This window comes from Siniperca chuatsi, linkage group LG5 (genome assembly GCF_020085105.1).
Source record: "Siniperca chuatsi isolate FFG_IHB_CAS linkage group LG5, ASM2008510v1, whole genome shotgun sequence".
NCBI lineage: Eukaryota > Metazoa > Chordata > Actinopteri > Centrarchiformes > Sinipercidae > Siniperca > Siniperca chuatsi.
In genome coordinates, this window is record NC_058046.1 from 3,904,690 (window position 1) to 4,433,674 (window position 528,985).

General features: G+C 40.1%; 13 protein-coding genes and 4 long non-coding RNA genes across 35 annotated transcripts; 11 read left to right on the forward strand and 6 right to left on the reverse strand.

Moving 5' to 3' along the window:
• The first annotated feature begins 283 nt into the window (after positions 1 to 283).
• Positions 284 to 83,159, forward strand: cfap299 (cilia and flagella associated protein 299). Of its 5 annotated transcripts, none has more exons than XM_044197947.1 (7): positions 284 to 429; positions 3,435 to 3,577; positions 17,094 to 17,147; positions 17,369 to 17,459; positions 63,811 to 63,953; positions 77,601 to 77,730; positions 80,527 to 83,159. In XM_044197947.1, exons 1-7 carry the CDS (start codon positions 322 to 324, stop codon positions 80,617 to 80,619), a joined length of 762 nt encoding a protein of 253 aa, XP_044053882.1. In that variant the 5' UTR covers positions 284 to 321; the 3' UTR covers positions 80,620 to 83,159. The 5 variants fall into 5 exon arrangements, with proteins under 5 accessions (XP_044053882.1, XP_044053881.1, XP_044053884.1 ...); XM_044197946.1 differs by lacking the exon at positions 80,527 to 83,159 and adding an exon at positions 77,941 to 80,520; XM_044197949.1 differs by lacking the exon at positions 17,094 to 17,147.
• Positions 83,160 to 85,191: 2,032 nt separating this feature from the next.
• On the forward strand, positions 85,192 to 93,532 carry bmp3 (bone morphogenetic protein 3). Its single transcript, XM_044197942.1, has 3 exons — positions 85,192 to 86,382; positions 87,797 to 88,722; positions 90,587 to 93,532. The coding sequence occupies exons 1-3, from the start codon at positions 86,106 to 86,108 to the stop codon at positions 90,776 to 90,778; spliced, it is 1,395 nt and encodes a 464-aa protein (XP_044053877.1). The 5' UTR covers positions 85,192 to 86,105; the 3' UTR covers positions 90,779 to 93,532.
• Positions 90,760 to 124,997, reverse strand: prkg2 (protein kinase cGMP-dependent 2). The gene is made up of 19 exons (XM_044197939.1): positions 124,813 to 124,997; positions 123,464 to 123,995; positions 117,565 to 117,731; positions 114,367 to 114,480; positions 112,136 to 112,241; positions 110,803 to 110,866; positions 106,258 to 106,335; positions 103,966 to 104,060; positions 103,387 to 103,455; positions 102,602 to 102,700; positions 102,213 to 102,363; positions 101,166 to 101,302; positions 99,976 to 100,065; positions 99,546 to 99,687; positions 98,904 to 99,067; positions 98,557 to 98,679; positions 98,203 to 98,265; positions 97,651 to 97,717; positions 90,760 to 97,035 (listed from the first exon to the last, which is right to left on the reverse strand). The coding sequence occupies exons 1-19, from the start codon at positions 124,889 to 124,891 to the stop codon at positions 96,940 to 96,942; spliced, it is 2,436 nt and encodes an 811-aa protein (XP_044053874.1). The 5' UTR covers positions 124,892 to 124,997; the 3' UTR covers positions 90,760 to 96,939.
• Positions 108,726 to 138,299, forward strand: LOC122876950. 7 transcript variants are annotated; one of them, XR_006378159.1, is made up of 6 exons: positions 108,726 to 109,951; positions 117,535 to 117,625; positions 128,327 to 128,415; positions 131,986 to 132,033; positions 133,460 to 133,633; positions 136,781 to 138,299. It is a non-coding gene; the product is annotated as an uncharacterized LOC122876950 (long non-coding RNA). The 7 variants fall into 7 exon arrangements; XR_006378157.1 differs by lacking the exon at positions 108,726 to 109,951 and adding an exon at positions 116,383 to 116,812; XR_006378155.1 differs by lacking the exon at positions 108,726 to 109,951 and having other exon boundaries at positions 117,052 to 117,625; positions 136,781 to 136,867; positions 136,965 to 138,299.
• rasgef1ba (RasGEF domain family, member 1Ba) lies at positions 129,128 to 257,180 on the reverse strand. 2 transcript variants are annotated; one of them, XM_044197940.1, is made up of 16 exons: positions 256,831 to 257,180; positions 233,398 to 233,445; positions 214,861 to 214,914; positions 153,192 to 153,374; positions 152,673 to 152,795; positions 152,362 to 152,499; positions 145,941 to 146,156; positions 144,256 to 144,330; positions 143,195 to 143,290; positions 142,183 to 142,285; positions 140,157 to 140,236; positions 138,306 to 138,401; positions 135,218 to 135,313; positions 134,465 to 134,588; positions 132,832 to 132,904; positions 129,128 to 130,794 (listed from the first exon to the last, which is right to left on the reverse strand). In XM_044197940.1, the coding sequence occupies exons 1-16, from the start codon at positions 256,897 to 256,899 to the stop codon at positions 130,770 to 130,772; spliced, it is 1,599 nt and encodes a 532-aa protein (XP_044053875.1). In that variant the 5' UTR covers positions 256,900 to 257,180; the 3' UTR covers positions 129,128 to 130,769. The 2 variants fall into 2 exon arrangements, with proteins under 2 accessions (XP_044053875.1, XP_044053876.1); XM_044197941.1 differs by lacking the exons at positions 214,861 to 214,914; positions 233,398 to 233,445; positions 256,831 to 257,180 and adding an exon at positions 161,076 to 161,394.
• On the reverse strand, positions 164,856 to 168,906 carry LOC122876948 (pre-mRNA 3'-end-processing factor FIP1-like). The gene is made up of 3 exons (XM_044197945.1): positions 168,768 to 168,906; positions 166,658 to 167,308; positions 164,856 to 165,756 (listed from the first exon to the last, which is right to left on the reverse strand). Exons 1-3 carry the CDS (start codon positions 168,814 to 168,816, stop codon positions 165,251 to 165,253), a joined length of 1,206 nt encoding a protein of 401 aa, XP_044053880.1. The 5' UTR covers positions 168,817 to 168,906; the 3' UTR covers positions 164,856 to 165,250.
• LOC122876947 (golgin subfamily A member 6-like protein 22) lies at positions 198,687 to 200,221 on the forward strand. Its single transcript, XM_044197943.1, has one exon. The coding sequence runs from the start codon at positions 198,914 to 198,916 to the stop codon at positions 200,174 to 200,176; it is 1,263 nt and encodes a 420-aa protein (XP_044053878.1). The 5' UTR covers positions 198,687 to 198,913; the 3' UTR covers positions 200,177 to 200,221.
• Positions 257,181 to 289,494: 32,314 nt separating the features above from the next.
• On the forward strand, positions 289,495 to 296,962 carry tmem175 (transmembrane protein 175). The gene is made up of 10 exons (XM_044195897.1): positions 289,495 to 289,963; positions 291,314 to 291,352; positions 291,541 to 291,638; positions 291,746 to 291,797; positions 292,447 to 292,482; positions 292,605 to 292,688; positions 292,919 to 293,083; positions 293,589 to 293,667; positions 293,820 to 293,955; positions 294,446 to 296,962. Exons 1-10 carry the CDS (start codon positions 289,757 to 289,759, stop codon positions 295,116 to 295,118), a joined length of 1,569 nt encoding a protein of 522 aa, XP_044051832.1. The 5' UTR covers positions 289,495 to 289,756; the 3' UTR covers positions 295,119 to 296,962.
• A 205-nt stretch (positions 296,963 to 297,167) lies between these two features.
• On the reverse strand, positions 297,168 to 330,244 carry cds1 (CDP-diacylglycerol synthase (phosphatidate cytidylyltransferase) 1). The gene is made up of 13 exons (XM_044195899.1): positions 329,893 to 330,244; positions 317,799 to 317,956; positions 313,844 to 313,940; positions 313,534 to 313,631; positions 311,310 to 311,449; positions 309,038 to 309,096; positions 307,923 to 308,005; positions 307,414 to 307,501; positions 305,976 to 306,044; positions 305,005 to 305,157; positions 304,432 to 304,551; positions 303,372 to 303,475; positions 297,168 to 302,042 (listed from the first exon to the last, which is right to left on the reverse strand). The coding sequence occupies exons 1-13, from the start codon at positions 329,959 to 329,961 to the stop codon at positions 301,907 to 301,909; spliced, it is 1,374 nt and encodes a 457-aa protein (XP_044051834.1). The 5' UTR covers positions 329,962 to 330,244; the 3' UTR covers positions 297,168 to 301,906.
• A 2,799-nt stretch (positions 330,245 to 333,043) lies between these two features.
• On the reverse strand, positions 333,044 to 438,163 carry wdfy3 (WD repeat and FYVE domain containing 3). Of its 5 annotated transcripts, none has more exons than XM_044195694.1 (67): positions 437,917 to 438,163; positions 416,497 to 416,707; positions 414,333 to 414,456; positions 412,743 to 412,852; positions 408,454 to 408,684; positions 407,608 to 407,800; positions 406,155 to 406,341; positions 405,903 to 406,069; positions 400,815 to 401,294; positions 399,860 to 399,970; positions 397,868 to 398,061; positions 393,839 to 394,110; positions 392,911 to 393,108; positions 391,026 to 391,109; positions 386,921 to 387,116; positions 386,375 to 386,589; positions 384,847 to 384,959; positions 382,170 to 382,407; positions 375,606 to 375,706; positions 372,018 to 372,236; positions 371,113 to 371,297; positions 369,814 to 370,045; positions 369,367 to 369,527; positions 368,051 to 368,162; positions 367,537 to 367,727; positions 367,124 to 367,276; positions 366,688 to 366,761; positions 366,343 to 366,504; positions 366,021 to 366,115; positions 365,691 to 365,811; positions 365,100 to 365,317; positions 363,891 to 364,087; positions 363,550 to 363,684; positions 362,235 to 362,414; positions 361,385 to 361,618; positions 360,991 to 361,090; positions 359,812 to 359,972; positions 356,837 to 357,066; positions 355,291 to 355,400; positions 354,677 to 354,859; positions 353,800 to 353,957; positions 353,607 to 353,684; positions 353,056 to 353,286; positions 350,304 to 350,472; positions 349,934 to 350,097; positions 348,656 to 348,804; positions 347,528 to 347,648; positions 347,245 to 347,330; positions 346,777 to 346,857; positions 346,317 to 346,371; positions 346,079 to 346,198; positions 345,832 to 345,949; positions 345,369 to 345,475; positions 344,856 to 345,009; positions 344,643 to 344,734; positions 344,342 to 344,554; positions 343,391 to 343,532; positions 342,768 to 342,922; positions 341,660 to 341,818; positions 341,097 to 341,276; positions 340,732 to 340,914; positions 340,271 to 340,364; positions 339,879 to 340,022; positions 339,141 to 339,374; positions 338,837 to 338,948; positions 338,289 to 338,486; positions 333,044 to 336,906 (listed from the first exon to the last, which is right to left on the reverse strand). In XM_044195694.1, exons 2-67 carry the CDS (start codon positions 416,674 to 416,676, stop codon positions 336,786 to 336,788), a joined length of 10,665 nt encoding a protein of 3,554 aa, XP_044051629.1. In that variant the 5' UTR covers positions 416,677 to 416,707; positions 437,917 to 438,163; the 3' UTR covers positions 333,044 to 336,785. The 5 variants fall into 5 exon arrangements, with proteins under 5 accessions (XP_044051629.1, XP_044051628.1, XP_044051626.1 ...); XM_044195693.1 differs by lacking the exon at positions 437,917 to 438,163 and adding an exon at positions 430,243 to 430,467 and having other exon boundaries at positions 363,897 to 364,087; XM_044195691.1 differs by lacking the exon at positions 437,917 to 438,163 and adding an exon at positions 430,243 to 430,466.
• Positions 438,164 to 447,669: 9,506 nt separating this feature from the next.
• On the forward strand, positions 447,670 to 450,285 carry LOC122876710 (C-C motif chemokine 20-like). 2 transcript variants are annotated; one of them, XM_044197345.1, is made up of 5 exons: positions 447,670 to 447,701; positions 448,624 to 448,790; positions 449,152 to 449,266; positions 449,375 to 449,488; positions 449,665 to 450,285. In XM_044197345.1, exons 1-4 carry the CDS (start codon positions 447,685 to 447,687, stop codon positions 449,481 to 449,483), a joined length of 408 nt encoding a protein of 135 aa, XP_044053280.1. In that variant the 5' UTR covers positions 447,670 to 447,684; the 3' UTR covers positions 449,484 to 449,488; positions 449,665 to 450,285. The 2 variants fall into 2 exon arrangements, with proteins under 2 accessions (XP_044053280.1, XP_044053281.1); XM_044197346.1 differs by having other exon boundaries at positions 448,642 to 448,790.
• Positions 450,286 to 460,050: 9,765 nt separating this feature from the next.
• On the forward strand, positions 460,051 to 462,991 carry ccl19a.1 (chemokine (C-C motif) ligand 19a, tandem duplicate 1). Its single transcript, XM_044196670.1, has 4 exons — positions 460,051 to 460,236; positions 461,806 to 461,929; positions 462,050 to 462,164; positions 462,571 to 462,991. Exons 1-4 carry the CDS (start codon positions 460,146 to 460,148, stop codon positions 462,601 to 462,603), a joined length of 363 nt encoding a protein of 120 aa, XP_044052605.1. The 5' UTR covers positions 460,051 to 460,145; the 3' UTR covers positions 462,604 to 462,991.
• A 923-nt stretch (positions 462,992 to 463,914) lies between these two features.
• LOC122876106 lies at positions 463,915 to 466,955 on the forward strand. Its single transcript, XR_006378015.1, has 2 exons — positions 463,915 to 465,069; positions 465,178 to 466,955. It is a non-coding gene; the product is annotated as an uncharacterized LOC122876106 (long non-coding RNA).
• On the reverse strand, positions 466,792 to 513,036 carry rusc2 (RUN and SH3 domain containing 2). 2 transcript variants are annotated; one of them, XM_044196022.1, is made up of 13 exons: positions 512,809 to 513,036; positions 488,327 to 490,093; positions 485,922 to 486,495; positions 478,525 to 479,199; positions 477,138 to 477,335; positions 476,677 to 476,847; positions 474,805 to 474,881; positions 473,852 to 474,026; positions 473,181 to 473,286; positions 472,063 to 472,109; positions 470,858 to 471,932; positions 470,437 to 470,607; positions 466,792 to 469,636 (listed from the first exon to the last, which is right to left on the reverse strand). In XM_044196022.1, exons 2-13 carry the CDS (start codon positions 489,905 to 489,907, stop codon positions 469,429 to 469,431), a joined length of 5,058 nt encoding a protein of 1,685 aa, XP_044051957.1. In that variant the 5' UTR covers positions 489,908 to 490,093; positions 512,809 to 513,036; the 3' UTR covers positions 466,792 to 469,428. The 2 variants fall into 2 exon arrangements, with proteins under 2 accessions (XP_044051957.1, XP_044051958.1); XM_044196023.1 differs by lacking the exon at positions 477,138 to 477,335 and having other exon boundaries at positions 512,809 to 513,035.
• A 7,209-nt stretch (positions 513,037 to 520,245) lies between these two features.
• Positions 520,246 to 528,637, forward strand: LOC122876669 (skin secretory protein xP2-like). 2 transcript variants are annotated; one of them, XM_044197275.1, is made up of 5 exons: positions 520,246 to 520,402; positions 520,488 to 520,540; positions 520,712 to 521,432; positions 528,329 to 528,406; positions 528,525 to 528,637. In XM_044197275.1, the coding sequence occupies exons 2-4, from the start codon at positions 520,500 to 520,502 to the stop codon at positions 528,401 to 528,403; spliced, it is 837 nt and encodes a 278-aa protein (XP_044053210.1). In that variant the 5' UTR covers positions 520,246 to 520,402; positions 520,488 to 520,499; the 3' UTR covers positions 528,404 to 528,406; positions 528,525 to 528,637. The 2 variants fall into 2 exon arrangements, with proteins under 2 accessions (XP_044053210.1, XP_044053211.1); XM_044197276.1 differs by lacking the exons at positions 528,329 to 528,406; positions 528,525 to 528,637 and adding an exon at positions 521,563 to 521,676 and having other exon boundaries at positions 520,712 to 521,444.
• On the forward strand, positions 524,934 to 525,869 carry LOC122876671. Its single transcript, XR_006378111.1, has 2 exons — positions 524,934 to 525,574; positions 525,665 to 525,869. It is a non-coding gene; the product is annotated as an uncharacterized LOC122876671 (long non-coding RNA).
• LOC122876670 lies at positions 527,185 to 527,751 on the forward strand. Its single transcript, XR_006378110.1, has 3 exons — positions 527,185 to 527,323; positions 527,409 to 527,461; positions 527,633 to 527,751. It is a non-coding gene; the product is annotated as an uncharacterized LOC122876670 (long non-coding RNA).
• Positions 528,638 to 528,985: the final 348 nt, after the last annotated feature.

The window sequence follows — 528,985 nt, forward strand, 5'->3', positions numbered from 1 at the left end:
GAACTGATGAATGTCATTAAGGCTTACATAAGATCATATTGTGACCATTAACGTTACTGTCCATGCTGGCAATTATTTGTCAACTAGGAAAGCTACCATGGCTTTTGCCCTGCAGGCCGACATTGTTGTTTGTGTTGTCAGGTGACAATTACGTGGTTGCTGCCGCTGGCTGACGGATTACACTCCATTTAAACAGTTTCCCCGGCCCTTGCCGTTACGTGTTAAGCGGTGCACCGGCGCACTGAAATGGAGCGGACCCAGTATGAAATACAGGTAATACGGTTGCCATAGCAGCCTTTTTACAACACAGACAGCGTGAAGATGGAGTACAGCACAGCCGCTCGTTTCCACGACTCAATAACACAGTTTAAAGTCTACGAAGATTATCTCGACTCCAAAGTCACGCCAATGGATTTATTTTACTTAAAAGTGAGTCACTCTGGTACAAACTATTGACTTTAGCTTTCTGTTCTGTTTTGTACACCACGTCAGAACCGCATTAACTAAACTGTCAGTTTAAGGTTATCTTTGCGAATCTGTAGCAGTTCACGGTATTATTAAAACAGAACTTTCGACTTTTCAAAATTACTAAGACAACTTCTTCGATTCGGCATGTACTAAGTCTTGCAAGTCGTTCTTAACAATAGAACATCATTTTGGTTCAGATCCGTTGCTTTCAAGACAGCAACAGCAGCTAGCCAACGTTGTTCTGGTGCAAGAGGATTACGGAGCAAGAAACCCGATTTTACACGTTGACTTTTTTCCTTAATTTATTTGACGTTTACTAAGCTAAGTATTTGCCGTATTGAACATTGTATCTTTAAGATGAATACTTTGATTTAGTGGACGTTTTACGAGGTATCCCTCTCTTGCCGGTGAGAAAGGTAACACACAAAAATCTGAATGGAATCTGGCGTATGGTCCTATAATCAAAACGGCGTAGCGTTATTTAGTGGCTACTTTACCTGTCTGACATGTGGTCACTTTAAAGTACACAACGCGTTTTTTATAATTCTCGGTGTTTCTCGTTTCCTGACAGTTTTCATTAGCACGCATTAACTTTTGCTGCATTAAAGCAGTGTATCTGAAGATGCCATGGGGATAGTCTTTGTTGGTGTAGTGTCTGTGGTCGCACGCTAGGTGGCAGTCACACATAAGTTTGGCAGGGGTTTAAACTATGGGTTTACCTAGCAGCTACCACCAATCCAATCATTTAAAGTTTAAAGCAGAAGAGACAACAAGAATGTTATTAGATTGTGATCTTTTGTCTTTTGTCAAACATTGACATTTGAAAAGACCAAAAGACACCAAGAAGTCTAAGTGAATCCTTGGTCCTATATTGGTGTGAGTGGTACTTTTTAGCAAATTAGCTAGAGTTCACCAAAAGTCCTAGTTAGGCCCACTTTGACAATATGGTCTCCACTCCTAACCACAATTAGGATTCAAAATCCCAAATGAGGGGATAAGCCGCATGTGATAAGAGATTGAGACTACAAGTCCTGAAAAATCTTTAAAAATGATTAAAATTGTCTAGTTTCAAGAATTAAAAAGTCTTAATTATCACTTTTGCAAATGCTGTTATTACCGGAAATGTATCCACCATTATGACCAAAACTTCTTGGCCTCCTTCTGTCCTTAAGAGCACTGATTTATTAAAAAAAGGGTGATTCATAGCATCAATAGAGACCTTCTTTATATTTATCGTGTTCAGCACTTTGGTCAACTGTGTTTTTTTTAAATGTGCTATATAAATAAATTTGACATTGACATAGATATGTATATATATTTTATACATTTTTATATATAGATAGATTTTTTCAGGCTTGGAATTTACATCTTCATGTCAACAGAGGAATTCTGAATCATATTTAAATTTTCTTTGATGTAGATCTCTTCAAGTTTTTGGTCTTACTGGCATACAAGTATTTCTAAATAGGCTTGAATTTAATCTGCCCAGCAGAAATGGGCAATCCTGCTTTTGCCCAGCAGATGGCACACTTGCTAATGATATAGTACCTGCTGTAGTGGCCGCTTTGTTTGAACACCTGTGTCCACACAGAGAAGAGAACAGCTCATATCTGACCTGATAATCAGCTGCAGTCAATCAGTATCAAACTCAGTCACCCCTGTGTGACACAACACAGTCAGCCCAGGTCATCTAACCTGTGCAGTCATGCTTATAAGGCCTAAGTTCTGATAAATCAGCTAATTATAAACCTATTTTTCCTCGATTATGTTATTCAGGATTTGTCACAAACTATGACTTTAAACTCAGAAAAGTTTTTATTATAAAGTCAGTATGGCTTTTGCCAGGATAGATGTAGAGTATTAGTCCAGGTCCTGGTGTGTCGACTGTAAGAAGCAGCTCATTTAAATAGACTTATTCAATGAGCCTTGAAAATGAAGACAATGATTTTCAGGCCAATTTTAGGACCAGCAAATGTCTTGAGACGCATTTCTGGTGAGCCACATCAAAGTTGAAGGAAAATATAGCTTTTCCTCTCTGGTGCGGACGCGGGCCCGGCTGCTGGGATTTTGGGTAGGAGGACATGCGGCAGAAGCTTTGATCTGACAAGCCACAGGATTTGACAGCAAGATTTGGTTTTTAGATGATGACTTTATGGCTTGGCTTTAGTGACGGCGGGTCTGCAAACGGTGATTGGAATAATGTAGCTAACAATCCCTGCAGAGGCACTGAGACATGTACGCTCGCGCGCACACACACACACACACTTAGAAAATGAATGGACCGGTAGGCATGAAATCACACTAAACCCATGAAACTAAACTATATCTGAGCTTGTGGTGTTGCAGAGCAGGCTATCACTTCCACATTTTGGGTAAGGAAGTGAAATAACAATTTTAACCAAATGTCAGAGTGGTGAGTAAATCCTAAATCTTACTTGCTCGCAAGATTTCAAATTTTATTTGTCAGTACTCAGTGGTTATTGCTGAGCCGGACCCCAATCCAGGAAGTTGCAAAAACTGGATATATGCTTCGTCTAAAATAGCCACTGATTAATCAGTTAGTGGATCAACAGAAAATGTATCATTTAAATCATTTGTCAAGCAAATATGCCAAATATTCTCTGGTTCCAGCTTCTGAAATGTCAGGATATGCTGTTGTTTCCTGTTTTATATCACTGTAAATGGAATATCTTTAGGTTTTGGACTGTTAGGCGGACTAAACTAGCAAAAGGACTTCACCTTGAGCTCAGGGAAATTGTCACCACTCTCTGACATTTAATAATAGCAGAAAGAGTAGTTGCACTCCTAAAGGGGTCTCCAAGAAGAGTAGTGAAAAAATAAATCACAGCATTCACAGGTTATCCTGCCAAAATTCAAGACTGACAACATCTGACAATCTTAAGCCCTGGCTGCAGGCCGTGTCCCCTCTCCTTGACCGACTCCTCTCCTTTTCTTTTCTCTCGCAGAGCAGAGAGTTGGCCCGTAAGCTGGTGGAGCACGGCCACAAGGGCACGGTCCTGAGCAGGGAGGAATTTGAGGAGAAGAAAGCAGCTGCACAGGCTGCAGAGGCTGCGAAGAGCAACACTTTCTATAACAGGAGCCGGCCAATGTGAGTTCAATTCTCACCAACCCACCATGCTCACTGAGTTGTCGTCTGCATGACTAACACGGGAGACAATTTCACACCAACTGCCAGTCAAATGCTAGAATATCAGGAGGCTCTGTTATAGTCTAATAATTATATTTAGCTTTTAAAGTCTGAATGTGGTCAATGGATTTTGGAATCAGTCACTGTGGCTAGGAGAAGAGAAGTTACTCTCCTGGTCTCTGCCTCTCTATGTTAGTGTTCTGTGGTTCATTGTATTGGCTTCTCATTCAGTGTGAAAGACTAATATTTTAAATGAGAGATCCTCAGCCTTCTCCCTGGTTTGTTTTGGTGGAGGCTGGGAGCTCACTGTGCATCAGTTTCTGTACTAGTGCTGTGACGCCTCAGTCAGTTTCAGTTAAAAACCAGCTCTTATATCTCAGGCCATATTTTTGTCAAAGGATATGACAAAAAATGTGACCATGACATAAATTATCCGCAGTTTTTTTTATTTAACTTTTCATATAATGCATTTTCTTTCTCTACTATCGAGGTGTTTTGTGTGATTTCAAATTTGCAAGATGTCAAAAAAGGTTCTTCAGACACAGGGGTGCATAATGAGAAAGAGAAGCCACTAACTTCATCTGGTGGACTTGGACCCCCTTGTTGAGCAAAACACTAGCTAGCAGCTTCAAGACTGCTGCTGTAGCTCATCCTGACTTCTGACCTCCCTGTGTAAGGGCGATAAGAGAAACCTGCCCTGTGGAGTCTGATTGAGTATTGGGTTATTGTTGTTATTGTTAGGCTATGTACAGTAAATAGTACTGTGTACTCACACTGGACAGACCAAAATTAGCAGCGCGGCTGAGTTGGTGTGGGTGTGTTGCTTCAGGCGCAAGTGAAGTTATCACAAAGACAATCATTTTATCCCCTCTTTTAACTATTGCAGGGTAAACAGCTGTTGCTGTTATTAGGTATTCCAGGAATGTGCATTTGCATGTATTCAGTTGCCACATGCAGTGTTTTGCTGAATGACATTGCATTGCGTTGCTGCAAAAGTTGAGCCAGGTTAAACAGTTTTCTCGTACAACTTTGTGTTTTTTCTTTGCCAGGGCCCCCTGCGTCAGTATCCTCGCTCTGCCAGCGCAGTGGTCTCATTAGAATGAATGAAAATGTGATGCGACACATGCAGTTGCATACAAAGTCAATGGAAAGACGAAATTAGATACAAATTCAAGGTGGCACAAATGGCCGTGCAAGTTCAAAATGTTTCAGCTTGAACAAAAAATGTGCGCTGATCCCCGGGCTTTATGAATCTGCTTCATAAACGACAACACACACACACACACACACACAGTCGGTGCGCCCATTGCTAGCTAACTTACAGCTAATGTCTGTAGAGTTTAGTTTAGTGATTAATCTGCCAATTATTTTCTTGATGAATCGATTGTTTAGTCTATGAAATGAAAAAAATTGTGATAAAATGCCCACTGTAATGCCTTCAATTTAGAGCTGCAACGATTAGTGGATTAATTGATTAGTTGTCAACTATTAAATTAATCGCCAACTATTATGATAATCAATTCGTCGTTTTGAGTAATTTTTAAAAAAAATAATGTCCAAATTCTCTTTTCTGGTTTCTTTAGTCCTCTATGACAGTAAACCGAATGTCTTTGGTTTATGGACAAAACAAGACGTTTGAGGATGCTACCTTGGGCTTCGGAAAATCACCATTTTCTGACATTTTATATACCAAACAGCTAATTGATTAATTGAGAAAATGATCGACAGATTAATCAATAATGAAAATAATCGTTAGTTGCAGCCCTACTTCTGTTTTGCTTACTTGCTTGTTTTGTCCGACCAACAGACCAAAGCCTAAAGATATTCAATTTATTAACATATATGACAACGTAAACAGCAAATCCTCACATGTGAGAGGCTGGAACCCCAGAATTTTCGAAGTGTGAGCTAACTTTTTCTGTCTTCCTGCAATGAGTGGCAGCAGAAATATCTAGAGGAAAATGTAAAATGCATTTTTGGCTGAAGCTCTGCTCTGCTAATCAAAGCATGACAGGTCATAAAATCTGAATCTTTTATAGTTGTATCCGGTTTGAGCAGCTTATATAATGCTTTATGATTGCATTTTACAAAAGAGAGGATAAATGGGAGTAATTCATCAAGTCCATGTCCTACATGAACAAGACTTTTATTTGAACAAGGCCTGCCTGTCTGTCTAAATTCAAATAAATATTGATAATAAACACGCTGAATGACAAAACTATAAACTGGAGTCCTCTATAAACTGCCCTCCTGAGGAAAGTGATCACACAGATATTGTTCTCATTCTTGATGAAGCCATGTGGTTGTGGTATCTTCTTTGATGACAAGCCAGAACAGACAGACACACACACACACACACACACACACACACACACACACACACACACACACACACACACACACACACACACAGGGTTTTGGAGGTATCCAAACATTTACTTGCTAGGTGTTGAATTTGATTGAACCCTCAGATGCTTATCCAAACGTGCAGATGTCTCACCGTTGCGGCCCCCAAGAAAAAAACCCCGTCTGTGAACATCAGTGACACTGGTGAAATGGGAGCCTCCACACCTGCAGTTACAGTGATATTAGGCCACAAAGCCTTTCATCTTGTCCCAACAGGATCCAGGGAAATGTTGTACGGGAACACTGGGATGTTATACACACAGTAGTGTGTTCCGTCTCCAAGATCTACATCCATGTAGAGACTGTTTCAAAGGCTGTGATCCTTAAATGTGTTTGTATGTGTCCTAGCTATGTTTGGCATACAGTTACAATGGATTCCAATTGTGGCACAGCAAAATAAAGCATCTAAACATCCATAAAAACATTTTTAAAATACTGTATTTGTCTTGTATTGCTGCTTTAGAACATTTGACAAAAGAGAACCTTGGCTTCTGTTGTTAAATAAAAATAAAAGCTTTATAGTAAAACATGTTCATATTTCTCAAAGTCAGGTACTGAAATAAGTATTGGTTTTGTTAGCAAAACTCAGGTACTGTATTCACACTAGTATAAAAAAATGGAAATGGATTACATTGCAGGAAGTTTTGGTGCTTTTTGATATGCTTTTATCTTTTCTGTGACTCTGGGTCACCATTGGAAACTTATTAGCAGCTGCTATCCCTTGTGATTTTTCAGAAGGTTAGCAAAAATGCCTATCAACATTTTCTAAAGCCCAAGGTTTTTTTCTTCAAATTACTTGAAAAACAATCCGTAACTCAAAGATATTAAAGTTTAATATGACATAAGACAAAGAAAAGCAGCAAGTCTTCACAATTGAGAAGCTGGAATTAGAGAATGTTTGACATTTAAGTGATCGATTTCGCTTCTACTCTCAGAGGCAGAGCCACCTTTCAAACCTACAGGGAATTGATATTTGATACTCAAAAGATACATTTTCAGTGGGAATTTTGCCACAACCATTACAAAGCCACATTCGGACTTAGGGTGCAAAACCGATGTAACTTTGTCTTAACCAGGCACATGTGTTTAATGAGTGTCAACACCACAAGTGTAATATGGGAGCAGAGTTGTTTCCCTTTGGCCTTTTTATATTGAATTTGACAGCAACCATGTACAAGAAAACATTACTTTGAAACAATGAGAAGAGATGTTTTGTGCCAGGTTTAAAACACTAGTTGCTTTCCATCTGCCCATGTAATTTTAATGATTTTTGTTTTAAATACTAAAACACCTGTTCGTGAAACACAGAGAGACCAAATTAAATATTTGGTTCAAATACAAAATAGTCTCAAAATAGCCCTTTCTGGCTGACTCCGCTGTGTAGTTTTTGCCATTATCAATTATAGAGTACCTTTTTTTTCATCTGTGCTCTGCAGTAGACAGATGAAAATGCTCTGTTAATAATTGAACATTGCTGGGAAAGACATCACTCATAACAGTTTTACAGTCTGTTGTTCTGAGCTGGCTGGACCGCAGCAAGTGGTTTTTGAATCCTCTCCAAGGTGATTAACCAGCGGGGTTATGTTATTTCAAAAGGAAAACATTTAATATTAAATGTGATCCTGTTCTATGTAAATATGTGAAGCTTATAGCAAATGAATGTAAATTTTTCAGATTAAATTTAAACTTTAAATTTATCTGACACATCTGCTGTCTTGGAGGTTTTCTCACACTTTTGTGATTTTGTCATTATGTGACCTGAAGTGTGGGTAAAGAATTTTAGCACGTTTCACCCGCTGTTTAGATTATTGCTTCTATGCCAACAACCTGAAGGCGACAATATGCCGAAATATTTTTTTACATATGAGTTTTGAACTAATTAACAGCTTTCGTTGCTTTCCCACACTTGTAAATTTGACATCTTGCAAAAGACCTTAACAAGACTAACACAACATAACTAACACAAAAACCGCAGAGCATTTGCAGACTTTTCCCATCAAAAGTGGCAAGTTTGAGCTGTGTCCCCTCTCTGTCCAAATGCAGATTGCTCTTTACTCTGTGGTTTTCTGATTGGACTTCCACCAAACCGACCCCCTGACCTCCTGTTGTGGTCACATTGTGAAAACACGAGGCCCAGGATGCAATGTACCACCTGCAAAGTGGCTGAGCACAATCAGCACAGTGTTGTGACAAACTGAGTGTGCATGGCCACAGAAACTGGCAGCTGTACAGTAAGCAAACTAAATGTGGTTGTTCTTCAGCTAGCAAAGAAAAAAAATCCATCCGTCCATCCAAACTTAAAATGAATAACCATGCATTTGGATTTGCATTTATTTGTGCCTCTTTTCACCAAATGGTAATCTTTGTTTCATAAACGTGTACTTCCCTAAAGACTTTTGCACCTGCATACTTATGCTCTCATGGCGCTGGGTAGCCATGCTGTTTTGGGAATGCCTTTGCCTTCCCTGTAGGCCTTAACCTATGTCTCCCAAGGCATGTCTTTTTTCACTGTGTTTTTCCCTTCCTTTCTCTTCTTTTCAACCTCCCTGTGCTCTCTTGGAGACCTTTAGTGCCTGCAGGTGTATAAATAGAGCTGTTTTCAATTAAGGGCTAACCTCGCCTTTAGCGTGCATCTGATCAATGAATGCCCCTGCACCTGTGGTAATAAAATACCAAGGGAGTGGAGATAGTGCCGTGAATGCTAATCAGATGTTGCCCTGTTGTTGCCCTGTCTCATTTTTAAGGACAACACGCTCCTCCTGACAGCTTGGCTGTGAAAGGGGGGGCTTTGCCAGCACATCACAAAAAGACCAAACAAAAGACCTGGTGCTCTCATCAGACATAAGTGAAATTCAATACGTGATTGAAAAAGGAAACTTGAATGAATGGGATGCTTAGTCAGTTGTGCAGTTGTTTGGTTAGGGGGAAGCTGAATGGGTAGTCACAATCAACAAATAGTTGCAAAAGAACAGGGTTGGGTTCTGATAGTTTAAATTTTGGATCCGATTTCAAGTTGGTAAAATACCTGGATTTGTCGATCTTATATCTTCTTTGTTTTTAGCAAAGAATGATGTGTTAAACATTCAGGTAGTTGTTATCTAACTAGCAAATATGTAGTTTATCTGGCAAAACTCAGGGTTTAATTCCTTTTTACTTTGATTATCAATCTTTGATTTTTATCAAAATTTTAATTATTTTGTAACTTTTGTTACTTAAAATGTTGAAAGCTGAACCTAAATTGATCTGATAAGGGCCTGAAATGATTTAGTGGATTTTATACTGGATTCAGATTTGATAAAATGCTATCAAACACCAACCCTGCAAAAGAAAATGAACATTATGTATTGATTCCTGTGTTCCAGAAGTGAGATAACAACAATTTAGGGTTGTAGGTTAGTGTCATCACAAGTACTTCAGGACAAAATACATCCATATTAGAAGTCTTGATAGTTCCGCGTTTTGTCTCGGACAAGAATAACATTTGATATAAAGTCAGAGACAAACAAGAGGAGCAGGGGAGCACTGCTGAGCAGACGTGAGGCCTCAGTTTCCTCTCTGCTCCGGCTCTGGCTTCGGCCCAGAAGTCCATGTCAGCATATGTCCTGACCTCGCGTGCTCACGGCAGCCCTGCAAGGTTTCCGTCAGGCTCCCCGCAATCTCCCCACAGTCAAAACCACAGCCATGCTCATTGTCCATTGTGCTGCTGCGTTTTTACAGTCTGCCTCAAGAATTCTCCGCTCTCTAACTCTCTACTCTATATTAAAAGTGAGCTATCACTTGCTGTGCCAAGTAAAACCAGTGCCACGAACACGCACAGTGAATACATTTCACTGCGGATCCAACCTCCAGATGCTTAGCGAAAATAAGATTGTGGATGTGACTGACATGAGAAGTCTCACAAAACTGATCCCAGGGTCATTTTTAGCAAGCCAAACCCCCGCCACTCTCCACGACTGCTACTCTGGCGAGGGCCCTCGGGCAACGAGGTTTTGCAGTCTCTATTACATGTGCTGTCAAGCCAATTGCCTTCCTTGCACTTTGTGATTTTGGACGGGTGTGTAACTTTGGAGCTCTCCCCTGCAAGCTCTTTGCAGAGACACACATCCTGCCAGGCTTAAGCTCGCCACCACATCCCACCACGCAGCACATAGATCAACATATACACCAGTTTAGGACCAGCTGGTGCAGCAGATAGTAAATAACAAGCTGTCGTTTGACCTGGGTGTTTCCACATTTTAGAAGTCATTCCATATTTCATATAAATTACTTGATTAATGAAACATCTGCCCTCACTCACTGGCTACATGTAAGATACCAAAACATATTATGATTTATTTTGACAAAATAATCCCAATTCAAGGTCTACTAGTTAGCTGTTTTCAACTGACAGTAAGATTTTGTTTAGATGTGGTCTCGTGGATCCGATAGCATTCAGATCGGGACATCTATTCATTCATTATCTATTGTGGTATTGAGAATGTTTATGCTGTTGCATACGCACAATAAAAAACAATCAGCAACATTTAGTAATCCTTAAATGATTTTTGATTTATTCATGCTGCTTTGTTGCTTGAAGTAAAAATTGGGACACGACTGTTAAAAGTAAAAATTTTCCAATGGCCAATAGTGTTATGACCCACTGCTGCAGCAGGTCCACCAGAAGAAAAATGATCAGGCTGAGCCTTGTTTTTCATAACTCAGTTTGCATCCCACTTCTCTTACAATGTGCAGCAAGATCTAAGGGAGGCCCAAATAATACATACACCCAGGAATGTGTTAAATTTGAATGTTGATTCTGGCCACCATGTCATCTTTAGATCCATCTGGTCCTGGAGTAATTTCTTCTTTACGTCCTATACATCTAGTGCCTCTCATTTATAATGACCCTCTGCAACAGTGACTTACTGAGGATGTTTTCCCTTTTACCTCTCACACCCTGCACCCTCGGACCCAGTCGGCCTCTGATGTTTGATCATACAGTACATTGTAGATTAGTGCCCCTGATGAAGAGGAGGAAGTGCTTTCTTCATCATATAGTTTTTCCCATCAGGCTACCAGGCCGAACTGTCATTTTCTCCTCTGTACTTCTAAGTGCTGTAGATAGAGGATGTGTATGCTGGATCAAGTTGCCTGTAAGGCTCTCTCTGAGGACAAGGTCTCTAATATGTAGTTTAATAATTGCCTTAAAATTCACCTTGTTTAATTGATTTCAGACTCCATAGTTTTGGTATGTAACCAGAAATATGAAATAGACCTGCAAGAATTTTGTTGCTGAGGAAATTCTTCACTAATCAGCAGTTGAAATGAGTTGAAAAATACTTTTAAATGATTTCATGTGTTGCTTTGCATTACAGTGTAAGATAATAAACTGAAGAGGTAGAAACCACACTGTTAACAAGCGACAGCCATTCGGGGATGAGAGTGTGTTCTCTCATTTTAGGACTTGATTTTCTTTTCCAAAACTTTGAAGTTTCCTGTAGCTCTATCCAAATCTACACATCAGATTTCACTTCAAAACATGAATCTTACTCTCTTTCCCTCTCTGTTTGGACTACAGTATCTATCACTGAATGCAGAGGAACTGTACTGTTCCCCAAATGGAATACATCTAATTTTGCTTCAATAAGAACTCAGTATGAAAAAGATGCCAACGATTCCTTTGATCCACATTCAAAAACATGCACTTCTCAGGCAGGCAATGCAAAATGTGCAACCTCCCCAACCCCCAAAAGCCAAGGTGGCCACAATACACAAAGAAAGCTCAGGTAGAATATCATGCGTAGCACATGTGTAACTGATACGTTCAGCTCATTGTAATCAGAGGTGACAGAGGATTTTAGAAAAAGCCCAAAATAAAGTAAATTGTCATGCTGTGTGGAATTTCCCTTGACGTCCACCAGCCCAAAATAATATTTTCCATAAGACTGATTTTCCCAAGCAGTCTGAGGAAAAGTATTCTGGTACAGTATGTGTTGTTTCTTAAGAAATCACTATATTATTGAAAGTTCCCATCTGCCATACCATCGAAAACTGCAGGCTAATGAAAGCTTCAATCTGTTAATCTGTCTCGAGAATAAAAGAAGAAATTATTTCAAAGCACAACATCTGTTACCCGTCATGAAATTAAAATCTCTCAGAAAACACCATTTGTCCAGTTGCTGAATATTTATTTATTTGCTAAACGAAGGCTACGAATTAGGAAGGAATGCTAGCCCCCCATTCCTCCAAAGAACTTTTTAATGACATTCCATTAATTGTGCTGGGAATTATTTGCTGTTGCAAATTTTTGCACGTGTGAAAGAGGATATAACCTGATACAGATGAAATTTCTTTGGCAAGGGTGATGAAATTGCACAAAAGTAGGGGCTCGAGGCAATGTGCTACACTATATTGATTTTCTTAACCATTTCATACAGTAAGTATAGTTCCTCCTTTCACCTCCTTCTTTCAGCTGTGCAAACAGATAATGAAATGAATCACGGTTGATGGTCAATGACACTCAGGTTAACACAAATCCAAAGGTGAAAGATGTTAATGTATTCAGTAGTAAACACATGAACAGTAGGCACTTATAAAAGAGGGAAAAGTGCAAGCAAAAGGGACCAAGTTTTACACAGTCATGTCAACTTTGTCAAATTAGCATATACTCAAATTCAGATTTTATGTTGTGGAAGCAGACTACAGTATGTAAATATTACATTCCTTCACTACAAAAGCATCATGTATTTCTAAGAACCGGGCAGTCATTAAGAAACTTGCATTTTGGCTCTGCTTATCAATTTCTGAAAGTGAACTTTGGACCTATTACGCTACAGTTTAACCTCCACCATGCCATTTATGCATGAAACAACACACATTTTCACTGACTGACTTGCAGTTTTTAAATATTAACGTTTTTAACAAAACAACAAAGGTTACATCTCATGTTGTAGTTTTTCAGAAAAGTCACTGCACATTCCAATGCAAAGTTATTTTGGGCACAATAATAACAAAACAAGATTTGTGTAGCTATATTGATCAGCCTTTAACCTCCACATTAACACTAATTTTAAATATAGAAAATGTCCAAATGAAAATAACCTTTTCCTCTGAGACGGTGGCTTGTTGAATTGACAGGTCATGATTCTGTAATGTCTCATTTTACAGTTTCAAGTGAAGCAGTGGCTGGAATAATCTACATTTTGCCATATTATATTGTTCATTAGACGGCAAGAACTGTCAGACAATGGCTTATTTTTATACACCTAAATCTACACAATAGAATCATTTAAACTAAAAGATATTGGAAATACGAAAACATGAAATCCAGAACATGTCTGATAGGGTTAGATAGTAGATATTACTGAGAATAAATAAATTAAAACATCAGTTTAGCAGGCTTATGGTCCAGGAAGAAGGCCCCTGGGTTTTGGTATGGCTGTGTTTATACATGTGTAAACACACTTGGAGGATAGTTGCTGTGCAGTAACAGCTGTTCACCCCCAACAGAGGTGGACAAAGCGTTACATAAACTCTAGTTTATAACACAGTGAACAGGAGTTTCTTGACAACCAAGAGGCACGTTTATTAATTTTAATTCAGTTTCTGGTTGTGTGACATTTTCATACCATAGTTATATAATGTGAAAACACTGCTGAGTTGATGGCAGGTGGTGTTGTCGCAACGCTTACTGACCTTGACTGACTGCAATGCAACATCTGGAGGGTGCATTTGTTTTGAGTTACTATTAGTAGCTAGTGTAACAAGGTATTGGCTCTGTCCATCTTTTTCTACAGCTGGGTTCTGACATTTTTTTTTATAACCGCTAAAGAGATCTGTGCTGCACACCATTTTAGTCCCTCACAATTGATGCTACTTTGTCAGCAACTCATCATACGTAAATGAGAAAAATAGTTTGTCAGTGTCTTCCAAAACAAAACTGTAAGTACTACATACTTCCAAAAATGACTTGATTTTCTGATCAGCAATTTATGGTTAAGGTTAGATTAATTTTAAGACATGATCGTGGTTAAGTTTAAAAGAAACCAACATTGTTAGTTGGAGACTGGATGTGAATTGTGGTCTCTGATTTTGAAGTCACACGATTTGTACGCCTAACCATCCACGCTAACCTCCTCCGTAAGGCCACGTTTAGACCGACTTGAGCCCTGTGTGAAAAAACGCAGCCCGCTCATTCATTTGAATGGAGCCGGCAGCTCGGTGGGGGTGACAACGAAGGGGGCTCCGGCAAGGCGCAAATACATGCAAGCGCACATTGCTTGTGAATTACTTTGTAATGTGAACGCTGTAATTCTACTGTTTACCTCGAGATCTTCGTGGCGGAAGATAAAATAGTTGCTAACTTTCCAGAGTTATAAAATCCTGTCTGTGAGTGTGCAGGGCTTTGGCCTCTTATAAACCTTCAAATGCATTTTTCTATTACTCCATCTGGACTTCCTAGATTGTATTTCAGTACCTTAAACAACGCGCCCCCACCGACACAGCTCTCTGGTATGCAACACATGTTTGGTGCTTATGTAAAAATCTATATCTTTTGAATAAAAAACAACCAACACTGTTGTTCTGTTCACATGACGGCAAGAGGTTGCTTGTCAGGAAAACTGAAACAAAGGTTGCCAAAAGCATTTGTCCAAACAACCAATGGTGCAGATAAGAAGCAGATACACTGACACTCACAGAGCTTCAAAATTTAGATTTATGTTGTTTTGTAGTGTTTCCCCCTTTTAACTGGCACAACAGCACATATACTTTGTGAAAGTCATTTCATATGCTCTTAGACAGATGTACTTTTTTAACAAACCAGATGATGACTGTTCACATCCCTTCCTCACTTCTTTTCTACTAATTCCAGGGCCCACCTGCCTTGACCGCAATCCAAAAACAAGACACTTAAAACACATGGCTAGATCACAGTTAGCTTAATACCTAGTCATTAGCCACTAATAACCGTCATTTAATAGTGAAATTCTTGTTATCCCTCCTGAATGAGGCTTGATAAGAAATTTGTTAATTGACGGGAAACTCAAACTTGCAGCGGTCCATATGTTTTGCTGAAGTATTATTCACTCTCCGTGACTGTGTGTGTTGCTTTAGCTACTGGATGGGGTAACCCCAGTCACTTGCCTCCTCAACACCTGTGTTTACTTTGGGGCCTCGGCCCCCATGACCCAGCAGCAATCCTTCACTCACTCAGAAGATGGAGTGAGGTTCCAGTCTCCAAATATGTGCTGTCCGTGCACTTTTACCACTGTGTGATTCCTCTAAGACTTTCATTATGGGGCATGGGCCAAACGACTAGTATAAATTACAATCCTTTTCCAAATTCTAGTAAATTTAAACATTCATATCCTGTTCCCTTTTACTTTAATGTTAAGCTAGGCTAAGAGCAGAAATTGGCTTTGGCCTTTGCCCGTGCTTGTTGTGGCTGTTTAAAGTGCTTTGGGAATGGAAAGTGGATTTGAGGAGCCATCAGTGTAGACTATAACTGAACTTGTCTTCACTTTGGACAGCGAAGCAGACAGAACTGGATTCAGTAGTTTTGAATATTTAGTAGTAACATAAAGATGAAAGAAACAGATTTATAACTAGGGGATTGCTGGTTCAAACTCACAGGTGTTTGCAGGGAAGTGTGGGATTATTACGTCCTCTCACAACTTCTGTGAAGGGCTAAGTACTGAACCTCAATACATTTTTTGTACAGAGCAAAAGTGTCCATAGCAGCAAGTATCGAGAACTGTCAAGTACTGAAAGCTGACATTGAATATCTGGTCAGATTCGTAATCTTGTTTACCTTTTCTTTGCGCAGATATTTCCTGTTTCAAATCATAATTTTGCTAATTTTAGTCTGTATTTTATTTAGGCAAAGTTCTTGTACAGCTGTACAGCTTTCTTGTACAGAATTTTGGCTTTGTTTGTTAAATAAAAAAAGGGTTTATATTTCTGAAAGTAAGGTATTGAGAAGAGTATTGTTTTGGTATTGTTACTCGAAGTATTCTTGAGCAAGGCACTTAATGCTCATCAATGCCCATCTCAAGCAAGTAGGTCAGTTGGTCCCACAATGCACCTGTAGTGTTAGGAAAAGGGCTTGAATGATATAACTGCACCAGTGCTTCATCAGATTAAAGAAAACATACAAGAATCTAACTTAATATAAAGTTGAATCTTGGTGATTTAGGTGAAATGTTGTAAAAAATGTTGAAAAAGTCTTTGTCCACATAGATCAGCCTCGAGTTATGATTAAAATACTTGAAAAAGAGAAAAAATACTTGAAGCGTAAATTCATGGACACGGCACACGTGTAAAAAAAATAAATAAATAAAATTCAGTGCAGATTATCGTTTCAGATAGCCGAAGTCAATAGAAACAGGTGTGTTCTATGTTCTTCCGCTGTACTCTAACTTTGATTTAATGAATGGCCTTTCTACATATTTTACTCTCTTTCTTCTTCTGCATTCTTAACTGAGAGGTTACCAATGACCTGTTTACTGCCTTTAAGATGTTAACTCGGTGTGGATCTGATGAATGTTTTGCACAGTCAATTCTGGATGCATGCCAGAGTTCTGTTGCTCGTACTGCAGTGTTAACTGTTCAAATATTAGTGCTAATGTTGTTTCAGGTGTGGATACATTAGTGTGCGCCAATACCATGTTTCCATGGAAACAGGCCAGCCTAAGTGTAGAAAGCTGCCACAGTGTCATATATATAGTCTCTGATATGCTTAATATTGCTCTGCATACTGAAATTAGCTGCATACTGACATTGTGACATTCTTCATGATTTTTGTAGTCAAATTTCTTAAAGTAGTAAAAACACTAACTTATCTACTATATTTATGATTAAAAAATGGCATTTGGAGTATTTGAGAGTGCCGTGGGAGCTTGGCAGGTTTGGTGAAGCGCTGTGTACTGACATACTAGATGCTTGCTTGAGTCTATATCATAACTTTGACTGCATGTCATGCTCACTTTCTGTTGCATCTTGCATAGTAATTAATTCAAACTTATTTGAATATTTTATTAATCATACATTATAATTAAGCCCTGGTAAAATGTCATATTGTGTTTACAATTAGTCAGGAAAGTCATGGAGACATGGAAAGGAAATCTCTTCTACAATGTCAAAGCAGGTAAAAAAAATAAAAAAATACCAGTGAAATTGTACTCAATCCATTTCAACAAAGTATATTGTTTAGTTAATTGTTAATGTCAAGGCAGAGATAGGCCAGAGTACCCTGAAGCTACAGTATGTTAGGGTGAAAAGCTTCCCTAAAGAAACTTTAAGGCTTCATGTGACTTTTTTTCAGGTTAAGAGAAACATTTCAAACCGTTTGAGTGTTGTCTTTTCCAGGACACTGGCAAGTGCAGGAAAAGAACTCAAAGATAACTTCCTGAAAGCCCTGGCAGAGCGAGAGGAGGCCAACCGCAGTGGGAAAATGACTGTGAGTACATTATTACAGCACTCCGATTGCTACGTAATGGGATTCCCCTCAAATATTTCTGCAATTCCATTAGGATGGGAACAAAATCCGTACTGTGTCAAGTTGACTGGAAATGCCCCCCCATCCCTCCCCAAATACCATGATGGCCAGGTACCCGCCCCTCTCCCATCCATAAAACCCGTTTACCAAACTCCCAACTACCTTTTCCTAGGTGTGCCGTTCATATTGAACCACCAAGATAATTTCTAAAGGGGCCTCATCTGGGGAGCTGGGGTACAAGCCTGGTACAATAAACCATGTAGCTAATTGAAGAGAGCGCTTAAGCACAATTTATAGTTTCTTCATCAATGGCAGAAAGGGTCAGCCTTGGTAAACTGATCCTTGGCTACAAAAAATGGCTTTTGGTTTGTGAAGCAACAGCTTTAGGGTGAGGATACAGTCATAAGTCAGTGTGGGTGGTAGAGCAGTACCAACTAGATATAGTTGGGCTGACGTCCACGCACAGCATTTTCCAGACTTGGGAGGTACAGTGGGAAAATAGGGTGCTGGGGCCGTTACTACTAGCTGTCTGGTCCTTGTTTATCTGCAGCGAGAGCTCTGTCCATATTCTCCACAATTGGGCAGTTGCAGTTGAGCTCCGCATAGGCCTCGTCACAGATTCTGTTTGTGATTTTCATGGACAGAATCTCCAGGTGCAGCTGATGAGTGGAGAGAGTCTGGTTGGCTTCATCAGGCTGTGACCTCCAGCACACACTGGGGCAGCTTGCAACAGAGTGTGAAGCAGTTGGAATGAAAGTCTACACCTGCTTAAGTCTGAGGTACTCTGCCAGAAAATTCCTCCTTTGTATTGGGAGCGAGTTGCAGCCCCAAGTGAAGGAGTTCAGTTATCTTTAGGTCTCGTTCAAGAGTGATGGTAAGATGGGGTGTGAGATCAAAATGCGTATTGGCATCTGCGGTGTTGCAGGCATTGTATTGTCTGCCATGGTGATGGCGGAGCTTCGCCTTTGAGCTCAACTCTCAATTTACCAGTCTATCTATGCTCCAACCCTCAACTATGGTAATGATTGAAACAATCAGATTACGAATACAAGCGGCCAAAATCATATTCTTCCCAAGATGAACTGTAAGAGGAGCTCAGACATCAGAACTGATGCTCCTTCATTTGAGGTGGTTTGGGCATCTGATCAGGATGTTCTGGACATGTCCAACTTTCTTACACATCTGTCCTGTCTGAAGTCAAGCGTAGCTGTTAAGTGAGCCCTACAGTGAGGTGTTCTCATGGACAAAGCCTGCATGCTTAATTAAACATAGATGCACCAGATAGAGATTTTAACCTCTGACCATGAAGCTGACAATTTTTACTACAGACATTACTTTTAACACAATTCTCTGTCTCTACTTACAGTATATGATAAATGGAATGTGTACGATTGGAGGGATTGTACTTAGCACATGTAGCATTGTGCTGCAGGCAGTGTTAGTGTTGATAGACTTGAAATGATTCACTTATGAGATGCTGCAGTTCAAAAAGGATTTTTGTTTGACCTCCATTTACCTGCCCTCGTGGGCTTTGCAATAATGAGATCACATGAAGTGCATGGAGGGTAGTAGAGGTAGTAACATCAGAAGTTTTCTCACTGGATGTTCACTGTGTAAACAGTTCCATGCAAAAGCCCCCCCTCTTTCTTTCAGCCCTTCATAACTTAAGCCATTTGAGCGATATAACTACAGCTTTTTCCTTCCAGTGAAAAATTAAGTGATTTAAAATATTTCCTCCTGTATACAGTATAAATAAATAAAACAAAGCAAAATATCATGTTGTGTATTACCAACATTGCTTTGCTGACATTATATTTTCCCACCTCTTCTTATTTTTCATCTCTTAAGCTGAAAAATTGGATCGGGAAGATGTTTACTTTCCTTTGAGCCCCACTGTGTTTAAAATTGAACCCACATTTTTGCGCTTAATATCTCTTCTCTTTGAAACTGTTTAAGTAACAGGTAATCTTTATACACTTTGACAAGTCTTGACCTCATTGGTTTATTTACATTACGCAGATGTATTGCAGATAACATTTGCACATGTGTGGACATACATACTTTACATTCATAATGTACTTTATGTATTTTTTAAAACATTTTAATTTGCTGGTATGCATTGATCCATGTGGTATTTGTACATATGTTACACATGCTGTATATTCATACTAACATCTGCTAAAAATTGCAAATAATTATGCAGTATGAAGAAGTTGGATGCGGTTTGGATTTCCTTCCTCTGCTCTCTAAAATCCTCTTTATGAAAGTGTCAAATTTCCCACGTTAATTTTTAATAAGGTTCAGTAATAAGACCACCCAGCATCGTAAGGTATCTTTGACACTGTTCAACATGGGCTTTCTAAGAGCATTTTGAAACACATGGCTCAGTCTCCTATCTGCCATGCTTCTCAAACATGAGGATCAGTCCCACTAACATGTTCCAGGTCCTCATATCTGCACGTTTTTACTGCACTCTAATGCAAAGCAGTCCTTGTCCTACATGTGTTTGTCACTTTTTTTCCATAATTTTTTATGTTTGCACATTATTTTTATTTTAGGCATTAAAGTCACTCTATCGTGCATGCTTTGACCCACCAACCATGGAATAATATCAGCCAATTTTCCTTCATGAGTTTTCCTTCAGTCTACATGATAAGTATCTTTTTCACTCATTTAAAATCTAAATCAAACACACATTGCCTAATTTGTTTAATTTGACTTTACATTTTTTTCTGTCTTTACTGTAAACTCAACCAGTGTTTGCTGGCACTGTCTCAAGTAACACCTACTTATTTATCATAAAGGGTTCTATCATTGTTGTGAAGGACTGTTAGCACACAGAAAATCATCCATTTTAGGCGCACAATGGACGAGGAAAAGAAAATACTTGAAGCTGAGTTATTGGCTCTCCTTTAAATGGATGACATATTCATTGTCATCTTCCGTCTCATTCATCAGAGGGGTCACTCTTTTGTCCTTTCATGTCATGCTCAGCCTTTCAAGTCAGGTTGAAATTACACCTGTCAGTTAATACACTTGTCAGGTTATTCTGTCTCTTCTGTCCTGCCCCAAATGGCATTACAAAAGATTGATACCAGACATGACTCTTGATAAACAGAGCTCATCTTCCCTTTGTGAGTGGTCCCTGCCCCCCTCCCGTTTCCTTCTCTTTGGGATAGAGGTAAAGGAATTGAAGCCTATTTTGCATTCACACATTTTTTAACTCTACTTTTATATATTCATAAGCGCTCAGTTTTTGGTCTGTAGAAGGAGTCCTCCACTATCTTTCTAATAAGCTGAACTTAAAGTATAAAGCTTTCAGTGCCTTGCCTTCATTGTGCTTTTACTTCCCCGGCCCTGTTGTGAAAGCTGCTTCACTGCCAAAAGTCACGCACAAACAAAAGCTGCACCTGGGCAGCTTTGGCTTTATTTGCACTGGGTAAGAAGTAAAGTTTTTTATCAAATCCAGGTCACACCTGCACAGGATGCCTGAGGGTGTCCATTGTTGGGAGGTTCGCATCTGAAACTGAAGGTGTGCAGCCACCACCCACCCTGCTCCCTGATTGTTTTCAGTTGTTTGTTGAGAGGCTCTGATGGTATCAGTGTGAAATTGCAACATATCTAATGAATAAAAAGGTATAGTTAAAAGTAGTTCTACATGAGGCAGTGAGCCTAATTTACTGATACTTGTAGGGTTGTTTAGCCAAAACTGATATACACAGATCGTGCCTATGGTATAAACCTAATAGGATTTAAATAATTTAGAAAAATATAGAATAAAAATGAATCCACCTTTGGATTTAGATTTGCGTCACAATACAGATAGATGCATTATCAATCAATCAATCAATCAAACTTTATTTCCATAGCACCTTCCAACAACCGAAACTGAACCAAAGTGCTGTACAACATTAAAAACAAGATAAAAAAATAATGATAATAACAAATAATAATAAAAGTACAAATAGGTCAGCAGAGCACATTGCAACATTAAGATAAAGAGAAGTGTCACAGGGCCACTAAGTGTTAAAAGCTATTCTAAAAAAGTGGGTTTTAAGTTTGGCTTTGAACAAAGGCAGATCAGTGATGGAACGTAATTCAATGGGCAGAGAGTTCCAGAGTTTCGGACCGGCAACTGCAAAAGAACGGTTGCCCCCCGGATTATCATGGGATACGTGTGCCAAATAACGTTTTTAACCTTCCACCAAATTTCATTTAAATCTGTCAGCTTGTTTTTGAAATATCTGGCTAACTAACAAACAGTTTAAGGGGATACAGGCTTGTTACAGGCTTTGTTGTCATGCCTAGCATCAACATTTTACTGAACTGCTTCATTGTAGAGGAGTTGGACACTTCTAGGCACAGCATGTAGCACTGCAATGCAATGGACCATTATAGTGGCAGTTTTAGGAAGTAACAATTAACTTTAGTACTCAATTTTACTCAAAATTTGAATTTAATGGATTGGATTAAAACTTGTCTGAAGCATGTGCTTCATGGACCCAATAGGTGTCATTTTAAATCTGTGTCTAGCAGTGTCCAAAATCTCTAAAGTGAAGAAGGTGAATACAATATCCTGGCAAGTTTAAAAAACTTTTTTTTGTCTTTAAATTACGTGAAAATGTGTCCTATCAACCAAACTACATTCATTTAACAAATGTAATGAATTATATTAGACTTATAGTGTGAGATGGTATCATTTCATTAACAGTGAATAACGTGGTTATTCGTGGTGATTGATGATGATGATAATCGATGATAATGTATTTCACCTTCATCAAACGTTGTTGAATGATTGAGTGATAAAGAAAAAATGTACCCTGAAAGTAAATATTCACTGCCCTTAAGAAGCAAATAAATATGTTTCCTTTTTTATCAGTAAAGCCATCACTCACTCAGTAACAAAAGCGAACTTCATTAAAACAATGCACCTGGCAAAGTGCCTTGCCATAAAGAGTGAATGAGTATGTTTGCCATCAGCTCATTCCCAAGCAGCAGGGCTATCACAGAAGTCAGTTTGTTGTGTCAGTAGTAAAGAACAAACCAAGGGGAGTCGCATTCGACCTGTCAAACTTTGTGAACAAGAAAAAAATATAAATATATAAAAATCACTTATATGATTTTATTACATACGGAATTTGGCGCTCAGATGAAAAAGATGAGTCTCATCTATATATTTTACCTGAATTTGGATGTAACTTTTCACAGTACTAACGGTCAATTAAAGTCCTGCATAGTACTAATGTGCAGGCACAGCAGTGGGTTGTAAAGGGTTAAAAATGATTCAGGTTACTGGTGAAATTTGCTATGTAAGAGCCAAACATGCAGGTGGACTAAAATGTAAGTTCTCTGCTGTTTGTGAGGGTTTTATTTCAAGATCAGATGTGCTACAGAAAATGAAAATGCTTGGAGCTCTTTGTTCATCTAAATCTGAAAATCCCTCAAATTACAGGACAACATGGCAGTTCTTTACTGGAGGCCTGTAAGTGATGTACAGCTGTTGTGTAGCATTAGGGTGTGAAATTTACAACATATTCCAGTTGATGAATTACTTATTTTTCTGTAATAATGGAGATCTATGGCCTTTTGCAAAGGGAACTGCTCTTAAATTAAAATAAATGTCATCTCACAATTTACCACAATTCATGGATTTTACTTATTTTAGGCTGAAGAAGAGCATTGTCTCTTATTTTGTTTAATAAGCTTCTGAATATATCTCACTCTTCAAGCATCTAATTCAGTTTGTGTGCAGTTTTTACTCGTTGCATTACACAGGTGCATAGTACTTCAAATATATTCTACAGTCACCAATCATATGTAGGGAGATGCTTTGTAGTTTTGATTGGTGGCAGCCAATAGTTAACCTGGCCAAAAATTAATATTTGATAACTTGCGTAGTTCACCACAGAACAATGGTAGTCCAATGTGAAGATTGTATATATTATTCTGGAACAGTTGACAGCAATGGTTTTTCTCTCACAACTCACTGATAATCAATACTCAACTTTACTGTCATTTTGTTCAATATGAATGCAGATTCTTTTAATTAAGACACTGAGGAAAACTCTCTAGAAGAAGTGAATTTTTTCCTGCTTTAATTGTACTGTTGTTAAACTAATTTGACTGTTTAGAAATGATTTTCAGTCTCCCACCCTTTCAGTTGTGGAATTTAGCTCATTGGCCTGCGCTGCATGTCTCATGCCCAGAGGGGACATCCTGCATAAAGGAAGTGTTTGTCTTTGGTCTGTGGACCCAGCGAGTTCTGTATTGATAAGCTCCTGTCGCTATAGATAATAAGGTGGTCAGTCATGCAGCCCAGAGATCAAGTATAGCATTGAAATTATAGAGGAATTCCCAGCCCTATTGCATTACAAGCCGTGTGTGTGTCCCTGCTGCCCAGTCCCTTTGTCCTTGTCATGGGCAGTAAAAATAACAATGGCAAGTTTGATTTCAAAGCAGCAGGACCAAGGTGGACAGCCTTTAGAAAGAAAGAGTCTTGCAGGGCTATCATATGACCTTGACTTGAATGGTGTCACAGAGTTGTGGAGAGGTGGGGATAAGGCCCCAACAGTTTGCAACCATCTATCAAGTGGACAAAAAGGACTTTTTGTCTGAAGCAACCGTTGTGATATTTGAGAATCACCTGATCAGCATCTATTTTCTTTTTTAGTTCTGAGACTTGATTTCACCTGAAACAGACACAGAAATCCACATGATATACCCCAAATTACATAAAACCAACCCTGTTGTTCTTAATGTTATTTTGGCTCTTGTGTGACCACTCTTCTTCTGAGCTTTAAACTGTGATACTTGGGCTGCACTTTCTCACAGTTGCAGGTCTTGAGGAAAACCATAAGATTTAATTGTGAGATATTACTTTTGGCTGATTACAAGATGTGGATTTCATGGCTAGTGTCTTAGTCTATAAAAAGAAAATGGATAGCCAAAGCATTATGTGTTATATTAGTCCACGCTGCCAACATGGCAGCTGTGCCCTGTCTCTCAACGCACCATATCTGCCACTGAGGGATTTGGAAAGGAATGAGAAAAAGAAAGATTAAACCGCCCTCATGTAGTATACAATTGTCTTTTAGAGCTCTTAATAAATGGCAATCCAAAGATAATAATAGACTGCGATTAATCGGAATCATACAAATTTGAATTATTTAGCAGGGTTTCCTCTGAGAGATGCAGCTGCTATCAATAACAGAGCTTTGACATGCAATATTTTCTTGAATGAAAGCATAATTAGTTGGTTAAGTTACAAAAGCCAAATCCAGTGAGAACATGCCATGGGCCATTTGGAAGCTGTTTCAGGGCGGGTGAAAGGTTTGTTTACCCATGAAATCAAACATCACGTAATATATCAGCCCTATCCCAGAATGCAAGTGGCACTACTCGCCTCACTGTTTTGCCACTGAAAGCCTGGATGAGCCCCACTGTAATGATTTCTTCTGCGCCCCTTCCTCCTGTGAACAGCTGCGATTGTCCAGAGACATCGCCCCAAAAATGTGGCCCCTGGACCATTTTCAGAGCAAATGAAAATGGATACACTTAATCTAATCTCCTCAGGATTTAATTTTTTTTTTTTTTAACTCAATGTGTTTAGTGGATTTTTCAAATACATTGGGAATACATTTGAGCTGTGGACCATCACCATCAAAACACTTGATTTACCACTGGGAAGATGGGGAATCATATTAAACTGTCTTCTTGGTATCAGAGGAAGTCCTGCATTAAGTACAGGCCATCTGGGAGTCTGGTTAAACTATGATTGCTCTTTGTCACCAGTCTTTAAGAGCTCTCATTTTGGACACAGTTGAAGATTTATTGGGAAGCAGATTATTGAAGGGATTCCTTTATTTTCTTTTGGTATTAAGGCAGTCTCTTGTGCTTTATCTTGGATTAATATTTCCTAAATCACAGGCAACAATGTGAAGATACACAGGAACTCACATCCTTGTAGTCCTTTTCCACTGCAAAAGCTAACAACCTGTAACCTGAGGCTTCCCATGACCTATGTTTTGAAGAACCTTGATTTCTCCAGTGTATTTTACAAACTGTGACTTTTTGGATATACACCATTATAAAGGCAAAATCGGGACTGACTATACATCATTTTTATGTGGTGTTTGGTAGGTGATTGAAGTAGGCGGTTTTGGGTCAGACAACAATAAGAAGTTGATGTTGTCACTGATTTACTTTCACTTTTACGTGAACATGAGATACAAGTTTACATCCTGATGGAGAATCCAGGGCACAAGCCCATTATTTAGTCGTCATTTTTTAGTTTTGTCTCTAACCCCTGACTCAAGCTACCACTGAATGACCTCCTTTCCCCAAATAGTAATGATTGTATGGACATCTTTGTTTGTCCAACAAGCGTGCTCCTTTGTTCATGTTGGTTATCCTAGTTGATTCAGATGCAGTAGTAAAATGGTGGTTACTGTTGTTGTAGTTGTGATGCGATTTAATTGCGTAACCAATCATGATTGGCAGCATTGCCGGCTACTCCCCAAGGAACATCCTTTTACTGTAGTATCAACCCCAAAGCAGTGCTGAAATTTAGTTCCCGGAATTCATCTCCAAAGCGGGCGGAGAACAGTGGAAACAAAAGCCAAACTTGTGACAATGGCTACACGTTATGTTGTGTTTCATTAACTTCCTGCAGTAGAAAATGCAAGTTATTTTAGAGGTGCTGATACAAGTTCATAAATCTGCAACGAAAGTGGGAATCTCGATACAGGATTAGCAGCTTTTTAGAAGGTGCATCATAAGAACATGAAATCATTGCTAGTCAGCAATAGTAGCAGTAGATTAAAGGTAAGCCAGCATGCTGTGACATTTATAAATCATCCAAGAAACTTCATTTCACCTACTAATCACTTACTTATTCTGTTCAGGAGAGAGTTTGTATTTTGCTCTTGATTATAGATTTGTCACTTTATCATGGGTGGGGGTTATTTTTCAGTAGTGCACATACCTGACACCAGAATTTGATTTGCAAAGGTGGATACGGGAAGTTTGATACTAACCCATTTTAGTTAGAATAGACAGGGCTTGTCCCTAAATAGAACTGATAATACAGGTTTAGTCAATGTAAAAACTTGAAAGTAGCAGAAGTCCTGTAAATTGCAGTCCCTTGTCAAAACTACTTTGCAGAGTTCAGTTTGGCCATGTTGTGGCCTGAATGTTTTCCTTTGACATATCAAGGTCACAGGCTTCTCCCTGTCTGAGATATTTAATATAATCTTGTACTGTTAGGTTGAAATCATCCATTGTCATATTATCTTTTGCATTCCTTTCATTTGCACTCTTAACGGACTTGTGAACCGTAACATGTTTTTACTCCAACTCCCATCCATGTATAAGGAAGACACAGGGTGCATGTGCTTGTTATATGTTAGGAGGGATTGAACATCTGTGTTAAATACTACCTAAAGGTTTCTGGCTTGTCCCTGGAGGAATGTGCACCTGCCATGTGCAGGTGGTGTTTTTTAGACTCCTTAGGCTCGAAATCAACACTTGTAGCAGATCCTATAATAAACCTAATACACTCTGAAATATAGTCACTAAAATACCTTTAAATCAACAGTAATGGGTGAAAGTGCACAAAATACATCTTGTATAAAAATGTATGCCCTCAGTCGCTTAATTTGTTCTTCAAATTCATTTACAGCCTCACATTCTAAAATAACAAAAGATATGGTTTCATTAATGGAGCCAATACAGTCATACATTGCCGCCTTTGTTTACATTTCTTCTGCGTCCCATCTTTCTTACATCATCCCTTGGATTTTCCTCCAAAACAGTGATTAGACTGTTCCAGTTTGTGTCTGGACCCATCTTCTTCCTGGCCTCCTGTCGGGGCGGGAAGCCAAGGGTTAGTCACAGTCTGAACCAAACTTGTGAAACTCATCTGAGGCTGCAGGTGCAGTGTGTCTGAGATTTATCTGTTAAGCAATTTCTAACTACTGTATCCATTTTAAAGAAGAGAATACATATAGTCAACTGATCTAAAGGAGGAGAGAGCCTTAATAAATACATTTAAATCTAAACTACAAATAATGCAGGAAAGGTCTGTTTTACCACAACAGCTTGTGTTAGCAATAAGGAGTAAGTTGTGATTGAACTGAAATAGAATTGAACTCAAACAGACCTTGGTGTTGTTTCACCTTGAAAGATGTGTGGCTTACTGTTGCAGGTACAACTGCATTAAGAACACTTTCCCCAGCCCCATCAAGTCCGTCCATCTTTTCACTTGCTTCAAATCAAAGAAATCTAAATCGAGCTGCAGGCTAGCATCACTGCATGACATGGCACCCAATTTTTGGTAACTTGTAAAACTGCATTGAAAGAAATTCCCTTGACTTTGATAAACCGCATTTCTTGATTAAATCTACCTTTTTAGTAGTAGCTTTGACACAGAAATCTGAAAGCCTCTTTTCAAAAACCTGGCTGAGCTGCAACTTAAGGCCTTTGCAGACAAAGTTAATCTACGGACCTCATATTAACTCCATTATGCTTTCACACCAGTTCCGAAACTGTCGTCTGTCACAACTCTTTTAAGTTTATTTCTGAAAAAAGTTGTAGGAGACACATGAGCATTTAGTACAGTAAATAACATCTGTTAAGAATTGGTGCTAAAAAAGTAAAATTGAATTGAATTTAATGAAAATGATTCCACGAGGCGACGTGCAGTGTAGCAAAGTATCTGTGTCTATTGGCTGCTGTTTAGGATCAACTGGATCAAAGTAATGTAGGAATGTATCATACTAGCCTTCGAACCTGCTAAAGTAGATCTTGAAGCCACTCTGCAGCTCCAGTTATCAGCCTGGGAAATGCTCTCTGCTGTTTCCTTTCTTCTCAAGGGTGAAAAAGTCAGCCTTAGTGTGCTAACTGCTTTACACATATATGCGGAGGCTATGGTATGTTCTTCAAGCATTACCAAGGCTCACTAGGTAATCATTTTGGCTAACAAGGTAGCCCCATGAGTGATGAAGGAATCCATTTATGGTCAAAACATTGATACTCAATCTGGGAATTCAGCTAATGCTTATCCGCTCTTAGCAACATATGGAGCACATTCTTGAGAGTCTTCTTTGTTTTATCACTACACACTGGACTGCTTTGGCTGTGTGTATTATTCCACCTGAGTAAATACTGGACGGCATCTCTCCTACGTAGAGCAGTGCACATGTCTGCCAGAGGCTTCCAGGCTTCAGCCCCTGTACCTTCTCTCCTTGTCTTCAGCCCAACAGTCTCAGCCCTCCCTGCCATATAAGAGCAATAGTGTTTGATCCGTATCCTGAGAGACCAGCTTCTATTGATGGACACTTTCTCATCAGGTCAATGTCAGTGTGTCTCTCTGTTTCCTACACACAGTCCCACTGAAATGCCAATGATTTGAGCTCATGATTTAACTTTCAAGCTTCTAAAATCTAGACAGGCCAAATTCTCAGCATATTTTCATGTCATTGTAATGCATATTAACACATGTATGAGGTTCTTGCCAGAGAGAAATGCAGATGTTTTGAGTCTATTAACAAATACAGAGGATTTTAAATCGGTCACATTTGAGCTATTAAACAAATTAAATTCAATTTTTGGGGCCTGTTTTCATTAAGTAAACGTATTCATATATGTCATCTAAGTACTGTTCCTAATGGTATAAAACACATTTCTTTAGACACTTAAAACTTTAGGCACTAAAATTAGGTAGAAAGGTGTCAGTATGGGTTCTTAAAAAAGAAAAAAAAGATCACAAAAAGATAAAAACAAATAAGAAAATAATGCAGCTGACATCATTTTAAATGAATTTAATTTTGCTTTAAAGAGCTTTGTTGGAAGGCAAACAAGAGTGAAAATGTGCACGCCCATATTTGTCAGAAAAACAATATGTAACCTATTTATCTTATATTAGATAGTGAGCTCTTAAGACTTGTTTGAATTGTTTTTTGAATTCTTCAGGATGGCTATATATGACTTCATAGTCAGGTAATCTCATATTGAGGTGCAGTTTTATTTAAAAACATGGTTATAAAATGTTAGTATTGTAGGAATTTTCCTTTTTGCCCCATGATTCTTCACTTTACCTACAGTATGTCCTCTGATTTAGTGCCCTGAGCCAGAACATGCAACATTTGTAGGGAACAAGATTGTAAATAGCATTTTCTGTGCTGTTCATAAATGTTCAAATCTTTTCATGTTGACTTAGAGTTCTGTTACCAAGGCCATTTTGTTGGTTTTCATTTGGTCCAGTTTTGGATATTTTCTTGTGTTTCAGTGATTATATTTTCTGATTTCAGCAGGACAGTAGTAGGCTACCAGAATGGCCTGGTTATTTTCAAATTTGATTTTTGAAGAAATTTCTCCTTCTCTGACCTTGGGTCGTACCCAAGACCCAATTTGGTAGTACCAGTCAGGTTCAGCCTGATGATTCTTAAAGACGCAGGTATAGGCTGGGTTTGGGGCTCTGTTTTAGGCCTGTGGAGAACTCTATGGTAACTCACACCACGTGTCCGTGTCGCACTTAGGAAAGACAGCCTAAATCTTAAACTGTTGTCTAATTTCTCTACACATTATTTTGGTAAAGTGTGTCAATGACACGTGGCCAGATGCTTTTACATTTTGTTTACATGTTGTTCTAAACACTCCGAGAGAAAGATCTTTCCTGGGAAGAATCCTCAAACAGGAAGTGTTATAGTTTCCGGCTGCATTGGTTTGGTTGGAATAAATACAGGAAGAACTTGGACATTAGCATGAGTACTTAAACTGAACAAATGGAAAAAACAACATCTGCCTGAAGAAACTCACACTTATCATCAGAAAATCCAAGGAAGAATGTATCACACCACTGCTCACCTTTGATTTTCAAATCTCTTTTAAGTCCAGCACAGAAACCACTGGTCTCACAGATTACAAAATAATACTGTTTATTACAGGAGCTTACTACAGCACATTTTTTGTCTTCATTCCAAATCACACACACATATCCAAACTAACATTTGGCCACAGTTACCACAGTGGCTGGCCAGAACTCACCTGCTACTATTTTCTTTAGTTACCTACCAAAGTAGCTGGTACAGTAGATAAACCTCCAAACCACAGCCAGAATTCCCCAGTATTTAGCTGAGGGCTGGTATTTACTTTCCAACCTGCCCTCTTGGTCTGTTTCAATCATGTGCCCTTACAATACTTCCAGTTCGACTTTATTTATCAGCTACGTATTTCCAGCCACCATCTGGGTCAGCTGATATCACAGCGGTGGCCTGGTTGTAATATGGACACCCCCTTCATTTATCTTATCCCTTATGACAAAAAAACTAAACAAAATCTACTCATCTTGTAGCAGAAAATAGTCTGATATCAGCCAGCAGAGACCAGGAAAAGGGTGAAAAAGATAAACATGTTTGCACTACCAGACGTGTAGTGTTGCTCTTATTGCTTTGAACAATGTTAGAGTTGTCTTAAACCACAAGCCTCTTTTTTTAGTTATTTCAGAGGCACAGGAAGCAGAGATGAAATGAAATCACAGTCTCTATTATTCTTTTCCTCTTGCAGGGCTGAACTGAAGTGCATTTCATGGTTTGAAAAACACAGTAAAAACACTGTGAATTCCTTGTGCTGCAGTGTGACAGCCGGCAATTGCAGGAGTCTCATGGCAAGCCCAAAGGGGGAGCTTCTCAGCAGAGCTGCAGGCCAACTAAAACAGAATCATGTTTGAACACCTATTTCCACTGGGAAGGGGGGAGGGGGAGCTCTGCAAGCTTTAATCAGACTCTTAAAACAGGCAAGCCTTTGATAACGACTCCGCTATGTACATTTATCTTATTCCCCTGAAGGCTCTGCTGGCTTATGTCATCCACTTTGATCCTACGTTTTTGGAGCACAGTGTCGGACATATCTCTGTTGCTGATAACACACTGGTGAAGTTGTGATGTAGAAAAAGAAAAAACCAAAAGCCCTGACCCCACCTTCCCCCCTCACCACCACATCCAAGTGCACGAGTGTGTGCGGTATGTTGTACCTCCCACGTTTTTTTTTTTTTTCTTTTTTCCTCCAGTACGGAAACAGTGCCATTAATTTTCCGAGTGCTGTCATAAACATCACCTCCTGGTTAAAGAGGAGCTGTGACAGGGTGCTGCCCCACAATGTGCGAGGGCAACAATATTTGACTTGGACGTGTTCCTGGTGATGAGGCCAAACCCTGCAGCAGGCCTCTTGGCAGTTGTCATGCCTGAGTGCTTTGGAATAATGCTGATAGGAGCTGAGCTGGACTGGACTATACCCATGACAGGCTTGGCTTTAATCTGTGCATCAGCATTCAGAGCACACCAGTCACTGGCACGACACTTCTTCTGCACGGACCTGAGTTATCATACAGTTAAATTTCCATCAGTAATCAGACTGATTGATTCAAAACCATGGCAATCCAAACTACACCTAGCTGCTGAAAGCTTACAGTTGCTGCTCTGCCTCTCGTGTACTGGAAATGATTTTTTAGTAACAGCAGAAGCGGTTTGTTTGGAATAAACAGAAGAACTGGCGACTTAGCATGAGCAGCTAAAGCCACAATGGCTGAACAGCTGAAAAAAGAGCCCTATGTACACAGAAATTAAATCGTTATTAGTGGAAAATCTGAGGAAGAAATGCAACACAGTGCTGGCTGCACTATTTGATAGCAAGGTGATCTTTGAAGTGCAAAAACACCACAGCAATGACCATTTGGTTCAAAGGAAAGTGACAAAATTGGATGAATTTATAATTTATTTAATATTATTTCAGCCTCATATTCTGAGCCATCACCTTTAATGATGAATATGGATGTAAGTAATACTAATTGTCCCAGTTAATAGTTCTTGAAAAGAATCAAAGCCAAACAATGCAGTTGAAGACTTAGAGGAAGTGCAGCCAGGAAGACAATGGGAATATTGAGAATTCCTCTGCGTCATTAGGGAAGACCAGGATTAGCAGGGGCTTCCTGTTTGCGACTAGCTTGGGGCAAGACCAGCCTGTGATGTTGGCATTAAAGTGAGACGATAACTTTTGAAAGGATACCTTAAACAGGCTAACCACAGGGGGCATGTTTTCTTTCCCATGACACATTGAGCTGCCACTTAGCCCACATAGAGCATGTTCAGCCCCCCTCCTTTTCCTTCCCCCTTAGGGCCAAGTGACGGATCATAAACTGATACTAAAGAAAGAGCTCGCAAAGAGAAATTTACGATAATGGTTTGTAAAATAACTTTCAAATTACAAGGAGTGGAGGTGCTCTGTTTTGTGTCACAGTGTTGTGGTCACTGCAGTACAGCCATCTTTTAAGGTCCACCAGGTGTGAGCTGTTTGGTAAAGAGCTCTGCGGCACTTGACCCCATTATCACTGAACATTAGCTCAACACACTCAAATGTGCCTTATTTATTTATGACTGCCGTTTGTTGCAATTTGTCACTCAGATCTGGAAGAATTTCATCTGTAATGTCTTTTGGGAAGTTTTCTACTCAGCAGACACACAAATATTGTTTGAATATTTTATTAGTATTATATTTATATTAATAGTTAAGTAATTCCTGATCAATATATACTGTATGTGTGTATATATGTATATGTGTGTGTGTGTGTGTGTGTATGTATATGTATATATAGGTATATGTGTGTATATATATGTATGTATGAATGTATGTATATATATACACACACACACACACACACACACACACACACACACACACAACTGTTTTAGATTACTCTCACAGCTTTCATCAATCTCGTTTCCTGCCACAGCAGGAACTACATGCCTGGCACCATACAGCGACAGACAAAGTTGGGGACTAGCTGGTGAACATGGTGGAGCATTTTGCTGCTGAAAAGCCAGACACTGCTTTTCCCTCAGGAGTTGGTGGAGACCAAAACAGAGCTATGTACTGAACAGAGCATTTTACAGCTGAAAAATATACTTGTCAGTGCTCTCTGGTGGACAAACTATGTAATGTTGAAATAGTTTCTAAATGCATTTCTTTACTGTAATTACTTGTTACTTATTGGTCAACATATATGCCAACATGATAAATCTGTGATGCTAAAATTAGGCGATGTTTAGGTGAGACTCTAAAAAGTAATCATGCATGCCTATAGGACATCCAGAGAAGTGTTTGTATTCTTTTTCTATTTCTTTAAAAAGAAAATCAAATCAATGAGTCTTTTTCAGTACAGTACAGTGCATGATGCTGGACTGTACTTTTTAGGGACAAACGCAGACGCAAATAATGGACTTTTGCTACAAATTTATACCTTTTTAAAATGTAGAATCCGATACATAAAAGGCTACAGTGCCTTCACAGCGCTTCACTTTTTCCACATTTTGTCATGTTACAGCCTTATTCCAAAACAGATTAAATTCATTATTTTCCTCAAAATTCTACAAACAATACCCCATAATGACAACATGAAAGACGTTTGTTTGAAATCTTTGCAAAATAATAAAAAATGAAAAATGAAAACATCACATGTACATAAGTATTCACAGCCTTTGCAATGACACTCAAAATTGAGCTCAGGTGCATCTTGTTTCCACTGATCATACTTGAGATGTTTCTACAACTTGATTGGAGTCGACCTGTGGTAAATTCAGTTGGTTGGACATGATTTGGAAAGGCACACACTGGTCTATATAAGGTCCCACAGTTAACAGTGCATGTCAGAGCACAAACCAAGCCATCAAGTCCAAGGAATTGTCTGTAGACCTCCGAGACAGGACTGTATCGAGGCGCAGATCTGGGGAAGGGTACAGAAACATTTCTGCAGCATTGAAGGTCCCATTAAGCACAGTGGCCGCCATCATCCGTAAATGGAAGAAGTTTGGAACCACCAGGACTCTTCCTAGAGCCGGCCGCCCGGCCAAACTGAGCGATTGGGGGAGAAGGGCCTTAGTCAGGGAGGTGACCAAGAACCCGATGGTCACTCTGACAGAGCTCCAACTTTTCTCTGTAGAGAGAAGAACCTTCCAGAAGAACAACCATCTCTGCAGCACTCCACCAATCAGGCCTGTATGGTGGAGTGGCCAGACTGAAGCCACTCCTCAGTAAAAGGCACATGACAGCCCGCCTGGAGTTTGCCAAAAGGCACCTGAAGGACTCTCAGACCATGAGAAACAAAACTCTCTGGTCTGATGAAACAAAGATTGAACTCTTTGGCTTGAATGGCAAGCGTCATGTCTGGAGGAAACCAGGCACCGCTCATCACATTGACAGTACCATCCCTACAGTGACGCACGGTGGTGGCAGCATCAAGCTGTGGGGATGTTTTTCAGCGGCAGGAACTGGGAGACCAGTCAGGATCGAGGGAAAGATGAATGCAGCAATGTACAGGGACATCCTTGATGAAAACCTGCTCCAGTGCGCTCTGGACCTCAGACTGAGGCGAAGGTTCATCTTCCAACAGGACAACGACCCTAAGCACACAGCCAAGCTAACAATGGAGTGGCTACGGGACAACTCTGTGAATGTCCCTGAGTGGCCCTGCCAGAGCCCAGACTTTATCCCGACTGAACATCTCTGGAGAGATCTGAAAATGGCTGTGCACCGACGCTCCCCATCCAACCTGATGGAGCCTGAGAGGTCCTGCAAAGAAACTGCCCAAAAATAGGTGTGCCAAGCTTGTAGCATCATACTCAAAAAGATTTGAGGCTGTAATTGGTGCAAAAGCTGTGAATACTTATGTACATGTGATGTTTTCGTTTTTTATTTTCAATCATTTTGCAAAGATTTCAAACAAACTTTTTTCACATTGTCATTATGGGGTACTGTTTGTCGAATTTTGAGGAAAATAATGAATTTAATCCGTTTTGGAATAAGGCTGTAACATGACAAAATGTGGAAAAAGTGAAGCGCTGTGAATACTTTCCGGATGCACTGTACATCTGTTCTCATGAGTATTTGAAATGGATAGTACATCTGTGAACAACGTACTCTTGAGTACTCTACTTATGCCACAGTAGCTAAAAATGAACCCCCTGTCCAAAACACATTGTTTAATACATTGATGAAGCCCTAGTAACTGCATAAAGTTAAATCTTAAGAAAATGTGGGAATTCTGGTGAAAATTAAGTTTCATAAACTATAAAACAAACTGGGTGAAACTACTTTTGTACCTTTTTTTGAAACTTGATAATCATCAAAATGTGGAGATAATAGTTTGAAACTAGACTTCTATTTAAATAGAAACATATTTCTGAACATGTCTGACCCTGTTTTAAAGCTTCAGCTGTTAGGTATCATGTGCATTGAATGTTTAGATTTACAGCTTTCACCTTGGTGTTTACCATTCACAAGATAAACAACTCATCTGAATTTCCAAACACATTGGTTTAAGTTCTGAGAGCCGGACAATGTTACGGAAATGTTTTTGCCTGAACTGAAGCCTGTGTTAAGAGTGAGTTCATCCAGGCATGTAACGTTTTAACCTTCGCCCAGAGTAAACACAACTAATAACCACTTCTCTAAATAAACACAGACCCTTGCATAAAAAGGTGCTGAGGAATAACTACAGCAGTAGCCTAAAGGTTAGCTGTGCACTTGTGGCCAGGAGATAAGCTGTTTTAAACCCTGCAAAAGGCTGAAAAAGATCTGTGTGGAGAAGTGAACGGCCAGTGCTCAAGGGCACCTTTTTAATTAGTACCGAGGTGCCTTTGAGCAAGGTGCTTAACCCCAACTGCTCATGTGGATCCCAGTGTCCAGCAGTAGAAGACTGGTCTGTACGTGGCATCTTTCAGCGGCTGACAGCAGATGGTTTTAAGAATGTAATGTAAGTGAATGGACAAGAAGTCGAGCTGAAGGATATTGGATGTAGTTTTGTCACATTATTATTATTATTTTTGTTATTCTTAGGCTATTTGCTTGGTGTAATGTAATTGGGGGTTTTTATCTTAAAGTGTAAAGTTGTCAGATGTCCATAAAGATGTGAGTCTTGTAAGCAAATACCTTGTTGTGAAATGTAATTACATTATAATGCAACTTGAAATTGACTTCCATAGTTGGGGGACTTAAGATAAACAGATCCAAGGCCAGTTAGCCAGTAAATCCCTCTGGTTAGGCATATCACTGCATCTCACTTTCACGTTTGAAAGTAACAAATAACACAACATTTCATTTCTAATTCTATGAATTAGAAACACTGGATACGCTGTACATGCATATTGAAGTATTTGGTCAAATTATGATCAAAAATTTTAGATTTTCTCAGTGTTGCTCATTCCTAGCATGAAGCAAAGAGTTAAGTGGAAGAAAAAATATATCAATGTAAGCTTTGGAAAATGTCCAGTGTTAATATTGACGTAAAAATAGCAAATACAAATCTGAATGTATACGTTTTGTGTTGGAATTGTAGCATTATGGTTGGGTGATTGTAACTCTATAGACCACAAGTTAAAAGAAACTGAGCTATTGCCTCTGATTGTTACTCATAGTCCTGTGAACGGTTCACTCATCTCGACCACCAAACAGGAGGCTGCAGCCTCATTGAGATGGTTGGCATTCTTGGTACTTTCTCTGACATGTTTGGTCTGTAACGAACAGGCTTTGAAAGCTTCTGTCAACGGCAGAAATGCCTAATAACGTGGAAAGAGTTTGTCTCCGGTCAAAAGAATTAACCTCTAGTTGTGTGCGTGGATAAGAGTCAGACAAGGAGCATGATAGTCAGGTCTTTCAAGATTTATTTTGGGTCCCTCCCACTCTTAAAAACACACTTCAGTTAATTTTGCGCGGCCTGCTTGGTATGTGTAAGATTTCCTCCTCTTCCCACCACACACCCTCATTGTTCCCCACATAAGGACACTCAGCATACTTTCAGATTAGCTGAAACCGAGGCTTTGGGGTTTTGTGGCTTTACTACTAGGACACGTTTGCCTTATTAGCTTAGTGATGTTACTCGGTGGCTTAACGTTGCTATTTTAAAGGGACAGGCTACTGAAATCCCTTTGGGATGTTTCAGTAGCGTTAACTTATGTCTTGGTACACTCTATTATGTATGCTTTATTATATGCCGTATTTTGATTCTATTATCATTTTTATTTTTGTTTGGGGGAAACATAGCAACAAAAAAGTTTAAAAGAAATTCATCCTGTGAAAAAAGGAAATGGGAAAGACATGAAAAGTGCTTTAGAACATTTTACCTTTAAAGAAGGTTAGAAAGTGAAAAATCCCAGGTCCTCGCACCTTTTTGTCAGTGCCTTCCAAAATGACCCGTATGACTATTCCAAAAATGACTCATGAGTGTTTTCTGATCTGCCACCTCTAAGATTAAGTTTAGGCAACTAAAACCACTAGCTAACCAAGGTTAGGAAAAGATTGTGGTCATGGTTAAAAAACAACAACATTGTTGACTGTTGGTTGGAGACAGGACACAAAATGTGGTCTCCCGTGTTGAAGTCACATACTGTGTACTCCCAACCATCCACCCCAACTTTCTTCATAACCCCACATGCAGACATTTGTGGCTGAAACACACCACAAACTGGTGTGTTCAACACGTACAACCATCACAAAATCTCACTTGAATTTAAAAAAACTGCACATTGTTTTGTTTCAGTAGAGATGGTTATAAGTTTGCTGTATTGCTGCAATGCAACACTAAATAAAAAAAAATTGCACAAAGTTTCTGTAGGCAGCATTGCAAGTCAAAGCTGCTGAGCTTTGCAAGGCTAAGCTGCAAGCCAACGCCATTTTCTTTTTCATTTCAGTCGATGACTGTTGATGCTTTGACTTGCAGTCTGCAGTGCATTTCAGCTGTAAATGTCTGCACGCCTTGTCAGACGTTTTGTGTGTCACAAAATGTCACGCTACTTCTGCCTTTGCTATTGAGACAAAACTGTCATTATTAAAACATGTAATTGAAAATCTAATGATTACAACCAGTGCTGATGTCTCTCTAGTAAGGACAGTCTCATAAATATGAATGACAAACAGTAAAACAAAATTACATCAGAAGTCAGAACAAAAGCACAGTATGAGAAATAATGTATGTGTTACAGTGAGAAAAACAACAGCATTAGTTCTTTGTTCAGATGACTAAAACAACTTATGTTTACGCTTAACTAACAAGGACCTCTAGTGGCCATGGGAATTAGCGTGACATTGCTATAGAACCACAAAACCTTGTGGGGAGGAGCTCAGGGTGGATGGATGGGTCAACATGGAAACCGCAGTTCACATTCCGTCTCCTACCAATGTTGGTTTTGTTTAACCATGACCGGGTTCTTTCCCTATCCCTAACCAAGACCTTCTTCTTCTAACCATGATCAAGATTGTTTTAACCAAACCATTAACCAAGTACTTTTTTTCCCTAAACCTAACCATACCCTAACCGTAAAGATGGCAGATCAGGAAACGGTCACATAAATCCTTTTTGTAACGGTAATTTGCAATGGTTTTTATCAGAAAATGCTAATGTGGGTCATGTTTGAAGGCAGTCAAAACAGTTTGGAGGACTTGTTGGCTACAGTTGAACCATTTGGTCTTTGTTTTGAATCCTCTGTGGACCTGCCATGCCATTCTGATGTATAATCGGAACATCCTTAAACAATTACAGCACTTGAGAGGACTGTGCGCAGCATAGTCACTCAAATTGTATAGAGTTCTAAACTTTGAAGTACAGTATTCTAGTTCTCTATAGGCATATCTCCTATATTACCACATGCTGTTTTCTAAACATAGTTTTCTTTATTCTGAAGCCTATCTGCATCTTCAAAGGCCTAATCATAACCTTCCTCTGCTGTGTTTATTTCTGTCTGCTCAACCTTTAATTAACAAAAAAATCAATCTCTTGCAGGTCTTTCATTTGTTAGTGTTTGACCACCTAAATTATTATCTGCATTTAGCCCCCAATAAAATGTGACCACATTTTTTTTTAGAGGGACTATGGATGTAGATATAATTGGGAGACTGAGTTTTCTCCACTGTCCCTCTGACAGAAAGTGGTAATATAGGATCATATTAATGTCCGTACTAAGTTTGGTCATACTGTCACCTCATTTGCTTCTTCAAATAGTCTGTCTAAAAAGAAATAAGACTTAATTACAAGGCATGTCTGCAAATCTTCCCATTTGAAGTTTGCAAATGTTGCTGTATGTGAGCCATAAGAAAACGGACCCACTCCCTCAAGTGTTGCTACACAGTGAATCACCTTGTGCATTGCTCTCATAGTCAACTTAATAATGCTCTGTAGAAATCTGCCTTTAACAAACACTTTCAATACTGCCTCCATGAACAAAAGTAATTGAATTTAGTGCAAACATTTTCCTTAAGCTCTGCCCAGCCCGTGCCCCAGCACTCATTTGTCACTTAAGAACTGATTGTGCTATGTACACTTTCCCTTTCAAAGCCTTACACCTGTGGCTTTGTCTGTCTGGAATGTGTCCACAAATATAAGGCTCTGATAACGCTGCACCTGTTTAATAAGTTATTTTAAGCAGGGTAAACAGTAATCAGGGAACAACTCATCATTATGCCGTGAGCAGGGCTATTAGAGCGGTTATGTGTGTGTTAGTTTCAGTTCATAGGCATATAATTCTTTATACAGCTGCAAAAGTTTCTATTTGAAGTTGGACTAGGCAATTTATGAGTAGTGGTGAAAAGCCTTCATATGGCTTTCAAAACAGACAAAAACTAAAGTGATCTTTAATAAAGAGGAACAGAGAGCAAAGTTCAGACACTTTGGTCTCAATCAACCTTCCTCAGTGCATTTTTATGTGAAAATGCACCTGTGTAATCATCTTGAATCATAGCTCAGGGCTGTAACAGTCTAATTCCCAGTAAGTGAGATGCAATAGATTCAGCCTGTTTCCTGAATTTACATCTGGTGTTGGATATCTACACTTCGCCACCTGCAAAAGTGATCAATTCAAATTTATGAGGAAGATTAAAAAAATGTCTCAAACATCAGGTAGTGCTCCTGCCAGAGAAAGCAAGAGTTTACAATTTAAGATTTTTGTTGTTGTCCCTTTTAATATCCTTTTGAAGTCTAGGTATATGAGTATATGAGTGAGGTGTGTGCAGTTTGTTGATGTCACATTATTAAAGTAAGGGTTAACCTAATGTCTACCTGTAGTTAGCATTTAGAGCCACCAACTGCAACCCTTTCAGTTTTCTAATGCAGCCCTAATTTCTGTTATTAATTTATAAGAATTTTGTCTTGGAGGTATTTGCTCTACATGCACCAGCCTCATGTTTTTGCCATAACAAGCCAAGGGATTAGAGTAGTACATATGCTTAAAAGTTTTTTCCCCAAGCCTGACCCAGCACGATTCATTCTTGTCCAAGCCCGACCGACAGTAGCTCAATTAATTCCAAGCTGAGCCTAAACCAGCCTCATTCATTCTGACCAGAGCCTGACAGCAAACAAAATATTTTAACTTCAAAGCTCTCCTGTACACACATAGCTGCACACAGACTCGCTGCTTTAAGTTACTGTAGCCCATTTATCATAAAGCATTAAAAAAAATAGTGAATCCACTGTTTATATCATAACAAACAGTGGTAACCATAACTTTGCACTCAGTGAACATTAGTTGGTGGGAGTGATTCTGCTCCACAGTTGTACATGAAGCAAGAGAAGGACGAAGTTATTAATATGCATTATAATTAGTGTATCTGTATATTCTAATTTTGATTTAAATCTGCAATAACTGATTTTTGGGCCACTTGGGGACAGCGGAAACAAGCTGTAAGCACAACACTGACATATTATCACCTTTTAAGTTGGTATGAACTTGTTGCCTGTCATGGTTTTGGGTTTTTGTCCTGTTATTTCCTGTTTTATTTTGTAATATTCTCCCTCCCTCTTGTGTCTGGTAGTTTTGCTTCCTGTCTTTGATTGCTTTCATTGTTTTCACCTCTGTCAATTGGTTTCACCTGTGTCTCGTTGTCTGCCCTACCTGAGTGTATTTAAGTCTGTGTGTTTCCTTTGTTCGCTGTCAGATCGTCATTGTGCCATCGGCCCTGTGTTTGTCCTCACAAGTGTGGCGTTTAACCTCTGCTGCATTTTTCCTGTGCTTCTGTGTTCTCCCTGTGGATTACTCTTTGATGGACATTTACCTGAACGTCTTAGCTGCTCTCAGTTGTTTAGTTGTCTTCCTTCATAGTAATAAAGTCATCTTTTGTTCATTCCACCATCTCTGTATGTGGGTCCACCTCCTGAACCGAACGCAACAGTTGCCTATTTAAACATCCAGCAGTTACGGAGCAACATTAGCATTAATTTGGAGTCATGTCTGTCCATCTGATGAATGTGAGTCACTTTTTTTTTTTTTTTTTTTTTTGGCCTGTTTTGCTCCTCTAATTCCTGAGGGAAATGTCTGGCTACTTAGTGCCCCCGTATCTTCACCAACTAGTCACTAACTTTTTCTTTTGTGAGCGTCTTAACAGAATACAGCTACCTGCTGCGGCCATAAATGATTCTGATGAAAGGAAACTTGTGGACCCGAATACCAATGAGTTGATAGACGCTATAGACCTGAGGGGAAACTGCAGTCGGGTGAGAATTCTTTGTGGGTTCATCACTACGAGCGACCCCTTTCACATACAAATAGTCATGTGGTACATTATAATATATTCATATAAAAATATTGAATATGGCAGGTTTAATGTCAAGTAGTAATTATCGTTTAGGCCCAAAACCTGACCTGCAGAATGCATGCGATATGTGTTGCAGACTCTAAAAGGGGTAGTTGTAAAGCTTGATTCAACAATCAATTTCATATGAATTTAAGTGAAGAACAGAAGTGCTAATCAATTAATTGTATAGCTTCATTTGTATAATAAAGGCCGTAGCCCAGTCCCGACGCATCATCTGCACATTTGGTGTTAAGCTGACATTTAGAGCCTGTTGCAGTGAATAAAAGGGTTTGGCTTCAATATAGTTTGATGGACATATGGGCCATTGCAGGGATCACGCCTGTGACCTTTTTAGTTACAAGGTGGTTGCTGTAACCATGAGGCCACCCTGCTGCCTTTCGAGCACCGGTGATTTCTGGCTTGACTCAGTTATATTCTTAAATGTTAACAGACTTAATACAGTGGAACTCCATCATGTCACATGCAGTGAGTGGTTAGAAAAGCTGGTTCTCATTAGCTCATGGACTGGAATCAATATTGTGTGTGTGTGTGTGTACATGAATGTGTATTTTTTTATTATTTTTTTTACTCGTACATGCATATATACTGCATGCGTTCTCGTTTGCATGTGTGCTTGTGTGTGTGTGTGGTTCATGTGAGATCAACGGGCAGGGACTTCCCCTCTGTTTGGAGCTAATCCCTGGCTGCGCTGCCTAGATTAATGTGCAGTGGGAGCAAGAGCTGACAATTAGAGAAGTGCTTGTTCACTCCAAACCCTCAAAGAGAAGCCTGCTGTGACAGACACACACCACAAATGTTAACATTTCAAATGGGGATCCTGGAGACGTAAAATGTTGAAATGCCTCAAGACGACTTGCAATAATGCATGGCATACTTGCTTTGAACAGGACGGTAATTGTTTTATGTCTGCAAATTACGTTTTGGTAGACTTACTAACATCAGACTAATCTCCAAACATTTTAGGAGGAAATTGTGCCCCACCCAGTGACTTTGAAGTCTGTTTTTTTTTTTTTTTTTGTCAAAGGATTGACAGTTTAGGCTAAACATGACAAGCAAGTGGGAACAAGGACTAAATGGAGTTCATGGAGAGAGAATTTGTGCGCTAGAGCAAAGTCATCTGCTTCATCTGAAGTGGATTTATAATAATTTTAGAGTCATGCAATATTTTGGTAGATCCATGTTGTCAGTACACAGGGGCTGTAACCTTTGCACACACTGCTACTGATTGCTTATAATTTTGGTGATCTAACTGTTAGACTTAAGTCAATTCTTACACTTCTATAAGTCATTTTGGATAAGATCCCTAAATTGCCTGAACTTTCTAGAATGTAATGTGAATAGTTACAGGATTTTTTTTTTTGATTATGCATTAATGTACAAATACTGTAGGTTATAAAGCATACAGTGTATGTAGTACAATATATACACCACCTTTGTTTTTAGATGAGGATTATGGAACTTGTTATACAATGAACTCAAATCCACATCTAAATCTAAATTCTCTCTACAGAAAAGTGATTATTTTGAGAAGTTTGGATTTTTTTTCCTTGTACGTACAAAGAGAGGAAGAAAATCTTGTTTTTAGAAAAAGAGCAAAAAAAACTCCCAACTTTTAGTTGACACTCCTTACCAAGGCGACTTTGCTTCAGTGCAAAAATGTCTAACATTAAAAGCAAAAATAAAATGGGGAAAATAAATACTTGTAATTAATAACTTGAATAATTACTTGCAAGGTGTACAAGTGAACACATTTGTGGGATTTTTCTCCCTCAAGAGTTTTTGATCCTACTTACCTGTCAATAAGACTTCATGGTGTGCAAACACTTTATTTAATTGTTTACACATCATACCATTAAAGGCAATTGCCGGTGAAGCTCAAACATCAGAACTGTTGTGTTCTAATGATATTAATCTTGTTTAGCGCTGAAAGACTTTTAGCACAAAATCTGGTCCACATTGTTCTTGAACATTAGTATTTAGGTCTTTTCCAGATTTCCCTTTTTCTCCCAGTTTGAAAGTCCAGTTCTCCTGTGCCACAGTCCTTGTTGCTGCTGACTCCCTCTCTCAAACTGGAGAAAGTGTAGACAGTCACATGTTCCGAAACCCATTTTTTGCTTCAGATATTAGATTTTCCCCACAAAGTCGTAGCCTCACGTGATTCTGAATTGCATGGTGTTTGGATTGTCGTAAACAGTATCAAGATGAACCTTTCTAAGCATTTACTATGTGGCTTCCTGTATCGGAGGATGCAAGATGTTGAGGAAATGACTTTGGGTTTCAGTCATTTTTACAGCTTTATGTGGTTGGTCATGGAATTTAGTAATGTGGCCTTTCGACATCCTGCACCAGCAGCATTCCGACAAAAGGGCAGAGTGTTGGGCAGATATAAACACATTGCATTTTGTTGATCATAAAGCCATATACCTGTAATAATCCTTTGATATCTTTTTTTTTAACTTGATTTATACATACTATGGCAGTTATGTTTTGTTTTTAAAAAAATCATGTTTACATTGCCCAAACAGCTCACAAAAACAAAAAAGCTTGTAGTTAGGAAATTTGAAAGTCTTTCACTGTGAAGCAGGGATTATAATCCTTTATTCCAAAACAAAGCCAGAACAAATTGTTCTCTCCGATTACCTATCAGACAGTACCCGGAACAGCCTCGTAGCTAAATAGTTTAGATATTACAGAATAACCAGATCAGTGTTGTATCAGATTCAGTGTTTCCACGAATGGCTACTTTTACAACCCAACCCATGTACTTTTACTCTGTACATACAGCACAGACAGGCAGTCCTTCTTACAAGTGAACATCTACGCCACAGTTGGATCCCAACACAGACATGTAGTCAGTAAAAAACGTGGGAAATAAAGACACTAAACCCCTTAGTCTCACTTCATCTGACAAAAACTCAACCAAACTTTGTCCAAGACAAAGAAGGAAGGAAAATAATGTCTCAGGGGCTTTTTGATGAGTGTGTTTTTAGAGGTAATTCAGAGGACAACTCCCTCTCAAAATCCTTGTTTTGTTTTGGGTTTTTTTTTTTTTTTGGTTTTTTTTTCTCCGCTGCCTTCTGATTTCCACACCTGAGCTGAAGCGAAGCTTGACACCTGTGTTGGTTTCCGAGCACATCAAAGTCACTTGGATTTCATACTTAAGTACAGATGTAAAATATTTCTCACAATAAACCCCCTATGACAACCTTTTTTTCACACGCCTTCATAATGGCGATAATGCATAATGAGAGGTTACTGTAAGTGGACATTACCTCCTGTACTGTCAGGATCAGGCAAACCTGGCAAGGCATCTGCATGGTTTCATTGAACCGATCAAAGAAGAATTCATGTTTGTTTTACATTAATGAGGTCTTTGCTTTTAATTTGTGAAGCTTGAGTGGATTTGAGTCACATTGTACTGTGCAGGACCAGGAAACAGGTGTTGGACAGGTGTAACACCTGTACAGTTCATGGAAATGTTTATAGAGTGTATTTGAAACTGTCAATGAATGATTCACTAATGCAATTAAATCCTTAACCCACTGCACACTGCATGTGGTGAAATGCTGTTTGACTGGGTTCATTGAGTTTTCACTTTCTCAGATTTTCCCAGAGCATGTTTTGTTAGCCACTCTCTAACTTTAACTTTACATCTTTCTGTTAGTGTGATTCTGCAAAAATCTTTCAAACTAATTCACTGGAGGAGTTGTCATTTTTATACTTTTTACACAGAAACACTGCTATTAGCTAATATATAAATTATGTTATCTCTAAACCAGATTACGATAACATAATGGAAAACTGTCAGTCTCGTTTCAGGCATGCATCCGTATAATACAGTCAAATGCACAGCTGCTCTCCTATGTCGCATATGTAGACCACTGATTTACGCGTGTGTGTTTGAGAATGTGTCATCTATTGTACCATGACAGTTACTAACAATATATTTTTTTAAAAACACTTTCCTAATAAGATTTATAATCTAGTGAGCTCAGGACCTTGTATGCAGTACTCACAATGACGAGTTGAATTTTATAAGCTGTGGATCCTCAGATTCATCCCTATGGAAGGTGCTGGTTACTCTTTAAATTCCAGTAAGTGTCGGAGTGAAAGTTTGGTATGTGTTTACTACTGCCAGATCATCGTCATAACGTTACTGTAGCCAACATCTGTGCCTAAAGTAGTAACTTTGTGAGCTTGGGCACTGCTGTATCTGTTGAGCTGCAGATGCAGCTGACCAATGTAACATGTATTTGCCTCCACTCAAAAATCTGTTAAAACATCCGCTTCAAATAACAGGAAGGGAGTGCACTCAAAAATAAAGTTGTTTGTGCCAGCCTTGTTCGTGCCCACACAACTAAGGGTACTGTGTAATTTTTGCATAGCTGCACTGTGGGTAACTCCGTACGATAATTTGAACCACATTCTAATGATTTGTCGCCAAGGTGACAATGACAAGTACTCGGACCCACCAAGATGAATTTGTTTCTGCTTCCAGTCAAATGACTTGCAGGATGTTTGTAATATGCAGTTTAGCATCAGACTTTGCATGTCATCTCTGTGTTAAATCAATTCTAACCTGATTTTGAGTATATAGTGTTTACACTGAAAAAGTACCAAAATTAAGTATAGTCAGGTCTATGTGCATGCTGAATCTACTTGTTTTTTGAGTTTGATGTTGATGGGCACTACTGTCCCTCAGTGCATTGCACAAAGAAAATGGGAAGCTAATTAATTGTGGACGATGGTGACACATCTCCAGGAGCTCCTCAAATAGTCATTTTTTTAAAATGATAAAGAATTAAGTCTTAAGAAAAACATTTTGCTTGTTTTTTTAATTGACAGTGGCATTCCAAGGTTGTAGTTTGATACAGTCTTATAATTCCATTTTAGTACAAGATTGACTTCTTATATACTCACTTGCTGGGATTCAGGTAGGAAAGGTTTGATTATTAGCAGAAATATCAAATATATTTATGAATATTAATACAATTATTATTATCCAAATTATTAATATGGATCAAAAATAATAGCCCGCCACCCTGGGATCAGGGACCAATAACCAAACGTGAAAAACAGTCTCAAAGGTTGCTGTCCACTTAAAAATGCTGATATTATGTGTGTGGGTGGGACAATAGAAAGGGGGGGTGCGAGGAGGGCGGCAGAAATGAACACATGGGTGGTCGTCACGCACAGAGCCAAAATGGCGGGCACTCAAAAAGGGGCAGAGCCAAAATGGAAGACACGCTCTGTTTGTCCTCAAGATAGTGTGCAGCTTAGCTAGTTACGCTACCAGGCTATCTGGTTCATTTGAGATGTGTGTGTAAGTGTATATGTGTGTGTAAAGGCGTGTGGGTTAGTGGAGAAGAAATCTCAAATGCTGTGGTAAAGCACAATAGCTGTCCCTTTATCACACAGGAACCTGGCAGCAGACTTTGATTCAACAGCTGTGTTACTGGACTTTGGTCAGTTACTAGCTGGCTAAAATAACACAGTTAAACGGTCCAACAGTGTGATACCGATACACAATGGAACGTGCTAAGCACAAAAAAGGTTCAATATTGCGCGTCTCCTGTAGTAAACAGAGTTTTAGTGGAAAGACATCAAGCGATGACATCATAGATTTCCTGCGCTGTGGCTAGCATCTCGTCCAGTAGGAATCCAGTTTGGATTGTTCTTCAAAAAGACCAACATATAGATTGGCATAGCTAGGAGCTACAATCTATATGTTGGTATTTTTGTAGAAAAATTCATATATAATCCCACAGAAAATCTGTTTGTTGATAAAATATTCAAATGATTTCGGTATCTTCTGTCTGTTTGAAGGTGACATGGATGAATTACCAGAGTTCACGAGACTTCTTAATTGGAAAGATCACTATAGAATATTCATTGGATAGAGTTCACTTCCTGGACATGTGGGTTGAGAGGAAACTCGATATACTATGCACTACTTTATACGAAAAGAAACAGATCCAAACACCTTACTACTTGCAAATAGCTATCACCCCACACCCCTGAAATGGGGTTTACCACAAAGTCAGTTTTGCAGACTCAGAAGAATTTGTCACACCAGAGGATTTTATTGAAAAATCAGTTAATATGAAAAAGGAACATTATAGAACGTGTTTATCCAAATGATTGTGTACAGGGAGCATATCATCTGGCTTTACAGAAATCTCAAAATGAGTTGTTACAAAAGAAGCCCCCGCAGAAAAAGAAATACTCTATCATGTTCAGTATAACCTATACCCCCAACTGTTACAGACTCGGTTCCATCATTAAAAAACATTGGCACATATTATCATCAGACCCAGTAATATCCATGGACTTGAAAGAACCCCCATTAATAGTCTATCAAAGAGGACGGAATCTCAGAGACATCCAAATCAGTGAAAACAAGTACACAGTCCTTGTTAAGACCTCATCCAAATGGGTGCTCCAAATGCAGAGGATGTGCTCAATGTAATAATATGGACAAAGGTACCCATCCTCACACTGGGAAAAAAGTATTTGATTAATAATGTCATTACATGTTCAACTTCTCATGGAATTTACATGATCAAATGTCCTTGTGGGTTATCATACGTAGGTAAAACATCACGCTCATTAAAGCAGAGAATAAGTGAACATAAGAGCACCATTAGGAGAAATGATAGAGATCATCCAATAGCAGTACATTTCAGTGACTTTAAGCATGATAGCTCGTCGTTTAGGTTCCAGGGCATTGAAAAGGTGACTCTGCTAGAGAGAGTCACCTATTAAGTATATTGATAAAATACTTAATAGAAGAGAAGTGTATTGGATATTCATCTAATATTCTTGTAAATAGACTTGGGTATGGGTCGGAGAATTATTATTTTTTTTTTTTCTCAGTCTTCTATTTTTGTTGCATATGTGGAATATAACGTGAAATATTGTACAGTGATTGCTGTAAATAACTGAGAGACACTCCCACAGGTGAATAATTGTCCCACACCCGTGTACATAGAGTGGGTGGAGCATTATCTATTTAAGATCAGTGTTTTAAGAATAGTTTGAAACACTCTTGACGAAGGTCCAGAGGGACCGAAACATTATTATGATTAAGAAATAGTGATGCTGAGCAAGAACAGTGTGCGGGATTTCTTTCTTTTTTCAGAAGACAAAAGTGACATTTTCCAACGCACCTGCATCGAAGCCACTTGGATGTGCGAATATTTTCTTTAAACACAGATGTATGAGAAATGAAATCCTTAACACAGCTACGGTTACCTCAAGGTCTCGCCTTTGTTCCTCCAAGAAAACACAGTAGCTTAGATTCGGAGCAGCTCCCCACTGAAAAACAAAGACAAGACTTTTATGTCAGGCAAACAAATTCTCAGGGACTCAGATCTTGATAAACGCTTGCTTTACAAATCACACAAACTGTTACCAGTTTCACACACCTGCACAAGCAGATCTATCTGTGTAAGCAGTATAGTGTTTAGTTTTGTGTTCATCTTTTGTAAAGACGAATACTGCTAACTTCAGTCAAGAAAATACATTTTTCATATGCTCACAGCTCCACCTGTCCCATCATACTCTAAACAAGAAAAGAGAAGAATTTAGAATAAATAATTAAAGAAAGAGAATGAAATTTAAATAGCTTTAGGATCATGAATAAAAACAATAACTTGACGTTACAGTGCATTGTTCTGCACAGTTACACCTTCTACAAACAGTTAGTGTGAGGCAACGCTTTGCCCTTGTTGTTTGTGACCAAAACAGTCGACTATTACAGTATTAGAGAGTCAACATGGCAACCTGAAGAAACTTCTGTTCATGCGGTATTGGCAGTCAAAAACTCTGACACATGGGCTATAACATCCAGTAAGCCATGGTGCTGCAGTTCAAGATGATATAAAAAAGTCAGCCTACACTAATGTTATTCTTCATGTCTTATTGTAGGTTTGGGCCTTCCATCTGGGCAGTAAAGACATCAAATCCAGTATACCATAGAGTCACTGCAGAAGCAAATTGTAGTCTGTGTACACTATGCTTACTACTCCTTCCCACTATATTTTCAAAATAATTATTTTAGTAAACAGAGGTTTTGCTCAGTATTTATACATCCAGATTTACCCTGAGGTGGCAGCTCCTGGTTTGGAGAAAGTTAAGATTTTTTTATTTATTTTTTTTTGCTCCATGCTGTTAGATTCTGCACTATGATTTTTGAAGCAGAACTTGTACACACTAATGTGACAGATGCAGGACAATAACACATCTATCTGACACATGCTATTTTGAGCTAGGAAACCTCAGAATAGATTCTTTATATTTTCATCATGCAATATCAAGTAAATCTTGCTGCAATGTGCCAGCCCTCAGACTTGCACCTTAAAATAAAAGACTTGGTCCCTAAACAGGACAGGAAATGTAACAGAAAGGATTAAATTGCCCACAAAGTTAATGACGCCATAATCCTGGTCTTTCATTTTTTTTATTCAAGCTTTCACAAACTAAGCGTTGGACAAGCAACTTTGGTGCACTGCTTTCACATATATTTTAGGCTAAACTTGTATTCTTCTTCCCACTGGTAATTTAAAAGCCAGTGGAATGTGGAAAATGATTGTAGGAGTGGAGGGGAGGGAAAAAATATGCCTTGCTTGGTCACTTTGGTGTCTGAAATCCGTAGCTGAGATGGCGTTTGACTGATTTGTGTTTTGACCACATGTGCCAGACCCGCATGCTATTCTCAACCCGTAATTCCTCTCTGAATTCAGGCATGCGACTAATTTACTGTAGGGGTAGGAGTTTTTTCTCTTCCAGGGAGCAGAAACTTTACCCCTTTTCTGTTACAGGGCTCTGCACCAAGCACTGTAAGTGATGCCACCTGTCAGGCTGACAGCTTATTCTCCATATGGGGAAGGCCTTTATCAGCTGCAGTTGTGGGGACCAGGAAAATGTCTGCCACCTGCCAAGGATTTCAAACCTTTAACTCTCTTCTTTAACATGTTGCCTTCTTTAGAGTGATTCCATTAGTTTACTGTTTATTTTTAGTTTTTGTCTGTTAATTGAGCTGTGAGTTTTGGACATTTTCAGTTAGTTGATGTGGTAGTAAAAGCAAGCAGGTCTAGAAAAAATGCCCTTAAAAAAAAGTGTGTTGAACTGCACAGCAGATGGTCTACCAGTACAAATCTTGCAAAAGCACCTTGCTGGTTCTGTCATCAAGGGTGTGCATTTATTGAACATAGACTTTTCCTTCTGCTTTTCTGTCTTTTAGGTTGGAGTTTTGAGTAATACTTTACTATCATTGACAGAATTACAAATTATGCAAAGGACTATTTGACTTTTGTTCAGACTCCTTGTGACAAAAATCAACATTAAAATTGGTTGTACAAAGATTGAGTTGCTGTTAAGTTACTTGAGGTGTTGGTTTTAGGAAACCAGTCCAGATCATGTTTTCATGTTCCCATCACTGCTTTATGCTGCAGCAGGAAGTTGCTTTGGCACTACTACAGTAAGAGCATAGTGTGACTATGTTACTCTTTCCCAGTGAACTCTAGAGTTTAATAGGCACGTCCAATATGTCTTCCAAAGTCAACCATAACTTCCAGATCAGAAACCATGCTGCTGTTATTTCTGTCAAACTACAATGTTTACATGCAGCCATGTCTACTCTACAGTATGTTGGCCTGTTGCTGCAATGCATCGTTTGTGAGGACAATGGTCATTTTCCAAACAAAGCACAATTCCTCCAGCCGACGTGAACTGTCGGAGAAAAACAGCAAAGCTGCACCGTGGGCCAGACTAAGGAGGTTTTAATAGAATTTCTAAAACACCAATTGCGAAAAGCAGGATAGCATTTTCTGATTCCGGGTGCCCTGTAATTTCAAGTGTGTGGGTTCAAGCCACTTATTTTGTGGTGATGGCTTTACTGGCGAGTTCTCCAAAAAAGACAGAGGCCAACACAGCCGAGGGTTGAGCTAACTGGCTTGCCTTCCTTACTGATTGACCGAGCCGCTTCCCCTTTGGTATCTGGCCACAGTTGTTCTGCCCTCATGGCTAACCTCACTGGGCGTAGCTGTCCACCATTGGGTGTTTAGAAAGCCCAATAGGAGGACACCTGCTTCTGGATTTATTTATTCCGTCTCTTGCACAAACACCCATGCTGTCTGTTTATGGATGCAGATGGAGAGCACATAGGATAAACAAATGCACAAATGTGCTTTTTTGCTAAACTGACATCTAAACAACAACCAAACATCCTTATATTCTAGTATCCTTATTTGCCATGCATCAACCAAAACATACTGTATGTTGCATTATTACCTAATCTGGGCTTTAGGTCACATATCCTCCAAGCACTATGTTTGGCATTCTGTCCTTTGCATACCTCAATTTCCCATAATTTCCCAAATTGGGGGAATTCTTGTGGTCTTTAAGGAAATAAAATAACAAACAAATGAACAACAAAACTCTTACATAGTACATACACTAACACGCCCTTCATTTTATATGTGCAAAACCACACACATTCTTACAACCCAGGTCTCAAGGAAGAAGGGAAACAACATAAAGCCAATGGGAATTTGACAGTAAATTAATTTATTTATGTAGTAGATCATTAACAAACTTAAATAGAATAAATTCAAATATTTGAAAAGGAATGAACAGAGGTGAGCTACAAAGGAAAAATAATTTAACAAAAAGAGAAAATCCTCTAATGCAAATGATGCATATCCGTCAATCAGATTCTGTGAGTGACTTTAAGAAACAGCTCAAAACACACCTTTTTACTCTGGCCTTCTCTAAGATCTAGAACCTCGTCTTTACCAGACTGTTTTAGCCGGCTTATTTATGCTACTGTTTGATTCTGACTTGATCTCGATTCATTGGTTGTATCCTTTTATTGTCCTTGGTTTTTTCCATGGCTCTCGGCCCTCTTTTATTATCTTTTATCTTTTTTTTGTTGAGTTGACTCTTATAACAACTTTGCATGTTTTATTGCTTCGTGTACCTCAATATGCTTTTGTTTTTTTTTATGTGTTTGTTTTTTTTTGCTTTTTTGTGAAGCACTTTGAGCTGCATTTTTTGTGTGAAAGGTGCTATATAAATAAAATGTAGTTATTATTATTTTTGCGTAGATTTTTAAAAAAAAAGAAAAGAAAAGAAAAGAGAGAAAAAAAGGTTTCTTTGCACCATTTTGTGTGGGCTGGCCAGCCTTTGTGCAGGGCTTTAAGAGAATACAGATATAACATTAAACCACAGTGTAGGGCAAGAAGTCCTTTTGAACAGTTAACTTGTGCATTTTTGTATGCGGTGCCAAGACATCTGTCTAGTGACACACCCTGTAATTATAAACGAAAGGAAAAGAAATGTCTTTTGATTATTTCCGTCCTTATTGCATGCACACACAATAAGGCCTGTTATGACAATTATAACCAGAAGCTTCAGAAATTCTTTCTTCGACACGGTGGTGAGGTATCTCCATAACATGATGGCACAGTGGAATCCTATACGGTGACAGAAATGACAAGGTTTAAAATACTGTGTTTGCATTGTAAACACTCAAATATTTAAAGTCATAGTGACCACTGAATCTGTGGGGTAAAGCTGAAATGTGTTCATCTCTTTTCAGGATGGAAACAATCAAAGCCCTAGTCTTTATTTATTTTCATAGATATAGACTGGTTTTAAAATTTAAACTTGGATGTAGACTTTTTAGTGGATGGAAAAGAAGCAGCATTTGCCAGGAGGGAGTGTAGGGATGTCTGGGAAGGGTGGCTGCAGTCTATCAGCAGCCCATGTGCAGGGTTGTGATGAGAGGCTATGTTAAAGGGTGCTCAAACAGATTATGGTGACTCACACAGTCCAACACATTTTACAGAAAGCGAGTGTGTACAATAGGTGTGTTTTGTGTGTGGTATCTGTGTAGCCCTTTACTTAGTGTCTCTCCAAAAAGCTCTGATATGAACTGAATTCAGCTGCTGTTTCATGGAATTACTACATTGTGGGCCTTTTAAACCTTTGGGCATTGATCAGCAGTGTTAAACATGCTTTTTGGAAGTGCTGGTTGTAATTAGTGCTGTTGCTACTAGAGATCCGTTATATCGACCGGCCCATACAGAATCACCAAAGATGTTTAAGGTAATTTAGAAAAGGTGTCTCCATTACATAGTTTGTCCACCAGAGGCCACCGACAGGTTTAATGTTCTGTTCTTTTGTAAAACAATATTGGTCGATATATCCTTATTGAATTTTGAACTCCTACATATCGATATTGGCCTCCAAAATCCAGTATCACTCGGCTATAGTTATAGTTATAGTATGCTGTTCTTTTTGTCTACGAAGGTGAATTTTTAAAATCTTCAGTTACAGTTTATGTAATTATCTATCACAATATCAATATATTGTATGTTGTGATACATAATACAATGTATTGTATTATGTATCACAATATATTGTAATATACTGCATATTGTGATATAGTACATTTTTATGAAATTTCAATTTAAAAAATGTTTATACATTAAATAACCAGGTGGAAATGGCTGTTTTTGGCTAATTCAAATAAATTAAACGCCTGACAAATCAAGGTATGAAATTGATGCAACAATCCTGTAAATCCAGTATGGCTGCAAAGCAGTACTGACTTGCAGAAAATGGGATCATTCAGAGATTATCAGATGGACTGTTTGACCATGACATTAGCCATATATCCAGTCCCACCATTTTTAAAAGCATAGTTCAGTATTTTGGGAAACACTCTTATTCATTCTAATGCACCAGATATTGTGGAGCATTAGTCCATATTCCGGCCTGACTGAAGCGCAGTTTATATTTAGTGTCTTTGAAAAAGTTACTCTTAGAGGCCCATTTCCACTCTTGTTGGTGACTTGATGGCACAATCATTTTATAGATGTTTTGAAGCTATGATAAGTAAAATCTTTCAGTTGTTGTTAGAGGGAAGTGATGTTAAATTGTCACATTGTTTTATACCTTTTTTCAACATTGAACAGCCATCTTTTTAAACCCTGATCTGTGCCTTCTCATTGTGGTAGATTGGTCTATGTGTGTTTTGAATGTGGGTGACAACGTGTCCTTGAAAACAATGGGCTGGATTACACCTTTGTGATGTGATTGCTAAGAACATGACTTTCATGAAATTCTCAGTGTTACATTGACATTAAAATAAGTCAGAGCAGTTAGCGCTGGCTAATGTAGGTTAGTGACTGCGATGACCTGGTTCGTTGACTACAAACTCTTCAGTAAGTAAGCTCTCGCTCTGGATCACATATCCGGCAGGATGTGTAATTCGGGTAGATCCCCACAGATGCACCACACCTCAGCACATATGGTTTCTACCGTCGCATCTATTACACAAGCAGGTCACTTCCAAGTCAAATGAGAATCATCATCCTACTCCTGAAACCCTCCCCAAACACACTCACACGTCAACACACACTGAGCATCCGTCAAACACACGCTGAACACGCCGTGAGAATGCTGTGCTCCAACAAAACTTGTTTGAAATGTGGCTAAAATAATTGACACTTCGCTGCCCATATAGAGCGAGGGAAGCTATAATGAATTGTCTTGGTTAAGTGTAAAGAACAGGGAGCGTTACTCCTTACTTTGTTTTATACAAAATATCATAGCTAAATCTCCAGAGATACTTTATAGAAACCTGATATCATTATTTTACAAGACAGTGATGTGGTCATTTTGTATTGCCCCCATGTAGAACTGGTTTAATACAGAGAACAGTAAATCATCGAGCAATGGTGCCAAGGAATTCGTCACCAGGATTTTTGACCGCGGAAAGTAGTAAAATATGATAAAATATTTGAGATTGTATTTATTTACATAAGAAATGGTGTAGTTAAATATATTCCTGGTTTTGCTCACATCACATTTGCTCGCATCATTTGTCGTTAGTATTGTTGAGTCTTATGGTGCATATGGATGTCAGATTTTATGAGTCGTGTCTTTTGCTTTTTCATTGAAGTAGTGTTAAATTCATTGTGTGGACCCCACGAAGAGTAGCTACTGTTGAGACACACACACACACACACCTCAAAGGATATCCAGAAAGGGGACAAGGTTAAAGCCTGCCAGAAAAAGGGCTCCCACCTAAAAACATTCCTGTAGTACACGCCATGTTTTCCTTACCCCAACAAATTTACACAGTTGTTAGTGATGGCCTGGGATTCCTCCTAAAGCGCAGCCCACCAATAATAAACAGTGTGGCAGCTGACAACGCAAGACACCTGCACAGCTCCCTGACACTGCAGGATTGTTCCCAGGGACTGGGGGGGTTGGTGTGGGCAGAGGTGGGCTGGAGAACGGGGGGAGGAGGGGGCCATGGAGGCCAGCAGACAGGTTGGTGTCAGTGTGTGTGTGTGTGTGTGTGTTTGGGGAGTATTTAAACTAAAAGCAGTCAGTGTTGTACACATTAGTCTCACTGAGCTGGTGACAAAACTTACAACACACACATACGTAGTTTCATGTGTGGCAATGGAAAATCCTGCCGGAGTCAAACCAGTTTTGTGTGATTAAATCTATTCTGTAATAAACTCAAGACAGTGGGCCGCCCCTTTTCTACTGCTTCCGCTTCACTTTCTCACTTTGCAATATATGATGGGTGGACTTATTCATTGATTTTATCTGATTTATTTGTGAGGGGCCACGTATAGTATTAAACATAAATGTTGCTAATTGATGTGTTATACCAGGAAGTAGCTTTGAGATAGTTTTATCTGCAGTCCCCTTGCAGGTAACACTAAGAACATACAAAATAAAATACTGAAACAACTCATCAATTAATTGATTAGCCAACTGACAGAAAGTCAATCAAGAAATGTGAACCCTACACACAATGACACTAAAAATATAGTACAGGACACATAATGCCATGTTATGGACAACATCACATAATTTATACCATATTAACAAGAAGTGGATGTTAGGGAAAAAAACAAGGATAGGGTCGGATAAGATTAGTGCAATAGGGGAAAAAAACATTTTCTGTCATTGACTACAACAGTTTTGATAATCAGTCTTTTTTTCTTCTTTTTTTTTTACATAATTAATTGTGCAAAAATGTCAAACATTCACTTGTTCCAGCTGCTCAAAGGTGAAGATTTGCAGCTTTTCTCTTCATCATTGTAAACGGAATATCTTTTGGCTTTGGACTGTTGGTCAGACAAAGTAATTTTTTGACATTTTATACACTAAAAGACAAATTTATTAAAGGAAAAGATTTGCAATACTGAAAATAATCATTAGCCCGTCTTTTAGCCAACTTTGAAATTGTGGGCAGTAGGATTGGATAGGATTTCTACAGAACCCTTTTAAAACAAAAGCAGAGTTCTCAAATATTAAATATTGTCTAACCTCGGGAAGCTGTACAAGAACTTAAAAGAAAAAGTAAACAAGATTACGAATCTGACCAGATATTTGATACTTGATATTTTACTTGGTGCTAAGGAAACATTTCACTTGTTATCAAAACAGTATTGAAGTTCAATACCCAGTCATTGTGGCTAGTTAGCTCTAGTTAGCTCTCTTTAGCTGTTTCACGCTCTTCTGTGCCATACACACCACACAAACAAACATCTACAGTCACACACACATTCAGACATACACCCCTCACGCCACAGGATGTCAGGTGGTCCAGCCATTGTGTCCCCACCTGTAGGACATTGTCAAAGCACAAAGGAGGGGCACAGTACGTGTCAGCCTGCTGTCAGCTTCTGTTTGACTTGAATTTGTAAATCCCTCTCTTTCAGCCGTGGGGCTTTGAAAGATTAGCCAAAGGTCTGTGGAGTAATTCAGATCTGTGTAGGTTTTACTTATTGTCAAGAGGCAGGGGATCCCACAGTTTTCACAGACCACAATAATTACGATTGTCAACACTGTTCAAGTTTCACTGTTTGTTTCTGAGCACATAAACATGTTCATAGTGGATTTGTTGTGGGTGAGGATTTGAGATGCTTTGTTGTGTTTATTAACTGCACAGATCGTGGATTTAAAGGAAAATTCCTGCTCTAACTGTTCTTTATTGGTTTATGTAACCTTCATCTTAAGGTCACTGGTGTTTTCCTTCCAGCCTGCTGAAATTTCAACTGTGAACACATACATTTTCTGAAATTTCAACTGTGAACACATAATTATTATTTTTTTTTTTTTTTAAAAAGAGTTTCAAAGAGGAGCAAACTTAATATTGAGTATCACAAAGAGCCAGAATCTCTACCTGGGACCTGTGCAGCGCTCAGCTTCTCAGGCACTAACCAGACTGATGTTTGCCATAAAGTGGGGCCTCTTACTCGCTGCCCTGTGAGGTCACAGCACCTGTTCTTGGTAATTGCTGGCAGGTGACGTAAGATCTCCACTTGTTTTCCATGGTGTAAGGTGGAGGTCCCCCCGGCTACCTCCAACATTGAGGCTGAAAGTCATGTTGGTTGTTTTCAGCAAATAAGCGAGTTTGACTCAATTGTTCTATCCCCCAGTTCCCTGAGAGTGAAATGAACTTTGGATAACCTGTGAAAGGTGGGTTAGTAAAAGAAAACATAATCATGTATTTTCATTTAGGCAGTTTCCAGTGCTATTTTGTGTGTGTTACACATAATTAATGCCTAGCAATTTCACTGAAAATACTACACAGCTCAGAAATAGACTGGAAAGGAAAATGGAGCAAGCATTTGTTAATGGCATGGTTTAACGCATAGTTCCAGTTTAATGCTTAATTTAATGTTTGTAATGATAAATACTCTGACACGATATAAATGTGTCCACCATCAGAGATTTTGCCATATCACTGTGGTATGCCTTTTACTATCTCTGAGATCATTGTCTGCAATGTTGCAAATCACTGAGCAGGACTGCTTTATGGCAACAGCGGATTTTTATGATTTTTGCATGTTAGTTTATTATTATATATAAAAAGTTTCGCTATTGAATTTCCAGACAAATCAGAATCAGAATTATTTCCCCATCAGACATTTAACAATGTTGCTGTGTATTTCCAGATCTCAGTCGTTACTCTGCTGAGTTTAGTTTTATCATAACTGATAGAAATGATGGCCACAGCTATAAAAATATGATTTAAGTTGTAGTAAATAAAAATTATCCTTAACATTATCGTTGCATTACATCACATATTTATTTTTTTATTCTAATTTTGACCTGATTTTTAAATACTAAATAAATACTGCTAAATACTCTGGCTTCTTTAAATGATAAAAACTACAATGAGCCTTAAACATTTAATACAGAAATATGACCTGTTTTTTTAACTTGCCTGTGTTCTCACTTGGATTTTCGTGATTCACAGCAGCTACATATTGCTGCAAGTATAATCTTAATTTTCAGCAAATATGTGCAAGGATAATCAGGTTGACAGCAGAGAACCTACAAGTTTAGATGCTGCATTTTGCATAGAGAAGCATCACGAGTAGCCAATCAGGAGCCTGTTCTATATAAAGCCATTGTTTTATCTTCATGTAATTGGCTGACAGTTGGAAAAGATACAGTTATGAGATTTGAAAACAGCCCAGGACCAAAGACTGTATCAAAGTAAGATGTTGTTGTACCTGTTTCACTGTTACAGTGTGAAACAGGTACCGGCTCATTTAGCAAACTGACCTTATTGATTTACATATCCTCCATAGACGAATTCAACTAATATTTTTATCGCCGCCACCCAAATGTTACTCGCCTCCTTTACCTGTGCCGGGTCCAGCTGATGATGTCTTTTCAAGGCTGGCTACAGGAGGACAGAAGCCAGTAGATAGGGTATCTGGCCCAGGCCTCCAGCCAGCTGTGAACCTGATAGCATCTGTTTTAAACGTTTGAGAGACAGAGAGAAAGGAGCCCTCTTTTCTTCTGAGCTCTGGAGTGCTAGTTATCTCACGCCTTTTTAGTAAAGGGATCCACAGATGGCCCGTGTCCTGACAGTTATACAAATGTGATATCACTAGCTGAGGTATTCCGCTTGGATCTCTCTTACTGTGTTACTGTAGGCCGACAAGTGGTACTCATTCATGCTCAGAGTAAACAAGACACAGTCGGACACAAAAGGAGTCCTCCTTTTCTCAAGATGAGGCAGAAAAGAAAGAAAGAAAAGCTTCTTTTCATCTTTGACAGACAAAACAACCTCTTCACACCTGAGTGTGTCCTCTGTTTGGACTTCTTCCCATCCATTGTCATCATGTGTTATCTAAACCATCAAATTGACATGAAAAGATCATTTCATGTTCTGCTGTCACCTGAGGGGATTTGGACAACGTGCCTTTCATTTGCTTTGTCTGAATCCGGTGACAAAACCATTTGTCATCCTTTTTTTTCCCAAGTTATGTCTGGTTTGAGCTCACTTCAAAGACCTGGTCTCTGATGAGCAGCCAGGAAATTGCCTTTAGATTTATGTGTTTTGTTTGCGTTGGAGAATCCAAGCCTTTTCTGTTCTTACTCATTGAGTTCTAATAAGAAAGCAGTGTTTAGATTATAGGGAGCCAGCGTGCCGCCTTCACATCCAGTAGTTCTTTTGAGTAGTCTTTTATCTTTTTTTAAAATAACTTTTTTGGGCATTTTATGCTTTTATTAGATAGTAATATTAATGAGAGACATGACATCATACTCATTATATATGTCTTGTTTATTTATTTTGTTTTTATCTTGTTTTCTATTGCTGCTGGTCTCTGAGAGTTACGAAACATAATTTCGTTGTATGCCTACAATGACAAGTAAACTGTCTTATCATATCTTATGACAGGAAATAAGAGAGAGCGAGAGAGATGCAACAAAGTTCTCTGTCCTTTTTAAAACAGGGGACGTCGTTCATGTTGGTATCTTAACCCCTAAGGGACAGGGGCGCCCTAGTAGTTCTTGCTTTCTGAAAAGCTAATAGTTGCCTGTTGCGTTTGTATTCGGAGCCTTTTTGCCAATAGAATTGAATAATTACATTTTCAGTAACATTCAGCAAGATATTACCGTGGGTCTCGGGTCTAAGTCTCAGTAGTCTAATACCCAAGAAGACTCTCTCAGGTCTGATCATATGGTACATCATTGTCATTGCAGCATAAAAACTTGTGAACTCTCAAGTGTAGGAAAAATGACATGTATTGCTGCTCTTCGTGGACACGACTGCTCATTAATTGGTGGAGAATCATGCTGCTTCCAGTGATTGTGTTGTCTCTGTTTGAGTCTGTTCAGGCTGACCACATTTTGGATTGGGTCAAATTATCCTCAGGTCTATTTCATTACCAAGCTGACTGTCTGCTGGTCCCTTTTAGAACGGGTTTCTTTTTAAAAAAACATGAATCCATGCATGTAGGGTTTGGATATGGGTCCATTTCAAATCTGGTCCAAAGACCTCAACATCAAGGCACTGGTTTGCCATTTTCTTGTGGTGTTACTATTAAAAGGGAAATGAGTTTGCTATTGTTACAGCTGAACCAGGGCGGTTGATTGGTCTGTCAAACTGGTAATGATTTAATAATAGTAGGTAGTAGGCTTGTAGGAAATGGTGTTCATTAAAACAAACCAAAAATATCAACCTTATTAAATCAAGGAATCAATGTCATTTATTTGTCATTTTACAACACGGGGTTGCACAATGAAATGTAAGTTGTAGCCCCTTCATGCTATACACACATAGAACATATATACAAATATTTAAATTTAGTATAGTATTAAAATTAAAATAAAATAAACAAAACAAAAGTTATTTACATACATATATACCTATAGCCTACACGTATACACCCAGGAAGTAATAATTCTGTAGTGCATTTTGTGAATTTGCATCTGGGGGAATGTAAACAGCAGCAGCAGTGTTGGTAATATGGTCAGCATGTTAACATTAAACTCGACATCTGGGAAACATTGTCAATCAACTTTGACTACATTTGAGCACCAAGCATCATTGATGTAAACATATAGTCCGCCTCCCTTCATCTTGCCAGAGTCTTGCGTTCTGTCGGCACAGAACATGTTCCGCCCATCGAGTGCAATAGCTTGATCCGGGATGTTGTGGTGGAGCCACAAGATGTGGGAACAACAGTCTCTGATTTCCCATTGATGAGTTAGCCTGAGTCTTATTTCATCCATTCCATTTTCCTGCAGCCGGACATTACCCAGGAGTAGGCTGGATAGTGGTATAGCCTTAGGTCCAAGCTGGGTTAGCTTAGCTCTCATCCTGGCTCTTTTCCCCCTCTTCCTAGGGCAGTTGCACCGCCCGTCGTGGCACTTGGTCTGGCTGGGTGGAAGATGCCGTGGGCAGTGATTGTCCCAGGGTCCTCTGTCCTTAATCCAATCCCTGCGCTTCTTTTTCCAATGCCGAGGAGTGTATTTCTATCATAAGTAATACGTGCTTCAGCAATAAAGGTGAAATAAAAAACTAATTTAAACAAGAATGTAGTGAAGTTTGAAGGAGCTACTGGCCGGCGCATCTGCCCGCGCTGCCATCACCATGGTAACAAGAAACCGAAGAATTATAAAAAATTAAATAAACATTGATATATCTTATATTTTTTTCTGTCTGACTAGTCAAGACAAGTCAGTTTTATTTACATAGGTAAAATCACAAATCACCCTCTATTCTTAAAGCCTCGGCTTTATGGAAAAACGTCACAAAGAAATACCCTTAAGTGAAAACAAAAGAGAGAAACCTCAAGATGAGCAACAAAGGAGGGATCCCTCTTCCAGGATGGACAGACGTGCAATAGATGCAGACAGAAGAAGCAGAAGTTGAATTACAATATGTAGAAACAGAATGATTGATTATGTTAGGACTTGACTGCCTGATTCTGTGTAACAGAGTGAGCTTTACAATAAACTGCTGAACACAGCTATGTTGTAGTGCCAGAGTTTTGGGAATTTTAATCTAGACGTTCCAGTTTAGGCTAAAACTGCCCTAAAATGAGTTGCATCTATAACTTCACTACCCTTTTTGTCTTTACTTGACTTTTCCCCCTTATTCTGAGCTAAGCTAACCAGCTCTAGCTTCTTATTTATCGGACAGATGTGGGAGTGGTATCAATCATCTCATCTAACTCTTGGGAAGAAAGCAAACAAGCATATTGAATAAATAAATAAATAAATTATCGAACTATTGCCCTAGGGGCACATTAGAGATATAAACAAGCGGGTACATACAGCATGACAAGGACAGTTTTGCCTTTGACTGCATCATGTGACAGATAAAGTAAATAGTACAGAAGACTAAAAAGACAAAAGTTATACATTCAACCTTTTTTTGGACATTGAACTTGTTATATTTTGGTTTAAAATGCTTCACCTTTATTTTAAAATACAGTATTAAGTTTTAACTCAGGACTCCACATTTCAAGTCATTTCAAGCTACATTCTTGCCCGGACTGTAGGTGTGTTGGAACGGAACTGAGACTCTAGTTACTGTCAGTCGTAGGATTCAGCTCGAGTCCCACACACTTATCTGAGCAGGATATTCTGTAGACAGCCCACCTCAGTGAGCTCGGGCCATCGCAGGACAACATTAGTTGAGAGAGTCATTTCGGATTTGGACCTGATTCAAAGTATAACATGAGCCTTTGTATTTCAAAGTGGGAGGATTTGTAACAGATCCCCTCTATCTGTCCTCTTTTAACAAGTGACATTGGCCTTCCTGGCTTTTACTCAGGAGAGGCTCGATGGCCATGATTATTTACACAGAGGGTTTCCTTCTTTTTCTCTCTTTTTACAGTCGGTCATTTTCATAAGGGATCATAATACTCTTGGACAGGAAGTATCTGGCTATATAGACTACGCCCACAGACTCAAGACCCAAGATTTTGAACCATATTTCAGCGGAAAGAAGAGGCTCATGCCAGGACGCTCGGATTTATGGTAAGTCTCCTTCCATTGTAACATGTCCACGTTGGTTGGGGAGGCCTTGACTCGTGTGGGATTTGACAAGATTTGAAGCGTAAGGAAATCTTATTATCCAGGATTAAAGACTCAGGTTGACGTGAGAGACCAATATAGGCTTGGAAGGAGCTGTGTAAAGGGCCAGTATAGTTAGTATGTACAGCACCAGCCCTTTGGGCCTCAGCATAGGAATAATATGTGGAATAAATATACACGTTTAAAGTAAAATTTCCACTTCTAAAGTAAGAGGAGAGCTACCATGCTGAACCTGTCTGGACAAGGCAGACATGATTAGAGTCAGGATTAAAGCGGGTTTAAGCCATGAGATTATGATCTTCTTTTGATGTGCCGTAAATTTGGGATTCTTTTCGAGAAAGGTTATGTTTTATATCATTTTTAATTTTATATATTTGGGTTTTTGATTTTTGGTTGAACAAAACAAACACTTGTCACAAATGTTGGTAACACATTGCTTGGACAGTCTGCCTACAGATTTAAGAGTATTTGTAACATTTCAGCTGTTTCGCTGTTGTCTGTAGATGTTTAACAGATTAGCAATAAAGTATATGTGACAATTCATGAACATACCTTAACCGAAATGTTTTTTGTGCCTAAACCTAAACCAAAGCTTTATTTGTGAAACAGTTGAATTGTTGAATCTCAACTAATAAGCTGTTGAAATCTTACAAATACTCTAAACTATAAACTATCTGTAGGCGGACCATCCAAGTAAAGTGTAGCCAAAATGTCACCTCGCGCTAGGAAATTCAAATTAATCGATAATGAAAATAATTTTGTTGTAGCACTAGTCAGGTGTTTCCATGTTTTTCTGTGCAGAGTTAGAATGACAGTTGTTGGGTGGTTTGCCTGAAAGACGCCAGTGTTAATCAATTCTGATGAAGCAATTTATGCCTAATGGTGAGGGAAATATCTGGCTCTTTAGTCGCTAAATGCTCCACTATGTTCAAGAGCTAGTTGCTAACTTTGTCTTCTGTTTGGTACTGGGCAGGTAGTGTACAGCGGGGGTTTATCAGAACTTAAAACAGTTGCCTCCTGCTGCTGGAAACGAGGTTGATAAGCAGTGATTGTGAACCAAAACAGTAAAGTTGTGGGCAGTAAAACCAAAACATAAGCTGAAAGATAATAATATTTTTATTCATATAGCACTTATCAAAACAAAGTTACAAAGTGCTTCACATAGCAAGCAAAGAACACAAAAATGATCACACATGATCATAAAACAAATAAAACACAGCAGTAATAGAATAAAAATATTAAACAAACCACAATAAATAATAAAAACTAGAATCAGATAAAATCAGGGAAGGCGCTGCGATAAAAGTGCGTTTTAAGCTGAGATTTAAACGAAGCCACTGACTCAGGCTGACGTATTTCCTTGGGCAGGGCGTTCCAGAGCCTCGGGGCTCTTATTTCAAAAGCTCATAGCTCAGAACACATAAAAGGCCCTTGCCAGAGGATCTCAAGGTGCAAGCAGGGTCGTGGGGGAATTAAAGATCTGAGATATACTGACGAGTCAGACCATTTAGTGACTTGTAAGTAATTAAAAGCACCATTTAAAATCAATTCTAAAATGTACTGGAAGCCAGTGTAAAGAGGCTAAAGCCGGGATAACGTTTACTTTGGTTAAAAGCCTGGCAGCTGAGTTCTGTACTGTCTGTAGCCGGTCTACAGTTTTTCAATTTAGGCATGTAAAAAGGCTGTTACAGTAATCCAGGCGTGATGAGATAAAAACATGTAAAATAGTTTCTGTGTCTTTAAAACTTAACATAGGACGAATTCTGGCAATGTTCTGTAATGTGCTGCTCAAAGCTTAAATTACAGGTAAACAAGACGCCAAGATTTCTAGAAACAGGCTTTATGTACTCAGACAGGTATCCAGTAGATGGCAGTATCTGACTGTTTGTGTTGCTGGAGCCAATGACAATAATTTCTGTTTTGGTTGAGTTCAATTGAAGAAAATTGTTTGACATCGAGTTTCTTACATCTACTTGGCACTCCTGTAAAGAACTCAGCATACTGAGGTCAGTTGGCTTAACGAGGACATACAGCTGTGTGTTGTCAGCATAACAGTGAAAGGAAACACCACGTCTACGATTTATATTACCAAGTGGGAGCATATAAAGAGAGAATAAAATTGGTCCCAAAATTGACCCTTTAGGTACCCCAAACATGACAGTATCAAAAGACGACTTAAGGACACTTATGGACAACACAGTCTGAAAGATAGGATTTGATCCAACTCAATACGGTGCCCGATATGCCCACCCATTTCCGCAATCTGTCCAATCAAATGCCATGATCGATCGTGTCAAAAGCAGCACTCAAATCAAGCAGTACGAGAATGGGACACATGCCAGCATCATTGGTCGTTAAAAGGTCATTAGTGACTTTAAGAAGGGCAGTCTCTGTGCTGTGATGCTGACGAAAACCACACTGGAAGCTTTCAAAGATATTGTTATCGTCCACAGCAGCAAAAAGTAGCTTAGCCACAATTCAAGTATTTTGGAGATACATTTTCAATTAGGCCTGTAATTTTCAAGAACCATATGGTCAAGTCCAGGCCTTTTTAGGAGTGGCTGAACACTAGCAGTTTTGAAGTAGATGTAGACACCTTTCACATTACAAGTCTATTAATAATATAAAAAGTATTAATTAGAACAACTTAAAACCACTATGTTTAGAATCTGAAAATTCTTAACTGTTGTAGTATCTAAAAAGACACTTATACTATTGGAATAATTTTGAAAAATACTAATCCAATAATAAATTCTACATATAGCTGCTTTAACTTTGAAAACCAAGTTTTCAGGCGCTTTAAATCTGGCGTATTTAGCCAAGATACATCACGTACTGTATGTTGAAGAACTACATGCATCAGTGCCAGTCGCACAATTCCAGGCCAAGCCACACGTGAACTGCTGACCTTGCAGGTGTAAGCTAAAATCTAGTTTGTATCCCACAGTGGGGCAGGTAACATCTTTATAATTCGTTGTCTATCAGGAGAGCTGTGTACATAGAGAGCTGTCAGCAAATTACCAGAGCCAAAACCATTCCTACATTCCACATGCTCGTGCATAGTAACATATTACCAACATTTCAGATACGTGCGAGAAATCTCTTGAGGACAAACACAACTAGACAAGGGGGGGGATTATTACATGGTTATTTTCAGTGTTCAGCCAAATGCCATGCACTCTGTATAACCTCATTGACACAGGGCAGAACATGGTCTGTAATGTCCTAATGTGGACCGATTCTAAAGGTAAATTGTGCTTTGTTTCTGTGATCTGGATCTTATTTTCTTAGTTTTGACCATCATTCCTGTTGCCTTGAGCTTTTACTCTCCATCCTAAATCAGGGCCAAATCGCGAGCGACTCTTTACAACAGATGCAATTAGAGCGAACATTACGATCACAGAGGTTGTAAACAAATCCCCATTTTATGTCATTCTCCATGAAAACTGCGCAAACTCCAACCACTGATGAGAACTGTAAGATGCAGTTGAAAGCTCAGGAAAAAACAAGAAAGTGGACCTTGAGTAAAGTTTTTTCTTTTTTCTTTTTTTGTGTATGTGAAACTACTGTCAAGGTCAAGAATGAACTTTCACACTTATTCTTTAAGGTTGTTTTTATTAAAGGTTTATTCAGGCATAGCACTTAGCGACTTTTTGCCTCGCTACATTGGTGTGAAATTGACTGCTGGAGTGTTTTTGCAGTTATTGCAGTTGCAGTTTGCAGTTATTTGCCTCAAACTGCTAATGTACAGTGTGTACAGACATTAGCTATAGCTTGTTAGAAACATACATACCCACCAACCAGTGTGTGTGGGGCGTGTTTGTGTTTAGCTCAGAGTCTGATCTGAAAACTCGCCAGAAATTCCAGCTCTGTCTGTTATTTCCCTACAGTCTCTCTCGCCTTTTCCTCTTGACTCGTTCATGAATTGGGGTCAAAGCCCCAGGAAAAGTGCATATTCGTCTTAATTCGCCCCACCCCAGGTGAGTTCCTGACTGTTCGCATCCACTAACGGATTTGCTTTGACATTATATGCAATCGCAGTGCATCTAAAATTCGCTCTACATTCTGTCTGAACACACCTTAAGAATGTCACTAATTATACAAGCCAAAATTTTAAATATCACAGATCCAAGGATTAAAGTTCCAGCCAAACATACCTCCATTATTAATGTTCTTAAATAATTCTACACATATAAAGTCCTGTCATTCAACAAAAGTGTTTGCATTGCCCCAAAATGTGCATGGCATAGCTGCCTTAAAAACATCCATATTTCGCTATTACTAGTAAACCTTTTGAGAATATCACCGTTCTGAAGGTTTTTTTTAGCACAATATGCTTGTCAATAATTTATGAATACAGAGATCCCCAGCTTTATAAGCACAATATATTTTTAGTTTTTGCTACAGCAGTTAAAAGTCAACAAAGATGACAGTATTTTTGGAAGTGGTTTTCCCTTTCTTTGAAACCAAAGTGTCAGACATGCGAAGCTTTGTCGTTTTATTTACCCATTTCTCACCATGTGTTCCGACACACAACCCTGCTCGTGGCCTTGAGCTCAGCCTCCTCTCTGGTGAGTGGAAGCCCTAACAAGTTGTAGGTGTGAGTCATCGGGCGAGCATGCCTGGAGGTACAGCCTACTCCCTAATGATGCTTTTATGAGGCTTCCCCCCTACACGGGTCTCCCCCCCTCCATCTGACATCTGACTTCATACTCCCTCTCTGTCTCTTTTTTCACCAGCTAAAACTCTACTTCATCAGATTTACACATCTCTCTGTCGTTAGCTTCAACTTTTCTAACCTCGCGTTCCATGCTTTGTTACCTCTCCCCTCCTATGTCATCCTCCACCCTTACCGCCCACCCCCACCCCCACCCTTTTTTCATCTCTGTCGGGAACAATAACACCCAGTGTGGTTGCCACTAAGAGGGAGCAGATGCTGGAGCTGCTGCCCACTCAGTGCACTAAACCTCCCACCGCAGGACTCTGAATCCTGTCCCTCCTCCTCCTCCACAGCCACAAAGAACACAGAGCAGCGACACCAGCGCCAGCTCTGGCCTCCGCCTCCCACCTCCAGCAAGGAAGGGTGGATAGGTTCACGTACACAGTCTGCAATGTCTCGAGGGGAAAAAAAGAGCAGTAGCAGAGTATCTCCCTGGAGCACAGTATGTGAATTTAAATGACAAGAAGAAGGAAAATGAATTGGTTGGAGGTGTTAAAAGAAAATATTTTGTAAAATGTCTCTGCTTCAGAAGTATGGTGTGGAAAACAAATCATTACTTTCCAACTTTGTGTAATGGGTGTTTTAGCCCTTTGCAAAATCATGAGACAACACACACAAAATGGACGCTAAAGACTAAATGCATCAAGCTTTTCTCCTTTGACATGAACCTTTCAGTTCATTCCTTTTTTAAGTTCCAAATTTTCTAATAGCACAGGATTATGTTTCAGATTTTTCAACTTTACAAACACTTTTGAAGTCGTTCCTACATTATTTCCTACCTCAACCTTTAGTTCTAACTTGGCATATGTGTAATTATGGAAGCAAGACTATACCAAAATGCGATTTTACATCAGTTGCAAAAACAGGAATTATAACTTGCTGTCTTGAGACTTGACTTTTGTCATTAATGGAAGAAAACTAAAGAAAATGGCTCATAAAGATTTTAGTCAGGATTCTGACACAGTGGCACTGACTGAAATGCATATTGCAGTTTTTTTCCTTTTACAGTCACCTCCAGGATCTTTGCGTTTGCATTGACTATAGGAGCAGCAAGGAGCAAAAATCAGTTGAACGCTGGCCTTGATTTATTTTAGCAGGCACACTGGGTGGGTGGGTCATATAAACATCATTTGTAAAGGCATATGTTGTAAGCCTCTGACCTCCTGGAAAACCTGGTTAAAGTAAATCAAGCACAGCATTTTCCTTGTTGCATCTGTAGAAAGTTTACATCTAAGAAGCAGTTAATAACACAAAACCACATAACAATAAAAGCAATATCGGTAATAATATTAATAAAACTGCACTTTTCTTGACAAACTTTTGTAAATACTGATATTAAGTCATGATAATTGTTAAAAACTGCAAAAACTAAGTCAACATATGACTGGCTGTAGCTTTATTAGACTATGTAACTGCTTCTGAAAGACAATAACTTTCATATACACATGTGGAACTGGTCTGTTTTAGTTCCTGTAACTTCAGGGCAAACTCTGGGTGTAACCTTTTAAGTAAATTTAACTAAAATCTGACACTGATACTGCACATGTAGGGTAAAAAAAAAAACTGTTTAAAATATACAGTGTCACACGTTTAAAGGCTAAATCTTCATTACATTTTGTCTCTGTTACTTTTTACTGTGAGCTTCCAACGCAGACACACACACACACACATAAATATACACACACTAAAGTCCTGACCCTCATCTAATTATCCCACAGATCTGTAGCTCTGTGCACCCAGCTTCCTGCCACTCCAGATGTGCCTACAGCATCTCTGATGTCTATTTAATGTTCCCCAGCAAAGTGACCATCTGTTTATGCACTCTGGCTGTTCCCGTCCTTCCTCTCTCTATCTCTCTCCCTCTTCAGTCCCTGTGTTTAGTAAAGACTTTTAAGAGGCTGGGCAACATCTGACATGTATGGTAGTCCTAATTGATTATTTTCCTCTTTAAATTGTTACAGTGTGTTTTGCGTAAAGGTGTGAGTCTCATTCTGAAAAAAACGAGTTCACCAGGTAGATTTTTTTTTTCTATATCCTCTTAACTACATAATACAAATACATTGATTTTCATCTGAAGTAACCAATACCATACCTTTATTATTCAATGAATCTTTCAAATTCAAACAACTTTTTGAAATGCCTAATCATATAACGCTTCCCTGCCCACTCGCTCTACCCTGCGTGCATTTGAAAGATTGAATTTAATGGATCTACTTGGTTGAAACACAGCGCATGCCTCCTCCGAAGCCAAAACCATATTGCCTCCACGCTCAGCCTCTGCAATGCATCTGTGTGTCTGGCTTCATTTTCTGCTGTAAAAATATTTGCACTGCTGTCCTATTTTATTAACTTTTAATACGAAAGAGAAACTGTTCCAGCTCCGAAGGTGATTTGGCGGCTCAGCCTGAAGCATTGTGTCCGAGCTTTAATGGGGGGCGGTGGGATATTCTATCGCAGTACAGTTTGCCAGCTTGATAAATATTTGCTGGTAAGCCGGAACATTCCATGTCGTGTGTTGATCTTCACACATGGCGCACACATACTTCAATGGCTGGATCCGCAGGGTTAAATCCAATCGGACTGTTTGTTCTCAGTGCTGATACTGTTTGGACTGTGTTTGATAGATTAACTCAGTGTTCCACCAGCAGTGTGATCATCAGAGACCTCCTGCCAAGTTTGATGGGCTGTTCTGTCCATGTAATTAAGATTTAGTGTCTGAAATGATGTCTGGATGTCACACGTCTAGGACTGTAAAATGACACAAACTCTTATGACCGTAAATCTTTTTCGTTAAGGTGTTATCATTCCAGACTGATAAATTGTCATTAGTGAGCATTCTTTGAATATGTGAGTGAAGATACTGGGCAGGTCGCCTGTATTTTTCTAGGCCCTTTTTACAAACAGAGGTTGACCCCTAACCTCTCTCAGTTAAGGCGCTATTAGCCTCTTGAGCTCCAGTCAAATGGAATACGGATAACACCCAGCTGTGTCCCCACATTATGTAATGGCTCTGGCCTACGTGTGTGTGTGTGTGTGTGTGTGTGTGTGTGTGTGTGTGTGTGTGTGTGTGTGTAGCTCTGATGGCAAACTGAAACATCTAAAAATATGCAAAATGGTATCACATTGATAAGAGTGTAAGCTGTAATGCGCGATTGTTAACATAGAAATGAAAACTCTAACCCGCATTGCCCTTAATATATAACAATACACAATACAAGCGTAACTATTGATTTTGTTAAGAAGAGTGAGCATTTATATTATGTATAATGGTCATCATTTTTGGTTTGTACCCATTTTCCACAAAATATACCGTGTTCATAAAGTAGAAAATCTGGTTAAGCAGATTTTAACCTAAATTTTATGTCAATGTGTGCTGCAAACATTATGTTTTCTGCCACCGATGACTGCAGGTTACAATAAACGAGGTCCTCTTGTAGGGCTGCTGCGAAAAAATATGCACTACACCCTTCTAAGTTAAAAAACATTATTTTTGTTATTTTTACAGTCTGATTCTGAGTGTTGTTAATTATTTTTAATCTGATATTTGGACAGATTTTTGTATTTTTTACTGTAATCTGATTTTTCCCCATTTTTTCATCTCAGTATTTTTTGTTAAACAAAGAGACAACATAACACAACAACATGAACTCAAGAGCACAGAAGTACCCGATTTTCACAACCTATAAAGACAGATACACTTCACTTGTATTTTGGTATTTTCAATAAACATTAATACATTCCCAGATGAAACCAAAAATAATGAGAAAATAAGTTAAAGGTGTGTGTAGGTGGGTGGTTAGATATGGGTTTGTTAATGGGGTTGTCAACTGGTCAAGGCCCATCTGTGATTGGTCCAAGAATCATACCCATGACACCCCCAGAAGGCTTAACAGTAAATTCAATCAGTTACACTCTGCCTCTCAACACTGTAGAGGCCTTTTGTGATTTACACTGGAAACATTAACTTCAGAAGCAGTTACTGGACTTGTATTCTTCAGCCACTACAGAAAAAACTGAACAAATACACATGCTAGGTATTTTATGATATATCTCATCCAGTGCAGAGAGTCCTGCTCCTCTGAGCTCTATAATGAGACTGTTGACATAACCCTGGAAAATGACCGCCTGGAGATAACAATAGAGCTAAGCACGGTAACTATGGAAAGTGAAAGGACACAGTGCACGTGTCAAACAGCCATGGTAAATGCATAGGGAACCAGGAACCGGTGCTGAGAGCACCGTCATTGTTTCCACCAAATCCAGGTTCTCACACTTTTACTGGTCCATGTGTCTGGGTGTGGTGCCATCCAGCTGCTGGAGCTTTCTTTGTGACCAAATGTGCACCGACCGCGCAGTTAGTTGCCCTGGTGACAGTTCATATGGGACAGTGAGGAAGGTGGCTCCAATAAACACATCCAAGTAACGTATGAACGAAATTCTCGGCATTGCTTCAGAAATATTTTTTTCACGTTTTCGTCAGTCTTTTTCATGTTCAGTGTTAAAATATCTCACTGTCCCATTTCTCTTGCAAAAGTAAGCGGTTCACCATGGAATAAAAGTGGTCGACCAAAACAATGTTAATTGTTGTATGGCATTTCGGTATAAATAGTCACTGAAACACTGTCAGATCTAATTTACAAAGAGAAGAAGTATGCATATGTCTGAAAGCAAGTCTCAGACAATATAATTTTCCTCTGAGTTTTAAGGGGAAAACCTCAATTTGTATTTCATAGTTGGGGCATTGCAGCAGTCTATTCTGAACCTGCTTTACTCAGCTCTGTTGGGAACTTGAAAAAAAAAAGCCAGACCTCTCGTCCTATCATACCTTATAATTTTATGCATCAGTGTATTTCCCCACACAGTGTGGACTGTTCAGAGGCGTCCAGTGCATGTGTTTCCTGGAGAGGAAGATTATTCTGAAAGTTGGCAGGAGATGGTTGACAGATATCTGAGACATCAGATGGTATCCAGTGTCACATGTTCCGAAACTCGTTGTATCTTATCGTAGTTTCAAAATATAGTGGACAATATGGATAAAATCTTCTAGCACGGTTTATGTGTTTCTCTACCACACTATCATTAGTTATTGTGATATAGTAAATGTTGAACTACATAAATGATTTTAAGATTGTTTGTTTTAATTGTTTAAAAAAAAAATTGTCTTACCAGCAAATATTTATTGTTTCTATGTTTTCACACCTATTGAATGTGGTTTAAACGCTCTGGTGTGTTTGCCAGTTTTGTTTGGTTCTTTCAGGCTGGTGTGAAAGCTGTCAAACAAACTCTGATGCATACGAAACAACCCACAAGTCAAGTCTTACGTCAAAGTCAATCAAGACAATTTAACACAAGTCTCAAGTCATTTGAGCCAAGCCCAAGGCAAGTTTCAAGCTATTTGAAACAAGTCCAAGTCAAGTCTTCTGTCCGTCACTTGAGACCAGTCCAAGTCTGTCAGAGCAAATATGAAATGTCTCAAGTCTCAAGTGCTTGATGGCAAGTCCAAGTCAAGATCCAAGTCTTTATAAGCAAATTACCAGGCAACATATAAATCTTTCAGGTCTGAATGCTAGGTGCCACGTCATTTTTCTTTTAACACTGTGTTTATAGTGTTTTACATAGTTATTAATCTATAGATCCAAGTAAATATTCTTTCTATTACATTTATTTAAATTCTTTTGGCAATCCCATTTTAATTATCTAATTGTATTTTTAATGTCTGTGTTCAGTGCTTTGGTCGACAATGTGGTCCACAAATAGACCAAATTTTCCTGAACCCAGGAGTTGGATCTGGGTCTCTGTGTCAAGATGTTGAGTCTTGGTGCGAGCCTCCAGAGGTTGACATGGAGATTTACCCTTATTCTGAATAACTGTCTTTGGGAATATGAAAAGTGACCAATCCAGAAAACCATGTTCCCAGGATACCAGCAGTAAAGTCAGTCGCTCTCATTATTGGCTGGAATACCTGGCCCTTTTCATAGCTATTCAAAAACAGACCATTCTGCAAAAATATGTATTTACATTTCCCAAAATTGCATGGTGGGGGTCTGTGGGTTTTGGAAAGGCCACATGGGTAAGTTTTTATATTGCTTGCACTATATGTTTGCTTGTAATTTGTAGCTAGCATGCTTGATATGTTGCAGTCAGAAAATATTTTTATGGCTCAAATGCAAATGGGTATTTGCAAACAGGTTTTATGTGCCACTAGTGATTACCTCTGAAACAGATCCTGCAGAAAACATCTTGACACCAGTCAAACAGCCAAAATATTTCAAAGATAGCAGAGGTCTCACAATGTAAATGTAAATTTTGAGATGTATTTTATGTAGTGTGGGTCATTAATACGCTATACCTGCTGTTCATCATGTATTGGCTCCAGTAAAGCATCACAACAAGTGATATATAACTTGCAGCATGCTGGCACCTCCCCATTACGCTATGGTCCCATATTTACAACTTGCTGCTGCAGCTTCAGCCCCCTCAACCCCCCAACAAAACGTACCTCTTCCCAGATTTACACTGAGCCTCCTCCCTGAGGTCCAACTTTGTTCTTGGACCAGAAACTGCTGCTGGGGAACAGCCGAGGCCCGCTAAAGCAACCTTCAGTGCCTCAGAGTGTGACATGTGGAGTTGTGTTACTAGTAATGTGAACAGCTAAGGATGAGAACCACTGAAAATGGTCAATACTGCCTGGAGAGCACAGCGCCAGAAGAAGCAAGGGTTATTTATTACTTACTACTTGGTATAACAACATTCAGACCTGTTACAGCAATTGTGTTATTGAGGCTTTTGTCGGTTTGCATGTTAAAACACCTTGATGGGCCTTTTTTTTAGGTAAGAACTTTTATTAAATTCAAATTATCAGAAGGGATAAAGGTTTCAAACATGTCATGTAAGAATAATTATAATATAATTTTCAAAACAATCATAGAGCTTCACCGAAAAATAAAATAATAATAATTTGGACAATACAAAGAAAATGTGGTTTGAAACATGAAGACGTCCCAAATTAATTATAAACAAATGGGGCACTAAAGCTCAATCTGGCCTCATTTAATAATGATTTTGCATTTTTTAACAAAGTCAAACCAATTTTTAGACTTGTGTCTTTGGTTTTCTCATTTCCATGCCTGGCTGCTCTCAGCTGAAAGGCTGTGCTGAATCCAAACTTAACATGGGAACAATGCAGTATTCAACACTACCTTAATGAGATGTTTTCAACTCCCAACCCGCCTCGTATTTCACATCAACAAGGAGAGAGAAGATCTGACAATTTTATGCCTAGCAAATGTCAAGCTGCTATGGATGTTTTTCTTTTCTTCTACAAACCCGTTGCCTCCAGCAAACTGCTTGAGCAGTCTTTAGTTGATCAATGATTTGACAGGTATAAACACTACCTAATATATCAAATGTTAATAAATCACATCCTCAAATTGATGCACATGCCAAACAAATTAATTTAAACTGAAGGTCAAAACATTTTTGTCCCTTTGACTCTGTCACAAAGTTGCAATGCACACTATTGCTCTGCTGTATCAAAAATAACAGAAAATCTAAAAGCAGAGCAGGATCCAATCGGATGCTGTAAATTAATCGGTCATTTATTTTGGAATTCAACCCTTTCTTTGGTTTCAGTTGCTTATTAGCCACAGCTTTACTTTAATGCCTGGCTTGGCGAACTCCAACACAGCGCCCTCACAATCAAATTGGAAACAGACTTTTACCTTCTGCCTCTCTTACAAAAGAAACTTTACTCTGCAGGTTGCTTTCCTTTCTTTTCTGCAAAGCAAAGTTCTTTTATAACCTGCTGTTTAAAATTGATATGATAACAATGGCTGTGTAATGCTCTGTAATCCGTGAAGTTTTCTTTCCTCCGTGAAACATGCTAAGTCATGACCTCAATATGGTGCTCATGTGTTATTTTAAAGCCTCCTGCTGTGTGAGCCTATAAAGGAATATGTTCCAAAAAAGCAGAATTCCAAATGGTCAGGTAGCACACACCAATACCCCTGAGCATCAGTCTTTTCTGCCTTACGTATAAAATCTTACAAAATCATGCAAAACAAATATGTATTATTACCAATCTCTCTCTCAAGAGGAGAGATTATATTCAAAACATTTGTATCCACTGTTATCCTATGTGCAAACATTTGGAGCTGAAACACATTGCAGACCAGGTGTCAACCATCAACTCCCATTTGAAATCCCCAAAAACATGCTTGTCTTGCGAAGCTCAGACACTTTGACTCGCACTGCTGCTTGCAACTGGAAAATAGAACCATGTCCTGTCTTTTCATTCTGTGTTATGTTGCAGTGATGCGACTAGCCAATCACTAAAACAAAACTCTTGATGCTTTTATAATTCCAGTGAAATTCAGTGGCTGTTGAGCATTTTGAATTGCCATTTGGAGCATTTCAGGCACAAATGTCTGCAAGTAGGGTTATTGTCTATTTCATTCATCCTGCATCCGTACTGCTTATGTGAGGCCCTGTCTAGACAGTGAAACCCAAGGCGCACTGGAGACGCTAGGTGCATCACAACAAAGGGCAAGAGGATAGACACAATGCAACGTAAGCGGCAATACAGATTGGTTTTCCTGGTTTACATAGCGTCTTATCTAAAGCTGACCTAGTTTCAACTATTTTTGTTTTACAACAAAAAAATAGAACAATGTTGTAGCACTCCTCCACCCTGCCTGAATGCTATGGGTTGCATCCTTTCATTGAAATACATGGGTTTCAAATGTGTTTCTCTGAAGCACTTCGTCCGTGTCGGCCCCAAAAAGCAAAAACAAACCGGCCAGACAGCACAGCCAGTGCAACCGCTTCACCTCACACATCATTTAACAATTACTGTTACCTTTTTTCTACAGCTACTACAACTGGAAGACACAGGTGTCCACGTCCAACTCAAGCCCTAACTTTGAGGTGATTTATGACGACCCTAACGGCCTTCTCTTTAAGAACAAGAGGGACAAAAAGATCCTGAATGTGGAACCCTTGGTAGGTTTTTTTTTGTTGTTGTTGTTGTCCTGCTTTGTTTTTAAGCCCCAAGGAGACAAATGGTACTGCTAATTAGATCGGTTCACCTGTTCCACTGCAGTAAAAATGTCCCATGGAAGCAAAAAGGCTATAGCAAAATACTCTTTTCAAATCCTTTTTGCCGCACCAGGGACTTCTTCAAAAACTAATTTTGTTGTCCTTGTGGCTCAGGAAACTAACTTGTCATCTACCCACAACATCCTGTTTGATGGCCTGGGACCTTTTGTTGCATTCCATGCCCTTACTTTCTCCCAATGCGTCCGGTTTGAACCATAGAATGCAAAAATCTACCTATTAAATGCCTAGTTTTTTAACTAGTCTTAATTAACCACAGATATCAGACACAATCATTTTCAGAGGGAGCCTACACTATAAGAGAAGTAGTTGGAGAGACTGAGAGAGAAAAATTAAATCAGTGGGAGAGAAAGATATTTGCTTTCCACCTGCACAAAGAATGGAGGATCAAGGGGTCGAGACAGGTGCTTCCTCCAAGCTCACAGTCCGACAGGGGCCCTCGAAGAATAACGACTGACAGGCGGTGTTTTTTTTCTCTCCAGTTTCCCTCTTTGCTGGGGGGTAGGGAAGTAGTTGGTGGGGCTGAACTATTTTGAAATTGCAGACAGAGCTGTGGGGACTGCGTTTTTGAGGCCAAGCGCCAAAATGGCAGCATAGCGTTCTAGCTGTGGTCGAGCACCACCCCGACCAGGCTGTCTATTAAAAACACAAGAGAAGGCATAGGAAGCCAGACACAGCAAACCACCCGTGTGCCCAGAACCCAGCTCAGCTCAGTTCAGCCCAGATTGGCTCGGCATGGAGCAGCACAGAACCATCCGGCTTTTAACCCACCATGAGCTCACTAGCTACTCATGTGGCCACAGATCCGCAGCGGAACCTTCCAAAATCTTCAGGCTCACATCGACTCATTTTGGGTGGTTTGTTTGTTTTTTCTGCCTTTGTCATACCATGACCACTTTTTCTGTCCTAGCCAAAAAGTGGGTTGGGGGATGGAGGGGTTGTCATATTTCAGTTATGACAATGGCTTGATTCAATCTAAGTGAAAGATTGAATTTTTTTTTTTTAAACCCAACTTAGATGATGTGAGTGCTAATGACACATTTTGGTTTCCGTAAAAATAGATGCTTATCATTTAGTTCACCCAACGTTTCCCATTTTCTCTTAATGTGTCTATGAAGTCATTTTTTATTGGTCTGTTTTTATTGACGCTCTTTTGAACTTGCAAAGGAAGACTGCCTCACTTATTAGGACACCCACAAGTGTGTTTGAGGTAAAAGTGTAAATTGAGTGTAATGGTTGGCTATGGATCCACTCCCACTAGAAGCTTTTGACACACTTAGCCTTAAATAAATGTTCCCAGCTGGTAGTGGCTTCACATCTTAGTGGTGGGGCTGTGTCAGTTTTGACATTCAAAGTAACACAAAACATCTTGGAAAATAAACAGTTACAGTCACTGTCAGATTATGCTGCACGTAGCCTCCCCTTTAATATACCTGTTATTATAAAGAGATGTGTTCTGGATATCTGCGGTTTTGTTTAATTGCTAACATACCTTATCTATGGCAGCTTTCACATTTTAAACCTGCATTAAGATATATTTTTTTATATTAACACTGACTCTAAAGATTCTTTGTAACGGCAAAGGTATTGTTCGTAGTTCCAAACCCACTGAGAATTAACACCAACTCTGAGGCTTTATGCAGCTTTTAGCTTCTTTTAGCTCATAGTTTTGGTTCTCTAGTTAAACATACGCCGTGTGGTTAAGTTTCATGGCTCTTATTAACCTCCAATATAAAACCAAAGGCAGCTGTTTTCAGTAAACAAGCTCAGATGAACACACTGTACGCTACCTGCCCAGCACCAGCTGGTGCTGTAGCTAAACGTGGAATTATGCTTCTCTGAAGATCTAGTAAATGCCTCTGCAAACCTATGTAGAGAAGGGTGTTATGGGTTAACCGCAGGCTGCAGTCTTGCAGAGGAGCCAATGTGCACACCTCCCAAATATCAACAACGCATTGTGCGGATCTATGCGTCAAGTAAGCCGATTCAAGTTGATTCAATGGCTGTCGGGAGACAGGTTCGAAACAGAGTAGGAAAAAAAATAAACGTTATATAAATGTACATACAAGTATAAAAGTAACAGCCACGCATACATCTCTCCGGACCGGACCTACGTGCAGCCCAGAGAAGCATGTTCCAGCTTTAAGTCAGGTATTTGCTAACATGTTGAAAAGCCTGTGATATATTAGGAGTGTAATTGTTTTAGAGACCCTCTGCCCCCTAATCTTCAAACATTGTTTAATGCCACTTTAAAAGCCTCACAAGGTGTTTCTCGTCAAGGTGTTTCAGACTGAAAGTGAAGCAAATTTTAGAGGAAGTGCAAATGCAAATAAAGTCAATGGAAAGGCACAGGTGGTGCCACAAATTGATGCGTCCACACAGGGTGAAAATGTTAGCTTGAGCAAAACTTTGCTATTTAAGAGGGAAAAAGGAGAGAAACTGGAGAAAAATAACAGAAAGGAGTTGACTGCTTGTTCAGTTTTGAGACCAGTCAAACTGTCACACAAACGCACATTCAGGCACACTTTGGTGAATAAACACAGAGAGCAAAAACACTGATTTACGCGAATGAAGCAAGGTGGAAATTCACTTTGCATTATGTCTGAATGCAACTTTATATACTGTAGATAACACTGTCCAAACTAGCCCTACTAACTTCTCTAACTCTGTGCTGGGTTCCAGTCTGGTCCTGGTGAGGACTCCAACAGGACATTCCTACAGTCGGACCTCTACATCCATGTAGTCATCTACGACCACAACATCAGAACAGTCTAAGCTTCAGAGGCTATATTGGAGAGCACTGGAAGCCTCTAATTTGACTGAGTTGCTGTAGTTGCACCATCACTTACAAACTGTTCCCCTCATATCATGCATGCCATCTGGGTGGAGGTGCTGGAGTTGATATAATGTCTAAACTGAGCATTCCCAGAGGAAGAAGTGGATGGACTAGTGTGACAACATGGAAGTGTCTTTGCAAATAACCTGAGATTTATGTAACTTTAGATTTCGTGATATTATACAGCTCAGACATTCTACAGGCATTCCCCAAGCAGCACTCTTAGTTAGGGGCAGAAATCTGCTCGGGGACCCGGGCTCGTCCCATCGTTTGGCCTGGCATGTTTTGGGCTGTTTGTCTAAACAAATTAAAGGCGTAAGAGCTTTGAAAGATGATGGGGGTTGCTTTTATGTCCTCCCCCAGGCTGCGGTAGCTCCAATTGGACTGGAAGAATGGGTAATGGGCTTAAAGCATTCCGCATGTTCCCAGATGCAAGGCACACTTTACAGGACATCAAAGTGCTCTATCATTTACATATTAGTCATTCACTATGACATTTTTTAATGAAAGACAACTCTACAAATAACCTGCTGTAAGAATTATTTAGGAAGTACAGAAGACATTTAGCAACTTACTCCCTTTTAATTTCTGGATTTTAATTTTTTGCATTTGTTAATGAAACACATGGTAGGAATCAATCCCACCACAAGAAACATTATCTATGTCTATAAGCTAACAAATTACAGGGTCTTTGCTATTTGTTCATTAATTTGTTGTCTGTAGACTCTGTAGACACATAGTTGGAAGTGTGGGGGGGGGACGACACTTTTTCCATTTAGTCACAAGGATACATCTTGCACATGTACCAGCTCTGTGGAGGCATTTTCGTACAGTTCTAACCATGGAGTACAGTATCCACGTTTATACATCCATCAACTTTTGACTCAGGAATGCACTTTTTATCCATTCTTTTAATTGCTCCTCAAACTTAGTCCCGCATGGATGCACATCTACAAGAATGTAGTTTCTTTTGAGGATATCACAACAGAATCGCCTTTGTTTGACATTTTTTGGGAGATTTGATTATTTGCTTTCTGAGAGTTAGATGAGAAGAGACCTCTCTCCTGTCTGTATGGCAAATATGAAACTACAGCCAGCAGCTGGTTAGCTTAGCTTACCATAAAGACTGGAAACAGGGGGAAATAGCTAGACTCTCCAAAGGTAACAAAATCCATCTATCAGCACCTCTAAAGCGCACTAATTAACAATGTTATATATCATTTGCTTAATCCGTACAAAAATCAAAGTTGTGGTTTTACAGGGGATTGTGCCAGACTCTTTCTTGGCTGGGAGCCGGCAAAGTGAGAAGTGGAGAAGCAGGATTTTTGTACCTTTGGACAGAGCCAGGCTAGCTGTTTGTCTTGACAATAAGCTAAGCTAACTGTCTCCTGTCGGTAGCTTAATATTTAATGCACAGAGTGGAATCGATTTTTTTTTTTTCATCTAACTCTCTGCAAGAAATCAAATCTGTGTTTCCCAACATGTTGAACTATTCCTGCAGCCACCCTGATACCAGAGCAGCCTTCTACTGGCTGCATCTGACTGAATTGGGCCCTGTTAGCCTCATTGAAACAATATGTGTGGTGACATGTTCTGGTTCTGTAAAAGTAGGGGTTTGGGGAGTTGGGCTCTGGTTTTGGATTTTCTTAGTCAGTGAGTTTCTGTTGGGGATTTTTTTGGGGGGTTTAGAAGATGCAATTTTTGGGCCTGTGGGGTGATAATGAACAAAGTTTGTGAAGGTCTTAAGGAGTTATAAAAAAACAATGTGTTAGACTGGGTCGAGGGGAGGTCCCTGTTTATTTAGTTTTCTCCTTTTCTGTCTTTCAAATGTGTTTTTGTTGTTGTCTTTAAACAATTTTTAAATGTCTATTTTGAGTGGTTTGTGTTAAAACAGCTCTGAAAAACTGGTTTGTCTTTACTATTGTCTCAACAAAACTAACTGGACTAACAAGGATGAGAAGCACATTCAAATTTGGCAGAAGGATTGCGTTGGGAATGTCATTTCCTCTTTGACCTCTTTCTAAAAGGCCAGATTTAACCCCGGGGTGAGGGTCCACCTGACTATCTCACTATCTGCCCTGCTTTGATTGTTTATGTGTTGGAAGTAAGAACTCAAACTAGTCGAGTGGCAAATGAACAATTCACTCTCATCTACAGCTGTTTAGGTTTACAGGCCGCAGCTCATTCATGTGGCCCGGTGATGCTGGGGGAACTAACCCGCTCTGCTCTCCCTCCCTGAAAGTGGCATCAGTCATTCCAAACACCTACCAATCAAAACAGCAGATGTGCACATGAAAAATACGCAGTTGAATTGACAAACAAACAAACAAGTATCACTCATGAAATTCCCAGGCTATTTTTTTATGTGCCTTACCTCTGTGGAAGACCAAACCTCAAAAAAAGTTGCTGGAACTCACCCAAACAGATCATGTGTCTGTAAATAGTAATGATTCACAATAAAGTCTATTTTAAATGGTTATATCCCTCTTCATTTCCTTTATTGGGCTTTTAAGCTGTTGGGGTTTTAACTGAAGCGTGGTTTTATTAGTTTGAGGCCTGACTTACCCCTAATATACACAACATGAGGTAAAGAGGTGGATTCAGACTAAACTGGGCCTTAGATAGTACAGGTACTATTTAGCCTTCTCTATGTAACAAGCTCAGTTTCGCCTTAATTTGATGTCTCTTCATGTAGTTTTGCCTCTTTTTTTTTTTTAAACTGTTGCATCTTTATGTGTTTGACTTTTCATTACCAGCAACATTTGAGCCTTAGATGGATGGCAACAAAATAAAGTTCTGCATCAACTTAATGCAAACATAATGATACCATGGCATGGTGAAAATTCATACGTATAAGACATTACAGTGTTGACCAAATTAGCATTTTAGGTTGCAGCTTTTGATGACTGCAGCCGTTGCATTTTGACGCTAAATTTACATGACTTAGATTAATACATGCTATTAGCATATGGATGATGACAACGGCCCTGGGAACAGGTGTAACAGGCATCTACATGTATTGATCTATGGTAACAGCGCTGTTCAGACAACGCAACGATAAAGTCTGAATCAAATGAAAACGTGTGGCCTGGAATGTAAAACTTGAGGAATTCATCAATACGCTTGATTGATGAAACAATCCGAAAAAAGGTACATTCATTCAAAGTTCTTTTTTCAACAGAGTACAGACAGCAGCAGTAAAACAAATAAACAAAAAAGATAAACAAGTCGGATTAAAATTATGCTACCGTGCATGGTCGTGTTCACAATCATAAGCATCTTTTTATAGGATACAGTAGCAACTGCAATTTAAACTCAATAAATGTTCTAATTACAGTGTCCTGTACTTTAGTTAAAAAGTACATAGTACCAGAACGTTTTTCTAAAGATTTAAAGCATTTAACACCAGCCTAGAATCAACAAATATGATTTATGAGCACGTTGATGAGCTCTTTCAATGCAGTCTTTCACGTGAAATTTGAATTAGTTCTTGATTTAGTGCCACTATTAGATGAACCAGACCTCCAGGCATGTGCACCTCAAAATGGTAAGCAGACCTTCTGTTAAAGGATAGGTTCTCATTTTTTCAAGTCTGTCTTAAAACGACTGTCAGGTGCCCATATGTACATTGAGACAGTTTTTACTTGCTGTGATCATTCCTCCTGTCCGTATGGTCATTAATCATCAAATCCACATCCCGAGCAGTCTCAGTCTACACAAATCAAGTAGGTATCTTCCAAAGTTAAGGTCATGGGCACCTGACTTGTTTTAAAATCTTATACAAAATTTTAAATTCGTGGCACACTGAGATTCATGTAGATGCATTTACCAATTAAATTTAGTTTTTGATTAATTGGGCCATATTTTTAGCTTAAACAGACAAGTTACTTTGCTTCAATAATGCTAGTAACTTTTTTTTTTTTTACTATTTTCTTTTATTGAAAAGTATTTCGGCAGCAGACATGTATACAGCATTTTACATGTGTAAACCTCTCCATGCTGTGCAATCTACAAACAATTTTAAGGTACTAGTCTTGTTATTAAGCCAGAGTTGAATGAATACATTGTATATCTATTAGGGCCAAGCAGTTATGATTTCTTACTTCATTTCAAATATTAGAAATGATATAAAAAGCATGTTTTCACTTATAACATTCATATCTCAATTGTCCTTTGGTCTCTTTTATGTCTGTTTTATGGACTACAGGTCTGAAAAAGCTCACTGATTGATTATTCTGAGTTGATCCAGTCAGCTCCTTGCAGCCAGCTGACTTCGCTCTGCTTCTGCTTCTGCTTCTGCTTCTGCTTTGCTGTTGTTTATATTGATTCTCTCCTGCCCATCTCCTCCCAGTTAAAGGGGTTAAACTCGTTCAGTGTGTTGACTGCTAAGAAGGACATGGCATGCTAATATTATTGCCATCAGATGTCTAAGGGCGGGGAAATGTCCTAATCATTTCCTCCCGAGTGCCCCTGAAAGAGAAGCCCAGTGGCGGGGAGTGGAGGGCGGCTGGATGGGCTGTTTTTTTTTTGGGGGGGGGGCACAGTACAGCATCCGGATCGGACCGTGATGGTACAGGATGTGTGTGCTTAACTCCATTGAACTAAACTAAATAGGAGAGAGAGCCTTTAATGCCGACAATAAGCCGCTTCATTCAGCAGCGCGGCCCAGACGCACAGCTCTGCGGAGTAGAAATTACGCACGGAGGGGCTGTTCTGTGGCAGCAGTTCAGATATTGAAATCAGTTCAATAAATCGGCGGAATGTCCTTTTAATAAAATATTTCTCTTAATCCGTCTCGAATCAACTGACAAAACACCCTCCTTCAGCTCATGATAACATGAGATAATTTGTCCCCAGGCTGAATGTGCGTAAAACTATCTTAAACAGGAAACTCTCTCTCCCTCTCTCTCCCCCTCTCTCTCCCTCTCCCTCTCTGAGTGTGTGTATGTGTGTGTGTGAGAGGAATACCCAGCTGGTCCCACAAGCCCTATAATACCAAGCACAACATGCTTTACCTTCAATGAAAGCTGAGACGGGGGGACGGTTGACTGCTGGTCCTGAAATCAGCGCAGAGCTCGGATACAAAACCAGGAGCGACGCTGTTTTAGCAGCTTAGTTCTGTCGCATCTGCTCCAGTACACCTTCTGCTGTGCGCGAGAACTTTTATCATTTACTGACTGTAGCACGTGTAGACCTGCAACTTATCAAAAGCAGAGAGACAACTTGGATAACGCTCTTGTGTTTTTTCCTGGCCACCTTCTTCTCTGGCTGTGACTGGTGTCAAAGGTGATGCTATCATTTTCTAACAGAGGACTCCTCCTCAGGTGATGGTATGTCTTTTTGGAGATAGGGAACACTTTTGGAAACGTGCTAGGTTTTTCACGACTACTATTTTTCCTGCTTCTTCCTTCGCTTTGGCTCAAGCATGGCTCTCTACTCTCGGTTTGTGGTCGTACTGCTTTACGGATGGAGTTATCTGTGCGTTGGATACTGCGCGATGCTGAAAACAGACAATTTCCCCGAGAGACGAAAGGTGGATTTTACGCATTCGGTGGATAAAAAGCACCCCGCGAAAGACGACCAGGATCTCCTTTTACAGGATACAATGACGGAACACATGCAGATGCTTTACGCGAAGTACAACCGGGCTGGATTTCCCTTCAAGGACGGCAACACTGTCCGCAGTTTCAAAGCGCACTGGGGTAGGTAGCCAACGTTTTACGCACGTATACAACCCTTAGTTCTGCCAGAGCAGAAAGGGCATACATGCACGTCTTGTTGCATTAATTGTGACAAATGTAAACCTGATCTGGTAACGTCTCCTGCCGTGGTCAGTTGTATTGTCCGCACATTACAAGTGTGCCGAGCTGTGTGGCGACAGAATGTGTGCGCAATTTAGGCATATTTAAAATAAAAAAAACACACACACATTTCAGTATACAAATGTTTTGCTATCCTGTTTTAGGTTTTAAAACTGAAAAGAAAAAAAACTCATGAAAACTGGTGCCATTCGCGTGCTGGTTTACCGAGCAGAAACTGAAATACACCTGTCGATCCAGTCATGGAAATGCGGTGAACCTGTTACCCCTTCCCTGTGCCAGGAGCAGAGATTCCGCATCAGATCTCGGCATGCAACTCAAAATCGTTTGCCGATACAATCGTTTTCACAACTTAAGATTTTAGTGTCAGATAGTCTACATAGAGATCCCCTCGAGTCGGCATCTGGCAGCTGCCCAGCCTGCCTGTATGGCGGCAGACTTGGAGAGTTTTCACTGCGGTGAGCTTCTGCATTTAAGGTGCTTTTACTAGTGTTTTCTCCGGGAACTGTTATAGTAACTTTACCGAGCAGAAACTGAAGCGCTAAATTGCTTACAGGCTACGCTGTGTTATTTATTATCACTTGGACGTGGCCACTATTAAAGACGACCAGTTTCCACTTTGGGCCAAAGTTAGTTAGATTATACTGCCTCCTATCGCCTGGCAGCTGTATGGCATAGCATATAAAGGGTCAGTTCACCCAAATTCCAAACACATTTTCTCCCTCAGTGATATCTAGTCACGCAGATAGTTTTAATTTTATTTGAGATTTTATTTTGAGATTTCTGCTTCCACCCCACTACAAAGGAGATGAGTGGAATTTCGGTTGTGTATCTTAAAGCATTGAAATATTATATTTTAAAAGTCAATAGCAACATCTCTTTCCAGAAAGAATGCCCTGGTTACTCTGGATGATCCACAGACCTTACTGGGAAAGGTTTTCAGGGAAACTACTATCTTTGAAGGAGTGCTTTTTAAAACTGTTAAGTGTGTTTTGTAGATTAGAGTAATGGGGAAATTCTGGAAAGAGATATTGCTGTTGAATTTTTAAAACGTAATTTTTGAATGCCTTTAGAACCACAGACCTTGGGGTGGAGGCAGAAAACCTGGGCCCATAAAACCAACAGTATGTGCGTGGCTGAGAAAATGTTGGATCAGGAAAAAGTATATACATACATATTATCATTATTATTATTATATATTTAATGAATACAGGGAAGGCCATGGTTAGTTTTTGAATACCTGTAGGCCTACAGCTGTGTTGCATTGTGTAAATAATATTCCTCATTATATACATAGGTATAATCAACAAGAAGCAGCTGCAGATTTTCAACCTCACGTCCCTCACCAAGTCAGAGGACGTTCTGTCAGCCACTCTTCACTATTACATCGGAGACCTTCAGAACAACACCCAGGGCTGCTCCAGGGCCAAAAGCTGTGGCCGCCACGGCCCCCGGAGGCACAGCCACATCCACATGGTCATCTGGAGTTTTGCCTCTGTGGATAACAAGATGAGGACTCTGGGACACTTTCGGATCAATGTGTCCACCCTCTACAGGGACTTCATATCTTGGCAGTGGAAGGACATAACTCGTGTGGTCAACCAGGCCAAAAACCACGACGAGCTGCTTATTGGGATCGATGTGGCCTCACAAGGGCCCCAGCCGTGGAAGAGGCTCCTGTCGGACCGCTCACCCTACATCCTGGTCTACGCCAATGACTCTGCCATTTCAGAACCTGAAAGTGTGGTGGCCACCCTCCAGAGACACCACCCGGTGGGAGGGGAGGGCTCCGTTTCACACAGCTTCCATAAACTGGGACTGCGTGAGCGAAACGACACTGAACAAGAACAGTCGAAGCCCAGACACAAGCGCTCGGTAAACGTTCTGCTCCCGTTGCAAAACAATGAACTTCCCGGGCCCGAGTATCCGTACGAGACGACCGGGTGGGATGAGACGAGCCCATACGAGCCTTTTGAAAACAAGCAGGCCCGTCGGCCGCGTAAAAAGACACGCAAGAACCAGCGGCACAAGATGCCCCTGCTGCAGTTCGACGAGCAGACGATCAAAAAGGCGCGGAAGAAGCAGTGGAACGAGCCCCGGAACTGCGCTCGGAGATACCTGAAAGTGGACTTTGCTGACATTGGATGGAGTGAATGGATTATATCACCTAAGTCGTTTGATGCCTACTACTGCTCCGGGTCCTGCCAGTTCCCCATGCCAAAGGTGAGACTCGGAGTCCTGTAGTCCACTTCTGCAGTGGTTCCCAACCTGAGGGCAGGAAAGCAGACAAAGCATTAATGCTACACAAAGTTATATTTCTATTAATTTCTCCAGATGTTCCACAAATATTGAAATATTTCTTCTGAATTACTGCTTTATTTTACTTTTTCAGGCCTCTAAATTTCATTCAGATAAACAGGAGAAAGAACGACCCTCTGGTTGGCCTGGTTATCACCCACTGACAACTTGCACAATGGGTTACAAGTAGAGATTGCTTTGCTTTTAGGGGTCATGAGCCAAAAGGGTTGGGGGCCACTGCACTTCTGGGTTACATCTCCAACACTTTTGTTTTTTCTCTGCCATTAGATTACAAATTGTAGGCCAAGTGGTGGTCACCGCCACTAGAAAAGGTCTTTTTTTTTAACCTCAGCACCATCTTGTGGTCCAACATTTCTCTTTGACACCAGAACTCAACATACAGTACAGAAGAAAACACTCATGAGTCTGTATGTTTAACTTTCAAACACTGCTTTTTCCAGGCAGTATGGTATATATTATGTAAATAAGGCTATGTGGAGCTATCGGTACATCTAGACATTAAGCCTTCAGTCCCACGTTTACTGTTGCTGTTACTGCTCTGTATTATGTTCACTTGGATAATGTTAACATCCGAAGTCCCTGAAGCCTATCTATCTGTCTTATATTATAGATGATAATGCTAAAGAAACACACAGAAATGTGTGCCATCTGCTTTAATCTTCAACTGCCAGGATAAACTAGTTACAGTCAAAGCACTGCTAGACGTTCTCCTTCATGCTTTTATCTTCTACAGTATATCTTAGGAATTAAAATCATTAAGTCTTTGAAGATATGCATTAGAGCTAAATTTATATAATAAAAAAAGGTTAGTCCAAAGTGAAGTCCTACTGTGCTAAACATGCAGTAAACGTGGTCAAACTACAGACGATGCCATCTAAATGGCTTTGTAACAAAAAGTGAAAAATCGTCCTGCTCAGAGGTACAAGTTCCTGAGGAGCAAGTGGCTGAGCTCGACAAAATACAAATTTATAACCATGCTCGAGGAAAACGAACAAGGACTTGAAGGAAGCAGCTCTGGTAATTCACGCCATTCTTGAAAGTTTTTCTTCACATTTGAAAAATCATACAAAGAAGTCAGAGAAACGAAGAAACTTGTGCTTCAGCTGACGTTAAACATCAGCTTCCCTCGTAGCTTGTGGCCCCGGTGACAAGATAACATCACAGGTATTTTAGACATGGCTGGAATGCACACGTTCCATCCACTTAATTCAGTACCTCAGAGTCACCGTCCTTTGTAGTCGGATGTAATTATTCCCAGAAGTAGGGCCTAGGGCGTAAGGCAACCCCCTCCCTCTCCTGCAGGTTTGCTGCTCAGTCAGACAGGCCTGTGATGTTGTTTCTCCTTTGTCAGGCTAAAGCTTTAAAAGCTGCTAAATAGCTACTATTAAAAGCTGCTCTGCCTAGTTTATTATGATGTGTGGGAAGAGCTCTGTCACATACTGGACCCTGCTAAGACATGAAGCAGCTGATCAGGTGTGTGAACTGCTCGGGATAGAGCTAGCACTCAGGCCTACCTGCAGCTGCTTGTTGGATGCCCTGAACAACTCTGTTAATTGTGCTAATTTAGGTGTGCTAACTTGACGACCACAACTTCTTTCTTCGGTCTTATTTTCATAGATTTGGCCATCATTTTATTAGTCATGATAACACGGTACTCACAAAAGTAATTTATCCGATAAGAACATCACTACAGCAATCTTTTCGGGATACATTTTTAAAAGGAAATCCTTTTAAATCCTTTTTAATCCTTTTTGTCCCTTTGGTTTAGGCTCTGAAGCCCTCTAACCATGCCACCATCCAGAGCATAGTGCGGGCAGTGGGCGTCGTCCCAGGCATCCCCGAGCCGTGCTGTGTCCCCGAGAAGATGTCTTCCCTCAGCATCCTCTTCTTTGATGAGGACAAGAACGTGGTGCTGAAAGTCTACCCCAACATGACTGTAGATTCTTGCGCCTGTAGATAGTTTTTTTTTTCTTCAACGCCTGTTCACATAAAACTCATGTCATACAGAAAAGAAAAAAAAAAATCAACACATACAGCCAAAACGACACTCTCTCCTCCTGTTTCTTTAGTCATACGCTCATTCACTTACAAACACCCACTGAACACAACTTCCCTTTTGCACTGGAGGAGAGTACTTCCTGTTGTTCCAGGTGAAGAGGAGACTGGTCTGTTCATGGGAAGGAATGGATCGTGTGAGTTATCTTCGCGGAAGATAACTGGAATGGAAAGTCAAATCTCCATGCTCCAATTTCACCACCAGCACCACTGTTTATGTCTTTATCATCGCTGCACAGTTATCCATTGGGCGATAGCAGGGTGAATGCAATCATAAACTCACTATCAAGATATTCAAACACTAACTGAGGCATAAGAGAGACAAAAACTGAAGGAAAAATCACTTTTCAGGAAAAATGACCTCAGTTTGAACTGATGCCTCTGAGGGGGGTCATTCTCATCTTTCACCCCTTCATAGCTTGAAGTTGTCTTTGGTCGTTACCACAAAGTCAGACTCGCACTTGCATGGTTTTTGTTACTATGTGTATGTATTTATGTCTGTACTATCACTGTGTTATTCACTATATGAGAAGTTATTGTATAATTATTGGCTTGGCTGCTATAGAGAGATATATTAGATTCCAAAGCCAGAATTGTGATGTAGACCATACATATTTGTGTGTAGATCACTGCTCCATCGTTGTACAGAACCCACACTTTAAGAGTTTATTATATGTGGAAGAGTAAGCTACTTTACATTTGTGGTCTTCATTAACATTGGGAATGGGGAGTTTTTGAGGAGACCTATTATACCATTGCTTTGCCAAGAACATGTTCAAGCTTTACAAGTAAACTTAAGATTTAATTTTGAAAGATAAAGGGATAAAGCATATCAAAAGGAGAAACTACTACATTAAACAAGGGCTGAACCATGTGTTTATTACAAGTGTAAAACCACAGGGCTCAAAAAGCCACTTGATGCTTGTGTGGAATTTTGAAACCTTTGTTGGACCTGATAAGTTCAGAAAGAAATCAAATAAGTCGTGGGACTTGGCAGGCATCAAGGATTAATACTAGTGGTTTCAATGAGCCTGATATCAGGCTGAACTTATTTGTTTTTGGCATTGTTAAAGTTCAGAACATGTTGCCAGATTGTCGTATTTACAGCATAGAATGACATTTATGAAGAAAAACTATTAGCAACTGCCAGAATGCTTCTAGAAATCTGTTTTTATCAACTAAGATATCAAAAAAGTCAGTATCAAGTCAATGTACACTGCTGGTCTGGAATCAGTTTTGCTTTACATATCCTTAAGGCTCATCATTTTTGTTTTTTAACAATGAGCTGTGCATTTTGTGCCAGAGTTCCTCAAAGTAATTAAAAATAGGGATTTTAAAAGCCGTTTTCACCCAGATTTTTTCATCTGATTTTCAAATTCCCTTTTTTTATTTTTATAAAACCCAAAAATGATGAGCAATACATATAATATATTGAATGATGAGGGAGAGCTGATCTGTTTTCCTGGGTCGCATAAGCCTTTAATATTACTGTATAGAGTAGATTTTACATAAATCATTAGCGGGTGTGTTATTTGATCACATGTACTTTGTCAGGTCAGCATTGAACAACCGGCACACCTGGAAGAGCAGTTAACATGTCATAATGTTGCTTTGGGTTGTGCATTATTGTCAGAGTTCATAAAACCAAATATTTATTTAGAGCAAATAGACTGAAATATAGCAGCAACGTTTTTTCTATAGACTTGTACATTGTTTTTGTATATAGCTCACTATATGTTGATGATATTCTAATGTCTCTTTGAGATAGAAGTGCCTTTGAATGGGTGGATTTCTGCTTTTCAAAAACTTTGATTTGATTCATCGCCTGTTCAGAGGGGCTCGGTCATTCAGAGAACTGTGCTCAGTTTGCAATGAAGCTGAAGTCAAAGCAAGACGCTGAGAATAGTTTTTTATGGTACAAAATAGTCTACAATGAGTGAACATAGTGCATATTCTTTTGATAAGTATGATCGTCAGTGGAATTTATTCTAAATTGTATTTCAAATAATTCACTATTTTGATATTTCAGAGACATTTATTTTGTGTCAATAGCTAAGGGCAGATTTGTTAACTTTATATATTTTGTACTGACACTTTTTCCAGTTTGTGCTTCCTCATCTTGTGCCAATGCAGATTTTAGCAATGCATGCTGTAGAATGGAGTGGCTCCCTCTGGTTGAGCCAGTACAACATTGCAGACTGATGACGGGTCATTTTTCAGGCCTTCGCTTTTGCTGCATTTGAGACTCAACCCATTTCTAAACTTTGCTAATGTCTTTTGGAGTGCAAGTATCAAATATACAGTACAGTATATCAGCAGTTTATAAGAGATTACTCTACTTCACTGTTCAATCCTATCTTGTAAATGTTATGCTGTAGGTAAAAAAGAAATGCTTGTACAATAAGCTTCATAAAATATATTTGTATATGGAAATGACCTTTAACATGCATCTATTTATTTTCTGTATCTTGCATATCTTGTAGAGGTATGGTCTGGGAAAGGGGGAACAAAGCTCTGACATGTCGATGGTCTTTATATCTGTGATGGACATTTGTCACTACTGATGTGAAAGTGTGGTGAATTGTTTAAAGGTCTCCCCCCTCTGAGCTCTGACCATCCTTACAAAGCATTCAAAGAAATGAATAAAAAGTATGCAAGACTCAGGATTTTTTGGTTTCTAAACCTGAAGGTTTTGAGGGGTAGTGGCACAAAACGACACACAAACAAAGCAAAATTCTCAAAATGTATTTCCTTTATCTCTCCCTTGGTACCATTCTGCATAAAATACAAGATCAGTATTTCTGGAATTTAATAGCAAAACTTAGAAGAATACCTCTATGTACAGTACAACTGTTGGTCTACAACTTTCACTTACTGCCCAAAAAAGTCAATATATACATTTTATAAACAGGTACAGTATATATTTTGCAGGATTGCACTAGACAGAGGCAGTTGTAGATAGTACAGTATGTGTGTTGTAACAGCCTAAAATGTATGCATACAATTATAGGATGTACTACATTTTACAAATGTTTTCTTTCTTAAAAAATTATGTAAATAGCCTATTTTTGAGATTTTAACCCCGGTGCCAAAATATAGGCTTAGAGACATTTGATATCTTCTAAAGCTAACAATGTTCAGTGAACATGAGGTCCAAATATATTTTGAGGCTTTGAACCGTTTGGTTGAATTTCTGTTTTTGTAAAACTTTATTTTGAGGTACAGTCCGGTCATGACTCCACACAAATTAAGCAACAAGCTGTTCCGGTGGGAGATGTTTTGACTTGTCATTGCAGTAAAGCAAGTGTAATAACATTAATGATAGATGTTTTATTTAGGTGCCCTGTAATATTATAAAGAATACGGTCTAGACCTGCTCTATAGGAAAAGTGCAATGAGATAACTTCTGTTATGAATTGGTGCTATATAAATAAATTGGAATGGAATTGAATTAAGCCAGCATGCTCAATAACAGCTTCCCAAATCCCCGATTTCTTCAGCGGTTCAAATAGGACGGGCGTTTGCTTATTGGCGGCTGTTTCCCTGGTTGGAGAAACAATCAGCCAATTAGAGCTAGCTTTTACAGCTAGCTAGCTAGCTACATTCATGAAAAATAGCAACCAAAAATGACCATAACATAAACATGATGTCAGGATGAATATATGAAGTTGAATGAAGTGGCATTTTAGTTTGATATCACTCAGGCTAGGTCCAGGCCTGGCACGGAATTAAATAAAATGCAGCTATAATGTCATTACATAAATAATAATACTGTGTTTGACAAGTCAGAATGTTCACAATGACAAATGTTTGCACATATTGGTAATAAAATAAAATTAATAATAATAATAATCTACAAAATTTAAATTGACCAATCTAAGAAGACCTTATAAAACAGAAACTCTATCTGAAATTTTAACAAACACAGCTTCATTATCTTCAGGCCACAGCTTCTCCAAGAATTTCAGGTGCTTCCATACACAGACATTATCACATACTGTACATACTGTACACACACATTCACCAGTCAGTGTATACATATATATGTGATATTTACAAACTTCACTCACGCAGTTTTTAAGGTGTACATAAAGGGACAAGTAGCTTGGATTGTATAAATTGTGTATTTTTGATGCTTGTGCTTTACAGTATATAGTATATACATAGAGACATGGTACACAGTCAATTTACTGTAATTCTCAAGTGTTTAAAAATGGAAAATACATTTTTTTTTTTTTTTATCCCTAAGCTTGTGAAAATCTCCTCATAGTAAACCCTGAAGGTTTTCTCAGTTTGCTCAGTTTGGCCTCTTTGCTGTTCCTCTTCACATCATCGACGCCACAGAACTCCCCTTCTCCTTAAGAAGCTGGGAACTGCAGAGTTGACTCAATTTCAAAAAGTTAAATATTTCTTCAGGTCAGGCACCCTGCCACGGGATGCTCACACTCTATAACTTAAGAGGAGAAGGTGTTTTTGTATGTGTCTAGTTTGGGCAGTGGGGCTGTGAGGATAACACTGTTGGCACAAGGAACACTTGATGCTTCTTAGCACTAATGTTTCATGTTTGGGATAGAAGTGTGTTGTGGTTAGATGCCGTCTAAGCAGTTAAGAAGAATTTCTTCTCCCAAGTCTGTGTTCTCAAATGGCTTGCCTTTTTGCAGTGTCATCTCCGCGCATATCTCCTCGCCACACACCTCCACTCCTCTACAGCAGTAAACAAACTGCACATGTAATCACAAATTCCCTCAGCTGCAAGAAATAAAGACTTTGCAGCTGCATCACAACCACATCTGGAGCCATCATGAGGGCCCAGAGAAAACAATATTTTAGAGGTATCTGTAAAAGATTATTACATGGGCGTAGATTGATTAAGGAATGTAAAAACACAATACTGTGACACAGGACACTGATCTGTTTCAAGACTTACTCCCTCCAAAGCAATATGAGATGAAGCTCGAGGAGGCCATCTTAGTTAATGTGGACACGCAGTTGGTTACAATTTTTGAGTAACTTGCCTGCAGGCTTATTTAGCAAAGCTAAAGCTGTAATCAATAACGTTACGCACTTTGAAACTACAGCAAAGACAAAGCATGTTGCATTTGTGAAGTTGCTTCACTCTGTTGGTACAGTATGTGGCGAAAATGTCGTGGATGTACCACCCTCTTACTTAAGTGATTCATTTGGACGTGCAACACTTTTGCACGCTAGCTCCGGTCAGCCATATTGTAAACACTGTACATAAGCGTTAATGCATGAACTGTGAAATGAAGCGCATTAATTACAAACTTTGCCACTGAAAAGTTATTTTTGGGAATCCACATTGCAGAATGAGAAGTTTTTTCATGAATTCTAGGTTGTGAGGTTGTTTTCATTTCGGAACCGGTTACAATGCAGAGCTGGTTCTCATTACCCAACTCTAAAGTAACGCACACAGATGTTTTTGCTATGCCAGCTTTGCTTTGCACAAGTGCCCCAACTATCCAGAGAGGGGCAGTAATACAGCAACAAGGACTTGATCCCTCACTGGCTTCCCATCCACAAACACCGCCAGCTGTGTTCGATTTAGGTGAGTGTTTATCCACTGCACCACACAAGTGCAACATTTCTCAGTGGCAGATTGTGGAGAACCTCAGTAGTAGTTTTTAAGTATTACGGATTTTAGCTTTAATGCTAACATGCTACTACTACTGTATCATTATTAGCACTACATTGTACTTGTCAATGTAGTCATTTTCAGGCAGGCCTCGTAAGTAGCTAGAGTGCCAGTCAGCTCTATTAACCAAAAGGACAGTGATGGTTACATAACAAGCTGTTTAACTTCAACTTAACTTTAACTTCACAGTGAAAGGAGAATTCTCCTATAGCTGTTCATTTGTGTTCAGACGGCCAAACGTAAGTTCATAAAGTAACCAGCTAATTGCAGCTACTGTTGCCCAGAACCTGAGGACCTCCGCCATGGCTGCCAGAGGTGATGTAAGGTCACCTGAAAAGCCACTTTGCCCATTAAGTTTTGGTTGTTAGGGTGTGCAACGGAAGGAAAATAACGGAAAGATGGAGCAGAAGGTCTTAGAAGTCCATGTCCCAACCAGACAGCTCTTCAGGAGGAGAGTCCTCATCTGGAGGATAGCTGTCAAAATAGCTGTGATCTGTTGGTCCCGTAAGCTGTTGTGGAAGAGAAGACAATGAAGGAGGAAAAGGTGAGACTGATTTCTTAAAATAGCTTCTGAATTACTAACTCAGTTGTGGATTCCAACAGTAGTGGAAGACAATTGTTGGAGCACCCAAATTCAAAATAGCAATTTTAAGGTAAATTCTTGTGGTGCTCATTCTCGCAATCCTAAGGTAGTTTATGTTGAACTGATATCCTCTTCTGAGAAGCCATGAGGAGCACTAGAAATCAACAGTCGGGTTCACTGCTACATCTGCTGCCCTTGCTGACACGTGCAAAGCAGAAGTTAGCAGTGACTTGAATGTTTTTTCTTTTGCAGTTATTTCATGTTTTCACATGTTTTTTTTATAAACCCAGTAATATGTGAACAAGGAAAAATGTAAAACAGTATAGCTATAGCTGCCTGCTCCAAGACGCAATAATGCAAAAGCTCAATACAATAATCATGTTATTGTCATGGTTTAAATTCACATGCACATAGTATAGTGGTGTTTTTCACCACAAAACAGTCCAGTCTCTATCTGTGCTTTTCTGTCAATATATTTGCTTTGTTTTAGAACTTGTAAAGACTCCTAGTTTTACGAGTTTGGATAAATATCTGTACTTACTTCTCTTTTCAGTGGCGATGGTAAAGTCCTCGCCTTCAGTCCCTCCCAGTTGAAGCCGTTAAACCACCTTCAGACACATTATAGAGAACATGTCAGTAAGTAAATCACTTTCTGTATGTACAGTGTATTTTTTTCAATCATGAGGCTGACTCAACACAAGCACAAACACATAAGAGACAAATGTTTAAAATCAAAGCTTGATACCAGTACCCTGACCAATTTGCCCCTCGCATCAGTGTGACTGATTCTGTTACAAGGAACCTTTGTGAACGTTTGCCTTGAACGTCACCCCTTATTCCTGGGGATATGCTTGGCTGAGAGGAGGCCCAGTATGAAGAGTAAGATGTAGAGTAAGTATGAAGACTGTATTAAGTCCAATAATGTGATAAGCCTTTTGAATATGTTTTGTATCCCACTGCTCTTGTACAGTGTGTTCAGTGATTATCTAATTGCTGAGGTCATAAACCACTGGCCCACATTCATAATGTTCAGTGCTAATTTGTACAACTAATCTTCTTCACTGAGATCAGCAACAAGTCAGTTCCTTCTTACCTGTGCTTCTTGATATCGGTTATTCCATTTTTGAGGTTGCCCAGTCGCTCTGAGGGATTTCGCCTGTAAAGTAGATCAGGGTGGGAAATTACTGTTTTGATCCAAAGAAACTTGGAGTTTCTTTTTCTGTAGTCTTGCTTGCTTTGTTCAAATACTGGACTTCCTCTTCATTTAGTTGCATATCTTGCTTTTAATTTAACTAAATACTCAAAGGCTGAGCAAATTTTGACTGGGTTATATCTCAGGTACCTAGACTTAGATTTGTAAAAAAACAGGTCTGGATTGCTGGCTTAGATTTACTTGCTACTTTCTAGCTTCATTTTTCAATGTTGCTTTGCTTGTGTGATCTTGTACCTGCATAGCTTGCGTATGAGGTCCTCGGGTCTCTTGGTGATCTTCTTGGGGAAGTCCATCTTCTCAATGCCTTTCAAGATGAAAGTGTACGTCATCATCTGGTCACTCCCTGAGAACGGAGGACTGTGGGTTGGAGAAAAAAAAGGCAGAGATTTAATTCCTTTGAATCTTTGATTTAGCAGATGTCTGTTGGAGTGAAGTCCTTCAGCAGTACTCTGTTCAAGTCAGCAAACAATAATTACTGTAAGTCAGCAAGGACATTGAAGTGCTAACTATAATAAGGATGATTATAAGGTGCTTTACTCCAACAAAGCCTTGCTGCAGACTGGAAGCACAGATGCGCTAACCTGCCAGTAAGGAGCTCAAACACCAGGATGCCCAGAGACCAGAAGTCCACACTGAAGTTGTGGCCTTTGTTGAGGATGATCTCAGGGGCCACGTACTCCGGTGTCCCGCAGAAGGTCCAGGTCTTTTGGCCACATCTGATCTTCTTGGCAAAACCGAAGTCAACCTGTGAAAAAAAGTCAATTTGGGAACTGTGAGGGCTTTCCTAGAAAAAGACCTTCATGAATTTAAAAATGACCCCTAACTTTAGGGAGCCTTTGAGGCCTGTAATTTAACACTGAGGTGCTTATTGGATTTCTTTAGATCTCATAAAACCCCCTGATGAGTACATAGTTTTCTATCCATAATTTTAGTACAATACTACAGTCAGTATATGGTTAAAAAAGCCAGTCATTGAAATAAATAAAAGCTAGAAATAGAACTTTTGAGCCTTGTGAAGTTGAAGCTGCATGCTTCCTTAATTGTCAACTAATTGCACAATGCAAATTTGTGACTAGACTTGACTACTTCTAGAAACACACTAGTCATCACAGGGGATCAAACTCTTTACAGTGAGGATCTAAGAGAACCCTCCCGCCGGCTGTGGTTGCAGTTATTTCATGTTTTCAAGACAGAATATGTTCAGTTGCTGGCAGCACGCTCACCAGTTTGATGTATCCCTCAGTATCCAGCATGAGATTCTCAGGCTTCAGGTCTCTGTAGAGGACACCCTTGCGATGGAGGTAATCAAAAGCCTCTGTGACACAACCAACACAGAATTTGGCAGTGGGCTCATCAAAACTCCCCCTAAAGACAAGAAAGCCAAATGTAAACTTTTTGCTGAGAGGCAGGGTCAGATCTGACGCTGTTCAGGAGGCAGAGAAGCAGGAGAAGTGGTCTCATTACACAAATGCACCTGAACCACAAGCAGCCCTTATTCAGTGATTTATGACGACTGGACCTGAGATTCCTCATTGCAAGACAGGATAAGTCTGGGTTCCCTCATTAGATGACAGGCTAAATATGATGATTTTGTTACATTTTCAAAAAATGTAACAACATCAGTGGCATCAGTCAGTGGTTGGTCTCTCCTACCTGTCTCTGAGCAGACTCCAAATCTCTCCACCCAGACAGGCCTCCAGCAGCATGTACACATATTTGTTATCCTTAAACGTGCGATACAGTCTGGAGTAAGAGAAGCACAGACAAGTTAAGCTTCAAAGTAAGAGGTTTCATGTAAACAGAACAATGGACATGCTGCTCTATCATTTAGGATCTGCATGTGTCCTGTTTTTATTATATATTTATACTATTATTTAATTTTCAGGCTTTTGATAAATTGGTACTGTCTGGTCTAATATAAGACTATTTTTCTGGCAGTTAAATATTTAGGGTGCGGGATTTTTTTCTCTAATCTCCTGTTTCCTCTAAGCTTCCTGTTTAATTTCATTATCACTATAAAGAGCAGTCACATTTAATAATCACTTGCCTAAATAGTCCACATTTCATTTGATAAAATAAAGCATTACTCGGGCTTGTTTTCCTACTATTAAACAGTAAACTGATATACTACATATAAAATCTAAAGCAGCAGGGAGAGAACTAATGATGCAAAATAGATCATGAACATTAAGCAGGATGCTTAAATTAATTAATGCAGCCCCAGTGGTTATTTTTACAATGCACTGCAGTGGACTATAATATATTTAAAAACATTACTGCTCAAATTATAGCTTAATGTGTGAACTAATGTGATATTAATTGACCCCTGTGGTAAAGAGTAACCCAGGACCATGTACAGATTCAATACACGCTCAAAGACACTAATTTTAAATCTTCTATCACCTTACATCAGTCTTGAAAACACATTAGAAATATGAAGAGATAATAAGGTAGTTAAAACATGTGAAAAAGGTCAAATAAATACATGGAGTGTATGAAGAGGAGGTCAGCAGCAGGAGCGTTTCAGAAGGTGAAGAATGGCTTTAATATCTGACTCTGTTCCACTGCATGCAGTGAAATTGGATCATCGTAATCTCACAAAAGGCAACGAAAAGCTACTGCTGCGATATTTCATAACAAATAACTACATTTTCATAGCAGACATCTCTCAATATCCCCTGCCATTCTACCCCATTGAGAAGATGTAATCTGCTCGAGGCCTCAACTGTGATCTCATCAAAAACTAATAAGCACCGCACTGTTTTCCCAGACCAATGGACCAGAGCTTTATCATGTAGGATAAAAAATGGAAATGGGTTTGGAGGCTGAGCAGGATGACTGACTTGACAACAAACGGCGAGCGAGCCTCAGAGAGGATCTTCCTCTCCGAGTGGATGTGCTCTTCCTGTCTGTTATCCACAACGTGCTTCTTTTTGATGACCTTTAGTGCGAAGGTGATGTCCTTGTCCTGCACCTTCACCTGCAGATGGAAATAACAGGGTGGGGTGTCACACTTGTCATAGCAGGAAAAGCACAGCTGTAATTAATAAAATTAAAGGATATGTTCACAATTTTTCAAGTCTATCTTAAAACAATAGTCATGTTCCCATATGAACATTAAAACAGGTTTTGCTAGGTGTGATCGTTTCTGGTCATACTGGCCATTAAAATATCCCTTCCTAATGCACTTTCAATGTAAGTGATGGGGGACAAAATCTACAGTCCTTCTGTGGAAAAATATGTACCAAAGTTGATCTGAAGTTAATCCAACTTTGGAATACATTTTTGCACAGAATGAGGACTGTGGATGATGTCCTCCATCACACTGACACTGCTTTAGGCAGGGATCTTTTAATGGCCAGTATGAAAATGAGGAATGATTACAGAAATTAAAACCTTCAGTGTTTCAGTGTTCATATGGACACCTGACTATTGTTTTTAGACAGACTTGGCTGCATTCCATTTAGGTGGTCCAGGGTCATGGGATCATGCATAGCAACTTGTATACAGTAGCTTAGTGGGACACTTGAATTGAATGCAGCCATCATTAATGTCATTGGTAACAGCTGCCTGTTACAGCAGCTTTGTCAAAATGTCTGAATTCCTGAATGTTCCTGTCACGTGAGCCGGAAGAAACTGTCAGTGTTAGCAAGTGTAATGTTTACAGTAAATAATTAGTTAACAAGGTTGTGTGAAAGATGTGACATGAGGCATCCATCTTTGTGTTTTTTCACTTTCCATATTATTTACTGCAAAGTCGCATACGTCAGACCTTTCAGAAAAATGGAACATTAGCAGTCATAATTTCCTCTTTGTCTTTGTGAAATGGTATTTTCGCTAACGTTATATGGTGTGAATAATCAATAACAATTCACAGATTCAGGTCTCACCAGTTCTACTCGTCCAAAGCCGCCGACCCCGAGAGTAGCGACGACCTCCAGGTGGTCGAAGGGCCTGGATGGAGGGAACACTGACACCATTTCCTTCAGCTGGATGACGTCTGCCGATAGCGGCTGGCTCTGGTGGCGCGACACCGACCTCCTGGATGGAGACACAGACAGATTTATTTTAACCAACCGATGGATGGATGGATGGATGTATGGTTTTCAAAATCTGAGAAACACGGGTATATCATGTTTATATTTTCACTCTCAGTAAAATGAAAACGTTTGTGGTTCAAAAATCAGTTTTATTGGGACCCATACCCGTTAGTCTGACCAAAGATTTAACACAGCTTTTCATTCACTGTTCTGGCCTGAGCACACAGCGCTGCACCTACCTGGCATGTCTCTTCTTGTCGTCTCGATCAAGTGTTGCCACGTAGCCTTGAAGGTACTTCTGCAGCTCATTGAAGGTGCCCACTGTCTGATCAAATGTCCTAGAAAAACAACAACCGCACGTCAGCAGTGGAATGTTGGCTGATAGGCTTCATAATCTTCATTAACTGAGGTGTCCCACTGAGATAAAGAGCTACATTTTACAGGGGGAAATCAGGGCAAGAGAAAAGGTTTTCACACACTGTTGACAGCAGCTGATAGACACCAAAATACCCAATTGTATGTTTCCTAAGGAAGATCACATTATGTTGTCTAATTGTTGTTAATCGCATTAGACTGCAGGGTAAATTGGAGGACATACTGGAACTGGTCATTTTCAGCTGGCATTCACACAATTTTCAGAACCGATTGTCGAAGAAAACTCACTCCGGTCTTTGCTTCATAATGATAATTTAGGAAACAACATTTTCTATAATAATTTACAAAATTAAGAAGAGCACAACATAATGTTGCCCAGCTCTAGTAGGTCACCACTCAAAACTTCCAAAAACAGTTTTTATTATTTCTTGTCAGATTTTCTGTTATAACTTCTTTCGGTTACAACATGAGATGAACAGGAAAGGGAAGGAAAGGAAAACAAACAGGGCCAAAATGTTCTGGTTATACTAACAGCTGTAAATCTAATGTGCTACTTGATAACCTTGTAACCTGTTACAGAAGGAACACTGTTTTGTGGGTGTTTGGTGTTCCAACCAGAAACTTATACTTCAAATGTCAGAATACTCACTCTCTGTCGATGACAAGGCACTCCACCCCATTCTCCTCAGCGATGATATTAGCTGACCTGACATCATCACTGAAAGAGACAGAGATGTACATCACACACATAAAAACACACACACTTCTGACTCCCCCCACTGTTTTGATAATGATTTTAGGATTAGGAGGACATTTTGTATTTAAAGAGCATCCAGAAAGGGCTTTGCATGACAGTCACAGATGTGCTTCCTCTAAAAGAATTAATATATGAAACATTTTGTATCCCTAAAATATTTTTGGTACAGTTTTAAACAAGGTGATGAATATACAACCAAAAGGATTTAAAAACCTACATTAAAATTGAACAGTAACGATTGAGAGGTAAGGCAGCCGATTACAGCAGATTACATGTAATGAGATTACAGGTATATCAGCCCTGCTTCTTCCTCTCTACGTTGTTCAGGTTGTAAAACCTGACAAATTTGTGATTTTGGGCAGTATAAATAAAAACATGGCTATTAAAACAGTGTTTCTTTCCACCAAAAAAATCAAGAGGCAGGAGCGGAGTAAAATGACTGCTGTGGTGGTATCTGATGTTTGTTTTTACCTTATAAGTGCTTTCTCTCCAAAGTAGTCTCCCTTCTGCAGCGTGTTGATAATCTGCGGCAACTTGTGGGCCTCGGTGGTCTGGGTCACCTTCACCTGCACAACACAGTTAGCTGGATCTTTAAAGCGCATTTAACTTCTTCACACCGCAGTCTCCAGTTCACTGCTGTAGCTTTTACAGGTGCTCCAAATATTTGTACATGCATTGTTAAAAGTTCAAATTCTAAGAAATTAATATAACTGACACATTCAATTATAGTGGCGCTGATGCACTATATTTTCTTGACATGCTGTCAAAATAGACACATTCACTGTAAGAGGGTTTTAATCAGCTGCCTCTGTTCTGCTTGTCGGCCCTCAAACTGCTGCCTACAGAACAGCAGTTTTCAATAAAATAACTCAAGCAGCATGGATGTTGTGAAACTTCCTCTTAATTTGTGAGGCTTTAAAAACCAGCGGCCCACCCCGGTCGAGGTCAAACATCCCACCAACACCATCCTGCCGAAGAAATGTCACAATGACACCACAGCCGGAACGGCCGGGTTGTGTTTTAGCTAAGTGTCCCGTTTGACCTCAGTGACCTTCACTTCCCCTGTTTTTCCTGGTGAGTTTATTCCCTCCCTGGTCGGGGGGGGGGGGGGTAAGAGCCATTTCCTGTATTAGCCCCCTTCCTCCTAAACAACATGTGTCTGGTTAGCTTAGCACTGAGGACCTGCTGTCTCACATCGGCTCATAATGGCATTTTGAAAGTCCCCTGTGGACAGCTCTGGCCCCTCTCCATCTCCCCTCGCTGCCCGGTGTCAGGTTGCTGACGGGCGAGTGAGTCATAGTCCCACACCTCCCAGACTCACATACAGTATGGCCCACAACGTCTTGTTTTGCTGGAGTACTGGCCAAAACTGGTCTTTTGGCCATGATTTCTAACGGTTAAAATAACCTTCAAGCATGATTTCAGACATGGGGTCAGGTATACAACAATTTCCATTAGGGTCTGATACAAGTTTCCAAAAAAACTCTGAAGTTATCAAAAACACTTGAGTCAATGAATCAGTGAGTTAATTGTTCAAAGTTGCCACCAGGAAATTCCTCTCCATTGAATTGCAGATTTACTTGCAGGATGACATACCTGCTATATTCATTGTTATATGCCGTTTTGTTTACGCTCATGTGGAAGCCAAACTGAAGGGGATGGAGGAAGAATGAAAACAGAAGCAGAAAGGCTCCCAGAGTCCAGTTTCCTGCAAGACTTTGTAAGACTACTGGTATTTCTGTAGCCATTCAACACTCTTGCTGACTGATGAGAAAAGCCTTTGCCGCAAAGACTGGAGCAGCATCCTGATCTGTGCAATAGAGACGTCACACAGTATTGTCTAACCGAGGCATTAGAGGACTTATTTTATTGTTGTAAGGACAGGATTAAGGCTTGTGTCTCTGGCCCCTAATGAGTTTTTAATTGTTGCAGAGTCTGAAAACGTCTCAGAAATCTCTGCAGTGCAGCTCCATGTGTAACATCATAACCAATAAGCAAGGAGAATAATGGCAAAAACTAGAAAAACAATTAGCTGAATTTCCCTGTAAGTATTGGATATTTGCATGTTTTGTTGTTGATTCTCCACATAGTAAAGTTTCCTCCCTGACAACAGTTATTTTTATTCACTTAATTGTACAATTGTTGTTTTTTAGCCGTACGAGCTGCGTGGCTCTCGGGACAGAAATGTCGGGCTGTTGGTCTGTCCACCACTTTGAGACTCAAATAGCTCAACGACTATTGGATGTATTCGCTACAGACGTTCATGTCCCCCTCAGGATGACTTGTAATCACTTTGGTAACCCTCTAGCACCACCATCAGGTCAATTTAATTTGCCCAATACTTTGGTTTATTAATGACGTTCCCATCAGCCTCAGCCATACTTGGTGTTTTGTGCAAATAAGCTAACGTTAGCATGTTACCATGCTTAACTAAGATGGGAACATGGACAACATTATACCTGCTTAACATCAGCATGTTAGCATTGTGATTGTGAGCATGTTAGCATGTTGACGTTAGCATTTAGCTAAAAGCACCATTGTGCCTAAGTACAGCCTCACAGAGGCGTACACTGCTGTATGCTTAGTCTTGTGAAGTTAGTCATGTTTTTGTGCAAAGGCAGTAACATGTCAGATGTATCGCAGCTATTAAACAGGTGATTGAATTGGAGGGTCCTGACATAAATTAGAAGCTAAATGATGTGCTTGTGTGCGTGTTTGTCCTGCTTGTTCATGTTACTTGTTACAATGTATAAGACACGTTACCTTTCCCTGTGCGATGATGTAGAAAGTGCTGCCCTCCTCTCCCTCCCGGATGACGTACTCTCCCTTGTCATAGTATTCCTAATGGGACGGGGCGGGGGGGAGAGAAGGGGGTGGACAACAGTCAGAACTGAAGCATTACATTGATTTAACCATCGACCCGGCTGGTCTGATTCCTGGTAGCCGGTCCCTGCGGGATGAGAGCTGGAGTTCAGCCATCAATGGTGCTTTGTCATTCAGAGCTTCTCAACCTGCTGATCGGGAGGGGATTCTGGAAATATAGGTCATTAGTGTGTGTTAATTACGATGCTTTTAATGTCTGTCATGAGGGCCTTTCATGATCATGGTCATAGGATGAATTTGGTGTCCGGTTGTACTGACATTTACAAGAAATGAATGGAATTCTCACTGGCCTGGTATAAAATGAAATGATGAACAAAGTAGTAAAGAAGTAAAGACCGCTGCATTGCAAAGTCGTATCCAAGCCCATTATTTTATATGTCAGGCCACCTGGCAGGGGTGTATTATCATCCTTGTTCCTTATGCCACTTGTCACAGGCAAAAAGAAAATTTGTGTTCAAATCATCTTCCATTTTTTGAAGTTTGTTTGTAGTTAGTTTCACCAGTAAGAGTTAAATGGTAACATTGCCTGAAGCATTAGTATTGTTGCTATGGTTACTTGCAGATTAAAGATATCTTAAAGATATCTATCTCGCACTGATTTAAAATGGTGTTTTAACCTTGAGGTGTCTTGATTTGATTGACACCTGTTAGCCAATCAGAAACACGTAGTTCCTCTGGCCATGGTATAAACTCACAGACTCAGACTTGGTGAGACGCTCGGCCATTTGCACGCTCCGACACACACCAGTTGGAGCAGAAGCAAGATCACGCTTGACTGAGAAAGTTTGCTTCAACGTTTAGTTCAGTTTTACGAGCATCATAAAACTGAATGACACTGAAACATCCTTGAATTAAACACTGAGGTACAGTGTGTTCCCTCAGTGCGCTGAGCTCTCACTCAGAGACAGATCCCTTCACTTCACGCTGTCAGTCACTCTCTCTCCATACCAAACCTAGCACACCATCCCAACCACAGCACTAAAGCCAGGCTGCTGAATCAGCGAGCTGCCAGATCGCCTTCCATTTTAAAGCTTTTAGGTGAAGAAGGGGAAGTGCAAAGAATGAAGGTGACCAGGATGAAATGTTCTCTGGGACAGATGCCAAATTCCAGCCGCTGAGACAACGGCTGTAATCCATTTGACTATAGAGGACTTTGGCGAAAAGTGAACAAACAAATCAGAGCAACCACGCGTAAACATTCCCTGGTGTTTACTGTCAAAACTCTTGACACAAGTGGCATTTTACTTGAGCGTCTGAGCTTGTTTACCTCCCGTTTACGCTTCAGGAGAGCCTAGTTTAACACCCGTCCGTGGCAGTGAAGACAACATGCCAAGGTTGTGTTTATAAAGACAGTCTGGATGATACAGTGACTGTGCAGGGGAGAGCGACAGCATTTGAATTGAGTCTCAGGTATGCAGAGCTTGAATCCTGCATTTGTGCCAAACATTTACCTTTTCAGGAAAGAAAGAGGACATTTTCACTAAAAAGCTTAAGCACGTCTCTTCACAAGATACATCAAGTACCCTGACCCCCAGCGATCACATACACCCATCTTTACATCTTGCTATGATTTGGTTTGCTCATGTTGGTGTTAGAGAAAGCCATTTGTGCTCTGCTGTGTATGTGCTGGCTTTGTCTGCAGTCGTCCTATTTTTGGCAACTGTCAATCGACCAGTCACAGCACATATTCAACTGCACGTCACTCTCTGCTTCCAGTGACAGAAACACTAAAAGAAGAGGAAGGACTACACCTATTTTTAAGACCACCCCAGTCTTCAGCAGCCCCCAGGTGGACTGGTTGTCCTGTGCAGCTCCTTGAAAGCGCCGCGCTGCCTTCAAGGAGCTGTTGAAATATCAGTCATGACATGAGCATGCATGAATGATTTAAAAAGGGGTAAAATATGACAGTGACAGTTGTTACTTTCAGTCACCCCCAGTTTGAAGAAGTCTTGTAAACAAGTGGTTGTAAGAGTGAGATTTTTTAAATTGAGTTTTAATTTTTTTAATTACAATATACTAGAATTTATACATATGTACATATGTTGTACTGTATGGTCCTATATTATATGGTCCATATTCCATTTGTGGCCCATGTAGTTGAGTGTCAAAACATGGTCTGCATTTGTGTACATTTGTGTGAAAGACCAGAAAAATAACAGTACTAATTGTTTATACACTCTTAAAGGAATAGTTCGACAGTAACTTCCGAGACCAGTAACTTTCTGGAGTCTCCGCTGGTTGCCGGTAGTAAGCTTTAGAGGTGCTGGTAGGCGGATTTTGTTACCATTTGACAAAGCCAGGCTAGCTGTTTCCACCTGTTTCCAGTCTCTGTGCTAAGCTAAGCTAACCGGCTACCGGCTGTGGTCGTATATTTAACGGGCAGGTGTGAGAGTGCTGTTGATCGTCTCATCTAACTCTCTGCCAGTAAGCGAATAAGCGTATTTCCAAACATCAAACTTTTGCTTTTAATTGACATATGGTTTCCAGACAAGCAACCTCTTCCATTTATGCAAATAATGAGTCTCTAAACTTAACCAAATAGTAGTTTTAGTTGCCTGAACTTAACTAGACCTTAACCATAGAGGTGGCAGATCAGAAAACACCTGTATGAGTCATATGGATCATGTGGAGTGTACCGACAAACAACCTATGTGGCTGTTTTTTAAAGCAAAAGTTTGACATTTTGGGAAATGTGCTTTGTGGCGGAGAGTTGGATGAGAAAATCACTCTCATATCTGTTTGTTAAATATAAGGCTACAGTCTGTCAGCTTAGCACAAAGACTACACAAAGGGGGAAACAGCCTGGCTCTGTCTAATGGTAACACCTACCAACACTTCTAAAGCTCACTAATTAACACCTTACTTTGCCGTTTTACAGGGGTTACGTGTATATGCTGAACTAATGAACACATTAAATCAAACAGATGCAGTGGTAACTGCTCGCTGTCTGAAAGCACCTTTTGATGTCATTATTCAGGTTTGCCATCTGTCGCAGTGTCACACTAGAACATATAGTATCTTGCTCTCACACCCTGTGTTTGTCTTACAGCTCTGTAATATTGTGAGCATCTTCCAAATTTTTGCAAACAATGCACTTGCAATTGAGGTATATTTAAGGGGTGCTGTGTGGATGTGTGTTTCCTTTCTAGTGGAATAATGCAATGAAAATGTCATCGACTTCAAGTTATCCCCCTCTTGAGACTAGTGTTTTAGCTGCACCATGTTGCCAGATCAAATTATCAGGCTCAGTAAAACGTGTCACAAAGCAGCAAGCTAAGATTGCTACTACAGTTTAAAAAAAAGTAATTTTAAGCATCCTACGTTAGCTTGTACAGCTTAGCTGAGCTTCCAGTTTCAGACCACCATTGCTAGGTTGCAGCTCTCTGGGTAAGCTTGTTAGTTTGTGTGATGACATTCCAAGATATTTCATGCCAGCATCATGAGTGAAGTTATTTTCATTTCTATTTTATGTTTTTACTTTCAACAGAGCTCCTTCTTTGCCATTGAAGCTTTCCAGTTCAAATTCCAATCAGCAGATCACACTGAAATCCTGACAGAGAATCCTAAAAACAAGGTACTCCGACCCCACTCACACACACATGCACACACACACACACACACGCACACACGCACACACACTGACATACTATGCAGGCAAAAACATTCACTCCAGAACACACCAAATTCCATTCCCCCACTGTTTGACAAGAAGCTTCAATATTATCTGGCGGATTCTCGATGAACATCTGCACCAATATTAGGTTACAGCCCCCCCCCCCCCCAACAAGAGGCAACAGAATCAGCTCCATCAGAAATGACTGAATAAGGAAATTCTCCCGTAGTGGGACGACCAACAATTGCAAAGAACGTCCTTGAAGTTTTCATTGTGAAAAGACGCTGAGAAAGGCAGTTTTTGACCCGAAGCTGACAAGCTCCGCTCTGCTTTCTCTTTCTCTGCTGAAATACAATGCTTATGGAGGAGAACTGGATTAAGCCTTTCTCCTGCATGTTTCAACATACACACTTACACGTACATTCACTTTTACACACTTGCATGTTCTCACACCAAAAGCTGTCACTCGCACATCTTTAAGAAATCACTCGTCCCCCATTTGAATAAACACTTTCTGGGGCCTTGGTCAAATAATTATGGTAACAATATACAGCGCCCGGCGATGACAGGAATAATATCGGCTCTGTTCATCAACAAGGTAATTTGTGAGGTCTTGCCGACTGGAGGTAGAAAGAATATGCTGACACGCAGTAATGGTATATGGCCAAATGGTAATGATATTTTGACAGCAGCTATCTGCAACGCTGGGGCTCCCATGAGCTGCCAGAGGGTTGTGCAATACCGAGGCAATACAATGAAAAGTCAACTTGTCCCTCCAGCAGAAATATAGATAGTTTGGCAGAATAACTTACCACCTCGAGGCAGTCCACTATTTTGCTTAGCTTGTCTTCTGGTAGATTAGCCAAGAGTGAAACACTGACAGAAAAGACAAAACACAGATGATGAACATTAATTTCTGCATGTACATTATAATACAAATGACTATACACATGCTGGGACCTTTCATGTAGAATTATATTTCCTGTGTCACAGTATGCACCAGGACAACAAATTACATGATCTAGACTTAATCTAATCTGTTTCTAAAGTTAGGTTTTCTATGATAGTGCACATATTAACAATGCTTTTAGATACTTTAGCCCTCTAAAAAGAGGTCTCCGCCAGCCTTCTTTTCAGTCCTACATCTGCTGCCCAACTCTGCAGCTCTATGCAGCTTTTAACCTCTTTTAGTCTATTTTAGCCTCTTGTTCTCTGTCACCAAGATCACAGTTTAGACTAGATTATGTATGGGGTTTTTTTTCGGAGGTGGTGGAGACCACCCAAACCAGACTAAACCAGAGCCAAAAAGTTGAGTGAATATTGGACTCATCAGATGGACACAAACAAAACTCCAGTGGGATCCCATGTTGCCCTGTGTCTGCTAGATGTGCAAGTTTGTAACTGACTGATAACAAATGACCCATAATAACTTGATAACCAGTGATGTATCAAGGATCTGTAGCTATGAGTTTGTTTTAGAATCTTTCTGCCCCCCAGTGGTCCAAAATTGCTTACTGCAGCTTTAAATGTGGGTATAGCTGTCTTTTTGCTATGGTAAGAAAAACTACCTAGTTTATCCATGGAACAAAAATGTATTCATTTAAATTTGTCCAAAATTAACTAGCTGCTTTAAAATACACACACAATTTTGTTATTGTGCCCAACAGTGTCCCAAATCCCAGCTGGTGGTCATTTTGTACCCAAACCCAGTGGTTCTCAAAGTTTTTCACGTCAAGGACCCCTAAACTGACACAAATTAGACCACGGACCCCCATTTGATAAGATTTTGTCCCAGGGCCCCCGATCTTTTAGATGTTTTATTACAGAAAATGTATAAAGCCCATGACCAAAAACCATGAACCCCCTCAAAGAACCCACTTTGAGAACCACTGCCCTAACCATCAGATCAGTTTGATGTGGATGTTCGGTAACCATATTTCTACCATGTTCTCTAAAGGGTACTCGTTCCTAATTGGCTAGTGGGAGTCCATTAAAATCATATATTGTACATCAAATCAGGAAAAAACTATGCCATTCTTTGCCTCTATCTTGCCCATTACTTTCTTATATAGGGAAAGGTTGTTGTATGTTATCTCGTACAAGAATAGTAAGGTTTTGCTAGCGTATTGGCATCTTGGGGCAAACCTTCGGAGGAAGTTGCGGTACTGTTCATGTCGCGTCTCAGCCGTCCTCCTCATGATGTTCTGAAACACCTCCCGGTCCAAAGCCCACGTCCTCACTTTGTTCACAGCTGTAAAACCAACATCACATCCATCAGAAAGGGTGACATGATCGAGGTACTGACCTTTCAACGACAAGCTAGTTAACCTGTGTCCCTGGTTAGTAAATACTAAAGGAGCCACAGCTGTTTTCAATAGCAGAGTGTCACGGAAAGCTTGTAGACTGATAACCATAATGGAATGGTGAGTGACAACAAAACAATGAACATTTTCTTTTCCCCTCCCTTATCTTTCTTCCCATTTTCTAGTTTAATTACAGCCCTCTATCACCACAAATTATGTATTGTTTTGTTTTGTCAGATGGATAAAGGAGGCAAGAAAAACACCGTAATCTCTCCTCTATCTTGGTGAGTCACATCAGATCGACAGAAACTCTGAGACAGGCTTCTGTTGGTATGAGGAGGAAGTAGCTGTAAAAGTTTGACACGAACCGGTAGCAAAGAAAGAGTTTCCCTTTATCCACTTCATCTGTTATCTAGTAAAACCCACTCAGAGAGACTTGTCAAATTGTCACGGTTTTTCCAGTTCACCCTGAATATTTAGGTCAACTCAGTGTGCCTCCCCGAAGGGCCACCAGTCAATTACTTGGTTAAATATACAAACCCGGACAAAGAGCACTCACATAGTACATGGTATGTGCTTTCCAAATGCCAAGGAAGTGAAAACCAATCAGAATGCAAAGCTGTGGATATCATGTAAAGCCTTTGTCAACAACACCCATGCAAAAGCTTGTTTACTTTGGTCTAATGACCTATCTGATTCTCCTGCTCTCGCTATCAGGTGATTCCTCGGCTTTAAGAAGCCACTGCAACTCAGATGACGGTCAGAGAAGTGTCAGATTAGATTTAGGAGTCAGGGGTGCATGGGGGGGGGGACTATAAGAGAATATGACGTTAAAGGGTACTGGACAGGATGGGAAACAAATTCTCATTGGTAACATAAAAAAGGTGACTACCATCTTTTACCTTCAACCACAGTCAACATTGTGCAAGTGGCAGCTGTTGTTAATTAACCTTGTGAGGAAAATCTAAATAATCCACATAACCATGAATGTGCATTTTGCTCCTCTCTGTCATACAATTATAATATTTTTTTAAAATTTCCATTTAGTTTTGAAAGTTTTTGCTGCTGGTTTCTCTCCAGAAGGAGCCACTAGCACAGCAACTAGGACAAAAAACCCTCACTCAAGTCAGAGCCTGTTTAATAATGAATTATTGCACACTGCTATTCATCTTTTCTTTTGAGTTATTTGCAGGGGGTTATGGGTAGTAAGGGTATGGCTAAAACATAAGACTGGGGGCAGATTTGCTTTGTGCTGGATGAGTCATTGTTTTCCTATGGATTGAGTGAAGACACCAAACCTTGGATTTTGCACAAACAATGAGATGACAATGATGAGATAAAGTAATAGCTCAACATTTTTGGAAATACACTTGTTTTCTTGCTGAGAGTTAGATCTACACCACTCTCATGACTGTGAGGACTGTAGGGAACAAGAGTCAGGATGTGTTTAGCCTAGCTTAGCATAAATACTGAAAAACGGGGGGAAGTTATGTAGTTAAATAGTAGAGTCTCCACTGGTTGTCTCATGGTGACAACAAGACACAGGGAGTCACTGCTTCCGTTTTTTGTCTCATGTTGGGGTTCTTGGCTGTCTTCTTTATAATAATTGCCAGTGCCCTCTATTGTATTAGAATACATAATTGACAAAGATCGTAGTTGTGTCTTTTATGTTTCCCAGCACTTTCCCTCTACCTAGCACAACATCCTTCACTACACTTGGCCTCTGAACTGTGCTCTGTGCCCCACCCTGCGGTGTGCACAGCTCATACTGCTGATTATGTGTGGAGAGCCTAACTTCATGGAGCAAAGTTTTGAATTGGGACACCACTACGCTTCATGTGAATGCACAGTCTGAGAAGGGAGGGGCGACAGCAAAGGGAAGAAATGGGAAACAGCATTAGACTTGTGTTACGTGACGTTTGATCATGTCTGCCACAAGGTCACCGATTCACTCCCTGCAGTAGTCAGTGTGTTCAATGGCTTCAGCCTGATGCATAAAATGTAAAAGTACAATCTGATCTTGAGTTCTGAGGTAGTTTTAGTCTTTACTGTATAAATGTAAAAAATCTTTACCTCGAACTGATGCAGTCCGTGTGCAGTTGTACAGAATGGCTAATTCTCCAAACGTGGTCCACACCATTATCGATGTGAGCAGTTTGTTATGTTGAAACACATCCAGCTTCCCATCTGTAAATATGAAACAAGGACAATCAATAGTTTTTTAAATCCCACATTTAGGACACAGGCGAAAAGACACGTGAAACAGGCAGAATCGAATGACATTTAAATTTCATTCAATTAATTTAACACAGGACAAGGGGCTAGGTTAGTCATCCAGATCCTTTGGCTAGAACATCACAAGAGTCTTCTTCTTCTTCCTCTTCAGGGGCCACCCCTGCTAAAATGTATGATATTGGCTTAAAAAAAAGAAAAAAATACCTCCACTAAAATGCTAAATCCTTTATACATTATAAAGACAATAAAACAAAAGAAAAAAACTGTCCTGTCCTTTCTTCCTTTCCTCCTTCCTGCCATCTGTGCCCACCTACTGTTAGTGTAACTTAAGACTTAAGACTTACTCTTAGGCTCTTCGTCCGTCAGTGACCCTGAAATGATTCATTTGCTGCACAAATTATGACTCAAATTAAAGACTTTTAAAGAAATGAATGAGATTACAATCACTGGCTCCTGACGTCTGTGTGATTATTTCAAGGGCTTTCATTAGTGAATCGTTAATTGATTCTCATTAATCATGAGAAGTTTTTATACCTTAGTAACTATTCACATCACAAAAGCAAAAGCTGTGCTGGAGACATAGATTCATTGTTCCTCATTTTAAAACTAGTAATATGTCATTCATGACTTTCTAGGAATAGGTTTGGTCATATGTGGACATATCTGATTGCGTCAGGATTACATTTATTACAGTTACTCTACTGGAGAGGCTACATTACTGTACTGAACTGCTGCATTTTCCTGTCCAGGGTGAGAAATCACTGTAACACCCGACAGCAGAACAATTACTAGGACATTTTGTCTCTGGATGGCTAATTTCACCACCAACCACACTGGCAGATGACCAACCATTGTTAAGAGGCCACGTGGTCATCTAAAAAAACGTTGTTGCCTAGTTACTTTGAGATAGATGCCAGTGAAGTTTGAGACGGACCAGTTACCGTAGATGAAAAGGTTAACAGTAAGTTCCCTATATCAACCAAAAAACAACCAATCAACCATTAAATTGATTTATTAAAGTACATAAACAAGTAAGTAAATAAGTAAATGAATAAGGAAGTAAATAAATAAGTAAAACATTGAAAAAAATAAACAGAGCAGGGTTTTGGTGCATTTCAGTTTCATGCACTTTATAACACAGTGTCTGGGTGACTGGATGAATACATTGTGCCCAAAATTAACTCTTTCGCTCTCCTGCCAAGAGCTGATAAACCAGAGGAATTTATATTGTATACACCTTCCAAGAATACTTTTCACTGGCCAAAATTATTAGAATCTGCATTTTTCAAAGAATAACATTAGGCTAGTTAACCAAAGGTTTGCAAAAGTTTAGATGCCATTAATCTGTGTAGAGCAGTGGAACCAATCAAAAGCTTGCTTGATGAAGAGCAGCTGTTTCACTTTGATTTTTATTGGCTCATGGTCAGAAAGGCTGTACAGTAGCCAGTAAGGGCAAAGTTTGGGAACATACGAAGTCCAAAATAGTAAGAACAGCATCTCAATAAGCTACATGCCGATGTGGCAGGTGACTCTGTTTTTCCGTCCAAATTCAGATTTGAATTTCAGACCCTCTAACCCTGTAGTCAGCACTATTTTAACTCAATAACTGGTCACATCAAATGTAAGATAATACATATATTGGGAAGGAAACACATGGATAAAAAGATTTTATCTCTAGTAACAGTTTTCTCCATTTCTTTGATGGATTGTTGGGAACAAAAGGCCTGGTGAATGCGTGACGCAAACTGTGTTTCCATTTGCAAAACCACAAATGCATGCTCCAAAAGGTGCGGTGTTCTTCTTACTGTTCATACACCCATCAAAATCCCATACTGGTGTTTAAAAAGAAAATACTGCAACAAAAAAGACAGCAAAAAGAGTTTACACCTGCAATCGTTTGTGATACACAAAACTCAATGTAAAATTAGCAAAGTAATTTACGCTGTCTGTTTATGTATGACTCCATATCTGGCTTGTCATTTACATCAAGTCATAGATTTTCATCAACATCACACCTTCTGTAATATTCTCCCTGACCAGACACCTTGGATAAAATCCAACCTCGGCATGACTACAGTGATGTCATCACAGGCAGGATCCAGGATGTGACCTGGACATGAGATTTGAGTTTGTAAATTTTCCAACACCACACTGAAAGAAGTTTTTGTTGATTGAGGAGAGACCACTTAAGAAAACTCTAACACCATTGGACAACTTGTCCCTCCACAGATTTTTCCACCGACATCACAGCTTCTTTTCCAACTCTCTTTGCTTCAAACACCAGGTAACCAACATGGTGTCAAAAGTTTTGTACCTCTGCATGTTTTCACACAGTGAATGAGCCAACACGACAGAAACAGATTTGTCTTCACTGGAAACAACATTGAGAATACTGTGAGCAGGCTCTGGGGTGAAATCTTCACTCAGAGTCTGCACTTGTGTTAAATGTTTTTGGAAACCATGTTTTCTATGCGATTGTGTGAAAAGTAAAGAGAACTGTGTGAAGAAAACCAGATAGCATTTAAAGTTAATGAGTTCATTTGCAGTCTTAGAGCACATTTGGCAGAAGAGCAACAAATCAATGGAGAATAACTGTAAAATGTGCCCCAGAGCCAAAAGGCACTCATCATTTCCCAGGATTTTCTACATGACGTGCTCGTTTTGTCCCTTTAGAACAGAGGTGGCTATTGGAAAGCCAACGGTCAGCAGGATTTTACTCCAACCAAAGACTCCACCCACTGATTTGCACTCAACAAGTAGAGGGGAAGGACTCATCAGTGAAATCACCTGCTGAGGTTGCAGACTGTTGGCTTCCTCATAGAACGTGGTTGCCCATCCCAGCTTTAGAATGTCACATGTTGCTACTGCTTCTTATTGGGCATTACATGTCATGTGATGTTTGACCAAAATGTTTATGTGACACATGTGCTAGTCTTCAGTAATCTGAGGTGTATCAGCCACTGCAGGAAGTGGACAGAAAAAGCTCATTTCCTAATTCATTTCCAGACTAAGAAGATCAAACAGGGCTGAACCTACCTGCCAGGACAAACAGATGGTTCCCAGGCTCTCCCTGCTTGATGACGTACTCTCCCTGCTGGTAGGTGCGCTCATACATACACTCCACCATGTCTTTGATCTGCTGCAGCTCCAGCCTCTTCAGGTACTGGTTCTTGTTCAGGGCGTCTGTCAGCAGCTTCTTTACACTGTCACAACAACAGAGGAAGAGTTAGAAATGTGACTTCTGCTGGGAAAATAAGTGGCGTTTTTGAATGTTGCTGGGGGTGTTAGCTATTGTATGATTAGAATGGACGTCGCTGGAAGAATTACATTTTGATTGTCACATTTCTTTGCTTTAGATTTGTTTTTGTGCCTTCAGCGTGTTTTTATCAGTGAGGAGAAGTGAGACAAGCAGAGAGAAACAGAAAGGAAAAAAGATCTTTGGGCAGTTTAAAACTCAGGACATTGCAGGCTGAGGTGGAAGGAATCAGAATCAGAAATACTTTATTGATCCCCGAGGGGAAGCTCTTTCGTTACAGCACTAAGTACGTACATTTAATCAAGTACTGTACTTAAAGTGCAGTTTAGAGGTACTGCAGCTTCAGTGTTTCCATCTAGTCGGATTTTTCTTTTTACTACTTTTGACCACATTTAACTACAGATGTAGTTACTTGTTACTTTGCAGATTTTGAATTCAATATGAGATAAACTAAATGTTGATATCATCTTTCTTTCTTTTCTACCTTCCATCTAGAGCCAAAACAATTAGTCGATTAATCAATTAGTAGTTTGACAGAAATTAATCAGCAACAATTTTGATAACTTCATCCTTTTTTTTTATTTGGGAATATTTGCCTGGTGTCCTCCGTGTTTAGCAAATTGTAAATCTTTGGGTTTTGGAGTTCTGGTTCACCACAAGCAATTCGGTTACATCAGCTTGGACTTTGGAAAATTATGATTCACTATTTCCTGATATTTTAGACCAAATAATTCATCAATTGTTCGTTGCAGCCCTCCTTCTTTGCTTTCTTTCTTTTCTCTTTCCTTCTGTTCTTCCTTCATTCCTTTTTTCTGTCTTTTCGTCAGTCGTAGCATCTTTCTTCTTTCTGTCTTTGTTTTTCTGTTTGTGTCTTTCTTCACTTCTTCCTTTTTTTATTTTCTTCCTTCTTTGATTCTTTTCTTTCTTCTTTCCTTTTCTTTTTGGTTTTTCTTTCAGTCTTTGTCTTTCTTTCCTCCTTTCCATTTGCTTCCTTTTGATTCTTCCTTTCTTAATTTTTACTACTTTGTTTCTCCTTCCCTCTTTATCTATTTCTTTCCTTATTTTCTTTCCTCCCTCCTTTCATGCGCTTCTTTAACTGATCTAAAAACATTTTTAAAAAACTGGAGATTTTTTTCACACAACAGCAAAACTGCCTTCTTCACTACGAGTAGGCCTACTTTTACTGAGTATTATAACTATTTACTGGTAATGGAGTATGTTTCCATTGTAGTTTTGATCCTTGTTTTCCTTACGTAAAGGCTACTTTTAAGTAAGCTGACTGCAGCTAGGTGGTGCGTTACTGAGCCATCCACATTACTCACCACGTTTTTTGTCTACGTGATAAATATTTTGTCTCCTGTGAAAAGATGACTATTCGCAGCCTCTGAGCTTCTTCCGACAATGAATCAAGTGAAACAGCGAAAACATAAAATCATCATGAGCTGTCAAAGTTCACCGTTATGCATTTTAATAGCTGCAGCAAGAGGCCGTAAGAAGAAGACATCGCTTCCTTTGGGGAGTTGTAAACCGAAAAGGTTAAGAGTCACGGTTGAATGAACTATAGATCACGAGACCCGGTCGCTGCTTAGAGAGGTGAGCGGTGCAGGTGGTGGGTGGTCTGTTTATCCACCGTATTGTGTGTGGTAAATTACCACTTTGGGCTTCATAAAACGAGAGCAGATGACATCCAGACCTTTTTTTTTATTTTTCAACCCACATCCTTTCCTCCCACCTAGCTGTGTCATTTCTCTGCCAGAGTCTGCAACGTGTTACACTGTCATTCACAGAAGATGAGTATTCTGTTTCAAAGGGCCAGTCTGCATGAGGGTACCAGACTGCCTCATTTACATTAGTTTTGGTTATATAATACATGCAGGGCTTATTAGCAACATATGTTTTAAACATGAGGATCAGGTTGAAAGAGGGAGACTCTGCATGCTCACATTTATTCACTGCAGAGCGCCGTATTCATGTTGTACAATATAAAGAACACTTACTTTGACAAAAGGCTATTTGGCTTTCATGTTGGTAAAATCTAACAAGACTTACTGCTCATTAAATAACCTTTTGTGTTGTTTCTTGTGTCACTGAGCTAGTTGTGTGATGGGGGGGGTCACACATTAAAGATCCTTCCATTGGATTTGATCTTAATGGATCTCTCTACACCTTGTCAGACTGCCAAAACACGACCAGGTTGTGTTAAAATGACAAATAAGCTCAGCTGTCTGCACTTATTGTGTTTACACTCATTTAAGCTGTAAAAGAGCAAAACGGCTGAATGCCCAATCAGAAGAGAGAGCAGCTGAAGGGACGTGGGCAGCATGTGTTGACTGGTCTGCAGAGTGTTAAAGGTAAATTAAAAAGCAATGATGATGTTGTATTTGCGTCCTTCTGCCTGGATTCTTCAGACTTTTATTGGCTATTCCTTATCCAATGAGGAGATTTTGTCTAAACCTTGTCAGTGACGGCTGAATCTGAACTGAAATCAGTCTGACCTGAAGCAATGTGGACACAAATGTTCTATCTTCAGGCTTGTTGTCAGGTTGAAGGTGTAGAAATGGAGGGTGTCGTATGTTGTACAGATTGTACAAAGCCCTTTTGAGGCAAATTTGTGATTTTTGGACTGAATAAATAAAACAGGGTTTATCAGAGCTGATAAAGCTTCTTGGACTGAAACCTCGTCAAACATCTTAAACAGCAAGTCCAGCTGTCTTTACTTCTGGAATATGCTCAGACCTCTGAACATATAGTATATGACCACTTGTTATCACGTGACAGAAGTTTCACTCTTTGGTCACGTGATGACACCTGAACGCTCCAAAAAGCTAGCAAGTGGTCAAAAAGTATTTGACTTAAAAGCGGTGTGTCGACGTTGTACAGTATTAACAGCTGTATATAATATACTATAAAGAATTTCTGTGACATTTAAAATGTATTAAATAAGGGAAAATAAATGTGAAATACAGCAACCACTACTTACCCTGATTGTTATGAACTGTAAACTCATAAAGGAGCTAATAATTGTGAGCTGTAACTTTTTATAATTATTATTATGATGCTACTGTAGTACACCGCGTCAGCTTTCCAGCTCCGTAACATTCCCTGATGCTGAGCATACATTATTTTGTTACTGTGTGTTTCTGAACACTTTCTTTTTCTTAATGAGTTGAAAAGTAGAATTGAGTGAAACTGAATGAAATGGGCAGGACATTTTTAAAGGAATAGTTTGACATTTTGGGAAATAAGCTTATTCACTTTCTGGCGGCGAGTTAGATGAGAAGATTGGCACCACTCTCATGTCTGTTCGTTAAATATGAAGTTAGAGCCAGCAGACTAAAGAACTGCTAGCCTGGCTCTATCCAAAGGTAACAAAATCCGCCCACCACTACCTCTAAAGCTCACAAATTAACACGTTCTATCTCGTTTTATCCTTACAAAAACCAAAGTGTAAGAATTCACAGTTTTACGGGAGGTTATGTGTCGGACTATTTCTTGGCCGCGACCATTAACTTCCTGGAATCACGGGTGGTTGCCTGGCAACTGCTGAGCCAAGAAATAGACAGAGCGGTATATCTCAAATTGCATTGTCCAATTTCCTGTCAGGTTTTTACAGTAGTCTCTAACTTAAAACAAAAAAAACTAGCAAGTTTCAATATAAGTGATATAACACGTCACTCGACTCTTCTCCAATATACTGTACCATGATTTATTCCCCAAATGTTTTCAGCTATCTTGCCTTCATAAGAATGGCATCTGGAGTTCTTTCTGATTACATCAATTAGTCATGTGACTTATAAGGGGGACAGAGCTTTTGCCATCAGGGCCCCGAGGCTCTGGAACAACTTGCCCGAAGAAATTAGGTTGCCTGAGTCAGTGTCTTCGTTTAAGTCTCGTCTCAAAACACATTTTTATCTGAAAGCAGATCCTGATTTTACCTGAACTGGCTGTTTATTTTACAGTTTATTTTATTGCTTTTGTGTATTTTATGTTTTATTTCTTTATATTTCGTCATTCACTGTGGTATTTTATTTCTCTTGTTGTGAAGCACTTTGTACTTTATTTATAGAGCACTTATGAAAACAAAGTTTTTTTTTATTATTATTATTATTATTATTATTATTATTATTATAAATCACCATACATACTAGATATACAAAACAACCTTACAGTCATTGTTTTTCTAAATATATTTTTTTTACAAGAAAAATATAAATGACTGAAGGCAAGGTCACTGCAAATGTTTGGGGAGTATGGTATGATGAAGAGCTGTGCGGTGTGTGTTTTTTAGAGTGGGGCAGGAGCTCGACGTCACCTGCTGGAGGTCTTCCTACACGCAGTAGTTCAGCAGTATTACAGGCAGCAGATCAGTGAACAATCCTGTTTCAGTGGATACTCTGCTCACAGCCACTAGGGGGCTTATCATACACAAGCTTTGTGCTCTGATGCGTTGGAATATTTGCTTCTTCAGTTTTTACTTGTTGCCATTATTGAGCATATGTTATCAATCTAAATTATCCTTAATGTCCTTTTTTTTTTTTTTGAGGCGTGAAGCCTTAACATCCCCATGAGGCAGCATTTTGAGATCAACTTACTTCCTTAATTTGACATACTTCCTGTCGGGGTGGGACATACTGTCAGACAGATGGTTATAATAAATCAATAAAATAACATTTGGGAGAAAGGTAATTGATGATCATGGGAGTGGTGGAGCTCCTGTTTTATTGGAAAGACATTTTGATTTATGCCTGTTTATACCTGCTGGTACAGAGACTATACTCACTGTTAGCATTGTGTGCCTTTTTGCCATTAGTTGTGAATACAGTTATAATATGTAATTCCTTGAAAACAGAAAAAGCCATTTTTTTGTTTCATGAGAGTAGCAAACCTACACTACATGGTCAAAAGTATGTGGACACCCTAAGATTACACCTGTATGTGTTGTTGAATATCATATTCCAAAACCATGGGCATTAATCTGCTGCTATAACTGCCTCCGCTCAGATGTTGGAGCCTGGCTGCGGGGATTTGCTCCCATTCAGCCACAAGAGCATCAGTGAGGTCCAACACTCATGTTGGGCGATAAGGTCTGGCTCGCAGACGGCGTTCCAGTTCATCCCAGAGCTGTTGGATGGGGATGAGGTCAGGGCTCTGTGCGGGCCAGTCAAGTTCCTCCACACCAAACTAGGAAAAGCATTTCTTTATGGTCCCGGCTTTGTGCACAGTGACTTAGACATGATTATGCTGACAGCAGTTTGTGTTTGTCCCTTTCCTGTTTCAACATGACAAACATATTACTGTATACTGCGGCATTAAGACTTCCCTTTATTGGAACTAAAGCACCTAGCCCAAACCATACAGAACGGGGTTGTCCATATACTTTTGGCCATACAGTGCGTGTCACTTTTTTGAGCCAGTAAGTCACTGATCGGCAGCTGACAAATCTTGGACTGAATAGTGTTGTTTTTTGTTTTGTTTTTTTACAACAGATTTTATGCACGTCATCACGCTAAAATCTTTGCTGCTTGCCCACCTTCCCCCCACTCCTTCCGCTGCTGGCGTTTTTACCTCTCCTCCACTAGGCTGAGACGGACTGAGCCTGAGGGTATCATGAACCTTTTAACTGCCTTCTGTATGGCCTCGTTTTCCTCCTCCTCTTGTGTTTCTGAACAAACATCTCACCTTGCATCCTTCGGTACTCTGGCCTTCTCGAAAGAGAACTTCGGCAGGCTGCTGGAGTCGTAGGTTCTGGATGTGGGCTCGGCCGACACCCCGGCTTTGGCCCCTTTCCTTCTATTGAGGGTTTCCTTGATGCGAACACTGAGGTTGGGGCTGCTTTTGCCGCTGGTTTTAATGGAAGGGGGCCTGGATGCTAGACCAGCAGAGGCTCCGCTCTGGTTCTTCATCACGTCCTGCAGCTTGTTGAGCTGGATGCACTTGTTCTGCAGCTCCTCGCTCAGCTCGGCCAGCGCTCGCGTCTGTTTGGCCAGCTGCTCCTGGAGACCTTTGATCTGCTGCTCTTTGGCACAAAGCTCCTCATCCCTCCTCTTGCCCTCGCGCTCCAGCTCGTCCACGCGGGCCCTCAGGGAGTCCAGGGACGAGGTTTTGAACCCACCGCCATTATCTTTGTGGGCTCGGCTGTTGGAGGCAGCAGCAGAGCCGTCTGTGTGTTTGTAACGCTTTGATTTCATCGAACCATTCCCCATCTTGTCATCTGAAGAGACCAGAGAGATTCAAAGACAATATTTGCTGAAATGATTAAAACATTATCAAAGAGAAGTTGGCTTTTCCAACAGTGCAGTGATATTTAGCGTGTTTGAGGAAGCTGGGCGTGAGGTTTCAAACAAAAGAGCTGACACTGTGAGGAGAAACTGGAGAAAGAGAGGGGAGAGAGCAAATCAGTGTATATCAATGAGTGTCTTCTCCATTTATTATTCAGAAGGCAGGAAGTATTACATTACATCAACAGTCACTCCCTATCTGCTAACAGCAGTCAGGGGCATGCTGTTCAGTAAACTTGTAAAAAAAAAAAATTAAAAATAAATCATCTAAGAACTTTTAACAATATAGCTGCATTCTGAAGTGATCTTGTGATATGTTTCTGTCCACATGGTAAGAGTGTATCTGGGGAAAATGTCCGAGAACAATCCTGTGCTTGTTGTTTAAGACTGTCGCCCACACACACATTCAGCAGACTTCATTCATGACATTCCTGCTCGGATACAGTGAGTGGATGTCAGATCACACTGTTCTCCAACACTATTCTGAAAATCAAAATTACTGACATTTCTAAACCCATTTAAGACTACTGAAATTCCCCTTTTGTTTTTCCTTTTTGGTGTAAAGCTCCAACTCTGACACAGGCCCACTGACTGGCACATCACAGATTTCCAGACTGAGGACGTTTCATTAAAAACTAATTCGGCTAAGTTTCGGTTAAGCACCTGCGGCTGGCGACGCCTCGTCGTTCTTCTCCTGAGATGGGAGTGAGAAATGAATCCGTGCTTGGTTCAGAGTATCTCGGCACTTACCTGATGAGTTTCCACAGCCTTCAGGCGAGCTTGGAAGACGACTGGAAAGAAGAAATGACGTGTTCGCACATTCGAGCATCCGTAGAGAAGCAGTCCGGCTCCAACACTGGCCGCATCCTCTCTCCCTCTCTCGCGCTCTCTGTCCTCCTCGGCTGTGCGCGTTCTCGCGTGCGCGGCCCCCGGTAGGATTGGCAGGTCAGGTGTGAGCGACGTCTGTTTAGATAAACGTTTTAACGTTTTGGCAGTCAGTTGACTTAAAATGTGATTAACCTTTTTTTTTTTTTTTTTTTTTTTTTTTTTTTTTTTTTTTTTTTTAATTTAATCAGGAAAACCTCCCATTGAGATGAGAAATATTTCTCCAGAGTGTTCCGGCCAAGGCAGCGATAACAAACAGCACAGGACAACTAACACACTGCCACAGAATCAGTATTAAAGATAAATATGATTATAAAATCATGACGTACAATCATGCAAACGATTTCATCCTAAACACAATAACTTCATGTTTTGGATGTAATACCTAATGAGGTTTCTTAAGAGAGGAGATGGACATTCTTTGTGTGAGAGTCTGATGTAGATTTCCTTTCACATAAGGAGCAGCATACACTGCAGACTCAGGGAAATATATATATATATATATATATATATATATATATATATATATATATATATATATATATATATATATATATATATATATATAAGTAAATCTCCATATCTTGCATCAGGAGCATCCCCTAAAGTGAGGGTATGTAACTTTTAAAAGAAGAAACTACACGTTCTTCCTCTTTACAAATGGAACACTAAATTCGCATACAATTAAACACAACCTTGTTCAAGTAAATTCAATAAACAGTTTTGCTGCTACAGCTTTACTTGGTCTGGTATGACCAGTAGCATATGGTGGCTAATGCTAAACGTATTAGATATTGCTGTGTAACTGACATTACTCTTCTCTCTGTGTGCAACTGTTCGGCTCTGTTTTAGCATTTACCATTATCTTTTTCTTTTTTAAAAAAATAAATCTTTATTAAGTTTCAACAAGTTCAATACAAAGTTTACAAAGACAAAAGCACAACATAAATACTTCAATACAATTCATACATGAATATTATACAGAGTGGTAAAAGTGTTAGCTAATATGAAGGGCCAAGCAATGAAGTGCACAAAGAGATAAGATATTAAAAGTGCAGTATGTTCCAGGGAAGCAGTAGTCTTTTATCTAAAGTTCTCCTCCTCCGAAGGTCAGCCACTGTAACTTGTGGCCACAACTGTTGCTGTGTAGTGAAAATTTACGTAGGCTCATTTTAAAGCTGCATCAAGTTTGTTTCTTTTGGGCCACATGGGGGCAGTGGAACAAGATGACAGCGCAACGTCTGATTTATATAAATTACAAAGTTACACATTCAGCATTCGCCACTCACTGTGGGGTCATCGCTCCGAGTGACACCCTTCACATTACATGGAGTCACTGTTAGTTCAGAAATATTCATTAGAGCAGCTGTAAAGAAGAGATTAGAGAGAGAGTTTAAAAATGTAAGCACAATGCTCAATATGTCTTAATCTGATCATTTTCCTCTCTTGGTCTCCATGCGGTCGTATTATGTTAAGTTAAATGTTATGCATTTGACTGTTTGGACAAACTAAAGTCTAGACCCAAAGCTTCAGTCTTTCGCATCCAGAAATGATTAATTGGTTTTCCCCCTGTGTTTGTCTGTGACGCCGGTCTGAGCAGCCTGGCCTGCAGCACATTTTATTGACAGGCACAGAACAATAATGGCAGGTGGCCAAAGCTGATTCATCTGCAGCACTCGGACCAAAACAAAATCACCCAGGTCACTGACTCCCAACCTGAACCTGAGAGGAATCTAAGAGGCTGGCAAATGATCTGAGGACATAGTTTGAATGAGCACACGTGTTTACACTAAAGGCATTTAGCTGACTCTGTAATGCATGCCTTCTCCCAGTGGCTGAGTAGGCCTTCAGTAACTTAAGGGCATTCTGGCATAACACATTCAGATTGAAAGAATTGACTGTTGTGGCTGCTCGATAGCTCAGTTTTTAACCCTGCGACCTCACAGCCAGAAGGTCTGGGTTTAAAGCCGCCAGCCAGCTGGGTTTCTGTTTGGCGTTTGCATGTTCTCCTGTTTACACGTGTTTCCTCTGGTTGTTTAGTGTTTACGTTCTTAGAGTGCTGGTTAGCTGAAAGGATAGTACAGTATATGGTTAGTTTAGTTGCAAGACGACATTATCTAGGCACCAAATCAGTCCTATCAGTCTTGGTTTATGGAGAGATTTTGATGAGAAGGCCAGGTTATGCATTTGGAGATACATGAAATCATTCCCAGTGCAGTCTGCTGCTCAGTAGTTTTTGACCTCCAGAAACATGACATACATACAACAGAGGCATGTTGTAGCTGCAGTTTTCATATTTGAAATGTCTCTAAATGTTAGAGCATAGCATCATTTAAGGGTCATGATAAAGTGTGACATTTTAAAAAACTTAGCGCAGTGGTTCGTAACGTTTTTTTGGCTTCTGACCACTTGAAACAGAGCAATGTCGTCATCATCCTGTCTATGGGTTATGACCAGGTCAACCAATATAACCCTGTTACATTTATTTTTAAAGGACTGGAAATATAAAACTGTTTAGTAATTCACAAGAAAATAACATTAAGATTAGAGGAAGAATAGTCTGAAGAATAACATATTGTAGGATAATCAGCTCTGGATGCCACTGAATATCACGTCCATTTTCTTTTACATTTAAAAATGTAAATGTTTTTTTATCATCGTATGTGATTTATCTTGCCATTATGAAGGACAATGATGTGTCTTTCTGTCTCAGAGAAGACAGTCACATGCTGTCTTATTCTCATGCAGGTGTCAGTTTTGCCACGTATGGTAACAAACCGCAGCATGTTAGTAGGACACTGCACATATGAATCATAGCTCTGCTAGAAAAACAAAATTTCACCCAAATAATGATTTTTAAAAGCTATTCATCTCATTTTAATATTGCCTCAAATCTTGTGTATTGTTGTGAGTGACAGAGGTGTAATTCAGCTGCAAACAGTCAGTTGCATTAAGTTAATTTGGTCACTTGGTGGAGCCAAATATGTATTTTTATTGTCTGCCTCCATGCAGAAAACATGGTCACATTACTTCAGTCTCTCCTCACTGACTTCCTCAAACATTGATCGTAAAGTTTTTAGTTTGTCTTAAACAGCATTTTGTTAAGTTGTCCCTCCATATATTTCTGATTTACCGTCAAAGTTCTGTAAAGGATTTCAAGAGAAACTTGGTGTCTTTTTATTGCTTTCCAACATTTTTAGATTTGTTTTTTTTTATCTCTTTCACTTTGTGTTACATTATAGGTTATGTTATTTTTAAGATTTGGTTTGATGATTTAAAGGTGAGGGCTGAACCTTTTGTTCAGGCTTCATGTCAGCGTCCACACCAGATCCACATTTGTAACTCCCACCAGCTTTCTGTTCTTTTTCTTTTCATGCAGTCCGTTCCTGGGTGTTGTAAACTGCCACAGTCCAGATGATCTGTGACGCTTCATACCAAAGGGACCAGAGGCAAAGCATTTTACCACTGGTGAGTCCACTGTCCTCTGCATGAAGTGCTCATTCACTGCTGCTTTGCTTCAAACTTCCTGATACGTCACTTTTAGTTGAAGTTGCCACAATTGCCACCAGAATTCATCTGGGCAGACAAAACAAACCTAGTGTTCTTACAGTATTTGTGGAAAAATAAGTGGATCCAAAAACACATGCTGAATGGTAATAACAGTTTTTTATCATTTATAATACAAAACTGTGCATCACTTCCTGTGTGACGTGGCTGTGATTCTACAAGTTAGAGTATCCAGTAGAACAGGCAACTCCCAAGGCTTCAAAATGAATTCACTATGAAAAAGTAATGATATAAAGCCTTTTAAAGGTGCACTTCTTCGTTTTGCTATAACCATTGGCGACCCCCAAACCCTAATGTCTCCTCCCGGCTCATTGTTGATTTTTTTGTTCCTGAGCTACGTTCAAGTGTGGTTTACCCTGGTCCCCAAATATCAAACACAAATGTGTTTTCCATCTTTCTGATAAATCAATGTGTAAAATGAGAATCTTTAACAACTAGTAATCTTAAAAGAACATATTGATCATGTGATCACAATCATTTAATATACAAATATTGTAGTGTCTGTGAGATGTGCTAAAGTTTCAAAAAGCAAACCTATAAACTTTATTTTATTTGTTAGACATACTGTTAAACTTCCATGCCCAAAACATTTAACAAACCCAGAGTCACTCGATCATTTTAAACATTCTTTTATTAACTCTCTTTTAAACACTACTAGTTTATTTATAAACGGTTCCTCTATTCCATTTTAACAGTCCAAATACAAATGAATGAACACACGGAAGGGGAAAAAAAAACACAGTATATACACAATAAACCATAACAGCACTCTGTGTTGAGGAGCAGTCAAGGCAAAGCAGACGTCAGTCAAAAATTAACTTCATACTCTGAGCTAATACCTTGAAAAATAAGTGTCTCATACAAACTTGTATAAAAAAATAGTTAAGCCAATATCTGAGTACTACTTAAGCATGTTATGTACCTAGTACAAAATTAAATAACAATAAAATAATAGTAAATATTGGCATGAGGACATAATGTGACTACACAAATTTATAAATAAAACCTATAGAGGAAACTGTACTTTTAATAATAAAAACATAGGCTATTATTCAGCATCTGTAAGGGTTTAAACAGAAATTCTCATTTCACATTATTCAACCACATGAAATCCATTCACTTTTCTGACTGAACCACCGGAGGGCAGCACAACCACACATTTCTACATTGGAGCAGGAACAAAAGAGGAAAGTGACTGGCAGCCCACAGCCTGGCGTCTCTTCTCAGCAGCAGAGAGCTATTTTAACAGTGATTATCAGGAACAATAGGAAACGCATCACACCTTCCATTTAAGCTCACTGCTAAATGCCTCAGTATGCTTCAAATTAAGTGCTCGTCAGAGCATCCAACAGCATCTTAAACCCCAATTCCTACGTCGGAGAGATGTCGCAAGGGGGTTTCAGATGCTGTTCAACCATACGTCAAACACTTTGGTTGAAGCTTACTGATGCCTTAATTCGTTCGAAAGCAAACTGAGACCTTGAATGTGTCAAAGATCAAAACGACAAGAAATGTTGCTTCCTGCTTAAGAAAATCACAAAACTTTATACAACACAAACTCTATTACATCTTCTTTAAATTGCAGCCAGTGCACTTTTTTTTTTCTTCTTGCACATTACAATTAACAAAACTTTCAGAAACATGAAGTGAGAGATGCTCAGGTATCGTACAAAAGGAAGGAGACGAAACAAAACTACAAATAATGGCTAGCTTAATGATAAACAACAGTGTTGCGGGCACGGTTTGAGTTCTCCATACAAAGAATGCTGGCTTATGGAACCAGCAAGAATAGTGTTTCTGTTGAGTTAGCCGACCAGCAGCTAACTTTGTAGCTTCAGTGGAAAAAAATGTGTTAAACTAGCGGGGGAACAAACAACCCCAAAGACTCCTTTTACGTTCACAGAAGGTTCATCAGGGCAAAATACTTCAGACAAGAAAAAGCACCTTGGCACCCCTTGGCTTTTACTTTGAAGGTTTGTAGCATTTTTTTTTTTTTTTTTTTTTAAAGACTACAAAGTCATACAAAGATGAAAAAAAACAGCTGTCCTGAAATATACAGCACAAAGAGCAAGAGGGTAAGGAAAAGCAGAGCTTAATAGAAATCTGAAGCTGGGGGGAACACAAAAGATCCTCGCCAGCTAAAGTAGAGATTGTCGTTTCCCTTCCAACACGGGGATACTTGGTTTGGACAACAGCAGCGTCGACAGGGCGCAGCTCGCTTGTCAAGAGTTTGTCTTTATTCTGGTTTCTTCACTTTAGACCCTGCTTAGCAGAGTGGATCTGTGGAGAGAAGAAAGAAACAGCTGTTAACATCACAAGATAAACCTGAGACTAACAAAGAATTAACAATGCGTATACGTCCACCGCGGCTGCACAGTCCTCTGAATGTGAGACTTCCTCACATTGCAAGACTTGGTACAAATGTTGAGGGAATTTCAATACATTTATTCTTGTTCTGAATTTTTAAGCCCAAAACTACAACTAACAAAAGTTGAGCAAATTTAAAATTTCAAAAGCAACTCGCTTCACTAATTCTTAGATTTTTTTTTTTTTTTAGCAAAACTACAAAATATTTTGCCGACAAGTAATCTTTAGATGGATAGTGTTCAAATGATTCACTTTTTATTCTTTAGAAACAAAACTAAAACGTGTAAGTTTACCTGTTGAGTTAACTCAAAAGCAAAGCATATCGTAAATAGCAGCTCAAAAACTGACAAACCTGGTTTTCAGTACAGGTTTTTACAGCGTACCCAGTCTTAAAAATCTTGGACAACTGGTGAAATTGGAAATCTTAGTTATAAATTGCGATTACAAAAATCCGAGTTGCAGCAACAGTTTGTATTTAGTGGATTTCTAGGGCTGATGTGAGTGGAGAGGCAGTCTGCAGAGCCGAGCAGCACATTCTGCTGACGCGGCTCGGCTACAATAAAGTGACAGCTCGTGTGGCAGCGGGGCGAAGCTCAGGGGGGACGCAGGGAGGGTTGGCAGGCGATCAGGAAACGTGACCGAACACTCGGGCACACACACCCACACACCAGAGTGGTTTAACCCAACACTCACAGGGCTCTGGGTCCAAAACCTGCTCTCACTCTGACCCCTGCCAGCAGATCTGATTCATACGTCTGCATGTGGGTGGTTAAGTGTGTGTGGGGTCAGTTTTTGGCAACCTGCAGCATGACTGTCAGCTATGAATCATGTGTTCACGGTCCATAAATAATGTCTGTCTCTCGTATTGTCACATTCCAGTTTCCATGTTTTGGGGTTCTTTTTTCCTTCTTTGTGAGATGTATGTTTTGTTTTGTTTTTTTAAACTGTATAAACTCTGTTCTGTAAGTAACACTGTGGGGAAACTGGGTTTGGATGACTTTAAAACAATTACCGGCATCTTTTGTTTGTAGGAGATTCATTATAGAAGTAGGCTGACGATATATATTTTTAAGATGCATTCATTTATATATATTTGACCACTAGGGAGCAGAAGCATTCTACAAGAAGCTGACAGACGCACAGCCCTGACATGTGAGTACCTTATGGCTAACTTATTGTAGTTAAATTTTTGCTCTTTAGCTGCTGGATTTTTACAATCTTTTAAAATCTAAAAATGTTGCAGGTTTCTGTAGGTGGCGACATTGTCTTTGTTCAGCAATGACAGCTTCTGCTAGCCACCCTAACTACTGGGGTTTCCTTCTATTTCTTCCAAATGAATCATTGTTAAATGCATCACTTCTTGTGCAAGACAATCTTTCTCAAGAAAAACGCTGTTTCATTCCATTGAGTTAAAAAACTAAAACCTTTTTTAAATGGAAGCGATGCACCAGACAGATCTCGTGATTGCTGGACGACCCGTGATGTAGCAGCGAAAAAACCAAATGTCCCAGACTCAGCTTGTGTCAATTAAACGTTAGTGTGTTGCTGAAGCAAGAGGAAATATCCCCCCGTCAGCTCTCTGGGGTTTTCTTCAACGAGTTAGAGCCGACTGAACAAAGACCATTTTCTCTCATCCATCTTCTCACATACATACACACACATACACATCCAGCGTGGTGTGTGTGTGTAGGATGTAATTGTGTGAAAATGACTGATGTCCTTTGCGTGCGTCTATGCAAGCGATGGTGTGACAAAGAAGGATGATGAGTGTGTGTGTGTGTGTATTTATTTAATGCATTTATTGAATAGCGTGCAGGTCAGCGTGCGACCTCTGTCCCTCTGGGTCTGCCTGGTCTTTGGGGCGACAGCCGTGATTGAAAGACTCCAAACCCCTGAGGGGTGAGTGTGTGTGTTTGTGTGTGAAGAGGGAGACAGAAGGTTCATACACACCTCAGAGACTTCCATCTGTCCTTCTCCATGTTGTTCTCAGGACCTTCGCTCTCGTATGATGCCAGATACAGCGCTGCAATAGGAAAATCAAACATCATTAGCTTTTCTACAATGATTTTCTAAAAACAACCCTGAACTGATTCCTGGCATGACAAATTATCACTGATTTTCTTTAGTTACAGTTAAGGCTCATGTAATTCAGGGCTCTGGCTCACATTAGCAGTCTATTTGCATTTTCTTCCCATTTTTTTTAACTTCACTTTCTATCGCTGGAAGCATTTTGTGAGATAAACCGTGTGTTTTTTGGATGGGGAGGATGAGGACACAGGTGAAATCAGTTAAACTGCTATAATTTTTTTTAAAATCTGGTTATTTTTCAAAATAATCTTTTGCAAGAGCCATTTAAAAAAAATTCATGATATAATCTTTTAAAATTCTATGCTATTGTTAGTAGTATTAAATATTTGTTATGGAGCTGCTCCATTCTTTCTACTGAAGACCTAATGGCTGATTGTTGACCCACATGATGGAACTTGCTAGCCTTTTAGATTTAATTTTTTTTATAGTTTCTATAAAATTGAGTAACTTGTTTCTGAAGATTTTTTTACATCAGACTTTTGCTTTGCAGCAGCGGCGAAGAAGCGCTCCCAGCTGATTGATCAGTTCGGTCGGTGCACTTCAATGTCGGGAGGATTTTACAGAACTCCCTGTCGCTCTCTGATAAGAGCCAGAGCCAGTGACACACGACTCTGATGTGGATTAAAGGAGACCGACACTATCGCCGCTGAGAGGCGATAACAAGGTGGGTGTGGATTTCAGGCTTAATAGGAAAAGAAAGTCTGTCTGTTGTCTGCGGTTATATTTATATCCAAAACACTGTTTCCACATCTACATTCTACTGACAGTCAGATATTTGGATTATAATTTTGCACGGTGTAAAGTAACATGATTAACAGTTTAATTTTATAATAAATCTGTGTGTACTGTGTTGCTTTCATTGTAAATTAAAATACATGATCCAGGTTGCTGCATGATGCTTGACATGCTGGTTGAAAAAGTGAAATAAAATTTAGATTTTAGACAATTTACCAGAAATCTTGGTATGTTAACCATAACAACAGCAGTTGGAGAGTATTTACAAAGTTACTATGTTAATGAGCATGTAACTTTACTAAATGTGTTTGTTTTCCATCTTTACAGCCTCAATCTGAAAGGAATAGTTCAACAGTTTGGGAAATATGATTATTTGCTTTCTTGCCAAGTAAATATGAAGCTACTGCCAGCAGCCGCGTAGCCTGGCTCTATCAAAAAGCTAAAACAAACAAAAACCCACAACTTGTCATTTTTACATTTCAAACAAAACACGAATTAGTGAGCTTTGGAGATGACTGTATGCATATTCTTAACTTTGGAGAGAGTCATGCTAACTGTCCCCTTGCTGCCAGTCTTTATGATAAGCAAGGCGGCTATTTAGCTAATGTCTGTACGCTATTAAGCCTACAGCGTGGTACCAATATGAACATTAACTCTTGGCTAGAAATTGAATAAGCATATTTTCCCAAATGTCAAAATATTGATTGGCTTGTGATTTTTGCACAACGGTCCTACATAATCCACCCATTGATGAACGTACCATCTTCAGTGAACGCTGGAGCAGTCAGCAGGTACTGCAGGATCTTGCGATCCTTCTCAAATGGACACTCCACTTTCTTCCAGGTCATGAATTCACTCACTTGTTTGGCGAATTCCCAGAATTTCTGAAATAAAACCAAAATACAAAGACAATACATGTTAATATTCAGCACTTCATGTTTATGCATATTTGACTTGACTATTACTTCTTTACTCCGTTCTCCAAATAACGAGCCAGATGGTAAAATCGTATTACTGTCACACTGCCTTTGAACAATGTATACAACCTTGTAGGGTTCCACTGAAGCTGCCCAGGGACCTAAGGTTACTACACTATGGTTATAGCCAGCTGTTCTGAAGTGTTAATGTGTTCAAACGTACTGTATAAAAGTCATAACAGGGCAGGACAGAAAAAGGGATCAGCTGAGTTTCCCAGGATAGAATGAATCCTTAAAATAGTGTCTGATTCAGTGTAGCTGTGACCAAAGACCCAGTGGAAATACATATCTTTGGTCACTGGGCAGCGTGTTTGTTCCATGGAAACACAGCTGAACTTTACACACAAGCCTGACTTCTTCATTCTCTAACACTCTTTAGGGAAGTGGAAATAAATAGCATCAAATCTGTTGCCATGTGTAGTAAATATAGTGACGTTTTCTCACAGAGAAGTCAGCAGCAGGGGGGAAAAAAAGAGAATCTGGTGTAATCTGTTGCCGGGGAAACTCCCTCTGGGGAATTAAAAAATTCAGTTTACCTCAAAGTTGATGTGTCCATTCTGCAGCCTGTTGGCACATCCCTCGTTGAGGAAGTAGATGTCTTTTATGAGTAGACTGAAGAAAGGGATGACAATCTGCAAGGCAACAGAAAGAGAAAGGGATTTAATTTCACTGAGAAGACGCAAGGGGGATTTCCACACGACTCTCAGGTGTTTTAATCTTTATAAACATTGATTTAAAGGAAAGGGATTACAATTGACAAAGAGGATCTCTTATAATGTCTAATATCATTTCCAAGGGGGAAAAACTAAACAAACAGACCCTTTTCTGTTCTGATCACAAACACATTTTCATCAAAAGAAATCCACTAGCTTTCCATTCTTACAGGCCTGTAGCAGCAACAACCTTTAATAACCTAAAAGAAATTACCCAGGACAAATTTCTCCGACCAAAAACAGAAGTGTAACTAGAGTAGAGACGTTTTCCAGAGAAGAAGAACTCCCTTTTAAAGTCCCTTAAATAATTCATCACCACCCTCATACAATGATTCAGGTCACTGCATGTCTGGGCGCTAACACAGATGCTGATGGAGAGCAAGGTCAATTTTACACTGATGGGATTTCTCCTTCTCTGGCACAGAATCAACCACCAGGAATCACACGGGCTGGCTGGTTAAATAGAACATTTATCAGTTGCTATGGCAGATAAATAAACTCACACCAACACTTTTGTTCCAGAGTGTCGAAATGCTGCAATCTGGCACAGTGACCTATTTAAAAAAAAAAAAAAAAAAAAAAACTCTTTCCTGACCGTCCCAATACATCCCCACCCAAGATTATCAAACATTCATGATGGCGGAGCTGTTAAGAGTTGAAATACCAGAGGGAAAGCAGCAGACTGCGCAATTTATCAAATGCACTTTTTTTTTTTTTTTAGCTTTCTCTGTGTGTTACTGAGCCAAAGTCATTCTGATTGTGTCGGAGGTTGCACTTGAATAAGCCACACCCACCCTTTCCTCATTGGTTGTTTTGCCAAGCTAGTGAATCCATCTGATGAGTTTCTCTTTAACTCTGTTCTTGGCTGACAAGCTCGTTTGTGTGCCTCCACACCATCCTTCAACAGAATTTGGGTGCAGCAGACAACTAGTTAACTCTAGCCAGTAAAGTCTGCACATTGTGTACTCAGAGGGGTCTGTAGGGGCACGGTGTTGTTTACATGCTTGTATGCACGATCTGAAGGCTGTTATCATGCATGCACACACGTCTGTACACACATGTTAGGCTTTTAGAGGAAAAAAGTACCCAACAGGAGCAGAGAGGAAGTCGTTTTCACAGCTGGACACCTCGGGGATGTTGAGGGTCTGGAGCCAGAAGGGCGCCAGGTCTGGATTTGAGGCAAAAATTAGATCTTCTACGAGTGCGTCTATTAAAAGCTGGTGAAATCTATTAGCTAGTATTTCTTTGTGCTTATAGATTTGATGGTTATCATCGTTAAAATATGTTTAACAGCTGGTCAAAGTATTTTTTTCCTTATTCAGTGGGAAATTAATTGTAATCTGTCCTTTTTTCTTTTTGTCCTATGGCCTCTTTCTGTCCACCCAGAAACGAAGCACAGTCCCAGTGTGTCAGTCAAACAGAGAACTCCTCCTTCTGAAATCTTTACTTCATCGTCCAAGTTTGCAACTGCTTGTAAACTGGAATATTTTCTACATTCCTTTTGTTTAAAATGTTATTTCAGGCAAATGAATCAGCAACAGATCATTTAAATCTCTTTCTTTCCTCACAGCAAAACAGGGTCGAAACAAACCATAAATGTTGGTTTTGTTGATCCTCTGATGAAAGTCAACAGCACTGTGGATGCCTAGAGGAGACCCCCCTCACACACACACTCTAAAAGGAGAAGTCACAAGGGCAAGAACATACCAGACTTCTTGGGAACTTTCCGTTTCATGACCCCGACCTTTTGTCCGGGCATATTTGCATTTCTGAGCTCCAAAAGAACATCCCTCACAAACCTCAGGGAGCCAGATACATATTGACGGTACACTCTGTCTCCATACAAAACACACTTATTCAACATGTGACGTGTGAGGAGAGGCTAACCACTAACGTCTGGCAGCACACAAGCTCTGCGCTGGTTCAGATTCGGGCAGGGCGGGCAACTCAAGAAGCAGCAGAGAACACTATGTGATCTGGCAGGCGACCATGTTTTCTTTTCCCTCCCTCATTCAAGAGAACACGTTTGATGAAGAGGAAACCAAGACCCTGCTCATATCTTTACCCACTTATAACTCGACCTCTGTGCTACACTGTTATGCAACCCCCCCCCCCCGTCCAAGACCACTGCAGTGGCTGCTGATGCCGTAAACACGATGGGAACGCAGCTCCCAGACGATAACAAGGCACGAGTGGCAGTCCTATGGGGTTTTTTTTTTCTGCTTTTCCTTCAAGTTTGATGATGCAGTACGTGAAGATAAAAGCGGTGTGATAACCATCTCAACTTTTTACCCAACTTTAATCAGCTCAAAGTGTCTCTGCTGCAACATGTGTCACCAACACTTTGTTCAGGGTGGTCCAGTGCTCAGAGTGCTTATTCTGAAACTGAAAGGTCACTTTTGATTCCTCCAGCAGCTGTCAAATGGTCTTTAGCAAGACGCCAAACCCCCGATTATTCACTCTAAGTGGCTCTGGATGTTAGCTGCAGCCACACGTATGAAATGTAAACTAAAGTCTGGAGTGCAGATGCTCAAACTCTTGGGGTTTATATAAATGTTGGCTACTGGATGTGTCAGTACAAAAGAAATATTTGTCTTTTTTTTTGGCAAATTGGACTCCACTGACTAGACTGAGACTTTATCCAAAACTTGACCTGATTTCTTAGTGGTGGTAGTTCTGCTAAAATTTCAACCTTTATTTAACAAGCCGCACTTTAAATGTCAGCATGTAAACTTAATTTGCACTTCTCAGTCTGATGGGAGCTGAACTATAGGTGAACCAAGTGAAAAAGTTTAGATTCAAATATTCAAAATTCAGAAAAGATCATCTTCTATGAATATATACTACCAAATGTGGTCCTACAGCTCAATCATAAGTATCGTCCAGTGTGTGTTGCTGTGTTGTGCCTCACCTTCTCTCTGCTGCTGTTGGCGGTGATCGATCGCTGTGTGGCTCCTCTCAGCGCTGTTCTGTAGTTGTAGAAGTTGCTGGAAGGATCCATCTGGTGCTGTGGAGAGAAAAATACAGTGTCAGTTTGAAAGTAGTTCCTGTTGTGGTGCTACGACTCGGACAATACTGGTTTGCAAAGAAAGGAAAAGTCATCTTCCTCAAATTAAATACCTCCATCCTGTACACAAACGGACTGTAACCCCAGTGGCGCACCACAATTTAGAAATTCAAACCCTCGGTGTTGTGAAATAATCCTGTCTGTGTCATGTGATGGGAGAATCAGGAGACAGATGATGCCATCAAGTCTGTGACCTCGAACAAACCAAGGAGCACATTAACACCACACAGCCATCACAGCAAATTCTGACTCTGTGGGCCAGAAGGTTCAGGGTGAACCTCAAATAGGGCGTACAGGGACAAAACGGGAGGGTAAAAGGAAATCATCAAAAGAGTAAAGAGATGAGGTGTGTGATTGACAGAGAGAACGACAAAGAAAAGGAGAAAGACGGAGATGAACTCCGATGAGACATGAAGGGAACCTAAAGAACGGAGTCTTTGAAAGAAGAGATCTGAGGTGGAGACGAGTCAGGCTGGGAGCCTCTGTGGGATCTGAAAGTTTTCAAAGGGCACATTGATGGTCTGTTGGGCTCAGAGAGCGTCTTCCCTGCAGTCTCTGGGGTTTCCTCAGGTACCTTTCCCTCCACCTGCCTTCTTCCCCGTGGATTCCTCAGTTCAGCATGTCGGGTGTTAGATTTGCTTGTTTGTTGCCATTTCTGATGCTTTACTCTGGACTTGGCTTGAGGAACAAGTCTCTTTAGATTACTGCTACTCTGTTTTCAACAATTACATTTTAAGTAAAAAATGTTGTGTTTTATAGCAGGATTTAAATCTTAACCTTTGGTGATGAATAGATGTCAAAACGACATTCGTCAACAACAAAAGCACATGGACCATTTGGGCCAAAATGAAAGTTGAGAAGATTTTCCAACATCTTTCTCCCTTTTCCCCCCTCACTTTTCTTTATGTATGAGTAGAGGACGGCGGTCGGACATAGGATATCCTTTGCTTTTTTTAGTTTGTCTTTGGAACAATTGAAAACTCGATAAAACTATTCCTCAAAAAAGCTGAGAGGATGTCTCTAGGTAGTTTCGATATTGTTTTTGTGAAATTACATATGAATCCATTTTAAGACTATACTAAACTGCTAAAATGTGATTTTTTAAAAAATTTTTTACAAGTAATCATAAAACTGGGAGAAAGTTGTGCTGAAACTAAACCTATTTGTCGTACGTTTCCCATAAAGTAAAATACATAAGTACGTCCACACAGTAATTGCAGTTTCAACCAGAATATCAATGTCTTTACATGTTCAATTATGCTGCTCTAAAGTATGAGAAACATCGATTTTAATTGTGTTTATCCATCTGTGTGAGATCTGTGTGAGTCTCAGCAAATCTCTGCTCTCCCACTCAGATCCATGTTTGCAAGAGCTTTAGCACGACTGTTTTTCTGTCTTTGTCGTCGCACTTAACCCAACAATTCACTGACAAAAGAAGAGCTCCCCCACACGCCCACGACACAGTTAGTCATCAGTGTCGAACACAACAAAACAGAGCTGCTAATACGTGTAGGCACACAGGAAAACACACACTTAGTGCTAGATTCGGACAATTAAAACTGAACTGCAGGTTTTAAGTAGCATAAATCTGTGTTTGTCCTTGGCAGAGGGATCTATTATATCCACTGCATCCACATTTGTTTAGTTTCACAACTGCATAAAAGTCCAAATTTAAGTCTTTTCAGGCAAACTTACTTCTAAGATGTCAAACTTGGCCGTTTTGACTTTACTCCAGGTCTTCTTGAGCCGAGACACAGGACTCATGTTCATCCCAGCTGTAAGACGGACACAACAAGACAAAAAGACAATGAGAGAGATATCGCACATCCAAGAAGACACCCAAACATGATCACATTAATACATAGCATTTTCCCATTCAGCCAGACAGACGCACATCCCCCCCCCTTTGTACTGTTGTTTCTTCTGATGCAGCGAGGCAAAAGGCCGCAGGAACAATAGAGTTAACACATGCCTCGTTTCTCCTCCCAGCGCTCTGCTTCCCATATGGTAATCCTCTGTGTGTGTGCCGGGTGCAGGTTCAGGCACCGAGGGTCACCATCAGAGCAGAACAACAACACAAAACACCCCTCGAGGAAACAAAAGAACTCCGCAGACAGAAATATAAAAACTCTAAACCGCTAAACCTCATTTTCTTCCTGAACTCACTCCACTTCCCAGGAGAGAGTTTGGATTTAACATGACACTTCAGCGCTGCAGGGCCGAAATGAATGAAAGTCCGAGCACAGCGGCATGCGACAGTGTGTGTCAGAACGTGTCTCACCTAGGAAACGACTCCATCTATAAAGACACCAGTGTGTGTGTGTGTGTGTGTGTGTGAGGACAGGTGCTGGCTGTGGTAGTCGCCCCGTTGGGACACATACTCTCATTTATGAGAACATTTCTATATTGTTGAGGTCTTCTCCTTTTCAGCACAGACACAATGACGCTGATTTTTTTTTTTTATTATTTAAAAAGGGTCAGTTCACCCAAATTACACACACAAAAAACATTTTCTCACTTACTTCAGTTTTATCTCACCATGCGGATGGTTTTGGTTTTATTTGCCCAAGTTTTGCGGTATCCATCTACACTAGAGGTCTTTACTGATCCAGGACATGAGTCAAGCCAGGTCCAAATTATATTCAGTCTAATCCAGATCGGGTAGAGTTCTGTTCTTTGTAGGTCCAAGTGTCATTATGTCTACTACCTGGATCCACTCTGGCTTAATTTCATCTCTTATCATATGGGGCATCATCAATCATTGCAGGTGTGTTTTTTGAGACGAGGAGTAGTGTGTGAACTATTAATTTGGGTCCCGATTCACTAAATTTGCAACATGCAAGTTAATTATCAATTTCATTATCATGTGCTCTCACCCACGCGAGAGCCCTGTAGCAAGTTTATCTTCAATTTACTGGCGACAAGTATTGCTACTCTTTTCGACCACTTCCAAGTCTTGTGTTCTCCCTCTAGTTGGGTCAGAATTGAGTTTAATTATCTTTTCTACTTTCTGATCAGTTGTCCTTATTGGATCAGATCTGATTTGAATGAGGAGGAAAAACTTGGAGACAGATGTCTCAAAATCTAGAAAAATAAAGCCAAAAACTATCAGCCTGGCTAGACAGAGCTAAAGGTGAATAAGAAAATTTGCTTTTCGTAATTTGGGTGAACTAACCCTTTAACTACATCACTAACACACTGTCTAACCCTGGTGGTTCCCTGGAGGCGAGGCTGGTGGAGAAGGGATTTGCCCGTGGCGTTTTCTCTCTCTCAGGGGAGAAAGACAGAACAGCTGGCACTCCAATATCCTCTGCTCTGCTCTACCCCCCGATCACCCCATCCTCTCTGTCTCTGCCTCCCCCTCCTCCCTCATGCGCTCTCTCTGGTCAGTGCTGACCATCTGCCTAGATGGTTTGTTCTACGTCCTATTCCAGCTGCTTTTGCCCTCAAAAGGCTATTTCTGTCATGTGTCTATCTGCAGTAGCCTCAATAGACCAGAATACAATGCTCTTACAATTCAGGTAGTGTTCAGAGTGAAGAGTGCAAACCTGATCATTGATACAACTCATGTTCGCCAGCTGGTTGGTTTGATATCTGTATGTATCCTATAGCCTAATTTTTGAGTTACAAGTAGCTCAAATAGTCCTATTTGACAATACAATAAAAGCATAAATCATATGTCATGTTATCTCAGAGGGAAGGGAAAAGAACACCAACTCACATATGATGGCCATGAGGGAGTTAAAGTTGCCGATGTTGAAGCATTCGCGCGCCACATCGATGAAGAACTCAATGACTCGAGCTCGGTGCTTCTTCTTCACAGGCTGTTAACAAAATGGGGAACATTAAAAAACTGCATTAGTCTTCAGGACTGACTACACTGTCTGGTAAATGTGTTTGTTTGAAATCAGGTTGTTTAAAGTGTATTATCATTATGGAAGTACTAAGTACTATGCAGAAAGTACTAAAAGTATGATTTTTGTTTATTCGGGTGATCCTGGAGATCTCTGAGCAGACGCTGTAGCCTTATTGAACCAGATTGTTACCAATGCATGACTAAACCCACAGTACTGGGTTTATTGTTGCTTTTAATACCCTTATGGTGCTGAAACAACACTTTGATACATCAATTTAAGTCATTTATTAAGCAAGTGACAAAAACATTCATTGGTTCCAGCTTCTCTAATGTGAAGATTTGCAGCTTTTCTCTGTTTTATATCATTGTAAATTGAATATGTCTTGAATATATTTTGTTCAGACAAAATATTGTCTGTCCAAGGTGACATATTCAAATATAAATAATCTTTTTTTTGCAAACTACCAGTTACATGAAATGTAACTGGTAGTGATGCTGAATTTGCCTCCTGCTGTGTCCAGCAGCAGTAGGATCTAGTGACGTAATGACCAGTTGATTGCCAGAAAATTACATCAAAACAATTTTGATAATCAATTAATCATTTAAGTCATTTATCAAGCAAGAAATGCCAAACATTTGTTCTTTCAAGCTTCTCAAATGTGAGAGTCATTTTTCTTTGTTTTTAAATTGAATATCTTTGGGTTTCAGACTTTTTAAAATCGAACAAAACAAGCATTTTTTGATTTGATTGACATTTTAAAAGGCTAAACTATTCATTGAAAAACAATAATTGGCAGATTATTTGATGATGACAATAATCAGTAATTGCAAAGCAGTCTTATTCGAGAGTGAACCTGGCCTCATGCTCATTACTCACCATGCAGATTTCTGTAGCCACCAGATAACTGAGTCTGTTGAACCATTCGACATAAGCTTCCAGGTTGCTGGCCTTCTTGTGATCACTGAAGCAACTCTGCAACAACAACAGACTTTAAATTACATTTAAGCTAATTACAAAGCAAAAGATAGTGCTGAACTGGAAACATAAAGCTGATATTTGCTTCTTTTTTTTTTCTTTTCTTCCCTCAGTCAGTGCATCACTGAGCATAAAAAATAAACTCTTGGCTAAGTGGACCTGTGTAGCCAATCACGCTCTTCACTCTGCTTCTATAAGCACAATAGTGGCCAATGTTATTCACATTATGCATGCTGGTCCTTTGTGGAATTAGATCAAGAGGAATCCACACACATTCCTTTGGCCTTACGCCACTCGCCCCCATGTAGTATTTCCCGCCAGTGGACACGTCTCATTTTAACATGCAAACACACACAGAGTTATTCCCGTCTTTTCCAAGTGGCTCGCTGGGGGTACGAGGCAGGCTAGCCTGAGGCACAAAGGCAGCCTTAACCCCCCCCATCACCTCGCTTCCAAAAAGGGGCTGTTGCCTAGCAGCCGAACGCCAGACAAGAGAACCTACCACCAGACACACACTCACAAACTCTCTCACACACACACACACACACACGCCCCCCTTCCCAAAACAAACCCTTGGCAGCAGTGGTTGCTAGGAGATGAGGTGCATGCATGCCCTTCTCATCCAGACACTGGGATGATTTGAGGAAATTGTCAGTGAGGTGTGTCGGAGTGTGTGTGTGTGTGTGTGTGTGTGTGTGTGTGTGTGGGGAGCGGATATTTGGTCTGCTGCTACAGTCTGGAAATCACCTGCCCTCACTTTGACCTGTGTGGAGACCAGTCTCTGTGTTGTGCAAACTTAACATCCGTCTGGAGGAGAAACTAGACCGTCTGACTTCTAACCCACATCAGACGGAGACAAATCAGGTCTGCACACAGGATTTCAGCTAAAACAAGATTGCATAACCACTGTGTATGCTTCTCTTCTCTGGCGATTTATTCTTAGAAAAGCATGCAGACGTTACCTTATCGTTGTCCAGAGGGTCTTTCTGGACGAAGGCCTGGACGAATTCTTCAGGTCCGACGTAACTCAGTCTCTCCTGAGAAGGAAGGAAAAACAAAAATCAACTCCCTGCATCCATCTTTAGTTGGGTGAACGTTGATGAATGTTCTGCAAGAGTTTGCATCACCTTCAGCACTTTTTCAGCACTTTAAAATGGCATTTGAGGAATCATAAGGGGTTCTTATGGTTGTGGACTAAAAGGGAACTGAGACGGTTCACCCTTAGAGAGAGTTTTAAAAGAAAAAATAAAACATTCTTTCGCTACGAAATGAAAAGTTGAATTCATAAGCAATTAATTCACATGTTTGCTCAATTCAATACACTTAGGTATTTTGTCAGTACAGCCATACTTCCAGTGGCTAATGTTAGCTCATGTTTGCAAACTTCAGATAGATATTGTTGTTTAACTGACATCACGGCTCTTCTTTACTAGGCCAAGTAAACACTGCATTTTACCATTTCATCCTTCAGTTGTAACTTGTGGCAACAGTGGCTGCCGTTCAGCTAAAGTTAAAAAGGATTGCTTTAATCAATTCGAGAGGTAATTAGGGCTGATGGTACTTAATGGATCCTTTCTATGGTTGAAACCTATGATTGATGGGCGCATTTCCTTTTAAACACATTTATGAAATTTCTGCAAAATAAAATGTGAATCAGTGCTTTTTCTCCCATCAACTACCTTTATGCAAATATATTCAAGAGGATGTGACTAGATTACATAATTAATCAAGCACCAGTAACTCTGATATATCATGGGATTTCATTCCTGCCTCACACCTAAGATGGCATGTGTGTTTTTTTGATTAATGAACTTGTTTCTTCTGATCTACATGGGGTTTTTAAAATCAGCTAGGATTTCACGCTACAGTTAAGTACATTTCATTTTTGGGGCTTTCTGGTGGAGCACAGTTGCAGCAGGACATGAATACTCTGACTACAGAAGAAGAAGCAGAAGAATACTCCAATGTCAAGGTGTATTTGAAATTTCCATCAGCCTTTGCCAACTCAAGTAAGAATAAAAACATTGTCTTTTTTCTGAATTTCTGGAGTTTGCACTCAGTCTTTTAGTGCACAAACTCAAAATGTGTATAAAAACATGAAAATGGAAGTTTACCTTTCGGATCTCGGATCAGCCTCTGGTTTAGCAGATTGACTGATTTGTTTTTTCAGTGGCAAACTGACATGTAATGAATATAAAGCTGTAGTCAAACACTGCTGGTTTAAATCAATGCAGTGGTAGGTCAGACGTGGGAGGAGCTGTGGCGTTCAGTTCACCTCGACCACCTCACCGATTTCTAATCCATCATACGTGTCAACTCTTCCATCTCTCGTGTTCTCCTCTCCACTATTGATTTATTCTCTTTGGCTCATGTGCCGATATCAGTGTGAGTCATTGGCAGGATTTCTGATTGTTCTTTGGAAGATAACATTTACATCTTAAGTTGGTTTGACATACACAACAAATGATTGATATGATGTAATGATTTAAACTGATTTTTAAGAGGAGACTGATGAAAATTAGCCTTCTGGGCCAAGTCCGGCTCAATGGGGACTGTCCTTGACAAAAAGAGAATAAAAATAATAGAGCTAAATAAAAACCAAACACAAATGTATAGAAAAGTCCTACAATGTCTGGACTGCTCTCACCAGTTCTATGTGCGTGAGCTGTTGGGCGACAGTGAATGGGTCGTTGCAGATGGACAGCATGTCTCTCTGGATGGCCGCCTGGGGCTTCGCTTTTAGAGCCGTCAGTCGCTCGGCCGCCGTGGCGTTGATCTTGACCAGTGCCTCCTCATACTGGCTGAGCACCGTCAACCTCCTGATCAGGCCCTGGCTCATCTGGCCAACCGCCTTCCTGTAAACCTGATGGATGGACAGGGGAAGGACAGAGCAAGGGAAGGGGAGAGGTGGAAGATAATTAGAACTCAATCTTTAGGAGTTTTAAAATAGTTTAACCGTAGATAACCCCCAGCTCTTTATCATGAGCTATGGCTTTGTTTTCCTGTTCTCCAGCTCCAGCACTAAATGTGATGAGACACTGCGGTTAGACAGAGTTACATCACTTTTCTATGAGGTTTGGTTGACTGAGAGTACAAGAAACAATATAAACAGCAATAACACGGAGCGGAGTGTGATGATGACGCAGCCACTTTGTTTAGCTCAGCTGTAGGCATTTTAGGTTAATCCCTAACCACTCATCTGTGGCAGAGAGTGATAACAACCTCAATGGAAACACACGTTGACTACATGTCAGCAGAAGTGACTGCAAACTGATGCCAGATTTCAGCCCAAACCACAGAACGACCCTCAAAATGCGATGCCTCCAGTATTTATTTTGTAGAAAAGCATCCTTTTGGTCATGCACTGGGTGGGTCACTCACATTGTTACGCAAGCCTCTTCCTGCCGAGCTCATTAAGGCCTCTCTCTCCTAAGGCCTAAGGCAGAGGAGGGAGGCTCTTGGCTCCCTGGCCCCAGAGGTCGAGAGGTTGTCACGTTTTGAACCTTCCCCTGGACTCAAAACGGGCCACAATTAGATCATTGTTCCCTCAGTGACACACTTTAGCACAGAAGTTGCATAAGAGGGTCTGTAGAAGACATGTGTGTTTGATTTTGTGTATCTGGAGGAGACTGTGTTATTGTATGAACGTGGAGGATCCTGTTCGTGGCCTCTTTCCATACCACCGGTATGAGCTGCCCAAAAAAATCCGGGGTGACGAGGCTCCTTTTCTCACGACCACATCCCTCCTCCCCGAACTTTCTGCCAATTCAGCCTCCAGAATCTGGGTTCTACAAACAAGACTCCAGTTCAACATGGTGGGAAGAAACACGGCTAGCCTTATAAATGACGTGGACGCACAGTGCCTAGACAGCAATCGAGTGTGAGGAGTCAGTGCGGCGCTCAGGCATTTGGGAAAAATGAGCGGACTCTCATCACTATGCTGGAAACAGACAGGGCGGGACCTTTTCTGAAATTCATTTCCCAGGGTGTGACTAATGCATGTGTCTGTTGGTGATGTGGCTGTGATAGGTGTGATGGCACATGAACAGACACATTCACACGTCAGCCAATCAACTGTGGCTCTGTGGATATTGCAGTTCTGGCAAGGGGTGATTGCACAGCACAGAGAGAGGAAAAATTAACTTGTAGAAAAAAAAAAAAAAAAAAGACGAGGATTCAAATAGTACTGGGAGTCTAGACGGGGTGGAGATCAGAGAGAAAACCTCTTTTAAATAATCTCTGCTCCTGCACATTGGAGAAGCTGGAAATAGAGAATGTTTGCTTGAAAAGTGACTTGTGATCAACTAATTTTTGTTGATTAATGTTCTGTCGATCAACCAATCGTTATGGCATCAGATCTTTCTACTGCACTACCAGTCCTGGACACAGCAGACAGCCAATTCAGCGCTAGTTGAATGAAATTAATGTTTAAAACATAAATACATTTTGTTTTTTCAATTCTGATAATTAATTACTTGTTGAAGTCATTAATCAAGCAAAAATGTCAAACAGTATTTGGTTCCAGCTTCACAAAAGTGAGAACTTTCCTATCCCTAACCCATTTTATATAAATTATTAAATTGAATATATCTTTGGTTTTTGGGACGGTTGGATAAAGCAAGCAATTTGAAGGCACCATGCGATGGACCTTTTTTACTATTAAGGGATTAATCCAAAAAACATGGACAGATTAAAAGATATTAATCATTAGTAGCAGCCCTACATGAAATACCTTCATTCAGATATTGTAATATGACTGTAAACACTGTATACACTTAGCTTGACCACACTGCTGCACAGTTGGACAACAGTGAGACAGCCTCCAGTGAAAAATCGCTGCAGTTGCAACTTCAAAGTCAGCCATCTGCCATAGCTTCTGTCCCCACTACAAACAGAGGACGGGCCAGGGTTGGATAAATATAGTCACAGATCTTGGAGACAACAGCATGCCTGACATTTCAAAGCAGAGGGAGTCACATTTGCTCATCAAACCTATTGGCTTTCTGAAAGAGGGGGCCTAGCAGGGGCACGCTGTTCCCTACGCTACCAACCCTGGCAGTGGTCCGGAGGTGGCAGACGGCTGCTCAGTGCAAGTCACCGCGACTGAGCGTGTGGTTTCTTCATGCCATCGTATCACTAGAGGTCCTGTTTTTCTTGGCTGAGTGCTGTTACTTCCTGTGGAGCACCACCTGACCCAAACAAAAGGCCTGACTGTTTTTAGCAGTTTAGCCAAGCAGCACTAATGAACAGATAGTAAATGGTGCACTGTGCAGGATTATTTTATCTACAAAACCCATCCATGCTGACAAGTCACGATGCCAAGTCTGGCTAAATTCTCAAGTCGTTCAAGACAAGTCCAAGTCAAGTCAATTGCAAGTCTTTCAGGTCTCTGAATAAAGACTTGACTTTAAATAGTCATCAGAGAGTCAACTTTCAAAACAGTCTCAAGTCCTTGTCTTTATAACTTAAACCCGACTTGAGTTTAAGTCTCAAATCTCGAGTCTAGAACTCTGCAAATTGCTGATTTAGAGCATAAGAGAGGAATCTGCCTCGTAGTCTTTTATTCAAAGTGCAATGAGCATTTAAACTCTAAAAAGGGAACCTGCAACAACTGCTCTTGTAGCACTTTGTGTTTTAACTATGTTTTTCAAATCCTTGGTTTTATATTTCACAGTGCGCTGGTGTCAATTTTCCACCCTGCTGAACAATAGTGGTATTGTATTATCCTTTTCTTCTCTAAACAGGAGCAAGCAAGTGTTCCATTCAGAGAAGAGTGGAGATATTAACATTACATCCTTTGGTAACTTTTGTTATGAAGCAATCACAACCCAGACAAAAGACAAGTGGTTAAGTTCTTTTTTTTTTAAAGTTGCTTCTAATAGCAATTAGAAGTGACTGCTACGTAGATATTGAACTTCCCAAGGCAACTTTAAACATACAGTGCAGTGGCACCTGACATAAAAGGGTACTGTGCATGCACCATTTGGATTAAAAACAATAATGTTTGTTCAAGGGTCTGCCTTATATCAAGTGTACCAAGCATCTAAAATGGACACATGATGTGGGATCTGTTAAATCAACCTAATTTATCATAATAAAGCAAAAAAAGAACTTAGTGCAAAATAAAAACTGCACATTTTGAGGGAAGCCAAGAACTCGGTACCACCAAACGAGGTCAGATCAAGATCAGAACGCTTGTTTTCTTCTCGGCTGCTGCTTCCCTATATATCCAACCACATCCATAATGACAGTCTTACTACAGAGATCAAGGTCCCGGGATGTTTTGAGTGTGGTCTGGACACGACTTTGACCAGATGTTCAGGACATCTATTCTGGACTCAAATCCTTTCCCAAAGTGCTGCGGTCGACGCTCTGAAGAATCAGCATCTAACTCTGCACTCAAGACCTGCTTATGGTTAGACATTTGTGTTTTGTTTTCAAAACATGATTTGGAGAATCTGTGAGAAACATGAATGCAAATTAGTTCTGATAAAACCCCTGCTGTTGTCATCAGACTGCTTCCTTAACTTAAACTTAAACAGATGGACTTCTAAGAAATGTCCCGAGGCGCTCGCACTACCAAGAGTGAATAATCATGTTTTATTATCACGGGTTATCATCTATGGATACACGAATAAACAATATGCCAACTTCACTTCCTCAACATTTGCCTGTGGCAATTTGTGAACCCAAGGCACCAAAGCTTCCCTAAGAACCATTCATTTGAACAAATATTCTTAGTCACGCTGTGCTCATCATGAGCACACATACCCATGGTTTACATGATATCACAGCACATCTGCAGGGTGTTCAAGTATTGTAAAAGGTCGCTTTGTCAACACAATATATATATATCTTGTGTTCGTAACCTTATCTATTCATCTAAAAGAGTTTTTTTCTGTAAACGCCATATGTCAAAAATTCTGTTAATACAGGGTCAAAGCAAGGCAGCATCTTGCTCAGTTAGGTTTCCCACAAATTATTAAGGACAGTCCATGATTTTAAGGGAAGGTATTTTTGAGAAGCCATCATTCCTATCAGTTCTGATAACATTTTACTAACCAGAGTTATTGCTGCTGAGGACACTGTGACATTTAAAAAAAGTGACTTATTTAGAAGATAAATTGAAAGTAAAAATGATTACACAATCTGCCCGTTAGACCGACTGTCGGTTTCAACATTGCATGTAACGACTGATTACAAGCAACTCTTTGGGTGCTATTGCTTTCAATATCGCCTCCAAATAAGTGGGTTAGATAATAAACAAACGGGAGACAAATTAAAGAGTAAACAAGAATAAATTAGTGGAGAAACTAAAATGACTGCAGATGCTTTCTAATGACTTCTGGGGGGCAATTTCCTGGTATGGTTTGGATCCACTTGTCCACATAGAGGGAAGGCTCACTGCAAATCAATACAACAGTACTCTGAGTGATCACCTTTGGTGGCCCACAAACCTTACAAAGACTATTTATGTTGCTTTTTTCCATAATTTCTACCACATCTGTAGCTGAAACGTCGGACTGCTTATGTTCCTTGTCTTGTTCAAACTTGTTTGGAGTGATGATCACAATAACCTAATAACCAGTAGTGTAAAGCCAACGCCTGTGGCTTTCAATAAGTTGGATACACTTAAAAAATGAGACACGTGTTATCTGATTTTGTTAAATGTACCAAGCATGATATCACCTCAAGGGAAAGTACCAGGGAATCTTGTGCTAAATGGCTTTCTGTTGCTTCGAGGCCAGAATTGATTTTAACCATCAATAATATCGTTGGAGGGGTGGTGTTAATGTCAACTGCAGCCAATCTACTGTGAAATCTAAATATGTTTGTGTGACCATCAAAAGACTAGCGTGACAAGTGTGTGTATTACTGGTGGTCAGTTAAGATGTGTTTTATGTCCAGAAGTTGCACAAGGAGAATAGATATGGGGAGTTGTAAATGTGTCATGTGAGAAAGAGCATTGATTTCTAGATTAAATCAGGATCAATAACACATGCTTGCACTATTGATGAGTCATGTGAAACCTGCATTAAAAAAAACAGTGGGGATGAGAGGGTTGTGTTTTTCTTGTGTTGAGCAGTGAAGGAGGTATGTCTTCCATCAGGACAGATTGATGTTGTGTCCTCCATCACTGTCTGGTCCTTACAAGCCACTGCTGCCCTATCGTTAACACCCCAAAAAAATACACACACTCAACTCGGACATGCAACTCACTCCCAAGCAGAGCAAACCAACACACATGCGAAACCATCAGGACATGTACTGAAACAACCCTGATTCATGATTACTAACCAAATTATTTGTCCAGACCAATCAAAACTGAAGTGGGAGAGTTATCACTGGTGACATGGAGGGAAAAGAACATTTGATACGTAGCCATTCTAACCCAACAGGAGCAGGAAAAGATTAAAAACTGTGAAAAATAATGTCGGTGTTCTCATCTAAATCTCAACAGAAAACCAAATGTGCTGATTTTCCAGTCGCCATTTTATCGTTACATTGACTTGCTATTCACGCCATGAGAGGAAATGCTAACATGAGTCATTGCTTGTCACAACAACCTTTCTGTATCTAAATGTCTACCAGTGGAGAGTCTGCATGTGCAACAAAGATAACAGAGGGCGCAGGACAAAAACATTTCTACCCCACTAAAAAAACTTTTATCCAAAAAGCACAGCGGAGGCTCATGATGCGCTAAGCCAGTGACATTCAGCTCTGCAGCAGTGAAACAATTCAAATGCTGCCTAGGAAGGAGCGCCACAGAGACGACAAAAAAGGCACCTAGCCCGTGAACAATGGGGCTTTTCTCTCAACTCAGCCAGCCTCAAAAACTGCTTTGTTGCCAGAGATACCCCCTACACCTCCCTCAACTGCTATCAGCAAAAATCTGCCTGTGCCTGTAGCTTTGCTGCATGTGCGGTCTACAAAACAGCACTCCACTGCTTGGGATAACACCTAAACTAAACATATTATCTAATCTGCAGGCAAGTCTTTGTTACTTAACTCATTTAGTTTGACTAACTTTTTTGTTGCACGAAGAAATAAAAAGTGCAAGGACTGACCTCGTCTCCACTAGCCAGCCGATGGGTCAGCTCCTTCAGGCTCCGCATCATCCTCTCGTCCCTGAAGTCGTATGGGAAGGTTTCCGTCCACTCTGTCAGCAGCTGCAGGATCTTGGGAGAAATCTTCCTGACTCTCATCTGACAATGCAGGATAAACATAAGTACTGAGAAAACAGTAGGGAGAACCAAAACTAGGATGCGTAAATGTCTAGATTTTGTAGTTCATAGCTAAGAGCCCTGTTGGAACACAATATTCCACTGGTTCCTAAAACTCATGAAGAGGAACTAGAAATTTTTTTTGTTGTGCATACCTTGTCAGCTTGGGGATCGCTGAGTCGCTGTTGCTCCATGCACAGGTGACACACCTTCGACATGAGTTCATATGGGTGGATAAAGAGGCGAGAGCTGAGCAGGAAGGTGAAGATGTACGTCCTCTGTGGAGAGGAAAGAAAACAAGTTTACTACAAAAGCAAAATCATGACGACAAATTGATCACTTCAGATTGAAAATGGGCTTTAAAACCACATGAAATCAAAACTCACTAGGGGCAATGATACTTAAACAACTATATATCTCAAGTATGGGGAGTTAAAACTTTTAATCCCTGATGTACGGAAAGAAAAGGAGATGTAAGAAAGAAAGACAGAAAAAGAAAATGAAAGCGACTTTGGCACTAAACAGGGTCTCAAAGCACCAGAACTTCTCAGACAGAACAAAAAGAAAAAAGGCTTTACCTCCTTACTTTGATGAAACTGAAAAGGAAAAGAAACCACCAGAGATATAAAAAAAAAAGAAAAAAGAAAGTAAAATGTAAAAGAACCAATACTCACATCTGGATAATAGTCTACCGTTGGGACCAAGTGGTGAATGAGGGCCTCCAGGGACCCCGACACCAGGTTGTTGTCGTGATAATAGAGGCCGGGGTAGCCTTCCTCCTTGGTCTGGTACAGGTTCTTGTTGTAGCCGCCGGTGTTCAGCTGCCCCGTGAACGGTGGTGTCTGAGGCATGTTGTCCTGCAAAGAGAAAGAGGACAAACACAGGAACAGTCAGTCAGGACTTCTTTTCCTATAGATATTTCACCGCAGACGCTGATGCAGGGCGGCCAAACAAATCCAAAATAGCCCTCAGACACAAACACAGACGGCTAAGGTTTGTTTGGGAAATGGTTTGGACGCCGTCAACACCCTTCCTCCTCTGGATCCCAACTGTTCATTTTAAGCTTTCTGGGTTTGGGTTTAGTTTTTTTGGATGTACAAATGGTTGACTGAAAAAGTTGAAACGCAAACTGTGGTCGAGACACAAAACGTATGAGAGAAAAGAAAAGCAGGAGGTTCATGAGTCAACTACATTACAATGAAAAACACGAGAATAGACAGCTTCATTCAGTTTTGACCCCACTGAGCTTTACAGGGAATTGAACCCTTAACCCTGGCTGTATTAGTGCCTTGCTCTACAGAACCATGGCAAGTTATAGCCAAAACATAACTGCAGGCTAATAGTGTGTATCGTCTTTAGGATGACAATTCATTCATTCAGAAGGTCTTCGACTCACAAAGAGCTGGTATTTAATGACAGAGCTTATAAAGAAAGTTATGTATATGTGCTTAAACACGCAGACATAAAAATGAAAGGAAAACAACAACGTGTAGGAGCTTGTGAAAGATTCTTGGCCAAACTGTGGCCCTGCAGGATGTCATGAGACACTGTATGATCACGTTACCTGTTTACTTCCACTGCTGCCATGTGTGTGTGCACGACACAAAGCGAGGAGGAGTGTGTGTGTGTATGTCTGTGTCAAAGAGGGTAGAACATGACAAGTAGAGGAGCATGTACGCAGTCCTGTGCTAAGGTGCTTGCGTCATGCTACACTACTACCTGCAGCATAAGCCACTTCTCATTGATCCACACGTTCCAAACAATCAAAGCTTTGTGGATATGTTGTGCAGAATCTATGAGTGTTTGGTAAGGCTCGGTGTCAAATCTACTTTCTTACCGACATTTTACTGCTTGTGAATTCAACCTCATTTGTAAGAGAAGGAATTTGTTATTTCTACATAGAGAACATAGTCTCGCTTCGACCCCAAAAACCTTTAAAGAACTGAGGGCCATCATAACGTCCTCAATCTCAGGTCTAAAACTCAACCTGTTCCTCGCAAAGATAGAACATCAAGCTCACACAGCCTTTCCTCCGCCGGCCTCCTGACCTCTGAACCTGGCACTTTGGCTCCATCCCAAGCCAGGCAGACTTATGGCTGGGGAAACAAAAGAGCCTTTTCACACTGGGTGGGGTCAGCGCAGAGTGCAACAACCCCGCCCCCCACACACCGTCTCAACCCCCCACACCCCCACCTCCTTGACAATATGCTACCCCGTGGCTGCCTGCCGAGTCAGGAAGCCTTTACAGCTGATGCACTGCGGTGCTGCCAGGGACGGATACGGGGGTGCCAGGAGGTGTAAGCTGCACCTGCCGGCACACTGGCACAAGCAGCTCAAATTAATTTAGGCGTGTATTGTTCTGTGATATAATTTTGGTTTGGAGAAGAAGCTTGCAAAAGAAAATCATAGACATCTGCTGATCAGACCAGAGAGAGAATGAACAGATATCATTTAATAGCATTTAATGGTCTAACACAGCCTAAGTCTTGAGCTTAACCTTAAAAAAAAAAAAAACAATCACAAGACACCGTTCTGTCAGCTTTTGCAGGAACACACAGCTCGATATAGATAGCAAAACAAACCCTGTTTATTCATAAGTTCACTTAAAGCCTCCACCCACACGAGGCAAACCATCCACCCTTCCACTTTCACACACATGCCGTTCCATAATGCACGCGTGCACACACAGACCATAGCTATTATTCAGCCAGACAACCATGGCCATTTCCATGAGAAAAGGCGAGTGTGAGGAGTCAGAGCACAGCGGCCCGAGCATCTGCTGCACCATGTGGCTTCCCCGCAGAGAGGGAGAGGCAGGGAGATCACGGGTCTGATGGAGGGAGCGAGGAGGGATACCCTGATAGAACTCTACTGTTTCAGGATCTTTGTTTACTCCACTGAGGATTTTTGCTAAACTTAAGTGCTCTTTTCTTAGCAGTATTGCACCACACACTCATTTAGTTACAGTTTCTTACTTAGTAGCATCCGAGTACAACCACAGAGCAGCTCTAAACACACCACATCAACAGCAGCAGGTGACCGAGGACTGAGAATATGTCTCATTCACTTTTCCCAGCTGGGATCTGAACTATTAACTCCCTGATCCCACGCTGGCTTTTCTTACCATAAAAAGGGGGCGTTTGTTTTGGTTGGACGTAGAGCTCAAACGATTAGTCCATCAACAGAAACTGTATCAACAATTTTAATACTCGCTTCACTGTTTGAAGTAATTTAACTAATTCATTTATTTTTGATTTACTTAATTAAGTAAGCATTTATAGGTTCCAGCTACTCCAACGTGATGATTTGCAGCTTTTCTCTATCTCATAGCATTATTAACTGAGTCCCACTGGGTTTTTAACTGTTGTTCAGACAAAATAAGCAATTGGAAGAGGACATCTGGTGCTCTGGGAAATTGCCATGGGCATGTGTCCTTATTTCCCTTTCCTTATTTATATTACATTTTGTAGACTAAACAATGAATTGATATAGCACAAATAAAATTGATACATTCATCAATAATGAAAAAGAAATAGTTGCAGACAGGGATGCACCGATCAACTGGATCAGTATCGGGGCCGATACTCACCTTAAGTGGTTTGGGTATTGGCCAGATGAACTACTTTATTCAGTTTCTTTGTCAATGTCATTATAAAATTCTCTATTTCCGCAAGCATGTACATTCATTCAGTCATTGCAGCTCACAGCAATCCCTGGCCTCGTTTTACCTCAACATAAAAAGGGTGATTTTCCAATTTTAAACTACTCAAATCCACATATACACATCCTCTACAGGTGCAACGGAACTGAAGCTCAGATCACAGAACATATACGGTGAAAGAATTGGGTTTTTAAAAAATCTAATATTGCAACAAGTGACATCAGCAGGTGGGCTTCCTTGAAGATAAAAGCTGTGTCTCGAATACAAAAAAAATGTAGACAGAGGACGCCGTGAGAGCAGATGTTGCACTTTGTCCTCTTTTCTACTCTTATACCAGAGCAGCACTTTTACCTACCAGCACATGCAGGTCAGTGCTGAGTGATTTGTACTTTAAGGCGTTTTATTGATGCTCTTGCTTGTCCTTTTTAAGGCTTTTTAAAAACACTTCTGATTGTCTTAGCTTCATATATCTTTTTCAAATGTACTTTATATAGCGCTTTTCAAAACTTGGGCTATACATTTCTTTAAAGAAACACACGAAAGACCAAAAATAAAATAAAAATATAGAATATTAAAAGAAAAGAAAGTTGTACGTACTTAGAATGATTAGAGCCACTTTTTGCAATAACTTATACCCTCTTCTCAGGCCAGAAAATGCTAATTAATTTGGTTTTATGCTGCAACAGGATACATGTACTACCACCACCACCACTATCTCTGCATGCAAGCCAAGCGTGTCTGTGCTCTGCCCATGCCAGCTGCAGCCTTCACCATAATCCTAAAAACTAAGCGCAGGATGCTTACCAACAGTGACAACTGAGATTTACATTTCCCTTCCAGGTGTCGTGTGTAGTAGTAGTTGTGGTGAAGTGGGGGCATGTCAAGTCCAGAGGGCTGACAAAAGCAAACTCTTAGCATGTTGCTGTTGGTTTAGCGTGGCCGCTGGCTGGGTGGCAGCTGAAGGTAAACAAACAAAATGCCACAGCTCACCTTCCCACTTTAGGGGGGGTTTGTTTAGGTTGGATGGATGGTTTTAATTATAGCCTTACTGGTTGTGTGTGTGTGTGTGTGTGTGTGTGTGTGGCCATCTGCCTCAATGTGTAAAAAGAAGTCTGGTTTGGACTTAAATTGGATTTAAAAACAGAGGATATTCAAATGTCTGTCTGCTCCTGCTCAGTCATGAGTTAAAAGATGTTTTTGTACTCTGCTAAAAGCATCAAGCTGTAAACTGACGCACACATTGTTGCTTTTGGGTGAAAACGTTAGCAAATTTCTAGGAACTAAGGAATTTTTCACAATATCCAAATCAATTAGAAATGATTAAAAAGGTCAGAATGTTCTTAGCCACCAGCTTAAACCGTGATGTTCTTTAAATATTCAAACTCAAGCCTATTTTTACGCTCACGCAGACACTGTTCCCACTTTTTGTATTGGCTAAAGACTCAACCGCTGATTATCACATGGCAGTGAGTCTCTCAGATGATTGCCTGGCTCAAGAGCTGAATCAGGGATGTCTCGTGGCAGTGTTGAGGGGCTGGGACTTTCTCCCCTTCTTCATAGTATTCACATAGGGAACTTAGAAATGAAAATGAAAGACTTAATGTTATACCGATCATGTGCGGTAACATTTGGAGGTGAAATACGAGTTGAGGAAAAAAGGAATTTTTTGTTTCAGGCCATGATTCACTGAAAGGTTATAGAAATGTGAAAATATTTCCCTTTTTTTGCCCTGTGGGGAAATTTTGAAACAGAAGGGCAGCAGCTTAAAAAGCACCAAAGCTCCCTAGGCAAATGTCATATTAGCAGTAAACTCCTGCCATTTACGTGAAATCACCTGAAGGCTGCAGAGCCATCAGTGACACAAGCTTGCAGGTAATTTTGTCTCCAAACGTATGGGTGGGGCTGCTTCCCCAGGGGGAGAATGATGGAGCCTGGTCTCCCGCTCGCTCAAAATACAAGCTATCAAAGAGCCAACAGAGGCTCTGCCCACAGTGTTGATGACCGCTCGTGATGAGCACCCATCAGCAGTTCAGAGGCTGTAAAGAAAAAAAGCCTCAACACACAGAAAATCATTCCCGTGGTCCACAGCCAGACACCCACGTTTACTGTTTAAGCACTTCCCTGGTGCTGTTTTCCTGCAATCACTGAGGAGAACACAGGTCAAAGCAGTAAAGCTCTGAGATTTGTGATGTAATAAAACATCCTTTGTAGCCTAAAATGTACAACAGCAATGTGGCTGAGAAGCGTTATCCACAGAACTGAAAGCTGAAGAGAAAAAGTAGAACGGTGGTTTGTTTTTGCTTTACTGGGGCTGGAGAAGGAGGCTATAGCAGTGGGGGAATGTGACGCAGGCACAGAGACACTTTGAGGGACCAGCAGTAAATCAACACCCCCCCCCCTCGACTGCGTAAACACTGAAAGGCATGAGGAATCTCACTCATCCATGGCTTGAGGAAATGAGGGTGAGAGATAGCTGAGTGGCTGCACAAGAGGGTGAAGAGGCTACAGCGGAATAGTGGAAGTAATCTAAATTAAGACGGCTGGTTGGTAGTGTTGTTTGAAGCTGGTGTGTGGTCAGAAGTACTTAAAACTAAAACTAGGCTGAAGAGTATTGAGTAAAAATACACCCGTCTGCAATCAAACCTATTAACCAAATACAGCTCTGATGTTAAGTAGTAGCATTCTCACAGAGGAAGAAGTGACATTTCACAACTTTAGAGTGGAAAACAGACTCCAACATGCACAGACCAGAAAAGAGAAGGCTCACCTCAGATAAATCTTTGGCTCTGTCAACCTTTTCCAACCACTCTGACCCGCCACTAGGTCCGCCAGTACAAACTCACGACATGCAGCTAAACTTTGTTCAAACTCACAGAACCTTATTTTAAAATTTTAGAGGAGATTCCGGAGTATACCCATCTACCAGCCTGATTAGCAGCAATTAAAGACGATTTTGTCGTCACTGCTACAGCCCCTAGTCTACAAAAGATTCTATGAAATGCTGCAGACTGAACTGAAAGGACAAATGGTATTCTAACTTTCCTTTACACCTTATGAAAACAGAAGAACATGGACTTTTTTTTTTACACCTGCTCAGTGCAATGCAACATCCACACCAGTAATGAGTGTTGTACTACCAACTGAGTTTTGACTCAGGGTAATGTTTGCAGCTGTTGCACCGAGTGGGAAAAATCACAGCTTTCATATAGGATTCTGTCAGCTGGCGTCATCAGTCCTTGACAGCCATGTGAATTCCCAACACGAAGAAACGACACCTTCATGGCTTCTACTTCTCAGTCTTCCCCTGAATCTTTAAGAAACTCAATAAACAGCAGGCTAAGATTCAACAACAAGGATAGGCTGGGATTAGATCCTGGAAACGTCAAACAGCCAAATTTCAACTCGTGTTCTGAGGTGAGACACACTCTTTTTGAAAAAAGGGTGAACAGCAAACTTCATTCGAGATGCGCCCGGATTTGGAAATTCCGGACCTCAAAGATTTCTCTGCAAGCACTGATTTGACAATTCTCAGGTCAAAAGCTGTCTAGGCATCTATGCTGAAACTGGGCTAACTTTAAGGCCTTTTTTTTGGACATCTGCACTGATTCGCCACATTTCACAGACTGTGAAGCAAGTCCTACTACAAGTTGACATACAGTCATTTAAATACTGTCGAAACAACAGTTACGTATAACGCTGATCACTTTTCAACCAAATTTAGCCAAGAAAGTGCTCCACAACATGGAAATCTGAGCATCTGCAATTCCATGACAACTGGCAAAACTCCATCTACTGATGGAAATCATGTGATACGATCAAAATCACCAAACAGTCACTATAAAGACCTTGTGGGGAGATTATTTTGTCAAATTTAGCCTAGTTTTAATGCTTTGATGTCTTTGACTTGCAGATCAATATATCAGTGCTGGCCCAGGTCTAAGCTCTAGATACAAACACAGCTAACCTGTAGCTGGCACACACTTCTTTTAATCCCCAAACCTCTGCAGTCTACACACCTTTTATTCACAATTACATCATCGCTTGCACCAAATATCAGGCTCCTGTGACTTTAAGACCCATATATCATGATAGGAAACTTCCCATTTCCCCAAAGTCTCCATTTGTCTGCATTTTGTACAGATAAAGACCGCCACAACCCCTAAGTACAGCAGCAGCCATGTAATCCACAGCAACAATAACTCATTCAAGTGCACGGCCAGAGTCCTGCCAAATCACCAATAAACGGATTTAACCTGTCAGCACATTAAGGAAAACCCAATGCATGCTTGTAATACAGAGCAGTGGCACGGAACGCCAAAGAGAACCCAGAGTTATTCAGGAGAGATATGGGATTAACTTCACTGATCCCTCACTGTCTTGCATGGGAGGAGAGACTGGGAGGGGGGGAATCCTCTTAGCCAGAAGGTAGTGGGGGGTTAAAAATAGTCCGCCATTGACACTGATTCCAAAAATCCCATTATCGGGGTACATTTTAGGGGTCACTTAGGGGAAATGAAAAGATACAAACAGCTACACGGTGCAGCCAGCCAATCTGGGCATCATTACCTTTGTTTGTTTTGATTCTAGAGGATAAAGATTTGGATAAAGTCAATAAAGGCGCATTGCCAGCACTCACACTGCAGCACAGGTTCAATTCAAATACAAGAAACTCAAGCTGCGACCTTAATATTCGCAGTCAAGTTGGGAAAAGAGTCACAGGTTTACACACGTTTACAAACGCTGCTGGTCCTCGCTGGCTGGAAATAAAGTGCGCTCTTTGCACCACCTGCGCGCATTTTGGACAAGCTCCTCCGGGTCTCCAGCGTGCACAAACAACCGTAACATTCAATAAAAAAAAAATACTCCAACACCAAATATTCCCACAATTAGTCCTCACCTCAACAAGCAGTAATCCAGGTGCGAAATCCCCTCGTATCCTTTCCCAAAACGTGCTAAACAGCCTTTCAACAGCAGCCGAGACTTTCTCCTTTTACATGTGAATAAACCGCGGCGGTGAAACCCAGCAGCCCCTCCCTGCTCCGGCCAGTCACTGCTGCATTATTCAGTTGCAAATGAATGAAAGTTTAACGTGTATTGTCGGTTTCAGAGCAGCAGCGGGTTTGTTCGGAGAAGAAGACGCCGTATGAATGAATGACAGCCGCGGCCGTGTTGCTCCTCCGCAGCCTTCTCTTGTGTTTGAGCTCCGGAGCTGCGACCAGCCTCAAGACCTGACTGTGAGGGAGAGGCAGCAGCCAATCACAGGAGAGAACTAACCCCCGCCACACCCCCCTCTCTTTTCTCGGTTTTAATTTCATTTCTCTTTCTCTCACTGTGACGTTTTTTCCATCACCTTCTCATCCTTCCTTTTATATGTTTCATTTCCCAGTTCAGTTTACTTCATTCCCGCTATGGGAATGCCTGATGAAGCGTTGCCAAAGCATCTAAATTCAAAAGACAACTTAAAATACCGCATGACAAAGTAATTGGAAACTTTTCTGTTTTCTCAGGTTTAGTTTCTGTATGTATAGTGTAGCCTGTATATGTGTTTGTGATTCATGTCTGGGTTGGATTTTGTTAAATGTACATTTTATTGTGTTTTATTTATTCTTTTTTTGCACGACCTGATGACGGTACTAGAGGAAAAGTCAGGGGATCAACAAAGTCAGCAGGATTCATCCTCTGGGGACCATGAATGTCTGTACCAAATTCCATGGCAACCCATATACTAGCTGATTCAGTCTGGACCAAAGCGGTGAAACGGACCGACCGACAGGCTGACACATTTCCGTCCCTAAAGCCGCGCTGCTAGAATGGCCAAAACCCTAATCCGGTCAAAACACACTGCAATAATAATAACTACAATTCTCACTAATATTAGGCTATGCGTCCTGTCCTGTATATTTGTATGTTTCAGTTGTGACCTGCCAAGGAACTACAGAGGAAAACTGGCTCCAAGCTAACAAGGTTACAATTTCACACTCACCCATAAATCTTTTCAATTTATTCTGTTCACCTTTCTCTCTCCACCTCCCACTCATGCCTACAACCCTTTTTACCCCTCCTTTTTTCCCATTTTCTCTCTCCCCCCTTCATCTCCATCTCCATCCCTCCCCCCACTCTCTCTCTTTTGTATGTCTACACGCCTCATTCTAAGTTCAGGTCATGTAATCTTCATGACCACCGAAAGAAACAAATTATAATTGTATAAATTATCAGTGAAAAAGCTGTCGCATAGAAAATGAAACTGAAGAGCGCCGTCTCTTTCTCTGTCTCCAACACAACAAAACGCCCCATTTAGTTCTTCAAACCAACACTGATGTTCATTGTTTGTCCAAATAATTCAAGGTGACAACTGTTTCTAAGTGGGCGACATGTAAAAAGGAAGCTGCCTTTTGTATGGAAATGAAAAACGTTGATTCACATTATATCAAAGTCCAGAATGGGACTGAATCAATGGATTTCTAAACAAAAAAGTGTGGACAGATTAAATGAAATAAACATGCAAACCACAATCATATTTAAATGTCACCTGCGTTAAATCCTTTGATACAGTGTTCTCTGGCAAACCCTAATCTTTGCAGGGTCACCGTGTTCTATCTGCTGAGTTATAAAGGGCCATTGTGTGACTGTTAGTTTAATTATTTTTATTTATTTAGCTTTTATTTAACCAGGCAGGTCAATAAAGAATGAATTCTCATCTATAATGGAGAGAGGAGAAATTGGGGTTACAAGACAAAAAATACTGTAAATTGTTCTTTTACTCTTTTATATCTGCAGAAAATATGTAATTCTAACACAAACGCCTATTTTCATTTGTTTACAACTTCCCTGACTGTTCTGCTTATCTTTAAACAGAAAACAGAACGAAACGATAGATGTTTCCCCTCTTCTTTAAGCCAAACATCGTTGTAGTTCAGTTACTCTAAACGGTAAAGAAATGGGACTTCTTCAAAGTCTACATACTGGATGTTTGTTGTGCTTGGCTGACTTTCTCCACACTTCTGAGCAGAGTAATAAGCCATGGTAAAATAACAACAAATCATCCCAAATCTCATCAACATCCAGAGGTATTATGTAATCTGGTATGAGCGCAGATTTACGTATATGCACTAATCCAGCTTTTCTCTCCCTTAAATGACTGCACAGAGTTTGACCACAAAGATCAGGATTGCAGTCATTATGTTGGACATCGTGGGACACAAACACAGTATACTGTATGTTGGCAGACATTACAAACAGCGGTCAGGTCTGACCCAGGTTTTCATTTCAAGTGGAAATTTTGGGCATTCAGCTTTGTTTCTCATATACAGTACTGCAACAAAAACAATGGAAAAAGTTCAAAGGTATGATTTGATCTGATCAAGAAACAGTATAATTGTGATGTCACAAATATATAGTTTCATTTTTAGAAAAGGCTCAGTAATTTCGTAAAACAGCTGGGCACTGTAGTTTTTAGCAAACGTTACTCAAACAGGAGGAAATAGTGCATTCGCTGGGGACTATTTTCAGTGGCGGATTAATCCACATTTGGCGCTCGAGTATTTGGAGCAGCAGGGTGGTGTATGTGGCATTGAGTCAAAACAACATGTCACCCAATGTAAAGGTGTAGCTCACTGTTGTGTTTTTAATAATATTTGGACAACAAAGGAGCTCTATGGCACAGAGGAATAAGATATATCAGGCTTTGGATACACACACACAACACTTGTTAGTAGGATCAATTCATTGTTGGTTTCGGTCTTTTCATGGCAATTGTTGCAATAAGAAAAAAACAGAATATCACCAGCCGTATCCTTTAAGTATTCCTGTGTCTGGTGGCAAACGTGTCTGTATAACAGAATACCAGCCTGACCAGTGTTGATTACAGGCTGGTTTCAGCATTTCAAAAGCTAAAGGAAGTGGGGCTTTTCCAATTCAACTTGTTCACACTCTTCTACCTTCAGGACAGCCTGTGTTGAATGGCTGAGTGAAAGATTCCCAGTTCGTCTATTCAGGTAACAATCAGCATGGGGCAGCTACAGCCTGGAGGTTCAATAAACAGGATTCCTGTAAGTGTGAGTGTAAAGCAGGGCGTTGCAGAGAAGAAAAAAATTCCCATCACAGAAACGCGATATTGTTGTGCTCATTTGATAAAGCTCGTAGCACTAAGGGTTAGAGCTTTAACAGCAAAAATATACAACAAATCAGACCAGGAGTGTCAGAACTGTGCTAAAGGTCTCTTATGCAAGTGTGACAACCAGGTTGATGTGCTGGATTTGAAATGTTCCTGCAGGGAAATAAATAAACACTGACTTTATGTTTGTGCTACATTCCCCATATAGCTTCAACACCGAGCAGTGAATCAGGAATTTACAGCAAGATGTTTCCCATTTGTGCCACCCCTGTAGCAGCCAGGTCACGGCCCAGTGTCTTGCTCATGGACAAACATCCTGAGTAATGATAAACACTTTTTTGACGCCGAGGGAACTAAACTTGTGACTTTCTGGTTGAAGGGCAGATTTTCTAATCACATCCTTATACTCAAGATATTTATATTTTACTTCACCCCATTCACGTCAGAACCATGAAAGATCAATTCTCCATGCTTGGGTTATATTTCATGTCTCAGTATGTCTTCTTTTCGTAACAGATCTACATTTGTCATATATATAGATCACAGAAAAAAAAGAGAAACTGGTTGAAAATATCTATTTTTTTTAATTTATATAAAAGTGCCTGAAACAATTATATTACATTTGGTACAATCAACTGACACCTAAGAAATCCTGTCACAGATGTTGTGACAGAGAACAGAGGAAAGAACAAATTGAACACAACTCTAATTTCTTCTTCTAAGCTCTCGGAGTGTGACTGACCACTGGCTGTCAGTCAACAATCATCTTCTTTTACTCACAGACTCTTGGATTTTGTTCAAATTTCACTCCATGTCACAAGGTTAAGGCCTAAACCAACCGCCCTGAATGTGGCTGTTTGCATTATCATTATCAGTGCCATTATTTGGTTCCACCTGAGCTTGAAAACCATCCCACACTCTGGGTTAACCACTGTAAAAATCCTTGGTGTGAGCGCATCCTAATTTCCGTCTTTGTTCGCGGTATGATTTGGACCAGAAGGTGTCTCGGCTACAGTCTGGCTGCCTCCACATTTACACCTGTGTTCTCTAGTTAGACTTGTGAGGAGCTCCAAGACTCTGATCTCATGCTCCATGCGAGCTTTCTCCCTCCTCTCCTCTCTCTCAGCCGTCTCCCTCTGCCGGCGCTCCTCCCTCTGCAGCCACTGGACCAAGAGCTCCTGATGCCAGCGAGCCTGCTCCTGCCGCTGACGCTCCAGCTGCACCAGCAGGCCCCGGGTCTCCGACACCAGCTGCTGGAAGCACTCCGACAGGTGCCTGAGGTCGGGTTCCAGGCAGGTGGACTCAGGGTGATGGTGGCCAGAGGTGGGGAGGGTGTTTGGGCTTGGATCTGGGGGTGCAGGTAGAGGTGAGGCTGTGGAGTGGGTAAGAGGAGGAGGAGCAGGTGGAGGTGGAGGTGGTACTACATGTGGGGAAGGAGTACTAAAGCTGTTTTCCATTAGTGTACCTATGACACAGGATAAAAAACAGTAGTAAGTAATTTAAAATGCTGATATTGATAACTACTATTTTAAAATTATATGCAGAATTTTTATTCTGCCTCTGGTGCTATGTAGTTGCTGACCTTAAACAGGATATATATATTTTTTATACTTAAAAATAAATATTATGAATATTGTTTAAAAAAAAAAATCCCTTTTCACAGAATAGAGAAATGGGCGTGGGATTCTTGTGTTGCCCATTTAATAAAGATTCTACACTACAATACACATATTTTTACAATTATATTATAAAATATTAGTCAACCTAAGCATATCCTAATTATTAACATTTAACCAATTTAATAATTGAGAAAAACCGGTTTGAGTGTCTCAGGTCAGGTTATAATCTGGTTGTCTACGTTTTTTTTCAGCAGTGTTCACACAAAACTGCTGTTATTATTTTCAGGTACAAGTTTACAGTTAACATGCACATGTACAAATACATGGTGTACTTCTGGTGTATACATCATCTGAAGTCAAGTATTTACCATGTACAAGTTCTAAAATAGATGTGGATGAGCTAAGCTAAAATATATACAAATAAAATACCTGCCATGAAAACCTCTAATGGACAAAATAGTTTATATTTCAGAAACATGTTATTTTGCAATAATAATAATAATGATGATGATGATGATGATGATGATGATGATGATAATAATAATAATAATAATAATAATAATACTAGGGGACGTTTGTATCATAAGTAACAACACAGCAAAATTATGAGACCATAAGAAACAAAAACAAAAATCACAGCCATGTGGCAGGTGACAATGTGTCAAATCCAGTTTTTTAACAATACTTAGCATTTGGTGGGTGTTATTTTCAGCCTCTAATGATTTCTATAATAATCACAGTACATACCACCAATTTCATGATGGATGGGTGATTCCAGATAAACTTCATGCCCTCTGTCTCTCGGGCGCTGTGAGAATCCTGTATTGCTGAACTCAAACTCATCTGTTGAATCTTCTCTGTCCTCCAACTTGACTTCAGAGTCGAACTGCCAGGACTGACGGCCTCCTCTCTCCTCTAAAGAGCTCAAACGTTGTCTTCCTGTCCTCTCCAAGGAACTAAAATGGTGTCCACTAATCTCTGTACTAGAATTTAAATCTGGCGGGATACTTCCTGTCCTGTCAATGGAGTCAAGGTGATGCTCTGCCATCCGCTCTGGAGAAACAAAATAGGGCCCTCCTTCTCCTCCTTCTGCCCTCCGGCCCAACACAGCATCCATCTCTGCAAAGTATTTAAAAGTGCATGGCTGCGAGCTGTCAACGCTCCTCTGTAGTTTGGCTCTCACATAGTTAGCCTTCAGAGTTTTGACCCGAAGTCGGCACTGGTGTGGACTCCGAGAGAAACCCATTTCACTCATGCGGGCTGAGAGGTGTTTGAAGACATGGCGGTTGCGAAGGTTTTCTGCCAAACTCTTCTGGATGCGCTCGTCACTCCAGGCGCACAGCAGCACCTGTGTTTCCTCCACCGTCCAGTTAACTGAGCGCTCGGCTTCTCGTTTTCCTGTACATACAGAAACATGAACAACTTCACAATTGATGCTGGTGGTCTGGGGTTACGGTTCATACACATTTCCGTGACAAGATTTTGCAAAGGACCCCTTCCTGAGAAGATTTTTTTTGCCCTAATCTGAGACTTTGTACAAAACTTTAGAAGAGGAAGGTTGTTGGAAAACAACATCAATGAAAATGTAATGCCTACACATTGACTCCCAACCACAAATTTAATTCAGTTTAATAGAATTATGATTAAGCTGGGGTCCATTTAACTAAATTTTGAGTCACTGATTTGGTACAAAACTGAGTGTAGTTTTGTAGCAAATCAAACAGCCTCCAATAAATCCTTCTTGGAGGTTATAATGTTCAGGTTTTGTTGAAACTGTCTTAGAGAGGTGCTGATTCAACTTTGTGGTGCTGTCAAACTGTATTGCTATATACTGAGAGGTGTTACTTTCTAAATAATCCGTCCATCCTCACTGATATAAAAGGGGTTAGAAATATTAGAAACACCTTCCAGTACGATGCAATACACAACAACACCTCTCTGAAACAGTTTCAACAAACACTGAACATTATAACCTTCATGAAGCTAAGATTTATCGCAGGCTGCTGTGTTAGACTGCATTAGTTTGAGCAAGACAGACCTAATAAACTAAAAACTGAGTGCATATGAGGGTCCACTGGTCTGAGAATATCACTTTAATAATCGCGCAGTCGTAAACTAGAAGTCCGTAGGTGTTTCACTCACTACACCCACTGATCTCAGAGTGACTGACATATAAACCTGCAGATTTTGGGTCACAATGATACATGACTGACAAAAAGGAATTCAGTCCTTAGCAGCTCAGTTTTAGGAGTATCAGTATCTTCAACATGACACCCAGCTATGCAGTAAAATAAAGGCTGACTATTTATTATTTCATTCCATTAATAAAAAGGTGTGCATGTCTTGCAGCATTAAGGAGCTAAGCTTCAACAAACTTCAATAACATAACATGGCCATGGTTTGTACTACCTAACCAGCAGATTTTAGGTTCAGAAATATAAATTCCTGTCCATCTTTAGCAGAGATCATATCCTCGCATTCCTCATGCTTGCTAATTGCGCAGACATCAAGCTGTTAGCTGACAATAGATGTTTCAGGGCAGCTATGTGAAAAGTTGAGGGTTAGCCACCAAGCTGCTTCATATACATACAGAATAATACTAGCCTGATAGTCTGAGCCTTTTGAATTGTGGCCAGTGGTGTCATTGTGCAAGCAGGACAATTAGCAACGAATGGTTCAACAGCTTAATAACTGAGTGAATCCAAACTAGAAAGCCATTTCTGCTCTCTGTAACAAACACAGCTAAGGTTAGCGGCTAACAGTTAGCTGACCTTAGCTAGTCTGTTTGTCTGATTCTGACTCTCTGCTGCCTATTAAACAGCAAACTAAACATGTCGGTTGCTTAAAGGGTTCTTACTTTTGGTCGTTGAAACGGAGTTGGTCGAGTTGATCATCGGAGGATTCATTTTAACGGGCTGCAGGAAATGTAAACAATCCTCTCACACACCGACACTCCTCTCTTCCGTGTGACGTCAGGGTTCAGCACGTGACGTTACCTGACGCGTGCAGCGTGGTGTTACAATATTAAATAAATCAACACAGAAAACTTAAACAATGTATGATGACAATTATGACAAATGACTAAATCCTGCACTAATTATATTCTGCATGTATTTCTCGTGTGTCTCTATAAACCCTGCTAATATCATTTTGCACACCCAAATAATGCTGTGAGCAATATCTTTCCCATAATACACATTCACATATTATTCTGAAAATATTACACATTCTTAAATTATAGATTGCCCTGATCTGCAATGTTCCAATTTGCCCTATATAGTATCTTTACAGAGCCTATAATTATTTATATCTCCTCTGGGATCATTAAAGTTTTATGTTATTGTATCCAAGAAGGACACTATGAGTTTAACATCACATATTCATTCCTTTTTAATATGCAGTATATTTATGTGATACTGTGTGTTGCACCATGGGATTTTGTCAGTATTGTGCAACCCTTGACAAAGCTGTGGCGTGCTCGTTTTATGTGATACGTTTCCTGCATATGCAATTAGTTATTTCTCCAACAGCTTCCTGTCAGGTGTTGACACATAACTGCTGAGTATCAACATAATACATGTAGTATCTCTGACAATGGCATACACACTCCCAGCAGTGGGGGGCTGGGTTACGGGAGTGGGGGTTAATGTCATACATCGTATACTTCTAAGGCTGCGTTCAGACAAACAACTGCACTGCATGAATAAATGCAGCCACCTCATTCATTTCAGTCAGTGGGGTGCCAACGCAGAGGCCTCAGGAAAAAAATGCAGTGTTGTAAAACAAATAAGTTTAACCTGGCTCCACCTTTGCCACAACACAATCCCAGCAGGCAACACACTGCATAGGGCAATCAAATACATGCGAGCGCACATTCCTTTGTTATGTGAACAATCTAATTCTACTATGTACCTCGCAACCATCCATAGTATAGCGTGCAGTGTTTTGCCATTTTGCTACCAATGTAGTCGCTAAGGTCCTGTTCAGACCATGTTTCTTGTGGAATGGAATGGAATTTCCCTTGACCAGAACCTTCATTGAAAAAAAAGGGGGGTTTTGGTATTTGGGTACAGTTACGCCTGTATTTACAGCTGTCCACATGCGATCAGATCACCCAAGATGCATTTTAACTGCTAAGTGTGAACACGTCCCCAGAGACCACAAATTCATCTCAACTCTGAATAACAAGAGGGAAGCATCCAGAGGAAACAGCTCCTACAGAGGCTGTCAGGTGCTAATGAGTCATCTTGTGCCTTCTCTGGATATCTGTTGAGATCTTTGGTATCCCTCCTTCTGTTTCACCAGTTCACCTCCTCAGGCTTTCACAAACACAAGAATTTTTTTTTTTTTTTTTGGGGGGTCTTAAAGTGCTGCTACTGCAGAATTTGCATTTAGACCTTTCAGCCTTTGTTCTGTTATACAGTGACTTGGAATGACTTTAACAGTAATCTTAAGAGAACACGTGTCCTTAATAGTTAAAGCCCATTGTCTACATCTCCTCATTGTGTTGCAATGTGATGTAGACAGCAAATAAAAATCATCACATTAACGCTGAATGTGTGTTTTTAACACAGAAAATCTGACATTTGGTTTAATGAGCAATTGCTTTATTAGTCTGTCCTCACAGCTAGGCTTTCCGCACTTTTGTTACTCTGAATAAAACCCAGCTGACTCTCGAATGTACTGGTGATTAGCTTACTAGCAAATATGATAATGGCATATAAATAAGACAGATGAGAGATGGAGGGCGTGTATTTTTTAACTTTTGACAAAGGATAGCTGTTTCCCTATGGTTGAAAGTGATAATCGTCTCATCCAAATCTCTGTTAAATTCAGTTAAATAACAGCAGGCAAAATGTTCTAATTATTTCTTTACAGTATTCCTGTAACATTTTGACTTTGCAGGTAGTGTCAAATCTTGAATGAACTACAAAGATGCCCTAGATGACAAGATAAAGATAAAGAAAAGATTTTGTATGGTGACATATTTTGAAAGATTACAGTATCTCCAAATGGAAACTTTAATTTCTTCCGGGAGTCAGATTAAGGATGAACTCAACTCAGCACCAGAAACTGAGAAAAAGACATGATCTCGCAATGATGAAATAGAAGTTAAATAAGAAAAGGCAACAGGGATTTTTTAAGCCTCCAGGAGTACTGTACAGTACAACTGCTGTACAAACAGAGCGAGAGAAAGAGAGGGGAAGTGAAAAGCGTAACCCTTTTTTCTTGCTAATTGGTTGAACATGGTTACCAACTAAACCACAAAAATAACCAGTAGCACTGGGGACTTCTGGGGACTTTTCTTGAATTTTCCATCTGCCTTTCTATCTCTGGAAGTTTCATTTCCAGTAAATTACAAAGAACAATACAATGACTTTATTGCTGTCTGCAGTTCAAACAAATCTTTGTAATCCATTATTGGTCTAATTTGCCTCATCTTCACAGCTCCTCAGTTGTAGTGGAAACACAAATATGTATACATTAAAGGGACTTCTAGTTTCTGAATAAGTTCTTGACTTTAGTCTCTGGAGATCCTGAGTTCTTGGGACTATTTGTGGTCAGAAAGGCCATAAAAGTGGGAGAAATGTCAATGTGGCAAATGTGATTTTGAAACTCAAAATCTCTGGACAAGTAATGATCAACAACCCTACTAATCCTCCCAATATGTAGGGGACATTTTGTACAACAGGCCTGAAAAAGTCAGATTTTGTAGTTTCAATCTTGGAAATAGCTATAGGCCCTGGACCTGCAGGCTGACATAAAGGTTGTTCTTCACAACAGAATGCACAGCACTGACTGCTTGGGAGCACACACACACACCAACACGTACAAATGATGAGCCACAGCATACGTAATTACAGAGGAAGAGGGGAGCCGAGACAGTCGACTGGACATTCATCTCATTACTTATGCATGCCTCCAGGCTGTTCCCCACTGGCCTGCTGAGGGAACATCACACACTTCTCTCTCTCGCTCTCTCTCTCTCTCACACACACACACACACACACAAACAAAAGCTGGCAAATCCGTTCCAAAACACTCACAACACACACCTGGACAGCCAGGGTCAAGAGCTTGATGTATCTTTCCTAATTACATCACTAACAACAGTAACTGGCTTATTATTATTCATGAATACTCGTTTAGAGACAGTGGGCATGCAGTGGGCATGCCTGACTGGGAATTACTTCTAGGATTTTTGCATATTTCTAAAATTTAGACCATTAGTTTATCCCTTAGCAACCTACAAAGTGTGAGCAGGAAAAGGATAAAGGGAGGATTCCTGGTGGACACATCGATTTTGCAGGAAAAATTTGGTGCTAGAAGGTTCAAACCTGTGATCTTTCAGGAATGGGAGAAGCTCTAATTACTAGTCTATGTTCTCTTGGAGATTAGGGGGTGGACAATTTGCAAAAGAGTCCGTACACCCAAAAGAAAGAGCCAAGCTTTTGATATATGACCGCAATAAATAAATAACTGCACAGCCTGCACGGTCTCCTCTTCTGGATCTTCTTTCCCGTCCTCGAAGGGGCGAGACAGGCTGTAGATTTTCTCCCGGTGTGATTTGTAGTGCAGAAAACCAGGTCAGCGAGCACACAGCGAGGCAAGATGAGGTACAGACGGCTCGCACGCTGGAGATGGTTACGTCAGCTGAGGCTGGAGGAGAACTTAAGTATCCCACTGTGGAAGCTCAGGATCCCTGCCTGCATGCTGCTCTTTGGCGTGGCTCCATTTTCCCCCCTTTCATGTCTCCTGACAACCAGCAGCAGTCGTGTTGCTTAGATCAGTGGTTCGCAAACTTTCACACCAGACACAGACAAAGACTCAACATGGGAGCGGTCCAGCAATTCGTGGAATCTGTGCTTTTTTTCAGCTTGTGAACCCGTAGGAGTCAGAGTGATGTCAACTGGAGCCCTTGTTGTAAGCACTCCTGCAGACTAACAGACTAACTGAAGTAAACAATGAGATTAATTTCTTTTTTTTTTTCTTTTTTTAACTTAAGTATTTATTAGCAAAATTCCAATGTCCACATTCCACAAGTCAGAGCATCAACCATCCCTGAGCCATTTGAAATAAAACTAAAATGCTTGGTGCACAGCTTGCCTTGTAAGTTCAGTCACTTTGACTTCCGTTGCTGCTCGTGGCTGGAAAATGGAAACATGTCCTGTGTTTCGTTGCAGTGATGTGACTAGCCAATCACTAAATAATAAAAATAAAATGAATGATGACTGAATTCCAATTAGCTGCTTCAGTTTCTGGGTCCTGGTATTGTGCATGCTGGCTCACTGTCACACTGTCACTGATTACTGGGACACTTAAATGGAACATTCCATCAACTGTGCTTTTCCTACTATGACAAGTCAAAATGTCTGCTGTGAAAAAGGCCTATTGTTGAGACAGAGGAAAAACTGCCTGCCGTTATCACTTTCCACAGTTGTAAAATCCTGTCTCATAGTATTATAAATCCGCTGTGCAGTGTTTTCATATCTGATAAGCTTACTCAAACTGGAGGATCATGTTTCATTTTCTCACCAGCATCTGTAGCAAAATACCACATCAATAAAGCCCCTTGCAATTTCTTAAATGCGGTGCTATTTTCAACCTTAATGCCCACTTTTATTCGTCTTGCAACCCACATAGCTCTCATTATCATGGCCCGTCTAGTGATCAGTTAGAAGACCCATTTCCAGCCAGCAGAGACAAAAAAGAAAAAGACCTTTGGTGTTCAGTTCAGTCCATGTTGACGGCTATATTTGTGCTCTCGTTTGCAGATATTTAGATAGGGAATCTCTGGAAATAGGGAATGTCTTTGGGTGGTAATCATGAGCTCATCATCGCCTGTTGATATTACAGCAATCCATGCAGAAAATGTTCCCCTATAGCTGTGATTTGCAGCTGCAGAGCATAGGCCTCTGCACCAGGGTGGGATGCTGAACCACAGAATTTCAAAACACACATGAAAGAACCATGGCAGGTCATATATCAGCCATAAAAGTGGGCTTCAGAGCTGTTGTGATGTGGAGTTGCGAGTCCCTCTGTTTTCAAAGCTTTACTCCAGCCTCTCAAATGAATTACAGAACGATTGGTCCCTTGCCTGGATGCCCTCTAATTTGCTTGCATTTTTATAGTAGCCACCAATTTGCAGCGGCCACTTTGACCAACAGCGAACTTATGGCAGAGCATCTGCGCTTCAAAACATTTCCTACGAGCACCAGATGCCTATATGAGAAAAACATCATGTCCAACTGTAATATATTCAACAACACAGATCGATTTGAGATGAAGTGCAAGAGACCATCTGGGGAAGTGTGTACACAAACACAGTTCAACCACATATCAGTGCACCTTTCTGTTAATCAGCATGCAAAGCTACAATTGTCTTCAGTCACACGCCACACGTTTCCCGTACTCCTTATTTGAGTCATCTGCAGATTTGTCTAACTCTACGGGCATTTCCACCTTAAATTCCTTCTTCCTTTGTTTGCATGGGCAGCGGCTTCAAACAGGAACTGAGGAGCTAAAAGTGGAACAAAGAATTAAGACTCCAAAAATACCCCACACCTTGTTGTTGCACATATTTGTGCTCGTAAGACAAAAAGTCACATTCCACAAAGTTGTTTTTTACCAAAAAAGGTAGGAAATTCTTATGTAAGGGAAAGCTGTGATCATTTACATAAATGGTAAATGTCGGTCAGTGCTCTGAGAAAATGACCACTGTCTGCCCATAAGCCTGAGAGGGAGCTGGTTACATCACAGGGTCAGTCGGCGTGGCACTGTGCCGGGTAGACGCGGCAGACTAAAACACTGAACATGTAAACAGCTAAATGAATGATTCTCCTGTTGTGTTTCCACACTGTCAGCCTGCCCTGGTGGTCTGCGGCAGAGAAAGCACATCCACCGAGGTTACTGATGTTTGAAGTGTCCTGGATCAAGAAGACTGGCCTGCATTTCACAATGAACCCTCGGCCATTGACCATAAGACTAAGTTTGTCAGAATAGACAGTCTTAGATAACAATATCAATATCTAGATGAAATAAACATCTAGATATTAAGGTTAAAAACTGGGCTAAATTAGACTGAACAAAGCATTGGTGGAAAGTACTGTAACCAAGTACATTTGCTCAAGTACTGTACTTAAGTACAAGTTTCGATTTAATACCACTTCATGCCTCCACTCCACTGAACTTCAGATAGAAATGTTGAGCTTTTTACTCAACTAGGCTACATTTATCTGATAGCTGTACAATATAATATTGTCCATATAAAACCTATGACCAGCTTATAAAGTGTTGATGCATTGTTAGAGATTAAAGCATTGGTAAAATTACACCAATAACGTAAAACATATGATAACACTCTGAAAATACATTTTGCAGATAATACTTATGAACTGAAGAAATTTTATCGCCTTTTACTTGTTATTATTGTGGTAATGCTACTTATGCCAAACATTTCAATACTTACTACACCACTGGAAAAGGTTTTTAGACATCTAGGTTCCATGTAACCTTTACAGCATTTCAATGACTATATTACAACACGTAGTTAGGAACTGCTTCATATTGACATATAGTCAGTTGGGGTTATCCGTCAATTGTAGGGTTGTTGGTTCTATCCCCGGCTCCTTCTGTCCACATGTCAAATTGTTTTTGAGCAAGACACTGAACCCCAACGTGGTTATGTTTATATTACAGCGGATGTCTGCATACACGGATGTGTTCACACATGATGTGTTTGTCAGAGCTTACAGTCCTTGTGGACGTGGGCACATAACACAATTTCTGTCACTTGGACCCTCATGGACTCTTGTGGCCAAGCAGATGCAGAAAGTATAATTTGGGCAAAAGTCACTTTGGATAAAAGCATCTGCCAATTGAATGTAATGACATGAAAGTTCTTGATGTCAAGAAAACTTTAATCCCTTTTGGCTCAGTTGACCTGCAAATCACCAAATGTGTGCTAACTGAGAAATCATTCCAGATTTTCTATTGTGGGAACCTCAAACTCCTTGAATGTAGTGCTCCAGATTCCAGCATCAGACCCCACCACCATCCACCTCCCCCTGCTCCCCCCTGCTTTTGGATCCCAGGGAAGGGACTGCAAGGAATGCATCCCACCTAAGTCACCGAGGCGACCCCCTTTTGGTGGCCGAGGAATGCCAGGCATTTCACTGTTCTGACTGTTTTCACAGTGCAAACAAGCATCCACATTTCTTATTTCTTCTGGTAAACTGATCCCGACCACACAGGAGGAACCCCTTGCCTCCCCACCTCCCTGTACAGCCACCACTACTGTCAATCAACACCTAACACTCTGAGCACAGCTGATCGAAACCACGTGGAGGAACTGCTGGTTCCAATTGAACCAAGAATGTGCTTATACAACATTAAAAACTGGGCCATTTCCACGGCTGTGGGAGTGGTATTCCTATGGTTTTGAACATATAAGAAGCAGACAGTTGTACAGATCAAAGACGAAGAAACGAGGGCAAAAGTTAACTGAAGTTCTGGTGCCACTCTCAGGACACATTTTACATTTTTGCTCCGCTAGTGGTGAGGATCTGAAGCTAATTTATAGCTTGCTTTATGTGTGCAAATTTGACCGCTAGAGTGTTTTTACAGTCAATGTTTATTCATCACAAACAGCTAATGCTGTTTGTACTGTACTGATGTTGGCTGTAGCTAGCCAACAAATGTGTGGAGTGCGGCCTGTGTGGTTGTTTGAATGACAGCTCAGACTTGAACCGAAACCTGTAGGAATTCCAGTTGTTGCTGTTATTAACCGCTCATGACGTGGAGTCATAACGTGGAATAAACGTGAATTTTAAATAAGTCAAAACATTTTCAAATTGCAACGTGTGTTTGCCTCATTTTGCATGAAGTCATTACATCTAGAATTCGCTTTATGTTCAGTACAGTAAAAAGTTAAGCTTCCTTTTCATTTTCATTCATCCAACAATTTTGTTCAATGAGCTTTTTAGCCTTTCGAGGGCTGCTAGCATGGCTATAAACTTTTAGTCGTATTGGAAAATATGACACACACAAGTCTGTTTGATACAAGAGCCGATTGGGGCTCGGACATTGTACTTTTTCTAATGTAATAAAATAAAAATTTTAAAGGTTCTACAGTTTTGCGAGTCCTCGGGAGGCAGAAATCACAATTACAGTTTTGGACAAGAAACATGTGTGTGTGTGTGTTTTGCACACTGTCTTATTTTAACCAACAATAATAGTATCAAACAATCTAACAATGAATCATAAAAATCTAATCCCCCCGGACCCTTCCTTTTGTCTGTTTAAAGCAGAAGCTACAAGGCTAACAGAGAGAAAGCTGATACTTTAGCAAAACCTCTGTTATGTCAGTGGCTGAATGTGAGACAGGAGGGAAGGGAAAGCTGCTTCAGATTGTGTATGTGTGGATATTTGAGTAGAGATCTTTAATGTTTAGAGTTTCTTAAATGTATTTCTTTATGTAATCCTCAAAATGAGACCTACACCCTTATGTCTACATTTAAATCCTCAAAATACTGTGTTATATTTTCTCCTGTCTCCTTATGCAACAGTTGTGTTTTTATGGCTAATGAGAGCAATGGGAGCAATCCATTTTAACTCTAGTAGCCTGCAGAGGGACGTAGAAACTGAGTGATTCAAAAAAACTGGGAGAGAGTGTTTCTCCAGCTGTCCTCATCCCCGTCTGGACTCACAAAGTGTCCCTCTAAACTGTCATAAACAATGTCTGTCCCATCCAGATGCACTTGTTCGTACAGATCAGCCTCAGATTGTGTTCCTGGAAGACAAGCCTTGTATTTCAGGCATTTTGGTGCAGGTATTTGGTCCCACCTGAGTTTGAATGGCACTGTTCTCGGCTGTCTGAACAAACTGAACCGAGTGAAGACTAAACACTCTTTAACTAAAGAGTGAACACTTTTAGTTCTGATCCAAACCTGCTTAGTTTGAATTCTCTGTTCAAGAGAAGCTAGGCAGAGATGTGGATATCAAGCCACAAAGCTACAATGTAATCTACATTGAAATAATCAGGAAGAAACAGGAAATAGACAGTTTGGGCTATATACTATCTTTTAATTTAGTTATTTAGGTTTTTGTTTTTAATTGGGTTCATGTTAGTTGATATTTGGCAACAACTACTTGTCCTGGCGTCTAGCAAATAAGTTTGTCTTCAATGAATGTCTATTCTATACATATCTGCAGCTGATGACTAAAATATGCTAAAGTTGTGATTAGGGTTAGCCAACTAACACCAACACACATTGGTCACCATTAGGGAAAGATTGTGGTCATGGTTAAATAATGAAAATTTGAAAATATGAGGAATGACTAGTAGACAGACGGTAAGTCAACCCAAGACAATAGCAATAGGTCTCAACTTTTCTCTTTGTTGTTGCCTCTAAATGTGAATCGCTGCTACAGAATATCCGAATGTGAACGTAGTTTATGGTAGACAGGGTTGCATCTCTGCCGGACACATTTTTTCACATGTGATAAATTCCCATACAGGCAGGTGTCTGAGCTTTTTGACATTTTGTGATTTTCATATGTGGTTCGTTTGTAAGAGAAGAAACATTTGTAGTTTCCTGTAGTAAAACACTTCCTGCATCTCCTCGTCTGGACAGGAATAAGAAACATTCAGCCCAGTTCCTGATTGCTCTGCCAATAATAAATGATAGCCAGACTAATTTTTTTATCTGCCGTCAGCAGTGTTAGAGGAAGCAGGTGCAATGGCATTAAGAGGAGCGGTAAAGCCCCAGCAGCGTCGCCAAACAATAATATCATTAACTGCATAAAAACACAGAGGAGCTCGGCTGGAGAGACGGGGGTTACTGGTCTGAGAACGCTTGTAATTACCCTGAGCAGCTGGGAGGCTGAGCTGTGTGTGTGGTTGTATGTGTGTGTGTTTGCTCTGTTTTTGTCATTTTTACTCATTTGAGTCCAATCTAAATCGCTGAAGACTTTATTGGTTTGACACAATGATACAATAGAGGGTGTTGAATGAATAATTCACTAAAGAATTAAATAAAGAATTATTTATATTTTGTTATTTAGAATATAATTCTGCTTCTGATCCCTACTCAAATGTGAAAATTAAGATTTTTTTTGTGATTATCAGCTAATCAGTTTCACTCACCTTTGACTGGATCAAAGAACCTTCCCACAACTGTATCACAACTCCAGAAATTAAGCCAAAGTGGATTCAAAAATTGCACTTTTCAACGTCATTGTACATTTTGTGTGTGTGGGTGTGTGGGGGGTTCTAGCACAGCATAGATTCGAAGGGTTTTAACATTACAAGTTACATTTTATGATGAAACTTTTTTTTTTAAGTATTACATATGCTGTAAATTCGGTAACGAGACCCAGTGTGTTGGCCTGAATTGTCTTTCCAACAACTTTCCAATACAATTGAGGTGAAATAAAATGCTGTATATGTGTTGAGGCCAGAATTAAAGATGTTGAACAAAATAAACCAACAAAATAACAGCTTGTCAGCAACTTTGGTCTTGAAATATCTGTCTCTATCTAATCTAGGCAACAGTTCAAATATTTTGCACTCAAGAGATTGCCGACGTCAGAGAATATCTGACTCCCTCCGGGTCTTCCTCTGTCTGTGTATCCCTCTGTTTATTTCATATGTTTGCATTGTGGGGGAAGTGACTTGAGGAAACCAGGGAAACAATGAGCCACTGCCTAGACAAACTGCACCACCCAACTCGACCCCACCTCCCCCTTTTCCTTTACTTCCCCATTGCCCTCCTCCCTCCACAAGAACAGCAGGACGAGAGAGAATGCCCCACCCTGGATCAAAAAGAAACCGTCTCAGTACATCTACATGCACAGATCCAAGAACATGTTTAAAAAACCTGATTGAAATCTGTGTTCACGTGCAGCTGATCAGTAATCAGATTTCTTAGGTGACACTTTGCTGGTTGATACATTTTTATCTAAATATAAATATTTATAAATATAAAACGTTTTAAAAACATTTAAAACCACTGTTTCAGGCAGGTCTTTCCTGGGGGGTGGGGGTGGGTTCTAAAAAAAAATTGCTAATTTGGGGGAAAAACTCCCGAACACAAGAGGTTTAACCACCTAACCACACAACGGCTTACAAAACGGTACATCACGTTGATATTTTTTTATCTTAAGTGGAGAAAAAGCTCAATTTACTAGTAACCAGCATTACAAGCAACCAAAAGTTCAAGTGTGGCTGAATTTGTGACTCACCATAGCTGGCAACTTTCCTGTGTTCTTGCAGCACAGGATCAAATGTGAGCCAGTCGTGGCTGGCTTACATGCAGTTGCCAGATTTGTTATGGGTTTTTGTTTTGTTTTGGGAGTGGACCGCTTTTGACTGATTATCAGTTAGCATCAGTCAGGCCAGCATCGGCACCCAGAACCGGACCAATGTACTTAGGCCAATTCCCATCATTCATTGCAAGTCTTAAATGAATCTGGTAACCGGGTGTGCTGGATTTCGGCTGCTGTTTGGCCAAGCAATTTTGGATACATAGGAAATGTTACAATACTTAGGGTTTAGAGTTAGGCCAATCCCGGCTGAGTATCAGCGCACTCGGCTGTGTTCTGGCACTGGAGGACCAAACGTGAGCCAGCTCTGGCTGGCCCATATATGGTCGCCAGATGTGGGTAGATTTTGGGGTTGTGGGCTGATAATCAACTATTAGTTAGCAGTGTTTGGGCCAGCTTTGGGAAAGCACCCAGAATTAGACCAGCGTACTTGGGCTGATTCAGGCACGTCATTCATCATGGGTCTGCCGTTAATGTGTGGTAACCTGGCATGATTTTGGGGACTGTTGGTCCAAGCCATTTTGGCTGCCTACCTGGGACCTTACAGGTTTGAGCCGGTTTGTCAAGAGTCAGAGTCTCATTGGCCTGACAGCAGTCTGATCATAGAAGAAAGAAGTAAAAGCAAAACATGAAGTAAGAGAAAATATGTGTGAGAGAAGGTGATCCAGTTGAAAGTAACAGTGACAGGAGTTATTTCTTGAAAAATGTGTTTTTGGTAAGTGACAGATGATGGTAGTGCTTCTGTTCCATTACTCAGACCTTCAGCCAACAGTCCAGGTATTAGAAGAAAGGCTTTTCCAATTTTCTTGTTAAATGAATCTGAAATCGTCCAGTTTATCAGAGAGACAGTTTTTGAAGGCTCCATTTTTCTCTGAGATGGAATGAATGGAATGAAGGCTCCATCATGAAGTGCTCTGACCTCTGAGTGAAAAGGCTCATTTTTCCACAGTGGATCAATAAAGTCTAACAATATATGTATTTATGAGCAGATTTTTTTAAATTTGAGTTTGGATTAATAAAATATCACAGAACTTCAAACAGGATGTACCACAAATATTTGAAGAAGAACAATCTCTCAACTATGAATACAGTATTTAAACGACTTTGGTGAAAACTGGGCCTGGAACATTTAATCCTGATATGGCCAAAATCAGCCTTTTACACATCAAGTTCAATTTATTTTTTCTACTCAGCCTGTGTAAACAGCCCTGAAGGAGCTTTCCCTGATGATGTCATCAAGCTCAGCCTGGGACATGGAGTTAGAAAGACGTAGGTTTTTACTAGGCAGGGAGGGTTGAATGAAAGATGCTACTGAGTTGCCAGGACTGAAAGGCAACACACATCAGCGACATATGGCATGCGTCAAAACTTTAATTAATTGGTGAATTTACCAGGATACACCACTGTTGAGATACATCAATGATCAAGAAGCATATTTATCAAATTCGCTCGCTGGATCCTGGCTGCTGTAGCCTGACTACAATATCCCTTCTTGCATTACAATTACAATACCTGCCTCTAGCAACAAAAGCATGATGTTACTTTTTAATGGTTATGTTTAGGCACTCAAGGCACTCGGTTAATGTTAAAGATCGTGGTCTTGTTTTAATATTTAAAAAGTCAACCTTGACTTGAAGCACGAGACAGGATGTGTCAACTTAACATTTAACTGAAAACCATATATATTTTGGTCTCTGCTTCATCGATTTTAAACATTCTTTTCCAAAGTTGTTCTCACCACCAGTCCACCAACTTTACAAAAGTGCTAAACTATATCATTGGAGTACCCTTTGAAAAACGGTGTAATCATGGTTATCTACCAGAATGATAATTGACATGATGTAAACTGCAAAACATGTCAGAGCTATCAGAGGCCTCCCTGGTGGAGCTTCCCTTCCCTTTGAATCACTAATCTGGTGACGCACAGAAGGAAACAATGGGTAAACAGTTAGAATCAGGGCTTCTCAGCATGGTCTCGTCCAGTCTTTGTGTTTGCAAGTGTGGGTGTGTGTGCAGCCTAGGCAAGTATCAGCATCACAGCTAATGAGTCTCAGGCCCAGCGGGTTGCAATTCCAACACACCCTTCGACAAACACACAAACTCCCGTGCGTGAATTCTCTCTCTCACACACATATGCATTCACCCCTGCCACTTCATCACCCACTGGCACTCATTTGTTGATCTGGAGGAGAGCCCGTGGTCGAGGCTCTTCAGTAAAGTGCCACACTGAGACTTGGGGCTGCCATTGTCAGCTACAGCTGCAGAGAAACACTACTGTCCTAAAAACAAGTGACTACTAATCTGCCTGAGTCCATGCTGGACAGATACACACTCTCTACGCCTCCTTTCTTCCCACTATCCAGCCCGGAGAGATGGAAAGACCCACACAAAGAAAATGGAAGATTGGACAAGATGTCCAAGATTACATAATTTGGAGGCTTTATGTAACAGCAAGGGCGAGGCAGTCAGTTGGAACAGACCTTTTTAGGGCTCTTTTCTCTCTCTGACTGTCTCGCAATTTCCTTTTACGAGAAGACGGATGGATGGATGGATGGATGGATGAATAGATGGATGGTTGTGTGCCACTAGCGATGCCCCATAGCGGTACCTCTGTGACAAAGAATGGCACAGATGGCGGCCCAGGGCTGGCTGGCGTTCAGGGCACCAAATGGCATGCCACAACAGGTCCAGATGGACTCAGGCCCTAAGTTTTATTTTTGCCTTTGAATAGATGGTGGATAAACAGTGAGGAAGACAGGGGAGTAAAGAAATAAAGAGAAAAACAGTGAGGCAGGAGGGCAGAGAGACAACAGCCTGCCTACAATGTGAGAAAAGTAAAAAAAAAAAAAAAATCTGGAGGAAAAGTGGGAGTGTGAAAAGGCAAACAAGATGAACAAATTGATCAAGCTAACTTTCCATCTGCCCACTTTTTGTGTTTTACTCTCAAAGAAATTCACCAGCTGCACCATTAAATGGCCATCAACTTCTCAGCTCCAGAGCTGAATTACAAAGATAATGACAGGCAGCATATCTGCAGAACAAGAGGAAGGGGCTGAGAATAGCAGCCTATCTAATTCTGGGACAATTTGCCAGATAACACAACTACCTGCCTATTACTGAATCTCTACAACAGAGGTGGCAAGAGCAAAGTTAGCATGACCCATAGTCAAAAAGGTCACAGTTGCAAAAACGTTGCCTGTGAATGTAATAGGAACAGCATATAATTGTATTCAAATTTTTTACACCCCCACATTAAGACTGCTTCACTGGTAAACACCAGAAGTTTTCTCGGCCAGTAAATATTAGAGAATATCTGTATCTGTATGTGTGAAAAATAAATACATTTAAACAGGGGTCGGGAAGCAAATTGTTCTGGAAAATGAACTTCAGCTTCCAGAAACAGAAGTGTCACTCACTCTTTCTTCTCTGTTCATTTCCATTTCACCCAGATAAGACTCTGATAGCTGCTTGCAGTTCAAACCTGAGAAGCCAGCGGCGTTTACAGAGTGCGGGAGGGAGGGAGGGAGGGAGGGAAGGAGGGAGGGAAAATGACTCCTTTGAGAAAATTAAAGCAAGTCCATCTCACGCTTATTATGAAATAGAATTGTCCGAAGGCTGTGAGTGATTGAGTGTTATTTCAAAGATCACCCTTCGAGGCAGCGTCCGCGGGATAGAGTGCTAAGAAAATATTTTCTCCTGCAGGAAATTACTCTAGAGAAATCCACATTTTTGACAAGAGAAGTCTTGTACGAGTCTGGGGTCTTTAAAATTAAAACCCACAGGAAAAACTCAAATATAGCGCAGCCCTGAACTTAACCTGTGACGACCTTTGAGCATGTGTATCAAGAGCAACGTGAAATCTGAGGATATTATGGTTTTCGGCAGGAATTCCAAGCGCTAACAGCACACAGCAGAAAACATTGGATCATTTTTCATCAGAATATCTCTGAGTGGAAAGAATATGTGAGGGACATCTGTCCGGTGTTGACATTTGGCGTTGTGCAACTTTTGAAAAATAGCCCTGCAGTTTAAAGGTTACTTTGCTCCATTCATTTGAGGAGGGAAACCCACAGCTCTCTAATGACCATTCACAAATTACTTCACATTCCCTGCTAGGAAAAATACAGAGGAGCTCATTCTATTCTTACATAAGACATTCCCTCGCAATTAGTGTCAGTGCAGACTCTCCATAGCAATCTCTGTAGTATAATTACAAATGAATGTCTATTCTGAGGGCAGCAAAGGGTGACAATCAGGGGTTGCTTAGTTTTTCTTTACCAAGAAAAGCTGAAAAAGTGGGAGAGAATTGCAAATTTTAAATATATAAGTCATCCACAACCACAATGTAGCCAAAGCATGGTCATCAAAGGTCTGTACTTGGACTAACTTTTAGTTGATATGCCATTTTTCAAAAGTTAGTTTTTGCCCTTGTCTCTACACAATAATTAATACCATCTCAAAAGCAATCCAATTATTTTGTAAATCAGTTTCACTCCCCGATGTCGACGCCATTGTCTATTGAAGATGACAGATGGGTTTCTTTTAGCAGGTTGAATTTCATATTGCAGTTTAAGTCAACGGACAACACATTTTTACTGTCACTCGCAAAGCAAGAGATACTGTATGGTGACGTTCTTAGTATGATGCCATAAAAACTTATTGGAAGGAGTAGGTGGACAGGTGAACAAAGCAAACTGAAGATCTTTCTCTCCGATCACTTGCTTGCTGCTCTGTGAAAACTATTTGGATTTCATAACAAAAAGTTTGGAATTTTGTCCTTGGGGGGTGAAAAAGATTTTCCACCAGTGAGCATACCCAGAATGATCTAAGGACCCAAAAGCAAAACGCAGCGAGGTGGGGAACTGGATAGTAGTGTTAACAGTTTTTATTGTAAACGTATTGGTACTGGTCGCTGAGCGCTCTTCCAGAGCGAGCGGGTCAGGTGTAGTTCCGCTGGGGACAGGAGAGCAGTCTGCCGACACAGTCCGCGGAGGACCGGTGGGGTTCTGAGGGCGGAGGCGTTGAGCGGGGCTTCTGGATATGTCTTGTGTAGCGTGGTAGGTAGAACAGGAAAACAGCTGGCTCGCACACACACACACACACACACACACACAGTGACGAACAGAGGACTGATAAGGGACACAGGGAGAGGAGAGCACACTAGAGTACACAAGGAGAGGGAGAGAGACAGAATGCAAATTTTGACATGTGACGTGGGAGGGGGTTCAGACACTGATCACCTGAAATGACAAGTTTAAGTTTTTCACGACTCGTGACCTCTTACGGTCCTGTAAATAATGATGTTGTTGTCGATAAGTAGCAAAGGGAGTAGCATGATGTTATTATAATTGTGTCACAATCTAGTTTTAAGATCTTCATTATTTCAGCTGATATTGTGCTTAGATTTAGCACAGATTTAAATTACCACACCACACACACAGAAATAGTGGGCAAAATTCACACAGACAAAGTGGAACTGGGTGTTAATAGGAGCCCAGCAGCTGACCCAGGGCCCCCTTTCAGGTTAATCCAGCCATGCTTGCGCGTAGAAAGTGTGAATTCGCTAGCAGAGACCGCAGTTAGCATCCTGTCTCCTACCAATAAGCAACATAGTCTCTATTAACCATGAAGTCACCAACATCCCTCTAACCTCAACCAAGCAGTTTTAGTTGCCTGAACTTAAACCAAACTTTAACCCGATGGCAGATCAGAAAACCCTCACAGGGGTCATTTTTCAAATAGCTATACTGGTTGTTATGAATGGCACTTTGATGACTTTGGATTGCTTTTCTAAGAGTTGAACCTGCCATCATCAGGTGTGAAATCTGGAGCTGCTCTGTAGAGAAGGAACAGGATTTCTGGAGATTTAGGTACCACCGTCCGATTAAAAAAGTGATGCTATAGCTGCAAAGTAAAGGTAAAATCAAACTATGTTTTTTTTTCTATGCAGATTTGCACATCTTGAAGGCATCACTCTCTCTGCTGGATTCTGGAGAGGCTTGAACATGTTCAGAAAGTAGACCGCGTGGAATAGGTGATGAATTATTAGTTATTTAGAATTAGTATTCCTTGCCGATGAGGCATAACTAGGACACATTCCAGCACTGAGACTAGGGGCTGCTGGGGGTTTTAAGGTGGAATGTGTAGTCTGTCTCAGCAGAACACACTGTACTGTAGCATTATGTACCAGACTGTACTGCAATGTGCTGCCTCCTCTTCCTCTGCATCCTGTTTCAACCCTGTTCAAGTGTGTGTGTGTGTGTGTGTGTGTGTGTGTGTGTGTGTGTGTGTGTGTATAAACCCATATGTACTTTAGGTGTTCCCAGTCTGTGTGGGTCAGTGATGTTATGTTTTGCCTTGTTGGGCTCTTGTGGAGTGAAAAGGAAGCCTGGCCTGCATAACACCCCGACAACAATAACATCCCATACTCACATATATTACATGTACATTCACACGCTCACACAATAGGTTTTTGACGCAAGTGTGTTTTTAAATGCCAAACCCAATATGTTGACATGTGTAAAATGAGCTACGAGGAGCTGATATTTTGTATATTCGTAGATTCGTTCTGTTTCGACAATTTTCAAAATATGAAGAATCTGTGCTTTCCCTCGGAATATTGTTTTTGTTAAAAGAGTTAAACCAACATAGACATCACATGTGTACAGTGAAACACAGAAAATATAATTAAACAACTGAAAGATTAAGGCTATGTTCAGACCGACATTAGCACTGTGCGAGAATACACCAACTGTCATTCATTTCAATGAGACCATAGCACTGATGCATGGGGGTGCCAGCGCCCCATCAAAAACATGCAGGCAACATGTGAATTAGGGGTGGAAATGCCGTATCCCTTGTTCAAATCCAGCAGCTCCCTCATTTCCTGTCACCTCTCCACTGTCTGTATGTATTTATGTCTAGGATTATATTTCATCTTCTCACTTCTGCCTTGATGCAAATATATTCATGAGGATGTGAGACGATCACATAATTAATCGCGCACCAGTAACTCTGATTAGCTTTTCAGTGCTCTTTCTCACCTAAACTGCATTTGTGTTTTTTAAGGAATGATTTTGTCTCCTCTGATACATGTGTACGTGTTTAAATCAGCTATGGTGACATGCACCAGGGGCTCCTGTCTGGTCCAGAACCCAGGACTTTGTGGTCTTTACTTTTGGTCTTTCAACCTCAAGGTGTACTCGAAAAATCTGTTTTTGTAAATACTTTTTTTTGCAATAACTCAGCTTTTTTGTTTTGTTTTTGGAGCCTTCCCTTTATGCACAAATTGAAAATGCACATAAAAACAGATGAATGAAAACATATGTACACCTCTGAACTGGGCCTAATAAACAAGATGTGGATCAGCGGAATCAGGTGGGCGAGGTTCTGGCCAAGCAAGCAAACAAACAAACAAAAAAACTGAAGTTGGAAACCATCAACCTAGGAAATCATCAACTTCGAAAAGCCCGAATAGAAGTATAAAACTCACAAAACTCTAAAGCAGTGCTGTGCTCTTACAGATTTTATGGTTAACGAGTGTTTCTGTCTGGTTTTCTCACATCAATAAGAATTTAACAGCACTGTGGTTTTACTTGTGGATCATTTTCAGACATTTCTTTCTAAACAACTAAATGAACTTTCATCAAAGGGCAATCCATTCAACACATCAAGCGTGATTGTGACGTAAAACAGAATGTTAAAGAGGTCGATGGGAATATGAGGAGATGTCCTCTGCAGTACGTTAATCCTTGGTAAATTATATAATTGTCAGCTGGAGCACTTTAAAGAAAGACCAGAGAGGATGATCCTTGTGGATTACTCCCCACTCAAAGACCACAATCTGTCTCTCCACATAAAGCACTCTGTGTGTCGTGTTAAACAAGGTTTTAATGTAAAGAAATGAACCTAAATCACAAAGTGGGAGTGCAGTAAAGAAAAAGAAAAGTATCCTCTTAAACTTCAAGGTTCACCCCCGTTTGCCCGAGTGAACTTCCAGGCTGATTATCACATCCAAGAAAGCCGAGTCAATACTTTTGAAAGTTTGTCTGAAGTTGTCTCAAAGAGAACAAACTTCTCATGAAAGGGAGCAAAGAGAAGTTTCTTTAGAGTCTGAGAGGGACTGACATGCCCATCAATTAAGTTGTTGTTCTTCCTGGCTGTTTTAATCTGCTCTGTGCTGTAGACTGCAGTGCTGATCAGACATGATGCATCGCTGTTGCAGAGAACCTCGGGGGGTTTCCTTTCATTATCAGGTCTCCATATGATGCTTCTTGGTTTGGCAAATAAACTTCCATGATCTTTTTCTCTCATCAATGTGTGGATTCTTTTGTTTTGGAATCATAGTTAAATGGCTAGATGTTATATAAAATGTGTCATGGTGGATAAGACAAAGCCGTTATGTTTTATGAAACAAACAAACTGTGTCCTAAAACAAGTGAGCAAAAGTAAACGCAACAAAAGCTGAACTCTCTTATAGAAAAGTGGAAAATCATTTCATCACAAAACAAATGCTGAACAAAAGGGTTTTATAAGGTCTGGTATTAAAAATGGAAGAAGAAGAGATGACTGATCTTTGGAAGTTATTCATGCTAAAGTAAAGGCTTTTTATTATTGTCATGTCAGCATTTGCACAATTAGTATTTTAGTAAAGATTACAAAAATGTACACAACACGATTTTTAAAAGAATCAGTATTGGTAGCAGGATCTCAGCCCTGGTTTTTATTAGGTATTGAATCAAAAAGAAAAATATAATCCTCTACTGTTGAAACTAAGCAGTTCCACTGCAGCTCACTGCCAAGATGTCCTTAGATGACTAAAGTCAACCTCACTGGTCAGTTGTTGACTGCCAGTACAGAGAGCCAGTGTGTAAATCTGCCCTTTAAAAGATTTATACTTTAAGGTTTCAAGGATCTGTAAAGTTTAATTTGCTGAGATAGTAGACAAAAAATATAATGCTGCTTGATTAGATTGAACATTTTTATCAACAGCTTAAAATCAAACATTAAACAAGACTTAGAGAATAGTAGTTTCCCTTTATGGAGAAATAACAGAGAACAGGACAGTCACTTTAAGCAAAAAACCTACTCTGCTATTGTTTAAGATTCAGGAATAGAGACCAGTTACAGTTACATCCAAGTGTGCAGACACTCAGCTGCAATCGGCTCAGCTGCTAAATTCTGCTACTTCATTAATTGAAACTTGAGGGCACAGACCTGCAAGTTAGGTCAAGTTTGGACCTGGTAAAATCCTAAAACAATTGTGACGAGCAAGCTTTGAAAATGTAACTTTTTGGCCTATGCTTTGAAAAAGCTAGAAAAAACACACCGCTTTGAAAGAAAAATCATTAAATGTTGTGTCATTTCCTGCATTCAGAGACTTAAAGACTTGAAAACATCTCAGGTCACAGCTGTTCATCCCTGACAAAGGGGAAAGAACAAAATGAACAAAGAACTCATTTCTACGCTGTGACCGACTATGCAACACCGTAAAGGAAGGAAATCAGATCATTTCAAAGGAAGCGTAGTGAACTATCATTCCTTGTTTGGAAAGAAGACGTAATAAAACTCTCTTTCTATGTCACTGTCACTCCATCACCGTGGCATATGCCACTCGTAACCATTGGATACCAGTCTCCAAAGATGCAGTGACAGGCCTCTAAGTGAGAATTTGTATTCTAGTTTCTGCTGTATTTGTCATATTTTTTCTTTCTCCTCATCGTCTCAGCATCTCTTCTTCGCTCACCAGGGAATCATATCCTGACAAGCCCCCCTGTAGAAAGCCAGGGAATACTTCTGCTTCTCTGCAGGGAGAATAATTAACCTCATCTTCCTTCGTCTCCTGCATACCCTCTCTCATGCCTGTGGCAATGTGTGTAAATGAGCAGCGTTCTACCTTATGTGACTGGGTTCTTCTGCTAGAAAGCTGATCCATGCCTCGCCTGCATAACGAAGAGTTCAGCTTTTGTTCTGTAACGGAGTCACACGCCGACGCGCCCCAGTTCTCCAGCCTCCTCAATGTCATCCTCAAAGAAAACCAATAACTCTTAGAAGTAATCAGACTGTGAAAGTAGCCAGGAAGTTAGAGAAGACAGGGGTGGCAGTTCAAATACTGGTTGAGAAGATCCAGTATAGAAACAGATCAACATGGTTTTATTTGTTCTGTGAAATCCACTATAAAATCCACTAACGTTGTTTTAAAATATAGCAGCTAACGTTGGCCACTCACATATCCTGTGTGCGAGCCAGTTTTTTTGACACCTCTTTCAGCTCCATGATGCATATCTTCAGGGTTTATATCACAAACGTTATGTCACACACACACACAGCATTTTGAGAGTGAATTTTCCTCATTTCTCCTGTGGAGCTGCTCAGTGGTAGAGGGCTGAACACTTCCTGTTTGAAAGTGAAGCAGGCTGCTGCTGAGAAGAGCAAACGTGCTCTGCCAACATCACCTGGACAGATAGAAGATGAAATAGACAACTGTGTGTTTTTACTTTGTTCAGAGAACCAAACCGACAGTCACCACAGGTTGATATCTGAGGAAAGATGTTTTTCAGCGTCAATGAAGCCAGGATGGCATTTTAAGTGTTTAAGTGTTAATATAATGTGCAAACAGACAAATAAAGGTTTGTTTCAGATTTAAACTAATAAAACAAAAGCACTGAGGTGATACACAAGACTGCAAGCCCAATTAATTTAGCAACAGGTGCTACTCATGTCAGCAAAGCATGGAAATATAACGGTGCAATGTACATTCAAATTACAAAATATTTGTGGCAAACATACCTGCTTCTGTGTTCTACTACACACCTGGCAAGTGTCTAATCACATTATGTCAAGTCACAAAAGCATATCAACATTCATTTTTATGTTATATTCTATTTGTGTGCTTGAAGTCACCTTATTTCCCCTCATAGATCAATTCTTTATTTCATTTTTATAGTTTTAAGTAAAAACGTCTTTAAGGTTTTTATTCAACTTACAGAATGCATTTTCATACAGGTCACTATTTCAGCTGCAAGTCAGATAACCTCTACAGACAGACGGAATGGGGTTAGGGGGACGGCGTTATTTTCCCACCATTTGGGTCAGAGGAATATACATCAGATCTCTTCGCACATCTTATTTAAACTGCTGCAAGATTATTAAAAACAGTCTAAGACCTAGAAGACTGATGCTGAACTGCCTGGTAGTTCTTCGCACCACAAAATAGGTTAACTAATTTGCACCTGCCTGAAACCATTGTAATTGGTTTGGATATTTCAAATATTTTATTTAATTCAGTTTCCCTTTGTCCAGAAGTTAAGAATGTTAATTTAGCAAAAACGGCATCTAGAAAAACCTTTACAGGATCAAGATTTCCACGTTCATCCCTTAACCACACTGAATCCTACATACTGAACATCACATACAGTGCAGGCTGATCCTCTGGCAGGGCAGCAGCTGTGGTCAGCTCTTCAAAAGCAGCATCGTGGAATGATTGTGCTTAAAGCTGACAGCAGGAGGTTCAAATGTGGCCTTTGCACATCAAACGGCTACCGTCGCCTCTGGGCATCGAAGGCCAGGCACGCTGAACCGTGGCATTTTGAGCTCGTACAGTAAGGTATGAATATGTAGCCGTGAGATTGTAATAAAAAAAAAAGTACTCAACCTCCAATGCCGGAAAAATAAACCGGGATGAGGGTTGCAGAAGGGGCTCTGGTAGCCGAAAGTTACAGAGGCGGACTGGTGACTAGAAGGTCGGACCTGCCAGTAAAATCTAACTGGGGAGAGAAAATTACGAAATGCTCTTTCCTCCCTCAGCTGTTGCCCTTGAGCAAGGTACTAAATCCTCAATTGGCCTACTGCAGCTTTAGTAATTCTACTCTGCGGTTTCCGGCTGTGAGTGCAGTAGGAAACATTTAATATGAGGATGGATGTTGCAGAAAAAGCAGCTACACTTTCAATTGCTGTGCTTTTCTGTGAAATCTCCAAACAAACAGAAATTAACATGTTTGACATTTCTGGCAGTATCTGGCTGTAGAACAGGCAACAAAGAATTAACAGCAGGTAGTTAATGTTAGCCATCATGTATTAACAAAGAAAGAAACTCCTTCTACACTAACTCAAACCTTATCACCAAGTCAAGTCAATTTTATTTATATAGCCCAATATCACAAATTTGCCTCAAGGGGCTTTACAACCTGCACAGCATACGAAACCCTCAATCCTTAGACCAGAAAATCAAGATGTCACAGTGCCATCTTCAGTTTTAGAAGAAGTAGTAATGGATCTGGGAACAATGGGCACCTATAGTACTAAAGATGGAGACAGAAGATGGGAAAACAGTAAAAACACACTGAACGTGGTGCAGTCCGAATCTGCGAGTTCGCCTCAATTCATTTTCTATGGGATCCAAGAGAATCAGTTCTCAAGACATTTTGGCATGGAAGATGACGCGGGATTGACCCATGGTGCGAGAAAAGGGAGGGGTTAAATGTCGAAAAATAAATAAATGTCTGGGGGGGGGAGAAGATCATTACTGTAATTTCTTGGATCCCTATTTTGTTTATTTTAGTTTGCATGTATAAACGTGAAACAATGTGCTGTTTGGCACAAAGTCACATAAAATGTTGCAAAAAGTGGTAGGCTGCGTATTTACACAACGGTTATTAACGAGCAATACTTCTGTGCTTGCGAGTGTTTACACAAGAAGTGGTGACATGAGAAGTGGTAAAGACGATGTTGTGCAATTTGTATTGCATAGTTTTAAATAAAGACAAGATAAAAAATGTGTATACATTTTTCAAATATAGCCAGTTAGGTAGATCTATCGTCTGCCAGCGGGATCTACTGTGCCACACACCATGTGTCCTCCAATAAGTCAAATTTACAAGCTCCATCATCTGGTGGGGTGTGGATGACATGCCTCGAGTCAAAGAGAACACACAGTCATTTGTTCACAGTGTTGTGTTTGACAGCAATTTGATTTGGACCAATTCGGTTTCTTATAAATAATGACCTTAACTCATCCTTCTCATTGCAACTACGCTCTCTATCAGAAATGATTGGCTGACATCATCACATCCTGTATCAAACCCTCTCTGAAGATGTGAGGAGCTGTCGTTCATCCATGGCTGCCATCAAAGGCCCATTACATAACAAGTGTCTTGAACCTGCACAGCATGACCCAGAACTGTTTATGTAACCCTTTTTCCAGGCCAGAGTTATGAAGCGGGACTTCACATCTAGATGACATGTTTACATGTCAGCGTGGGTCACTGCATGATGGATGGTTGTCAGGCAGATATCAGTCTCTGTTTAGTTCCACAGCAGTGAGGAGTGTACAGTGTACAGCTCAGCAGTGTAGTACAGTTTCAGTTTAAGTCTGTTCTTCAAAACACTTTTCTGACATCTTGGATTTGTTTTCTGGCTTGTCTTGGTCTTGGCGCACAATGGACAACTTTTTCCCATTTATTACAGCCATAGTGTAATTACTGTGTCTTTAACTTCTACCCACCTTCTAAAAAAGTACTTTCTGGCTATGAAGATTGGAATTGTTCAATTTACAAAGGCATCCAAAGACATTATGTACTGTTTGGCTTCATACTAAACCAAAACTGTGATCAGGGGGCCAGAAAAGAGGCATTGCTTTGAAGCCAAATCCCAAAGGAGAGCAAGATTATAGTCACTCTCCCAGAAAACAGTCATAAGTAAACAGTTTTAGATTTTATTTTTAAAATCTGTATATTTGACCCTTTTTGTTTATTTTGTTTATCTTGTTAGGTGACAAGAATGGTAGTCAAACTCAGAGGGCACCCAACAGCCACACAGAGGCTTTACGCATCCTTGACGTAAAATAACTATAGATCAAATGTAGTAGGAAAATATAAAATATATAATCCCCCCAGCAACACCACATGGACCATGCCAGAAGCACCACAACTGATAAGATGTTATCTCTGACTGGGAGTGCTGACTTCAGTCTCTCTGTGCCCAGATACACAAAATGATAATGCACTTAGAAACATTATGCTAAGAAAACATAAAAGTGATGTAAAAAAAATAGAGCACAGGATTAATATAAAAAATTAAGAAGCTAAGTCTTTACAGTCTTTTGATATGCCAAAGAAAGTACTGTAGACCCAGAATAAAGAAAGAAAACATACTGTACCTGCTCCAGAGTAGGAATAAAAACACTCAGGCAGAAGTGCCACAGACATTTTGGTATTGGAAGGCAGGTTCTGCTTTATTCATGAATGTATTATTGGCCCAGCGGGATCAGAGCACAGCCTGACAATAGTCGTGTCAGCACAAGGCTTAGAGGCTGTCAATCAGGACTGAAGGCTGGAAGGTCACCAATTTAAATCCCTGACCAGCTCAGAGCAGGGAGGGAGAAAGTGAATCAGAAACATGCTCCTCTCTGTCATTACCTATTGCTGCGCTGGTGCCTCTGAGCAAGGCATTTCATCATTAACTGCTCCAGTCGACAACGTGCACAATGTGGCTGTGGTTGCTTTTTAAATGTCAATACAGCTAAAATGATTGGCTCCTACTGTCAAACCCCTAGTGGTATGGTTAGTATTCATTTCTGAAAAAAAAAAAAACAGGAATACATTTCCCATAAACCCTTTTGCTTATGGAACAATTCAAGACCACATTTCGAGACTGAATATGTCACAACAGGTCAACGAGGCTCTTGCTGAGAAATGCACCTTTCGGTACCCCATAATCCCTTGCAGGACGGTCAGCTGTTAATACTAGTCAGTCAGTGGTAAATACATCACATGATCTGAACTTGTGTGAAGAGACTGTTATTATGAGAAGTGCAGGAGGAGGTGCTGGTTCAGCCCACAAGGCTTTACGTCCTCAAAAGGACGCCCGTTCATGGGTCCTGTCCTTCAAAGGATCGAGCCCCTGACGACTGACAGTATTAGCTTTGTCTGCCATTAGGGTTAACTTGTACGACAGCTTTTAACGTAACCAGTTCAGAGTCAAATTAATCCACCGACAAAACAGCAGTCACAAATATCGTGCTTTTGGAATTTACACAACTCTAGGACAATCTAAACCTTTGTTTGCTTGCATTGCACAGGGCTCACTCACCCTGTTATTTTATAAACAGTAAAATGTCACTTTTCTCATTTAAAATGTGTGATAGTGGGGAAAGGCGTGACATTATTGATGACCTGACAAAAAGGAAAAAATTGTTGATTGGATGTTTGTCTTGTTTTTGTCTGATTATTCTGTAATGTTTCACCTTTCTGGATGAGCCCCAGGTGTTTACGCTTCTCCCCACCACCTAATTGGTCAATTATCATTATTGTGTGGTGGGTTGCAGACACACACACACACACACACACACACACACACAAACCCCTCCATTATTCATTCTGCTGTGGAGGCAGACAGTGCACTTTTCTCGCCACAATCCACCTAAGGGAGTTATTAGAGGTTTGGGAAATGACTAAATCCCTTCCTGTTCTATCTGTGTTTTCCCCCTGCCTCTATGTCGCTCACACACCCATGTACAGTGTACTAACATCCATGAGAAATAAAGAGGCGAGGAGAGGAGTGGGGAAGAAACAAAAGTAAACCTGGAACCTAATATTTCTGCTTTGTGTATCTTAAAATAAAATAAATCTACCAACATAAGCCTAAAGAAGAAGCTACTTATGACACACAGACTACATAGAAGACATTTCCTGAATATATTCCAACGAATAACTGTGCTTCAGTTATCTTTTGTTTAGAAATTTACTGAGGACACTCTGGCAGACGAGGGTCAGGAATGTTGTCATCATTCTTCTAAATGAGTCCAGAATGAGATGAAGCTCAAAGCAGTTTCTGATGTTTACTGAAGAAGATGTGTTGATATCTCTACTGGATATCTGATATGTGTGTGTTTCTGTTCTGTTTGGGTTGCATAAGACTTCCTTTCACATCCTTATCCTAGAGATAACTACATGAGTTATCAATACAAATGTGCCAGAAGTTGTACAAAGCAACTGACATTCGATAAAATGCAACACACATGATACTAATGTGATGATTTTTTTTACCTTTTACTATTAAAATGCTACTACCAAGGCGGTCAGTGGGGCAAAGCGGGCAACTGCCCCGGGGTCACAGACCCTCAGGGGGCTCAAGGGCTCCAAGTTCACTGTATAGCTTGCCACTTAAGGTGACACCTGCATTATTACATAATCTTGAGGCCCCATCTTGTAGAGGGGCCCTGAGTTAAAAAGCTGTGATTATTTCAGTTTCTTTTGTTTACAAGGTGCGTATTGCCATATCAATTAGTGCTTAATCAAGTTAATACAAATTGATTACAAATGATTAACTAAGACATACACAATGCACAGAGAATGTGAGAAACGGTGACTCAACAGGAGTCCAAAGCTCATTTGAGCCCCTAGAGGGTTAATCCAAGCCTGCTTACTACTGACAGAAATACAGCCAGAAGAGCCAGTGTTTCTATACATTTCAGCATGCAGCATACAGTACATCACCACTTTCACTGATGGCATGTGAGGACAGAGTAGGCACGTTGCGTAAAGGTATGCTCATGTAATCCTGAGGCCAAAGTACAACTATCAGTGGTATGTAAGCATCCACTGGCATGTTAGCTTCAGCTGCTGCCAAATGCTCTGCACGGTGAGGTAACAGAACTATTTTGTAACATCGTGTCTGAAAAAGTGATGGTGATGATGTCTTTCCCTTCCAATACCATAGATCTGTTAGAGCAGAATATGTCAAACACACTCATTTCCATGTTTGTATTTGTGTACTATGAAGCGCCTAACGGGATATGAGTAAAAGTGATGACACAAAATGACAACGATTCATAAATGTCCATAATCTCAATTTACTGCTCACTATAGAGTAAACTATTGAGTGTCTTATTATATAGAGAATAGCGAATGAGCTAACGAGGGAGTGATTTCGGACACAGCCTTAGACTTCTTGAATGTACCCATAGACAAGTAAGTGTTACATTAATTCATTTACTAATCACATACTGTACATGATACAAAAAAGAACAGTCATAAAGTAGTTGGTTAGCAAAACAGATCAGTTACTAAATATTATTTTTATGTTTAATTTAAATCAAACCTCATCTTCTTTGGTGACATGCTCTTCTGAAATTTGTGATCACTCGTTTTTCCCCAATTGAGTAAAGAAAAACTTGCTAGTTGTGTTAAAAACTGCGTTCAAAAAACTTTCTACTACGTCCTTTTTGCATGACTAACAGATAAAAATAAATTGTATGTCTACAAGATGGGAAAGAAATGAAATGCCAATAAAAGACATTAGTATTATCAGTGGACCTCTCTCTCCACCCAAAATGAGATCAATAATTCCAAACAACTGGATAATCCCAGGTGATACAAATCCTGCGTGGATGCGAAAAACACATTTCATCTGTGGTAATGTTATTCTCTGAACTCGAGTGCCAACCTTGTATGATAACTAGGGAGCTTGTTAGTAATTATTATTCAACTTACTTTAACATCTTAAGTCAATTTATATTTTGCAGCTGCTGTTTATGCTTTTTTTTTTTTTTTAATATCTTTGATGAATGATTTGGCTGATCCACCCTGTTAGATCCTCAAACTCCCATGGGAATCATGTAAAGGTTCATAAGTTCATCTTTAATGTGTTTTCCTCCTGCTTTCACAGGTTTGACTTTGCTTCATCACTGTGGCTTCCACTCTTAACTCTCAGCCAAAACATTAAGCTCCTTTGAATAATAGCAGTGAGAGGAAATATGTCAGTTCTTTCCTGGTGTCAAACCAAAGGACTGTTGGACAGAGAGCTCTCTTTTATGTCACTGAAGATGTTCAGTTTCCCTCCAAAGCCGCAAATAAATATATTTTTCTTGCTCTGGAATATTTAAACAAATAGCAGAGTTCAGCTGGAAGTCATATGAATATTGATGGAGCTAGAACTAGCAGGCAATTAGCTTAGCTTAGCCTAAGACTAGAGGCAGGGGGAAACCACTAGCCTGGCTCTCCACACAGTACAAAAAATACGCCTACCAGCACCTCTAAAGTTTAATGTAAAAAGGACAAATTGTTGTTTAATGTTGAGTAATGCTGTCTATTTCTTGGCGACCAGCAGCTGGGCGCAGTGACTTCCTGAGGTCTCCACTGGTTGCCTGGCAACCTCACAGTGATGACAAGAATCCAAAATATGCCTTGCTACTGAGACTGGACAGTCATTGTTTGCACGACCACAAGAGGCCGCTTATCAAGAAGACATACATGTGGGTCATTTTAGGAGTATGCACAAACAGACAATGCTGACATATTTCTGGTGAGGACAGTGTCATAGCATCATAAAAACATCAGTATCTAACCCTAACTGAAAGGCTGACTACATTGTGTAGAGATGCACAGACATCGTCATCTCAGTCAAGTGAAATCAATGTAAACATTTCAAACTGTGGAACTCGGAAGTCAGAACATTCAGGACACAGTTCCATTCTCTGTGTGTTTTGACAACCGCAGGTCATTACATAGTTACTACTGATACTTTTCATCTTGAGTCAGTACCAAACAACCTTTTGACAGAGACACACCCTTGAGAGAGAGAACAGAGTTTCAGCGGAGACAGTCCACAGACAGAGAAAGAGCTGTGCATCAGCGACAGACTGTATCAACACTAGAAATTTGGAGGATCTGCTAGCTAAGAATGGAGATGAACAGTAGGCCCCTGGGCCCCTACAGGTTAGCCAGACGGTTGAGAGACTGCGAGCTGGAAAAGGAGGCTCTTGAAAAGCTGGTGGAGGAGCTGAAGGCTCAGCTGCAAAGTGCTGAAAACCACAGCCCCCGCCAGGAGGAGAAGGTGAAGCAGCTTACCACCAAACTGGAGGGACAGATGATCCAAATAGAGTCTCTCCAGAAACAAGTGGAGAACTTGAAAAATAATCTCCTTCAAGAGAGAAGAAGCAGACAGCAGGAGAAAAACAGCAGCGTGCAGGACAAAGTGAGGGAGCTGAATGATCTATTGGGGCAGGAGCGTGCCATAAACATCTGGGAGCATACTATGAGGCTGCAGCTCAGCAAAGAACTGGAAAATACTAAAGAACAGCTGGCTCGTCAGAAGAGCCTAAAAGAAATGTTCATTAACAAAGAGAAGGAAACACGGAGTGAACTGGAGGGGCTGAAGAGGCTCAGTGACACAGGGGCCATGGACACCATGAGGATCGCCACTGAGGTTGGAAATAATATCAAGAGGAAGCAGAAGAAGGTGCTTCAAAATGAATTCAAGGAGCTCAAAGTGGCTCACGTAGTCAGCCAAGAAAAGTTCTCAGCAGAGCTCCAGAGTGAAAAAGATAAAAATAAAGCTCTTCAGCAAGAACTTGAGCAGCTGAAAGTTTCGTGTCAGATCAACCTGAGGTATAAAACTGAGCTCAAGGCTGAAAGAGAAAAGAGCGACAGCCTTCAGAAACAGCTTGAGAAAGAGATTCAGTCTAAAGCAGAATGTGTGTCAGAGAAGCTGGAGGTCATAAAGCAGCTGAGGGCTGAGAAGGATGCTCTGCTTCAACCGATGGAGGAGAAGATCCAGACCGTGAAGAAAAACGCTTCTGAGAAAGAGAAGTTTTCCAAAGAGTTGGAGGACCTGAAAGACAAACTGAATAAACAGATCTCAACCAACCAGGAGCTGCTCTCTAAGCTCCAGGCTGAGGAGGAGGTCAGTCAGGGCCTCCGAACTGAACTCGCCAAGCTCAAAGAGGAGCAGAAAGACAAGACCGGGGAGCAGGAGAGGGAGACTCCCTCCATGATTTACCGAATGCTGAGCTGCTGGAGGAGATCAAAGACTCAGAGAAAAAGCTTGAGAAGAAAAAAAAGAAACACTCAGCCTGGACAAATTCAGACACCGTATCGGTTTGAGGAAGAAGAAGAGGGAGAAGCTGGAGGTCTAAATCCACTTGAGACTCTGACAACTGAGTGATTCAAATTCTATAAAACGTCAATAAAACATTAGAAATAAAAATTGCCCGTTTTGTTGTATTTTAATTGTATAGTTGAGTTGGAGACAAAACATATTGGGTCTATACCGGACTGCCATTAGAAATAAAACCTTCGAGGATTAGCACTGTGTATTCTAGTCTGCTTGTCCTAATTTCTTTTAATAACTTATAAGAGTAAATAGTTCATTTCCAAAGTTCTGGGTTTGGACAGAAACAGGTTCACATTTGTAAACAAGTTATAATCCTTGAGGTTTTCATGAAATTAAACCCTAGTTTTTATACTATTATAACTGTCAGCATTTTTTCAGCAAGACATTCAATGTATTTACATTCAGTAATTACCTCTTTATACAGTAGTTTTCATTGTTACTGGTGAAGTCTGCCACTAGATTCAAATTCCATACACAAGCACAGGGGATTCAGTGGAAATGATGCAGAACGTACTTAATATTATCTGTAATATTATCTAACTGACTGAAGCGTCACTGTTCATTGATAGCTCTTGACAGCTACAGCTGCGGTAAATGGTAGGTTAATACAAACAAGATGTATTGCTACTAGCACTGCGTTCAACTGGCGAAACACTGTGGCTTTTATTGCGAAGCAGCCACAGGAAATGAAAAGCATTTGTCACCGAGCTGAGTGCTGTCTACCACCTACAAAACAAGACATGGTCATTTTTATCAGCGGATCATTTTTAATTTTCATAACGGAGAGATGGAACAGCCAAGAGAGAACAGCCACAGAGAGCTGCAGGCTGAGAACCAGCACACCTCGAAACACCACTTTAAATTTTTGAGTAGCCGCCAAGCTTAATATAACCTATATTACTTTTTACACATGGTTTAAAAGGCCCCTTTTCTTCACATTTGGTTTACAATTTGTGTCTTACACCATCACAAATGTAGAAATAAGTCTGCAGCACCTCCTTCCCATTAAAACTCACAGATTTGTAGATTTGGTTTGTAAATTATGCCACACCCACCCCCTGTAAAATGCCCTGTCAATCAAAACACGGTGAAAAAGGAACAGTCAACCTGGAGTGACATAATGGATGAACACAAACAATAAACCTGCTAATTACTCAGTCATTAATTATCTGGCAGCTTTACAATGCGGCTCTTTAGATCAGAGAACTGAAAACAATTGCCGTTATTACGCCTCTGCAAGCAACTGCGCACTTGACCTTTCGAAATCTATGACAGCAGCCCGGTTGGCATTTTGCAGAGCTGCCAAAAAAAAATACAATAAATACATAAATAAATAAAAAATTCCTCTGGGAGCTCTGAGAAAAGCAATATGGCAGCTGTGAGATCATTATGGTTTATTGATAAACCAAGCAGGATAAAAAAAAAAACATTAGAGTTTCAGATAATATATGCACATACAGTATATGTAATGTAGAAGATCCACTTTCACAGTAAACTGGCTGAGAAACACTGGTGTTTAATGTCAAAATAAGTGGCATAACGTCACAGAAATACCATGACTGCATTACCATTTCAGCGTAAACACACAACCAATGACGTCTGCAGTAGTTACTTTTGAAATGACTGGAACATAATATTTGTTTTTTTATATTTGTTCAGTTGTGACATAGATCAGTTTTTGTCTTCAAAAACAGATTAACATTTTAGTTTTGCCAAAAACCACGCCAGTTGTGGCAGACAGAGCGTGCAGATTTACACAGCCTTATCCTGTTGTACAATTTAACAAATGTAATCTCACTTAACTGAATAAAAAGCCTTTGCTTGCCACAGGCCAGGATTTTTTTTATCATGAATAAAACATGAACCAACCCCTCCGCCCCATTAATATTAACAGAGAAAATGCCCTCCTCTGAGGCCAACATTATGATTTGTGTCTCCTTACAGAACAATGGCAAACAAAGAAATTTTGAAATGCCATTTATTTAATAGATGACTTATGCATAGTGCAGCCCAGACCATCTTTAATGCATACATTTGAAACACATAAATGTTTTCTGAGGCTTTGTGTTTGGACATGATAAGAGGAGCTGTTTTTCTCCCCGTCACTCCGGGCTTCACGCGTGATTTTTACAGCTTTTGATACTACAGGACATTTTGGAAAGAGAGAAATAAAGACATTCTTACTGCAGGGCTGCAAACCAGTATAAACTACAGGAAAATCAATTTTTTCATATATACAGTACATATGAATTGATATGTCAGTGTGTCACACACTGTCCTTTAATATTAAGTATTATTTGCCACCAACACAGCAGTACTCAAAATACTCAGAATGTCTTACGGCTAAAAGCATTTTATGGTTTATCTCATGAGTTCGAGGCACCAGTTGAAAGATGCTGACAACTCAAATCTAGTCAAATACAGTCTCAAGCAATCTTAGTGAATATATATTGTTTTTATATTTATTTTGTTTTTTATTGCTGCTTTAGCACCACTTGTTTCCTTTTGTTTTTTGTTTTCTTGTACAGAAGCGTAATGCAGTTACAAAAAATATGTATGTTATAACAAGATATATTCATGTTATAATTATATATTTCTCATTATAATTACATATCAAATTATTCAGTCTTTGTTGTTATAGCATCATACAAACTTGTCACATTTTACTGAAAAATACTTCTTGTTTTAATGAGATAAGACAGTAAAGAGATGTTTGTTGTTTAAACGAGATCCGTGAAATTTGTGTAATAATGAGAAAATGTTGTGATATAACAAGATCAGGTGATGTGTTATAACAAGAGAAGTTTCTTTTTCAAACAGAATTTGGTAATAATGAGAAAAATATATCAACAGGAAAATCTTGACATACTATGAAACGGATATCGTTAAAAACAAAATTTTTCCATTATAACACGAAACTGCAAATATTTTTTTGTCACGGTGCTGTAATCTTGTAGTTTTTTTGTGCAAAATACATTTCTTGAGGCTTTTTCTTTCTTTGGCTATTCTTTTCTGCTATACATACATTCTGTGCCAGGCTTTTATCATATAACACTGCAGGAAATACATCAAACAAACAGGCACAATCAAAGCCACAAAACTGTTTACTGCTATTTTCTTCTTTTGCATACAGTAATCTCACATACAGTCAGGATTCAGATAAAACAAACATATTTAATTGCATTGCTTGGATTGCTTGTCCATTCAAGTGAAATAACCAGGAGGTCAAGCTTGGTGTTTCCTCCCATAATGGCCGAGTACTAATATGAGCGCTTACGGATCACTGCCTAAACTCATTACCCTCACTACTGTGACTGCTCATAATTAGAGGTGTCTGATGCTGGCATCACTTTCAATGATTATCAAAGTACACAAATCTGGTATTGTAGAAAATTGCATATTTCCATGGTACAAAGATAAGCACAAACTTTTTTTTTGCTAAGTAAGTAGGCTAGTGGTGGAAGTTGATCGGAGGCTCAAACATACAGTATGTATACAGACCTAAAAATGTTATGGGCATGTAAGGAACTTCTATCCTTTATATTTTCTTTTATTTCTAATTGGAAAGCCAAATCCCTCCTGGTTCATTCAAGCCATGCACCTAAAACTACCACCCCCCCATTGGGCATACACTGCAGTCAATCACTAATTACCTTGTTCCTAATTAATCCAATTAGCTGCCCCAGTAGCAGGGACGGATTGACTTAGACCGGCCCACCGATGACGCATCTCTCTCGCTCTTGTTTTTGTTTTATCAATGCAATGATGACCCATTATGATCGGCCCAAGTGGCCCAAAGTCGGACGGCCCTTCTGGCATTTGCCCAATTTCCAGATGGCCAATCCACTGATCCACTGGGCAGTGAATTGGATCATCCAGATGATCCAATTCACTGCCCTGTAGTGTTGTTTGTTGCTTGTGACTCCGATACCAACATCTGACCACCAGTATCATGACTCCAGACTAACAACGCTGATATATTTGCTTTTAACTGCGTGTTCACATGATATCCATGTATCTTTCTTCTGAGTATTAGTTGTGAATGTCCTCAGGAATGAATGCTACAAGTAAGTTAATCAACAGAAGAGGCAGTACATCAGGATTTTAAGAAACAGCACCAGGCTCTTGTCTAGGCTTGTTGCGGCTGCCATTTTTTCTTCTGTGTTTTCTACATTAACAGCCTCTTCAAGCATCACTATGTTTAGTCACGTTTATAGTGTGCAAAGTATGAATTTCTCAAGGAAGGCAGCCTCACTGGGTGAGGAGACTGTTTTACCCTTTTTAGTAAGGGTTCACTTTATGATGTGGGGGCAAACACAAAAATTTGTGCAAAACATGACAAATCTATGGAATCTCAGTTGGCAGGAAGTCAAATTTTACGTGAAAACTTTACTTAATGCAATTGTAACTACTAAAATTTGCAAAACACTTGTATTTCTTAAAAATGTTCTGCTGCTCATCTATACAAATGTGTGAATAAATATCTGTTTGGTCACCTGTCCTGCATAAATAACTGATCAAAGGAGGAAGATAAAAATATGTCTACTATGTAGCAACCATAAAATCCTATCAGATATTTCTAGAATATGGCCTGATCTGAATGTTACATAAGCTTTTTTGAACATTTAGTAATGAACTCTCTGTATTCACTCATATTCATAGAGCCAATCTGCGTATAGCTTCTACAGTCAAGCTTTAATAAGATAACCCTCCTTATTGGGGTTAATCAGCTTAAACTGTTCACTGCAGTTCTGTGTGGCGTTCCCTCCCCAGACAGGTCGGAAAGTCACTAAGCCAATTTCATTTCCTCTTGGATTACTGGATTTGGAGAGGGGGAGGGGAGGCAGAGGAGTGCAAATCTGAATATTATCCAACGCAGTAATTTGGACCCTCTGTCACACAGGAAGTCAACAGGAGGGGAGGTGAATTACTATTGGTCGAGTGTGTGAGGGATGTTATTTACCCTTTATGGTAAATCCTGTGGCACTCAAAGGGCAGCTCCTCTCTGATCACTGCGCTGTCAAACTGCAGAGAAAACCTCAGTGTGCTTAGTTGTATGTTCTTGTCCACAATTGAAAGTAGGCTTACAAGCTAAAACTAACTAACAAACAATAATCAGACTATCGTTGAATACCCATCACACAGGTGACAGTATCAGAGTGTGAAAATTGTCATTTATCCAAGTAGAATCATTATTACCATGCTATGGATTACCACCACCAGCCCTACAGAATAATGGACCAAAATGGTGAATTGTTTCTGTAGATTGTTACTAAAGTTGTAAAAGTCAAGTAGGAGCTCTGGCACTACTTCAGACAGAAAGACCAAAGCTCCAGCAACTCTTGGATTATTGAGAACAACTTTATCATGTAACCAACACACATCAGGGTCAGTTCAGGAATTTGATTCATCTAAAACCTCATGACCATATACGGATTTCATTAATGGCCACACGCAGTATGTGTGAGCACCCCAGTGGCTGCTGTGTTAATCATAATGTATGGGACATCCTGGTGGCCTAGGGGTTCAAGATGCTTACAATGTCATCCCGGGCTGGGGACCTTTGTTGCATGTCATCTCCCATCTTCCTTTCCTCATTTCCTGTTTGCTCTGTACTGCATACTATATAAAAAAAAAAGCTAAAAATACCCCCCCCAAAATATTATTTCAACCTATTTATTTACCAAATAAAGTGTTGTCTGATGACCCATAAGAAAACTCCGGGGTTGCGTTCAAGTCTGGACGTGCAAAAAGGGAGGCTTTTGGAAACGTTGACGCAGACACCCACGTTCGCTTCTTCGTTGGTATCGCAGGTTGCCATCTGCAGAAGTTTGGGCGAAGATAAGACTCTAAAGGTCATGAGTCAGAAGGCAACTTGGTCTTTGTTTTCAGATCAGGAAGTTAAGTGGAAGGAACTGATGTAGAAGTGCCAAAACATCCATCTCAAGCTTTGCATCAAAGCAACCAAGTCATCAAGTCACAAGACAGATATTCCCAGAGGAAGATCGCTCTGCTCATCTTTACTGAGCCGCAGGTTTGTGGCAAATGTTTGTGGGAGATTGAGGTTTTCCTGGCTTTTTTTCCATTTTAGACGTGAAACACACAAACATGCACAAGTTTGTTTGAAGTTAAGTTCTTTGGTGTTGAACAATTATGGTCCCTGGTTTATTGCCAGAAACCTGTAGTGAGATAGACAGCTAAGGAGAAATATGAAGCTGGATGTTCTTTAAACAACTGAGAAATTAAATCACGTTAAATAATGTTTATGTTTGCTGTTTATGAAGTACACTGACACATTTTGGCACGCATTTAGATATTTCCTCATTAACTGATAGCTAATAAGTGTCATCAGCGAGCTGGATTAAATCATCAGTGATAATGAAATTGTCTTTTGAATGAGACATCATCACATTCAGCTGGACAAACTGACATTTCAAGGAAGAGCCGACACTATTTTGTCATCAGCAGGTCATCATCCCCTTTATGATGAACGTGTGTGTGTGTGCATGTGTGTCAGGTTGTGTCTGACACTTCCTTCAGTTAAAAGCACAGGCATGTGGAGAATAATACAGCATGTCACTGAATACCAGGTATTAAATGAGCACAGCGGGAACACACACACTCACAGACACATTAAAAAGAGTACAAGCCGGGCTCAAGGCCAATGTTCGGCCCATGACTAATAATCACAAGACCAGTAGGCCCTGAGACGTGCTTGCAAGTAGCTAACCGTTCAACATAAACATATCCAAACACATGCACCCGATATTCCCACTGCTAGCCAGCCAGCTAATTTCATCCCTGTGGCTCAGAGTTCATCAAAGTGTGTATGTCCAGCCTGCCGTGACATGGTTGCGTAACATCTGAAGGCATGTGTGTGTGACACTGTCCAGTCTGGTGCCAACAGAAGGTTACCAGAGATCACACCCACACACACACATGCAAGGCTTAAAGGCAGCAGCAGGTGGTTGTGTAACCGGTGTGTGGTTGGTCTTGATTTAACTGATTGGCACATTGTCAGAAAACAGAAACAAGACACAAAGTCAACGCTTTCATAAAGCCTGAGCTCTGACCTGAAGACCAAAAGGAAAAATGTTAATGAAGACAACACTTGGATGTAAGCACACACACATCATATCAAAGACATCAGCAACATGCAGAACAACACATTTTCACAGACTGCTCTCCAGAGAACAGCGTCAGTCGTTTCAGCAAATGCCCCGAAACGACATATATTCCCCTTTATGCGACAAAGCCTTCTAGAGGCTGTAATCTTTATGACTCTTGTCCATCGGGAGCAAAGGAGAAAGTAAGGTGACATTGTCCTACAGCGACAAAGTCCGCATAGGGAGAAGCTCGACATCGGATTTTGCCACAGGAGACTGTTTCCTGTTTCCAGCTGACAGTCAAGGTTGATTTCTTTTAACCATGACCACGGTCGTTCCCCAAATTTAACCAAATGGTTATTATTGTAACCATGATGACGAAGGTCCCGCAACCTTAACAAAGTAGTCATTTTAACCAAAACCACAATGTTTCCCAAACCTTAACTATGTAATTATTTTAACCCAAACCATGATATTTCCCTAAAACTAATCAAGTTGTTTTTGTGCCTAAACCTAACCAACGCTTAACCATAGCGTTGTCACATCATAAAACAGATTTATAACGGTTTTGGGAGGCACAGACAAATGACAGTGTCCTGCTGATGGTGACGCATTTCGTCGTTTAATTTGGAGGACTTTAATTGCTAACGAGAGGCTAGTTTATGTATGTAGGCAAGGCAACTTTTATTTGTATTTGTATAGCCTTTCATGCATAGCATTTCATAGCATATTTCATACATGGGGTAATTGCTCTGTAAATGCTCTGTACGCTGCAAGGAAAACCACCAACCATACCTGACTCACATTTGTAACATGTTCAGCGCACAGCTTTGCCTTGTGAAGCTTAGCTAGCTTGGACTTGAATTGCTTCTTGAGGCTGGAAAGTAGAACCACGTCCTTTTTATTCGTCTGTGTCGCATTGTGGCAATGCAGCTCGCCAATCATGGCACCCCACCCTGAAATGAGGGTTGAAATGGGGTGGTGTTTTTGAAATTCACGTAAAATTCAATTGCAGTTGAATGCTTTAATTTGCTGCAAATATCAGCACATATTTATAGAGAGTAATACAGTGGCACTAAAGTGATCCAATAAATGACGTGAAATGAAAAAAAGGCTGGTGTGTCTGTGTCTAATCAGGAAACACCAATATAAGTACCGCCATTCTTTTTAATAATTAATTAATCGACTACATTACAGTACACTGTGGAACCACTCTGGGGATTCCAGGCAAACCAGATGACATCACACTGTATATTATGAACATCTGCCATTAATATAATTAATTCAACAAAGCCATGTGGAGCCCTGTCACTAACACAGTCTGGGTCAGGAATTTATTTCTCACTAGAACCACCAATGTTAAAATGTCAGCACTCATGGCACTGTGTGGTGCTTTGGAATAATCTGTCCTCCAAATGGTACTGATCACATGTGGGGTCTAACAGGATCACATGTTCAATGTGACTAAAATGTCACTGACATGTCAAAGGTTTGCAGTTTGTATGCATTTTATAGAACATATATATGTATATATTTTATAGTATTATATAGGAGTTGGTAGAGACCAAAACAGAGAGTGAATATTGGACTTACATTAAACACATCACCAGAAACACGACTCCAAATGAATGCTAATGTTGCACCGTGTCTGCTAGATGTCTAAATAGGCAACTGTTTGCTAACAAATTACTCATACCTTTATACTGTGATAAGGAGTCAATGTGTGTGTGTTTACAACTTGTTGCCCTGTTCCCAAGTGGACAAAAAAATAACAACAACAACAACAATAATAAATCAATGCACCTTTAAACTGCATAAACTCACAAAAATTGACAAAGTCAGCCTGAGCTGCTAATATATTTTAATGCAGTACAGAAATGAATGGACACAAATAGGTGCCTGGAATTGTAAGAAAAGCATGCAATAGAAGCTAAAACTTGCAAACACATCGTTTGATCCTTTTGAGCCAGTTTATTTATTTAAAGCTCCCTCGATGGAAGGAATTGAGAGCCCTTTCAGTCTGATTGGGTCCAGTTCAATTACACTTACCGAGGTGTTTATATGAGGTCATGGCATTTGAATTAGCCATAAACTAACCCCATTACTGGTTTTTAGGCTACATGTAAACACGGGGTGTGTTTGTATGTTGTAACCATGACTTCTTGGCTGATGCATCTTGGGTGCATCACTTTAGCTGACTGTACTTTAATGCACTCAGTGAGCATTCTTGACTGATTCCTGCTGCCAACTCTGTTGGACACACATGGACGAGGAGGAAAAATACAGCAGTCTGGTTTTGGCTCACATCCACGTTCCCAGCAGTGGGTTGCTGATGTTGGAGGAAGATCAGGCCTCTGAAGGAACACACTTTGGCTTCTGATTTTTTTGAGAAACACGTTTACATAACCAGTGCCCTTATATCAGGCTTATGCAACCACCCTGGATTTTAGAGTTAAATACACATTGTTCATGTGCCATGTACTTACTACTCATACTTTTCTCAGCATGGTTTAGAGTTATGTGATGGCTGTTCTGGGAGGGTGAAAAGACCAAATGTTTAAATTAACTATGAGTGAGAACAAGTAAATGTATTTTGGCAGCAGGTTGGCCTCACCATCAGACCGACAATCCTGTAATTGAAAGGTCCAAAGTTCAATTTCCTGCAACAGACATCGCTGTGTCTATCAACAGACCCTTGAGCAAGATGCTGAATCCTACCTGGCCAATGTACTGTAAACCACTGCAGGTATGAGAATCAGCTAAATGGCTGAATTTCAAAATTTTATTTTCAATAAATAGTAATTATTATTAGTGCTGAAACAATGAGTTGATCAGTCAACAGAAAATTACCAGACAGCAATTCGGACAGGCTTAATCAATTAATCGTTAGAAGGAGTAATTCACAATTTTGGGAAATATGCATATTCACTTTATTTTTGAGAGTTAGATAAGAACATCGACACCACTTTAATGTCTGCACGTTTACTATGGGGCTAGAGCTAGGAGGTGTTTAGCTTAGCTTGGCATAAAGACTGGAAGCGGAGCCAAACAGCAAGCCTGTCTCTTTCCAAAAAGGTAAAAAAAAAATCCACTTACCAGTATATATAAAGCTCACAAAATAACCCATTGTATCTAATTTGATGAATATGTATACAAGCAGAAATGTTAAAATGACAATTTGTGATTTTAGAGGAAGTTTTGGACTGTAACTATTTCTTGAAAAACAACAGTTTATCCATTTGCCCAGCACTTCTGCGCAGCGTCTCCACTGGCTGCATGGCAACCTCAAGTTGACGATAAAATTCCGAAACCTCACTGCGCCCAGCTGTTTGCCAAGAAATAGTTCCAGTATGTCAAAAACCACAATTAGTCATTTTTACATTTCTGCTTGTACAGATTAAGATACATCACGTTAATTGGTGAGTTTTAGAGGTGTTGGTAAGCTAATCGCCTCCCGGTTCTGGCTTCACTTTCTGCACCGACACGAGAGTGGTATAGATCTTCTCATCTATCTATCAGAAAAAAAGCTAATAAGTGTATTTCCCAAAATGCCAAAAATTCTCTGGTTCTAGCTTTGTTGATGTGAGGATTTCATGTTTGTTCCTGCTTTATCTCACTGCAAACTAAACATCTTCGGATTTTGGACTATTAGTCAAAGAAAACAAGCTATTTGAAAATGTAATCTTGGGATCTAAGAACTTGTGCATTTTACATACATTAAAAAGGGGCTGTATGCGACATCCACTGCCACTAAATATCGCACTAGAGCACCAGCATCTCAGACCAAAACAAATGGGCGCTACAGCCCACCAGACTCCATTGAGAAAAACAATAATTTTACCTTGCAGCTCATCATGAAACACACTTCATTCAAACTGGACAGAAACAAAATAAAACTCACTAAAATTGTCTTTGTTAGTCTTTCCACTGTTCCAACAATCACCAACTCTGGTTTTCACCAAACGGGCTGAAATGGGTGCAATGTAATGCTTGTCGACAAAAGCGCCCATCAAAGTACATCCACTAAAAGTGCTTGTTTTTGCCACTGACAGGCTGAGATTATTATTCTAAGTGTCTGACAAAATTATGGAAAGGATCCATACAAAGATAGACCTTTTTGTTAAAGAGTAAGATCCTATTTGTTTAACCAGAAAAAGCAGTTATAACGCTCTCGCTCGCCACCAGACTCCACTGATAAAAACAATAATTTTACCTCATATTCACAGATATGGATTTGCATGCACTAACATGCACATGGGGCCGGACCGGCTACCAAAACAAAGAGCAGAGAAGCTCGGATTACAACACACTCAGAAGGAGTGTGACGTCTTTCTCTGCTCAGGACGCCATTACTCCACTATATCTTTACATAGAAAATTGTTGTTTGCTGCTACATTTATGTTCAACATCTCATATACAGAACCTTTAAATATGTCAGAACTACAATAGTCTTAATGGCAGAGGACTGTAAACACAGCTCCTAACTGGTTTAATAAGAGACACTCAACACGTTACCAAAACCCCACCTTCATTAAAATTCACCGTATTTCCTTCCTGCTTTCGTTGTCATAGGACACCCATTCCTATTAACGGTCAAAGACTCCCGATCCATTATAAGCCTTTTGTTGCTGTTATATTCATCTTTAATTAAAATCAAAGAGCTAGTAAAGTAAGTAAATGATCTGTCATTAAATTACAGCAGTCATCAAGTTAGTGGCAGTAGCATCAAAGACATATTCATATCAGGCTCCATATTAGATGTTGTTGCGATTTACTTGTGTTTATGTGCATCTCAAGTCTGAACACAATGCACAGAAAACCTCTGAGGAAATCTTGAACTTGCTTTTTCTTCCTGTTCTACTTTACAAAATGTAGAAAATTATAGTGTTCATCCTAGTTACACTTCTCAGTTCATTGATAGAGGTTCGTGGTCTGAGTCAGACGCAGCTGCATGTTGGATTTATCCACTATACAATGACGAATACAATGTCCATAAGGATGAAAATAAAATCAATTGGATTTAGGCACAATTCTGGCTTTATTATTAGATTAATCCGACAAAGTCTCCTGATGCATGAGAGTTAAGCCATCTGTGGTGATATCATGGTGGCTGTCTTCACTGGATGCCTGTCCCTATTCTTCGGTATGCATAACTTTAGCATAATCCTCGGCCAGTGCCTGCCCCCGTTCCACCTGTGCCTTCACACTTTGGAGGAGATTTCAGTTCGAGAGGAAGAGAAAACCTCCCCTAACCTCACAGTTCTTCAGAAAAAGGGAAATGAACCCTGAGTGGATTATCTGCAAGACTTAAACCAGCTAAAGCCTGGCATTATCTAATGTGGTGGTTTTAGGCCAAGAACCCTAAAAAGTCTGATTTGTGACCCCCCAATGGGTGCACATATGCAGAGTGGGGTGATGAGTGATATTTTAGCCTTTTTTTAAGCCATTTCACGTAATAAATTTGAGCCCATCTGGAATTGGCTTTTACCACTTCACAAAAAAAAAGGCTGGATTTACTTCAAAAGATTAGGCACAAGATAAAATTACTTTTCCTTCTTAAATAAATGACCTTATGACGCTTGTAAAATCATCCCAAAATTCCTTGCACTTGTATCAGTTATGTTGTAGCCTCATTGTGGGGACTCAAACTGGTCCCCACAAGGTATATTGTTTATTTTAGGGTTCAGATTTGGTTTTTGGTCAAGGGCGAACAAAATTATGACCATGACGCCCATGTTAAAATAGGAATCAACAAATCGGAAATTTGGATTCAGACATTATTATTGTAGTGGCATTAAAGTCAATCTTTGGAAATATTTTAGAAAGGTATTTTGTGCCAGTAGTGTATACATTTAAAATGGATTTGATTCTCAAAATACAAGTTTAGTGATTCCCCCTGATGTTTTCCTGCATGTTAGAAAAGCCTCTGAAAGAGCATTTAGAGCATAATAACAGCTTCTTAAATGCACAATCTGCAGGCCAAAATTCCCCAAACACAGGAGTGGCACTTGTTTCTCTCAAAAATTGATTGACAAGTCTGAAATTACACAGATTGACAAAGGACAACAATTGGATAGAATTATTCATGATTTGTGTTGCTGTTTAAGGCTTGCTAATATCAGTGATGTCCCCAAACACAGCAATTTGTGTGTTTCTCAACTGATCTAAAAATTTAAATATAGCCCTGTATCCATATACACCTCAAACTATTAAATTATGTATGTATATGTCAAAAAACCCAAACAAACAAAAAAGGCCAAATTAAATGGCAGTTAGAGCATGAAACAGGACTGGAACTTATTTGATTGACAGGTCTTTAAATACATGAACAGAAAACACTAATAATTTATATTTAGATGCATTTATAAACACAGCTGTAAAACAGGTCTATATCTCCATTTATGATTGACTGAGAAACACAAAATGCTGATTTTCCATTCATACTGTATATCAACTCTTTAGCTGTGTGTCTCAAACAAAAACAGAGAGCAAGAGCAAGGTAGGTCTCACTACAGGTTTTGTACAGAAACTGTTATTATCCACATGTTAGTGAGGAAACACTGACAGATAAACAATTTCTCTTGAAAAGCAATTATCAGTCTCACATATTTATCCGTTGAACTTGTATCAACAGAGGTTTTCGGGTTCACATATTTCCTCACATTAACAATCCAAACCTTAATGAAGACTGAAGTGCCAGACTTTGTTCCTCAGAGCAGCTGAAACACTTGGACACATTCCATCAAATGCCACCAAACATCAATAATCCAGTCTGGCTTTGGACCAGGTTTGTCTCTTCACAGTCTCAAAGGGTTTAAACAGTCTTTCATGATCAGGCTCTCCAATACATACCGCCCACCCACCTGCTGCAGTACATTACTTACACCAGACTAAAGAAAGGCAGAGGCCAATAGACAGAGCAGAGATCCTGCTTAATGGTCACAGGGCCCAAGAGTGCTTTGGAGACGGAGCATAAAGGGACGCTTTTATTGTTTTCTGATAAATGGAAAATGGACGAAACCATAAATCTGTTGGATTCATTCTGTGCCGCAGGGTTAAGTGATTAAATAAGTCATGTGCCAGTTGGCACAGACTCACCACAGATTCCCCTCCTCCGATAGATCTAGCCAGGCAAACAACCAGGCAGCTTAATAATTTCCTTTGTTGCTGGTTAATTGGCTTTCTGTGGCGCCTGCCATCGCCATTTGAATTACACAACAGCAGACAGACCAAGGAAGTCTTTGTGTTCCATCAAAACATGGTATCATCAACAAAGAGACAAGATTTTTGCCATCTGTCATGCAGGGAAATACTTGAATGGTGCTTAAAAGAGGACATTATTTTAAAAATGTATTAGTATGAACAAAAACTCAAATTCCACCATATTTAGAGGGTAAACTCAGCTCTGAAAACAATAAAGAGAACATGCACACACACACACACAGTAACACAGACATCTGTTGCTGCTTTAGGGAATTTTTATCCTCAGGAATTTTAGGTTAATTAAAATTCACCATTACTTGCTGTTTTTCAATTAAAACCAATTTCACCCTTATACCCTCAAAACCCAAATGTCCTGACTTTGCATCATCATTCAGTTAAAAAAAAGTTCATATAGAGGTGACTCACCAGTCTGTTGTCAAACAGTGCTCTCTCATTGGTTAATGTCCCAAAAATTGTTGGCTGAAGAGAGGAAAGAGAGTTCTGTTACATTCATGCACACACCAAACCATGGTAAGAAATCACGAATCAGTGGTTTTGATCAGCAACACTTTCAGCCTCTCACACGTCGAGTATGTTGTGCTCATTTTATGCAATCAGGCAGGGGGAAAAATTACACAGTTATTAATTTTCCAAGGAACGTTGACTGAGCATGTTTGCTTTTTCTCCAAACAGCCTCCAAATCAATTTATAGTAATTAAACTTACGGTCAGTCATACAACACATAGGTTTCTGAAGGGACTTTTTCAGGTTTGCGGCCATAGAAGTGATGAAGCTTTGTGGTTGAGAGAGAAAATACCAATCATTCCAAGTGCCATACTCTGAAGTATGTTTATGCATCTCCATCTAATCAGGTTTATTGGGGCAAAAAAATCTTAATTTAGGCAACACCTTGAAGCTGAGCTGAGGCAGCGCAAGAAACCAGCAACCTCCCTTAGGTGACTGCGATAGCCTTGGACACCTGTCAATCATGTTGTCCAAGGCCTTGATTGACAGGTATCCACCCCCAAAGCAGTCTTTTTGCTTTTCAAAGCATCTGGAGGTGGTGTGGCTCACACTGATTGGATCTCAGCCAGGTGTTAATGCAATCTGTACAGTATGACCACATTCTCAAGAAAAAAAAAACTCCACCCAACAAGCTGAAAGGTCACCAAACTCTGCCGCTTCCTGCTAGCTTAAGCTGCCCGGCAAATAATGCCTGTCTATGGCTTTGCTTTGTCTGAATTGTTTGCATTTTGAGATGCAGGTGCAGAATCAAGATAACAAGAACACTTATTAATACCTGGTGTAAATACAAAGGCCCATGGATCAGATGCCATTATCCAGATAATGTATCCAGAGACAGATCAGATAAGTTGTTTTTTCTATGACTTTTGTTTTAGTGTTCTTGCCTTTTTTATTAGATAGAGACAGAAGAGAGCCTGACAGAAAGTTAGGGGAAAGAGATGAAGGGTGACATACAACAAAGCCACCAGGCTTGCCACTTCTGAGCTAGGGGCTGAATGCCTTGCTCAAGGGCACACCAGTAACATTATTGTTTTCTCTTGAAAGACCTACTATATTGCACTCAGACAGCTAGCCAGGACTGTGGACATGACACAGTGGTCAGAGGTGGACTTTACATCCTACGATTACACGTGTTGGGATTTTAAGGGATATTCTGATATTTTGTTTAGACTAAACGTCTTTAAATTTGGCCATTTTTAGCCAATAAATAAATCAAATATCAAGTATTTAGTATTTCGTTACCAAAATTATATCTGGCATGCAGCGTGGAAAACAAAACATCACGTTTTTGTTGACCTGTCAAAATGTTTTAGGTGAAAGAGAAATGTAGACTCATGACCTCCGTATTTCTACAGTCCCTGCTACGGTCCTGAACCCGGCCTTCTGCTGTAGCTCAATTTATTAAAAATATGTGATACATTTTAACACAAAGGGCTATGACTAACAATGGGAACACTATATGACCTGTCTTTGTTATGATTGAACTGTTCAACACTACAAGGCCGTATTATTGGCCCTGTACTGAACAACAGCCGCTCCTGTCTCAGCCGAGTCTGTCGGACAGAACTGACCCAACAAGGTAAAACAAATCAATCTTTTGGCACAAAGCAGCGACCAAGCAGAAACCTGCTGAGCTGCGGGCATTGTAGCTAGAGCAAACTGACGCCACGGGGAAAAATAATGACGCTAATAAAAAAATCCAGATTTATTATGGCGGGACAGGTGCCTTTGCAGAGAGTAATGGTAGTCATCTGCATTTAATGTGGACCTGAATGTGGGCAGCACGTACAGGCTAATTAAAGTTGAAGTTTAAATACAGAAAGAGCCGACAGAGCAGAAATAACTGCTTCCCTTTGCAAGTCAGGCCCGACACTCAACAAAGAGACATACACCAGCCAGATATCAGAGTGTTCCTCCACACATCCATTTCGTCTCTACATGCAGAGAAATAACTGGATTAAAAGAAACAAGGCAGGCTCTCCAAAACAAGCATATAATTAACAGTGTTTGTCCCGGCATTCATAGGCAAGGAGATGAGCCAATAAACAAATATCTCCTTTCTGTTTGCATTGAGGAATTATAGAGAGCAAACAGACTCAGCTCTCTTGTGATTAGCATCCACAACTCTTGAGTTTTACAAATTGATCACTGAGAAAACTGCAGCCAGAGAAATAAAAAGGTACATTCTTCTTTTTGTACACCTTAAAAACACAAAATCCTAACTCTGTATTTCGCTGAGTAGAACGGAAAAAGTCAAAACTCAAAAGTAAAGTTTCAGATCTCCTCTCTCTTTTTTCCAGCAGAGTGAAAAATAACTAAAAATGACCCTGCAGCGCCCACTTCCACCGGCTGCTGTCAGGGTGGGCATTCACTCAACTTTAATCTCCTCAAGTTGAGCACTGGCGGGGATTTATGGGTAAAAGCCTACAGCTGCATGCTGTTGCATAACTCAGCCCTATTAGCCAACCTGTTTCTCTGTGACACAGAAACAGGAAATCAATGGGAAAGGCCATTTTGATGCTGCCACGCAAGATCTTGTATTTATTCTCCTTTTGGTGTTGCATTTGTTTGTGTGTAATCACACTTTTGCAGAAGAAGAAACCTTGAAGATATTTTTACTGAATAATAGTCAAACATATGATGCTGAGATAAAAAAAAACCCCGAAACTATCTCTTCTCAGGAAATGACTTGTCTGATGCCATAATAACGTATAGAGGAAATCCTCTTAAACCATATTAGCAAATAGAGGGATTTAACCGATTAAATCCTGGAGGTTGCGAACCGTTTGCATTATCTAGCTAGAGGATCAAGAGATCAACTCATATTTCACAAATTCTGAATACAGCCTCCTTTTACTGTATGAGGCAGCCTGCATGAGCCATTATACAGAGCTGCAGCAGACCATACTGGCAGGAATAATTGCCCAAACCAAAAGGCACACAATGGCCGATATAATTTACAAGCTGCTTTGATGATACCCGCAGAACTGCTCCGTTTTTTGCTCTTGATTTAGATGGCCTCCTGCGTTGGGAGTGGACATTTTGTCTTAGCGTGACCAGTGTGATCTCAGACCGTTTTGACCCTGTGCTGTGCCAGCATACTAGCTGTTCCCTCATATCACTTATCCTTATCAATACAAGCTCAGGCTGAGTTAAATGAATCATTTATGGGGCAGTGCAGGGACTAATTGAAAAGAAAGAACAGATTGTGGTAAAGGTCATCTGTTCAGTGTGCTTTTTTTTTTAGGAATTATGAGGGGGAAGCAGTGAGGGCTGTTGCAAGAAAAGTCACAAGGTTATTTTTTCCGACAGCAGCTACTGGCAGGGCATCCATAAAAATCCTGAATATGAAGTAATCCTATTTAAGTGCTAAATCCATTAATCTATTAATTAAGTGTGTTTCTGTGCCACCTACAACGTCCGTCTTCAGAACAGCACATTAAACTGCATGCAAGCCTATTTCACCAACCACATCCAGCTTCACTGATGGGTGTGGTTGGGTGTGGTCAGATGTGTGTTTTGTTGCACCTGTAACCACACCCAACAGTGATGTACAGGTGTCCAGGAGAACACCTGTACATCACTGCAGCAAGGGGAGAAGTACTCACTACTGGAGGTCAGCAAAGACAAGATTTTCCAGGGTGTCAAGTTACTCTTTTTACAGTATCTCCATCTGAATACACACTTGTTTCCATTTTAAGCTAGTGAGACACACTGAAGTTTGTCCCAAACTTCATTTCCAAAACAAGTCCAAGTATTGAACGAATCATTTAACCTGTTGGTGTCTGGCTTTGTAAGACTCTTACAGGGGATTTAGGAAAGCGACAATGTCATCACTAACTTGTAAGCACTGGCTGCTTACATTAGCTTGTGCATCCAACAAATGCAAATCAAATGAGTTCAAAAGACAGCCATGACTTGGTAAAAATACTACGATTTGAAAGCGAACCGATACCTGACAGATAACATGACTGACATAAGACTAATTTGATATCTTCCAAATCAAAAACTAGTCAGAAATACAGTATATCGCTGTTTACGTAATTCTGTTGCGACAAATAATAATAGTAATAATAAACTTTATTTATACAGTAACAAAGTGCTTTACATGGTTGAACCAGGAACAAAAACATTTCAGGACTGCAATGTCAACTGAAATCAAGTCTTCTGCTCTGACGGGTGACATGGACTGAGAGTTTAACGCTTGGAAACAATACAACCCTGTGGGTTATTTGGAAGAGCAAAGCATGTCACCCCTGGCCATTTCAACACTAATATTACTGCTGACAACTGTTCATTGTCAAAGCCGTCTAAAGTTGAGGAGTGAGAGAGAGCGATTGAGAGAAAGAAAGTAAAATAGAGAGTGACAAAGAAATGATGATATGAGGAAGGAAGCAATAAACAAGCACACGTCTAGTGAACAACACAAACCTTAACAGGAACCCTTTAGACCATCCTCTGTGCCACTCAGCACATCCTTTCCAGTCATAAGATAATTGCTTTGGGGACTTGGACCTCAAAGCAGTACTACTACCTGTGACCTTTGACCTGTCTCATCTTACAACCACAAAGCTGCTGATAGAGGATGACCACCGGGAGACCTCTGATCTATGACATCTGACGAAAACGGGGTTATTATCTTGATGACAGGGACTGGCCTGAACTCGAGGTGAACCTCGATTTCCATGTTTACAACCAAATGGAGACCCACAGCCTTCGACCCCACTGACCTATCCTCTTCATCCTAAATGATTAGTCCTAGAAAGACAAATGACTTCTGTTGTACACATACACTATGTCTAATTAGTAATCTGTGTTTTTTGGATCTCTCCACTAACACTGTAGTGTAAAGAATTTTACTTTTTAATTGCTTTTGTACAGCTTTTGCCAAGAATTGTGTGCCAAGGAGATCCTGTAGAACATGCTACATGTGAATGTTTAGTCATCAAACTGCTGTTGAATCAAAGGTTATATAAGCTACATGTCAAAAAACTTTAAATTTCAACATAATTCAGTCCAGTTTTAATAGACGCCAAGAGGTCTTCTAACCTGCAAATAACCAAAGCCTCTTGAGTTTTTACTGAATTCCCCAATGCTAGTCTACTGAGCAACATTCTTTAGCTTCTTTCCATTGTTTCCCTTGCAAATGCATACTGTAACTAAGTTGCTGTTGTATGAAATATGATATTTCAGTGACATCAGGATTGCTAATTCAGATTTAAACTTTTAAATAGTAGTCAAATGTTTAATGAGCTGCACTGTTATCAGCTGCTCCAACAGCTTTATGATACATAAACTGCCGTGTTCAGACAGGTGTTGTATAAGAATGTTTGGAAGTTCAGTACAGATTTAGACAAGTATCTGGAGGACCTTTCACTACAAAGGAACTTCAGATTACGTAACAACAACCACACGTGCAGCCTGTGCTAGCACAGATTCGAGTCGAGTACACACTGCAAAAAAATCTTAAAATCCCCAAATACTGTATATCTCTTTGGCTCCATTTATGCTGCGGCTGAATGGATTTCAATCTTCATTTCATCCCAAAGCTATTTTAGGTCACCGTTTTCTTCAACTTTAGGACTGGCATTTTTTGCAGTGCATGAAATCCTGAGATGTCCAATAACTCTTGCCCTATCTATCTGTACAATATGTTGACCACAAGCCTTGAGAGGGTGTCATGTGATGTTGTTACAAAACTCAAGTTTATGTAATTTCTGGACAGCTGCCCTTGCCCTAGTTGAAAAGACTTCTGGATCATGTGACTCGGTCCGTCATTCACCATGAACCAGGTCATGAGTGAATCAGGCCACACTGCTGCTGAGTGATTGTGTATTTATAGCCAGTTGTGTTATTTTAATATCGGTCAGAGACTGACTACTGTATGTTTCAATTGCCATGTAGGCTGGTTCTCTAAAGTCTTATTCAAATTCAAAAGACTTACTTACACGATTTAATCATATACAACACAATATCCATCATATCTTATTGACTGTTAACGTGATATTTTCTTCATATATTATTAAAATGCTGATTTCATGTCAGCAGTAATTCTGTTTTTCCTGCTATTATTACTTTCTCTAAAGATGAATAAAGATAATCCACAACACTTGAATGAATGGAATAAATAAGCTTAACTAACAAAAATACAGCATGTTGCTCATCAGTGCAAAATACAAACTTCTCAGGCTGCATCTTTTCATGTTTAAATCACAATCTAATTAATAAAAGTGTCGCTGTTCTCTCTGCATCGACTCTAAATGCCCTCTTCGGGCTCAGCCTGAAATAACTCACAGCAGACTGAGGATCAGCTCTGTCAGAGGAAACATAATCACAACAGAAAGTGTTTACCTTGTGCTATAAAATGAAAACAAAGCTGACTACACAATGTTTAAATTGGAAAATAATCTTGTGGGCTTTAATACGGAGATGGCATGCATACTGTAGGTCTGGGAGGAAATTAAAATGGAATTAGGCCTCCGCAGAAAGCCTTGCAGGAAGCAGATTTGTCAATCGAGAGGGAAAAGGGGAGTTACGCTGCGTCAATGGACTAGCCTCATTCAAAGGGGGCTGTGTTTTTCATGTGAGGCTAATGTCCGTCTGAAAGTAGCCTTACTTGTGCTCCCCCGCAAAATGCAGGTGGGAAAGGAAATAATATGAGAACAGTTGTACACATTACGTGCATAGCTAGCAACAGCATTCCACAAGTTAAAAAGTATACATCTTTATCTATTTTTATCACTTTGTCACTCTATCAATGCCCTTGCACGCACTGCAGCCAAACAGCATCATCATATCAATAAGATCATAATCAATCAAATACTTTCTGAATGATCAATCACATCCTCACGAAGAAGAATGTTTGTGCCACATATGGAATTTTTTTAACAAAAATGGAAAACAGTGAATACTGGTTATAATCCAATCTGGCACTGCTTCAGTCACATTAAAATATGCACATTTAGAAATGTGGAGACAACTTCCAACTTTTGTAAATGTCTTCGTAGTGATATATAACACTACAGCCTGGACCAGAGGAGGTGTCTTGTGATATCGACCCAGGACACTGGTGTGAAAAATGGTATGTCCCCACGTTAGTAGCGGTTTGTCCTCCTCCGCTAGTTTGTGTTTATTGCCTGGAGAATTTCCTAACAGCCGTGAAGCCATCAGTCTTGAGAGCTGAACAGTAGCAGTTCTGTATCCACTTCCACGAGTCTTTACCAACTCCATCTGTCATGGAAAGGTTGTGTTCTAAACATTATGTAACAGCTGAAATGTCAAACCTGCTCTTTATTCCTCCTCCGAAACAAACACACACACTCTGTTTTCCTTTGTGCACAGCTGACAACTTAGGTGTGTGGTGATTATTATGTCATTTTTTTAGATTCACAAACTCCAAAAATTCCACTTGTGACCCACTAACACAGAAACTGGTAAGAGATGATGTAATGATTTCGCTGTTCCTTTTCCAGGCAGTTTAATCAGGCTGTCTGCTATAAGCAAGTGGGAAAGCTACAAACAAACAAATATTTTTATAAGCATTTCAGCGATGAAGACATTCACAAAACAGCTAACGTAACAGTACAGATAAAAACAATGTAAAGCTATGTAAAAATGTTATTTAAAACTGTTTTGAGCAGATATTAAAGATTATAGGCCACAATGCACAATGTAAACCAAGGCCTTTGCTTAAACTATCTTTTACAGATTACATGATGATCTAGATCTCTTTTAGTTCTAATTATCTACTTTTACTGGGCAGTGTTTTTATTTTCTGTCTTTACTTTTTATTCATCCATTTACTTCACCAATGTTTGACATCTACATTTATTATTTCTCTCGTCCTTGGCCTGAGGCCTTTTAATGAAGTACTAAAGGACTTTGCATCATCCCTAGAGCTCATATTTGTCTCTTTTGAAGTTCTTATTCCTTTCAGTTCAATTATAGGTCATACAGGCTTATGAACTAAACCCAAGGCCTGCACTATAACATACCCAGCATATACAGTATATGCAAATGCCGACATTAAAGCTATGCAAAGTCAATTTCATGCATACAACTGAAGCTATCTTTGATCTGTGCTTCCATTTGGTCTTTGACAACTGCTGTGGCAGCCCAGTCCGACCAATTTCTTGCAAGCTCTAGTAATTTATTAAAGTTTAGTTTAATATTAAGAACATACTTGTATGAGCTGCTTTGGCACAGCTCAGGAAATCATAGATTTCGGATTATCTAATTTAGCGTAAATAAAATACATTATACAACAACTTTTGGATGCACAGGTCATTCTTGTTAGTAGGATACATTCATATTTGGTTTTGGTCATTTCATGGGTTTGTTGACAATATGAAAAATGTAGGTTCAGGCTGCAGATTCTGTTGAAAGTGTTTACTTGGCACAGGAAACCCAGCATCAAAGTATCATCTCCTGCCTCCCTGTGTTGGTAGCACTCCTTGGCTTTCAGCAGACCTGGGCAGAGAAAAAAAAAGCCCAGTGCTGACCTCATGCTTCTCAAATGATCAATGCAGGGTGTAAATGACCATTGAATCCCCAATCACTGAAGTAGGTCGTCATCTTTACCTCCAACCATAGAGGGCAGTGTTGCCATGGAACTCCTGAGAAAGGCTTTCACAAGAAAGGACTTTATTATTGAACTTGAACCAAATGTTACTTTGTTTGTTTTTGGTTGACTAATAATTCTTGCTGCATACTTAATGTGGACATTGTATTTTTATTTGTTTTATTAAGTGTACATTTTTTACCTCACATGCTTTTATTTTGAAGTCTGGAAAAGGAAGTGCAGCAGCACTCTTTGTGTACATTGGCGCTCTTTTTACGTGAAGCGCCATTCTGATTTAACGTTAAGAGAGAAAGGATAAACCCTTGGGTACTCACTGTACAAATGTTTGTTTTAAAAAGGTTTCTTTCTACATCTTAGCTCCTGGCTGAAGGGCACAAGGTACCGTTTTAGTTTTATGTTGTGTGGTAAACTTTGAAGGACTTTGAAGTGTTTGGTTTAGCTATATCATTCTTTAGCTAATGTTGTTATTGCCTCGTCAGTGTTTCTCTTGATTTGCACTCCAGATAGATTGTTTACAGTAAATCAGCACTTCATTTGGTAATTTTATATAATTAATTTACGTTTTTCTCTCTAAATTGAGATTGTCCGTTTTACCAAAATTAATTGATTGTTAACTCGGGTGTTTCATGTAACGTAGTTAACATCGCACTCTAAAAGGAGATTGTTGTAATTAAAACAATTCATATAGGTTATTGCATTAGCCAGTTTGCTAAAATGTGATTTATTTACACATTATTTATGATTTAAGCCAATTAATTGCAAATGTGTATTCGTTTATATATTTATGGATATTTGTATACTATTTGCAGGCAGATGTCTAATGCTTGTTTGTTGTTTTTATTCAGCTCTTACGGTGTTTTTGGAAATTAAATTCTTTATAAACATCAGTTCCTGAGAGTAAGATGCATCTGTTCAGCCGGGAATGCTACAGTAAGAGCTTTACCCAGAAGAACAACAGCTTCACCTAATCAGTCCTACCTCACCTCTGAAAGCTGTCTAATGACAACCAAAGGACTTGATATGATAATCTAGTCCAATGCACGCCTGTAAAGAAAATGGATGCTTCTGAAAATAAGGACCTCGACCAGCAAGTGGAGGCCCTCATAATGGAACGGAAGAGGAGGAGCTTCACCGTTCTGGTCGACAACGCAACCCCACGGAGAAGATGCGTGCGTATAAAGAGGAGGAAGCCCTAAAAAGGGAGAAAAGGTTGATTCAGCTGTATGAAAATGGAAGGACCTGGCTGCAACACAAGGGAAGAGCTAAAAACAGACGTTAGTGAGAGTCAACTGGTAGTTCTTATTAACACACTTGAGAAGGGAAGGGATGATGTTATGCATGTCTACCTGGAAATCAGAGATTACATTGCTCCATCCAGTGACACTAGACGCAGAATCGACACTTGTGAAGCTGTGACAAAAGATATTTCGAAGATAATTTTTGACAGAATGGCATGTCTTGAGGACTTTGACAGAGAAAATGTAAAACACAGCCTGCGTGATTTACTCCATCACAATTATGCTCGCTCTGTCTATGGATCCACAGTCTCACGCCCCACATCATCAAGGTCTACAGTTATGTCCATTGCAGCCAAGCGTGCAGATGCAGCAGCTGATTTAGCAGCCAAAGAAGCAGAATACTCAGTCATACAAGAGATTGAAGCTCGAAAGTGTGAACTGGAAAAACTAAAAGCAGAGAAGGATCTAAAAGCAGCTAGAGCCAGACTACAGGCCTATGATCAAGAAATGGCACAGGAAGTCAGCATACATTCTTCACACTCACATACAAGGGAACAGCAGGATGTAAGTGTAGCTGTGCAGCAGCATGTAGTTCCATTTCCCATCCAATGTCCTACCAACATCACAGCAACACTACCTCCTCCAAAATCTGATATATCTTATCTCGCTCAAGCTATCCAAGATAGCATAGCCCTGAACAGACTGCCTACAACAGAACCATCTGTGTTCAGTGGTGATCCTATCCAGTTCATTGAGTGGAAGGCTGCATTTGTGTCGCTCATTGATGGAAAGGCCATTTCTTCTGCCGACAAGCTGCACTATTTAAAAAGGTATGTTGGTGGGCCAGCTCGTAAGTCTCTTGATGGTATCTTCTACAGAGATGATGATGAGGCTTATAATGATGCATGGAACAAGTTGAACCAACGGTATGGACAGCCATTTGTCATACAGAAAGCATTTAGAGAAAAACTAGCTAAATGGCCTAAGATTCAGCCTAAAGATGCTGAAGGTTTCAGAGATTTCTCTGACTTCTTGAATGCGTGTCATCAAGCTATGCCTCATGTCAAAGGGCTTGAAATATTGGATGATTGTGATGAAAATCAGAAACTTGTACACAAATTACCAGATTGGGCAGCAGCACGGTGGAACCGCCAGGTCACGCAGACACTTATTGAGACTCATGACTTTCCAAAGTTTATAGATTTTGTGACCTTCATGTCAATGGAAGCAGAGGTTACTTGCAATCCAGTCACCTCCTTCAGTGCTCTTCGTGCCTCTGACCCCACTTCAGAAGAACGAAACCTTAAGGACAGTAAAAGGAACAGGGCTAACGTCTTTCACATTCAAACAACTACAGAAAATAAACAAAATGATAAAAACGAACAAAAGCCCACTAAAGGAAATTATAATATGTGTCTCTTCTGCAAAGACAGCAAGCATAAGATTCACAGCTGTTTTAAATTTGTGGCAAAGTCATTAGAAGAGAAACGGAAATATGTGAAGGAGAACAAGCTCTGCTATGGTTGCATGAGACCAGGCCACAGCGCAAAAGACTGCCGTCACCGTCTGTCCTGTGACACCTGTAGAGGTAAACATCCAACGTGTCTACATGATGAAAACTACACAAAGAAAATCAACACTGCACCAGTCTCAAATCAAGGTGACACAGAGATGGCTACTAGTACGTCTCACAAAGTAGAGAATGATGAGCCATCCACCAATACTTCAATGATAGTGCCAGTGTGGGTATCAACCGAGAGGAATCCAGCCTCTGAAAAACTTGTTTATGCTCTGCTTGACACCCAGAGTGATACTGTGTTTGTCGACCGAGATCTGAGCAACAAGCTACAAGCTGACTCCTGTCCTGTGAGACTGAAGTTGACAACCATGACTGCAAAAGATGTTGTTATGCCGAGTGAAAAGGTGTCCGGTCTCAAAGTAAGAGGCTTCAGCTCCACTGTTGTCCTCAACCTTCCTCCTGCCTACACTAAGGACTCCATTCCAGTGAACCGTACTCACATCCCTACTTGTGACACAGCACGACACTGGAAGCATCTCTCTACAATAGTGGACAAAATTCCACCACTGCAGGATTGTGAGGTTGGTCTCCTAATAGGCTACAGTTGTCCAAAGGCTTTGGCACCAAAACAGGTGATTTTAGGAGGAGACGATGAGCCTTATGCAGTCCATACAGACCTAGGATGGAGTATTGTTGGTCGCCTGTCCACACACCATGAATCACAAAGCTTCAACACCATCTGTCATAGAGTAAGCACTAAAGAGCTTCCCCAGTGACTCCAGCAGATGTTATTAAGGTTTTGGAGTCTGACTTCAAAGATGCTGGTGAAGATAATAAAACTGTGTCGCAGGATGACATCCTCTTCTTGACCAAACTGCAGCAAGGCATAAGGAAGAACGATCACGGGCATTATGAAATGCCTCTCCCATTCAAAGAGAGACCTCACTTGCTTAACAATAAGCAGCTTGCCATTGTAAGGCTCAGTCATCTTAAAAGGAAATTGTTGAAAGATGAAAGGTACAAGGAACACTATGTTAGGTTTATGGAAGAGGTCATTGAGAGAGGTGATGCGGAAGAAGTGCATGATGAAGGAAAGGTTGGAGAGAAGTGGTACATCCTCATCATGGGGTGTATCACCCTAAAAAGCCAGACAAGCTCCGTGTTGTCTTTGACTGCTCCGCCAAGTACCAGGAGCCAGCCTCAATGACCATTTGCTCCAAGGCCCAGATTTAATGAATAAGCTGACTGGTGTTCTCGTAAGATTCAGACAACATCCAGTTGCCTTTATGTGCGATGTCGAACAGATGTTTCACCAATTTCATGTGGAAGAAGCAGATCGAAACTACCTCCGTTTTCTCTGGTGGAAAAACGGAGACTTAACTTCACAGCCACAAGAATACCGCATGAAGGTCCATCTTTTGGTGCTACCTCATCACCTGGATGCGCCAACTATGGTCTGAAACATCTCGCCAAGGAGAATGAGAGTACGTATCCTCTTGGCTCAAAATTCATCACAACAGACTTTTATGTAGATGACGGTGTCACCAGTGTAGCCGCGCAGAAGAAGCTGTCCAGGTAGCAAGAGAAGCTCGACAACTGTGTGCCTCAGGTGGTCTTAGACTGCACAAATTTATTTCAAATGACAGAATTGTCCTGGATAGCATTCCAATTTCTGAACGAGCCGTTGAAGTAAAAGCCCTTGACCTCAACTTCGATGACACCCCTTTAGAGAGAGCTTTAGGGATCCATTGGCACATTGATTCTGACAGACTCAGATTCTCTGTTGACCTCAAAGACCAGCCAGCAACACGCCGTGGCATACTATCCACAGTTGCATCACTGTATGATCCGCTGGGCTTTATTGCTCCTTTTGTGCTCAGTGGAAAATTAGTGCTTCAGGAAATGTGCAGAAACGGAACAGGCTGGGACGACCCTCTTCCTAAAGAATTGCAGCCAAGGTGGGAGCTTTGGAAGGCTGATCTTATGAACTTGGAAAGGATCAATATACCCCGCTGTTATGTACCTGCAAACTTTGGAAAGGTCATAAAAGAGAACTTCATCACTTCTCTGATGCGAGCAACAGCGGATATGGCCAGTGTTCCTATTTACGAGTCACAAATGAAGAAGGTAACATCCATTGTGCCCTGGTCATAGGTAAATCCAGAGTTGCTCCCATTAAGGTCCAGACTATTCCCAGGCTCGAACTGACCGCTGCTGTCATCTCAGTTGCCATGAGCAATATGCTTAAACAGGAGCTGGAATATGCAGACCTAGAAGAGCACTTCTGGACCGACTCCCAAGTAGTTTTGGGGTACATTAACAACGAAGCACGCCGCTTTCACACATTTGTGGCAAACAGAGTGCAGAAGATACATCTCAGCTCTACTCCTCAACAGTGGAGATATGTTCACACTAATGAGAACCCTGCTGACCATGCTTCAAGGGGTTTAAACGCTGGTGAGATTCTTACATCCAATTGGTTGACAGGGCCAAGATTCTTATGGAAGAAGGATATACCTCCTGTGGCAGATATTGACACAGCACTAATGACTGGAGATCCTGAAGTGAAACAGGCTCAGACACTGAGTGCAGAAACAACAGAAGTCACCCTCTCAGACCGCTTGTCAAAGCTGTCTTCATGGTCTGGAGCTGTCCAAGCTCTGGCTCGCCTTGTTCGCCGAGCCAAAGGGGATAAGTCCATCGGTCACAGTACGGTAGCTGAACGAGAAGATGCTAAACGCATCATCATTAAAGACCTACAAAGAAACACCTATACAAGGGATATCAAGTTATTGAGCAAGGGGGCCCAGCTGTCACCTAGCAGCAAGCTGTATCATCTTGATGCCTTCCTAGATCAAGACGGACTACTCAAGGTGGGAGGAAGGCTTTGCGATGCACCCCTACCCAACTCAGTCAAACACCCGGTGATCATTCCTAAAGATCACCATATAACAAAGATGATCATCTCTCAATGTCATGAGAATGTCAAGCACCAAGGTAAGGGCCTTACTATTAATGAGATCAGATCACAAGGCTACTGGATTCCAGGAATGAGCAGAGCAGTAGCATCCCATGTACATCACTGTGTGACATGTCGGAAGCTCAGGAGACCCACCGAAGAACAAAGAATGGCCGACCTCCCTTCAGAGCGTACAAATCCATCTCCACCCTTCACATACTGTGGTATGGACTGCTTTGGTCCCTTTGTCACTAAACAGGGTCGGAAAGAACATAAAAGGTACGGCCTCCTCTTCACATGTTTCAGCTCCAGAGCTATTCATATCGAAATGCTAAATGACATGTCTACAGATGCTTTCATCAATGGCCTGCGCTGTTTCGTTGCATTACGGGAGCAGTGCGCCAAATCAAATGTGACCAAGGCACCAACTTTGTAGGAGCCAAGAATGAGCTGAAAAATGCCCTCAAGGAGATTGACGCTGATCGTCTGACAGTGTTCTTAGCTGAGAAGCAGTGTGACATTGTCCTAAATGCGCCCCATTCAAGTCATGCAGGTGGGGTATGGGAGAGACAAATCAGAACAGTGAGAAATGTTCTTCGCTCAACTCTCTCACTCTCTTCTGACAAACTGGACGATGCATCACTGCGGACATTCTTTTACTAAGCTATGGCGATCGTAAACAGTAGACCACTAACGGTTGACAACCTAAACGACCCCAACAGCCTTGCACCTCTCACCCCTAATAACCTGCTTACTATGAAGTCTGTTCCAGCATTACCACCACCAGGCAGATTCATCAGAGAAGACATCTATGCAAGAAAAAGGTGGCGTCATGTTCAGTACCTCGCAGAGCAGTTTTGGAGTCGCTGGCGTGGGGAGTATCTTTCCAACATTGCCACCAGGCAGCGCTGGCACAGAGCAAAGAGAAACCTGCAGTAGGAGATATTGTGATGGAAAAGGCTGATGGTCTGCCTAGAAATGAGTGGCGGCTGGCCAGAGTTACAGAGACTACTACAGATAAAGACGGGCTTGTAAGAAGAGTCAAAGTATGCCTTGGTGACCGGAATCTGGAGAAGGATGGTCGCTGCGTCTCAACAAGCTGTCTGTCATTGAACGCCCAGTCCAGAAGCTGATACTGTTGCTAGAGACCGTCTAACTGCTTCCAGTAGCAACCAAGTGTATCCTTTTCATTATATTACTTAAATTCTAGCATTCATTCAACATAGTATGGGCACTTTTCGTCCGTTTCTGAGTTAAAGGTCATTTTTTTAAAATTTAAAAATCATTTGTAATTTATATTTCTTAACGTCATACAAATCCCTCATGATTTGGTGGGAGTGTAAATGACCATTGAATCCCCAATCACTGAAGTAGGTCGTCATCTTTACCTCCAACCATAGAGGGCAGTGTTGCCATGGAACTCCTGAGAAAGGCTTTCACAAGAAAGGACTTTATTATTGAACTTGAACCAAATGTTACTTTGTTTGTTTTTGGTTGACTAATAATTCTTGCTGCATACTTAATGTGGACATTGTATTTTTATTTGTTTTATTAAGTGTACATTTTTACCTCACATGCTTTTATTTTGAAGTCTGGAAAAGGAAGTGCAGCAGCACTCTTTGTGTACATTGCGCGCTCTTTTACGTGAAGCGCCATTCTGATTTAACGTTAAGAGAGAAAGGATAAACCCTTGGGTACTCACTGTACAAATGTTTGTTTTAAAAGGTTTCTTTCTACATCTTAGCTCCTGGCTGAAGGGCACAAGGTACCGCTTTAGTTTTATGTTGTGTGGTAAACTTTGAAGGACTTTGAAGTGTTTGGTTTAGCTATATCATTCTTTAGCTAATGTTGTTATTGCCTCGTCAGTGTTTCTCTTGATTTGCACTCCAGATAGATTGTTTACAGTAAATCAGCACTTCATTTGGTAATTTTATATAATTAATTTACGTTTTTCTCTCTAAATTGAGATTGTCCGTTTTACCAAAATTAATTGATTGTTAACTCGGGTGTTTCATGTAACGTAGTTAACATCGCACTCTAAAAGGAGATTGTTGTAATTAAAACAATTCATATAGGTTATTGCATTAGCCAGTTTGCTAAAATGTGATTTATTTACACATTATTTATGATTTAAGCCAATTAATTGCAAATGTGTATTCGTTTATATATTTATGGATATTTGTATACTATTTGCAGGCAGATGTCTAATGCTTGTTTGTTGTTTTTATTCAGCTCTTACGGTGTTTTTGGAAATTAAATTCTTTATAAACATCAGTTCCTGAGAGTAAGATGCATCTGTTCAGCCGGGAATGCTACACAGGGTGTCTTTCCTCCGCTTTGATCCTGGATGAGATAACTGCAAGTGAACACCTCCGAACCCTCAATGCCCAGCGACCTCACAGGGCCGCTCAGTGAAACACAAACCACCGGATTACAGACTCATTCAGGTTTGTTTAATACTCACTGCACTGACAAAGGGAATTAGGGGAGAGTGTGAGATGAAAGATGTGTTTGGCTGCATTCTCAGACAGCCTGAAGAAGAAGAACGAGGGGGAATTAGTCCATTAATGTGCTCAAGTGGCCGGATTTACTATTTACAGGTCGAACAGATCACATGACTAATTTTCTTGATTTGGTCCAGGCTAAGATGTACAGATGTATTAGAAATTGTTTAAAAATGATTTTTGTGCTAATGAATTTAGTTATATGATACGATAGATAAACGAGATGACATTGAACAAGAAAGGGTAAGAAGAGAGAGAAAGGGGTGAAGATGGCAGGCAAACAGAGAGAGAAGATCAAAGCAGTGGCCCCCACTGTTCAGTCCTGAGCGGAAAGAGTGTGTGTGTGTGTGTGTGTGCGTGTAAATGTAGTTATACCATCTTCAAAGATGTAGTTGCCCACTTTCCCTGCTAACCTCACACACACACACACACACACACACAAACACACACACACACACACCTCAGTGTGGTTGACAGAGAGCCATCTTACATATCAAGTATCTCTTTGCTAACGCTCTTCTGATATAAATATAAGCTATAATTTGGACTTTTAATGACGATTTTAGGACGTTTTAGCAAATTATGCTTACCTGTTTAGTGATGCGTACATAAACACCAAAATCATTTATCTGTCTCTGGAGGATATTTAGCTCCATGCGGCATGCTAAAAGGCTACATTAGCATTCATTTATTTTGAGTGACAGCAATTATATACTTCTTTTAGCATGTGAAAATTGTATAGGGCACAAACTGCATTCTTCTAAAAAACTAGATAATAGTAAAACGCATTAATAATAAGCAGTATTCTGTTTATAAAAATGATCACTCAACATTGAATGCTAAAGTGTTACCTTCACTCAACACAGTATAAACTAAAATCTGTTGGAAACACTGAAAGTGCTTTCACACCAAACCTGTTTAGTTTGGTTATTTAGGCTGGCGTGAAAGCTGTCAATCGAACTCTGACCGAGGTCTTGGTCTGCTTAAGCAGACACTGGTGCGGTTTGTTTGTGATGTGAAAGCAAACAGACCAACTACAGGACTGTGTGATAGTAGATAAGAGATTTTAACGTAATTTCAAAATCTTAATTACAGTTGAATCCATCTTCTGGCTGTAATCTGTCAAGAAAACAATCTCCCAGTCTGTATAAGCGGTGCATTGCGTATAATTGCACAAGATCATTTTGTAACCGTGGACTGACATCAGAAAATGAAAAGGCTTGTTGTGCTTGTGTCCTACTCTGTATTTTAGCAGTTAAAAGTGAGTGAAACATTGTGACTCCTCCCGTAATCTTATGGTACACAATGCCAAACTCTGTTTATCCTTTAAGATGTATGAAAATGATGTGTGATGCAGCATCTCGTCACATCTGAATACACACTATTAGCTGCATGTAAATCCTCTTAAATGTTGCAGCAACACAGACTTCCAAGTCTGCTTGATCACAGTTATCATGTGATGTTTTGAGCCAAGTTAACAGCATGCAGTGTTTTGTGTACAGTGAGGCACTGTGGCATGTTTTGTACAGTCGGCTGTATGTGTGTGAACATCCTGTTCTTTCAGCGTGGAGGACACATTGACACACAACAGAAACAACAAGTCAACAAGTCATTTAAGGTCTAAAGTGTTTACCTACCCGCTGTTTGGAGGCAGGCCTCAGCCCGAGATGGGGTTGGCTCCGACACTGCAGGAGGGAGGGGAAACAAAACTATTATGGAGGATATCAAGAAATGCAGTTCACTCACTTGTAGAGTTTACACATCTTTTTTTTTTTTAACATAAAGGGTTGAGCATCACACAAAACAAAAAAAAGTAAATTATGTTCTGAAAATTGTCATTTCTGATACTACCACTAGAGGTCACCTAAATAAAACATTTTCAAATACTACACATAGAGCCTTTAATCTGTCCAGGGGTTTTAGATTAAAGAAAGGGGTAACACAAGAGGGATCACAAAAGTCATTTTCAATTTGGAAAAATATATATATATAAAAACTTGAATTCTGCTTTACCAAAGCAATCTATAGTGGGTTTCAGTTTACAGCTCATGTCAATCTTCGCCACTTACTTAAACCCACAAATCCATTTTTGCGGCATATTCAAATTTGAGGCTGCGTTTCAACCTGTAATGGTGCAGGTCGGACAGAGTGTATGGCATTTAAGTTTTTATGGAAAATAACCACTGACTGTATTTAAAGTAATTTGGACTTTGGGAATACAATGCTATGGATCTGGTGCCTGGGCGACTTAATATGTTTCATTTGAATAAAATACAATTATGTTTTGTTTTTTAAGTAGAATTTTGGCAAACCTTAATTAGGTACTTCACTATTTGAAACTAGATGACAATTTTCATTTTACACGTTTGTAAATTGTTTTTTTTTATGTGTAAAGCACTTTGTGACACAGGTTTTGATGAGCGCTATACAAAAAAAACTGTATTTTCATATTTAGTGGACATTGGTGGCACTGAAACTTCACACACTTTGACACTGGCTTCAGCTTTCATTCATGTTGGTGGCCGCTTGGAGGCTCCCAGTAATAATAATGAGGCCCAGTAATGTGGCCAGACCCTCATTATCGTGACAAGAGATCTAACTAAATGAATGATTTGGATTTTGTGATAAAAAATATCAAGAAAATATAACAACATCTGAGAAGAGAGAAGTAGAAAGACTTTTCCCCCCTTATGACAATAGATAATGAGCTCGGTTCCCTCCTGGTTTCCCTCACTCCAAGTTGTTTCGTTGCATTAACGTCACCTAAATGCTGCAAATGCAAAATGTAAATGGATGCATTTAAACTGCGAGCATCAACACGAATGGAGCCATTAGTGGTATTTAAAGATGAACATGTTAAGAGGTTTTTCACAGAGGAGACGACAGAACAACGAATCCTAATGAGTCTTTAAAAGGCTCAATGTGAAGCTCCCAAAGGAGTTATTTACAAAGAAAAAAACTCGGCAGAATGGTAATGAATTCCCACATGGGTTGAAACACACACACACACACACACACACACACCCAGACGCGAACACACACACACTTTGAACACTGGCAAAGACATTATTTGATCTAGAGATTCTAAGATTAAACACACACATCAACACAATTGTTAATGCCCACGTACAAACACAGAAGTGTACACACACGCACAAAAACACCACATACATGCACACATTCAAACACCCACAGCACTTCTTCTAGTGTAGCAAAGATATTGTTTGATGCAGAGATTCTTGCTTTTTCTTAAACACACACACACAGAATTACACACAAAAACACACTTTTGCACTCAAACCTTAGATGATTTAATGTAAAGACTTTTTCTCACCCACAACACACATGTAACCACACACACAGACACACACACACACACACCTTCTACCCCAACAAAGATATTATTTGATCCAGAAAGAAAGAAACCAGGAAGCAGCAGTAAACCTTCAAAAGGAAGCAGGATTTTATTTCACGAGCTGCACCATCTGGAGATTTTTGGGGGTATGAGGGAGAGTAGGTGTGAGATTGGGGTGAGGAAGGGTATGGGAGGGGGGATGACAGTTGAGCAAGTGGTTATATGCTGCCCACATTTCTGTTGTACACTAATGCAGCAGGTTTCAGCTGACGGGTCGATAGCTGGATGGAGGTTATTTATTTATCCCAGAGGTGGTTGATGGAAAAAAATCTATTTACCTGACAAGAGCCTGACATCTTTTCTACTAGCTTTCTGTAACTCAGTGGCTTTTCTCAGGGATTGTTTCTTTCATGAAAAGCTGAAACATGTTCCTGGAGTTTTCTGGTTTCTACAACTGTACTGGACAGAAACAATTAAAACACCTTGTTATTTTTACAAATATATGAAAATGATTTTATAAGCACTTAACTACAGCTCCCATGAGACTTGTGAGAGTTGCAGTTGAATTTTAGTCAGTTTCTCTTGTCTTTAAAAAGTCTTAATCTGAAAATAAGCGTATATGTGTGCAGCATCATGTATATTATCACCATTTGTATCTTTACGATGAATTGATTCTTCATGTGAAATAATGAAAAAGGTGTATTTTGTCAAATAACCAAGAAATAAATCACCTTAAAAGGGAAATAATGTGAAAATACTGAGGTGTCCTGAGTCACCCCTCATTGTAACAGTAAATCTAGTGAGACAGAGTGTGTGTTGAGCCAAATATGACACACTCCACGACATCAGCTTGATCCACACACACACACACACACTGCTTATGTATATTCTGATTCATGCAGGTACACACCTACTGTACATAACCGCACAGTTCAAATTTCATCCCTCACACTGCATCCTCAGCATCCCCTCAAACATGAAAGATTCACTCCCTCATTTTGTTTAGCTCCAAATCGTGGCAGCAAATAGCAAATATACTTCCCAGCTCACTATTTATATACTTAAGTGTACAAAAATGCACACAAAATAAATGAAATAAACAAAACACAGGCGGAGTCGCTCTAGGCAGCACAAATTGAGGCAAAGACTTGTCTGCTCAAGCTGAAAACGTTTTAGATGGACCAAAAAATGTTTGAACAACTTGTATGACTCCACTTCATTAATGTCTAGAGGCACAAAAAGGAGTGAAACTGGTGGGAAATGAAACGACTGGACTTCCTGCATGCACTTAACTGTAGAGCTGAGTTTGGGAACATCAGCAGTGAGCTCAGAGGAAATGATGAGATTCGGGGTCAACACTTGGCATATCGCTAGTTGCAGTGTAAAGTGTAGTGTTGTACATTCACAGTTAATAAGAAAACAATCATATTGTGTCAAAGTCAAAGAACTAACTAACTAACTAACTAAAGAACAAACAACTTTAAAAATGTTCATCTCGTCACCACAGGACAAGCGATTACACAGTGCTTGTTACTGAGCTGTGTACATGTTAAATTGTTACATGTATTTCCACTTTTTAGGCGTTCGGGCCTCTGATGTCATCCTTGTTTTTTAAACTTTGAACAAAAAACCCACAAATCTTAGGTTTCAAACAGGATTAAGATCAAAGCCCTAGAGAATGTTTTCATGAATAACCAAAATATCCACCTTAATTAAGCAATTATTGATTTCACAGTGGGACAAGCCTGAGCCCTCAATATGCGCACCAACACACACACGCATACACACACAACTTAAAAAGACTTTCTCATCTAACTTGAAGACAATTTATCACATCTTGATTTAGTAAAGTAATACTTCAAAAAGACAGCCTTTTATCTTATTAGAGAAAATATGTCAGAAGAAAAATACATCCCATTTCAAAAACAAGTTAAGGCTCAAATTCGATTAGTATAATCAGGGGATTTCTTTTCTCTATTCCACACCTTTATTTTACTGACATCACATTATGTCAGCGAGCAAATCAGTCTCTCACTCGGACAAAAATATGATGTCTATATTTAGGAGTTACAGATATGAAACAGAAAGTTGATGTTTCCAAGTCAGACAGAGAAAATCGGATTGTTCTGTGGTCGGAACAAAAGAAAAGTGTTTTATCCTTGGTTTTCTTTTTGTTTTACTCCAGCAGACAATTGCTGTGACCTTTAGAGGAATATTACACTGCAGAGAGGCGAGAGTCACGGTGGCTGAGTGAACGTATCTTTGATAGGAAGAGAGGGACGAGGTGAAGAGACAGTAGGGCGAAGAAAATGAGAACTGGGGGGTGAGACAGAGAGAATCGCCTTGTGTCTTTTCCATCAGATCACAAGCACAGCGGGACATTTTGGTTCTGACATTTTAGTTTGAGACATCTCATCCATCTTTTGGGGTTTTGTGATCTGTCGGCGGCAGTTCATTTTGGAACATTCACATCAAATGAGAAGGAAAATAGCTTGCAGTCTGATCACTGACACACACACAAAAGGAAAATAAACTGAAGATGCAAGATACTGTTTATCAGGAAGGAAATGAATCACAGGCAGAACAAGAGACAGATAAAAGAGGGTGGAAGTGTTTGCTAAAAATATTATAAAAGACACTTTGTTGCTTGGTTACTCAGCAAATGGCAGATGGTGTTAAAATATCCAGTTTTAAAAGTCAAGTATTCACAACAGATGATTAGATCAGTGGTTCACAACCTGATCATTTTTGCTCCATTTTGTCTTTGGTGATGTTTAAAGTAGTCATTTAAGTTAAACATATTGTTTCATATACTGACTTTATTTATCATTAGGTATGAGTTAATATGCTCCTGGCTGCTTAGTTTCTGTCTTGTAGGTGTCACAGACACACCAGGCTCCACCATCAGTTAATCACACACACCTGCTCCCCATCACACTCCTGCTCCCCACCAGCACCTCTACTCCAGCGTGTTTTCCAGGTCTCCGTACATCATTATCATCTGGTTGTGAACTTACCTGCACACCTGTCTACTCATTGCTGTTAACCATTAAATATCCATCTGTTGCCATACTGGTGTCTCCTGCCTATCTGTCCGTAAGAGAAGGTCAGACGTAACCGTGGGATTACAGCATGAGCTCCACGGACCCCTTCCAAGTCCTGGTGGAGGGTCTCCGACGAGTTCTCTCCACCAATCCACCTACATCCACTCCAGCCATCACTTCTGTCACTTCCGCAGTCACTCCTTCACCACGGGTGTATGCCAATCCCATGGCCAAACCAGCGCCCTTCTCTGGCTCGGCGGAGGACTGCAACGGCTTCTTATTGCTTTGTTCACTGGTTCTGGAGATGCAGCTGCACCTGTACCCCGACAATCGATCCAAGATAGCTTTCATCATCTCTCAGTTACACGGACGAGCACTCCAGTGGGCAGAATCCATATGGTCACAAAACGGACCCATCACCCAATCTCTCCACAATTTCACAACACACTTCAAAGAGGTGTTCGGCATTCCAGCAGGTGATTCGTCTGTCATCAGCCTGCTCCCCGGCCTGCCAGTCATCAGCCTGCAAACCAGCGGCTCGCCTGCACTGCTGCCCAGCTGCCCAGCGGTTCGCCTGCTCAGCTGCCCAGCTGCTTGCCTGCTCCGCGGCAGCCTCCAGTTCCAGCGCCGCAGCAATCATCCATCCCTGCTGGATCGCAGCAGCCCCCAGTTCCCGGACTCCCTGCTGGATTGCAGCAGCCCCCAGTTCCCGGACTCCCTGCTGGATCGCAACTGCCTCCTTTCCCAGTTGGATTGCAGCAGCACCAATCCCTCATTGCCGCAGGATCGAGGCAGCAACCATCACTAGTCACCACTGGATCGCAGCCGCCTCCTGCCCCATTGGGACCGCAGCAAGCCGCTGGACCACAGCAAGCCACTGAACCGTCCGCTGGGTCACAGCACACCGCTGAACCGTCCGCTGGACCGCAGCAGTACCCTACTTCTCAGCTGGAGTGGCAGGCTCCAGATTCCCGGACATCACTGGTTCTGCCAGATCCTCTACCAATCTTCCCATCGCCGGCTCCCTGTCCTGGTGTCCCGTCGCTGGCTCCTGATCTAGTTCGCCGGCCTCCAGAGGGGTTCCGCCTTCGCCGCCAGCCTCCAGAGGGGTTCCACCTTTGCCGCCGGTCTCCAGGGACCTTCAGTCTTCGCCGCCGGCATTCCGCCAGGCCTCCAGATGGTTTTGAACTTTGTCACGGACCTCATGAGATGAGCTCCGCACATGTCCAGCTCCCGGACCGTCCATCCGAGGCAACCAGCTCCACACCTGTCCAGCCCCCGGGCCGTCCGTCCAGAGTCCTGCCACCTTCAGAAGTGTTCTGATGACTCTGCTGTGGTGGTTTCCTGGAGTACAGTCCAGGAAACCAATTGACAGAAGTGAAAATATACTGTATCTTTCTTCTTCTCTTGTATTCTCTCTTTGTTATTATTTGTATGGTTCCCTTTTTACCAGATCTATGGTAAATTTTATGACATTATTTGATTTTATCTTGTGGGTATTTCTGTCTTATGTTTGGTTTTGGGTTTCTCAAGTGGCTTATAGTGTAGATATATGGTAAGACTACACAGTAACGCATTGAGGAATATGATAACTGTACAGGGGGTGCACGGTGGCAGAGCGGCTAAAGCTCCTGCCTCCCAATAAGGAGATCGTGGGTTCGTGGGATCGATTCCCGGACCAGACCAACATCACACAATCTCTCTGGGTGGAGTCTGCATGTCCTCCCCGTGTTACCGTGGGTTCTCTCCGGGTTCTCCGGCTTCCTCCCACCGTCCAAAGACATGCATGTGTAGGTTAATTGATAACTCTAGTTAGCCCTGCGACGAGTTGGCCACTGTCCAGGGTGTACCCTGCCTAAGGCCCAAAGTCACTGGGATAGGCTCCAGTCACCCGCGACCCCTAACGGGACCAAGCGGTAGAAAATGGATGGATGGATAACTGTACATATGTAAAAGAAAAAAAGACCACCACCTGACCTGAGTTTGGGTTTGGGTGTGTCCTCTATTTAATGAAAGGTATATACTGCATACTGTTACATAATATCTTCTGTCTGGTTCCATTACATTTAACTAAACTAACAAACACATTTCATCCACTTCAGCAGTTTGTCTGGGAACCTACAGTAGATAAAATTAATGTCCATCATATTGAATCAGTCAATCTACTCTGCTAAACTTGTCCCAGTGGGCTGCGACCCCGGTGACCCCTCACTGCTGAACCCCTCACCAGTTCAGTGGGTCACACACTCCTTTCCACAGGAAATGTGCTTGCCCGCTGTGGAAGGTCAGAGACAGAAATGTGTGTGTGAGAGAGTGAGAGTGAGAGTGTGTGTATGTGTGTATAAGGGTCACATGGGACCTCAGCGCATCAGTCGTCCTGTAGTAATGATGTATGAGGCGTCAGCGGGGTCACAGCGGTCCTGTGGGGGGTCACGGTCAACTCAGTAACCTCTTAACAGTGTTGACTAACAGCATTAACGTCAGCGCTGAGGCGGTTTGGTCACGTGGGTTTACTGACACAATTAGACAAAGTGGATAAAAGTCAGTGTTGTGTGTGTGAAACTGTCAAGGTCATACTGATTAGTGGGAAAAAAACTGCTGTAATACTTGACATCTCCAAAAGGAATCGTTTGGACAAGAATAATTTTTAAATAAAGAGTGCGTCAAGTTCCCTCGTGTGGAAGAAATTGTTTTCTCTGAATTTACAGACAATCTCGAGTCAAAAAAGAGATGTGTTCTTGACTCTGACCTTTTTCTTTTTTGTAAATCTTGCGTAACATGCTCGAATATCTTTCATACATACTGTCACTTGTTGTCTGTCACCTATTCCTCATCTTTTCTCTCTTCAAATCAGGTTCGATAGAGACCTGTTCTCCAGCACAAATGGAATAACTGTGCTATAACTCGCTTCCTCCGTGAGTTCCTTGCACTGATTTCTAAAGCACTTTCTCGTTGCCTTTTTTAGGCTTTTCCTGTTCAAGGAACGTTGATGGAGCTCCATGGTCTTTTCCAGTAGCATCCTGCCTCACCTGCAGACAGTTTCTCACATCCACATCAGGTAGCTGTCCAGTAACTAAAACCCTCTGCTGACAAGAAAGGCATGTTTGGACAAGGTTGTACTGTTTGGCCAATGCTTGTTAGGGCAAATAACCGTCAGAAAATCATCTATAGCCTAAAATCCAGAACGTCCACAGGTATGAGTGTGCCAGGTCAGTTTTGAGTGTGAGTTTTTGTTGTTTTGCACTACACTCCTCTCAGCCTTGAATCTCACTCTGCAAAACATTCACTGTGTGCAAACATTCTGATTGTCTGCACTGAGACCCGAGCTGCTATTAACATGCACATATTGACAAGGGACCCCCCTCTGTTATTGTGTGCATGTATAAATGTATGTGTGCATACGTATGCAGTAGTTGTGTCGGCAAATGACTGTGTATGTATGTGTGTGTGTGTGACTGCCAATGAGCCTGTGTATATGAGCCACTTGTGTGCATATGAATGGCAGGGGGTATCCTCTTCCTGAATGCAGAGCGCATCCAGAATATCTCATTGCTATTCATGTGAATGAGTCTCCTTGAATCAAACAGCAGCCAAAAGCATATTTGTACAGTTAAAATGCATGCTGTACTAGAACAGAAATCTACCAGAGTTTCCTTCACAATGAAATCTGTCTCACTCCATCAAGTCGCCTAATGTTTACAGTGTAACTATTGAACAATGTGGAGAGATGTTCCCACCATCTTTGCATATTATTTTTAGCATATAGCACTTTGTCGGTCTGGCCTTTTCATCCCATCAACTTTACTTTTCTCTTTTGAATTTGAGCTACAGAACTGAATTAAAAACATCAAAGCAAACTCAAAGCACAAATCTCCACCAACTCTTAAAAGAATTCTCAAATATGCTGTCAAGTTGCTGTAACTGTAAGTTGATTTATTGACTCTGCAAACCTACACCTATGATTCGGAGTCAAGTCTTTTAGAATAATTTTAAGAAAAGGAAATCAAGGATTTTATGAAAATATTAAAGTTCCAGATAGAATCATGAATTTACATACATTTCTTTGATTTTGGTGAAATGTTTAGTGTGAAGTGCTCTTTGCAGATTAGATTTTGTACAGAATTTTGGATAGATTACATGATGAGGTTGGACCCATGGCAGCTACTGATGCTAATGCTAACTAGCCAGTATCTTTTTTCGGTTTATTCTCAGCAAAGCTGAAAATCTGAAACACGTCCTTTTCTGTATTCTGTGGCTTTTGTCCCAGTTTCGAACAGCCAATGCAAATGCTTTTGTGATCTCGGTATACAAAAGTACTATTGTATCATATAAATCCGAGATTAAATAGAGATGGTGGTAAGAGAAATAGGGACGTCCGTTGTGTCTTCATAAGACACAGTCACACTGTCTACGTCTAGGTTAATGCTAACCTTAACCATCCCAACTACATGCCTAACCCCAACCCTAATCTAACTGTATCCTAATTCTTCTTCTTTCTTTCTTTTTTTTGATTTTTTGCATTTTGCCATTATTAGATAGATCACAGTGAAGATGCAAACAGGAAACGTGGGAGACAGGGGTATGACATGTAACAAAAGGTCCCAAACTGGGGACATTGCGATTGTATGGTAAGTTTTCATAATCACCAGGGTGCCAAACCTAAATCAAATTCTAATCTAATCCCTTAAAGGACCAGACAAAATGTCCTCACTTTCCAAAGATGTCCTCACTCTAAAACCCAAAGTTCTCACAAAAGATTGAAGTATAGTACAAGAGCACACGCAGTGACTGGGGAGTCTCTGATCGATTACACAATGAAGATGAAATTTATTTGACCTTCCCTTGCAGGAGGGTCAAATAAATTAAACATACATGCTGTTGAGCAAGGCACTGAACCTTCAGCTGCCCAGTGACCAGCAACAGTAACAGGCTGCTCACACAGTGACTGACAGCTGGTGACGCCCCAAACTGCCGTGTGAAAGTCCTCATCACTCCGTTCCCTGCAGCACCCCGCGATGACTCCCAGTGCTTGTTTCCTTCCATCTGCCCTTTCCTCCTCATCCTCTCGCCTGTCATGTTCACACGGATATGATAAAGAGGCTGTTTTTGTGCAGATTTTACAAGGCAAGCTAACTAAGGACTAGAGTTTTGACAGCACCGTATACTCTTCCTTATTATTTAGCGTGTGTGTCTTGAGCCAGCAATGCAATTGGAGATTTTTTTTACACCTGTTTGCTCAGAAAGTGATTGGTTTTCACTGAAAGCAACATCCCTGAACCAGAGAGCAGCTTCAAGAAAACCCCATCAAAGACAGAATTCTAACATAAGAACAATCGCTCCTTTGAAACACATTATATTATGTTAATTTCGTAACACAGCTGCATTATTTTACTACAGCTTTAGGCTGGTATAATTCAACCTAAATCGTCATTTTGTCAATAATAATGGAAATGATCAGATTTTTGAAAAAGTACACACACAATACACTACCCTCAATGGAAGCCTAGTTCAAAGTGCAATAAAGATTATAATGTTTGTATACAAATGTATTTAAACATTTTTAACCCCACTCCAGAAGAATCCACGGCCTGGTTGCACTGCATTGTCTTTTTATCAATACATGGTAGATGACTACCAGTATATACACATATTAAATAACTAGCATCACATACAGCATATCATGTACAGATAACAAAGAAAAAGAGGGAGGGGGGTGGTAAATTGTCTGTAGTGACATACAATATGTCACATGTATATACAGTAACTAACCAGTTGCCATAGTATAAATTGTCATAAGTTACCTTGTGTCATTTTAAATTTTCTAAAGTGTCAAGAGGTTCATTAATTCCTTAATCCATCCAAATGTCAAAGGAATTTTGAGGCCTAATATACTGTATAAGTATACAGTAAGCATATATAGTGTTTTCTGTAATAAAAACCTGGGATAATAACCCTGCTGCTGATGCTGCACCTTAAACTCAGGAGATATTTTTAATACCACAATAATTCACTGCCTATCGTCACATGAAGGGTTGCTCTTTTCCTGTGGAAGTTTAGGAGTTTTAATGTTCGTTTCCTCTGTGAGTCAGTGGAGAAATCACAGTCCACCCCACCCCCCACCCCCCCGCCCCCACTCTCTGGACCACATGCTGACAGTTAACCAGTGAGCTACACTTGGTTATATGTTGCACACCGCCCCCTTGTGGTTAAACTGTTAGAGGGTCAATACATGGACGAAGCCAAATTACATTACATGTTTACATAACCACATTCATACTAACAACAAGCACCAGCAACCTCTCAGTCACCACCACTACTGTCTAAACTGTAGAGTACATTCATCATCACATATCCATACACACACATAGAACTATGTGACTACTGTGGAAGCCCCTTTACACCAAACTAAATCCACCATATCAGTAAGTATTTTTCTCACAATTATGACTTATTGTGACAACATTATGAGAGGGTATTTCATGAAGTTTCAGCTATTGAGAGCCTATCACAATGTATCTCATAAATGACTTGTTTTGACATGAGATATATACATACAGTATTTGACTATCCTGATATAGAAAATAACAGACTCAATGGAAGAAATGCCATAACTCCATTCTTTTCATATATAAGGAAACCTCATTGTGTTTTAAATTTACATAATTAAGTCATTACAACAAAACTCTTAACTGTGAATTTGGGCAGAATTTTGGGTTTACATTTTGTTACCATCTTTGCAAGTTTCTCCAGTCAGAAAAATCCAAATCTGGATAAGATGGTGAATTGTGTCTGAAGCTTAGGTTGGCCAGTGTGACAGCCTGAGAGACCTGCCAATCAAGGCAATCATATCTCAAAATATACTTTAATAGCCTTTAAAAGCCTTTAATATCCCCTTAATAGAACAATAATTTACAAAATTGCTTCCAAGACTCACAGTAAAATGAGTCAAATTAGCCTTTGAAAGCCTACTTTCTGGAGAAGCGTTAGTTCTTCTAGGAAAGTTGGGGTTTTATTGATTTCTGTACAGTTTTCTTGGAGCTGGTCTCTAGCATCTTTTAGTGAAACTGTATCTTCAGGGACTTCCAGATGGGCTTCATCATTCAACCGTGGTGGTTGATAATTGATCACAAATAGCTGTGGATAATGGGAAAGCTGGTCGCTCTTGTGTTTGGCACATTTAGGGGAAGCACAGCTGTTTGTCATGAAGGGAAAGGAGGCTCTGATAACAGTCTTCATCAACACAGTCATTCCTCTGCCAGGAAGGAAAAAAGCTCCCTGATTAGCAGTTAGGTTTGACTGACACCTCGATCCAAAGAGACCTTCCGCTGAATAACTCTTCTCTGCAACTGGCGTGGCTCTGACCAGACGCTTTGGTCCTGATTAACCAGACTCACATACAGGGAGACCACAAGTACATCTGCAGAAAACCTCTCACATCCAGGTTCTGCGGTTTGGCCCTGTGTAGTCCAACTGTGTTGCTCATGGACAATACGTCTTGTTAAAGGACAAACCAATTATTAGTGGATAAGTCCAATCTTTTTAACTACCTGTATATCAGACTGTGTGTTCATGTGTGTGAAGGTGTGTCATTGTGCTGTGTGAATGTGGATGCCTGTTTGCATCATTACATGGTGGATTTTGCTGTTTTTTCTGGATTCCCTTTCTTACTCAGATCTCCTGGTCACAAACCCACAGCTCTTCTGACACATTTCATGACAGGTGAGACAGCTGTGGCTATAAAATACACTGTAGACCACGAGACATCTTACACACACACACACACACACACACACACAATGAAAGGCACAAACGTCTGTCTACACCTCTTCTCCATACCACACACACAACCACATCTGAGTCTGCAGGTAGCAGCCCCCCCTCCAAAAGCAGCTACAGCCAATTACTTCAGAAAAAGAGAAGTGCCTTGCAACTAGTATTGACTAATACAAGTTTTCCCAAACATTGTCTGCATCTACTACTTTAAAAAAGGAATAGTTCGACAATTTGGGAAACGCACTTATTTGCTTTTTAGCCGATTAGCTTAGCTTAGCACAAAGACTGGAAACAGGGGGAAACAGCTAGCATGGCTGACAACAACAACAGCTACACACTGGTCTGTTCCGCTTCATCCCTATATGCGCTATACATAAAGCATCAACTTCACACATATGGAGCTGTCAGTGTGATGGATCGATTTCCTGGGATGATCTCCCTCTCAGTAACACAGAGGAACTACAGTAAAACATGATCTCTGCCTCACTTCATACTGGATTGTCTGTCTATGTTGATTTATAGCAGATAAGCTCAACTCTTTTTACTCTGCCACACCTGAAAATAAAACAAATTCAACTTGTGACCCCTGAAGTGATGTGCACGCACTGAATGATCTTCTACTGGAGATTATCCAGATTGAGGGTCTAAGGACAGAAGGTATCATATGTGGTACACATTTTAATGCCCTGGGAGAGAAGCTTGTGATTTGGGGCTAAATAAACTTAAATTAAAAAAACTAGGCTTAACTTGATGTCTAGTATATTGTACCTCTGTGTTGCAAGCTTTAATTTGTACTTGATAATGTTGCACAATGTTAACCTGTTTTGTCTGTAACTGTCTTTATTAACATTAACATTTGAATTGCTCTGCATGCTCACATTATATAGCTATTTTATTCTTACATGCTATATTAGGGTGACTTTGTACCGTAACATGTGTATATGTGTATATATAAATAGCCTTTTCTGTTTCTTGTAATGATCATTAATGTGCAATGTCCATGATAATTAAAGCTTTATCACACTGCATAACCATCTCACAATCATTAGTTGTGTCAGTCCAAAGCTGTATGCCGAACATGCACTGATGTCCTTGAGAAGACATTTACAGGGGGATTTTTATTGGACCAAGAAACACCTGACGTAAGATGATCTGATCCAAACTATAAATCCTGACAGGTATTCACAGGTTTAGTTTCCTCCGTCTTTCTTTTGAACATGCAGACACTCTTACTTTCCCAGCATCTGCATTTCATAGACCGCGACTTTCAGGAGGCGGCAACTCAACCCAAATGAGCGTGACAGTTCCACTAATGTGATATGACACAGTAAAAGGTTCTGATAAAACACAACTGGGAAATGTTCGGAACTGATGTCAAAAAGATATTTACCTTCTGCTCCTTTAGTCAACTTAATTCAAATTCTCTGTCTGGACCACTTGGTATTATCGTTAGCGATTACATTTCTTTCTCTTTTGGCAGTTGTCATCTCATACAGTTCCATTTCTAAGATCAACATGACTGTTAAATCTTATCTATTAAAGTTAAACTCAACATAGTCTGAACATGAAATTAGCACAAATGAAAGCATGTTGGGTGTCTAAATCTTTGTCACATTAAGGAGGTTACTGTAGCTAACATCTACAACACAGCATTTACGTAGCTAAATTAGGGTCAGGTTAAGGTTTTGGTCCAAGAATTTCTCTCCTGAACTTGTTGTCAGCAGCTGGGAAGTTGTAGGTAAAGAGAAGCATTCCAGCTGAATGGTTAAAATGTGAAAAGTTTAAATTCAACTGATGAGGGCTCACTGTCATCTTCTGTTATCCAAGTGGAAGCTGTGCTGCGTGTTTGCTTCATTCAGTGATTTCAATGGTTGTCATAGCGATGGAAGCTTTTAAAAATGTTATTTTTGAGATTACCTTGGCTCTCTTTATTCTTTGGCTCTCTTTTCTGCTTGCCAAACACTTTCCCTCTCTCATTCTTCCTCCTCCTCCTCCTCCTCTTTCTCACACAGACACAAAAAATGACTTGCAATGAAAACTTGAAAGCCTGCAAACATTTCTGTTTCAGACTGTTTTGGCCTTCTTTTTTCTCAAATACACTTGACATAAAAGGGCAATTAACACTCTTCTGAATGCAGGTTTGAAACAGAGCAAATACACACACACACATACACACAGAGTCACTGTATAAAGCACAGATGTATGCGCACATCTCATCATGAAAATTCATACTGTGCACACACCACACAGCCTTGTGTACACAGACAGCATGAATGAAACATAACCATACCCACTGTGTATGTTTGTTTCTTACACACTTCAAACAGTAGAAAATTCTGGTTTCACCCTTTTTCTCATCCGTACATTTGTTTGTGATCAGTTGTTACTGGGTTGGGAATTATCACTTAGGCTAAAAAAGAAAACATGAAATGACACAAGCAGTTCTGACCACTGTGCACACATGAAGTACTGCAGAGCAGCTGCAATTAAGTTGCTGACGAACGCGACGCAAAACACAACAAATATATCTCTCAAAATGACTTGAAAACAACAGAAAATATATTTACATATTAGCAGCTATTTTATAAGCTGCATAACTCCTAAATTACAATTTCAGTTGCTCACAAAACTTTTCATTATGCTCAAGCTGAGTGACACAAGATCAATACAGTATAATTTTCGCTTGAAAAAGAAGGTAGAAAAGCATTATGTACCACATCTCCTCACAAACACAATATAAGAACGCAATATACTGCACAGTAGTTGTTCTGTTACTGTAATTTAACATTAGTGTCCCATCTTACATGCCGTAACACGTGTAGCATGTGTAACATGTGTAACGTGTACAGTGTTGCATCCCACTCAGCATGAATAGGCATGACTGTATTGGTAGAGCAGAAGTAAACTAACATATTGTGAAGCAAAAGTGTAGTGTCTCTCAAATTAGCAGACCATTCAGGGTGAAAAGGAGAGCCTAACTTAACATTTAATACAGTGCTCAGCGGGCATGCATTCTTCTTTGTCAAAACCTGACTCCTACATTACCCACAATGTAGAAAAGGTTTCAGTCGTAGTCATCTGGACACTGTTTTCAGAATCAAGACGTTTCGGCTCCCATCCGGAAGTCATTCTCAATTGTGAAAATGGTCTGGGAACTCAGAAATTTAAGCTACTCTGTCTTATTTAAGCCCTGCCCTCAGGAAGGAGTCTTCCTGAGTTTCTGCTGTTTACCCTGCCTAGTTTCACCTGAAACTGACCTAAGTAACACAGAGTAGCTTAAATTTCTGAGTTCTCAGACCATTTTCACAATTGAGAATGACTTCCGGATGGGAGCCGAAACGTCTTGATTCTGAAAACAGTGTCCAGATGACTACGACTGAAACCTTTTCTACGATGGAACACTCCTGGACGAATGAGGGACTACACCGTCTTATTACCCACAATGCTTTACCCAAACTTGATCACCAACAGTTTGGTGGGCGATTCAGGTGTATTATGCTAGTAGTGGCTAATGTAGCCTGGAGCCGCTAGCCTCAAGCAGACATGAGGAGCAGGCTACGGAGGTCTGGTAATCTCACGTCTTTCTATCTCCACATTTTCATTTTCAAACTTGTAGTCTTCAGACCCAACCGAGGCTGACTGAAGTGGCATCACTTGAGGCAATCTATCAGACTTCACACAGCTCCTTTTGGAGCCACTAAAGGCTTTATACAACTTTTTTAACATATGCAGTAGTACTCCTCAAGATCTGCACAAAGACTTTGATGTGGAAAATTGGTGTTGAGTTCCCCTTAAACTGAGTGACCAGAAAAATACAAATCCCTGCACACAGCAATCCAATCCAATGCAGTAGTCCTGAAATAAACAGGATCTTTGTGAGACGTATACATTTTAATTACTTTTGATACCTCGTCAGAGAGATGTTGAGCTTGCAGTTTGTGATGTTGCTGTATTGGATTGTATTTTGCTCTTCCATACATTTTGTGTAAAGACGTTGGACAAAATATTAGGAGCACCTTTTAATATAATGTAATCCAATACAACAACGCTACAACAGTTTTTAAACAGCTATTTCTCACTGCCCAAATGCAGGTTTAATGTACCAAATCATGAACATTACATGCAACCAGTGAGAAAAGCTGCAGTTGCATGGGAACTGATGCACCAAAGGATTCTTTTTACTCTAACATGATTCACACTTGGCCAAACAAGTACAAACTTTTGCTGCAGTGAGATATTTCTGGCTTCATTTACGTGCTGGCTTTGAACCAGCAACAGACAATTTTATTGTCTAGTAAAGCTGCGGTTTTCATCATTTTCTCAGAAATATATTTTGTGTCAGTGTGTCCTCTCATTCTATGATGTGTATATCAGGCTTCTTTTGTTTGTTTTTAATGACAGATCAATTGAAACGTGTTTTTTTGCGGAGAGACATTGCATCTTCTGGCGAGGTCAGCTCTGAATACGTGTCATGAAAAGTGAAGAAAAGAAGTGTAAGTACAGTATTTGCAATCTGTACATGATATTTTTTACTATCCAATTTTCACTTTGATTTTTAAATTTAAGATAAAGACAGATATTCCTGTGTTTTTAGTACGTAAAAATATCTGTATCTCTATTTATATATCTGTATTACTATGACAATGTGAAAGACCATGCATCATAAAGTACGAGGAAGAGACTTGAGGTAAAAAGGGTGTTTTTTCTTTAAGTCCAATTGATATTCTAGCAACTGTCCACTACCCATAACCACTTGATTCATATTCAGCAACATGCTTTTTTAGCCTTGATTTGCCACTAATGTTGGGATTTACAATAGTTAAAGGGGCAGCAAATTGTGCAGGTGCAATCAATTAAATGTGGCTATCAAAATTATCAAAGATAATCATGAATAATAACTATAACTAATAAGGTCCTTGGGGGTAACACCCTTAAACAAGGGAAAATGATAGCTAATTAATTCAGTCTTATAAAATACACTAAACTATTAATTTGTAACTCAGATTAATAATTAAATTAATAACTGTAACCAAAATGACCATTAATAGAAAGCAGGTTGAAGGATTTGGAGTTCAACATAGAAGAGGTCAGCAGATGACTCACTCTTGTGCAACATTAAAGAAGCCAGCACAATTATACACAAGCATTTATTAAAAGATGAACAACGCAAATACACACAATAAACTACAAAACAAAGGGTGTGTGTGTGTGTGTGTGTGTAATAAATAATTACAAAAACATATTTATTGGCGTAAACATAAACAAATCCACACAAATTAATCTCAACAGATGAAGCATTAGAATTTAATTACAGGGAACATGATGCCCTGTTGCACTGAACGTCCTTGTCTTTTGAATACATTAACACACACACACACACACACAGAATAAATGTCCTCTGTGGACCCAGACAGACAGTTATGCAACACATCATCCCCCATATGATTATATTTGACAGTTTAGTGATGTCGGATGTGTGAGGAATGGAATGTGTTTTTTCATGTGTTTAAGTGTTGTGTTTGTATGTAATAGAGTGTAGAGTGTGTATATTGTGTATGTGATGGTGTGTATAGTGTGTGTGTGCTTGCGTATGTGTACGTGTATTTGTACAAAAATGTATTTGCGCAAGTTACTTTTTGTGATTTCTAGAGAATGAATAAACATGAGAACTGAAGAACTGTATATGTTTCCATGGCAACACACTGAGCATATAATGCCTGCTTGTGCGTCATATACTTAGTATTCTTGCAATGTAACTTATCTCTGCTCCCCAACTTTTATGTATTTTTCTCAAACTTTCCTCCCCTGAAAACCACATGGATTTCTCTGAATTTGCGCAGACATCTTTTCAAACGCACAGACAGGCCTTGAGAGTACAGTGATGTTAATCTTTTTCTTTGCCTATTGAAAACCGCATCCTACTTGAAAAACAAGCTCCCTACCATGAATAAAGCCTCGCTTAAAGGCTGCAGAGAATAAAGAGAAAGGAGAGAGAGAGAGAGAGGAGGCCTGGCAGCAGTAACAGTACAGTACGTGAGTGAATGACGAGTTTGCAACTGAGAGAGAAACAGCCTGAAAGACGAAATGTGGCGAAATGCAAGGAAGAAAGTAATCACAAGACAAGAAATACAGAGGAGAGATGGGGCAAAGTTGGAAAATGAATTAAAGAAGAATGACTTTGATGAAACAAAAGCTTCCATTTTAAACTACAACATGCGACGTGCATTTCAAAGAAAAGCTTCCACTTGAGTGTTTTTATAGGAACAAAGATTTATCAACCGGGATGTGACGGTTATGATTCAGAAATGATAAAGTGAAAGAAAAATGCAAATAAACCTTGTTACTGGTGGGTTTATTTCCCTTAAAAGCCTCTGATTTCTCTTTGGGACACTTTAAAAAGTGCCTCCCATGGGACACATTTGCTGATGCACAGTTAACACAGTTCTGTTGCATTCTAGCAGCAAAACAGCACAGTCAGCCATATTAAACAACATATGTCTATGTTGCAACAGCTGCAGCTTGATTCTCTAGTTAATAAAACGGAAGTGAACCCTAATTTGTGAATAAATAAACATAATTTCACAAGGATTCACTATCATAAATTCAAATTTAAACTAAGGATTTAGCATTTCCTTTAAAGCTAGTGTAGCTAACATTGGAGAAACTAGCAAGAGACAGCTAGATTTTTAAAGTATCAAACCAAAAAGAACCCCGCCCCCTCCCTTCAGTGGTGTACTGCTTCTGGATAAACAGTAAGGTTCAATTACTTAGACTTGATAACAAATCAGAAACTTCCCAGAACAGGAACACCATCACTGGACACCACACAGAAGAACATCACATCCTCACCCACTGCCCTCTGCCTTGTCTCATGTTTGCATGATGCACGTGACAAGTCTAATTATAACCCTTATTTTGAAAATATCACTTACAAGACTTACAAGAGACACATTTTAAAAAGAGATTATTTAGACTTCAAAAAGCTCCTCCAGAGCCACAGAAGATATACACAACTGTTTTCACTGACTGAGTACCCACCATGACAAGGAAACTGTTCTTCATGTGTAAATCAGAGTGTCCCTTTAAATAAAAACAGTTTTTTTTTATAAATATAAATTTATATTACTCAATTTTGCTGCACTGAAACAGTCAAAGACCTCCTAAGTGGGCAAACGACGCAAAGGGCTGTGTAGATATGAAATACAATCCAGGAAGTCCAGTTTGAAAAACAGATCCGTGAATTTGAAGGCTTATCAGACACCAAAATACTTACTTTGTAATAATCAAACCAAGCGTTCTAAAACCCAAGAGACACAGTACACAAGATTTTACAACTCTGGAAAGTTATCAAGGCAGCAATTATTTTATCTTTTGTCACAATGAGTGTGAGGTAAACATGAGAAATACGCTGTTCATGTTACAAAGTAATCCACCACTTATATGTATTTGATTGGCCAGCGCAGCCTCTTGCCGGAGGACGTCGCACTGTTTTCAGTTTTTTTTGCCTGACAATCTTGTGTTTTTGCCTCCCCGCTGCGTCGACAGGCTGGCTCCATTCAAATGAATGGGGGGGCTGCATTTTTTTTCACACAGAGCGGAAGTCGGTCTGATCGTGGCCTAACAGTCCCCTGAAGCCACGTTGAGAACCACTGGATTGTTCTCACCACTGCTGTGTAAGTTTGTCTTCACTCCTTTAGACAATTATTCTTTACTTCAACCAGCTTACAAGTACACCAAGTAGAACTGCTGGTGTTTGTACTTTGGAGAGGTGCAGTTTGAATCCTGTGAGCAAATGATATTCTTACACTCGTGCTATCAGCCTGGAGCTGGTGCTTTTGGGAAAAACTGTAGTGGCTATATCTCCTGTTCTTCTTGGTAAGCTGACGTTTAAAGCTCAAGTTAGAGTTTTATTTATACGGACGTTTCTCAAAAGCCAAAAGGCAACAGTTGGGTTAAACCTTGATAAAGTTTGAAGACAACTGAAAAAGGGCAAGGGGTCAGAAAGGAGAAAGATGTAGCCCTCTGTAGGAAAAAGATGTTTTTGTTCTTTCCAATCTCACAAATTATCTAATGACCCCTCAAATGTATCTCGCAGCCCCCTTGGGTACGTGTCGTCCAGAACAACTACGTTACAGCACCACAATAACTGAGGCTACTTTGATTTATTAACAAAAAAAGGATAGAAGCATGTATTAGCATGGCAGTCTGGGACACTTCATGCATTTAAAAGCGAATATTATTAAGTATAGCCCTCTTACTAATCAGAAAAATATCATATATTCCATATTTAATGATCATCATAACGTAAACAGAAATGAATGTGTTTTTTCCCCTTTATAATAACATTATTTCAAAAACTCAGATCTGTCACTTCTACTGGTTTCTTCTTGAAGCACTAAAAATGTGCTGCCTGCTGTGTGCAGTCAGCAGTGCATCTATTCAATAGATTCATGGTTTAAGGTGGAATTGGAAATAATGCTTTATATAACTGAATCTAATCTCTGTCCCCTGTAAAGCCAAACAGAGCAGGTCATCATTTCATTTTCCCAGAAGTTACTATGATGATCCTCTCTGACACATTTCTGAGATGATTTTAATACATGACTCACACACAGTGTGTGTTAGGCAGATTGAGATGATGCCTGATGGATTAACAATCCTGTGGTGGTTGTGGATTACAGCTGGTGTGTGTATGTGATGAGAATAAATCTAAAACGTTTCTTCATTTAGAGCTGGTGTTATGCAATGTCAGTCAGGTCCCATTTTAAACAAAGACAAAATCACAGATGCAAAGATGAATTGTATTTCCTTTTTGGAATATGTTCGATGGAGTCGGACATAAATGTCACATTATTACACAACCTCATGCAACACATCTAATCTGTTTGTTTTCTGTGTGCCATCACCCCCAATCCTCCATGTTGCTTCCCTCTTTGGTAACAATCTGTGACTGTAAATTCATATAATGAATAAATAAATAAATGAATATATTTCTTGACTTGACAGAGAGGTGTTGACCTAGGAATGCATAGAAAATGAGGGAAAATGCCATTTCAGTGGCCAAACACATCATAATGTCTGTTCACACACAGCACACTTCCTCTGTCAGCTATCCAAACCGAAGCAGAGATGCTGGAAAAAAGTTTGTCTGCTTGAAGTTTAGATACTTTTGTTTTGGGGGCGTCTTCCTGCGTTACCGTCTTACCCAAAGTCAGACAAACTCATTGATGCCTTTCCTCCATTCATAAGACAGAAGTTATCAGTGTTTTATAGCACTTTAGTTTACAGTGTAGCTGTTAACCCACAGCACAGATCCACTGCTGTGTCTATAGTGATGTTTCATTCGACTTATGATCAATTTCCCTACGTATGGGACCCCCATGCCATGCAGTACTGTGAGTAACCCTGATCTGAGCCTGGCTGATGTGGTTTTTGATGCAGCAGATTACCCAAACAGCAGACCAGTCCTTCCTTTGCGATAATAAAAACTGGTCTGCTGATAAAAATGTTCCATATCTTGCTATATAGACCAAGAAACTTGCAGTCAGTCACTAATCTTGGCAACAAATGAGGCCAAACGTCTTTCAGCTGCATCTATCCAGCTATCATGTATTGTAATTCACACGAAAAAAGCTAAAGTTAAAGAAGAGTCAGGGAAAATAATCACAATTTTGAGCAGCAGAAGTTCTCCCCTGTCTGATTACTCAGCTCATGACCCCTCGGATTTGCCTTGCGACTCCTGACCCCCAAGGTGAAAACCTCAGCTTTACGGCGCTATGGTTACTGAGAGGCCAAGAAGTTACTGACTATGCAGCTTGGTCACTAAGCGGTGGCACTCAAAGGCACTTTGGTAGGTGAATGCATTCATTGATAAAGATTTGTTTGTACGCGTGACCAGCAAATTACTGGTATTTTTTACTTGTTGAATGAATGATTAATTCACTATCAAAAGTATCATCGATTAACGTTCTGTCAATTCACTAATTTATTAAGTAACTAGCCCTTTCAGCACTGGTTCAGTGTACAATTATATGACACAACAGCCCTGCAGAGAAGCCTTTTGAAAGGGGACAAAAAAGTTCTAAAAAAACATTTTCTAGTAAAGCCAGTTATTTCACAGCAGATGTATCCATTAATCCATGTAGAATTGAAAATATGTGAACAGTCCTCAGGCACAGACAAGGAGGTACAGAACAGGTGCAGTGTGTATGTGTGTATTGTATCACACAGTGTGTGGCACACTGACCCAAATAGGAGCAGCATTTGAGTCTCAGCCATTTCTTACGAGACACCGCTTGCTGGCACCACATGCAGCTCGACTTACAGCGAAAATCACCACGGTGTCTATAATCATCCTAAAATATTTTTTGGCAGGAAACTCTGCAAATATCATGGGGGAAAAAAGCTCGCTATGACAACAACACAGCGACAGAATAGGAGACAGAAAAACACCACAAAGTAAGACAAGGTCATTATAAACTCATTATAAACACCAGAGATAAACCATAAGCTGATATTTTAGGAATATTATAGTGATTTTCCGTGAGCGTAAAGACGCAAATAATGCGCATTAATCCGCAGCCTGCAGCGCGCTGGATAAACATCTTGTCGCCGTGTGAAACGGTGAGTGTGCAGCTGTAGCAGGAGCATTACAAAACCTGAGCCCGCAGGGATCACTGTTAATGAAGTGCTTTACAGCATAGCAACTGTCAATCATATTGATGAAGAAAGCCTCAGCCTCCTGTTGCCATAGAGAATTCATGGCGTGAGCAGGCAGCCTGTGCCTTTTTGTCCATGAATAAAAACTCAGTATTGGTATTAGATTTGAGTATCAGATCATAAATTAACGCGATATAACGTTGGAGATCTATTATAAGAAGTACATTCTTCATCCTTACCTCGAACAAAGGTGGGGTGCCCTTGTCCGGAAGTGTGCATCCCAGTAATTCAGCCAGGAACTTTGCCATATAGAGGGGAGAAGTGTGCTCCTGAAATACTCCTGAAAGGTGCGGGTGAAAGGAAGAGCTGAATCAACAGGAGAGTCCGCTTTCTCACAGCCTCGTGAACTTCTTTGTGGCGTTCAAGGACCCTGCGCGCATCCCTCCTTTCTTCTCCTCCAGCTGCCCGAACAAACCCCGGAGAGGAGGCAGAGGTGTGCCGCTGGAAGAGAGGTGCAAAATACCGCCCAAATCGGCGCAGGGCAGCCGCTGGATGTGGAGCTTATAGCCTTTAGCTCTCGCCTCCACAGTCCTCAGTCGGTGAACGGTCTCACCATCAGCTGCGTGTGGACAGGACGCACGCAGGTGGGGCCGGGCGGAGGGGGAGTGGGCGGGCCAACGAGCTGTCAGGTGGTTTTCATCGACGGGTTTCCCCACTTTCGCAGATGAAATGTTAGGTAGACCTGCACCTGGAGTCACTATAGCTTGATTAAACCTCACATTCATTATATGTTGTACTTCTTAAAAGACTGAAACCAGTATTTTTAGACTCAATATCTTAAACTTTGACCACAAAATAGCCCAGTCTAAATATTTCATATTTAATATTATTTAAAATGAATAATAATTTTATTTCCTGACTGTTTGAAAGCTTTGACACTAACGTTATGTTAGGACCATCAGGTAGGGAAACTGTAGCTACTGCCTTTAAAGGAACAATACAGTTTCCAGAAGTAGGCGGCGCTTGGTGACGTAGGGACTTTTTAGTAGTTGGTGAACTCCTGGGGAGCTAACGGCTAATACGCTAGCCAGCTGGGAACATGCTAGTGCTATCAGTCACAATAGCTTTCCAAGCTTGATCTTTTTTTCCTCTGTACCGTGTCTTCCCCCGGCATTTTGTTCTCAGGATTATGTCTGGACACAAATCCGACCCGATCACTTGCAAATAACAGTGCGGATAGTCTGTCTTAAAGATCTGATTTAAGAAACAAATCTGATTTGCCTGCAGTCTGAACAAAGCCAAACTGTCAGTAGGCTCGTTAGCTCCGTTGCAAACGTAACAATAAGTTCACCCACAGAGGAGGGTTAAATAAAAGACAGCACTGAGTAAAGAGGGTTTGCTATTTGTCAGCAGTGCGAATTCGCTTGTCAGAGTTCACCAAAGTTGAACTTGACCTAAAAGATTTGCACGGATGTGCCTTGCCTAATATCTTACCTTGCACTGTTTAAATGCTGGTGTGACCGAGCCTTTATAGCAGCATATTTAAGGCTACCCATGACTTTTGAATGACATGCTGAACAATCGCATATGGGTTCGATGTTCGGAGACATATGTCTGGGTGTCTACATATATTTGGCCATAAGCACATGTAGCCTAGCATTTTATCAAAGTGTTGACATCAGCAAATAAGTGAACGTTTATGCGTTTTATCTATCAACTGAGGATTTTTTAAACATCTATGTAAAATTGCATCACAGCCTCACTTCGCTGCAGTTTCCCATTGGGATTAATAAAGTATTCTGTCCGGCTATCTATCACTTCTAATGCTAAAATCAGTCTATCCAGCGTGCATGATGAGCACATTAAACTGTCACCGGAGGTTTGGGGGCTGAGTTGCATTTATTGAATATTCATGGGTCACAGGACACCGGCTGGATTCTGAAGACAACAGGAGGATCAGGATGTATTGCTGTGAACGTTAGTAGGTTTTTAATATTCTCTTTCCATGTTTGCATCTTATTAGATTGTTAATTTTCACAAGTTGACTATTATCATGTGAGACAGTGAGGCATATATTTGTCTCCTGTTGTTAAATTGTAGTCATTTTCATAATATTCATCAAAAACTCATGATTCATTTACAGCTTTTATTTTTGTCCCGTGGTCAGGACGCCTCGGGACAAGATAGGCTAAATGATTTTGGTGGAAAATATCCTTTTTGTAATTAATATTTACAGCCTCTATCATTCTTGCAAGAATTAATCTAAAAGCCTATAAATCATGGTTCAAATTTAACATATTTACACATTTAGGAATTCAGCAAGAATACTTCCAGTAAGTCGGGAAGTTGCAAACTGAAAATGTTAAGAGCAAATGACAAAGGGCTAATTGAATGACCAACAGATCGTGCATAGCGTGACAGAGGCTGATAAAATGGTAGTTTTTTAGTACAAGAGGTCTGAACTATATTCGATTTTGTAATTCCGAGGATTTGTGACAAAACCACTCAGACGATTTTTGGGGAGACAAGACAACATAAAGGTTTTCATTTAAAAATAAGACATGCAACATTTGAAGTTCAATTTCACATTTTAAGTTCTGAAATTAAATCTAAATTAAATTAAACCAGGACAGCTTACGCACGGTTTATTTTATCCACCTTATTTAGGAGCAAAAGCATTAGAAACACCTTTCATTGTAAATCAAGTTCAACATATTTTTGTAACAGGACTGTTTAATTGGATTACAGTGTTACATCATAATGCAAAGGTCACCCAGGCTATATACTGTACCAACTGGGGATGGAGCCTATTTTTTAGAATGAACATAGATCTTATTTGCAAATCAACATGACCTTCCCTGACCTTTTGCAATTTGCTCCAGATCTTTCAGCATGGAGCACTGCTCTGAAATGCAGCAGGCTTTTGTTCATAAGCTGCTCATGCTCCCCAGGTGCGCTCTTATTCTGTCAAACATCTTTCCTTTACTTCCTCCAAACCCCCACCACCCTCTCCCCACCTCCCCCTCTCATATCTGTCAAGGATTTTCAGTTCATCTCCTCTGCGACGTGGGATTCATACATGTTTCTTGTCAGAGGGAGAGAGGTCAGAGGTCAGGCTGCATGATGTCAAACTGAATAGATGTAAGTGAATAAAACGCTGGCACCTCTCTTCTCTTCTTGCGCCACAAAGGACAGTGAATGTAACTGTGTTGACAGGGACAGAGGAGGTAGATGAGGATCATGAAGTGTGAAGAGGGAAAGAAAGGTGTTTGCGTATAGTGACCTCGAACAAGGACTCATTTTTTGTGAAATGAACACCATGTTGATTGTGTTGTTGACAAATTACAGTATGTGAACATTATGCTCCATGAACAGCAGCTGGATTATTTGACAATACCAAAAATGAAATGGCGTAGCAAATACACAAATTGGATACTCTGCTATAGGCTCTTGGTGGTATGACATGCCATAGTAGAATCCCAAAGACAGCCACAGGAAATTCCTATCAAGGACATTTATTTTTCATTCATTCTCTCACTTCAGTGTACACTACACACAAAATATAAGCTACACTATGTAACAAGAAAATACACATTATATGATCAAAAAAGAATCTTTTATTACCTGCCCCTTCTCAAAATGAGTAACATAAATGGTACTTCAACAACCAGGCAGCGGCTCAATTGTAGGCCTAAACTTCATGCGAACTCCAGGCGGCATTCCCAATTCTTTTTATTTTACAGACAACGTTTCAACCACATGATAATTCATACATTTTGGATTATCTAATGAGGAGATGATGGTGTGATGTCTCCACACAGACTGTCTTTATATGCAGGTGTGTTTACACTTGCACCAAGAAGACCAGCTGTGGTTGAAATGTTGTCTGGCTCAAACTTTCACCCTTCCTCTTTGGGTGCTGTATCATCCAAGCACCACCAGTTTAAAAAAAAAAAAAAAGCTTTATTGAGGGTGAAGCTAATGCTAAAACTAGCTTGCTGGTGATATCAACTCTACACAGGGCGCACACAGTGCAGAATAGCAAAATTAGCAAAATGTGACAGAACTCAATACTTATGTTCTGTCTTTTTAAAATTTTCCTAGTAAGGAATTAGGACATCCTGAGTTCCTATTGATAATCAAAAACAGCTGTAAAGCGCCCAAATATTCAGACTCTCTCAAACATAAATTTGCACAAACCGATGTTTCCTGTTGATCAATACAGTATGTGTCCTCCAGTCCTCGTTTATTGCATGTAACTGCTTTTATTCTAAAGGCATCATATACTAGAACTCCTTTATGTACAACTGGTCTTAAACCACACTTTCCGTATTGTAAAACATTTCTTCAGTGCACACAGCTGCAGGGTACTTGATGTGTACTAGAGTGGTGCACAGAGTGTCTACTGTCCACTTGTATTTCTTGTAATGACCCTTTTTTGGTGTAATGAGGTCCTGTTCTCCTTGAACCATGTCTGTCATGGTCATACTTGTCAAAATCACTGCACCAGTGTCCCCAAGACAAATTGCAGGACAATTACTGTAGCTCTACCATTTTTTCCCATAAAATTGACTGTGATTCAGATTTTTGTCTCACTTCATGAACGCTTTCTTTACACCCTCTGCAGTGTGTTAGTGTTTCCATCTCCTTAACCTTGCAGTAATTGGTGGACCTGTAATGGCCTCCATCTATCACATCTATCTAGAGGGAATCTCTTCCACCAATCTCTGAACGACTGGACACTGAGCCAAATAACATTTCAACATAGATTACTACCCACTCAACACAAACATACTGTACACATGCAGGGAGGCAGCTTCACTCTATCCTCATTTATATCGTGCAACATATAAATCTTTTCAGTACTGGAGATGGAACACAAGACTTTTACTGAGGGACTGAATATTTGGGATCTTTCTACAAAGAGAACAGACTCTTCTTACCTGAAGTGCTCGGGACATTTCAGTTCATCCACTGTAGGTCAGAATCATTTTAATAGTTAAGATTACCAATTAATATCATCTGGTAACATAATATTTAAACTACTGGAGCACAGTAGTGTGTAGTGTCCAGTGTGTAACATTTAGGAGGAGCTAAGACAGAATACATGTGCGTCAATGAGAGGGACCCAGGTGGAACGGTGAGGTTACAGGGAGCAGAGGTGAAGAAGGTGCAGGACTTTAAGTACTTAGGGTCAACGGTTCAGAGCGACGGAGACTGTGGAAAAGAGGTGAAGAGGCGAGTGCAAGCAGGTTGGAACGGGTGGAGAAAAGTGTCAGGTGTGTTGTGTGATAAAAGAGTATCAGCAAGAATGAAAGGAAAGGTGTTCAAGACGGTGGTGAGACCGGCGATGTTGTACAGCTTAGAGACAGCGGCACTGAAGAAAAGACAAGAGGCAGCGCTGGAGGTAGCAGAGCTTAAGATGTTGAGGTTCTCTTTGGGAGGGACGAGGACGGACAGGATCAGGAATGAGGACATCAGAGGTACAGCTCATGTTAGATGTTTCGGAGATAAAGTCAGAGAGGCCAGATCGAGGTGGTTTGGACGTGTCCAGAGGAGAGACTGTGAATATATTGGCAGAAGGATGCTGAGGTTGGAGCTGCCAGGCAGGAGGTCTAGAGGAAGACCAAAGAGGAGATTTATGGATGTAGTGAGAGAGGACATGAAGTTAATTGGTGTGAGTGAAGAGGATGCAGAGGACAGGGTTAGATGGAGGCACATGATTCGCTGTGGCGACCCCTGAAAGGGAACAGCCGAAAGGAAAAGAAGATGTTTTCATTAGTGTATAATCGCCTGAAAATAAGAATCATTGTGTTTTCGTTACCTTAATAAGCCATTTTTATCTACAGAGGGAGCGGGTCCCCTTCCACAGAGGCCACCATGTTGCACCGCTATGTTTCTACAGTAGCCCAGAACGGACAAACCAAACACAAAGAATTTATGTCAAGCACTAAAGCAAAGGTGCCAGGCCACAATGTAAAATAAAACTGCAGTAGACCTGGATTAAAAAATATTAGCAGTCAAGTGTAGTTCACGATAAAAAATACAGTCAAAAGCAGTCCCTTTCAAAGTATTAAGCTACTGAAGTGTTAACTTCCTTTGACGCTTTTCTGCAAGGCAATTTCCATATTTTCCCTCACACATGGGGAAAATTCAGTGGGCTCGGGGTCAAGGACAGATAGAAGGAGTTGGGCTTCGAACCAACAACCTTGCAATTAATGACTGACCCACTCTGAGCTACAGCCACCTCTTCTTCCCCAGCCCCAGCTTTTATTAAATCTTCCACCCTCTTTCCTTTTTCTCTCTGGAACCCTTAATGTTGTTGTGTGACGCATTATGGGTAAATTATCTTTTCAGTTTTATTTCTTGGAACTGGATTGACATAATCCCTTCATATTACACATCAATTTGATCATGACAACCAACACTTTTCAATGGCACATATTTTGACCCTCTTTGCTGGGATTTGACATACATCCATGGATACAACACCATAACACAAGGTGTCATTGTTGGAAGTTAGCAGCTAATTTTACCAACAATGTATCTTTTTACATTGTTAGCCATGGACAAATTTAGCAGCTAATGTTGCTAACAATATTTAATTTTAGATTGATGCTAGCCTTGTAATGGCCTAAATTAGCAGCCACTGAATTTTTAGCTTTACCTTGTTTTGGCAAGAAATAGCAGATAAGAAATTTTTACAATTTTTAGTTTGATATCCATGTGACAGCTATGTTCACAGCTAATGTTATTGACATTGAGTGTAATTTTAAGTGGACATTAGCCTTATCATATATAGCCGCGATTGCAACTAATATTACTCACATGATATCATTTTTGGTCAACCTTGTGATGGTCAAGGTAGCTGCTGATGGTACTGAAAAGTTCTTGGTGGTCTTTTCTAAGCAGATACTTTTGTGTTGGAATGAATAGACCAGAAGGTGGGTCTGCATCATTTGATTGACAGCTGGTAGCCAAGGTTAGCAGCTACTGTTACTTTTGTTCTGTAAGCTTAGTTTACACATGCTAATGTTTCTCACATTGTATGAATTTAGGTTAATGCTATGCTCGTGGTGGCCTAAGTTAGCAGTAGTGTAACTGACATTTTATGTTTTACCTTAACGTTTGTCTTATGATGGTCGAAGTTTATCAGTGTTAATCTGAGCCTTTCTGTGATCAAGGTTTATAGGAAGGTAATGTTACAGATGTCTTCTTTTCATTTTATCTTAATCACAACCTTGTAATGGCAACCGTAACCAAGTAGTTTTAGCTGCCTCATCCTAACCAAACCTTAACCATAGAGGTGGCAGATCAGAAAACCGCTATCTAAATATTTTCCGCAATGGTCATATACGTTGTTGAATGCATTGACAAAACAATGTTGTTCTGACAATAGGGGCTTCAGATGAGGAAATGCTCATATTGTTGGGTTGTTTTGGAAACCAATGACAACCAATTTTGTTTCTTTAGATCTAGAGAATAAATTCAGTATGAAGAAGCAGTGAAGTTAGTTTGATTAGGCTACATCACCTTTGTTATCGTTTGTGAAATTGATTTGATTTAAAAGGGTTTTATCTTGCTGGGACGATTTTATCCTTGTACAGCTATTTGTCTTGCTCAAGGACACATGAGCATGGATGGGTAGTGTAGCTGTTGTGGAGATCAAACCTGCAACTTCTCAGTTCAGCATTAGTCTCTCAAATGCACCATGTAGGTTTGGCATGTTTGCATTAGTGTGACACAAATGACTTTGATGTGACTACCTGCTGTTCCACCTGCTGGCCCGATTGATCCACATTACAGTACACAAACACACATACAAACCTCCCACACCCCAAAACCTAATTAGTCAATTTTGAGATGAATAAACCATATTCATCATATAACCTCTAACACAAACACGCCAAACTTGACAGCATGCACTTCCCATGAAACAAATTGTTGACAAAAAAACATAATTAATGAAGCAATCATCCTGCTCCAGCCGAGCCTCTCATTGACACCCCGCTGTTGTACTAGATTTTAATAATGCTGTTTAATGACATGCTCCATGTTGGCTGGCAAATGCAGCTCCATATGTTGTTACAGCTGTGGGGAGCAGGGAATCTACACAGCTTCAGAGCATGCCCCCCTGCAGGGAAAGAGGGATTTACGTGTGTGTGTGTGTGTGTGTGTGTGTGTGTGTGTGTGTGTGTGTGTTGGCTGGAAACACACTTGACTTGGCCCTCCAGAGAATTCTCTTTGACGTTTTTTCCTCTTTTTACTTGCTCGCGTATGCTTCTGTGCTGAAGTAAAAATACAGTAAATGTGCTTAAGACATGTTTTGATTTCACTTCAAAGCAAGTAGTTCTCCACCACATACAGTATTCTAGGGTCGATTTTATTTATTCATTTTGATTTTTTTGCGCAAAATTTCAAGTAGTAAAGCGTCTTTTTTTTTTCCTTTTATCTATCTTTGGTGCTCTCACACTCAGATCAGATCCAGATACCAAACTTAAGTGTTCAATCCATGTTTAGAGTCAGAGAGAACAAATCTAAATCTAAAAATATGCTTTCCACTTAAACATTTAGGCAACAATAAGTAAACATACAACTATGAAAGTCAGAGGTTTCTACAAGACATGAGCACACTCCACAGCTTTTACAAGAACTTTAAGCTACAATAAACATAGACCAGGCTGCAGCAATTTGTAAACCTTAATGTAGCAAATTTGATAAAACTATATCAAAACCTACATGATTTATGAAAATCATATTTCTGTTTATCAATCAACATGAAAGGCTATTTTAATATCTTGCAAACCAGATGTTAATTATTAGAAATCATTACAGCCTTGCAGGGTCTCTAGCATTGATTTAGACTTGTTTTCTTGTTTAAATACAATGAGATAAAACGTGGATTTGAATCTAGCTTTGTTTTCGCTCCTCGGGGGGAAATAACCAGGCTATTTCACAGTCAGATTTGGTAAGTTCCTCTAATGCCAGACTGAGGAGCTGTATTTTTCACTGGTGAGAAGCCTGCTGAGCCAAACAGCTGGTTGTATGTGTATGAGATGTGTTTTAATATGCACATGTGTGTTAATTATACTCTGTGAAATGTGATGATACTGCAGTGCCTGTGGTTTTATAGCCCTGCAGTGCCCACACTCTACAAATAAGAACAAAGACACACTCATCTTCACTATAACCTGATGTGACTGTACAGATAAACACAAAGCAGACTGAGGTTCTCATTAATCTTGCATTCTCTATAATGTACATTCAAGTGCCCTCCCAACCCCCTAACCAGTTTTTTATTTAGTTATCTGCTTGTTCTGTTATTCATGTCAGTGTGGCTTACATTTTTCTGTATATTTGTGTCAGGGTGTATTGCTTTTCATGAATATGAACACAAATGTTGCTATTCAAAGGCTAATGTCTTTACTGACATTTTTGTATGAAAGGTGATAATACTTGTGCCAATATTCAATATATCTTTAAACCTTCAAAGAAAGTGCCTGAATTCAGTGTTTCAGTGGCTCTCTTAATGCAAAATGAGTCCAACACATGTTACTTATTCATAGACACATACAGAAACTTACATTACATACATTACTGCCTGTTAGTCAAGAATGAAATCATAAAAAACGTAGTTTAAAGCAGCAGTAATTCATTTATTGGCCACTTGGGGGCAGCAGAGCAAGCTGTAAACACAACAATGACATATCACAAATTGTGGCGAATGTGTTAGCAAATAGTTGCCTACTTACACATCCAGCAGACGTGGAGCAACACTGGCATTAATTTGGGGTCGTGTTTCTGGCCAAAGTCCAATATTCACTCTCCTTTTAGCACCATTTTGGTCACCACCAACTCCTGAGAAAAGTATCTAAGTATAAGTTTAAGGCTCTTTAGCTGCTAAATACTCCACTATGTTCACCAGCTGCTAACTTTGTTCGTTCACTTTCTAAGCTAAGCAATGGCATCACTGTTCAACTGCGCATCAGTACGTACATCAGTAAGTGAACGCATCACCGTTCTTAACACCGCAACATCCGGTCCTGATTCTGTCTTCAGTTCGTTAGTACATTCAGTCTGTTGCTGGTTCAAACTATACATTCTGTTCAGTACCAAACTTGGCCTATACAGCTGTTTGGTTAATAGCTCAGCAGCCAGCTATTTGCAACAGAGTTATCACATCATGATTGTTTCTGTGACTTTTACTGTCTTTTAAGAAAGTAACATACTATGTATCTCCGTCAACAGTGAAGGGAGCTCCACAGCTAAAAGCTGCTGATTCCATCAGTTCAGTTTGAAGATTTGGTGTTAAAGATTTGTTCGTACATGTACTTAACATCTCTTTTTCTTCACTATGAGCAATTCTTTTCACATTACACTTGGTCATGAAGTGTGAATATAAATATTATTTAATGAGCCTTTTAACAAATACATAAAAATGTGCAAAAAATAAACAATTTTATTGCAGATATTATAGACTAATGATGTCTCCATGTCCCTCTTTCGATGAAGCAGCTGAAATGGAATCATATAACTGAAAGGAATTGTGGCAGCCACTATGAAAATAAGATCTAGGTTGTAAAACTATTTATTTTTACTTTAATAAAAGTCCACTATAGGTCTAACAAACACATAACCAAAACACACACGCTCTCACATCCACACACTATTATACACTGACAATGCCTTTGCTCTCTCACACAACCCTCCCTCTGTTGACTGCCTCAGCTGCCTAATGTTGCATCAAAGACCCAGCCGTTCACAGCGAAGCCTGTGATAGAGTATTTTTTCTTTTTATCACCCTCTCTGAGTCTCTGATGGATCTTCACAGTGTTAATGCCACGTGGCGAGCTGCCGCTCCATCATCGAACCGCTCCTGAGAGAGTGCGAGGGGAACAGAACATGAGACGGAGAGAGCAGAAAATAAAAGAGAGGAAATAAAGAAGGCGACAGAAAAGAGGAGACTAGCCACCATGACCGGCTGCACTCTCTCTGCACTGCAGCACAACAGAGGGTGTGATTTATCCATGAGTTCGCCAGGGGGGATCCAGGTTTCACCATTAGCAAATGAGCCCTAATTCACCCAGACAGCAGAGAACTCCCTTCCTCTAGTCTTTTAGTTCTTGACTCACAGCCCAAAGCCAAGTGCCAACGTCGCTCAGGAAGCTGCTTCTCTCTGAAGCCGAGTTCACACCTGTAGTTCAATTCCCTCAGTATAGACCTGAGCAGAAAATGACCAGTTGTTGTTAGCCTTTGTCTGTTTAGTATAGGTTTCACTGTAAGTTATTACATGGTTGGCTCATATTGCCTGGTGGTCACAAAACTCGAAATAAGAATTATCATTCATAAAAAAATTTAAAAAAAAAAAAGTCATTGTTAATCTGTCAAAACGACAGATTACTAAAAACAAGAACAGACTGGTGTCCTGCAGTGGCAGTAAACACAACACATGGGCCTGGCGATAACCGTGCTGTATTCAGAGCTTAACAAGATATTTAGGGCTGCGGAGCAGTAACTCACTCAGGACATAAATGTGCTTCTAGTGACTGTCAAAGCTTCACCAGACTCCCTGCCTTTCCAGCAGAGAAACAGAGAGGCTGACAGTAGCTGCTCTTGGCTGGTTAGCTCTGACTACCGGCTCTGACTACAGTACCGCTGTCCATGCTACACTGAGCGGTGCAGTCAGTGTCCTACATGTCCCCTGACCCACCACTTCAAGCCTCCTACTGTCGTTGCTCCTCTCTCCTCTCTGTTGTATTTTTAAATATGCTGGGAGAGGGGTCCAGCTGAATTTGAGGGTGTAGTTACCCTTTAAGGATGTGGGGCGTGAGTTTAAATTGAATTTAAATAATTACTAAAATATAACCATGTGCTCCATACGTTGTTTCTGTTTGAGTTCAGATTTGGCTGATGCACGGACATTCCCTCATCCATCTGCATCTCTATTTAACCTAATCGGCTTTACATGTAAGACCACATGGAAGCCAAGCTCTTAAGGGAAGATGTAAAATCCCAGTGTAAACCAACTTGTGCTCTCCCAAAGCCAAAATGGCACAAATGAGGGCTACCTAGGGGCTACCTGGAGAAAGACTTACCTATAATCTACAGTTTCTCAACCTTAAGGTCGATTGATATGCAGCCAGAATTACATGAAATTTTTAAGATTGGAATAATGATATATTGTTTCATATATTAAAAAAAAAAAAGAAAAACTAAAAAACATTTGAAATACATCACCAGCCCCACATAATCCCGTTGGAGCTCCATGCTGTATAAAACTACAAAACTTTGTTATGCACAAATTCTCAGGAACTCAAACGATGACAGTTTGGGGACCTCAAACCGGAATCAAGGGCCAGAAATTCCTGCAATAACTGAAAGGTTGCAATAGTCACACCATCCAAAAACCCTGGACGGCGTTTTTTTTATTTTCGGTCATTCTTAAATTAAAACATCACCTAGCTGCTTAAAATGTAGGTGCAAACGAATGTAATCATTCAGTAACAGCTGGTAAAAAAGGATAATTTTCTTGTTTGACGCTCACAGTGAAGGGTGATGCACAAGCTTCAGAGAACTTGTACTCATTCAGGCATTAATTCTGCTTAAAAGTGTATGAAATTGTCAGTCAAATTCGGAGTGCTGAACGGAGACCATGCTTGTGATACTGTCTTATTTGATTCTCATTGTTTTTCATGTGCAACATCTTTTATCTGTGTGTGACAAAAGAGTAGAAAAAGGAGAGAAGCTGATCTCAGATGTTGGGTTGTGGGAGGTGAAATCATTCCCATCAACATCAGACAGCTGAGCTGACAAACACTATAGCACGCACACAAACACAAACACACACACACACACACGATTTCCCTTTCCGTGAAATTTTCATCGAGGGGAGCTCAAGCCTTGATTTTAAAAAATTCCGAACCTGGGATGGTGTCCCCCTGTATGTGAGATACAGGCAATTTTTCAGGTAATGATGTGAATTTCAATTCATTCCATGCATCGACTGAAACCAGATGGATCCTCCACTCCATCCACCGGCCTGCTGAGTGACAGGCATGCACACACATACACACGCATCAAAATATGTCACACCAAATGTTATCAAATTTTTCTGGATGCAAGAGGACTATTATTAGAGAGCTCACACACACACACACACACATACACACACACACACAACCACCCTACCAACACACACGTCTGATGTGAGATTTATGCTTTCAGCTATCTTGTGTCAAAAAGGAAGTCTCAGGGAAATGAAAATGTCAGATGCAGAGGTTGCCACTGAATTCCTCCCTTTTGTTTTTCTTCATGTACGATCTCTTGAGTCTTCAGTCAACACAAATTTGTGAACTGTAACACAAACCTCAAGTCAGCCAATAAGTCACCACAGCATTATTTGTGTCTCCTGATGGCTGAAGAATTTGCAGGACAAAATCAGTCATAGCGATAAACGGGATAAATGGGCAAATAAACAAATACATCAATACATTTGTAAATACATGTGTTAAATAATGAAAACATAACTGATTTGAATGAATGTGAGAAAACACGTCCAGTACATAATCAAAAATCAATAACTTTGCGTCTGATGTAAGCCAAACAAGGCAATCCAATACAATGCACTATGAGAGAGAGTGAGAAATACTGAAACACAAGAAAACGAAATAAATAAATAAGGAAATAAATACATGAAGGTAAGATTAGTTCTCTTGTTAATGCATTGTCTTATGACCGGTGATCATTGTTATTTATTAGCTGTTGATATTCACACAGTAAATAGATTTATTAATTCTGTCCAAAAAACAACCTAAATGTAAAAACTGTGAGAATGATAGACTTTATTTTTACTGAACTTTTCAAAACACAGAAGCAAGTCGCTTAATAAAGAAGAAAAACATGAAATCAATAATTAAAGCAATAACAAGGCAACACGTACAAAAGCACAGACAGTCATAACAGTGAGGTCAGACAGAAACAATAATAAAAGGTCACTAAATAAAAGAAAGTCAATAGAATGGGTTTGAAAAAGTGTTTTGGAAGATGATACAAAGTCTGTGTGACTGTCTTGTATCTTTGTGGTAATTTCATAAATTTCATAAATATGCGATACATGCCGTTATTATGCAGTAGAAAATCTAATTTGCATTCAATTCAATTTCTTGGCTGGTTTCTTTCTTTTAGTCTTTCTCTTTCTTTTTTCTTTCATTCTTTTAGTTAGTTATAAATAAGAAGATATAGAGAAGCAGTTAGAGGACATTGCAGATGATTATTCCTTATTTAACCATATTTACAAGTAGAGAAAGATTTCTTTAACTTTTTTCTCTTTTCCATTCATACCAATTTATTACACTTCATCGCTCTCCAAGCTTCATTACATTCAACTTCCCATCCACTATCAATCACTGGTTCTCACAGACACACACACACACAAACCCAAAGGTGAATGAGAAAGAGACAGAATCAAATTGAAAAGGGTAAACAAAGATGTAGTGAGCTGTCTTGTGCATAATTACTTTCCATCGTGGCTTCATCTTGTTCCTTCCTCTCCCTTCCCCGTGGAGGGAGTTTTTAAACGACAAGAGGGTCAATCGCATTTGACCGTGCAGCGAGATGAGGCGTGACACATCTGTGATTTTTCACACTACACAAGTCAAGTGTTGAGAGCATTTATTTCTGATATGAGAATGAACAATCATTGTAATAAATGCACAATTTCTAGTTATGAGAATGAATGCATGATGAAAAGCAGACCAGTGTGAGCATCAACACACGTCCATCATGTCCCAAAACTCCAATATACAATGTTTAAAGGAAAGGATTTTGGGAAATCTGCTAATTTGCTTTCTTAGATGGGAAGGTCGACACCATTCTCATAGCTGTCCATTAAATATGAAGCTACAGCTGGCAGCTGATTGTTGTGCTGAAACTATTTAGTGGGCAGGAGCAGTGACTTCCTGCTAAGCTGAGCTAATCGCCTGCTGCTCTAGCCTCTTCCCAAAATGTCTAACTATTCCTTTAATTCTGTATTATGTGAATAGTTTTTGACTTGTAAATACCTTTCACGTCAATTCTGTTAAGTCAAGTTATAATTCTGACCAGAAAATTCCGTTTATTTCAGAAAACTCTGATATACCTAAGATAGGGTTAAATGATACGGAAGTGCCTCATGTCAGCCAGAGCCGGTCAAGGAAAGTAATTAAACTAATTTAATTAATAAAGTGCTATACTGACTAGCAGTCATTAACTCTCACTCAGCAGTAAATAGTTAAAATTATTCATTCAGTTTTGAAATTGCACTATTCATTAGAAGCCAATAAGAGTGTTTCGTCAGCAAATAATTCAACTTAGTAGCATTACTTTTGATTTACCTTTTAATTATTGAAGCTAACATTTGTGCTTCTCGTACTATTTTGTTTTTCTGTCCATCAACAAAGCATTATTACCCAACATTTCTGGCTAATTTGCATCATGAGGGTGGTATCCTTATATGATTTCATTAATTTTGACGGAAATATTTTATATCTGAAAAATATCTGCTTCCTCTTATTTCTTTGCAGTACGTATGATAAAAACATTTCAAAACGGGGGTATTAACTAAATAAACAAACAAACACTAGAGTACTTAATTAGTTGTGTGACATGCAAGCAACTGCAGCATATTGATATATGATTCAAATAATAACAGAGGTTGCCCAAAATAAAACGTAGGTCAAGCTTGTAGAGTTTCACTCAATGATAATGATGCCAATTGTCTCCGTATGGTCTAATTCCTTTCTGGTAATTATACCCAGATACCACAAAAATGTAACAATGGTTGAATGCAAGCTCCCATCCTTATTTAATGAATCTGTTAATGTTCTCCAAAAGCAATTTTTTAGCACCAATTCTGTGGTTTTGCACAGCATTCTGCATTGTGCACTCTGTGCACATCACCTCTTACATTTACTCACCTCAGAGTGTGTTGATATTTGCTCAGTCTGTAGTGAATGCCCAGCACTATCTGTCCATTCTCTCATCACTTTTATGTCTTTGCCATTCATTCTGTCAGGTCTGCTTTGAAAACAGCCAGCCAATTAACTCTGTTATTAAACGCTCTACCTCACTCTCACTGTTATCTCAATATTCCTATTGATAATAAATCAGCCAGCAGCTTCACTCATGACCTCTGTGGAAGTTTATTTCCTACAGGGGCCCTCGCTTTGAAACAAGCTTCATGTCAATGCAGAGAATCAAATATGTTTAAGACTCAAGAGTCATTTATTCAGTACTGCTTAAAATCTACCTAAAAGCTACATAGGCAGTTTTATAAGTCCCAAATGGAAGAGGTAACTACTGTAATGAAGAAGACCTCAAGACCCAGACTGTATGTGACATAAATTGACAAGATGGTCCTAAATGTTGTCTTCCTCATGTCCATCTTTCTATAGACAAAGTGCTCACCCACTGCTGTGTAAAACATGTTTTTGTTTCACTCTGAGGTCTTGGTTTGTTACATGAGGCATACTGTACGTTCATACCTGTCACCTGAAAGTGATTTTAGCTAATTGTTGAATCTGATGTGTCTCAAGACAATTAAGATCATCTAATTTAAAAGATGTTTGCTGACTATCACTGGCTTTCTTTCTACTGTACAGGCAGGTATTTAGGGCTGAAAGACTATGCAAACCTCAAGTCAGAGCATCAGCTTTCATTCGCATTAATGTCCATTTTAAAAATAACACACTTGTCACACAGATATGCGTTTCTTTTTGGTAACACATTTAGCCAAAACTCAAGTCAGTAACTGTTGACTTTAACTCTGGGTTAGTAATATGTGCACATCTTTCCTACTGAACATCTCAAACCGCAAAATATGTTATGTGTCAAATTCTATCCACATGCAGCTTGCTAGCATCCTGATTAATCCTGAGGCTGCGGGAGTCTGTGTATTGGTTGTTTGTATCAGTTGTTGTTTCTCAAAGCTTCCTCCTTCTCCCAGTCTGTTTCCATTACCAGGCCTCTGAGAATGAACTCGTTGAGAGATGCTGAGGAAAAGCTTCAGGAGACAAGATGCTAAAAAAAACAAAAGTTGAATGTTAGCAGGAATGAAGCTAATGATAACTTGATAACTTGTATTTTGCACATTTGTACCAAGTGGGCCTTTTCAAAACGCAGCCACCTCTTTCATTTGATGACAGTCAGCTATTCAGACTGACAGGCAGCCCTCTCTCTCTCTCTCTCTCACTCTCTCCACATAAAGCGAGACACATTCGCAGCAGTATTCATATCTCAAACCCAGACATCAGATGCAGGCAGTCACTCTGCACGACGTTAAAACCCTTCCCCTGATGCTCTTTAATGATAACATCCTCTTTGCTGATCCTGTCTTACCCTACTGTCGCTGCCCTTTCCACAGCCTGTTCACCGGCTGGCCCTCGCCCTCCGGATGATCGCATCTTATCCATCAGAGGAGAGTAAAAGTCCTGGATTGGGGGGGGGGGGGGGGAGATTTACCTTTCATTAATGATGGCTGTCTCAAATGGCTTGGCCTTTACATACACACACACACAAACTCGCTCATCCACAGCTACTTCTCAACTAGCTACCGTTTGTGTTTATTTGCCCCAAACAGCCAATGTACCAACTGTACAGACGTCAGCTGGAGGCACCGCCTTTGTTTTTGTGTTCAGTTCAGCCTCTGACTGAACTCAGAACTCACCAGAAACTCAAGTTCTGTTATTTCCCTCCAGTCTCTTTTATTTTTCCTCTCATCTCTGTACGTATCCCTGGGATACGCATAAAGTTTTCACTCAAGTTGAAATATTTTCAACTCTTCTGATGTGTCTGCATCCATTTGTGTCGTATCACACCTTTCTATTGACTTTGTATGCAACCACGACATCACTAAAATACACTGCGTGTTGTATCTGAACACACGAGGACGCACATGCATGTGTCCACTGATCAACAGGTGGCGGTAAGATATGCTGCAATGTGCCAACAAAGGCAGGGAAGAAGAAGACTGCCAACACGTAAAGCTGGATGTAAACCATGCTGGATTTAAGATACTTGATGATATAATAATACATTTGTTTGACCTCAAGGACACACACAATGCATTTTGGTGGTTAACACGGAATGTAAACATAACTTTTTTGTTTGTTTACAAGAAAACTCTACAGGGCACCTTTAAAGTTCCTGAACACCACAGTGGAAATACACTATATTACTGTGTGTTCACTATTTTCACGGTTTTAGTATAAGTAGTATAAGTCTGTGACTTCCATAAAAGGTTAATTGTGTTTTACAAAGCAGATTTGCAGCAGTGTTGGTTGGTTGCAGTATCAGTTCCTGAACTAAAACAGGAGCTGTAACGTGATATTACCAAATCCTGTTTTTTAGAATTGCTACACTGAGTGTATGTGTACAACTTTAAACATTTCATGGAGTAAACATGACTTGATGACTTCTGTATGATATCCATGTTTATTACTGGGATACAATCTTTTCATCCCCTTGATGAGTAATACAGCTCAGTCCGCGCTGGTGAGAGAAGCGATGGCTGTGAATGTCATTGGAGCACCGAAGATAGAAATGGTGTGACCTTGTGTGTGGACTGTAGGTTAAGCCTCCTTGAACTCGCAAGTCTATATCTATAGAGCCAGATGTTATGGATGCTATAGATGTTAGTTGTATTCTGCAGTGGAAGTCAATTGTTGGTCTGTTGCACTCATTTTCATTGTTGGGTGAAATCCTATTGTATTGTAATGATAGTAACGATACTGTGGAGTAGTAGCTGTTGCATACAGGTGGGCAGGAAAGTCAGGGTGGACAGGGTCACGGCTGTCTGTGTCCAGGATGAGCTGACTGGAGATACAGCATTATTTCAGTTCTATACTGCAACTCTCTTATTTCTACTTCCTTTCTGTTTCTCTGTCTTGTAATTCTAATAAGATTACTACTGTGTGCTCTGTTCATGTAACACCTACTGCTCGTCTGTCCATCCTGGAAGAGGGATCTCTCCTCTGTTGCTCTTCATGAGATTTCTACCATATTTGTTTATGTTGTTTTTTTGTACCCAAATCAAGAGTCTATGTGTATTGTAAACCACTCTTGAGACAAACTTGTGATTTTGGGATATATAAATAAACTTGATCCCACTTTTGTCTGGTGCAGCGCAGGAATTACAAGCTCTTTGACTGTTTGGGAGGGTTTTCATAAACCCAAAGATGTACAATTTTGTAGAATTATCTCAATTCATGGAGGAACTTAATCATCAACAAAATCATCAAAACTAAAATTTGATTGTTCAGGGATTAATCAACATTAGCTCTTTACTCCTCAAGAAAATTTTCTCAACCAAAAGATGGTCTGACTGTATAATACTCTGCAGCATTAATTCAGAATAAATGCATGAAGACGGACTTCTGCATCGACTACCTCTGGATAAACATAGACCATCTAGGGCACACAAAGCTTTAGTGCCCATCACATAAACAGCCAAGCTAGTGTATATTTGATTAGACTATTGCCATTTGCTCAGGTACAGGGCAGTACAGGTACATTGGAATTCCTGCATAGCTCATGGAGTCAGCTTATTTAAATTTAAATAAAATGTAGGCAAAGGAAAGGCAGTTAAAAAAAGAGCAGCACAGGAAAATTGATAATAAATATTAATAATAAAAAAAGCACAACATTTTTTTAAACAAATGATTGTTACACAAGACTGAGGCCGACCTAAACACTGGATGACAGAGAGTGAGAGTTCATAAAACCCAGTCTGTGTGGTGTGTGAATGTTTTGAGATGTTAAGTGTACTTAGTGTAGTGGAACAGCAGTGCTAACATCAAGTATGTGTGCATCACAATCTGTGAAATGACCGGGTTTACAAACGTGACACAGCAAAACTTTTACTAGACCTTCATTTTGTTCTCAGTCCCACTCTCTCTTTTGCTCATACATCACAGACCAAAGTCATGAAATCTGCCCTACACAGATCATAAAATAATCTCTTCAGGATACTGAAAATTTTATCTCATTTAGTTCATTTTCTTGCCAAATTATTTGCTTCCATCTTCTCAGAGGAGTTGTTTTAGCCAGCCAAAGAGGAAGAAGGGAGGAAAGAGGGCTCCATCTCATCCATCTCATTCTCCATTCGACTAAACTGTACGGCAGCCAAGCATGGTTGGACTGGGTCGCAGCAAAGACTCCTGGGTAATAGGGTTTAAGGTAAAGGCTCATTACCTCCTCTATTTCCTTCTGACCTGCTAAAACACACTGCAGGCCTTCTGGGTAATTCTGAAACACAGACTGGGTCCAGATGTGTGTGGGCTCGGATTAGCTGAAGTCAAATTTTATGCTTTTCTTCTACAGAAAAAAAAGAGACTAGTATATTAGACTAAATCAAATGAACATTTTAGGCAAAAGGTTCTCTGTCAAATATGAAATGCATAAATGTTTTGATAAGATATTTAAACCAAAATTTAACTCCCTGGTTATCAGACTATTCAATTTAAATTCTCAAAGCTCAAAATAGTTAGTTTTTCAAACTATTTTCAGTAATATCATTTAGTGCTAAAGCACTACTTTCATACGTATTGTATTCTTGTTTTCTCGGGTGGGAGGGTCTGATTTTGCTAAAACCAGTCAGTCAGTATTGACCGTACATGTTTATGCACAGGCAATTTGCTGGTTTTAAGCTACAACATAACGAGGTGTTCTGATACAGGAAAATTAGTGAAAGAGATCCATGATGCAAATGAGTGTTTCTTTCTCCAAATCTGTTGTTTCCCTGTAATCAGGACACCTAAGAGGGCATTACTACTGTGACACTTATCAAACAAACAAAGGTGAAATCTGTGTTGATTAATTAAAGACAAATAATTGAGGCCATCAAGAAAATATATATGCGAGACTGCACCTGTTCAAAATTATTTCTTCAGTAGAAAGTAGTCCCTATGAAAACTGCTCACAGCGTGGAACTATCGGTAGAAAGAAAATAGTTCCTACATGAAACTGCTCACTGTCGGTCTACTCTGTCTACATGGCTAGGTACAACTAAGTAAAAGTGAGAAAATTAGTTTTATGTCATTTGGGTGAACCGACAAGCCCCCAGAAAGACAAACGAATATGTGCACAAAGAGTTTGGAATCAAGACCTGCGGTGTAAACATAGCCAAAAAGAAGACTGTGGTTGTATTGGCAGCTCCCAGGTGTGACTGCATGCAACTGTGTGAATGTAAAGTAGGATGGTGATGACAAAGAGCATGCTTTACAAGCTCAAGTGTCACTGAAGTCCAACCTAATATCTGAGCCGTGCCCATTCTTCCATGAAGCTGGATGCAGGTCAAAGAGCCGAGCTCAATCTCTCCGCAGCCCAACGAGCTCTGATCAAAAGAGCAAGCCTTTCTCATCTCAACTCCAAACAATCTCTGAGTGTCTGCCTCAGGCTGAGGCATGTTGACACTACACAAGCCAGGTGTAATGGAATTGACCTCCACCGCCAATCCGCTCCCGTTTCGCGAATAGACACATCAATAATATCCGCTGCGCTGGGCCGGTGCTGCACGAACTGTAAACTCAGCAGATTGTAAATAAAGGTCGGACGGCTCCAGCAGCAGGGACGAGCCTCCCTCTCTTTCAAGATGTCTTCTTAGCTGCAGGGTGAGCAGAAAATCTGTGGACATCCAATATAAATACAATAGAAACGTTTTTGTACTTTTTTACATTTTGGTTTACAATGTTACATCCTAATTTAAATGTTACATTACTTCCTTATTTGAAGTTAACATATTCCCAAACTGAGTTGAGTCACTTTAAAGAGCTACTGAACCCTAACAAAATGTTATGAACAATTTATTGTTTCCCAATGGTCTTAAAGGAATAGTTCAACATTTTGGGAGGTATTTTTGCTTATTTGCTTTCTTGCCGAGATTTAGATGAGAAGGTTGATGCCACTCATGTCTGTCCGTTAAATGTGAAGCTATGCCAGCAGGCTATAAGCTTAACGTAGCATAAAGAAACAGCTAGCCTGCCTCTGTCCAAAATTGAAAAAATACACCTACCTCTACCCTCACTAATTAACATGTTAAATTTAATTTGTGTACACAAACAGAAATTTAAAAACGACAAGTTTTTGTTTTACTAAGAGTTAAGGGCTGGAACTATTTCTTGGCGGGGAGCAGTGACTTCCTAGTTGTTTTCCACTGCTTCCAGTCTTTATGCTAAACTAAGCTAATTGTCTCTTGGCTCTAGCTTCACAGTTAACGAACAGACATGAGAGAGGTATCAATCTTTTCATCTAACTCTCGGCAAGAACACAAATCTGCCTATTTCCCAAAATGTTGAACTACTACTTTAAAGCCTTTTCAGCGGCTTTCCCACCCTGATGAGAGTAACATTCTGTGGAAAACTTTAATACTTAAAGGACCGTGCCTGTGTGTTTACACACTTTACTCCAAACCATGCCCATGTTTTTAGATTTCTGAAGGTGATTTTCCTTCCTGTCAGACAGCTATTGGTTTCAATTCTGCGAATCAACTTGTACAAACTTTTCTTGAGAGCACAGCAAACAAGCTGCTTGCTTTTATTTCTGTTAAGGAAGTGTAACTGAGTGCAGATGCAGACTTTTTAAGTTCATTTGCAACGAAAGAGTAGCTTAACATGAGCTGAAGATCATGTTTTTGCTGACCTCCAGTGGTTTAACTTCTTGCTGCAGTGATGTAGAAGTGTACTGCCGGGTGTTACTATACCATGACAGCACTGTTGGGTGTGGTTACAGGTGCAACAGATCACACTTCTGACCACACCAAACCACACCCATCAGTGAGACTGGCTGTGGTCTTGAAACTTGAAATAAGAGAGGGCAGCTGACACTACTTTTCAGCCTGGAGTTAACGTACTCTTTACAGCTGCATTACCACACAATCATAATTTTGATAGCAATAAGAGCAGACATGACGTGATGATAAAAGAACTGAAGCCAGTCTGTGCTCCAAGTTTATTTTCATGCTGTAGTGAAATGAAAAAAGTCAAAGGCTAAGCAATATAAACATCTTATGGTGTGTCTTGGAAAATGGTCAACAGCAACAGAAAGTGCATATGATCTGCAGTGTGTTCTTTAATCCGCTACACATTTGTGGAATTATTTGAAACTAAAATGATCAAGATTTAGTATCCGTATTGTGATTGGCATTCACCTTGGCTGATTCAATCAGATACAATATCATATAAAAATTTTATGATGTAACACCCAGTTGAGGTTTTGAAATATGGAGCAGCATTTTCTCCTAAAATGGACTGTTGGTGTTGCTGTACTAACTGGTCATTATGCGTTCTGTGAAAGTCTTCCATTCTGGCTCTCACTTCCAGAGTCTCTGATTAATGGCAGGGATTTATAATCACACCTCGACAGCTCTGATATTTTATATTAGAAAGTGACACAACGAGGATTGAAAGGTTTACCTAGTCAGGCCACAGACACATGACCAGAACATAAATGAGGAGATTAACGACTAAACAGAAATACAGAGCAGCAATTTAGAGAGAAACGAGTCAAAGGTGTCATTTAGGAGGAAACGATACATTAATATTCGTCATATCTGCATAATATGCTTTTTATACTTTCTTTGCCCAGGCAAGACTTACTGAGCATAAAAGGTCTTTTTTTACAGTGCTTTGTTTCACACTCACCTCAGCTTTCCCAAAGCAACTGAGGGTAAAATGAATTGCTTAAAGGAACATCAGCAGCCGTTACATTCTCTCATTTATTCCAAATTGTATATAAATGATCTTTACTTTGTTATTTCAGTCATAGCAAATGGTTTTACAGTTACAGAATACAGCAAAGGCTCTGCTCTTTGAGGAGCTCTCACAGATTTCCATCAATAAGGCTTCTGCTGGGAGAACTTAGGAGGTCGGATGTTAGTTAGCTGATAGCTAAACAGCTGATGATTGTGAAGCATGGATAAAATCGCTGATGCCAATCTGCTAATGCAAGCGTGACTTGTAACGCAAATGTAAACAGGTTTATTTGAAAGTGCATTATCACGAGTTTCAAAATACTCTTTGCAAATGATTTTTTTATAGCCATGTTTTACCTGACCATGATACTTTCACTGATCACAACCTTTCTTTCTCTACTTTATCTAAGCTACTTTTTAACTGCCTGGGACTGATATCATCCCATGAGATTGTGAACATTTAACACATATATCCCAAAGCTTTTTCAATAAATTGAATGTACTGCCACATTAAAATGCTGCTCAGAGGTCTCATAATCTCAGCTTTTTGTCATTTAAACACACAAAAAATATTGCATAGTAAAATAGTCATTAATTTCATTCTTTCTGCGGGGTGATATATTTGAAGAGATTATTTTGCTGTTTTGTAATTACCAACACATGGAGTTAGGAGAGAAAAAGACCAGAGTGCTAAAAACAGACCCTCGAGGCAGTTCACGTCAGAGACCGACTTCCTCTGAACTGAAGTGCATTAGAAAGTAAAAACGTGGCACCAAAGTGAAATGTTGCTTTAATTTCCCGAGTAACACCTCAGTTCATCATCACTTCAGTCACTAATGGTGCTAATGATGACAGGATCCTGAGTAATATATCTGTATTAGTATGTGTCACCTCTCATCTCGTCACCTCACAGCAGAACTGTTGCCACCGAACATCACCTGAAGCATTCACACTCCTCAAGTGACCTTTGAAAGTTGAAATGGGGTTTCTGGTTACAACAGTACATATACACACAAATGCACATAACAGATTTGATCTGTTTCTAATGTCTCCGTTGATGTCACTACACTGGCATTTTGAACACTGAAACTGATTCTTTTGAAAACACTGTTCAATGTCTGAAGTATGAGATCTGGTGTAAAGCTACTGACTCAATGCCCACACAAGAGATTTAAACATTTTGAACTGCTTTTGAGTGACACTCATAGGTTAGGACTGTTGCATCACAGCAACATGTTTGTACTAAGCTGATCTTTTGGCCTTCTCCTCTGTTTTGTTTTGCTCCCTCAGTCCAAAGTCCTGCTTGTTCGGTGGTTTGGTCTTCACGTCTGCATTTCTAGATAAATATGTCGCAACAGGCAATCATGGCCTGTGCCATCGCAAATGCTGGTGACTAATTCATCCTTCTTTTCCCCAATTTGGAAGCCACGACTGGTGCATCCTTTGTAGTCCTCAGTATTCATTGTGTTCTGACCAGTTTGTCAGTGGAGTATTCAGGTAAACCTTGTCAACTTGTAAAGTCTGGAAATTCAGCATGACCATGTGTAATTTACTGGATATTTGCATTCTGGTGCTCGTCAGTCATTAGTACGTACTGTATATCCCATGAACTCGATCAATGAAAAAGCCACTGCGAGATGTAAATAATGGAACTCAGGCATAAAATCCTCTGTGCTTGTACCTGTCACAGCCTGGACCTGTTGATCATCACAGGCCGTTACAAAGTTATATGCAGATATTTACCACTGGCAGCTGTACATCGTGTGTTTGTTACATATCCAAAGTTTCAGCGTAAACAGGGCTGTCATGCACCCAGTTTACCACAAGCATTTACATTTCGGTCCGTTAAAACCACAAGTTTTGGTCTCTTTGAGGTTAGACTGTCTGATTTGGGGACTAGGAGCAGAGCCTGAGCTGGGACACAGCATGTGTCTGTTAAAATGTGTAATGTGTAATGTGTAATCATTTAATGATTACATTTTTCTATTATAACCAGGTTATATATAGATGTTGCTATATATAAATTAGTCAATTATAATTCTGTAAATACTTTTATTATTTGATCATTTTGAATAATTCCTTGCTCTTTTACTGATACTCAATGTGTGATGGAGGGTCTAATGTAGGAGCTAAATACACAACCACCCAGAACACTAACTTTAACACTCGCACGCACACACACACACTCACTAACAACATCGCACAGAGCAAACGTTCACTGTTTTATTTGTTATTTTCCTGATTTTATGAACTGAGTTGAAAAAATGTGTTTGCCCTGTAATAGACTGGCGACCTGTCAGTGTGTATTCCGTCTATCACCCAATGCATGCTGGGATAGGTTACTGCCTCTCGTGACCCTAAATAGAATCAGTGAGTACCGATGATGGATGGATGGATGGATGGATATTGTTTCAGAATTTCCACATGCACCACAATCTCTTCTAAAATACCCTGAAAAGTATAGTGTGGATAAAAACATTTGACTCAAAACCGGACATGGCCTACAATAACCCTGTGTTTTTTAGTGTGTGTAATGAACTGAGGGGTTTCTGAAGGAAGGTGCCACTGTCAGCAGGCCTGTTACATCTGACAGACTTTATTAAGTCGAGGTGATGAGCTGCAAATCCAGACAGCAGGGGTTGTGATGGCAGCCACTTCCCCTGTCAAAACTGATTAAGGTATCAGGGCTCATGTCTGGGGACGGGAAGGCTGGGTTGTGGGAGGGGGGACAGTCAACAGTGTGACTACAATATCCCAGACTCAGTAATGTCTCAATAATGGGATGTGAACACTCAGATGGGGATGACAAGAGGAGGAGAGGAAAGGAGGGAAAGGGGTCAGGAGGATGGGATGAGGAGGGGGAAATGAGAAACGATGAGTGATGTGCTATCACAGAGATGGCTCCTCAACAGATGGGCTTCCACCTGGGTGTCTCTCCAGGGAAATGGCTTTTGACGTGATGTCAAAAACTGAGTAAAGGGCAGTAGGCCAGGAGATCCCTTCTACTACTTTTCCTGAGGTAGTTTGGTGGTTTCTGATGTTTTGGGAGGTACATTTTAGGTTTTCTGTGTATTTTTTACCCACTGAATTAGAGGCCTGTGGTGTTTTTGGTGGCCTGTTTTGCTTTGCTGATGTGCTTTGTTGTCTGTGAAGTTTGTGGGAAGGTCACTGTGGTGGTTTATGCTATTTGTTGTCATTTTAAGGCTTCGTTTGGTTTTGGTATTCTCAGACTCTTTCTGGTGTTTTTGGTGGTGTGCATTGGGGACAACTGGGGGTCACTTTTTGGTCACCTCCGTCACTTTCTTTGGTTGGTTAGTTTGATGGTTTGTGCTATTTTTGATGGGGTGGTTTACTGTCACAATTGTTCAGTTGGTGGTTTCAGATGATTTGTGTTGAGGCGCCACTGAGCAAGGCATTCAAACCAATGGTGTTGGGGGGGATTAGCATTAATTAGTTTATGTTCTAAAAATGTGATGCATGAACATGCATAGCGAAGTGGGGGCTGAGCTACCTACCACAGATACAGACTGCAATTGTGTGCTGATCCTTTTATCACATACTAAGATGTTAGGTAAGATGATCAATGGGTGAAACATCCCATAAGTCAATATTTGTGAGGAATTGAAGGGAAAACAGCAGCCTGCATCAGCAACATTTCATCATTCAGACTACAAGGTGCATTGATTCTGTCTGTCCACACGGCTCCCATCACTGATTCAAAGATTTCACAAAAACACTCCTCCATTCTGAGCAGCAGCGTGTCCTGAAAATACTCTTTCATGGCAAAAGAAGCTTAGCAGTGTTGAGAGGCTGTGCTGCATGTTTACCCCCAGTTTTACATCGCAGCTGGCTCAGAGCAAAATAATCCCCAACTCATTCAACATGTAGTAGATTTGGTGACAGTCAGGAGAACAGCGCGCTTTTTAAGTGCTCTTTAGTGAAGAAAATGACACTTTTTTGTTCATATGAGAAGGGACCCAAAAAAAAAAGCCTGATATTACAGATTTGTTGTTTGTTTCTCAGCTCGTCCAGATGTGTGGCATCGCAAATGTTCCGTCACATGTTGGGAAAATAAGCTTGAATTAATCTGCAGTCTGGAGGAAGGAGTTAAGCGATGAAATCCACAATCTACATCGTGTTATGTAATATAAGTCTACCATACAGGAAGTTGCCGGACAGTGGTTCTCAACCTGGGGGCTAAATCTTAGTGGTAACCGGTTGATTAAAGGGATAAGAGAGAACAAAAACACAGCTGTTGTATAAAATAATGCTTTATTTTACAGCGCAGTCATTTCCTAATCATTTATTTATTTAATCAGTAATTTCTTGGAAGTTTCCTGGAAAGAAATGTGTAATTATAGGCAGTCAAGTAAGAAAAATGATCTTTGCACACCTGTATACGTACAGGTGCTGAGTGATGAGTCAAAGTAACAAAACCCAGCTCCCCCACACTGTAAAATTGATGGTAAATGTATTGAATAGATGTGTTCTGTTACAGAAACAGCAGGGAGAAATGCTGCTGTACTAAAATGTTGCTACACCAAAATGTCTATTCAGTGAATTTACCATAAGTGTTGTCAGTGAGCATGAGCTTACTTTGTTGCACAAATTATAGGCAAGAATATAGGGGCAGTGTTTGAATGGTATACCTTCAAATCAGTTCATTCCAACTAACTGCTAGAGAGCCTCTTTGTCAGTACACAGCAACATGCTGCAAATGTGACATTTGTCTAGGTAAGCATATATTTCAACATACAGTAGATGAAGTAAATATATTAAGTTTCCAATAATAAATGAATAATGTACTCAATTCTAACTAAAATAGATATTATATTGTTATTTTCTTCTAAATAGTACCAAATGTTATTTTGTAGTTATTTCCAGGACATTTCCTAGGAATTATTAGGAAATTTAAACAAAACAAAAAAAAGGCTGGGAACCACTGGTGTAGGATGTTCGAAGATATATTTAAAAAAGCTTGCCTTGTATTCAAGTGATTTAAAGCTCCTTTAATCGATATATAAATAACAATGTATCACATGATGCTGTGAAAACAATGAGACATTGTGAAAGATGTTGCTCGTAGTAATGAACCTACAGAGAATTATCACTTGAATCTGCAGCAGCTTTACGGAGCTTTATAGCGAGTTTCAGCTCATTGTTTAGCTCTCCGGCTGCAACTTTACTGCGCTGGTTCACTCTCACCGCTCTCAGAGTCGTTTTCAGCCACAGCACGCAACTGTTTTCAGACAAATAAGCCCTAAAAACCCCCTGTACACTACCTGCTCAGCACCAAACAGCAGACAGACACAGCCAGAGAGCAGTTGGTGAACATAGTGGAGCGTTTAGCAGCTAAAGAGCCAGATATTTCCCACAGGAGTTGGTAGAGACCAAAAACAGAGCTAAAAGAAGACTTACGTTCGTCAGGTTGTCTTACATTCTATGTTGCTCCATAACTGCTGGATGTGTAAATAAGCAACTGTTTGCCAACAAGTTATGACATTTTGAGGATGTAATGAAGCTGCTTTTAGTTGTGAATATTTCTGGTATTTCCTTAAAGAACAAATATAAAATATTTTAGAGTGAAACACTTCAAAAGCAGCTCCATTTCACTCATTTACTTTGAGAATCCTGAAAATGGCAGCTTTTGGCAAGTGTTACTGTAAGGTTTCCTGTGTAAGTGATGATTTGACTTGCCTGTCTTATGATTTGCTCACAAACACCTCAGTATGGAGCTGATGGTAGTTCTTAGTTGCTAGGCTACATTTGCATGCAGTGAATGCCCTCTCACTCATTAAATGTGTCTTTTGGAGACAGTAAAAGGGGGGTTTTATGTCAGCCGTTTGCTTCAACGGTTACTTCCCTTTGTGCTGTCTTGATTGGTTTGCTTGATTGTAATGTAACTAACCGAGGACAAGATGAAAAGACAGCAAGGACAAATTATCTCCTCGGTACAAGACTGTGTAAAATACAAACGCTACAAGGCAGAACTGGAGTGTCATAGACTTTATGAGGTGAGAATTTGAGTTACTTACTTCAGGTTAAAGGGTTTATCAGAGAGTTTTTATAACCTCTTTCATCCCACATGCCTTGCATTTTTTAAACTTAAAGAGACAGTTCACCCCAAAATCAAAAATACATATTTTTCCTCTTACCTGTATGGGCCGTGGAGATGTCTGCCTTCTTTGAATATAATGGGACTATATGGCACCCGGCTTGTGGTGCCGATATCTCCAAAACTCGGCAACTCACACCAAAACAATCTAGTTGGATAAATAGCACTACAGGTAAGAGGAAACATATGTATTTTTGATTTGGGGGTGAACTGTCCCTTTAAAGCTGCACTTCAATATTTTTATATTAACAATGGATCAAATGGCGATGTGTAATGTGAAAGGAGTGGCATAGTGACAAACCTATAGAGAATTATGACCCAACTCTGCAGTTCCCTTCAACTCTTCTAAGTGTTTTTGGGTCTTTTAGAACATTGTTTTGGTTTTCGGCCCGCAAACTCCACAACCCTATTTCCAGCTGCAGCAGGCAACTGTTATCAGTGAAAAAGCTCTGATAAACACACTGTAAGCTACCTGGCCAGCAACAAAAAAAAGTTAGCGACTAGCTGGTAAACGTGGTGGAGCATTTAGCAGCTGACGAGCCAGCTGGTATAGAACCAGAGCTAAAAGGTGAGTGAACATTGGAGATTTATCAGGTGGCCAGAAGCATGACTCCAAATGAATGCTAATGTTACTGTTTGTCTGCTGGATGTGCAGATATGCTTCGGTTTGCCAACATGTTAGCTTTATAAAGTGATAATGTCATTAATGTGTTTTTGTTTTGTTCCTCTGCTCCCAAATGCCCCACAAAACCTGTTTAACTCTGCTGAAAGCAGGCAGACCTTTCGTTTTATACCTTCAGTTTTCCACTGATCCCCCTCCTCGTTTTGACATTCAGTGGTAGTGTGAAGAAGCCCCAATGTTATGCAGCAGTGTCCATGCCCAGTGTTACCTTGCATCTATTCTTGATCAGTACTGTAGACAATTAATATTTGCGTATCACACAGAAGAGACAAATGGGTGTATTTCAACACAAAACAACAGGAGAAAAGACAGAATACTTATTTATGAGTTTATTTTGGGGACGCAGCCAAAAGTACAAAGTAGTTCAGTAGAGCGAATTTAATTCTGCAATGGCTGTTTCTGTATTTAAATTGTTTTGCACTCGTTTTCCCTGTAGTCCACACACAGGGAGTTTTGTGTTTCAAAAGCAGAGTACAGGCCAGACTGTGAGTATTGAAAGTCTGTGTCATTGTCCGCCCCCTGCAGCTGTACTATGGTCATTTGCTGCTAAAATCATATTGCCCTTTAAAATGGCTGCCTGATTAACCAGTGAATCCTGGTGCATCAGTGGAGAGACTTGGCACTAAGTTGCATGAGCAGGATGCAAAGACGTCATTAGGAGAGACAGCCCAAGGTGCTGCCTACGGCACTGGCTGCACTGGTCGAACCTGGTCGAGACTGGTGGGGAAACGCCGGGACCGGAGCCAGACTCAAGACTCCAGACTCGCCCCAGGCTTTGCCCCAGTATCCCGGACCCCCGGCTCACAGATCTACTGTGGGGCCCCTGAGGCTGACAGGGCCAGCAGCAGAGTGTCGACACTAGAAGGGATGAAGCGAGAAAGCTTCATGTCCAAAAGGAAGGACAAGATCATGGGTATTATAAGGTATACTCAAAAACCTTATGCCTCACTGCCTGCCAATAAACAGTGTCACCAGAATGTTTCACTTGCTTTTTAGTGGGAAATATTCCTCTTTCCAAGGTTGTCCTTGCATGAAAACCGTTCAATATATCGCAATAGAGAATGTTAAAGGGACAAGTTACTAATTTATGGGAACTATATAGGCTACTTATTTAGTTCCCTTCATTTATTAATTTGTACCCTTACTCATAACACAGGTCTTCTACCTTCGTTTTTAATGAATGTTCTGCAGTCCCCTGTTATTGGAGAGCTGAAAAAATAAGAGGAGGGAATAAATTGTAACCTGGGAAGAGTTACAGGACGAGTGGTTGAGTTCTTACACAGAAAAGAGCTGAATCTCCCAGCCTCTTCATTGCCTGATACAGTATAATGTCCCCCTCTAGAGGCAGAAGAGTGCTTCACATGTCCAATCTGCACCATGCCACATTAACAGACTACCACAGATTTTTTTTACAAACTTGTCTGCATCACTGAGGTATGTACTGTAATCTAAATCAGGGACTCTCACTGCACTCCCTGAATGTGGCAGCTAATCTGAATGTGCCTCTACTTGTAATTTAGTCTGAGCAGCTGACCTCAAAGTAAAACAACGTGTTGTTGACTTTATTCTGCCAGGCCTTTCCTTACACAAGCCAGGTAAGAACACAAGTGTATGCAGGACTGTAGTGGAGGATACACTGTTGTGAATTCAGTTTACCTTCTTTTCAAATTTGTAGTATATGCGTATATAATTGTAAGTAGATGTCATTTACTGTGATACCACCTCTGCCCCCCAGCGGCAGGGTCAAGGTATCACTTCACTCAGCACTAATCCCAGTTTCTCCTTTGCTGCTCCGCAAGCCTTCATCTTTCTGTGTAGTGAGCTATAGTCCAAATAATATATCATTTAATTATCACTTACAACATCCCTACTGTGCATCAAATGCCTTTTGTATTTGTGTTATTCATACATGTTTTTACCTCCAAACAAGGCTTCTTAGAAACTCTGGGCTTCTCACTATACTGCGTTAAATTTGCTTCAAATCTTACAATGTATCTACCCAGATCAGAGCAGCGTCATCAGAGAGGAGATAAAAGATGCAGAGGTCTCACTCTGCCCCTTTATGCAAGAACTAAATTGCAATCAAAAGTCTGCTCTTGGGAAATTACACCTTGGCATAACCACCATGACCAAATGAGACCCTGGTCCAGACAAATACTGCGGCTGCAAGCGTCACGTCTGTGGCCAATTATTACATGAATAAGCAATAAAGGTTTTAAAACATTTCTCTTTTTTTGAATCAGCTTTGCTAAGGTTTTATTAAGGAGGAAATGCATAAAGTACGCCTCAAAAATACACACAATGCGTTTTGGTGAGCACCTGAATGTCAACACAACTCTGCAGTACCCTTTAAAGACAGACACCAAATGCGTAACATCAAAGTACAAATTAAATTAAAAATAAATATCCCCGTAAAAAGAAGCATTGTGGTATTAGTATTAGTAAGCATGCTGCCGTATCCATCCTAGACTCGGAGTGGCTACTCTTCCCTCAATCAACGATCTTTGCAGACAACAGGAAAACAGCGGGCAGCTGCTTCCTGTTTCCCCGCCCTCAGTCAGCTGTTACTCGGCTGTTTGCAAACATCTCCGTCCGGCGTGTCCATGGTTTCAGCTGCGTCCTCTGCGCTCCTCTAGCTCCTCCACGATGGGGGAAAACGACGACAGCGAGATCATAGAGCACCACGTCGAGGAGGAGATGGAGAAGAAAGGCACGAGGAGCCACGCAGTCTCCTCTTCCTCGTTCCTGGAGAGCGTCACTCCGTCCGACAGAGAGGGCCACAGCGGCACCCAGTCCTCCCACAGACTGCTGGCCTACAGCGATGCCCTCATCTCCATCATCGCCACCGTCATGGTAAGACGCCGAGCTCTCCGTGGGAAGAGCATGCGGGTTAGCGGCCTGCTGTCCGACTGCAGAGACCTTTAACCGCACGATTCAGGCGACAGAAGACAGCATGGATCAATACAGACTCACTTTATTAGTAAATGTCTTACAACGTACCTTAGTGCATTGACTCAGGTATCATTTTACCACTCAATACTTCTGCTCCTACATTTCAGAGGGAAAATTCTGCTTTCTACCTCACTACATTTATCTGACAGCTGTAGTTAGTGTTGCATAATGCACTGGGTATTTCTCAGGTTTAGCTTTTACCTACAACACACGTGATAAACACACTGTAATAGATTTAACTGCCAAGAGAAGGTTGATTAGTTAAAATCTGATCCACCTTAACAAACTCCAACATAAAACTGTTCACTTACTCAATCATCAGTGGTCCTGTATGGTAGAATGTATTATAGCACTCTGTCTGCATAGTGAGTACTTGTACTTTTGATACTTTAAATACATTTTCCTGATGATACTTTCGTTATTTTACTTGAGTAGAAGTTTGAATGCTGGACTCTTTGCTGAATGCTTCTTCTTCCACCCCTGTGTGCACGTTGTGATCAGACAAACAGGGTTGGTAATATGAAAAATGAATTTTGCAAGTTCCAGATCTGTAAACGTTTTGAATTGGAGAAGATGTCGGAGAGGTTCGGGAGTATTCAATGGTAGTTAAATAAAGTGACTATGGCGTGGAGTGCCACAGAGTTAGGTAGGTAAGGCTTAATTACGTCTGAGATCAAGATCTCTGTTGTTTATACAAGATCAAAACAAGATGAGTAAGTCAGACAGTATAATCACACAGACAAACCAATCTACAATTTCACAATCATTAAAGATATCAGGAAAAAGAACATCAGAGAAATTGTGTCTCTAACTTTATTCCAGTAGAAGGTGCATAGTACAAACTTTCAACTGGGGAGGACCAACTGGGGAGGACTGGTCTACCCCGGTTCAGAGTAGATGTGAGGAACTTTTAAAGCTAATCTCTCCTTTCACTTTGAACTCAACTGAGGACGTTAAATATCTCAGCAACTGAGACAGCATAAAACACAGGTATGCTGACAACCATTATAAACTCGGTGAGTTTACTGTATGTGTATACAGTAGTTGGCAGTCATTAATCACCACTTAATAATATACTTTTGACTATAAAATTTCTAATTCAAAAAGTCTGGGAAAATTAGTTTTTTAGCCATGATAATATTCACAACAGGGCCCTTTACCTACAGAGAACAGTCTCTGCAGATGCTTAGTGTCATGTGCCTTTCTCTCAACAGTTGATATTTCACCTAATGCAGTTTCCTTCATTCACAGATATTACCTGTTGCCCATACAAAGGTGGAAGATAATGAGGTAATGTTTCACAATAGCAGCAGATGTGTGATAGTATATGTCATTATTTAGGTTTGGGTTAAGGTCACTGTAACTGTACTATTCAGTGTAGCAGATATAGTGCAGCTCTGTGCAGTGATACTGTGGAAATGCAGTGATTTGACTTTAAAACAGGCGACACGTTATAAATCTGTTTGTCCGTCTTGCAGGAGTTGAGGGAGAGTGTTCAGCTTCTGCTGACAACAAAGATTGCTGTTTACTTAATGACATTCCTGATTGTGACCGTTGCATGGGCTGCTCATATCAAGTGAGTTATTATTATCATCTTCATCACTATCATTATTATTAGTAGTAGTAGTATAACAGCAGTTTTAAGGTTTATTATTTATCACCTCTTTGTGTTGAATTTCACAGGTTATTTCAAGTAATTGTACGCATTGATGACTGCCTTGCACTGCTGAACCTCGTAAGTAGAGATCAGTGTGTGTTTAATAACATGCCATCATTTTCTGATTGTGTTCATTGAAGTCTATCGTCAAGTAATAAATAATAAATAAATATTCATTTTGAGTATCTTGGATATTTCATTAAGGAGAATCAGATAGCAGGTATGTACCCAATACGCATCACAAAAGGTGCTAATGTGACTGTAATAATGTCTAGTTTTATATTCTTCTTAGATGTTGTACATTTAACTTCTTGTCCTTTTATCACCTCTCTGATTTACAATTTATACAGTTGAATCAGCTGTGGTCAGCTTGTTCTGCTAACTATGATTAGTTTAAAAGTCCCATTTCAGCTAGCATAACAAAGGCTAAAGAAAGACTTTCTGAGACCTGCACATGAACTCAGACATATACAGTATTTATGCATAAATCAGTGCATATTGGTAACTGATTTCCCAAACAAATCAAATATATCATATTATCATCATATTAACACTCAATCAAATAATAATAATCGAGCCAATTTCCCTCTGTGTGGAAGACTGCTAAGAGAAAAGAGAGTCATGTTTTCAGTGTTGTTTACATTTTACATTTGAATGAAAGTTGTTTTGTCTGGTGAGCACGTTTCCTTCTTTCTAATGTGAAGTTCTGCTTTCGGTTCTATTTCAGGCCTGCATGATGCTGATAACCTTTCTACCGTACACAGTGAGTGTGACTCACTGCAGCGGCTAAGCTGCAGTTGAATCAATCAGTGTTTGCACAAATAAATGTTAAGTTGACTGATGTCATTCAAGCTCTGTAATGGACAGCGTGTCTTATCTTGGCAGTTCTCTCTGATGGCGACTTTCCCTGAGAACATCCTCGGGATTTTACTCTTCTGTGGTTGTGTGATGGTGATGGGCGTCATTCAGGTGAGGCAATTAACGTGTTTTTATTCCTTTTTAGGGAAAAACTGCCACATTTAAATGAATCAGTACATCTTCCCAAACGTCAAATAATTCTGTCCTCAAAAACAACTATTATAGTTGCTCTTTTTTTCTAGTGGAACTATTAAAATTCAGTAGGGAGTGAACTACCTTACCTCTTATTTCCATTCTGTGTAATCACATACGTCATAATCCTACATGTCTTGTTTCCCCAGTCGGTGATCGTGTTGTACGCCTTCAGCCGTCCCTTCCTGCTGAACGAGCAGATCCAGATCTCAGAGAACCAAACCTTCTACAAACACCACATCCTCAAAGTCATCATGCGTGTTCCCCTCATGTGCTTCTTCGCCAGCATCTTCTCCTTCATCTTCTTCGAGCTGGTAGGCGGCATTTCCTCTCTTCTTCACCTGTTTGAGGATGCTACATTTGACATTTGAACATCAGTAGATGATTAGACAGTTAGAGATCATCTGTTGTGAGGGATCCGTTCATCTTGTAATGTTTCAGGGCTGCAACTAATGATTATTTTATTATAGATTAATATACTGATTTGTTTTTTGATTAATCATTCAATCTATAAATCTTTAAAAATTTTTAGAAAAATATCCATCACTACTTCCTGGAACCCAAGGTGGCATCTTCGAACTTTTTGTTTTGTCCGACCAACGGTCTAAAACACAAAGATATTCAATGATGAACAAGCAAATGTTTGGGATTTTAAAGGATAGATTAGCTCAGTTAATTCATTTTCTGTCAATTGAATGAGTAATTGTTTCAGCACAAAGCTGCTTTTGAGACAACTTTCAGTCACTTCAACCTTCAAAGTTTACGTCAACCTCTGAAGTGCTGTCTCTTCTGTGCGGTGACATTCATTTTGTCTTTCAGTCCTACGTGCTGTTGGCGATTGTCATCTTCCTGCCGTACATCTCCCAGTGTTTGAAGTGGTGTCGCAGCAAAGCAATTGGTGAGCACTAGATTTTATCGTGACAGGTAGGAGAGGCTCATCGAACGTGCTGACCTCTGGCCAGATACACTTTGGGTGTAGATTTATTTCAGAATGACTCGTGTCGTGTGCATCACCTTTTTAAAACAGAAACCAAATCTTGTCCATTCCAGGTCAGGTGGAGGAGACTCCAGACTCCATGTTGTTTTACACCTACCTGCCTAACGAGCCCCTCAGTAAGGACCGAGTGGAGGCTTTCAGTGATGGAGTTTATGCCATTGTAGCAACGCTTCTTATCCTGGACATATGGTTTGTTTCACTTTATCTCCTTGAATGGGTAGACATAGGGCAAAGGAATATTTTCTGTACACAATGAATATATTGTGTACAGAATAGAGGTCAGACAGTGTTACAGATAGCTAAAATCACAACGCTATGCATCAGAAGACCCCATTATCACATTTAATACAACCAACGTGTTGCTCTATAAAGATAAACTTATGCATCATATGAATTCTATGCATATAGTGTATTTACTGTTTATGCACCAGTTATATCTGGATTAAGTAAAGCTGCCCAACGTTTTGGCTAGTGCCCTCATTTTTTAGTGACATCTTAAAAGCAGCTTCGAAATGGTCCGAACCAACACTGTAATCACTAAAAATACCTGACTGGTTTTGTACAAATACATCTGAGTACGGTAGAAGATTTTGCTCACTGCTGAAGTGTAATTAATAGTGTAAGAAAAATGTGCTAAAAAACCTCTTAACGTTTATCCTCTCTGGTTTCTTCCGTTTAGCGAGGACAACGTTCCCGACCCGGCCGTTGTGCAGAAGCAGTTTGGCGGTAGCCTGATAGCAGCTCTGCAGGTCTACGGCCCAGAGTACCTCGCCTACTTTGGTTCCTTTGCCACCGTCGGCCTTCTCTGGTTTGTGCACCACTCGCTCTTCCTCCATGTCACCAAGGCAACGCGCTTCATGGGCCTGCTGAACACCTTCTCACTGGCGTTTGTCGGAGGTTTGCCTTTAGCCTACCAGCTAACACACGAATTCCCGCACAACTCTCGCAACGAACTGGAAGCCATTCAGATTAGCTGTGTGATCATTTTCTTTGCTGGTATATTCCAACTTGCTATTTGGGTGGTCGCTCTTTACAGTGAACAGGAAACTCTGCACCCTTATGTACGATATGGCGGGCGCGAGCACGTGTTTATGCTAGCTAAGCTAGCTCTGTATCCCTGCGTAGCTCTGGGGACGTTTTTCCTAACATGTATTTTGAGTAAATTTAGCGCCCAGATATTCCACCTGATGGAGATTACAGTGCCTTTTGCTTTTCTTGTGTTGAGGCTGTTGGTGCGTGTCGGGCTGGCTTTGCTCCGGTTAATTTTCTGTCCCGATAGGCCCGACCCGAGGTCTGTTGTAGAAGAGGAAGATGACGAGACAAGAGTGCCATTCAATGCTTTAGTTACCTAGCTAGCTTGGAGGGAAGTGGCCACAGAAAATCAATCTGACTGACAGAGGAGTGAGGCATTATTGCTAAAATGCTTGGTCTCTGAAAGAGTTACTGTAAGGGTTTTAATTTGCGAACCACATGGAAAAGAAGATTGTTTTTTTTCAATCTCCTGTCAACATTTAAACTGGTTCTTGAGAAAGAATCAGTGCAAATGCGATTAGATGTGACCATGTTGAAGGCGAAGTATGGAAGTGGACCAGAGTAGTCAAGGATACTGACAGCCAAAGCCTATCCATTCATTTAATTTTTTTAAAACTTGAGAAATATACTAATGCTAGTTTTGGTTAGCGAATAATCAACATTCATCTTCAAGCACTCAAAAGCTAGCTTTTAAATGACCGACAATAACGTTACTACTGAAGTCAGCTGAGAAACCATGCGCATGGATGTGTAAACCGGGAGTACAGATTTACACAGAGCTTTTTTTTTCTCAGCTGACCCCTGGGGGCCTCCGTAGGTTTCCCACTTTGATTCTATCGCTCACATGAAGTAGCAAAAGGTCAAAAATGAGAATGGCTATGACTCATGACTTAGCTGATTATACACTTCACCCTGAAAAGATGCGGTAGAACAGGAAAAAAACAGGTTTTTATAATTATATTTCAGTTTCTGTGCCAAGGACAGGTGTGATGAACAGTCTGGCCAGCTGCTAATGTTTTAATTCGGCCTTTATGTATTTTTATTTGCATGTTGAGACACATGAAGCTGCAGAAATTCATACATGAGAGCTGATGGCTGAAGTAGTTCTAAATTGTAGGGTTGGGCGATTGGACGACTATGTCGGCTGAGTCCATCATCGCCGGTTGTTGGGCTGACAATGGCCGGTTGGAAAATTTTAACATATTGCCCAACCCTAATTGCGTACGACAAGGGAAGTTTTGTTTTCTCAAATTTGTCTCCTTTTAGACTTCCGCCCCAATATAAATGTTGGAGTTGACCTGTTAGCAAACCAGGATGGGTTTAAGTCTGTAGTTTTTGGGACTTTAAACATTGTTCTGAACAGGTACAGTCATACAATTTCAAATTGCACTATCTTAAAATATTTTGACTCAGATATTTGTGTGTAATGCCCTCTGGAATGTAATATCACATCTTCAAATATGTCACAATGCTGTATTATCTCTACTATTATCTTTAGGAATAGTAAGACAGTACACTTAAATGACCCCTAAAACTGTATATTTAAAAGTAGAAAAAGGCCAGATTGTGCATGGCTGTTGTTGACTTTAGTTTCAGTGATAATGACTTCAGGTTTTCTTGAATTTCTGAAAGTAATGTCAACCCAATGTTGTTATTTTAAATTACTGTTCTGTTTTCATGGAGATGTTTGTAAAAATAGGTGTAGTACATTTCTCCAGAAGGGGTCACTGTTGTTTCTGTTAGTCCTGAGATACTGAAGCCATTTTCATCACTGTAATGATGATGAGTTCTGCTATGTGTTTGATACTGACTCAAAAGGGACACAAATCTGAGACGCACTTTAATGGAAACCTGTCATGTGATGGAGATATATCGACAAGGGACAAAACAACAGAGTTGAAAGAGTGACAACAAAAATGCTGTCAAATTTTCACGTTTTAAGAATGTGAGCATGTGAAAAGTTTGTGATTGGTCGGCCACTCGTCATTTTGTATTTTTAGTCTGTTAAGGATGACTTAACAGCAGCTTCCAGATCCAAGCATGGTTTTGTTTTATAGATATATGGATCTAATGATCTGTAATGAGCGTTGGTTGATTAGGATGGGAGCGCTGTAATTTCTATGATCTTATGGAGGAATAAATGCCTGTATTTGTTTGCTGTTCATTATGACACTCTTTGGATTCAAAATAACATAAAATTTTGTCAGACATTGTCAGCTAATATGAACAACTGTATTTGAACATTTTCCAAGTTACAGTCAGTCATAGAGACATTTAGCTTCTTTTTTGAGTCCCAACAGTAGCTATCAGCAGTGTGATCTTTACGCTCTCGTTTCTGATGACACCAAATTACCACTCAGAAATCAGCCTTCTTTTTTTTTTTTTTTTTTTTTTTTTTTTTTTTTTTTTTTTTTAAATGACCTTTCTCTTGTTGTCATTCCTCCAACATGGCGGCTTGTTTGTTGACGCCAGAGGTGTCTCTTTCCAAATATTCCCTTTGACAGATTTCTGTTCTCAATGCTTGGCTGTTTGTAAGAGCTACATGAGTACAAACGTTGCATTTGCTCTTTCACACTGCAAAATCCTTTTTTTAAATGTCTAATCACAAACTGTCGAGCTTTATTTTGTGAATAAATCAGAAGTTGTTCCTTCAATGTGAAAGTGAATTCTGTCTTGTCATTATCAAAAGGACATGAAACAAAATGTAAGACATTTTAAAGAAAAAAAACAAAACTTTATTCACCTCCATACAGTAAACAGCTTCACTTTATCCCTAACAAGATATCAATATGTGGTTTATACATTTCTTTCTATTACCCCTATATTAACAACATACTTCCTCAGTATAGTTTTTAATCTTATCCACTTCAAAAGCTATAGATTTTCATTAGAAAACATTTCTGCTCAAAGCAAATCACACAAAATATACACAAAATGATAAATTAAAAAGAGGAGCAACCAAACATCTGCAGTGCATCATTATCTGACATTTGGGCTGCTAAAACTACCTTTACATTTGTGTACCACAAGTGTTATACCTTCATAACTTGAATAAAAATACACATTAGTCCACACACCAGCTTAGATCTAATTTGAACTATAACTGTAAAACTGGAGTTTCGAGTGTGCCAATGGAATAATACACTTCTTAATTATAATTAATCGATGCATTTAAGTGACGCTATGTAATTAAATTTACATATAATGACTGATGGTGTTCATGAAAAAGTTATGAAATTTGCCAATTAATAGTTCAACTTCATTATTATCTTATTGTCTTGCAAAACACTTAAAATTTTACTTATTCTGTTAGCATATGTGTCTTCTAACTAGAGCTGAAACAATTCATCTATTAATTGATTAGCAGATTGACTGAAACTTAATCAGCAACTATTTTAATAATCGATTAATTGGTCATTTATCCATCAAAATCTTTCTTGGATTCCAGCGTCAGTGTAAGTGTGAGGATTTGCTGCTTTTCTTTGTTTTATATCAGTGTAAACTGAATATCTTTGGGTTTTGGACTATTCGTCATCTGGGGAACTGTGAGGGACACTGTTCACAATTTTCTGACATTTTTCAGACAAAACAATAAATTGACTAATCGAAAATTATTTAAATTAAAATTACATTTAAATGTAAGTGATCATTAAATGGAAACTAAGGAATAAAAGCAGAAGAAATTTTTACAGTTTTTTGATGCTTTGATTATTTGACTGATTAATTTACCAATAAAAGTGTTTAATTATTCCGGTGGCACACTTCAGACTCCATATAAAACAGCTTTAAAAAACAAAACAAATCTAAATCATTTGACCATCTGCTGTTTGTGTTGATTTTTGGTCAGATTGCTTTAGTCTGAACACTGCCCAGATGGCTACATGCTTTGCTTCATCTTGTTCAATATGTAAGTTGGACAGTGAAGGTTGAATACAGAAAAGCCTGTAAAGCAGTAGTGTGTGTTTTACCAGAGAGAGGGTTTAGTTATCGATTTCTACAGTACAATACAGCTGGTCCCAAAAATCCACCCAGCACCCTCGTTCACTTCAAACACACGAAAATGCACTTCTCTGAGGAAAACATGAACAGAACAAACTGGACAAATAAATTATAACATCCTCTTCGTCCACCAACTGAAGTAGGTGAACAGAACACAGTGACACACATTGCACAGGCCACAGATTAAAATGTTAGCACTCCAGTCTGCGGCCCAGTCCCAAACTCTCCTTTTTGCATGTTTCCATTTTTCAGAACAAAGAGAGGATGTCAGAATAGGAAGGAGACGATCGTTTGGACCTGGGCCCTAGAGCTGTTTCAATAACGGAAGGAAATCAGTGTTAATCAGACAGTGCTTTGGTAAATATTTCTCTCTGAAAAGATGTGGATTCAGTCAGAGAACCTCATCGGCCCTGTTAGCCGCAAACGCAGCCTTGTAACACGCTTGTCTTATTTCTCACACTGGTGAACATGTGATTAATCATCAATGCCACAGATTTCATGTAGAATAAAATCATCCAACCCATATCCTAAGGAATCAAACTGCAACTTGCATAAGATGAATATATTGCTAATAAAACCATCGCCCAGAGTGTCAGATTTTTATATACTTAAAGATATGTGTACAATACAGTACTGTATATACACACACACACATACTGTACAGTATATATTCTCCAAATGTACTCAAATCTTATGTTATCATTGATAACATCTCATATTACAAAACTACATTCTGAAACTTAATAATTTAAGAGTGATGTAATGCATAAGAAGACTCCGAAATAGCAAGATTTTTTATGACCGTTGAACAAACGTGTCCGTGGATGTGGGAACCTTCGAAGTGGTCTGATGCATCCACCCCCCACTACAGTGCAACTAGTTCAAATCAATAAAGGAAGCACAGTTTTTTTTTTTTTTTTTAAAGAATAGTTCACCATTTTGGGAAATGCACTTATCCAATTTCTTTCCGAGAGTTAGATAAGAATATCAATATCATGCTCATGTATGTGGGTTAGTATGAATCCTAGAGCTAGGAGGCGATTAGCCTAGCAAGACTGGAAGCAGGGGGAAACGGCTCGACTGCCTTTTATTCAAAGTTACACCTCTAAAGCTCACAAATGAACACATTTGTTTAATCTGTACACAAACAGAAATGTAAAAACTGCAATTTGTAGTTTTAGATGTGGTGCAACTATTTCATGATGAGCAACAGTTAATCTGTCCACTCAACAATTCAGTGCAGCGTCTCTGCTGGTTTGTGGCAACCTCACAGGGCTTCCACACCAAAAGCGCAAGTTCAATAATGCGCAGAGCGAGGTCATTATTTCCACTGGGGAGATCACCTGCGCTCTCCCAGGCAGCTACGCGAGCCATAGCAGTGCACTACGCTGATTTTCCACCATGTTTTGCAGCCAAAGGTCAACTTAATTAAACTTTAATCCCACATAAACTAACCTCCACAATGAGGGAGGTCATTTATCAATGGAGGAAAAGTGATTGATTGATTTTTACATCTCTGAATTCCCGGAGTTTCCTTTCAATCTCAAGCATGGCAAAAAAAGTCAGGGAGGACGGGAATACCAAAAAGAAAATTTAAATTGTGATTATTTACTATCCAATGTAGTCTGTACATTGGAATGTCAGCTGCTTTGTAGAATTGTGTGCTGCACCTTTCACAAACCGTTCGACCTTGCGTGTTTGGTCGTCACTGTGGCGACTGAGGGGAAGTTACTGCACACAACTGTTGTTCACCAACAATGTGTTTATTAGTGAGCTTCACAGGTAAACTTTGGTCAAACTCAGGCTAGCTGTTTCCCCCTGCGTTCAGTCTTTATGCTATTCACTTCCTGGCTCTAGCTCCATACTTAACGCACAAACATGAGAGTGTTATCAATTTTCTAATCTAATTCTCTGCAAGAATAAGCCTATTTTCCAAATGTCAAACTATTCCTTTAAATTCTTTTTACAATCTCTAGTAAAGGGTCACCGAGAACAGCCTCAAATCTACATCCCTACCTCATAAAAATCTTATTTGTTCCTGCTAAAGGCTACAAATGAGTTACATCTCTTTTTTTTTTGCATATCATTTCTCATAGCATAAAAATGTTTTCTTTTTCCCCAGCAAGTTGTTATAATATGTCTTAAGTATTTTTTCAGCTAAATATTTCCAGTATATTTATGTACAGTACGTTAACTTGAGTGTTGATGCTCTAGTGCTGATGCTCTAGTTTCTGCGTTAACATGCCTACAGTCAATCGTTATTGACTTTAATTGTGCAATTTATTTAGATAGAAACAGAAACCTAAAAGCTAAAAGTTCACGTTGTAGAAGAAGAGAATAAACATGGCTTAGTTTAGCAGTACCCCAAGACAGGACTTACTACTACAGCGTACATGCTACATGTTTTGTTATGCTGTGAGTTTAGGACCATTAAATAGAGCATAGTCTATAAAACAGTGTCTAGAGTATGTTTGACAACCCTGCTGCATCACTGCTTCACCCACACCCAAACCCCAAGTCTCAGCAGTTTGTTTGCTGTAGCTCATGTCCGTGTGCCCAACACTTTAGGCCCAGTTTATGCTGGTAAAGCTTCTTAAATCCATTTGTTCAGTTAAAGTCAGTGCAATATTTGCCGTCCACAGGGAAACTGCACATCCACCATCCACCTGCGCTGACGAAGCCATGTGCTTTAGAGTCCATTTTGTTTGATAAGACATTTTATCTTCAGTCTGTAAGTTTTTAGGATGGGGACTGCCTGTTTGCTCGCGAAGCGTGTTGTAGTTTAGGTGCCTGTCCAAGTGGAAAGCAACAAAGCCGCCTTTTTTGTTGTTGTTGTTGTTGTGTTATTGTGTTTTTTTCTTTTTACTACAAAGGTTATTCCATTTAGACTGGAGAGTCACCTCAGGTTCAAAGTCGTGATTTTGAGCTGGTTGGAAGTCGAATGAAGAGCCGGCAGGATGACGATGGACACTCTGAGAGAGGTCTGGGCTCACACACCATACAGCCATACTTAAGAGTGTGTGTGCCTGTGTGTGTGTACATGCTTACACAAACTTTCCAAACCATCACACGCACTCTCCAGTCATCACCCTGCGAAGCACGCAGTCTTTCATTCAGCCTGGGCAGCAGCTGGGGGGAGCATGCCCCTCTCTCTCAGGTGGGAGTGCAGAGTGTGGAAAATGCCGAGCTGCTGTTCAGGCTGAAGCATCAACAGCTGCTGCAGCACCTTGCTTGGGTTCGGTCCCCTGCAAGACAACAAAGAAAATGTGACCACAATGGAAAGAAAAGCATAAAAAAAATCCCAACTCAGCCTCTAAGACAACATCAACAAACCAGGAAATCGGAAACTCTCCTCTGCTCTTTCTGTGCTTTTAGGTCCCTGAGGAGACTCTCCAGAGACTTTTTACGCAGAAGGGAATGAAAGGCGAGGGTCACATGACAGACCACTAGTGAGATCATCTGCTTGCATGTTTACTGCCAGCTGACCACTATTGGCTGTGTGAGCTATTACAATGTTATCTAATAGACCACACTGACTGTGGTGTTTAATGACGTTTTATAACAGATGACAGACCTACACTTTCAAGAATTTGAGGGAAACATTTTTGAAACTTTGATTAACTAGAAGGTATGTTTGCATGAATATTCATGGAGGGTATGATGAAATATTTTGAAGGAATGTTAGCTTGCTACAAGTTCTACAAGTCTTTAGTTTGTTTCTCTAATAGTCATCCTTTTCACGTTCATTCAGTCACATTTAAAAGTTTTTGCATTGTTTGAATCACAATTTGTCAAAACCAAATAGAGCCTGCTCGGCGCGGCAGGTTGATTAACAAACTTTACTGCGTTTTTTCCCCTGCTGTAAGGTGTTTTACTACTTTTTCCAGGCAGTTGTGTGATGCGCTTCTTTACTTCACTTAAGACTTCGATTGTCTCTGTTGGTAACATGACCTTTGCCTTGCGGGTCATAGCAGCCCCTCAAGTTCCTCAAGCTTCCTGCTTACTCAAGTAAAACGCACAAAATTAATTTAGTGATATGTTAGAGAGAAAAAAAATACCAGCCACATTTTAGCAACATGATATGGCAAGTGACCAACTATCACAATAAAGGTGGTTATTAACTGTAAAATTGAAGTTGGCTAGTAAAATAATTTAAGTGGCTGCTGTAATTTAAGGTGCTGGGAGACGACATTATGGACTCGTCACTCGGGTTTTACACAAAATGATAACTTTTGGTTGTAGTTGTAAGTTTGTTTCATCAGTGGCATACTGTAATTTCTACTCTTTTCTGATACCAGAAAACACATATGTACATTTGCTATTAACTCATAACTTGTTGCTGTCATCATTTTACTGCAGTAATACCGTTAATGTGCAGTATGGTTATTGATTTTTCTTTCCTGACAAGCTGTGAGCACGGATGGAGCCAGAAGTGCAAGTCCACCCTTTTCTGAATAAGTTCCTTTTATTTCGCAGCCATCTGAAGCTTTGTGAGAACTGATATACAAACATATAAAACTTTAAATGACTGAAAGGAACTTGATAACCCTCTGAGCCTCAATTCCTCTTCTTACCTGATGAAGCTGGCTATATACACGTGTGTGAAGGTGGCCATCAGGTACTGACAGTCGAATCGATCCATGATGCCACCGTGGCCGGGAATGGTGTTGGCAAAGTCCTGCAGGAGACGAGAGAGCAGGGTGTCATAACGTCAGAACTCAGTACCTGCTGAGCCTGGGATTAACAGGTGTAATGTGTGTGTGTGTGGTTATCAGAGTATGATGTAGCCTGATTATTGTCCCTATTCAAAATGTGCAGACTGCCATCCATGTTATTTCCTCTAAAAAGGTATTATACAAGATTTTTTTAAATAATTTCTTGCTTCTTTTTGTTTTGGTGCTGCTTGGGTGTTTCAATGCTTTCAATTAGCAAAGACCATCTAAACATATATGGTGTCACTAGGTGGAGATGTGCTACAAAGGCAGTCAGCAAAATTCAGAAGCACTGACTACACAAACATTAACTGGCTCAGTTGTTTGAGAAATGACTCTTCACAGCGGGGAGCCCTTAAACAAGGCGCTGAGACCCCAGTGACAGCAGCGGTGTCGCTCAGTGGCTGACAGTAGGGGGCTGCAGTTTACCTCGATAGCCGGCAGTAATGAAAGTGTGCTGCTGTGTGAGGGATTACGCAAAGCGTTGCTGAGCTCCCCGTCCCTTTAAGTAAAATCTCTGCTCTTCACAGCAGTTGAAGTGGTCCAACCAGTTCCCGCAATATTCATATGTCTCCCTTAAACTAATCTCTGTGTCTGTCAGCTTGTCGCTTGAGGTGGAGCTCTAAATCAGTTGAGTGCATTTGCTGAGTGTTACCATAGTGAAGTAATGGCAGAAAAGAATGGTACAGATTGCAGAGATGTGTGTAAAATGGAAAACAATGAGCTAATGACAGTTAAATCTCACCTGAAAAACAGATTTAAGTGAAAATTGTACGTAGCAGAAGATACTAAAACAATAAAATGATACATAAAGACAAGGGAAACCAGACTATCCAGATGAAGGAAAGTAAATCACAGAGTATGCTTGTTGGACAAGAGAGGAGACGAGACAAAATGAAGGAGAAACTGAGATGTTCTTTACTTTGATTTTGAAGGCTCGCTTGAAGCCGCTGGCAAAGAAGCCGCCAAAAGGCCCGATGAGAGACCCGAAGGACGAGAGGAAGATGCTGTGGATCTGGAAGGGGTACAGGTTCACCGTTTTCTAAAAGAGAGACGAGGAGAAATTGGACCAACACTGAAATGTGATTTGATTAACAGCAAAAAGCCTCATTTTGATCTTCTCTCTATCCAGGAGAAATAATCGAAATAACGCTAAAGCATATTGGGATTTTTGCAATATATTTATAATGATTTCAGCATGTTAGTGTGTTGAACAGATCATTTCACTTTAAAACTTAAGTGTGGTTGCTTTTAAAAATGTATGTGTATCTACATAACAAGAAATATTAAGAAAGAGAATATAAAATAAGCAAATTAGAAATTAGGGGTGATTTAATAAAATTTAAGTTTCCCTTAATAGTCTTACAATAGCATGACCTATACAATATGTTTACAATAATGAAATTGAGAAAATCTATTATATTAAAAATGGTCTTAGCTCATGCAATGATGCAAAATATTTTGTATTAAAGAAATGAAAAGGACAAAGTCTTACCCATCTCAGTGTGTTTTGTACCACAGCAGGAAGAGTGTACTCCTGCATCACAAAGATATCAGAGGGCTCACATTCAACTGTAAACCCATTGGTCTCACTGTTGAAGCCCACAGGACACACAAAGTACTGGAACTGAGACAGGAGGTAGGCCAGCTGAGGGTAAAACAAAACACGAGACACAAAGAAAAGATCAGCTTCTAACTCCATATTAGTACATTAGTATGACATTAACCCTATCAGTCCTAGTGGACCGCCAGCGTCCCGCCCGCTGTTTAAGTGAGGCTTGTACACGAACCGATTGATTGCAAATATTAATTTCAAATGAATCTTCACTTTCAAACAGTCATGGTTGTTCTGAAAAAGAAAATGTGCAGTACATCCAATATTTGAAGCTAATAAGAGACTTTGAGGAGGATATAACTGGAAGTAGGGAAAAAAACAACACAGTAAGGATCATACTTTTGTGCAATCTTCACATATGTGTAGAAATTTGGACATTTCATCAGCTACATGCTAATAAACATCAATAACTGATAGTGAAAGTGGTCAGTAAGTGTGGAGATGCTGCCAAAATAATTTTCCATCCTGGTTGGCATGCGATTAAGTCACAAAAAGCCAACAAAGAATATTTTACATTCTTTGTTAAGATGGAAACTATAGACCATGTCACTGAATGTTGTGAAAGCACTGTGGCAGTTGTGAGCATGTTGGGAAACTGCCAACGCTCACAACCCAAACAACTCATACATTTTGGAAATAGCTGTTTCTTATCTACATGAGAATTTTAGCAGATAATCAACCACAATTTAGACTCATTCTGTTCTAAAAATGTGTCTAGCTGGGATGTATCCGTTACTTCAAGCTATTGGACAAAATAAACACATTTTCCTACCCTGGGTACTTGGAAACTGGGAGTAGAAGGAAAAACAGACCATGTGAGTGAGTGGTAAAAGCAGATAAAGTGTACTCACGATGAAGCCAAAGACCACAGTGGAGAAGAAACCTCCGATAAAGCCCTCCCAGGTCTTCTTGGGTGAGAGCTGCAGGGGGGTTAGAGAAACAGAGGCTGTCTTTCACATCAACATGACATCCGTCTCACCACAAACTACATATGATTTAAAATTAACCTCTTCCTGCTATTCTCAGCTCTGAGTTACTGAATAGCTCTTCTGTGGATAGATATATATGTATAGCAGTAGCCATTGTCAAAATTCTCTTTCATGCACTTATTTAATCTTATAGAGTTGAACTTTTAAGAGTTGGAAAGAATATCATTTGATTAATTTAAGAGTGGAGTTTGACCCAGTAGTGTTCAGCAAATTTGAGAAAGGAGTTAAAGAAAGGACCTGAATTGTTCACTTTCAAAGAGTTCAGGTTACACGCTCATGTCACAACCTGGAGAGTTGTTTATTATCAAGTCTGACTGAAACACTGACAGTCTATTCAGGGAGAAAACAGTTACTGTTGAATGGCAGGGATAACATAAGATGATCGTGTGTAGAAGACTATATGGAGCCAGATCCATTTGTTTTTCTGACACCTATTTGGCTCAGTGCTGTGAGGTAGTTGCACAGAGTCACTGCAGTCACATCCACCGGCTTCTCCTGGGAGGAGAATCCTTAAGTGTTCAGAGGACAGATAGGATATAGTGTATAATCCCAACTGTGTGTTCAGGGTCTGCCCTGAGATCTAGTCTCACTTGGATATATCCAGAACACATCCACAGGGAGGCGTTCAAGAAGCATCTTGATCAGATGCTGAACCACCTGAACTCACTCCTTTCAACACAAATGAGCGTCAGTTCTACTCAGATCTGGATGTTTGAGCTCCTCAGTGTATCCGTAAAGCTGTTTTTATGACCATAGGTCATTTTCCATTCCTCCTCTGAGTTTACAGATTCTGTCCATGAAAACCACAAAAATAATCAATAACAAGGCGCCTTAGCAAACCCCTACGGCCAAGAACCAAGAACGTGCCTAACCTTTTGCCTTGAATGCAGGACTGGCTCACATTTCTGTTACAGAAGGACCAGATCGCTTGTATCCCCTGCACCCCATATCCCCACAGTACCCCAACCAAGACACCTCGAGTGTCATGATGTGAACAGCCGAACTAAAGAAAAATCTTTGACTCAAAAATTTCAGTTTAGTGCATATTTATGCAATTCATTTTGTCTTTAGGTAAAATAGGTTTTTGTCCCATGATAAATATGTCTCACCCCATTTAACTAAACTCAAAATCCTCCATTTACAAGGCAGAGAAATCTCTACTACTGGTTGCTTGTAGTGCTGCTGATCTGTTAATGTAAGCTCGTTCTACTCTTGCACTTCTTAAAGACAGTAGTAAAGCCACTAAATAAGTAATGCAAATTCCTAAAATGAGAACAACATAAGACAATGTTTGATTTACCTTGATCAGTGGGGTCCTTCCAAAGAAGAATCCAAACAGATAGGCCATGATGTCATTGCAGATCACAATGGAGATCGGGACAATAAACCTGGAAAAAGGAATTTCCACACTGTTAAGAGGTGGTGGGGGAACTTTCACCATCCACATACCAAAATCTGATCAGTTCTGGCTGTGGCAGGGTAAAATAACTTGTGTTGTATTCTAATGTGGCAAAATTGTGAAAATGAAAAGGTAATTATTATGAATCTAGCTGACCAAATCACTTTTCATCTAAAAGATTTTTTTTCCTCTTAGAGCAGTTAATTAAAACAGAATATGCTTTATTTGTATATATGACTTGGATTTTTTAATTAATTGTTGCCTCGGGTCACATTCTGTTGCATTAATCAAACTTTGAAAGCCTGTATGAAGAGCACCACAACAGTGAGAATACACTTGCGACGACACATGTGCAGCGATAGTCAGAGACAACATGGCAGGTTCCTCTGGTCTGTCTGTGTCCTGCTTACCAGATCATTCCTTCAAACAGGTTCTGAATGACAAGGTGGGACTGAGTTACCACAATCAACAGGGTCACATGGGTCCAAGCAAACTGGAATGGCAAACACAAACACAAACACCACAGTGTCACTGCACTGGAATGTAGCCACGTCTGCTCAGAAGTTGGCTCGTTTCAGAAATAGTGGAATCATACAGACAAGGTGCATGACACTGACAACGCCACAGTGCAGAATAAGATGATATACATGTCAAAAACATCAAAACAAAGAAATATATGATAGTGTGAGAAGAGCAGGCAGCAGGTGAAAAAGCTCTGTCAAACATTTTGGGATGAGTGTCACAAATTTATTGGACATATTCAAAACAAGAATTTTGTGAAGATGCATGCAGCAAAATGACTAAAATAACTTAAAAAAAACCATAACACATCAACATAATAAAATCAAACAGGACTGAGTATTCAAGCTGAGAAAGTGCCTTTTTTTTGCCAGTGAATATTAATATATAATAACCAGACTTAGCCCCCTTTGAACCTTTGGGTTAATGTAGTTAAATAGGTGACAAGGGAATCCAATTCCTTTTTGGGGCCAGAAGTCTACAAAAATGTCTGCACTCATGACACTTTTAAGCAAACTTATAAAATGAAAATTCAATTAGTCAATACATGCAAAATATTAATAAATAAACAATTATAATAAATACTAATTAAGTTACTAATAAAGTTAGTTGGGACCAATAAAATGTGGTGCATAAAGGTGCCCACAAATGGCAGAAAAAGCAAAACAGATGGATTTAAAGTGAAATAAAGCTGAAGCCATTGCAGAAGTCCTGCAATTATCCAGGATCAAATTCTGCATAATATTGTGGACAGCTAATCTGTGAGTAATACAGTACAGCGGTACAGCATTTAACAGCAACTACTTTTGTGTTTCAAAAGAGCTAAAAAGGGAGAGAAATATATAATGTCCAAAAAGACTTCTACAATGGCAACATCAGAGTGCAAGATAAGATTATAAAATCATAACAGGGACATAACAGGAAGTAAGAAGCAGTGGAAGAGGATGGATAAGAAGGTTAGTGGTGGAGTAGAGGAGGAGGAGAGGGTTACTTGGCTGATACACACCATATAAAACTGCAGGCGGTAATGTTTCTTCACTAAACTCAGCACAAACATGCAGAAACCTGTGAAAGAGTAGACAACATGCTGTCAGTTTTTACTCCAAGTTGAAAAGGTATACGGTATATTAAAAAATACATCACATCTAACAAATTGTTTACTGCATACTGTATGGGGAGGTGTGTGTAGAATGCCTGTGACTGAGCAATTAACAATTTTCTTTCACACAAACATCTATGGGCATTTTGATGATTCAGATTTTACACTGACTTTAATTCAGACATGAATTTGAATTGAGGAGGGAAGGCCCCCAGGGGAGCCATTACTGCCAACACATGGAGAAGATGCTATCTAGTTCAGAATGTCCTTGGGGCTTAAAACTGCAGCTGACGCCTGGCTGGGTTGACCGAAAGACAACTAAGTCAGCAACACTCAGGAGGAAATGTGTTCACCCCGCTTCAGACTCTAAATCTAACCACTGAGAGGTCAGTAGACAGAACCTCTATTCATCCATCCCAGGGGGAAACGTATTGTCACAGCAGCAGCTAATAACAATCAGATAGCTGCAGAAATGATCGAGCCATCAGTGTATTTCAATCAAGCTAACAGAAATAAGATGTTTACACAGATGTCCAGCAAATTATTTCAAATCCTCAGCAAATGCAAGGTTTATATTCAACACTTCTGCATTTGATAGATAAATAGTTAAAAAGACCCTGCCAGTGTTTTTGCATATTTTAGATTATGTTCTACCAATTTACATACACTTACGTTACAATTGATCATTTTCCAGCACATACTTAAAGGCCCATAAAACATATTTTCTCAATCAGTCTTTAATGGTATTATTTCACATGAGAGATTTCTACATTTGTGTTTTTGTCTGTGCTTCTCTCAGTTGGAAAAAGGTGATGTCGCATACTTTCATGCACCAATCAGGAACTTTCAATATTTGAATCAAAATGTAATGACACCTGATCAACCCACACAGTCCTGATGAAACTGATTATCTGCTGTTTTGAGTGCTAAACTCTTAATAAGAAATAATTTTTAAGATTTTTTATTTTTTTGCCAAACTTTAATTTGGTCAAAGTTATCATTCTGTACTAATGCAGCTGAAAGTGAAAACTGATTTGAAGAGTCTGCACTGCATTACCATGCAATGACAACATAACACTTCACAATAAGGAGTCTAACCAGGATTTCTGGGAATGACGGCCCTTTCATTTTCAAGTAAGTGTATTTTGCACTTTTTGTTATAAACTAGAGCTCAACCGACACTAGATTTTTTTGGCCAATACTGAAAGTTTGAAAGATTGAAACAATTTGAGAGTTAAAATAATCTGATTACAATATATTGGCAAATTTTTCTTTTTTTAACATAAACATATAACATAAGCAATCGTTTTGATGAGAAACCCTTAAATTTGGTCTACAATGACAACACTGTTTCTAAATGATCTCAATCATATCTTTGGTATTTCTGTAATTGCAATTTGTAGTTACTTATTGGCCGACATACAGACGGATACCGATATATCTATGATAAGCTGTAATCAGTGGGCTCTATTTTAAACTACCATGAGAACATACATGTAGCACTCAATTTCATAAGCAGAATGAGGGTGCCACAGTACAGTATGATAGAGCAGCCCCACTGATTATGTCCAATAACTTTCAAATCTCTGCAAGGTGATTTTCATTCTGTACTGACATGAATGGAAATCAGTGGCTGCCTAGAGGGGAGGATAAACACATCAGAAAATTTAAAAACACTATGGTAGCTGTTATATGTATTCATTGTAAATAGAAAAAACACTGGTATGTTCCATTAAAGAAAACTGTTTAGGCATTACTAAGAAATAAGCTTTCTTCATAACTTACACATAATGTATGTGAATCATTAGTATACTTAAAAAAAGCCACAGCTCAATGTTTGTAGTTTTATGGCACATCCGGCTGCAGTTTACCAGAGCAATAAACCATCCTATCAGTAAATGAAAGCTCCAAAGAAAAAGAGGAGATGAGCACATGTCATTTTAAATCAGTTTATAAACTCATGAGATTATACTGCAAGTCTCCCTGTGGTCTTTGTTTCTCTTTTCGCTCTATTTTCTCCCCCAGTAATGTTATTTGTAACTCAGCTCTACTATATACACACTGTGTCTGGTGAAATCTAATCCACCTCTAAAGAAAATGTGAGTGGAAGCAGAGGGGCCAAAGAGCGTGTGTGTTTTACAAGATACAGCAGTCGTATTGTCTTGATGGCGGGACCCACCTGCGAGGTACAAAGCAAAGGAGATGAAGCGGTGATAGCGAGCCAGGAACTGCAGAGGTTCCTCCCTCTGCACCAGAGCCCCGAAGTAATCCGCTACAGTTTCACCATAGAAGAAGTAGTTTACGCAAATCAGGAAGTACCTGAGGGAAAAAAACAGAGGGAATTACAACACTCTTGTGTTGGATGTGTGTTGTGTGGGTCACTGGATGTCTACCAGTGTTTCTTGCCCACTGTACATTGACCTATGCGTGCGTGCATGCGTGCGTATGGAGTTTTTATGACGGGTGGCCTTGGTGAAAGGGGCATGTTTCAATTAGCTTTCATTTACTTCCAACAAGGCAGTGATCTTTGCTCCTGGCTGGACCGAGCGCTGCCGTCACATACTGTGGCTGTGTATGCAAAGGTGACCTGTTAACAACAACACTGGAACAGAAATAGGAGCAAACTCAAGCACTGTAGGTGGGTGTTGTATATTCAGAGCAACTAGCTGCAGACGAAGCTGACTTGAATCAGCGTTTTACTGGAGGAACAGCAGAGTTAAATAGAGTGTGGCTGCCAGAAGAAATGACTAAAGCTGGGCTCACACTAGGAGTTTTAAAATCCTAACCGACTGAAATCAGGTTGCATCACGCACATAAGGAGAAACTTCACAGATGTTCCTCTCTCTAATCTCAAACATGCTCCAACTTCAAGACCTAAAAATAATGGTGTATCACACACTACAGGATATTATTAAAATTATCGTGGCAGAGGGACCAATACACCACCTCGCGTGATATCGTGATCTCATGGGGAAGCACACGTAAACAAAAAATGGAGACGGAGGTGGTGCAACAACTTGCTTTGGTAACGTTAATGATTTACAGTGAGAAGAAACAAAAGCAGAAGCACGAGTCTGGGTGAGGAAATGGTTGGGGAGACGCGGTCAACATAGGTTGTCAAGTCTTCAGAGAGAACTGGAGATGAGATTTTAACTGTCAGTTTTAATATTTGTCAACAGTAGCTAGTATGCTAGTTAACGTTAGCCTCAAGGGCTAGAATGTTTACCGTTGCTTGGCAACATCGTCAGCGTCAGCGTCTCCTTGTAGACTTGTCTCTCTCACTGGCTTTTGTGGTCCTGCTCGGAAAGTACTGACGTAATCATCCAGATTTGAAATCCTAAATATCAAACATGTTTGATATTATTGGGGCGGCCCCGATGAGTCTGCGACCAGGTTGGGAGGCTTAAGACTGGATCTGTAAACCCCTCAAATCACCAGATAATCTGGGCCAAACATCGGTACCGACCACGGTCCCAGACCAGGGTTCTCCTCAGATTGTCGGAGGGGTGAATCGGGGTAAATCGGCCCAAAACTCCTGTAGTGTGAGCCCACCATAAGAGATACCTTTAAAAGAAAAATTCTGTCTGTTTCTGGCTTTTTAAATCTCCTTACATACTATTACAACATAAGAACAGCTCAGAATGAATACAGACCTAACATTCGGGTGTAACAGGCCATCAATATGTAAAAGTAGGACTGGGTATCATTTAAAACCTGAGTTTCTGTACTACTTCTTTCCTTACCTTTCTTTGAGAAATTTAAACATGTTTTTCTTATCTAACAAAAAGAAGCTAAACGTCAACTACTGTCTACACTCAAGCAGCCATGCAAGAACTTTGTCTTAATAAAATAGTGTAAAACTGACAAAATTATGCCTTAAAGCTATGTGACCAATTACTTGATGATACAGACAGTTTGGTTGCTGCCAAAAAAAGTAATGAGGTTTGATAGCAAGCACTATGTAAAAGTTAGTGACTTAACATAACTATATCTAAGTACTTCCTGGTTTGTTGATATATTTTTCATTTGAGAAAAGTTCCAAAGAACTTACCAATCTAAGTTATTGTGCATCTGACCAATTGTTCGTCTTACATCAGACAAAGCTTTACTATATTCCAGAACTTTCTGTAAAATTCCCTGAAATTTGAAGTTTCTAGGGGATATTTTATAAAATATCTAGATATTTCCTGTCTAAAATACAAATATTCCACCCTCTAAAATATCTATGACCTGAAGGATTGGTGCAGATGCTCAAACACTGAAGAAAAACACTAGCTAAAACATACTGATACAGTGAGATTTGAGCATAAAATTCTGCAGTATTGCTCTTTTAAGGGTAAATTCTCTGTTCATAATACATCTACAGTATATCTGCTGTTTAGTGTGAAATCGATTCTCCTTACCAGCTTAGTGTCCTGAACCAAGGCAGTTCATAGGAATGGTAAACTCTGTAGCCAATGGTGATGATTTCTTGGAAACATTTGATTTGGACAGTCATGACCTATGTCAGATGATGGGAACAGAGCAGAAATATGACAAGAAAGCTCAGGCCTAAGAAACAAACTGAGAGTCAGTATGTAAATGGGTGTATTAACAAAAGCGTTTTGAAAAAAATCCTTAGAAATTACAAATAATAGAAATAATTACAAAAAAAGAACTGATATATGCATTGAGGACTTGTACAGAGCTACAGTATCAATCATTGTCACTTACCACTAATATTAGAGTGACAGGTCCCATATAGATGATGAGGAAAAAGCCTGAAATCATGGCTAAAGACAGAACCCCTCGTATCCAGTAGTTCTTCCATCTGTGGAAAACGGAAACTTTGAATTACTACCTCAAAATTCATTTATGCTTCATTTTAGTTTTCATTCAAAGAACAGGAGAAAGCTGAGAGTATGACACAGATATATGATTTACTGTCTGGTTCCATGTCTAGATTTCCTGTTATAAAATATGTACTGCATAGAATTCAACAATAGAGCCATGAAATTCTCATAGTAGATCATGATTAGCAGAACCTTTGAATTTACAGGGCTGACATGCTTATTTTTTATCAGCTGACTAAAGTTAAAGGGACGGGTAATAAAAGAGAGGAAGCCTTAAGCCTTGGTTGAGGCATATGTCAGTGGCTGTCAGGAAAGAGGACAATATATGGACATAGTCGCTGGTTTTATAACTATGTAATATTTAGCTTTTAGATATTAGCTACAATCATAAGTATGTTCTCCTGAAAACCCAGGTATCCCTCACTTTCAGATGCGCACAATGAACAAGACTAAGAGTCTACAGCCATGCTAGCAGCTCTGTGAGGCGGTAATTAGTTACAGTGGTACTTTGAGCCAAATTCTATGTCAGGATGCTAATATGCTGATGATGGTATAATGTTTACCATTGTCAACATCTTAGTTTAGCATGTTAACATGATAACATTTGCTAATTAGCACCAAACACGAAGTACAGGGGAGGCTGATGGGACTGACATCGGTTTTGCAGGTATTTGGTCTTAAACCAAAGTATTGGACAAACTGAAATTTTGCACACTGGTGACGCAATACACATTCCTGCCAGCCTTTAAGGTTATTACAATTCATCCTGAAGGGGACATGAATGCCTGTACCAAATTACATGCCAGTCAATCAAATAGTTGTTGAGACACACAAATGTCTATCTGATGGTGGCGCTGGGATCACCAACGTCATTAGGATACACGGAATGGGCAACGTGAATGTCTGTACAAAATTTCATGGCAATACATCGCATAATTGTTGAGATATTTCAGTCTGAACCAAAGGGGTGGACTAATCGACATACAGGCAGATATTCCCATCCCTTTTCCCAAGTCGCTAGTGTCACGGTTACAGGTTGTTAGCTGTCATTTTGATTGGTTGCCAACCTCGAAAAGGATGGTCTTAACGTAATATGAGCCAGTCTGAGGCTAGACGCCAGAGGAGAGTGTAGAGATATGGACGCTTGAGAGTGGCGTACTGCAGATGATAGCAAGGAACAACTTTCATTGAGAGCATGATCAACAATGAATGTAAGTATTTTGGTTTAGTTTCTGTCTGCGTCTGTTTGTTAACCAAAAGGAACTGAAACCAACGACTAGCACAGTCCACATTTGGCGACACGAGAAGAGGGCCGGGGAGGACCAGAGTGGGCTGGCCAAACCACACAGTCAAGTGAGCAACACTGCAGTGAACGAGTGGGGCGACGGCAGAAAGCTAGTCGACTGGGGCTCAGATGAGATCCTTTCTTTTTTGTTGGCAATCAAGGTATTCAGTATATATTGTGGCCTGTTAGTAGCTGTACTGCCATATGGCTCACTGGCAATTAATCCTCTAGACCAAACAAAGAATCATTTTACGAGTACTACCTGTACCGTGACACTAGCATGGCTAAAAATGTGGAATGAGGCCTCGAGTGTTTTTCAAAACACGTCATGAGCAAAACAAAAGAGAGGAAACAGCTAAAAGCTGCACAGGAGCCAAGCAGGGCAGAGAGCCTGGTGCCTGCTGTATGAATGGAGAAGAAAAACAGCTGCATCATGAAAAAAGCTGCTGCTGCTGCTTCCACTCAGCGCTATGGGCTCACACACTCTCTCTCTGACTCCATCCCACCACCACTCACTCACTCACTTTCTCTCGCTAGAACTACCTCCCTTCCTCCTCCCTTCACCTTACAGTCCATCTATTCATTCTTCTCTGCTGTGTCATTTTGCTTGCTCCATTCATCTGCTGCCATTCCCTCCTCCTCATCTATACTACATCTTCCCCATCCCTCCATTTGTTTCTCTTTACCCCCCCCCCCCATCTCTGCAGTCTGTTCATCCACAGGTCTCTCTGCAGTACACAGGCTCCTGCAGGGATTAGTGCTTTCCTCCAAGTGAGCCTTTAAGCCCTGTGACCTGGCCGTCACTCACTGGTCACACCCTCCACTTGTCATCTGTATATCAAACAGGGCCTTGTTCATTTGAGTTCAAGGTACTGCTGACTGGAACTGGCACAGATTGTCAAGTGTAACAGTCCTGAACTGCATTTCCCAGATTTTACTTAAACAACAGTCTTCCCCGTCTAACTATGCCATACAACTCCATAAATGAAGATTATTCTCCACAGGCACAGACATCAAAATATAAAAGAAATCCTCTATTTTTCCAGAAGCTTTGTGTGCACAAAACGATCAAGCCTTGGAAATTACACATTTCTTTTTCCAGACATAAGTCGAAAAACCTGAAAGAATAGTACCCCTGCAAGTTCTCCTAAATTAAAGCTACAACCAGCCATCGATGCAACACCAAAATATCATTATTTTCCTAGTCACAGTGAAAACTGTTTTGCATCCTGCTTTGTAAAGGACAAAGCAGTACATGTTTTTTGAGCATCTTAAAAGGTCATGACATAAAATCCTACCAAACAACATACTATTCACCTGAGTTCCACAATACTTGACAAAAGAAGTTGTCAGCACACCTTCAGAACTAGACATTCAGGTACATAAGAGATGCTTGACTATATCAATGTGTGACAGTTCAATGAGGTGTGTCAACTGAGGGAAAGTGTATTTTTCCTTTCACATGCCTCACTGGCTGGTTTATCTTAAACTCTTCAAACTGTGTTAGCCAACACGACTAGTTATTATGTCACTGTTGTGTTTGTTTATACATATAATATACATGATCATTGTAGGGTGACAGGAATATTGTAAAGGCACTGGTCCAACCCTAACATGCTTTCCTTACTATACTGCTATGAATAACTCTGAATGAGAGTGTTAATTAAATTTCAGAAATATAAATACATAATCCTGTAATTCTGGAGTAAATTTAGAGAAGGAATAGTTACTCAATGGTCAAATGCTGAGAACTTCTACCTGTGTGTGGACAGAACTTTTCTTTCACCCACTATGTAAGCTGCAAATTTACTAGCAACTGATTTCCTTCTCTGCATTAATAAAATCATGTTTAAACATCCCTGCAGGTTCCAATCTATTTCTGGTCCAATTAACCTGAATGCATGCAGGTCAATCACTCTGTCAGGGCCATTTCATAAAAGATGGAGGGAAATACAGCAATATTATGACTGAAGTACAAAGTAATCTGACCCTGTTTTGCATTTTTGTAAAACTAAGACCGTGAGCGCTGTGGGTGTGAAGTTTGCATTTTGGCCTACTTGTAATCTAAGAAATCTAAGATTTTATGCTTGTTCTACTTCCTGTTGTGGGTGGCGGTGGAAAATATTACTATCCAATAGCAGACCAGCACACACGCATGCATTAATGATCTGAATTAATGATTTACTCTGCTATTTTATTAAAAATGAATCTGTAATGTATACATTTACTCTTAAGTTCGGCTCTCAGTTTCATTTTCTGAACATGATGAGTTACAGTGGACGACGGCTAATTAGTTTTTACTGGCTTGCTACCATCTTCAACAAAGCCTGTTGAGCTAAAAATGGACTCTCCTGAGAATGTTTTATAAACTTACACGAGTAAGTGCTAAATGTTAATAGATCCTTGTAGCTTGATCCTGCCACATAACAGAATGGCACAATTAGGCTACAGAGTAATTCCTGTGAAATGTCTAAGCAGTGACAATTTCAGGAACAAACAACATCTGTTGGCATCTATCTATTTTGAGTATCTGCGTTTGAGCAGTGTGTACCTGGGCGGCAGGCCCTCCAGAGCTTTGTTCAGGTATTGTGGAGTGTTGTCTGTGTCTGCTGTGGAGGGAAGAACATCTGGAGTGTCTGCTTTGGAGTCACCATCACATTCTCCCTCTGCGTCGCCTTGCAGGCCCAGCCTGTCATCACCATCGGCCTCCTGCCAGGACAAACACAGATATTCAAATTCTAAATTAAGATAGTGAGTGTTCACTTGACACACAGGTCAGTGTAGAAAACAGAGGCAGACAGCAGAGCAGTGTACACAAGGTGATAACAGAAAAGGAGAAGAACAAAAGCAGCAGCATCCTAACAAGAAAAAAGACGTACACTGTGAGCGCTACTGAGATGCAAACAAGAAGTAAATGTTGAGGTAGTCAAATAGAGTCCAGTCTAAACTGAGAGGAGGCATACAGGACCTGGCAGACAGCAGTTTAATTAGGCCAGAGTTTAGTCTCTCATCTGGGTGAGACTACAGAACTGGTGCATTTGTCCTCTAAGCTTGGCTGGGATTCAAATATGTCTGAGCAGAAAGTTTACAGCTGGTGTCGACAGGTTAACAGGCTGCTGCCCGGGAGGCAAACATCTTTAGTAGTGTTAATGAATCTTTAATTTGGATTTAAACCCAGTCAACAGACACAGCCTCTACGGTCGCACATACACTGCCTCTATTCACTCTCAGACATGTTTTCTTGAATGTAACATAGAATGGGCAAATGTAAAACAGAGAGCAGTGTTATCACTTCATATAAACCTGTTCATCACATCTGTTTGGTCCTCTTGGGTTTCTTGTTGTAGTTGCAAAATGAGTCAAAATTCACCATCTGGTCTAGTTACATTTAATTTTTTCGCAAACATTCCTTGATGATCAGCTACATTAACACATAATATAAACACTCACAGTCAGCAAGATCTGGAGACAGAAATTTTGGCATCTTTCTTGCTGCTGCTAAGCAGTAGAACATATGCCATATTTATGAAAGTCATCAACCTTGGTTTTAGAACATGCTGACTCAGTGAGAATGGAAGGACAAAACTGAGAAAACATGGTGTATTTTCAGATTTAGAAGCATTACTGTGGACATGGTCTCAGACACTCATCATTAATAAGTAAGTAAAGTGACATGCTAGAAGTTAAGCCCAACACTTCGGTTCTTGAGAACACCAGTAATGGTCTATCATGTAACAAAACAGCAAGAGGAGATGCTTTTTCTGCCCAAAAGAGGCTATTTTTAAAACCAAGTGAAATTCCTCCTGAGCTCACACATCCACTGTGGGAGATTAAGTTTCATTTCGCACTTGAGAGGCTCACTGATGCTCCTGGACATTTTTTTCCTTTCATGGTTACTTTTACTCAAACGTTGCTAAATACGGTAAGTGGGAGCATCAGGGTTAAATCAGGGAGCTTTTCATCTGATCTTGGTCAGATGTTGTAATTAGCTTGGAAAGCGCTGAAAGTGGGACCAGGTTTGGGTTGAGACAGAGGGGGTCACTTGAGTTGGTGTTGGAGTTCAGGAGAGAAGAGGTGTAACTGAAGATTTCTACTCAGGTTTTAATGAGGAAATGTTGAAGCCTGCAGACTGAAACAGTGGAAAGCTACAGGGTCCTATCTGGCAGTGTAACTTACATATCTTGACTGAAAAAGGAGAGAAAAACAAAAAACAGCGACTCTGGCAGACTGCACTGGCTTTGAAGAGAAAGCTAGATGAACCAGTAGTCTCCCAGCTATCTTTTCAACAATCTTGGCACCAGACACAAGCTAAATGCTGTTGAATTTAGCCAGCCACTTGACCCATAAATATCATTTGAACGCCTGTTTCCACTATCGTCATGAAAAACAGTACAGGTGTCTCTGAGGAAACATGTGTGTCTTTGTTCTAGAGCATGCTTGATTTTACTCAATTGCTGTTGGTGCTGAAACAATTAGTCAGTTAACTGATTAGTTGATTTTAATAATTGTTTAAGTCATTTATCAAGCAAAAATAGCAAAAATTCTTTGGTTCCAGGTTTTTAAATGTAAGGATTTGCTGATTTTCTCTGTTTTATATCATTTTAAAGTGAATGTCTTTGGGTTTTGGACTGTTGGTCAGGCAAAACAACCAATTTGAAGATTTTACCATTCAACTTTTTTTTCCATATTTTCAGAATCAGAAATGAACACATTGAAAAGGACGATACTGACAGCTAATGGGTTATATTGCAGTGCAGATTACAGGGATGAGTACAAGTATTTATTTTTAAGGAAAAAGTATATACAAGGGCTTGAACCAACTCTATGCAACAATTTGTACAGCAAAAATCCAAAACAGGACAGCCAGTGTCAGGCTGTTAGGGGATGGTAGGCTAATATATAGAGGCATCACTTAAAAGCAGCAGTTACTTTCACTATTCTAAGTGTTTACTTAGCAGATCTTCCACGACGACTTGTTAGCTGATAAAGTGGGTGGCAGAGAAGGCAAACTGCCAGTGACTGGTAGCCAATGGTATTTTCTCACTCTGGTTTCACGGTTACAGTTGATCTACAGTTCAGTAACTGCTTTGGTCAGCATGTTACTTCATTTGCAGAAATGTGTTACATGCAGAGCCACAGTATTACCCTAATCTGGGTCATAACACTGTGTGTACTCAAGCTTGTTAATTAAACTGTCAAACACTGTTAATCTTTTGTATATTTAGCAAACTGTGCTAACCGCTGTTCACCTCAAACAATGCTATAAATCTGTGTGGTTACAATCCAAGTTATGCTATGGGGTCAAACAAGTCCTGGGTCTGATTACCTGTAATCATCACCAGTAAATACAAAAAGAAAACACTGCTAATGGAGCACGAAAATAAACATGAAAGCAGCCACAGCAGGTGGTGCATCCAAAAATTCCCTTTCTACAGTATGTCCATGTTTTTCTACTGTCTGTGAGCCAAAGAGACAGTAAGGCAGAAGCAGTATGACTGTCCTTGCAGCTCAGCTCACCTCCACTATTGTCCTCCTCCTCCTCCTCCTGGCTATTAATGCCTTCTCTGCAGAGGCGGGAGGAAGAGGAACAGAGAGTACAGGATCAGACAAGAGGACAGGTGACGAAAAGCTCAAGCCACATCCACACTAAGGCTTCAGGCACTGCAGCAATTAGCTGCAGGGCTGTGCAACCGTGTGTGGGGGTGTGGGTGGGTTTGTTCTAGAACTTAACTGCTGTGAAACAATCAGAAAATAACGTTTTCTTTGATTCACCGGCTTTCTCTGCACCGGCACTCCCTCTCCTTATTCATTCTCTAGGCTGCTCGACCAGCGCTATCCCTCTCTCTTTCAGCAGTAGCCTATCGCTATTTTTTAGCATACACTGCAAGCCAGACACAAGTTTCAGTGATATTTCAAACTGACTGTAGAGTCGTTTGACTGGTCTGATCACCTGATTGGCTGTTGCCAAAAACTGCAGGGGGTTTTCCCCTACCGCCGAAGCCTAAACAAACTAAAAATGAATTGGAGGACTGGTATTTCCACCACAGCGCCTCATTGTGTCTGAATGTAGCCTAAGGCCGTGTTCATCTCACCAGTACCTAAAGCAACACGCTACCTACCAACGCAGCTCCTTGCAGGGCTGTTTTTTGTCCGAACACTTACTAACAACTGCTAAAGCAGCTAAATCTGCACAATTAATCGTTTGAGTCATTTTTTTGAGCAAATTTTTTTTTTTTAAATCTGCTAATATTTGCTAGTTTTCTTAGTCTTCTATGATAGTAAACTGAACCCTTTTGGTTTTGGACCGCTGATCAAACAAAAAAAGTAATGTGAAGACATCAGCTTGAGCTCTGGTAAACTGTGATGGGAAATTTCTAATATTTTTACGACATTTAATGGACCAAATGATAAAAAGACTAATCCAGAAAATAATCTTTGGATTAAATCGATAATCAAATTAATCAGTAGGTGCAGCCCTACTTTTGTTCACAAATGGCTTTTCAGATCGCTTTTCGAAAAGTTCTCCATTCGCTTTAAAATGGCAAACCAAAATACAGAGCTCCAATCTGTCAAGTGCGACTAAACATTTTCATTGGTCGCACTGGTACAGCTGAAATTTAGCAGGTCTGATTAAAAAAAACAGACACCATCTGGGTGTGCAGTGGTGGTGCTCGGATCGGTTCTGACATGATCCGAATCCGCATGTACATATAAATCATCAAACAAATAATTTTCTCCCATTTAGAGACCCGCACCGGCATGGACATTTCACTTCTCCTCTACTAGTCCCTGTAGGCTGGAGCCCAGAAATAACAATAATACAGTTAAAGAAATAATTAAATCTCTTCTTCTTACTCTTTTTATTTACCTGTCCCAAATAAAACCTGCCTGCAGAGAATATAATTGGGCATTACAGCCATTATCTGCTAAGAGGTGGGACAGACACAGCCAGGCTAGCTACTATTCCACTAGCTTTCATTCCCCTGTGTATTCTCCCAAAGAGGGTTTGTTTCATTAGTCTTTCTGCAATACTTGAACATGATTGTATCCATATTCTAAGCTCACTGGGTACCACTGTACCTTTACCAGCAACTACAGACAGAAAACACGTTTCAGCATTTCAGACAGACAGAAGAAAGATTCTTGTGAAGATACACTGAGGAAGGAAAGCAACAAGAACAATACCTAGCGAGACGTCAGCTCACTATGATTGTATGTATGTACAGGTAGTTCTTTATCAAGTGTTACACCGAAGCTATACGGACTGTTTCAGGGTGAGCGGATTAACTAGAAATGTCACTGTGCCGTGTAGTTAAAAAGTTTCCTGTTCTGGTGTGTGTGTTTGATTAGGGATGTGCATGGCTATCCCTGAACCCATGACAACCATGGCAATAAGAGCACACACAGTTTGGTCCGTTGAACAGGCTTTTTTTTTGGAACAGTAGACTGACAAAAACTATAAACTTTTTAAACACCAGCATGGTGACAAAGAATTTCCCTAAATATACCAGTAAAGTATAACTTTTAGAATACAGCAGGATCTATGAACAGATTTCACCAGCCACAGCAAAAACCTGCCAGTATTTGTGAATGAACCCTGAAAATCATCATAAACCTAACCTAAAAAAGTGGTGCAATTACTGGTGCTGCAACCAGTCACCATTAAATGAATGTATGGGCATTTAGCTTAATCAATAGTAATCAAGGTGCAAAGGTGCAGCGAACCACAGTCCTAAGTCTTACTTAAGACAGCTCTAATTTAGCCTGGAAGGGTCAATAGCAGTGAGAAGCTGCTATTGAGGAAGAAAACATAATGACATTCATACAAGAACAAGGCTACACACCTGTGATGTCCAGACCAGCAGGCAGCAGCAGCAGCGCCTGGCCCTGGTCACAGGGGAAAGGATCACCTACACGGCCTCACTCATACTGCAGGGAATTAGGCTAATCAGCAACGAACATTCACCTGAGGCAGCTCTGCCTTTGCCAACAGTCAGCACATTTACCCCAAATGGATCTTAAAATACTAACGTTTAGCATGTAACAACTGGCATATTGGCATGCATGGCACTGTTAGCATGTTAACCTTTTTACAGTTAACATGCATGTAATTTAATGTGCTACTGTTTTGCATGTAACATTTAACATGTTGGCATGATAACACTTAGCATGTTAGCAAGTTAACATTAGAATGTTTGCATGCTATGTTAGCATTAAGTAGCCATGGCTCCAGACCACTAATGCGTCACCCTCATCTCTGATTTTTTTTTTAGCCATTCAAATAGGTCTGGTGTTGTGCTCATTAACAGCAGTTTTCCATGTTGTAAAAACAACCGAGCCAACTTGAGCTTTGTCAGTAGGATTAAGAATGGTGGACCTCATCTTCCTGTGTCAACACAAGAAAAATAATGCAGAAAAATGGTCACAAAAATGGTGACAAGTGTGGATAAGATCCATCTAGTTATGCAGGTTGTTTTAGACCAACACTTTTCTTTGCTAAACATAACAGACATTAAATTAACTGTTCCTAGAAACCGTTACTGTAACTTCTGTTTTGATTTAAAATAATGTCAACAGAACAAACGTGTCAGTTACTACTGATTAGTAAGGAAAAATAATAACCATCATCCCAAACAGAAAACAGCTAACATGTAGATGATATCAAACTGAGTGATGAAGTGACAATGAAATGGCAATTTATTATGATTATCAGGTTAATAGCACAGTTCAGCTGAAACTGAGGTCATTCTGTCATTAGTTTTAGAGGTATGTAAATTTTGAACTCTTGGTGGCGCTACATTAAAAGTCAGGGGATCATCAAAGTTATTAGGATTTATCAGGTTGAAAACGCAAAAATAAACGAGGTTATCTGAATGCAGAGCCACAACATAAAGCAGTAAAGACTCCTCTGCTGTCCAAAGACATTTCAAACTAGGGCTGTGCAGAATGAAGCTGTGACCAGCAGAGCGTTAAACGGCCTGCTGCTACCGCCACCGGCGCTGCTGCTGGAGGCTTCAGTGCCAGCCAGCCGGCCGACAGACAGCCCACCAAGGTCAACTGTCATGTGGAGTCTTGAGCAGCCGCTAACTGTCCCGGCAACAGTACGCAGGACCATGAAGGGAGCGCAGCAGTGTGAAGAGCACCGGGTCAACATATGAATCACACACACACTGCTGGGTATGTGCGTGTGGCTGGCTAATTAATGAAAGTAAATATTGGTCTTGGAGATACCACACAGGGAGGGTGTGAATATATATATATGGGCATGTGTGACAGTGTGTGGGATTGTGTAAGCCAGTTTAGCTTGTCCACAAAACACTTTTTTTTTTTCGCCGACTATATAAAGTACGCCTCAGGTGAACATGATCTGTTTGGGTGTTGCTGCACGGTGTGTGACACAACAAACTGATCTTTTAACCTGCGAAACAAGACACACACACTGACACATCCCTGTTTAAACCCTGTCAGCTCTGCACTCTGAAAGCCTGCTTCTTATTAAGGACATGTCAAACTAACTGACAAAGACAGGAAACCAAAGTTTTTATTAGCCATCATTTGACTGATGGGTTTATGTCTCACTCTGACAGTCTGCAGATCGTTCTTGCTTTCAGAAGAAAGAGAAACAATACAGCCAGGATTGTCAGTTACAACACTTTGGGGGTGGACAGCAGCACACATCCAAGTTTAAGTGTTACCCAACACTGTTCTCTTGGTTTCTTGGGGTGGATCACACCTACAGTTTGTTCCTTCTGGTCTGAATCATAGTAGAAAAATTAATTTTGCTTCTTATATGTGGTAAAATTAGGCTCACACCATGTAATTAAAAGCCAGTCAGAACTTTTTTAAAAAGTCTCATGGACTCCCAAGTAGCTAATTAACTAGACAGAGGTTTGGTAACTCCTCATCCTTGGTACTGTTCACCTGCCCAAACAACCATACTAGGAACCAGTAGCATCCCCAGTATCTGGTGTATCTGAATTTCTTCAGCTGCTTTCACTTAAGACACCAGCTGGATGCTTTCAACAGAGGCAGATCACCAAATGGCAGCTTGCTAGTTGCCAAAGTGTTTGTATACTCATACTTCTTAGCTGCTAATGTTAGAAGCATTGATCTTGTGGCTGCATGGCAATTTGCCAACCTAATAAAACACTACAAAAGGATAAACATGACCTCACACAAGAAACCTTCAACTCAAAGCATTAAGGCAGTCCATTAACATGTCAGGTTGTGTGGAGATTAATTTGAGAATGTTTATAAAGTTAACAAAGAGGAAAGCACCATCAGAAATTGAAGGACAGGAACAACAGCAGAGTGTTTAAAGCTGTGTTCAGACAGCAAGTGAAGCGAATTTTCACCTTGCGTCATTCAGTATTTTGACCGCCAGACTGTTTGTGTTTATTCGCCCCAAAAAGCCAGTGTACTGACTGTACAGATGTTAGCTGTAAGCTAGGTAGCAATGGATGCACTGACCGCGTGGAAGTGTGCCTGTGTTCAGCTCATCCTGACTGAACTCCAGTGGTTTTTGTCATTTCCCTGCAGTCGCTCTCATTTTTCCTTTCGTCTCTGTACGTTTGTGAAGCGGATTCATAAAGCCCCTGGATACGCGGAACTGTTTTGCTTAAGTTGAAACAGCTGAAACACAACTTTTCCGCCCTCTAGGCGAATTTGCATCTAATCACGTCTTTCCATTGACTTGAAATTGTACTGCATCTAATTCGCCTTGCGTTCTGTCTGAACACACAGTAACTCTGCTCTGTGTATTACAATCTAAAGCGAAGACACAGCAGCATCCTGTCCGTGTGCACAAACAGTGTCGCCATTACATAGTTTGTCCATTTATTTTTATTTACAGATTTTATGGACAACTAAGATGAAACAGTGTATACCAAAGAGTAGACACATTTTTTTAAGATAAACTCAGCAAGAAGTGTCAAATAGCCATAAACTGGCAGAAAGCAGAACGGATAAGATGTTGAATTTCTGAAGTAAAGGAAGAAACACATCTGCCTCTGTATCACAACAAAGCGTATCTCAGTATTGATGCCAGAGTAGTGAAAATGATCAAATCTTGCAGAAGAATGTATCGCATTTACTGTTATTTGTCCCACGGCTAATAACTGAAACTTACATCAGTATGATCCTTCTGATAATTTACGCAACAAAATCTTTAATTCACTAAAAAAAGAAAGGCTAACGCTTCTGTAAATGTAAGCAAGGGTTAGCTGACAGGGTTCACCCTCCACTACATCCCTGTCATGCTTCTCACATGTCTCATGTGTCTCACTTGTGAGAGAGGGTTTCCTTAGGACATCTGAGGGCCACAGCCTGCCAAAAATGGACTTTGGACAAACAAGTTGGGACACGAATGAGACGTCAAGTGTGGCACTGTGCCAGATGTGTATGTCATGTGGTCGATGTATTTCAGTTCCACGAGTCAGTCTGTTTTTAGTATCAGTAGCTCCAAACACTGTCAGTCAGAACCTGAATGGCTCCTGCTTGTGTGCATTGCACAAGTAGGATTATCATGATGCAACCTACCTATTTTATGATAAACAGGATTTGCATAACAGAGGATTTCTATAGTCTTATTCTATATACTTCATTTGACTCTAGAAAGAGGTTGTTAGGTGATGTATAATACATCATCTCCATCCACACAAACTTTTCCATCACCAAAAACAAATCAATCTTTTTAACTACTTTTTAATAACTTCTGGTTTGCTGGGGCACTTTCATCATCACACTCCCTCTGTAAACAACAATATGACATCAGTTTAGATTAATCGTTGCAGGGTAGCTGGAGTACAGAAAACACCACAGGAATGAGGACTGGCTTCACTATGGCTGCAACTACTTTAATCCTCTAGCAATTAATTTCCCTGCGTGGGAACAATGAAGCTGATCTTAATCTAAATATTGTTTCTTTAATCAGTCAATCAAATCGATTAGTCTGTAAAGTGTCACAAAATAGTGAAAAAGAGTCCTAGGTACCATTTTCACATTGCTTTTTGTCAGATCAACAGTCCAAAAACCAAAAATATTCAGGTTACGATGATATGAAACAGAGAAAAGCAGCACATCCTCCCATTTGAGAAGCATGATGATTTTGAGCGGAAACTCTAAGTCGATTAATTGATTAGTCAATCAACAGAAAAATTATCTGCAACAATTATGATAATCGATTAATCATTTAAGCAATTTTTTAAGCAAAAATGCCATAAATTTACTGGTTCCATCCTCTCCAATGAGGACATTTACTGTTTTTCCCCCCTTCTATGATAGTAAACTGAGTATCTTTGGGTTTTTAACTGTTGTCAGAGAAAACAAGAAATTTGAAGACATCACCTTGGACACCTTGGAAATCTTCACTACGGACTGACATTATGTAGGTCAAACAACAAACAAAGAAAATAATGGAAATTATCATTAGTTGCAGCCTTACACAGAGTATCCTTATAAACTATTAAAATTTGCACATAGACATTTTCTGGAGGAGACGTTTGCCAGGCACATCGAGCGAAACCACTCAACTTTCAGGTACTGAGGTAATATGGAAATTGGTTACTGTGTCGGCACACTTCCCAAAGAGGTGACCTTGTGTAAAGCAGAAATGCAACAGCACATGTATGATTTAAAGGAGGTCTGCAGAGTTTCTGGGCCGTTTTGAACTCCTTGGCACAGTTTCAGAGACATTATGCAGAGTATCGGTGAGCGAGCTCTTTTCAATGTGAGGCGAAGTAAAGAGTGGGACGGGTGGGAATGCTCAACGACCTCTGCATACATTACACAGGGGCTGGTGGTGGGCCGCCTGAGTGGCGCTGTTAGGTGGGGTTGATTCTCTCTAACCTTTGAAACAGTCCCAGTGAGGGGAAGACTCTGGGGAATAATGGGATGTAAAGTTGTCTGCGGTAGCTGACAGAGATAAAGCACCATTCAGCTTATAGAAAGATGGAGAAAACGCAGACACGACACTTTGATTATAATCAAATACAATTTATCTTTGGAGTCTCTGGTGCATCTGTCCAAACCCACATAATGAGACACAGTATGTACATTCAGGGCTGCAACTAACAACTATTTTCATTATCAAGTAATCTATTCATCATTTCTTTGATTATTAGATTAATTGTTTACTCTACAAATTGTCAAAAAACAAAAAAATGTCCATCACATGTTCCCAGAGCCCTACTCTATCTCTATTTGCCAATAGCGGCAGATACTTCAGCTAACAGTAACTAATAACAATATAACCTGTGAATTGTGGTATCTCCTCCATCTTCTGTTGTTTGGAAAAGCACTGAGTTGTAGGTGCACTATAAGTACTTTTAAGGCTGCTACTATCAATTACTTTCATTACTGAGTCATCTATTTATCATATCTTTCTCAGAAAATAGAGCCCAGAGGCCAAGGACACATCTCCAAATGTCTTTGTTTAGCATGTACAACTGTCCAAACCCCAAAGATATTCAATTTACAAAGATAAATAACAGGAAATCCTCACAGTTAAGATGCTGGAGGCAGCAAATGTTTGGTATTTTTGCTTGATACTTGACATAACTGATTAAATCAACCATCAAAATGATTTGCTGTCTCCAAGGCTACAAAGCCAACATGGACGAAAAGTCCTAAAAATGTTGAGAATACTTTAAAGTTTGAACATCTGCAGTTCCCTGTCCAAGCCTCTCCCCTTTTCTCCCCATTACAGGTGTCCTTTGTTGTAGAGAAAGCCATTTGAGGTACAGTTGTGATTGCTATATAAATTAAAGTGACTTGATGGAGACCGTGTGATTCAGTCGAAAGCTCCAGAACAAGTGAGTAAGTACCGTCAAGCTCTATCAATATTACTGTTGCTCAGCATTCCCTTGTTGTTGCTTTTGAAATCTTGCTAAAATCTTTAAAGTCAGGCTTCAATCTAAATTTTTATCTACATCTATTTTAATATTACTTTTGGTCTCTTTCACTTGAAACCGTGATTTGTTATTGGCTCACTTACTCTTTGGGAAAGTGTGTCTGCCATTTGAGTCAATGCAGCACCCATGCAGATAGAAAAGTACTTAGTGAGCCTGTTGTTGAAAAGAATGGTTCAAATCAATGCACAAAATAACACTGCAAAAAAAAAAAAAAAAAAAGTATTATTTGAAGGCTTTTGCATCCAATTTTGGAGAGCACTGGACCCTTCATTTGCACCTGAGCATCCCGTTATCTCTCACACTACAAGCCAAGAGGCCTTCCAAGCCTTTCACCTGTTCTGATACTGTAATTCAACTGTACAAATCCAACTTGCAAGCTAAATACCAGCTGACATATGAGGGTCTGAATGAACCAACGAGAGCATGACACTGATGCGTCTGTTTCACAATGACAGTGTGAAAACGTTGCCATTCCCAGCCATGATGAGGACGTGAACCTCACACCAAATATAAGTCGTTGTTCCTTAAGAGCTGTTTGCGTGACTGTGTTAATGTTGTTGCAGGATTACATGAGCCAGCAGCTAACTAACTAGCTTATTTAGCTCCCCTGCTAACCTGGCAACCCAGCTAGCTTGGTCAGTTGGCCAGCGTCTGACAACAACCTGACTAACTTGTTTTGAGGGCGAGGTCTCAAGAGGAAACTGATGTCTTTTTACACGTTACGGTGCAGTTTACCTTGTCGCTGATATTCTCGGTGCTGTCAGGGTCTCCTCCGCCTCCGCCTCGCTTCCTCAGCTCCGTCATGTTTCGCTCGTTTCGCTGCCCGGGACGTTAATGTGTCACATAAGCCGACTCCAGGGGAGGGAGGAGGGAGGGAGAAGGGGATAAAATGCCTGGGTTTTTCAGTTAAAGTCCGGGATTTGTAACCCGGTTTTGACTTTAAAGCTCGGTCCGTGAAGGTCAGCTTTCCTGAGGTTCAGCCGGTGTTATCAAAGCTCTGCAACAGAGCTCGAGAAGATACTGACGAGTTCACTGCGTGTGTTTGTTTATCACCGCAGTCCCTGCTCCCCTCCCACTGCTGTCAAGTTCCGGAAACTAAAGACACGCCGCTTCCGGTGGTAACCTTCAAAGTAAAAGCTTTGCTGAGGAATAAGTTGCAATACTTTTCCTTTTTCCATTTCAATCAGAATCAGAATCAGAAATACTTTATTGGGAAACTCTTTTGCTACAGCAGCTCACTATCACGTCAGTGCACACAGGAATAGAAGTACTAGGCAAAAAAAAAAAAAAGAATACACTATAATACAGGTCAGAAAATAAATTAAGTACCAAGTGGGTATGAGTATAAAATAAAAATAAGTGTGAAGTACAAAGTGGGTTTACCGGTTGATGATGATAATAATATGGTATAAAGTACTAGTGCATGAACTGCCAAGTTAAGTGCAGCTTAACACTTTTTACACTTCTTTCCTCAGATGCTGGAAAGTAACAACCACCATGTAAATTAACTAGTTACTTTGCGGGTTGAGATTAATAATACAAAATATAATTAACAAATAAATGATGATTTGTCATTATCTGTTAAGATAAGATATGACTTTATTTAACCCTGGGAGTAAAATCACAAGCTTCCCAGCAGTATGTAAAGTAATTAAAATTAGCCCCACCTTGGGAAAATGGGCTGTTTTGCATAATAAGTACTTTTACTTTTGGTACTTTAAGTATATTTTGATGCAAATCATTTGTAAATTGACTTAAATACCTAAATTAGAATTCATGACTATTTCTACACTGTGGTATTGCTACTTTTACTTAAGTAAACGATCAGAGTACTTCTTCCACCTCTGTATTTGAGTCCAATTTTGAGGTTACTTGTACTTGGATGCTTTCATTTTATGTTCTTTATACTTATACTCCCCAACATTTCAGAGGGTAACATTGTACTTTTTTACTTCACTACATTTATCTGACAGCTATAGTTACTAGTTACTTGCTGATTATGGTTTTTCAAAAAATATGATCAGCTTATATATGACGCTGTTACAGTTTAAACTACTCAACAGTATATAACGGAGGTAAAATAGTTCCAGCTCAACAAACTACAACAGTAAAATGCTGTTTCCACATTGATGCATTAGTATAATAAACCAGTAATATAATATATAACAATATAATAATCACAGGGGTTGATTGTCTGCATAGAAAATACTTTTGACACTTGATAATACTTCTGTACTTTTACTTAAGTAAACTTTTGTAAGCAGGACTTGTAATGTAGTATTTTTAGACAACTGCATTGCTCCAAAAGTAGACTTCTCGAGATCATTGCTTGAATAAAGCGAAAGGTTGATTTTTTTAAATGAAAAACTGCAATTGTTTCTGATCCTGGCCCCTATACGCAACTCTGAATTTACAATGGAAGCACTGCCGTCTATGGCAATATATTTAACTATTGTCAAACTGCCATAACCCATAATGCCCCAGTACTATGTGATTGTATTTACACAGTGACTGCTCACTTTAATTTTTATCGTCTGGGATGTTTTTTTTCCACGTTACTAAGTGCATTTGGGGCCCGCCATTATATGAAATAATAATTTTAAAGGTCCACCTGTGATCCCAATATAAACCCAACCACTGGGGGAAAAAATCACAATATTTGTCAGGGCTTTAGGTTTTGTGAAGGTTTGTTTCAATGTGAAGCATCAGTAAACAAGTAGCAGAATCTTTCTCTTACGTAAACGAAGCAGTAAATTACCAAAAAAAAGTTCATTTGAAGTAAAAGTACTCATTGTGTCCTTCTTAAATATTTTTTTCTTTGGAAAATTCTTCCAACGATTCTTCCATATCACTTTCGCATAGTTTAATTCTTGATTTGCTAACCTGTAAGCACAATTTTATTGTTGCAGTAACTCTAGCGCTAATCCTTAAGTCTTCACTGTTCGGCAAACTACAGATTTAGTTTTATTTTGTGAGCTTACTGTATAATTTGTTTTTCATGTAAAATCTTAAACTGCTTGGAGCTGTCAGATAAATAAGTGGAATAAAAATGATTAAGTATCAACAAATTACTTAAGTCAAGTACCACTATCTCAAAACTGTGCACGTTAGCATCTATAATACTTGAGTTGAAGGAGGTTTATTTTGAAGTAGATGCCACATAACTTCCGGTCTCAGTCTTTCTTTGTCTAACTTCACAAAAGGTCTGCTGGTGCTGCTGCGGTGAGACAGCCTCTCTCTCTCTATTCTAGTCAATCTATAGCTCTGCTTCATGCTGCAGTAGACAGCGACCAGCAACAGGACCAGACAGGACCAGAGTCCCAACTTAGTTATAGAAATGTGGGTCATTTTTAAAGGTCTAATATTGTGAATGTATGATGCAACTAAGGGCAATACAGGAAACCCATCACTGCACTTTTTCTCTGTGTATTTCCTTTTTTTTTTTAAAATTTCTGATTTCTCCAACCAAAATAAACCAGATTGTGTTGATAACTGTTCAATTCCCTTGAAATAACAGCATGGGATTACTTCAGATTCATATAAACTTAAATTAATATGAACCTTTGCCGTTTACTTATCAATAAATGTGATTAAATTTTTAACTTTTATCTCATAAATTTTAATTTGTTTAAATTTGTACTCATTTGTAAGTTATACAATTTGTAAAATACAAACCTCAGAGCTCAGTAGGTGTTTTGTTAAATCCATAACTAGTAATTTGTTTTGCAAATATAGTTTTTTTTTACTCTATTTAGTGATTACATTTTTCAAATTCCTTTACTTCCTTCAAATTAACAATTTGTGCCCACAATTTACTAAATTTCACCCCTGACACACATCATGAAGAAAACTTGTCACTAGCCCCACAATTCAAAATAAGAGTCTGTTTTTGGTGGTAAACAGCAATTATTTATTGAAATGAAATTAAAAAGAATAAGTACCAGATCTATTGCATTATTGTAACATATTGTTTCTGTAAGGGGGATAGGGGGTTAACTCTACAGTTTTTTTCTTTTGCAGGATGTAGTGAACACAAATATACAAGGAACATTCAGCTATCACAGATTGCACACCAGATACTGTAGTAATGCAGTCTAATACAAGACCACCAAAATAATCCAGGATTTTCTCTTTTTTTTCCGCCTTCTTCTTCTCTCATTAGTCCTTAATCTTGTTCCATAAAGAGTACAAAAGTCCACCCAGAGTTGGGGACACGATCTCCGGCTCTGTACACAAACCTGTCGGTCTGTCGCGCGGGACAACTCATCAGACAATGCCTCCAAAACAAACAAACAAAAAAAACCCAAAAAAGGATAAAAACCAACAACAACAAAAAAAAAAAACAATAATAAAATGCAGAGAACATGTACAATGCACTGACACAGAAAGTCAGCTGTGTTAATAGACATGCAACAAGTAACAAAACTTGCTGAAATCGCAATAATCATTAAAAAAATCTAAAACCAGTTATAATTGCATAAATACTTTGTACAGTTCATTTATCTGCTGCGAAACGCACCTTTCTGTTAAAATGACAACGTAAAACTGCATTCAATAAAAACCTGTGTTTCCGCTTGACTTTTCTTTTTTGTACACGTGAAGGTGCAAAGGAACTCTTGATTGATAGAAGCCGACTCGGCCTTTTCAGCTAGATGGCATGATTGCACGCTAAATTACAGTACATAAACGCAGAATGATATAAGGAGGACATTAACAAGAGTGCATATTATTTTTAGAACATCAGGGAGCTGTGGGGGTGAATATTAAAAGTACTTTCTGAAAAGTGTTTTTTTTTGTTTTACATCTCTGAGACCACAAGAAAAAAAAACTTCTCTCTGGGAAATAAAGGAAGCAGCACTTGAATGCACAGTTGTTGCCCACAGAACCACGAACTAAACAACATGAACACACATGAAGGGGGGGGGGGGGATATGAAAGAAACGCAGCTTTTAAACGCAGCAGCCATTCAGCAGAGTAAAATATGTGTTTTGTGGTGACAAATTAAGTTGTATCCATGACAAACTGTTGTGTAAGTTACAATAAACAGCAGAACAACATATGAAACCCCCCTGACGTTAACGTGTCAACATGGCAGCCTTGTATGGAGCTCAATCTGTGCCAAAAATGGTTTGTTGTATACTGTTTTTAGATATTACTGCATATTTTACTGTTGACTTTACATCTCTCCTTTGTCACGGGAGCTAAATCTTTACTGTTGATTCGCCTGTTGTTTAACATTGACAGCAGCTCAAGACTACGAGGTCACATTTGTGCTTGAATTTGAACGTTTGTTACTTTGGTGACACCTTGTGCTAGCATCAGACACTACGAAAACACACATCTTTGAACAAACAAAAAAACGTATGCCATCAGAATAATCTGAAAGATGCTATGATCACTTAAAACGGTTATGTCTGCTTTCACATTTGTCCTGAACTAGTGTCGTCGCTTCATGTGGCAAGAACAAAAGCCATTGATCTTCATTTGCTTTGTCGTCGTCGTGTTATTATCCCTGCACTGTGTCCATCGTGATTTGTGTAGCTTTTAGTTTCTCATCTGTTTTTCTGACTACATAACGATGACAAGACGTCATTATCTGTAATACTGTCCTTGTCCTTTTTTTGGACTTTGTTTTTTTTCTCTTGGCTCATTTCTTGTTTTGTCTTGTCTTCCAAAATGAATTTATGGGGCGACACTAAAATGGACAGCGACACAACAGCAGGGATAATGACCAGGCAAACTTACAATAAAAACATTATTAAAATTAAAAAATCATATTTCTGGCACAAGTTAAACCTCATAGATGTATCCACAGGTCATTCCTTGATATCACTGTCCCATTTTGTCCCCAAATTTTAATTAGAAAACAATTTCATCTTACCAAAACCATCAATCAACTGAATACATCTTTAGCCAACAAAATAGGATAACTAAACTCAGGACAACTAAACACAAAAACCCATGCCAAATTCAAGTAATTTTAGTAGCGAGTATCTTAATCATGGACGTATTTAATTGGTTCCTGGGCATCCAAACCAACTTGAATGGTTTGATTAGGAAATTGCACACATAAAGGAGCAAAAACAGGGTACATCACTGATGAAATATGAAAGCATGACGTGGATTTAATGCTACAATGCTCACTCAAAAGCTATGGACATTTTCTGTGCATTTGTTTAAAAAAAAAAAAGAGGTTCAAATGATGATTTCATGGTTCAGATAATTATCTTCTCCAAAGTCTAACAATTTCTTTCGATACTGAACAAACTCTTTGAGAGGTGCTCGGCTGCTGCTCCTGCAGTTTAACATCTTCTGTAAGGACTGAGGATAAAGTGTGTGGAGTGCAACTTTTACTGATCTGCTGTAATAATGCCACCGGGTCAGAGTCAAGTTCGACAAATCTGAATAGAAACCGACAAGAAAATAAAAATCACAATCCAACTAGTCCCTTTTTTGTGTGCATTCAAAAAGCCGCTGTACAGGAACTAAATAAGGCTATATGAAAGGAACACAATGGAAAATAAATGTGCAGCAATATTACGAGTGTGCGTTATTTTTTACCTAATTCATTTGTTTCACAGATGAACGCATGATGTTTTCTCTCTCGACAAAAAAAATCTCAAAATAACTGGAGTGATATGGTTTAAAAAGAAAATAAAAAGAAAATCTGAAATGATAATGTGTCCAGTCTTCAGAAAGCAGCAACAACAAAAATTCTCCAAATGGGAATTCATATAAAAGGACAGAATAGATGATAGGTTTAAAAAAACAAAACAAAAAAAACATCATAATTTGGCAAAAGAAAAAGACTGAAAAATCTGATAATAAATCTCTCTCTGGTGGTGAGGGCTTGACACTGTGGGCAACACACTCACAAAATAAAAAAATCACCTTTTTGTAAACAACAACAAAAAATGATCAGGAAATTAAAAAGAAAAGAAGGAATTTTGCATAACTAGACCCACTAGTAAAGTCAAGCCACAGACATTAATTATTGACATTCATATCCCTTCCTCCCCTGCGTGTTATTCCTCTGGACTCGCTGTGACTCGTGACGCAGACTACACACAATCGATTTTGTTTTTTTTAAAGCCAGAAGTGGTTAGTCACAACGCTATGTTACAGGCAATTTGTTTTTTGTTTTTCTCGCTGACCTTATTTTTTTGTTCTGTGTTTGTTCCTCTTCGAGTTAAAAAGGCCATGGTAAGTATTTACAGTATAAACAAGTTTGTTACTTCTTGCGGTGGCGGGTGATTGATTCAAGCGAGCCGCATCATGGGCGTTTTTGCTTTTTTTCCTCCTCCAGGTGTTGAGCGCAGGTGGTGAAAGTGGTGATTGAGTTTTTTCATTTCCTTTCGATCTGTTATCCTCGTTTTTTCCCCCCCCACGCCTCCTTCGCTGAGCTTTACCGCCGTGTTGATGAAACAGCCGACATTCCCTCCTGTTACAGTCTGTCAGTGTATTACAGTACATGTGGTTACTGGACGTATGAGAGGATAGAGGGGGTTTGGAGGGATACGTGGAAGGTGTTGAGGGAACAACAAGGCAGATGGAGGAATGAAGTGCTCCTCAGGTTGGAGTCCTCAGGAGGAGGTGCTTCTTTAGTCGACGGCGGGTGGAGGCGGAGCTCAGTTTCTGCTGCCGTCCTCGACGCTTCGCTCGTGTTGAAGGTTGTAGTAACAGTTCTGACAAACTCGCACCGGTGACGAGATCTTCAGCCTTTTGATCTCTGATTGGAAGCGACTGCACCTGCAAAACAAGGTGGGATTTTTGAAAAATGGTTGCAGAAAAGTAAAAAGTGAGAATCTAAAAATACAAAACATATACAGCTTTGCAAAGTATTCAGACTCCTTCACTTTTAGCACACTTTACTATGTCATTAAATGAATCTAAAATGGAATAAATGTACTTTTTTTGGCGATTAATTTTACACACAATAACCCATAATGACAAAGCAAAAACTTTTGCAAATGTATGAAAAAACAAAAAATAAAATTTTTGTCATTTACGTAATATTCTCACAAACCAGTGTATCAGCATACACAGCTAACAATGTCAATATACTCAACAAGTATAAGTCTTCATTCTTATACTAAATAAACCATTAAAAATGACATAACATATGCCTGTCACAAGTTTCCAAAGCCCAAATTGATCTTAAGATTGCTTATTTTGTCTGATCAACAGACCAAAAACAATAATTAAAACATAACAATTTTAAAAATTGCAGCATATCCTCTTATTTGTGAAGAATAACCAAACAAATTTTCAAATTTCTGGCTTGATAATGGCTTAAACTATGATTTATTATCAAAATAAACGATACACTCTCTGTCAGTTGACTAAATTAACTGACCAAGCATTTTTGGATTAGCTGAGTAGAGCAAATGAGTAGAAAGCAAGGGGAAAGTGTATGGATTACAGCATTATTAAGGTTTATAAACACCTGGACATCGTCTGCATTGTGGAAACATATGTAGGATTTAACACCAGAGTTAAAAGGTACTGAGGAGGAGGTGAAACTTAACATGTTAACAAAACCTCATCTGAGGGACGAAGCATTTAGGAGCCGTGCCTGTAATGCCCATTACATTTTCAAGACATGCAAGGAGAAGTTTGTGTTAAGGTTTGTTGAACAATTCATGCAGCAAATGTAGAATGTAAAACTCCTTGGAAATGCATGAAACACTTACTGCAAAAAATAGTTAAGGGAACGAGAGGAATTACATACAAACAACAAACCTTCAAACGTTATTAATTACGTGCAAAATGCACATTGCATCTATTATTACAGTTTTACAGAGGGCTGGTGTGCACCTTGTACACCAACATATTCATTCTACATATTACAAGAAGAAATGTTAGCTAACGATAAGGGTTTCCAACAATGTTTTCATGCAGAAATTCATTTTTGAAATTCGAGTTAGGTCTGAATATACTATATGCATTTATTTATGTCTACATTATCACAGTACTAGAGTATAATCCCTAAGACCTGCAAATACGCTCTGTTCTGCCACTTTCTGCTGTGATGACCCCAAATTATCAGAAAAATGCAGCAGCGCGTCCCTTCCTCAGGAAGTAAAAGAAGCCATGCTGCAAAGTGTGGACTGCTGGTGTAATTGACTTACTTTTGGCAGAAGAGCTGCCCACAGTTCCTGCAGTGGTGGCGTCGCTCGGTGAGGGAGAAGCGAACCGTGCAGCCGGAACAGCTGTCAACCACCTCGTCCTTCACCCAGTGGTCGGCCGCCGAACGGCCCGGCTGGTCGCTGACCGACCAGCTGAAGACTCGACCCCGACCGTCGCCCACCAGGATCTTACTGTGGTCCCTGAAGAGAGGACGTTAAAAGGGGAAAAAGTAGAGAAGTGGAGGGAGGGAGGGAGAAAAGAGTGGTTTGTAAGACAAAGGGAGGGAAAAGGGAGGAGAATAATTCAGCAAAGACATCTTTATTCAGTATTTGCTCTGACGGGATTTTAATTGTGGTTTGTGTTAATAGTATGTGTACAGTATGCTGACAGAGCTTGGAAATATGGCAACTGCAGTACGTCCCTCACATCTTCTGTTTATATAAAGGCAAACACTGTATGTAGAAAAAGCTCTTCAGATGCATCAAACAAATATTACAAAAATAAAAAATGTATCTTGGTCAGTTTTGTGCCAGACACTCAGCTCTCTTACTTGGAGATGGCAAGGGATGTGATCTCGGCTGGGTGAGCGTTGTCCTTGCGATCAAACGCCGTGTGCATGGTGAGTTTGCTCCGGAAGACCAGCTGGCGCTCCCATCTGTAGCCTGTGAACAAACAAAAATAAACATTTAAACAAGCAACATATTAACAATGCAACACACACACTGTCATCTGATCAGTGGAGCTTATGGTTTAGGATTGATTGATCTTTGATCAGAGAAGAACCCCTGATCCTTAATAGTGTTTTCTTAACTGGCTTAAGAGCTGAAAACCTTCGACAATTACTGGACACCCACCTGTCCTGAGCTGGTTATACGTCCGTGCGTCCATGGTGGAGGGCTGGAGAGGCTGTGGCACTGAGCTCTGGCCTGGATGAGCCGGATGAGGGTGAGGGACCTTAGTTTGGCCCTCAGAGTAGTTGACGAACACAAAGCCGTCCTTCTCATCGATGCTAAGGGTGTCTGACCAGCGGTGAGAGTCGTCAGAGCTGCTGTCCATCGACCATAAGGCTCCTGCTCGGGCTGAAGGACCTTAAAGGTATTTTAATGTCAGGAATGTGCATGTTAGCATGGATTGGGGTCCATGTCTTGTAAAGGAAAGTCTACATTCTCAGTAAACAAAATATGTGGGAAATACAAGACACTTGAACTGCAGAAAAAGACATAGGTGGAATGACGAAGCAAAAATGTGGTCAGAGAAACTAATTTATCTTAGATTTAAACACATGATGAGTTAAAAGTATTTGCATCAGTGTTTTAAAGTTGCTTCTGCATATTCCATTTTCATAATTTGAAAGTTAATTTCTAACAATATTAAAGGTCTATAACCATTTCTTTTCTATTTTTTTTTTTTTTAGAAAGTTTGACTTCCTTCCCTGACTGTAATACATACAATACACTGCTATCACCAGCTGTTCTTTTCTGTGCTGCTGGGATCTGTATTCCAGAGCAGCTTTTATGTAGCTAAAACAGCTAAACAGTGAGAACTCAACCATAAACTGTAAATGTTGATAAGAAGAGCTGTTTGTTGAGTACCTCTGGGTCTGTGGACAGCGCTGCCTGGTTGGCTGCCTCCACCTGTTGAGGGGTTGCACGGTGCTTTGGGCTCCTGGATCAGACTGGGCTCGTCTCCATCTGACTCGCTGCTGTCGTCATCGCCGTTGTGACTCTCGCCACCCTCTGTGAGACCAAGATAATATATTTTCATAGAGAACTTATTGTGCAAATCCTTTACAAATGAAATATAAGCAGGCAAAAAAAGGTGTACCAAAAAAGTACACGTGCAACTTCACTGCGCTGTGTAGTGTTGAACCCCGTCAGTTTATTATGTTTTGGGACATGTCACTATATCACTGGCACAAAAATCTCAGTTCAGCCGTCACTTGGCATAGCAGCTCTAATCCGTTATTTTCCCCTCAAGGACTCACCAATCTTCTCCTCACCAAGGCAGTCAGGCACATCTGGCTCTACCGGCTGTGGAGCAGGGGTTTCTGGGACTTGGAGGAACTCCATTCTCCAAAACTACAAGAAATATTTAAATAAAGGTTTATTTAAGCATTGTTTAGTTAAATTCACAGCAAAATATTTCAAGTTTAGCTCCTTAGACAGATTTTATCTTTAACTTGGCAGGAATAGGGATAACAACAAAAATTCTGCACTGCTATTCATAACTCTTAATTGTTGCCTATCTTACATTCTTGTTTTGAAGAAAACCTACACACATGCATTGGCAAAAAGTTGGACAAAAGCCCCGAGAAGTGAGTGCTTCTGTTTGCAACAGATACCACAAGCAGCATTTAAAAAAACCACTGATTCAAAACAGAATCCACAATAAGGTATCATCAGCATGATAGCTGAAATTCTGTAAGATTAAAGTGGGCATGGTTACCCTGACAACGCCGTCCGAGTGTCCGGTGACGATGACGTTCTGCGTGTCCCACTCGTTCATCTCCGACACGCAGCAGCACAGGATCTGCTGACTGCGCCCTGTGAAGGTGTTGGCGCTGGCGATGGGGCTGCCATTAATGCTCCACACGTGAATGTATGTGCCTGCACACGACACAATATCCCCCTACACAAACACACACATTATGTTTGTCCTTGCATCAGTTAAACAGCTTTTATGAATCATGATGTAAATTATCCTTTCTACAACTTCTGTTCCTCAGCTCATATTTATTGTCCTGGAGTAAAAGTACATATGACGTTATTTCCATCTAGAGTGACAGAGGAGGAATTTATGCTCCAGCCCACCGTCAGTTCATTGATGCACAGAGCAGAGACGGGCGCCCGGTGTCCCCTGAGCTGCGTGACGAAGGAAAGCTTGTTGAGATCCCAGATGATGCAGGTTCGATCCCGCGAGCCGCTGACAACAATGTGGTACGCTGACGACGCTGTCAGACACGTTACGGCGTCCGTGTGGCCCAGTAATGCCTACAATGAAACAACGTGGACAAAGAAATTAGACAGACTCAACAATCTTCAATACTTAGACACATTAGTTTGGAGGAGTTTCACCTCTCAAGGGCTCACTTTATGAGCCTTTGGGGGAATCTGAGAAACAGTGGCTCTTTAGGTTCTAGTGCCTTTAGTGGCACATGCAGCAGAATTTTAATCTTGGTGATTAGATGTTTCTTATCAAAATGCTGCAGGGGAGTCATAGTTGAATTCTCTCCACAAGTTTTTATATATGCAGTCTTGTACCTTGACTTTTTTTAGAATCAGGCATTTTGTTTTGAAGCCCTCGGTATTAGCGCTGCTCCAGGACTTTGTAATGGGTCTCTGGGGACAGTTTATGTGTGTGTTTGTGTTTTTACCTGTTTGAGCGTAAGTGACTTGGCTCTCTCCTTAGAGGTTCCTGTCTCCCACACACAGATGGCGGTGCTGGTGCTACCGGTGATAACCAGCTTCGGGTTTGGACATATGGCACAGAGGATCTGACCCCACTCTGACAGACACTCGTACACCACCAACGCCTGAAACGAGATTGAAGATTAAGAACAAAGATAGGTTCTTCTATTGGAGATTGGTTGAGGGGTGCAGAGGTGGTGAAATGTAGATGGAGGATTGGTCCATTCCTGCTGTTTCGTGTATTAACTTACTGTCTATATCTCAAAAACCAACACTTTCCCCCTGATCAACACCCATGCAACTGGCTACTTTACATTGCAAAGCTTTGGAAAGTCTTGAGAAGATTTATAAATGCAGTGAGAGTACAGCAATAAATTCACTATCATTCAGGATAACAACAGATAAAGAAACTAGAACCAACAACCCTTGAGCTGTTCTTATACTATAACTGCAAGCTTCTATACAAGAACCTGTTGTAGTGCACCTGTTGTACACTGTTCTCAGTCCCAAAGAGAAAAAAAAACAAGTGTTTGCTACTGGCAACAGGAATGGTGACACACAGGTGACAAATTTGATTCTACTCTGTACAATGCTCAAGCAACAGTTCTCCACAGACAACAGTACCACATCAGGTGCAGAAGAACTGCATTAGAGACTTCGGTAATGGCTGCAACTGTAAAAACTGAGGGGTCAGTAAGGGAATTGCATTTTTAATCAAGCACCAGCAGGGGGCATTGTCTTTAATAATTTTTCACATTCCGTTTCAAGGTGAAATCAGCAGGAATCCATGTTTCAATTAAGTGGTAGTGGTGAAACACCACAACTCCCTTAAAAATCTAAACACTAGACTGAACTGTTGATTAATTACAAGTCACTCTGGATAAGGAAAAAAAAACTAAGAGGACCCAAGTGACAGCATTGAAGACACATTACATTACACCTTCACATGCAATAGAATGAAGTTCAGTGACGCGCACAGGCCGCAGCCTGGAGATTAAAGGAGCGTGCTTGAGAAGAGGAGTTGCCAGTTCAAAACTCTGAGAAACTGTGGCTGTTATAATAACCGTCACTGACCTTATCGGATTCGTAGTTAGCCAGACGGCAGCTGAGGTCTGCGTAACCCCAGGCGAAGGTCTTGCTCCAGGTGGGGGGAACCAGAACTTTGTTTTGCTCCACAGCAAGTATGCCCTTGTCAGTGCACACGATCTGTCCCACAGGCTCTTTCAGCTCTAGATCAGAATCAGAATCAGAAATACTTTATTGATCCCCGAGGGGAAACTCCTTGTTACAGCTGCTCACAAGATGAGGATGATACAAAGAAATATGTGAGTGCTAAGTCTAAAGGGATACATGCACCTTAGGGAGTTGGTGCTGCATAGTGTAATGAACAGAGTGTGGCACTGTCAGGGTTAGGGTTTCAGTCCCACTGCGACAACCCTTTCAGAAAATTCAGGAATCCATTCATGGTACTGAGTGGACACCAAACCGCATGCAGAACTGAAGAGGGAGTCTTTGTGTGTGAGTGCTGACAGTTAAACCCACATGCATAAATACAGTATGTCACAAAAACAGACATCCTAGTTAAGTAAAAGAATAGATGGGGATTAACTGGTACTTATACTACATATACTAAACTGAAAAGACATAGAGTAAGCGTCTGTGTATTTGTGTATTTGTGTGTGTGTGGGTACATGTACCTTTGACAGGTGCTAGAGAAGGTCTGAGATTGTCCAGATGATGGAAGAAGATCTTGTCGCTGTTGGAGCTCGGAGGAATGCTCGCAATGTCACCGTTGGCTTTACTGCGTACCCGTTTAGGAGGATGGGGCTTCTTAAACAGCTGAAAAACAGACACATCAATAGTCAGTGATTAAAGAAAAGGAAATGAACATCTACCAACAGCCAAATGTTGCTAAATTCAGGTTGTGGTAGTTAAGTTTGTACACTAAGGGAAAAATTGAGAGCTCCCAAAACTTAATAGGGATTAAAAAGGCAACTTTTTGACCCAACCAGGTCTTTATTAGGCAAAATGGTATGAACAAGCATTCTGGCTGATGAATCTGTTAATGAAATTCTAAAGAACCCTGTTCTGTTCTGTATCTGGCCTAAATATGGGATGGGATATGCAAAAAAAAATAGAGCCACGTTAGCAGCCTGTGAGACTGTAGTGCTAATTACTCAACAAAAACTAATTGGTGGGTGGATGGAAAACGGAAAGACAACTACTAGTGAGTGAAAACATTTAAAGATTGGCCTGAGTGTGGCCTTAGCATGTTGAGAATGTTCTCATGCTAGCATCAGCATGTAAGCTGCTGCTAATGCAGCTAAAAACATAGCTGCCAGTGAAAAGGACAGTTGTTATTGGTTATCTGTGGTAGTAACATTAGCATTATGAGTGGTTGTACAACCGTACTACTCCTAGCAGTAGTTATATTGTAGTCCAAGTTGCAAAAGTAAAGCTATTATTAGTGGTAGTAGTAGCATTAATAAATTGCATTAATCTAGCCTAAAGTAGTTTTATGATATTAGCATTAGTGGCAGTAGTAGTAATAATAGTAGTAGTGGTAGTTAAATAGTAACAGTACTAGCACTACTACAGTAGCACAACTGTTAGAAGCAGTAGTACAGCACCTCTGGCCGGTATCTGACCTGTTTGGGGATTTGTCCGAAGTTGTTGATGAAGCCGATGGTGGCCGTCTCCTTGAGCGGGTCGTTAATGTTGTAGATGTCCACCTGACCTTCGTAGAACAGGTGGTGGAAGACGTTGACCGCCTCCACGGCCGGCGGGCCCTGCTGCTTGTAGCCGAAAATCAGGTCGATCCATTCGTGGAGGTGGGCCGATACGTAGTCGCACTCCAATGCCTGCAGGCGGGTGGGAAGACAAGACAGAGGTTAATGTGTACTCGCTGAAACTTGGACCTAAATTGACACAGGAGGGTTAATTTCCTACCTCTCTGTGGACTCTGATGAACTCCCGGGGGTCACCCTTGGCCCAAGGTGGCAGGATGACGTCACCCAGCTTGGTGCCATTCTGCTTGGCACCTGGTACATCAAACAACAGAAGGCAGACAGAACATTAATATTCATGCACTCAATTATCTTGGTCAGTTTGAATTTGACTTGCTTTCATCTGATGTTGTTGTCCACGCTTCCTGATACCGACCCAGGTCGAAGTTGTTGGAGTTGAGCAGGAACTCGGGCAGATAGAAGAACTCGGGGATGAGCTCCTTGACGTCAGCCATGTTGTGTTTGGAGGCAGAGAGCCAGGCTTCACGCACACTGTGGAACATCCTGTCAGCAAGGTCAAAATGACCTCCCTGGTAAACACACAAACACACAGGCAGATGGTTTGACATTAGGTCCAGACACTTGGAGCGTCAACATTTTGTCTTCTGGGCTTTTATATTAACTTACTAATGTAAAATAATATATTTTTTTGTAGGTGCTAAAAAGGATGATAATCTTATCCGTCAGGCCATAAAATCTGCCAAAAGCAACTTCCTTATTAAATAAACTATTTATTACACACATTAACTGTGCTTAATATCAGAATAACTTTTTAAATTTTCAGTATTTCTCTGTTTGAACTACACTTCTCTGGGATGTATCACATTTCAGTGGGAAAATGTAGATGATAAGCAGAACATTCAGTAGGGGAGGAAAGTTCAGATCAAACCTGAAGTCTGAGAAAAATCTGTGTGAAGGGCTCCATCCGGACCAGATAAGAAGCTACGATCATGGCTGATGAGTAGTGGGTGCCGTAGTGATATGCTGGAGTTTCACCTGGTAGGACAGAAAACAACACATTCACTTACACTGGCGAATGAAAACACAACTTAGACATGAAATAACATTAGTAGCTGGCTGTTGCGGGGTTGGAAGTTTTCTTATTGCCAATTTGTAAAACAACAAAAAATTGCACTCATTGTTTAATACAGGCCTCATATTAATTTTAACATTTTGGATAAAAATAACGGAATTAGTGTGAAAAGCATTAAGTGTGACTGGCTTGAAATAAGAGCTGGATTTTTTGTCCAGACACAGATAAGGTCTATTTAACTTGAATTAACAGTAAATAAAAGTTCTCCCTGACTCCATCCTGTTAAATGCAGTCTCTTGATTAAACTCTGAGATCTTACCGTTGGGGTCTTCCCAGTCCTTGTACCTCTTCTTGTACTGCGTCAGTCTGTCGTCAGTCTGGGCGCCCATCGGCTTGGCGAGGTTACGGAACGTCTTCGGGTTGTTCAGGTCCAGTTCCTGGTTAATATCCCCAACACATACATCACCACCGTTACCAAAACAGGATTAATGAGGGAACAGGCATCTACTTTTCTTGAGGTTAACACTGTTAATCGCCACCGATGTTGTCCCAAACCCCGCAATCACCTCTGAGTCGAAGTCGGCCAGGATCCAGGGGAAGACGGGATACTGCATCAGGTCGTTGTAGGATCGTCCCGCCAACGTGTTCAGATGCATCAGGTACTGGAAATTACTGATCTCTCCTCGCTGGAAAACAGATGGTAAACACATCAGTGAGGCTTATAGTAGCTTATAGTGTGACACTTCTTCACTTTGTGTTGTTAAACTGAACAGTAGGGTTAGACCAATGAGTCTAGGTTCTTACCTCCCATCTCTGAGTCACTGACTTTTCACCAACCAGCGTGCTAAGGAGCCCAGATCTGACAAACACCAGGACAGAGAGGATGTTCAGTTAAAACAGCTCAGTACTTTGCTGTTTTAGCATTTGGGCAGTGAAAAGCATCCTTTAGTCGTAAAGCAGTTGCTGCATGCGACAAACTGAATGTAGGATGCTGTGGTGCAATGGTTTTTTGCACCACAAAAGTCTTTTTATTTATTTTCTTAGTCATTAATATGACTACTACAGATCCATTATTTAGGAAAATGCATTTAACGCAAAGAATAAAAACAAGGTCATAAATATGAATATGTATCCGCACATTCCATAAATCATCTCACAACCTCCAAAAATGGTTAAACATTTCTCTGAAAGCCAGTGGAATTAAAAACTTTATGTAGGGGATAGAGAACACTGTTTGTGCTGAATGTAACAGAGGAGGTCTTACCCTTGTTCGACGCTGGTGTTGGGCCTCTGGCCTGAAACCGACTCTGAGCTGTCAGCCAGTGAAGGCACCACAGCCAAGAACCTGAAAGGAATAAATAATAACAATAATAATAATAATAACAAAAAGTTACAGTTCCATCTGACTTTCTTTCTTCTGACTTTCTAAAACTGACAATACTGGTATTAAAGTGATCTACTCAAAGCAGAAATATTATGGTGACAAGACGCTTTATGAGAGGCTTACAGTCTCCTATATCCAGCCTGAATGGTATGCAGTAAAATCTAATTAACCAAGTATTTAATTATACAAAACTGTTTCTTAAGTAAATAGTACTAAATCATTGCTTCTCATTTCTGAGGGTTGAAAGGTTTTTTTGAACTTATTCTTTCTGTCACTGAAATGTAAGAGCAGCAGCGGCAGTTCAGCAGCATGCAGTCCAAACTCTGTGTTTTTATTTGTGTTCAGTACCTTTGGTAAACTTTGTTGCGGACTCCTTTCTGGAAGGCTAACAAGTAGTTTCTCCCATCTGCTGAGAAGACTTCCACTGCCATGGGCTGAAAGGTGATCACATTTAATAATCGAAAAATACAAGGTGCTGAGTTAAACAATAGAAATGCATTAAAATCCAACCCCAAACATTTTAAGCTACTCAATATAAATATCTTCTAAATGTCCAAACTCAAAGATGTGTATTGTGTTGGTGATGCAGCATGTGTGTGTGTGTATGTATGTGTAATATGTGCATACTGACCTGCAGTAGGTAGCGTCTCTTGTGCACTTCCTTGATGTCTTCATAAGCGAAGATGCTGCAGGTTCTCTTCAGTTGGCTCTGTCCTTGTCTCGCTCCTCTCGGGATGATGGCCTCATGCAAACTGGACACAGACAAACAGACAGTGATGCATTTATCAAACTCAGTTCTACGCTGAATTTTACCCATAAAGCACTTGTATATACAAAGACTTAAGTTTAGATCACAAACATTCACAGCTCCTCCTACAGCAAAATTAAGCTATTTTCTTTCCTTATGCTAAAAATACCATGATATTCATGTCACAGAAAAATGACCAATGTGATGTCATCTTATGTCCAAGAGTAATGCAGTGAGTATATATAAAAAATATAAAAGCAAAACAACTGAAACAAAATGCAGGGGACACTAAGGTTAACTATTAACTTTCATTATAAATCTATGCAGCAAGTACTTCATTCATTTATTCAATTTAATATATAAAATTTCCTAAATTGTGCAGCATTCCTATCTAAAATAACCACAGATTTAAATGTGTTTAATTTGCTTTTGAAAAAATTACTTAATTTGTTTGGAAGTCATAAAATATTGAATTTACAATGAGAGACAGTAAGCAAATGGTCATTTTTGACAAACTGTAACCATAAGAAGTTTTGTATTTTTATTTGATAAATGACAATTCATTGATTATGAAAATTATCTCTTTTTTTTTTCTTAATTGACCAATAAACTAACTGCGTCCTCATCTCAGCCCTCGAAAACACCATGTTTTAACTTGATAGGATTGTGTGGACGCTGATGAGCGGGTAAAAACAGTAAAACACCCGAGGGGAACACAGTGAAATCAAAGAGGCATCTGTTGGTTATTTTCACGTTGTGTCTCAAAGGAAAAGACAGAGCGAGTTCCCTAAAAAGATAAATGTATCATATCTCTGCTGAGCTCCACAACGCATGCTCCATCAGCAGCATTACATCATCCTGGCAGCAGAAACTCCCACTGCAGCGTCCAGAGGAATGATGTCATCCTTTATTCAGGATTAATTATCCAGCCTTGGTGTAGTTTAAGTCAGGATTTTCCTAAAGGTGTCCAGACCTTGATGTAAAGTGACAGATACAGAAGCCTGGACCTACTTGGGGGGCAGCGTGTCGATGTCCCTGATCTCCCTGGACACGGTCATGGTGTAGCCGTCGATGACGTAGAAGTGCTCTTTCCCAAACAGCAGCAGACCCTCGCTGGTGTCCAGACCCTGCACCCTGGCACAGCGGTACATGTGCTGAATCTGGAACAGTGAATGTAAAAAAAACGAGAGCGTTAATTACCTAAAGTTTAGAGAAAACTGTTTTCTAATGAAAAGTCATACTTGAATTCCTCCGGGCAAAAATCTGTGAAGAACGAATAAATGAGTGCGGAGAGGTGCTTTGCCCTTACTCAGTAACTGCTGGTGAAATGGCCTTGAGCAAAGCATTTACTCCCTAGGTGCTGCAGTTGAGCTGCTCAGTGGTCATCAGAAAGACTACAGAAGTACTTGATTAAAAGGCTGGTGTGCCCCGTTACTTTTTATGAATAAGACAATGTAGGAAATAATCATCACCCAGAAATTTAAGTGAAAGGGCCTATTAGTAAATATAAGGCAGGTCTCAAAAGCAACATGCATCCCTCGGTCACGTTGTCTCAAAATTAGTTGTGTAATTCATGACATATCGTGTGACTACTGCTACTTTCCTTTTTCTTTTTTTTAAACCCTTGATCCATTTAATTTTTCTTACAGTATTATTTTGAGGATTGCACTGTCTTTAGGGCTAACAGAGACAACTTAAAGGGATCTTTTGCATAAACTCATAAGAATAATGTTGCGGTTCGTCAATTTAGTCATACTTTCATGTTGTTTAAAATTGCCTTTGTGAGCTCATGCCGTTCTCTCAATAAATGATTTAAGACTGCAAAACAAAAAGAAAGAGCTGCCCTAGCTGCAGGAGAGTTTGGAATAATTTGAACAGAGTAATCTCAATATTAAAAATAATATATTTCAAACAATTCTGCAAAAAACGGGCCAAAAACTTTGTTTAAGAAAGGTAGCGCTCTGCCATAAAAATGAAAAAGAATTATGATACAAGATTAGTACTTGTACTATGCAAAGACAATAAATAATTAATAATAATCCACTGAAATACTAAGAAAATATAAAAGAATAGCAAGAAAGAAAATAAGGTTATAAGACTGTTATCAGTTCTGCACAGAAACTAAATAAACGTTCTCCCCCATACAGTGTAAAATAATTACCTAAAGAAAGTATTGTTTATAACACTGGAAACTGGAAACTACCGCTACCAATTCTGAAATTACAGTAGAAAACATTGTGTTTGTTACTTTAAATTGTCCGGCCTTATGTTTGTGTGTCCCTTTCTGACCTTCTCTCCCTCCTCCAGGAGGCGCAGCAGAGACGTGTTGTCGGTCCTCTGCTCCTCCTCAGGGCCTCCTGACTCCAACAGCTGCTCCTGAAGCTGCTCCTGACTGTCCTCATCTGCCCCGTCCGCTGTGGACCGAGACCTCTTCAGAGGAGCCTTCACCAGGCCTGGAGAGCGGAGTACAGCAACGTGTTAGAGACGGCTATCAGGTGAAGTAACACTCCAAGGTAGTGTGTTACTTCCCACATGTAGTTTGGAGCAAAAAAGAAAACCAAGTTGTGCTTTCCTTACAACCTTTTGAAGTTACAAGAAAGTCTCTGGTAACTCGTCATTTAGCAGACACCACGTGTCTTCCCTGGTAATGTCTCTGTACCTTTGACTCTTGCGATGGTGTCCTCTCCGTGCTCGGGCTCATGCTGCGTGGTCTCTCCCTCGGTGTTGTGCTCCACAGAGTGCTGGTACATGCCAGGGTTTCCAGACAGCAAACGCACATAGTACTCCTTACTGTCGTAGCTGATGGCTCGCCGGTAACGGAGAGGCTTCTGGAGGAGGCGAAAAAAGAGAAGTAGGTGAGCTTCGTTGTAGCGTAAATACCAGTTTGCATTGTGTGTTTGTGGAACAACTGACTCCATCCCTAAGAGGAAAACGTTTTTGGCATAGGTTTAAAATTATAATCATATTCAAGAATGGTTTGCTTGTGTATTATTGTTAATTACCAAATAAATGCTACCACTGCACAGAAGCCTAGGTAGACATTTTCTAGAAGCAGTGCATTGACATCAGATCCAGGTCCTTCAAAGTTACTTTATAATATCTACTTGTAACTGTGGAACATTATATTGACTTGAAAGCAGAAGGATCTGGGATGAACCACTGAAAAAATACCAACAACGTGCAATCACTTCCATGCGAAAGACATTACTGAGGTCCAAACCTACAGACAACCTGAGGTTCTGAGATTATCTGTAATTATCACCAGCCTCATCTGGAACACCAATAACCTGGTGCATATGTAGAAATTGATTTTCAATTACACTCTATGCATTTTATTTACTAGTGTATTATGGGAGATTTAACACTGAATGGAAAACAACTTCAAAATCAAAGCAAAATACAAGTACTGCGTCAGCTGAACATATACGTGCTCACATGCAAATGTACATGTATACACAACCAAACACATGAAAAACAGCACAGAGAAATTTCCCGTTCCTTGAATTTGGCAACGCATCAACTTTACAAAACACACCTTTCGACCTGCCAGCACACATAACACAAAGTGAAGGTCGTCAACGCCACAGCAAAAGTATAAGTCCAGGTTTTGACTGCACGGTTGCTGAAAAAGCAGGATCAGGCCTCAAATCAAAAGTGAACCACACGGGGCAGAAAACTGCTGCAACAACAGGATTTACATGTCGCTTCAACTGTCAGCTCACAGACAGCTTTCTGATTCGTATGATTCTGATTTGCTCTTGAAGCACGTTTGTTACTGTCATGCAGTCAAACTAGGCATCAACGGGAGCTCAATTATTTTATCCTGTGGCCAGGAAGGTACCTGGGCACGGTCAAGGACCCCAGCCAGGGCTGAGTGTACCAGGGGCACCAGAGGGGGGGGAGAGGGATAGAGAATGTAAAAAGAGGGAGGATGAGGGTGTTTAAATGCCAGAACCCTGCTGATTATTTGGAAAGTCAGTGCAGCAGAGATTAGCACTACAAAGGCCACTCTTTCAACTACTGCCATTGACACTTTGAGCAAGGCAGGAAAGCCACAACTGCTGAGCTGAAATAGTCAAAGACCAAGTCGAACAAATGGCTAGTAATGATATTCAAGAACAAGTGTATGACTTTGTCAAATACCCTGCAGCTACTCCCCAAGCATGTTTAAATTATGTATTATGATTTGGCCTGGGGGACCTTGGAGTTAATTATACTTGGTCGATTTAAGGGGTCATGAGCCAGAAATTTCTCCCCAGAAGGGTTCTGAGTCTCTTCACTAAGCGTTCATGAACTCATCCAGTTCTACCAAGCAAGTTTGTATTATGATGAATCCAGGGTCACAGGGACATTCCCAGAGCATTATGATTTTAACTTTTCTTTAATCACTTTTGGCTGCTTGTACTGTTGGTAATCTAGACATTGTTTTAATTTCCTCTGAGTAAAATCACCAGCTAAATGCCATGTGTTGTGTTTTAAGAGTCTGACATAAATACAGACGTAAATGGGAAAGTGCCTGTGAGCTATCTTTCTTATCAATTGTATCTTCCTAACCAAATAAATCATTGTGGGGTGAAGGGAGGCACCCGTTGGCAAACAGAGGGGAGGGATTATTTGTAGAGCAAACAAAGCTAAATGTGTCTCGGCGGTGCCAGGAAAAGTGAGCCACCGGCTGCTGGTGCCACTTCCTCACATGACATCGATGAGATCGTTCAAGAGGTCTATTTCAGGAGAGCTATTGTTACAAGTTCACTGTGTTTTATTCAAAATATTTATAGTACATTTCTATTGTGGGATGTAATATTTGCAATCAAAGCAAATACGGGTGTTTGTGCCAGTATATCCAGTACTTCACATATCATCCTTTACTTGCTTTAATAGGCTAGTTTTCATTTTAAAAAATCATTTCAACCTCTCTCTTCTTCCATTACGTCTCTTACTAACATATAACATGATTATTGTAGTGTCACACAAATACTGAATATTGCTACATCTACTGCTGTGGCCCTGTGACTGTGATTCTTGCACTATTTTGAAGAATTATTTAATGTTTGCTAGAAAAGTTAGTGATCAAGAATTTGAGGCTTTTTCTGCAGTCATTCTTACTCCAAGTTATTCTGGATGAGGCCATCAGCTAAATTTATAAAATGTAGACAGTCTAGAAGTCTCTTTTTGTCGTCGTCACTGTTAAAAATATTTAGAAGGTAAAGAAACGGAGATAAGCAATATGTTTTTTATTTTTCACTTTTCCATTTTTTTCACTGTATATCACCAAAGAGTTAACACCCAACTCTTCAAGTTCTTGCAAGTATCATTCCTGAAAGAAATGTTTTCTCGGAGTCACTTCATGTTAGCTAAAAGTGCTGTACGGGATCATGAGAGCATATTAGTCCAGATTTAAACGTGAATACCTGTGCAGAGTTGGTGTTGGGCTCCATCTCAGGGATGTATGGGTAGTGGATATAGAACATGTCATTGCGGACCATCTTCTTCCTCATCCGGCAGGGCCCCTCCGTCATCTCCAGCACAAACTTGTCCAGATGGGAACCGATGGGCGGGCCCCAGAGGCCCCGTTCACGCAGCAGCTCGTATTCGATGGATGCCCACTCCTCAGTCACGTACTTGAGGGCGTTCTGCTGCCGCTGGGAGATGGAGGGAGGGATGAGGCATGAGTGGTGAGTCACTTTAAAAATGTTGCTATAAATTATACATGCTGTCACAACTGCTACACCAGCCTGTGAAAATGTTCCCGTACTGTGTTTTTATTTGGTTTACTGTCCTGCAGTAACATCCTGACTGCACTGTTACGTAACAGTCTGTTGTTTTGTCCTGCCGCTGGTTTCTCTGTATAACTGTGCTGTAATAAGCGTAAATTGTTTGTGCACTCACTGTGTTTGGAAAATTAAAAGAAAGTTATATCTGCTTCATTCTATCCATTGAGTAATGATGTAAAGTGTGGTACCTCTTGATATTCTTTGTACTGCATGGCCACCAGGTCTCGAACAACAGCGATGTGTGTGAACATCCACTGGAAAGTCTCCTGTTGATCAGAAATACAAGATTCTAACAAAACACAGCTGACTAACACGTACTTTAAGGATATTGTGTACATCTGCTACAGCTGTGCAGTGAGTGTCGGTTGTTTTTGTGTGTACCTGTGCAGACAGGCTGTTCTTGTTCAGGCTGTTGTCCTTCTTGTTGCGGCGGACGCCTGTCAGCTTGGAGAGGCCGAAGCCACTGCTGACTCTGGACAGTTTGGACTGGGTCGCCGGTGCCACTGCCTCACCACGACTGATACACTTCTTCTCATGGACTGAACAGCAGAGACAGAAAAATAACATAAGTGCATTTAGTTTTACCACTAAGCTATTTGAACAGTCCTCACTTTCAGGCAAGATAAAGCAGCTGTGATATGATGACAAAATAAATATATCATGTTGTGAATGTTTTTGCTTAACATTGCATATGTGGTAAAAACTGCCAAACAAAGCACATATAATTCTGAATATGGCACTTGCGATATTTGTCTCCTAGATTTTGGTCTTCAATACAAAGAACGTGAATGAAATTTGTTTTGGTGCTCAACGCATTGAAAAAATGACATTTAAAAAAAACCTTTTACTTAATTGCAAATTTAGAGAAAACTTACAATATCTGGTTACCTGCCAAAATGTCTGGTTCAGCAGACTGAGTCAAAACTTTGGCAGGTGGCTGGTAATAATTCACCACTCTGCTTACATCAGCGAAAGTACAACACTGATGAAGTGAGCAAGAGAGAGAATCAGCAGGAAAGAGATCAGCAATAATAGGCCCTACTGGCAGGGCTCCATTATTTCCTTTGCAAAACAACAAGAGGCGCTCCCAAATAGTTAATCTAGTTATGTAAATCTGGATAAGCCACAAACACTCACTCCAAGGGAAAAAAGGATACCACAAATCCAACACAGACATGGCTCAGGAAATGTTGCGCTAATGCACAGCGAGTCTGTCTGGTTGTATCTCAGTGCGTGTGTGCTTCCCAGTGTCCCTCACCCAGGTGGTTCTGCCAGCTCTTCAGGGCCGGCTCCTCCAGGGCGGGCCGGGCCGTGGCGATATCCACGTGGCCTCTGTCGTTGCAGGGCAGAGACACTTTGAATATGTCCTCCAGCATCTGACGCTTGCTGTGCATAAGCTCTGTCCACACCCGGTTCACCGCCTTCAGCAGCAGCTGCCGCCCTGCAGGGGGACGACAATAATCATTTTTCATAAACAAGTCAGTCTGCTTCAATGACATTGAAGTGTTGTTGTGTGGCTGTTTTGTTTCTCATTAAATGAGTTATCAGTCTGGTATGAACTGCCCTCTATAACTGTACAACTGCAGAAACAAAAAAAACCCTGCAACTATGAATGGACAGAATTTGGATTTTTTGTCACAGTTTCACACATAATATCCCCTCATGTTAAATGGGATTTGTTTAAAATTACAAATTAACTGAAAAATGGCCTTTTTCAAGCCTAACTTGATTGAGCTGATACAGATATATCCAAGACCACTGACAAAGATTGTTTCAAATAAGTACTGTACTGAGATATTTCTATTTTCAACAGATATGCAAAAATGTCTTTGGTTTACTGTCCACACATACACACACATAACAGTGTCTCACCCTCGCTGACGTCGTTGCTGTGCGTAGCGTCAGCCTCGTTCTCCGTGGGCATCATGACATGCCAGGTTGTCATCCTGGCCTCCGCCTCCAGACCGAAGCCCTCCACACTACTGCAGAGACAAACACACAGCGACTTAGTACCAACCTGCCACGAGACATGAGGGGGTGTCACAGGGAGAGTTAGCTCCTCTGCAGCAGATAAGTCTGCTCTCTGTAGTTGTACAGTGTGTCGTGTTAAAGCATATTGTGTCCCCAGCATGGTAGGAAACTCAGTCTCTCCCCACCTGCTGCAGTTTTGGAAACTATCAGTACTTCTGGCAGGACACACACAAGCACAAAAAAAAAAAAAAAAAAAGACTTGCCGCAATTACACTTAACACAGTCTGAGTCACAGGAAATAAAAAACAAAGGTGTGAGACTCTGTGGTAAACTGCTGCTTTAGCTGCACAAAAATTCCTCAGAGGCAGAGCTGCTCAGAAATCTCACTGAGTTCAACTTAACGGATGGAGCCACTTAGTATAACTACAACTTACCTAACTAGCTGTAAGCTAGGCTAACGAGCTAAACTCCTGATGAATAGCAAGGCTGGATATACATTAAAATGTTTCCCTTGGTAGTGTGACTATCTCTTACCCCCCGTTTGCATTAAATGTGTTTTTGTCTTATATAATTCACCAGAGACAAGGTTATGATTTGTGTCTTCATCTGAAACATGTTTGCACATCCTTCATCACATCCTCCACACTGAGAGTACATGTGATGAGTCTGTGATTCATAACAGACTCATCACATGACAGAGACAAACACACAGCGACTTAGTACCAACCTGCCACGAGACACTTCGCAGAACCAAATGTAACACTTGGACAGATTTTTGTCTGACATAACAAACAAGGACAAGAGCTTTAAAAGTCATGCTGCTCATTTACTGCTACATGTTGCAACGCTAAACAAACTGCTTTTTTTAACACCTTTCTCTGGTGTGATTTGGGCATCTTGCAGAACAATTGTGAGCATTTCTGGTTCTTGTACTTCAACCCCCTCAAATGATTTATAGAAGTGCAAAAATATATATTCCACTTACATAAACATTTGCAAAGAACTCAGTACCCTCAGTTCAAAGGGTAAGGCTGGTGCTGTTTTGAATTTCTATTCTAAACTATTCCCCCTAACTAGACCAAAACCAACAATTAATTTATCAAGCTAACAAGTTTTGTCTGTGTTGCTGATACCTTGATGCAACAGAACTCATGTGGGTGACAAATGAATTCATTATATTGAACTCAGCAAGTGTAGTTTATTCCTCTCAGCTTGTCAAACTAGCAAAGTAACGTAAAAACAAAAGCATGTCTATAAATATGTCTGCCCAACACTGATCTACTTTTAGGGATCAAAAATGCTGTCATAATCAAAAATAAGACTTTTCAAAACATTTTGTGGCCTTTAATTTTAAAATTCCAATCTACCAACATTTAAGACGTTTTTTTTAGGATTCGGGGATACCATGCTACAGACCCCCCACCAGACAAGCCTTATCGAGCCTTACCTCCCGCTGTGCAGGCAGATAAAGCAGTGAGCCAGGCATGCCACAAAGTCCTGATCGTGGTTGCCCGGCCCGAGCACCAGGTTGCGGTTGACGGTCAGGACCCGCAGGGCATCCAGCAGGGCCACCTGCTGAGCTACTGTCTTGTGGGGTCGACAGAGCTGGTAGAGCACCGTCCGGTTCAGACAGTGGTAGATAGTGTCGAGGGAAAGACCCTGGGAACGCCTCTTAGACTGGAGGAGGAAAACAAACAGCTTTAGGAGGTTAGAGGGAAAGTATTTTCATATCAGAAAGTGCTAAAACAAGAGAAAGGTGAGAAATAGAGTTGAAGAAAACAGATTTGTCATTTTGGTTCTTAAGTTGTGTGGCTGTGCTCTGGATATGGATAAAGCTGCTGTGGAAAAATTTCAGCAGAAAGATTTGTTTGAGCAACCACGGCTGAACTGGGTTAAGTAGTAAGAGGGTTGTGAATGTATCTTTGTTATTCCAGTGGAAACATTTGTAAAAAAAAAAAAAAAAAAAAAAAAAAAGGCTTCTCTTCAACACGACTTGACATTAAGGATGTTAAGGAAGCACACACTGAAATAAAACTGCTACTTGTAAAAAATGCGTTTGAGTCAATGTCCTACTACTTGTATATTATATTCTGCTTGCTGAATTGCTGCCGCACATGTGAATGTAGGGAAAATCAAGTTAAAGAGTTTAGTCTTTTGAGCTGTTAGAAGTAACACAGAATAATGCAGTAACTACTTGCTTGAGATACATTGGTGTTTTCCTTGATATTACATTCATTTGGCTGAATAGTCTGCCCGCAAAAACAGGATAAATAGATGAAAATACACTAATGAAGAACAGTTTCAAGGCCAAATTGAGAAAAGTCTGAATAAAACAATACAACCTGTTCTTTTAATACCTCATTTAGTTCAAGAAGTGCTTTCACTGCAGTACACATCTGCAGTGGGAGTGTCTTGCAAGCACATACTGTATGGAATGGGCACTTATATTTCAAGTCAATTGAATGAAATGAAAAGTAAATTCATTCTAATTCCTACTGTACGCCTCAGCATGAAATACATGGCCATCTAAATCACTAATCACACCGGGGATATTTCCAAGGAGCATTATGGTTTGAATAATTTATTTCAGGGCATAATCTCCTAATCTTCTCACTTGTACAGCAGTGTGTATAGAAAGGCATTGAGTAAAAAGTAGAATACAAAGTCCACACACATGACTTCACTTGAAAAAGTCTCTCCCTTTTTTTTTTTTTTTTTTTTTTTTACTAATTCACTGGGGAATTAAACCATAAATGATCAACTATTTATGAAACCATCCCATAGAATTTTTGCATCCTGAAAAAAGGCAATTTTTTTTTCCCACTCAGTGAAAGAAGGAATAATCTAAAACATAAACTTAATCTTACATACAGTCAATATTTGGAAAAATTCACATGCATTCAACTCCACACATACTACATTGTGACTCCCCCCCTCTGCTTGGTTCGCTCTGCTGTTGCTTTGCTTTCTGTCTCCAGGGCGGCAGACCTGTTGGAGGTCAATTAGTGGCATGGGACACACCTGGGCCCGGTGCACCCCATGCACATAAGCCACAGCAGCAGCCAGTCCTTTGGTAGATCTCCTCTCCCCACACACCTCTGCACTGTGCCTTTTGTTTCCTTTTCACAGCACAACATCCATGCAGCACATTTTCACTCATCCACTCCCTACACCACTGACTTTACAGATTCCTACCACTTATTTGCTTTGATTATTTTGTTGTAAATAAGTTAATTTAGTATACCTGTGTGTCTCCCATTTTTGTCCCAGTCTAAGAGCTGGGCTGTGACTATATATATATATATATATATATATATATATATATATATATATATATATATATATATATATACACAAAAACACTAACAAATCCACACCTGTTAGTCAGTCAGGCCCTAAATGGACCAACAGCCATATCTAATTTTTGTCCCTTCACAGGCTAAAATAAAGTGAGTTTGTGAGACCTGCAGTCAGATGGATGCTGCTTATCAAATTTAATCCCGAGTGCGCTCAGTGGTTCCATTAACTGGAAGAAGACTCACAGAAGGACTGTTTTATTTCTGTAACCAGTGCAGGCAGCACACAGACGGCGTCTGTCTGCCTCCGGCTGCTCTGGAGAAAAGTGTCCAGTCTGACAACGCATGCTTCTTACAAGAAGCACCTGCTAAATGCTGGTGCATTTTGCTGGGTGTGATAAGTTTCTATATTATAATTTAGCCAAACATCAGTTCCAATTTAAATTCCAATTTAATTTCAGTACAAATTAAGCCCTTCAACTCATTATTCCAAGTAGCCTTAAAAGAGCAACTCAACACCAGGCTGAAAAGCACCGTTTTGCTGCTCTCTCTGGTTGAAAGTTTCAGGTCTGTTTCACCTCAGAAATGTGCTCTTTTGCACCTGTAACCACACCCAACAGTGATGTAACCGGGTCCTGGAGTCCACCTGTACTTCACTGCAGCAAGGTTAAGTTAAACTACTGGAGATCAGCTAAGGCAAGATTTTCAGGGGTGTTAAGTTACTTTTTTATCAAGCTCAAGGTTTCTGAGCATTCATATTATGATCAGAATAGTTTTATTTTTCGCACAGCTTGAACATAAATCTAACTTAACACTACATTTACAGTTTGCAATCTATGATAACTATCTAGCTAAGACTAACTTGTTTTAAAATAGTTTTTTCCGAGCTTGATAACTTGAGCGCACAGAGGTTGTAATTACGACCTACCAGCTGGAAATGTCTGTTGTCCAGGTGCCTCAACACAATGCCGCTTTGTCTTAAGACGTCATTTGATAAATACTTTTAGTGTTTAGTGCCACAATGTCTTTGTCAGTTCATTAAAAAAAATGTAGTACATATGAATTATATTACCATTCATGCCAATCTGTCCATTCTGGACCTTTTTGAAGGCGGTTTGGTTTGTACCTGTCCTATGAGCTGCACGATGAAGTCTACCACCAGCTTGGAGTCCTTGTTGAACATCCCCTGCCACAGCTTGTCCACCACCCGCTGGGTGAAGTAGAAGACGTTGTTGACCAGAATCTGATAACTGCCACCACTGCTGAGGGGCAGAGAGGCATCTTCACCTGAATGGAGAGGAGCAGCAAGAGAGAGTTTCATATATTAGCTGCCATATACAATGTCTCCTTTGATGCATCTATCCTAATTGTGGCACTGAAGGATGTTTCATCTGACGGTAGAATCACATTACTAAACAAAAGTCTGTGTTTCTCTACTGGCTAGTCAGCAGACTACTACGCGTTCCTTCTTACAGCTGAGAGAGGAAAACAGCTTTTTAACAATTATTTTCACTGGTTTCAGAGACTGTTTGTAAGTATAGTATTTTGAGACTTGTAGGAAGTATATTCTTCCATAAGGATAGTCTCTCATTAACAGAAATGACCTTCCAGATTAAACAAAATAGCATGCTGACAGTAGTGTGTGCTGAATTAGTTTTTTCATCATGTTATAGATTATGTACTGTAAAACAAGCTGAAATATAGATTACTAGCTCAGATACATTTAGAGGTGAGGTCAGAGGTGATGTGTTCAAAGGACAAAAACATAGTAAAAATATATTTTGTGTATTGACTTATAATGTATACGCATATGTATCTCATTACAAAAAAAACAGACTACAGACTATAGACGAAATATAACACAAGCAGTCATGTAAAATGCTGAAGATGCTTCAGCCCAGATGCAGTCCTCTGGGCTTCAGACTGTGATTTGCTGACTCATGCAACAATCACAGCATCTCACAGAGCCAAGAAACAGGTCCAGGCTGTCCTGCAGCATGCTCATCCGGGTCATCTTCTGCCTAATCATCAGATATTTTAGTTAACAGCCACTGGCCAAATAATGTTCAATTAAGTGGCGGTTTGTCGTCTCTCCTCACCAATGTGGCAGCTAGCGAACCACTGAGGTAAGAAGAAACATCAGTGAGCTGCATGAGGAAATAATTTGGAGGTTTATTTTTATTTTTATCCTAAAACTACAGATTACTGGAAAACAGTGAAGTTGGCAGGTGTGGCAGGTAAACTATAAACTGTACAAACTGAGACCTGACTGTATACAGGGTTGAAGTTGAGGGTTTGTTCTGACCTAGAAGGACATCAGCAGCAAGAAGATGCTCCATGACGCCGTCCAGGATGTTGGACTGAAACTCCTTCTGCTGAGTTCTAGTGGAGCGCTCCGGGGAGGCCTAGTACCAGAAAACAGATACACACATTTATGACCATTTTTTATTAAGAGTTATGATGGGTAAACAAGTTTGCTCTCATTTGAAATCCAGTTATCAGAACTGAAGTCTGCTACAGTATAGGCTGGTCTTTGGTACCAAGAAAATAATTTTTAATAGCAGTTATAGCATGCTTTTATTAATCAAATGAGAGAAAACATATAATTATAGGTGACTGTCTGTTAATTAAGGTGCTACATGGAATGATTGAATCAAATCTTTAAATTGGCGACACCCCCACCCTGGTTATCTCCTCACCTCCAGCAGCAGGTCAATGATGGGCGTCTGCTTGCTGGCCGGGGTCATGCAGAGGTTGTCCATGATCAGGACCCTCATGAAGTCAAAGACGTACTTTTTGGCTGGGTGGTTGGTCAGGGATGTCTTGGAGCCCACATTACAGTATTCAGACTGGCTGCGGTTCATACCCGAGTCTCCAGCGAAGGCCTTGAACTCCTCGGTGGGAGAACCCGCCTCGTCGTCCAAATCACTGACCTGGAACGGTTGGAAAGAGACAATTTATCAATAGTTTTAATTTATATTTATTTTTATTTTACAGTTATAACAGGACCGCACTTTAGCAAGGTACAGGATAATGAAAACCGTACAAACATTTAAATTAGAGACATTTCTTTATTTATAATTATACAATTATCTTATTATGTAAACTGTCTGAAAAACTGCAGTGCCTTGCACTTTGTTCTTGAAACTGCAGTAGTAAAGGTTATAGTGGCCAAAGGAGGTTCCAAAGGGGCAGTTAATTACAGCTTTTATTGCCCCATAGACGAGAATCACAATATATATCTGGAGCAGGTTGATAGGGTTACTGATCAATACCTGTGATTACTTGCTCTGGTGATGAGATTTTTTGCTTTTAAACCCTATTTCAGACCTATTCCCTCAGTCTTGGAACAAAAACTCCTTATGCATTTGAACTTAAAAGTCTTGAGACAAGAGATTTGTATAGAAGAAGGTAAAGTGCTATTAAAGTTGCTGCATTTGGTTATAGTCACCAGTAAAGATCACATTTAAGGATTTCCTATTGCCTCTTCACTTGTGCAGAACTTAATTTGGCTTCAGATTCATTTAGGGAAAAAATGTACAGCCTTACCATCTCAGAATAGGGCCTGATGTTGAAAGGGAAGACAGATGCTGCCAGGGCACAGAGGAACTCAGGACTGTGCCACATTGGTGCCAGGTCGGGCACGTTGTGGTAAAGATACCTAAAGAACTGCATGAGGGTGACTGGGTACTCCCTCAGCCAGGAACCTTCCTCCTCTGACTGCCACGGCTAGAAAAAGACACACACAAAAAAAAATCAAGCACTGACTTGACTGAAACATTTTCATTCAAACTTCATATTTAGAAGCAGTGGAAGTGCTAGCTTTTCAGTTCAAAATCTCAGACTGGTTTGGAGGATCTAAATAAAGTGGAACTCAGCAGCCTGTGCCATGAATGAGGCACTACGGCTTTGTTCACACTGCAGGTAAATCAGATTTGTGCATTTGAAGTGCATCAGAGTGCTTGAGCAGAATCCACACTGCGCGCTGTCAAATCGCAGTGCAGAACTCCATTCTTGAGTTTGTCTGGTGCGTCCGGACTGAGACGCATCTGTAGAAATCCAATTGGAATCGCATTTCAAACCACCTCCAAATGTGGCTTGGATCCGATTTGCTGTCCAGACTTTCTAAAAATCAATCTGGATACAATCTGGATATGCCAAAAACGGATTTGGGCTGGCAGTCTGAACAAGGCCTTAGTTCCCAGCAACCAGCAGCGAGCACTGTGCGATTCACTGTGAAACTCCAGGGTGAGAGCATGTGGATGAGGACGATAACAGCTTGTGCGCTAAGTCATATTTGTTGGATTAATGGAGCTTAAAGACACCTTTAAATAATCCATGCAGCAACTGCAGGGAAATCCTACATAAAGAACCACTTAAAATAACTGATGAACACGAGAAACCTCTCAGATATGAGTTTTCCAAGACATAAGCTCTCTGTAGGAGTGTTCAAAAGTAATCTGCTTTTGAGAAAAGGTCTTGGATTTAATTAGTCAAATTATGGGTAAAGAGGTTTCTCTTAAACCTTAACTATGCAACTGGAATATTGATCCTGAGAGCATTTTGTCCTCAAGATATTAAACATTTTTTTGTACATTCTGTTGATGGAATAAGGAGGACAGCTGTGAAATCTCCTAGTAGCTGAAATATGATTTGTTTTTAAAACTAGTTTACAAAAAACAAGCTTTTACTATTATAACATTTTTTGGAGAATTACATCCGACACTGTAGAGGCAACTGATATTCGTCTGGGCTCTTACCTTGATAATTATGTTCTTCTTGAAAATGACAGTAAATATGGATTTAAAAAGAACTTCTGACAACCCAAGGCTTTTCACAGTGTAAGCTGAACGGTGGTTCTCACCAGGTTGAGCATGCTACGCAGCATGGCTAGCAGCAGGAAGGCAGCCTCGGTGTACACATTGTGGATGGAGCCCACTACTGTCGCACTGGAGGCCGGCATGCCAAAGATGAACGTCCAGATGGAGTCCAGGTCAAACTGAGAAGACAAGCATACACACACTGGGGTAATATACACACTACATATTACTATATGTTACTACATTTGAACAAGGTGCATGTGTGTTCTTCCACCTATGTGATGTTTTTACAAAGCTGCAATAATTTGTTAAAATTCAGATCAAAAGCAAACTGAGCAGATGCATTATTATTATTAGTAGAAGAAAAAAGGTTGGGTATACTAACATGTACCTGCAGGCTGTCTGGCAGCTCGGTGACGGGCTGCTGCAGGAACAGCGCCATGAGCAGGAAGTAGAGCTCCGGCACGTTGGTGTGTTTGGGCAGCAGTGTCTGCAGCACAGGGAATCCTGGGAAGTGGCAAGCGTCTCGGTTGATCTCTCGCACTGTGGAGCGCCCGCCGGCACTGCGGCCCACATTGAAGCCTAAAGAGGAGGGTTGGAGAGTTAAGGGAGGAGAGGACCACATACACCCACTGACTAGGGCACCTACTGGCAACTCAGAGTACAGCTGTTGTACATGGTTTGGGGTTTAATGGAGTTTCATCAAGGTGGTGCTTATTGTATAAACTCAGGACTGTAATCTTCTAACTGAGCTAATCAAGCAGGATTTAAATTGGAAACTGAGCACTAAGAAAGGATTTGGTTGAGCTGGATCACAAACTCCAAATCTGAATAAAATTAAAAGGGCTTCAACCTGATGGCACACACTCTGACAATGCTACAGCAGTAGTAGTTCTGTTAGGCCATGTCACTACTCAGCGGGGTTTTCATAAGCAAAGTCAATGGTTCTCAACCTGGAGGTTGGTAAGATGATACTGGTGAGGTTGTTATGTAGTTTAAGGAAGTAAGAAAGTAGGGAAGAAGTAAGAAATCTAATATACAAATTTGTGAGCACATTCTTTATTTTTGTCATCAACGTGCTTAAGTGAATAATTAGAGCATAAAAGAGAAAATAAAGAACATCAGTTTTTTTACGCAAATATTTACCAGCAAATACTTAAAGTGACGAATTGACGAGGTTGAAAACCATTGAGCTCAGGAGGGACTATAGTTGCAGCGGTGAGTGCAGGGAGGCAAAAAATGAGAGGACGAACCCTTGGCTGTGCGCCGCACAAACTGTGCAGCTTTCTGTTTACTGAACGAAGGCCAACTCCGACGGAAAGCGTTGCCAGAGTGAGGAGAGGCGTCTGCTGAGCCATATTACAACATACACACTGCACATTATTACTGCATGCTTCTGACTCGTGTGGTAGGGAATGTCAATGTTCAAGTTTATAGAATTAAACTTTTTTTTTTTTAAAACTTAATTATTTGAGCTATTATCAAACAGGTCCTTCCAATTGCCTAAAATCCCCCTAAATCCAACTTCGGAGTTAATATTGTGTTTCAGATTTTGTTCAATCAACTGTGTTGCCATGATGCCTTGCGCACTCACCCAGCACTGTGCCGATCTTATTGGTCAGGACAGAGTCGGTGTGGTCCAGCCAGCCTCCTCCACACAGGCCCTCTTTGAAGCGATTAAGGATGGACTGGTTGGAGAGCAGCACCACCAGGATCCACAGGGCTGCCGTGACTGTGCTCGAGTGAAGATGTTCCTCCATGAACATCAAGAGCCAATCAAAGCCCAGCGTCCGCACCAGCTCCTCACACGCCCTGCAGGGAGAGTCAAAGAGCAAATGGCGTAAACTAGGGCCAGCGTTATTTCTAAAATGCAGTCTAATACCTATTTTTAAGTATTATTTCATTACTCTCACAACCATCTAAGATTACGTTTAGTGTTAGCTTTCTAATTAATGGCTGCAGACTGAGCAAGGTGTCTGGAAGGGCAGAAAACCCTATACAGTGCAGCTTTGCTTTAGTGATGAAAATGTTTCTAAGATCCAGGAAATTCACATTACACTTGAACTACATTTGTTACTATTGTGAATATTCACATTTTGCAGAAATTAATGGGTGCCTTGGGAATTTTGATTTGGAGCTCAAAGCTTTCAGGATAAGCAGATATAGGATGAGACTTTTGTCTTACTGGGCATTGACGGAGCATTTCTCTTTGGTGGTGAATAGCAGTCTGAGCAGGTTGTCCAGCAGTCGGTTTCTCAGCAGAATGAGGTTGGCTGACAGGAGACCACCAAAATCATCATCATTACCTGCCGATAAAAGAAAGTTTTCATGAGGAAACAGTCATATCAGTCAGATTAGAAAATCTGTCATTCATTCCACCGGCCAAAACGGTGTTGATATGGCTAACATACTGTATATTTATCTATTTTACTAGCCAAAAATGATTCAAAATACCTGCTTTTGTATTTACCAGCATTTGCCACATAAACAAGAATCATATTGCATTTAATGTTACCTCCATCGATCTTCTCCTCGTTATTGATCTCCATGACGACAAACTTCTCGCAAACAGCAAATGTTGGAAGAGTAGAGGAGATGAACTGGCCAAACCTGCGAGGTGAAAAACAAAAAGTAAAGTTAAGCTTTTGTTTGTGTTTTTGCTTTCCATTCTCCAGTTTTTGGTGTTGAACATACAGTAAAAACAAAAGAATGCAATATGCCTACATAGCTCCACTGCTTCTTGTATTTTACATATTCTATCTTTACTTTATCCTGCGTGAGTGAGCTGTACAACAAGTTTAATCCTTGTGGATAGATATGTCTGAACATGTGTTTACCGCAGCAGATCGTATGGGTTGGGGAAGCCCTGCAGCAGCAGACTGAGCACGTTGCTGATGGCAGCTACAGTCGGCTGGGACAGTGAGGTGTCTCTCAGGGTCAGCAGCAGTCTGGGGATCAGCTGAAACTCCCTCAGCAGTTTGGCATTTTTAGCCGCCTCACTGTTCAATACAGAAAGTGACACACACAGTTAGATCAGAGATTAGCTTCTTTGCTGAAATAACATCAAAAAGTAAGTAATGGTGCCAAATAACTTCTTCAGTAAAATATAATTTTCATTATGATTCACTGTTTTATAATTGATTCAGGGCAAATCTCAAGGAAAAGAAAGTTTTGACACTTGCCTGGATTCTGTCAGCAGTTCGATGAAATGCTCAAACAGAGACAGATGGAGTTCGTAAGGAGCGTGGAGCCAGACCTGAGGAGCAGACGGAGCAGACTGAGACCTCTGCGACACAAGCCATGTTTGGCACCTCAAACTACTGCCAAGGAAAGGTGGCGTCTTGGAACAGAGTGGCCCAGTTTCTTAAAGGTTCAACAGCCATGTAGGAAACCTTTTTTTTATCTGGTCACAGCAGCCAGTACATCCCAAAATATACCTGCAACTCTTACTGTTTCATTAGCCAGATAGGGGATTAAGTGGAACAAGATGCTTATGGCTGGTTAGCTGCCAAAATGGCTGACTAAGTTCTTTCTACTGCTAGACTGCAATAATCTAATTATTATATTTCATTTAGCATTTACTGGCATTGTGGTTCCATTTACCACCCAAGCCCTCACCTCGAAGTCACAGAGCAGGTCCTGGAAGGCAGTGGAGTTGGGAATGATGGAGGTCTCGTGGCCGCTGTCAACTGTTCCCACCAGAGAGAAGGTGAGGTGGAGGATGTGGCTGTTGAGCAGCGAGCGCTTCTTCTTCAGCAGCATAGCCAGCAGCTGCAGGAGATGGACAAACAGCAAAAATATTTTAACTAATCATTTTAATCATATTTCATTGCATTTTTAATGTCACATCACATTTCTGTTTTGGCATTGTACAAATTAAAATAACTAAATCCCACCACACCATACCAATATTTACCAACTATTTACCAACTAATGAGTTTTTGTTTACCTGCTATTTTCAGCCAAAGGCAAAATCCAGAATATCAAAACTTGTTAAGTGACCAGTGTTAAACTGTAGAACTGTATCTAACCTGGTAGCCTTTGATGCGCTCCATCTCCTTACTGGCCAACGGGTTGCTTTTTACAACACACACCAAAGCTTTGACAGCTGCATACAGGCCCTCCACATCTGACGCCATGGCAACCAGGCCCAAGATGGCTGCCGCCCCACCCACATACTGCAGATTGGTGGCAACAGGTTTGGCCACGAAGGCACGAACCCCTGAAGGGGTAAAAAAAAAAAAAAAAGGAAAGGTTACATTCATGAGCTTCTCACGGTGTTAGTGCAGTATAAAGGATCAACAAGTTTCATTAAAGAAACTATTCACACAAGGGGCAAAATTATGCTAAAGGGTTCAAGGATAAAATGCTAATTTGGATATTTTTCTAGACACAACAGTTTGATGGATAAAACAAGCTGAGGGATCATCAATGGTATTTTTTCTAATCCAATACCATGAGCCCTGGGCCAATTACAACAATACTGTATATACTGTAACAGGATTTGTTGCTGATATTATAGATTATTTCACAGACTTAGTTTACCTAAATATCCAATGACTCCGGCTCCAATGGTACGAGCTGGCCCATTGAGGTGGCCGGCGGCATTATGAATCAGCTTTACAGGAGTGGCGTTTTCATGAGAGGACACAGCGAGCTAAAGAAGGAAAGAAAGAAGAGGTTATGGAAAGGAGGGGGCATCAGAATTTAGTGTTGAAGGCTGCGGTCTTGTATCAAGGTCTGAACTTTCTAAAAGGCTTTCATTCAGCCAGTTAGAATGAAATATGGGACCAATTTAGCAAGTCAGGAGGAAAAGAAAGAGGCACCACACTCTGTTGCTCTATAGGAAAATACTGTATTTATGGAGCTTCATTTTAACATGATGGCCAATTTAGCAAGTGAAAAGGGTGTGAAAAATACTGTAACAACAACAGTCTTTATGTGGCATTTTCCTAATTCCTTTCCTTTAGTGAGAAGTGATAATGTTACAGTTTGTTTTTTAATAAAACAAAAATGCTGCCTCTGCACTTCTTTGCCGTTTGCTTCCTGTGAGTCACCACGAGCCGAGGCTTAGCAGGGAGAGTAGAGCAGGCTGGGAAATAACTTGACAGGTGGGGAGAGAGATAAGGACGGAGGAGGGAGCTCATTTGGAACTCAAACACACATTTTTGGTGGGATAAAAGGTTGGTGTGTTAGTCACTGTAAATGCATATATTTATCTGTGAATGAATGTCCATCCGAGTAGACTGACTGTATATTTTCTGTTGAGGAGTGAGTTTGACCTTTGCCAATATGCAGTATGCACCTGCATGTATGTCTGTATATATATGTGTGTGTGTGTGTGTGCTTACCTTTATAAATACAGAGTGAGCAATAGAAACCTCCACAGAATTTCTTATATGTGTATTTATTTATTATTTAAGATATAAATCTTTTTTCTCTGCAAACTTTACAATTTTGCTAAAGGTCTGCACTGAACTGAAAACATCACCGCGCTCTGCACTGTGGCTGTGGGAAAGAGCGGTTTCTTTTTTTCCAGTCAGTTACATCAGTCAGGCATGATGTAATGAAAGTCAGTAAGCTCTACACTCCAGTACACTCCCCTCAGTCAGACTCCAGCTTGCTCCCACAGGAAATGCATGTGTATAGAATTTTTGTTGTTATTTAAAATGAATTCTATTAATGTTTGTAGAAAACAATCTGGTGAAAAGTGCTACAGTCTATATGTTGCTTTCAGTCCATTCATCTCAGTCTAATTTTTTTCTGCTTGCTTTTGACAAAGTTCCCAAAGTTGGTTAAATAGCAGCTTTTATAAAACAATACTAGCCTGGTGACTTCTACCGAGCAGCGGTGTGTCTGACCTGTTTGGCGATGGCTTTGCTGTCCAGTTTGTTGTAGACTTTCCTGATCTTGGCCACAGTGAGAGTAGAGACAGAGAGCGCATAGAGGCTGAAGGACACCTTCTCCTCTGGTACCAACGCCACTGGGGAGGTAGGTGCTACCTCTGTCTTTGAGTCTTTACCTGGGACAATAAAAAGACAGGTGAGGGAGGTAGAAAAGATTAAAAAAAAAAAGAGATAAAAAAGATTGACAGAGACGTGTGAAGAAAGGGGATAAAATGACAAAAAGTGAGAAGAGAAAATGTTATAAAGGATAGAAAAAGAGAAAACAGAGAAGATAGTAGACTAAAAGAAAGAAGAGTGACCCTTAAAGATGAGAATTGAAGAGTATACTATTCAAGGCAGCACAAGAGGGCAGAGGCTTTTTTGAACACCACACTGCAAGATGAAACCTAAAGGACCACTCACAGGGCAGGTAGACAGCCTGGAAGCTGCCCACGTAGTTGGGTCCCAGTTCATAGATGGCGGCAACGCTGGTGGCAGGCAGGACCTCCTCCAGGAAGTGGCTGGGCCCCAGACGCCACACCAGGCTGGAGAGCTGGCGCTGGGCAGGCGGCGTCCCCACATACCCGTACACAGTGCTCAACACAGGAGGGTTGGTGGAGCCAGAGCCGCCTGGTGCACTGTGGATGTAGTGAAGCTGGAGGAGAGGGAAGTGCAGGGTTATGATACAGATGAGTGATTTCTATAAGGGTACATCACATTCTGAAATAGTACCTGAAGCTTTCAGCCACACAGTCAGTCATTTGTGTTACACCAGAACAGTGAGCTAAGCTATTTACTTTCATGTTTCAGAAATGTAGGCAACATTTTAATCTGAGCACTTTATTTATACTGTTTGCACTCACTACAAAATTGCATTTCAATGGTTCTTTGAGCAAACATCCATATGTTAATCTAAAGTAAGTACTGGGTAACTGGATACTTTTTCATTTTGCTATGAAGGGATCTTTAGGGCTTTATGAGAGAAGATTTGTGCTTTACAGACACCCACAGGGGACAAAAAACACAACCACAAGTGCACTGGTACATGCGCACAGACACATAAAATACATATGATCGGCTTGTTGTTTCCTGTATGACGACCTCAGCAGGAAACGAAGCTGTTGTTATCAGTGGTGCTGAGAGGAAGCTGAAACTTGCGGTCTGCCAAACCATGTCGCTGCTCTGCTCTCTAATCTCAGGGGAATCTAAAGTCTAAACCACAAGCCACATCACAGTCTACTGCTGTGCTGCAAGGCTACTGTTTAAAGCCTGGTTTAGAAATTGATTTCTGTGCTTGTTCTTTATCTAAATCATGGTCAGTGTTCCGGACATTTTGGGTTAATTTGTATTCCCCATCAAAGCACGACTAACCACGGTTTCACTCCAGAGCAAACAACTACTGATTCCAATTACTTACTCGCTTGCTGACACTATTATCTATAATATCAGCACTGTGCTGTCCAGTGATGTGGATGGGGAGACTCTACACACCCACTCACTCTCAGTTGCTTTGTATAGTCATCCTTAAAAACAGATTTTAGTATATGCGAGGAGATAATGATGTACAGTCGGATATCTATTCTGTGTATTCCTATCCATATCTCCATCTACATTATATGATACTGAGAATATGCACATCAGTATATTCTGAACAAAGGGACTGTATATTTGGAATAATCGCTTAGTCGTTCACGTATCATATAATTCAGCCTTTAACTTTACCTTGACAGTGTTGATAAGCTGGCCGTCGATGTACAGCGTGGCCATGCTGTTCTTCAGCATGCCTTTACTCATGACCAGCACCAGGTGGTGCCACTGGCCCTCGGCGATCAGCTCGCCGCAGCGGAAACGAGCGCAGCAGGGCAGGATCTCGTAGAAGGAGGCTTCTTCACTCGACTCGTCCGCTGCTTGATGGGGGGAGGGAGAAGGAAGCAGGGGGGCAATATCCATGATTCAGAGGGCTTGGGCAGACGTAAAAACATTAACTCTGGGTTACTGACTGAAATCCCACAAGGGACAGCTTTATAAGGTGTTTTAGATATGAAGACTTCTCCCACTGTACCAACCTCCCTTCTTTGTTGCTCTGAGAACATGTACTATATAATATTATATCACCCCTGATATCTAAAACAACAGTGGCAGGTTTAAGATATATGACAATATGCACTGGACCAAACCATTCAAAAGCCAAACCATGTCAGGTTTACACAAACATACTAAATAGCTTAATGGCTCAGAGTTATGTGTAAATGCTGACCTTCACTCACTGCAGTGTCGCCACTGTGGCCCATTCTGTATCTAAACTGAGCCAAATTGTTATTCATGTCTACTTTGCTAATTATTTGGACTCCACTTGGTGTAAAAAAAAAAAAAAAAAACCCACCATCTGATCCAATAAATGAAACAGGTTGTTAAATTTTATGGCTGTACAGGGCGCCCTGGTAGCTCACCTGGTAAAGCGTGTACCATGTATCAAGGCTGAGTCCTTACCGTAGCGGTCTGGGTTTGAAGCCAGCCTAGGCCCTTTGCTGCATGTCATCCCCTCTGTCTCCCTATACTATCACTATCAAATTAAAGTAGAAATTACAAAAAAAAAAAAATAAATCTGAATTTACTGCTGTACTCACAGTAAGTCTGCAGCAGCTCCTCCTTGGTGGAGACGGTAAGCGAGCGATCTTTGACAGACAGCACAACTGCCAGGCAGACATAGTGCTGCTCTGAGGACGTGGCCCGACGGACAACGGTCAGCAGTCGCACCGGGTGGGCCTGAGGAGCTGCGCTGAAGCGCTCCACGCAGAACCAGGTGGAGTAGGTCAGGCCTGACGGAGGAGGGAACAAGCGCTCCCCTGGAGGTGAAAGAGGGGAAGCGGAGGTAAAGTGGAAGAAAAAGAGGTGAGAGGGGGTGCAATTTCAGACTACTATGTTTTTGTCACTGTGGAGGCAACTGCAGCATGGTCTGTTCATCACAATACTTTCTACACTGCATCCACAAATTTTGCTCTAAGAAGTCCAAAACAACATGAACTGACCCAAGTGATGCTCTACCTACTATTACATGTAAATCTTACTACTGCTACACTGAACGGTGCAAAATAGGACACACACATTCTTTCTCTTCACAAATTTGCCTTCAGGATCTTTGGTGTATACACCATATTGGGTTTCCACCATTTGTGGCTCTCTGAAAAACTTTTCCCTATGAGACATTTTCATGTATTTACCACAGAAACGGTCATTTCTGGACAGCCTGCATGTTAACTCTTGTTTTGTTGCTGCCAGCACCTATTTGATACTACAGCAAAATGGAGCTGGAATTTTTCACAGCACAGTTTGCTGATAGTGGCAAAATAGAAACAAAGTGTGTAATGTGAATATTATTCATGCGTTACAGCTGCTTCACTTTATTTTGTTTAATATTGTCACTCTCATTTTGTCTTAATGTTATTTATGATCTTGAATGTTATGTTTACTTTTTCTTTTGAGGTGAAATACATCTTTCAGCCACATTGTCTTGCCGCTCGGTGAAAAAACACCTCACAGCATTGCAAACTCATTGAGCCTCAGGATCAGGCTGTCACTCAACAGGTTATCAGACTGGACCAAATTAAAATTGGCCAGAATAACATGATTCATTGTCTGCTGACACACCACCATCTGCTTGGAGCCAAATGAGCAAGGATTGATTTTTGTATTAGGCCTTGCTGGAGGAGAGACCCAACTACAAGCTAAATGCAAGCTCACTGGTACCATTACATTATTTCTTATTTGTGGAGCTGACCGTGGACTTGTGGGAATTTGGATTACAGAAAAAAGAATCCATTAATGTTGCAGGAAAAGCTGCAGTGGACCTGCTTCAAGAACATAGACACTGTGATGAAAACTGGTTTGAGGAAATACATCTATTTCTTATATATGACTTCCTGAGCAGACTGAGGATATTTTGATGAATGAGGATATTTTGATGAATGAGCTTCTTGATGAGCACATCCAAAGATATGGGTCAGATAGGAGTGGGACACCAGAGGGAAGCAGAAAAGGAAGGAGGAGGGGAAGTATGGCGATTGAGACAAATGAGGCAAAAAAGGAGGGGAGGTAAAGAGACAATAGGAAGAGGGATGGAGGGAAAGAAAAAGAAAAAACACAAAGGAGGAACAAGAAAGGGATGGAGGAAGAAATACTGACGGTTGGAGAATGAGATGAGCGATGAAAGGACAGAGAAAAGGGAAATGTGAGTGACAGGAAGAAATGAGGGAGGTCTATAAATAGTGTTGGGTGACTGGCTGGAGAACACAAGAGGAGGAAAACGTGAGGTGGGTGGGTGGAGAGGGAGCGGACGAATAGGCAAACAGATGGAGAAATGATAGTAACGTATGAGTAGATGAAGAGGGGGATCGATTAATAGAGGAGAGGAGAGGAGAGGAGAGCTGTGCTTCATAAATACTAAATGAGACTACAGACTAGAAAATCAACCATAACGTCATAGATTAAATTTATCTCTGCCTTCAGGTCTATGAAAGCCTCTTCTGTAAAATCTCTGCTGATAAAATTGGGGGTTTTATGGTGCATTTTGTAACAAACAGATTTGTTTTTAACACACTATATAACCATTTGGCAATAAACTTAAGGCCCAAGGACAGACGAGGGTTGCAACTGCAGATATGAATCTAAGTACCATGGAGGGAGCTAAAACACAGAGATCAGAGGGGCTGCTTGTTTGGGTTTTAGGTGTTGTAGTTTATTTTTGAATGAAGACATCAGAAAAAATACTCTCTTTGTGGGTGAGATGAAGAAAACCTGAGAGGTTTAAAAAAAAACACACACACAACAACACTGAACCCCAAGAAGAAGACAGAAAGTGAGAATCAAGATGACAAACGGGAACGCAGGTAAACTGGGGAAAACAAACGGAAGTGATGAAGAAGATGGTGCACGCATACAACACTACAGATGTAACAAGCCAACACAATGATGTGAGTGGTGAGTGGGGCAAAATGTGCTCATAAGTATTCCAAGAAGGATATAATGGGTTTTATGTGTGTGTGTTTCATGTGGGATGTGCATTAGGAAGACATATGAAGATTTTAAATCATCAGAATCTATTCTTACTCTTTTACTGCTTCAGTAAAAAAAAAAAAAAATGTTTTTATACCTTAAATCATTTCTGAAACAGTGATGGAACATGTTAATACCATGGGGGCAAGAAAAGACTTATTTTGCCAACTAACAGTGTGCTGTCTGCCAAACTGGCTGGTAAAGTGACAAAAATGTACCAGAAATTGGCTGTTGGTTAGTGGTTAAATCCCACCCAGATATTAAAATACTTTGCCATGGTTACGCAATGTTCTCCCTTTTGAAGAAAATGAAAAGCCAAATGAAATGTGCCAACAAGTTGCACTTCAACACCATGTCACTGCTAAACATCAACTCAAAATGATTCTAACAGTTTCCTGTTGTGTATTTTGGTGAAAGAGGATTGGATGGACTGAATGTTTGCCAAGTTGAGGACCGGAGCATTTTGATCTTCAGTCAGGATCAACTATCTATAAAGATATTCATCACTGAAGAAAGTTGCTATCTAGTTAAATATCTTGATTTTTTTTGTTGATTTGTATATTTTTGTATATGGGTGACAAGTTAGCCAAAGTATAGACCATGACATAAAGAATTGTTCATTTATTTCTGTGGAAACACCATGATCTGTGGAATCGCTCATGGGGGCGTAGTAAATCCGCAAACACAAAATCATAGCTTTCGTGTAGGGTTTAACTTTGGTTTGAACTTTGACACGTGAATTTGCACTGTTGGTCAATTGCAAACCATCTGAACATGGCTGACCTTTGAGGGAATGCAAAAAAAGAAGAAAATATAATATTATCAATGTTGTACCATATTATTTTATATGACCCTGGTTCGCCAGAATATAAACTGTTCACAAAAGAGACAAGGTTTGCAGACAGTACAATTATGTCTCTTGAATAAGCTGTCTGATTAGGAACTAAACTAGCAAGCCAGCTAGCTTGGCGGGCTATTGTAGCTGGCTAATGCTAGCATGTTTCCAGCTAGCCTACATGTTTCTCGTTAGTTTACCAACTAGTCAACATGTCTCCAAATTACAAGATGAAATGTAGAGGTTAAGCTGGTAACCACTGTACTACATTATCCCTCTGCAACATAACCTAGTGCAATGAAAAACAGAAAATTCAAGTAGTTTTTACCTGTACCCATCCCGCTCAGCACTGCGCCATCGCTGACACCTGAGGCGTTGGTGTTGTTGGTAGGAGCATTGTGGGGCGCCAGGCTGGGCAGAAACAGGCACCTGCACAGGACAACAGAGGACAGATTAATGCTGTTATCTGGGGAAACAGCTGCGACAGGATACAAAACATGTTGTCAGCTTACATATGTAGTTATTGTAAAAGAGATTTACTGCAGGTTTGCTGAATTACTGGCTCCATCCCTGAGATAAACTATTAGAAAAATGCAGCTGAAGTTACAAAGAACAGCCGAGTAATTCAAGAGCTGGAGACACAGGAGCTTTGTATTATAATATGGAAATTTCAACTGCCTAATACTCAAGGATTAATTATGTATGAGAGCAGGATAAAGGTGGGATGAAAGCATACAGTATTGTTCAAAATAATAGCAGTACAATGTGACTAACCAGAATAATCAAGGTTTTTAGTATATTTTTTATTGCTACGTGGCAAACAAGTTACCAGTAGGTTCAGTAGATTCTCAGAAAACAAATGAGACCCAGCATTCATGATATGCACGCTCTTAAGGCTGTGCAATTGGGGTATTAGTTGAATTAGTTGAAAGGGGTGTGTTCAAAAAAATAGCAGTGTGGCATTCAATCACTGAGGTCATCAATTTTGTGAAGAAACAGGTGTGAATCAGGTGGCCCCTATTTAAGGATGAAGCCAACACTTGTTGAACATGCATTTGAAAGCTGAGGAAAATGGGTCGTTCAAGACATTGTTCAGAAGAACAGCGCACTTTGATTAAAAAGTTGATTGGAGAGGGGAAAACCTATAAAGAGGTGCAAAAATGATAGGCTGTTCAGCTAAAATGATCTCCAATGCCTTAAAATGGAGAGCAAAACCAGAGAGACGTGGAAGAAAACGGAAGACAACCATCAAAATGGATAGAAGAATAACCAGAATGGCAAAGGCTCAGCCAATGATCACCTCCAGGATGATCAAAGACAGTCTGGAGTTACCTGTAAGTACTGTGACAGTTAGAAGACGTCTGTGTGAAGCTAATCTATTTTCAAGAATCCCCCGCAAAGTCCCTCTGTTAAAAAAAAAAAGGCATGTGCAGAAGAGGTTACAATTTGCCAAAGAACACATCAACTGGCCTAAAGAGAAATGGAGGAACATTTTGTGGACTGATGAGAGCAAAATAGTTCTTTTTGGGTCCAAGGGCCACAGGCAGTTTGTGAGACGACCCCAAACTCTGAATTCAAGCCACAGTACACAGTGAAGACAGTGAAGCATGGAGGTGCAAGCATCATGATATGGGCATGTTTCTCCTACTATGGTGTTGGGCCTATTTATCGCATACCAGGGATCATGGATCAGTTTGCATATGTTAAAATACTTGAAGAGGTCATGTTGCCCTATGCTGAAGAGGACATGCCCTTGAAATGGTTGTTTCAACAAGACAATGACCCAAAACACACTAGTAAACGGGCAAAGTCTTGGTTCCAAACCAACAAAATTAATGTTATGGAGTGGCCAGCCCAATCTCCAGACCTTAATCCAATTGAGAACTTGTGGGGTGATATCAAAAATGCTGTTTCTGAAGCAAAACCAAGAAATGTGAATGAATTGTGGAATGTTGTTAAAGAATCATGGAGTGGAATAACAGCTGAGAGGTGCCACAAGTTGGTTGACTCCATGCCACACAGATGTCAAGCAGTTTTAAAAACTGTGGTCATACAACTAAATATTAGTTTAGTGATTCACAGGATTGCTAAATCCCAGAAAAAATTTTTTTGTACAAAATAGTTTTGAGTTTGTACAGTCAAAGGTAGACACTGCTATTTTTTTGAACACACCCCTTTCAACTAATACCCCAATTGCACAGCCTTAAGAGCGTGCATATCATGAATGCTGGGTCTTGTTTGTTTTCTGAGAATCTACTGAACCTACTGGTAACTTGTTTGCCACGTAGCAATAAAAAATATACTAAAAACCTTGATTATTCTGGTTAGTCACATTGTACTGCTATTATTTTGAACAATACTGTATATTCAGGCTGGTTTTTCAAAAGGAATCTGCTCGTACTCAGTCAGTTGCATCTCCGTGCGCTTTAGCTTAGGTACTTGCTGATAGTGATGATAATATGACAATTAACTGCAAAAAAAAAAAAGGATGACAACTGCATGGAGATATCAAACATAAAAGGTTTAATAGTCTCCCGTAAGCTTCTTTCTAACATGATGGACCTTTATTTTGTTTGATAAACATTGAAGTCTGATGTCTGTATGCACTGTCATCCAGTTTTTCAAGGACTTCTACAGCGGACAAAGACTGACAATCATTCCACAAAATTACAGAGAATTTGACTGTGAGTTGGCGTTGTGTTCTGCTGACTCACTGCCTCTCGGTGCTATTTTCTCCTCTCTAATCATCCTGAACCAGCACTGAAGCACAGTGGTGCTCCGGGTAACGAACATTGGGATTTGTTTTGTTTTTCGTTGTTGAGAGAGAAAAAGATTTCAACATGTATGAAGGAACTGTGGCGAATTCAACCAGAAACCTGAAAGGCCTGGACCGAACCACACTGGAGGATAGCCTTGATGACAGCAGAGAGCCTGTATTACAATAACTAGATATCTATACAGGCAATATAGAATTATACATTTAGCTACTGTATCAGTATCCCTTTATGAATTCCTCTCCTATTGAGACTACAGAAAATTACTTTTTGAATGTTATGCACTAAAAACTATTTCTGTCTCAAACCAACTAATTGCAATACCATTCCTTCTAACTTCCAGTATCTAAAAAGAGGGCAAGGCTTGGGTCATTTTTCTTATGTAATTCTCTATAGGAAAGAAAGCCAAACTGCAACAACAATTCAGCACAAATCAGAGGAAATAAGCACAATTCTGAAAGGGCTCCTCCTGTAACCAGCATATAACTAGGACATATAACTAGTGCTGAAATGATTAGCCATGACGTTTCACAAATATACAGTTTCAGTTTTAAAAGCGACTCACTCATTTCCTAAAACAGCTGAGCATTAGTGCATTTATCAGTAGTTTTTGGACAACAATGGAGCTCTATGGCACAGAGGAATATGATATAATTGTTGGTGAGATCAATTCATTGTTTTGGTCTTTTAATGGGATTTGTTGACAATAAATAAAATAAAGAACACTGTCAGCCTTATCCTTTAAGTTGTTTATGAAGCAGAATTCCCAGTCATTCCCTGGTTTCAGCTTCTCAAACCTGAGAATTTGCTGCTTTTCTCTATTTTATATTATTGTGAATGGAATGTCTTTAGCTTTTTGGACTGCTGGTTGGACAAAACAATTTGAAGAGAGGCATTTCTTACTATTTTCTAACATTTTATGTAATTAATAATTAATTATGTACATAGACTACATTAATCAACAATAAAGATAGTTGTTGGTTGCAGCCCTCATATAAAAAGAGACACTGATTGAGCCCCAAAATGACCAGATTTTTCTCTTTTTGTTTTTCCACCTGGACAGGAAGGTCAGAAGTCAGGGTTAGCTACAGGACAGCGTCCCTGAAGCTGGAAGGGATTCAATGACTTCCTCAAGGACATTTCTCAAGGGCAGACACTCTGGTCCTCTGTTTAACGGACGGTCGGTCTAACTAACAAGCACACCACCCTGCTGCTTCAACATAACTACATGTATGCTGTCTTTCCCCCCATTAATCATCACCTTGATTAGGTAAAAAAAAAAAAAAAAAAAAAAAAAAAACAACGCTCCAGGGATTTCACCAGCTTTCTATGCTATTTTCCCCCAGTCAGAATGAGATGCAGTTTTCTTAATTCTTAAAAAAAAAAAAAAAAAGTCTTTTTCCCTCCACCCACACTGACAGCATCTTCCTAGCGCCTTGTGAGATGGCTGGCTGGGTGAGTGTGCACTGGTGTGTCTGAGTGTGTGTAAGCATGTTGTGCATGATAGAGAGTGGATATGTGCATGTCTGTGTGATTCCTAATAGCAGCAGGGGCATCAATATTTCATGGTGACAGATGGAAGAGGAAGGAGGGGTAGTCTGTATGTGTGTGTGTGTGTGTGTGTGTGTTCTCTGTTTATGCTGAGCAAAAAGTGGGCCAGTGCCTCGTTGGCTGTGTGCTGCTGCTTTGCTGTGTTTTCAGGAGAAACACCATGTTCTATTCTGAGGCGGCTGCTGCGACGAGTCAAATGAGTTCTTATGGGTAAAAGAAACAGGATAGCTGAGAAATTATGGACCAGGAAATATAATCACTGGGCGGGTGAGGGGCTTCTAAAAGTAGTAAGTCATAGGCAGCTGGTTTTGCTGTTTGAAAATGAAGATTTGAAGAAGTTTTGACACTAATCAAAGATACTTCATTAAGTCTAGAAGAACTGAGAAAGTCTATGGAGTTCACAGATGTTTTTTCATAGGCGTCTGTTCTGCCCAGTATTTGAGAAGATAAACCTGTATACTCTGTGCATATATTTATATTAAATAATAGGAGATGATGATTAATGTTAAAGACCTGCATAAAGACCTGGACACCAGCGCCTTAAGTGAACCTTAAATTTCACACTATGCTTATGCACCCCAAAATCAATGGATATTTGAACTGCATCTCGCATCTCATGAACTGAGCAAACTCTATCCACTGATGAAGACTGTGAGATGTGGTTCAAAGCTGTGAGATGTGGTTCAAAGCTGTGAGATGTGGTTGCCACATCAAGATATGCCACTGTTCTATTTCCCAGCTCCAGAATAGCAGTTTTATCAATTTTATTTGGCACATCCCAGCTACTGTACCTTGACAGCATCCTATGTCCGGAAGACAAATCTGGCATGTGTGCGATGGCTGTCAAATCTGGCGTATCAAATGACACTATGTAATGTGGCTGGTGTGCGCTGCCCTTGAAACTGTATTTGAAGAACAATGCACGAAAGATTGCAGCACATTGGAAATAACAATGTGATGAGTTGAGAGTGAAGGTCTAACAGTTCATTTCAAATTTCTAATTCATCCCTTTGCTGCCTTCATCTAAAAACAGCATAATATATACACCCAATCAAAGTGATGCTATCTAGTATTTGAATGCTGGTCAGGTAATCACATAACCTTTGGCATTTTGCCGCTATACTGACAGAAAACGTCTACAATGACCTTTTGCCAGACGTCTCCCTTTTTCTTAAACATGTATCCTTGATGAATATTAATGAGGAATACAACATATCAGAGCCCTGAGTCTCTCTCAGCATTTGTTTACTGTGTGTCAGTGTAACATGTGTGTCATGTATGTGTTGCTAATAGTGTGTGGGCAAATTGCCAAGGTCACATCCCACACGCCATCATTTCCACTGACCCCAACACTCACTGTGCCGCTAACAGGGGGCAGCAGGCCCTGTCAGCAGCAGCACCCACAAAGCGCGGCAAAGGTGTATGTAAAGTATGACATAAAAGGCGGAAAATAAGCCTATTTGTATGCGCGGCTCCACAACTGGAGGCGAAAAACAGTCTCCTGCTGAGACAGTTGCAGGTGCTGCGGAGAGGTAAAAATCACACAGCCAATTTAATTGCAGGGAAAAACAACATGTGGCACCCCGAGGTGTGTGTCACTGGTAAGGAAAATTGATCCACAAGGAGAAAGATTTAGAGAAAAGTGGTTTACAGAAAACTGGCATCATCTGTTGCTGCAAGAGCATTTTTTAAAGCATGTATTGAAGACTGGTCCATTCCTGGAGTTCTGGAGGAGACGATAAAGACAAAAATCACAACAATGGGGCTTGAGGGCCAGTTTAAACCCTCTTGCATCCATTTACCATACATGCTTTTATCATTAGTATTACTGATAACTATTTTTAAAGTTCCTGAAATAAATGTTTTTTATTTTAACAATGGATCAAATTACTACATGTAATGAATAGAAAAACGAAAGGTGTAGCTTGAAGTAACAAACTCAGAGAATTATCATTCAGTGCAGATATTTGTCTCATGAACTGGTGGAGACCAAACCAGAGATAAACGGAGAGTGAATATTGGACTTAGATTCATGAGGTGCACAGAAACACAACTCCAGATTAACGTGAATGTTGTTAGGAAAAACATAATAGCTGTAAGAACAGAGATAGTATGTTTGTGTTTTTCAGCTTGTTGTGGAGTTATGCAGCTTTAAAGGTTATATAATCATAACAAATCTGTATGGTGTGACATTTCACAAGCAACTGCTATTACATATAAATTCTGTCTGTTAAAACAAAAGGGTTTTCTGTGGTAGTAGAAGAGTTCCACAAACAGCCAGCATGCAGTACAAACTGCAACAGCAATGGCTAAAACTGAACATATTCCCTGATGAAACCCAATTCTACCCAAAATGTGCGGAAAGGGGAATGATAACTCTGTGATCGGGCTACCTGCACATTATACATATTTCCTTCCTGTGCAGTGCAGTTCACATGAGGAGTGTAAAGAGCATGTGACCCACCCCCTTCTCCTGGGTAAAAAAAAAATGTAAAAATAATAATTGTTACCGCTTACTAATGGAAGACCAGATATGTAAACAGTGGTCTACGTTCATGCTGACTAACCCGAAGCCCTCCAGCGACGTGTCAAACTCCACAAACGCAGGTGTGACGGCCGATCCGTGCAGGCGTATGTCATGGGGCGTTGTCATGGACACCAAGCACTTGACTCTTGTGAGGGGCACGGTGCTGCCCTCGGCGGAGCGCACGAGGCTGCGGCTGATGCGATACTGGCCGTTGTCCTCCGCTGGTGTGGCGAAGACGCTGTCAGGACCAAAGCCCTCCATGGACATGGTCATGCTGTCTGTGAAGTCAGGAAGGACAGGTTAAATTCAGGAGATGCAACCACAGTGCTGAGATGATAATCCAACATCCAGAGTGGGAAACTGACTACTAGTTTAAATCTGGTGAGTTTGGCTGTGGTCAGTAAACTTGTTTTCTCTTGTAAATAGCTATAATTTAGCTAAAAAGGTTTTGATCCAATCTAAAGGCATTTTCACATCACATTTATAGTACGTGATCCAAAAAAAGAGACACAAATAAACTTTTCACTCCTGGTCGGGAGCCTGGAGTGAAAATGATGACACCTCACCATGCAGTACCACCTGCATGGTAAAGAACTCCATAGCCTTCATGCATTTCCTTCCCTCTTTCTGTGCTGCTGCATGCCTACTTTAATATTATGTAGCTTGTTTTATCTCCCAATATACGAATAGCTGAGGCTTCTCCACATTTTTCACCTCTCCGTTCGTTAAGCTCCTCTACTGCAAAAACAGGTTATGACATAATTTTAAGCTGAAGTCATAACTCAACAGAGTAGCATGTTTATCAGCTGAAATTCTTAATGATCACACTTAACATCCATATACCCCAGGTTGTTGATTAGTTTCTTTCAATTCTGTACCTACTTTCCTGCTTGTCATACATCTCTTTGTGCTCAGACACTAAAATGATCAACTGTTCAAATGCTGTATTTGTTTTAGATACACCTTCTGAACAGTAGATACAAAAATGAATATATATTTTTGTTACTGGTCACTCAGATCAAACATTGTAGAAAACTAATTAGAAAAAACAACCTGGCACTAAATAAACTTATGGTACACTTCTGCGTGAAAGACTTCATGCAATACAGTAAGTATGGATGTGTCAAAGGCAGCATTAAATCAAGCCTAGATGTTCATTGTCCTAGAGGGACTAGCATAAACTCCTGGTTTAAGGTACAATCTTTTACTTTCTACTAAGAACATGGATTGCTTCTCTTATTTGTTAGGAGACAGCTCATCTGACAAAGACAAATTAGATCGAAGCCGGTATCGCAACACCCAGCAATAAACCATGCTAGGTTGTCTTCTCACAGACAAAGATAGCACTGTGTGTTCTAACAGTGGCTGTTTGTTAAGAGCAGTAATTAGTGGGGACTTAATATCCATTCTCAGCTGGGAGGAGACACAATAAGCAATTAGGACATGCCGAGGAGCCCACAAAATTACACAATTACATTAACAGCTGTTAATAGAAAACAAAGCATTTGCGTTAGATTCACAGTGGCAAGACGATCTTTGTTTAAACAGGGAGTTTACACATCAACTGGATTAATTAATCAGAGGCCAAGAAGACTACTTTGGGTTTCCTACAAGCTGGCAACTTGCTGCTTTGCTTAAAAATGAATGCAGGTCTATTCCACTTGAGTGCGGCCACTAAGCAACCTTACTTCATAGGCACCTCATGTACTTTTTACCTAAAATGTTTTTATACATTCAAGGCAGAGAGTTTACCATATTTAAGAGTGATACATTCTGATTAGTCTTCCTACGGACTCTGAACTCTGAGTTGCACTGGCTAAAATGTAATACTAAAGCCAGGCTGTTCCACTAACTTTTCAATGATCTGAACCTTTATCAAAACCCATAGAATCGTCCCCTTTTCACCGCCGGGCCAGTGCTAGTAATTTCCACAGGCAATTAAATGGCAACGGAAAGCTTATCCACTGCAATCACAGCCTATTCATCACAGGATTCGTCCCAATGAGATTGCAGAGAGTGAGCAAAGAAAAGGAGCAGAATAGCTAGAAAATTGAAGGCCTTTTTTCAAGCGAAACATTCTCCCAGGAAGAAGCTGGTATCACTGTGGCAGATGGGAATGGCTCCCAAATGACATTATCATTTCATAACCGTATAGGAGGACTGCTATGGACTAAACTCTTCAATTCTCAGCTATTCAAAACGTTAAAAAAGTTTTGAGGGATGTGTGACAATTGCTGGTAAAAAGCCACTTTGCCAACATTAATCTGTAGGTATGACAATCTTTACAGAACAAAATTATAGAAGAGCTCCCCCCCCCCATTTTTGACACAATGCCATTATTTGACAACTTTTATTAGCTGCAGTCCTAATTTATCGTTCAGCGGTAAATAAATGTTGTAATGATAGTGCTTGTAAATTTAGGCAAAGGCAAAATATCGATCATATAAAAATAAATAAAAAAATCTACCAAAATTCTAATTTAGAGGCCGAATAATATTTAACGTCTACAACACTTGAAATATTCTTTGACATGGCCCCTGCTGTTATGGCACAACATAGTGCAGCCCCTTAGTGCCACTCACGGGGGGTAGTGAAGGAATCGGTGGATCTTCTGTTCAGATCTGATAAAGAACACCAGGAACAGCATTTCCTCTGAAAGCCCTGACACAGTGACTATCATGTGATCAAATCTAGGATGAGAGTTGTTATAGTCTTACTTCGCATCTCGGCGTCGTAGCTGAGAGAGCTCGGTTTGTGAACCCGGTACTGCTTCAGTAGCTTCTTGTCCCAGGCGCCGCAGTTCAGAGGGTTTCCAAGACGTAAGAACTCCCTGGAGGGGAAGATGACAAGGAGGTCAAGAATAAAAATATACCAACAAAGAAAAAAGAACAGAAAGAATCATATGACAATACAATACTACTGTTCTTCCTATGATTATTATTGTTGAACTTTGCCTAATTACCGTACCAGCTTTTATTTAGGTATAATTCGCCTTCTTATTTTTTGATCAGCCCTCATTTATTGCATTAATTAATTGTTGCCACTGTTTGGTGTTACAGTGAACTCAAAATTTGCAACTCAACATCCATCTGTATCAAAATCGTTTCAGTGACATGAAAGAGGAAGAATTTGTTGAGCCCAGGAATTAAACTAAGCTAGGCTACACTCACCATTAAACCTACAAACGGTAGGCAGAAAAACAAAATGCGTGTTCTGTGACTCTGGATAAGAAGGTAAAACCAGTCTTTTAATTTACAGTAATAATGTATTTTGTTTATAAGAACTTAATCATACTCAAAGACATTTAAAAGACACATATTAAAAAAGAAGTTATTTATCAACATAATAAAATTAACAATTTTTAGGGTCTGCAGTAGCTCAGTAAGTGGCGTATGGCTCCAACACTGCCAGGTATAGTTGTTGTATTACCAGAGGGACCACCAATCATAAACATGTTCTATATGTTCTCATGAAACTATGAAGCACTCTGGATAAAAGCATCCATCTAATTGTATGCAGTGTGTTAAGTCATCATATACTTTGCAGGTTGACTTCAAATCTTCAACAGCTGTGGTTAACAGCTTTAGTCTGTTTAAAAGTCAATGATAAGGTTGACTGGCATGTAAGTGACTTGAATGCAAATAGCCCTAGTGATGGTTTGTGTCAGTTGCGCTGAGCGAGCGACACTAGCTGCTGAAACCAGACAGCTTCAGAAACAGAGAGACTCTGGAGCTTGGTTGGGGCTGATGTTGGCAGAGCAGAGACAAAATGAGAAACAACACAGGGGGAGACGAATTATGAAAGGAAAGTGACAGACGAAGAGTGACAGAGAAAAGAGTGAGGTAGACAGACAGAGAGGGAAGAGAGGAGAGGAGGGTGGGAAACAGATTGACAGCTACAGATATGTTTACCTCCAGCACAATTATGGGGGGGGCTGCTGCATTTACATATAAAAAGAATCAGCATGTCAAATAACTTTCCGCCCGTTCCTCAACCCCAACCTCCAATCTCACTTAACTAGTCAAGCAGGAAATGAGAAGCTTTCAGTTTTGTGTGCATACATAGCCGTCCTTCACACACTAAAACCTGTCAAAGCAAATAACACTTCCCAAACAGTCACTGGAGGAAAAAACTCACCTCTGTCTAGCTCAATAGGTAACGCTAAAAGTTAGCATGTTACCAAACTAAATGCTACCATGTTAACGTGTTAGCAAAATATTGCAAAATATTAGCCAAATCGTGTACCTGAGTGCCATCGGCTGCAGGGCCTGCGAAGCCAGCCTCTCAAACATCCTCTGCAGAGGGGGGTGCAGTGGATGGTCTTCATCACCCAGGGCCTGACTGCAGCGCTGCAACAGCCGCTGGTGGAGGCAAGCTTCACACAGCACCTGCTGGTTCCTCTCACTGTTCACCAGGAGCTGGAGGATGTTGGCCACTGCCAGCTGCAGGTCGAGGGCATGCTGGAGGGACAACAGGAGGAGGAGGAGGAAGTGGATTTCAGTACTTTGTTGTGTCAATATGTTGCCTTGATTTTTTACCTTAAAAAAAATTCTCATTGGATTATTTTAATCTATAAACAATTTCTCAATTCACTGTGCATAAAATGTACTATACTATTATTTTTGTTTTCAGGTACACGCATGCCTGGCACAAACTGTCTGGGTGGCTTTGACACATAAAACCAGTGTGTCCAACTCACAAAAAAAGGTACTTTCCTGCCCTGCACGTAACCCTTTCACCCACTTTAACAGGAAGTGCGTGTTAGCACATTTCCTACTTGTGTTTCCTCACCTCTGGCTGGCTGTCAGAGCAGACGGAGGGCAGCAGGTCCAGTATGGCCAGGACGGCCCCTGGGTGGATGACCACCATGTCAGACGAAGAGGAGGAGGAGGAGGAGGCGGGGTGGGAAGGGTTGGCTAAGTGGAGCTTCAGGTCTGTCAGGGCTTTGACTGGGGCGGGAGGGCCCGACGTACCGTAGTAGCCTTGTCTGGGAGCACAGGGAGAGAGAAAGTCACATTTAGTTAAGTCCAGTCGAGTCAAGCCAAAGTCATTCACAAAACGTTGACACATCTACCATTAAGTGCTTTATAGAAAACAAAGATCACAACACAAGTGACAGAAATGAGTAAAATATGTTGACTTTCATCTATTAGCACCTGCCACAAGTCATGTATTGTGAAATTTGGGTTGTAGGAGATAAGTCTGTTTACTCTCAGTCTCAACCATTATTTGGAAGCCCTACTCTACTGTAAAATATGCAACTGGCTCACAAAAATATTGAAAGTGGCTGCTGAATCTTCAGATTTACAGCCACAGTTTCTTCCAGAAGTTGTTTCATAGCTCACTGCAAACATTCTTATAATAAGGACGGAAATAATTACATAATTGAATCAATGTAAACACTGTATTTAACACTTTGACTCCAACTTTATTTAACATGAGTCAGTCGGTCCTCACACTTCAGAGATCAAGGTGTCAGTCAGCTACCGTTTCATCTAAAGCACCGAGCCCTCCTCATGTGCAAACAGCAGAGAGCAGGAGATCTGCCTGGGCCTGCAGTCGGGCAATTAGACAAAATAGGCGTGTTGCTGAGATGCAAACTGCAGAGTGGCAAATCCCCCCTCAGGAGAGAAGCCGAGCTGGAAAAGGCTGTAGTCAGCATAAAGTGCTGGAGGGGTTGGATGTGGGGCAGTAAACTAACTGGGTTGTTCATGTTCACAATGGCTGGCAGCCACTTTAATTGTTTTTGAGTATAACTGGACTTGTAAGTTATTATGTGATGCATTTAAAGACAAGAGAGGACAAAGTTACCAGCCACAGACGCTGACTTGCGTTTGGCTGGTGGGGGGAAGCAGTGAGTCCAAATTCCATACAACATACTAACTGTATACAGTGTATACTGTACTATATACTAATTGTCTAAGTATACTGATTTAGCAGTTAGTATACAAAAAAATATCAACATACATACAGGAAATGATACAATACGTGTGCCGATGCATGTCAATCAAACTGCTAATTTTGGATGTCGTGCAAATTAAACTTCACAATAGTTATTTCCTGTTTTCTGCGGTGCTCACAAAGCTTTTTTTATGCACTCAAAAGTCACACTCTACATACTCAAATCCTACTTAGATTTAGTATGTAGTATGAATTTGGGACATAGCAAGAGACTACGTCAACACTTAAATTTTCTTTTTCTCTGCGTTTTGGCCTTCCTTCAAAACAAATCCAGTTCACACCCAACAACGGTCTCCAGAGCAGATAACTATAAAAATGTCAGCCAATTTTAGTATGGATGACAAAAAATGGATTTTCATAATCATAAAACAGCCATTTTATTGATGTCTCAATCCATCAGTGCAGGAACTACTGTTTGTCTGGTTAAGAGGAAGCATTTATAAGCCAAAATCAAATCACTATTTTACGCTTGTTTAGTTGTCTAACAACAGAAATCGGAAAATATGTAAATGACAACAAAATCTTGATTTTGGCTGTGTTAAAAAACAGTGTACGTGATGATTAGCTGTGATGAACAGCTTTGTAGATTTTGCAATTTTCTGTTATTCGGGTGTTTTAGTGTGGATGGAGATCTTTACGAAAACAATCTAAAAAAAAGCTAGTGTGAACGCATGGTGTTTTCACACATAACCACTGTTTTTAGATTTAGCGAGCTCAGTGTGGACGTAGTCTAAGAAGTCAGCAGTGGAAATATCCTAACATGCACCACTGAAAGAGCCTGGGTTTATTTTTTAGACTAAAATCCATTTGTTTAATCTGAAGCTCTTGCTGTGTCACTGTCACAAACGGGATAATCACAACACTGATTGCTGCATTTGCACATCGCAAACTGCTGCCATTTTCTTCAAGGCGAAGCTTATTGCACAAGATGTTTTGGAGCTGCTGAATATCATTTGGATAGGGATGAAATCACGGGAGTTGTTTTCATTTAAATAAAACCAAGCAAATTCTTCGCAATTAGCATCTCGCTCTCCTCACATTTCATGGGTTCTGAAATCATTTTGAGTAGAGAAAACTGTTTTACAAATTAACATAAAATCAAATTACAATTACAGAACCTTTTAGGTTGCTAGATGATAGTAAGGCAGGAATAGTGTTTTTAAAAAATGCAATTAAGTCCACAAAGAAGAGCTTTAAGTGAAGTACACAAACAAGGACAAGGGCCTTTTCATCTCTAATTGTCAAATTAGTCCACCTCATGAATATGCAGCCTTGGAGCTGATCCAGGCAGACAGATGGGGGAGACTACTGAGAGGAGACCCCCAGTTTCACCTTGACAGTTATTACAGCTCACTAAGGCAGAGTACATTTAAAACATCCCAACCGTTTTTCCTTTTGTAAATGAAATTCAAAGAGCAGCAGAGTCTGCGTTTTAGGTTGAGGGGCAACTTCAGCTGAGAGAAAACAGTAGAAAAGGAGGGGGAGGAGCAGGAGAGTGAGGAGGAATGTGATGAATGCCTACTTTAGACCGACAGTAATTTGGCTGTTTCTGTACACTGACCCAGCCTGAGAGAAGCTGAGGAGAAGTGTTTCAAATAAAGTGGTGAGAAAGACATTTCTCTGTGGTGGTAACAAGAAAAATGTACTTCACTTGAGAAATTCATCTCATTTTTTGTTGGTTTGTCATATACGTATGTACTGATTTTTGAGTGAGTTTCCGCTGCTCCAAATGTTCTGACATCCAGTCACCAGCCAGATTTTTGGAAGAAGTGTAACATGAGGAACCAGTCATTCGCATCACTCTATCCATACCCTAAGAAGGTTTTCATATTTAATATTGAATGTGAATAAAGACATAAGGAATTAAGAAATCTTTATAAAGTTTACAGCCAAAAATGCTGACTTGAGGTATAATTTAACTCTAAGAGCAATAGTGCTGAAATGATTAGTCGATTAATCAATTCGTCAATCAACTCAAAATTAAATTTAGGTCAAGTTATTTATCAGCAACAATGCAGAACATTACTTGGTTCCAGCTCCTCAAATGAGAGGATTTTTCAGATTTTTGGCATTTCATATCATATATAGGCTGCAATTAAGGATTTTCAATATCGATTAATCAGCCAATTATTTTCTTGATTAATCAATAAATTATTTGTCTAGGAAACAGTAAGACAAGAAAGCAAATCCTCATATTTGAGAAGTTGGAGCCATCAAATGTTGTTGCTTGAAAAATGCAAAATGATTAATCGACTATCAAAGCGGCTGCTGATTCATTAGTTGTAGATCAACTAATCATCAGCAGATCAATTGTTTCAGCTCATTTTCATTGTAACTTTAATCCTTGGGGTTTGGACTGTTGGTCAGACAAAACAAGCAATTTGAAGATGTCACCATGGGCTCTGTAAAACAGTGATTGGCTTTTTAAATTATTTTTTGACATTTTATATACTGAATGATGAATCGATTATTCAAAAATATAATCAATAGATTATTAGATAATGAAAGTAATCATTACTTGTACACATTTTGTGGAACATCTGTAAAGTATCTGTCCACCATTTGGCGCACCTACTTTTAAAGTGCCAATGGGTGTATAAATTAACTTTTGAATAACTTAATTGTTTTAATCATTAGATGAAAACCTCAAATTTAAGGTTTTATTAGCTGATTAAAAAAAAAAAAAACAACTCGCCCAAATCTGAATAATTTCTTCTCTCTTTCTGTTTTTATTATGGAAGCCAGTTTAATCTCTGTAACTGATGGTAAGCAACTATACTTTGCCACATTTTCATGATTTGCTAAAGATTAACATGACAGTTAGAAGGGTTCATGATCATTTTGCTGCTGGTGGGCGCTCTTAGTGTCGACTGAAGGTGAGGAAAATGGAAAGGAACGGATGAGGGCGAGGAAAGTGGCAGAGCGCTGTAGCTACCTCTTCCTGGCGAGTGCTGGCGTGCCCCACGGCGAGGGCAGCGAGGTCTCATGAGTCAGGCAGGGAGGCACCTGCTCCGCACGACTGCATGGCAGCACGCACACGCACACACACACACACACACACACACACACACACACACACACAAAAGAGCACACGTAGAAGGACACATTCAGACAAGCATGCACATACACACCAAAAAAAAAGGGGCAAATCAACACACATGCAGACATTTGCGAACACACCCACAGACACAAACAGAAACACGCACACACAAAAGCACAGGTATTCACACACCCATGTGCACACACACCCACACATGCAGCCGCGCAGATGGACCAGGCCGAGGATGAACAGCCAGACAGCACCAGAGGTTAGAGGAAGAGAGAAAAGAAGGAAAGAAGCAGTTAGTGGAAAGCTGAAAGGAGAAACAGGATCAGAGCTACAGCTGGAGCACATGCAAGACGCCAGCTAGAACTGCACGTGAGCTGGGCGTGTAGTGTTGTCTCAATGACCGAGGACTTAAACTTTAATCCAGACGTCAAAACTCCAGCAAATGTGTTCTGCAAACAGAAACTGCTTTTGATTGTGACCTCCAGGTGGTGCACAGAAGAAGAAATGGGAAAAGAGGGTTGTAATCGGCTGCTCAGCAGTCTGTTTCTTAACTGCAGTGGTCAGTAAATCAAATCAATCTGCTGAGAACAGCATCAAAAACACATCTTCAACTCAATCCTAGCCCACCATAAATGTTTAAAAAATATGTATTTCTATTTTAGTCACCAATTTCTGGATGTTTATTCATGTCTGCTATGGTGTCACAGCAGTAATTCATTTCAGAATATTAATCATTTACACTTATTTCACTCATTCTGCCATCGTGACAACACTAGTAGGCTGTGCAGCTGAATCAGAACCACAGTGAGCTTCTTCATTAAATGTCTTTCAGCTGTCACAGTTCAGCCATGTGTGTCTCAGATGAAGAGGTCGAATGAGTGGGAGCTGCGACTGTACTGTATGACCTGACTGGGGTAAACACAGCTGTGGACCTGCCTCATCACTTTTCAGCACACAGAGAAGCACCTGACTGATCTGAACCTACAAATGCCCCGTTCATTTGTACAAAAAAAAAATGTGTTCTACAAAGTGGACTTCACAAGCATCTTTGTTTGCTTTACATGTTTTAGTATCGATCATCACTGTAGCTGAGAATGTTGTTGATATAAGGTGCAGTAAATCAACCTTGTTTCACAATTAATCTACAGTAATAACTGTAGATCACCTAAGCTAAAGAATTGGAACTCAAGCAACCAAGTGATACATGCAGATCTGGAAACATGACGGTGCCTCATGAGAAAAAGAAAAATAAGTTAAGGGTTTTATTAAGAACTCCAACATATTAGAGGATTGTAGAAAAAAAAAGGTGAGGGTCTTGAGCTACTACAGAAATGTTGCAACATGTGGCTGCAATCTGCTGGACTCAAACTAAAAGCTCCTCGACGTTCTTTTACATTAAGAACTCACTGACCCACTGTCACATAGTACTCATTCAGCAATGACAGTCACTAAACTGTTTATTTATTATATAACAGAAAATGAATAACTTGTTGACAGTACTTTGACAACTATGCTTCATCTTTATTCATTTATTAGCTCAATAAACTGACTGCACGCAAAGAGATGGCAGCCTCCAAGTTGCATTTGACCCTTCTAGTCTGATTAATGGTGCACTATATACATTACATCTTAACTCACCCAAAACACATGTCCATGATATCTGCTGGCTATTGTGTGAACAGAGGAGACTGAATTCCTACTATAGGTGGTTACATTTTGGCATAAGTGTCACTATTAAAATCGAAATGCCCAGTTCCTGTCATCCACTGACCTATCAAAAGAGTCGGTGGCCATCTTGTACAGGTAGATGAAGAGTTTGCTGCAGTGCTTGAGCGTGGGACAGACGCTGTCTCCTGCGCAGCCTCCAGGGGCAGCCTCGTCCTCCAGCAGCCTCTGGAAAGGCTGCGCATTGGAGGGGAAAACGCCCGTGGGACCCAGCTTCTTGGTGTCTGAGAAACAGCCCAGCAGCCTGGTGGGAAGTAGACCAAGTGGTTAACATGTGGAAAGTTTGGTTTTAAAAAGGACAAAAAGTGACAGCATAGAAAAACACCGCATAAATGATGTCTTTCTTTGGACTTTGATGTTGTTTTGACTTTTCCTGCAAAGGGGAAAAACACCAAATAGGAAGCACAACAGTCATTTCAGAGGTTCTTCATGCATTATCCTGCCTCTACACTTCATTAGTATGGTAGTAAAGCAGTACTAAATACAGCCCGATCTGCACTGGACTACAATTATTTGAGAACCTTTTGTGATTTATTGGTGCAGCGCGTCCACACAACATGGAAAATTCTTAACTCAATGTCCGCTTACTATCTCGTGGCCTTCATCAGCGGATGGAGTTTGCTCCAAGTTTCATACTTAAGACAGCTAGGCAAACCCCATCTGCTGATGAGGGCCTAAAGATGTGGCTGCAGAAGAAATCTAGTAAGTGGACTTTCAGTTAAGAATGAAACTTCAAGTTCAAAGTTTGTGAATAATTAAGCAAATTTAAAAGGTACCCTGTGGAGTTTAACAGGCTAAACTGAAATATATAAATTAATTTTGGGAAAATCAGCGTTATATACGTGCCGGGTCACTAAAGACCTGAGGTATGTAGGAAAACACGTACCTCATTAAGAACACTGTTGATCTTTGCAATTAATACAAATCACAAGAGGGCCTCAGGTAATTATTAGTCCTGTGTGAATAGACCTTACCTTACAGCATCGGCCAGCTTCTCATACTGGATCTCCGTGCGGAAGAAGTGTGAGTTGGCGGGTTCGTAGCGCATGGCGGCAGTGAGCGTGCAGAAGACTGTGTGCAGAAGCTCAAAGACTTGGTTCTGGTTGACGCGATCCCAGCCGTGTCGCTGCGGCTGGCACAGTGAGCGCTCCATGGCCACCAGCAGAGAGGTGACGTAGACAAAGCCGCCCACCTTGCGGAACACCGTCCGGGTGCGGTGACTCTCGCGCAAAACCGCTAACAAAGCCTGAAGAGGAGGAGGAGAGAGGAGAGATTCATTCATGAATTATTACGTTTCCTCAAGATTTACTTATTTCATGAGCTGTTTACAGAGACATAAAACACAGGAAATTAATTAAATTTTTTTTTGCTCTTCCCAGGGTAGATGAGTTGTCGCATAGTTTATTCTGAAGATGTCACACACCCTCTGTTTCACTTTCTCTGCATCATTTTAACTCACTTTATTTCACTTATTTTACATTTTGTTACTCAATTATTCACTCCCATGTTGAGTTTTCATGTCATTTGTTTTTTTGTCGCCTCATTCAGTCATATTTCTATTCATCAACTCATTTCCCTCCCATTCTTCTTTTGCAGTTAGACATATTTATGAGCCCCTCGGGGTTTCTTTGTCTCACTGCACTGACTGGATTTTTTTCCTACATTTTTCCAAGTTTTATGGTTCGCATTTGCAAGTAACCTAAGCTGAAACATCAAACTGTAACCTAGATATGAGTTTGGGGACCTAAAAACAGCCTGAGAGCATAGAATGACTGTGACAGGCAAAGTTTTTAATAAGCAGCTGAAAAGTGGAGAAAACGTCTGGGATCGGCAACAGATGAAGCTTTTGAATGACACAGGTGAAGTGCAGTGTAGGCACATGTCAGGGAAAACAAGGCTCAGTACCACTGGGGAATTTTTAGCAATTTCAATCATGCTTTTATCGGAATATCTTTCAAACTTTTCTTTTTGGTACCAAAAATGTTGGAATGATAGGACAAAAACATATATTTTATGATAGGATAAGTAATTATTTCTGAACATGTACATATGCCACCTGCCTTTCCAGATAACGCTATCAGTACATTATCAGTACTTCAGTAAAGAATCCAACAACAACATTGGTACAGTCCAAAAATCTCATTACAATACCCATGGTGATGTCACTTAGACTGCCTCATTAGCTGTATTATTATTAGTAGTAGTATGTATATCCTACAGATGGTTATTAAAAAATACTGGCATTTTATCATTATAGCAACATCTTATTTAGAAACTCTGCTGCAAATCGTCTTAATTCACTCAAATCACAAAAACCATGTTCTCTCTTCTCTCTGCTTGTGGTATCAAAGCATGCAGATGGTTTCGGTTATATGTGCCATGGCTGCAAGACATTTTCTGTTAAAAATTAGGCCACCACTCGAATAAAATGCAGGTGGCGGATGAATGTTGAAAATCTCAACAGCAACATGTTCTTTCCAGAGACAGTGTCTTTGTATCCCTGAATCGACAGAACAAGCTGTAAACAGTTTTCATGAGGACTATTTCTTTAGTAAAAGGTAGTTCTAATGAACTCTGCTGACAGCAAAGTCTCTGGAATTATGGGAACACGGTTTCTGGAAAGAACTGCTGTTGAGTCTTTCAAAAAAAATTAACATGAACAAAACATGTTCAGAGTTTTGAGCACCAAATAAAATGTCCTTGACCGCCACAATATTGCAGTAGCAATAGAAATCTCAGAGATGGATAAAACCAAATTAAAAAACAAAACAAACCCAAACTAATGGCATGTCTAGACACCATTAGGACAATCAATAAAAAAGTGTTGGTTAATTTGACGATATAAAGCGCAAGAATAAATTAATTTAAATAAATTTGTCAGTGGCTTTGTGATACGGTTTATACAGTATTGTGGTTGCTATCCGTTTAGTATCTCTAGTTGTGTCGGCCAATGTAGGTACTGTTGGAAGTCAGTGAGCAGGACTTCTTTATGGCAATATTGGTATTTTTTAGGATTTTTGCAGCAATGTGAGGACTGGAATAGCCAAAAACAGACACTCCTGTCTGGTTAAACAATGTTTCAATAAGACAAAAAAATCTTAGCTGAAGGTCCACTTACCAGATTTTTTAAAGCTCAAAAAACTTAGAGAGCTCTGGAAAAAAGCTACTGAGTGGACCTTGAGTTAAGATTATTTTGTTAAACTACTGTAAAACTTCAATTAAAATTAAATTAAATTAAAGTTCCAATTAAAAGCTGAGTCTCTTTTACTGGCCGGGTGTGGCTACACGTTTTGACAAATATACGCAGGTCTCAATTAGATGCCGGGTCTGAAGTTCTTTGGCTGTATAAAACCTCTTAAAAGTCCACCGGGAACTGCTTGAGCTGGTTCTAAGCTGCTTAGATCACGCATACAAATATAAATGTTTAAACTTTTGTCAATATGCATGCTACACATCGTTAGATCGGCTAGATTCTCCACAATCATTCAGTTCATTTTACGGAAACCATGAGCATCAAAGTATAATTCATTCAGATTTACCGGCATGGTAAACAAGAGAGACAAAAAATACTATAAACACATACATATACAGTAGATGTCTGTCCCAAATATAGGCAGGTTGAGTTCAGTGATTGAAGCAAATAAAAGCTTGGGGTATTAATTGAAGTTTTACGGTACTATTTCTAAAGGTCAATAATGAACTTCCATGCTCAATGGTATTAACTAATTTTCCATAAAAATTGACAATATCATGATTAAATTCGATGTCACCATATAAACTTATACCCATATACCTTGATAGAGGATTTTATCCATTTTGCCCACTTTTCCAATGGGAATCATGAAACCTGTGATCATTATACCTACACCATATCTAGAAAAGTCATTGGGATAGGTTTAGATATAATGATGCATCACCAGTGAAGGAACAGAGAATAAAGGAAGTAAAAACTGCGATATAATGCACCGCTGAGCCAGCTGTTTAATGCTGCATTAAAATACTGCCAGACTCAGCACAGTGATTTTTTTCCAAACTAATCACAGGATGTTGAAGACATCCTCTTCCTGTCCTCCAAGATGGGAAATTACCACCAGGCTACGACTATGTGCTGGTAAAATTTAGGTTTCAGGTGTCAACTTTACCAGCCATGTGGAGGCCTTGAGGATTAGATGCAACATATCAGGGTTTGACTGTGCCCTCCTGAGACATTAGAGGGTTAAATGTTTTCACAAGGCTAATCAGCTTAATTTTGGGATCTATTTGTGTGTCTGTAGTGTGTCCATGTCAATGATGCATAAACCCTGATGACGAGCGAGGAAAAATACATTTTACTTAAACTGGATTTGATATAAGTTCTTTGCGGTCTTTAGTTTTTTTTTGAGGGTGATAATTAAAATCCCCGATTAGTGAAATAGGAGCAAAATGCTGACGGGTTAATCCAGCAGAAGCTTTCAGAAGGCGTGAGAATTACCTCGTCTGAAGGACTGGAACTTGAAAATGCAATTAGGCTTCAGAAATTCAGCCACCATCCTCTCACCCTGTGTGTGTGTGTGTGTGTGTGTGTGTGAGAATGTGTGAATATATGCTTTTATGTACATCTTACACTTAGTACCCGTGGTCTGAAGCAATTACTGTATGCAGGGCTTCAAATGCATATTGATTTTTTTAAAATTACAGACTTTCCTTACCTCACTGTTCTCACATCATCTTTCTGAACTCCTCTTAGCTACACTACAGTATAATCAAGACAGTGATTTTTCTGAACATATTTGAGTTGACAAATTCTCTAAAATCAAAGTAGCTGTATGTTTCCAGACAAAATTTAAAGTAAGAGACAGAGCCTGTGACCGATATCAAGTATTCAGTCAAAAGATATACATTTAAAATTGATTAAAAGTGTGCCACCTGACAGTAATACAACATACTGAAATTAAATAAATACATTTTAAAAGTTTGAATAAATGCATGTGTAAGACGGAGACAGTTTGTGTGTGTGTTGTTACCCGCAGTATATCAGTCTTCAGCTGTAGTTCACTGGACGGTGCAGAGTGCATGAGGCCCAGCAGCGTTCCCATATCGTCATCTCCGCTGGGTGACAGGACGAGCTGCTGGATGATGAGCAGGGCGTGTTCCCGACACTGACGATACTTCACGATGTTGTGAACGCAACGAGCGCCGCCAAACTCCCTGAACAGAGCTGGCAGACAGAAAGAAAAAGGGGCAGAAATGTAGTCTTTGCACACCTTAATGTTTTTAACTCAACACAATGACACCAGGCCAGGTTATAATGGCACTGTAATACACTGTTCCAAAAAAGCGATGTCCAATAATGTGTCAGATTGCCTTTTAAGGAATACGCTACACTGATGTTGACCGGTATATTCAGCACGCTCACACTACATCCATGTTGCACTCCCCTCCTCATAGCTCTGAAGTTAGCTTGGGCTGAAACTAACCATTATTTTCATTATCGATTAATCTGTCAATTATTTTTACAATTAATAGATGAATTATTTTGTCTAAAAAAATGTGAGAAAATAATAAAAACTGATCATCACAATGTCAAAACAGGATGTCTTCAAATTGCTTATTTTGTTTGACCAACAGTCCAAAACCCAAAGATATTCGATTTACGATGAAAACAGAGAAAAGCAGCAAATAATCAAATCAACTGAAAATGTTCTAATGATTAAAAGTTCTTCGGAAAAAAAAGAAAAGGTTGATCTTGATATTGGTGATCTTCTTTGTTTACCTGAGGAGCCTAAAATCTATAATAATAACAAATAATAAAGAACCTTAAAATTTCTGTTTACTGTTGTTGATCTGTTTAGTGATGGGGCGTTGTGGCTCTGACCCAGAACTTTCAGTATTGCATTCGTATGGTGCACTGAATGTCTTTCTACTCCTGCACTCATTGCAAGTTTCTCTAACTAAGACAGCTGCGAGCCCAAAGCATAAAAAGGTAAATGTAATGAATGTAATGGGGGAAGTGCTACAAACATCACACACATCATCCTGTTTTTCTGACAGGGACCAGTCATCATCAAGGTCAAAGAGAGCTCTGAGCTGTCAGTGTGCAGCCTGTTGGTAATCTTTGTGACTCATCACAGTTCTACAGCTGACACACACACACACACACACACTAACATAGAGGGTCAATAAGAGACTGTGTAATGTGGGATGAGAGGGAGGATTAAGTAAATGTAATAAGATACTTTATTGATCCCTGGAGGAAAATTCTCTTTCCTGTCTGCAGAGAGGTCAAAGGTCAACATTCAGCAGCCTTGGAGATGGTAGGGAATAAGTGCTTTGCTCAAGGACACTCCAGTAAGGTGGATAAATGCAGACACAAAATCATCACATTGAGTGATCTTAGATCTTTGCAGCATTCAAGGGTAAACTTGACACAAATAATTAAAGCCAAAAAGTACAATGTGTGTGTCATCAGTAGTTCTAAAGGCACCGGTATTGTGTCCTTCACTGATCCTGATCAACATCCTGCAGAGCAAAACACAAGTCACCTGCAGCTGCAGCGTGGCTTTTCAAGAGACATCACTTGAGAATGAATTCAGTTTAAATGCTTTGTAATCCAACGTACTGCAGTTTTGGAGCTCAATGTGCCCCCACTGCTGCAGACAATTTTAGCCAATCCAACTCTACAGAGACACAAAGATGAGGGAACACCCTTTAAAGTGAGGTCAGTCTCCTTTAAAGCTTTTTTTCTTGTTGTTACTAATATAAGACTGAATTAAGACTTATAAGGTTTCCATTATAAGCAAAAGGGTACCTGAAACTAAATTATTAAGGGACATGAAGTATTAATCTATAATGAGTGTCATTACTTAATCACATAATTAAAAACATATCCTCTGCCTGGATTTAATACACATTTTAAGACCTTTTTGACACTTTTTAAGGAATCACCAATTTTGTATATGGCATAATGTACATGTACCTGAAAAAGTGTATGTATGTGTGTGTGTGTGTGTGTTTACCTGCATTAGTGTTGGTGGTGTTGGAACCATGCAGGAGCACAGTCAGTGTCTCCATCACCAGCCAGGCCAACTGCTTCTGCTCCTCTGCTACTGTGTTGTTTTTACAGTCAGCTAAAGATGGAGGGGAAACAAAGCGAGAGAAGAGAGGTTAGCATTAGACGACATTTCATGCACGCAGTGAGCGAATAACAAATAATGATATAATAAAGGGTATGTGCTAAAAAAAAAATTTATGTGGAATACTTTACCAAAAGGCAATAACAAAATAAAAAAAACAGAATTTAATTTTCTAACAATCTGCATTTGAAGAAATGTACATTTCTGGCTCTAATGGGTTTATAATGTGCTTATGATTCAGCTCAGTGTATTTCAGGTCGAGCCTGTAGTTGGATAAATCAATTTAGCATGTAGCTAAAACCATGAGTTAAACAGCCTGTAGTCTTGGACTTCACGCTGTATGGTGCCAGTTTTGACTGTTGGACTTGTTACTGGTGATTGGTGTATTTTTCCTTAGCACTACTATTTAAATAATTCCAACCTGAGTACACAATGATCTTTAAAGAGCAACTTAACACCAGCTAAAAAAAACCAACATGTTTTTGCTAACCTTCAGTGGTTTTACTTCTCACCTTTCTGCAGTGATGTGGAAGTGTACTCCAGTGTGTCAGGGTCAGTGTGTCACCATGACAGTGCTTTTCAGCCTGGTGTTAAGTTACTCATTTAACTCCCATGGACTGATTTGTGAATTGTGAACTATGCAGTGATAAGAATAATTTTTGCATTTAGCAAGAATTACAGCGTTAAATTCCTATATTGTGTTGGCCAATTTTGATCTATTCTAGTTTCAGTTTGGATCCCTAAATTCCCTTTTGACTGTTGTTGCTATGGCAAAGTTCCTGTCCTGACTATAGCCCACTACAAGAGAAGTTGTTACAACAACAAAGAAGCACCTCACCTTGGTCATTATTGTGTGGTTGCTGCTGAGTGGCCGGGTCTTTGAGCAAGGCAGCGTACTTGTGCAGCAGGTTGACCAGCACCTCCAGCAGGCCGACCTCCCGCAGCACGTCGCTGAACACCGGGTCGTGCCTGGCCAGCTTCAGCAGCGTCCGGACGGCCGTGATGCTGCAGGCGTGCGACGTGCTCGATTTGAGCAGCACGCTGACGCTGAATAGCTCTTTGCACGGCACATAGTTCAGGCTGAAGACGACAAACTCCAGCAGCTCAAAGTACTTGGCCTGGGCCTCGGGGAGCTTGGCCACACGATCTGCAAACTGCGACAGGGTGTGCTGCGACTCCAGGATGAAGTAGTTGGCTGGCTCTGCTGCGTAGATGTTTCCAATGGCGTCCAGTAGCATACAGGCCAGACGGCTTGTTTTAGCCCTCAGGAAGGCGTTCTGAAGCACCGAAAAGGCCTGGATATTTCGCACTGTGTGGCCTGGAAGAGGAGAGATGAAAAAGAAGAAGAAGGTAAGTGTTTGTGATTATGACAAAACAAATATGAATGACTTTAATTTGAAATGATTCCGGTTGAGGCACTAATCTTGGTCGCAAAGAAAAAAAAAATTGATTTCTATTTCTAAAAATTAAAGAGTTAAACAAAAAACTTGAGAAATGGATGACAACTTGGACACAGCCAAACAGACTCAGAGGTGGAAACATCGCTCTGCTTTGCATCGTGTATGCATTTAGTGAAAAGATGCAAATTATTAAGTATAAGAGTATGAAGACACAAAAAGAGACCAAACATTAACAGAGTGGACAGAAGGAGGCTGATGACACATTTACATTTCTCAGACTAAGACCTACATATGACTTTGCTGGCTTTAATCCAACAATACAGAAACTGATTTCTTGGCCTTGAAACATCCCTGGCTAAACTGAAAGCAGATATCTGAGACCACTCCTGATGTTACATAAAATGAGACCAAAATGCCTCAAAGGTGCATGAAACCTGAAGAGCAGTAACTGCAGGAGAAAAATAATCTCATGCAGAAGCACTGCTGGTATGGAGGGGAATTATTCATCTTTTCACAGTATTTAGACAAGTACTTGCTAAAAGGAAACCCAAACCTCGGTTATGGGGCTAAAAAGTAGCTCTATTTTGCTTAAACAGGGCAGCATCAGTAAGCCAGGAGAAAGTGTAGCACAGTGGTCGAACCATCAGGAGTTATGGGATAAATTCTTTTTCTAAAAGTTCTATGCATCTTTATTACAAATCTTTGATTGATAGACCAATAAAGGCACGCTGGGCAGGGCTACCCCTTTTTAGTGAATTCAAATAATTCAAGGTCTTGGTTGGCTAATACATTTTTAGTCCATAAATGGTTTTAGATGTACTTTTTGTAAGGAAGGACTCATTTCCTGTTAATCGTTACTAAAAAATGATAATCACTTCACACAGAGGAGCTTTGGTCTTTATTAGGCAAGACGTTGTTCCTTCAAATCTTTCTGATTAACTCCAAAGATTTTTAAATGAAACATCTGACATCTTATCCTGAGATCTATTACCTTAGACTGCTACTTCACATCTGATTTTATCACTCCACAGTCAACAAGACTGGTCTAATTTGTAGTAACGCTCCAACATAATACCTTATCTTTGTCATACATTTTTGTTGTTTAATGATAAATGTTTGGTTTGTCAACTTGGTATTGGAGTAATAAAGCATCAAGGGAGAAAAATCCTTATTTGATGTCAAAATTCACCAATCAGTCCTTTAGCTCTGTAAATTTTAAGTCTTGGGGGTACATAACAAAAAAATACTGAAAATCAATTAAAATATTTTAGGTGTGGTACTGAAAAATGAAGTGCAGGAGCATGTAGGATGGATTTTATCTGTGAACTACACTACACCCATAATCTGACCTCCATTTTGGGGTTGAGTAGCTAACATAAAACCACAAACTATGACTCCCACACGTAGGAACACATACAAGAAAAGTGACACCGGCGTGTGTCATCACACACACCAAAACACACGCAGCCGTTAAGTGAATGTGGCGGGCTAATTACGCGTGTAAGCGGACCCTCTCACCATGATGGCTTCTGGTAATGACTTTGTACACAGCTGGAGCTGTCATTAGGTGAGTAAACACAAGTGTGTATATGCGTGAGTGTGTCTGTGTGCTTATGTGTGTGTGCTAAAACAGGCAGCAGTCAGGCAACGGTCATCAGCCGTGGGGCGGAGGTGACACGCCAAGTTACAACACTGTACGGTGTGTGCTGTCCGAAAAAGAAAAAGTTCACTCAAAACAAAGTCGAAAAAGTCTGCCCTAGCAAAGCCAGAATGAAACATAACCAGAAAAAGAAAACGTCATATTTGTAATTTACATTGTATTAAAATAAATGCGAAATTAAGACAGAAAGACGAATAAATAAAAACATAACTCAGTAAATGGAGGAATAATAAAAAAAAAACCCACAAACAACCTATGAAAGTTTATGCCTGAAGGGTTTAAAGTTAATTGTAATTTCATAACAACCACTTCCTAAATATAACTCCACAAAGCAGTATAAATACTCATAATACACTAAAATAATTAAATCAGTTTCAAAAGTGATCCCTATAATACAAATAGCACATAATAATTAGAATTCCCTACAATGCACCCAAATTAAAGATGTTAAGCAAAGATGTTTATTTACCAAGAAGAAACCAAGATTTTGTTACTGGAGGGCGAGAATAAAATTACATATTTGATATTATAAATGGGAAAGTCTAAAACTATGGAAATAGTATATGTTTATATGCAGTGTATTTATCATGTGTCATGCTTCAATGTTATGCACATTATGTTGATTGGGTTTTTTCATATCCATAGCTGTTCAATATTTCATTTATCTTTATTAATGTATTTTCTTTCTCTGTATATAAAAATATGTAGAATATACATAAAAGACGATTTTGGATTTTATGGATTTTTTTTAAAATATATTTTGGGAGTAGCAAAGTGGGTACCATTTAGGTTTTTTTCTTTTCTTAAATATATTATAGTTATATTTTTATAACCGTTGATTTGGACAACAATGGAGCACCAGCGGGAGGAGCCGCTGGTTCCAGAAGTGCCTTTCGCCATTCTGTATTCCCATTTCAAATGTAGCTTTTATATTGGACAGCTAACAGTGTAGATATAGACAGGAAACTTGGGGAGAGTGAGGGGTATGACATGCAACAAAGGGAATATATGGTGATAAAACCATTAGAATATTGTGTCACTTGCCTTCGTGCCAACAAGATCACAGACACTCCCTTTTGTATTTCACTGCTTGATTACATACTGTTATAAGGAAGCATGAGTGCATTAGAATTATTTTAGATGTAAGGTAGATCTGACTGCCATATAAAGTTCAGCCTGTTTCTTTAATGACAAATGTTAAAAGAAGAGAAGGATGCAAGACAGAATGTCAAGGGGGACAGGTTCTTAGGCAGTAGAAGTAAACATGTGGCCCAAGACAATTCTCTGAACCACTAAAGCGTCTCTGGACTCAAAAGATCCCATTTGTATGCAGGAGGCTTCAGGCATTCATCTCCAGCAGTGTGACAGGCAGCAGAGTTGCCATGGTGCCTGTCAACAGGTTAAGCTTACTGGGATCAGCCAAGCATCAAAGTCATTTCAGGGATTAAGATCTGACGGGGGAGATTCGGCAGCTGGGGCATACATGAAGACTTTTCCACAAGTAATTCCTCTCTTGTTTCAGGGCTTTGGGCAAACCGACTTGGTGGGAGTGTGTGGATTTAAGAGGCCACAGAAAATCACTGGGTTGTATCCTGAATGAGCGAGGGAGAGAACATCTTCACTCATTCAACATTTGCCGTCAAAGTGTCCCTGAGTCCTTCTTTGGATGATGACAATGGATGGCCATTTTAGCAGAGACAGGCACTTTCTCATAATTGTTTTGTGAGTAAATTTTTTGCTTTGGGCGTCAATTCAATTCCATCAATTCCACCTTCTCTGATATATCTGGAGACGGTTTCAAACAATGTCAACAGGCAGATTTTAGCAGTAAAGCAGAAGGTTGACAATTCTATATTTTTGTTATTGTCAAAAAAATAAATAAAAATAAAAAGACCAAAACAATATGTTAGTCTACTGAAGACGTAAATCTTTATAAACAAATATATAATTTCATTTTCGTTATTATACTTTAATTTTTTAAAAAGGCTAAAGAATTTCCTAAGACAGCTGGGTACTGTAGTTTTTAGGAGTAAATTATGCATTTGTTGGGGTATATTTTCAGCCAAAGATTTGGTGTGCTAGTAAGTATTTACAGCAGCAGGACGGTGTATGTGGGATTGGCTCATCATGAGTTGGGCATGGGCATCATGAGTGCTCACCCAACATGACACCCAGTGCAACAGTGTGGCTCATTGATGTGTTTTTAATAGTTTTTAGACAACAAAGGAGGTCTATGGCACAGAGGAATAATAATTATCAGGTTTTGGCTACACACAATACTTGCTAGTGGGATCAATTCATTGTTGGTTTTGGTCTTTTCAAGTGATCTTGTTCTTTAAAATGACACTCAGGTGTAATGAAATAGATCAATCAGGGTTTTAACACTAAAGACATCGTTGATGCTCTTCAGGCAAATGTCATGAAAAAGACTATTAAAGTCAGTTTTGAAGAAAACATAAGGAAATGACTGCTTGAAACATTGTGAGGTGTTTTGATTTCATACTGTGATTACCAAATTCTGTTTGGAAAAGCACACAGGAATCAAAATACACGTCATCGACTTAGAGATGAAATATTTAGTCTACTGAAAGAAGTTGCCAAATTTCTTTTCGCCTGTGTCTCTGTCTGTTGTTAAGATGGATAAGTAGATAATATAAGTGGATGGATAAGAGCATAGCTGACTGAGCAGAGATGTTGCATGCAAGGAAGAAAAAGATCACAAGCAAATCAGAAAGGAAGAAGCTGCCCCAGGACTGCCCAATCAAAGGACATGACTAGTACATCAATAAAAGTCTAGCTAGTTATGGAAATAATGAAAGCAGCTGATGAATTTAAGGATTAGCCACAGTTGCTACCATTAACACACCTTTCCCAGATGGCTGCGGGAGAACAAAGCCAGGCAGCAGGAAGGGGGCTCCGGTCGTCAGGCCGGCGGGTTTCAGCTCCGTCACCCCATATGTGGTCAGACAGGTGACCAGGTTGACCAGGTCCTTCAGTGCATCTTTCGATTCGTCCTCCTTGGACTGTTCCAGTCTGCATACAAACAGAGGAGCTTGTGTGAATGTTCATACAACACACTCAAGGATGTTATCTATAGGACTGAAGTTCTAAGTTGTACCTGAGCATGAGATCGCAGAGGAAGGCGTAACCCTGGCACATTCGGAAATCATCCAGCAGGGTCTGTGACACGTCACTGGAGTCCTTGAGGAAGCAGGAGAGGCCGGCGAACATCTCCACAATCTCCAACGGTGACAGATCATCAGACTGCTGCATGTTCTGAACACATGTGCCCAGGCATTCCTTCTCTGTAGATGCAGGGGTTGAGGGCAGAAGGGGTTAACAGAGAGGAAGAGGAAGGGATTTCTGAGGAATTGGGTGAATTGATGTGTGACAGAATGTATGGTAATGAGTTTAAAGCAACTTGTTCAAGTAGGCTGTGCTCTCTTTTATTCTTTATATTCAAGGAAGAATTGTAAAACTTTATGATGAAATTTGGCAAACCAAGTGTTATGTTATCATTTGAAAACATTATAGAGCCAGACCGGTTTAATTATTAAGCATATTTGCTCTAGGCTTACTTTCATCATGGTTCTACAAAAAGGAAAAGAATCAGCATCAGGTGGAAAATATTAAGTAGCTCTGATACGTGTCATTCTCCTTGTCCATCTCTAAAACTAGAGAGAACATCATTCTCTGTTCAGTTCAATGCTGTTTAGCTAAACGGCAAATTCAGCACACATCAGGTTTACTGAGTAGCACATAGTCATGAAAACGTTTGTGTCATTTCTGGAAATCAGTGCTGCATGTGGATGTTGCGAACCAAAAGAGCAGCAGTTGCACTTCCTCCAAGTTTCCAGTGGACACAGGACCTAACTAATACACTGTAACGGCTTGTATGTCTTGTTTCAGTTTGTCTTGTCTCCTATTTGTGTCTGTTGAGTTTTGGTCAGATTTTGTTCTGCTACAAACTCATGTTATGGATGGCTCTGAGGTCCAGTTTTTTTCCTGTTAACTCAAATAAAAGGACCCATGTGTGTATTTTCACATATACAGTAATAATGGAAGGCAGGATAACATGTTTTGCCTTGATACTTGAAATAAATCATTTTTTTTCTTATTACTTCGTAAATTATTGTAAATTATTGTATTGTAAGTCTCACAACAAATTGTGCAACCCTCGAGAGGTTTACAAAGCTTCATTTGCCAAAATGCAAACTGTAAATTCTCTTGAAATATTTGTGGGATTTAAAAATGTCAGCAATGATAGATGTTTGTTTTTCATGAACTTCCTTGTTGGATCTGTGGATTCAAGTTTATAACTCCTCTATGTGGATTACACTGCATTTTCCGATTTTTCATGTGGCCAAATGAACATCAGATAAACTCCAGATGTGGTTTGGATGATTGGATCTTCAATGTATCTTCGGGTGGCTTGTAACTACATATATACGATTTAGCCTTGTCTGTCCAAAACTAAAGCATATAGGATGCATATTGATACCGTGTGTGAATAACTAATAAACTGACGCATGTGCACAGATGTCCTACACATGCTGTACATTTGTATATACCATGTATGTATTTGACCACATTGACGCTGAGGCCGTGTCGGGAGATGGTGGTGAGCACCTCCCCCGCGCTCCTCCTCCAGGGCAGGTTGTGGGGGGGACACCAGGAGGTGATGGCACTGAACAGCAGCTGGAGGTCGTCCTTCTGGGCCAGCTCCTCCGCCGGAGACACAAAGGTGCAGAGCTTCACCAGGATCTGCAAGAGTGGAAAGGACAGGACATTGACTCCCGCAGCTGGAAAAAACAGCCGCTTGCACAGTCAAGCCAGAGTCTTTCATCATGGAGAAAGAAGAGTGTTTGTTGCAGTGCTTTTTGTAACTAGCAACATTAATACATGAAAATGCAAAAGATCCAGGGACTAAGGTCATAAAGACAGTCAGAGTAAATGAAGTAACACATATCAAATAGAATTTCCCACCATGATTACAGTAAGGGATCCACCTAATCCTTGTATATCAGTACACATATGGATTTAAACGTATCAAACTAAGTCAATAACCATCTTATAATCTGCTGATGCAGAATACTGATTCTTCACACACGCATTTGCTTTTTCTCTAGAAGTAAAATGTGGTTTTCTACATCATGAAAAAGGCAGAAAATCAAGTAATTTCTATATTTTTTGACAATGTTTGCATTAATTTGGGACTTTTCAAACTAGACTGCAGCTGAATTTTTTATTTAGCCCCTTTTCTTATGTTATGCATATTAAAAAATGTATTAATTATTCTTTATTTAAGTGCTTTAAAAATAAAGTTAACTGGTAGCTGTGGTGGTAGAGGCAGGAGTAGAAACTGAATTTAAAAAATGTCTGACTGTGTACAGTAACCTGTCCTGTTGTCTTCTTACCTGGACAAAGACTTTCTGGAGCAGCACCCTGCGGTCAGCCAGTGGTAGCTCCTGCTGGGTGTGGCCCTGGCCTGGGGTCTTCTCCTGGGTGGGTGGAGGTGGTGGTGGTGGGGGTGGCTGCGGGGTGGGGCCTACTGGGGCCTCAGCCATGTGAGGCAGGTCAAAGAACAGGTAGAGGCATTTGACCAGCGTGGAGGGTACAGACATCGTCGTCATGCAGTCCACCGTTTTCTGATGGGGGGAGAGATGAAAGGGGAAGGAGCGCAAAACAGATTATTTATTAAATTATAAATAAGAAATTCATTTCAGAAAAAGGAGCTAAAAATAACTGGGGGCCAGAACAGAGTCGAGATGTACACACAAGAACTTTTAAACCATCTGCTCAATGGAAGGTTTGCAGTAGCCTGCTGTTTCATCACATGTATCTGCATCATGATTCCACTGAAAATCGAAATATTTAACCATAGCCGAGTCTTAACTGCAGAACGACATCTACTGAAAGCATAATGATGAAAATGTTTTTTGTTTTTAGTGTAAGTTTGGTAAATGGGTATTTTTGTTTTTGTGTTATGATTCATGGTTGTGTTTCTGTGAGGAAAAAAAACGGCAGGAGTAGAGTAGCTTTATGTGTGTGGTTACTGTGTGTCATTGCGTGTGAGAGAGAGAGAGAGAGAGAGAGAGAGAGAGAGAGAGAGAGAGAGAGAGAGAGAGAGAGAGAGAGAGAGAGAGAGAGAGCGTATGTCATCAGGACAAGGAAAAGGGCTGAAGAAAGAGATGGGATTTGTGCTCAATGAGGCGAATGATTCAGATAATCAAACGCTGCCTCCCACACACACACACACACACACACACACACACACACACACACACACACACACACACACACACACACACACACACACACACACACACACACACACACAGAAAAGAAGCTCACACTGACAAATGATCTCGCTCCCTCTTTCACTTACACACATAACCTCTCATATAAGACAATAACCACACACACATACACACTGTGGCTGGTTGAGATGACCCTCCCATTTACTCCAGCTGTGTCTGCACCACAGAGAGAAGGTGGACTCACAAGGATGAAAAGCAGAGCACAGCAGGCACACACACTCAAATTCAGTCCCTCAGCTGATCGATGGAGAGGAGGAGTCGGGGAGAAAGAGAAAAAAAAAAAGAGCAAGACACTGACAGTGGAAGCAGGTCTACAGAAGAGTCTATAGTTACTAGTGAGTCAGTATAATGGAAGACTTGAGCAGCACCTGAGGTAGACCGAGCAAATGAGGTTGTGTGTGTGTGTTTACAGGCTATGACATATTGGCCCTGCTGCAGCTTTAAGGTCAAGGTTACTGGGAACAGTCAATCAGAGAGAAAACCAGAGAGGCAAAGACATTTTATTGGATGTGTGTGTGAGTGTGAGTGTGAGAGAGAGAGAGAGAGAGAGAGAGAGAGAGAGAGGTTATGAAAGAGATAGACAAAGGAAAAGAGACAGACATGAGGAGAGAGACAGAGGGAACACGTCAAGGAGCACATTAGTGATGGAAATTACGGCCGTTCCTTTCCGAGAGCCGGCTCCCAAACGGCTCCTCATTTAGTACCACTTCTGCTGGTCACTGCCTAAGTTGTAAGAAATAAATATGCAAGATTCTTCATCTGCAATACAATTAAATATTCTGTCATATTGTTGGTTAAAAAGTGGGATATGTCAAGAATAACTATCCTTGTATAACAAAAATAACACTACTAATGAAATAGATTGGTTAATAAATAATTGCACAACTGTATACAAAGAGCATATTTAATTTAAATTTGTATGACATATGAAACAGAAAATATTACATTTTTCTGCTCTGTTCATAAGTGTCATTTGTTCGTTGTCATGCATTTGTTTTTTTGCAGGGGGGGTAAATGGGCTCTCAGAAGGGAGCTGGCTCCCATAGTTCACTTAAAAGGAGCCGGCTCATAGAGCCGAGTTGTTCGCGACCGACACATCACTAGAGCACATCTGTGTGTGATTGTTTCAAAGAGCGAGACAAGCACACTGGGAATGCAGAGCGTGAAGGGCATCCAGTAAAAGAAGACAACTTGGAGGTAGAGAAAATATAGCTGTTTTATCATCTGAGGGAGAAAAGTAGGTGAGGGAGAAAGGGACAGCATTAAAGAGAGGCGGGTGACGTCAGGTTTACGGGAGGCTAGCTGCCTGGAGAGTCCTTTGTTTTACAGTCTGAGACATCAGAGGAAAGGAATACAAAGCCATTAAACCCAGTCACTCTCACTCTCACTCACACACACACACACACGACCGTGAGCCACCCTGCTCGATGGTAGTTAATTCTTTTTCCAGTCAGTGTGTGTGTGTGTGTGTGTGTATTGATATCAATGCAGCAGTATAATGAAATTGTTGCCTGACTATTATAATGACATAGGAGCAGGTTGGGACGTTTCCAGTAACAGATAAATGCCGGTAAATATTGATTGTGGTTGGGTTCATTTACTCAGTCGAACACTTGTTTAGGCCACCAGCAGCACTATGTCAAAAAAAGCAGCCCCTCATTAATTTTAATGACACTGCTGTGTTGGCACAGTGTGTATGTCCAGCAGAAAACTTTGGGTCGTCAATCAAAAATGTGCATATTTCTGGCAGAATACTTTGTCACAACATAATTCAACAGTTTACACTGCGAAACATCAACGACAATAAAATGATCATCTGAATGTTGAATTCAGCTGTAAAGATCTGCATGTAGGGTTACGTGTATTATGAAAGCTTTCAGAATTTAAAATCTGGTGAAAATCTGGTGTTTGCCATCTCTTGCCCCCCCCGGCACCATTGTATTAGATGTATGAATCTAAAGCTTTGCTTTGCTTTAGATTCATACATTCATACAGGGAAGAAACACTTCCCTGGTTCAACAAGAATAAAAATGTACCAATCTGGCATCTCTAATACAATACAGTCAATATGCCTTCACTTAAAACTGACACCATCCTTCAACCAAGTGAAATTTACAAGAATGCATTTTGAAAAGGCTGATGGGACTACAAAGCAGAACCAGCCTCTAACAGAAAAGAAACTTAATTTCAGTGACGTGTGAGTGGTTTAAAAGCTGACGTGTTTGGTGTTTCCTGTGGGCACCAGGGAGGCCACTTCAGAAAAATGTGAATTACAGCAAAAAGAGAACTTGAAAAATAAACCTTGGTTTTATTCCCTGACAGTAGAGGGTTTGCTTTATGCATGTGTACAAGCCTGAATGTGTGTATTTTTGAATTGCTGTGTACACAGTAAGCAGTGGCGCTTTAATGTCCCCCCTTGAGGCATTTATCCTTTAACTTTTCTGCATTAGTACTGCAGAGAACACCGTCTTGAACATAATGCAGCAGAAACAAACCAGTACAAACACAAGCTGTCCTATATCTCACCTTTCTCTCAAGATTTCAAATGTATTTTTCCACAAATGTTCTCTTAAAGGTAAAGTAAATGTGCACGTAGCAGTGCTTCAGTAAACCTATAGTGAAAGGCTTCTACAGTGGATATTGTAGTTTTTGTGTAAGTCAAAAGGAAAAGCAGAGTGGATTTAAGTGGTTTTAAAAAATGTCTGCAGAAGGAGAGAGGAAGTGTTTGACTCAACAACAACAACAGTGAATTTCTGGTGTGCAGCAGAGCAAGAAAAGCAGCCAGCCGGTCAGCTGACAGCGATGCTCCCCTCAAGACCTCCAGAGGAATGCAGGCTGAAAAGTTCAAAAGATGTCTGCTGGCCATAGTACAAGAGCACAGAAACAAAGAAAAACAAAACCTAAATGTCTAACCTTTAAACCAGACGCCCAAAAAGCTGCCATGTTAAAATTCAGAATTATGTGGAGTCCAATATTTGACTTGATCTCATTGCATGCACTTTTGAAAATATGACTGTGTTTGGGGAGAATAAGCTGGGATGGGTCTGGTGGGGATTTTTAGTTGTACTCAAGAGCCTGTTTCTCAGTTCTTACAGAGGCTGATGCTATTTTCTGCTGGGAGATCAAAGAGGGGAGATGCAAATGGTTCAAAGAGACACAGAATGCTGAGAAACCTCTTTTTTCCCCAAGCTGCTTCCTGCGATTTCATCTTACAGCTACACTCACATGTATGAGAGCAATCCTTGCACACAAAATAAAATCAAGGACACAAACCAAAACAATGTGTTGTCAATCACACAGAAAAACATACTTATTGTATAAACATAGAGCACTCATGCACAAAAAGAAGATGGTCATGCAAACGAGTATCGTGTTATTCTACCAACCTGTCCGGAGGAGGCCAACAGGTTGATGGTGGTCAGAAGCATCCAGCCACGACTCGCCTCCTCACTCTGGTTCACCTCCAGGAACTGGACTATGGCTCGACTGGCTGCCTCTGTAAAAGCAAACACACACATAAACACATACACTAGATGGAAAGTGACAGCTCATTGTGGCAAGCAGATGGGCTGCAGGAACAATCAGTTATGCAACGAATAAATCATCTTGGTGTATGTGGCATTTGAGTTGTCTACAGCCCACTTCTGCAGGAAAAAAAACTTAAATTTGTACATATTAAGATGTTATTAGTACATGTCGTAATGTGATGTGTGATTTTCCAGATTATATCTCTGAAAAGTTTATTCTCCTGCTTTATATAAAGTGAAGGAACCAATTTTTTGTAGATGAAATTTGGGAGGGGGACTATTTTGTCCTAATCCTGTGGCAATTTAATACGAATAATTAAGGCAATCAAAAAAATCTTTTTAAGACTGTGCCAGTTCGACCTTGCAAGTATGTTATCCTTATCAGTCAGAGCATAACAGACTGACTGGCTAATATTTCCATGCTAGCTAGCCAAGTTAGCTACCTTCTTAGTGCAGCTACCAATAGTTCTGCTTCCAGGTCAAGTTTCTATTCTTCTTTTATATAAGGAACAGACATTTACCTAAAAATTCAGAATCACAAGATTTACTAAGATTTGGTGTGATAACATGAAGATCACAGGTGGGTTGGGAAAGGAACAGAAACTGTAACGTACCTAACATGTTAGCCTAAACAGCTAGCTAGCAAATGGTAGCAAGTGAGCATAGCCATATTAACCTGTCTGCTACAGTAAATCTGCATGTTGAACTCACCTCTTTCACAAAAGAATGAAATTATGAACATACTGTATATAATTGGTATTTATTCTATGGACACAAGCAGTGCAGTTAGCAGCTAATAAAACATAAGCAGTGATTAATTATTTTGCGTCATCACCGACAGGTGTAGTTGCACAATTAGAAAATGCAGTGCATTAAAGTCTAGCTTCTCATTGTTGTTTTTTTTATTTGATTTAGATTTAGAGCAAATCAAAATCTGTTGTTTTGATGATGACAGAGTGCTGCAAAGTCAGTTGAGAGCATGAGTCAACTACTGACGCAATCAGAGGCCTGGTGACCAGCTGGAGAAGTGCGTATTTAGACTGCGGTGTTGCAAAATCAGAGCTGTTCTCTGCTTGAAAACAACGCATCACGCTTAGACAGAGACAAAGAAGAGATTATAAAGATGGAGAAATCAGAGAAGGGAAGTTGGAGACTTACAACCTCCTGTGCATGCAAGTGTGTGTTCGTCTGTCCGTCTGTCTAATGTCTTTCCTTTGGGGAAGCCACAGTCAAAGCTGCCACTACTGTCCAATATCTATGTCTTTATCAGTAAAGCCAAAGGGAGAACAAACACACCCCCAGAGGGGGGAAGGGAGCAAGTAGATCATCTTTGTGACAAGAAGCAAACCGGTTATGGGAAATAACCACAACTGATGCCAAAGAAATGATGATGTTTACAAGTACTTTCTATTGCATCTTTACCGTAAATCTATGTGTCAGAGGGCTCACCTGTGGATTTATTAGATGCTCTTCGTCTGATCTCGGTCACCATGAGTCGTGAGACCTGGGTGGTGAACTGCAGCAGGTCGGAGAACTTCTCCGTCATGCTGCTGGGTGGAGCATTCCCAAACACCTAAAGCAGACAGATCAGCTTTGGTTAAATCAGACCAAAAAAATTTTTAATACAGAAAGAATTTCAAGAAAACTGGGTTAACAAAAATCCAAAGACAAAGACGTACTAATATATGTCAACCTAAAAAAAAAAAGAAGAAATGTTAATGCCTTTATAACAAGGGTAAAATCGGCCATAGAGAGTAGAAAATCAGACATTCATTAAAAAAAATTTACTGATTGTTTCTTTAATGGAGAGAATAAAGAGAAAGAGAAAATTAAAGAAACTGGATATGAATTGCTATTAAAGCCTGCAATTCCTCACATTTACAGCTGTAATAACATCAAGCAGTGGCACACAGGAGTCATCAAGGTGGAGGTACACTGGCTTACATCTCTCTGGGTCTTTCCTGGCATTTCCTGATTTTACAACCATAAAGCATACTGTGGCCTGCGCCTTTGGGGGAGCAGGGCAAAGATAAACTACACTTCATTCAACAACGGCTCATCATGTATTTATTTATCCAGCAAATCTGACATGAAAGTAGGCCTGGAGCCTGGAGTCACGCTGCACTGGGAGTACTCTACTTTTGAATTATGACACCAGCGAGTGAATCACAGCCAGTGCTGGATAATTAGCCGACAAGTCAAGAGACCCTTGGTAAGGCACTCCAGTTTGACGGGAACACTCAACAGGTCTGCTTGCAGCACCAGCTACAAAACAAAGAGGCATACTACTCTATATAATATGAAGAAAGACTGTAAATATAAAAATAATTTCACTGAGTCCTGCGTTCTCTGCTTTGTTGGATAAACACACACACTCTTGCATGACTTCCCATTCAGTCTCTCTGCATCAAAGCATTTAATTTACTATACCCCTTTAGTTATTTATGCATTTTATGCTTGGGTAATCGGTAGGTTGTCATTTGTCCAATTTACATGTGTTTCTGATTGGCATTAGTGCTGGAATGATTAGTGTATAATCAATTAGTTAATCAATATAAATAATATATTCTCTGTTTTACATTATTATAAATTGCATACTTCAGGTTTTGGATTGTTGGTTGAATAAAACAAGCAATTTGAACATGTCACCTTGGTGTCTCAGAAAAAGATGCATGTTTGTCCTATATTTTGATATTTTAAAGACTAAACGATTAATCAGTAAATCAAAAAAGACTAATCAATAAGAAAATGATCATTACTTGCAGCACTAATTATCTAGATTTTATGTATGTCTGAGATTTTTCAGGTGTTCAGATCTGGTCTCTCATCTGTATATACAAGCAAACTACAAGACTTATTTTGTATTGCTCATCCAGTATTAACTTGTTTTTTTTTTGGTTTCTCTTATATTCTATGGATCTGGAAATTGCCAAGACATTGGTATTGCTCGTGTTAGTTTATGTATATATTTTGTCAACTATTGATGAAGATTGGGTGTCTCATGTGTGTCTCATTTCAATCCTTTTTGATGCAGCCTGTGGCTCAAGTATAAAGATGTTGTACATTGTGAGTTTAATTTACATGGTAGATACAGTAAATATATGTAACTCAAAGCTAGAAAACTTGTATCTCATTGTGCTCTATTTAGCTGAACTTCAGACATAAAGTCAACATACCCGCACAGGCTCATTTCCATCAGATTTAACTGCAGGCTGTTGAAACAATCTGTGAGCTGTGTAGTCAGGTGTGTATGGAAATAAGCTGTTAACCACAGGATTTTAATTCCAAATCGTTCCCAGGTGACATCTCATTTATTGAGTTCATGCCAATCCATCCATGGTATCTATTAAGTCCATGATGTAAGAGGCACTGTGTGAGTTGATGGAGCACCAACTTGTCTGTAAAACCATGAGTCCAAATGAATGCCTGATGACAATGAATCATTTTTTTTAAACTACATGGACATAAAACACCTGGTTTGAATGCCAGCTTCAGTAAACTGTCAATTAAGAGCCCTATCTGTTCTGTTCAGAATTGTAATGGAGACGGTCAACATTCATCTGCCTGTGTTTGGACCGCCTCCAGCCCTCTCTACACCCCTGGTGTGACTTACCCTGTTAAATACGGGAAGCATCATGTAGAGCTTCTCCTCCTGCTCCTTCTGGGTCATGTGGCGAGGAGGGTGGCACAGTTCGGAGAAGAGGCGTCGCAAGTGCATCAGGCCCAGCGCATTGTCCTGGGGACTGCACTCCTCCTGCCTCGGCCTCCCCATGATCCTCTTCACCATGTTCATCTTTAGCGGCTTTGTCAGGGCAAAGGCAGCCCTGCAGATGGGAGAGAAGGTTTAAGACATGTCTTAAAGCAGTTCAATACGTAAACATCCTGTTGGGCTGATTATCGAACCGTAATACTTTTTTGGTACCAACTGAACTGAGACCACAGCATCGAGTATCAAAACGGTCAAATACCGAAAATTGGCATTGCACACTTGGTCAGATTCGTAGTCTTGTTTACTTCTACTTTAATCTCGTCTTTAGACAACATTTAGCCTAACATTTGAGACGTCTGGCTTCTTTTGTTAAATAAAAAAAACGTGTTTTGTAGAAAAACTTTCATATTTCTCAAATTATCAGTATCGTTCTAGTACCTGTACCAAAACTTACCAAAACATATCATATCAGGACTATTGTAAAAAATCAAACAATACCCAGCCCTAGTGTACTGTTGGGGAAATTTGCTTGGTGAAGAAGATCTACATTAACAGCACTGTAAATAAGTTGAGAATGTAACATAATAAACATGTAGCAAGTCACCATAAAAATGTTTTTTGGGAAAACTTGTCTTCTGCAAACATCATTAAAAAAAGGTCATCAGCTCTTAGAAAACCACTTACAAACAGCTTTGGCTCTAACGTGGCCATTTTAATACATTTGAATGACTTGTCTATTTAATTCTAACTTCTTACATGCTAGCTTTTCTGCTACACAGCTAACCACCAAGTCTCGCTGTAAACTGTCTCCTTGTCAATTGCACAGAAAACTACAAAACAGCCTGCTACAACCCAAAAGTGGCTCATGACTTGGGCTTGGTCTCAAACCTCAACACTTGGGAGTACCAACTGAAACGTGTCAATAGCAGTGAGCATCGAAAAAAGTATTGAAAGGTGGCATCGCTTGGCCAGATTGGTTAAAAATGTTTTGTTAAAAAAAAACAAAAAAAAAAACAAGTTTATCTTTCTCAAATTAAGAAATTGAAAAAAGTGGCGGGTTGGGATCAATAGTAGTGAAACTCAGCTATCAGTACTGGCACAATAATACAAAATTTCAAACAATACTGAGTCAAAGTACTTTAAACTAGGGCTGAACAATTTTGAAAAAATATGTAATTGCGATTATTTTGACTGATTTTGCAACTGCAATATGATTTGCATTAGAGGGAATGACCATTTTTACATCATTATTCTCATTTTCATTGAAAAACATTAAAATAATTATGGTTTGATTTTTGTGGGGATCTGGTATTTTGACACACATTTCACCTGTAAAAAATATTGTGCCTCTGGTGACTTGAAAATTGCAGAAGGCCATATTGCGTTTTCGATAAAATTTCGATTATTGTTCAGCCCTACTTCAAACTTGTACTTGTAAAAGAAAGTTGACACTAGTTTTTTTTTGCAAAATATAGTAGCTTCCGGCCTCATTGGCCGGCTAATAAAGCCAAAGAACAGTTCAGGTTAACAGATCTGACACATCACATTGGAGTACAGACTGTCCCAGGTTACTGTGTTTCTTTGCAATTTACTTAACTGTATTAATTTGATATTCTTTCTTTGTAGCATGGTTGATATATATTTAGCCATTCTTTCCACACGTCTATTTCTCTCCAGACTATCTTTAAGATGGTTGCTAGGAGACTTCACAGAACTGCAAAGCCTACATATACAGATAAACATCCGTGGATAAAAAACAGAATCAACAGCCTGGAACATTTGCAACAAAGTTGCTCATCAATCTAGCTCAATGACACACTGTACCTTGCTCAAGGGCACACTGACAGTGGTGGCTGAAGGAGAGAACAGCATTTCTCATTTATTTTCCCCACATGATAGAGTATAAGCCTCCAGGGACGCATGACATTATAAAGGGGGGGGGAATCACAGTTTTGCTAAATGACATATGTAAAATCCGCTCAACCTCTTTCCTCAGATGGTTTCCCTTCCTAGCACTTCTCTATCATACATAATCACTATCGAGTTACTAGTACATTTTGCTACATCATAATGACAGCACATTGACTCTGACCCTTCTCTCTCTGTGTTGCTCATAAGCATCAGATTTCCTTATGTGTAAATTACTGCATTGTACAAGACATTTTCTCAAACATTTCCTTTCATTTTACATCTGAACATAAGGTATATATAAAAACGTGCCGTGAAAGGTGACATCCCTGACGTGTTCATCAACTTGTAGACCTATGCTGAAGTGAACTGTAGCTAAAAAGCACTGACAGTTCAGTTCCAGTCCTCTCAGAAAGTAAGCCAGCACCATGGACGTTCAGAGACCTGACAGTCTACCATGTAGCCCTCCTTTCCCAGTGGAGGAAGTGAACTCCTCACAGTGGATTACTCTCACTTTAGACATTGACAAAACAGACCCTTTGCTTTCAAAAATAAAAGATTCAACAATCAGGTTTTCTGGGTGCCATTTTTTTTTAACAAAGTGACTGGCCTATTCTAATCTGTTCACTCACATGAACGACATCATATTCTGACTTCCTTTGAACGACAGCAAATTTTGTTAACGTGAACAAAAAGCTGAAAAATAAAAGCTAAAAAAAAAATTGTGTTCAGCCAAAAATAACTGAAACATCTTCAGTTCAAAGCCAGCCTAGGACCACATGTCTCTTCCCCGTCAATTTCTACTATCTAATAAAGATGACAGAGCCCTAAAATTTATATTTAATAACTACATAATTAAATGAACCAGACAGGACTTCAAAACGAATACCTTCTAAGTTCCAAAAGGCTAGTAAAATTCGTTTTTGACCAGACGTCACTAAAGGACAGTTCTGATACAGAAACATGCCAACTTTCTGTATAGTCCACTGTTTATGCATGCCACTGAACCAAAACAGGGGGTTTAAACAGGGTGTGAATTAACTGCCTATTTAGGTGCTCTACATCCAGTATCTCACAGAAGTGAGTAGACACCTCACATTTTTGTAAATATTTTATTATATCTTTTCATGTGTCAACACTGAAGAAATGACACTTTGCTACAATGTAAAGTAGTGAGTGTACAGCTTGTATAACAGTGTAAATTTGCAATCCCCTCAAAACAACTCAACACACAGCCATTAATGTCTAAACCACTGGCCACAAAAGTGAGTACACCCCTAAGTGAAAATGTCCAAATTGGGCCCAATTAGACATTTTCTCTCCCCAATGTCATGTGACTCATTAGTGTTACAAGGTCTCAAGTGTGTCTACAGTAAAGCATGGCGGTGGGAGTCTCATGGTCTGGGGCTGCATGAGACCTACAGTTCATTGAGGGAACCATGAATGCCAACATGTACTGTGACATACTGAAGCAGAGCATGATCCCCTCCCGTCGCAGGGCAGTATTCCAACATGACAACGACCCCAAACACACCTCCAAGACGGCCACTGCCTTGCTAAAGAAGCTGAGGGTAAAGGTGATGGACTGGCCAACATGTCTCCAGACCTAAACCCTATTGAGCATCTGTGGGGCATCCTCAAATGGAAGGTGGAGGAGCGCATGGTCTCTAACATCCACCAGCTCCGTGATGTCATCATGGAGGAATGGAAGAGGACTCCAGTGGCGACCTGTGAAGCTCTGAACTCCATGCCCAAGAGGGTAAAGGCAGTGCTGGAAAATTATGGTGGCCACACAAAATATTGACACTTTGGGCCCAATGTGGACATTTTCACTTAGGGGTGTACTCACTTTTGTGGCCAGTGGTTTAGACATTAATGGCTGTGTGTTGAGTTATTTTGAGGGGACTGCAAATTTACACTGTTATACAAGCTGTACACTCACTACTTTACAGTGTAGCAAAGTGTCATTTCTTCAGTGCTGTCACATGAAAAGATACAATAAAATATTTACAAAAATGTGAGGTGTGTACTCACTTCTGTGAGATACTGTATACCAGGTGGGTCTAAAGTTTTGCAAATTCACATATTTAAACCTTTTTTGTGTGAAAAATTACTTTAAATGTACATTACAGGTCATTTCTCTTTAAACAGTTCCTGGCAGGTAAGCCAATAGGTGAATTTCATACACGACAGCTAGGTATCCCTGTGCAGTGTAACCCTGCCCTCATTCACATACGTTTTTAAAAAGGCACCACTCTGCTTCACATTTATACAGTGCCACATATTCCCTGACACCTGCCAGTATAACCACATGTTCTCTACAATGGGTCAGTGTCATGCTGCAAGTCCTTGCTCAGTGGAACCTCAGGAATAGCTACTGAGGACTGGGGAAGTATTTTTCTTTGTCTCGCCACAGCCACTTATGTGAAGTCTAAACAAATCTGTATTCAAACCAGCCACCCTCAGGGTAAGAGCCCCTCTGAGCAGGCTAATTCACTCTTGGCGAGCGTCTCCATCTGTTGGCTGTATATAAATTTGATTCTATTGTTGTGATATCACAAGTGCTGGCACTATGGCGATATTAGGGTATTTTTAAAGTAGATGGTAGACTTGACTTCATGCCAAAACAGATGATTGAATAATGTGACATCCTGCTCCTCCTTGCTGTTGGCTCTGTGCGTTTCCTCTCTCCAGAAAACAACAAACCAACAGTGTCCTGTTCTTGGGTCTATGTTGTACACATTTTTATTGAAATGTTTGTTTTTTTGGCTGAAATTATTATTTCTACTTAGCACCATATTCTCAAAATCATCTCCAATCAAAGAGATATTGAAATTTAATGGGCAGATTGGAGTGAGCTTCTCATTCCCAAGAGGAAGAAACATACTGACCTTTTCTCTAATCCCACCATCACAGCTTCTCTCCGTATTCATTAAACATACAATATTTACAGCGCAAAAACACGCGCCAAACAACTTTGGCTACCGTTCCATAACAATTTTATCATCCATGCAGTAGGATGTTGACTGTGACCATAACGGAGTGCTTTCTTGTTCAAGGTCTGCTTTGCCATGACTGGCATCTCGACAGCCCACATCTACTTTCGCCTCGTCCCTCTCATTCCTTTAAGGACTGTCATAAAAGACAGCAAGAACGTGAAAAGAAACACTACGGCAGAGACAGACAGCTGCAAAGAAGCTTCCAAGTGTTATTCTGATTTAGAGGAAAGTGCCATCTGTGGCACTAACGAAATTACTCAAGACTGAAGGCTTTAGTAACTCATTTTCCCCCACACAGCAGGGCTGCCCTCTACGTGAACTCACACTCAAACAGCAATTCCATTTAACATCCACCATTTGGTACACTTTTATCTTAAGTACCTGACTGTGTCGATGAGTGTGCGCATACGGTTTTAGCACACATACAGTAGTCTCAAGGGATTAAGCACCTTCACCTGGTTAGTGCTTTGCTTTGTGACTGCCCTAATCATGCTTTGAGTTACATAATTAGTTCTGTCACATCAGTGCTTTGGGATTCTTCCCCCAGTTTGAAAGAACATTTCATGAGAAAATAACCACAGACAGGTACGATGTTGGGTTAATCTCAGACCCATTTTAGACACATGATGGAGATCAAATGAGACAAGACCTGAAAGGCTCAGGGTTTGACATTTACAATACAGCCTGTGTTGGCAGCGATATACTCCACAATTCAGCTTTTACTAACCACCAGCTCTGCCTGTCTGAGATAAGGCATTACAGCAAGGCCTACAGTATATATCCTCCCAAACCAACAAAATTATACCACTGCCTGCTGCAGACACTGATAAAGTTTGGTGAACATGTTACAGGAGATTTTTGTTTTCAGTAACAGGCCTAAAGATGCAGCAATTGTAAATTGTAGCAGTCCTATTACTGCATGCTCTCTAATCTAGATTACATATGAAGGTGAACTGATTTCTGAAGGGATAAATTCCACCTTTGCAGCAAAAAGAATAAAACATGAAAATATAAAACAATATATAATAAAAGAAACTGAAAGTCAAAGATACAGTACGTCTTCATTGTGCTGCAGGCGCATTAAAGTTGTTTAAGGCTAAAACAAATACTTCTCTATATACTGACTGCTAACACACTACTGCTTCACTTTCGCTCCATTTATAAGAGGAAGTGACTGCAGAACATCAAGTATTTTCAGCCACAGGAAGTTGCAAGTCAAGGTCTGATTAACTACACTCGAGACATTCTTTAAACTAAAATTGTAATTAATTTAGTTAGAATCTTTAAAGCTGAAAAAATAAAATGATTTGTGTGTCAGCATGCAATTAAAGATTTATTTGGTTTTGTTTTGTTCCTTTTAATGTAAGCCAACTGAGATGGTCATAATCAACAACAACAACACCACCACCATAAAAGTGTTATCAAGGTGACCACCTTCCACCGAACCAAGGTCTTGTTTTCAGAAGAAAATGACTTCTTCAAAATGATTTTTGGCAGGTCATTGACGCTCATCAGTGAGACACAAGTAACCATTGCATTAATATGACCCAATTATTTATCCTTATCATGTCTTATTAAGATTAAGTTCATGGAAGTACAGGTTCATTACCATTTTGACATGTCATAACACTGATGAGAGGAGCTATTTTCAGCACTACTGCGACCTAATCAGCTCTCTGCACATCCTTCCCCTTTCTGTGTTGACGCACATAACATGTTTGTGCATTGCTTCTTGTTCATAATATAATAATTCATGGCAAATGACAAAGTCTGTATCATAAATAAAACAAATCAAATCCTCCAGTGGATGTATGGGCATGACAGTAGTAAAACAAAGAGACACATACTGTATATAAAGCTGGCCAAGGCGTTGAGAAAAAGCCACAGATCTTTGGTCAAGCCCACACACACAAGCAGTGGAGTTATAAAGTGATCAAGATGTACTAGCCTCAGCAGCATCAGCAGAAAAGCCAGTCTTCAGCTGTTGGCTAAAATGGAAACTCAGGCCGAGCCACAGACAAGCCTGTTGAAATGCTGCCAGTCAAGGAGAAAATCTTGCTAGATGTCAGAAATTGAGAATCCAAAAGCAGAAGCGGTTGGCCTGTGACCGGTTTAAAAATATCCAGCCCAGTGGGCCGGGTTCCTGAGTCACTGTTTAAAGCTGGAAGTTTCACTAACGAAAAAAACCAAACAGACAAGAATGATAATGAAGCCGGTGGGATTTGTTTGGAGAGTCTCAGCTCTCCTGAAAATTTTAAAAATAGATCCTGATTCTAACCTGGACAATTCTGCCTTCAACCAGAAAATGTAAAAGTCATCCGGTGGGGTCACTAGGGGAGTTTTACACGAGAACTGACTAAATTTCTAATAAGCAAAATTAAGCGTATTGTCTTTGTCACACATACATTTTCTTCTTAAATAATTAATCTTTGCTGCCTCTAGGCTTGTTTCGATGAAATAATAACCAGAAAAAACACAATCACAAGTAGAAAGCTGTATTGACCTATCCACGAAAACGTTATTTATAGAAAAATTCTGTTATTTTACAACTTAGATCTCAGGGTGTCCTGCAGTGTTTTATAGTGGAGGCACCCCACACTGCCTAAAATAGGGAGCGCCTCTGTTAGTGTCACAAGAAATTAATCTGTTTTTATGAAATCAAATACTAGGCTTCTCAAGCTTTAGAGACAAAACAACAACAGTGGAGCGACATCACACATTTCTGAGTCTATCTAGTCTAGTAAGTACATTATTAAAGAGAAGAGATGCGTTAGGCTCTCTGTGATCGAGCTCAGCTGGTGATTGACTGTTCACAACGTTACTATCAGTTATGATAACATTGTAGTCATCAAAATAAAAGCTGGGATCTGGGGATACGCAACATAACTGAAACGAGGTCCAACAGAAAGTGAAATTCAAACATTCGGACAGGTTGTAAACAAGACAACAGTTTAGCCACCCATTGTTGCACAGGAAAACTCTGCATGAACAACTACAGTAAGTACAGTAGGTGGAAACTGAACCACAAAGTCTTTATAAACTGTGATGGATATTTACAAAAGGACAGTTTGTAAATCTGGAGCTTTGTTTAAACAGAAATGAAAATAAATTCCAAGTAAACTAATAAACTGGCATTATCCTTTAAGCTGTATTCAAGCTGAAAAAGCACACCTTTCTTTTGTACTATAATGTAGCCTTACTTCCGATCAAAGCCAGCATTTATCTCTGAACAATGCAGTACTGGGCCCTATGTATAACAGAGAGTCACTGAAGCAGACAAGAGCGCTGAGAGAATGGTAGAGTTGGAGCGCAGCAGGGCCGGGACCACAAACTGGGGCAAACACATGTCATACGACTCAGCATAAGGCTGAGCTGGAAAATCAACAAAAGGCGAGGCAGGGATCTGCAGACAAATGCGGCTTTACAACTCACTCCACCTATTTGGTAAGCAGCGAGTGTCATGAAACCACGGAAGCTAGGCCTAGGAGGACACATCATTTAGAGCTCTGTTTCAGCACTAGGCTCTTAGGTGCAATCGAAACTGAAACTAAGAGACATGGAAAATAAATTTGGGTGCACAAATTACTGTCGTGGTGGAGGTTGATTAATATCTTCTCAGACAGGAGTAGAGGTTTACCTGACAGCCACATTTTGTTGATGACTGGCTTCCCGAAGCTTCGTCTCAGAAGAGATGGTGACTCTTTTTTTTATCCAGTCTGGTTACACTCAAAAGTCTCTAAATTAACATTATCCATTTTCAAATTTCAGATCTGGAAAAACAAGATGCCCACACCTCTGGCAACAGAGCACTCTTACTTCCTTCAGAGATATGAGGCCGCTTTATCTGTTGAGCCAAAATGTGTTGTTAGAGAATAGATGTAGCTGAAGGCAGCTGGAAATCAGAATCAGAAATCCTTTATTGATCCCCGAGGGGAAACTCTTTTGATACAGCAGCTCACCTTTACGTCAGTGCACACAGGAATAGAAGTACTAGCAAAAAATATAATAGACTATAATACAGGTCAGAAAATAAATTAAGTACCAAGTGGGTATAGGTATAAAATAAAATAAGTGTGAAGTACAAAGTGGGTTTACCGGTTGATTAATAATACGGTATAAAGGTAATAGTGCATGAACTGTCAAGTTAAGTGTAGCTTATTAAGATTATAATGAGACGGAGGATATTGCACAGCAGTAATAGAGGTATGAGTAATATCAATATCAATAAATAGGGAATTTTAAACTAAAATATTGCACAGGAGTATTACACAGAATATTGCACAATTATGTCAAGTATTGCAGAGATGTAATGATCAATGTTTAATGAATTAGGGTCATATAAATGATTCAGAAGGACTGAGAACTGTGAACACAAGCTATTTAGATTCTTAGCACAGCTTCCGCATGATGCTGTTATCTCCAACACTGCCATTAAGCAGTTTTGTCTGACACATCATTTTTTATATCCCTATATAACCAAACAACTTTAGACCTTGCTGGCCCATTACTCGTCTCTCTCTGCCCTAATGTGAATGTCCAGCAGTTGACCTGACAGTTCACTGCATACTCGATCAACCTTGGGGAGCAGTGACATAACGGGGAGGATTAAGATAGCAGCTTTGATGAGGATTAGAAACCCACAGCACCATCATCATACAAAGTGATTACCAACTTAAAACTAATGACACTTTTTAGAATAGTAACAGGAAAAAAAACCTGCATCCCTGATCATGCCATGCTATAACCATAACCAATCCCATTTAAAAAGGGAAAACAACATCAAACCATGTCTTGTCTTGGCTGAACCAAAGAAAATGAGTCAATGGCATCAATGGAATGTTGACTCCTATGCAGTGGGGAAGTAAGATGGCTTTCTTGGCCCTCCAGTCTTTTTCAAAGCATTCTCTTTAAGCGGACGCCAGCTTCAATGAACGTCTCACAGAGTTAGCACTAACTCCTGGGAGATGAAGGCAGCCAGTGCCCTGGAAAAGCCCAACTCTTCAAAGGCTTGTGTGGTTGTTCCTCTGGAGAAAGTGATGTAATCACAGAAATGCCTCCTGTCTGACAGTTTACGGGGGTAGGTGGAAGCTAGGGAGCTTCACAGAGAAGAAAAAACTGGGTTGACAGGAGTTAGATAAAACCAAACTTGTAAAACAAAATGCAAATGTGAAGAAAGTAAAGGGCTACGTAGGCTGGGTGGTGAATGCACACCAACCTCCAGCCAAATGCTGTCTCCTCTGCAAGCCACTGTGACACATAATCTACCATTAGATACTTCTCTTTGTTAGCTGACAAGCCAGTAGAAGAAACAGAAAAATCTTCTGACACCCTGAGACATTTTAAAATCACCACTAATAAAAAGGAACTTGAGGCATCATGGATTTAGAGTGACAAATCTACTATGGAGCAGCTTCTAACTACTGTAGCATGTTTTTGATTAACAGCTGATGCATGACCTGTATGAGAGTTACAAGTCAGAAGGGCAGGAAATGATCTCACACCAAACAAGTCCAGACAGGACCACAGGTGACAGCCTCCTCACTGGATATCTATTTAGGGCTTCAGTAAACAACGCCTGAGGTGTCACAGCCTATTACCACCAGCCACCAGTCAAATGCTGGTCAATTCGACCTGTTTCTCTTCTGCCAGCTGTTTTGGCAGATAAACATTTATCACTGTAAATGGTGAATATTGAGGTGCAGCAGCTATTGTGACGAGAAGATAAAAAGTTGATTTATTTCTTAAAGATCTGTGAGAAAAGCCAAAGACCCCTTTCTTGTAATAAGTTCAAGAGTGATGTTGCCTAGCCAGTATTTTGTCTGTAATGTGTTAGTTATATCATAGATGAGAGAAGCGCATTCGGGTACTTTGCCCCCTGTGTCAAGCCCCCGCCTCTTTGCCAATTTAATAGCAGAAAATAAGAACATTGTATTGCTTTTTAGCAATTAGGAGCCCAAATCCTATGGCCAGTCAGGCAAACAATTATGCTACGCCGTTGCCGATCAATGATCGGAGTCGTTATATAGAAAAAAATAAAGAAACAGGGGTTGATGAGTGTCCTTTCAGTGAAACGAACCAAGTGGACTAACCTGACATATCGTATTGAATCTCCAGGTAATGTATTTTTTACATCTGTCATTTTTTATATCATTAAGACTATTTTGGTAGTCTGTCCAATGTGAAGTTACTGTAAACTAATTAAATCGCTGTGGCAAAGCGACCGCTGTCTCTGTTTTGATAGCCGTTTGTGCTTATTACGTGACCTTTTACCACGAGCCGAGAAGTAGAAAACAGGTCGGTTTGTGCCCCTCCTACAAGGTTCATAATTAGAACTTAGGTCAGCTCAATTTATGTTAATTATTAATGATAAAATATTCTCTGCTCACCGGTCTTTCGAGTGGACAGATTGTTGAACCAAACTCCATTCTTTTTTTCCCTTAAAAACTTTAGTCACACCATCACTAAGACTCTTTTCTGATTCGCTTCAATCGACAGGCACAATCAGCACACATGCCATTTACTCATGTATGCAGCATCAGCAAAACACATTGTAGTCCATATGTACAATATCAACCCTAAAGTAAGCAACAACACCATGGAAAACTTTTCACAGAATCTAAACTTTTCTTTCCCCCCCCTTCTTTATGTGTGCATATAATAAAATAGAACGAGAGAAGAGTACAACTACATAAGAAAAATGCACAGGTGGGATGAAAAAAAAAACCCAATAAGGGCTTCTAAAAGGAATCCAACTAACATTAAGATTAGAAACAGCTAGGCTATGCTAGCTACACATTTTCAACAGACAAATATTTTTAAAATATCTAAAAGAAAAAAGAGAATACAAATTCCAAACAAGAAATACTAGAGATAAAAAGACCAAGGAAGAAAAAATAATTAAAAACAAGGATTTCAAAAACAAATATATGCACTGATATCATACAGTGTATCATACCACTTTTACATAGTACTGTACTGTAGAAATTGTTTAAGATCTTTTTAAAAATCAGAAATGAGGAGGTACTGCGAAGTGAAGCAGAAAAGTTGTTCCATATAACTGGACCTCTGTACCTAATGAAAAACTGGCCAAGGCTAGTTCTGTAGAACTGGCTATGTAGAAGATCAAATGATCTGGTGTTATAACAGTGGATCTAGTTAAAAAGAAACTGTGAAAGGACGTGGGAAGTAAATTGTTAAGAAATTGAAATACAAAAGTACCTATCTGGAGTTTATTGATGTTAAATATGTGTAATAACTCCAAGGTTTGAAATGATGGGGCAGTATGACCATTCCAGCTAGAGTTAGTGGCCATTCTAACAAAGATGAAATGGAGACCTGTTTTATATGTGCTTGCCCATACTATATTGCCATAAGATATGAAGGGATAAACCATAGAATAATACAGATCCAGAATGTTTAAATTAAAAAAATTTTTTTGCAACTTTGTGAGACACTTAAGAAATGTGTCCAGTTAAGCTGATCATCAATAGTTACACCTAAGAACTTAACATAGGAAACATATTCAAGCACATTATTAGCTATGTGAATGGGACAAATATGATCTGATCTTCTCTTTTTAGGCTTGAAGATCATATAAGCACTCTTTAACATTACGGGATAACTTGTTGCATTTGAACCAGATATCCATCCTATCCAAAACATTGTTCATACAGGTTGTCAACCTATGTTCTTCTTTGTCTGTAAGAAAAATATTGGTATCATTGGATTACAAAATGAAGAGCCCCTCTTTTAAGAAGTGCAAATCAATGATGTATATAAGAAATAAAAGAGGACCTGATATGGAAGCTTGTGGTCGACCACACTGTATGTGGCTGTATGATGAGTTAGTTCCATTACATATGACATCTTTAAGCAAGTAGCTTTTAAACCACTTATGTTCAGTACCAATATTACCATGTGCTTGAGGCTTATTTAATAATATATTATGATCTATGGTGTCAAAAGCTTTTGACAAATATATAATATATAAATAACAATATACAAATTTTTAGAAACCAAAAACATAGAGCACTTAAAAAATACGTTGAAATGTGATCAGGCTGCTGGCTGCCATTTTACTCTCTACATTATTTCCAAAGAAAGTTTTTGTAATGTTTCTTTCTTTTCTTTCTATTCCATAAGAGGTGCCTTCCTCACCATTTCAGCAGGACTTGTGTGTTTGATTCAATTTAAAAAAGCATTGAGGATCAGGAGTTGTGCCCCTAAATTTTAACATTTGCTACTAGATGGTTCAACTTAAAAATCAGTGACATTCTTGAGGAAAATATATCAGGTACAATTCTGTTTCTCTACATACCGAGGCGTGCTATATTCAAAGATGTTGCATCAGCAATAAAAGACTTAACACAATTGTACAAAGTTAAATGTAGCCCTAGCAAGGCCTTGCTTCTTTTTTATCCAGCAAACGATGGCTCTAGAGACATCAGGGTATTCTGTTACATATACAGCAGCTCCGACAGTTGCATCCCTCACTGCTCGATGGTGGTTGATGATGGTAATCAAAGCTTATTACACGACTGCACTCAGTCACTCTGGATGCACGCATCTACTAAACTGCTTAAATGTTAAGCATACATGTAAATCAGTCTGGCACTGAGAGCCAATGCTTTTCCATCAATAACAACGATAAACAAGCTACCATCGTCAGACTCGCCAGTAACAGTAAACAAACCCCCGGTCACCGCGGAGACAAGCTCAGCACCCAGCTCTTGATTTTCCCTACCTGCTGTTCTCTCTGCGCTCCGCGAGCATCTCAACTCATCAGCAGCAAAAAAGACAAAAATATTCCACTATATACCGAGACCGACTGCTCTTTCCCCAAAAACTGTTGTCTATCTGAAAAGGAAAGGTGACGACAATGGTGTCATGCCTTCCCCTCGCGGCGAAGTGAAAAGAGGAGAGGCTAAGTGCGGAGGCATGGCTCGTCTTCATTGGCAGTGCCAGGGGCTTTGTTCGCCAGCCAGCGTACTGTGTGTGTGTGTGGCCTGCCGGGACTGGCACAGCTGATCCCTCCCTGACACCGGGTGGGGTGTACAGGGCTTTGGAGGAAGAGGAGTGGGGGGTGGAGTGTGGAGTGTGGAGGGGCTATGGCCGTCACAGCAAGGGGAACATACCATTCAGACCAGAAAAGGGGGGGAACATGCATAACCCACAGTAGTAAGCACCATTAAAAATTGATCTTATGGGGATTTAGCCATCATGTACATCCAGGCTGTGTGAGTTCACATTAACTGCATTATTATGGCTTCAGACACATACAGGGAACAAAAAAGTTTTCATTAGAGCAGTCTCTCAACCATACATGTGTGCACTTTATAAACAAAGGGGCTTGCAGGAAAGGACTGACAATTAAACATCTGATAATGTATCATAATTTCTATGTAATCTATTTCTCTCCACGTTCATGGAAACAGAATACTGAAGCTGAAATGATTTGTCAATTAATTGATTACATGGTTGACAGAAAATTAATCTGCAACTATTTTGCTTAATCGTTTCCATTAATCAAGCAAAAACAAACCAAGCCATTTGAAGAGGTCACCTTGGGATCTGGGAAATTGCAATGGGCATTTTTCACTATTTTCTGATGTTGCAGCCCTTAAGAATAAGCATGCCAAACTCAAATTGACATTACAGCTATTTTAATTGCTGTGATCAGGAAAATTTCTGAATTTCTTGACCTAAAAACGGGGTAAAAGTCCTGAAAAAACCCTCTCCTAGAGACTGTAGTGGAACATCCTGAGTCGTCTGTTTCACTAAGAAGATACTGAAGTGTGGTTTCCAGCAGGGGCACACTGGGCCATATGGAAATAAGGCCAGCGGGGGAAGCAGATCATCCACCTCACTGAATGAAGCCTGCTATGCAATCTCCTACTCAACATACCACCAGTGGCAAGATTGAATAAACTGGAAAGTGCAAAAATCTGCAGCCAGAGAGACCTATTGTGTTATAAGAGCCTGAGGGGTTCTCAGTAACTTGAATCACCCTACAGTTACAGTACAGATGTGATTTCAGCTTTTCTCTGCCTAAAACTGCACTTAACATGACAGCTACTAATCATGCATCACAATTTTAGTTTCCATTCAGTATGAGGGAAATTGACAAAAGAATCCAATATGTTCATAAATAATGCAGTAAAATAGTTTTGTTGATCAACACTAATAACCATAAACCACACATGTGATCATAAACATTTAAGATTGTCAAGAGTCCCAACAGTTATTACCGTCCAGTGCCGGGTGGAGCGCAGTCTGCGGAAATCACTGCCAATTATACTACAGGAATAAACATTACTCCGTTTTCATATCTGATCTATCCTCTGACCATAAGGCTGACATAACCATCTTAAAGACATAGAAAAATTATACTTCCTTTAAATTATAAAATATTTTGAAGAAAACTAAGTAGGAAATGCTACAATATAACCTCCAAAGGTTAAGGCTTTTGGATGAACTGCTGTATATGTAGCCTAATTCATAAACTACTGCAGATGTTACACTATGTAATAAATAAAACAAATCAATCAATCAAAGGATAACGCTGCCGTTATTCTATATTTTTCTTACTCTCAACAAATCCCATGAAGAGACCAAATCCAACAATACGTTTGTCCCTCTCTCAATACTTTCCTATTTCCCTACCTTGTCTGTGGCTCTCAGTCCTAAGCCCACTGGTTCATAATTAAGACGTAGGTCTTTAAAAACATGTCACAAATATATAGTTTCATTTTTAAAAAGGGCTCAGTAATTTCCTAGAACAGCTGGGCACTGTAGTTTTAAGCAAATATTACTTGAACAGTGCTGTTGTTGTTCAGGGACTATTTTCAGTGACGGATTAATACACATTTGGTGATCTAGTTAGTATTCACAGCGGCAGGACATTGTCTGTGGTATTGACCCAAAATATAACTACAGTGCCAATGTTCATTGTAACGAAGGTAGATGTCATACAGTGTAATGGTGTGGCTCATTGATGCGTTTCTTTTAATCGTTTTAGGGACAACATTGAGGCGCTATGGCACAAAAGAATATCATACCAGGCTGTGGCTACACTGGCAATATTTTTTTGTAGGATTAATTGATTGTTGGTTTTGGTCTTTTCATCGGCTCTGCTGACAAAACGAAAAATACAGAATTTGCCAGCGTTATCCTTTTACCAGAATGAATGAATAAATGAACTCACTGTAATCTAATGTCCAACTTAAATACTGTATGTGTATGTTTGTATATATGTATGTTAAAAACATTCAGTTCACATACACAAAGTATATGTGCCCACTACAGTATGTGTGTGTATTGACACTGATTTCCGTGCTCTGCTGGCTCTCATGACGTGCAGGCCATTTCCCTGGGGGCTAATTAAGAATTACCCTCTCCTGTTTTCTGACTGCACGTTGCTTCTTCTCAAGAAATACAACAACTGGTAAACTGCAGCTGAAGTCTTTTGTGAGAAACACACACACACACAACACAGGCTGTCTCTTTCTTTGCGATGCATTTTACATGGCCAGAGAAAGCTCACTTGGTGCATTGAGACGGAAATTTACATTGGCCTTGTGCTGCATTATCCACAAGATTTTAATGTAGCTATCTAGCCACACTTAATCAATAACAAGCGCCTCACAAAGCACAGAATACACATTGCTGCTCCCATCCCACCACAGAGAGGGAAATGCATAGATAAAAATATAATCTCATATGTAAATCTTTGGTTTGTCTTTGTTTTTTTCGTTTCCAGTTATTCACAACAATAGCTGTATCTTCTCAGATAGATCCTCCTCAAGCAACTAGTGCTGTATCATTATAATTTAGATACTTGGCATTATTTTATGACAGTCGGTCTGACAAAATAAGCAATTTAAGTCATCAATTTGGGACCCGATAACACATAACTGCCGACACATCATAAAAACACTGATAACTTATTGGATAATTAAGCAACCATTAGTTGCAGCCCTGCTGGATATCTGGCATATCCTGACATGAAAATATTAGGGAGCATCATTTTAAAAATGTGCTGTCCTTTGTCAAACTCTGAGGCTGTGAAAGGTCATAGGTGTTGTTACCAGCTACTAGGGTAGATCAATTCCCCAATATTCAGCTGGCACTTTTACATATTTAATACCCAAATAGCTTTTAAGAACTAAGCAGGATCGCCAAACTACACTTATTATCAGCGTTTGGATGGTGGCTACAATTAAACAAAGTGTCAGCAAGGGCATATTATATTGCTCAACTATTGTTAATCTATCGCAGAACCTTGGCAATGTTTAATCACAGTTAACTGTCAGCAGCTATTGCTGACATCCATACGACAATAAGGGACTCCACAAACAATGCAGATGAAAACAATGTGCTTTTATCTCTCAATTCATACCTACTGGACCAACTAGTGTATCTCCCCTGGCAACAAAATGCAAAAATGCAGGAGAAAAATATATGCAAATAAAGAAAACTACAGTTGTAGATGTAGAGACAATGAATGTTGTATGCATTTAGTAGGCCTAAGTCATAGCAACTCTTGTTTTAGCCTTGGAGAGCAAACCCAGACTGACTGAACTGGTGATAAGAGTTTCACAGTTTCGATGCCTCTTAGCAACGAAAGAACAGTGGTAGAAAAGCAGAAGACAGGAAGCCCCCGAGGTTACAGTTATGACTTTACTTCATCACAACAACTAGCGGCAGTGAGTAATCTCAGTAAATCACAACAAAATGGGAACTCAACAGTTAATTTCTGTAGTGGGGAATAAGGCCCCATGGGTATTACAATCTTGGCTTAACATATTGTGCAAATTTGAAAAATAATACAGTAATAACTTGAATGTTTGAGGGCTGAATATTTGGCTTTCACAAACTAATTAGAGGTAGACAATATTTAATGTTCTTGCCAACATTATTTTGTCCAACAGTTAATGAGAATTTTCATGTGACGTTATTGCTTCTCTGAGGCACAAATCTTACCCAGAGTGCTCCTCTGAAGGGGCCATTCTTTACATCCAGGTTAAGAGTCGCCAAAACAATCCATATCAATATGTGCAAATATGTCACTTAGTACCACAGGCGATGACATCACCTGGCACCAAAGATCAGCTATTAGCAGTCGGCAGTATCATGTTTTCTACTATTATATGTAAGGAGTTACACAGCTTTAGCTTTGATGGGGTGTAATTTGATCAGTACATAACATCAGTCAAATGAAAATGTGTTTCCACTGTAAACAAAATGAACAACATGTGTCAAGAAGTCTGTTGTATTGTAGAACGGAAAGTTGTAACTCATTGTTTGGGCAACCTTGTCAACGGAGCAAAGCTGGCTAATGTGAAACATTTCAGTTATTGGTGGATTGCAGCAATCAAATATATATGCATTAGAGGTTTCCCGTAAATGTGATTTAGTTTCATGCTTATTTGTGACATATTTATAGTTTTGCTTATTTGAAAGCATGAAGAGTGGTGACATCCACTGTTGTTGTCAATGGAGTAATCTGCTTAATTCTTACTGAATCTTTAATTTATTTTTGGTTAGGGCTGCAACTTATTTTTATAACAATTCCCAGAATCCAAGATGATGTCTTCAAATTGTTTATTTAGTCCTGCCTGCAATTCAAAACCAAAAGATTTTCAATCAACTCATCATTTCAGCTGTGTTTTTATATTAATGCCACCGAATTAGCTTACTTGCTAGCTTAACTTTTTCTGTAAAAAACAAACAAACTTGAAAGTACATAAAATCAGAGCCTCCTGCACACAGTACAAACACACAGGCCCCCGTATGTAGCAAGAAACTCAATTTCTCTCTAAATGCTGCAGAAGCAGGTGCAGCCCACACGTCAACAGCTACTTTAACTAATCAGGTTTTTATATTAGATTAAGACGTCATTCAAACGATGATTAGTTATCTTCAAAAGGCGGTTGACAGCGTTAACAGCATTTTGGTGGTCGCTGCCAATAATTTCTCAGTCTGCTTAGGTCCTGCTTTTCTTTAAAGTGATGGTGTTGGCATGCCTAATAATTAGTTAATATGGCCAAATATACTGAAATGGAGTGACTACAACAACTTCATCATCCCTGACAATTTAAACTTCAAAGTGGCTTGGGTTTTTTCACCCATCCAATGCAACAGCTTAACTACGTTCAGCTACAATCCAGGTTGGACAAACCAATGGTTTCTACGCCTGGAGTCTGGATACAAAGATGGGTAGCTATCAATATTTATGGTGCATCTAATAATTAAAGAAAATACATTTCTAATTTAGAAATGTATCTTTTAATTAATTAATTAAAAGTGGCTTTTAATGGCTATGTTAAACTTTACGAAATTGCCCTTTTTGTTAAATAATCCCTTGCTAGACTTCTCCATTAGATAACTATTTTTAAAAAGTCTTTTTTTCCATTGTGCTGTTTGAATTGCCTGCATTTGTCTGCTGAAACTACCCTTTAAATGTTTTTCTTTGGGGCAGACAAAACAGCAAGAGGTTCTTACAATGCAGGAGCCCTGCAGTAAATACCAATTTGGTCAAGCTCATAAAGCTCATAATACTCAGCATCTGCTGTGAGAGATGTTTTTAAGGCCTTGTTTTGAAACTTGTTGGAGGGACATTACTAGACAAATTATTATTATTGTGTCTGTGTGGGTCAAAAGTTCACCATTCCAGGTTTGTGCACCTGTAACAAAAAGTTATGAGTGGGCATGTTGTTGTTTTTGGCAACAATTGAGCTGCATGTAACATCTATTACATTGCTATCAAGGGTGACTGAATAGGATGTAAATTGCCAGTGTGAATTATTAAGGGAAACAGGTATCTAATTGGAAAAGATTAAGATATTACCCACAGCTACTGTAGCAGCAGAGCATCTCAGACCAAATAAAACAACCTGATACTGAACATAAAAAAACATCTCACTCATAATACGGTCTACCGAGGTGGGGAAAGCCGGTAAATGTTGGCTGTGGCTGATTAAGTTTGTCTACAGTCCCCATGCGCAGATCATCTTTGATCATTTTTTAAATGTACTTTGTAACCCTGAAAAAAAAAAAAGCACATTTTTAGATGGACTATGTTGGCACTGGATATTATGCTATTTTTCTGCCCTGCCTGCAAATGTTTACAGCCTTCAGGCACTGGGTTGATGGCAGTTATTACATTGTGGAGGATGCCAACAGCAATGCCTGGATTGCACAAATGACAGAAGACATGTTTTACAATATTTCACCAAATGTTATTTTGTCTACATAAGGAAGTTCTTATTCCCCCAGTAACATTTCAGTACTCTTCCCACATACTTTTTGGTAATTTAAGTAGTGAAACAAATTTGCTTGGAAATATACTAAATGTTTCAAAAAAAAAAAAAAAGACCCTCAATGAAGCACTATATATTTTTAACTTACTGTATCAATAACAATTAAGTTTGGTATCTCTTTGGATCCTTTACTTTGACACACACAGCGCCTGCCTTTCTCTGGGACAGTGTTTATCATTACAAGCAAGGGAAACACCTGCAGAAATAAAACCATTTGTACTATGTGATCTGTGTTTATCTAGTAGCTCACCACCCACACTGCCAAGGGACACAGTAAACACTGCAAGAGCATGACAGAAGAAGTTAGTTGCACCGTAGTACTGTTAGGCAGTTTGGTGGCAGCCAGGCAGTCAGCCATGTAATCAGGAACAATGCCCTGGCCACAATGGCCACAGTGGCCAGTGGCCACACACAGGTGACTTAAGTTGCACATCTGGCGCACAGCAGAGTCTAGAGGCACGACATGAGGCCGATGTAATCGCACTAAATCTGCCAGTCATTGCGACTATACCAGCAGACCTTGGCTATTACTGGCAAAGTCGTAACGATACAGCAACCCCGCTTAGCCACCCATAATATAATGTTGAGTAATAAATCTAGCCAACGAGCTGTGCCCCCAACGGTTACACCGGTCTGTGTCCTCGTGTGTTTTCCATTGGCTGTAATCAGTTAAATTCCTGCTTTAAGCGCCACAGTGTGAGGACACTGATTGAAAACACAACAGCAAACCTGAAATGTGTAACGTTAACCGAAATGCTGCCAGCTATGTTAGCTTAGCTAGCCACCAGCTGATCGCACTAGCTCGCAGCATCTGAAGGACAACTGTCAAGCTAAACAGTGACGTTGGCCTTTAATAAATACACTGCGAAGAAAGAATCTGGTTTGTGTTTCAATAGTAACGCTGGAGGCGTAATGTCTTTCTGGGCGTTACAGCTGACATGCTAACATTAGCGTTAATGTAGTTGAAAACTAATGTTAACGCGAGATGCACATTCCTGTCTCTGCTAGCTAACTCGCATGCTAGGCAGCTAGCAGCGTAGTGCTAGCTAGCCACTCCAGAGACCACCGTGTCTTTCGTGTATCCGCAGTCCACTTACCAGTAAGCAGCAAAATCCTTCGGCTAGAGCGTTGAAGATAACCCCCAATGTCAGTTACGTGGGGCACTCCTAGTGTATCCATATGTCACAAACGATGCTTTACTCCAAAAGTGGTCACTGCTTCCTCTCCTTCCCTCTGGTAGCCATTTTTCCTCAACATCCAAATAAACCGAGCTCGTCCCAGCGCTGATTTTCCTCCACACAGCATCCTCCTCTTAGCCCCAACTGAGGCCACATGTGAAAGACAAACCTGACATCTGTTGGATAAATGGAAGAAGACACTTCGTGAAATGGATTTAAGGGACACGGATTAATTAAATTATTCTTCTCATATTAGAACTAATAGGATGAACCATAGATGCTGTGTTAGGACATTTTACACTTTGTTTTTGCTTTTCCCTTTTTTTTACTCCATAAACTCATGCAATGTGTTTCGCTATAGTTTTAATTTAAATTTAAAATCCTAGAATCACATTTTCTTTTGCTGTAGGCCTACTCTTTATAAAATTTGGAGTAGCTTAGTTCTTACTCATTTTATGTTGCATTAACTGTTTTCCTCATTCTCAGTGATTGTGTTGACTAAAGATGATTACTGTTGGTTGTTGTTCTATTGTAATCAGCATTATAAACGTGTTTTCTTGTTTCTGGCTCACGTTATTTAAGAAATGTGTTAATTTCATTGTTCTTTTTCTTTTTTATTTATTTTGAGGATGGTAATTTTAGGGGTAAATATTACAAAAAGGGAAGAAAAACATGTAACATCAACAGTAAATATGACTTCATTTCTACATAAATAAGACGGAAAAAAGGAAAAGGACTATTTCTCTTTCACATGTATTAACTGTGTCTTTCTTTGCATGAATTGTTCTCTCTTATAATGCAAATTCACCAAATAAGAGAATGAATAATGTGAAACTTTCCTTGGCAATGGAAAAGGTTCCATTGCTTGAGGAGCAAGTTCATTCACTCATTTGAGGAAATATACATTTGTATTATATATTATAAATATCAAATATCATTCTTCTCCTTTCATTCTTTATTTAAAGTAAAACAATACAATGCAGATAGCAGAGGATATTGTACAAAAAAGTGGGTGAAAACAACATGAAAATAAATACAAAGAAAAAGGAGAGAGAAAAACAGTCCGATAACAGTTCACGACATATTGAATATCTCATTAATGTGTGTGCATTTATGACGCATCAGGCAGATCTCATACAGTAAACAACACAGCGAATTTTATCATTTGAATTTTAGTTAAAAGGGAGATGCCCATGAACTCCCGTTGGCTTGCTCAGCTTTGAAAAACACAAATAATATTTTTAACCACTTACTGGATAAATTCTGTCAAACTCACCACACTTTCTTATCATTTGTTGAGTGCGTGGGTACAAACATTTAAATGAACTCCACAAATATTTGCATTGTATAAGTTAGCAATAAGTACATGGCATTGTAAGGAACTCATCTTTTATTTGCTGGAGTGACGGTCACATGTTGTCATAAATATGTTGGATAGTCTAGCTCATACTTATTCTAGTGACTGAGGTACCTTTAAATGTAATTTCAACCTGCCCCAAAAGCCCCACCTTTACCAGCTGCAACATTAAAGTGATGTAAATATGAATACGTCAAAAATTATAATTCAGTAATATAATATACACTGAAATGGGCCATTCTGCATGAGTAATTTTACTTTTGGTACTTTACATATATTTTAATACTAATACTTTTGTACTTTTACTTAAGTAAAATTTTGAATGCAGGACTTTTACTTGTAACAGAGTGTTTCTACACTGTGGTATTGCTTTTTTTTTTACTTTAGTAAAGGATCTGAGTACTTCTTCCACCACTGTTTGTGTGTTGCTGTGAATTCCTGAAGTCCTGGATCAGGCCTGCTGTCTCGGGGCCGATTCCACAATCTCTAGAAAGGGGGCACTGGGGTTCACGTCCTAACTTCCAGCAGAGATCTTAATGATTTGACTTGATAACATTGTAATATCAAGTATGAGGCACTAGGGGACAGCAGTTCTCATTTGACCATGAAAACACATTCAGTCAAAGCCATGTGGCTGGTTTGGTTTGCAATGAGCAATACAAACCACAAACCACAGCAATCTCACTTAGTGAGAGTGATACTTTGGTGTCATACCTGAGTAGTTTTATGAAAAACTTTCTCCAAATAAACTCTTTCTAGGTATTTCAAAACTGATTTATTGTATTTAAATAATAAAATGAAGTGACAGATTCTGATTCAAGTTTCAACCCATCCCAGGGGAAATAGTGAGTCTTGTCAGTTAGACCTTTTGTCATCTTCTGTGCACTGAAGCCTATAATCAAAAGCTGAATCTATTGTGTTGTTTTAATGTTTGGGCACGGAAAGTTTCCTAAATGGGAGATATTATTATTACTCAATAATCAAATGATGTCAGTGCATGTCAGACCTGAAAATCTACCTTTAATTGGCGGTTGGGGATAGAGTTCATCCAGTGTTGCTCAGTCCAGGTTTCTCACTGGATGAAAAGCTTCCTGCTGCAGTTAGGGACAAAGTTTTTATTTAATTTTTTTTTTTTACATCTGGATGACTAACATTGTTTCAACAGTAGTGCCCATGTTCCAGTGTGTATGTATGGCCTACATTACAATGAAATATAGTCATTTAAAGCCCCTATGAGCAATATTTAAAAATGCCTGACGTTGGCCCCATCCAGTGCTAGTATCAAAGAAGACCCTGTGGCAGACACAAAAACAATCCTCTACCCAAGAGACACAGAATATACCAATTTCCACCAGGATTGTTTCAATTTCTGCAAACCAAATCAATGCTTGCTGGCATTGTTTTACTGGAACAGGGCCAAAGTTGCTGACAGAGTGGTCTCCCAATCTAAAAGCGCTGTAGTCTAGACCGACCCCCATTGTCTTGTTCATTGTTCAAAATTGCATAATTTAGGCAGGTTTAATCTTTTATAAAGTGCTGAGGAGGAAAACTTTAGTTGTGACCCAGACCATTGCTGGGTTTTGTGTCACAAATCCAAGATACTAGTTGGAAACATATTCTCAAGACCGAGGGAGGACTCAGTGTGCTGTGGTTGGTTGAAATTTCCCACCCTGGGGTTGATTGAGTAAACACAAAAAAAGAACAACCATGTTCCGGTAAATGATACCAGACACCACTGGCCGCACTTCAAAGGTTTGAAGTGCGGCCAGTTGATGTGCTTCAAGCCCAAACATGAAGCTGGCTGTGTGCAAGATTGATAAACAGTGACAGAAAATGAAACCTTACGGAGATGTTACTGTTTCGTGTCAATCACGTGCCAGTGCCCACGCTAAAAAATGATATCGTGCATGTGTTTAATTGCAGAGCGCCTGTAATCAATGGACTTTCTCATCAGCAGACAACAATGGTGTAGGTTAACCGCTATGAGGAGTTTAGTTCCCCTACAGTAGTGACCCACTGAGTGTGAACAAATTTCTAAACACATCAGAAAAAAATCGATCCAATTTCCAGTGAAAAAGTGAGTGAGACATGACGAGTTTCATTTCAACATTACAACATTCACCAGAAAAAGGAAACGTACCATAACAAACTCAGTCGTCTGAAGACCTCCATGTACAAAATCAACAAATGTTTTTAGAAAAATGTATGGACAATTAAAATGGAAATATTGCATTATAAAATAAAATAAAAATATTTCAAAAGGAGATTTATGGCGTTGTCTTCTTGGTGTTGGAAGATTATCCATCACAGTTTAATTTCTTGTATGTCTCTTGTAATTCTCGCAGATTCCAAAAATAGTGTGAGAGCTTCACAGGTGCACAGCATGACTAGATATTATCTACTTTCGCTCTGAGTGTGCCTGGCAGGCCTGCTTCATCCCAGAAGTACATCCTACATACTGTTCGGTTTTCATGTAGACATAACTTGTTGTGTCTTCCACTGTCCTTGAAAACTTCTTGAAGGCTACATTCCAGCAGGATGGGAGAGATGTATGGTTCCTAAATCGTTTAATTGTCATCGTCCAACTAAAGACAATGAGTTGCTAACTGATACTAAAGGAACAGTTAATAATTTAGAGAAAATATAGTGCTGTTGCAGCACTGAATGGTTTAGGGCCAAAATACATTTCTGATCTTCTGCTACGTTGTGAACCATCCAGACCTCTCAGGTCGTCTGGGACAGGTCTGCTTTCTGTCCCCAGAGTCAAAAATAAACATGGAGAGGCAGCTCTCAGTTTTTATGCATGGAACAAAATCACATTCAATTCTGCAGGGATGTTTGGCTGCCAATGGTACAGCTGTCAGACAACACTAAAACACATATAAACCAATTGTCTGCACACAGTCATGGCTGCAGTTACAATGTCACGCTACCATGCTCTCAGCCCTGCAACGGGACTTGTTGAAATCCTCTGAGCTGAGTTTTGATTTCTTGTCAAATGGTTGGGCTGGTGTTTATAACACCCTCAGGGCTTTCTTCCCTCAAATCGCTTCTTCTTTCTTCACCAGCCTTTCAGACCTATTTTATATTAAGGACTTAAACCTTGAAATTAAGTCTGTCCCTGCTTTCTTGAAAATCACGTGGTTCCCCAGACTTGTTTACAGAGGAGGTTGTCCTCAGGGTGTGATAGTGATGGGAATTACGGCTCTTTGAAGGGAGCCGAATCTTATGGCTCCCAAATGGCTCTTCATTTAGTACCATTTCTGCTGGTCACTGCAGAAATGGTACTAAATGTTACATTCTTAATATGCAAGATTCATCTGCAATACAATGACATTCTGTCATATTGATGGTTAAAAAGTGGGATATGTCAAGAATAACTATCCTAGTGGTATAGCAAAAATAACACCCCGCTAATGAAATAGCATGGTTAATAAATAATTACACAACTCTATACCGACACACGGTATATTTCAATTAAAATTTGCATGATACAATTTGAAACAAAAAAATATTTCTGTTCTGTTTAAAAGTGGAATTTGTTCATCTTCATGCATTTCTTTTTCTTTCACATCACTAGGGTGTGAGCAGTAAATGCATCCATGGATCAGGTCTCAATAAAGAACATTGTGTGAATACATTGTTGTATTTAGACATGGAGGTCACTTTTTTGTTGAATACGTTAAAACTCAACTTATTTTTAATATAAACAACAAATCAAATGGCTATCGTTAATGTGCAAGGGGGGAATTCACGCAGGATTATCACCCAACACTGCTCAGCTTTATGCAGCTTTTCATCCTCTTTTAACGTATTGTTTTGGTTTTATGGCACATTTACTGTGTGGTTCAGCCCTGTTTGCAGCAGCAGCAGGCACCTGTTGTCAAGCTCCAGTGAACCCACTGTATCCTGCGATTAGCTGCCTCGAGCCACATATTTTTTTCAGGAGTTGGTGGAGACTAAACCAGAATATATACCACAATATTGGCCTTACATTTATCACGTGAACAGAGAAACAACCCCTAATGAAAGCTGACATTGCTCCGTGGCAACTTAAGGATGTTGGTTTGTCAGCTTTTTTGGGGAGATCCTCTGGACCCAAGTGGCAAGAAAATAATCAATGCAGCTTTAAAGTAATAAAGCATGTCATTTTTATACAAATAAATTTATATTTTGACACTATCTTTCATCAGTTGGTATCATAAAGTAATAATTAAGAGTCTACAGCCGTGCTAGCGGCACTAAATGCTAATGCCAGCTAAATGACAATTCTAATGTTACGCAGGTGTAGTGTTTACCATGTTTAGTCTAGTGTGTTAGCATGCTAACATTTACTTTGCTACTTGCACTAAACACAAAGTAGGCCTACAGCTGAGGCTGATTAGTTTTTCAGGTATTTGGTCATAAATCTAAATATTGGACAAATTGAAATTTTGACTTGATGATGGCGCTAGATGATAAGTCAGGGGATCAGCAAAGTTATTACAATTCATCCTGAGGGGGGATATGAATATGTGTAACAAATTCAAAACCAAAAATGTCAACCTCATGGTGATGCTATAGGAAAACTCACAGTCAGTAGGATTCATCCTCTGGGCACGATGAATGCTTGTGCAAAATGTCATGATAATCCATCAGTTAGTTGTGATTAACACTTGTGGACCAATAGACAGATTGACGTTACCATCCTCTCCTAGCTAAAAAGCTAATGAACATTCTTTACATTTGATGCCCAGTGTCTGGTCTTTCTTGGGAGAAATGCTCAGGTGCACAGAAAGTAATACAGTTGACATATTTGGCAGCAGCAACAGCAGTGGATGAAAATTATGAGAACAAAGTATTAGACCACCGTGGCTGGACAAACAGCAGCACCTCTAAGAAGTGAAACTTCAAAAATCAAAAGGAAATCCATGCTGAAGAATGTGATGCTGCTAACAGTTTGATTGAGGGGTGATCTCTGATGTGCAGCGTGGAAACAGAGTGGACCCCTGAAGGCTTTTTTGGGGGTGACTTATGCAGATATTTGCCAATCTTTTCTTTCATTAATTCCACAGACTTTTTCTCGAGTTCGATATCTCAGTTTACAGGTCTTTCTGCGCAGAAGAGCTGCTTGCTTTTATTTGGAACAGAGCCAAAGAACAAAACAGGTGACAAGTAAAGTTAGTCGAATTTAAGTTAGTGAATGTGCTTTAATTCAAATGTTCACTTAGTTTCGCTCTGAAACATCCAGTTTCACATCGTTACACTCCATCTACAATAAATCTACAATCACACCGCCTTATGTGGTATGTTGGCATAGCTGACTGCTCAGGGAGCAAACTGTCTCGATGACAGTTTAGGATGTCAGAAATGTAAATGGGGCAGTGAGGGAAGGATGTTTTAATAAGCACTTTACTCAGCACTCTTGTAATTCAGTACAATTTTACCACGTGGATGATGTGTGGTCTCAACATTTCATGCTAAGCTGCAGACTAAAACTGCTTCAATTCAATTCAATTCAATTCAATTGTATTTATATAGCGCCAATTCATAACAGAAGTTATCTCATTGCACTTTTCCTATAAAGCAGGTCTAGACTGTATTTTTTTAACTGTTGCTTAATTGTTGTTTTACTTTAGGATGTGCAAGTTAATCTCTCAGCAGTATTTATAATAGTAACCTGTGTGTGTGTGTGTGTGTGGGGTCGCTGCTCAGAATTTTCCAAGACAAATTATTGTAATATGCTGTACAACTATGAAAAGTGAACTTGTAACTCAGTAATTTCTTCGTAATACCATTTCTCCTTTTCTTTTTACTGCAGCTTCCCCCTTACCAGATTGAATACATTCACTATTTGCTACGGGTGTTGGTAAGCAGGGAACAGGGAAAGGACCCAAATGCAGACAGAGGAGGCAGAACGCTGACTTGAGTGGTTTATTAAGTGCTTACTGAAAGATAAAGTTAGACAGACGGGTAGGTGGGCTGGCATAAGTCCAAAGACAGACAAGACAGAACCAACATAGCAACAGGGACAAACTGACAAAGTAACAAAGGAAGGACACAGACTTAAATACACTTAGGTGAGGGAGACAACGAGACACTGAAACTGATCAAGACACAATCAAAGCAATCAAAGACAGGAGTCAAAGACACTTGAGGGAAGGAGACTATTTCAATATAAAACAGGAAATAACAGAACACAAACCCAAAAACAAACCCACTATGACCAATAACCCATGCTGGTATGTAAATGTGGAAGCCAACATATTTCACACTGCATGTGTGAAAGTGCACTGGAGAATGTCAGCAATATGGTAAAGTCAGAGTAATTTCAGGACGTAAAGTGATATTTTCTCAGCATGACAAAATTACACATTATCAGTGGTAAAAAGGATCACCACGCTCATGTCTGTGTGTTAAAGGAACCGGTCAACGTTTTGAGAAATATGCTTATTTGCTTTTTTGCCTGGCTCGGTTTTTGTACAGATTACGAGATATAGCATGTTTATTAGTGAGCTTTAAAGGGGCCAAAAGAAGGATTTTGTTACCTTTGGAAAGATTCCCCCGTTTCAAGTCTTTGTGCTAAGTTAAACTAACTGGTTGCTGGTGGCAGCTTCATATTAATCTGACAGATATGAGATGGTATCGATCTTCTCATCCAATTCTCTACAAGAAAGTGAATAAGTGTAGCCTAGTTCCCAAAATATTGAACTGTTCCTTTAAGTAAAGTGCTGAAGTCAGGGTGTGTTTAGCTTAGCTTAGCAAACAACTAGTCTGGCTCTATCCATAGGTTAAAAAATAAGACTACCAACAACTTTTAAGCTCCCTAGTTAACATATAGTATCTCGGTTATTTAACCTGTACATGAATGGAAATGGAAAACTAAATTTTTTCACTTTGGACAGAACCAGTCTAGCTTTTTCCATCTGCATCCAGTTAAATGCTATGGACAGAACACTGACATATCACCATTAAAGTTGATATGGCGAACTTGATAGCATACAATTGCTTTTACGTATCCAGCAGATACGTAGCAACATTCGCTTGGAGTCATGTCTCTGGCCACCTGGTGAAAGTAAGCCCAATATTCAATACTCTCCATGGCCAGAGTGAAAAACAGTGGAAATGAAAAATGTTACCTTTTTAAATAATCTCTAATAAAAATATTTCTATTTCTGTCCATGTGCTTGTGGATGCACTAAACTGCTGTGTAAGGCAACCAAAATATGCTAAATTTGAAGGATAAACATACGTATGGTTTTCTACCTAAGATTTCCTGATTTAACTGCCTGCCTTCATCTCAGCTGAAAGTTACCTACTGAAGTTACTGGCACAGAAAATAACATATTTCTTACTTTAAATAGTCCAAAACCAGCTAAGAAATAGGCTATATGGAAAAAAGGGACAGAGCGTCCAGTAGTGAGGATGAGAATGAAGCTGCATGTTACATCTACATCCCCAGGTGCATTTATGCAGAATTTACACTGGTTTTTACGATGCCTGGCAGCTTTTATCCTGTAAATCCAGTGTTTTCTGTGTGTTGTGGTCCAGAAAACAAATATAATGTGCTGAAAGATGCTATAAAATTGGAGGAGGGGGAGTGTAGAGTCGATTCATCACTACGAGCGACCCCTTCCATATTACATTTGAGGTATTGGTATTATTAAAAAAGTGATTATAGTTGCTTTAACGCACAGACATGTGGTTGATCTTGTCATCTCACTCTCTAAAAAAAGGATATAAATTCATCTTGGACCACATTGTCTATGGAGACAATGGAAACCATGGACATGGACCATAACTGTAAGACTGATAGGAAATCTACCCAAATTAGTAGACTGAGCTTCTTGTGAAATACACTTATCCTCCCTTGTCTGTTCCCGGTGTTATAAACGGTTTCATCACTCTATGCGTCTAGGGGGAAAAGTTTCTTTCCTGTTGCTCAACAACTCCCACTCTCACAGATTGTAATCTAGTACTTGGATGCATGCACCCACATGCATAGATCAACAGACGCCCTTCACACAGACTTTGCTGCCTGACTGCACTCCTTGAAAAATCCCCAAACCACACTGTCACCACATTGATATAAATGTATGTAATATGGGATTATTACTGAAAAGACAAGCTGCGTAAAGATTGAGATAAAGATCAGATATCTTGGTTTCCAGTACGACCAACCTTCTACTTCCAGACACAGATTCATATCTCTCTCTAAATGTGCTTATAGGACAGGTCCTAAAACCCAAGATTACACTTGCAGGCTTCTGACTAATGTTAGACTGATATATTGGGCTAACATTTGCCTTTTATTTTCAGATAACAGATATGACGCAGCTGCACAGCCACAGATGCACCTTTCAAACCTGTGAGTGACAGTTCAACTACTTTCAGCTCTTACAGTGCTCTGCTGTCTGTTTACATAGCAGTTGACATTTCACTGGTTAAAGTGTAGATACTTCTACTATCTCCAAGGCTTCCACTTCAGCCGAAATGGCAACTGCGCTCATCGTTTACACTTCAACTCTTAGTTCTATTACTTTTATCTCTTACTGTTCAGCTGAGACTTCATTTGCTCCCAGTGATTTCACTTTAAGTGACATTTCAGCTCCTTTCATTGCTGACACTTAAACTAACACTTCAGCTCATTAAGTGCTTCAACTCCAAATGTAACTCTCATACAGCATTTCACAAGCAAAGTTTTAACATTTGAGACAACGTCTCATTTTGAGTTTTTCTACCTTTATCGAGTGCTGTGTCTCAATTACATACCACATACTAATTGCACACAGTAGGCTACATATTATATACTCGCTGAAAATCGTTTTTCACTTGTTTTGCATTAGCAGGGAATTATGCATTATGTGCACTGATTGGCATCAATCAGACTGTAATGGTCATTTTCACTGACAAGTGGAATGTTTTGAGGGAAACAGAATCCTTGCAATTCTTTGGATTGCAAAATAGTGAAATGCAAATATTTTGAATATTGGCACTAATGTACAGTAGAACATAAAAAAACATACAGTGCTAGTTGATTTATGATCGTGCTAATGAATGGAATATCTCATTGCAATGCATGTATGGATTGTATGAAGCATGGAAGGTATTTCAAAGCCTTGATAAAGATCTGCCTCAGGGAAGCATCTGAAAAGACACAGAAGGATTTTGGCAAGAAACAAAAGAGAGAGGAGGAGTGAAGAGGTAATTGACCGGGCACGTGTGAGTCTGATGCCAACTTTCTCCCATCTTCCCGTCAATGGAAACAACTTTTACTTTCTCTTACACAGCTATAAATGCACTTGCAGCTCTCCTCCTTACAGCAACACCTTCACACTCCTGAAGAGACTCACTGAAGCAGCCAACCTGAGCTCAGACCTACAAAGAAACGGAGACATGGCCTCTCGAGTTACAGCTCTGCTCTTGCTGGGTGTCATCTGTGTTGGGTTTGCAACAGGTAAGACGCATACTTGCATTGCATTAGCAGTAAAACAGATTTCAGAATGCTTTCAGTGCAGGTGTAAGGTGCATTTGATCTTTCAGTTTGAAATTCTCAAACCAAACCAGATTTTCAATGTAAACTTTGTATTGCACATGTAGAGAGTGCATTTTGGAACTAAAAAAATAATCTGCACGACATGCACAATTAATCCAGGGCACAGTCTTGAGGAAGAAACTGCAGGTGACTTTTTCACCTGCCGTGCACTTCAGATTTTTAGCTTCCATAGATTGATCCACCTCTCTATTAATTTTATCCTCCCATTCTACATTTTCTGACAAATCTGCTCTCCCTGACGAATTTGTGTATCTTCCTGCAGCTGAGATTGCAGTGGACTGCTGTCTGACGATCGGTGAGAAGCGTTTGCCGCTCCACATCCTTGTAAGCTACACCATTCAGGAAGCTGGACAAGGTTGCGAAATCAGCGCTACTGCGTAAGTGGCAACCATGTGTACAATATTCAGGTTAATGAAAGTGGATGAATGTCTTTTTTGTAGTCTGCAGTCTGATCTCACTTCTCTGTCTCTCATCTGCTTTTTCAGGTTCATTACAAAGGTTGGAAGGACACTATGCGTCTCCCACCCCAGCAAGCAAGCATGGGTGAAAGCTCACATTGATTTTCTGGAAAAGAAAAAACAAAGACAACAATAAATCAGGTAAATTATAAAAAAAACAAACATTGTATTTCCCCTTTTTGGGTTGAGCTTTAAGAACACCTAAAGGTTTCTTGCACTTTTTTATTTTTCTCACAGTACTGTGGAAATCATTCCCAAAGAGTTTCACTTTAAAAGCTTCAACCTTGCACTTATCACTGCACTTCCTTCTTTTGCAGGTGTAAAGAGGAGTGGACTCTGGGAAAAGATGGTTGAAGATCAAGAAGGGCCGAGGCTCAGAATGGCCATGTTGTACTGTAGAAGATCAAAACAGTTTGAGAAGATCAGACCTGTAAGATCACAGAGGAATCATCACTTCATCTTATTTATGATAATATAATGTATGAGCCGTCATGCCAGTGAATCAGGCAGTGGTTAAATGTACAGTTCTGAATTTGTTTCTTCTCGTTTGTGGTGGCTGTGGTGTAAAACTCAATCCCTTTGTGACACAGCGGTTGTGAATGGCTCTTTTCTCTCTTTCCCTTTTATTATGCCTGTGAGTGAAATGTACTATAGAAATAGAACGGTTTGCCTTGACTTGCCTAAAGGGCGGAACAGTGACAGTGAAACCCTCCTGTTTTTTTGGTTTTTGTTTTAATCAAAAGACTGTAAGGTGTTTGTGGAAAATTTCACTAAATGATGTTTGATAAGCTGTGTTTATCTTTCATGATCATGCTCTAAGATTTCTGTGAATTTACAGTGCTGTTTTAGTGATAACCTGTACAAAATGTAGAGATGATATATGTATGTCAAAACTATTGTTGAGTTATTCTAAAATAAAGTTTGATATTATTTTGTAACTTCTAGTTGGCGTCTTTCAAATCTACCATTAAATACAGATCCAGCATATAAAAGAACAGTGAATGAAATAGAAGAAAATGCCCATAATACAATAGAATACGATGAAAAAAAAAACAGTAAAATAAATAAATGAACAAATAAAACACATGATTGGATGTTCAGCTGGTAGCCAAGCAGCTGATGTGAGCCACTGATGGTAAAGCATGAATGAAGTTGCTGATGCCAATCAGTTATTGCAAGGGTGAACTAACACTATGTAGCCAATGGCTCCACTAACTAATCAGATTGTTAAAAGTAAAATAAACATTTGACAAAACAATCTCACCTCAAGGTTCACTTGCTTGTTCTGGAGCTTTCAACCATCTCACACGGGCTTCAACAGCAGATAATGTTTGCTCACTTGTCAAAGGACTATAGATGTTAAAACTTTCCAAGATTCTGAGCTTTACATCTGCGATACAGTTGAAGGTCCTGAAACAGGCGAGTAAGGGGATGTTGAGTTAAGATTGTTTCGCTAATTTTCCAGCTCCATTAATAAGTGGTGGATCTCATCAAATTACTTGTTTTTAATGGAAACTTGGGCTATGGTGTGTACCACGTGCAGTGTTTTTGTATTTGCATGTCTTTAAGCGGCATATGTGTTGTCAAATGGCTGAATGTGTTTCTCAATTTGCTTGTGTTTCTCTCTAAATGCGACGTATGTGATGTCAAAGTGATTAAAGCTGTTTACTTCGTTTGCTGGTGTTTTGTCTATGTGCATGTGTTTTCTTAAACTGCAGTGTGCTGAGCTCTCTCATCCCCCCTGACACTTTCTCACTTGGGAATTGCCCAGCACAGCAACAGCCGTCTGTTGTGAGTCGCAGACTCTGTCCCCTGTTTGGGGTCCAGGAAAGCAGAGGCCACATGCAGGAAATACAACAGGATGCTGATGCTGCCAAACTCAACTGAGTCTATAATGTCATTTCTGCAGTTTTGCTTTACATATTTCTTTATTTTAAAAGCATTTATAACATATTTTAAGCTTAGTTAGCAGCCTAATTTTGTCATTTGGGAAGTTTGAGGAATTTGATTTAGAGATTCAAGGGATACTGAGTTTACATTAAGGGTTGTGCAACAATATTTCTGAAATAATTGAGGCACTTTTTAAGGAACATTGTTCTGCTACTGATTGGGCTTGGTTTTATCACTAAGGCATGGCAGCATGTTTTTCCCCAGGAAGAACTGAGCTCTGATTCTGCTTTATCATCTTTTCATTTGAGGTTAAGGTTAAGATTTAAGGCAGCCTTGCTTGCTATATTTATTGAAAATTCATTAATTTTTTGTCAAACAATAATCAAAATACATCTAAAATTATACATGATGCAAGATATTAAACACAAGCCTGATTTTGGTGTAAAGACTTGATTCACTATTCAGGGTTGTTTACTTATTTTTACATATTGTGAGTGATGAGTAACCATTGGTTGTAATTCGTAACATTTATGAGAATAAGCTTTTATTGGAAGCTGGGACCTCTGTTAGAGAACAGGAAGTCCTTCTGACTTCGTTTGACATTCCCATGACAAGACATTGTCTCTTAGCTCACAGCCACAGTTACCCTCAAGGCCAAAGAACAAGGCTCCAAGTGTTCAAGAGCATCCTGTGGAATTTCCCTACAGTGCATGTGGGGTTGCATTTGGTCACCACAGACCACCCAAAAATAAAACAACTCCCTGAGCATTTATTTACAACTTCATTTATCCAGTGCATGTTTGCTACAGATGTCCTTTTTAAGCTAAACACAGCAAAATGCACTGCAAAGTACCAAAGGTAAAAGTATTCATTATGTGTATGATTCCTTTCAGTGTTATAGTAATATATATGTGGTAATATATTATTATGATTTATTCATTAAACAACATTTGAATGTTGCAGCTGGTTGAGGTGGAACTAATTTTAACTACTTTATATACTATTGGTTAATTTAATCTCTAGAGATGCTTCATATTTTAAAATATCATTGTATATTTTGTTTGTATAACCTTAACACAGCTAAACAAATGTAGTAGAGCAAAAAGTAGAATATTTCCCTCTGCAGAAGCATTAGCAAAAGTTCACAGTTCAGCAAATGTATCAGTAAGAGCTAGACAGTGTAGGGACAATATTCTTAAACTACCACAGGAGAAAGTTTAGACTTACCTTTCAGTTTGTTTGAATTAAAGAGGGCCATCTCAAATATGAAGCAATCAGCACCAGGAAAAGACAGCATTTGCTACAGGATGTCGGCTCATATGGAAGACAGTGCACTCCTTGTAGTATTAAGATTGTTTTGTAAAGTTTGGGACACAGGAAAAATTCCAGTTGCATGGAAACAGTCAATCATTGTACCAATAAAGACCCATCAGACCCCTCAAACTATAGACCAATAGCACTTACTTCACAACTAGGGAAAACTATGGAGCGAATGGTAACGGAGAGGCTAACATATTTTCTAGAAAGTAGAGAATTATTTTCTCCTTTTCAAAGTGGGTTTCGTAAAGGAAGAACTACAATGGACTCTATCTTATGTCTAGAGTCAGAATTTAGGAAAGCCCAAACAAACAAGGAAATGGTGGTAGCCCCTTTTTGATGAAAAGCATACGATATGGTGTGGAAGGAAGGACTACTCATCAAATGAAGTAAGTTGGGGGGGGGGGGTTTCAGGCTATATAACTGGGTGCTGGACTTCTTATTTGGCAGGACAATAAAGGTAAGAGTAGAGTCAAGAATGGAACCCTGCAGGGAAGTGTTTGCAGTCCAATTTTATTTAACTGGATCTGCAGGGTCACAGTACCTCTCACCCTGCTAAGGCCATCCTGCAGGACTGTTGGGAGCACAATAAAACCAGTTATAGAAGCTTTGGATGGATATGAGATATAAAAGCAGAAAGTGTTGGTTTATGTAACATACAATACAGTCCAGCAATCCCATCTTCAGCTATTCCTTCCTGGCTATTTGTGATGCCTATAGTAGATTTTAATGTACAGCAACAAGTGAAGAAGAAAGCTGAACAGGCATCTACTGGGAGGATAGCTCAAAATTACATTGAGCAGCACCTTGCAGATAAGTTGGTGTTATTTACAGATGGTTCAAAAGACAATGCAACCGCAAGTGGGCACAAGCCAGTGTCTTCTTGTGCCAGTCCCAAGTCTGGATAAATGCAGAGGGTTGTGTCAGGAAGGGCATCCGACGTAAAACACATGCCAAATTAAAAATGTGAATCGTGACAATGACTTCCATACCGGATTGGTCGGGGCCCGGGTCAACAACGACCGCCACCGGTGCTGTTGACCTACAGGGTACCGGTGGAAATTGGACTACTGTTGGTCGAAGACGAAGAAGGAGAGGAGGAAGGTGTGTTCGTAGGCAGAGAGAGAAGAGGAAAGCTAAGAATGTAGGACTGACAGTAGGGACTTTGAATGTTGGGACTATGACAGGGAAGGCTAGAGAGTTGATTGACGTGATGCAGAGAAGGAAGGTGGACATACTGTGTGTCCAGGAGACCAGGTGGAAAGGTAGCAAGGCTAGAAGCTTAGGAGCAGGGTTCAAGTTGTTCTACCATGGGTCAGATAGGAGGAGAAATGGAGTAGGAGTTATCCTGAAAGAGGAGTTTATGAGAAATGTTCTAGAGGTGAAAAGAGTTTCAGACAGGTTGATGAGTCTGAAGCTGGAAATTGAAGGGGTGATGTTCAATGTTGTGAGTGGTTATGCCCCACAGGTAGGATGTGAGTTAGAAGAGAAAGAGAAATTCTGGAGTGAGTTAGATGAAGTGATGCAGAGCATCCCCAGAGTTGAGAGAGTGGTGATTGGTGCAGATTTCAATGGGCATGTAGGTGAAGGGAACAGAGGTGATGAGAATGTGATGGGCAGGTTTGGTCTTCAGGACAGGAACGAGGATGGAAATGGCTGTTGTGAACACTTTCTTCCAGAAGAGGCAGGAACATAGGGTGACATATAAGAGCGGAGGTAGAAGCACTCAGGTGGACTACATCTTGTGTAGACGTTGTAATCTGAAAGAGACCAGTGACTGTAAAGTAGTGGTAGGGGAGAGTGTAGCCAGACGACACAGGATGGTAGTGTGTAAAATGACTCTGGTGGCGAGGAAGATGAAGAGGACAAAGGCAGAGCAGAGGACGAAGTGGTGGAAGTTGAAAAAGGAAGAATGTCGTGTAGTTTTCAGGGAGGAGCTGAGACAGACTCTGGGTGGTCAGGAAGTGCTCCCAGATGACTGGACCACTACAGCTAATGTGATCAGGGAGACAGGTAGAAGGGTATTCGGTGTGTCATCTGGAAAGAGGAAAGTGGACAAGGAGACTTGGTGGTGGAACGAGGAAGTTCAGGAGTGTATACAGAGAAAGAGGTTAGCTAAGAAGAAGTGGGACACAGAGGACTGAAGAGAGTAGACAGGAGTACAGGGAGATGCAGCATAAGGTGAAGGTAGAGGTGGCAAAGGCCAAACAAAGACCATATGAGGACTTGTATGCTAGGTTGGACACTAAAGAGGGAGAGGTGGATTTGTACAGGTTGGCCAGACAAAGAGATAGAGATGGGAAGGATGTGCAGCAGGTTAGGGTGATTAAAGATAATGATGGAAATGTATTGACAGGTGCCAGGAGTGTGATGGGAAGATGGAAGGAGTACTTTGAAGAGTTGATGAATGAGGAAAATGAAAGGGAACGAAGAGTAGAAGAGGTGACTGGTGTGGAGTAGGAAGTAGCCTCGTTCTGGTCCCTGCTCACGTAGGAGTAGAAATGAGGATGCTGATATACTGGCCAAGCAATCAATCTGATCACAAACAATAAACATGAAAATGCCGCTTTGTAAAGCTAAGGGTAAAACAATCATAAACAGACAAATGCAAAAAGTATGATAAGAAAACTGGGACATAAACGATACAGGAAGCCATCTTTATAATATCCAGAAACAGATTGGGTTGGGAAAAAGGCTGGGCAGGAACTGAAAGGAAGAGGCAGTCATTACCTGTCTCGGGATAGGACATACTGGACTTAATAAGACACTTCATAAAATAGGTAAACACTCAATGGGTAGATGCACACACTGTGGGCATCCTGAATCTGTCCAGCATGTGCTGCTGGAGTGTAGGAAGGAACTGACATCAGCATTAAAGAAACCTAAGCTACGTTTCACAGTAGGGAACATACTTGGAGAAGCGGCACAGGGAATATACAGTCACCTAATTAAATACCTGAAGGAAACCGGTTTAATAGAGAGAATTTAAGTTCATTATTTATTTTTTTTTGGTCTTTTATTTGTCTGCCAATCTACTGTTCCACACTCCAGTCCGGTAAGTGGCGGTAATGCACCTGCAAGCTGGTTGCCAACCGCCAATCAAAATAAAAGAAGAATCTGCTCATTATACTGTTTAGACCCAAAACAAGACTTTTATTGAGGGTGTTATCTCATTTAGCAGTCTAACGTTAGCCCTATTTCGAGACACTTTGCTGAGGTACTTGTGGCTAGCCAGCTGTGTAGCCAGCTGTGTTGAGCTCAACAGCTACGGTACTCACGTTAATATAAAAATCTGAAAATACTGACATGATCATGTCACAGTCGTCCTTTCTCCCTGTAGCCATTGCTGCTGTATGGCGTTCAGCTGTTTTTTATAATCCAAGATTTGTTTTCAGCAACAACACTAGCTAACACTAACACTAGCTAACGTCAACTTTTACTGCAGCTGTCTGTCTAATGTGGAGGGCTGTGGGTTTAAATAGCATCGCTACAATGTACTGTACTCTTTGATTGGATTAAAATGTAAATATTTACCTAATGTCTTATAGTGTAAGGATGATTGAAATGTTATTTTACAGTAAGTGTTGCAATATAGGGCCCCTAAAATTATTAAATGATGGGGGAAAAAGGGTTACCTAAAGCTAGCTAGCCGTATCCTCAGATTACCATAGATAACGTTACATGAAACACCACCGCACAAAGTAACCTAAATCTGTAGCTAATGTATAGCTATATGTTGCAAAATGAATTCATTATAATTCAAAAAATTCATCACTTGACATGACTGAGTCTGTCTGAGTCTCACTCTACTCGACCATGAAATATGCAGGTTGTGCAACAAACTGGCAACCACTGGAGTGGAAGAGGGAGGGGGAGTGTGTTACCTAGTTGCTAGATGTTATCAATAGTACCTTTAATTTAGAGTTCAGTTGTAATTTAATCAAGAAAATATAAAAATGTGTTTAAAAATAAATTGCTTGAATTAAGCTTCATGACCATTGAACTTGACCTTGACCTTGACCTTGACCTTCAAAAGACTGCACGTTTGCCATGTTAGCACAGCAAAGATTGTAGACAAAAATGTTCTATTAAACATGGTCTGGTGAGGCACCTCAGGGAATGTAAAACATGTCCTTTCCTGTCAGTCCTGGATGCAGATTTGTAATGACCTGCTCACTCCTGTAAAACTTGGCTGCATACCGCCATTCGACAAGGACTACTGTCTAAATTGCTGCCAGATTTTTCTGGCATCCTTTTCTATCTTCCTGTAATCGCTTTAGCAGGGAAAGTCCAAGAGAGTAAATACTGCAGACAGATTAGGCAAACATCCAACTAAGGATTTACAAGAAAATGAATCTTTCTTTGTATATGCTCCATTGGCACTTACTGTGTGTGACTGAACACACAGTTAAATATTTGTGAATGATGATGCAATAAGGCAACTGATAGCGTATCAAAATCAATTTTGTGTCAACATAAAAAGACCACTGTTCGACTGTTTTCAACTTCCTCAATCCAGTAAGTGGGGAAGAGAAAGCGGTTCTATACAAACACTTGCAATGCAAATGTGGTGGTATCAGTTTCACTGGAATCTGTTTTCTCATCTTTCACATGGGACTAAATAAACAAGTAAAATAGTGTAATAATGCAAGTCTTTGTTCTTATTTTGATTTTTGTTTTGATTTATTTCTGGTCAAACAACTGTGGAAATAAAAGTACAACAGACCCAGAGGGTATAGATTTACAATAATTACATCTACTGTACTGTGATTATAGCAGAATCTCATCATGTGTCAAGTTTTCTGCTAAGGGTGCAGTGTCTTATCTTTTTTAAGGAATTTTACTGGATGATAAAACAAAAATTGATTTAAATCTGCTGCTGCCACCCATATCCCAAATAGTAGAGCTACCTACAATTTTTGTAATTTTTATATAATCTTTTTTTATATTTAGCCTAGTGTCTTTCTTTCGTCGGCTCTGTTTGTGTTCTAACGTTCCTTTTTTAAACTTACATTTCTATAGGTGGCAATCAGAGAGGACAGCAAGTATTTTAATTGTACAGTGCAACTTGTTCCCCATGCATATTACAATGAAACTTTGAATTTTGAATCTTGAATTACCTTATCTAAAGTGCCTTATAGAGTACATAGAGAGTAGAGTACATGTATATAAGCCCTCGTGGTGGGGATAGAAATCGTAAATCTGGCCGTGTTAGCGCCACACTGCACACAGTTGAATTGGGCCACAAAGAGCAGAAAGTTTACACCATAATTAAATTATCAAGATGGCATTAGGGACTGTACAAAAATGATTGGTGTGAGGAGGGTGTTGGACATTATGTTTCACTTTTTAAAAAAACAAGATCCTCCACAGCGTAATGTCACAGTTTGAGGTTTTGTCCTGTTTCCTGTTTTATTTTGTAGTGTTCTCCTCTCCTCGTGTGTCTTATGGGTTTACTACTTGTCTTTGTTTGCTTTCCCTCCAGTTTAGAGTGTTGGCCCCACCTTGATTGTTTGCACCTGTGTCTCGTTGTCTCCCTTGCCTCAGTGTATTTAGTCTGGGGTTTTTCCTTTGCTCATTGTTGGGTCGTTGCCCTTGTTATGTGCATTTTGGTTGTGCTTTGTTCCCGTGTCACGCATACTGGCTTTTGGTTACCTGTAAGTGTTGTTGGACTGATTTCGTTTCTTTGGACCTTGGCTCGTTGGGCTTGTTCCCTGTTTTTGACCGCTGCCTGCCTTAGGCCCGTGGTCGTTCCCTGCCGTTGGTCGCGGCCTCCATGTTCTCTCCCTTGTCTGCAAAGATGCCTCCCTGTTCTGCCTGCCATGCTACTCAAGCCAAGCCAGAACCTACACTCCCCGTCTCCGTCCCTGGAGCGTTGCCGCTCTGGATGAGCTCAGATCTCCCAGTGATTGCTTGCAGTATATAATAAAAACTGTTGCTACCTCATCCAAGTACCACTTCCTTGTGTTCTGCATTTGGGTTCTTAAACCACCAGATTATATTTTTAAATGAAATATAAATCTGGGGAGAGAAAAACAATAAAAGACCCTCCCCTGCTCTCCTAAAACAGTCAGACTACTACCCCCCCCCCCAACCACACATGCTATGATAAAGTTTACATTTCAATATTTTAAAAAGACCACAACCTACAAGAGTGGATATTGTAGGAAAACAAATAAAGTATGTTTTCAGTGAACATTAACAGACGTGAACATTTTGCGACTTGATTAAAAATGTTTTGTCAATATTTTGATAAAAAACATAATTCAGGTGACATCATGTTTCTCTCTGAACGTATTTGCCGTTGCAGATTAGTAGTACATAAATGTAATTTCTGGTATATTTAAGTTTTCTTGCATAAATTGTAGTCCTTGATGGGTCTGACGTTCGCAAAATCCATTGGATAAATAAAAGATAGGTCCTTAACATTACAAATAGTAAGCCACTTCCTTGAGTAGTTGACATTCTGGAGACAGAAGCTATCAGCAATGTGCAGATTGTTCAAGCGATGTTTGGTTTGTGCAAGGATCGCTTTTTGTTTTATTTTGTTTTTGATTTTACAAGAACTGTTGAGTTTAAGCGTTGCTACATTCAATTGTGTCTAACCATTTTGCTTGTGTGATACCATCATCATCATCAAAACTATGGTGAGTTCAATTACGTTTGCAGCTGACAAGTAAAAGGAGAACCAGATTTTCCTAAGAACTGAGTAAAAGTACAGTATGGGTCTAGTTCCCTTTATAGTAAAACAAAAGGACTTTTTCACTGATACTTTGGTTGATACTTCAGCAGTTCTGCTAGAAGATTTTTTTTAGTCTGAACATGGATTATGATAGTTTTTCCATATGACTTCCAAAAAACCAACAAACATGGGCACTGAACACTTGTTTGTTGGTTTTTTGGAAGTCATATGGAAAAACTATCATAAGGCAAGATTTAAATAATGAATCTCCCACAGTGACATGAGAACACTGGGCTTTCTTAAAAAATACTGAAGTAGAAGTCAAAAATATTCCAAACTGCCCCCACTGGGGACATAAAAATAAGGTCATGGTCATTTGATCTTTTTTAAAGCTTTTCTACAATACAAAGTATAACTTCGAGTTACACAGAGTCAGAGCCATATGCCTTAATAATGATTATATTTCTGCTTCAAATGTTGATCTCTGGTTATCTGGGGGTTGAAGCACTACCTGCTGGTGTTTGTTCAGAAATTAGAGAAGTACTCTTGTGACTGGAGGTGGCCTGAGTCAAAGTGTGACAAACTGTTCCTGTTACCTTAGAAGAGATACGCACGACTGAGAAGTGCTGGGAACTGAAATAACCCCAGTGGGTAGGGGTCAAGACGTGTGTTTTGATGTGTTTGACCTTTCCCATTTACAGTGGACATGATGGAGTGACTACTGAGTGGACTGACTAAGGGGGGGGAGGAGGAAGATGAAAAGTGAAACAAAGTGGACAAAGTCTGCTCACAGTATATAAGAGCTGCCAGACCAGGCAGACGCAGTCACCTCACTTCCTTTGCCATTGTAGGTGCTGAAAGTGAGAACAGGCTCATCATCAGCTAATCAGCCTCCAGAAAGACAAAGAGATGCATTCACCAGCTCAGCGACCAGGCATGGCTCCGTGGGGTGATGCCAAACTCTTCTTCTGCATCCTCTTTATCATCTACTGCTGCACAGGTGAGTTTTTTTTCAGTCATCCTCCTCGGCTAATCATCAGACTCTAATAGTAGTGCTTTTATCTTCCATCTTTCGGAAGCAGAGAGTGAAATGAGTCATTGCCAAAACAATCTTTTTGAGCTGAAAAGGATAATAGGATGTAATTTATCGGAACAAATCCACTGGAACGGCTCCAAAAGGAAGCAGTGGTTTGCAAAAATTCTTCAATGGGGCTACGTTTGAGGTTTAAATACACGTCTGTCGTCCTTCACTTGACTTGTAAATTCAGATTTCTGAGATTGCATGCCTTGGTGCCTTTAAGTTGTTGTCAATGAACTGCTTCAATTAATCTATGCAACACTTTGAAAAGTAAAAGCAAAGTAAACACAGCGAGGCTGTGGTGAGAGAGTTTTCTTTGTGCAGGGTGTGCTGCTGGTAATTCCCTCTCCTCGGCTCGTTCTTTGTAGTAGGTGAAAGATAAAGGCTAACTGCTGGAAATCCCGGTCAAGTGACAAAAGTTAATGAGGCAACTTTTGTTATGTCAATAAATGACTCAGAATTGTATGCATGGGAGTGTTTAGTTGTGATGTGTGTGTGTATCCTGCACTTGTCACTAAGTGGGGATGTCACTACATTCTGAGTAATGATAAGTTGCCCTTGAGCAAGGTTCTTATCCGCCGATTTGCTCCATGAATTTCCTCCTGGGGATATCTCAATTATATTTTTTTGTACTTATGTCACCTGATATATCTTTTGAAGTTTTAGCCAGATGTCCGTGTTGTATTCCCGCTACAAAGCCTCACCGCTCAAACATTTGATGGGATTTTTACAGCCTGCCACATCTATCATTCACCCACAAACATACAGAACAGCATAATAAGCTCATAAACAAAAGAACTTGTGCATGTAAATAAAACTTGTTCTGTTGGTAATTTATTATGCACTTTAATTAGCTTTTCCTGTGTTTAATTTGATGTTTTTTAACAAAAATCCCATGAATGAATCACTGAACTGTATATAATTACAGTGATTGCACCATTTGAGTATGAAACTCTGTAGCCATAAAGGGTGGTTGTAAAAGTTTGTCATTTCCCTCTTTATGAAGATCAGCTGCAGTCAGCTTTGTATATTGCTTATTCCAATACTGACATGTCAAAACTTCTCAAACCATTATCCTCCTCTACACTGTGCTCCCATATGATCAGTATGTTCCAATCAGTCGTCATTTAGCAAAAATATGGTTGAAAAACGTCTTCCGTTGGAGCTTCGAAGCTTTGAGGAGGGCGACAGCGCCACACACAAGGCGTGCATTTGGTCACATTGTGGCGATGACTGTCTGGGACATCCCGAGCATATAGATGGACAGTGGAGAAGGGGATTACCCTGCAGTGGTGGTTTGAGAAATGTCTGGAGGCATTTTGATACTCACTTCCAGCTGTGAAAACGTGTCATTATTGAAACTGACATGAATTCAAGCTGTCGTAGTAGACTGTAGACATTTTGTCGCCTACAGTGGGTGATACTCAAAAGACAGATTTTGGGAGGAGTTTCTACTCATGCTGAACTGATCTGATCTTCTCTGTCTTACAGCGACATTGGCGCAGATACCCATGGACTGTTGCTTGACGGTCAAAAACAAAACAATTGAAAAGACTGTTCTTGCAGACTACCATCAACAGATCAAGGGGCAGGGCTGCTCTCTCAGTGCCATGATGTAAGTTGAGAGGTGGTGTGAAGTGGATGGTGTGTCTAATCAGTAGATGGGACTCAGGATGTACAAATTATATTTGCAAGTTATTCTCACCCTGACCTGGATGATTTGGTGTTCTTGCAGTTTGGTGACCAGGCGTGGCAGGAGACTCTGTGTGCCTGATAATGAACCATGGATCCAGGAGGTGGTGAAGCATGTGGATATCCTGAAGAAATACTGCAAGAATCACAGCTACAAGGTATCCTGTCTCTAGATATTATGCTGCACTTTTAAACGAGTTTGTTGTGTTAAACTCCGTGCTAAAATCTGGCTTTTTTTTTTAAAGCAGCAACAGATTTCGCTCAAAATTTCCACTTTAAAAACAGATTAGCAATGCATGTTAGTTTGGTTTTTGTTTCATCAGTGAAAAACATCATTTGAAGAAATTTTGAGAACATTTTGTTTTCTTGCTGAGTGTCACCACTTTCATGTCTGGGCGCTAAATTTGGAGCAGGGGGATAGAGTTCCCTGCGATGCAATGCTTCTCTTTTCTCCGTCTTACTCCCACTGATTCATGTGCTGTTATTTTGAAGAGCCCAAGGGACTTTCTTTTCTGGCCTTTCACTGTTATCGGCTTTCGTTTCTAAATATATGTGTGTCTACAGGGCAACCGCTGCTTCGGAGTGAAGCGTGCGTAAACTGAGAGCGACCTGTGACCTCTTCAGCAACAACAACAGAGTGGACCACTGCAAGTCAAAGAGGAGACGGGGTGGATCAAACCAATACATAAATAGATACAAATTATAGGGATAATCATAGTGATTCCTCTTATCATTAAAAACTATTTTACCATTGTATTTTTATAAAATTATGTTCGAGTCGCAATGAAAATATAAAAGTTTGAAGGATTTTATATTTTTTGTGGTATTTGAGTTTTAGAAGATCAGGATTGTGGAAGAAATATTAAAGTTTAAAATGTGAATAGTTGTAAGTGTAGCTAAACTCTGAACAACTGAACTACTCAGGCAGTTTGATTTCTTTGATTGTTGACCTTTTTCGAAATAAAGCCTTGTTTTTCCAAATCCCGATCATGTCTGTCAGTCTTTGTCGGTGACACTCTTCACTGTTGGAGTGAAAGTGAGTAAACGATCAATTGTTTTTCTTGTTGTTTTCTTTGAATCCCATCACTGCTGCAAAAAAAAAATCTTGGTTTCATTTTTAGGTTTGATTTGTTTAGGTTTACGCTGCAATCATAAAATTATGTTTATTGGACAATGTTTCAGTAATATGTCATGCTGCCATGGTCGAGATTTAACAACCACGAGTGGAAAACTTTTTCTGGTTTTTCTTGGTAAAAAATAATGAAGAAATGTCTAAATATAAGCCTCAGCCAACACACGTCCTTTCAATTGTTATGTTCAGCTTTCCAAACAGAAGGAACCACACATCAACATAATAGCCATGAATCTGTGTGAATTAAAGGTTGAGATTGTATCATGCATGTGGTTCACATTTGTGTACACGAGCCACAAAAGGACCTCAGATCAGTTTATTCAGAAGAGGACAATAATACAATAGAACTACATGAAAAACAACTGTTATCATGTTAGCACCGCTGTACCTAAGCAAAGCCTCAAGGAGTTGCTACCATGGCCTTGTTTTATCGGGGACCCCAAGGTGCATATTGCTCCCTTATCAAGAATCTTTGACAAACTCCCAATAAATGAATTTACGATGTTTCCTCACATTCAGCAATTGCGCCACCAATTAATGTGAACGCATTTGCAGACTTAGAGACAGACAAACAGTAGCAGGAGCTTGTGAGTGAAGCCCGTGCTTCCCTTAGTGTGCAACATTTTTTTTTTATAACTCAGCAGATCCAGTTTGTCTGAGTCTTTGTGGCTGTTGAAATGCTGCTGAGTCGATGTCTTTTGTAAGCTTAAACAACTCTCCTTTCATAGTAACTTAAAACCTTGACAAACTTAAATATGAGACGTTAATTGGGCATCTCTGTTGAGGTGGCTTTGTATACATAACATACAGAAAAGGAGATGAATGTGGAGAATGCACATTTGCAGTGTGCTAAATGTACAGTGAACTTTTGGAGAAAGTATCATCAGAAAGACAAGTGGGGGTTAAATTCCTCGCTCAAGTTAACAGTGTTTATTAAGGGAAAGATTTTGCTCAGGATTCAAACCTGTGACTTTCGGATGATGAGCAGAATGAGTTCCCGGACCTTCAGGTAACAAACGCCACAACGGACCTATTTATCCAGGAAATCTTTCATTTTTGTAAAGTTAAAAGGCTGAGTGTCACCCATTCACCTTTTAATCCTCCTGTAATCTATCTCGATAAATAAAGGATTAGATTTCACACTTTCTGTGTTTGGCAGAGCCACGTGTGAATGTCTAAAACCTTTGCTCAAATTTCAAGTGCACAAGAAGAATCCAAGGAAGAGGTTTGTTTTCAAATGAAAATTACCAGGAAATAAGTATAACAAAGGTGAGGGGGTTCAGATGAATGCAACAGCACAAAGGACTGTCTGTATATCACCTCTGATGTCAGAATGATGTAAGTGTGCAGCTCTGAATATATTCTAAAACATTGCCTTTGCACAATAACTTCCCCATGTTGCCAAATCGCTCAGCTTGCTCACAGCGAGCCAGGCCTCTCTGAACGATGGTGCAACCCACTTTAGGATTTCCATAGAAAATATGTCTTCACTATTCAGGAGAATCAAATGTGATGAATGCATTAAGGAAAATGAACTGTGACACAAAAACAATTTACAGACTAGTGAGTGAGATATAGCAGGTCTAGACGTGTTTCTGCAAGAAGGATTCACAGAAATGTTACCAATAATGTGTGGTCTCATCTATTCAAGCAGAATTTATTGTTTTCAAACAGCACATGTTCAACATTTGGACCAATTATGGGAGGTTTGCTGTTGTACTGTACTTTTTAAGATTTAAGATATTAATATAAAATAGATATTTAAAAAGTTTTAAATGTATTTGAATTGAAACAAATTGCAGTTAAAATAGATTTACAGGGCCTTATTGTGTTTTTACTTTCACAGGTCAAACTTTTGAAGTATAAAAGAACCCACAAATTGCATCTCCAACTTGTGCCTGAACATTTTCCGATACACTACATGGCTAAAAGTATGTGGACACTTAAACATTACACCTACATGTAAATGTTGGACATGTCTTTCCAAGTTCATGGACATTAATCTGCTGCTATAACTGCCTCCACTCTTCTGGTTTCAGGCTTTTGACAAGATATTGGAGCCTGGCAGCAGGGATTTGCTCTCATTCAGCCACAAGAGCATTACTGAGGCCCGACACTGATGTTGAGCGATAAAGTCTGGCTCACAGTCGGCATTCTGGTTCATCCCAAAGGCGTTGGATGGGATTGAGGTCAGGGCTCTGCGCAGGCCAGTAAAGTTCTTCCTGGGAAAACCCATTTCTTTATGGACTTGTCTTACGGACGCACTGTCATGTTGAAAATAGAAAAAGATCTTCCCCAAACTGTATATGGACAGGGGTCCATATGTTATTGGCCATATAGTGTATGTTGAAGGATTACATGCTGTGGTTGAGAAAGTTCTACATCTTGGGCCAATAAAATCCTTACACAACCAACTGGATTATCAAAAAAAAAATGCATTTCTATCAAGCTTAAAATGAGACTTACCTGAATTTACCTGGCTGCAGCCAAATGTTCAACACCTGAGACTTTAATTACCCATCTTTTGTCAATACACAGATGAAACCTCAAACTTGACTTCTTAAGCCCTGATTTCCCCTAAAATTTCCCTGTAAGTATGTTTTAAGTTACAAAGAACAAGTGTTCACACTATAATCAAGTATTATATAAGCAGAACTGTGTGTAACTGGTGTTCCTGCTGATTGAGGCAATGTGACGCTGACATTCAGTGAAATATTCAAGCCCAAAATGCCTAAATTTCCTAACAATCAAACAAACAATCGCAAATATTCTACATGTTTGTGCATCATTTCATATAACTTTGGTCAAAGGCGAGACTGCTTTGTATCTTTGGGAAGTTTGGAATCATGATTAGAGCTAAAATAATGTTCTGTGGGTTTAAACAATGCTTCAAACACACAATAATGATTATTAAGGAAGGGACGCAGACTGTCAAACACTATAGCTTGACTTGAAAGACAAAATATAAAGGAGAAAGAAAATATACTACTATTAACATTCTGTGCCTGCACTGTTGTAAGCTGATATTGTGCAAAAGAGCTTGAATATTGCAATTCAGTGAACTCACAGCCGACGTATCTTATCTTTTAAAACATCGGCACCATCTGGTGGCTGAAGTGCATCCTCCTCACCAGTGGACATATTCTAGGTAGTATGAGAAAATCAGTTTATCAGTACATGACGGTACATCGTGTTTTCTTCCATTTATCAACTTCTGGCCAGCTTGATCCTCTTGCTCTTTCATTGGTCAGGAGAACTGCTGTGTGGTATTTTGTTTATTGAGAAAGTAACTGAATGATGTACATTACATAAGAGCCAATCAGCAAACTTCAACAGGAACTGTCGCTAACAAAGTTGGAGTTGATTTCGTCAGGTCAGCCGATCAGTAGCGGCCTAGAAAAGTGGAAATCTGACCAATGAGAGGATTGTATTTAGACATATTTTGGCAAAAGTTAAAAAGTTTGGAATTAGTTTGAAACCTTTCTACGGACAGGTAGTCCACAGTCCTCATTTTCTTTGATGGAGCAAACTACAAACCTTTTACAATCACCTTTCATTTCTACACAGAGTGTCTCATAATCAAAAGGTTTTGGGTGGAGAACCACTTCAACGGTGAACTGTGTTAAGGACAAAAGACACAGGAGCCATTTAAGTTTGTGATCACATGAGCACTTTGTTATTTAACATCCATAGTAGTTTGATAATGTCATACGTATACGTCATATAGCCTGGACACAGAGAGAAGAGCAGTGTCACTGATGCTGAAGGTATTTACAGGCAGGAGGAGGCAGCCAGGGAGAGAGAAAGCAGATAAAACTGAAAAGAGAGAAAGAAAGAAGGAGCAAGACTTCTTTATTTCTCTCTTTAATGTCACTCATTTTAAAGCACAACATTACAGCTAATCAAATGCCAAATCAAAAGTGAATCTGTCTTTGTCTCTTACTCCTGAGCCCCCATGTCTCTCTGGCTTTATCACTACTATGTGTTTATTTCTGTCTGTCCCATGTGAACTCTGAACAGGATGTCAATGAACAGCAAACTGCCTGGAGGACCGAACACCACACCACTCATCCTACCTTCCACCATCACGGCCAACTGCCATTATGGTTGTCAGCACTGAAACTAAAGCTTATACCTGCTTCCTGTATTTAACATAAAATGCATTAACACATCAGTAATAACGTTCATATGTATAGGTCTATGGCAGAAATGAATCACTGAATGGATTTAAATATATTTACAGTTAAATGAAAATGAAGTATTAAATTGTTTTTCCTGAAATTAAATGACTGTACAAACTATACAATAAAGCAACAAAAAGATAATTAAAAATGCAAAATTATATCCTATGTTAGTTTTTCAAAAACTACACAAGCATTCATTGATTCAATAAATGTACATTGATTTTACCATTTTATAATGTGTAATATTCGGATTGGGCATCTGTATGCACTCAGCATCTATCCAGGCATACTGTATATAGCCGTAATTTTAGTTCTTCGTCAACTCATTTTGAACCTAAGGCCACATTTTACACCTGGGCATGACAGGTAGCACGTACATACTAACAGGAATGCCCACAAAGCCACCATCACGTAATGTGTTGGGGTTTCCCTTTAAGCATCAAAAAATATCCTCTAACCTCTATATCATCTCTATTTTCTTTGAAGTCAAAAAGAATCTCTGTAGACATGAATCTAGGGAAAATGTCAAGTTGGACACTTCATAGCATATACAAAATATAATGACAGGACAAATATTAGGTCACTAGCCTTAAAGTGTCCAACAGGGCAATTCTCCCTTTTTTCCTCAAGCGCTTTAAGGCATACATTACATCATTTACCCCTCTCTAAATGCAACACACATAACTAATTTGCAATCATTTTGTCAGATAAGAGTTTCCAGGCTGAATCGACCCCGACACATTCAAAAAGGCCTCCGCAGCTATGCTTTGCTTTCATTGGACATCCTTTCCTGTTTTCTGCAACCGTCCATTTAGATGCTTCCCTCAGCTATTTGAACTGGTCAATAAATAAATAGAACTCACCACGTGTGTAAGTCATATATGCATTTACAGTATGTACCAATAGATCAAAATGCACACATACAGCTCAGACTGTAGCCACTTGCTTGAGTGTGTCCTCCGCAAAAGCCGTGAAGTGCCCATTAATGAGAGATTAAGGGGGGACCGAGGTGCAGGATACGGCAGGAACACGTGAAACAGGATTATAGGGAAAACGATTTTTGCGGGGCTACATGCACTTAAACAACCACCATGATTCACCCCAGCTGTGGTGGGTCTTGTGAGGGAAAGGAGGGGAAAAAAGGCAATTTGCTTGTCAGTCCATCCATCCCTTCGTTTCCATATTAACAGGCTTTGATGAGGAGTGATCCAATAAGACAGATGGGGAATGGAAACATTCCCTTTGCCTTCTTTTCACTTGGGTTAAACAGCCATCTAAACAAACTCCTGTGTAGCTTTCTACTCTTCTAATAATAATAATAATAATAACAATAATAATTAATTAATTATTATTATTATTATAATAATACGCTGACTCACATGTCTGCAACTGGAGAAGACGTGGATCAAAAAGTTGACAATTTTTGCTTTTACATCAACCACCTTAAATCTTACCAAAAAAGAAAGGATTCACTGGTTTCTATTTCTATATATAATTAAAACGATCAATCGGCATCAAGTAAGCAACAGGACATCAAACCGACCCGGCGTTAGACTGAGGGCAATAACTGAGCACTGTGTTCAAAGTGTGGCACAGCTAGGTGAACGTACTGACAGTACAGCAAAGTGCAGCTAGGCATGGTATATATCATATTGTGAAGTTTTCCATCTGTGAGTAGCCCCTCCTTGTTTTGTGGAAAGTAGAGATGGATGATATACTGTATAGACTGGACTGTCACATAATTAAGCTAGTAGCACAGCTGCACGCAGACAAAGAAGCGTGTGTTGGGGTGTCTTTGGGTTTGTTTCTTGTCTGGTCTCTTGGTTTTTGGATGTATGCATGCATACTTGTCTGGATGTACCCATGAGGTGGATGTGAGTTTGTGTTGGAGCCTGCATGCTGCCCTTGCATGTGTCTGTACATCGTCTTCATAATCTTCGTATTTTCTACAATGTTTTTTTCGGGTATCATCCCCAGTGTACAGTTATCTCAAACAGCAGCCATAAACAGGTTTTCTGTTTTCAGTAGGTATGTGGCAGGGATACCCTCTGTCTCCAAAGCGGTTTGCCTTCATCGTGCATTAATTCTTCCTGCGGCAGTTTTGGCTCAGCACCGCCCGAGTCTAGTGGCATCCTGGCTGTTCTCCATGCTTTTGAGGGTAACATAGACGATGGGAACCAAGCCCTGCGTGGAGCCCAGGGAGCAGAGCAGCCAGTCTGGATCAGCCTTGCTCAGGACCCGCAGGATATCGCCCTTGTTGAAACTCAGCTGGCCAGGCTCGGTGGCTATGTGGTGGCACAATGCTCGTACTTCACTGAGGAATGACAGATGACATGGAGAAAAGGTGAGTAGAGCTGAATTCATCAATTAGTAAATGGACAGAAGCAGCTTCTCAGTTCTAAGAGTTTGCTGCTTGTCTTTGTCTTATGTGATAGTAGTCTGAATATAAAGTATTTCTGATTCTGATACCTTTGGGTTTTGGACAAAACAAGCAATCTGGAGACATCACCTTGGGCTTGAGGAAATTGCGGTGGGTATTTTTCAAAATTTTCTGACATTTTGAAGACCAAATGATTCATCCGTTAAATCAAAGAAAAATCTATTTAAATCAAAAGTAACATCAGACAAATTTTACACTATCCCTTTCATACTAAATTCAACACGCCATTCTGATCATATATTTTTTTTATAATTGTCCTTTAAATTAGAAAGTGTGCTACGCAGTTCCTCACTACAACTGTTCCATAAATTCACCCTGTTAACCGAAATATGATGATTTTTCATCATTTTTTATCAGTTCTGACCATTTGTTTCTTAAACATGAATATTTCTCTCAAATCATATTGACTCATTGAAAAAAAAAACAACCTTTGGATACTTTCAGGTAGTAATTTGTGTTTGACCTTATACATGATTTGTGCTTACAATCTACCAAGTCTCTGAATTTTAGAGCCTGTTATTTATTAAATGTCAGGTGGGTTAGTTGGTTCTTGAAAAGTAGTTTGTTTACAAGTCTTACAGCTCTCTTTTGAAGTATAAACATAGGAATGAATTAGGGTAGAGTATAATCCTACTAAGTTTTCTGACAGGACACAATGTGTAGTATTTGCTTACCACGGAGACTGTTTCTTGGCTTCAGTTGGTTGGGTTGACCTTAGTGGAGGTGTGGTTTGGGTGTGAGTGGGTGTGGCTGGAGGCTCTGCCTTCTTCCCACTCCCTGCTCCAATAGTCTGAGCTACAAGGTCAAGAACAGATCTATCCAGAGAAAGCCAACCTGAGGGTGGCCTTAGAAAGAAAAACAGTGTGGAAAAATTAAATTTATTGTACTGATAGCGTGAATTTTGGTAAAAAGGTAGACATTTTTTTAACGTTAAAGATATCAGCAGTAGAGTTGTCTGCATTTTTTAGGATTTCTGGAAAGAGACATTTCTGTTGAGTTTTTCAACTGCATTTTTTTGGCGCTTTGGTCTTTTGATGGGAGTTGTTGACAGTAAGAAAAATATCAAATATCATCAGACTTATCTTTTTGACTTACCTGGTTGTTTGAGCTTTTGCCCTGTTCTGTTCAGCCCCCTCCACCCTCGAAGGAGAACCAACACTAGATCCAAAGAGCCTGCCCCAGCGCAGACTCTGTCCCTGAGAGGGGCTTTCCTCTTGGGCTGCAGCTTGGGCTCCAGTCCCTATAACCTTCAGAGGTTTGGTCTCCTTCTCCTGGTTGACAACAGACTCTGGCGGGCTGCCCATCCACGAAGGCCTTCCCCTGGATCCAGCTGACTCTCCACTAGAGCTACTGCTGCTTTTCCTGCTTCTATGCCCCTCCCCTTCTTGGCTTGACTCTGCCCCCTCCACCACTCCCTCTCTGGTGGGGGGTAGCTGGCCATGTCGTCTCTCTGACGACCTCTTCCTCTTCTCAGTCTTTACAAACTTTGACCTCTCAGTGGATTGGTCGATATATACCTGGGAGGACTGCATAAGCTGGTACCACCAGCCTGCCTGTCTATCTTGCCGCTGACGCCCCTCGTCTGCCATATCCTTTTCCTTCCTCCTGTCCTTCTCCTGTCCATCGTCACCTTCTCCTTGGCTCTCTTGTCCTACGCCTTTCACTCTCTGCCCCCCCATGCTCCTCTCCTTCCAGAGATTGGCAAACCCTACTTCCATCATTATCGGTCTGCTAACAGGCCCGGCTGTCATGCTCTCAGTTGTTGCCCCCTCTTTCCTCAACCTTGAATTCACTCCTGCTCCCTCTCTCCTCGACCCGACCCCTTGCATCCTCGGCCATGTTCCCTCTCGTCTCAGCACCGCCCTCTCTCTCTTCACCTCTGCACTTGAGTCTCTGACCATTTCGCTTACAGTGGTGCTCCATCCTCTCATGAGCTGGAAGGTGGACCGAGTTGATTGGTCGACACTCTGGCCTGCAGAGCACAGCTGCTCCTTGCGGCGGAGATGCTCCTGGCCCTTTTGGAGGAGATGTGGTTCAAACAGTAGGTCCAGGTCAAAGGGGAGGAGCGACAGTGGCTGCAGCAGGAGGAGGAGCTCCTCAAAGAGTGGCTGACATGCCCCCTGCGACAGGGGAAGGAAACCCCACGGGTTGTAGTGTGCTGCTATAATATCTGAGGAAAGTAAAACAAAACAGGAAGAATATTCAGAAGAAGAAAGACTTCATACACATATGGACATCAAATAACTCTCTGGGTTTTTGAAGATGGATAAATGACGCATGAGTTACCAACTGAGTCTTACCTTCATGTGTGTAGAGGTGATTGAACCAGAATTCCAAAGATTTTAAGCTGAAAAATGAGGAGAATCAAATTTTAAAATCTCATCAGCAGGAGAATTTTAGGCATTAGTCCACTCAACAACTGAGGCTGTCATTCAGCACTGACATGGTTTAAAATTGTATTTGATCTCGTAGAATAACATCTACTCAAACCATAATAAGCTAACATGACTAAATCTAAATAGATGCCTTTTAAGCACACAAAACGAGTCAGCCAAAAAATTAGAAGGGGTGTGAGGCTCCAGACAGAAAGTGATCAAAGCCTGCTATCTGTAAGAATGTGTGTATGTACTTATAAGACACGTTGTGGGGAATAACCCCAGTTATATGGGAATAAAAAGCTGGTCCCCACATGGTCAACCACATATTTTAAGGTTATAGTATGTAACAAAGCATTTAGCTTAACTTGAGACCTTAGCAAACACTTGCAGGTTTTATTTTTCAATTTGCAGGCCTATGAAGCGTCATTGTAAGAATCTGACTTTGCAAATCTTAATTATTTTAAACCTGCAATAACAGGCAGTAACAACAAGTTGTGAGCACAACACTGACATATCATCATCTTCTAAGTTGATATGGTGAACTTTTTAGCAAACAGTTGCCTATTTACACATCCAGCAGTTACAGAGCAACATTATCATTCATTTGGAGTCGTGTTTGTGTCACCTGATAAATCTAAGTCCAACATTCACTCTCTTGTATCTCTATTTTTGGTCTCTACCACCTCCTAAGGAAAATATTGGGCACTTTAGCTGCTAAATGCTGTTTGGTGCCGAGTGCTGTGCGTCCAAAAACGACGCTATGACAGCGGTGAGACTGAACCAAAACAGTAAAGGTGTGGGCCGGACAGCTACAATGAGCTGAAACTCACTATAAAGCTCTGTAAAGCCAGGTGGAGCTGCACATTCATCTGATAATTCTCTTTAGGTTCATCACTATGAGTGACACCTTTCTCACCGTTTTCACATAGTCATTTAATACACTGATTATAGCTGCTTTTAAAAGGTCCTGACCCCCATCGTTCTAAAGAATATACGGATGACAATGACAGTAAAAACCAGGATAAAGAAAAATGACTCACTTGAGCAGGCCAAAGATGAAGGCGTTGAGTCTCATGCTGTGGCTTGTGAGCTCAGAGTACTGGCTCACCTTTGAGAACAGGCTGTGGAGAACACGTGTGGACGGGCCTGATCGAGACAAAGATACAAATATGTTACCCATAAGCACCTACTTGTTCTCTAACCCATTACCTCATATGGTTGCTATCATTGTACATATGATCTTACCAGAAATCAGTCTGCAAAAACTTTGATTTGAACAGTTTTCCTCTAATATGATGCATCTCCAGTTTTTGAAAACATGTCAGCAACAACATCAGCTTTTTGATATGATGAAACTGCAGCCATTTGGAAATGCCCGTCAGTGTGATGTCACCACTGGAAAAAGTTATAATATTGAGTATCTAACTTTTCTAAGTCACGGTCTGAATCAGGTTTGTAGACTGAATATGGTCTTTAGATAAAAAGTATGTCAAGTGGGTTTGTGGCCAGCAATTCTGTGACTCAATCAGTGTAGTTAGTCATGGGTGATACAATTATGATGTTAAGGGATCAGTTTCAGTAAAAGTTGGTGTGGAGCTCAGTCACGAAACTGAACAACGTTTGGTCAAAACAAAAATGTTACTGTGCTTCGACATACAGTAATCATGATGATTTGTCACAAAAATATGAAAATATACACCACTTCTCTCACCCAGCTGTGTGGAGGCCTCCACCAGGCTCCAGGGCTGACAACGCCGCTGTCCGATGATCAGGTCCAGTACGTAGGCCTTCAGACCGTCCTGCAGCACCTCATGCAGGGCCGGGCACAGGTACTTCAGAATGAGGTGACCCACGTTGGGACTCACCCAGCTGTTGCCCAGTTTAGCCTGGCAGGGTTACAGAGAAACATTAGGGGGATAAAGGCAATGAAAGTGAAACAAATCAGGGAATTGGGAGGCAAGACGTGGGATCAGAAGAATGACGCAAAACAGAAAGTAAATATATTATCTGTTTGCTCAAGCTTTCAATAAATGAATGACTGAAGGCTGCCTTTCCCTACTCTTTTGTTCACTGGATTAGACTGTTCTCTAGCCTAGTTTATTATTCATCTATATTTTATCAGCTCTCTGTAAATACACACATTATGTGCCAGAAATTCAGCTTCCTGATTGAAGCCACAGAAGAAAGCAAAAGTCACAAGGGACCTATTACATTTCTGAAAATGTTTGTGGTGGTGGTTCCATGGCTTATGTGTTGTATAATTAATCAAATAATGTTGAAGACAAATTCCTCAAACGAGATTAAGGACATATGAGCCCTAAACTTGGTGTGACTGGCACTAAGCTTGAGTGCACTACACATCTGGGACTGAATGACACCAACTTAATGGTCGCTGCATTGAACTGAACCAAGACAAAGTGTGATGCAAGAAAACAGATGGCGCCATCTGAGTGTGAAACTAATGTAATTTACCAACTGAAAGGTTTTATGTTCTTTTATACTTTACTACACTGCAGTGGTATTAGTAAGTTGTTGTTCAAAGGGTAGTATAGATTCAAAAGTTTGCTGGGTGAGCTTTAATCGGCCGGTAGAATCAGCCCTCCTTTTATCCTCAGAAGAATGGTGTATTAGTAGTCATCAATCTGATCCACCAAAAAGTGCTACCTTTACATCTGGGTCTCGACTGGTGCCGAAGTGTGCCACAATCAGATCCACTGCTGTGTTCACGGCTTTCACCAAACCTGACAGAGTTAAGGGAGGAAAGAATAATCAAAGAGTTTGTCAATTATCCTTTTCGACTACAAGTAACAGTGTGTGTGCTATGAATGCCACTTGATGCAAGTGTCTTTCTTTCTTTGTAATATTCTACTAAATCCATGATTTGGTTTCCTGTTTTACCCTCTTGCAGGTAGGTGAAAGGCATTAAGATCCAAATTTAGTACACATTTTGCTGTGTCCTTCACTGTCTTTGTGCTTGCAATAAATTCATTGTTTGATTTACTAAGGCAGCAAGTAGTTGTGCAATGAACAGCTGGGACTGCCTTCTAGGGATTTGTCTGCCATCAGCCTGTTCAGAAAACAAGACAAAATGTACTGATGTCGAAATCTCAATGAAGTAACAAAACATTTACAGATTACAAAACATTTACAAAGTAGATGTCGGCCTATACAGAGAGGTCCTGGACAATCCAGTTGAAGAATGATCTCCCTGCTCATTATACAACACCCTGCCGCCTCAAGAGGCCTTGAATTACTCTCCTCACTGTCAAGTAGCCTTTCTGCACTGAGAGGCACTTGATTTAAGCACCTTTCAACAACATCATTTCACTCCCTGTTCTCCTTGACAACAACACCGCATTGTCAGGAAAAGTGATTCTCTTAAAGGTAACGTCAGATAGTTATTTGATTCTGTGGGTACTGTGCAGAGCAGTAGTATGCTTTTGTGGCTCACAGTACAAACCAGTGTATTCCTCTATTGATATCTTGTCATGATTTATATTTCTTGTCATATATTTATTTATGACCCCCAAAAGAGATGCAGAGAGATGGAGACAGGAACAGAGACAGACAGGTCTTTTCGACCAAATTGCCCCCAGAAGTCTGGAACTAAATCATGACAACAACTCCCTTTAATGGATTTGTTTGTTTGAGATGCAACTTTTGCAGAGGACAGGACAGCAACTCCAAGTCCTTGTGGTCTTGTTTATAATTTACTGTTGGACGACTGTGTGATGCTTGAATGGAAAGGTCCAAATGAGACATTCAGAGGTGGAAAGAGACTGAAAACATCAGAAAGGCTACACAGTCTGCTGAGTGTTTTCTGGTCATTTTAATTATAACTTAGTATGTAGCCGCATTGGAACAATCTCTCTTTATAACCTGTGATCCAAAATTCCATACATGACTCTATCTCCATAACAATTGAGCAAAAACTGAACTGAAATCCTCAGAAACACCAAATAAGGTGATGTAGATTTTTTTTTAAAGTAAATCTCTATTTATCTTGCTGTTTTTGACTACTACGGATGTCAGCTACATGACGTTTAAATATCAATAACATTACAAAAATTCCCATAAAAAGTCCTGATATTGATACTATCTACAACCAGTTCTTCCTTACAGTCTGAATGAATGCTGCATTTATGTTGCACCAATCTAGAGGCTTGTGTTTGACCAGTCAGTGAAGTCCAGTACTGTAAAAACCCATCCAAGCCATGAGAAAGTAGTTTTTAGAAGTTTTTTTGGCGCAGGAACTAAACTTGAAACCAGTTTTCTGCACTTGTATATAGTATATATTAAAGTTATTAATTTCCTGAGTTCCTAAACAGATTCAGATTCTTAATACTGCATCAGTACTCACAGCCAGCAGTGAATGAATGCAATGAGCTCCAAGAAAATCAGCTCACAGTTAGACATTTAGTCATTTAGCATTTAACATTTAACAAGTGAATATTTAAAGACTTCCCACTGTCACTGTATATCATATGCGCGTGCACACACACACACACACACACACAGGTACAAACAGAGCCTCACCTCTCTTCTGTGTCAGGTCCACAGAGATGTGGGACTGTGAGGAAGAGCAGATGGAGGAGGAAGTTGAAGCGTCGGGGGAGAGGCAAAACTCCTCCGGGGGCTTCTCGGTCAGGGAGAAGTAGTCTGGCAGGAAGTCGCTGTAGCTGTGCTGCAGCTTAGCTGATTGGCCCACTGATGACACACACACACACACACACAGATGATCAGTCACACATTCTATATAAACACACACCACCACTTTTAAAAGCATGAGAAGCCTTTAGGGATCCTTAAGAATGCAACTGTAGGTGACACTTAGAGGTTCATAAAGGTATTCCTCAAACATATTTGTTCTCAGAAGAACCCTGCAGCAATATTTTTTCAGTGACATTACCCTCAGATAATGCATTCTTTGGATCTTGAACTCCTTAAAACAATTAATCCTGCGTTTGTTCCAACACTGTCAGTAAAATTATGAGCACCATTTAACCGTCCAAGAGTGTGGCCAGATAGGGCTGAAGGGAAATCGAACACGTTCCGTCTGGCAGGTCGTGGTCCCCCGCCCCTTCGGGGCTCCAGGTTACCCGAGTGGGGGCCTGATCCTGAGACCCTCTCCACTCCCAGAGGGTTTTGACGACGGTACTCCCTCCATTTGAGAGCCTGGGGAGAGAGGTGGTGTGCTGTTGTGGAGGGGAGGTGTTAGGGTTATGATCAAGGGTTTTGTGGTTGGTTTAGGGTTAAAGGATGGATTATTGAGTAGATGAATAAAATAAGTATAAGGGAGAAAAGCAGGTGGAAAAGGTGAAGGGAGGACAGGAGAAGATTTAAGTCCATGCATGAAGGGAGAGAAGAAGGAGAAAGACAAAAAGACAACAGTAAGAATGCACAAGAGCTTAGCTTCTTTTAAAGAGTACATCAACACTGAACTACACAGAACTTAATAACTTTCACAGAAGTAAAACCCAAGGCTAACACTAACACTGTGAAGATTACATTTTACATTCTTTGGCCAAGGCCAGTGTAGATGAGTGAATAGGTATAAAAGGTGACTCAGTTCAGGATCAAACAGGGAAGAAATTTGCTGCTCTGCTCTCTGTGGGCTGAAACTTTCCATCCTGTGCACCACAAAAAGTGTTATCAAAGGAGATGTTTTTAATTAATTGTCCAAGTATGACAGTTTACTAACCTTAGACTAGTAGTTGCAAATGACTAAATAATATTTTAGTACCTTTTAATGTAAACCTGTTGACTGACCGTATCATCAAGAGACTAATAGTTGCAAGAAATGCTATGCAAAGTGCAGTGATAAAGAAGAACAAAACAGGAAAGATGAACATAGTTGAAAGAAAAAGTAGAATCTGATGTAGACCCAAGCGAACCCAGCAGCAAACGTATCTTGGAACTTGTGAGGTCATATGCTTGATGTTCAAGTGGTTAAAGTGCTGAAAACACTGGTGGTACGTGACTGACAACAAAAATGGACAATGGGTTTGTCCCCTTTTTAAAAATAATATAATCAACGACATAAATTTCTAATTTTTTGTAATTTCCACCCAAAATGAGCCCTAAATCAGACAGACGTTTGTGTTATTGCTGTGTGATCCCTGCCATTATTCAACTTCAAAGCAGTTTTGAACCCTGATGAAGATCTACAATTATGTTGAAACTTGTTGTATTTTTTAATTATCCTACAATCAAGCCATGTAACACAGGCTTTTCTTCACTGTATTGTTGCTGCTTGTTTTATAAAAGTGCCTGAAGTTTGCTTTTGTTTCAACCTTTATTTTCTTCAGCAGCACAAGCATTTTCTCCTGAGAAAATCCTATGAATAATTCTTTAAGGACACACTAAACTTCTTTTGGAACCTACCATTGTGTGTCCTGGCTCCAGGTCCTTTGCTTCCCTCCATGTGATTTCCAGAGTCCAGACAGCCCAGCGGGCTCAGTGTGTCACTGTGGAGTGCTGGTAAACTGGCAAGAGCTCCACGATGGAAACAGTGTCCCTGCACCGCCGGCAGCATTGGCGGCACCGTTCCTCTCTTCACCCCCAGGGATGGAGGTGGAGGGGTAGACGGTAATGGCACTGAACCCCCTCCCTGCTTTCCTTTCGGTGGGGTGTGCAGGGGGCCATGGCCTGCTGAAAGCGGGCAGGAGAGGCTGTGTGGGCTTGGGGTGCAGGTGGAGCAGGTCCCAGAGCTGGCCGCCCCCTGGAGCCGAACCGGGGAGTAGCTCCCAAGTGGCGAAGGACGAACTGAGCCAGGAGGAGGGGCTGCTGCAGCCAGAGTCCCCTGGTACCTGTGCACATTTTCAGCTGCATCTTCACTGTCCTCCCCCACCGGACCTCCAGAGTCAGAACCAGAGCCGGAGCGGGCCTGCATCCCAGAGACGTAGCCTGTGAGCAGGGGCAGCAGAGGCTTGGGCTGTGGGGGTTTGGAGGCGAACTGGTGGTGGAAGGTGAAGGGCTGAATGGGGAGGGTGGTGGGCCGCTGGTCCTTTCTATAGCGGACCACCGCCGGGTGGCTGTCTGAGGAACTCGAGAGACCACCTGGATGAGCACAAGGACGACAGCGAGGATGGAGAAAAGATGGAGGAGTCACAGGTAAAGGGGGAAAAAGAGAACTGGTTAGTTTTAATATGGTACAGTAGCATTTTAAAAAAATCCCTTTGCTCTGACATCAACAGAAGAAATATATACAGAGGCATGTAATAGAGGCAATCAAGGCTGCCACTAATGATTGTCATTATCATAATATAATATTAGAAATACCTCACAGTATAACACAATACCATTCAACAGCACCACAAACTACAGCCGCAAAAATTAAAGTAGACCTTTGTGGGTACCTTTATTTATGAGTACCTAATAAACTGGCACCTGAGTTTAGTTGTTATATTTAATGTAATGTAACAGTAGAGGATTGTAAATAATGTATTATTTCAGTTGAGGCTTCAATTTAGGAGTACAACTAATACATATTTTCATTTTCGATTAAACTGCTGAGCTTTTTTTGATTAACCAATTAATAAATTAGTGTATATAATGTCAGGAAAGTCAAAAATGCCCATCACAATTAACAAGTTCACACCTTCAAATTGCTTACTTCCAACAGTCAAAAACCAAAAGATATCCAATTTAAAATGATATAAAACAGAACTAAGCTGGATATACATGAAGGTTAGAATTGAAACCAAGAGAAAACTGCCCAGTCACCAGTCACAAAGATCAACAGCCCTTATCACAGACAACCATGCCACTGTTAGACACACACACATACACAGAGAAACACACAAAGACACACACATAGACATAACCTGAAGGCACTACGTCAGGAGAGACACCAACGGGGAGAAACCTTTTTCAGCACTTCTTCTCTGCCACAGAGATCTGTGTGTGTTTTTCTGTGTGTGTTTTTCTGTGTGTGTGTGCCGTGTATGATAGACAGAAGCGTGTGTGACGTTGACGGTGTTGCGCAAGCTGTTTGTCACTCTGAGGCCGGCCCACCGATGCCACCTGAGCTGGGTGCAGTGATGGCTCTCAGCCACAGAGGGCGATAGTGAGCCGCTGTAGAAACACGATGGAGGAGGGAGGAGGGAGGAATGCTACACACCCAGCAGGCCTGAGCTCCCACTGGGGATGGAGGGTGGAAACACTCCCACTCTGTCTCAATTGTATCTGCTCCATCATTCCTCTAATTACCATATTTTCCTTTTTCTCTCCTCACTCACCTCTCCTCTTTCCCTTTCCCGTCTGCTTCTTCCCTGCCTCCTCTCTTTCTCTTGAGCTCCTCTCCCTTTTCACAGATGAATCTGTTAGACAGCCGAGGCTTTTCCTTTGCAGCTCCGCACTTCATGTTAGCATCATTAGCGAGCAAGCCACTTCCCAAAGGCTTTTAAAGAGGCCTGTACGCTGCGGTGAAACAACGCAGCTGACTGAAGTGAAGTGTGATGAATAATATATGTACTGACATGCTGCACAGCCTCTCGTTGTAATCTTAAATGATCACAGTCTATATAAATACAGTGTTAGAAACTAAAGAGGGTGTTTTTGAGGCATGTGTAAGACAAATCTTGTTCTTAGGGATGACCTACAGTATTTCCTCAAATCTTTTTATCAATCGTCCCCCTGACTTCCGTAGTATCGTTGTTTCATTGGTCTCACTGCCCCAGGCAACTAACAATTGAAAAGTCTTAAAGCAGGTGGGGAAGTGCTCTTTTGTTCTAGCACCTGAACTGGTGGACTGTGGACAGAAAAATCTGTACATTCAGCAACAGCAGGAAACTGTTATATATCTATATTACTTTACTATGTTACAGTTTTTTTCTTTCTGTGTTTGAAAATCTAGAGGGAATATGATTACTAGGGCCTCAACTAACAATTATTTTCAGTATCACTTAATCTGCAGATTATTTACTTAATTAATGGATTAATCATTTGGTCTATAAAATGTCAGAAAATAGTAGAAAAAATGCCACCTTTGCCAATTTCTCAGTTGTCTTCAAAATGTCTTGTTTTCTCCAAAACACAAAGATAATCAGTTTACTATCATATAACAAGAAAACAACAGCAAATATTTACCTTTGAGAAGCTGGAACAAGTGGCATTTCTGGCTTAAAAAAATGACAAACAATTTTGAAAGTTGGTGTACATTAATTTTCTGTCAACAGACTAATCAATTACTCAGCTATCAGTACAGCTCTAATGATAATAGTTTGATAATATTGCTATTCTGACTGATTCTTTCTTTCTTTTTTGCAGCCGTGTGATTGTAGGTATACAGAGCATATGGGGTAGGTGGGTACTGACATCAGGTCTATATTAATGTTGATCATTTGTGGCATGTGTAGTTTTATTTCCATATTGTAAACATTTAAGACGAATGTTTGAATATTTACACATTTTGCTTCCATTTTTGATGAGAATGTATGTAGGTATTGGATTACTGTATGAATGCTTTCAAATTTCATTTGTGTTATGTCAGTGTTTCCACCAAGCTAGATGGCAAAATGAAATAAATTTGAAAAGAAAAAATAGAGTGGTTTAAAGCTGAAGTGTTTTGTAGTCTAATATTTGCTGACTCAATTTCCTTTGTCAATATCACTCCTGATTTAATGTTAAAACACGCCTGTTTTAGAGATAAATGGTGACTTTTAAAAGATCTCTCCTACCCTAAATATTAACTTGTGGACTAAAATTTTTGAAATGGACAGTAAAGAAGTGAATTATTCTGCAGGAGTGTTCTTGAAAAGGTTTTGTGGACATCTACAGAGTTTGAGTTTTTTCAAAAGCTTTTGGGTGGAGGCGACCTAGGAATGCATACCTACATTCCTGCATACTGACCTACATATAGTCCACACTGTATGTACCATGCTCATTCAATGCTTGAGTTACAAAACTGACATTCATAACGTTAACTTGGAAGAGATAATCTACCAAACAAATCCAGTGTAAATGAAGCAGAAAATTGTTTGTTTATACTTGTGGAGGCTGGTAATGGTGACCTGAGGGCACGATGGTTCATTTTGAATGAAGCTGGTGTGACGCATTTTAAGAGGAGAAATCATTACTAAATATAGCTTTTTTAAAATTAATTTCACTGAAATTCACTTGCTCTTAAAATGTTTTAAAATGAATAAAATACCACCACATGAAAATGTGACTTCTTTCTGGGGTTTGGATCTGTCCACAAACTAAATAAGTAACACCAACACCTGTGAAGCTGACACCAACTGACAAAAGCTGATTTTCACTTTTAAACTGGTTTGTCAAAATAGTTAGTTGAAGTAGTTTGTTGATTTTGAATTTGTAAGAGATTTTCTTTCTTCAAATCTTCCTAAAATGATGTTGGGAGCTCCAGCCTGTATGAAACTGTGATAGGGGACAGCTGGAGCCTCCTGGGACATTCCTCTCCTGGTGCACTCACGCTTTACTGTCCCTGTTCTTATTCAAATGGAATTCCAAACACTCGCTGTTTGTGTGTGTGTGTGTGTGTGTGTGTGTGTGTGTGTTTTTATCTAACCAGACACACGGCATGCAGCTGAGACTGCGCTTCATAAGGTGATGGTGGTGTCTGTTCAGGCAAGAAGTCCTTTCAGATAAATGATTCTGTACTCAACTGAGAGAAACTATTTCACTGTTTAATTAAATGATATGACGGACAATCAGAGGGCCTTCCAGGTCCTCCAGCCTTCATCTGTGTCTGGAACCTTGATGAAGAGTCAGAGCAAGACATAGTGGCTGAAAACGCTCTGTCATCTGATTAAATTAGGCTTTAAAAGATGTCGTCTTACTCACAATGAATTCTTGGTACGCTCTGTTGTTCAAACTAACTCTTCCTCACATGCCTCTGGGCCCATTCTCACTTTACAGCTCGTTCAGATATTCCCATGGCCTCATGCACTCGCCTGCACATGTTTGCAAGTGGTTGTATTCGCAAGACCTACAATATTCCTCTTCGGGATACATGTTCTTTATTTTTATATTGGTGACATCTTTGATACTAAATAATTTGTCGTCTTTCAGCACTGCAGTTCCCAGAGTTCACTTGTTAAAAAAAATTAAAAAAACTGTGGGCAGCACTGTGTCGTCTGTTTCCACTGATTCAGATCTTGATCTTTATTTCGGCCATTGAGTTCCCTAAAATAATCTGTATGTGGCACAGTTCCTTGAGGCTATCTATTTATTTACTGTATATATTTAACAACTCTACTTCCTGTATTTATTTATATATTTACCCACTAAGTGTATCTTCTACTTGTTAATATATGGAATTTAATAACTCTGTACTTCTTTTAATGATTTACATATTTAACTTCTCTGTACTTCAATTTATTTTTACACCTTACTATACAGAGTACTTCCTCTACTTATTCCAAACAAACTGGAAATCTAAAAATGCATCACTTCTTATACACCATAGTATTTTGTGTCCATATTTTTAAAATCCCTTTAGGAAATTTTGTTTTTCGTTTGTCTCCGTCTGCAGAGAGGAGTCAGGCTCAGCAACAGAGCAGCACAACAGGATGTGGCAGGAATATCGTCATACCTTGCTTTGTTATGACTGAGTGCTGCTCCATTTTAACATATTTCAAATGTTGTGTAGCATTTTAACATCAATTAATTACTTCCTCAATACATTTGGATTAATACAATTACTAAATACAAACAATCTCTGACAACATTGGCAGCTGCTACTGGTCCCCATGCTGCATTTGACATTGTGAGCTGCTGAGTCAGATTTCACAGATTTCTTTCTTTTCGGGCATTTTTGCCTTTACTAGATAGCGACAGCTACAGAGAGACAGGAAAGGCGGGAGACAGACAGAGAGAGAGAGAGAGAGAGAGAGAGAGAGAGAGAGAGAGAGAGAGGATGACATGCAGCAAAGGGCCCCAGATTGGAATTGAACCCAGGCCGCTGCGGTAAGGACTCAGCCTTAATGGTACGCGCTCTACCAGGTGAACTACCAGGGTGTAGATTTCACCGATTTCTTAATTATGGGAAACAATGAAATGCTACAAATGGATGCTTGTCATGCAAGATTTCAGCCACTCACTGGTTGGTTAACCAGACAAAACGAAGTTCATTACTTCTTGTCACCATTTGAATAAACCAGAAACATGATGAAAGTCACAGCACCTTTCAATGACACGACAGCAAGTAAATGTTTTGCGGAGAAAGAGAGGCGACATCATTTTTTCCGTCAGCACAAAGAAGCTTGTGTAACTTTCTCTGACCTTCTCTTGGTTTTGGGACATGTCGGGCCTACAGGCTCTCTGGATCAGTAACACACCACTTACATACATAAACACAGATATGCAAACACAGCCACACACACAAACACAGCAGACCCACACACAGCTCAGTATGCTGGTGTAGAGCTCAGCAGGGGGGTTTCTCTGCACCTTTATCTCCTCTCTCACCTGATTGTTATTCAGAACACGTTTGGCCCACTTCAACCCTTCATTCCCTCTAAAGCTGAGGATTCGCACTCTGCGTCACTCTGTTCGAAGCACATCTATACACACTGGCACATGAGTATTTTCTCACACACACAAGGCAAGTCTAGACATACAGAAAAACAAAACCATACACATATCATACACACATAAACCACAGATACAGCATACAAAATGTCCAAAAAGTGCACAAACACCACAAAAACATTTATTGTGGAAATGTGTGTGTATGTCTGAATGATGCCATGAAGAATTTAATTCAACATACTGTTTTTTTTTTCTTTTTGTGTATTACTCTATAAAGTAAGTCTATGCAGTATGTTAGAGTAATAATGTCAGCATGTAAATTAGAGGAAGTTTTGGTGAACCTTTGAAAAGGAATAACAGCTGTCGGTAAGGCGCATTGCCTTTCTAGGTCCATCTTGTGGTATTACGTATATTTTAAATTCCTGTGGCCAAATACACTCTGCAGAGTGTTAGTGTCAGTCAATTCAACCAATGCAAAAATCAGCAACATTCCACGACCATAAGAGGACAAATTCAGCGAATAAGATGTGGAAAAACAAATTTTTTCATGAACAATCATCAGTGCAGTCAATTAAAGAAGTAAATTACTACTTAGTTATTAAAGCAGAGTAGACTGATCAGCAAATACTGATAGTTTCTAACAGCTTGTACAGCTTCAAGTGAAGTTTAAAGCTCCACTGATCAGTATTGTTTTTTTGGATTAACAAAGATTCAAATGACTATATGATATGAAAGGTGTGGCTTGTAGTGACAAACTCACAGCGGATCATCATCCAACACAGCAGCTCTACAGAGTTTTAGCACCTATTAGCTCGTTGTTTTGTTTTTACGGCCAGCAGCTAAAGAGCCAGATATTTTCCTCTGGGGTTGGTGGAGACCAAACCAGTGCTAAAAAGAAAGTAAATATTTGACTTCCATTCATCAGGTGGACAAACACACCTCCAGACTAATGCTGATGTTGGTGCAAGTCTGCCGGATGTGTAAATAGGCAATTGTATGCTAATACCTTAGATGTAACAACTGTCTAAAGCTATAAATATGTCAGGGCCGTGTGTCTGACATCTTATTCTGGAGTTCCTCTGCCTTCTTGTGGGCAAAAAATGATAAGTGGTTGTATCTGTGGTGCATGATCCATCCTATATCTACACTGGTCTTGTATACAGGGTGACTTGGTAACATCTGTCCAGTTTACAGCAACATTTATTAATGTGCACTCTCCCTGTTAAATAATAATAATAAACCAATAGATAAATAAAAAAAATATGTGAAGAAAAAAGGTGAAGTACCTTCAGCCTTGGCTCTGGTCTCCCTTGCCCCCTCCAGGTGTCGCTCAATGCTGCCTTGACTGTAACATCTGGTAAAGGGTACAGGTGACAGGCTGTGACTGTCAACCTCCACATGCTGCTCTAGGATCGGAGAGAAATCCACCGAGGATTGGGAGTGGGTGGAGTAAGTGGAGGAGAAAGGGTCTGCAGCTGTCTTCAGCGATGGCGAGCCCCCTGTACCTCCGTTTCGCCGCTTGCTTCTCGCGATCTCTGCGAAGGAGGTGACTCGTGGAGGAGGAGGCGGGGTCGGGGCGGTGCCCTCGCTGAGCCGGACGGGGCAGCTCAACATACGCTCCAGAGATCCAAGCCGAGGAGATGGAGACTTGTCCAGGTTGCGGTCGTAGCTGCGAGAACGGGGACGGTTTCCCGAGGAGGCTCCACCTCCGATAACACCCCGGCCAACCAAAGGAGGGGAGATGTTGACGTACACCTGGCCTTCAATCACGGCAGGAGCAGCTTCTGCTCCACTAGCTGCTTGCAGATTCTTCTTCTCGTCCTCCTCGTCCTCTTCATCATCATTGTCATTATCATCTCTCTGAAGGAAGAGAAATAACGAAAGAAAGAAGGAACACAGCAGTCAAATTTTCTCCAATAGAATATCAGATAAAACCCATCGTCAACCATGGCTTAGAGTTCAAAGGACCTAAAGGGTTCTTTAAAAATATTTAGGACAACAAATCCAGAGCAATCCATTTTTAGGGGAGCTTTTCCTTATCCGAATCGAGGGTCTAAGGATAGAGGGTGTCGTATGCTGTACAGATTCTAAAGCCCCTTGAGGCCTTTGTGATTTGTGATATTGGGCTATATAAATAAAATTGACTTGACAAATCAAAGGCCTTAACTGCCTTCAAGCCAGATTTGCTTTGACACAGTGGCACTGTAACTGATTGACAGTAATAGCATTCAGCTCTACATAACTGCTAAAATAATCCTCAGACGTGATATCAGATAACTGCAGTGGCTGTGAGCTAAAATGAGCCAGTGCCAGACTAATACCAGTGTCACAGCTATTTGAAGTTCAGGGTTATTGTCATTGTCATAGGGCCTTCAGTTTAATTTATTCCATACCATTTAATTGCTATTTATGCCTTATGTTGTTCTGCATTATTCCATTCCTTGTTGAGTCTGGTGTAATTTCACCAAAATCACTTGAATCTCTGCTTGCTATTTTGATTTCTTCCATTTTCCTTGCCTTACCTACTCAGTTAAGTGATAAGAAATACAGTCTAAGTAATAATGACTTGTTGGTGTAAATTAACTAAATGTACTGCCTAAACTTGATTAATTATGCATACCACCCTCGGCAAGCTGTGTTTTTACCGAAGAACTGGAGTGGAAATCAAAGAATGAGAGAAAATGTTTAATTTTTTGTCATTAGTTTGGATTATGTAATCATGTGAATTCTTTAAATGAGTAATCTTTAGTTCTACCTTATAACAAACGCTGCACTTAATGAGCAAATCAGTTTATTTCACAGGACTCTTGTGCTCCATGTTTTTCATGTCCTGTATTACAGACAATTAGCTGGCACTATTTTACACACAGAACAACTGCACCAAAAGAAGCACAAGTTTCACCTCTGCGAGTCCCTGTTCATTAAAAGTACAAGCAAACTAAAAACCAGAGAGCCCAAGTAATCCCAAGAACCAAGTAAAAATATGGCAACAGCTGAGCAGGGAGGTAGTACAGATTATTTTAAACTTCCTCTTTATCTCTACTACAGTATGTCATTAGTCAATTATTCCAACAATATGGAAATTGATGAAGCAAGGCTGTGTGGAGCTAGGGGTGGGCGATAATTCAATATTGTTGTGTATTGACTTTAAGTGAAATAATATGATAATAATATGATAACATCATACAAATTTCCAATCAAATTGTAATTAAAAACTTAAACATGCCACATATCATTTCATGATATATGTCATTATTAGGGCTTGGTATTGTTCATTGTTTGATGCTAATGCCAATATGATACCTGAGTTTTAGTACCGATACCAAAGTTGTGCTTTTATTTCATAAACTTACTTTGAGAAATATAAACATGTTTTTCTACAAACCCTTATTTTTATTTAAAAAAAGAAACCAAAGTCCTCAAATGTAATTAACTGTCGTCTAAACACAGGCAGCTAAACAACAATGTTGCATAAAATTATAAAATCTTATTTTAAAAATCAGGAAATATCTTAACCTTATCACCTGGTCGCATGTCTAGCTTGTTTGTTTTAAATAAATATGTACGGTAAATTAAGTGTGAACCTGTGCATACAATATTAGCCATTTCATGAACATCACACAACCCATTACATGTCCTGTTAGATGGATTACAAATTGTTAAAACTAGTGAGGTAGGATTCTCCACTCACCCTAGGTGACTCTCTATCTTCATCTTCTTCGTACACGCCCCCCTCATCAGCTTGCTGCCTGAACAGGAAGTACTCGCTAGGCTGGGTTGGGGTGGGGCTGCCCTTGCTGTGTTCGTCAGAGCAGCTATTGACCGAGGAGCCTGCAGGACTCGGGGACGACTGGGACGAAAGGTCACAGGTGACCAGCTTGTAGTAGTTCTGGGTGGCAACAACAAGACGCGCCTCACTCTGCAGACAAGACGCGAAGTCTCCGGACGACCCAGAATGTGGAGGGTGGTAGGAGTTGCAGTTGGCGTCTAGGTCAAGAGCCCCCTGGTGCTCCACGGCGCAGGAGCAGGTGGATGAGGTGGACAGGTGCGGTTCACGGATGAGTGGGAAGGTGCTGCCAAGGCAGGAGGGTTGTTGCTGTGACAGTGGAGGTTCAGTGGGGGAGATGTGAAGGTCCAAATAGAAAGCACCTCTGGTTGAGTCTCGCTGGTTTCCTGGTGGATCAGAAACAGACGAGGTGCAGGAGTGGTCAGTGGAGCTGTTGAGGTTGGTGTGCCCAGAGACAGGCGCCTTCTCCGGGATGGCGTTGTTCATCTTGTTGTAAATAGCGCTGAAGTTTACGAGCACGCCATCCGAGCTGTTGCAAGAGGAGTCGCTGCCGTAGCCTTGCTGGCACTCTGAGAAAGGCTCCAAGAAGGCTTCGGGGAAGTGCTGAGGGTAGTTCTGGGAGAGTGCACAGCAGGAGCAATGCTGTGTGGAGGAGCTGGAGGAGTACGAACCTGTCTTGCTGCTTCGCCCACACCTCATAGGATGATAATCATCTTCATCCTCATCACCCCAGTCTTGCTCTCCGCAATCCATGGACATGTTGGAACCACTGCTGCCATGGCGCCGCTGGCTGTCGAGTCCTATAATGTCCAGGTCCTCCAGGTGGTTAGAGAGATCCGAGGCTACGCCCCTCAGGGACTCCCGACTGCTTCCACCCACTGAGCTGTGCAAAAGAAAGGGCTCAGAAGCAAAGCCAAGGTCGTGTAATTGGAAAGAAGCCATCCTGTCATCGAGGGCCGAGTTAGTGTCACTGTGGAGGTGAAAAGAGGAGTCTTCAAGGTAACCACTGAGGTTGTCACCATCCTCCTCCTCCTCCTCCTCTTCTTCTTCATCCTCGTCATCTTCGGTATTCAGCAGGAATGGATTATGACGCAACGGATTTCTGTTCCTTGGTTTGGCTCTGGGTAATGTATGAGCTGTAATCAGCTGGTCCTCTGAATTGCTCGAGGTAAACGATGAATCATCACTTGCTGTGCTGCCTCCTTTCCCACCACCCTTCCTCTCTCTTCCTCCGTTGTGGGAGGAGCAGGAGCCACTGGAAGTCTGGATCAGGCTGCTGTAGAGCAGAGCCTCTCTCTGAAGGACGTCTCTCTCAGGAAGGGAAGTGGTTCGACTCAAGCCCAGGTTCTCTGGTGGGCTAAACGGGTTGCTCCTCTTAAGCGAGCCCCCGCAGCCTCCCTGCCGCCCTCCTGATACCTGGCAGTGCACCAGGGGGATATGATGCACGATCAGGGTCTCGCCTGACAACTTAGGAGGGCTGTCCATGGTCCAGGAGGAGGGAGGGTGGGACTGGAGCAGAGGGAGGCCCGGTGTGGGTGAAGGGGGGGAAGTAGATGTGTGGTGTGTTGAGGGTTGTGTTCACACTCTGTTTGCTGGGCCTAGCTCTGCAGGGCTGCCAGGGATTTGGAAGGAGAGGTCGGGGAAGTCAACACCGTGGTCAGAGTGGTACATCTGGAAAATACGAAGAGAGAGAGAGGAAAGACGTCAGAGGAGCAGGGAAATACAGACACCAAAGCACACAGGCACACATTCCACATGCAGGCTCGAGGCTGCATGGTCGTATAAATCATGTTGCAAGAGTCCAGGAGAGAGTGATCAATAAGATGATATTAGCTCACTTCCTCACAAACTAGATTTTCATGTTTAACCTCAGATGGTACAAATAAACACTGCTAAGAGTTTTGTTGCTTTTAAATTATGCTCCTCATTGTGTTTTTAATGGCAAATTGGGTCATCTCCTTGTCATCTCATTCATTTCTTGTGTTTCATTGTTTCTTTTTTGTGTGTTTTATGTCTTTTGACATGAGATGAGTTCACCCATACAATGTCTGAAAGGCTCGCAAAAACACCAGCTCCCAAACCAGCCCGAAAGATGTAGTATAGATTTTTTTTTTTTTAAGTAATAACTTGAAGTGGTACTAATTTAGTATTGTACTTCCATGAAGTTGAGGGACTTGCAAGAGACAATTAAAAAAAAGAATGGTCAAAATCAATATTCTGACAAGATATTCTGATTTTTAGCCCATAATGTGGGTCAAACTCCAGAAACACTAGATGCTACCGTAATGCAACTTAATAGCATCTCTCATTGGGCCCAAACTTTCTGTTAAAAACTGGCAGTGTCCGAGCCAAAGCTGAGATAACCCTCATGACATCACCCGGAGTTATTTTGTCAGACTTTAGAAAGCTCCTCTGGAGCTATAAAAGACATTACAAATCTATTTTCACACAGTAGTATCCACCCATGATGATTAAAGTTTTTAAACAACCCCCCTCCTCCCCCTCCCCGCCCCCAAAAAAACAATACTCTACAAACTTTTAATTTCAATTTCTTTCTCTTGAATGAGTTTTATCTGTGCACCAAAAGCACCATAAAATAAGTTAATCTAAAATAGCTGCAGTAACATAACAGAACTATATCCTTCTAGACTCATCTGTACACTGAGCAGGGTGAGTCAGCACCATGTGAAGTGGAAAGAGTGAGATCCACACACACACACACACACACACACTAAGCAGCTGACTCTTAAACAGGGCCATGATCTCATCCCCAGTCGCATATTACACCCTAAATGACACACACATACACACATACCAATACACACAGAATACATCCATAAAACCCTAAAATTCACCTCTCTCTCTCCTTAGATTCACTTTGTTAGACTAATAAGGTATTTAGCTGATCATTACTTTACTTTAAATAGTCAACACCCTGTGATCTGGTTCATGGACACTTTGACAGTACACTTGGTTGCAGATAAACATACACTGGCTGCTAATGCATCGAGCGTGTCATCGTTCAGTTACAGGTCTAGCAAGGCCTATACTGATGAAACTTTATTCCGCATTTATTAATTTAGTACTTGTGTTTCTTTCTTATGTGCCTAGCGGAAGCAGATGAACATGTTGATGGGTAATTTTTCCATCAGCCTTTCACTTGCTCCCTTAACTAAAGTTACATGGAACTCTTAAAGCTTTGTTTTGCAGTAGACAATGGCAGATGTCACGCAATGTTAAAGTATTAAATGCAGTTTAACAGCTGGCAGATGCTGAAAATCTTCTTCAACGCTTGTTTATGGTGATTTTACTATTGTCTCAAATGAATGAGGAAATGATTTATTCATATACCACACGAAACACCTTAATATCTTTTGTCAGTACAACTGTTTTTAGATGCATAGATGTTTCTGTTGCCAAGGTTACTGAGCAGCCTCAGTGTCTGTTAGCCAGGCCGAGGCTAATCAAATTTGGCTTGTGTAAGTTAATTCATCCTTTGTAATATCTTATATTATTTATTTTCTCCAGTAAAGTATTGTAAGGTACAATATGAGCTGGATTAGGAATGAAAGTTTGCTTTAAATCATCTGCTCACCCGATCACGACCTGGACCAGACGAGTGCTAACTAAGATTTAGAGTAATCCCTCTATTATACCTGCTTAGTAAAACATAATCCCAGATACAGTAGTAGATTAAAAGCAAATTTGAAATGAAATTTTGGTTCTTAAATCTTTCTGCAAGCGTTGTTGTGACTAGAGAGAAAGAAAGGTGAGAGAAGATTTACAGATTAGAGAAAGAATAGAAAATCGGTTTTAAGGACTAAAAAAAGAGCAGGATGAGAGCAAGAGCCAAGCCAGTAAGTAACATTACAGTACATTACAGAGATGTACAAATACAGATTTACATGGATAAATATGCAAATGCAAATGTTGATGAGCCCTTTACGAGCACAATAACAAGCAGGTGCATAGTGAGCACTGCTTCATCATTTTTATTGCTAAATAAAGAGAAGAGAAAGGCCAGCTGAGGCTGCAGGTCTCAAGCTAAATGTTAGCATGATGAGACAGGTTTACTCAGGAGCAGGGTAATAACTGAGATGCCACTCTTGACAAATGACCTTTTTAAACGGAGGACTGGAATGATATTTGCTGTCAGGGAGGCTTCAGCTTCACCTACAAAGAAGTGGAGTTCAACCTTTTTATCTCACAGCTCCCAACAAAGGAGCTGGCTGCCCATGAGCCCCTGCTGCAGGCGCAAATGAAGACAATGTATGAACTTTGACAGACTTTTGTTTAGTATTTTGACTTGATAAATTACCTTATTACACCTTATTTGTCACAACATTAAATACCTTCTAATAAATATGTATACTTCATGCTTCACTGGAGCAGCTGGGAGTCACCTGCCTTATTCAAGGGCACCTCATGAAAGCTTTTTAAATTCATATTCACCATGCATATGTTTCCCCCTCCAGTCTAAACTCTGGCACAGTACATATCTAGGCACAAGCCCACTTTTCCAAGCCTGTATCTACTGCTGCTCACATACAGTATCACTCCTACACTATGCATGGAAATCACAGCAAGCATATCATGGATAAGACCAGAATGACTTTGCAGAATGACAGTTATGTGTCAAGAATAGTCTGATCTCAATCATCAACATAAATTTCCTTCTTTGACACACAGGCCATCAGAGTAATTAAAACAGTGCTGAAATGATTAAGTCAATGAATCGATAAGCTGAAAATTATTACTAATACTTTTGATAATTGACTGATTGTCATCATCAATCTTTTACAAGCAAAAATGATAAACATTAGCTGGTTCTAGCTTCACAAATGCTTCCTGCTTTTCTCTGTTGGATATCACCGTAAATTAAATATCTCTTTGGCTTTTGGACTGTTGGTCTGACAAAAGAAGCAATTTCAAGACGCCATGTTGGATTCTGAAAGTGTGATGGAAATCAGTGACTATTTTTCAAATGTTACAGACTAAATTATTAATTGAAGAAAAAAAGACAGATTAATCAGTAATATTAATCAGTAGCAGCACTAAAATAAAGCTTAAACTGAATTAACACAGCACTGCATCCAATCTTCGAATATGTCTTAACTGTTTTGTTTATTTTACCGTTTGTTATAATATATTTCATTAATTTTATTTTTGTGTCCTCTAATTGCCTGATTTTACATCATTTGTAGTCTTGAAAAGGCTTAACTGTGATCTACCCATGTAAAGCACCTTATAACTTTGTTTTGAAAGGTGCTGTACAAATAAAGGTTAATATGACTATTAATTACATTATAAGGTTACTATAGACAGGTGCATTTTGTATTGATTATGTGGGCTTATGTGTGTAACAGCCACAGAAAGCCTGATGGTCTACTACTACTGCTTTAGTAACCTGACGTCATGGTTGAAGTCAGAGATCTTCTTGTTACATAACACTAAAGAGAGCACATAAAGAAAACACTCCAATGCAATAAACAGCCAAAGCCCGTAGTAGTATTATTTTTAAACATGTATTACTTTTAATTGTGTACTGTTGCATAAAACATCACGATTCAACATGTGAAGAATATTTACTTATAATCATGTTTGCCTATGATCCTTCACCTCACTTATACTTCTGTGGCTGCACACAGCTCAGCATATCTCAATATGAGGATGTTAACGGCACTGGAATATTTCGTAGCATCCAACTTGCTCACTTGACATTAAAACTAGTATGTAAATTGACTGCAAATATACAGTAAAAGCTCAGTCCAAAAAAATCCTACCACGATAACTTTTAATGTATCTGAAGCCTGATGGTTTGCGTCAGTGGAAAGTGACATTAATACGATTAGCTTAATGGTTCAGACAAAGAGTGCAGGCAATGTTAACACCAGAGAAGGGAAACTAAAATTGGTTTAAGAGATTAGCTGCAGGGTCAGGCAGGCTAGCTTGTGTAATGTGTGTTCAGACAAGACAGTTGATGTTAGGAGGGCATTAGCATAGGCTACTAGCAAAAGGTTTCTTTCGTCTAACCTAACTCCTTTGGCTTTATGTCTTTTTTTATTAACTGTTCTTGTAGATATCCTTGCAGAAAGAATGTAATGTAAAGTAATGACTCATTTTGACACACTCATACGGTAAATTACTAAATTAAAGCAAAAGTCACGGCCATTGGTTTTAATCAAAAGGATTTTGGTCAATGTGTGCCACAGAGGTTAAAACTGTTTGCTCTCCATTTTCTGGTACAAAGCTTTGTAAGCAAGACTGCTGCAGACAAAATAGCTATGTAGAGAAACGCAGCAAGTCAGAGCACATGAGCACACACACACACACACACGCAGAGAAAGATGCTGCATCCATTCTCTGTCAGTACAAAGCAACAGTCCCATCTAATCGTCCACGGTTTTGTGAAGAGACAGCCCAAACAGCCCAGTCTGACTCTCCAAAGATTTTCCGGGTCAGCAGCACACACCACCAACTACAGCCACAAGGAAATGTAACTTTTAACACAGTACTGTGTATACCATAACTGCCATCATTTTGAGCCTGGAAACGTATGGTATTAGAGCTTCGAGTGGTGGCTTTAGAAGTCCTCTTTATGCATCTCTTTTCCACCTAAGAGTATTAATATACGCCTAGGATGCTTTCATGAATGTTAGTGGGAAGACATAATGATCAGTACTGTCTAGTTCTTTACACCAGCAGGTTACTTCACCATTTCTTATATTCACCGACGGTGGAAAACCTGATTTCATCCAAAAAACTTTTCGTCTTGGTAATGAAGGTAAGTTTAGTTCAAGTTCAAGTGGGCCTTCTACAAAAGCTCACAGACTACACATCAGACATTCACTTTAAACTGATATGAGTAGGAAGTTCCTCATTTAATCTAAATTCAGAGGTGCAATGCAAAAGATACCTTCCTCTGTAATATTGTGCAATTCCTTATCATGAGTGAAAAACTATTTGAAAATATTTGTATTAACCTCTTTACCTAAACTCTTCCAACACAATGGAGTCTTCTCTGTGTTTGTTGGTGCCAAAAGCCCCTACCTGACACTGTTCTCAGTCTGATAAGACAGCAAATGTCTTCAAAAGGTGGGGTATGCGATTCTGGAGAAATCCAATACAATGACAAATACCATGATATAGAGCGAACAATGACACAGCAAGTAATGAAACTAACATTAGCTAGGTTGTGGGTTAGCAAACTGTCGCTACAGTTGCTGCTGCGAAGCTAACAGCCAGAGAGGACGAGACGGTTTCCCAGAGCCGACAAACCAGCTCCAGACAGCGATGCTCACAACTCCCCTGCTGCTATAGCTAACATCACAACAACAGCATATCTTGTCAAACTAGAAAGTAAGCTGAATGTCCGTGGGCAAGTTATTTAACGTTACCTGACACACGAATCATGGCTGGAATAGTGTTGTGTGGCTCGGTTCCCACAGGGCCGGGGCTGTGTACAAACACCGGAGATGTTTTCAGCGCACACAGAACAGACAGCTAGAGCAGCGTGAGGACATATTCGCTGAATTTGACAAAAAGACGTGTATTGGATTAGAATCGCATACCCCACCTTTAACTGGGTTGGACCACAATTGTCCAAAGTTGGCTACCAAAAACTATAAGTGAAACTGCTCTGAAAATCATTTTCAAATAGCAGCTGAAACCTCTGACAGATCACTATGTTAATGAAGGTGATTAAATTACAATGACAAACCTGATAGCTACAACCTAATAGCTTTTAAGATCAGTTTTCAGCATGGTTCATTTTATCCCATGTTAATTCACTTACTTTTATGGGCTGCAGTTAGTGATAATGTTATAATGAATGGCATTATATGGCAAGGAATACCTACAAGTCAAGTAACAGGAAATTTGAGCAAAAAGATGACAGAAATGTGTCACTTTCCTACAGGAAATGTTGTCCTGATACATGATGTAAGCTCTTCTGTGTGATATAATACATTCATCACAGCTGCTGTATAGTGGTGTGTGATGCTGGACTCAATGCTGTCCGTTACAAGAGTGGCACAGTGGACAGATGCATATGGGCTACCAGGCTATTTAAGTATTCAAGTCCACACACAGAAACTGAAACTTGTGAATGGAACCATTGAACAGACTCTGCCATTATGCTCCCTGCCATTATGCTCCACCACAGCCAGAGGAACCATCCATCTTCCTAGTGAAACAGCTCAATAATGGGACTTTTTCACACTAAACATGCACATAAACTGGCAGGAATTTATCAAAAATATCTGAACATAAAACAAAGACAAAAATACAATTTGCACATCTCCCTGCATCAATGCCACCACGACAAATTCCTCTTCATTTAGTGTACTTTTCCAAAATTGTCATACCAGTCAATCAAAGAGCATTTTACAGAGTAGGTCAGGCTTCTAAAGTACAGAAAATGTTTTTTTTTAACATGTCCTCTCCCTTTAGGTCAACAATAACACCACTGAGATCTGCGTTATAACCAGATTACAGATCAGATCGGATAATGGGTAAACAAGAACAAAGAAGCTGAGCGTGGCCAATCAAATTTAATTTTCCATGCAACATCAGAAACCTTAGCTACAATGGCAGCCAGTCAGAGAAAACAATCACAAAAAGAATCCAGGGAGGTCAAAAACAAACTGGAGTAACCATGGCAATCAGTCTGTGACAACAGTAAGCGGGAAAAGAGACATATACACATAAATGCCTTTAGACTGAGATTGTGCATAGAGTAGGCTTTTACACATTCTTAAGTCACATTCGACGTGTGCTTTGTTTTTGTTTTTTTGTTCCAGTGTTAAAACACAATCAGTATTGGCTGATATATCTTATCTCATTCTTTCTTTACTACTAATATCATTGCTGCCTATATGAGAACCTGAACACTTTTAAAACAGTTTCTTATTCATTTTTAGGCTGCACCTAAATGTTGATATTATTATATCTGAAATCAATGACTGGACCAGGATCACAATACCTTGCCCTGCTTTGACACTTGCTAGCAGTTTTCATACTCATACTATTTTTTAAATACTATTTCTGGATGTGATACACCTTGTAAATGTTTGTTAACATTTTTCAGGTTTGCTCCCCCATGAGCAACATCTGTTAATGCACAAAAAAAAAATGTCCTCACGTACAGCATTAATAATAACTTGAAAATGCTCTTCTCAAATCTTGAAGATGAAGCACATAACTTTTCACATTCTGAAAAGTTCATTACTTTTTGCATTATGAGTTTGTTCTCAGCACAATTGGAAATCAACAATTTTACTTGAGCTTGAGTATCAGCTAATACGCATCAACCAATACTTAAAGCAGCGCACTAAATAATATTTTTATATTAATAATGGATCCAATGACTATATGCAATGTGGAAAGAGTCGCTCATGGTGACGACCCCACAGATGATGCTCACCCAACTTTGCAGTTCCCCTCAGCTCTACAGAGGTTTTAGCATCTTTGTTTGTTTTAGCATCTGTTCTGGTTTAATTGCTCGCAACTTTGCTGCTTTAATTCAGCCTCACCACTCTCATCAGTGTTGTTTGCAGCTGCAGCAGTCAGCTGTATTTGCAGAAAATGGTCTCATAAACTCACTGCATAAACCTGCCCAACACCAAATATCAGACAGATAAAGTTAAAGACAGCTAAAGTGACTAGCTAGTGAAGATAGTGGAACTTTTACCCGCTAAAGAGCTACATATTTCCCACAGGAGTTGGTGGAGACCAAACCAGAGGTAAAAGTTGTGTGACTGTTGCACTTACAGTCATCAGGTGGTTTAAAACACAACTTCAAATTAATGTTAATGCTGCTCCCGTGTCTGCTGGATGTATAAATAGGTAATGTTGGTAAGTTTGCCACAACAACTTCTTCAATGTTGTGTTTATAGCTTGTTCCGCTGCCCCAGAGTGATGATTGCCGCTTTAATGGCGACAAACTACAAGTAATTCAACATGGAAAGTTATAAATTCCTGACAAAACCACATATTACTCAGGGTGGTAAACCAAGAAGAATCAGCAACATGTTAGAGAACATTGGCTTTGTGGCCTTTTAGCTTGAAGAAACAACCAGCCGCTTTGACAGACCACTAACCATCATTCCAAGGTCATGTTCTCCTCCTCGCATGAGTGCGAAAAAAGTAAAACTTACTGGTGATTTATTTGAGGCTTACTAGCCTTTTTGGCTTGGAGTTGTAAGATGTCTTTTTTTCCCCCCTAAATGCAAAATTTAAAAACAAATACATGTACAAACAGAAGCACATATCCTAAGTGTACTTCCCTCCTTGGTCTTGTTTAGCTTCAGATTGGGTTTGTCTGCATTTACAGAGTCAGAGAAGAAAAAGGAGAAGAGAGAAATACCACCAGGGTTTTCTATCCATGCCAATACTCTGATAACTAGGGATTCATTGGGGGTTCTTGTAACAGCCAATTAGCTTTGATTTTTCTCCACAAACACGTCCTTAATGGATTCTTTAGAAAACCCACATTACTTTATGGCATCGTTTTGGAGAGTAGGGTGGGAAATTGACCTATTTATGAAACATAGACTCACACTGAAGGGAAAAGGAAAGCAAAGCTGTAACAAAGGACATCCTCCCTCTTATATCATCAGGGCTGTACTTCCAGGAATAAATCTGAGCCTGGGAGAGGGGCATCCGAGTGAAGGCGCACCCTAGCCAGGCAGAGACAGACGACACAGCCAGAGGAGGTGGCAATTACGATGATGGATGTAGTCCACACTCACAGTGCGACTCATGTTTAGTGAATGCAATCTTGTGACTATTTGTACAATACAATAGGGAAGAAGACACCCTTTTTATGTAGAAGCCAAAATAGCTGATGAATTCCAAAATACAAAGGGGCAGTAAGCCAAATTTGTATTGCCCGTAGCAGAAAATGACCGTAATTTATTTGTAGATGGTCGATAAGGTTGTTGACTAAACAAATGTTTGTCCAGGAGCTGAGATTACTACCATTCCACCATCAAGTTAATGTAACTTAACTGTTTGTGTCACTGTAACTCAGGGGAATGGGAGGAGTGAGGCAGTATGTAATAAATTACCTCATGTATTCTACATACAGTTTTAAACAGTTTACAATGTCCATATGATGAAATACAGTGCAGATGTGACCATTTCTCTTAAAATTGAAAAAAATAAAATAAATGTGTGCATGCCCATGTCCTGACATAAGCTTGTTTTGGTAATTTACAGGTCAAAAGGCTTGTTGGCGTCCAGGTTAAAACTAAGCTAAAATGTGGCTGAACAGTGGTCTTCTTGTTTGAAAAAGAAGAAAACTGTTAAAACTGTTGAAATATAAATGCTGTTAAAGCAGTTACTGTAACCTAAACACATCTTAAAAAACAGCTAAGTTTTAATGTAGATGTAGAATCTAAATGTCTTTTCAGTTGCAAAAAAACAAAACAAAAATAACAAATTTGGAGGATCTTGCAGCCGTTGGTGGAGGTATACTCTCTTTTCTGGGGTTTTTGTTGCTATTCTTGCTTTCTTCTGATCAATCTGATGCTGTAAGCACTGGTATGGTAGGTTTATACAATAAAATGTTTATAAAATATGTCTACCTATTGAAAGGATTTCAATAGTTAAACATATTTGATTATAATGAGATATCCTAAAGCCTGTATAAATAGTTTGACTTGACTCAGTTACCTGGTGAACTGGCTAGTTGAACAACACCAGCCAAAGATCCCAGACATTTGGCTGCCTGTTGGTTTTAGTTACCCATCCTGCTTTCAATGATGAGAATTCGAAGCCACTTAAAACAAACAGCACTGTCACTGTGAACTCATTTTTCATTTATCCTCTGTTCAGACAGTCTCTGTTTCTCTCTCGTCTCCAATGCACCAATGGCACTGTCTGTAGCTGTCTGGTTGTTGAGTTACAGACTCAGTGCTCTGTATGTGTGTGTGTGTGTGTGTGTGTGTGTGTATGTACTGCAACCTGAATGAAAAGAGCTTTTGTTTGTTGCACACATTCACCATCTCACAGCAGTGTAAAATAAAGCCTCACAAAAAGAGTGGGAGAGCTAAAAGGGAGGAATGCTGAAACTGAACAACCTTGAAGAGGTTTGGTGGGACTTTGTCTCACATCACTGCCTACAGCTCACAAATCACAATTTGTTAAGTAGTTACTCTTTATCTAACCAGGAAGACACAGTATGTCAAAAGAGGCTACACAGATATGTAGGGGAGAAAAATAGGAAGCAACCAGGAGCTGACCCAACGTCACAGTATAGTGAGCCATGTATTCGGGGTGGAAGTTTCCCACCAACACCAGCCAAGTGATGGAAAGTTTGTCAAACCAGACACAACTTAAAGGTATCGCTCTATTCAAAACCAAGTGTTTATAGCCATAGTATGATGAATGAAATATGAAGGAACAACTTTGCTATGTTTGGCCTGAGGATGGCACTGGAGGAAAAGGCCATGATGTTAAGTAAATCAAGAGGGTTTGTCCTCTGTATGGTAGCCATTTTAGGACATTTCAGACTCCGCTCAACATTGTCACTGTCTACCTGACAGCCTCAGCTATACTTAGGCTCAGCTGTGCTTTGGGTTGAAAGACAACATGCTGATGTTAACATGTATAATATAATATCAGCGTGTTATGTTTGCATTAATCTTAAAGCACAGCTGAGGCTGAAAGAAATTCAGTCATCAAGTTTAGTTTAAGGTCTTCTGTCACAAACTAAGTCTTGGACAAGACATTTTGACCAGCTGGTGGCAGGAGAGGAAAGTCATGGGATCACCAAAGTCTTTATGATAAATAGTCTGGGGACCATGAAAGTCTGTACCAAATTGCATGGCAATCCATCAAATAGATCTTGAGTTATTTCACTCTGGACTGAACTACAGACAGACCAATGTTTCCACTCCTAAAGCTATGCCGCTAGCATGCCTAAAAAGAGATCAGTAGCATCAGAAGTGTGTCAGACAGACCATAGACAGACTGGCTCATGGGTATATTCAGAGAAAATGTCTTTCAATCTGTGTCCCTTAGACGTTTAAAGGATTCCACTTCCATTTCTTATCTGCTCTGAGACAATAAAAATTACCATACTGTAAGAGCCACCAGCAATTTCATCTACTGCCCTTTTCACTCTCATATTAAGTTTTATTTATGGCTATCTATGCTATTTCCTTATCTATTGGGATAAGAAGCTAAAAAACACCACAGGTGCCACTGAATATGCTGGTGTGAACTGATGTCCACGTATTCGTTGATACAGTGAAATGTGAAGCCTCATTGATCCTCGTAGGAAAATGCTCCCATCCCTTGGCTTCCTTCACAGGTCAAAAGTCCGGGCCAGCTACTAAGCATCACTGCTGAAGCTGGTAGGGATTCAGTTTATTAAAACGGGTTCTTTAAAAGTGCTATATCAACATTACCATTACCACAATGATGTTGAGTCATTAGTGGAATTACACCATTGATCGCTATCCTCCACTGACCTCTCTGGTGCATTTCACATTATGAGATTCACGGTTTGCTTTGGTGGGAAGTGTACTGATTGCTTTCTGGCTCAAAACAAGACGGGGGCGCTTTTCTTCTAGAGCAAAAAGTCTATTTTCCTAAATATCACCTAAAAATGGCATCCAGTACTGCCTACCTACTTTAATAGTGCTACACGTAGCACCTTTAAAGTCTAAGTCCACTTTTCATGCATGTACACATGAGCACAAACAGTAAACACACCAAGGTTATTTATTATAGTTTTGCATTTTTCATTAGTTTTTAATTCGTTTAGACTTTTTGTTTTCAATTTCAGTTTAGTTTGAATTAGTTTTTAAAGCAGGTTTGCTAGTTTATTTTTTTATTTTTTTGAAAATGCTTAGTTTTAGTTTAGTTTTTATTAGTTTTAGTGTTATGTAATGTAATATGGTGTATTTGTCAGAGGCGAGATTCAAAAAAGGTCAGAAAAAGTATTGCGTAATAAAAACAAAACATCATACTACAGTACAGTACACTTGTACTGCCTGGCCTGGATCTAAAGTTAGTTTCTCATTTTGGGGACGGGGTGATGGGCGCTCTCCCTAACTTGTTAAGTTAAGCAAGGTTAGCCTTCTTGTGCGATTTTTCAAAAGGACTATCAGATTTGTGGGATTTTTCCCCTTGAGAAATGTTTCACATATTTTTATCACCTTCCACTACAATACAAGGCACTTGCTTTTATCTGTGAAACAGTCATATTCAGAGTAATCCCAAATGGGTGCTTTCTCCCGACTTTCGCCGCCGCCATGATGCCAGCCGTGGCGTGGACGGACTGGCAACGCGTCACGGACTGTGAGGTGCTGACAGATGGCGTAAAACTGGCACAGCTAAAAATCTGGAAGATAGATTTCATATCCACCTGAAATACTAAAAATAAATAAATTGACAAAGATGAAAACTAAGGACATTTTCTCTGTAATTTGTTTGTTTTAATTAGTTTTGTAAACATGCAATACACAAATTTTTCACATTTAGGTTTCGTTATTTCGTTTTTGTTAACGATAATAACCTTGAAACACACAAGTCAATCCCTTGAACTACCTGTGTGTTCTCAGCGAGCTAAAGATGAACACATGACCTTGATCCCAGCTTCACCAAAGGCTTAGTGACAGTTTGCCTCCCGTTTCTCTGCCTCAACTTGAAGAGCTTATAGATGCTTGCATAACAGTGGAGCAGCATGCTGCCACCACTGACAGGTATTAGTGTTACCTGACATCCAGCCACAGCAGGAGGAATGTGGCAGGCAGTAGCTGATCGCTTAAAATGCAAATTTACAGCAGATTAGTATTCTGCATTAACAAGCAACTGATTATTAATAATATTGTACGTGGTACAGATATGATGTGTTTTCTGTAAACCTTGCTGCAAACCAAATGTCAGAACCAAGAACCAAAAAATTTGAAGTTCAAAGCATGATCTTGTTTCTTTCAGAGAATTTTCCTTCCTTATATTAATTCAGTTTAAAGCCAGTGGGCATCAATGTTGGGCACCGTTAACTGAGACAATACCAGAACATCTAGAAAATATATATTGCATAGGGCTGCAACTAACAATCATTTCCATTATCGACTGATCTGCTATCGATATCATCTCGTCTCATAAATGCTATAATCTTCATATTGCTTGTTTTGTCCGCTCAACAATTGAAAACCCAAAGATATTCAGTTCACTATCGTGTGACAAAGAAAAACAGTACATCCTTATTTTTTAGAACCCGAAACAGCAAAATCTGGGCATTTTTCTTTGAAACATTATTGAAAAGATGAATCGATTATCAAAATTGTTGTTGATTAATTTTCTGTTGATCGATTAATCAACTATTGTTTCAGCTCTAATACAGCAGTTATTGTCCAAAATGTTACCTTTTTAGGAACTAAAAAAAAACCAAACAGCCTTGTAAGTATTTTGAGATTATACAGAATTGTCTCAAGGAGCATGTAATCTTCAACATGTCAAAAGACATGAACATCAAGACAGATATTCTTACAAAGAAATGGCAGAAAATTCCAAATTATATAGTGTGGGTTTTGGCAATGAACTTGCTGTTGAAACTTATTAGCAAAATGTGTTTGCTTTTTTGAGCCATAGATCTTTTTCACAGCAGACATTTTGACTTGTCATAGCCATAAAATCACAGGTGTTACTAATAACGTTAATGATGGCTCCATTCTATTAAATTGTCCCAGTAAGCCATGACAGGGAGCCAGCATGCTCAGCTAAATGGAATCATTCATTTTATCATTTACACCTGTGCTTTTGAGATGTGTCAAAATGTCATATGTGTGTGAACTGTGGTTACACTAGCCCAGCTTTAACATGACATTTTGCTTTATCAGGACCACTTAGAAATTATTTGACTTTAGGGCTGCAACTAATGATTATTTTCATTATCCATTCTTCTGTTTTCTGTTCAATTATTATCTCCATTAATACACTAATCATTTTGTCTATTAAATGACTGAAAATACTTCAAAATGCCTGTTATAATTTCCACAGCCCAAGGTGACGTCTTCAAATGTCTTGTTTTGTCCAACCAACAGTCTAAAACCCAAAGATATTCAGTTTACTGTCATGTATGACAAGGAAAAGCATAAAATCCTCACATTTGAGAAGCAGGAACCAGCTAAGGTTTGTCATTTTATCTTAAAAAATGACAAAAATGATAATTCAATTATCAAAATAGTTGCCGATTAACTTTCAATTAATTGACTAATTGTTGCAGCACTGACTTAAAAAATGATTCTGAGTTGTATTAGATTTGCACACTAAATTCAACTTAATTGAGTATTTGGGATAAAGTGCATGTGTTCTCCAGTGTCTCAGTCCTCAAAGGAAGCTAGTTTTTGGTTTTAGCTTAATCTGAATCATTAGGATGGGTCAAATGTAGAAGACAAATGTATCCACAAGGCTTAATTAAGAATAACTTAACACTGCTGCACATCTAGGCTTAGATGAACACAAATGCACAAGCTACGTTAATACAAAACATCATGAGACAAATATCTTGTTTCTAAAGCTGCAGTTCTTCTTCCAGCCATTATGTCTCTCTCTCTGTGCTGACTCTGTCCTTCTCACTCTTCTCCTCTTTCTCTGGCCCATTTCCAAGCACCTCTCACTCTCTTTCCAACCTTCTTTCGATCCATAATGCTTTCCCCTCTTCTCTCCCATCCCCCCTCAGCTTCACTAAATCCCTGCTCCCCTACTCTCTCTGCTTTTCTTCCATCCACTGTGTACACTGCAGTGCAATACGTCTTTCCTCTGCCCACTTCTGCCTCTATAATCATCTTCCTCCCTACTTCCATCTATCTCCTCTCTCTGCTGCCATGCTGCTGCATACACAAATATCCAGCCAAAGATTGGAGATGGTTTCAGCCAGATCAGATTGTACCCAATCCCTGTGAGAGGTAGGAAATACCATACTGGCATTGCCAATATTGTACCACCTCATGTCTACTTCCAACAGAGCAAATTTGCAAGATTTTGTACTATTTCTAACAGCAGGAGGCATCCCAACAGAACCACTAGAGCAACTAGAGGTTAAATGCCTTTCTCAAGGGCAACCAAATGCTATTTACACAGGGAGTGGCGGAGAGTGTTGACCCAGCAACCTTCTGGTCACAGGCTGTTATCATTATTATTATTATTATTATTATTATTATGGATGCAAAGAACACCAACTTAAAGTAAAACAAGGAGTCATTTCCTGCCTTTCATATATGTAAAAATGTGCAATTTGGTGAAACATTTTTGAACACACCAACCATTTGCATTGTGTATTAGCTTGTCTTGACTCTGTACCACATGTACAGTATCAGTTCTGTTTAACTGCAGTATAGTGGCCTACTTGATGAGTCCAATCTATCTTAAAGTATAGGAAATAGTGGGAGTGGTATGGTAATCAATATCATGATATTGATAGGAGTATTTTCTGAAATTGATATCTAGATATAGCAAACATAATGTATAAAAACAATACAATACAATACTATATATATATATATATATATATATATATATATATATATATATATATATATATATATATATATATATATATATATAAAGTATGATCTTCAGTGAAATATTGTTCCACTGTTATGTATTGCATGAGCAAAAACTCTTTATACTGTATGGGTAACAACAGCAAACAGTCATTTGGCACTATGCCATGTCATAGCAGGAAAAGCACCTGCGTAACTAGTAACACCAATGACGGCTCAATTCCATTTAGCTGTGCCAGTGAGCCAATACACACAGCACCAAGGCCCGGGAACCAGTGTACCACAATGGAATGCCATTAGGACTCCAACTAACGGTGATTTTCATTATTGATTAATCTGTTGCCTATTTCAGTTGAGTATCATTTACAATTAAATAAAACAAAAGCAGCAAATTCTCACATTTGAGAAGCTGGAACCAGAGAATGTTTGGCGCCTTTGCTTAATAAATTACTTGAACACTTAATCAATAATTAAAATCGACTAATCGATTGGTCAACTCAAAGTTTGAATGTCGACCATAGGAAAGGTCTATCATTGGGCGAGTCTTGCCTTTACTCCTCTAAGGCGGAATATTAATCTCTTCATCATGTTGAATGTTTCTGCCAGTAACTCTGGACTGCAAAGGCAGAAGAGAATCAGGAGTTTGTGGAGCCAAATAATATGGAACCACTGACGCATGCAGCTCAACTTCAGGCTTGAAAGATTTCTATTTTTATGGCATTCAACTATAATCAAAATATTGAAATTTGTTCTTAACTTTAGTGCATTTGTTGTTCTTGCTTGAGAAAGTTACTGCCTCTCCCTCTCCCTCTCCCTCCATATTTGTACCCTGATTCAGCAGCTGAACTACCAGCCATCATGTAAATACGAAACTGTTGTTCAATTCCACACAACAGCACGGTGAAAATGTCCACAGTATACTGATAGTGTCCCGAAAGCTCTCAGTGCTCTTTCATAGTCAGACAAACGAGCACAAAATACAGAGCAGGCCTGGGCAACATTCATCTGCTGCAGCACACACACACTCGTGTACAGTCATCTGGGTGCCTTTTAATCAGTGAAGCATTGCAGGCCAAGAGCCATGAAAGGAATAGAACTATCATGACAACCTAGAGGGCAAAAGCTGTGTGTGTGTGTGCTGTGTGACTCAAAAGTCTCAGGGCAGCTGCGTATCCAACATGCACATATTTATTTTCCTTTCAAAAACACAAATTATGGTTGTGTCCTTACACTCAGAATCACAAAGCCAGCAGAGGAAGAAATATTCAGATCTTTCACGTATAAATACATGAATAAAAGATATACCACAAAGTAAAATACTCCATTACAATATAAAAAAAAGGTACTCAAGTAAGTATCAGCAGAAAAATGTACTCAAATATCAAAAGTAGTAGTACAGTGGTAATCTTTTCATCAAGCTGAATGTCCTTTCACTTTGACTGGCGCAGCCAGTGGTAGAATTCGCCATTATAAGTACAAGTAAAACTAAAAGAATAGAAGTATTATCTACTAAATGTGTGTAGTATCAAAAGTAAAAGTATATGAAGAATTCTGCAGTCATGCAGAATTGCTCCTTTGAGAGTGTTTTTATGTACAGTATATCATTGAATTATCATTACGGATGCATTTTAACATTATAATTATAGCCCAACCGATACTACAGATATTGATATTTGGGAGTTTAAAAAATCTGAATGCAATATATCGGCCAATAGTAAAAAATGTTGTAACATAAACACATACAAATACTAGACCGATATACCGGCTCGGTCAATTTAATGTATTTATGTGAAGTATAAGTATGAAGTAACATAAATGGAAAGTACAAGTACCTAAAAATTTTACTCAAGTACAGTACTTGATTAAACGTACTTTGTTACTTTTGTGCTACTGCCCACACCCTAGAAAGCAACAAAGACAGGGAACAGGACTGTGATCTGTTCCCTGAGGAACTCCTAGAACCTTGACTTGCACAAACCCCTGACAGAAATGTTGCATCAACATCACGAGGAGGTTCATGTCGAGGCCAAACCACCACAGGCCCGCAGAGGCTACACGTGGGCTCAGCTGGCTGTGAAGACACTGTCATATGACTAACATCACTGGGAGAGTTTACCTAAGTTTCAGGTGTTAGAGACTTGCAGGTTTTAAAAACAACTCTTTTGAATCCACTGCACTGTCAAATAAGAGCCCATTTTATTGAATACCCCTGGCAAAGAAAAGGATCTACAAGGGTTCCTTTATCCCAAATGCAATTAATGTGGTCAACAAACTACAGTAAACTTAAGTATGAGAGTGTAGGCTGTACACGATGGGTACTGTTAATGTGATTTTTTTTTTTTTTAATCTTGTGGACATGTTTGTGTGTACATTTTCCTTGGTGAGACCAAAGATATTTTTCCTGCCTCGGCTGGACAATAAAGTTTATTCTATTCTTCTATTCTATTTTATTTGAAAGTCTGTTCATGATCAGCCATGAAGATTGATGCCTTGCACAGTCAATCAACATGAGTTTCTGCAAAGAGACATTTGCGACAGAGAATTTTTGCCAGGATTTGTGCGCGTTCTCAACCCTTCAAGGAGGAGGTGTTTCAGTTTAAACACGGGAGCTGTTGGAGGTTAAATGCCTTGCTCAAGGGCAACTAAATGCTGTTTACAAAAGAGCTGAACCAGCAACTTTCTGGTCAAAGACTCACTTTGAAACACAATGGATTTCAGGCAAACATTATGACAGCAATTATCAAACTTATATTGAGATAAATGTGCCATTCCTACCTTTCCCCCTCTAAAGAAATATTTGAACCTACAAATAAATATTATTTGGTGGATGCAATTTACTGAGACACTTTTTTAAAATGTCATGGTTGCAGATATTTATAGCATTAACGGCATCAATGGGAATAGGATGGTCCAAGCTGCAATTTACAAGAGCACAAGTAGTGTGGCGTGCTTTTTTTGTTTTGTTTGAAGTACAGCAACAATAGAGAGTTGTAGACAAAAAAAGGCTTTCGGGATGTTGGCACGCCTTGAAAAGTTACCAAAATAATTATGTTGTTGAAATATTGTCCAAAACATTGGACAACCTTCAAAACAAGCCAAACAAAGCATTTAGGTAACACTTTTTTCACTAAGTGCAGCTACAGATAACAGAGTGTTGACTCTATTCAGTGCTTTTACAAATCAGAGATACGCACACCATAGATTAAATCTCAGCACACACTAACACATATCAAACACACACAAAGAAACTATGCACATCCGGCCTCGCAGGCCCTCGGTTATGTAACACAGAGCGAGACACATTCCAAGATTGGGAAGAGCAGCTGAACACGGAGAACAGGCACGTCGCCTGACACACGGAATCAGCTGCGGTTTAAAGACATGTGCATGGCGGCGATGTTGAGGGTTTAAACTTGCAATGCCAGGATGATTAGCTCAATACTCACATGTCCCTTCTCAAACGGACGGATCCAGCATTGGTCTCATTAGAGAACATGAAAAAGTGAAAACATGGAAGTGCTTCAACCTGTGCCAAGACACTGCTGCTGTAAATGACAGTCACTATGAATGAACAGAGCCACTTTATGTCAATCAACAGAAAAGAATCAACAACAATTATAGTGTTTATGGTATTTATCAAGAAAAAATACAAACACTGGCTCCAAATTCTCAGTAGTGAGGATTTGCTACACTGGGTTTTGGGACCGTTGGACAAAACAAGCAATTTGAGCTCTGGGAATTTGTAATTTCAAAAACAATTTTCATTATTTTACACTAGATGATCCGATAAATCAATAATAATAACTAAGAAATGAAATGATAAAGAATATAATGGTTAGTTGTAGGCTGAATATTAAGTCATTACAGAATTTTTTTTAAAATAGTGAAAAATGTTTTTTTGCTTGTTTTGTCCGACCAACAGTCCCAAACCCAAAGATATTCAATTTGGAATTGACATTTTAAAAAAAGAGAAGAGAAAAGCAGTAAAACCTCACATTTAAAGGAGCTGGAACCAGAGAACTTTTGGCTTTTTTGCTTGAAAAATCACCTAAAGAATAAAATCGATTATGAACTCTTTCAATTTATTTTCTGTGAATCAAGTAAGCGATTAGCTGACTCATTGTTTCAGCAGTAGTCCACGAGAGGTCGAGACTATACAGTTAACTTCAGACTTAAAGGGAGACATACAAGGAGAAAGGGTGGCAACTTTTAATTTCTGTGATGTCTTTATCACTGTCACTGACCATCAGGCTGGTCAAAGTAGAGACTTAAATTTGCATTTTATATGACTGGCTTCAGGTTTGACTACCGTTCAGTATCTGGACTCAGACATTAATTTTGCAAAAGGAGGAAATGCAAACAAACACATCTGTGTATTGCTTAAGAAAGGTACACTGCTCTGATAACTGCACTGGTGCTGACACATCCTTGTCATTCAGTTATAGATTTAAATCCCACTGTGACTTTTTACCCTTAAAAACAATGACACAGTTTGGGGTAATATTATGACCTTTAACGTCACTATAAGCCTGCCGATCTTCAAATCTCTCCCTTCTCCTCTCTTCCTGTCTTTATCAGTGAGTTCAATACATTTCTGCTTAACTGAATGGAGTGATGTTTTTATGCAAATGTTTTTAAATCGACATAAAACAGCGGCAGCATTGTAATATTCCTCTGCCGTACAATTATCAGGCTATTTTTTCTCCAGGGTTTATCTCCGCAGGAAATCGTAATTATATATCAACCAACTCAACTACTCATCTGAACAAATCCAGGTGGATAATCTGAAAAAAAAACAAATTCTAACAAATTTTCAAAATTATTCTCAACTGTCTGAACCTCACAGTACTACTATTAGTACAACTACTGCTGCTGCTACTAGTACTACCAACAACTTTTACTTGCAACTGCTAATGCCATTAATAGTAAAGATAATAACAAAAAGCGTCTTTAGTACGCTTTCCCCATGAGAACAGCTACCTATCTATCTTCAGGCAGTGACTTGCTGGAAAGTAAGAAATGGATGGTGATAATTATACTGCAGAAGTAAGCGGGATGCCAAAATGTTGACACTGTAAATAAATCTGACTCAAGTTCTGGAGACCAGAGAGCAAGGCAGAAAAAAAAATACTTTACATAACAGGAAGACAACCATGTTTTGAAGCATTTGCTCCCCTCTCATCTCCTCCTGAGACTATCTATCAGGTCTCTAACAGCACGGGGTCAGCTGGGTAAGTATACCACCTACTATATTAACCTACATGTACCAGCATGGATTCTCACTGTTTAATGTCAAATACAAACTATTTTATGTAAAATGAAGTAAAAATCACAGGAAACAACCTATAAAAACACCACTATATACTAAATATGTCACAGAGAGATCACTACTGCGCACTGTCCTTAAAGGAATATTCCATAATTACTATAATGATTTACAGGGAGGATACATTTCATATTAATTTGTCGAAGTAGCAAAACTTAGATGTTAATGCTGTAGACACGACGATATTATTGCTGTTTAGGCCAGCAGACTAATCTGCATCCCCACCATATTGCATGTAATGCACCTCAAAACACCAACCAGCATACATCATCCACAATACATCGGGAAGTACAGCCAGTCTGCCTTCAAAATAAAAGCCTGGGTGTGTGCACTAGGAAAAACATAATAGCCTAGTACATGCACAGTGTGGTCAACAACAATCACTTCCAAATAGTCAAATCAGCTCTCAATTATCTGTAGCTGTACAAAGTGAATCTATGGCTATAAAAAAAGATATTATGAACTATATTGTATTTCCTGTGGGTCTTAATAATGTGTAGGTTCATATTCTATAATGTTTATTGTCTTATATAAAATAATAGATATGTATTTGCCCTTTTATGACTTTATCTTTGATTTTATAGCCTGGTCCTTGGTTTTAATTGTTTTTGACTGCTGTATTTTTTTAGCATCTCACTCTTTGTAAATATTGTTTTATTTTCCACATAAAAAGACCCCATTATTTTATAACATCAATGTTATTTTGACTGTTTGTGTCCTGTTGTTCTTCTTTTTATGTTTTACTTTGTTAGTGCGTCTCACTTTTTTAAAATTTCTTTGATATTTACATTTTGTTTTCTAAGTGATTCTTAAATATTTCATAATTATACACTTAACTCGGTTATTCTGTTTTGATTCATGTGATTTTGAGTGCCAAATGAATACGTTTATTGACGCAGTCATTTTAATACTGTTGTCCAATAAGTCTTTTCAGCCCTCATGTATGGTTCATGCATTTCCCAACGCGACCTGGCTTTTATTTTGATAAATTTTAGCGGAAATCATGTCTTTATTCGGTCTAAATTGACACCGGTTGTGTACCGCTGTTGTTCCTAGTGATATCGGGTCAATATGGTGATAACATAGGGGTGCAGGCCGCTGGTGTGACAACGTTGAACCAGTTCAGTGTATCATGAACGAATAGTGCCTGTTTTGTCCACGGTCGTTTAGCCCGCATATAAACGATGAAACACCGATGATGTGTCAAACCGTTACCATCCGCTTCGCTGCCTTTGTGCCACTGCGATAAAAAAAAAAAATATATATATATATATATATATATATAGCCTATATACGTAACGCCACCAACCGAGCTAGCATCATCTTTCCGTTAAAACGTTTCACGAAAACAACTATTTGAAGACGACAAGGCATTTAGGAGCAGAAAATGTGAATGAAATCCGAGGCTGCGTCTTTCCCGTTATGACCGAGCAAAGGCATCTTTTTTTTCAGCCTCCGAGGCGATGCTTGCTAAACTGAACCTTTTATCCTTTTCCCTCCGTCTGTTCCCCGACCAAATAACCGACATTAAACACACTCACCTTGCCGCAGTTGGTCGGCAGTAGGTCTGTTTTGGATACAAAGCATCTACAGCTGTAGATAACCGCGCTGGTAGGCTGCTAGTCCTCGACGCGTGGGAATATTGTTTTCTCGAGACTGCAGGGCAGACAGCGGCGGCGCATCGCAGGATGGGCTGGGCCGGGCCGGAGCGTCACGTCAGCCTGAGGTCACAGCTCGGTCCCAGACCGGATTATCTAACGCTGGGTGGGACGGCTGGCGCTCATTAGGCCTTTCACCTCAGCCTGGGATCCAATGTAGCTTTTATTGATTAGAAAACTACACAGGCATTAACGAACTTAAATTACGCAATGATTTTGGTTATTCTCCACATATTAAATTCAGTTCAATTAAAAATGTATTTGTATAGCACCAGTTTATTTTATAGAAAAGCAGTTTAGAGTGCTTCAACATGATAATAAAACAATGAGGCAAATATGTGCATGACACACACACACACATTAATATATATATATAAAAAAAAACTTTGTCCTTCACCCTCCGCGGGTGGTCTCATCCTTCGAGCTCGGGTCCTCTACCAGAGGCCTGGGAGCTTGAGGGTTCTGCGCAGTATCTTTGCTGTTCCCAGTACTGCACTCTTCTGGACTGAGATGTCTGGTGTTCTTCAAGGGATCTGCTGTAGCCACTCCTCCAGTTTGGGGGTCACTGCCCCGAGTGCTCCGATGACCACGGGTACCACTGTTGCCTTCACCTTCCAGGCCTTCTCCAGCTCTTCTCTGAGCCCTTGGTACTTCTCTAATTTCTCATGTTCCTTTTTCCTGATGTTGCCATCACTTGGTATTGCCACGTCAACCACAACGGCTTTCCTCTGCTGTTTGTCAACCACCACGATGTCAGGCTGGTTCGCCATTACCATTCTGTCAGTCTGGATCTGGAAGTCCCACAGGATCTTGGCTCGGTCATTCTCTACCACCTTTGGAGGTGTTTCCCACTTTGACCTCGAGGTTTCCAGTCCATACTCAGTGCAGATGTTCCTGTACACTATGCCAGCTACTTGGTTATGGCGCTCCATGTATGCTTTTCCTGCCAGCATCTTACACCCTGCAGTTATGTGCTGGATTGTCTCAGGGGCCTCTTTGCACAGCCTACACCTTGGGTCTTGTCTGGTGTGGTAGATCTGGGCCTCTATTGCTCTGGTGCTCAGGGCCTGCTCCTGTGCAGCCATGATGAGTGCCTCTGTGCTGTCCTTCAATCCAGCCCGCTCTAGCCATTGGTAGGACTTCTTGATATCAGCCACTTCAGTTATGTTCGGTGGTACATCCCGTGTAGGGGTTTGTCCTCCCATGATGGTCCTTCCTCCAGCACGTCTTCCTCTGTTCCCCATTGCCTGAGACATTCCCTGAGCACGTCATCTGTTGGGGCCTTATCTTGGATGTACTTGTGGATCTTGGATGTTTCATCCTGGATAGTGGCTCTCACACTCACTAGTCCACGGCCGCCTTCCTTACGGCTAGCGTACAGTCTCAGGGTGCTGGATTTGGGATGGAACCCTCCATGCATGGTGAGGAGCTTTCGCGTCTTAACGTCTGTGGTCTGTGGTCTGTGGTCTGTGGTCTGTATCTCTTCCTTTGGCCACCTTATTATTCCCGCAGGGTATCTGATCACTGGCAGGGCGTAGCTGTTTATTGCCTGGGCCTTGTTCTTGCCATTGAGCTGACTTCTTAGGACTTGCCTTACTCGTTGGAGGTATTTGGCCGTTGCCGTCTTCCTTGTTGCCTCTTTGAGGTTGCCATTTGCCTGTAGTATTCCAAGGTACTTGTAACCATCCTCAATGTCTGCTATTGTTCCTTCTGGGAGTGAGACCCCTTCTGTGTGGACTACCTTCCCTCTCTTTGTCACCATTCGACTGCACTTTTCAAGCCCGAATGACATCCCAATGTCAGAGCTGTAGATCCTGGTGGTGTGGATCAGTGAGTCGATGTCCCGCTCGCTCTTAGCGTATAGCTTGATGTCATCCATGTAGAGGAGGTGACTGATGGTGGCCCCGTTCCTGAGTCGGTATCCATAGCCAGTCTTGTTGATTATTTGGCTGAGGGGGTTCAGTCCTATGCAGAACAGCAGTGGGGACAGAGCATCTCCTTGGTATATGCCACATTTGATGGATACTTGTGCAAGTGGCTTGCCATTGGCCTCAAGGGTGGTTTTCCACAGCCTCATCGAGTTCGCAATGAAGTGTCTTAGAGTCCTGTTGATGTTGTACATCTCTAAGCATTCAGTGATCCATGTGTGCGGCATTGAGTCATATGCTTTCTTGTAATCAATCCAGGCAGTGCACAGGTTGGTGTGTCGGGCTCTGCAGTCTTGGGTGACTGTTCTGTCAACCAGGAGTTGGTGTTTGGCTCCTCTGGTTCCTCTGCCAATGCCCTTCTGTGCTTTACTCATGTATTGATCCATGTGTCCACTTATCTTAGCCGCGATGATGCCTGACATGAGCTTCCATGTTGTGGAGAGACAGGTTATTGGCCGATAGTTGGATGGGACTGTACCCTTTGCGGGATCCTTCAGGATCAGGATTGTGCGCCCTTCGGTAAGCCATTCAGGTTGCGTCCCATCTCTTAGCAGCTGGTTCATTTGTGCTGCTAGGCGCTCATGGAGTGCAGTGAGCTTCTTTAGCCAGTAGGTGTGGATCCTGTCAGGGCCCGGTGCTGTCCAGTTCTTCATACCTGAGACTCTTTCTTGGATGTCTGCCGCTGTGATGGTGACTGGATTCTGTTCAGGGAGGTTGCTGTGGTCCTTTCTCAGGGCGGCCAGCCACTGTGCATCGCTGTTGTGTGATGCCTCCCTTTCCCATATACTTTTCCAGTACTGTTCCGTTTCCAGCCTTGGTGGGTCTGCTCTGCTGTTATTACCATTGCCATTGAGCGTACACTTTCGCAGGTTGAGTTGCGAACAGCCGGTTTATTCTTCTGGCTTCATTATCTCTCGTGTATCTCTTTAGGCGGCTAGCCAAGGCTTGGAGTCTTTGTTTGGCAGTTTCGAGTGCTTCAGGTATGGGCATCTGGTTGTACTTCTTGGGTACTTGCTTTCTCATTGCACCTCTCTCAGCCTCTGTCAGTTGGCTCACTTCTCTCTGTTCAATTCATCACATTTTTTTTTATCTTGATTTGACTCCATTTATCTCATTTAACCCCACAAACCCCCACAGCTCCCTCTCAGTCCTGCTGACAGTCAGCAGTTTAACAGAACACAGTGTCTCACATTATGAAACCTTTATGTTCGCTGTGGGAAAACTTTATCACTGCTGCAGCAGTGAAGGGTATAACAGATTATTAAAGATTATTAAACACCACTCGTTACAACAATAGTGAGGATCATGAAACCAACAAATAATCTGAGATTAAAAAATACATAGTTTTGACGATTTACAGGTCAGACTTACATTACTAGACGGACGCATACAAAAGCGTGTACTTTATATACAGAAATATGTTTAGATGTGCAAATGTGCACACTATTCTAATAATCTTCAGTCCAAACTAACTTCAGCCATTGTTTTCCTCTTAAAATTAGTGCTTCTGTACTGAAACTGGTAGTAAAATAAGTCACTTGAAAATTGGAGATAAGACAAGCTGTCAAAGTGCCAAGAAGCCTGAGATATGGTGTTAAACATCAAAATCAGTCTCCAACTCTGGCCAGGTTTATTCCCTTATCTGATATAAAACAACCATTTACATTTAAGCACTGGCTACTTTAACAGAAAAAGAATATTTCACTTACTTTAGAAAAAGTTAGAAGAACACAACCATCGGTAACACTGTTGTATATTTAATGCTCACACTGCACATTAAAATGTAGAGATGAATTAAAATAGGAATGTCTAACCCTATAAGTGATGATGGAAAATTGCTTTGCATGCAGCAAAAATGATTTTTAGCATTTTTGGCTTTGTTTCAACTGGACAATGTTTTGAAGCATCTACCCTGGTGAAGTGTCCTTGAGGAGGCCATCTACTCCTTATTAGTACATGGGCTTTGTGGGCTACCTTTGTGGTTTCTTTAGAAAAAAGAAAGCAACTCTGCTCCAGAGAGATATTATCGCCATAATTACTTTGAACTGGTCTCCATTGTAGTGCATTGACTCTATTTCAGGAACAAGGGCAAGGGTTTAAGGGATGCTCATATACATATATCCAAATATAGATTCAATCATTTTCTTTCTTTTTTTTTTTTATCACAGGTTAATACTAATTGAAACTAGTAGTAAGAGTGATAGGATCTGTGCTGGGTCAGGCATAAAGGAGTAGAATTCAGATACTTAAATGTCCCTTTTGTCCCTTGTATAGGCTGATTGCCATCTGCTGGTTATCTAATGTTACTGCATTTACCAAATACTTGATTCCGATAGATGACTCACTGTAGTTGTCCACGGTTACTGCTGTAAAGCATGGTACGTACGTGGACTGTACTTGTATAGCGCCTTTCTAGTCTTCCGACCACTCAAAGCACTCCACACTACATATCACATTCAGTTGGCAGGTGCCAACTGCTCATCAGTCCAAAGAAACTAACTCATTCACAAGACACAGCTCTCTGGGAAGCAATTTCAAGACACTTCAACACGTGGGCTGGAGGAAGTCAGGATTGAATAGCCAACCTTTCGATTGGTGGACAACCCGTGCTATGTGTCAAGCCACAGCCACATGAAGCCATGTTAGATGCTCAATGGAGGCCTACATTTGTCAACACCCCAACATGCTTTCAGTGGTTGAATAGAAAATGTTCTTTGTAGGCTACAAGCCTTCTTATTCTAGAAACTCACCCAGTACGCCTGTAATCACACACAAGGACAGCATTTTGTAAGCATTTTACATCTTCATGTCTGGCAATTGAGCCTTTAACATGAGGTCATTACAAAAATGAAAAAGATATGGATTTAATACACTGCTATTGTATTGTTAAACTTGCAATAACTGTTTTTTTAGCCACTTGGGCAGTGGAAAAAATCTGTGAACACCACCCTGTCAAGGTTGAGACCCAAATTTAAGGTTGATATGGCCAACTTGCTAGCTAACAGTTGCTAATCTTCACATCCAGCAGATACAGAGCAACATTAGCATTAATTTAGAGTCATGTTTCTGGCCGCCTGATAAATGTAAGTCTAATATTCACTTTTCTTTAAGCTCTGGTTTTGGTCTGCACCAACTCCTGAGAAAAATATCTGGCTCATTAGCAGCTAAATGCTGTTCACCAGCTAGATAGTCACTAACTTTGTCTGTCTGTTGTTTGGTACTGGACAGGTAGTGTTGTTAGAGCTTTTTCCCTTTTGTCAATGGAAGCAGCTGACAGCTAAAAACAATGCTATGTGAGACTGAATCAAAAAAAAAGTAAAGTTGTGGGCTGGAAAATCACAAAAATAAGTTGAAAGATTCTTAATGCTCCTAACAGTAGAGATGAAGGGGAAATACAGAAACAGCCTCTATGGGTCTGTCACTATAAACAACCCCTTTAAATACAAATAGTCATGCGATCCATTGTTAATATAAAAGTGTTGATTATATCATATTTAAATGTTGTTGTTTTTTTCCACCCAGTAGTCTTTGTCAGCCATAGACATGCCGTCACGTCAGCCGTGTCATGTTACAGCTGTACCATTCCTAGTGTTTCTCTCTGTCCCCTGTTGTTTCTCCTCCTTTGTGTATATGTGTGTGTGTATGCTGTGGGGCGTGGCCTCCAAGGAACTGCCAATCAGCAGCTGACACACCTGCGACACATCTACTGCTGCTCACCTGTTCTCCATCCACAGTCACACCTGACAGTATATCTACCCGGCTCTTCTCACCAGTCTTCGCCAGATCGTCTGTTTACCTCAGTGGTATAACTCCTTGGCGCTTGACCACCCTTATGAAAAATGACCTGCATGCTATCAGAACACCTGATTAACCATTTGAATCCCGGTGCCCAGGTTCGTGTCACCTGCCAAAGCCGGTGGGCTTTCCACAGCTCTCCCGCCTTACCTCGGACCACTGTTCCTGCCTCAGCCTGCCTGCTCTCCTCAGCCTCGTGTCGGTCTGCTGTCTGCCTCCAGTCTACCGGCTTCCAGCATTACCTCCACACTCCTGGTTCCTCATTGTGTTTTCCTCTAAATAAACAGAACCAACTACTTCACTTCCACTGTCCTAGTGGTGCTTTTTGGGTCCATACCATAACAGACAGTTAAAGTATTGTTTTTGGACCCCCGCATAAGATATGTGCCTGTCCTCAAACCACCAACACAAGTGACTGTTAAGCTATTTTTTTTTTAATCAAATGTTTATGTCCCATGGTGTATTGTATTATTAATCTGTGTATATTTAACATACACAGATGGGTGACAAAAGGGGGGTGGTATTTAAAATGTCCACAAGCCTCCAGAAAAGCTTAAACACTCCTTGGCAAAGACTCTTAAGTCTCTTAAAATCCACAGAAGGGATGGAAAACCATTCATCCAAAAGGAATCCCTTTATGTGGTGTGTTGATGGTGGTGGGAGAACTGGTGACTGTGAAGGCTATAACATATGATTTAATTTTCATGTTCATCAGAACATTCTGTGAACCCCTCATGCCCTTTATGTAAACACTGCATGTTTCTCAACTCATTTACTGAGGTTGTACCTTTCATTGTCGGCTATTGGTAGACCAGTGTGTATTATCAAGGTATGAAAAACCTTTTTTCTGCCACTAGATGGGACCACCTCAAATTAAAACTAAGGCTGCCTTGTAGCTGAGCGGCCAAAAGTTTTAAGGCAGTTATATGGATATAACATATACAGCATGTACGCATTATTAGTGGTATTGGTTTAATTTAGATTATCTTGAAAACATAGTAGTGTGATAAACATGAAATATATACTTGTAGCAATGGCTTTATTGTATATGCAGAAAGGTACATGCAGAACTGGATCAAATACGGTTGGAAATTCCAAATAATGAATGCAATGTTTGACTCTACAGAGAGTGTGAGATGGGTGGTGTCTACTGCATCAATTATTTCATATACAGCCAGGAAATCTTTTTTCTCTGAAAAATAATGTTGTTATTCCATTATCCTAACATCTAGTGCTCACTTTGAGCCGATGAAAGAAATTAACCAAGTAAAGCAAATCTACACAAGTGGGGAAGGCAAACAATCACATGACTAACCTGCAGAATATACAATAGGAAGGGCCCTGGTATGCTTAACCTTCAAACCATTGAAGATGCACTTCCATGCTATTTAATGTGCTCAGTCATATGGCACAATTGGAGAATTCTCATTGCAACTGTGGCTGTTTGGCATGAATAATAACGATGATGCACTTTAGCTAAACAAACATGGAAAGCTGACACAATTTAAATTGTTGCCTTTTTCTGAGCGTGTGTTTTATAATGATCCCAGCCCCGTTACTTCCACCTGTTTCCAATCAACCTTTTAGGAAGAGCGAGCTGTGATTGGCTGTCAAAACCAGTTTAAATAACTGCACTGCAGGTTTCCCTCTCACTGTGGAAGGAAGATAGACTTTTGGTTGCGTTGAGTCAGATAGAGGCATTTCAGTTTGCGTTTGATCTTATCTCTGGCTGAAACCATGGGGTTTATTCTACGGTAATTTTTAAGTGGTTCTTTCTGCGCTCAACATTATACATTTACAATGTCTAAAATGAGTGAGATTGTTTTTTCTTTTTTTTAGTGTGGTGCTACTATGGCTGCTCATTATTGGAGAGCTTCAGGCAAGCATTACATGTAAGACTACAAAATTCAAAAGTGTTATATTTGAACCAAGTTAAATGATTTTAAGGACTGTTGAACTGCAATATGTTGAAGTCATTAACCTTGTGGTTGTGAACAGAAATTGTTGGTTTTTCAAAGGAGGGTATAGATGACTCTAATTTATGTTGTGTGATAATTTAACAGCCCGTGCCCCGGCAGCCCGGCTACCAGCAGAAACTGCCGCAACCCGTGCCCCAGCCTTGGCGGCGACCCGTGCCGAGGCCTTGGCGGCGACCCGTGCCCCGGCCTTGGCGGCGACCCGTGCCCCAGCCGTGGCGGCGACCCGTGCCCCAGCCGTGGCGGCGACCCGTGCCCCAGCCGTGGCGGCGACCCGTGCCCCAGCCGTGGCGGCGACCCGGCTACCAGCAGAAGCCCATACCCCAGCAGCTTGGCTACCAGCAGAAGCCGCAGCACGTGTCCCAGCCTCAACGGCCGCAGCCCATGCAGCGGCCGCAGCCTGGGTACTAGACGAAGCCCGTGCACCAGTCTCAACGGCCGCAACCCGTGCCCCAGCCTTAGCGGCAACCCATCCTCCAGCGGAAGCCTTAGCCTTAGCCCGGCTACCAGCAGAAGCCCATACCCCAGCAGCTTGGCTACCAGCCTTAGCCGCAACCCGTGCCCCAGCCTTAGCCGCAACCCGTGCCCCAGCCTTAGCCGCAACCCGTGCCCCAGCCTTAGCCGCAACCCGTGCCCCAGCCTTAGCCGCAACCCGTGCCCCAGCCTTAGCCGCAACCCGTGCCCCAGCCTTAGCCGCAACCCGGCTACCAGCCTTAGCCGCAACCCGGCTACCAGCCTTAGCCCATACCCCAGCAGCTTTGCTACCAGTAGAAGCCCATACCCCAGCAGCTTTGCTACCAGCAGAAGCCTAGACTGAAGGGTAAGTGTAGTTCTGTTTATGTCAGGAGAACAGCCTAACTGTTATGCTCGTTTCATTACGGTTATTGCCACTTAAGGTTAAACCCACTAATTACCACTGACTAATCTTGTCATTTCAGATATCTCGGAGGTGTTTCAACTTGTGGGCCTTGCTGAGTTTAGGCTTGTACCATGACAGTCTTTTAAAAAAATAAAAATAAAAATAAAATAAATAAAATGCATTTTGTACTGCATTGGGCTGGAAATGATTTACTTTGAAGTTGAAAGGGGTTTATTTCTTCTTTTGTACTCTGTAAGGTTTTAGAGGATTTTGGGGCCACTCAAAACTACAAAATCCACAAGGGCTTAAATGCAGATGCAATAAAGATGCCTTCTTTCTGTGTTGCACCTCTACAATAAATGGGTATAGTGGCGAGCCACCAGCCCTCCCCCATACTTAAACACAACAATATTTCGGTTTCAAACAGGAGTTCACTCACTAATGTCTAAAATATGACTAGAAAAGCTGAGCAACATGTATGCTTTTCTTTCCTGCATGTCTCAGCAGCTGAGGGGCAATGGAGAATGGACCAGAGGAGGCAGGATATGAAAAAATGTGACACACAATTTTAGCCCATCACACTCTTCATCAAATCCGAGAAGTCTGCCAATTATATACAGTTTAGAGCAATAAGCTGTTTTCCAGGTAATTCAGGGAGACATGGGCTGGGTACAAGGGTCTTTACTAATGTGAAATGATCCAAACTATGGCAGACGATAGAATAAATACATTTATGTGGAGTAAATCACAGTGAGGATATGGGTGTGCTATATGTCTGTAGAAATGTATGTAATGTTAACTCTATTAAAAGTAAGCTTTAATTGAATAAAATGTACTAAATATCTTGTCAAAGCAAAAATTAAGGACATATATGCATATCAAACAAAAGTTTGGCCCTGAATCATATCTCTGCCTGAGCAAAGTCCTCCAAATGGCACATGGGTTTCTTTTTTTTTTTTTTTTTTCTGGGGCCAAATCATGAACCATTTCAGATGGGTTTTTTTTTTTTTTTTTTTTTTTAATCTATCCCGACAGGGGTGATGTAGTCTCTTTAATTGGTTCTTGTCAAAAGTCAAGCTGTAGACGACACAATCCGGAAAGAACATTGTCCTGATGTAGACAAACAAATGGGTTAAAATGTCTTATCTTGATAAAGAGTACACCTAATTTTGCCTATAATTTAGATTTTAACAAGACCTAAAGCCGAACATACTAGCATATCTAATTATTCACGCAGAATTGTACATTATCTCTCTATTCTATCTATCTATTAGGTCTTTAATCAGTGTGTCACCAGACCTAACCATTGTCCGGAGCAGCACGTTCGATTTACTAATTTAACCATCTGTAATGTTCAATTCATAACATTTTTTTTTAATCTTGATTTGACTCCATTTATCTCATTTAACCCCACAAACCCCCACAGCTCCCTCTCAGTCCTGCTGACAGTCAGCAGTTTAACAGAACACAGTGTCTCACATTATGAAACCTTTATGTTCGCTGTGGGAAAACTTTATCACTGCTGCAGCAGTGAAGGGTATAACAGATTATTAAAGATTATTAAACACCACTCGTTACAACAATAGTGAGGATCATGAAACCAACAAATAATCTGAGATTAAAAAATACATAGTTTTGACGATTTACAGGTCAGACTTACATTACTAGACGGACGCATACAAAAGCGTGTACTTTATATACAGAAATATGTTTAGATGTGCAAATGTGCACACTATTCTAATAATCTTCAGTCCAAACTAACTTCAGCCATTGTTTTCCTCTTAAAATTAGTGCTTCTGTACTGAAACTGGTAGTAAAATAAGTCACTTGAAAATTGGAGATAAGACAAGCTGTCAAAGTGCCAAGAAGCCTGAGATATGGTGTTAAACATCAAAATCAGTCTCCAACTCTGGCCAGGTTTATTCCCTTATCTGATATAAAACAACCATTTACATTTAAGCACTGGCTACTTTAACAGAAAAAGAATATTTCACTTACTTTAGAAAAAGTTAGAAGAACACAACCATCGGTAACACTGTTGTATATTTAATGCTCACACTGCACATTAAAATGTAGAGATGAATTAAAATAGGAATGTCTAACCCTATAAGTGATGATGGAAAATTGCTTTGCATGCAGCAAAAATGATTTTTAGCATTTTTGGCTTTGTTTCAACTGGACAATGTTTTGAAGCATCTACCCTGGTGAAGTGTCCTTGAGGAGGCCATCTACTCCTTATTAGTACATGGGCTTTGTGGGCTACCTTTGTGGTTTCTTTAGAAAAAAGAAAGCAACTCTGCTCCAGAGAGATATTATCGCCATAATTACTTTGAACTGGTCTCCATTGTAGTGCATTGACTCTATTTCAGGAACAAGGGCAAGGGTTTAAGGGATGCTCATATACATATATCCAAATATAGATTCAATCATTTTCTTTCTTTTTTTTTTTTTTTATCACAGGTTAATACTAATTGAAACTAGTAGTAAGAGTGATAGGATCTGTGCTGGGTCAGGCATAAAGGAGTAGAATTCAGATACTTAAATGTCCCTTTTGTCCCTTGTATAGGCTGATTGCCATCTGCTGGTTATCTAATGTTACTGCATTTACCAAATACTTGATTCCGATAGATGACTCACTGTAGTTGTCCACGGTTACTGCTGTAAAGCATGGTACGTACGTGGACTGTACTTGTATAGCGCCTTTCTAGTCTTCCGACCACTCAAAGCACTCCACACTACATATCACATTCAGTTGGCAGGTGCCAACTGCTCATCAGTCCAAAGAAACTAACTCATTCACAAGACACAGCTCTCTGGGAAGCAATTTCAAGACACTTCAACACGTGGGCTGGAGGAAGTCAGGATTGAATAGCCAACCTTTCGATTGGTGGACAACCCGTGCTATGTCCAAGCCACAGCCACATGAAGCCATGTTAGATGCTCAATGGAGGCCTACATTTGTCAACACCCCAACATGCTTTCAGTGGTTGAATAGAAAATGTTCTTTGTAGGCTACAAGCCTTCTTATTCTAGAAACTCACCCAGTACGCCTGTAATCACACACAAGGACAGCATTTTGTAAGCATTTTACATCTTCATGTCTGGCAATTGAGCCTTTAACATGAGGTCATTACAAAAATGAAAAAGATATGGATTTAATACACTGCTATTGTATTGTTAAACTTGCAATAACTGTTTTTTTAGCCACTTGGGCAGTGGAAAAAATCTGTGAACACCACCCTGTCAAGGTTGAGACCCAAATTTAAGGTTGATATGGCCAACTTGCTAGCTAACAGTTGCTAATCTTCACATCCAGCAGATACAGAGCAACATTAGCATTAATTTAGAGTCATGTTTCTGGCCGCCTGATAAATGTAAGTCTAATATTCACTTTTCTTTAAGCTCTGGTTTTGGTCTGCACCAACTCCTGAGAAAAATATCTGGCTCATTAGCAGCTAAATGCTGTTCACCAGCTAGATAGTCACTAACTTTGTCTGTCTGTTGTTTAGTACTGGACAGGTAGTGTTGTTAGAGCTTTTTTCCCTTTTGTCAATGGAAGCAGCTGACAGCTAAAAACAATGCTATGTGAGACTGAATCAAAAAAGTAAAGTTGTGGGCTGGAAAATCACAAAAATAAGTTGAAAGATTCTTAATGCTCCTAACAGTAGAGATGAAGGGGAAATACAGAAACAGCCTCTATGGGTCTGTCACTATAAACAACCCCTTTAAATACAAATAGTCATGCGATCCATTGTTAATATAAAAGTGTTGATTATATCATATTTAAATGTTGTTATTTTTTCCACCCAGTAGTCTTTGTCAGCCATAGACATGCCGTCACGTCAGCCGTGTCATGTTACAGCTGTACCATTCCTAGTGTTTCTCTCTGTCCCCTGTTGTTTCTCCTCCTTTGTGTATATGTGTGTGTGTATGCTGTGGGGCGTGGCCTCCAAGGAACTGCCAATCAGCAGCTGACACACCTGCGACACATCTACTGCTGCTCACCTGTTCTCCATCCACAGTCACACCTGACAGTATATCTACCCGGCTCTTCTCACCAGTCTTCGCCAGATCGTCTGTTTACCTCAGTGGTATAACTCCTTGGCGCTTGACCACCCTTATGAAAAATGACCTGCATGCTATCAGAACACCTGATTAACCATTTGAATCCCGGTGCCCAGGTTCGTGTCACCTGCCAAAGCCGGTGGGCTTTCCACAGCTCTCTCCCGCCTTACCTCGGACCACTGTTCCTGCCTCAGCCTGCCTGCTCTCCTCAGCCTCGTGTCGGTCTGCTGTCTGCCTCCAGTCTACCGGCTTCCAGCATTACCTCCACACTCCTGGTTCCTCATTGTGTTTTCCTCTAAATAAACAGAACCAACTACTTCACTTCCACTGTCCTAGTGGTGCTTTTTGGGTCCATACCATAACAGACAGTTAAAGTATTGTTTTTTGGACCCCCGCATAAGATATGTGCCTGTCCTCAAACCACCAACACAAGTGACTGTTAAGCTATTTTTTTTTTAATCAAATGTTTATGTCCCATGGTGTATTGTATTATTAATCTGTGTATATTTAACATACACAGATGGGTGACAAAAGGGGGGTGGTATTTAAAATGTCCACAAGCCTCCAGAAAAGCTTAAACACTCCTTGGCAAAGACTCTTAAGTCTCTTAAAATCCACAGAAGGGATGGAAAACCATTCATCCAAAAGGAATCCCTTTATGTGGTGTGTTGATGGTGGTGGGAGAACTGGTGACTGTGAAGGCTATAACATATGATTTAATTTTCATGTTCATCAGAACATTCTGTGAACCCCTCATGCCCTTTATGTAAACACTGCATGTTTCTCAACTCATTTACTGAGGTTGTACCTTTCATTGTCGGCTATTGGTAGACCAGTGTGTATTATCAAGGTATGAAAAACCTTTTTTCTGCCACTAGATGGGACCACCTCACATTAAAACTAAGGCTGCCTTGTAGCTGAGCGGCCAAAAGTTTTAAGGCAGTTATATGGATATAACATATACAGCATGTACGCATTATTAGTGGTATTGGTTTAATTTAGATTATCTTGAAAACATAGTAGTGTGATAAACATGAAATATATACTTGTAGCAATGGCTTTATTGTATATGCAGAAAGGTACATGCAGAACTGGATCAAATACGGTTGGAAATTCCAAATAATGAATGCAATGTTTGACTCTACAGAGAGTGTGAGATGGGTGGTGTCTACTGCATCAATTATTTCATATACAGCCAGGAAATCTTTTTTCTCTGAAAAATAATGTTGTTATTCCATTATCCTAACATCTAGTGCTCACTTTGAGCCGATGAAAGAAATTAACCAAGTAAAGCAAATCTACACAAGTGGGGAAGGCAAACAATCACATGACTAACCTGCAGAATATACAATAGGAAGGGCCCTGGTATGCTTAACCTTCAAACCATTGAAGATGCACTTCCATGCTATTTAATGTGCTCAGTCATATGGCACAATTGGAGAATTCTCATTGCAACTGTGGCTGTTTGGCATGAATAATAACGATGATGCACTTTAGCTAAACAAACATGGAAAGCTGACACAATTTAAATTGTTGCCTTTTTCTGAGCGTGTGTTTTATAATGATCCCAGCCCCGTTACTTCCACCTGTTTCCAATCAACCTTTTAGGAAGAGCGAGCTGTGATTGGCTGTCAAAACCAGTTTAAATAACTGCACTGCAGGTTTCCCTCTCACTGTGGAAGGAAGATAGACTTTTGGTTGCGTTGAGTCAGATAGAGGCATTTCAGTTTGCGTTTGATCTTATCTCTGGCTGAAACCATGGGGTTTATTCTACGGTAATTTTTAAGTGGTTCTTTCTGCGCTCAACATTATACATTTACAATGTCTAAAATGAGTGAGATTGTTTTTTCTTTTTTTTAGTGTGGTGCTACTATGGCTGCTCATTATTGGAGAGCTTCAGGCAAGCATTACATGTAAGACTACAAAATTCAAAAGTGTTATATTTGAACCAAGTTAAATGATTTTAAGGACTGTTGAACTGCAATATGTTGAAGTCATTAACCTTGTGGTTGTGAACAGAAATTGTTGGTTTTTCAAAGGAGGGTATAGATGACTCTAATTTATGTTGTGTGATAATTTAACAGCCCGTGCCCCGGCAGCCCGGCTACCAGCAGAAACTGCCGCAACCCGTGCCCCAGCCTTGGCGGCGACCCGTGCCGAGGCCTTGGCGGCGACCCGTGCCCCAGCCGTGGCGGCGACCCGTGTGCCCCAGCCGCGGCGACCCGTGCCCCAGCCGTGGCGGCGACCCGTGCCCCAGCCGTGGCGGCGACCCGTGCCCCAGCCGTGGCGGCGACCCGTGCCCCAGCCGTGGCGGCGACCCGGCTACCAGCAGAAGCCCATACCCCAGCAGCTTGGCTACCAGCAGAAGCCGCAGCACGTGTCCCAGCCTCAACGGCCGCAGCCCATGCAGCGGCCGCAGCCTGGGTACTAGACGAAGCCCGTGCACCAGTCTCAACGGCCGCAACCCGTGCCCCAGCCTTAGCGGCAACCCATCCTCCAGCGGAAGCCTTAGCCTTAGCCCGGCTACCAGCAGAAGCCCATACCCCCAGCTTGGCTTGGCTACCAGCCTTAGCCGCAACCCGTGCCCCAGCCTTAGCCGCAACCCGTGCCCCAGCCTTAGCCGCAACCCGTGCCCCAGCCCAGCCGCAACCCGTGCAGCCTTAGCCGCAACCCGTGCCCCAGCCTTAGCCGCCCCAGCCCGGCTACCAGCCAAGCCCAGCCCCGCAACCCGGCTACCAGCCTTAGCCTTAACCCCAGCAGCCGGCTACCAGCCTAGAAGCCCATACCCCAGCAGCTTTGCTACCAGTAGAAGCCCATACCCCAGCAGCTTTGCTACCAGCAGAAGCCTAGACTGAAGGGTAAGTGTAGTTCTGTTTATGTCAGGAGAACAGCCTAACTGTTATGCTCGTTTCATTACGGTTATTGCCACTTAAGGTTAAACCCACTAATTACCACTGACTAATCTTGTCATTTCAGATATCTCGGAGGTGTTTCAACTTGTGGGCCTTGCTGAGTTTAGGCTTGTACCATGACAGTCTTTTAAAAAAAAAAAATAAAAATAAAATAAATAAAATGCATTTTGTACTGCATTGGGCTGGAAATGATTTACTTTGAAGTTGAAAGGGGTTTATTTCTTCTTTTGTACTCTGTAAGGTTTTAGAGGATTTTGGGGCCACTCAAAACTACAAAATCCACAAGGGCTTAAATGCAGATGCAATAAAGATGCCTTCTTTCTGTGTTGCACCTCTACAATAAATGGGTATAGTGGCGAGCCACCAGCCCTCCCCCATACTTAAACACAACAATATTTCGGTTTCAAACAGGGAGTTCACTCACTAATGTCTAAAATATGACTAGAAAAGCTGAGCAACATGTATGCTTTTCTTTCCTGCATGTCTCAGCAGCTGAGGGGCAATGGAGAATGGACCAGAGGAGGC

What these genes read in the sequence shown, in the direction of transcription:
- cfap299 (XM_044197946.1), top strand. Translation starts at nt 322, where the DNA reads ATGGAGTACAGCACAGCCGCTCGTTTCCACGACTCAATAACACAGTTT. An exon ending in CTTCTACAATGTCAAAGCAG is followed by an intron (nt 17,148 to 17,368) that starts GTAAAAAAAATA and finishes TGTCTTTTCCAG; the next exon opens with GACACTGGCAAGTGCAGGAA. An exon ending in ACCGCAGTGGGAAAATGACT is followed by an intron (nt 17,460 to 63,810) that starts GTGAGTACATTA and finishes CTCTTTTTACAG; the next exon opens with TCGGTCATTTTCATAAGGGA.
- bmp3 (XM_044197942.1), top strand. Translation starts at nt 86,106, where the DNA reads ATGGCTCTCTACTCTCGGTTTGTGGTCGTACTGCTTTACGGATGGAGT. An exon ending in CAGTTTCAAAGCGCACTGGG is followed by an intron (nt 86,383 to 87,796) that starts GTAGGTAGCCAA and finishes TTATATACATAG; the next exon opens with GTATAATCAACAAGAAGCAG. An exon ending in GCCAGTTCCCCATGCCAAAG is followed by an intron (nt 88,723 to 90,586) that starts GTGAGACTCGGA and finishes CCTTTGGTTTAG; the next exon opens with GCTCTGAAGCCCTCTAACCA.
- prkg2 (XM_044197939.1), bottom strand. Translation starts at nt 124,891, where the DNA reads ATGCTCGAATGTGCGAACACGTCATTTCTTCTTTCCAGTCGTCTTCCA. An exon ending in TACCGCAACTTCCTCCGAAG is followed by an intron (nt 110,867 to 112,135) that starts GTTTGCCCCAAG and finishes CTTTTCTGTCAG; the next exon opens with TGTTTCACTCTTGGCTAATC. An exon ending in GACAAGAAGAGACATGCCAG is followed by an intron (nt 102,364 to 102,601) that starts GTAGGTGCAGCG and finishes GTCTCCATCCAG; the next exon opens with GAGGTCGGTGTCGCGCCACC.
- LOC122876948 (XM_044197945.1), bottom strand. Translation starts at nt 168,816, where the DNA reads ATGAATCCTCCGATGATCAACTCGACCAACTCCGTTTCAACGACCAAA. An exon ending in CTCCGTTTCAACGACCAAAA is followed by an intron (nt 167,309 to 168,767) that starts GTAAGAACCCTT and finishes CTGTATGTACAG; the next exon opens with GAAAACGAGAAGCCGAGCGC. An exon ending in CATCCATCATGAAATTGGTG is followed by an intron (nt 165,757 to 166,657) that starts GTATGTACTGTG and finishes CCTGTGTCATAG; the next exon opens with GTACACTAATGGAAAACAGC.
- LOC122876947 (XM_044197943.1), top strand. Translation starts at nt 198,914, where the DNA reads ATGGAGATGAACAGTAGGCCCCTGGGCCCCTACAGGTTAGCCAGACGG.
- rasgef1ba (XM_044197940.1), bottom strand. Translation starts at nt 256,899, where the DNA reads ATGGCAAAGTTCCTGGCTGAATTACTGGGATGCACACTTCCGGACAAG. An exon ending in GGCTGGCTAGTGGAGACGAG is followed by an intron (nt 146,157 to 152,361) that starts GTCAGTCCTTGC and finishes TCCATCCATCAG; the next exon opens with GTTTACAGGAAGGCGGTTGG. An exon ending in GACAGATGGAAGTCTCTGAG is followed by an intron (nt 130,795 to 132,831) that starts GTGTGTATGAAC and finishes TTCTCTCCACAG; the next exon opens with ATCCACTCTGCTAAGCAGGG.
- tmem175 (XM_044195897.1), top strand. Translation starts at nt 289,757, where the DNA reads ATGGGGGAAAACGACGACAGCGAGATCATAGAGCACCACGTCGAGGAG. An exon ending in CAAAGGTGGAAGATAATGAG is followed by an intron (nt 291,353 to 291,540) that starts GTAATGTTTCAC and finishes TCCGTCTTGCAG; the next exon opens with GAGTTGAGGGAGAGTGTTCA. An exon ending in GTGTCGCAGCAAAGCAATTG is followed by an intron (nt 293,668 to 293,819) that starts GTGAGCACTAGA and finishes TGTCCATTCCAG; the next exon opens with GTCAGGTGGAGGAGACTCCA.
- cds1 (XM_044195899.1), bottom strand. Translation starts at nt 329,961, where the DNA reads ATGACGGAGCTGAGGAAGCGAGGCGGAGGCGGAGGAGACCCTGACAGC. An exon ending in CTGTCACTCTAATATTAGTG is followed by an intron (nt 313,632 to 313,843) that starts GTAAGTGACAAT and finishes CATCTGACATAG; the next exon opens with GTCATGACTGTCCAAATCAA. An exon ending in CTGTTTGAAGGAATGATCTG is followed by an intron (nt 307,502 to 307,922) that starts GTAAGCAGGACA and finishes TCCTTTTTCCAG; the next exon opens with GTTTATTGTCCCGATCTCCA.
- wdfy3 (XM_044195691.1), bottom strand. Translation starts at nt 430,271, where the DNA reads ATGCTCGCGGAGCGCAGAGAGAACAGCAG. An exon ending in AGTACAAAGAATATCAAGAG is followed by an intron (nt 353,287 to 353,606) that starts GTACCACACTTT and finishes TCCATCTCCCAG; the next exon opens with CGGCAGCAGAACGCCCTCAA. An exon ending in ACTCGGACGGCGTTGTCAGG is followed by an intron (nt 340,365 to 340,731) that starts GTAACCATGCCC and finishes TATTTCTTGTAG; the next exon opens with TTTTGGAGAATGGAGTTCCT.
- LOC122876710 (XM_044197345.1), top strand. An exon ending in CTGTGTTGGGTTTGCAACAG is followed by an intron (nt 448,791 to 449,151) that starts GTAAGACGCATA and finishes ATCTTCCTGCAG; the next exon opens with CTGAGATTGCAGTGGACTGC. An exon ending in TGCGAAATCAGCGCTACTGC is followed by an intron (nt 449,267 to 449,374) that starts GTAAGTGGCAAC and finishes CTGCTTTTTCAG; the next exon opens with GTTCATTACAAAGGTTGGAA.
- ccl19a.1 (XM_044196670.1), top strand. Translation starts at nt 460,146, where the DNA reads ATGCATTCACCAGCTCAGCGACCAGGCATGGCTCCGTGGGGTGATGCC. An exon ending in TATCATCTACTGCTGCACAG is followed by an intron (nt 460,237 to 461,805) that starts GTGAGTTTTTTT and finishes TCTGTCTTACAG; the next exon opens with CGACATTGGCGCAGATACCC. An exon ending in GCAAGAATCACAGCTACAAG is followed by an intron (nt 462,165 to 462,570) that starts GTATCCTGTCTC and finishes GTGTGTCTACAG; the next exon opens with GGCAACCGCTGCTTCGGAGT.
- rusc2 (XM_044196022.1), bottom strand. Translation starts at nt 489,907, where the DNA reads ATGGACAGCCCTCCTAAGTTGTCAGGCGAGACCCTGATCGTGCATCAT. An exon ending in TGGAGCCAGGACACACAATG is followed by an intron (nt 477,336 to 478,524) that starts GTAGGTTCCAAA and finishes CCTCCACAACAG; the next exon opens with CACACCACCTCTCTCCCCAG. An exon ending in TTCATCTTTGGCCTGCTCAA is followed by an intron (nt 472,110 to 473,180) that starts GTGAGTCATTTT and finishes CTCATTTTTCAG; the next exon opens with CTTAAAATCTTTGGAATTCT.
- LOC122876669 (XM_044197275.1), top strand. Translation starts at nt 520,500, where the DNA reads ATGGCTGCTCATTATTGGAGAGCTTCAGGCAAGCATTACAT. An exon ending in GCTTCAGGCAAGCATTACAT is followed by an intron (nt 520,541 to 520,711) that starts GTAAGACTACAA and finishes ATAATTTAACAG; the next exon opens with CCCGTGCCCCGGCAGCCCGG. An exon ending in GCTTTGCTACCAGCAGAAGC is followed by an intron (nt 521,433 to 528,328) that starts CTAGACTGAAGG and finishes CAGCCTAGAAGC; the next exon opens with CCATACCCCAGCAGCTTTGC.